Below are 576,716 nucleotides of genomic sequence, written 5' to 3' on the forward strand. Positions count from 1 at the left end.
TTCATGAGAAACGCACTCATTTTGACCCCCCACTTTTTCTCAGGCCCCACTTGTCGGATCACCCTGAAACGATAAACAGTAGAGTACTTGTTTTCAAAACTTTCGTGAAGATCCATCAAACTGCGCCAAAGTTATAAGCAAGTAAACAAGCATTTGCAATGCAATAGGGCTCGCATTTTCCAGAGTTTGAGCTATTGGCATTGTAAATGACAATGCCTTTTATTTATGTGTTGTTTTGAAATGAATAAAAGGCACTGTCATTTACAATGGCAATAGCTTAAACTCTCTCAAATGCGAGATATTTTGCATTTCAAATGCGTTCGGTGCTCGTGCTAGCCCTCTGAGTGAATAAGACAAGCCACTGTTAACAGTTAGGAAGATTTATCAGCAGCATGGATGGCGCTCATGAAGGTTGTTTGGGTTACTGCATTTCTCACCAGCTGTCTTAGTGAAAAGAGTGTGTAATGCGCTTAACAGGCCACTGCCTCAGTGCACGGAATGTCAAAAATATTGCCGAACCTTCAGAAGGCTAGAATATCATAAGCACCGACTGCGTTTTACTATGATTGTGCAGAGAAACGGAGAAAGGCTTTGCAGAGGGGGATTGAATGAGGCTTTGCACAGGTTACTGAGAGGATGTCGGTAGAAAATTTGAAGATCACTGCTATACACTGATGAGGAAGATCTACCCGAAATAAGAGTATTCCTGTTACAAAGAGATGCTGGTGTGTGATCGTATTTAAGACTGGCAGAATTTCCAGACTATTACAAATAGCTTTAATTTTGGAGAATGAAGATTATCACTTTACAAATTTTAACATTTGAAAGGACAATCACTCAACTTTTGCGCTTCTTTGCATTTTAATTGTAGGAAGAACTAGAAGCTGGGAATCAGAAACACTTGAACATTAAAAGGTTTCGCATTCCCGTATATTCAAAAAACGATCAAGTTCTAGTTTGAGCTAGATACCATGATAGTACAGCGACTGCCGCACCGTAATGCTGCGGCTGTTCTTTCACGGGAGGTAAGGAAGAGCACTCGAGATAATCGAGGGGTATAGAAAACCTTCAGCATTAAAAACGAAACTATGTTTAGTCAAATAATTCTTGAGAGGCAGCAAGCTAAGTGATCACGATTGCGATCAAACATCAAAGCGGCCGTGTGGGTGCGAAAGTGAAAGTAATCACGGTAAAACGCGGCGCGCGCGCCCGCGCACATGCACTGTAGCTCTAGGCTGGACTGGTAGCACTTTTTGGAGCCCTCTCAATAAGTCTCGCCAGACCAGCGCATGCGCTGGGTCAGGCGAGACCTAAAAACTGCTTTTGCTATGGAAACTAGAGGCCTGATTTAGATCTTGGAGGACAGGTTACTCCATCACAATGGTGACGCATATCCCATCCACAGACATATAAATCCTGTAGGATTTATATTTAAGCAGATGGGATATCCACTAAACATTTAAAATTAAGTGATTTTTCACGTACTGCAAACATATGAAAAAAGTAATTGATTTAAAAAATGCACAAGGAAAGTTTCATTTTGATTCTATTGGAAACCTAACCGCCCCTCAAAATCAACAATTATTATATGTTATGTAAACCATAACTCACACACCCTTCATGCTCGTGACCTCACAAATGTCATCACTGATGACGCTCAAATGAGTAGATCTCAACTTTTTTCAAACCTCTTAAATTAGCAGTTCAAAGATTTTTGACATCTCTTTTCATATGCCTAAACTGCAAGTCTGCACAAAACATGTGATCCCTGAGCAGGGCTGAACTTGACATACAAAACAAACAGAAAACTAAACGCACCTTTCAGCTAAATTTGGTGTACATTTTTCAAAAGTCACCGAAGTTATTATCAACTATTTAACTATGACTGCTTGGCAGATCTGCAGGAAACCAAACATATCATGAATAAGTTATGTACCTAAAGTTTCTCCAAAATGTTGTGAAAGTTTGTTAAATGGCATACCTGTTATTATCAAATAAATGATATTTTGACTAACCACCCCTTCAACTTTGCCCCCCTTTTGTTAGAAACCTGAACTTACTGTATGGGGTATAATCGGTAGTAGTCTACATAATGCCATGCAGATTCATTAAACAGCGTGAAGGTTTTAGAAAATTAATATTTTTTTGACCTCCACCTTTAAACCCGGCCCCCTTGACAAATGTGTATAAAACTTAATACATCAAGAGAACGCTAAACAGTATCTGCTATATTTCATGCACATCTATGAAACTGTGCTTACGTTATCACCAAATGAAATATGTTTTCACTTCACTTTACTGTTAACTTTACCCCCTCCTTCTTGGTTCTTCATGAAACCGGAAATTGTTGCATTTGATATGACTTGCTAACAACCTGCAACATTCCATAAAGATTTATTACACAATGCCAAAGTAACTCGCATATGGCCCCCTTCCCTCTTAGAGGATATGCAAAAAAGGCATACCAGCAGAGTACTAAGCATGCTAACCAGCAGCCAGATTTCATGTGGATTTAACATATTGTGCCACAGTTATTTATTGGAAGAGTAAAACCTTTTTGACGCCTCTACCTTCAACTGTGCCCTCCCCCTGTATTGGATCTGTCTATCAACAAAAATCTGAATGGAACAAAGAAAACAAATTGCAGACCTTTCCCTATAAGTGTGAATAAGATTGAACGCTCTCCGGTCATAAATTGAGAAGAGGAGTCCAATTTTGCGCAAATGAGAAAAACACACTCTATTGGTCAAATTTTAGAGAAGTCTCACAAACAGAAATCTTACAGATCACGGCTAAAAGTAGACCATCATCACATATCACAATCTATTAACTCAGTTCTCCTAAAGTGAATCTACCATGCCATGATGCCATTTTGGCAGTGGAGCAGAAGGGGTGCCACTCGGCCCAATGCAAGCAAGCAATCATAATCCCAGCCACTGTTTAGCTAGTAAAAAATATTCACACACTGAGGTGAAGTTGCCCTTCACAACCCTGGACACCGGTGCCACTGCACCTATTGTACTATTGATAACTGCACTCTTATACTTTGGACTTATTATACAATCCCTCATTACCCCAAGTAAATGTTCTAGACAGTCTCAAAATTGACAAAGTTGCACCTCTTCTCAAGAAACTAGGAACAGACAAAAAGCTGTTAAACACGTTGCGTTCAACCTTGAGCCTTCAATTGCCAGCTAAAGTATTAGAAAACTGTGTGGGAAAGCAGGTTACACAATATATCTCAGGAAATGATCTCTTGAACGAATATTAATCAAGATTCATAGTACAAGGCCCTAAAGTATAGAAAAAATCACAGCCACTGGTAATTACTCGGACCGCATTCCAGTCCATCATTGTTTTGCACACCATGCCAGCTAAGTTTGGACCCTGCCATATGCAAATCAGTCCTGATCCTGCTCCAATGGAAACAGTCCAGACCAAACTGCCAGGCCAGGTCCAGTGGCTGAGATTAGTTCAAGCATTCAATTAATCTCTTTTTTGTATACATCAGGTAGAATGCAGCACCAAATCAACCATTCTAAGTATTGTTGATGGTCCTCTAAACATTTTAGACATATGTGTTTAACATTGTCTTTTCCGACTAGAACTTTCTACTGTATTTTAAGCTAGATTTGATACAGTAAACTGCCTCATCCTGCTCAATATCCTGAGTGAGAGGATGGGCATAAAAGACTTGGGGCCTGATTACCAATTTGGCGGTGTTGCGCCGGCTAATGCCGGCACGGCACCACCAAAGTTATGCATAGTCCGCCTGCCAGATAACGAGTTCAACTCGTGTCTGGCAGGCTTTTCTTTTGAAGTTCCCACGTCAGGGCCCTGAAAACGGCCACTGCAATGGGAACGCAAAGCAGTTCCAGCATGGCATGGACTATGAAGTCCATGCCATGCTGGATCTTGCAGTGCATGCAAACAGGAGGGCACATGCTGTGCTCCCCTGAAAGCATCACCATGGTGGCAGGGGCATAGGGGCCCTATAGGACCCCTGTTTGTACCCCACAGCCAGCCTTTTCATGGCAGGCTCACCGCCATGCAAAGGCTTGTGGTGGGGAAACTCATAATATGCTCGGTGGACTGCGGCGTTCCAGCCTTGCCTCCGCTGGGCCACGACAAGGGAACAGTGGTTCCTTGGCACAGCCCGTGCAGCAGTGGCAGTCCGAATGGCCACCTCGGAATACAGGGCCTACTGGACCGCCATCGCAAGTCTGGAAGTCAGAGACCACCAGACTCGTACTTTGCCCCTTAGTCTCTAACTCATCCATGCCATATTTGGAAAACTGAGTACAGAAAATGAAAATTGACAACTCTGTCAAATAACTCAATGTCAAGCCAAGGCGTTCCACAAGGTTCAATGCTATCACCAACACTCTTCTACAAGTACATGGGCCACCTATCACACAGCTTTACAAAAAAAAATTCTCATGCCATTTTTATGCATTTGATACTTCGCTCTACAAGACCATCACTTTACTGAGTGACATTGGTTGTATAGCTCAAACACTAAAGAAATACAAGCCTTGTTGGCATAGCACCTTCTTACACTCAACCCTCTCAAAAGCTAATTCTACTGATTTCTCTCTCACATTGCACCACTCCCACATGGCAATGGCCGGACAGTTGGTCCATTGAAAACCACAATCCGTAGCTAGTACACCAACAAAAAACAGTTGACTTTCCTCTAAACAGAAACCAAAACCTTCAAGCTCACAGAAATGCACTAAGAAAAGAGCACAAAACTAACTGAAACCTCTAAGAGGTATTAAAAGCATCATCCCACGGGAAGATTTCAAGTACGTTACACATGTTCATATTGTCACGACTAGACTATGCAGGAGCGGTTGCCTTGTGGATGGCTGTAGGCGGTGTTCTGTTGCCTCCTCCTGTTTTTAATAACATTGATCTAAAGACACTGTGGCCGGTACCCCACTTGGGGGTTGATCACATTTTCAAGGACTGCATGCCCCATAATGCTTTGCTTTTCACTTGAGACAGACTTCCTGTGCAATGAAATAAAAGAAGGCTTACCTGCAGCCCTATTGCCTGCCGCTTTGCCTTTTGAAAAGGGTTCATGAGGAAGGGAGGTGTTCCCGAAACGCGTCAGACCTGTCAGAGGAGGCGATCTCAACGAACACCGTCAGCCTGACAAGGGTCTTTATCCTTTCTGCCTGGAGTGCCGGCCACGAGGGTGCTTCTTGTTTTTCAATATATATATATATATATATATATATATATATATATATACACACACACATATATATATATATATATATATATATATATATACACACAGTGAAAAAAACAAAGGTTATAGTAACATTATAGTTGGATGTTAGAAAAGATCTTTTTTTTTTTTCCACTGAAAAAACCCCCAAAGGTTAAAGTGATTTTATAGCTAGGTGAATAGGTCAGTGACAAGATTAACCTTTCGACCTAAAAGAAACACAGAAATACACCAATTATTGTTAGCAGAACTAACTATAACCTGCGCCCCCATGCACCGCTTATGACCTCATATATTACATCACTTATAACATGTTCTATGACAATTTATGGCACCACTGATGACATCATCCAAGCTTGACATCACTGATGACCTCATCCAAGCTTCTTTTGCACACATTGCACTATAAATAGCTATGGCATTAGAGCAAAATTGCTCAGAATAATATGATGCATCATTAATGCAATCATACATACAACCCCCAGAGGTGAAGCAAGCTTGTGCTATGTGCAACCTTGACCCTGTACCATATTCTTCATGGGTAGCTGAGTTCATGTTGACTTTCAACCACAGATAAAAGGGTAACTTGTAGTGTACACGTTGTTCAATATGTATGCAAATGTTCAGAGAAAATGAGGTTTCTCCAGATACTCAAGTCCTGTTACATAACGAATACCTTACTACAGACAGTCTTTACTTATATCAAACCCCTCACATTCACTGAATCTAAATTGAGGAATTAAGTAGATAGGAGTAGACAAGTGGGTAATGTAAGCATTGCTTACTCTATAGAGAGAGTTTGCTCTGTACCACACTGTTTGCAGATAGTGAAACTCGCATGGAAAATACACCACAGAGTATTAAAAGGTATCTACTAAGAACAATGTACACTTCATGCAAAACTTGTCCAAAGAGAGACTATTTACTTAAAATAACCAATGTCTGAGGGTGCTAAAGAGCATCCTACCTGCAGCTTTCCTATTGTGAATCCTTTACAGATAACCAATCTTCTGAAGCAAAAAACAAGCACATGTACATAGTTTAGTACCTGGTGAACACAGTCTTCCATGTTCTGCAGAAATTATCATGCTGAGATGATTCTGTCCATTAACTCAAGGCTACTTACAATACTTAGGGCCTAATAACGTTGTTGGTTTGAAAGACTCCGAACGGTATTCTGATTTCCCTAATCCGTGTCGGAACCCATGTTTCCGAATGACTTGAAACATTTCCGACCAACCGATTAAGATAGAATGTAACCGTTTTGTCTTTCCAACTCGGTTCCAACTGCTATTCGGAGACTCCAAGTCAGTTGAAGTCGAATCGTACAGGTCTATGGCCCGTGTTTCCGACCAACGTATTACAATGTCTGATTCGGACAGCCTTTCCGAATTGGTCTGTCCGACATGAAACGGCTGTTGGAAACTGACTTTGGAGGCCCATAGAGGCCCCCCTTCACCCAGAGGCCTCCGTTTTGGGATCCTTGTGGGTGCCTATGGACCCATCTTTCCAACCATGCACAGTGTGGCAGGCACCATGAGGTGCCTGCCACAGGGTGCAAGGTTTCCGGAACCACCCCTTTTTTCAATGGGAGCCTGTGTTGTCGGTCGGAACACAGGCTCTCATTGAAGTTAATGGGAGTCCGACCAAACGGTGTTCGGAAACATTGTAATCGGTCGGTCGAACTCCCCGAACCTGAGTCGGCTGGAATGCTTTCCAACTGACATCGTAATGAGGCCCTTAGTGTGTAGTATGTAAAGGCTTTCTCCTGTTGGAAACATTTTTTTCAGAGACAAAAAACTTGTATGGTACATGGTGAACAGTCAAATGTCACCAGCATACTCTTCAATACAAAGATTTACAGCATGTTCAATACCTCTACACACCTATGATGCGTTAGGAGCACATGTGTTCTGTAAACAATTGCACCTATTAGCTGGACACAGGCTGTACATAATTTGGTAGTAAAGAAATATGGTAGCTACACAGCACTATGTGAACTATAAAGCAAACTAACACGCTCATTGGAGGAGGTAATCAGCGATGTCATGAGTGATGCCATAAATTATGTCATAGAAAATGTCATGAGTGATGTAATATGTGAGGTCATAAGCAGTGCATGGCAGGGGCGCAAGTTATAGTTAGCCCTGCCACTGCATATTCACCTAACTATGATGTCACTTTAACCTTTGCTTTTTTTCAGTGAATTTCCACAATTTTCTGAACGTAAAGTAATATTTTATCACCATACGCAAAGCCAACCCCGCACTGCTCACGGTCTTCAGGCGTGTGCAGTGGGGGGCTGGTGCAGGGCAGGGCCTGCTGCCAGGCCCTATGGCCAAACCCCCAGGAGGCTGCCACCCGATGCTACGCACAGCCTTTGGTTATCATTCGGGCCCGAGGAGGACACCATTGCCTACTTCAAAGCATATATATTGAGGCAGGGGGCATGCAGGCACCCTCCCTGAGCCTTAATTGGCCCTAGGGACCCCATCCCCAATAGCTGGTTCCAATAAAAGTTGGATGGGGCAGTGTGGCCCCCTCCCCAATCCTTAAAAGGCACCAGGAACCCCATTCCCAGGGCCAAATACAATTAAACGGGGAGAGCCATGCAGTGCCCCTTTATGAGCCTTCTTCGGCCCTGGGGACCCCATCCCCTGGAGCCAAAATCTATGGGGAGGGGATCATGCAGTTCCACTCCTTGAGCATAAAAGGCCCATGGAGACCTCATCCTTCGGGACCAAAAACAATTTAAAAAAGGGGGAGGGGAGCTGCGCAGCATGACCATCATCCATCAGCTCCAAACTACAAAAATAAAATGAAAACAAAATCCCTTATTGTTCACCTGTGAAAAATTACAAAATGAGTTTCCAAATCTGTCAGTTATTTCTTATCATAGAGTTCCCAATTTACGAGCTCTAAATACATTTCACAAGCATCTGCAGTAACAAATTATGTTACAGGAAGAACCTATGGCATATGGCAGCATCATACATGCCTATCAAAGTGCAGCATTAATGTGAAATGGTGTCAATAAGAGAGCTATAAAACAGTAAATATGTAGGACAAACAGTAAATGACATGCGAACATGGTTCAGATATTACAAATTACCAATATTTAATGAAAAAAAGTTGTCCAGCCTAAGCCAATTTAGTTAAATTTGTAGGACATTTATTATACGATTTTTTCTGTGGAACATGTCTTAAAGACAGATCTGTTGGACTGAAACGAAATAGTCTGGATATTAATCATTGTACTGAATTACACTGAACATCAGTGACAACAACATCTGATTACTGCATATCTCAAGAGATGTCAGGTCACAATTGATTCCAGTTTGCAAATGAATTCTTCACTCATGATGCTTTTTGAAAATCTTGCAGGAGCATATTTTTCCGTGACACCAAATGAGGGCTACAACAGTATTTGCTGTCTACATCCAACACTACTTCATCCTGGCGGGACTATGTTTGGGCATAGCCCATGTCCTGGTGGTTTTCTCCAAAATTAAGCAATGGTGGGAGGACACGGTAAAATGGCTGTGTGATGGTAGAACGTCTCAATCTACTTTGCTTTTTATTCAATTTTGTGGTTGTTATACTGACATTAGGACATTTTGCTTAAAACCTTTAAATTATAGCACATAACATCAGGAGGCATCAGCATGCCTTCTTGTTATTATGTTCCTTGGAGAACTCAAATCCATGTCTTTGAATTGCCTCCTTCATTTGGAGAGCAACCCACATCACGAAACAGATCAGCCCTATGTAATGACATTTCAAGTCGTGGTTGACCTATGGATTCTCACAGCCCTAGTGTTCACCTTTGGTTGTTGTAATTGCAGGCTAATCCCCATGTTTCACATCAACATAGCGGACCCTTTCTAGATGTTTTTGTTGTGTGAATTTGGCAGTTTTCCTGCTGTTTTTTCAGGAAATCTAGTTAGAATATCATCTGTCACATGGGTTTTAAGCACTTTGCACTTTATGGGTGGCCTTTCCTAACATAGGCTGGAACACAATAAGCCATTTTGCACACTGACAAGATGGCCTGTCCCACATTGTATCCTGCACTCTTGTCACTTCGGATACTATCATTGGGCATTAGGACAACATTTTATTATCACCTTCAAGGCAAGCAATTTTTAGTTGACATAGTTGGCTGTGCTGCCCATCTCATAAATTGTTGTCAATGTATGTTTATTAGTGGCTATCATTGCCGAGTATTATACATTGGACTTTTTGGCTTCTAAGAAATTCCTCAGTTTGTCTTTTCGTTTTCCTGAATATTATTGCTGTTCTGTTTTTATGGTGTATTAATTTGTTTTATTATTTCTTAAATTTTCTGCGTTCTTGTGAGTTTGTTGTATGTATTTATTGATTACTTACTTTCAATTTGTTATATGCATTTGCTTTTATGGCCTTTTGGCAGAATAAAATTGTTTGAATTGTAGTGAGTGAAAATGTTATTTCCCCATCCCAGTCCAAATTTTGCGTATAATCCTCAAACTGTGCCATGGTTTTAAGCAAAGCAACAACTGGCTTTTTCAATGGACAAAATATACAAAAGTATATGCAAGCCCAAAACTTTAAAAACTACAGAACAGAATTACACTATATTTACAAAAGCATGGTTTTTTAGCGAGGTTCTACTTTCCAGTAAATTTTGGTGTAAATCTGATCCGTAATTTTGGCTGTAAGCACAATCAAAATTGTCTGCTGGACCTAAAATGGGACAAACTTATTTTTTGACCCATCACAGAGCTGCAAATTTGATATGCCAGACCTTGGTTGACCTTGGTTGACTAATCTACGTGAGTGCCACTTTGATGCAGGTCCATCAATAGGGGCCAAATTTATAAACAAATAAAAAAATAGCACTTCAATTGAAAGAGCGGCTGCACCATAACTACACAGTGGTGATGTAATATATACACATTGAGCATGAGCATAATATGGATTGTGCAACCATTTTCATTGTTGGTACATCCTCACCCACTCTGCCCTTACTCCGCCATTATATCCAGAATTAAGGAACCAGCAGCAAACTCCAACTCAAAAATAGCATTCGACTTGTTAGTGCCCTATAAGAAGGTCTATTGGTCCTTTTCATGTTTGCATGAAATGTTAAAATGTGGGTCAATAGAAGTAAAGTGCCCATCAGAAATGTTTTCACAGACAATAAAATTATACAATCATCCTCATTTTGATACAATGCTCATATGAAACTCTGGAATGAAAGTCCATCCTCTACCCACACCATCCAAGCATAGCATGGTGAGACTCTTTTTCTTATATAATCATTTTTCTCTTTTTGTCTATCTCCGTCTCACTGCAAGATAAAGAGCCTTGGTTCTCTGATCAGAATATGTGATTGTGAGTTGGAAAGTGCAATTTTGCACTGGTATTCGCACTGATTGACGAGTGCAAGGACAGTGTAAAATGAAACGTTTGAGCTAATTTGCCAGTGCAAATATTTTTGTACTGGTCAGTACATCCTTTTGCACTGGTCTGTCAGTGCATATAGAGGTTCAAAAATGCACTGCACTCCTGACATTTTTGTAGTCTGGGCCGCATCCTTCCGATTCTTTACAACAGCCCTGTTTCTGTTGTTCCTTTGCAGCACTTATATAGCACTTACCACCCTTACGTGGGGCACCAAATCGCTTGTCTGCACGGGCAGCAAGTTACGCCATGTAGGGTGTGTGGTTACAAGGGTATTGTTTTTGTGTTTTTGGTCTGTGTAGGAAGTGTTTCCATGTCATGGCTGATGACCACTGGTGCAGTTATCATGTTATGGGACGCAGCGCTTAGCAATGTGTTGGAAGTGTGAGACACAGATGCGCAGTGTATGGTTTTCAGTAGGCTGGCAGCCTTGAGCAGCTCTGCAGGCGCTTAGAGGATTTGTGATGACATCAGTTTACTTAGCTGGTTACAGCACTGGGTTGTCCAACCTGATATCTTGTTTAAAGTTTTTGGTCCTGAGCAGGCATGGTTTGATGTGTTTTTTTAACAACACAATGCATGACATCATTTATTGAACACACGTTACACAATTCACATATGTAACATATACCTAAAAGTACAGGAAGACAGTATTATGTACCTAACATTTTATATAGAAAGCTGCAATGGCTTATAGTTTATGTTATAGAGGGGAGGCCGGGATAACGCAACTGAGAGCTGTTTGTACTGTGAAAAATTGATTTTCTGCTCTTTTTGTGTATTATTTTAAATTTCGATGAAAGTAGTACCGCATCAGACATGTTTCAATGCAGGTTCCGTGCACAGGAAATATTTGCCAGGAGGCACAAGTAAAGAGATGTCGAAAACTCAGTCCCTAACAAAATTTCAGTATTTATTTATTTGGGAGTTTTGTAAACTACCACGTTTAGCTATTAGATTACTGCAGAGCCCCATCCCGCAATGAAATCTACACATTTACGGTGCATTCACAGGTAAAATGTTTGCAGTAACACAAGTATGGAATGACCCGACTAACTCTAGATACTGACCTCATGGTATTACTATGTTACAAGATTAAAAGCAAAGCAGGACATTAGGATGTTACGGCAGGTAATGGGAGACAGAAATGCCCTGGCATCCATTATCTGACGACATAAATGTTTCTGCATCAATTCACCTGCTGGCGAACTACAACATTTAAACTTCAAAGATCGGTCATTCGCCTTTGAAACAAGACCACCTTAGTTTACTGTGCATCACTATTTAAGAAAAGAATGTTTGAGGGACAAAGTAAAATGAACTGCTGTAAAATGGAAAATACTTTTGTAAGAGCAAATGAAACGACGCTTTGATGGCAAGAGGTGATCTACTGTCAGGAGCATAATTCCTGTAAGAGCTAAAAGGGACATGTTTACGCAGCCATTACTTAAATGGGACTAGAATGTACCTATTAGACTCTCTTTAAAAGATGTCTACATACAAAAATAGATTTATGGTGATGATCAGCAATAACATGCGTGTTTTTTTGTTCTTTTTAGTAGAGTTTGCTTGGATTCGAGTAGGTAAACTTCCGGGACCGTGGGGAGGGAGCTGCTCTGGTTGTAGCTTACAGAGGAATTACTAAATCTATGCAACACCTCGTCAGGAGTAGTAAGCAGTGGCGGCTCGCCGAGGGAGTGCTGTGGGGCGGTGAGGAGGGGCAGGATGGGGGGTAGTGGTGGCCGACTTACGACGGACAGGAGTAAGGTAAGTAATTAAATAAATAAAGCAATTTACCTTGCGCGCGCTGCATCGCCAACTCGGCCATGCAGTCAACCAGTGCTTAATTTGAGCCGGAGCTTTCCGGTGCTCAGCACCGGCACCTAATCATCAGCACCGGAGCTTCTAGCACCAATTAAGGGCACACACATTTGGAAGTAAAACGATTTCCCCATGATCACAGAATGTTGAGGCATGCCGAGACTCGAACCCGGTCCCCCAGCTCCGAAATCTGCAGCTCTAGCCGTTAGGCCAAGTCCTCTCCTGTATAATAAGTGCCGGGGTTCTAGTCAGGAGGCATTTTGCACCAGCACATTTCTCCTGTTGGCGCTGCTTCCTGAGGAGAGCCCCGGCACTTTTAATATTACAAATTAACCACTGCAGTCAACCCCCCACCCAGCCCCTCCCCCACCTCACAGCACTCCCTTGGCGAGCCGCCACTGGTAGTAAGTGCTAGATCAATGAAATGCAATTTAAACTACAAATTCCTCTGTGCAATGGGAAACTAGAAAGAGAGGAAGGTTTAGTTAAGTGAGAAGCACACCTGAAAATTATGAATTTTGCTGTGACATATCGAACCCACAGAGTATATGTTGGAATTAAATGTAATCGATTCTGACAGAGTTGAGAGACCTCTAATAAATGAACACCCACAACAACACATTCTACTTACTTTAGGGCCACTCTATCAGTGCCACCCACTGGGGCTGAGGAGAAGCATTTACTGCTACCTTCAGCACTCTGTGATAAAGGACTTTATGATTATCAGATACAACCCATGGCAAGTCCATAACTCAATTTGTCCCCAAAAATCCACTGAATACACAATTGAAAGCTATATGACTTTCGAAATTTTAAACTAGAACTTTACTAAGCTGATCATTTCCTGCTTTGTGATTTCAGAAACCACAGTGCAAAATAGAAGTTGAATATTACGTAGGAATAGGAAAGAATAATGGTTTGATGGGATAAGAGGGAACAGGCTTGAGGACAGCAGAAAAAAGGAAAAATGAGGGCTTCAAATTTTGAGAAGATACTTTTTCCAAGTGAGGCACAGCACATAAAATAAGCAGATTCACCATGGAAACAGCTTTGATCAGCAAGTATGGTTTTTATGCATTGCATTTATCTTGTCAACACCTGCATGATTTTCAGTGATAAGAAGGTACTTTTGTATTTAAGATGTAAAAAGGCATTTAGAGAAACCTGCTATGCTAAGAAGTTTAATGGTGAATCGGCAAAACAGCATGACAAAAGTTAAAGGGAAGGGGTGTAGGGGGGTGGTGGCCCAAAAAGTGTACATGTGTTGTGACAATTTCTCACAATGATTTGTCGGAGAACTCCTCTATGTCCAAGGCAAAAACTTCTTAAAAGTAGGAGAAGCGGTGGAGATGGGCCTAAAAACTGAGGCACTCAAGCTTATGTCAAAGAAGACTGGTCCTGCAGCTGACAGATCACATTGTCATAAGGTTTTTCAGGGGGTTAAAGGAATGACTAAGACAAAACACCCTAGCGGTCCAGTGGATAGTCACACCTATACACACCTGGGCACATGGATGAGTGCACAGAGGCTCTCAAATGTACAGGGGTATCTACTGCAGTATCTCACTTCTGGTTTCTTTTTGGATGCTCACATCAACCTAACGCTACAGGGCTCAAACCTTTACTATCTCCAGTAGCTGGCAAACAGAACAAAGCAGCTGGCAAAGTCCCACACTGATCGAATGATGCACTAGAGAATTTGCATCTCAAACATGTTTGTCAAATTCAGTCTACTGTGGCCTATGACACAGGATAAAAAGAAGCCTTCTATTCGTTCTTCGGGAACTAGAAAATCCAACATTACTGTACCACGCCTCACATCATATAGGAAAAGTTGGAATGAAGCATGTTAGCACAATATTAAAGCCCAAGTACATATCAAAGGAAATGCACAGGAAGTTGCAGTGTCCGGTGGGTGTAATCAGTTTTCTTTACTGAATAATGCCTAACCCCTGGGAGATACAGGGGTTGTAGGAAAAGGCAACTTTGGCTGAATAATTTCGTAACTGTTGTGTAACTCAAAGGCCTTTTCTTAGGGTAGACAGAAAAGCCAATCGTGGGTTGGGGGTCTGATAAGGGGTGGGAGGAATTAATAGAGAGGAGCCAGATGGAGTAGATTGAAGAATCATTTATTGGCTATTATAGGGGTTGCTAACAGAGCTGAAATCCCCTGAATATATGAAAGCTGCTCTTGTTGTCTCACACTTAAAGTCTTTCGGAGAATAGCTAGGCAAACATTGGCAAAACATTGCCCTTTGCTAAATTCTGTCATGCTGGTAACCTGGTCCAACCAATGAAAGGATGAGGTCAGTCTCACCACAATGACACAACATTGTCTGTTGTGCTCTGTTAGAGTAGTACTTTAAAAAGGCAGGAGGACATTTCATTATTTAAACATGACACATCATGGGTCTCAGGGATCTAAATTAACCCCTTCAGTGCCACGCCCTTTCCCCCTCCTGTGCCGGGCGTTGCACTAGTGGGTGGGGTTCATGACGAGATAGTCTCGTCATGGGCACAGGGCAACCGTGCTCCATGACGAGACTATCTCGTCATGCGCACTGAAGAGGTTAAAGTGCAATGCTGATATGGGGTCAGTCAGATCAGCCTTGTTCTATCAGAGCAGTAATCTATCAATGAATTCATGCCTCTGCGTGTAGAGGTGGTCAGACTGGCTATGGTTTTGGCCATGATCTGGACCATCAGAGGGGATTGGGGATCCCCTCTGATGCTCTAAATCTGACTTTTTGACATCAACTAGAGTGGGTGGAACAAGTGCCATTAAAAAGGGGCATAGGTTCTGATCATGTCACCAACCTGGATTGCTTCCCCATTGTCTTTCACTCATTTGGTACAAACATAGAGTGTTAATAAGTATCCCTGCCTTTAGAAGGTTTCTTAGGTTCTGCTTTTGTCATTATGAAGATGAATGGGCCTACAGTGAGAATTCACTTTTGGTACAAAGAGGTATAATGTAATGGTGCCACTCTAGCTTTGATTTTGGTTTTAATATGTGGGCTGTGTAATGGCCCATAGGCAAAAGAAACTCAAAATCTTGTCATGAAACAATGATGTGAACGAATTCCACAACAAGTGGTGTACTTGGATCTTCGATTCATGTAAACCACCCTTTCACCTCAACCACAAGACCGAGGCCCAAAGAGAGTGCTGATATTGCACTCTTAACATGCTCATGGTAACTTATTGGTAGTCAGGTCATGAAAGCAATGTAATAGTTTGTACCATATGATTTCTTGCCTACGGATAATTCAATATCCAGCTGAATACACTACACAGAATGAATCTCTTAGAACCACCACAACCAAGATTAGCCTATAGCCACCTAGAGCTCACAGCATCACTGAGAAACAACAACCGCTCAGCAGAATACATTATACTGAGCACCTTTCATAGACACACAAAACGCTACAGATATAATATGTAGCTTGCTATCACACAACTCACCACGGTACTAGCCAGTAAGAAACAGCACATATCGGCTTCAAACTCAACAAACATCTTCCATACTACTAGCACAGCTCAAATATGACATACTGTCCATCACCATGCTCATAGCATCACTTTCCAACTTGATATGCCACACACAAACTTTCAAAAGATGTAGTGGAAAAAACTCCTAACATACATCCACCACAGGCCAGGCACGCCATATAGCTGTCTATTGCAATACCCAACAGCACTTGTCATCAGGAAACTTCAGACAGAAGGTATAGTGCTGGCGTATTTTAGATCGAATATAATCCTTCAAAAATAATACTGAGGTCAAAATAGCAAGTACCCAAAAAATCATTAACATAAGTACCTATAGGTGAGTATAGGTTAATGATTCTTAACTATATATATATATTCACAGAAAAAACCATAGGTTTCAGGCACGTTATAGTTAGGAATTAGCATTTAAAAAACCTCAGAAATTCACTGAAAAAACCATAGGTTTCAGGGGTGTTATAGTTAGCTGGACTTTTCACTTGTACAAAACCATTGAAATTCCCCCGTTATAGTTAGTTCAGCTAACTATAACTCGCGCGCCCGCAATGCACTGCTGATGACGTCACATATTACATCACTCATGACATGGTCAGTGACATCACTCATGACATGACTGATGACATCTCAAATGACATCACTGATGACATCACTGATGACATCATCCAGTGAATGTCTGTTTTTCAGAAAAATAAATATGTTTTATATATGTATATCTCAAGGTCGATGGAAGAATAAATGGGTATATAAGTGTCTAAATGGATGATTTGTTTTTGAAAAATTGATTGTGTAACTGACTGATTAAGTGTATCATAGTGAATACATGGCTTAGTGAGTAATGTTTAAATATGTAAATATCTGTATCAGTCTCTCACTTTGTGTATAAGTGGCTGCATGGGTTGGTGAGTAGCTACATGGGTGTCTATATGTTATTAGTTGGTTTTTTGAGTATCAGTCTGAGTGTCTGCATGGTTCGGTGGGGGGTATTACGTAGTGCATAGGTGCATGAATGAGTGACTCACTGTTTGTATGTGTTGAAGACAGCATGTGTGCAGGACTGTATGGGTGGATGAGTGTGTGTATGGGTGTGTTAGTGAGTGAATGACTGTCTCAATAGTGTCTTTATGAGTAACTACATATGTTTTAAACTAGTATATGTGACTATTGGTGTATATAAGTGAGTATATGTGAGAGTGAGAGATTGAAAGAGTTCCTGTATGAATAAGTATGTGTTTCTATATGTGATTGTTTGAAAGACTAAGTATGTCTAAGTTTCTGTAGAAGTAAGTGTGGTGGTGTGTGTATAACTGTATATGCAAGTAAATGTATGTTTGATTCTTTATTAGCATGAGTGACTATGTGTGTGAGTAACTCTATGGATGAGTGGCATTGTGTAACAGGATGTATAGGTGTATGAGTACATATGATGAGTGAGTACATGTATGAGTGACTGTATAGGACTGTTGGTGAATGAGTGGATGTGTATGTGGATCTTAGAATTACTGAAGAGGTTGTTGTAACTGGTATTGGTATGTCCATTGTTTTGAAAACTTTAGTCTCTATTTTTGAATGTGTGTATCAAAGGTTATATTAGGATGAGAGGAGGTCTGCCACTCTATCACAAGGATGATGTCATCAGTGATGTCATCAGTGATGTCATTTGAGATGTCATCAGTGATGTCATGAGTGATGTCACTGACCATGTCATGAGTGATGTAATATGTGACGTCATCAGCAGTGCATTGCGGGCGCGCGAGTTATAGTTAGCTGAACTAACTATAACGGTGGAATTTCAATGGTTTTGTACAAGTGAAAAGTCCAGCTAACTATAACACCCCTGAAACCTATGGTTTTTTCAGTGAATTTCTGAGGTTTTTTAAATGCTAATTCCTAACTATAACGTGCCTGAAACCTATGTTTTTTTCTGTGAATTTCAAAGGTTTTTTAAATGCTAATTTCTAACTATGCCTACAGAGATAGGACATGTAAAGAAAGAAGAAAACATGCACAGAAAGAAAAAAAAGAAGTGCAGAAAGAAGCAACAGAAGTCCTCAAAGACGAAGAAAAGTGCAGGAAGAAGGATAACATGCATAAAGAACAAAAAGAAGAGCAGAAAGAATCCTTGTTGCAAAATCATCCTGTACCCTCAACTTTTTCAGACGGATACTGGTGGTAACTGAGTCTGACTAACCAGTCCTAGAGCCAGTGCTATGTTAAAAGACACTTAGAATACAGTGAAAACACCTACATACACTAGGGAACATTATGCGTTGGGGTCCCCCTGTGATTAGCATGACCTCCTCTGTAAGCCCCTAGTATATAATAGGGCAGGGGGATTAAAACTACCTCTTAAAACAGGCCACAGGGCGTTTTTGCACACGTTAACTCAGGCCCCGTCCCCTCCCTTCACCACTGTGTAAACACGCCCTGTGTCCGTTTTTAGTTGGGAGATTAAGTTCATTTGAATCCTGAGGGTCCCTAGGGTCTAACTAGCCCACTAGGTACCTCCAGTAAGTGCCACAGAGCTGCGTTGCAGAGAGGTGTAAAAAGTGGCACAGCCTGGACCACCTCTCTGCAATGCAGCTCAGTGGCGCTAACTGGAAGCACTTGGTGGGCTAGTTAGCCCCCAGGGGCCCTCAGTATTGAAGGGAAATTATATCCCCAATTTAAAACGTGCCATAGTGCGTGTTTGCACACGTCACCTAAGGCCCCGTCCCCTCCCTTCACCACTGTGTAAACGCGCCCTGTGGCTGTTCTAAATTGAGAGATTAAGTCCCCTTGAATCCTAAGGGTCCCTAGGGTCAAACTAGACCACTAGGTACCTCCAGTAAGCGCCACAGAGCTGCGTTGCAGAGAGGTGTAAAAAGGAGCTTGGCCTCAGAACACCTGTCTGCAGCGCAGCTCCCTGGCGCATACTGGAGATGCCTGTTGGGCTAGTTGGCCCTCAGGGACCCTCAGTATTGAAGAGGAATTAATTCCCCAACTTACAACTCGCCAGGGGGCGCGTTTGCAGAGTGCTGCAAGGAGGGGGCGTGGCCTCCGGCACGATGCCAGTCTTTTATTTATTTTAATTTTTTAAGAAGGGGGGCTGTGTGGTTCCCCTTCTTATTCTAATTTATTGGCCCTGATTACCCCATCCCCCAGGGCCTGTCTCCTAATTATATTTTTTTGACCCCAATCCCTAGGGCCGGCCACTGTTTTTTATTATTTTTAAAAAATATATATTTATAGACACACCTAGGACATGCTGGACAAACCATACGTACCTATCACCATGACGATTTGAGTGATATTCATTAAAAGACGACTATGCATACAATGAATCCACGTGAAATGTATTTACACCACTAGTGAAGCTCTGACATGTCTGATGCCCTACCGTGCCTAATCCCGGTAGACACCCTTGTCGTTTATTTATACAAACATGGGTAGCTATTGACGGGCACATTTAATACACATGCACACCAAGCCATTCAAAGGGGATTCGACAAAAATTCGACCAAAACTATGTAAGAAACCCCCCTCACGGTTAATATAACACACATCCACTGCCGGATGTGTAATACTTTTTATTTTACTCTCTGGAAAGGGGACGAACATCACTTGAGAGTCACAGCGCGCTCCTGGCAGAGCCCAATGCTGTGTTACACCCACCATTGCCTGCCGAGTGCCACACACCTCTGTGTTGTATTCCACCAGCTAGTGCATATGCTATGACACTCTCTAGCCCATGTGCACTGTAACACCACCCCGTGAATATGTCATGCCACACTTGTCTTCGCACGGGTTATATTGCCCCATCTAACGTGCCTTCCTCGATGCCTATGTTATAACGCACAGTGCTATGCCATACATATTACAATCTGGGATCCATATCTTTGTCACAGTGCATATGCAACGTTACACTCCCCAGCACATATTTTATATTACAATTTTAGAGACTAGTTAGGTTACACAACACTGCCCTGTGCATATTACACTCCAAGGCGCACATCGCATAGCACGCGCTAGTGCCTGTGCTATCTCGCGCTCTCCAATGAATCTGTCATTGCGCACAATGTATTGCATATTATATTTCACGCCAGGTTCATCTTATATCACACTTTTTGGTGCATAGTTTATACCATACACTAGATTTAGTTTTCATTTTCAATCGTGCTCTCAGGACTATGTTCTATATAACACTGTGTTCAGCTACCCTTTTCACGGGCATTACATTTTGCGATAGGGGGTGGAGGGTCAGGGGGTGTTTCTGCCAAGTGAGCCCGGAGTCACAGTCACAAACGTCCTCTTCTTCCTGAATAAAAGTGAGATTATGCTGCATACTTGTTCATATTTTAAGTAGTTCGCACAGACACACGTTTTAAAAGCAATAAAGTTCCTAATACCCGCCTTCTCTGAACAGTTAGCTTGCTGCCCCATCCCCCTCCTCCCTATCCTCTGTTGTGTGAATCCATGGACTAGCCTCCTCCCTCCTGCCATGCATGGTCTGATGTGCTGCCACTGCCCTCAATTTAGTATGATGTACCAGTCCCCTCCTCCTGCCCTCCATTGCCCAATTCTATGCCCCATCATTGACCTCCTGCTTAAACTCTGTGCTTAGCTTGCTGCCCCTATTCTCCTCCCCCCTGCCCTCCGATGTCTTTGTGCATGCCCCTGCTCCATCCTTTTTGCCCACCATGTTCCATGGACCTGCCACTCTTATCTACTCTGAGTGTTCTGTTGAGCTGCCACTCCCCTCCCACCTGCCTAGCATTGTCAGATGACTGTAACCTGTCCCTGCCACCTCCACCCTGCCTGTCCACATGCCATGCCCCTATCCTCTTCCTCCTGTCCTACATGGTCCATTGTACTGCCACACCCTTCTGCCCTCCCTGGTCTGTTGTGCGGCAACTGCTCCTCCTGCCTGCCCCGTGCGGTCTGTTGTGAGGCCCCTTCCTCTGAACCTTCTTGTCTGTGCACAGGTCCTGACCCTCCCTTCTATCCTCCATCGTCCTTTGTGCATGCCCCTGCACCCTCCTTCTTGCCCATCATAGCCATTGTGCTGCCACTAACCCTCCCACTTGCCATGCATGGTCTTCTGTGCTGCCATGGCCCCTCCCACCTTTCCTGTGTGGTCAGTTAGCTGCCCCTGACCCCCTCCCACCTTCCCTCCATGGTCTGTGTGTATGCCATCACAGTCTCACTGTTGCTCTTCATGGTGTGTCTTGATTCTAGTGCCCATCCTGCCTGACCTCCATGGCTATCCTGCTGCTCCTGCCCTGCCCCCTTGCCCCCAGCCCTCTGTTTACATGTGCAGACCCCTACTCCCTCCCTCCTGGCTTGTCTGTTCCATTGTAATGCCCCTGATCCGTCCCTCCTGCCCTTTATGGTCTGTTATGCTGCAGCTTTCTCTCCTGTCTGTCCATTATGGTCAGCTAGCTACCATTGCCTCTTGCCCCTCTGTTCTCTGTTGTCCATGTGCATGGTCCTGTCCCCTCCCTCTTCTTTCTATGGATTGTTGTGCTGCACTCCTGTCCCGCATGCCCTGTGTGGTGTATTGTGCTGCTGCAAACCCTGATGCCTGCCCTGCAGGGTCAGCTTGGTGCACCTCTCCATGTCCCTCCCCCTGTTATCCAAGTCCATGTCCCTACCCCATTTCCTTCCATGATCCAATGTACCATACTTGAGAACATTTTGAACTTGGTAAGAGGGAGATTTTGAAAAAAAACTGGGGTATTGATTTTCCCCTTTGAGTTACATTGAAAAAGAGGAGATTGTAGACAGGAGACAGATTAAATAAAGCCCATTTGAGCTTAAAAACATTGGACGTTTCCTGGCTGAATCGGGTCTGTTGGCATGTATGGTTGTACTACCATTGCCTCTTCCTTCTGCCCACAATGGTCTATTACATTGCCACAGCCTCTCTTGCAAGTCCTGTATTGTTGGTTTGTTGCCCCTGCCCCCCTTTCCACTGCCCTCCATAGTCTGTTGTGCTGCCACGGCCCTTCCTGCCTGCTCAGTGTGGTTAAATTGTTGCCTTTGCACCCTCCTACCTGCCTTCAATTTTCAGAGTCCGTGCCCCTGGCCTCTGCCTCTCAACAGTATCCTAATGAACAACTAGATTGCTAACATTCTATATTTATTACAAAAGTGTGGAACGCCTGACGTCATCTTGATGTAATCAAAACTGTAATACCTAGAGCATTTCCTTTAGAAATTACATATATGAGAGGGTCTTATTGGCATCAAAATTATGGTTAGTGCTCTAAAAGACTAAAATAAGGACATATTTTCTGAGTTTTCAAATAGCGACAAAGCACTTTTAAATTATTTGTTACCTTTATGTTTTTTTATCCAGTTGACCAGTTGATTAAATGTTGCACTTAGGGGAGAGGATGTGGTGTTACTTCCAGAACTGCAGACTTTGCAACTGGGGAACCAGGTTGGAGTTTCTGCTTCAGCTCGACATTCTGTGATTCTGGTCAAATCACTTAATCTCCCCATGTCTACAAGCAAAATGAATTTGTTCTTGTGTGATGTAACCAATGCTCATGTAAAGCACTCCAATACCTGACAAGTCTGCACTATATAACACTGCAAAAACACAAAATGATAAGTGTTTTGCACACTTCTGTCATTGGGCTATATTTGGGCTTCATCTGGGTGATTTTGGGCTACATTTGGGCTCTTTTGTCTCCGGTGGCCATCTTGGGAGATTTATTTGTTATGAAGTTTCCTAATTTCCTCATGTACTGCAGTCTCCTCAGTATGAAATGCTTTCAGTTTTTTACTTTGATTCCATCATGAAGGTATTCAGATATGTCACACATTTGCCATAAATTCTGAAAGTTAGCACTCTAGTTGCTCATTAGATCACTGTAGTAAAACTACTGTTCACCATGGAAGTCTGCTCCGGGTATTAAAAGTGCATGTTTCAGTCTGCATGTCAGAATTTTTTAATGAAATAGAAGAGGATTTGAGAAGTCATTCAAAATGTGCCCTCATTTTCTTTCTTCAGCATTAATAATAATTTCTATGGCAAAATGAACCCCCTCATTGTGTTCCTTTTTAAATTAAATGTTTTAAGTGTTACCAGTTTATTCCAATCAAGATGGCTTCAGGTGTGCCATACGTTTGTCATAATGAAGACAGTAAGCGCTCTAGTTGTTTTTAAGACCACTCTGGGACATTCTGTCATTGGGCTATACTTGGGCTATATCTGGGTGATATTTGGGCTCTTTTGTCTCTGGTGGCCATCTTGGGAGACTTATTTGTTATGAAGTTTCCTAATTTCCTCATTTACTGCAGTCTCCTCAGTAGGAAATACTTTCAGTTTTTTACTTTGATTCCATCAAGAAGGCATTCAGATGTGTCACACATTTGCCATAAATTCAGAATGTTAGCACTCTTTTTGCTCATTAGATCACTGTAGTAAAGCTACTGCTCACAAGGGAAAACTGCTGCTGGTATTGAAAGTGCATGTTTCAGTCTGCATGTCAGAATTTTTTAATGAAATAAAAGAGGATTTCAGAAGTCAAAATGTGCCCTAGTTTTTCTTTCTGCAGCACTAATCATACTTGTTATGGAAAAATGAACCCCCTCATTTTGTTCCTTTTTAAATTAAATGTTTTAAGAGTTACCACTTTAATCCAAGCAAGATGGCTTCAGGTGTGCCATACGTTTATCATAAGTAGGACTGTTAGCGCTCTAGTTGTTCTTTGGAACACTCTGGGAAGCTGCAGTAGAACACAAAAGAATCAATTGACAGTCTCTGCCCTTGTTGGATGTACATGTTTTACTGAGAATGTCAAACTTCATTCTCACATGACTGAGAAAGATAATGTGAATTTACAGAAAATAAGCTCTCAGTTTAGCTTATAGATCACCTTCCAAACCTCTGTGGGAAAAGCATGAGAAAATATTTTTCTCTCAATCATGATATCCCAGCAGAAGGCTTTTTCACATGGTGAAATCACCTTAGAACATACCACAATTCCTAAAATGAGTATGGTACCATCAACAAATGATTTATAATGTAACTAAAGTCTTAAAACCTTCTATTAACTGCAATGCTTTTTAATGAGGTGCTATCATGTATATTGGTCCCAAGATGGCTGCCAACACTTCTTGGATGAAGTGCTGACAGCCAATCAGATCTCAGGATGAGATGTGTGGTTAGGCTCCGCCCACATATATATATGATTTTACTTTTGATTTTCTCAGGAACTACTGAACAGATTGACACCAGACCTGCAAAAGGCACTTCCCTGAGCTGAGGACTACCTCTCTGCCAAATTTCAAGTAATTCTGTTCAGCCGTTCAGGCTGTACCTTGGACTAAAGGTCCCTATGGAAAATTGCATGGGGAAAATGTGTTTTGGGACCCCCCTTTTTTCTCAGCCCCCGCTTGACGAATCCCTCCGAGACTATCAGGGTAGGAGCGGAGCGGAGCACCCCGCCTATTGTGAAAATTTCGCGAGGATTCGTCAACCGGCGCCAAAGTTATTCCAAATAGAATGTTGCGGATTTCCTATGGAAACATGGTCCTAACTATAACTATCTACTGGCGACCGCCAGTAGATAATATATATACACATTGCGAGAGAGGGAGAGTGAAAGGTACATAGATGTGGAGTTAACAATAGTACATCTGTACTAATGTATAGTGTATAACTACTATTGTAACATATTGCTTTCAAGTATTCAGGCCACAATATTTTAGTAGGACAATATTTCTATCCTCGATATTATAACATAAAACCATACAGACATCTAAATTCCACAAGAAAAGGGCATGTCTATCACCCAGAACATGAAGAAGTACTTTCAAAGCCACATGACCTGAACGCTTATCCAACTACTTCTCAATGAATACAACTTAGATAACAAACTGTGTATATGATCTGAACAACACCTGTATAATACATCATCACAAGCTGCATCAGACTTATTTCTATATTGAAAAGCTTGGAATCATGAGGACAATCACCGAACTGCCGAAAGTGCTATGAAACCATGCCAGTGGCACAATGTGCATTAGACCAAAGGCAACAATATAATATATATTTAAAGAATATTTTTTAAACCATTACCTCCTAATCGATTTAACATTGCAGTTCGGTCTTAGATCTATAGTGACAGATCGTTTCAATGTTGTTTTCAGGTCCATTCCTTAGTCCAGCTAGATATATGTCATAATTTTATGCAAGGTGAGAAAAGATGGACGTTAGATCGTACTCTTCTATTGGACCACCAAGTTATAGATAAGATCAAAACTGCGACTGTAAACTACTTTAACGAAAATGTAAATGAAGAAACTACCTGTAATGTAATTTGGGACCGTATAAGGCCGCACTGAGAGGGGTGTTAATCAGCTTAGCAATAAGTAATAGCAAGGTGAGAACACATAAAATCTCCCAGCTAGAGACTGATATAATAAAAAAACAGGAAAAGTTGGATGTAGTAATTTCAGAAGAAGAACAAAGTAAAGTTAAGGGAGAAATATTGGAAAAAAAGAACGACCTAGCACTCTACCTGGAAGACAGGATTAGAAATAAGTGGCAAGCTAGCTGTTTATCTAATTATGAGTATGGAGAAAACTGCGGAAAACTACTAGCATGGAAGCTTAAAACCGACTCCAATAGAAATAAAATTATGGCAATAAACAGGGGCAGCGATGGAAGAAGAGTAGAAGATAGGGCAGATAAAGAAGATGCCTTTGTGGATTTTTTCCAATCATTATACGATGAAGACCTTTCGCCCTCAGTCTCAGTAATAGGCATCTATCTTAGTGAATCATAACTTCCCAAGTTGGATGCAGTCTCCAGCGATCCACTAAATGCAGACATTACAACAGAGGAGGTGATAAGTAATCTGAAAAAAGGAAAGGCCGCTGGCCCTGATGGTTTTCCAAATGAGCTATACTTGGTACTAAAAGAATCTTTAGCTCCCATACTGACAGATCTTTTTAATAGTATTTACTTAGAAGGCTCCCCCGCGCCCAAAAACCTGGAATGAGGTGACCATTAGCCTAATTTTAAAACCTGGCAAAGACCCCCTAAACTGAGAGTCGTACAGGCCCATATCGCTTCTCAATAACGATTATAAAATATTCACGCAGATTTTAGCAAAAAGACTTGGGTCCCTATCAAATAAACTTATCCATGATGACCAGAAAGGTTTTATTAGAGGGAGACAGTTCCATGATCTCACTCGCCAACTTATTGGAGCAATAGACATCGCGGTTCAGGAAATATCTCCCTTGGCAGTTCTCACTTTTGATGCTACTAAAGCATTTGACCGTGTGAACTGGTCATTTTTACAAGAAGGTATTCTTCACTATGGCCTAGGGAGAAACTTCTTGAGAGCAATAGCAAATATCTATTCAGTTCCCATGGCAAAAATACTCATTAATGGCAGCTTATCCAAAAGTTTTTTGATCAAAAGAGGTACCAGGCAGGGATTGTCAGGATTCGTAGGCCGACGCGCCTACCTAGCGTTTAGACTACATTTCCCAGCAGCCTCGAGGACCCGGAAGTGGACGCCCATATAACGACGTCCCCCGCAGCCGAAGGTGTGCGTTATTCTACTTTCCAGAGGAAACTTCCGTGTTAGCCGCAGACGAGCGGAGCTGCGCATTATCCTCAGAGAGCACCTGGAGTTTAAGGCACCGAGCAGACGGAAGCCGCGCACGGCGGAAGGACAACATCCAGCGTCTGCCGTGATTCGTTCAGGAGCAGGTAGGAAGCGAGTCCCTGGCTCCTTTCCCCGTACTCACGCGCTCGTAACCCAGAGGGGAAGCGAGAGTGCAGAACCGTAGGTCCGTGAGGAGCGGATATCCCTTGGGAGGGCACCATAGGAGGTGCACCAGACTTGTACTATTTTCGAGGGTGCTACTCACCCCACACAGACCCCCTCCGGGTTCGGAGGAGGAGTATCCCGACCAAGCCTTGCTCGGCTGAGCAGGGGGACTATGGAGTAGGGGAAGCCTTGCAACCCACCTGCTGTATGGGTGGTGAGGATTAACCATCGAGCAGCAGTGGTACTTTTGGGGAAGCAAGACTAGTAGCGTGTTGATCCTCACGGGTGTGAAGGAGCGCTATCTATTTGGTATACTCAGGCGGCGGTATAGTAACCGTGGAAGCCAACAGTCAGTACATCGGAGCAGAATGAGCGCTTAGGGAGTGGATGACTTCACCTCGGGTCTGAAGAAAGACTGAGGCTCATGACTTTGCGGGTGTGACTGAAGCTGAGTGTGGTGGCTGTCAGACATTGAATACGCCTGGGTATTGGAGTGAGATTTTTGCGGTCCTGAGAGAGGTATCTCAGTGATCGCGGGGAAGGATTCCCACTACACATGGTAACTACCCTTCTAGTGAGAATTATATGAGAGTAGCTAGACGTTGTAACTACGATATAACCTTTGTGCCATTTGTCTTTCAGGTTCTATTCCCCGCTGTCCCTTCCCCCCTTCCTGTTTTCCCTCGCCTGATCGCCTTTGGGCTCTGTAACCTTTTGGTTGGAGCCCGGGGATATCGGGAGGTGGACCCCTATTACGTCGCTCGGACCCTGAGGAGCTCAGTTCCTAACAGAATAACGCACCCACGAATCGTGCTCCTCCTGGTCCGAGGTGTACGACATGGCCACCTTAGATGAAGTAGTACAAGCGCTAGCCTTGGTCCAGCAGGAACTAGTGGCATCGCGAGCCGAGACGGCAGCCCTGAGGGACAGGATAGATAGATCGACGCGTAACCCCTTCGATGCCTCCCTAGGGGGCAGCCCGCAGATTCAGGTGACGGTGCCACCGCCCATTCCTTTAGCCAGTCCGGAACGGTACTCCGGAGATCCCCAAAAGATACAAATCTTCTTGACTCAGATTATGCTATATTTCTCGTGCAAGCCCTCCTCTTTTCCCACCAATCACTCACGGGTAGCGTTCGCGATATCCTATCTAGTAGGAGACGCGGCCTCTTGGGCGGTCCCGTTGGTCAGAAACAATGATATGGTTCTGTCCGACTGGGACGCGTTCAGAGCGGCTTTTGAAGCGGTGTTCGACAGACGAACCACCACATTCAGTACCGACAGAGAATTGCTCTCCTTGAGGCAAGGGAAGAGCGACCTGGTTACCTACCTCACCTCCTTTAACCGGTTGGTGGCAGAGACGTCCTGGCCCGAAGACAAGCGGATGTCCTTGTTCTACCAGGGATTGAGCGAGGATCTCAAGGACCTAGTGGCCCAGATTGACCCCCAGCCTACCACGTGCACCGCCATGATGAATCTGGTATTGCGACTGGATGGGCGCATGGCGGAAAGGATGGGAGATAGACACAGAGGGATAGGGTCCACTTACAGATCCGCACGGAGAGACACGGCTCCGGTGGCCTCTGACAGCGAACCGATGGAGGTAGGGGCAGTGAGAGCCCCTTTGTCCAAAACCGAAAGGGAAAGCCGCCGCACCCTAGGCCTTTGTATGTATTGCGGGAAACGCGGGCATTTCATGCGCGAATGTCCGGCGAAACCCAAAACCACCCATCCGTTGTACAGAGGAAAGAGGGCAGCGGCGTCTACCTTAAGTAACGAAAGCAGCGGTTTGGAGAAGAGCCTGGGGGGACCCTCGGGGGATACGGAGTGGAGAATACCGTCGTTGACCACGACTCGGTCCACCCGCACTGAAGCCCACATAGTGTTACAGGCCGGGCTAGAAGTCGGGCAGCAGGTGCATCAGGTACTGGTAATGTTTGACTCGGGGGCCACTGGCAACTTCATAGATCAGGGGTTGGTACGGTCTTTATCGATAGGGGTAGTCCGCAGGGACTCCCCGGAGGAAGTACTGGCCGTAGATGGAGAGCCGTTGAAATCTGGTCGCATTACACTACATACCGAAAGCCTGAAGATGTCCCTAAGAGATGGGCCCGATCAGCATATAGAGGCCATAGAATTAAATATCATCGAGGCCCCTCAATATGAGGTTATTCTAGGAATGCCGTGGTTCTGTTGCCACAACCCGACGGTGGATTGGAAAGCCCGGACGGTCCGGTTTCTCTCACCAGGTTGTGTGGACAGATGTCTACAGAAACATCAAGCGCTGGCCCTGGCCTTGACATACCCCTTTTGTGTCGCTACGGCGGCAGAAAAAGAGGTGGAGTTGCCGGTGGTGTATGCAGGATACGAAGACGTGTTCAATAAGAGACAGGCGGAACGTCTTCCTCCACATAGGACATACGATTGTCGGATTGACCTGGTGGAGGGAGCCGTCATCCCCACGTGTAGGGTATATGCATTGTCCGAGCCTGAAACACGACATCTGAGGGAGTACTTAGACCACTACCTGGCACTGGGATTTATCCGGCCATCCCGCTCCCCTGCAGCCTCTCCCTTGTTTTTTATAGCTAAAGCCAATGGCGAGCTGAGAGCATGTTGCGATTACAGGAGTCTGAACAAGAACACCATCAGGAATAGGTACCTGTTGCCACTCATCAGCGTTCTGTTGGACCAAGTGCGTAAGGCAGTCATCTACACTCGACTAGACCTACGAGGGGCCTATCACTTGGTGAGGGTCAGACAAGGGGATGAGTGGAAGACAGCGTTCAAGACCCGTTTTGGGCTCTATGAATATCTGGTGATGCCGTTCGGGCTCTGTAATGCCCCGGCGGCATTCCAGTTCTTCTTGAACGAAGTCATGCGAGAGTACATGGACATCTTTGTAGTCGTCTACATAGATGACATTTTGATCTATTCCTCCACGATCGAAGAACACACCAGACACGTAGGGTTGATCTTGGAGAAACTAAGAGAGAATAAGCTGTACTGTAAGCTCAGTAAGTGCGAGTTTGGGGTGGACACGGTGGAGTTCCTAGGAGTGATTCTAAGTCCGAATGGGTTGAATATGTCGGAGAGAAAGGTGAAGGCGATACGCGAATGGCCCATTCCCGGGACAGTTCGGGATGTTCAGAGTTTTCTGGGGTTCGCGAACTATTATCGCAGATTCATACATGAATTCTCCCAGATCGCCGTGCCCATTACTCGCCTGCTTCGCAAGGGAGTGCCGTTTGTGTGGACCTCTGAAGCCACCCAGGCTTTCGAACGCCTCAAGAAAGCATTCACCTCGGCTCCCATCCTCCGACACCCGCAGATGGACCTTCCATTCATAGTGGAAGCGGATGCGTCGGATGAGGCCATCGGGGCCATATTATCGCAACGTGATAAGGTCACAGGGAGGTTGCACCCGGTAGCCTTTCTTTCAAAGAAGCTAGACAAGGCAGAAGTAAACTATACCATTGCAGAGAAGGAGCTGCTGTCAATAAAAAAGGCTTTCCAGGAGTGGCGACACTACTTGTGGGGAGCCCAACATACAGTGACGGTGTATTCCGACCACAGAAATCTTCAGTTCATGAAGACGGCCAGGCATTTGACACCCAGACAAATGCGGTGGACTCTCTTTTTTGAGGAATATGACTTCCTCATCACTTTTAGGCCAGGCTCAGAGAACAAGAAGGCAGACGCACTGTCCCGACAGGCCATGAAGGAGGACCATCTCACTCCATCGCCGGTGGCTATCATTAACCCATCCAAGGTCATCTGTGTGTTGAGGGCAGATCAATTTGTGGAGGAGGTACGCATCAGCCGTTCTGTGGGCGACTGGAAGAAGTGGGCTCAGAGAGACACAGAGCGAACCCTGACGAAGGGGCTCCCCTTTCATAGAAACAGGCTGTTCCTGCCCAAGCCCAAACTGCAATACCAGGCGTTCCAATGGTGTCACGTGTCGCCCGTGGCAGGTCATCCTGGAGTCAGGAAAACTGTGGAGGCCATGAGGCGGCATTTTTGGTGGGACGACATGACCCAAGACATACACAAGTGGGTCAGGCAATGCGAAACATGCGCCCGCGTCAAAGGAGAGAGAGGCCGAAAGAAAGGGAAATTGCTCCCACTGCCCACCCCCAAACAGCCCTGGAGGAATATCAGTTTGGATTTTGTCACCAGTCTCCCCCTGGATCAGGGGTGTGCGGCTATCCTAGTGGTGGTGGACAGTTTGACCAAAATGGGCCATTTCGTCCCATGCAAAAACCTCCCCACGGCGGGTCAGACCGCGCAACTGTTGTTGAATCATGTGGTGCGATTCCACGGACTACCATCGGTGATCGTGTCGGACCGAGGCCCTCAGTTTATAGCCAGTTTCTGGAAGACTTGGTGTAAGGCGCTGCAAGTGGAGTCGGCCACATCAACCAGCTTTCACCCACAGACCGACGGGCAGACAGAGCGCTTGAATCAAACTCTGAAACAGTTCCTAAGGTGCTATGTGTCGGAAGCACAGGGCTCTTGGGTATCCTGGCTTTGGTTGGCGGAGCTGTCATATAACAACGCCTTACACAGTTCGACGGGGATGTCCCCGTTTATGGCAAATTTCGGGTTCCACGCCAAGACGCTCCCGGTTGCCATACCAACAGAAGTGTCCGATCATCCTTCGGTGAAAGAGCATGTCCGCGCCCTCAGACGGCTGCATCGGAAGGTGCAACGCGCTTTACAGGCAGCCAAGCGGTCCTACAAGAGGTGGGCTGATAAGAACAGGATTGATGGTCCCCAGTATGCGGTGGGCGACAGGGTATGGCTGTCCACCAGGAACATCAGGTTCAAGCTGCGCAGCGTTTTCCACCCACGATACATCGGGCCTTATGAGGTGGTCAGGCAAGTCAATCCGGTGGCTTATCGACTCCGGCTTCCAGGATCTCTCAGGATCCACCCCGTTTTTCATTGTAGCCTGCTGAAACCGGCGGTGTCGGCCAGGAGGAGAGCCCCGCCGCCTGTTTGGAGTGAGCAGGGTTTGGAGTACGAAGTCAAGAGCATCCTTGACGCGAAGTATCGCAGGGGCAAGTTATGGTTCTTGATCGCGTGGAAGGGGTACACGGCGGAGGACGACTCCTGGGAACCCGCGGAGGCGGTGCATGCGCCGCTCGCGGTGCGGAGATTCTATAACCGGTATCCGGGGAAGCCGGGTGCTAGGAGGCGCTTGGGAGGAGGGCCTTCTGTCAGGATTCGTAGGCCGACGCGCCTACCTAGCGTTTAGACTACATTTCCCAGCAGCCTCGAGGACCCGGAAGTGGACGCCCATATAACGACGTCCCCCGCAGCCGAAGGTGTGCGTTATTCTACTTTCCAGAGGAAACTTCCGTGTTAGCCGCAGACGAGCGGAGCTGCGCATTATCCTCAGAGAGCACCTGGAGTTTAAGGCACCGAGCAGACGGAAGCCGCGCACGGCGGAAGGACAACATCCAGCGTCTGCCGTGATTCATTCAGGAGCAGGTAGGAAGCGAGTCCCTGGCTCCTTTCCCCGTACTCACGCGCTCGTAACCCAGAGGGGAAGCGAGAGTGCAGAACCTTAGGTCCGCGAGGAGCGGATATCCCTTGGGAGGGCACCATAGGAGGTGCACCAGACTTGTACTATTTTCGAGGGTGCTACTCACCCCACACAGACCCCCTCCGGGTTCGGAGGAGGAGTATCCCGACCAAGCCTTGCTCGGCTGAGCAGGGGGACTATGGAGTAGGGGAAGCCTTGCAACCCACCTGCTGTATGGGTGGTGAGGATTAACCATCGAGCAGCAGTGGTACTTTTGGGGAAGCAAGACTAGTAGCGTGTTGATCCTCACGGGTGTGAAGGAGCGCTATCTATTTGGTATACTCAGGCGGCGGTATAGTAACCGTGGAAGCCAACAGTCAGTACATCGGAGCAGAATGAGCGCTTAGGGAGTGGATGACTTCACCTCGGGTCTGAAGAAAGACTGAGGCTCATGACTTTGCGGGTGTGACTGAAGCTGAGTGTGGTGGCTGTCAGACATTGAATACGCCTGGGTATTGGAGTGAGATTTTTGCGGTCCTGAGAGAGGTATCTCAGTGATCGCGGGGAAGGATTCCCACTACACATGGTAACTACCCTTCTAGTGAGAATTATATGAGAGTAGCTAGACGTTGTAACTACGATATAACCTTTGTGCCATTTGTCTTTCAGGTTCTATTCCCCGCTGTCCCTTCCCCCCTTCCTGTTTTCCCTCGCCTGATCGCCTTTGGGCTCTGTAACCTTTTGGTTGGAGCCCGGGGATATCGGGAGGTGGACCCCTATTACGTCGCTCGGACCCTGAGGAGCTCAGTTCCTAACAGGGATGTCGCTCTCTCCCCATCTTTTTAATCTTTATATAGAAACCTTAGCTGACAAGATAAGGAGGTCTCATGAAATTAGTCCCTTTAGTTTCAATGGATGGAATCTGAAAGTGGCATTATATGCCGATGACCTAATGATTTATACAAGCAACCTTAACAAGTCTCTCAATAGTATAACGAGTATATTAACAGACCTTGGGAGCATCTCTGGACATCAAATGAATCATCAGAAGACCAAGGTCATGCACTGGAACACCACTACGCCAGTATTAGAATCAAAGAATAAAATTAAATATTTGGGAATTGAAGTCTTAAAAAACATCGATGAGATTGCCCAATTAAATTTGGACTTAAAACATAAGGAGATGAGGAAGCTATTAAAGTCATGGAGCTGCTTATCTCTCACTTTTATGGGGAAAGCAAATGTCATCAAGATGGCCATCCTGCCAAAGTTCATGTTTGTATTTAATGCTATTCCTCTGGAATTCAAATCACAGTGGATAAAAAAGATTCAGAGCGAAATAAACACCTTTATCTGGGCCTCTAGAGGTGTAAGGATAGCTTGGAAAAAGCTTTGCCAAAAGAAAAACCGAGGGGGGGATAGCTAGTCCAGAACTTATGATGTATTACAAAGCCTTTCACTTCAAAAACATCAGGATACTTTTTAAATGGCACAAATTTTATACCGCCTTTTGGAAAGCAGTAACTGACTATGATCAATGTCTTTAGAATTTTGGCCATCCTAAGTACTTAAAAAAAATCCAATTAAAGGTCTTGAAGTCAGCGTACAAGGTATGGTACGAGGTAAGGAAAATATGGAAGTTACCGTATTAAAGTCCGTTTGCACCAATATGGAATTCTCCAGGAACACAAGAATGTCTGAAGGACGTCCTAGGAGACCCTCTAAAAAAAGCAGGAATATTGAAATGGGGAGAGCTTTTAGAATATGGTAGTTTGAAAAGCTGGGATACACTACTGGAAAAAACCAACGCAGAAATCTCAAGGTTTAAATATTACCAGCTGGTAAGCTGGTCTAAAGAACAAGACACAATTTCAGCACATACGGGGAAATTAGATGAAGAAATACTAAAGGACCCAGCTCGAAAAGAAATCTCGAAATGGTATTGGTACCTGATTCAGAGGGACGAGATCGATTTCAACACACCAGATGACATCTGGAAGAACATCTTCCCGGCTCTAGACTTGCAACAACTTTGGCAAGTATCTTGCACGTTTTTATGGTTTATTATAGTTTCTGCACCTCTTAGGAAAAAATCATCTTTTTACTCTGCACAGGTCCTACTGGACGCCCGAAAGATTAACTAAAATGAACAACCAGCTGATGAAAAAGTGACCCAAATGCGGTGAGATGAAGGCAAACGACATCCACATGTTTTATTTATGTGCCCATCTAGACACCCATTGGAATGAAATTGGTAAGATTGTTGATACAGCTTTAAATATTGATATTAAGGTAAGCACTTTCACAGTTATCTTTGGCATCTTGGACACTAATGAACCTGGTATCGTTTTAAATAGAAATCCGAAATATCTCTTATTCACTTTAATGTTACTGGCCAGACGTGAGGTGTGCATAAATTGGATCCTTCCATCTCCTCCTAAGGTGGTAGATTGGCTTTGCTCAGTCAATAAGTTTAGGAAACTGGATAAACTCAGAGGGGATAGCAAACGTACGAAGTATTGGGAACTCGGGGACAGGAACTTGGTATAGGGTAGGAAGGGATGTCCAATGACTCCAACTAACGCGATCATGCAAGTTCAAGAGATTCACCATGGTGGCCACGTGGTTGTGTACCCAAAGAATTTGTTGGGTCTTAAGACTTGGTCTTGCCTCTTATCCTGGGCGGCTTACTCTCTCAACTAACACAAGGTGACCTGGTTTGCTAAAAACCACGAAGATCGCATAAATGAGGGCACAAAATAAATAAAAAATGTTGTTTTCAGGAGTGGTATCAGAGTCAAATATTGATTCCATAATGTGTTTATAAAAATGTTTCAGGCAAATATCCTCTTTAAGACGCCAACTGGACACTTCTAACATTAAAGATATGGTCTTCAAACTAATAACCACCACACTATTTCCTGTTGAGCTCATACCCTGTCCTCAAACATCTATAGAGATGTCCATTAACATGATAATATCCAGATAACTGAAAATTTGAATGCATTACCTTTAGTTTTAGCAACATTCAATGTCGCCCAAAAGAATTAAAATGTTAATAAATAAGGGGAGTGTCAGGGAATGAACTGACACATTCTGAAGCAGAAGCAGCATTTTCCTGCTTAAGGCAGGAAGTATGGTGAAAAGGGAACTCTTGTCCTTGAATTTTTCTGTCTAGACTTGCCTATATCTTTGGCAACACTTGACAAATCTTCACAAAATGTTTTTAAAAAAGTGCCCAATGTGGGTCTAGTTGTGCATGGGAAGAGTCAGCTCGATCTATGCAGCGGGGGCTGAGAAATAGGGTTTTTTCAAAAAGTGTTTCTCCCATGTTAATTTCCACAGAGGCTTTAGACACGCCTGCTGCCCGAACCGCTGGACAGCATTACACCAAATTTGGCAGAAATGTAGATTTTGGTTCGCAGATCACGCTTTTTTATTTGGTGAAAATCCGTTCAGTAGTTTTTGAGATATCGAAACAAATCCAAATTTGTATACCTAGGGACGCAGATCCTCCGAGGATCCGACAGTCCCTGTGCTCAAATCTGATTGGCTGCCAACACTTCAACCAGATAGTGTTGGCAGACATCTTGCGACTCGAAACAAAAAGATTAAAATAAAAGGGGCAGGGTATAAATACCCTGCCCCGTTGGCCTTGGTCCTGGGGTCCCACAGTGTCCCCGCTAGGGCAAAAAAAACTATGCTTTATGAATTTGTTGCCAAAAATCATGACAGATCCGCAAGGCCAGTGAAACCCCCCCCCCCCACAAATATCTGCCCCTGCGCTCCTTTCGGTGGGCCAGGTCCCAGGGGCATGGTTAAAAAAAAAAGAGGAAAAAAAGCGGGGTGGCGCACTGGCCCCCCTCCGAAGGCTCTTTGAGCCCCGGGGAACATCACCTAACCAGGGCTTAATTTTTATTAAAACAAACCACATGGTACCCCCTTCTGAGTTACTTAGAAGCCCCAGGGACCACCATCTGCCTGGGGCTTAATTTTTATGAAAGGAGGGGGCCACGCGGACCCCCTCCTGGGCTTCCTAGAAGCCCTAAGACCACCACCTCCCGGGGTGAAATCACTTAAAAAACTTAGAGGGGGGCTGAGCAGCCCCCCTCCCAGGCCATATATGGCCCTGGGGACAGCCAATCCCCGGGTCAGCTCCTGCTGTCTCCTGAGGTGCCCACCCTTGGGAGATAGTTGTTTACTTTTAGCTCCTGCCAAGTAACCCTAACTCTGCTTCCAGCAAGCGGAAGCTGTCAAAGTGCTCCCACTTGCTGGAAGTGCTGTTTTCATCTCTTTTCCTGCCCACGGACATGCAGGCAGGAGAAAGAGATGAAAGGATTGCTCTTGCATGCAGGGAGCTGCATTTCCAGCAGCTCCCTGTGTGCAACAGAAACGCCAGCTCCGCAGGAGGCGGGGAGCTTGCTAGGATCATGGGGGCCTTGAGGCACCCCGTGGTCCCATAGCACAGTGGGTGCCCTGGGTGGTTTCAGGCCACAAAGAGAGTCATGGCTGGGCCCCGGGGATAGGGTCCCATGGCCGAAATCAGCCCACGTAGGGGATGTGCAGCTCCCTCCCCATTTTCCTTAGTAGCAAGCAAAGGTCTTCCCGCCTTTTCCCACATTGATGGACAGCTTAACAAATGGCCACCGAGTGTGTTTCCAGCTGATTTTGGTGATGCATTTTTGATGCAGAGAAATACAAGGACATCCCCACCAAGCAAAGAAGCACTTACTTCATTTAGGTAAGAGGAAGTACCCTTATTTGGTGGAGATTCATGTCTTTGTAGGCTCATCATCTTCTCTTGAAAAGGATTCACATTATCACAGATTTGTGGAGGAAAACACTTGAGGAACAATCACATTGACAAAGTTACATACACACAAGGTCACTGGAAACATGATGGTCCTTTATGCAGCTGTAGCGCAGAATATGCGCAAGACATTTAACCAACAAGGTTGCACTTACTAATTAACCAGATGAGGACTCTTCTGGGTATAAATGAGGTTTCAGTCTAGCCCAGGTGTGCATTTCACAGAAATTAAATGGGAAGCACTTAAAATATAAACATAGCAGTTGTTCCAGTTGAAGCTCTACTTCGGTAAAGCACAAACAGTCATAACTTCTTGCGCTTGGTGAAGGAAAATCAAAGGTGCTTCCTCTCGTACTCCACGATGAAAACCTTTCTGAAATCCTTAATGGAGGTGAATGCATCATTGATCTAATGGAGCGCAATCTGGTCTGTAGTGACTAAGATGAGTACTTTTTTTCTAGTCGTATCCTGGTGAGAGCAGAGTCCATGGTTCACCCTTTTAAATACCTTAAGTATGGCAATGAAAACATCCATAATAACACTCACACACCCTCACAGACAAACACAGGCACTCAAACCCTCACTCATAGACCCACACAGCCACTCATACACCCACTCACAGACCCATAGCACCACTCACAAACCCTGTCACAGACCCACACAGGCACTTACACAGCCACCCACACACAGACCCATAGCACCACTCACAAACCCACACAGGCACTCACACACTCACTGACAAACCTACACAGACACTCACACACTGACTCATTGACCCACACAGGTGCTTACAAACCTACTCACAGACCCATAGCGCCACCCACAGGCCCAGTCACAAACCCACATAGGTACTCTCACACCCTCACACACAGATACTTGTACACCCACTCACAGTCCCACCCAGGCATTCACACACCCACTCAGACCCATAGTACCACTCACACACCCACTCACAGACATACACAGGCACTCACACACCCACACAGCTACTCACACACCCACTCACAGACCCACACAGGCACTCACAGACCCACACAGGCACTCACACATCCACTCACAGACCCATACAACCACTCACACACACACTCACGGACCCATACAGCCACACATATACCCATTCGCTGACCTATACAGCCATTCACAAACCCATTGTCAAAGTTTACAGAGTTAGGAAATAAAAAAAATAAAAAAGTGGTAATTTACTGAAAAGACAAAGATAACAGGGACATTATAGTTAAGAATTTTTTTTTTTTTTAAACCATAGAAATTTACTGAAAAAAAGGTTACAGGGACGTTACAGTTAGGCTCATATTTCACTCATACGAAACCATAGAAATTCAGCAGTTATAGCTACCTGAGCTAATTATAACTTATGCCCTCGCAATGCACTGCTTATGACCTCACCTATTGATCAACATCATGACATGGTCAGTAACATCACTGATGACATCCCAAATGACATCATCCAAAAAAATCTCACACCCTATAGAATGTTCTCTTACACCCACTCAACCACTTACATACTCTTTCACAGACCCATATAAGCCCTCACACACTCACTCACTGATCCATAAAGCCACTCACACATCCACTCACCCATACAGCCACTCACACAACCACTATCTTACCCATACAGCCCCTCATGCACCTACTCACTGACCAATACAGCCACTTACACATCCAGACATATGATGAAACACAAACTCATACAGCCACTCACACCCTGAGTCAGTCACCCATACAGTTACTCACAACCCTACTCACTCACCCATACAATAACTCACAAAGCCACTTACTCACCCTTACAGGTATTTACACACCAACTCACTTACTCACGCATAAACTAGCACATTTGCATAAGATTGGTTACCAGCATCTCTTTGAGAACCCTGAGGGCAATCATGCTACCAGTAAAAAGTAGTTACAGCTAGCTCTGTACAAAATGTTTCGTGATGGAGGATTGGTCACAGAGATCAGGAAAACGAGTGTGGTGGTATATTGGAACCTTAGAACAGACAGCTTAATTGCAGGGTACCAGACTAAATCTTTGGGCCACTGGGAGAGCAGTTTACTATTCTGCTTTAAGGCTGGCACCATCAAGTATTTGTTATGCTTCCCCTCAGGCTTTCAAGCAAACCTTGACTCCTTGTCCTGCCCATGTAATGGGAGCTCAGATCAATCCACATTGCACTTTCTATTCTTTTGTGGTTTTTATTCTATGTACACAAAGCTCTTTTTGCTCTCCCTGATAAAGAGGTGCAATATTACAGACTTTAGGGCAGCATTTAGTGTGCTGCTTCAACTCAATGATGATGAGTCAATCACTCATACAGGTGTTTTTTTGGAAACTGCAGTCCAAGCCCGTATTTCGATAAATGGTGACTAAATCTGAATAAATAATCATGCAGTATTATTTCTTGCATGGTTGATATGACATGGTAATTAATTATGTATTTTAATAACTGTCTTAATTATTTATACGTTTTATTGAATACTTTTTACGTGTTTTTATTGAGTATGTCTGAACTTTTGTGGATACTTTCTGTACCTGAATAAAGATGTATTGAACTGACTAACACAGGCACTCCCTCACCTATACAGTCACTGAGACAACCACATAGTCTCCCATAGAGCCTCTCTCACACTCACTTACCCACACAGCCACTCACACACCCACTCACTCACCCACCCATATACACACATGCATGCATCCATACAGCCACTCATGTACCCTCTCTCACTCACCAATACACTCATGCACATGCTCATTCACCATTTACAGCCACTCACACACCTTTCACTCACCCATTGACACACACACACACACTCACCCGTACACCTACTTACACACCCATTCATGCACCCATACAGCCACTTATGCACCTTCTCATTCACCATTTACAGCCACTCACCCACCTGCTTACTCATCAATACTGCCACTCATGCACCCTCTCATTCACCATTAACAGCCACTTATACACCCACTCACTCACCTATACAGCCACACACACACCCATTCACTCATCTATACAGTCTCTCAAATACCCACTCACTCATCCATACGCCACTAACACACCCGCTCACTAACCCATACAGACACTCAAACAGCCACTTACTAACTTATACAGCTACTCACACACCCACTTATTCACCCATACAGCCACATGCACACACCCACTCACACGCGGATATACACAGTTGCACAGCCACTTCCATAATCTATGTTTTAAAAATAGATTCACACATTAGTACACAAGCTAAACTAATTTAACTTTTGTGGTACCTTAGTATATATAGTATATATATTTAACACTCCTATAGAAAACACTCACAATTACTGTATGATGTCATGAGTGATGCCATGAGTGATGCCACTAACCATGTCATGAGTGATGTAATATGTGAGGTCATAAGCAGTGCATTGCAGGGGCATAAGTTATAGTTAGCTCAGGTAACTATAACAGCTGAATTTCTATGGTTTTGTACAAGTGAAATATGAGCCTAACTATAATGTCCCTGTAACCTTTGGTTTTATCAGTTAAAAAAAATATATACCACATGCACACACACAAATCCAATGATGCACACACTCAGGATAGATGCCAATGCAGTGTTGTTGATTTATTTCATCATAAATCTCGAAACGCATTTCAACTGTGCAAGCAGTTTTGATCAGATGAGAAAATTTTCAAAAGAGAGTCATTACATATCCTTGGAAAACATAGTTGATAACCTTCATGGAAAGATCCTTGTCATAGGGTACACACAGTGGCGGCCACCTTAGCATGGATAACAGTATTGAACAGTACTGTCTGGTCTAGACACAGGGAAGAGCAGGGAAGTGTAACGTGTACGTACTGCAGTGGTCGCTATCAAAGGATGCCACATCCAGAGACAGTAGTGCACTCAAGCTCCAGAAATGCCCCGGAAAGCGTTTGCGGGTAAATGTTAAATTAGAAATGTATGCAGCCAGTTGCTAGTGTTCACAAACTGAATGGCAATGCCCCGGGGGTGGAAGGTAAGCAATTGAAGGTAGCCCCACATTACATGGCTGAACTAGGACGAGTGTCCAAGGGCCATGCGTTGTAATACATTCTTGGGCAGTAGTTGTATTACACCACCTAAGAAAAACGTACAATGCTCATAACTGAAAGAGACAATGTTAACAAAAACCTGAGTCAAACACACTAGGAAGGGCTTTGCTTGGTGTAAACCTGTGACAAATACAGTATGGGGGATGACTTGTGAACTCTGACAAAAAGATAGAAAAGGCATTGCCCAGAGAACTCACTTACATATGCAGTCGGCAATTGCTTTACATGTGAACTCTCTAACAAATAAAATTTGAATTTCATGACAAACAATAAAAATGGGCCGTATGTTGTTTAACATTGAGGTACCTTCTTACACAGAGTTCTAACTCAGCAGGGTCTAAACATATCTGGTTTTATGTTTAGCGTTTAGTTTTGTGTGAATTAAAGAACTTTTTTCTTTTTAAAAGTAAAAGCACTGGCTGGGCATTGATTGATAATTGTAATTGTATGTTTTGCTTAGTTCTGAGTTTCAAAGAACGTCCCTTCCCTAGCTTGCTATGCCACTCTTTCCTGAGGGACAAAGCCTACAGGGTGTTCTTGGTGCTCAGTTAATGCCCAAAGTAAGGTGGCCTCGTGTCTTTGGCTCTGATGCGTTGTTTATCTAATATATGATTGATCTCATTGAAAACATTTGGGCTAAACTGTTCATCGAGAGATTTTGTGGCCCATGATGGTAAAAGGTTAACAAAGATCCTGTGTCCAAGACACAAGAATGGCGAATTGCCAGATGTAAACCCATCCCCAAACCCAGTAGGAATGGGTCATCAAAAATAGAGTAGGAAGGGGAGTTCCATCCATCACAAATACAATCTAAAGAGGTTTTACATTGTGACTTACATGAAAAGCACCACAGGAAGGGTCTTTACCATTTTTAATATGGAAACCTTTAAACAAAGATCTCTAGTGCAGGAGGGACTAGAGAAGTGTGGTTTTCATTGTGGTCATTTGTAATTTTATGTTCAGTATCTAACTATGTGTGAATTAAAGTAGATTTGTGCTGTTTAAATAGTTCGTGCAGTGTAAATTATTTTCCTACCTCTGCTTTCAAGACTCCTGAGCCCAGGGGTAGCAAGGAGAGTGCTATGGGTAACAAAGAAGAAGCAAGGAGTAGCACTAGCTCCCCTTGGTCACCAGTATCCAGCTCCATCGATTGCAGTCCTTTTTTCACCTTCCACCAATACATTAGGGATGCATTTTGGGACAGACAGCTTATCTTGAAAGCCAATCAGATAGAAAATTATAGGTTTAAATTGTTCACTCTGGTTGAGTAGATGCCAAAGATTGATTCTAATAATTAGGGTTTAGTCGGGCCATTATAAACAGCAGAGCCCCATGGCAGAAGGGCAACATCCGTGCAAGTGGCCGCAGGGCTGCGGCTGCCTCCCTGTTATCCCAGAAGAGGAAAGAAAACAAAAGGCATATCATTTAATACTCAGCATAATTGCAGGTACTGTATGTACACTTGCACAGCAGGCTGGCTAATGCAGTTCAATCATATCATGAAAAAAATCACTGGAAAGGTTTGTCAGAACAAATTGGTAAACGGCCATGAGGAATTTGTAGACCGGCATCAGGATTAATTTGTTTTAATTAAGTAATCGTGTTCATTCTGCCTTTGTGGCCCCTGGACTCCAGCCCAGGCCTCAGCTTGTTGTTGTTTCTGCTCTCAAAACTTGGGCTGGTGGCCACCAAGGGAGCAGAGGTGATGAGAGGCCTAGAGGGCGGCCAATGTGTTTTTGGTTATGAGGTCCGGGCTCCTTTGTCTCGCCCCAGAAGGCATCGCTCGTGGCTTGCTTTGTGGTTCCGGGTCATTATGGGAGCAGTATATGGAGCCGCGTGCGCAGAGTTTCTACATTTCAACATTCTTTTGTAGAACGTGCCGTATTCATTTGTTAGGGATGCCAACACCACATTTGCAATGAAAAGACCACAAAGGGAAGTGCACGTGTATACTGACATTTTCAGTTATAATGTCATATTTTTCAGCGTTTGTGGTGGTTATTGTTATTTGACCTTTGCATGGTGCCCAATTTTCAGATGCTATTCTGGTTTTCGTGGACAAGCCAAACATGTTTTACTAAATGGTAGAAGAATTTTCCTTACCTTGTACCTCTGATGTGTCATCTTCAGGGGAACGTTTTGCGTCTGAATGATCAATAGCGCAGCCATTGATGTAGCTACGTTGCACACGTGGCCAGTGTGCCTAGCGCCCTAGTCCAAGGAAGGAAATGCACCCCCCCCCCCAACCCATCAATAATCAGACCTTTGGGACCCAGTGGCACTGCACCTGCTGCACCAATAGAAGCTATGCCCCTGGGTGTTAGAGTGTGCCCTAGTATAAATTCCAGACCTGTGTTGTCATGAGCTTCAGAGGATTGGTGAAATTGTGACTACTCCAGCAAAAAAGCAAAAAATTGGGAAAATGCAAGATTTACAAAAACAGAATTTTCCGACTTTGCTTGTTCTGCTGTCACAAAGTTAATCTGAGCAGGAAACCGTCATAAGGATGATTGGGTCAGTGCTTAGTTTGAGCCAGTGGCTGATGGTGGAGGCCACTAGCACTTTTGGAGAGTGGCACTTATTTTTGCTCATCTGACATTTCTCAAGACTTAGAGAGGGAAAAACACATAAAATGAAAAGACAGAGGAAGAGAAAGTTGGGAAACCGTCACTAAAGTAGAAAGCAAAAGCCTGCAAATGTGAAGTAAAGGGGCAGCAGTGTCTGGTAGTGGATTAAAGAGGCCTGAGGTGGATTAAAGACTATGCAGCCTTGGCATTTGGTGCACTGACAGTGGGTTTCTGAGCAAAGTTTTTGGCACCAACTCTTTTCTTTCACAAATTAAGCACAGGATTTCCTGTTACTAGTTGTTGTGAGGGCACAATGTCCTGCTGTAGGAAATCATCTTTAGGACCATACTCTGTTCACATTTACGCTCCTGCCGGCATGCCTATTCAGCCAGATATGTGGCAGGGCAGGCTAGGGATAACATAAAAAGACACACCTGGGCTAGGTGATTAACAACTTGTGCAGGCAAGACAGTTCCAAGGCAAATACAATAATGATCACAATATCATTTATGATGAACTATCAAAAATATTTATTATTGAGATATTTTTTGTATTTTTATGTTTTATATCATAAAATATATACATTTCTTTTAGTAGGGATACATATGATTAAGAATGTATACAAATACAAATATCTTTTAAAATAAAGTCATTCTAACATTTCTTCAGTGATTGCATACATATATTGATACAAGATTAGGGCAGTACATATCATAATTTTACAATATCTTTATGTTTCGATCTTTTCTGTTTTTTTAAATTCTTGACAGGGTTATTTAACATTTAAGACCACAGTATCTTGATGTGCAGAAACTGGCGGTGTGTTGACAAGCTACACACGTTTCGGCATTGCCTTCATCGGGACTCCGTCCTGTAATTTCACAGGTTGTCAAGAGAAATGACCAATCTTAAACCAATGGGAAAAGGGAGGAGCAAGTAGGATGTCAAGAATTTCAAACAACAAACAAAAAAAATAAAAAAATTTAGCAGCTGATAAACATCAATTAGTCATAAAGTGACCAGTGCAAAATGAGTGCAGTTGCTATGGAGAAAGTGCAATTTCCCCGAAATAGGCACACATGGTAGGGTGACCAGACGTCCCGGTTTTCCCCGGACGGTCCCCGTTTTCAGAGCAGTGTCCCGACACTTTGCTCCAAATTACCAAAATGTCCTGGTTTTTGTGTAGTGCCTGGGTTAAACAGAGAAATGTCCCGGTTTTCAAATAGTGCCTCGCACAAAAAACCCAGAACATTTCTCTCCTTACTTTTTTGAACACCGAGACACTATTTAAAAAACGTGACATTTCTCTGTTTAACTGGCACTATATTGGGTAACAGATGCTCAATGGGGAATTTGTAAGCACTAAAAGGGTCAGGTGTTTAAGTGCATAATGATGAATGAAATCCACAAACTTTACAGAATTCAGGATGCAAGTCTCCATAAATCAATACTTTTCTTCTCCCTCTGACAGTGTTTTTAAAGAGGATCAAAGCGCCAGGAGATTGTGCTATTACGAAGGACTGCCGTTTCAGTGCCAGTGAAAAAAACAATGCCCCATTTTTCTAGTGATGTCACTGACCATGTCATGAGTGATGTAATATGTGACGTCATCAGCAGTGCATTGCGGGCACGTGAGTTATAGTTAGCTGAACTAACTATAACGGGGGAATTTCAATGGTTTTGTACAAGTGAAATGTCCAACTAACGCCCCTGAAACCTATGGTTTTTTCAGTGAATTTCTAAGGTTTTTTAAATGCAACGCAGCGCGGTGGCGCTTACTGGAAGCACCTGGTGGACTAGTTGGCCCCCAGGGTCCCTCAGGATTGAAGGGGAATTATTTCCCCAACTTAAAATGCGCCACAGGGCGTGTTTGCACACGTCACCTCAGGCCCCGTCCCCTCTCTTCACCACTGTGTAAACGCGCCCTGTGGCCGTTCTTAGTTGAGAGATTAAGTCACCTTGAATCCTAAGGGTCCCTAGGCTCAAACTAGCCCACTAGGTACCCCCAGTAAGCGCCAAAGAGCTGCGTTGCAGACAGGTGTAAAAAGGGGCGTGGCCTCAGAGCACCTGTCTGCAACGCAGCTCCCTGGCGCATACTGGAGATACCTGTTGGGCTAGTTGGCCCTCAGGGACCCTCAATATTGAAAGAGAATTAATTCCCCAACTTACAACTCGCCACGGGGCGCGTTTGCACAATGGTGAAGGAAGGGGGCGTGGCCTGAGGTGACATGTCTGCAAACACACCCTGTGGCGCGTTTTAAGTTGGAGAATTAATTCCTCCTCAATCCTGAGGGTCCCCAGGGGCCAACTAACCCACCAGGTACCTCCAGTATGCGCCAGAGAGCTGCGATGCAGAGAGGTGTTCAGAGGCCACGCCCCTTTATACAACACTTTGCAACGCAGCTTCCTGGCGCATACTGGAGGTTCCTGGTGGGCTAGTTGGCCCCCAGGGACCCCCAGTATTCAAGGGGAATTCGTTCCCCATTGATAAACGCACCAGGGGGCGTGTTTGCAGAGTGCTGCAAGGAGGGATGTTGCCTCCGGCTGCTGCCGGTCTTTTATTTTTTGCTTTAAGAAGGGGGGCTGTGTGGCCCCCTTCTTTTTCTAATTTATTGGCCCTGGGGACCCCATCCCCCAGGGCCTGCCCCCTTATTTTTTTTTTTTTTTTAATTAGGTATTTTTGAAGGGAGCCGCGTGGCTCCCCTCCTGAGGCCTTAATTAGCCCCGGGGACCCCATCCCCCGGGGCATGGCCTTTTTTAAAAATTTAATTTCTTTTGGAGGGGGGCTGCTTTGCCCCCCTCCTCAGGCCACTTATGGCACTGGGGACGCCATCCCCCAGGGCCGGCCTTTGTTTATTTATTTATATATTTTTAAAATAACATTTTGGGGAGGGGGGCCGCGTGGCCCCCCTCCCGGGCCACTTGTAACCCCAGGGACCCCATCCCCCGGGGCTGGCCCTCTCCGTTGGGGACCGTGGGGGGGTCCCCAATCCCCCCACGGTCCCGCCGGCTCCCCGCGTCCCTCGGGAGCCGGCATTGCTTTTCCACATGGGGTGCTGCTAGGATGCAGCTCCCCGTGTGGAAAAGCAATTTGGTTTGCATTTTGAAAGAGAGAGCAGGTTCCTTGCTCTCTCTTTCAAAATCTAAACCAAGTTTGCTATGGCAGGGCGGGAGCTGCAAGGCTCCTGCCCTGCCATAGCAAACTACAGTGCCCGGGAGAGGGCACCCCGGGACACTGCAGGAGCCGGCCCTGGGGGGTGGCGGTCCCCAGGGCCATCAAGGGCTCCAGGAGGGGGGCCACGCGGGGCTGGGGGGCTCATGATGAATTATAATATTTAGAGCCCCGGGGAGGGGGTGGTCCCCGGGACATGTGGGGGGGGGGCTCGAGCCCCCCACACAGGTTATTTTTTGTTTAAAATTTAAAAAAACACAATCCCCGGGGGTTGGCAGTCCCCGGGGATTTGGGGGGCCATGAGCCCCCCGCATATATGGTCTTAAAGCCCCGGGGGTGGTGGTCCCCAGGGCTTGGGGGGGCCTTTGAGCCCCCCACCCATTTATTTATGAAGCCCCGGGGGGTGGCGGTCACCGGGGCTGGGGGTGGCTGTGAGCTGGGCCCCCCATCCCAATACTAACATTGCCCCCGGGATTTGGCCCACCCGGGGGCTGAATATTAATGAAGCGCGGGCTTCGTTGTTTTTTTTTTGTCTCGGCAGGATCAGCGCACTCTGCACGGATGTTGCAGATTAAAAAAAAAATAATAAATTGGGGAGTCCTGGGGGTCCTTGTGCGACCCCTAAGCAGGCCTAGGGGGTCAGGGTGTTTCTACCTTGCCCCCTTTTTGCGTTTTGTGCACTTGATTTGCTGATTTCTTGTGCCTCAGTTCTACCGAGGCACAAGATGGGTGCCAACACTTCCTGGTTTGGAGTGTTAACAGCCAATTAGCATAAAGCTTGTGATCGGGAGGGTGCGCGGCCATAGATATATATGTGTTTTTACTTTTGATTTTCTCAGCAACTACTGAACGGATTTACACCATTTAACAAAAAGGGTTCTTTCTGAACCAAGAACTACCTCTTTGCCAAATTTTGTGTAATTCTGTTCAGCAGTTCGGGTTGTAGCCGTGTCTAAAGTTTCCTATGGGAAATTGCATGGGGGAAAAACACATTTTGGGACCCCCTTTTTTCTCAGCCCCCGCTTGACGAATCACCCCGAAACTTTCAAGATAGGAGTGGACCGGAGCACCCCACGAGTTTTGAAAACTTCTCGAAGATTCGTCAACAGGCGCCAAAGTTATTGGAACTAGAATGTTGCGACCGCCAGTAGATAATATATATACGGCTGTCATTGTAGTCCTTTTTGTATGACAGCTGTCAAATAGTCCGACTTTTATGTTGGCGGTTAATGAAAACTATAGTCCTACTTCTATGTCTATGAACTGTCCCGTGTTTTTGTTTTGAGAATCTGGTCACCCTAACAGATGGAAAGCAGACATTTTTTTAGGACAATAACTCAACAAGGTTTTAAAAACAAGTAGCAGCTAGTAGGCATTAAAAAAAAAAGTGGCCAATGCAAGGTTAATACGAATATGGGGGCAAAAAAAATGCGATTTCCTAATCAAAGCATAAGTAACTTTGTTTTTTTACACCAAGTTGATTTAAGGAATTTGGTCCCAAGTGAGCACCACCATGGGGTTTGGGTCTGTTTTACAAATCCTTGCTGCTTCCCAGTAATGTTTAAGTCTCAGAGATAGGCAGAGAAGTCTAATCCATTTAATCACCGCAGCACATATGCAGCGCATAAAAAGAAAACATGCTCAACACTTTCACTGCTGCGAGTACATGCTGGACATTTATAATGATCAGACGTTGGGTTAGACCAATATTTTATGAAAGATGCAAAAGAAAGAGTACCTAATTTGAGCTGTATTTTCTAAGGAGCAGGGTTTGCAGGTAATCTAAAAACTCCTTAAAGTTAAAGGAAAATTTTAAATTTTAAAAACATACAGTTAGGCTCTCCATGGAGGATGAGTTCACTTTTCGGAGCAGAGCTTGGGACCAAAAGCTCTTCTTCACAATGAGAGCCACATTATGAGGAGACAGGTTGTATTAAACCCAAAGTCTTCCAGCCCAAAGACTTTTTGATGTACTTCAACCATGGGATTTTTAACACATGCTGTCTAGTAATAATATCTTGGAGTCCTGCTTTTAAGTGTGCTAGTTCTTCAATGCGCCAAACTTTAACCCAGTACAAAATAGGTTTTAGGGCTGCACTCTCGTCTATTGATCGCAGGCCTGGATCTAGCAACAAGGGTAGCTAAGACATACTCCTTGGCAGCCCCAATAATGATATTATAAATGAAGTCTCGGGAGGTGCAAGGTCTTCGACATTGCTATGGACCCAAAGTTCAGCTCCAGAAACTTAAATAATTTACTTGGAGTATTTCTGTTTTTATTCATAATTGTGTCTATTCTCTGCTAATATTCTTCTGACTTTTCTAAATATTATTACTAATAGTACTAAATGTATGCCACATTCTATTTAAATTTCTTTTTTATTTTGGTTAGATTCTGCTGAACACTGGAGTTTTGGTGTTGACGTGTCATCTTCATCTGTGATCTGCCCACACCCAGTCTATTTCTGTGTTGTATAGGTATCTTTTTTGGTCAGCTGTTCCATATATGCTGTTTTACTGTGCTTGTGATTTATATTTGTTATTTCCTGTTGTTATTTATGTGGTTACACAACGTTATTCACATTGCTTCCCTGTAGTTCTCCATACAGGGCTTTTCTTTATTCAGAGCACAAATGTACCTCTTTATCTATTGTTATATATTTACAATTGAGGTTCATTAGATGGAATGTTAAAGGGTGTTAGGTAACCTGATTAAGAGGGATAAAGTTATTTCACATCTCTCCAAACTAAAGGCTAATAGTGGTATACTTGACTGATAATGAGTCGAACATTACAAAGAAACTAGGTAATCTCATCCCATGCCTATAATGGTACTGTAATTTTATGTAACAGGTACTCGGATATTGTGGTAGTATCTCAAGGACCTGATTATGAAGGATGATGGATTGCAATTTAATTATTCATAGAGTAACTACTAATTACTGTTTTTAACGATTACAGTCCCACACAACCCAACTTTTCATTCTGGCCTTCTATTTCTAAGAAATCGCTCAAATTTCAAAATAATAACTTACTATTGGGAGGTGATTGACGCTAAATTACGGATCCCTATTTGGACCCCTTTTGGACAGGAATTTGAGAGTTAAAATATATCCCTAATAAACCTTAAAAGTAGTTCAAGTCTTTTTTTTACCTCAAAACTCATTAGCAGATTGATGAAGACTTTCAAACCCTACTCTAAGATAATGCACTTTTTATTCACTCATGGCCCACCTACAACTTAGAACTAATTATATATCTCTTAATACTAACAAACAAACTCTCTCAGACATTGATTCAAGTCAAAATTGGGGCAATCTTTATTTCAGATCATGCACCTGTGATAATTGATTTGAGTCTTATACCCTAAAAAAAAAAAGGTACATGGAGATTAATTAATACATTACTAGCTGATCCTGCTTTCACTGGGCAATTTCATGATTCTATGGTATTTTTTTTAAATTGACAATGCATCTAACATAAACTTTGGGACCCATTTAAAAGCAACTTCTAAGGGATTTAGCAATATTGTTGATGCTATAAAAAAACCAATAAAATGATATTGGAAACAAAAGACGCCTTTCAGAAAATTAAAAATTTAGAACATAAATTTTATAGCTCAACTTCTGAAGACATAGTACATGATCTAATTGCTACTATGTTTGAATACAATGAAGTTGTCAGAAATGCTGCTTTTCCTATCCATTGAAAAAGAGCCTATGACACTATGGAGGTAAAAAAAAATGGAAAGTTACTGGCAAATTATCTGAAAATTAAAAAAAAGAATGTTGTAATGTGAAAACAATAATCAATAATGATAGAACTCATGTTCATAAAGATGCAGACATCTTAAAAGAATTTACATATACATTTATGAGTGCCTATATTCATTGAATCTTCTCTTACCTTTGATGACATTTCTCATTTCTTAGGTTCAATTCTAAACCAGGATATTCTAATGGAAATGTTTCCAGCCTAGAGGATGATACTCTATAGAGGAGATCACCATGGTTATTAAAAAAGTTTTTTAAAAATACAAATCTCCAGGCCGAAATGGTTTCATTAAGGAATTTTATCTACACTTTTCAGAAATTCTTTTCCCATGAGATAATTTATTAAATTATTATAGCTTCTCCGGTGCTTAATATGGAATTTCTAAAGGGTCCTTAATCTGTATTTTTCCCATGGAAAGCTGTGACAAAAAATAATGCAAGCTTTACTGACCTATATAATTGGTTTGATTTATTTAATGATTTAGAACTTGTAGACTGACTAAAGTCAGATTTCAGGAGTCCCCAGATGCAGCGGCTACCTCAGGGTGGTATTATAAATGATAACTGTTTTAGATCTTTTACGAGCAAAGAAAAATATGTGCCAACTGGGACGGCAGGTTTGCCTGATGATACTAACCATACAAATGACCTTGTTTCAGTTACAAGGGACTCTTCGAACAATTTTAATAGCGTGGGTATGTTAACAACACCACCAACCACTGTAGCCACACCTAATACAACTATGGAAGGACTAACTGACAAGGTAGGTGACGGATACCGGAAGCCATATTTGAATGAAATGTTATTCTGGAATGTAGCAGGATTAAAAAGTAAGGCTGGAAATCATCTATGGTACGAGTTTGTGAAAAGATTCGATATTATTAGTTTGCAGGAGACATGGGCGATTGAACCTATTCATATCAACGGTTTTAAAACATTTCATACCCCTGCTATAAATTCATCCTATGGTCGCTTAAAGGGGGGACCATGTACCTATATTGCAAATTGCTTGAATTTTAACAGAAGATAGTTGTTTAGTGTTAGTCAGTTTGTACAAATGTTGTTATTTGACACTGATAAATCATCATGCATCGCTTTGCCGAACTTTTATAATAATATCCCCCTGACCAGATAGAAGGGGTTTTAAGGCCCCTAAGGTATAATTTACAGAATATTCAGGCCTCTGCTACAAAGGATTTGATTATCGTCTGGGGTGGGGATTTTAACTGTATGATATGTAATTATGCGGACGGGGGTCCTTGTGTTATTGGATTCGATAAAAATACCTATTTTAGCCACTTTGTTCATACTCATTACAGTGAATTCTTAAACAATAATTTGTTTGAATTTAGATTTAGACTTTGCTAACGATCTATGCTCTTCCCCGGTTCCTTTCAAACCAACGTTCAATGGGCACGGTACTTTTTCGACAATTGATTTTATTTTAGTGACCAGTCGACATGCTTCTAGAGTAGTAGATTTCCCTACTCACAAGATCGCCCTAAGCGATGATTTTGCTCTGAGCCTGGCTTTACTGGTAAAAGACAAGGCAAGCTGTGCAAGGGATCATCCAACTCATATTGTTAAAAATATCACCCTGTACAGGAAAAATGGGTTTGTCCTACGTTGGGATAAATTGGCCCCTGAAAAATTTATAAATACGATCATTAAAAACTGTAATCAGGAGATTTTGGTATGCTTAGGTGAAACCGCAACTAACAAAGATGTCTTAGAGGGTTTCTTAACCATCGCAGGGCATATCAAAAAAGCATTAATCAATAAACTCCAATAGAAATCTGGGTCACAAGCATGGGTGGTTTGATACAAATTGCACTAAAGCCTATTCCAAATTAAAATACTGCCTTCACAAAACAATAAAAAACCGCGCAGAGATTGCAGGGGCCCGAAGAGAATACAGTCGCGCCCTGAAAGAAAGGAAAAAGGAGTTAAAAAACGAGGCGTGGCGTGCTTTACATGCAGCCTCAGAAATTAAAGATAGTTCTGCCTTCTGGAAGGCAGTTAATTCACCATTTCTGGCGAGTGGAGATAGGGCCTCTATAGAGATTGCCATCAGTGAGGCAGAGTGGGTAGACAATTTTTCAAAATTATATGATGAGCCACATTTTGCTTCCCCTAACAAAGGAAACCCCGTATTAAGCTCAGGCCAAGTGCCGTTCACTAACTCCTCTAATCTAAGATTCGATCTTGATGAAGTTATATCGGCCATTTCCCTAAGCAGCGGGGGGAAGGCACCAGGGCCTGATGAAATCCCCGTGGATCTTTTTAAATTTAATACAGAATTGTGGGGCCCCATCCTAACCCAAGTTATTAACGCTTGTAGCCAGATAGGTCCAATCCCATCCTGGCTTGAATCTATACTGGTCCCTATTTTTAAGAAAGGGGACAGATCCAACCCAACCAATTACAGGCCAATATCACTGCTCGACTCTACAGTTAAAGTAATCGGTAGAGTTCTCTTAACCAGGCTTCAAGACTGGGCGGAGGAGCACTCGATCATGAGTGATCTACTATATGGCTTCCGTAAGGGACTAGGGACGGTAGAGCAAGGTCTGAATCTAAACATTATGATTAGCAAATATATAAGGGCAAAAAGGGGTAGACTTTTCCTGACTTTCGTGGATTTAACCGCCGCATTCGATTGCATTATCCACAAAAAGCTTTGGAAAATTTTAGAAAACTTGGGTGTGGATCCTCCTATAATTCTTTTTATCAAGGGGCCAACACAACTGTCAGGTTTGGGGAAGGTGGGGAATGCACCAAACACTTCGATGTGAGGCAAGGAGTGCGGCAAGGCTGCGTCCTCGACCCCTTTTTATTTACCTTATACATAAACAATCTGGGAAGGTCGACGTGGAAGAGTGTCATGATCTACCCCTAATAGGCAACCGTCTAACTCCCACATTGATGTATGCAGATGATGTGGTGCTAATGGCCCACACTCTGATAGCCCTACAGAGGGTCATTTGAAGTTTTGCTAATTACATGTCTAACTTAGGCCTGAATGTTAACATCCCAAAGACCTACCTGATGAAGTGCGGGGTCGGTAGTAGTAAAACCCGGCCATTTGTTCTAAATTCCAAAGAAATTAAAAGTTCTGATACATTCTCTTATCTTGGAATTTTATTTGACAGAAGGGAGAGGTGGTCTCAGGCAGTTAAAGTGAGGAAGTTATTATTTTTAAAAGCAGTAGCCGCCTTAACAAATTTTAGTAGGAAAATAGGCAAAAGGGCCCCAACAGAATTACTACAAATATATAATGCTAAGTGCGTCGCAATTGCTACGTATGGAGCAGGCATATGGGGTTATGAGGACGTGGCAGCCCTATAGATTATAGAGAACAGGTTTCTGAGATACTTATTGACTCTCTCAGTTAGTACCGCCTCTTTTATTTGCCACACGGAACTAGGCATCTCTTATAAAAATTCAGCCAGCACTACTGTGATATAGGATCTGGACTACAGACCAGACAACGTTAAACCGACAGATTCTAACCGACTGTTTCAAGTTAGAGGGGGTTAAGAATATAAAATGGCTGGAATGTATTAGAACGTTTATGCTCAACATAGGTCATCTGGAGTATTATATTGACCCGACCACAATATGCTCCATATCAAGGAAGGATTTTAAAAATAAATGTTTGTCTTTTGTGGAAGATCTCAGAAGAGGGGTGGAACTAGAAAAAACCTACAGTTCAAGCCCAATACTCTATCTTAATGACCTTTAAAATTCAGCCCTATCTAGGGATGTTCATAGGATATTATAGTAGATTCCTGTTAACACGCTTTCGATTGGGAACTATTTATAGATCAATTTCATTTCCAGAAAAGAATGATTGGCCCAGGGATTTGTGTAAATGTCCATGTGACGACCAATCGAACCAGTGGACCATTCATGTATTATTTTTCTGTAAATTTTATCTGTTTGAAATAAAGAGATGGCCTCTGCCTCTTTTAAGGAAAATTGGTCTAAGGCAATGTCGTCCCGCTCTCCTGGTTTTACAATCATTGGAAGATGAATTTTTAATTACATCTGTTTTATCGTTTTTAAAGAATGTTTTTAAAAGTAGGAAATCAATTTTAATTTACGATCGAATCAACTGAAGCAATCTCCTCTTAATAGTGATTGACTACAAGCATGTTATGATTCTTTTTCGTGGGAATGTTTTTTTTACTTTGCTTTTATGATTATCATGTGAAATTATCAAATAAAGCGTGTTTTGATTTGATATATAATTCGTTAATGTTGGCTATTAGATTTATGCACAAATCTTGGCTATATGGTTAGAACCATTACTGCCGAATATGATTGGGAGAGAACAGGTATGTTTTTGTCAAAGGGAAGTTAACCTCTGACAATTACAGGTTTTTAAAAAATGTTTTGTGTAACTCTCCTAAATATCCTCATTCTTTAACAGATATTACTTTAGATGTATTTGATAGATTGGAATGAAATTTTATGTTCCAAACTTTGGCGTCGGATGGATTTAGATCTAAATGTATTAATTTAATTTACCAAGTGGTGAAGGGAGGGGAGGGGGCCTGAGGTGACATGTGTGCAAACATGCCCTGTGGGCGTTTTAAGTTGGGTGATAAAGTTCCCTTGAAGCCTGGGGGTCCCTGGGGTTCAACTAGCCCACTAGGTACCTCCAGTAAGCGCCACAGAGCTGCGTTGCAGAGAGGTGTAAAAAGGGGCACGGCCTAGACCACCTCTCTGCAACGCAGCGCAGTGGCGCTTACTGGAATCACCTGGTGGGCTAGTTGGCCCCCAGGAGCCCTCAGGATTGAAGGGGAATTATTTCCCCAATTTAAAACGCGGCACAGGGCGTGTTTGCACACATCACCTCAGGCCCCGTCCCCTCCCTTCACCACTGTGTAAACACGCCCTGTGGCCGCTTTAAGTTGGGAGATTAAGTCCCCTTGAATCCTGAAGGTCCCTAGGGTCCAACTAGCCTCTAGGTACCTTCAGTAAGCGCCACTGAGCTGCGTTGCAGAGAGATATAAAAAGGGGCACGACCTGGACCACCTCTCTGCAATGCAGCGCAGTGGCGCTTACTGGAAGCACCTGGTGGGCTAGTTGGCCCCCAGGGGCCCTCAGGATTGAAGGGGAATTATTTCCCCAATTTAAAACGCGGCACAGGGCGTGTTTGCACACATCACCTCAGGCCCCGTCCCCTCCCTTCACCACTGTGTAAACACGCCCTGTGGCCGCTTTAAGTTGGGAGAATAAGTCCCCTTGAATCCTGAAGGTCCCTAGGGTCCAACTAGCCCACTAGGTACCTTCAGTAAGCGCCACTGAGCTGCGTTGCAGAGAGATATAAAAAGGGGCACGACCTGGACCACCTCTCTGCAATGCAGCGCAGTGGCGCTTACTGGAAGCACCTGGTGGGCTAGTTGGCCCCCAGGGGCCCTCAGGATTGAAGGGGAATTATTTCCCCAACTGAAAACGCACCACAGGACGTGTTTGCACACGTCACCTCAGGCCCCATCCCCTCCCTTCACCCCTGTGTAAACACGCCCTGTGGCCATTTTAAGTTGGGAGATTAAGACCCCTTGAATCCTGAGGGTCCCTAGGGTCCAACTAGCCCACTAGGTACCTCCATTAAGCGCCACAGAGCTGCGTTGCAGAGAAGTGTAAAAAGAGGCGTGGCCTTTGAACACCTCTCTGCAGCGCAGCTCCCTGGCGCATACTGGAGGTACCTGGTGGGCTAGTTGGTCCCCAGGGACCCTCAGTATTGAAGGGGAATTAATTCCCCAACTTACAACTCGCCAGAGGGCGCGTTTGCACAGTGGTGAAGGAAGGGGGCGGGGCCTGAAGTGACATGTGTGCAAACACGCCCTGTCGCGCGTTATAAGTTGGGGAATTAATTCCTCTTCAATCCTGAGGGTCCCTGGGGGCCATGGAGCTGAGCTGCAGAGAGATGTTCATAGGCCACGCCCCTTTTTCCAACACTGCAACGCAGCTCTGTGGTGCTTATTTGAGGTACCTGGTGGGCTAGTTGGCCCCCAGGGGACCTCAGGATTGAGGAGGAATTAATTCCCCAACTTATAACGCGCCACAAGGCGTGTTTGCACACATGTCACCTCAGGCCCCGCCCCCTCTCTTCACCACTGTGCAAACGCGCCCCGTGATGCATTTAAAGTTGGAGGATTAAGTCCCCTTGAATCCTGAGGGTCCCTGGGGTGTAACTAGCACAGCAGGTACCTTCATTAAGCGCCACAGAGCTGCGTTGCAGAGAGGTGTAAAAAGGGGCGTGGCCTCTGAACACCTCTCTGCAACACAGCTCCCTAGTGCACACTGGATGTTCCTGGTGGGCTAGTTGGCCCCCAGGGACACCCAATATTCAAGGGGAATTTGTTCCCCATCTGCAACCATGCCAGGGGGCGCATTTGCAGAGTGCTTCAGGGATGGGGCGGGGCCTTTGGCATGATGCCGGTCTTTTTTTTTTTTTTTAAGAAGGGGGGCTGTGTGGCACCCCCTTCTTTTCCTATTTTATTGGCCCTGGGGACTACATCCCCCAGGGCCTGACCCCTATTTTATTTTTATTTTTAAATTGGAAGGGGGCTGCTCCTCAGGCCATTTATGGCCCGACCCTGGGGACCCCATCCCCCAGGGCTGGCCTTTGTCTTTTTTTTTTTATTATTGAGGAGGGGGGATGCGTGGCCCCCCTCCCAGGCCACTTATGGCCCCGGGGACCCCATCCCCCGGGACGGCCCTATCCATTGGAGACCGTGGGGGAGTCCCCAATCCCACCACGGTCCCGCCAGCTCCCCGCGTCCTGCGGGAGCCGACATTGCATTTTCACACGGGGAGTTGCTAAGATGCAGCTCCCCGTGTGGAAAAGCAATCGGCTTTGGTTTTTGGAAGAGAGAGCAGGTTTCCTGCTCTCTCTTCCAAAATCCAAAGCAGTTTGCTATGGCAGGGCGTGAGCCGCGAGGCTCCCGCCCTGCTATAGCAAACAGCAGTGTCCCGGGTGTAGGCACCCCGGGACACTGTAGGAGCCGGCCCTGGGTGGTGGCAGTCCCCAGGGCCATCACAGGGCTCCAGGAGGGTGGCCGCGCGCCCCCCCCCTCCCAACATGTGCAAAGCCCTGGGGAGGTGGTGGTCCCCGGGGCTCGGGGGTCCATAACGGACCCCCAAGTTCTAATAATTAGAGCCCCGGGGCGTGTGGGGAGGGGTTCGAGCCCCCCCACACAGGTAGTTAATTTTTTAAAAAAACAAGCCCCAGGGGTGGCGGTCCCCGGGGCTTGTGGGGCCTTTAAGCCCCCCCACTCATTTACTGTTGAAGCCCCGGGGGTGGCGGTCCCCGGGGCTGCAGGGGGGCCGTGAGCCCCCCTGCAAATACTTTTGAAAAGCCCCAGGGGGTAGCGGTCCCCGAGGCTTGGAAGCCCCCCACGTAAATTAATCAAAGCCCCGGGGCGTGGCAGTCCCCAGGGCAGTGTGGGGGGATTGGGGGCCCTCCACACTTTTTTTTTCTGCCCCAGGGACCAGGCCCACCTGGGGGCTTTATTTAAACGAAGCGCGGGAGCCCGCACTTCGTTTTTTGAATTTTCGCGGCCGGATCCGCATATCCAACGTGCATCCCGCGATTTAAAAAATAATTAAAAATTTGGGGCCCTGGGGGTCCTTGTGGGACCCCCTAAGCAGGCCTAGGGGGCCAAGGTGTTTCTACCCTGCCCCCTTTTCGTGTTTTGCGCAATTGTTTTTCTCTTGTCTTGTGCCTCGGTTCTACCGAGGCACAAGATGGCTGCCAACACTTCCTGGTTTGGAGTGTTGACAGCCAATATATATATTTTTTTAATTTTGATTTTCTTAGCAACTACTGAACGGATTTACTCCATTTCACAAAAAGGGCTCTTTCTGAACCAAGGGCTACTGTTTTGCCAAATTTGGTGTAATTCTGTTCAGCAGTTCGGGCTGTAGGCGTGACAAAAGTTTCCTATGGAAAATTGCATGGAGAAAACACGTTTTGGGACCCCCCTTTTTTCTCAGCCCCCGCTTGTCAAATCACCCCGAAACATTCAGGATAGGAGCGGACCGAAGCGGGCCATAAATTTTGAAAACTTTGCGAAGATTCATCAATTGGCGCCAAAGTTATTGTGAATAGAATGTTGCAATTTTCCTATGGTAACTAAGTCCTAACTATAACTACCTACTGGCGACCGCCAGTAGGATATATATATATGTATATATATATATACACACACATGCAAAAAAAAGAAAGAAACAGAGAACTCTGGGCAGATCTCAAGTTTAGATGGAAAGCAGCTCCAGTATAGAGCACTCTCAACACCAGCGACACTCTAAATTTGCTCACCTCAAATGTCTGCTTTTCTATCAAAGTCTTTAAGCGTAGGATTATCTATCCATCAATATTATATATATATATATATATATATATATATATATATATATATATATATACACACACACACATCTATATACATATATATTTACAATAATATGTTTTTTGTTAGTTTATCTAAGGATTGGCAATTATTGCTGAAGGTTATAAATGGATTGATATGTTACTTATTTTTGCATTTCAACAAATTACTATTTATTTTCCTAAAATTATAATAGTACTAAATGTTTTACTCCCTGTTGAACCGGTCATTCATGAGGTGGTCTTTTCCCCAACCTTTTGCCTCCCAGTTTTGCTCCATTGTTTTGTTGGCTTTAGGACTCTGAGCACGTTACCACTGCTAACCATTGCTAAAGTGTATGTGCTTCTCCACTAAAACTTGTTGACATTGGTATATACCTGATTGGCCTATTTAATTTACCTGTAAATCCTGTGTAAATTGGTACACCTTGTACCCAGGACCTGTAATCTAAATGCTACTACTGGGCCTGCAGCAATGGTTGTGCCACCCACACCAGTAACCTTTCAAACCTATCCCAGGCCTGCCATTGCAGGGCCAGTGTGTGCAGTTTACTGCCACTTCAATTTGGCATTTACAGCCACTTGCTAAGCCTTAAACTCCTCCCTGAAGTTGGACGAAGCGACCCTAAGGGCAGGGTGCTATGTAACTAAAAAGCAGAACATGTACTTCCAAGTTTTATATGTCCTGGCAGTGATAAACTGCTAAATTAGTTTTTCACTGCTGTGATGTCTACTCCTTTCATAGGCTAGCATTGGGGATTCCTTAAAATAACTTTCAAGCTGTAATTCCTGATTGGAAAGCAGTAGCTACTTCATGTTTAATATTTTTAAAATGGTGATGATAAAGCCTCTTTAATGGTAAAGTTGGATTTGACATTACCATTTTAGAAATGCCATTTTTAGAAAGTGGACATTTCTCTGATCTTAACTTTTCTCTGTGTGCCTGCAGCCTGTCTCCAATACATGTCTAGGCTGGGTGACACTTTATGCATTCCTTCAAGACAGTCACAACACAGGAAAGGCTAAGTGTGACAGGGGATACATCTGCATATATCTGCATACTGGGCAGGAAGAGGGGGAGGTGTTTCACACTTACATCTGAATAGATTGTGTCCTGCCCTCACACAAAGGGCTGATTTATCTGCTACTAGTAGCCTGGAGCCAGGGCTCGGCTGAAATGGATCATTGTGCACTTCAGAGAAATCCTTTGATGTCTCCCCCCTTTTGAGTATAAGTACCGGGGCTCTGGCACTACCAAATCTGTACACCATTGGACCTGGTAGGAACTCTGCTGGAGTAAAGACTACTGTGCTGAAAGAATTGCCACCTTGTTATGAGTGACTGTTCTGAGGAACTGCATCTCTGCTTTGCTGAGCTGCCCTGCTACCTGCTGATGTCTGCCCTGCTGAGGAAAAGGACTGGACCCAACTCACTTGAACTCAGATTGACTCCAAGGGCTTGCTGGCTTGCCTCCTCTTCTTTTCTGAAGCCTCAGGGACACAAACGACTTCCTCCAATCCGGATAGTGCTGCTGAACTTTGCCATCTGTGATTCTTTCCCTTGCCTGAGGTGCCCCCTCCAGTCCTGTGACTCAGGAGTGGGTGTCTGCAGCTTTTTCAAACCATGATGTCGACACAGCGCTGAATTTGCGCCAATTAGAACTGACCCATTACCTTCAATGCCAAAGCAGCGGCCACTCAATGACAGTAATTCTACAGCAGGTGCTGCTCCACACCAATGGACAGCGTAGCTTGACAAATATCAGAATTCTTTCCATGGGCTTGAATAGTTTAGTTGTGCTTTAATTCCATGTATGGACCTCACAAGGATGACACACTGAGTCTGCCTGGATGCATTAATAAAAATGCTTAAAAGGGCACTCTATGCTTGTTATTATGATATAGTGCTAATTTCTTCTTTGAAAAAAAATTACGAACAAATCTTATGCTTGCACACTCGTTTCTGCCTAAATAGATGCTTAGCACCCTGTGGTTTTTCACCCACATGATTCCTCCCAAGTGTAATCACACAAATCAAGTTGGAACGCTATTACCTCACGATGGAGGAACACACAGACAATTAGTGGTTTATCCCGCATTCTGGTATTTGAAACCTCAAATTATGTGTAAGCAATAAGTGTGGTAAATACCATACCCTGTGGTATTTGGCATTTATAGGATGAGCATTTAGCACTCAAAATTGCATGGCTATAACATTAAGGACCTTAGTGTAGCATTTTTATTTACAAAATAAAGGCATACGGTTACACCCATATACTAACTTCTACAAATGGGTGTAAATGTATGACTTTTGGAAATTCACAAACATTTTTTTTTGCAGTTTCATACAGGAGCGGCTCATGTCAGGGAAAAGAGGCGGATCGGCGGGTCTGGAGTGGATGAGGGGCGACAGAGAAAAATAAAAAAATAAAACATAAAAAAGAACTTACCTGCCGCCCTCCAGCATCTCGCTCTTCTGCTCCTCTCCACTGCAGGTACAGACTCCCAGACTGCCCGGCGGCCAATCCTGAAGCTGCTTTCATGCATGAGAGCAGCTTCAGGATTGGCCAGAGCACCGTTAATTTGCGCTCCCAGACAGGCTGGGAGCTTGTGCCTGCTCTCTCCAACCCGGCAATGCAGCTCGGGTTGGAGAGAGCTTCAGTGAGCATGACTGGTTGGCCGTCCTGAGACAGCCTGAGGAACCATCATGCGCACTGATAACAGAGCCCACTACTCCCCCTCCAGTATTGTCACCCCCTGGCCCCGCACTCTAGACTCGGCACACAGTCACTTAGAAGAAAAAGAAAACAATAATAAAACGGGAGTTAAACCTGCTTTATTATCATTGTATTTTTTATGTTTTCGAGGGTGCTAACAGGGAGAGAGATGCTTTTCAGCCATAGTGGTGGTTTTATATAGCAAAACCTTGACCTGAAGGTATTGGAGGGCTTTACATGAGCGCCAGTTACATTACATAAGGTCACATTCATATTTTAGGCATCGGGAGACTAATGGCCCAATTACGACTTTTGACAGTGCAGGGGCAGGCAGCATGCTGCCGCACTCCTGCACCACCAAGAGTCGCCGCAGCCCAACCGCCAGATTAGAACTTAAAAGTGCTCTGACAGTTGGGCGGTGTGGCGATTCCTGCTGTGGAGCCTCTTTCAAAGGTGGCAGTGCTTTTGAAAAAAGCACTGCAATGGGAACGGCACACAATGTTCCTGCATGGCATGGACTCGAAAGTCCATGCCATGCAGGAACGGGTGTGCATGCCTACCAGGGGCACATGTTGTACCCCACTGTCTGCTTCCACATACAGAGGAGGCACAGGGGGCACTACAGCGCCTCATTTCTTTCCTCTTCGCCGCGGTGTACATGGATTATGAACCTCCATGAAACCGCCGGCAGTGAGGAATTTCTTAATATGCATGGCGGGACAAAATGGTCCCGCCACGCATATTACGGCCTCAGGACCGCCGTGCCATCTCCAGGGAATGGCAGTTACCTGGTGACGTTAGCGATCCCATGGCGGTCTGACTGCCCAAGTCATAATGGAGCGGTCGGACCGCCACGCATCGACGAGTCAGACGGTCCGGCAGACTCGTATTCGGGCTCCAAGTTCATATTCCTATTTTAAGCATGGGGCGATTAAGGGATTTGGACAGAATCACAGGATGTTGAGACAAAGCAGAGACTCTAACCTGCCTACCCAGTTCTTAAGTTAGCAGCTCTGGCTATAACACCACCTCCTGTCCCTTTCTCAATAGTACACCTGGAAGCTTTACTGGTCCACAAGTCACAGTTTTCTAAGATGTAATATTCTGATTATCTTGCTACAGCTGCTACTTTCCCAATGCGTAGTTTTTCGGTGGATGTAAATCCACATTGGAGGAATACAATCTGTGGTTAAAATGCATGTTTTTTTGTCTTTTTTTTTCCACAGAGAAAACATTTACCCCGTGCAGAAATGCTTTTTTTTTTACAACCCCACAACGTTTAGGGGTGTTGTGTTCCCCTTACCAACCTAAAAGGGGAGTTAATCTAGTCCTTTACTGACATAATTCTCTGATCAACGGTAGGAAGTGGTAGGAGAGAAGTTTACGAATATTCGCAAAGTCGTACTCTTGCGGCCATTGACAAACCGCCCAGTTCCCTTCTGTTGAGAGTTTACTACTGCTACTTTAGAATCATGCAATTGTGGCATACAATTATGTAGTAGTTAAACCATTTAGATCTTCCAGGTGTCCTTTGTTGAGAGATCTAATGGCGCTACTTTTGCCACCAATTAAGATTTCAGGACTGAAATGGCTTTATGAAACTAGCCCCCTAGTATTCCTGGGATTTGTGCAAATACTATACTTAAAGGGAATACACACGGTTGGATATTTCCCACGAATCCGATCTGTATTTTGAAGAGCCTTCAATTTGTGTGATATATACAATTCATATAGTAGTTTTCTTATCAGCAAGTTAAACCATTTAAAAAAAATAAGTTATTAAAAGCTCTTAAATATGTAAATTAACCTTGTCGATGTTTTGTTCTATCAACGTCTCGAGAATGCTTACTTGTAAATTGCACTTTAAGAAAATGTGTTTTAGTTTGGAGTTTTGAAACCGCTGCATATGCAACAGCAGATGGTTCCTCTGCTTGTAAATTACTTTCTGATTGAAACACATAACATGACCATTAATCAGAAAACATGTGCGAATGAAGCTTGTAAAACATTACTTGCAATAGGTCCAATAAACAGCTCTTTATTTTTAGGAGACATCTCATATGTATTAAGTAGGAAAGAAACAAAATTCAAATGTATTCCACGTAGGAGTCTATGAAGAGCAGGGGAGATGGTAAAGGGAGATGTAGCCCACAGGACCCATCTAGTCTGCTGCTAAAATATGGTTAAGCATCCAAGTCTCCCATGGAAAGGTTTTGAGCTCTACTACCATGCATGTCAGACTCTATTCGGGGGGGCCACGGGTCAGGCAGGGGTACTGGGCGTCAACAGTAGGGGTTGAGTTTGCTTGCTGCTAGGGCACAGCCAAATGTAGCTTTGCAAACTGGGGCACATACAACCCCTTCCACATGACACTACCAGGGTAGCAAGAGCGCGCAGACACAAACTTTTCAAGGAGGTAGTGTCTGGGTGCTTGAGTTCTACAATCAACCAACAGACATAATAATCCTAATCTCCAGCCTAGTGCTTTTGTTTTCAAGAAATAAAATACTTTGATCACACAGCTGCCCTGCAAACTACACAATTCAATAAGTATACAAAGCAGTGTCCCTGAATGCAATCTACCTCATACAAAATCAGAAAGATTACGAGACAGAAATCGTCAAACAAATAAGTGAGAAGAAACACTACACGGTCCTCAATACCAATCCCCTTACAGAAATTCGAAATGCGATCTTACAGGTTACCAGTGAAGGCAGGGACGAGGGATATATCTCTAAAAAAGAATTTAAATTTCTAAACGCGGATAACCGCAGAACTCCAGTGCTCTATACACTACCAAAAATACATAAGAGCACCACAAGTCCTCCTGGTCGTCCTATACTGTCGGGAAGTGGGTCTATTTTAGAACCAATCGGCAAGTACATTGACCATTTTATCAAGGACTTTGTCCTGTTCCAAGACACATACGTCAGAGACACTATGTACATGGTCAATCTGGTAGACGGTATGCCCTTTAACTTTGCCACTGACTTGCTAGCTACCCTAGACATAAGCTCTTTATACACTAACATACCCCAGAATGAAAGTATTGAGGTCATAGAAAAACTCTTAGACAGCAGACCTAGACCTACCCAGGTACCCACCAGTTTAATTATCAGTCTATTGCGCATTGCTTTACAGAGCAACTACTTCATAACAGGTGGCACCTATTATCAACAGTGCTCTGGTACCAGTATGGGAGCAATGTTTGCTCCCAATCTGGCGAATATCTATATGGACCATGTGGAGCACAAATTTGCCCTAAATGACAACAATGTGTACCGCTCCAACATTAAATGTTGGAAGAGGTACATAGACGATATCTTTCTGATCTGGGCAGGCAGTGAAACTGATTTTAATAACTTCGTCACATACCTCAACACTATCCAAACTCATCTTTCATTCATGTCCACGGTACATGAATCCAGTATAGCATTTCTAGACTTAAATATCAACCATGACAGTGGCACACTTTACACCTCCCTCCACAGAAAGACTACTGAAAGAAACACCCTTCTATCTTATCGCAGCCAACAACCCCGTGCCTTAAGAGATGGCTTACCATTTGGCCAATTTTTGAGGGTGCGACGTAACTGCACATATAAAGCTGACTATATGCGAGAAGCTGAAATATTAAGAATGAAACTAGTCAAGCGAGGCTATCCAAATAGACTAGTGAAGAAGTCACTTAAACAGGCTTGGCATTGCCCTTGAGAGGAACTGCTAAAAACAAAAAACAAACCAAATCTTGAAAAGACCTTTGGCACTCACACCAAACAAGTGCGCAACCAGATCACAAAAAATTGGAACATAATCCAAAGTGTTGACCCCACAATAGAGACGCCACTATTTGCATACAAGAGAGGGAAAAATATCAAAGATCATCTTGTCAGATCTGCCACAGATATCAAGATTAACAATACCTATACACTTATCAGCGCTTGGGGCCTTCCCAAAATCAAAGGGCATCACAAATGTGGCAATTGTGTCTCCTGTGATCTCACGCTTAACACTGCCACATTTGAACATGGCAATGTGAAGCATGATCTATTAGCCTTTTCCAGCTGTAACACACAAAATGTAGTGTACTGTATTTGGTGGCCCTGCGGACTCCCATACATTGGACAAACGCAACAATCGGTCAAAGCACGTATTAGTCAACACCGTAGTCGCATACATAGATCGGTTCCCAATGCCCCTCTGGTGTCGCACTACAATGAGAAAAATCACACTGCAGACGAACTAAGATGGTAAGTAATTGATGTTGCTACTCTACCAGAGATAGGAGGTGACATTACACACATACTACAACGCAATGAGTGTCATTGGATTGAAAGGGTCAACTTAATAGATGATGGTCTTAACTCTGCTGAGGAATGGAGGGGGTATGTCACCACCCTCCAATAAGAACTTAATATTGATTATTCGTGTACTAAACCAAGACCAAAGGTGAAATGCCATTTTGGTATGAAATATGAAGTATTTTAATGTTCACTGTTTCATTTCATCTCTCACACTATTCCTAACAAATGGTTTACTTATACCAAATCATATGCAATGTAATATGAAGTTCTCTCAAAAATAAGATTTTTGTAAATGATGACTAATAATTATGATACTGTCCTTGATCATGATCAAAATTCCTGTATCTGTTCCCTTTGCATAAGAATTTAGTTAATGCCTCACAAAATTACATGCCTCACAATATCATTTGCATTTAACAGCAGCGCAGCATTTACACTTGTGCCACAAGAACACGGAGGTCTTTCTTTACTTTCTATCCTTCACGGATACCGAGCACCGGATTGAACGGTGTTTTCCACTATCCCTAGCAAGGCCTGCCGGTTCTCAATGCAGAAAGGTGGGAAACAGTGCATAAAGGAGCAGTCTTCCAAAGCGATCACTGTCATTGTACCGTCCTTGAAGCTGACTCACGCAGCTTTGGAATACAGATGATGTGATTCATCACGCACAGAATATCATCCAGGTAACAATAACTATAACTGAAGAGCGCAATACCTTACGCTCACCGCCTTCTCTAGAAACTAACCTCCCCTTTTATTAAATCCATAGACCAACACAGTGCATTGTCAATGTTTCCAGAACTTACCAGGGATTAACCATACCGCTATGGCTATAGTGAGTTGATGTAAAGAGCCGGTCGGCCAAACCGTACCCCTGACTGCCAGCCTTTCCTCACACTGAGGTAAGAGCACCTTTTGAATCAAAGCGCATCACATATCCTGCCCTGTCTCACCGCTTTCCCTTAACCATACTCTCCTTCTCTTCCATTTGCCCCCGGCAGTACCCAGACGGGTCCTCTTGTGAGTAATACCCTTTCACTTCTCACTTGTGGCACATCACTAGTTCACAATGCTGCGCATTAAGCAATCCAGGTAATTCACACTCCATGTCTCCCTTTTTTATTTCTCGCATTTGTGCCGGTACATGGGCCTTATGCTCTTATTATTTTATTATAGATGTCCCTGCATCACTAGTCCTGAGGAGACCCCATACTGATAGAGGGTCGAAACGCCATCGACAAGCTGAAAGAGCGAACCATTGCCCAGCGCGTATTATTATATACAGTTGCTGTTTACAAAGAAATTATATAAGAATGGTCGCCTTTTAAGATTTATGGAAACCTTGTATATAAATATACACCCTGTCACTTACGATTAGGTTCCATTTTTCACTTTGGAACACAGTGCACAAATATCTGTTCTATTGTAAATTTAAACAATGTATATAATAAGTCTGTTGTGTTTATAAAACAAGTCATAATTGTACAAATGTGTTGGTGGTTCCTTGCCCTCTGACATTATTCTACCCTCTTTTTATTGCGATTGTGCAAATTATATTGCTTGAATCATTTTTTATGCGTCCACAGGAACATAAGTTCCTTACACTGGGGGCAGCTTCCATCTTCTTGATTAATAACACATTTTGGAATACACCTTTTCCTTTCCACAACCTGGGGTTACAAGGTGCCCTTTGGTAGCCACTGTCTTATATGCTTGTAGATCAACGGGAATTTAACATTGCTTCTACGGTGTCAATCTCTTACAAGTGGCCACTCTCACATGCAGACTGTTTTCTGAAATCCTCTGCAAGTTCTCACGTTGAAGTTTGTTTGGGTGCACCTGATGAGAATGGATTAAGGTTCCAGGAGATGTTTCTCCTCGATGAAGGAACAGGAACAGTGTCTGGCATTTTGCAGTCCCATGTACATGGATATTGAAGAGCCATTTGTGGTAGAATGAGGGGTGTTCCTGTACTTTCATAGAAAGGTGGAAATGGCACTTTCTATACAATTCCCCTCAGTTTATGCCATTAGAAGTTCCCTATGGCACGCAAAGTGCTTCACATTCTTATTGGCTTTCTTTGCCATCGTGAGGGTAAATACTTGTGAATCATTGCTAAGAGGTTTCGGATAGTCTTCTCCCACTCTTGGAAGGGTGGCCTTTGCCTGTTCTGAGTTCTTGATCATTCAATGAGTTGTATAGACCTCAGGATTACTTCTTCAGCAGCCATTGGGTTAACATGTTTGACTTTAGGATAATATATAAAATTGCCTACAATACGGAGTATGTACCTTCGTTAAGGTAGGTTGCTGAAATCAGCACTTACTTTCGTCCATGGCATGTTTGGGACATTTTGGTGTTGACTGGTGCATAAGGTCTACTCGACCCAGCTGCTAGATATGCATCGGTTATTAAATAGTTCCCATACTAACTTGTAAGAATTGAAAACCACACATTCCAGATGACTCTGGTCTTGGTTGTGACTATTCTTTGGTGCCCAGCATGGGTTAGCTACAGAGTGTAGGTTAGATTGGGGCTGGCGTGGCGATTCATGGCCAGGACTAGGTAAAAATGCACATATTTTTCTATGTGTAATATGTGCAATTTTCATATTATGGGAAAGACATATGGGCCACCGTCTGCAGGAACATTGCCTGGGTTATGCCCTTGCATACAAAGCCACGAGACATAACTGTTCAATGTATTTTCAATACAGTTTCTAAAGACATCAGGCGAACTTTGCTAGCATGCCACGAAACCGCAGCAGAACTCCGATTCCACAGTTCCTTTCAGACACATTCTGCTTTAATCAGTCCCCTGCAGTTAAAAATTACACCAAAAAGCATAAAACATCAAATAATAACTCAGCTCGCCAAATAGGCAGAACTCAATGACTGGGATTTACCTGAGATTACATTCATGTGACAACATTTTTGCCTGGGCCTAGTTGTGTCCCCCTTAGCACTAGTCCTTCAATGGAGACAGCACTTACCACATATTGTGAAGGGCTGACAGAGTGGTGCATGCCTCCTGCATGTGTATGTTTATGCAGTGGCATAACGCAAAATGATGCCCCCCCCACCAACGGAATGCGAAGAGGTGTCCTCAGCCTCACAGTTATTTATTGATCTTGGGCTGAATAACATAGCCCACCACACCCCCTGAAGAGCTTGGATACCCCCCTGAGCTTTATAATAGGAGCTATAAAATAAAATTGAAGAATACACTTCTGCATACGTGGTGGCAATATGGTAAATATCTTTGGAAAACAGGGATAAATAGCTTGACAAAGACGAATTAGGGATAGAGCACCTATATTTTGCATTTAGTTATAGCTGTGTTTACTTGAGTGTGGCCTATGAGGAAACTGTAGTGAACTACTCATGCAGGAGTTAGAAGAAAGTAGTGTGAGAGGTAACTGCACATGTGGACGTCCTTGCCCGCCTTGAGGATAGGGCTGAAGATTATCTTTCTTGTGTTTGAATTAATAAAGAGCAACCAAAAGAAATGCATTTGATTACAGGCAGCCATGCTAAATGATCTTACGATTACACCCCACAAGCATGCACTGGATACAGACAGCCATGGTATATGCCAGGTTCAGTCCATCTAGGAGTGACAAGTGAGCTAACTCAATGCATGCACAGCTGCACTGGATGGTGACACTCAGTGTCCAACATTCACTCTTCAGATTTTGGGGGTTTCTATTCTGACTTGATTGATGTTGAGTGATCTGCAGAGTCCACCCCAGAAGGTAAAGTGGAGCAACACACAGCCATGGTTACAGGCTGCTATGGTAAAAGCTCTATGGTAAATCATTGGTGGAGATCGCCCTGGAGCATCAGTATTTCACAAGTAGGCACTGAAAATAGGCAGCCATCATAATTGTTTTCTAGAGTTAACCCAGAAGTACTAGAGGAGCTACCCCAGGCATGCACTGTTTATCGTCAGCCATTGTAAGTCCTGGGTAGAGTCCACATAGGAGTGACTTTGGAGCAACCCACAGGCATGCCCTGGCAAGGCACCCACGGTAAATGCCCTCTAGAGTTCACGCAGGAGCAACAAGGAAGCATTTGCAGGTATTAAGTGGATACAAGCAGCCATGGTCGATGTTCTGTAAAGTCCACACAGACGCTCCTATAGAACAACCCACAGTTTTGAAAAGGTTGCACACATTCAGAGTGGGTTCTCATTTAATCCCTTATTGAGCACATTGTTAACAACAACAGTAGACATTTGGAGCTCCTGGTAGCAATAGAGTTGGCAATAGGGTAATGCTGTGGAAGGAATATAATTAATAGGTTACTAGTTTGGGAGGTCAGAAGAGGTACTAGGATATATAGGTACGACTATAAGTCAAGGAGCAAGGGTTCTGGGCACAATGAGATGACATATGCAGATACCAGAATTTATATAACGTTTTGAAGTCCAGCTCAACCTAGGGACTTTGACCTAAAGGTCCTAAAGGCCAGCTGCAGTGAAATAAGTGATTGCCTCAATAAAAGACAATCCCTGAATGCCATGCAGCTGGAAACCCCTTCGCAGAAAAGATCTCCAACATCACTGAAGAATAAGAATCAAGTGATTGTTTGCAGCAGAGACACATATAGTTTAGGAGACCTACCCTTTGATGGTATGTCACAGTTACTTTGCAGGACATGAATTGAGATTCATTACGTTGAGGGAGTTACATTGGTTACATCATAGGTATGTTTTTAAACCTTTTCTTCACAGATTTTTACTTTACTGTAAGTCGTTTTCTAAAGATTTATAGCACCTAGCCGTAACATTATATTTATGTATGACTCCTGCAATGGATGCACATGTATCTTGATTGGGATTTAAGGGAACAAGTCAAAAAACACCTTCAAAAGTGCAAAGAAGACCACAAAAACATGCAGATGGTCAGCACTTACCTACATAGCAGGGAATGAGGTGTGGGTGTGATTACACAACAGAAGGAAACTACAACCCAGGTTTATACACCCATAATGCATTGCCCGTATGGTGGCACCCATCACTAAGTCTGGAACTATCTCTTTTGACATACCTAGCATCCAGCATCTCTTTAGTTAAAAGCTGTGACTCTGGGCACACAAATGATTGTTCTACAACACTGGGTACCAGTATATTCACAGCTGGAACATGAGGCTGTGAGGGATGCTGTAGTATCTGGTACACTGGAAGCAGTATGGCCCTGAAGACCAGCCATGAGAGCCTCGCACTTAATCCATGCTCATGCCTTATTGGTGATTCCCCACGAATGATATCCTACATAACATGATCATGAGACTTGGCCTTCAGAAAGGGTGGTACTATGAGGAGTTATTCCAGGGTGCTATCAGCGTACTTCAAAGGCAACCAGTGAACTTTAGGTTACGTTCCATGGTTACCAACTACAGCATGCACAACAGTGCATTTAGTAGAGACTTGCACTGACAGACACAGAAAGACTTCCTAGTGACACGATTACTAGTCCTCCTCAGGATCTGGGCGATGCTCAAAGGGGTCCACCTCCTGACAACCCCAAACTCTGACTAGAATATATCCAGAGTATTGAGGCGATCAAGCGAGGGAAAGGGTTAGGGTAGGTGCGGCGTGGGAAAAGGGAGACCTGTAACAAAAGGACATACAATTAGTATCAAATACAAATCTGACTACACTCATATATTCTCGCTAATACCACTCCCGTACCTGCCAAGGATCTTCCCTGTCTGCTGTACTTCCTCTGTCTAGTAAGATTCCTCTCTCACTGCTGGGAACAATGTACAAACATCTAGAAGACCAAACACAACCAGTCAGTGCTACATCACCCTTTTCAGCGAATAGTAATAGAAAAACATAGTCCGCATACATACCCTACACCACACACCCTCGTAAACAAAAGAAAAGAAAGGCCATATCTAGGAAGCTGATATGTAAAATAACCCTCTGACGGGGAGTCCATACAGTCAAAGTACTACGAGCACCCAGAACACCCTTCTCTTCAGGGCCTCCAGACTGGATAACGATAGAACCTGCTCAGGAAATGCAGACTAAAGTCGCGTTTCACAGTAGTCCCAAAATCACCCTGTAACAGAAAAGCGGTACCTCCAATATTGTTCCCGGCACTCTCCACCACGTTACTCCCAGGCAAGTCGTATCTTCGGCAATCAACAGCAAAAGCAGCCAGTAATTCCTCCGTGGCTTACCTGGAGAGAGCGTAAGCACACGGAGACCAGATCCTTAGCGGCCGGTCCTTTCCGCCGCAACCGCAGACGGAAGTCAGGGCTCGGAACCGCTGGGGCTGTCCATCAGAGAACACCGCAGGAGCCTCAAGCGATGCAGACAGCCTTTTCCCCGCCGCCGCCGCGGACAAGGGAAACACAATATCCTGACAGCTCCTGCCCGTCCGAGTCGGAACGAGGTGAAATCCAGATGACCCCACCTGAGGGTCTTAGTCACAGGACCAGGAAGAGTTGTTCGCTCCGTGGAACGAGAGCACCGGAATGTAGCCGTTCGATCAGCAATGTGCAGAGCAGCCGCATCCGGGATTTCCACCAACAACAAGAATCACGTACAACGCTCCCTGCGTTGTACGTGGTTTATTAGTTCCGATCCCTCCCAGAACGATAGCCTCCTGGGATATGTAGTTCTGCTGCCACCTTCAGTCTTTATGACGTAGGTGCACTACTCGGTCAGAGCCTGACAGTACGCCCTCCTCCCATGCGCCTCCTAGAACCAGGCTTCCTAGGATTGCAGGAATGAAAAAGGCGCACAGCGCGAGGGGCGTGTACACCAGTGCACGGCTCCCTTGAATCGTCTTCGGACGGGTGCCCCTTACAAGAGATAAGATACCACAACCGACCTTGGCGGTATCGGGAATCCAGGATGCATCGCACCTCATATTCCAGCTGCCCATCCCACATCACAGGAGGCGCGGCCCTGAGCCGCGCACCGTTCGCTGACTTCAAGAGCCCACAGTGGAACACCGGGTGTATCCGTAGAGATGCTGGCAATTTCAGTTTGTACACCACGGGGTTGATCCTGCGAACAATGGTGTAAGGACCAATGAACCAGGGATGAAAGATGCTGCGCCACCGGAAGCGGATGTTCTTCATGGATAGCCATACCCGATCGCCCACCTGATACGTAGGCCCTTCTTGTCTATGACGATCGGCCCATTTCTTGTAGAGTCTTTTGGCTTGAAGCAGGTTTGCTTGTATCCGTTTGTGTATTCTCAGGAGTGATCCAACTTGTGCCATCACCGTCGGATGGTTCTGCACTTCCCTTGGAATAACCAGGGGCAGCGTAGTGGCATGAAATCCATTGTTCGCTCTGAACGGTGTTCCCTTGATAGAGCTGTGCCAAGTATTGTTATAGGATAGTTTGGCCAACCACAACAAGGAGACCCAGGATTCAACGGCTTCCTCAGAATAACATCGCAAGAACTTTTTTAGGGTTTGATTCAACCGCTCTGTTTGTCCATCAGTTTGCGGATGGAAGCTGGTGGACAGAGCGGCTTCCACATGAAGGGCCTTACACCACATATGCCAGAAGCAGGCAACAAACTGGGGTTCTCTATCAGATACAATGACCTTAGGAAGTCCGTGTAATCGAACCACATGAGATAAAAGCATCTGGGCTGTCTGTCCCGCCGTGGGAAGGTTCTTGCATGGAAAAAAGTGACCCATCTTAGTAAGACTATCTATAACAACCAGTATAGCATTGTACCCCTGGTCCTTTGGTAAGCCTAGGACGAATCCAGACTGATCGTTTGCCCCGGTTGTGATGGCGTGGGCAACGGCATCAATCTTCCCTTGCCTTTACTTTGTTCCCCTTTTGCACGCGCACATGTCTCACATTGCGACACCCATTGTTCTAGGTCTTTAGCCATTCCTTCCCACCAGAAATGACGCGGGGTTAGATGGAACGTTTTCTTGTGTCCCGGATGACCTTCTAACACTGCGTCATGACACCAGTTGAAAGCCTTCAAACGGAGATCGTGGGTAGGCAGGTACAGCTTATTATCGTGCAAAGGAACACCATGTTTGAGGACTTGATGAGGGTTTTGCTCCGCCCATCGCTGCCACTGATCTGGGGACCGATTGTTCATGACCTTTTCAAGGAATTTCTCCACTGTAACCACACACAGGACCTTTTCGGGATCCACGATCGCCTCAAGAAGATCTTGTTGAGGCGCATCGCTCTCTCCTAGCCTTGACAAGGAGTCTGCTTTCTTGTTGTCCGATCCGGGACGAAAGGTGATCAAGAAATCATATTCTGCAAAAAACAGCATCCACCGCATCTGTCTCTGTGAGAGATGTCGAGCTGTCTTTATGACCTGCAGATTCCTGTGGTCCGAGTACACGGTGATGGGATGGAAAGTCTACGTAGGGTTTTGAGTGAACAGGAAGAATGGCGCTAGAGACTGGTAGCGGTAGGGTGAAAACAGAGACCAACAGAAAGTAATACGGTGCTACAAGGTCAGAGGAAACCCGATATAACCCCTGAAAAAAAGTGGCTAGGGCCCAATTAGCAATTAGAACAAACAAGTCCTGTGCACACGTTGTATGAGGATTAACAGAGTCTGTGACAAACGTAGTATTTGTTCAAGCATAAATGGAAATATGAACAAGATGCCGAAAAAGTGAACGTGACTGAGTCCGGATCCGGACTCAGTCATGTTCACTTTTTCGGCCTGATCATGAAGATCCCCGAGTGACGGCTGCACCCGCCCGTTCACTTCCGGGTGCTACCGAGGGTTTGACGGATTTGTCTTCCCTGTGTGCGTCTTGTTCTCCTTCTCTGCCACCACTGGCTTTTTCTCGTTTCAATTGTGACCCGATCTGACCGTTTTGATTTTTTAACCGGTCCCACGATTGTTTGCACCTTTATTTACCTCAGCCGTGAAGTGTCACGGGTGACTACCCGATTGACGAAACACGTGCCGGCTGGTCTTTTCTTTTGATGTTTTTTCTTCTGATGAAGGTCAAAAATATACCTCACCCAAAAGAAACGCCTTGTGTCCTTGGTTTTTGGCATCTTGTTCATATTTCCATTTATGCTTGAACAAATACTACACGGTGATGGGATGTTGGGCCCCCCACAAGTAGTGTCTCCACTCTTGGAAGGCCTTCTTGATGGCCAATAGTTCTTTTTCGGCTACGGTGTAGTTGGTCTCAGCAGAGTTCAACTTTTTGGACAGGAAGGCCACCAGATGTAGCTGTCCTGTGTGCTTATCTCTTTGTGACAACACCGCACCAAACGCAATATCGGAGGCGTCCGCTTCCACTATGAATGGAACGTCGGTTTGTGGGTGTCGCAGGATGGGAGCGGTACAGAATGCTTTTTTGAGTTGTGTGAATGCTTCCATAGCTTCGGTGGTCCACAGGAAAGGCGTTCCTTTCCTTAACAACCTAGTCACTGGAGAGGCCAGTTGAGAAAAGTGAGAGATGAATCTCCGATAGTAGTTGGAGAAACCCAAAAAGCACTGCACATCTCTCACACTTTTTGGAACAGGCCAATCCTGAACCGCCTCCACTTTTCTCTCAGCCATACTAAATCCCCGAGGGCTCAAATTCACACCCCAAAACTCGACCTCAGTAACGCTAAACTCGCACTTGCTTAGCTTGCAGTATAAGCTGTTTTCTTGCAACCTTTTGAGGATCATGAGTACGTGGCTCACATGTTGTTCCGGCGAGACTGAAAAGACCAAGATATCATCTATGTATACTATTACGAATCGGTCTATGTATTCCTTGAGCACGTCATTAAGGAAATACTGGAAAGCCGCCGGGGCATTACATAACCCGAACGGCATAACCCAGTATTCGAATAACCCGTACCGGGTTTTAAATTCTGTTTTCCACTCATCCCCCTTGCAAATCCACACCAGGTGATAGGCCCCTCTCAGATCAAGTCTGGTGTAGATGTTGGCCTCCCTCACCTGGTCCAGCAATACTGGGATGAGTGGAAGCGGGTATCGATTTCTCATGGTATTCTTGTTCAACATGCGATAATCGATACACGTCCTTAACTCGCCATTGGCCTTCGTTATAAAAAAAAGAGGAGCGGCGGCTGGAGAGCGAGAAGGACGAATGAATCCAATGGAACTGAATTTTTCCAGGTATTCACGCAGATGTTTGGTTTCGGGTTCTGACAATGCATAGACTCTACACGTTGGAATCACAGCTCCATCAGCCAGGTCTATGCGACAATCATATTCGCGATGTGGGGGTAGGATCTCGGCCTTAGTTTCACTGAATACCTCCTGATACAAGGCGTATTCTGGAGGTAGCTCGGTCTCTTTCACATGATAAATCTGTGCTAGGGCCGATGTGTGTGAGACATTACTTTTCATGCACTTAGCAAGGCATTCAGTTGAGCTAAAACAAATAGTTTTGTGTCTCCAATCCATGGTAGGGTTATGTTGCCATAACCATGGCATACCCAAGATAACTTCGTATTGTGGGGCTTCGATTATGTTTAGTGTAATGTCCTCACGTGATCCTGGGGATCTCCTTGGAGGACCAATTCCACTATCTCTGTGTATTCTGTAATGGGGCCGGACTTCAAAGGAGTGCCGTCTACTGCTAACACTTTCTCTGGCTTGTTGTTAGGCACCCTGGTTAACCCCAGTCGCTGTACCAAACTGCAATCTATAAAGTTTCCGGTGGCCCCTGAATCAATCATGGTACATACCCGGTGTTGTTGTTGTCCCGTCCTAAGGATCATGGACAGCACTATGTGAGATTCAGTGCTTTTTTCCTCGGTGACTGCCAAAGACGACAGTCTCCATTCCTTCTTGGCGGATTCCATTTTTGGTAGCTCCATCTTGAGTGAGTCTCCTTTACCGGAGGTCTCTACGGACGTGATAGCCACTTGCTTACCTGCATAAAACGTATTCCTTTTCTTGGGTTTCAGAGGGCTATCCCTCACAAAGTGTCCCTTCTTCCCACAGTACATACAGAGTCCTTGTGCCCGGCGATTCTCTCTCTCTGTCTTTGACAATGGGGGCCTAATAGCACCCACGTCCATTGGTTCAGGACCAGGTTCCCTTGAGGAGTAAGCGGAATGACTCTCTTGCTCCATACCGACCATAGTCCTCTCACCTTTTCTACGGTCCCCTCCCCTCTCCGCTAGTCTATGGTCCAACCGCAACGTGAGATTGATTAAGTCGGTGCATGTGGTAGGTTGCGGATCTATCTGTGCCAACACGTCCTTCAACTCATCCCTCAATCCCTGGTAGTATAGAGACATTCTTTTCTCCTCTGGCCAGGCGGTCTCGACCACTAAACGGTTAAAGGCCGTCATGTAGGTAACCAGATCCTTCTTACCCTGGTGTAGTTCCAACAATTCTCTATCTGCGCTAAGTGTGGTGGCCCTGCGGTCGAACACCCTCTCGAATTCTCTCCTGATTGCTACCCAATCGGTAAGCAATGGGTCATCGTTTCTAACCAAAGGAACTGCCCAATTGGCGGCATCCCCTGTCAGATACGAGATGGCAAAAGCCACCCTAGAAGGGTTAGTAGGGAACGACGATGGTTTGCAGGAAAAATGAAGAGTTATCTGAGTAAGAAAAGTTTGGATCTTTAGTGAATCGCCTGCATACCTCTCCGGACTGGCCAAAGGTATGGGCGGTGGAACAGTCACCTGTATCTGTGGGGTACCTGCTGAGGCGTCAAAAGGATTCCTAGCCTGTCTATCCACCCTCTCTCTTAGAGCCTCTGTTTCAGCCCGGGACGCAACCATTTCCTGCTGAACCGCAGCCAAAGCCTGTAACACATCGTCTAGTGTCGCCATCTTTGCGAATGGCCCAGACCGGGAGGAGATTCTTTCGTGGGTACGTGATTCTGACACGATTACTAGTCCTCCTCAGGATCTGGGCGATGCTCAAAGGGGTCCACCACCTGACATCCCCAAACTCTGACTAGAATATATCCAGAGCATTGAGGCGATCAAGCGAGGGAAAGGGTTAGGGTAGGTGCAGCGTGGGAAAAGAGAGACCTGTAACAAAAGGACATACAATTAGTATCAAATACAAGTCTGACTACACTCATATATTCTCGCTAATACCACTCCCGTACCTGCCAAGGATCTTCCCTGTCTGCTGTACTTCCTCTGTCTAGTAAGATTCCTCTCTCACCGCTGGGAACGATGTACAAACATCTAGAAGACCAAACACAACCAGTTAGTGCTACATCACCCTTTTCAGCGAATAGTAATAGAAAAACATATAGTCCACATACATACCCTACACCACACACCCTCGTAAACAAAAGAAAAGAAAGGCCATCTCCAGGAAGCTGATATGTAACATAACCCTCTGACGGGGAGTCCATACAGTAAAAGTACTACGAGCGCCCAGAACACGCTTCCCTTCAGGGCCTCCAGACTGGATAACGATAGAACCTGCTCAGGAAATTGCGGCTAAAGTCGCGTTTCACAGTAGTCCCAAAATCACCCTGTAACAGAAAAGCGGTACCTCCAATATTGTTCCCGGTACTCTCCACCATGTTACTCCCATTCAGGCTGTATCTTCAGCAATCAACAGCAAAAGCAAAAGCAGTCGGTAATTCCTCCGTGGCTTACCTGGAGAGAGCGTAAGCACACGGAGACCAGATCATTAGCGGCCGGTCCTTTCCGCCGCAACCGCAGATGGAAGTCAGGGCTCGGAGCCGCTGGGGCTATCCATCAGAGAACACCGCAGGAGCCTCAATCGATGCAGACAGCCTTTTCCCCGCCGCCGCCGCGGACCAGGGAAACATGATATCCTGACAGCTCCTGCCCGTCCGAGTCGGAACGAGACGAAATCCAGATGACCCCACCTGAGGGTCTCAGTCACAGGACCAGGAAGAGATGTTTGCTCCGTGGAACGAGAGCACCGGAATGTAGCGGTTCGATCAGCAATGTGCAGAGCGGCCGCTCTGCATCCAGGATTTCCACCAACAACAAGAATCACGTACAACGCTCCCTGCGTTGTACGTGGTTTATTAGTTCCGATCCCTCCCAGAACGATAGCCTCCTGGGATATGTAGTTCTGCTGCCACCTTCAGTCTTAATGACGTAAGCGCACTACTCGGTCAGAGCCTGACACCTAGTGGCAGTGGACCCCAGGAACCCACAAGAATGCATCCAGTGGACCACAAGCCGCAACCAGCAGAAAAGACCACATTCAGCACTCCATAGACTGCATCTAGTGATAACAGACCACATAATTCACAAGATTTCATCCAGCTCAGACTTTGACTGACTACACAGTGGGCACCGAAACACTGTCCTGAAGTTGCAACCGCAGAATTCACAAGAGAGCAGAGAATATGAATATCTATTCCTCAGCACTGACCTGCCCAACGCCGTGGAATAGCCATTCACATTCTTTTAAGAGGTTGTCAATTGATCTGACGTTAACACTCATGGCAAACTGCATTATTTGCAGCTGTTTTCAATAGCACATTAGATATTCCCAGCATTAGAATTTTTCTTGATGGGGATGCAAGGTAATCTGAGAATGAGTTGCCATAACTTTGCATACCTTTAGCTGTGCATTAGGAGAATGCATTACAGCCTCGTCTAGAAGATGACATGAAGCAGAATACAGGCAGCTGGTGAGGCGAAACAGGTATGGTTGCTGCCTCCAGTCAGCAGCATGACAAAGTCGCAAAAGAAATAAAGTTGACTCTATATGTAGAAACCTCAGAGAGTAAAGCCAGAAACAGTTAGAATGGCATTTGAAATTCATGAATAAATTCAAACTCATAAATAAGAGGCATTCAAAGAGAATTTGACCATGCTAAGCACAAGTTAAAATTAGGAAAACGAACGAGGAAAGGTAGCGTCAAGTAAACTTCCAAGTGTTGATGATGTGCAGATGCCAAGCAAAACCTTCAAGTTGTGGGGCAGTTTAATGCTGAAATTCTTATGTTTGTGCAACAGGGCAATGCGGATTAAGTCAATACCTGACATAAAATGCACAAAGTAAAGAATGCTACAAGAGCATATGATGCTGCATTACCAGTATTCTTAACTTTTATACCTGTATTCATTTACTTAACACTTATATAGTGCAACCAGGACCCGAGAGGTATGCAGGCACTTTACCATAAACCAGAACACAACAAATGGAACCAGTGTCCAAGTTTCTATATAAAGTCTATTAACTACCAAGCAAAGAACCATTATGGTTTAAATTTTCAAGTTTGTCTGTTGCCAAAGTCTCATTGAAAGTGGTTGTGCAAAGAGAGCACCACAAATTAAAGATTCATGATCATCGCCCTATGCTTCTATATTATTCTGCTCTGCATGAGTAACCTATTCTTTCAATCAATTAATTAGGACTTGTAGAGTGCGGTGTTAAGTTGTAAAAGACCACTAATGCCACATTACTTTCAAGCCTTTTATTGCAGTATCCAGTTATACATAGACCCCCATCCACAGGCTGGGTTGTTGCAGACATCCAACCGCTTCCTTCGCCTCTCACCAACAATTTACTCCTCCCGTGATTCACCACTTAATTACAGAACATTGCACACAAAAGGTTCTATAACCTGAGATACCACATCAATTCCCTCATTTGCACAACACAGACATTTTTTTCCTAAAAACAAATAGAATTGATCCACCTCCAACTATACAAAGTAAAACTGAAAAGAGAAAAATAAAATACAGGGATAAACATTAACTAAACAATGTAAATCATACAAATTTGGACAGTGGAACCCTACAAAGAACTAGCACCTGACCTGCTATCCCTACTTATTATAAATGTTGGGAAGTACCCAGAATTACGTGTGCACGCCGTTAGCGCACCCACTGTCACGGTGCAGTCCAATACTGGACTTAACAATGTTTAACAAGAGCAAATGGTGCACCAATTTGTAAACATAAACACAAGTTATCAGATCTATGTCCAAGGTTGTTTCTTCAAATCTTCATTTATTTATTCAAAATATTTAAACATATCAAGTTGAGATGAACAGCGGACGCATTTAGTCCAAACAAATGGACTTCTTCAGGGCTTGTAAGAGGCACTCCCAACATGTGATTCCAGGGTGTCCGTGATGGATAAAGTCAGCAAAAGGAAATGGGCAAATTTGTGTCCACTTTTATATAAATGCAAAAGTGCTATGCGTTACTGAGAAAACGGAGCCAAATGTGTCCCGGTGACAAAATTCATTCAGTCACTCAATTATGAGATAGACCAAAAAGCAGGAGTAATCACAAGTTCCAGACCATAAGCGTGGAGCCGCAACCCAGTCTTGCCTCCTTCCGTGGTGTTGTGGGGAAGCTCTACGCTTATCATGGTCTGGAACTTGTGATTGTTCCTGCTTTTTGGTCCATCTCATAACTGAGTGACTGAATTAATTTCGTCTCTATACTCCCTCATGACTTCCTCCCAGTTCATAGGTGGTACCAGGTACTGTTAGCCATTACCTCGATAATGGGCACCCAAAGTCAGCTTGCTAGGAAGTACCTTTTCTTAGAAGTGATAGCTAACACCCTGATTCGGAGTATTTGGCCTCTCTCTAGGGTCCTGCATCCTTAAGGTGCTCGCGCTGTGGTCCTCAGGGAAGCCGGAAGCGCATCAGCTACCAAGGGCCTGCAGCAGAGGGCACAGCTCCCTCGGGTTCTCTTGGTCCTCACACACCACTGAGGCCTTCAGCTCCACCAAAGACCATCTTCAGCTCGGAGGTCGAGAGACCGTCGAGCACATGCACTGTTGAACTGTGGCACTCACCTGCTTGGAGTCGAACGCTGAAACCTCGAGGATCTTGGTCTCGAATGCTTCGATGAACTGATCGTCTGCCTCTGCTTCCATCAACCTGCCTGACACCACCCCCATCTAGTGGAGAGAACTGGAATATTTTTTTTATTGAATTACACATTATTGCCGTGGATGTTATTTTTGGGTCTGTGAATAATCCGGTCACAGGATTGAATGGACAAAGAGCGTGAATTCCCCCCCTGGGATGCTTGTTTGTTTGTATCTGGAGGCACCTCTGAGGCCAAATATATCGTTGCTACACTTGAAATTGAGGCGAGGCGAGGTGAGGTGAGGTGAGCCTGAGGAGTGTTTTCACTGCAGCTGCTGGAACTTATTCCAGGACTTACTTTGAGCTGGAGCTGGAGGCGCCCGACTGGTCCCTGGTGCGTTCGTTCTACGAAGCGTGAGTTGAGACGCCGGGGAGACGACGGCTGTGACAGGGAGAGAGATACCTTACCCATAGAGTGAGTCGGTGCATGTTTTATTTTGGCAAAAGCTGAGCAGTGCTTTACCTGCTGTGACTCCTCTCTTCAGATACGAACTTGTTTAAGCCTGTGGTATCCTGCGAGACACGCTTTAGTGTCCCGCAGGAAGTTAGCCTTGCTAAAACTTCCTGCGCTGTAAAGTACAGCTGACCTGACCTGCTGGTGTGCGGTGTCCTTTGAAGCTTGCCTGGGTCCCCCTCGCCACCGCAGCATCCTCGAGTGCGGCCGCAGTGGAGGGGTAGAAACTACACTACCCAGGATCCTCGGCTTGAGGAAGTACGCGGGAGCACCGGGAGAAGCCTGGGACAAGGGTGGGTTCATCCGAGCCCATCAGTGACTGAAGAGGCTGGGCTGGATCACCCCCCTTGTGTCTACGATAAAGGTATTCGAGAAAAGAGACACAAACTGTTAACTGTATGGACATTCTTCCCCCAGGGAGTGGATTGCTCCTTCCAAACACCAATAATAGCCTGTTGGTAAGGACTACTGAATACACTGAGTTCGGGGGAAGCCACCCATTCACACACACGGTAGGGATAAAAAGTAGGCCATCTGACCAATTGCTGGAACAACTAGGGCAGTAGGGAGCTTATGGTGCTATAGTTCCTTTTAAACTGACTTTGTTGAAATTTTGGGTATGTCTAACAAAACTAAAACACGATCTGCCACAAGTAAAACCCAGTCATCTCGGTCTGATAATCCCCCAGGTGCGGCACTAAATGGGGTGTTACAACCCACTGCAATTGATTTGATGCTGCAAAAAGTAAACAGGGAGATAGAACGAACCGAGAGAAGCTTGTCCACCCCAAACGCACCGATACAACCCATTGCACCGGAAATTCTAGAAATTTCGGGAAATGAGTCATCGGAAAATTCTAGAGATATAATCCCTTGCGCCCAAGTGGTAAACGAAATAGTGATGGAAAATAACAGGAAACCCAAACCAGGGGCTAGCAGGAAGAGCAGAGTTAACAAAAAGAAGCAAAGCAGGGGAATAGGGGGGACAAAAAGCAGGGGGAGGCAGTGATTGAAGAGTTTAGAGGTACAATAGCAGGGCAGCAACTCCCACCAGGTTGGTTGGAAGAAGTGATGGGCGATTTCCAAAAACGTATGGAAACATTTATAGTGAACCAACTAAAACCAATTATAAGCAGGCTAGACAAAGCAATAAATGAAATAGCAAAGCAGGGGAAAAGTAAGGGAACATCTGACACCAATCAAATAGTAAATCACCCCGCAGTAGGAATCAGGACAGGGGAACATGCACGAGGTAGAAACAACTGTCTGAGTAACGAGGACTGTGGCATAGTGCTACTACATGACACACCCTCGGCAATGGCTCAAGGAGACAGGGGTAACCCTAACCTAGGGGGGGTAACCGTACGCAAAAATACCCCACAGAGCACAATTCCTACACTCCCACAAGAAGGGACTGTAAAAAGTCAGTGCTGTGTAGAGAAACCCCAAACTGGGTGCAGTCCCCCAGATATCCCCACTGACTATGTACCAACATGTATCAATTTACCACCTGAAGCTGCCGCTTATGTGGTGGTTTTTACGGGAGTACCTGGTCTTAGGGCAGGGGAGAGAGAGTCACATGCAGAGTTAAAAATGAAAATAATTAAGTGGCTAAATATACACAGGCCCCTGAGAGGAGGAGAATGTGGGGAGATCCTGTTAGTAAGAAGAACAAACTGGGTAGGCAGCAGGAGGAAAGATGCTGCAGGAGACTGCATCATGGCAAACTTTAGGGACACGGAGCTAGTAAAATATATACTAGGAGGCTACAATAGAAATCACACTAGCACAATATGCCCCCTACCACTAAGATACTTTTACCCCAGGAGATGTGCCCCAAATCCCCTACACCATGCCCAGGATAGACCAAGAAACATAGCAGCTAGAAATTGGCCAAGAGAGGAGGGACAGAGAGGGCAGGATTACACACAGTGGGCAAACAGATTTAGTCCTTTGCAATCCTTAGAAGAACTAGACTGACTATCCCAATCACCCCAGGAAAGGGCCTCTAAATGGGTGGTAAAGGAGTATGGGGAAGGGAGGGATCTAGATAGCATCCCAGAGACGGGGACAGTTATCACCCAAACACATACAGGCAAAGGGGGTCAGGGAGGGACCAAGAGTAGGGCAGCAGATCCCATAACATCAACACAGGGTGAAGAAGGGGAGAGCGAACTACCAAGGGAAGGCCTAAAAATACTGTCCTGGAATATTGCTGGTTTGGCGGGGAAATTTGACAATGTGGACTGGATAAGTAATCTCCAGGGGTACCATGTCATAGCCTTGCAGGAGACATGGGCACTAGACCCATCCGCCTACCAACTAGAAGGCTTTAAATGTTTTTCTGTCCCTGCAAGGGGCGGAAGATCGGGCAGAGCGAAGGGTGGGCTAGCCCTGTATGTTAATCTAGAGCTGGAAGGCACATGGTCAGAACCCTCATGGTCGTCACACCTAATCCAGGCAGTCGAATTTCAGGAGCTGGGACTAAGGTTACTGATATTTAACATCTACAACTCAGTCACAGGGGAAGGAAATGAATCAATAACTCAGGAACTAGAAAATAGGTTAAAGCATGAGACCAAACAACAGAGAAGGGGCGGGGAACCAGCAGTTTTGATCATGGGTGACTTTAACTGCTACCTTTGCCCCAAACTGATTCCCGCAAATGCAGACTGGTCATCCTGTCCGGTAGAAAGTGGGCCTCACTTCGAGCATAACAGGGAGGGAAACAGCCTCATGAAAACTCTGGACACCTTTGCCATGACCCACACTATAGATCTGATAACCCCAGGGAGGGATGGCTTCCTCACTCCAACATTTAAGGGCAGAGGTTGTTATTCAATTATAGATTTTATGTTGATATCCTCTGCCATAAAGGACAGGGTGAAGGAAGTGAGAATAGACTGGAACCCCTTTAGCGACCATAACCCGCTGATAATGGTCCTAGAATACAGCGACGGACGCAGTAGAACTCAACAGGCCGCCTCTATACTGATTCCAACAGACCAGGGAAGGCGATTAAGATGGGCTAAGATCAATGCAGAGGAGTTTTATAAATCCCTGGTGATAAAAGGCAAACACCAAATTGAAGACTGCCTTGATCCCCTAGTAGAAGGTGGGTGTTTGGTTTCTGCCTTTGAGGTACTAACCACCATGATAGGGGAACTCCTGAAAGCAAAAGGCCCAGTAAAAATTGAAACTATGTCTCAAAACCTACCCTAGGGACAAACAGGCAGTAGCCCTATGTAGAAAGGTATACAAGACACAGGTCATCAGAGGAAGATTACGCTCCAAGCAGAGGTGTGGGCGGACCTGAGGGAAGCGGGGGAACATAGAGACTTCAGCGAATTTTGGAGGATTATCAATAGGCCCTGCTTCCAAGAGAAAAACTCCCCGGGTATCAGTAACAATATTCTTCCTGACCAGTGGGTGGCACATTTTAAGAGTCTGTACAATCATGAAAGTGATACTGTGACTACAGCGGGATGGGAGGAATGCCGATCGGGCAAGGTCGAATTCTCACTCCAAGAAATTACCCAAGCAATCAGAGGGCTAACTCGCAACAAAGCACCCGGGCCTGATGGGACGCCACCTGACCTTTACCTGAGTAACCCTGATCTCTGGGCTCCCATTATGACGAGGGTCCTAAATGCAGCAATTGCCACGGGTCTGCCACGGTCTTGGTCTACGGCACTGATTATCCCTATTTTTAAGAAGGGGTGTAGGGACAATCCACAGTGCTACAGACCAATATCGTTGATAGACGTATCGGCCAGACTATTGGGCAGGGCAATTTTGAGTCGCTTGATGTCATGGACAGAAGAACATAAGATTATAGCAGACACTCAATACGGCTTTAGGCCAGGCAAGTCTACCAGTGACCAATGCTTGAATTTGTACCTATTAATAACTAAATACACAAAGGCTGGTAAAGGCACACTATTCATGGGTTTCATGGACCTGGCGGCAGCCTTCGATAATGTTAACAGGAGCAAACTTTGGGATCTGATGACCAACCTGGGAAATGAGCCTGGACTCATTGACATCTTAAAAGAATTGCACTGGAACACCACTGCCGGGGTCCGCTGCACAACGGGGGGGGGGGGGGTGCACGGATCCCTTCCCCTGTACGAGCGGAGTGAGGCAGGGGTGTATCCTTGCCCCATTTTTGTTCTCTCTCTACATTAACGATTTGGAGAGAAGGTTGGTTGCCTTAAATGTGGATTGTCCCAAAGCTGGAAATCGTCACATACCGGTTCTACTGTATGCCGACGATGCCGTCCTGCTTGCCAGGACGGCCGTGAGCCTACAACAATTGGTCAATGGATTTGTGGAGTTTATGGGCGAATTAGATTTGTCTGTAAATTTGAGCAAATCGTATGTCATGATAGCTGGCAAGAAACCAAGCAGGAAATTTGCTTTTAAAATAGGGTCGCACAAATTGGAAACAGTGAGCTCTTTTTCTTATCTGGGTCTACTGTTTGACGGGGATACAAAGTTTGATCTGTTAATGGAGGATAGATGCAGAAAGCTGGTATCGGCAAATGGGGCTATTCATAACTTTGCTCGTAGACTGGTGTGGTGGTCGCCGGAACAGGTGATGAATCTGTATGTGGCGGTTAGCACCGCAAAAGCCATTTACGGAGCGGAGGTTTGGGGATTTAGAGATGTAAGGCCCCTGCAACTGGAGGAAGATACATTTTTTAGGAGGATATTGAAGCTACCACAGGGTACCCCAGCAGGTATAACACACACAGAACTGGGGTTACCTTATATCACTGACTGGGTAAAGGTGAGACCCATTATGCTATGGCTTAGGTTATGGGTGAATCCCGCAGCGGAACTAAGCAGGCAAATAGCTCGGGACTGCTTGCAAATGGACAACCACCTACGTATCCCATGGCTGAGGTACATAAAAGAGACATTGGATTCAATCGACCACCTATCTCTTTTCAGTGATCCTACCTCCATTACCCCCACATGTAGAAACCAGATTAAGAGAGAGCTACTGGATAAATTTGAAGCACAAAGAGCAAGCACTGACTCCTTAAAGAAATCAGTTATAGCACACCACCGAGTGAGCAATGGAGCAGGAATGGAGCCCTATTTATATCTAATGCATAATCACCAGGACAGATTTTTAATGTGCCGTTTTAGGCTCAACCTGTTACACCACATTTTAGCTTATCCTCCAGGTTTCACAGTAATGGTTGAGCAGAAGGGTGCCTGCGGCTGCGACAATAGGTCTCCGCAGGACACCCTTCATTTTGTACTTCTGTGTTCTTTTTATCAAATCCCCCGTCGCAAATATCTTGTTCATATCCTAAAGGAGGCTAAAATACATGAAGCCAAGAGTGCCCTGAATTTCTTACAAATGGCCGTGGACACCCACACTTTGTGCTCGATTGTAAATTTCTTGAGAGTGTCGGTAAGAGTGAGGAATACCCGTGACTGAATAATGATAAATTAATAATGTAATGTGCCCTTTGCAAAGAGCCTTTTTAAAGTTTCGCTTTTAACCTGTTTTTAATGTCCGTCGGCTCAGATCTAATGTAAATATACTGTACACTGTATATTGTATTTGTATTTTGTACTTTTTATGTTGATTTTTAATCAGTGAAATAAAGATTTACTGAACTCCCAGTTCACACCACACACTAGCGAATGCTGCAAAAATTCTTTCAAAACCTTAATAAAGCATTCCACAACTCCGTTAGACTCAGGATGATAAGGGGCAGCGTTTTTATGTTTTACCCCTCCCTTACTCATAAATTCTTTAACCACTGCTGAGGTCAATTGAACTCCATTGTCCATGAGAATACTAGTGGGAAAGTCTTCTAAGAAACACACCACATCCTTTGATTCAATAGAATTTACAACTTTGATCTCTGGCCAGCGAGAAAACATGTACAGACACATCAGAAAAGACTTATCATGTGAACCTACTCTCACTGGCCCAAGTATGTCTAGTGCAATGTCAACCCACGGTCCACAAGCTTGCTCCCTAGTCACCATGGGTTCTGTCCTGCATTTTAATACCTTGTCACAACGCATACATTCTAGCAATCACGTACTTCCCTTTTGATCATTATGTTCATGGACGGCCACCAATAGCCCTCCCTGATCCTATCCTTGGTTTTAGATATGCCCATGTGACTGGCATGAGCACTCTTGACTAATCTGTCTCTCTATTTCAAAGGATGTACCTTGTTTACTCCCTCGTAAGAGTACTTCATCTACCACAGACAACTCATTTCACCCCCCCAGTATGGCAGGGCATGCTGATCACACCTATTCTTGCTTGACCAACCCTCCAAAACCCCTTTTACAACATACTGTAAACTCACATCATCTTGCAACATTCTTTTCCATTCTTCTTCCTGTACAATTCCCTCAATGACAACACACACCTTTACGTCTTCATCAAACTCTTCTTCACCAAAGTCCTCTCCTTGTGAAACGTCATCATCATCCTGAACCACCTGCAACCTAAAAACACAGTCAGCCTGCAAATTACTTGCTCCTGGAACATTTGTGAGTTCAAAATTGAATCCTGAAGTACAACCACCCACCTTCTAATTCGACTTGAAATCTGATCAGTCCCCTTTTTCCAAAAACATCCTTGAGAGGCTTATGATCTGTCTTTGCCTCAAACTTACGTCCCCAAAGACATTTTCTTAACTTTCTCATGGCCAAATATAGGCCTAGAGCCTCCTTATCTATGACAGAGTAGTTGAGTTCTGCACCTCTCAACCCACGAGAAAGAAATAAAATTGTTCTATACACACCCTCAGACTTCTGTAACAAAACAGTTCCCAAGTTCTTGGAGCTGGCATCCGTCATTACTATGATGTCATCCCTGGTATCAAAACTTCCTAAGTCTGAGGCCTTCTCCAAACCTACATTTACATCCTTGAACTCCATTTCACAACCGTCACTCCACAAAAATTCCTCTTCTTTCTTCAAAAGCGACCTGAGAAGAACTGTTCTTTCAGCGAATTTTGCCACAAACTTGCTATAGAATTCTGCCATTTCCAAGAATTTCACAAGTTCTTCCTTACACTTAGACGATGACAAATTTTAAATGGTGTCCACCAATCCTTTCTTTGGCCTAATCCCCGATCCAGAGATTAAAATGTCCTAAATACTCTATCTCAGATACATTAAACATATATATTCCCGCTTTAATGTGAGCCCCACTTTCTGTAGAAATCCAAGAACCTCATGCAACCTACCATTGTGCTCCCTTATGTTGGACTCTAATACCAAAATATCTTCTTGATAAAACTTGACACCTGCCATACCTTTCAATACCCTTTCCATCACTCTCTATAATACAGAAACTGCCAATATGAGTCCAAAGGGCATCCACAAAAACGTAAATGTTCCATAGAGAGTGTGCAAAAGAAGTCAAATTTTGTGAAGACTCAGTCAGCATAATGTGATGGTACGCCAAGCTGAGGTCCAAAGAGGAAAAGCGCTTGGCCCCATTCAAGAAACACATCATTTCACTGACGTTGGAGAGTCGAAAGTGATCAAAGATCAAAGCCTTATTAAGTTCTCTCAGATCAATACATAACCTAGCATCGCCATTGGCCTTGTGTGCTATAACCACTGGAGCAGCCCACTAATTATTCCACCAGCAATCAACCTGTCCAACACCTCTTTCATATTCTTCTTGACTGCCAAAGGCACACTTCTAACTTCAGCAACTTTTTGAAGTTCATTGGCTTAGAGGTTTATCTCATGTGCATAGTTCTTCAGGCACCCCAGCTCTTCTCTGAAAACATCAAAAAACTCATTCACCACATCATCACACCCATAAGACACACTATGAACAGCTGGAATGTCTTTTACGCAAACTGAGAGATTTGCATTAGGGTCCAGGTACACATAGAGATCGCGTTGATGAATCCAGCTTATTGAGGAGTCACCCTTCCCAGGTACATAGACTTTCCCTGGTATCATGCGATCTTTGAATTCTATAGTATGCCAATAATATCCAGCCAGGTTTATCGGCTCATCAGCATAGCCCCGGAGTTTAATGTTTGGCTTTAAGAGTTTCACTTTGTCTTTTAGCTTACTCTCATAAAAGGTTTTTGATATCAACGTTATTTTGGCCCCTGAATTGAACAACATTTTTACTGCTTCCCCATTGACATGCAATACTTCTACAAGAGCAACTTCACGATCCACCTCCCTCACTTTTTAACATTAGATTTACAGCATTTAGTCATATGACCTTTCCTTCCGCAATTCTTACAAGTAGCCTTCCATCCCTGGCATATCTTTTTGTTAGCCATGTGGCCTATTTCAACATACCAATAGCATTTGCCCAGAAATTTACGACTTATACTGCTTCCTGTGTCACTTTTACCTTGAACAGATTTATTCTCACTCTCTTTCTCTGTCACCAACTTGACCGAGGCACCTTCAAGCTTGCATGCTTGCTTGCACTAAACCCTTGCGAATAACTTCAGCATATGCCTTTGAATGTTCTTGTGTTTTAGCTACAGTCAAAACCTCATGCAGTGTAGGATGGACTTTCTTCCACATTGCTGCCTTGGTCTTTTCCAAAGAGCAATCTAGCATGAATTGGTTCCTCATTCATTCATCAATGTAATTTCCAAAACCACAAGTTGAAGCTAACCTGCGTAACTCTGTTATATATTGCTCAATGCTCTCACTTTGGTGTTGCATTCTCTTCCCAAAACGATAAAGTTAAAAAACCATACTCAATTTGGGAAGATAAAGCTGGTCAAGCTTCCTCATACAGATTTCATACTCATTCAAATCAGTAACCCCATCTTCCGGTAGTTCAGGTAGATGTTCAAACACTTCTTGCCCTTCAGACCCTAGGCAGTGCATTATCAGAGAGGTCTTCCTCTTGGCACTAAGAGAAGTCCCACGCACTTTAGCGTAACGTGCAAAGACTTTCTTCCATTTGGTCCACTGAATGAGTGGAAAATGGAGGTGCGTTACATTCTCCATTGTGAAATACAGCCACCCCTTTTTTTTTTACACAATTTGTTCACTAGGACACAAAAAAAATGAAAATAGAGAGAGAATAGATAAAACGTATTCAAACTTGGTTAATACGCCCCCTACAACACAGCAAACAAAACAACATGTTTATATCTTTTTGTTTTTGAGGTATTCACTTGTACTTCTCACCAAACCAAGGATGTTTTTAGAGGTAAGCGAGGTGTGCATGTCACTGAGATACCACTGGAGTAGAGGATGTGCACATCTTGCTGTTCATAAGTCGAGATGAATTGCTGATGTGCCACAGTTGAGGTGATTTCTGTCACTAGCGTATGCCACAGATTGCAGACACAGTTCACTGAAGACAGTGTTCAAACGTCATGACACTCGAAGAGAATTCTGGCAGCAAAGTTAGATGTGATGGGACCAGCACTCGAGTTTGTGCTCGACAGGACCCAGCCAATATGGCTGCTGCACATTTGTACACCACAGCGTGACCCGCGACGCTTGACATTTTGTTGCTGTCCTTACAGTGAAATAGGATCCGGCATGAGCAGCACTGAGGTATATTCTGATGGCGGTTCTGAGAACGCTCGAGCCCTCAACCTTCGCGGCTTTTCAGCTCCCACAACATTTTGTTTGCAAGGTAAACTTATGTGACATACCTTGAAGTATGGTCCCACACCAATCCAAGGTACCTTAGCATTGAGGTATCTGTAGATTGAAACATAAGGGGTTTCTCTTATGTTATTACAAGACGTGGCTTGACTGTCTCCAAAAGTCAATTGAGATTTGTGGTCACATAATGCGTGGGTTGTTCATCGACAAATGTTAAGTTGTAAAAGACCACTTATACCACGTTAATTTCAAGCCTTTTAGTGCAGTATCCAGTTATACAGAGAACCCATCTGCAGGTTGGGTTGTCACAGATATCCAACCGCTTCCTTCGCCTCTCATCAATAATCTACACCTCCTGTGCTTCATCACTTGGTTACAGAACCTTCCACATAAAAGTTTCTATAACCAGAGATAGTACACCTGGTTAATCACCCATCAGCTTATCTAGGCGCTGAGAACCCCTGATGATAAGGGGGATAATTTGAGCAGCCAGGTCCCTTTCTGAATTCCAACAGAGAGGATGAGGTCTGGAGGTTAAGCGGGAAGTCGTTCTAGGACTTTGCGGCGAGGTGGGAGACGGATCTTCCTCCAATGTTCCTATGGCAGATGCACTGTGTGTGAGAGGGAGGTAGAGAGCTGTTGACTGGAGGGCTGGTGGATGTTCAGGCAGTGGTTGATGAATGCTGGCTCCTGGTTTTGTAGGGCTTTGTAGGTGTGGATCAGCATCTTGAACTGCATTTCCACTGGATGGGGAGCCAGTGGAGCTTCTCGATGTGAAAGGTGATTTGGGCCCGTTTGGGGAGGTCGAGGATGAGTCTGGCTGCCGAGTTCTGTATGATCTGCAGTCTCTTTAGGAGGTGTGGAGACGTTGTTCTCAAAGATCATCAATTCAGTTTTGACTGTGTTGAGTTTTAGGCAGTTGTCTTTCATCCAGTTGGTGACTCTTGTCATGGATCTGCAAAAGTTGTCCACCGTGGTGGACGGACTTCTGATAGCAAGAGGATGAGCTGTGTGTCGTTGGCATAGAATAGGATGTTTAATCCATGGCTTCTGACGATGTTAGCTAGTGGGGTCATGTAGGTGTTGAATAGTATAGGGCTGAGGGACGAGGCTTGACGAATGCGGCATATGATGTTCTTAGGTTCAGAGTAGGGGTGGGCGGAATTTGCGAAATTCACTTTCGCAAATTATCGCGAAAATGTTAAAAATCTCCGCAAACACGCGGAAATATCGCGAAGATGCAGAAGTTTTTTTCCCATCCGTTCGCGGTATTTTCTGCGTGGTCGCGGCTCGCCAACTTACCCATGCTGTTGCTTGCGGGCGCGGCCATCTTGTTTTCACTTGTCTCGCGGTGCATGATCGCGAGAAGAAAGATGTGATCGCACGACGAATGACGTTACTGCGGGCGCAAACTGTCGTGAGACAGCGCAAATGGCTACCAACAATTCAACATCTCGTGGAGACCGCGACCGGATCGAGAAAACTTGTCGGCAAACGCGGGGATTCAGGTAAGGCGATCGTGCGCACGCGAGAATGTATTATTTTACAGCGCGAGCAAGCAAAAAAATCCGGTAAAATGCAGATTGCGGAAATTTTTACATTTTTGCGCTCTCCGCGGAACGCGAAAATGTCAAATTATCACAATTTCCCGAGCGGAACGGAATTTTAGCCCAGGCCTAGTTCAGAGGTGAAAGGTGGTAGGTGGATTCTCTGGGTTCTTCTGGTGAGGAAGGATGTGATCCATTTAAGGGTATCTCTTTGGATTCCTATGTGGAGAAGCCTCTTGCTAAGGGTGTGGTGGGATATGGTGTGGAACACTGCTGAGGGGTCAAGGAGGATCAGGACCGCTTTTTCACCTCCTTCAAGGAGGTTTCTGATGTCGTCAGTGGCAGTGATGAGGGCGGCTTCGGTGCTGTGGTTGGTGTGGAATCTGGATGAGTCCAGAAGGTTGTTGCTCTCTAGGTGTTCGGTGAGTTGTCACTTGATGGCTTTTTTGAGGAGCATTTCGGGAAAGGGGAGCGAGGAGATGGGACGGTAGTTCTTGAGATCGTTGGGGTTGGCGAAAGGTTTCTTGAGGAGAGGTTTGACTTCAGCAGGTTTCCTTTCTCCGGGGAAGGTGGCTGTTGTGATGGATACGTTGGGACTGTTGGTGAGCTCGTAGCTGATGGTCTTGCTTACAGGGTTGAAGAGGTGGTGGGGACAGAGGTCATTGGGTGCTCCGGAGTGGACTGAGTTCATGATGTCTGTGGTGTTTTGAGTTGGTTCCAGACGTTGAGCCGGTGGTCGTGGTTTGCCTCCATGGGAGTGATGAGGCTGAGGTAGTTAGCAGCGATGGGTTGGGATTCAAAGTTTTGTAGATGGTAGGGATCTTGTCGTGGAAGAAGTCTGCTAGTGATTCGCAGAGCTCCTGAGAAGGAGTGATGATGTTTTCAGCATCAGAGGGGTTGGAGAACTCTCTGATGATGTTGAAGAGTTCTTTGTTGCGGTTTGAACTGCCTTGAATGTCGTTGCAGAGGTCGCTCTTTTTCATCTTTTGGTAGTCTTGATGGTAGTGACTGAGGGATGTCTTATATGTGGCTCAGTCTAAGGGCTCCTTCCTGGTGCACCATTTCCTTTCCAGTCATTTGCAGTTGCACTTAGTGGCTCTGAGTTCCATGCTGTACCACCTGGCTTGTTTTAAAGATCTCTTACTTTTGGTGGGCTTAATGGGGGTGGCTCTGTTGGCACAGTCAGTGATCAAGGCGGAGAAGTTCTTGACTGCCTGTTCCAGGTTGTTTGTGGTGTCACACTCTGACACTTTGTTTCAAATGCGGTGTGAGGTACGGGACAGCTTGGTGGCGGTGTCGGGTGATGTGATGGTAAAGTGGGCAATGGTGTGGTCTGTGCAGGTGAGGTCTGTGACATGGCTGTATTTGACTCTGTCACTCGCTGTGAAGATGGGATTGAGTGTGTGTCCTGCGATCAGTTGCAGCTGGTACTAAACTAGGGTGGTGGTGCAGGGGGACAGGGAGGGTTTTGAAAAATGAATAACACTTATCTTACAAAGTCACTGACTCTCCTCCATTGCTGTCTGCTTGGTCCGGCCGGAATAGGAAGCACAAACAGGCGCCCCTAAGCCAATCACAACTCTGCAATGTAGCATTATGATTGGTCTGAGTGCCGCAGTTCGGCGCTCAGACAGGCAGTGGGAGCCTATGCATGTTCTCCACCAGGCAGTGCATTACAGCCTGGTGGAGAGCAGGCTAAGTGCACATCACGGTTTGGCTGGCCCAGTAGGACCACCCAAACCATCATGCGCACATAATGCACATCTTTTCTCCACCCCCAGCTGGCTGCATGGACAGCCAAGCACCATCCCACCCCAAAACCTGCTTTGGAGCGAAAAATAAAATTATAACAACACTGTGTTGTTATCATTTAATTTTTCCTTCTGTGCACTGCTAAAAGCAGTGGGGAGATGCTCCTTCACCGTAGTGGAGGAGCCATCCCTGCCTGCGATGTGTGTGGTGTTGGTGACCAGTTGGGTGAGGCTGATGTTGTTCATGCTTTCCAAGAGGTTGGCCATGTTGGTGTAGTTGAGGTTGCGGAGGTCAAAGTTGATGTTTCAGGGGAAGATGTAGTGTTTTTTCATCAATGGCGAGCGGGCCGATGAATTTGAGAATGGCTTTGCAGAATTTGGGGCGTGGGCTTAGAGTTCTGTAAGCGATGGGGTGCCTCTGATGGGGGTTCAGTTGTCGGTTTGGAGTTTGAAGTTGAGGTGTTCCGGGATAGGGGCTGTCTCGTCCGCTGTGGTGGAGCAGTGGATGGTTTCTTTGTGGATGATGGCAATTTTACCTCTGTATTTGTTGATGCAGTCTTGGCGTGTTACCTTCTAACCATCGGGTGTTGCTGAGATGATGTCAGGTGCAGATGCAGAGGCGAGTCAGGTCTCGGTGTGAAAGATGACGTTGGGGTGAGATAGTTGATCTCAGTGGTGTGCTTGCATAGTGATTGAGCATTGAGCAGGAGGCAGTGGAATTGTTCTGAAGTGATGGTGGTTGGTGTGGCGGTGGTCGTCATGCATGCTGGTGTTCTGGTGTTGCATGAGGAGAGGTAGTGCCGGCTGGAAAAAGGTCCTGCCATAGATCGTGGACAGGAGTTATTGGTCTATGTGATTAATATATCAGCTCAGATGTATAATTGCTGGTTCAACCTTATAATGTACTACTTTGTATGTGCAATACATTGCTTTAAATGTACAACTTAATGATTTGAAAGCTCAATATTCCAATTTAAATGAATGACATACTTGTTCCCATATATGTCATACTGATTTGCGTGATTGAAATACTAATTTGCATTAAATATTGGTTGCTTTGCATAACATTCTAGTTTGCATGTACACCGTACAGATTTGCTTGCATAATGTACTGGTAGATATGCATGATTTGCATGCTTATCAGGTAAAACTGATTGTCTTGCAAGCAAAACATCAATTACAAAATAATATTTTTAAGCATCTCCTACTGATTTATATGGACAACATACCGGCACATATTTGTTGTTTGTCCATTTGGTTTAATACCAATAACACTGTTTTGAATGGGTTTAAACCATACAAGTTTGATAAATGGACAAGACAATGACAAGGGTAACAATGTTTCTGAACACTCTTGTTTTCTCATGTTCTGCGAAAAGCAAGTTCTTTTAAATAGTTAGTGCCCGTGAAACAGTTGGTATTATCCTTAATTGGTAGCTTTATTTGAGAGATGTTGCCCATACTATCTGTTGACTACAAAAATGTTATGTTTTACACAGAAATGGTTCACATTTAAAATCATTTTGTTTGTTCAGCTCAATTGAAGAATAGTTGGCATTTAACAGGTGAGCTGAAAAATGCTTAAATCAGCTTTAGATACCTTACAAATTCAGAAGGTTTACACAGAAAAATCAAATATGATGGTTCATAGCTCAATGTTCCTTCTCATTTTACCATTCTCTTTTCTCTCCGAGGGTTTCATTGCAGAGTTCTGCTCTCTAGTAGTTAGGATATACTTAAAAGCACAAGTCTTACGATTTAGTGACAACAGGCCTCTTACATTTTGTTTAAATGGAGTACACTTCACTTCTATATTTCCAGCAATCCGCTGCCTGAAAAGATGGTTGTTGGTTTGAAAAGCTCAACTATTTAAAGTTTGAATTGTGTCCCTAATACTTTTGTTGGCAACACAAGGCCTTTGGAGGACACCATATGAAAACCCAAAAGCATAAAATAAAATGTTTATTAGGTTTTCCTATCTTCACCCTCTTCAAAATTTCCTGAGTGCATTTCAATGGGGAATGAAACCACCTGCACTTTCGCACCTTAAATGTCCCTTATTCAAATTTTAATGTTCAGATGATTTCGTATGACTACATTCAATATGTTCTTGTTTATTCGGATCAGATTAGATCACTTTAAAATAATCTTTCTCTTACTTTCTTCCTACAAATATCACAGTTTGCATTTCATTTTCGTGTCTGAATCTAACGTTATGCTTCATGAAAAAGGCTGGCTGAACAGGGCTGCCATACCTGTGAGCTGCACTGCAAGAGACTGATCAGGATACAGATTAATAATACAAATGCCTGAACATTAAAATTGAAATTTCATGCTCAAGAAGAGATACTGGTTTAAATCCCATGTATTCAGACTGTTTTAGCAGGTTGAACTAAGCAAAGCAAATTAGAATTTTCACTTTTAGGTTTTCAAATAGTGACTGTTCAACATGAACATTGTTGCCAACACGTTGTAAGAGAACCATTCAAACTCTAAATACTAGTTTTTAAAACAAAAATTTTAAATTATTTGTTTAAGTACAAATCATTTTTCTCGTACTAGCCTGTTTAGGCAAGAGATTACTGGAAGTGCAATAGTTATTTTTGTTTAGTTCAGTGAGGACTGCTTCCCTCTTAACCATGTCTCGAGATACTAAAAAGATTTTAACACTTGAGCACAACTATCATGGACCAGTCTGGAGAATCAAGAGACTTAGCAAACCTGAAAAAAGGAACGTTTTAAGCCATGCAGTTTGGTTTATATTAAAGCCTCTTGAACTGAGTTATCTGAAGCTGCTTATAACCACTTTCCTGTCTACCTGAGTTCAGTGCTGCTAAAATCAGTGGGAAGACATAGCAGGTGTGAACTATTTTGTAGTCTGCCACAACATACCTCTTTTTGCAATTGTCATCCCGAGTGGGACGGGTATGCCCAGACGTGGGTCCCGTGCTCTCCATGCCACTGGAATCAGGCTATCCTGGCTAAAGAGGTGTCAGGCTTCGACGCTAATCCAGCGCTTACCGCGACTCTGACGCTCCAAGCGTCGCTCGGGTGGTGGTGGGAATGACACTACAATACCCATCACCCCTAGCGAACGCGCGAACGCACTTCCTGAGGCGGGTACAAAAGCTGCGTTCACGGAAGGCCAGGGGCTTGTCAATCAAGTCCTATCTGGCGTTCGGCGAGGTAACGGAACTTGGGCTTGTCAATCAAGTCCTATCTGGCGTTCGGCGAGGTAACGGAACTTGCGCGATCTTCACCCGGCATTTTTCTCTGCCTCGAGAGCCGCGTCCTGGCTCTATCACACGTAATCCCTCAAAGACGGAATTCGCGCTCGTGGGCGCTCCGCAAGGACCTTTGAACCCGTGTGCGTTTTTCCCTTGACCCAGCCGCGACTGGAGACATTGCCAGCGCCCCTACCCTCCTTGTGGAACAAGACTTCTAATTTGCCGCATCACCTTTCTTCCCGCTTGGAGCTGACTGAATGGCTCGGAGAGCGCCCGGAGGAAGAAGAAGACTGCGAGTTCCTCCTGTGTCCTGTCCCGGCGCTTGGAGCCGCTTGAAAGGCTCGGAGAGCGGCCCCGCTTCCACGACGTGGTGACCTCTGCTGGTGAAGAACAATCAACATCTCCTCTCCTGTGACTGCTTCGTGAGTACTTGTCTGAGAGTACATCTGTAGTGATTGAGACTGCAATGCGCGATACAGAAGCAGCCTGAGTGAGTGTGCTGGAGATACCCCCATATGTGCTTGTGTTACCCCTAGATGTATGGGTAAAGGGTTCCTTTAGCTCAACCTGTTCCTTCTCTCTCAACAGGAGTAGGCGCCCTGAGTGAAGGTGTCGTGTAGTCGTCTCATTCCCTTCCCTGTTTCCTCTCTTCCCTTGTTTTCCCCAGGGGTGGTGTTGCTTGTGGAGGGGTTATATAATCCTCGTGAGTAATACCGTTCTTGGGGAGAAGGGAAACTAGCGTCTAGGATCGCTCCTGCTGTATCCGGCTTCTAAGGTTAGTGAGCCTCCTGTTTGCACTCTGACAGATTGACAAGCCCACGGATAAGTACAGCCTGAGCGATGGATACCGCTTCAGTCCTTGCCACTATGTTGGATACCTTGAATGCGCTTCGAGCGGAAGTGGATGCCTTCAGGGTGGAGAATCTGGAGCTTAAGAATGAGATGGGCACCATGAGAAGAGAGGTAGCCTGCCTGTCCCGTCACCCCCCAGCAGGGACCAAGGGGGGTTCCTATATTAAAGACTGGACCCTGCCTCCTCCCGTGAAATCCCAAACACATATAGCGGAAGGGGGAACCCAGGCTTCCGGCGGGGGTCCACCAAGTACCGGGGTCTTCCCGCATCACTCTTCCTCTATGCCTCACGACTCCGGTTCTCCCCCGGTTCAGATCATTCAGCCCATGCAAATCGGTGGCATCCGAGGGCCCCTTAGCCAAGCCGAGAGAGAAAAAAGGAGAACTCAGAAACTCTGCTTGTATTGCGGAAAACCAGGCCACTTCATCAAAGACTGCCAAAGCAGACCGAAGAACGCAAGTCCTGGAAGCCCTGGGCTCAAGACCTTGTCAGTAGTGGATCATACGACCGAGGACCAGGGAAACTAACGAGCCCAAATAAGAAGAGGACCGCTTGTTTGAGGCCTAGAAGTAATGAGGTCTTCCCGGCTGCAGCCAATACTATACAGCCCTCAGTAGTCCACATGAACGTGTGCGTCTTATTGAACTTGCCTCATGATATATCTGTGGTTGTCCACGCCCTAATGGATTCCGGTGCCACCGGTAATTTTATGGATCAGCAATATGCCAAGGAGCTTGGTATTCCTTGTGATCAAAAGGATACCCCCGAGAAAGTGAAAGCAGTGGATGGCTCGGCTCTGACCTCGGGTCCGGTATGTTACCACACTAAGCCCCTCTTGATGCAAGTGGGGATTAACCACTTCGAAGAGATACGGTTTGACCTAATTGATGCCCCCCATTTCAAGCTCATACTAGGAATGCCATGGCTAACTCTCCATGACCCCTTGGTGAGGTAAGCAGCACGCACCGTGTCTATGAATTCATCCTTTTGCCAAGAGCACTGCACCGCAGAAAGAGTCAGGACTTCGTTCCCTAGTGGAAGTTCGGCGGGTCTCCTTGCTAGCACTTGCAACCCGCAATTTGTGTGTTCTGTCACCGAGTTACCAATCGTGTATGAAAGATTCAGGGCTGTCTTCGACACACAAGAGGCAAAAAGATTACCCCGACACAGGGACTATGACTGCGTAAACGAGCTGGAAGCAGGAGCCAGCATACTCTGCAGCAGGATCTACGCCCTTACAGAAGCCGAAACCACGTACCTCCAGAGTTACCTCGACGACATGCTTTCCTCCGGGTTCATACGTCCTTCCTCTTCACCTGCCTCCTCTCCGATCTTCTTCATTCCAAAGAAAGAGGGCGGATTAAGAGCCTGCATTGACTACAGGGCGATCAACAAAGTCACTATAAAGAACAGATATCCCCTGCCATTGATCCCTGTTCTTTTAGACCAACTGAAAACCGCGAAAGTGTTCACCAAACTGGACCTCAGGGGAGCCTATCACTTGGTGCGGGTAAGACGCGGAGATGAGTGGAAGACCGCCTTCCGGACCAAATTCGGATTGTTCGAATATATGGTCATGCCCTTTGGCCTGTGCAACGCCCCCGCCGCATTCCAGTACTTCATGGATGAAGTACTGAGGGGTCTCTTAGACGTATCATGCATCGTGTACATCGATGATATCTTGGTGTACTCCGCATCGATGGAAGAACATGTGAAGCACGTGACGGCGGTGCTGGAGCGCCTACAAAAGTTTGCACTCTACGCCAAACTGGAGAAGTGTTTGTTCCACGTTTCAGAGGTGGAATTTTTGGGATACATCATTGGTCCTGACGGATTGTGTATGGAGGATAAGAAAACGCGGGCTATTACCCAGTGGGAATCGCCTACCAATGTGAAATCCCTACAAAGCTTCTTGGGCTTCGCAAATTTTTATCGCCGCTTTATAAAGAACTTTTCTGGCATTATACAACCATTAACGCTCCTCCTGCGGAAAGGAGCATCTTTTCAGTGGACCACCTCAGCGGAAAAAGCCTTTCAGACATTAAAGACCTGCTTCACGACAGCCCCCGTGCTTCGACATCCTGACGCCACACGTCCATTTGTGGTAGAAACCGACGCTTCTCAGTATGCAATAGGGGGCATTCTATCACAGAGACACCCGGAAACAGGACAGTTGCACCCCGTTGCATTCATTTCCAAGAAATTGTCTCCCTGTGAGGTGAACTACAGCATTATGGATAAGGAGCTTCTGGCCATAAAAAGAGGGTGTGAAGAGTGGCGACATCATTTACTAGGAGGAAGACACACCGTGGAGATCTACACAGATCATCGGAATCTCTTGTTCTTGAAGACTGCCAGAGTCTTGACCCCTAGACAACTACGCTGGTCATTGTTTTTCTCTGATTACGACTTCGTAATCAAGTATCGCCCTGGGCCACAAAACGGAAAGGCCGATGCTCTGTCCCGGCCCCAGCATCCCCTCCTTACGAGCCCTGCATCCGTCACAGACAACCCCCTTATCCTAGAGTCTGCATCGTTCCCTGATGAGCTGACGGCAGCCGCCACTACATCCAACTTCGTAGAAGAAGTGAGAAACCAGACCTCGGTAACCGAAGAATTAGCCTGGGTAGCCGAAGACCCGCTACACCGGTCATCCATGCAGCGTCTATTATATCAGGATAAACGCTTATATCTGCCGACCTCTTCCCTACAACAACAAGCCTTGAGGTGGATTCACGACTTCACATTGGGAGGTCATCTGGGAATACACAAAACCACGATGGCAATGAAGCACCATTTTTGGTGGACTACGTTATCTGCAGACACAGCGGCCTATGTAGCGGGGTGCGCCATATGCACGCAAGGAAAGTCTCAGCACAAACGACCGAGCGGACTGCTCCAACCTATTCCAATCCCTCCAGCTCCGTGGCACACCCTGTCTATGGATTTTATAGTAGATATGCCCCCCAGTTTGGGAATGACTACCATTCTGGTCGTCATAGACCACTTGACAAAGATGGGCCATTTCATTGCCATGGAGAAACTCCCTTCGGCTGCGGGCCTAGCCCAACAGTTCCTACAACATGTGGTACGTAGTCATGGAATCCCAGCGGTTCTCATTACTGACAGGGGAACGCAATTTACGTCACGTTTCTGGAAGGCCTTGTGTAAAGTTATGAAGGTGGAAGCCCGTCTCTCCACTAGCTACCATCCACAAACAGATGGCAAGACAGAGAGGTTGAACCAGACGTTAGAGCAATACCTCAGGTGTTTCACGTTGCTCCACGAAGAAGAATGGAGTACGCTTCTATGGATGGCTGAATTTGCCTACAATAATACCGAACACTCCTCTGAGTGGCCTGTACAAACCAAACACCCTTCTATCCAAGAACACTACTCGCACCTGAGGATGGTATTACAGACAGCAAAAAGACAACTGGAAACAGCTCAAGAAAGAGACAAACACTACGCGGACAAAAGAAGATCCCCTGAGCCGGCCTACAAAGTAGGAGACAAGGTGTGGTTAGATACAAGACACTTACGAATAAAGGGAAACACGCGCCTGAAACCAAAATGCGTGGGTCCATATCCCATTGTGAAAGTGGTAAACCCAGTAGCCATGAAACTGTCTCTCCCGTCCACATGGCACATCCACCCTGTGTTCCACGTCTCTCTGCTAAGACCGTGTCTCGCTCTTACGAGAATCCCCCCAAAACCTCAGCCCCTACTTTTAGATAGCGGGGAGGAGTATGAAGTTAAAGGGGTACTTGATTCAAGATACATTAGAGGTAGGCTACATTACTTGATCGATTGGAAAGGTTATGGACCCGTAGAGAGGTCTTGGGAGCCTCTGACCAATTTGCGTTGTCCTATATTGCTTCGCCGCTTCCACGCGGCTCATCCGACGAAACCTGGAGGCCCGTCGAGACGCCGGCCCTTACCGGGGGGTTCTGTCAGGCTTCGACGCTAATCCAGCGCTTACCGCGTCTCTGGCGCTCCAAGCGTCGCTCGGGTGGTGGTGGGTATGAAACTACAATACCCATAACCCCTAGCGAACGCGTGAACGCTCTTCCTGAGGCGGGTACAAAAGCCTCGTTCACGGAAGGCCAGGGGCTCGTCAATCAAGTCCTATCTAGCGTTCGGCGAGGTAACGGACCTCGCGCGATCTTCACCCGGCATTTTTCTCTGCCTCGAGAGCCGCGTCCTGGCTCTATCACACGTAATCCCTCAAAGACGGAATTCACACTCGTGGGCGCTCCGCAAGGACCTTTGAACCCGTGTGCGTTTTTCCCTTGACCGAGCCGCGACTGGAGACATTGCCAGCGCCCCTACCCTCCTTGTGGAACAAGACTTCTAATTTCCCGCATCACCTTTCTTCCCGCTTGGAGCCAACTGAATGGCTCAGAGAGCGCCCGGAGGAAGAAGAATACTGCGAGTTCCTCCTGTGTCCTGTCCCGGCGCTTGGAGGCGCTTGAAAGGCTCGGAGAGCGGCCCCGCTTCCACGACGTGGTGACCTCTGCTGGTGAACAACAATCTACATCTCCTCTCCTGTGACTGCTGGTCCGTGAGTACTTGTCTGAGAGTACATCTGTAGTGATTGAGACTGCAATGCGCGATACAGAAGCAGCCTGAGTGAGTGTGCCGGAGATACCCCCATATGTGCTTGTGTTATCCCTAGATGTATGGGTAAAGGGTTCCTTTAGCTCAACCTGTTCCTTCTCTCTCAACAGGAGTAGGCGCCCTGAGTGAAGGTGTCGTGTAGTCGTCTCATTCCCTTCCCGGTTTCCTTTCTTCCCTTGTTTTCCCCAGGGGTGGTGTTGCTTGTGGAGGGGTTCTATAATCCTCGTGAGTAATACCGTTCTTGGGGAGAAGGGAAACTAGCGTCTAGGATCGCTCCTGCTGTATCCGGCTTCTAAGGTTAGTGAGTATCCTGTTTGCACTCTGACAAGAGGGGTGAAACCCCAAAACCGGTCCTAGGATGCTTGTTTCCAGTCCAGGGAGGACCTGGCCTGGCAGTTCGGGCTGGACTGTCCCCATTGGGCACAGGGTCAAGACTGATTTGCATATTGCTGGGTTCAAACTGGAATGGCATGGTGAGCAAAAAAACGATTGATTTAGGCCCAGATCTTTGTACTGTGGTGAATGTATGACATTGTTCTGCATTCTGTCCATCAATAGTTCTTTTTACAACATACCTCATCTGTGAAAGACAAAACAATTTTAAATGAAAACAAAAACATTACAAAAGTAATATTTCTGTTGACAACATACGGCCTAAAAATGATCAAGTGCACCTTCTTTTAAAGTGAGGGCAACTGGAAATGTGGCAGAAAATAAGAGAAAATGCTTCGCTCTTTCCCCTCATATTTTAACCTTGCCTGCACTAACGGTGTTCACAGGGTGAAGTCAGTGTTACAGATGCGGCCACAGTGCAGGGATACAGCTGTTAAGGTGCAGTGAAACCACCATTCTGCAGATCACATTTTCTATGCCTATCATCTGCTTTCATCTCATTAAATTCTTCAGGAACCTGATGTCTTTCACCTAGACAGCGTGTTTATTTGACATCTACCTTGATGTGGTAGATTTAGACAAGATGAACAAATTTTGTCTGAGTTTATTTCACTTTATATAAATATGTAAAATGTATATATTATATATATATATATTTGTATATCTATACATATTTATATGTGTTGAGAACTTTTTCATATATGATTTACAATATATAATATGCACATATTAATTCTTTGTTGCTGATGTATATTTTATATACGTTTTGAAAGGAAATGGATCCGTGCTCAGTGACCCCTGCACCACTCTTCCCATAAGGGAAAATGGCACTTTGTTTTATTAAATAAGTTACAACTTATGAGATGCATGCATAATCAGTGGGGCACTGAGGCAGCCGCAAGAGTGCCGTAAAATACAAACATCAGCGCCATATAGGACAGTGGCCTGCAGAGACCTGAGCCTCTTCAGACTATTGGAGCCAGCTGCAGCAAGAATAACTCGAACTTTCATCCTTCTAAGATGTCTGCTACTCATGGGAGGTTTATTCTTGTGCCTCTTGTGGGATGTAGTTTGGTGAGGGCTGCAGCAGAACCTTCCTTAGTCTCAAGCTGGGTAGTGGCGGTCGGCCTTCTCTGCCCATCACCACCAGCTGGTCATATCATAACATCCCAACCTTTTCTACCATGATGCACTACCTCTCTCCAACCTACCAAACCCTTAAAGGTTCCAATTGCCTCCCTCAAAGCTACAAATCCCTCAATTTAATGTTCCTTGGAAGATTGGAGAAAAGCAAGTATGGGCTGAAAAACCACGAGTGCTAATAAGCCATAATTCAAGCAAGGAACACAGGCCTCCGTAACCCCTTTTCATTTTTTGAGATTCAACCTCATTTTGGAGTGCAGTGGCCCCCTCCCAGGCATTGCATATGCTGTGCCACCTGCATCATTGATACCTGAAGATGGTTTTTAGCGTGTTGTCCAATAAAACTTACATTGGCTTGCTTTTCATGCAAGTTTGAATGTCACAGCAGGTGTAATGTCTGCAAATGTTGGGTCTAGCATTGTGTGCTTAGGACATATCTGTCTCCAGTGCTGGTCTGTGAAGACTCTTCATACTATACGCCTCTATATGCCATCATGGGCACTGCCCAAAAAATGCTTGCTGAACTAGAGATTCAGTCTTTTTATACTACAATATCCCCTCATGCAGATTCTGAACACTGCATGAATGGATAATGGGATTTTAAGTGGCAGTAAAAAGGAGCAACTTTAAATGCAGGATTGAATGTTTAGTAGAAAGTAGCTTCTCACAACTAAACCTCTAACTTCTCGAGACCTTATCATTGTCCCCTTCGCCTGGATGAATCAAACCAGTATAGAGTTGATTGAAAACCATAGTTAACCCAACATTTTTGCTCGTTATGCTGTTTGATTGATATACAAAATTGTTTACAGTAATACAGAACCCAAGAGCCCAAGATGAATTGTGTGATTTTGCATCCCCCAATTATAGGATCTTAAAACAGAGAAACTGGGCTCGTAAACTGACCTTTAGAGTGGTTAATGGAAGATTGCACAGTAGCGTGCCAAGATAACATACAAACACTTGGAGGGATAATTCCTTCACTATTTAATGTATTTTGGTGGTCTACTTGATGTGTGAGCCTTTGGTTTCATGGCAAGTTCTCCCAGTAAAACAATGTAAACATGCCAAATTGTGGCTAAGCTTGAGTTGTACTGTGAAGATTTTCCTGGAACCCATACGTTCCTCTTGGGTGTACCATGGGCTGGACGCAACATTGCAGAACATTGGTCTCTTGCTAACGTGGAAGCTTAATAGTAGATTGAACGTGTTGTTTTCCTCAGCCTCACTCGAGTGACATACAGAGGGTTCCTTCTATGTGAAAGGAAGTTCACCAGACCTCTTTTCACAGTAGGAAAGGGATATACTGCATTTACAAGTGCAAGATGTATACAATACAATAAGACAATCTTGTACAATCCTATGATAATAAGCTGAAGGTCCAGAAATTGCCTTTGAAAGTTATCAATCGCCAAATAACATTATCTCACGAGTGTAGGGCTGAAGTCCATTTGAAAGAGTGAGCTTGGGACTCGTCTGTATTAGAACAAAACAGAATATGAGGAGTTTTTGTGGCCAACTGGCAGAGGCCACAGTAGAGAAGAGTCGCCGAAATTAGTACCTTGCGTAGTAAAAGAAGTGATAATTATAGCTGTCCTCCTTATCCGAGATACATGGCAGAAATCATGATTCTGAATCCTTCCAAGGGTCTCTTAAGACTTTTAATTATGAATTTTCCTCCAATATGCGATTAAAAAGAAATAACTTTAATAGTAGAAACTTAACCTAGCGGTCATTCGTCCAGATGGAGTAAAAAGTTGTCATCTTGGAAGCAATTGCATGACAGGGACCTTGGATGTTGAAAAACACCTTTATGTCTTGTACTTTCCTAAGGAAAATGTCATCCTCTTGGCATGGTACACTATTAGACTCGAACATTTACATGTGATGTCAAACGAGATATATAGTGAAAATTCTGTGCAAATTCAAATGGGGAACACCAGTAGTTAGTCAAAACCAAGAAAAGTGAACAACGCCTCAGGTGCGGTTATTCCTTATGGCCTTCTGGTTCCCTTATATATTTTGATTCTTCTTGAACATGTTGCTGCTCCTCAGTCATTTTTTTTTCCTACAATGTGTGTTCAGGAAATTCCCATGTTAATCTATGCTGATTACCTTATTCTACTTGATCCTGTAGTAGAATTGCTGGTCAGTAGATAACGTAAAATAAAGATATTCTTAAGAGCAACACTGTGGTCTTCTCTGAGAGAAATATGGTGTAAAAAATTAGCTGGTTTCTGGAGAAGCACCAATTATAGACAGTTTATCAGTACTAATATTTGCGAATATTTTTCCTAGAACTTCTTATGGAAAACATGTAATAAATAGTGACAGATCGATACATCGGAAAAAGCCTGCTGGACTTTTTCCTGTCCACCGGCAAGTGCACCAGGTATGCCCAGACGTAGGTCCTTGGCTCATTGTGCCACTGGATTCAAGCTATCCTGGCTGATGAGGGGTGAAACACAAAACCAGTACTAGGATGCTTCTTTCCGGTCCAGGGAGCACCTGGCTTGGCAGTTCAGGCTGGACTGCTCCCATGTGGCACAGGGTCAAGCCTGTTTGCATATGACCAGTTCTAAACTGGGGTGGCATGATGAGCAAAAGAATGATGGAATTAAACCAGTTCTCTTGACTGGGGGTGAATGTTTTGATTTGGTCTGCATTCTGTCCATCAACTGTGTGTCTTTTGATTTCTCTCCCTAAGTGCGCTGGGTATGCCAAAACGTGGGTCCCGGGCTTACTGTGCCACTGGATTCAAGCTATCCTGGCTGATGAGGGGTGAAACCCAAAACCGGTCCTAGGATGCTTCTTTCCAGTCCAGGGAGCATCTGGCTTGGCAGTTCGGGCTGAACTGTTCCCATGAGGCACAGGGTCAAGACTGATTTGCATATGGCCAGGTCTAAACTGGGCTGGCATGGTGAGCAAAAGAATGATGAATTTAACCCAGATCTCTTGACTGGGGGTGAAAGTTTTGATTTGTTCTGCATTCCGTTTTTCAACTGTGTGTCTTGGACTTTTTTAAACAACAGATATATGCCTAAATTAATGCCTCATATGATACTGCACAAGTTTAAAATTCCTGCTTTGCTGGTATTTGGACTGGAACATCTGCCTATAAAAGAGTTAGTATTTTAGAACTCCATCAAAGGAATGCAAACGAAATCCTTCCTTGCAATGGGATTGGGAATGTCTGTGAAAGGTGTCCATCTTGAGTTGGAGACGTTGGGCATATTGGAAAGCACCTATAACTGAAACTTATTTGTGCTTAGCATCATGCTTGGAAGATAGGGAAGGCTATTTGGATTTTAAAATAGGATGTTATCTGCTTTTGCAATTTTTTAAAACATTTATGACATTCATTTGCATTATTTAGGTTTCTTTTTATACAGTGATAAACTATCTTGTCTGACCTCTGTGGAGTTAAGTAACAAATAACAGTAAAAGACAAACGGCTATACAAAAATATGTACTGTATATTGTGCATATAAGTAACTAGGGGATACCTAAAAATAGTATACACACAAATATGTATATTGTGCTTTCATACCAATTGTATGCACTAGAACTATACATTGATGCTTGTTTATCTTATCTGTATAATATGCAAGCACATCGGCACGATAAGCATACAAACCAGCACATTATAGCAGGGAACTACAATATCATGCATTTGATGCAGCATACCATGCTTTTCAGCAGTGATGGCTCCACTGCTATGGCGGAGGAGAGTCGCCTCACTGCTTTTGAGCAGTGAAAAGCACGAAACATAAAACGATAATAACTTTGTGTTATTATAATTTTATTCTTTGTGCTGCTTTGCTGGCAGGCAAGTGGGCAGGGCTGCTCTGCTCTCCAAGCTGGGCAGGGGAGGAGTTGTTTGCCCACTCCTACGTGTGCAATGGCTGTGTGGTTGGCCATCTCGGGCCGCCAAAACCAGTCACGTGCACTATCCCTGTTCTCGATGCAGGCTGCATTACAACCTGCATGGAGAACATGCCCACTCGTCCAGCCCTTGGCTGAGTGCCATGTCACAGCGCTCAGAACAATCAAAATGCTGCATTACAGCATTGTGTTTGGTCAGTGGGGCCTGGCTGTGCTTCCTGCCTGAAGACAAGGAGAGCAGGAGCAGAGACGCAAGACCCGCAACCAGGTATGTTTTTAATATTTATTTTCATTTTATATTGCGCACTCAATGACGTGACTCCTCCCGTGTGACTCCACCCCTTTTCTGCTCCACCACACACGAGTCATGCGGGCCGCCACTGCTGTTCAGGCCAATAGGCCGCATGTTGAAATTAATTTATTACACATAGGAATCAAAACAATAGGAGGGTGAAACAACATATATTCATAAGCCAGTTCTGTAGAATGTTCACCCTGCCTTAAATTCCCCAAGCAAATATCCAGAGTCTCTCAGGATATTTTGATTTTTTGCCTTGCGCAGACAATTGTGTGCCAACGTGGAGAGTCCGCATAGAAATGAATTGAGATTCAGACATGTTCCCTGTGGTCTGGTGGGGTGCATTATGTGCATCGTTCCTTTTATTAGCATGACTAACATCACCTCATCAGGCTGGGGAGCAGGTCAGTGGTGGCAGTCACTGATTATACCTGTAGGACAGGCTTTTTGCCTATTGCAAGCAGAGGGAAAGGTAGCTATTGGTTTCCCTTGTCTAAAATAGTCTATCAGTTCCCTACAACAGGTCATTCCCTCCAAACAATGTGGGACAAGGATTTTTGAGAATTAGCCTGGAGCTTAAGTGATATCATGGCAGTAGCAGCCCAGGTATCAATTTTGGATCTCTTGTGTGTGAATGGTGCTTAAGATGGAGACTGGAAGCAGTCTGCTAGACAGCAATTTGAGCTGAAGGCTTCAAAGCTTTCTTGAGATCCTTAAAAATAAACCAGACTCTGAGGTGTGGAGAACAAGAGGGCAGGGCCTGTTAGAAATGGGGGTATCTAGTTGGCAAGCGTAGGTACCTTTGTCCAAGTAGGGACCCTTGCTTCTAGTCAGCGTGAGGGAGTTACCCCCTTAGACAACCCCTGCTCACCCTCCTAGGTAGCTTGGCACGCACAAACAGGCTTATCTCTAAGGCAATGTGGAAAGCATTTGTGCACACATTCAACAACACAGTGAAAACACTACAGCTGGACACCACACCAGTTTAGAACAATAGGAAATCTTTATCTAAAGAAAACAAGGCCAAAATGACATAAATCCACCATACATGTATCAAGATATCATCAAAAACAGGTTATTCACAAAAATAAAGCTTTTAGCAACAACTAGCTGCCCCTGGAGCTATTACAACATTGTGACAGATGAAAATCACAAAGTACTGAGCCGACCACGAGGTGTCGGGCCCAGAATCACACAACCCAAAAAAACAGTACCTTGGCAAATGATGAAAACAAATACGGTGTACGGCGTCCAGGAGGTGAAGCTGCGTTGGCGCTGGGTGGCGTTGGTTCCTTGCGACCACAGGGGAGGTGAGGCATTGATTCCTTACTGCGATGCAGGGGAGATGAGGCATTGGTTCCTTATTGTTGCCGGGGAGGTGAAGTCACGGTGGCATCGAGGCGTCGGTTGCTTACAACAATGCGGGGTCGATGGACTCAGGAGGTCACCCACGTCAGGTATCGGCTCCATGATAAAGCAGCACTGGTGTCGGTGAGGTCGGGGCTGCGGTGCGTTGTGAGCTTCATGAGCGGTGCCCTCGGCTCTGGTGTAGGCAGCTACCTCGGTGACAGTGTCAGAGTCGGTGCAGTGCGGCATCGGCAAGCATCGGGCTGCGGTGTAAGTCGGGGCGGTGCGTCGTGCAATTCATGAGCAGTACCCTCAACTTTATTGAAGGTCGCAGCAGCGCTCGCCTGCGTCAGTGTTGATATTTCCCACTTTGACAGCTGAAATAGCAGTTTCAGGTGCAGGAGGACAGAGGAAATGAAGTCTTTGTGTCCCTGAGACTTCAGAACAGGAGGCAAGCTCTACATCAAGCCCTTGGAGATCTTCAAGCAGGATACACAACACACAGCAAAGTCATGGCCCTCTCCTGGGCAGAAACAGCCACTGCAGGCCGTCACAACACAGCAAAGGGGCAAACCTTCTCCTTCAGCTTTCCCAGCTCTTCTCCTTGGCAGAGGTTCCTCTCGAGTCCAGAAGTAATCTAAAGTTCTGGGGTCTGGGCCCCAATATTTATGCTAAAGTTTCTCTTTGTTCTCTTGTGGCAGAGAGGCTCTTTGCTCAGCCCAAACCAGTTCTGTCCTCTCTGGCCCAGCTTCCTGGCAGGAGGTGGAGATGGCATTGTGTAAGGCAGACCATGCCTATTCAGGTGCAAGGAAATCGCCCCCTCAGTGGCTGTCTGAGAGAATGCACATCCCTAGCCCCTGTCACTCCAAAGCCAGATAGTCAATCCACAAACCAGCAGAGGCACACAGTATGGCTAAGCAAGAAAATACCCACTTTCTAAAAGTGATATTTTCAAACACACAATATAAAAATCATCTTTACAAAAAGATGCATTTTTATATTCTGAGTTCAGGCATACTAAACTCCATCTTTCTACCTTGTCCCAATGGGAAGTTATACTTATAAGATGTTATAAAGAAACGTCCATTCTAACCTATGGGACAGATAGCCTTTCCATAGTGATAAACTAAATGGACAGTATTTCACTATCAGGACATGTCACACACACAGTACATGTCTTACCTTTCACTTACACTTCACCCTGCCCACAGGTGTACCTTGGGCCTACCTTTGGGTGACTCACGTAATAAAGGGAAGGTTAGGACCTGGCAAGTGGGTGAAATTGCCAGGTTGACATGGCAGTAGAGACTGCACCCAGACATTGCAGTGAAAGGTCTGAGACCCCTTTGAAAGGATGTTTGTGTGGGTGGCAAAATCTGTGCTGCAGACCCACTAGCAGCATTTGAAATAGAGGCCCTGGGCACACACAGTGAACTGTACTAGGGACTTAGTAGTAAGTCAAACAAGCCAATCATGGAAATGCCAATCCATAAACACACTTTACAGGGAGAGCATATGCACTTTAGCACTGATCAGCAGTTGTAAAGTGCCCAGATTCATAGAACTAACACAAACAGGTCAGAAACAAGAGGCCAAAAAGTCTGGGGATAATCCCGCTGAAAAAGCCAGGTCTAACAGGACTCCTTGGAAATGTAAAGAAAGTCTTTGCCTCCTTTCTGCTCCATTCCTCCCAGATGTGTTACCCCCAACAGATTGCGAAGATACAGAGTGAGAACGCCACTCCCTCTTTTGGGCCATTGTTTTGATTTTCTCTGATGGTGAAACTTGCAGTACCGCTCCTTGTTCCTGCTGGAAGTAGAGGACAAAGGCAGTAGCTTGACAAGCCAGAGAGGAATTAGCAAAATGGCAGGAACAGCATGAAACCAGTCCCAGAGTTAGATGTGTAGAATCCTCAATGTCTGTCCACAACTGAGTCTAAAGTATTCAGCAGAAAACACCAGTTGATGTGCCAGGATTTCTCATTGAGCAGTGCCAGGGATCCTACTCTAGTGGAGACTGAGAAAGAGATCTGAGCTCTGGGTTTGAGTTACTGACTGCCAGCTCCTCTTTGCCAGGTTTGTGTGCATGATCCTGGGAGTTCTACACCCTCCTATGAAATGCTGCCAAGAAACACCTTGAAGGAAGGAGTCAATTGACAGATAGAGAGGAGTACTGGAGGTGTGTCTCCTTGAAGGAAAGGCTTCTTAGAAGAGTAGATCTCCAAGGAACTGTTGTACTTCAGGGAATGATTTGCACTGCCAGGCTGTGTGGGGAGACCTTGTGACTCAGGACCCCCTACAGCAAGCCATAAAATGAAATAACATACTCCTTGACTCTGTGCTTTCATGTTGACATTTTGACCGCAAACTGATTGGTCATTGGAGAACAGCCAGAGGCAACTGAAGATGGGAAAAGTGGCCAAGAAAGACATATTCCAAGAACAGCACTGTGACTTAGAGCTAAGGGAAATACTGTGACCACTACGAAAAAGTGCCAGCGAATGCTGGGGGCTGAGGAAAATTGTAATTGCCTTCAGCAGTTGTACTTTGCACCTCCCACAAGATCACTGCTACGAACCAGGGTAGGCTCCTCATTTGCTTGGGTGGCGGGTTTGCGCTTTGGAGCATGAAAGATCCCAGAAGGAAGATTTATTTTCCCCTGGCAAATCTGAGCAAGTGCATCCTCTGTCTAACTGTGGCTGAACAGCTTCTTCTGTTGAGGATTGATTGTGCACACTTGTGCATAGCTGCCTGGTTGCAGGACATCATTGAAGCAAGTGGGCCCAGGGACTATGTGTGAGCATGCAGACAGATAGGATTGGCACCCCTGAAAGTGATGTGAAGAGGGAAAAGCACATGCAACTAGACTCAAAATATTTACAGAGTGCACTAATAGTGCATGGACTCTCGTAATCTTTTGTGGCTTTGGGGCAACTATTCCCATAGTATTGAGGACTAGACTTTTGGCAGTTTTATTCTTGGTGTGGTACCATCTTTGGTCGCAAAATGAGATTGTAACTTGAGCCCTTGAAGGCCACATTAGTGTGAATTACACTGAGTGTGTCACACAATAAAAAAAACAGCTGATTAAATATAATAATGACAGAGTCCCTACATTTTTCCAGGGTGACATATGCATTTTGCTCTTCGAATTGCATGCTTAGTGATTTGCTGTACTTTTCCTTTTCAAGTCAAAGCAATGGCTGGACCATGATTTATTATTATTTGTTAACTGAGTTTTGACACTCTCCTACACACTACACCACACATGAGTAAAACCTTGGACCGGGCTGCTAGCGGCAATCACGGTCAAACTCTAAAGGGGTTCACTTATTAATCCGTTTTGGGTCCTAGAGCAGGGTAAGCCCAAGAACACAACTAGTTGAGCTCAGTAGCTCAAGATGGCTATTGGACTCCCAAAAAGGTTCCCACAAACATCTATGCTGTTCCTTTTTGTGCATCACACAAAATCTTGTAAGAACCTTTTTCACTTATTTTAAAGGTGTTGATTTGTACTTTGTAGCCTTCAATTGACATTTTTATCTTTTGGAGTTATTGTGTGATTCAGAAAAAAGTTGTCAATGCACAAAATCACAGTTTGCAAATAACATATCCTGAACATAAGTTAGGATAATCCTAAAATAAACCCAAAAGTAAAAGCAAGAGGGTTTGAGCATGATTTCTGCCTCGCATGGTCCAGCAGCATCATGCTAGACCTTTCCTAAAGATTTTAACACATTAAGCAATGTATATTTTCTTAGCAAAACTCACTGTCATAACCTAGTTTGCTAGAGTTCATCTTTACATTCCTTATTAGACCTTGCAGAACCAAATAGTTTATAATTTTCCTGACGGTATGATGAAGTTACCATATTCATCTACAATGAATGTACTGCACATTCACCTCTAAAACTGTGCTCATATGCTCTATAAAGATGTCCGCAAACCACAATCTCGCTCTACCCTCTTCCCTGTCAGCTCTTTCCAGCCTGAGAGTTCATCAGTTAACCCCTTACAGGTCTCCTACAAGATTACACTCCTTACACCATCTCCAGTAGAGAGATCAAATACATAACAAGGTAATAAACACTCTCTATGATTGTTAGCATTCAAGTTATTGACTTGACACTATGCACTGAAGTTCTCCAACCCAGCCAGAACCTGGTTGACCAACCTCTGAAAGGTGGCAAGGGGGTTCTTCAAACTGAAGGGCATTACCTGAAACTAGAAGTGCCCTACTGGGGTAGAGAACTCAGACCTCTCCATGGCCTCCTCGGTCAAGGCAATCTGCCAGTAACCAGACATTTTATCAAACGTGCTGAGGAACTTAGCAGCTCCTAACCGATCTATGAGCTCATCAGCTCAGGGAATGGCTGTGTATCAGTCTTCATGATAGTATTGAGCCCCTGGTAATCCATGCAGAACATAATTTCTGGGGTGGTACCTGGAGGGGCAGCCTTGGGGACCAACATCACTGGGATGGGCCAAGGACTGTTTGAGGGCTCCAGTATTTTGGAGACCTCCTCCTTTATGCTGACTCTCCTCTTATTGGAAATCCTGAAGATTTTACTCTTTACCGGCATACTGTACCCAGTATTGATATCATGGGTGCACCATATAGTGAGTCCTCTAGTAAGGGAGAAAAGGGAGGCAAACTGCCCCAGCAACTGGCCGCATTGCCTCTGCTGCTCTAGTCTCAGAGTAAGGGAGAGGCCAACACCCTCCACGTACCCATCTGGCTCCTGAGAAGAAAGGTCAGGAGAGGTTCAGTCTCCTCCTTCACTCCATCATCCATGACCAGGAGCTTGGTTCACTCAGACCTCTCAAAGTGGGTCTGGAGGTGATTGACATGCAAAATCCTTAAAGGTTTCCTGGAAGTCTTGAGGTCCACCAGGTAGGTGACCTCACTCTAGCTTTCTTTCACCTCATAGGACTCAGACCGATGCTCTTGAAGGGCCCTCAGCTTAAGATTCCATTATTCCCACTTTTTGGCAAGGCTGAAACTAAACTAAAGTGACCTTGTGGCCATACCACTGTTTCATCAGTCAAAACATTTATAGATCTGCCAATGCAATATGAAGCTATCCATCCGAGGGCATTTCCTTGGATACTTATGTGTTGAAGTCTGTTGATCAGGGTGTGATGGGAGACGGTGTCAAACGCAGCGGACAGGTCCAGGAGGATAAGGGCTGCTTTTTCTCCGTTGTCCAGAAGGGCTCTGATGTCATCGGTGGCTGTGATCAGGGCTGTCTCAGTGCATGGTTAGCTTGAAATCCAGATTGGGAGGGGTCCAGGAGGTTGTACTCTTCATGCTGTTGCTTGAGTTGGGGTTTATTGATTTCTTTAGGACTTTTACTGGGTAGGGGAGCAGAGATATGGCCAGTAATACTTTAGTTCTGCTAGGTTGGTTGATGGTTTCCTCAGGAGGGGCCAAACTTCAGCGTATTTCCAGTCCTTGGGGAAGGATGCCGTGTCGATGGAGGTCCTCAGGACCTTCCTGAGCTCGTCACAGAAAGTCTTGCGTCCGAGGTTGAAGTCGTGGTGAAGGCATGGGTCCATGGGAGCCACCAAGTACACTGAGCCTATGATGGAGATGGTGTTTTTTGTGGTGAGGGGGTTCCAATGGGTGAGAAGGTGTTGGGGTTTGTGTCCATGGGTGTGAGCCTGTTGATTATGTCAATGGTGGAGGTTTGGGGTGCGAGGTTTTTGTAGATGGCCGTGATCTGGTCATGAAAGAAATCAGTGAGGTTGTAGCACAGTTCCCGTGAGGGGGTGATGCTGTTCTCTGTGCATGCAGGATTAGTGAATTCCTTCATGATGGCAAAGAGTTCTTTGCTGTTATTTTCACTGGCTTTGATGCAGTATGCTAGGGTGTACTTCTTGATTTCTTTTAGGAGGCAGTGGTAATGGTTGAGGGCAGTGCGATCTTCTGTTTTTTTGCTATGGCGCCATTTCCTTTCAAGTTGTCAACATTTGGATTTGGTGGAGTGCAGTTCCTCAGTGAACCAGTGGGCTCTTTTGCTTGAGACTTTGGCCTTGGTCATCTTGGTAGAGGTGATGATGTCAGAGCATTTGGAGATCCACTGGGAGAGGTTCTTGGCTGCTTGTTCTGGGTCACGAGTCAAATCTGGGATGTGGGAGCAGAGGGTGTTGTTCCATTGCTCTTCTGAAACTTTTTTCCTGTTTGTGCGTGTGGATCTGGGTGGCGCGGTGATGGGGCATGCGGGTCTGGAAATGGTGAAGTGTATGCTGTGGTGGTCGGTCCAGGTGAGTAGCGATGTGTGGTTGTACCTGATCTGTCACTGGAAGTGAATTTGGGGTCAAGGGTGTGCCTTGCGATGTGGGTGGGGTCAGTGACCAGTTGATCGAGGCCGATGTTGTTAAAGCTCTTCAAGAGGTTGGTGTTGTTGGTGTTGCTGGGGTCATCAATGTGCACGTTAAGGTCTCCTACAAAGATGTAGTCCTCAGAGACAATTGCAGGCAGTGCGATGAGTTCTGGGATGACTTTGTAGAAACTGAGATGAGGTCTTGGTGGTCTGTAAGTGAGTGTGCACCTGATGGTGCTTTTTCCATCAGTGTGGATTTGAAAATTGAGGTGTTCCATTATCGGTGTTGGGTCACCAGGGGATGTTGTGCAGAGAATGGTGTAGATGATGGCGATTCCCCCTCCATGTTTGTTGGTTTGGTTCCGGCCAATTATCTTGTATCCTTCGGGGGTGGCGATGTCTGGAGCAGAGGCTGGGTTTAGCCAGGTTTCTGTTAGTAAGATGATGTCCGGGGTGATGGAAGAGATTGTGTCCCAGATCTCTGTGGCATGTTTGCAGAGGGAACAGGTGTTGAGAAGGATTCAGTGGCGTTGTGACGTGGAGTTCTTGATCGGTGCTGAAGATGTGGCCGTGTTAACAGTGCCTCTGGTGTTGTTTGATGTTTTGGTGCTGAAGGTGTGGCAACAGTGTCGGCAGGAGAATGGTCCTCTGGTGGTTCGAGGTGATGTGTGGCAACAGTGGTTGTTGGTGCGTCCAGGGCTCAGAGTTCGGTAGTGGACCAGGGGTCCTGGTGCTGGGCGCGGTCCAGGCACAGACAGTCCTGCCTTTGGCACACCGTTGGACTGCCAGGTGCACACCGCTGCCTGGACTCGCAGTGGCCTCCATAAGTAGTCCTGGGAGGTGGGAGGGGCTATCAGTGAGGTGGGAGGGTGGGGAAGCAGGAAAACGGCAGGAAAAATGGCAGGAGTGGGCGGGGGGCAATATTAGGGGTCAAACAAGGATCTATGATTAATTTACAATTAAACTGAAAAAAGGCACTAAATACCAGGAAAACTAAACAAAATAAACACAACTTAGTCAACCACCAGAGGGGCTAAAGAACTGGTACAGTGTGTTACTAGCATCACTTGGTCATCCGACAGCGGGGCCAACCAGGAGGGCTGGGAGCATTGCTCTGGTTCGTGGCACTAGGCATCAGCAGCAGGGAGCGGTGCAGAAGACCTGGCGTCAAGGGCTACTAACTGGAGCCACTCAGCAGCCTCCATAAGTAGTCGTGGGAGGTGGGAAAGGCTTAACAATTCGTGTAGAGGAGGGTCCTAGGAAAGTTTAGAGACCAAACCACAGACTTTATCCCCTATTCAACACTTTTAACAACAACAATTAAGTCTGTTGGTCTATATACGGGAGATAAGACTGAATTACCAAGTCACACACCTAGTGCTACCACCCAAGAACGCAAAAAGCAAAGACCTTTGCGAAAAAGATAGGATTTCCATCAACTACCAGTATGGTCAGTGTCATCATTTGGATATCCTTCCTTCCCACCACTACACCTCTAAATCACAAAGGAGAGTCATGTGGATCGGGTTTCGACCAGGTCACAAAGATCACGAGGGGAGTAAGTAAAGAAAAGACCATTTGTTCACCTAGTAGTAGACATCAAAACTGAATGATGGATTCTTTGAGTGATGGAATTATATGTGCAGTGCAAGTGAGTGAAGTTAAAAGGAATTAGAAGAGAAAAACCACTTTAATTCAAATATCTCTGCTAAACCCGATTAAAAATAGTGCAGAAGCAGCTTTGAACACATAGGTTGCCTCACAATAGGATCAACATGTTTCAGCCTTATTGACAATTAGCCATAGGCTTTCTTCAGGACCTAAACAACAAATTGTATTGCTACTGCATTAACAATTAAGTGAAAAAATACTTTTTATCTTTGTGTATATATAAGGTTGGAATAAATACAACCTTTTGAGTAGTCGTTCCTCTGCACAAGCGGAGTGCCTTTCACACCTGTAACAGAAAAACACATAATACCTAAGGTGAAACGATAAAACAATTACAAATTCTCCCAAGCAGTTTCTCATCTCAGCAGTGAAACCTATAGGTTGCCACTCAATCACATATATCCATTTGTTCTATATGTTGCACAGCTACTTGTTTTATTCAGCTGGTGTGCTCACTTTTCTTGTACGAGCATAAAACCTCACCTCACCCGGTCACAACTCAGGTGTAGGAGACCCCGCCCTGTGAAGGAGTGGGAAATCACTTTTAAGGGGGAGGAAAGCAGAAAAAACCTTTTCAATTCTGTCCCTCATGTTCTTTCTCGGTGTTGTGCTTCAAAGCTTAGACTGGACATGACAATTTAAAAACGACAATTAAATAGACTAGAAAACAGGATATCTCCTATTCACTGCGATATATCTATAGTCCCATCGTAGTATCTCCAAGACTGAAAAGTAACTGCAACTTCATCAGTTACAGATGAAGATTATCTTGCAAATAGAAGTATCTGGTAGATAGAACACCTTGCCTCCTCTATGTATTATTAACTGCACTCATGACGCCCACGCCTGAAGCACTCTACTCAGCCTTTAACTCTAAAAAGGGGCGATGTTACTGGCCCAAGCTGCTTGGAGATACTTCGCATGGTATAGCTTAGATTGCCTCTAGTTATTTCTACGGCGAATTAAACTATGCCCAGTAATTACTCTTACTGCTATGCGCTTCCCTTTTAAACCCGCATGTCGTTTCGCAGTGGAAAACATAAGAACTCTCAGAGCTCGCGTTCTTGGTTACAATGCGCGCTCGACTGAGTCATGACATGGAGCGTTTATTCCTACTGTATGCCCCTTACCTCTCCATGCGCATGTTGGTTTACGGTAGCATTAGTAGCAAAGCTGATGTTTATTAAACTCTCACCTACGTCGTAAAATCATATGCGATATGATAAAACAAGAACGTAATGGAGTCTACGGAGGCTTACCTCTCCGTCGGGTGCCTCAGGCTCTGACTGAGTTGTCTGGGAGGTACCCAGGCTCATCTATTGCCTTCTTTTATTCAGTACTCCTCCCGAAAATGGAGGTGAACTCCGGCGTCTACAGATGGAGTCACTCTGGACTACAGAATGACGTCTCTGTACCCGGAAATAATAGGTTCTTTGTTACCGCGGAAGTGGCGATTATGATCTATCTCTGGTCTTCTTTTCATAAAAGTGTGAGGACCAATTTTTGGTAATAACTAAAACATACCTTATTGACAACAGAAATATCCCACCTATTTCTTATCAACAGCGGAACTATTCATATTTTTTTAATCTTTTTTGAACTACGAGATGACATCACTGAGACAGGAAGCTGTAGTTTTAATTCACACTATGTCTGTCAGGGGGCAAAGGTATGCCTGAAAAGTTGTATTAATCTATGCCCTCTCCACAGCGCGGCTATAGAGTAGTTAGATAACTACAAAGGGGAGTCTGTGTTATTAGCAGAAATATGCATATTAACTAGTTTCCTTACTGATATGAGTTTCAATTTACTGATTACAATTATAATCTTCGCTTAAACTCCTGGAAGAAGGTTTTGTACGATCTTATTAAACTACTTTCTGCAGGGTTCTACTTGCATAGTTGGTGCTAATAAATGTATTTGCAAGCTAAGATTATCTGTGAAAAGGGGGGGTTTATAAGGCTGTCCATGGTATGACATCGTTGAGGCCTGAGGGGTCACTATGCAGTTTAAACACCCACTTCTGTTCTTTTATAAAGAGAAATCTGGCTACATCACTCACATGAGGTGGTATATATGGTCTCTCCAAAACAGTCCATGTGAACTCATCAGCCTGATGGTCAAACTCGACAAATTGTCTGGTTAGTTTGGTGTTAGTTTTTCTGCATCTGAAGGTGCTTTTGTGTTCTAACATTCTCAGCTTAACTTTGCGGGTCGTCATTCCCACATACTGACATTTGCAAGGGCATTGTATCAAATAAATCAGGTTGTCGCTATTGCAGTTGGAAAAAGATCTTTGTGCCCAAGGTCTGTTGATCCCAATGTCAATTGTTTTTGATTGTCTTGTCTGTGGGCAAATTGCACAGGCTCCACAGGGAAAATGGCCCTGAACTGCAGGTAGGTCCCAGAGTGTACCAACTTTCCTTGGTCCTTGCACCAATTTATCAAGTAGGTTGGTCCCTCTTTTAAATGAGAACAACGGAAGTAGAATTTTGTCCTTGCAACTATTCAGAAGTCGCCAATGCTTGCGAATACACTTCTGGATACCATTTGTTAACGTGCTGAAAGTGTTGACAAAAGTCAAACGACCCAACGGTGGTTTGTCAACCGGTGATTCTAATGGCGCCTCCCTGTGGTTGTTGGTAGCACGTTTGTACGCTCGTTTGATTAATCTCTGAGGGTACTTCTTCTCTGTCAGTTGATGAGACAGATTCCGGGTGTGTTGTTTATAGTGCTCAGGAGTAGAACAATTCCTTCTCACCCGTAAAAACTGGCCATACGGCAAATTATCAGGAGTGCAGTTAATAATACATAGAGGAGGCAAGGTGTTCTATCTCCCAGATACTGTTAATTGCAAGATAATCTCCATCTGTAACTGATGAAGTTGCAGTTACTTTTCAGTCTTGGAGATACTGCGATGGGGCCATAGATATTGCAGTGAATAGGAGATATCCTGTTTTCTAGTCTTTTTAATTGTCGTTTTTAAATTGTCATGTCCAGTCTAAGCTTTGAAGCACAACACCGAGAAATAACATGAGGGACAGAGTTGAAAAGGTTTTTTCAGCTTTCCTCACCCGTAAAAGTGATTTCCCTCTCCTTCACAGGGCGGGGTCTCCTACACCTGAGTTGTGACCGGGTGAGGTGAGGTTTTATTCTCGTACAAGGCAGGTGAGCACACCAGCTGAATAAAACAAGTAGATGTGCAACATATAGAACAAATGGATATATGTGATTGAGTGGCAAACTATAGGTTTCACTGGAGAGATGAGAAACTGCTTTGGAGAATTTGTAATTGTTTTATAGTTTCACCTTAGGTATCATGTGTTTTTCTGTTATAGGTGTGAAAGGCACTCCGCTTGTACAGAGGAACGACTACTCAAAAAGTTGTATTTATTCCAACCTTATATATACGCAAAGATAAAAAGTATTTTTTCACTTAATTGTTAATGCAGTAGCAATACAGTTTGTTGTTTAGGTCCTGAAGAAAGCCTATGGCTAATTGTCAATAAGGCTGAAACATGTCGACCGTATTGTGAGGCAGCTTATGTGTTCAAAGCTGCTTCTGCACTATTTTTAATCAGGTTTAGCAGAGATATTTGAATTAAAGTGTTTTTTCTCTTCTAATTCCTTTTTAACTTCACTCACTTGCACTGCCCATATAATTCCATCACTCAAAGAATCCATCATTCATTTTTGATGTCTACTACTAGGTGAGCAAATGGTCTTTTCTTTACTTCCTACCCTCGTGATCTTTGCGAACTGGTCGAAACCCGGTCCACATGACTCTGCTCTGTGATTTAGAGGTGTATGACACTGACCACACTGGTAGTTGATGGAAATCCTATCTTTTTCGCAAAGGTCTTTGCTTTTTGCGTTCTTGGGTGGTAGCACTAGGTGTGTGACTTGGTAATTCAGTCTTATCTCCCGTATATAAACCACCAGACTTAATTGTTGTTGTTAAAAGTGTTGAATAGGGGATAACGTCTGTGGCTTGGTCTCTAAACTTTCCTAGGACCCTCCTCCACACAAATTGTTAAGCCTTTCCCACCTCCCACAACTACTTATGGAGGCTGCTGAGTGGCTCCAGTTAGTAGCCCTTGACCCCAGGTCTTATGCACCGCTCCCTGCTGCTGCTGCCTAGTGCCACGAACCAGAGCAATGCTCCCAGCCCTCCTGGTTGGCCCCGCTGTCGGATGACCAAGTGATGCTAGTAACACACTGTACCTGTCCTTTAGCCCCTTGTTGTTAAAGGTGGGAAAGGCTCTCAGGGAGTTGGGAGGGTGGGGAAGCAAGAAACGGCAGGAGAAACGGCAGGAGTGGACGGGGGCAATACTAGGGGCCAAACAATGACCTATGATTAATTTACAATTAAACTGAAAACGGCACTAAATACCAGGAAAAATAAAATAAATAAACAAAAGTTAGTCAACCAGCAGTGGGGCACCAGTGTCTGTGGTCATCTGATGGTGGGGCCAAATACGAGGCCTGAATGGCTGAGAGCGATGCCCTGGCTCCTGGCACTAGGTAGCAGCAGCGGGGAGTGGCGCACAAGACCTGGGGTCAAGGGCTACTCATGACCTCCTTGCTAGCATCTAGATTCTTCTTGGCCTTCTTCTAAAAGTGTTTCATCTTGGTACAGAGTGCCAGCATGTAGCCGACCACATCCTTGCTCACGACTGTCCTTCACCAGACTGAGAGGTCCTCACACAGGGGGCCTGTACAGAAGCTCAAAGGAGCTGATTCTAACTCCTTTCTGTGATACCTCTCTGTATGCAAACAGACACAGCAAGAGGACATCCCACTTCAGCCTCAAGGGTTCCGATAGGCCCATGATCATGCCCTTCACAGTCTTGTTGAACCTCCCAGCAAGACTATCATTTTGGGAATGGTATTGAGTGGAGACCTTATAGGTTTCCCAACACTCATTCCACATGGACTTCATGTATGCAGACATGAAGTTGATATCACGGTCAGATACTACCTCTTTGGGGAACGCCACATGGGTAAAGATCCACATCAGTGCCCTAGCAACTGCAGGTGCAGTCACTGTCCTCAGGAGTATAGCCTCAGAGTATCGGGTGGCATGGTCTACCAAGACCAGGATGAACCTATTGTCAAGGACTGTCTTGGGGTCCAGTGGCCCAACATTGTCGATGCCCACCCATTCAAAGGAGTGCAAATGGCCAGGAACAGCTGCCAGGAAGCCTTGCACTTCCCTCCTGACTTGCCACTAGCCAGGCAGGTAGGTCATGATCTGCAGAATGCATCTGAGGCCATCATCATGTGGGACTAATAGAAGTGGGTAACAAGCCTTTCAATGGTCTTGTCCTGCCCTAGATGACCTACCTGGGGAACATCATGAGCCAGCTCCAGTAGGAATGCCATGTAACACTGGGGAACCACGAACACATGGAATGCACCAGGGTCAAGAACCTTAGGCTCGGTATACAGGAGTCCATTCTTCCAATTGATCAGGTGATCCCAGAGGTGTCGCCAGTTGCCTGGGCCTGCAGCCATAGGCACTTCAGAGTAGGACACTCAATCTGTGCCTTGCATAACTCCTCCTTGATGGGATCCCCTTCCTTCTGGGAGTTGATCAGTTAAGGTAGGATTGACCGGGCGGCAATGTCCTCCCCTGTAGGTTCAGGTGTGTCACACTTAGGCTTGGTCTCCTCCAGAAATGTGAGTTTCTAGAGCAGGTTTCCCATGCCCCTGCCCCATCCTCTTTTTGGCAGGCACCTGGGCCATTCATCCAGGCTACAGGTCCTCCAGACTACCCTCTCAGCTCAACATGGACCGTGTGGTCAGGCACACCCACACAGTCAACCATAACATCTCCAGGTGCGATCTGAGCTCCGCCTCCTTCCATATGGTGTGCTCTATGCCATTGCCAAGCAGACAATCCATGGGCATGGATGAGCTCACAGCTACCCTCAAGGAGCCCAAGACTCCCCCACAAACACAGAAAGAGAATCAGAGCCACTTGATCGTGACTCTAATGGTTGTTAGCAACAATAACCTGGTGGAATGCATTAGGGACTACCTGTTCGGAGGTCACCAAACGACATCTGACAGTTGTCATGCTGGCTCGTGTCTCTCAGGACCTCAATCCGCTGACCATTGATGCAGGCCTACTGCCTGTATTTCTTAGTATTACAAGGTATGTGAGTCTTTGGCACCAGCTCAAGGTCACCCAGGGAGACTGGAGTACCCTCTAGACTATCCCCCATACTATCGAGGGCAATAACCTCCCCTAGTGCTATACTAGTGAGCACCGGTATCTGCCCACCAGTGGGGGGCTGTGCCTGCTTGTGACAATTGGCATCCCCCTCGTAATGCCCAACCTGTTGCCAATCATAGCACGTAGGGGTTACCTTCCCTGAGGACTTATTATCAGGGAACCACTTATTTTTCTGCTCAGTCGGGGACAGGGCGTCCTGACCTTTAGAACTAGTTTGGAGACCTTTGAAGAACTCTTTGTTTTTATGTTTGTCTATCCCCTTCTTCTTCTGGTGAGAACCCTGCCCACCCTTGTGGTGACCTGCCATATTCCTTCTTGTTGACCATGGTGCAGAGCCAGCGGTCTGCCTCCATAGCAAGCACCTTGGGGTCAGTGAGCTTACCATCAATAAGGTGTTGGTGCAGATCTGCAAAACAAAGACTGAACATGTGCTCTTAGAAATCAAGCTATATAGCCCTGGTAATCCTTCACTTCACTGCCCTTTACCCAGCCATCTAGTGCCTTGCAAAAGGAATCCACACAATCCACCCAGGACTGACGATCCAGCTTCTGGCTGTCCCTATATTCTGCCTGTACTTTTCAGGGGTGAAGCCGTATTTCATTACAAGGGTTACTTCTTTAGGGCATACATAATTGTTTCCCCCTTCTTTAGAGCCAGTAGGGCATCCTTCCCTTCACTAGGGATATGCTTCAGGAGGCTAAACTCTCAATCCTCCTCAGGGATCCTAAGTATCTGCAAAGCCACTTCATAAGCTTCAAATCACTTGTCAATGTCGTGCCCCACAGCAAAATCAGGAACCAGACCTTTAGGGATATGGACACTCTTGTCTCCAGAGGACCCTGTAGGTATGCTGCCACCAATATTGATGGACTCAGCTTGCCTGGCTTTTATGTCCAGCTCTCTGAGTCTCCTCTTGTGAGCCATTTGTACATCCTCCCCTCCACCTCCATGGCCAATATCCTTTCCTCTATGGCCAGTTTATTTTCCTCCATGGCCATAAGGCCCTCTCAGAGCCTCCATGGACAGTTTGTTTTGCTCTGCTTCAATTTTCAACTGGGCCACCTGCAGCCTAAACTCCCTCTCCACCTTCCTGTCTGCCAGGTCTTCTGGGGACACACTGCCCGGTGCTCTGGCAGAGAGTTCTCAGTGTTTAAGTCACCTCCTTCCACTGAATGCTGCATCCCAGAGATGTTATCCAGGCCCTGCTATGGCTCCTCCCCAACACCCTCTCCATCCTGGTTCTCTGTTGTGACTGCAAACTGGTGGGCCTTCACCCATGCCTTCAGAGCCTATTGGAGCTCTGCCTTCCCATTGCTCCTTTTGGTGGCAGCTCCCTCTCCTTACACAATTCCTTGAGTTCAGCCACTGTGTAGCTCTCCAGATTGAGGAGCTAAAAGCGCATTTTTGTAGATGAAACCACAGGCACACACAGTCAGGTAGAGGGAGGCTGAATTGGGGAAAAAACTAAAAAGGCGAATCAAGGAGAATTTAAAAAGCAAATTGGTCTCAGTTTCTCTGGGATTTTGAGTGTAACACAAAATCACTGTATGACACTTCACAAGCAAAAGTCCTACTCGTCACAACTGATCACCAATGAGCACGCTCATGGAAACATGGAGTTGCAATAAGATCAGGTCCGTTGTCAGGTGTGTTGAATGTAGTCCACTTCCGCTAACAATTGCATTTGAACTGAATGAACAGTACCGATATTGACTGACTGACTGAGACGAGACGCCGTATTGGGGTTAGATGGAGATGTGACTGGTAAGCGTTAAATAAATACTTTGTATTCTTTTGAACACTTAGTTGTGGGGCGAGTAATACATTTCATTTACACCTAAGTTTGCTCCGCAACTGGATGGTGAAGTTTGACCATGTTGTGGAATTGTGTCGCCAAAGAAGCCCACATCCAACACGAAAGGACCCGGGCGCTTAAGTACTCAACTGCACCACGAGGTATGTGTGCTAAAAGTTACTGAGTCAGCATGAACTAGAAAAAATGTTAAAAAAATTAATTATTATTGAAGCCATTTGTCTTTTTCCCAATAATTCTTGCAGATTAGGACACTGGCCATGCTAGTTCAATTCAATTCAAATTACTTTATTCGGATAAGACCGTATCCATGAAAGCACAATCACATTACAACAAATAAAAATGCGCAACTTCAGTAAAACAATTTCAATAGAAAGCCCACGAATTCCAGAATGACCCTTTAAAAACCAGTGCAAAAAACGCATTCTTCATAAGGTGCAGATCTTATTACGAGCCCGTACAGCAGTTCTAAAAAAAAGTGCCAACTCGAAAAGCTAATTCTTCATCTTCCTGTTTAAGTATCTTCCTATATGGATCTTCTAAATGAAAAGGTAGGGTTTTTTTTTTTAAACGGTATTAAAAGCAATTTAGCATATTTTATATGAAACGTACATAGAATAAAAACTGTAAAATCAACTGACCACTCCGGCCGTCCCACGGGCATGGCAAGGAGTTAGGTTAGCGTTGTACCCAAGGGGGAATCAGAGCAGGAATTTTACTGTGCCAGCCCTTAAACGGACGAGGATTCCCTCTCCCAGCCTTATATAGGTTTTGTGAGATAGCTAGGCGGCGAGCTCAATGGTCGTAACATTTGCAACAGTGGGTTTCCTAGACTCCCTATCCAGTCTTGTCTTACTATAAAGTGTATATAATGCCGTCCTGGGGGCTTGTGTACAGTGTCAGTTTAATTTGGGCTTAACAAGAGCTGGCCATAATTAACACTCCTTAGACTCTAGCTCACCGCGGCAAGCCATGGAATATCCATTCCCTTCTCACAATTGAGGCAGTCTCCTATTGTCTCTCTTGTCATGATGCTGCTGGGTTTTCCAAATGGCTAGCCAAAATAAAGCGGGGCGAGCCTTTATAAAATCTTCAATGTAGTGTAGTTTCAATTCACTGTGGCAAACATAATGAGAGGTGGAAATCGGTACACCCAATAGTTTCAGACAGAATATCTTTTCCTCCCATTGGATACTGTAGCTTTTTGCGATACCCCAAACCTCTGCACCATAGGTAGCTGTAGGTATGCACTGAGATAAAAAAAAAATGTAAATTGCTAAAATGGCCCCTGTCCGCTTTGGCTGGGGAAGGCTGAGGATCAAATTGGTGGCCTTTGAGAACTTGTTCTTACAAAACACCACATGATCAAGCCAGGTCCTATTCGCAGCAAAAACCAACCATAAATAAGGAAAAGTGCTGGTGCATTGTAACTTTTGGTGACCGACAGATCTATAGTTTAAGGGATGTTTCCTTGGCCCATAAGACATTATAAAAGATTTTTTTTAATTGTTGCACAGGTCTAGGCTGGCCAGAAATTCAACAAACTCTCGCACTAGGATACGTAAAGCATTGGATGTTCAGCCCAATTAAAACAGTGGCATCAGCGTATAATAACACGGGGAGTGTACTGCCATTAACTATGGGAACATCATTAGTGAGCGTGGTCAATGATTTATGCACTTTGTTAATATATATAATAAAAAGGAGAGGGGCCAGGATGCATCCCTGCCTGAACCCTCTATGAACTTTAATGTAGTTGGAAACCTCGCCACTATTGTTGATCCTAACCCGGGCCTCATCTAAACCATATTCTAAAAGAATTGACCATAATTGTGACCGGTTAACAAAATCAAAAGCTGAGGTTACATCTATGAAGGCCAGGTATATTGGTTATCGCTGTGCTATGATTAAATTGAGATTTAGGCATTGTTCGTTTGTGCCTACATTGCACCTAAACCCCAGTTGACATAATTCTAAAATGCAATTTTCCTCAGTCCATATTTTCATTTTATTATATATAACTCTGCCTAAAATTTTCAGGGTGTTGTCTATCAAGGAAATTGGTCTATAACAGCTAGGTTTGGAGTGATCACCCTTTTTAAAAATCAGGACGATAACACTTGTTGACCACGAGCTTGATAGCGGGGTATTGGTTAAATTATTAAAAACATTCAACAAAAGCGGCGCCCAGACGTCAGACTTATGTTTAATAAGATCAATGGGTAACCCATCGGGGTCTGGTGCTTTGTTACCCAGGCTCTGATGGATGGCTTCCTAGACTTCAGATAGTAATATTAAAATCCAAGTGGGGGCCCTATGCTCAATGACATCTTCGACTTGTACTGGGGCAGTATAGATCATGGAGAAATGGGCTTCCCATGCCACACTGGTTATATTACTGCTTATCAGAGTCAGTAACTGCCCCATTGACCTCAAATCCTTGACAGCAGCCCAGAATGTGTTCCCATTCTTTAGGCTGGCAGCACAAGCAAGATAATCCCAGCGTTCTTTTAACAATTCTTCCTTTCTTTTACAGATAGCCGACTTGTACTTCTGCCTAAGCGATTAAATGAGTAGGTAGGACCTCAGGTTGGTTTATCTGGGTCTGCGTTGTGCCACATTAGTAGGTTTTGATAGTATAGATTTTATGGCCTCACAAAGTTTAATAAAAGCACTGATTCCCTCAGAATTAGGGTCCTGTAGTGACAGACAAGAGTCAATAAGGCTCAGATTATCCTTTACCATCGTGCAGAACAAATTAGTACTATTAACACCCCACCAAACCAAACTTACGTTTTCTGTAGAGGATGTTAGGTTCTTGGCACCACAATTCAGTATTATATGTAGGCCTGGGGGACAGTCTCAACACTGTTTCAATCTGATTTTGATCACCATAAGTGGTAGCAACAACTTCGGCTTTCTTTTTTATTTAATAAAGTTTTTATTGGGTGAGAAAACAGAGGATACACAAACAAACAGATACTATTCCTTCAAAAATTCTCACACATTTTTTTTTCCCCAACCAGCCTCCCCGACCCCCTAAAGCCACCCGCCACAAAAATTAAATACCTAATGGGACTTCCAGCAATTCCACATTCAACAATCCATTAGACAAGACCTTTAACCGGAGTCTTTCCCTTATCTAATACAATAATTCACAGGCAAAATCCCTATCTGTTTACGATTCTATTGGTCTTATTGCATCTTATGGCAGTTTACCAGCGTTTTTACAGTATTGACCAAGGGGAAGCAGCACATATCCATTCCTCATCTACATTACATATACTATTCCTCTTTCTGTCATAAAGTGATAGTGCCTACAATTTTATTTTATACATTGCACCCATTTCCCCCCCCATATTTCAACGATCATTTTACCATCGTAGCAGCATAACATAGTAAAGTGCAAGTGTCAGGTTCTAAGAACGAGCGAGTAGAGTGATAATAACCCTTTAGCTTTTCTAATGGGCAAATATTAATCACAAACCTTCCCCCAGGCATCCGTACGCCTAATTCTACCGGCCGGCTTACTGCCGTATCAAAAGATACAAGTAAGATCTCAGCAGATTAGGTGCCATAATTGACCCTCATCCAAGGAGGCCTATTTATCTGCTTGATCCCTCCAGAGGGAAAGGTGTTTCCAAATCTTCTCCCCTTTCTTCCTAGACTTCATGCCCCTTCGGTCATAAATAGCTTTCTCAAGACTGTGAATTTCAAAAAGCGGGCTAGCCACTGATGAAAGGTTGGTGGGTTAGGGTCTAGCCATAGTGATGCTATGACAATTCGATAAACTGCCATAGCTATACATATCAAAGCCCCACCTTCTTCAGCCCCCAGGTTGTGTATTCCAAGCATTATTACCTGAAGGGTAATTCCCACATGTCTCTGTAGCTTTCCCTGCAGAAAAATCTCTATTTCCCGTATAAGCGGGATGAGTTCCCGACAGGTGGCAAACATATGTATCAGATCAGCTTTATGTAGTGCACACCTTTGGCAAAAAGTACCTTTCCCCTCTCCCCATTTGGAGATCCGATATGGCGTATAGTACAACTCAAAACATGTTTTATAGAATTGTGCCTGGAGGTTGGCGGGCATTAAAGTCCTTAAAGTATTGGAAAAGCCTTCTTGAAACTCTCCATCTGTTATTCCCAACTTCTCTTGCCACTTTACTGAGCATTGCCCCAAGTCATCTTTCATATAGATATTTAATAACACATACACTTGTCCAATCTTCAGCCCCTCAGGTTGGTTTAATCTCTCAACTAGCTCGCAACTTTCATACTTCCGTGTATCTCCTGCCTTTCTTGACAAGAAATCCCTTATCTGTAGGTATTTTAAAAAGTCCCTATTAGATTAGGTAAATTCTTCTTTTAATTCATCAAATGATATTAACCCTCCAGGTGTAAATAGACATCCAAACTGTGTTATACCAGAATTTACAACAAACAAATGATGGACGGAATGCTGACAATGCAGACATTCTCCCCCAGTCAAGAGATCTGGGTTAAATCCATCGTTCTTTTGTCCACTACGCCACCCCAGTTCAGACATGGCCATATGCAAATCAGTCTTGACCCTGTGCCTCATGGGAACAGTCCAGCCCGAACTGCCAAGCCATGTCTTCCCTGGACCGGAATCAAGCATCCTAGGACCGGTTTCTGGCTATCAGCCGTCATCAGCCAGGATAGCTTGACTCCAGTGGCGTAGTGAGCACGGGTCCCACGTCTGGGAATACCCATCCCACTTAGGGCGAAAAGCGTTACAACAAACAAATGATGGACGGAATGCTGACAATGCAGACATTCTCCCCCAGTCAAGAGATCTGGGTTAAATCCATCGTTCTTTTGCCCACTACGCCACCCCAGTTCAGACATGGCCATATGCAAATCAGTCTTGACCCTGTGCCTCATGGGAACAGTCCAGCCCGAACTGCCAAGCCATGTCTTCCCTGGACCGGAATCAAGCATCCTAGGACCGGTTTCTGGCTATCAGCCGTCATCAGCCAGGATAGCTTGACTCCAGTGGCGTAGTGAGCACGGGTCCCACGTCTGGGAATACCCATCCCACTTAGGGCGAAAAGCGTTACAACAAACAAATGATGGACGGAATGCTGACAATGCAGACATTCTCCCCCAGTCAAGAGATCTGGGTTAAATCCATCGTTCTTTTGCCCACTACGCCACCCCAGTTCAGACATGGCCATATGCAAATCAGTCTTGACCCTGTGCCTCATGGGAACAGTCCAGCCCGAACTGCCAAGCCATGTCTTCCCTGGACCGGAATCAAGCATCCTAGGACCGGTTTCTGGCTATCAGCCGTCATCAGCCAGGATAGCTTGACTCCAGTGGCGTAGTGAGCACGGGTCCCACGTCTGGGAATACCCATCCCACTTAGGGCGAAAAGTGTTACAACAAACAAATGATGGACGGAATGCTGACAATGCAGACATTCTCCCCCAGTCAAGAGATCTGGGTTAAATCCATCGTTCTTTTGCCCACTACGCCACCCCAGTTCAGACATGGCCATATGCAAATCAGTCTTGACCCTGTGCCTCATGGGAACAGTCCAGCCCGAACTGCCAAGCCATGTCTTCCCTGGACCGGAATCAAGCATCCTAGGACCGGTTTCTGGCTATCAGCCGTCATCAGCCAGGATAGCTTGACTCCAGTGGCGTAGTGAGCACGGGTCCCACGTCTGGGAATACCCATCCCACTTAGGGCGAAAAGCGTTACAACAAACTGATTTGCATATGGTCATGTCTGAACTGGGGTGGTGTGGTGAGCAAAATAACGATGGATTACACCCAGATCTGTGACTGGGGGTGAGTGTTTTGCCATTGTGCAACATTCCGTCCATCATCTTGTGTGTTTTGCTGTTCACCCTATGTGGGAAGGGTATGCCCAGACGTGGGTCCCGTGCTCACTACGCCACTGGAGTCAAGCTATCCTGGCTGATGACGGCTGATAGCCAGAAACCGGTCCTAGGATGCTTGATTCCGGTCTAGGGAAGACATGGCTTGGCAGTTCGGGCTGGACTGTTCCCATGAGGCACAGGGTCAAGACTGATTTGCATATGGTCATGTCTGAACTGGGGTGGTGTGGTGAGCAAAATAACGATGGATTACACCCAGATCTGTGACTGGGGGTGAGTGTTTTGCCATTGTGCAACATTCCGTCCATCATCTTGTGTGTTTTGCTGTTCACCCTATGTGGGAAGGGTATGCCCAGACGTGGGTCCCGTGCTCACTACGCCACTGGAGTCAAGCTATCCTGGCTGATGACGGCTGATAGCCAGAAACCGGTCCTAGGATGCTTGATTCCGGTCAAGGGAAGACATGGCTTGGCAGTTCGGGCTGGACTGTTCCCATGAGGCACAGGGTCAAGACTGATTTGCATATGGTCATGTCTGAACTGGGGTGGTGTGGTGAGCAAAATAACGATGGATTACACCCAGATCTGTGACTGGGGGTGAGTGTTTTGCCATTGTGCAACATTCCGTCCATCATCTTGTGTGTTTTGCTGTTCACCCTATGTGGGAAGGGTATGCCCAGACGTGGGTCCCGTGCTCACTACGCCACTGGAGTCAAGCTATCCTGGCTGATGACGGCTGATAGCCAGAAACCGGTCCTAGGATGCTTGATTCCGGTCCAGGGAAGACATGGCTTGGCAGTTCGGGCTGGACTGTTCCCATGAGGCACAGGGTCAAGACTGATTTGCATATGGTCATGTCTGAACTGGGGTGGTGTGGTGAGCAAAGTAACGATGGATTACACCCAGATCTGTGACTGGGGGTGAGTGTTTTGCCATTGTGCAACATTCCGTCCAACATCTTGTGTGTTTTGCTGTTCACCCTATGTGGGAAGGGTATGCCCAGACGTGGGTCCCGTGCTCACTACGCCACTGGAGTCAAGCTATCCTGGCTGATGACGGCTGATAGCCAGAAACCGGTCCTAGGATGCTTGATTCCGGTCCAGGGAAGACATGGCTTGGCAGTTCGGGCTGGACTGTTCCCATGAGGCACAGGGTCAAGACTGATTTGCATATGGTCATGTCTGAACTGGGGTGGTGTGGTGAGCAAAATAACGATGGATTACACCCAGATCTGTGACTGGGGGTGAGTGTTTTGCCATTGTGCAACATTCCGTCCATCATCTTGTGTGTTTTGCTGTTCACCCTATGTGGGAAGGGTATGCCCAGACGTGGGTCCCGTGCTCACTACGCCACTGGAGTCAAGCTATCCTGGCTGATGACGGCTGATAGCCAGAAACCGGTCCTAGGATGCTTGATTCCGGTCCAGGGAAGACATGGCTTGGCAGTTCGGGCTGGACTGTTCCCATGAGGCACAGGGTCAAGACTGATTTGCATATGGTCATGTCTGAACTGGGGTGGTGTGGTGAGCAAAATAACGATGGATTACACCCAGATCTGTGACTGGGGGTGAGTGTTTTGCCATTGTGCAACATTCCGTCCATCATCTTGTGTGTTTTGTTATACCAGAATTTATCCATCTCTGGAAATAATGATCTTTAAAGATATCGGGTAGCTCTGTGTTCTGGACGAGTGGTGTAAAATAACTTACTTTAGCTAACCCTACCAAACGTCGTACTGCCGACCATACCCTAAAAGCCGCCAGGAGTGTCTTAAAACGCACTCGTTTATAGTACCCATAATTAGTCTGGCGCCAAAGGCACCCTCTTATATCGTAAGAGTTTACATACACATATGGATAGCTCTCGCTTGTAATTTCGGACCCTGGGGTCTCATTCAACAAGGGTATATAATGCATGATAGAGGCGGGCCACCAGCATACTCTAAGGTTGGGTATCGCCAAGCCCCCACTTTCCTTAGATAAATATAAAAATGTAGTCACCCTTCTGGGTCTTGTATAAGCCCATATAAATTGTGCAAAGATACTCTCAAATCTTTTAAACCAATAGTTCGAAAAAATCAATGGAATGATTCTTAAGAAGTATAGGACTTTGGGGAAACAAATCATCTTTATTATATTAACTCGGCCAATCAGGGTTAAATGTAAATTATCAATTCGCTTAAGTGTTTTTTTGATCTCTACTGCGCATGGTTCGAGATTTACTTTGACTATCTCATCAATCTCTGAATCTATCACCACTCCTAGGTAAGTTCTGTTTTTCACTACCCTTTTATCAGTGCTTGGGGCAAATTTATTAACCACAATTTGCGTTTTATCCCTGTTCAGGGCATATCCAGACACTGCGCCAAACTTTTGGGCCTCAATTTCAATTACTTTCACAGCCGAGTCAGGTTGAGCCACTTGTGGGACACCCCCGCGCCGCACGGCCACCAGCTGCTGTGTGTGCCCCCTCGCCTTGCCCTCTGCCTCGCTGCCTGCCTCGCTGCCGGCTGACGCCGCTGGCGTCTGTTTTTGCTTGTTTTGTCTAGCATTTGTGCTTGTTTGAACTGCATTTTCCTCCCGTGTTAGCAGCTTTTGTCTGACTTTTGTGCCTGTATTTTTTTCTAGTCAGTTTCTGCATTTTCCTCCCGTGTTAGCAGCTTTTGTCTGACTTTTGTGCTTGTTTTGTCTAGCATTTGTGCTTGTTTGAACTGCATTTTCCTCCCGTGTTAGCAGCTTTTGTCTGACTTTTGTGCCTGTATTTTTTCTAGTCAGTTTCTGCATTTTCCTCCCGTGTTAGCAGCTTTTGTCTGACTTTTGTGCTTGTTTTGTCTAGCATTTGTGCTTGTTTGAACTGCATTTTCCTCCCGTGTTAGCAGCTTTTGTCTGACTTTTGTGCCTGTATTTTTTCTAGTCAGTTTCAGCCCTTTGCGTTCTCCTGCCTGTCTGCCCGCCTACCTCGCCGCCCTCCGCCTTCCCTCCCCGCTCCCCGCTTCCCGCCACCACCGCTGACCACGCCCCTTTTTCCTTTCTGTTCCCTCCCCGCTCCCGCCTCCCAGCTGCTCCGCCCACCCGCGCACTTCGCCTTATATGGCGACCGTGCGTACGCGCAGCGGTCACGCGCAGCGGGCGCGCCGATTGTGCGCCGAAGGCGCGCCAAAGGTAAGCCCGTCTGCGCCCGTCCGCGACCGGACCGCGCCCAGCGCCAGGACCCCTGGCCAACGAAGATCCCGACCGACCCGCCTGACGTACTCCGCCGCCACCCTCACCGCACTCAACACCGGCCGACTCCCAGAATGCCATCAAGCCACTCCACGACGTACCCACGGACCTTTCAGCTGCCACGCCTGCAAGTTCACCTGCATCCGGACCAGCCTCGCACCAGCACCCACCAAGTCGAACACCAGCAGCACCCACCTCAAGTGCATCCTGCTCAACACCCGCTCCGTCCACAGACACGCCATCGAACTCTGGAACCTTCTAGACGCCACAGCCCCTGACGTCGCCTTCCTCACGGAGACCTGGATGAACGCCTCTTCAGCTCCCGACATCGCCATCGCTATCCCAGAGGGCTACAAGGTCGTCCGGAGGGACCGAAACGCCAACCAGATGGGAGGAGGCATCGCCATCATCCACAGGAACACCATCCGTCTCACGACCAGCACCGGCAACACCCTGACCAGCGCCGAACACCTGCATTTCCAGATCCACACCAACCCGAACACCACCCTCAGAGGCACCCTGATCTACCGACCCCCTGGACCACGCACACAATTCAGCGAGGACATCGCCGACTTCGTCAGCCCGCATGCCCTCCCCTCCGCCGACTACATCCTCCTGGGAGACCTCAACTTCCATCTGGAGAACAACAACGACCGCAACACCAGCACCCTGCTCGACAACCTCGCCAACCTGGGACTCAAGCAACTGGTGTCCACCCCCACCCACCTCGCCGGACACACACTCGACGCAGTCTTCTCATCCAGCACAGACATAGACTTCAGCCACGCCACAGAGCTTCAATGGACGGACCACAGCTGCGTCCACTTCACCTTCAAGAGTACGACGACCCACCAACACCAGCAACAGGCAGCCCGCAGAAGCTGGAACAAGATCACAGCAGACCAGCTCGCCACCTCCCTGAACCAGCACCCTCCTGCCAGCTCAGCGAACCCCAGCCAAGCCGCCGACAACCTCACGAAGTGGATCAGCAACTGCGCGGACGAACTCGCCCCACTGAGGACCCCGCCTAGCAGACCCGGCAGCAAGAAGGCCCCATGGTTCACCGACGAACTCAAGAGCTCCAAGAAGAACTGCCGAGCCCTCGAGAAAGTCTGGAGAAGGGAACCGACACCAGACAACAGGACCTCCTTCAAACTTGCCACCCGGAAACACCACCAGCTGATCCGCGCCGCCAAGAAAACAGCATTCAAAGACCGGTTGGACAACAACGCACACAACTGCAAGGAACTCTTCAACATCGTGAAAGAGCTTTCCAACCCCAGCGCAGGAAACAACGACATCACCCCATCGCAAGACCTCTGCAACTCCCTCGCTTCATACTTCCACAACAAGATCGCGGACATACATAACAGCATCAACAACCAACAAACGCACACCACGACCGAACAACCACCCCCCACCACCACCCTCCACGCCTGGACCCCGATCAGCACCGAAGACACCATCCGCACGATGAACTCCATCCACTCCGGATCACCGACCGACCCCTGCCCTCACCACGTCTTCAACAAGGCCGACGCTGTCATCGCACCCCACCTGCGAGACATCATCAACACTTCCTTCGACACCACCATCTTCCCTGAGAGCTGGAAGCACGCCGAACTCAGCGCCCTACTAAAGAAACCTACAGCGGACCCCACCGACCTCAAGAATTACCGCCCCATCTCGCTCCTCCCGTTTCCAGCCAAAGTCATCGAGAAGACCGTCAACAAGCAGATGGCCGCCTTCCTCGAGACAAACGGATCCCTCGACCCCTCACAGTCCGGCTTCCGAGCCAATCACAGCACCGAGACCGCCCTCATCGCCGCCACCGATGACATCCGAGCCCTGATGGACAATGGAGAAACAGCGGCCCTCATCCTCCTAGACCTCTCTGCGGCATTCGACACGGTCTGCCACCGCACCCTAGTACGGCGCCTCAGCAACATCGGAATCCAGGACAAGGCGCTGGACTGGATCATCTCCTTCCTCGACGGAAGAACACAGAGAGTCCGCCTACCACCGTACAAGTCAGAGGCCTCCGAAGTCACCTGCGGCGTCCCTCAAGGATCATCTCTGAGCCCCACCCTCTTCAACGTCTACATGAGCCCCCTCGCGGCCATCGTACGCAAACACAACCTCAGCATAATCTCCTACGCCGACGACACCCAACTGATCCTCTCCCTGACCAACGACCCCGCCGCCGCCAGATCCAACCTGCACGAAGGGATGAAAGAGGTAGCCGAGTGGATGACGGCCAGCCGCCTGAAACTGAACTCGGACAAGACGGAGGTCCTCATCCTGGGCTCCTCACCCTCCGCCTGGGACGACTCCTGGTGGCCTCCCGCCCTGGGCACCGCACCCAAACCGACAGACCATGCACGCAACCTGGGCTTCCTCCTGGACTCCTCCCTCTCCATGACCAGGCAAGTCAACAACGTCTCCTCGGCGTGCTTCAACATCCTACGCATGCTACGGAAGATCTTCTGGTGGATCCCCACCGAGACCAGGAAGACCGTCACCCAGGCCCTCGTCACCAGCCGACTGGACTACGGCAACGCCCTCTACGCCGGTACCACCGCCAAGCTCCAGAAGAGACTCCAGCGGATCCAGAACGCCTCAGCAAGACTCATCCTCGACATCCCACGAACCAGCCACATCTCCGGACATCTGAGAGACCTTCACTGGCTCCCCGTCAACAAAAGAATCACCTTCCGCCTCCTCACCCACGCACACAAAGCCCTACACGACCAAGGCCCGAGCTACCTCAACAGCCGAGTCAACTTCCACGCTCCCAAACGCCACCTCCGATCAGCCAACCACGCCCTCGCCGCCGTCCCCCGCATCCGAAGAGCGACTACAGGAGGAAGGTCCTTCTCCTACCTGGCCGCCAAGACCTGGAACTCCCTCCCTACCGACCTGCGCCTGACCCAAGACCACCTCTCCTTCAGGAAGAAGCTGAAGACCTGGCTGTTCGAGCAGTAGCGGCACCCCCCCCTCCCCCCCCCCCAGCGCCTTGAGACCCTACGGGTATGTAGCGCGCTTTACAAGTGTCACTGATTGATTGATTGATTGTTGAGTAGTAACTAATGCAACATCATCAGTGTATGGAAGAACTTTTCCTACAGGCCCAGTGTTGAAGAGAGGAGGAATTTTCGGTGAATATGCCAGATCTTCCAGAAAGAGGTCAATGTAGATGGCAAACAATAATGGAGAGCAGAGGCACCCCTGTCTTGTACCTCTCGTTATTTCGAATGCCTCAGTCAATCCCCCATTCACCTGCACTCTAGCCTTCGGATCCTTATACAAGGCTTTCACTGCCCGTATAAACTGCTCACCGATCCCTTTCCAGGCCATAGTAGCCCACAGGAATTGCCAGGAGATCCTATCAAATGCCTTCTCGGCATCCAAAAATATTGCAGCCATAGGGTCTCCTGCTACCTGTTTCACATCGAAGAATGTAATAATTTTCCGAACGTGATCAACAGTACTTCTGCCGGGGACAAACCCGTGTTGACTATGGGATACAATCTTCTGGATCAGTGGTGCCAAGCGGGAAGCCAAGGTTTTAGAATAAATCTTCATGTCCCCATTAATAAGGGTGATTGGCCGGTAGGACCCTACCTCGTCCATGGTTTTTTTTTTTTAGGGAAGATTACAATCTTTGCCATCCCCCAGGAGGCGGGTGGATCGGCCCCCACTATAATTTGTGCAAACAGAGCCTGAATAACTTCTCTCAATTGCTCATAAAAGACCTTAAAACATTCAGTAGGGATCAGATCTGGCCCCGTTGCTTTCCCATTTGGTTAACTGGAGAGAGCATTTATTATTTCTTCCCCATCAAGCGGTCGGTCTAAATGATCCCCATCTTCTCCCATCAAGAGAGATTCAGCCGGTTGGGACAAATATTGCTCAATCTGTTCCAGCCTCTGTGACCCCCCAGCAAGATCTTCTGTGTAGAGAGTCCGATAAAAAACACAGAAGGCCTTTCGGATTCCTCCAACCTCAGTTGTCAGTCCCTCTATGGGGTCCTTAATTTCCCGAATTTCATTTCGGGTAGCTTCCTGCCTAGTTCTTACAGCAAGGAGATGACCCACCCTTTTGCGCCATTCATACATCTCTTTGTGACGCACTAATGCCTTATCAACTGCTTTCTTTAACAATTTTTCCCCTATTAAGGTTTTACTTATTGCTGCCCCAAGGCTGGCTGTTTCTAGTCCTTCCTTCTGCTGTATACACTTAATTAAATTGTATTCGGCTTGCGCCAATCCAATCTGGAGATTCTGAAGCTCAGCTTTCTCTATTTTATTTTTCCTCATTGTAAATTGCATGGTTCCCCTCATATCCCTGCTTTTAATGTGTCCCATACTATATTCAGGGGGGCAGACCCAAGATTATTTTCCAGGAACTCTGGGATCCACTTTCTCATGTGATCCAAATATACCTCATCTACCAATAGTGCTCTTTCGAACGTCCATGATGAACATAATTTCTCCTGAGCCCCTATTCCCTGTATCTCCAGAACTAGTGGATTATGGTCTGAGAGATATCTGGGAGCTATTTCAATGACACTTTTCTGTATAATTGTAGATGAGGCAAAAAAGTAGTCTAGTCTTACATGTTTCTGGTGGGGCGCAGAATAGTATGTATACCTGTGGTCTTGCGGTCTTAATCCCCCCCAAACATCACCCAGCCCATGCTCCAAACACAAATTACATAAGCACGGATACACCTTAGGTTTTTTCCCAACATATGGCTCCCCTACTTTCAATTTGCTTCGAAGATTAATATTAAAATCTCCACATACCACAATTGGCAGTTCCCAATGCACCAATTCATTTGATACCCACCCTAATAATGCCGGATCATCCACATTACTCCCATACAGGGAGCATAACGTAAATTTAAAAGAGCCAGGGAGGCTACAGTTGGCGATAACCCAGTACCCTGCTGTATCTACCTTTATGGAGGAAATCTGAAAATTGTTATTGCGAGCTAGGATTGCGACCACCCGGGTACGTGCTCCCTGTGACGTTGCCCCTATCACCCTGTAGCCCAGCTGTTTCAACAGATCTTTCAACAGACCATTTGCCTCTTCTTAATATCATTCAGTCCACAAATATTGATTGATCCAATTCTCAACGTATTCATCCCTACCATATATCTCAAAACCCACTGATAAGGACTTGATTATTTCATTTGTCATCCTTCCAAAATTAACCTGTGACATCCTTGTCCAATGTGCCCATTCTCCATCCCTCTTGTATCTTCCCCTACCAGCCCCTCCACCCTCCCAGCTACTCCCTTCCCCCCACCCAGGACCACCCCCCCCACCCACCCCCCAAACCTAGGCAATCAGGCAGAGCCTGAATGATGTGCATCTAATAAGCTGCCCCGCCAGCCCCCCCAAATGAAAAAGATAAGAAAACATAAGTGCGACATTTCATTTCGTTTCTCTGTTCAGTCATAGCCTCATGACCTGCTGATCTCACACCTTCGCGGTCTCTGTCCCTCTCCCTGATTTAATAATCTCATTTATGTACTCCTGCGCCAATATTTCTGAGGAAAACACCCGTGCAGTACCCCTAAACTTCACTTTCAGCCTAGCTGGGTTCTGTCAGAACACCTCAGCCCCTGCCTTCTGTAGAGGTGCTATCAATTGTCTCAATCTCCACCGTCGTTCCACAGTCGCGTGGGCAAAGTCCGGCTTAGCGAAAAAGGAGACACCTTCATACGACTTTGGGGGATTTGGTCGGGCTTGATCGAACACAAGTTGGCGCAGCAGGAAATTACCAAAGAACACTAAGAACCCCCTTGGTCGCTCTTGGGGTTGTCTCCCCATCGTTATGGGCCCTCTGTGGGCTCTTTGAATCTTGTCATTCCAGTCCAGTTTCACTTGCTCCGGGAAAGTATTTTTCAAAAGATTCACGATGTACAGCCTCGGGTTATTACCTTCCACCCCCTCTGGAACCCCTAGGAAGCACAGGTTATTCCTCAGCTGCCTATTTTCCTGCTCCTCGAGTTTAGGCATAACATCCGGAAGGGTTCCACTCTGTTCAATGTTCTGTTCTATTAGTGCCTCAACTTCTACTTCTAGGGCCTCGGTCCGAGTTTCCACCATCGTCAGCCTTTCTGCAAAATCCCCGCATCTCTTATTTATTTTCCTGATGCCGGCTTGTACCTTCTTGCTGCCATCCGCCCTTACTTCCTCCTGCATCTGCTGAATGGAACATAATATCATTGATAGTGACGGTTCTACCACTTCTTTCACACCTTCCCGTATTTCCTCCCCTGGAACTGGATGCGTATCCGAGTAGTCCCATTTCAGCTGTCTCCCCCCTTGCCTCCTCTAACTTTCTTTCCTTTTGCTCCCGCCTGTGCTCTTTTTCCTCTAGTTAGCTTGCAGCGAATCATCCGATGAGGAATCATCCGTTTCCAGGACCCCTTCACTGCTACTCAAGGAAATCTCATCTTTCCCAGAGGGGTCCGATTCATTGGTTAGAGTCTCTCCTTGCTAGCAATTTTTCACTCTCTGGAGTAACAGCCTTTTCTTCCTTTTCCTTCCTTGGGTTTAGCGCATCGTGGTGGTCGCTTATTCCCCCCACATTATCATCCAGACCCTTCTCTAGATCAGGAGACGCATTTCCGGGGGGTAAATCAAGTTTAACATTCCTCAGACTGGTTTCTAAAGAGTCCGGCTCTCCCCCATGCACATTCTCCTCCGACCCAGCAGTTATCTGTAATTGCATAAATGTTTGCCCCTTACTTACAGTTTCTGCTGCAGACCGGCTATTAAACATAGAAACGAGGGTGGGCTGCGCTGGGTCCTCTTCTGACTGCTGACCTGGTTTCCCCAGTGCTTTCTCAACTCCAGACTTCTTCTTTGCTCCTCTGGTGAAGGCGGCGCGTTGTTTACCGTCCCCGAAACTCCAGCTTGACACCTTCAGGTTCGCCGATGTCGAGGGTGTAGAGCCACCCCCCGTGGCGCCTACCGCGCCGGCAGCGCCAGCCGCGGTACGTGGTTTAAGCATGTTAGCGCCTCGTGAAGCCAATATTCCTGACACCTTTTTCCGCGCCCGCAGGATTGCTTCAGTGCCCTAGCGGCGTGAGCCCTTCTCCGTTAAACGCAGGACGATCAGGAGCAGCAGGAGAAGGGCATCCACCGTCTCCGACGCTGTGCTCGAGCTCAGGCCAGCAAGTCCAGCCAGCCGCTGACCGTCACATCGATCCATCCGGGGGAGCTAGCGGAGACTGAGCAGCTAACCACACGCCATCTTGCCTCTCCAAATGTAGCCTGATTCTGACCATCCAACTTCCGCTTTCAATAAACAGTCCTCAAGGGAAGGAGAAATGTATACATGATCGATGGTAGATGCACTACCCCTCCATCTGAATGTCGGCTCAGGCGGGTTGTTATCCCTTGTTACGCCGGCAATGTCCATAACGTTGATTAGATTGTGGTTATTCAAACATAGGATTAGTTCCTCGCCCCTACGGCAAGTTTGCCCTCTGCTACTGGTCCCATTAACAGCAATGTTTTACTGGCTAGCTTAGCATTGAATTCGCCTCCCAGACAAATACCAGCTATTTTGTCATGCCCATTACAATGCTGTAGGGTGGTAACACATTCAAATAGATTAATATAGTTTGCATTTGGTATGGACTGAAAATCATTATTGTAGAAATGTATTAAATAAATAGAAACACCCCTTTTGTATAGTAATGCCTGGAATGTATCCATTTTTGTACATAAGGCCTTGACACTACCTCCTGCAGCAATTTTTACCCAGATCGATAGACCGCCCGAGGGTTGTCTAAATTTAGGAATTGGGGCCACAGTGTTGTAACATTCAAAACCGTCAATATATAAGTCTTGGGTTGCCCAGGTCTCTTGAAACATTAGAATGTCCTGCTGTCTCACCAGTTTTAGCCAATCAGGTTGGCGTATTTTTGACTGTAGACCAGCCATGTTCCAGCTTAAAATGCTCAAATCTGAATCAGTGGGTACCTTGATTAGAACTGCTTGGTCATGTATCTCGATCGCAGGTGAAGAAATGCAGACATATGGTCAGCACCATTAGACTCCAGTAGTGACGGTAATCAATCCTGGGCGTCCAAGTCAGACAAAGCAAAAAACCTGTTATGTGCTATCTGGAAGGCAGGCTCATTTAACGAGGTCACAAGACTCGGTTTATAAAAAATAGCCCAACGGTAATGACCAAATATCAGTGCTGTTAGTGGTTGTTGTCTCCTGAATTCTCAACAAGGATCTTACCATGGATGGTCTGTGGAAGTTGATCACGATACAGTCTCCTTCTATATTCTTTGGTGAGGCACCAACCCATCCTACTCTTCGTACCATGATGATCTAATTTATACCTAACATGTTGAACCTCCTGTTCTTGGATAGCCAATCCACACATTTGTTATGCAGTTAGACCCAAGCTTGCCTCTGGTCCCTCTTGAGAGTTGGTTCCCCTGCCATAACCAGCACATAAGGGCAGGCGGACGGTGGTAGTCCCAAAACATCTGGGTTGGGCCTAAGCGGATTCCTGCTCGGGATCTCAGGTACATTACTACTAGGTTTACCTGACTTTCATTGCATGCCACCCGATCTGTTGGTAAGATCTGGCATAGGAATAAGGGGCGCATTCAGGGCTAACTCATCTGTAGATGTTGGGCCATTATTGGTGGAAGAAAAATTAGGTACTACATTCACCTTAGGTTGGACACACTCCCTTTACTTGTCTACATGTTCTGCACGAACTACTAGCCAAAGTAGGGCCAGTGGGGAAAGATGTGGCAGTGGGGGATGGATTGATAATGGGGGTGTCATGAACCCACGTACCTCAAGACCTTTTCTTTATAGAAAAAAACCACCCCTATCCCGTGCATCCTGCACTCCATAATGTATGTGCTGCTTGGTGTTACTAATGTGGTGTTTATGGTGCTAATATTTGGTCATGTCATGAGCTTTGCCTATGTGGTCATGTCATGATCTTTGCCAATGCTTGTTATTCTAACTGTGCTGCTCGCCGCTTGCGAACAGAAAATGGAACATGGAACGCTTTTAGGAATCAAGGAAGTACACAAGAGCTGCAGTACTCATGGTGCAGTGAGCGCTGGACATTCGTCATTTGGAATGCTTCGCTCGCAGCTTTGAAAGTACATTGCTCATCTTTTGTTTGCCTCGCGTCTTTATGGAAACGTAACGTAACGCGAGGGCACGTACTCACGCTCTTCCCACAAACGTCTCTGGGTGTGGCTGGAGTATTTAAGCCACACCCAGATTCTCGAAGATGCTTAGCCTTCCAGCCTTGCATCAGGAAACATCGCGCTGACCTCTATCCTCCATAGGTTTCCACTTACCTTCTTTTCAGCACTCCAGCTCCCTGAATTCTTCATGCCTTCGCTCCGGCTGCTTGAATCTTCGTTCTTCACGTTATTTGCACCATTCTTCAGCGAGGAGAGACCTGAAATCAAGGAAAGAAAAGCTAAGTGACATTTTCTTTAATACTTCTGGCGCCCATCGCAAGAAAGACAGATTTAAAGAATACTAATTTTTGGACACACCTTTGTGACACGGAAAACAAAGGAACCAGAACTTTGACACTGAAAACAATGTAACGAAAATATTAAGGTTGCAATATGTATTTTTCTATGCTGTTTTATTTCATCTCTTTTAGAAAACACTGATTAAGAAAACGAAATAACAGGAAGATAGTGCAGTAAGTGTACAAGAATATAGAGGAAAGCGTAAAAGAGTAAAAGCAATTAGGTTGTCTTCTATTGTGCAGAATTAATAATAGTGGCATATTGTTTACCCATAGATTCCCACAACTGCTTAACAAGACACATCTAGCAGAAAAACAGGGAAGAACATCAGAATCCTACATCTCGCAACAACTTCCTGGACGCGAAGCCTAATTCTGTAGCATCGCAGGTAGGAACTTAGTAGCAATAAATATTTAGTCAAAAAAAGGTGAACTGCAAGATCTAAGATCAGAATTTCAGCAGAGTAAAAAGCGTTAAGGATTTTTCTTGTTGCCTCGCAGGTCGACTACAGGAACTTCATTAGCGTCGAATCCGGCCCTCCTCCCTCAATCTTATAATCAACCTGAAGAGTATATTAGATATCTTGGTTTGTTGGATAAAGTTATAGGGAGTTTGGCCCATAGCATCTCTGCGAAACTACTCCAAGCACCTTAGAGGTAAGAGTTGGAGAACTCAGGTAAGGGTGCTTGGCATACCCTGACAGGGGGTAATGCTAGAGATAGAAATAGACCGCTCCCCGGGGCAGCCATGATTTGAGCTGTTTCTAGCGGTTGGCTAAGCTTATTGATAAGTGTGTCCAGATGATCTAGACGTTACCCAAAAAATGTGAAATTATCTAACAACTCAATAATTTGTGTGGAAACAGTATTAATAACAGTATTAATGAATGTATCCCCAAAGCCCTCATAGTCAGTCGTAACAGGAGCGGCTTCAATCTGTGTTCAGATGGAGCGACTCGACTTTCCACTTGGCACTGCATCTGAAATGCTGACACTCGACAATGACGTCATCCATGGAGAAAATCAAGTGCGAGAGGTGTCAGTGCAGGGGGTTGTTTCCTTTTTGAACAAACAGGCTTCCCAGTCTTACGGTTCATGGCAGGGATTGCCACAGTTGTTGAGGTACCCATGGTTGACTGAGTCTCAACTGTGTCATGCTCATTTGGACTCCCACTAATGAGCAATGTATTATTGGGGTCACAATGCGGTGGTAGGTTCAAATATAGGATCAGTTATAACCCCTCTAGTACAGGGACCATTCGGTAAACCCTTGCTTCCCATGGACAGTCAGCACTCAGTTAATTTTATCTCGCCTGATAACATACTGACCACCCTTTCTAGCATTCTGTCAATACTGCTGGTGATGGGGCGCGCTGATGGTATCCCAGTGCGCTTCGCCATAGTAGATATTCGAAACCAGTTCTTACGAATTCTAATTGTGTAAGTGTTGACAAACGCTCACCTCAATCCTCTTAGTAGAAGTCACTTGAAAGAGGGGTGGCCCAGTCCAGCATCTTCCGGCCTCTGACGGGTGCAAACGGGACCGTCCTTTGCCCTGTCTTTGCCTGGACGTGTCCCGCGCTGCGGAAGTCCTCTGTGATTTTTAAAGCGCCTCCTGGCACGGTAAACTGGCATTGGCAGCAAACAAGCCGCAGGAGGTGCTGGGACTCATGGTCCTGGTCCCAGTGCAGGTATCCCCCAGCAGACAGGCAGCAACCAACGGGCGTCCCATGCTGCAGGAGCCCTCGGTGATTTTTTAAGCTCCTCCCGGTGTGGTAAACTGGCGTCGACGGCAGACAAGCCTCAGGGGGTGCTGGGACTCGTGGTCCTGGTCCCCGTGCTTGTCCCCCAGCAGAAAGGCAGCAACAGCAACAAATGGGCGTCCGCACTGCAGGAGCCCTCGGTGATTTTTAAAGCACCTCCTGGCGCAGTAAACTGGTGTCGGCGGCAGACAAGTCGCAGGGGTTGCTCGGACTCGTGGTTCTGGACCCAGTAACGGTCCCCCAGCATAAAGGCAGCAGCATCAACAAACAGGCATCCCGCGCTGCGGGAGCCCTCAGTGATTTTTAGAGTGCCTCCCGGCGCGGTAAACTGGTGACGGCAGCAGACAAGCCGCAGGGGGTGCTGGGATTCATGGTCCTGGTCCCAGTGCCGGTCCCCCAGCAGAAAGGCAGCAACAGTATTCCTCTCGTAGTCACACCGTGTGATATTAGGAAATTATGCTCTTGTTGCATGTGATGTACGGTAGGGGTGGGCGGAATTTGGGAAATTCACTTTCGAAAACGATCGCGAAAATGTTAAAAATCTCCGCAAACACGCACAAATATCACGAAGACGCAGAAGTTTTTTTCTCGCCCGTTTGCGGTATTTTCTGCGTGTTCGCAGCTCGCCAACTTACCCATGCGGTTGCTCATGGGCGCGGCCATCTTGTTTTCACTTGTCCCACCCGCTCGCGTTCGATATGATGTACCCGCGTCCTCATGCTCTCGCTCGCGGTGGAGAATGAAATGTTCGAGATCTCAAGCATCTCATACTCTCACGGTGCATGATCGCGAGAAGAAAGACGTGATCGCACGACAAATGAAGTTAATGCGGGAGCGAACTGTCGCGAGACAGCGCAAACGGCTACCAACAATCCAACATCTCGTGGAGAACGCGACCGGATCGGGAAAACTTGTCGGCGAACGCGGGGATTCAGGTAAGGCGATAGCGCGCACGCGAGAATGTATTTTTTTACAGCGCGAGCAAGAAAAAAAATTTCGGTAAGCTGCGAATTGCGGAAATTTTGACATTTTCGCGCTCTCCGCGGAACGCGAAAATGTCAAATTATCGCAATTTCCGTGAGCGGAACACAATTTTCGCCCAGGCCTAATGTATGGTACTTTGGAAATCGCATTGGTCTAATTACTCTATGCTCTCGTTGCATATGATGCATGGTGGTTTGGAAATCTTGGTGGTTTAATTCCCCTTGGAATTGATATGAAACACATATAAACACTAGGTGTATAGAGAGATGTATTGTGGTTTGGAAATAATGGTGATTCAAATGCAACTTGGAATTTATATAAGACACATATAAGGCACTAGGGGCCATATGTAGGTAGGCTGTGTTTTGCGATTCTCTAATTGCAATTTTTAGGGAATCGCAATTAGAGAATAGCAAAACGCTATGTAGGTAGGATTAGCTATTTTGTTTGCGAATCCCACCTATTCCTTATTTGCGATTCTCTAATTGAGAATCGCAAATAAGGAATACCTTGCCATTCATTCCTATGGGCTAAAAGGCCCATAGGAATGAATAGGAAGACATTCTCAATTTGCGATTCTCAATTAGAGAATCGCAAATTGAGAATGCAATTTCAAGGGTGCAAGGGTGTCAACATGACACCCTTTTGCACCCCTGTAATGAGCATGGGTGCACATGTGGCGCACATACATGCCCTAAGGGCATGTATGTGTGCCACATGGCACTTTGAATAATGCAAAAAACTGCATTATTGAAAGAAATCGCAAATTACCATCAACCTGACGTTGGTGGTAATTTGCGATTCCTTAAGCCAAAATAGCACAACTTGGGTGCTTTCTACATTGCATTTAAGGAATCGCTATTTGGGATTCCTTAAATGCATTTGCAAAATAAGGAATCGCAAATTTTGCGATTCCTTATTTTGCATGCAGATTTTCCTTCCTACATCCCACTTAGCAAAATTGCGATCGCAAACGCCGAAATTCGGCGAATTTCGGCGTTTGCGATCGCAATTTTGCTTTCTACATATGGCCCTAGGTGTTAATCACCAAGGATATTCATGATTAGCACTGATAAACACAGGGCTTGGGCAATGAATAATCCTTCAGAACATATGAGGTTGCTATTTAATAAAACAGGGTTTGTAACAAAAATGAAAGAAAATGAAAACAGCATTTGTTGAGCGTGTAGCTAATCTGGGGCATCCCAGTGCTTTGGCAGTATCAGAGAAGGACCGAGGAGCACACTTAAGGGAAGAGCCAGGTCTTCAAAGATTTCCGGAATGCTAGATGGCTGGTTTCCCTCCGTAGACAGAGGGGAAGGGTGTTCCACAACTTAGCAGCATTGTAGGCGAATAGGCGGCCGCCACTTCTGGCCCTCTTAATCCTGGGAACAGCAGCCAGATGTAAATTATCAGCGCGCAGCAGACGATTCGACACATAAGGCTGGACCATGGAGTGGTTGATCGTGGAACCACTCCCTGTTAGCATCTTGAGGACAATGTACAAGACCTTAAAGCTAACTCTCTCTTGTATGGGGAGCCAGTGGAGGGACTTCAGTGGGGGTTTTGCGGATTGTCGGTTCGAGATCCCCACCAGCACCCTCGGCGCACAATTTTGCACTGTTTGGAGCTTTGTGAGGGTCGATACTGGAGCTCTTAGGTAAAGGGCGTTCCCGTAGTCCAGGCGGGAAAGAATAAGTGCCTGTACCATGAGCTTTCTCGCGTGGAAGGGAAGAAGTGGAAGAACTTTACAGAGCATCCTAAGGATGCCATAACAGGAGGCCGCAACCTTCCGTGCTTGGACCATAAAGCTGAGATCCTGATCCTAAGTCCCAGATGAAGAGTCTAGGCATCTGGCTGGAACAGGGACGGGGCCCATACAGGCTGGCTAGAGAGCATCTGCCTTGAAGAGAGATGGATTGCCAAGGAGCATAAGCTCGGTCTTATCACTATTTAGTTTTAAGTAGGATTTATTAATCCATTTGACTACCTCTTCTAGGCAGGGACAGAGGCCGATAGAGGCCTTGTCAGAGTGATTTAGTGCTATGACCTGTTGGGTGTTGTCAGCGTACGTCACTATATGAACCCCAAATGAGAGCACGATCTCTACAAGTGGGTCATACATACATTAAAAAGGGACGGACTAAGGGATGATCCCTGGGGGACTTCGCACTGGAGAGGTAGAAGTTTTGAGGAGACATCACTTTCAAAGACCTGAAGGATCTCTCTTCCAAGAATGATTGCAGCCATCTTAGGGCTGCTCCAGTCACCCCCAAACCTCTGAGTCGGTGAATCAGAATTTGGTGGTTGACCGTGTCAAATGCAGTGCTAAGGTCCAAGAAGATAATTGCTGTTGAGCCTCCGTCGTCGAAAATCTTCTTAGATTCTTCGACAACTGCCAGCAGTGCAGTCTCAGTTCCTTGACGCGGGCGGAAGCCAGTTTGGGAGGGGTGGAGGAGGTTGTGGGATTCCCGATATGTCAAAAGCTTTGAATAATCTAATATCTAATAATATGAATTTGCAAGCGTATTGTATATCGACCATGTCTGTACATTTGTGCTTTTCTTTTCTTTTTTTACAGATTTTCCCTGAAGAAGGGACTAGTTGTCCCGAAATTCATTGGGCACATGCCATTAAAGTGGACTAACTGTAGATGTTGAATCACTATGATTTCTGTGTATAGAAGTCTAAATTTAAACATTGTTTAGCAGAAATAATGCTGTATTAGTACTACATGTTGACCAACCAGTAATTTGAAAGAAATGAGGCTTGGTTCATTATATCATAACAATGTGATCACAAACTGTTGAACATATAAGGTATATTCCTTTACAGTGGTGTACGCCTTGTCCAAGTTCCCTTTGACATATTTTGCCAGGTCTCAATGGCAGTTTACAACTGCCCAAACAGGCTGCAATGGCAGGCCTGAGATGTGTTTTAAAGGTCTACTTAAGTGGTTACACAAAAGGTTCTGCAGGTCCACCAGTAGTATTTAATTTACAGGCCCTGGACACAGGTAGTGCCATTTTATTAGAGACTTACACGTATATTAAATATGCAGATTGAGTTTAAACCAATTCTACCATGTTATAAGGAGAGAGCACAAAACTGGCTAGCAGTGGTAAAGTGTGCAGAGGCCTAAGGCCAGTAAAAACGAAGTCAGCAAAACAGGGGTGTTAAAGGCAAAACATTAAGGGGAAACCACACCATGGATGCCAGGTCCAACACACACGCCTACTCCGAAATAAACACACTCTCACCCACAAACACGCACACCACATGCATTAAGAAATATTTTTACCTACATCAACAGTCAGGGAAGGTCCCATTCCAGCTAATTGCACTCCATTTTTTATTACAATGATAGAGAACAATAAAAGATTATTCCCATTTATTGTAATAAAAACATTTTCAGACAACAAAGATTGAATCCCCATCCGACACCCATCAAGACAAACTGCCCCAGTGTTCCTGACACAGATTTTGGCACCTCTGAGTCTGGGGTTCACAAAGGTAGTGCCAAGGGTCACAAGGAACAAACCAGGGGTCACAGTTGTGACCTTTGTTGACCCCTAAACAACATCCATGCTTTTTAAGCCCCCAGGGTCTCAGGAAAGACACTTAGAGACTCACTGGGTGTTAGGCAGAGGTCAGCACCATGTTTCTGTCCAGGTACAGTTGCCACTGGTCATCTTGGTGGTTGCAGGAAAGGCCACTTCTAGCTTTTATCCATGTATCTTGAAAAGGAGGTCAGTTTTATGACCCTTGTAGTTCACTTCTTTGTCCTGGGAAGAAGCAGCAAGTACGGTCCTTTGAAGTTACTCTCAGGTCACAGACAGCAGGTCCAGCCCTCTTCAGTTCTTCTTCAGGTGTAGCAGTGTTCTGCAAAGGGTGCCTAAAGGTGACACATTTATGCCTGGCACTAGTTAGTGGGTGAGAATGACTCTGGTCACAACCTTACCAATGAAGTAAAGGTTCCCCAGGGCAACTCTGTCCACTTTTGGCATTTTCAAGATAAAAAAGGTCTTTGGCAGCGCAAAACATGAGCTCTGAGGGCTGGAGGTGCGTTGAAGAGAATCCCATGGTAATCTTAGTGTCTTCCTACATGTAAAACTAAAGTCCAGTTTGAGGTAGCAACTGTACCCACAACAAACCCAGAGACAGAGATCTGGCAGGACAAAAGCATAGTCTTTCAGCAACCAGACAGTAGATACACAAGTATTGTCTTGGCATCCTAATCTCTCCCCTTTCAAGTGTGCCCCAAATTTAAATGTGAATCCAGGATAATTGTCAAACAGGATTTAATACTGTAGTGTCAAAATGAATGCCACAGCTCCAACCCTTCTGCTGAGCTTAAATGAGTAATCCCATTCAGTTTGACCTGTGAATCACAGAGACCTATTGCATAACTCTCCTAGGAGGAACTTCACACCTTAATGAGGCCAAGTATAAGCTGGAAAAATTTGGAGAATTCAAGCAAATTAGCCTCCAGGAACTTCAGGTAGGTAGAAGGCAACTTTCTAAAATGTACTTTTCCTAAATAGTTTATACAAATCCAACTTCACCATTGAATTGTATGTTTAATAACTATTAAAAATGGTTGTTTTACTTTGTCCCCTTCCCGAGATACAGGTGTTTTCATCTGTCCCTCTGACGGAGGTTGACACCCTGCCGGTGCTCTGGTCCGATCACAGGCTGATCAGATTTTCGGTGCTGGAGAGTGCGCGGCCGGATAACAGTGCCTCAGTCTTGTCTAGACCGACCTCGAGAGCGCTGCACAGAGTGACACCTGACATGCTGGAACAGGCGCTTCTGGATCACCCATGCCATCTTTCGGGCGATCTGGATAGCGACACTGAGGCTCTGCAGCGGTGGCTCATTGATAGGCTGGACGATCTGGCCCCCAAGGTAGCCCTCCGATCCACGGTGGCACGGCAATCTGCACCATGGTTTACGGAGGCTCTTCGTGTGGCTCGCAGCCAATGTAAGGTGGCCGAGAGGGTCTGGCGACGTTTGTATGATGGGGAGGCTAAACTCGCCTACAAGGCGGTGGTGAAGGCCTACCATCGGGACATTCTGGGAGCTAAGAGGGACTATTTGGCTAGGAGGATCGAGGCTTCCGCGAACTCCTGTAAGGAGATCTTCACCATTGTGAAGGAGTTCACGACCCCTAGTTCCCAATCGCCCCCTCTAGTTTCTTCAGATACGTGGGCAGGTGATCTGGCCGGCTTCTTCACTAATAAGATCAAGGCGATTCAGGCCTCCTTTGTGGAAGGACCGGAGGATGGAAGCGGCGTCACCGGGGCTGGGTGCGGATTTCCGCACACACCGACGGCGGTGCTGTCTGATTTTCCTGCTGTTTCCAGCGATGTGTCCAGGCAGCTGTTGGCCAATTTGAAATCTGGCTCGCCACTTGACCCCTGCCCCGCCAAATTTTTGGCTGGGATGGCGGAGGTGGTGAATCCGCTGGTGAATCCCATCCTCAACGCCTCGCTGAGGGAGGGGAGGGTCCCCAGCTCTTGGAAGAGAGCGATGGTGATCCCCCTCCTAAAGAAACCGGGTCTCGACGTCGAGGTTCTGGCCAATTATAGGCCAATTTCACTTCTTCCGGCCCTCACGAAGATCACGGAAAAACACGTCCACGGTGTCCTGTCGCGCTTTCTGGAAGCTAACAATCTGCTCCATCCATCTCAATCCGGTTTCCGTCCTAATTTTAGTACGGAAACGGCATTGTTAGAGGTCACTGAGATCATCAGGGAGACTCTTGATGTCGGCGGGAGGGCGATGCTGGTCATGTTAGATCTATCGGCGGCCTTCGACACCGTCCCCCACAGGGCGCTCTTAGCGAGGCTTTATGACATCGGCCTTAGGGGGACGGCGCTCAGGTGGTTTACATCCTTCCTTGAAGGCCGCCGCCAGACGGTCTGGGTTTCCCAGAGCTCTGCCGAGATGCCGCCATTGGGAGTTGGGGTTCCACAGGGATCTGTGTTGAGCCCCACGTTGTTTAACATCTTTATGTCCCCTTTGGCGGCCTTGGTGGAAGCATATGGGGCCCAGATCATCTCTTACGCCGACGACACGCAACTCCTCTTCACATGCGGGAAAGACCAGGAGTTTGATGGAGGGAGAATTCGGGACTGTCTTACATTGGTCTTTGACTGGTTCCAACGGAACAGTCTAAGGGCCAACTCGAGTAAGTCCGAGGTTCTGTTTTTTGGTTGCGGTGTCGATCCGGAGTGGCAGCATTGGTGGCCGTCCGACATGAGCCCTCCTGCACAGTCTTCCTTGGTGGCTAAAAACCTGGGTGTCAAGCTGGACAACCAGCTATCGCTGCGAACACACATTCTGGGTCTGGCTGGCACCTGTTATGGAATTTTGAAAATGCTCCGTAAATTCCTGCCCCTGCTGTCTGAGGAGCACAGGCGTATTACTGTGCAGGCTCTCGTCGGTTCGAGGCTTGATTATGCTAATGCCCTCTTCCTTGGCCTCCCTGATTACCTAGTTCAGCGCCTACAGGTGGTACAGAACTCTGCCGCCCGGGCTATCTTCGGCCTGCGTAGACGAGCCCGAGCTTCCGGGCTGCTTCAGGCGCTACATTGGCTGCCTGTCCGGAAGCGGATCCAGTTTAAATCCCTGACTCTGATGCACAAAGCCCTGTTTGGATCAGGGGCTGGATACCTGCGGCGGAGACTAGCCTTCTATCGACCAGTCCGCTCCTTGCGCTCGGAATCCCTTTACAAAGCGGTGGTCCCTCGGGTGAGGAAGGCCCGCACGGGAGGGCGCTCTTTCAGCTGCAAAGCCCCACAGCTGTGGAACTCGCTTCCTCTTTCGCTGCGCAGCACTGTCAATTTGTTCCAGTTCAGGAAGAGCCTGAAGACCTGGCTTTTTAATCTTTAGGCTGTTCTTATTGCTTCAGTTTCAGTTCTTTTTCTCATTTTTTTGCTGTGTTGTGTTATTTTTATTCTGAGATGCAGGTGGAAAGCGCCGGGACACTCTTTTCGAGTAGCCGTGCGCTATAAAAGAACGCTGTAACATAACATAACATAACAGTATTATTTTTTAATATTGCTTCCCAGCGTTTCTGTATAAGCCAGCCATCCTTCCTACAGTGAAATTAGCTTTCATTATAAGGACATGTTAACATTACATTCCTGCATGTGTGTAGGAAAGTGTCCCTTTTTGCATGGTTGCCCCCACTTTTTGCCAAACTGTTGATGTACTTTGACCGAGTCTGCCCTGGGTCCCTGCCAACCAGGTACCCAGGGTCTATGTTCTTTCCCTAAACTGTACTGTTGCAAAACCCAACTGGTAACTCTGGCCACATACAGTTCCCTCGTAAAAGGTACCATAGAAAGGCCTCTAAGGACTGCAGGACTTATTGTGCCAGCCTTAGAGGCCTTGTACCTTTGCACACACACACTGCCATTGCAGGCTGCGTGCTTTGGTGCAGAACACAGTGAAGTTTCAACATGACCGACCTCCCGGTGTGCCATGCCTACAATCCACTGCCCTAGCTTAGGTAAGCCACTCCTCTAGCTGGGTGCACTATACCACTGGTGAGGGTACAGGTGCATGAGCCCTGTACCCCTACAGTGTCTAAGTCAATTCTTCGACATTGTAAGTGCAGTAATGCCATAAAGAGTATATGGTGCTGGGAGTTGGTCATTACAAACTCCACAGCACCATATTGGCTTTACTGAAAACTGGGAAGTTTGGTATCAAACTTCTCAGCACATTAAACCCACACTGATGCCAGTGTGGGATTTAATTAAAAATGCATTCAGAGGACATCCATCTTAGAGATGCCTTCTGAAAAACAACTTTGTCTAGTGTCCTGGCTTGGTGGCCGCTCGCCAGCTGCCACCACCAGCCATGTTTCTGGACCCCTGAGTCGAGGGCCTGCCGCTCTCGGGGTCCTGAAACAATGCACATCCTGGGTATAGGTGCCAAGCCTCCTCCCCCAGGATGGGAAGGGTCCACGAAGGGGAAGCTTCAAAGGCTTGCCGCCTTTGTGAGCTACCCCAGCAATTTCCTGCTCCCAGCAACTGGCCCCCACCAGTTCTGACCCCCCACTTTGGGCGGGACAATCGGCAGGAAAACCAAGTTAGGAGAGGTGTGCCCACCTTTGCCAACCCCACCCCTCAGGTGGGGGAAGCGAGGTGAAGCACAACTCTCAGTTAATGCCATCTTGCAGATGGGGGACCCAGCCAACCAGAGTGAGGGTTATGCCTCCTCCCACTGGAGGGTGGCACAATAGGGGGTGTACCCACCCCAAGAAAGGGACCCATTGATCCCGACCTGTACCTACCCGTAACGCTCCTAAATTTAATATTTAGGGGCAACCCTGAACCTTGCCTCCTGAGACAAGAAGAAACCAGAAGAAGAAAGACCAAAGAAGTAGTGCTGAAAGAAGAAACGGATGACACCAACTAACTTGGCCCCAGCCCTACCGGCCTGTCCCAACCTCAAAACTGCTCCAGTGAAACCTCTGTGCGTCCTGCAGCCAGAAGCCCCCAAGGACCCAGAGGACCTGTCTTCCTAAACCAAGACTTGGTCTCCCGTGAGTACTGGGCATGCTCAAAAGTAACCGACTCTGACTCCTTGAGTCTCCCGCACCTCGCTCCAGCCACCCGAGCCCGAGTGAACCAACCCCCTAAGGAGGGCCATCTAGCGATTCTAGCCTGGATCCCCATGACCCCTGAACCTCAATAAGCTCCCGAACCAAACCTGCAGCCAAGGACTGAGAGGCCCCCTCAACCGCGACTGAAGGCGACACCCTAATCAACTCCATAACCAAAGCGGTCCAGAAACAGCTACGTGTCCGTCTGACGACTCTGTCAATGCACGCTTGTGGTCACAGGACAACGCCTCCCAAAGCCCCATTCGCCTCCACAGCAGCTGACTGACTTCAAGGGAACCACGACTGACTCTGCAACATTAGCCAAGACTGCATCCTACACACTGATACCGCTACGCCGCTGGCGGTGTAATTCTTGTGTTGGCCACTGGGTCCTACAGTGCTGCTTTTGACCCCCAATCTAGTGGCCTGCTCGCCGCAGTCCCCAATCCCACAACCTTGTTTAGACCGTTGGCTAACGTGTAGTCCATGCACTCTGAACCCGGCCGCCTCTGTGCCACTGGCGGTGCGACTCGAGTGCCCACTGACCGAATCCTACCCGCGGACCCGTAAACTCAGTTCTGCCTTTTCAGGTATAAATGTGGCTCGTGAGTAATACTGTGAACCTGTATTAAATTTGCAAAATGCATTGATTCCTGTTTTCTCTCCTACATGAAATGTACCTGCCTTGTATCTAGATATACCTGGCGGTGTAAAAACATGTAATTGCACATTAATTCTGACTATCTGCAAATACAAAGCAATTTCTACTGTAATTAAGTCATTGCATTCCAACTGTATTTCTGATGTTTATGCTTGCAAAGTATGTCTATATTGATTTGTACCAGGCCTAGCTTGGTTCTAGGAAATAAATATAACTAGATAATATTTTCATACACACTTATTTTTCAGAGTTCAGTCCTTCAGTGTGTGAAATCACCTCTTGCCTGAGTTGTACAATAAATGCTTAGCACTACCCTCTGATGAGGCCTTACTGCTTGCCCACATTACCACAAAATAGAGAGTAAGGTACTGTCTACGTTAACCTCTGCCTACCCTTGGGGATCCCCTGGACTCTCTGCACACTATAACTTACTTTGGTATAGCTTATTGGGAGCCAGCTTCCAACAATGTCCTACATATAGGTTAAGACTGACAGTATCTGTCTGTCTTACCATATTTATACATTGCGTGGTTAATTATAAACCATTACAATTTTAGCAAAAACATAGACAAGTTAAAAGCATCCAATTAAATATTTGACGGCATAACAATAAGACCAGTGTGCAGAAGGAGTATTACACATACCTAAAAACAAGGGCACTGATATAAATAACAATCATATTAGGTCAAAAATCAAAGTAAAATCAGAAGTGGCATCATTACTAGTTTGCAAGTAATTTAGAGCAGGCAGCAGGTTAAAAAGAGATAAAAACGGTTGTATTAGTTCAAGAAACAGTGCAGTTGCCAAATAATAGCATACATTTTTCACAATCAAGTCTGCAAGCAGTGGGGCGTCGGGGCATGTCCCGCTAATTCTCACTCTAGCCCAGTGTTCAACACGCAATAAAATAAAGTAAGAAAGAAGTGCATTGTAAAGAACAAAACTGGTCAGAGGGGAGCAGAGGCAACAACAGTAGTATACAAATTGTTGTCCAGAGACGTTTAACACAGCACAGATGCAGCATTAAAGTAACAAGTGCAAAGAACTAGGATGATGAAACTAGTAGTAAGTAATCGGATGAGAGGCAGGGCCTTGCAGCATTCAATGACTAAAGTTTCATAAATTCACACAATGAACATTGAGCAAGGCTCCCCTCAAGGGCGTGCCCAGCGCTTCCTTTAACCATCTGATGGCTCAGAGAGCAATGAGTATGTTTTTATGCTCGAGGTACCGACGAGGGGTCTGCTAAGATGGAAGAACCGGAGCCACTCCCAGAATCCTCGCACAGCAGAGCTTCTTAGCGGCTAAGGTGACAAACATGGACAACAGAATATTTAGGGCAATGTTGTCAGGATTGAGAGAGGCAATAATGGCATGAGCAAAAACCCAGTTTGTTCCATCCCCGCTTCAGGAAAGATTTACGTCCTCGAGCAAAACCGGGCAGCTGCAGGGGATGTGTTCAAAGGATTCCTCATACAGTCCGCAACTCCTGCATGTTATTGCTTCCGAATTCGGCGCCATCTGGCAAGATGTTTTAGGAAAGGACATCCCCGGAGCTTAAGGGCCATGAATCTTGCCTTCTGGTGTTTTGAATAAGTGCAAGACAAGTAGGGTAAGGGAGACATTGGACGGTAAGAGTTAATAACCGGCCTTGCATGCTTGCATTTTACTAGCACATCCATATCAGCCTGATGTGACCTATCACTCTGTCTCAGCACCAGGACGTCTTTCAGGAAATCGTGTGCTCTAGAAATAAAATGAATAATAATAATAAAATGTATTATTAACATTTAAAATGAAGGTTTACCTGCCAGCCAAAAAGGTTTATTTTGACAGGTCAGAATGCATGTTTTGCACTGTTACAGCCGGGCTACAACAATAGGTCTGAAGCCATGTTTTCAGTAAAACTATATAGGCCGTGGGTACATTTGTATCATATACTACAGACTTATCGGCAAGTTAAATATACAAATTAGGAGTATGTCTCTTTCGTCATGTTTAAAGGGGGCAAAGAACATGATGGATGGAGTGCTGAAAGTTTTCAACCACTAACCACCAGTCAAGGGATCTGGGTTTCATCTATCATTCTTTTGCTCACTATGCCACCCCAGTTTGGATTTAGTCATATGCAAATCAATCTTAACCCTGCTCCTCATGGGAACAGCCCAGCCCGAACTGCCAGGCCAGGTCCTTTCTGGACTGGAAAAAAAGCATCCTGGGACCAGTTTCCGTGTATCACCCCTCATCAGCCAGGCTTGTTTGAATCCAGTGGCACAGTGAGCAAGGGACCCAAGTCTGGGCATACCCTTGGCCACTTAGGGTTAACATAGCAAACACAAAAAGATGATGGACGGAGTGATGAAACCTTTCAACCAGTCACCCCCAGGCAAGGGATCTGGGTTTAATCCATCATTCTTTTGCTCACTATGCCACCTCAGTGGGGAGCACAGTCACTTGCCCACCGGTTAAAGTGCACAGAGTTCTAAAGCCAGCGGAAATATAGGGTCCAGCAAAAATGCTAAATATCAAGGGTGACCACACAGAAAAGGTGGATTTCCTACCCTCAAATTTCATATTCTCCTCTCCTATATTCATGTTAAAATGACCATTCATAATAACTTCAGATGGAAGCTTTAATGCTTCCTCTTGGTATTCATGTAAGTAGTTCAAAATAATAACCTCAAGTTGCAACCAATGACCCCCATCCACAGGCCTACCCTAATTCTTTTGCAATAAAGTACAGCACTGAACCATGCTTCAGATTCACTTTAGAACTCAGGATAATCTCATCATCATACAAAATCTAAGCTAAGATCTAAGGTAGAGATGTGTTAATTATAACCTCAAGATCCCACTCCCAAACCCTTCCCTCTTGCTTTTGTTCTAAATAATTAAATTCCCCCAAGAGATACAAGTTCAAGAGATCATGTTTCTTGCAGTAAACAAACAGCAAATGCACCAATAGAATCTTTATAATTTAAGATGACCCTTAAACTTGGAATAATCCATAGAACAAATGGCAATTCAGCAGTTTATCCCACTATGGTGCCTTATGCAGAAATCGCGAGTAGGGTTTTCCTTTGACACACAGATTCTCATTAGAATCAGGGTCTGCAAAGTTGAAGTCTTGCTTATGTTTTTCAGAAACTCATCTGCTTTCAGTTCATTAATACCTGTGGTCAAAATAAATCAAAACAGTTCCACAGTCTATCACACTGCACAGCTAGTAACTAAAAAACATTTTCCATTGAGGACAGTCATGTTCTTTCAGAGATGTGAGTCAGTCAGTTTATTTTTTAATTTTAGGCTTCTGTAGTTCTTGGCCTTTACTTTGTATCAGCTCTGCTTTCCAGATTGGAAACGTGTGGGGGCATTGTGTCAATCAAAGTGTTTTATTTATGTATTAATGTGCCATGAATTCTTCCATTATCATGGCCACCCAGCCTCATCAGGATCTGATGCCTCTCTCCCAGGATTTCAAGTAGACCGGAGCATGTGCGGTCACACATTCTTCCCACAAACCTCTTTATTTGAGGAAAGGGCAGATGAGATGATTTTGTGGTGCTGGTGTTTCATGGTACACTGAGCTACGGATGTATTACATCTCTGCATTGATTCTCATAAAAAAAGAAACCGGCATGTCTGGATCAGAAATGTTGTTGACGTAACAGTGTTCACATTAGAGGGTACTAGTAACATCTGGCGGATTTTAGGTGACCTTTAAAGCTCAAGGCAGCCTTTTCAAACAGAAGGAGGGTGGGAGCACACTGCCTCACGGCACAGCACTCAATTTGCCCCAATGCATCATGGTAATTTCACTGCATTTACCATAATGCCAAGGGGAGAACTGTGGTGTGATGTGAGGCAATGTGCTCCCATCCCCCTTCTGGTTAAAAAGGTTCCCTTGAGCCAGCGCGCGGACGAGCTTTCGGAGCTGCACCTGTACGCCAGCGAGAGGTACTGAGACCTGAGAGGACTGCGACGAATCTGAACACTGCCACGATCAATTTGTTTAAAAAATATTACCTTCTAGATGCTATTAAAGGTTTACAATCATTTTGACACCTAAACTGAAGACCAATGTATGAGAAAATGGAAGAAATCGTATTGCCATTTATGAAATGAATACAGGCCTTCTTCCTTGCTGCTATTGTGGTATATATAGGTTCCATGATTCGCCTTCAGTCCCAGGTTATCTGTGAAAATGCTAAAGCTATCAACGTAGCTGCAATGAAAACGCCAGAGAGTGACAAGTCGACGAACTAGAGTCATCATTCTAGAAACTAAAAGAATTTGTATTATTTTTTTAACAGATTTTATTTTATTTATCTTTCGCTGGTGCTTATACAGTTTCTGAAGGTATGGTTATCTTGTATGCTGTTCAATAGAGAGTACAGTGTTATATTGATAATACAGGCATATGGGACAGTTTTGTCTGTTGCATCTTTTCAGAAACGAATCCACCATTACAATTGGGGATTTTTTATATGATGTGAGAGTGAAGTCTACCTATCTTACAACCAGGATCTACGTGGATATTTCCCGCAGCTCATTTTGGATAAGATTCGTTTGAATTCAAACAGGTATATGACTGGTTTGAGGATGTCCTATCTGTAAGTGTGTCGGTGTGAGAGTGATGTTAGTCTAAATTTGAGTGAGGGTATATATTTGGATGCCTTTCTATTTACAAGGTGGGATATATGGGTATGTGTCAGGTATTAGCAGGATGTTTTTATATGTATTCTAAAGGTTGGATATATGTGTGTGATATCACCAGGATAGAAACACTGTTATTTAGATTTGCTCATCATAGGCCAACTGTTTTATCTTTGTTTTCAATATATGTGTGTAAAAATGTGTTTCTCTGTGTAATTTTATATAACTGTGCTTTGGGACATATCGTCCTTTGTCCTGAAGAAGGTAGTGTTTAAAGCGGTTACACCCACTGAAACGCGACGAAGCCTAGTGTCAACAGGCATACTATAGTTTGCGACAGGCATTCTTTCATGTTGTTAAAATTGATTGCACAAATAATGAATGCCATGTAAATGAATTGTTCTAATGTGTTTGCCGGTTTAGCCGATTAGAAATTATTTTTCTTGAAGGTTCTCCTAATTTTGTCTATTTCTGGTTCTTTGGTGATATCTATTTTATGTTTATTATTCTGTCGATGAATTGGTGAATCACGGTTTGTAACTTTTTTAATGTTTTATGATTAATACATTTTGGAGATATTTTTAAGCACTTGGCCTTTGAAGGGAATGTGTTATGTTCTGGTGATATAGTTGATCGTGTGAGTGTGTTTGCTGAAGTTAATTAGGTTGCCCAAAGGGGGTTTCCTTTTTTATCTAAGGTCTATTTAGTGCCCTACTCCTTTGGGTGTGACGGGGCCCCTCTCATTCTTTGTGAGATTTATTGTTTGATCTGCCCGTGCAAAAAGTATTATATAGGTAGCACGATTCACAGAGCCAGAAAAAGAGTCCTAGTGCACAAATGAGCAATTCATCACAACAACGAACAATATCCAGTAGCTCGTCATTTTAAAACCCTCCACGGCCAGAATGACAAATTACTGTCTTTTATAATTCTAGATGCAGTAAGATTGCACGAGCGGGGGGAGAGAGAACACAAATTTAGGATTCTAGAGTCAAAATATATGATTGACTTCGAAACTTCGAAACTTTAGTTCCTGTGGGCTTGAATTCGAGTGAGGAACTAGAAATTCATCTTGGCTAAAAAGGAGCTTGACAAAAATTGATATACTTAATGAGAATCAGTTTGACTGTAATTGGAATTGAACCTTGTATATAGACTCTGTGAGATTAGAATTTATCAGTATTGGAAATTATTTCATGGTAGATTTTTTCCTTTGATGAAAATATACATACAGGTTTTTAATTGTAGATACGAGTCCTATCAAAGCATGTAAATAAGCTGGATTTTCTCTTTTTTCTTTTACTTTTTTGTGTAAATAGGACCACACAGACCCTGGGGACAATACTAGAATAGAATTTCAAAAGCACACAATTATGTAATGTATAAAGGAACTAATTTATACAGCAGAAAATTTGAAGTAAATATGTGCAGGCCCACTGGGGCAGGATTTAGACGCACGATGGAATATGCTTGAAATACTCAACAGTTACACTGAGTTTCATGAGAATAAGCGATGCTTCAATGAAAATTGAATAATTGTGGGTGGTATGCTCAGTGATTGGGTGCCAGTCCATTAGCATTGGACAAATGGCGGTACCGTTATGTAGTTCTGCTCAATAATGAAAATGACCAATGTGGATATGTATTATATGTAAGAGTGATATCTTTTTTGTCAAAGCAGCAAATGTATTCTGTTTTGTCATACGGAAATATTAAGTCAGCATACTTATTGATTAGGTACTAGCCCACTGGGGCTGGACTCCTTTAGCACCGCCATGTATTTCGGTTTAGTATCTTAAATGATCAGTGCCGATATGCAACATGGGTAATATTAATTATGTTTTGTCGAATTAGAAAATACATTATTCTCTGATTTGCTAGAAAATCTAGTCATGTGTAACAAATGAGTCAAATGAAACGTGTACAGAATAATTAGCACGTGTACTTTAACATGACGTGAAAAGAGCAATGTAAAATGTGAACCTTTACCATTACAAGATGGCGGGTATGTATTTTCACCAGTGAACTGCGTGAACACTATTTCTAATGAATGTTTATATAGGGAAGTGTTACAAGACTTGCCTATCCGTGAACAGGCCATTATGGTGAAACACGTAGGCAGAATGCTGTCTGTTATACAATAAACAGAATCCAGCATCTTGGAGTGTCCAGAGTGAATATATATATATTTTCAGTGAAAAACAACAGGTTTCAGGGGTGTTATAGTTAGGCTGACATTTCACTGGTACAAAACCAGAGAAATTCAGCTGTTATAGTTAGCTGAGCTAACTATAACTTGCGACCCCGCAATGCATTGCTGATGACATCACATATTACATCACTCATGGCATGGTCCATGACATCACTGATGCCATCATCCAGTGACTGAGTGTTTTTTAAAAGTTTAAGAATGTTATATATATACGCCAAGGTGTATTGAAGAATGAGTGGGTGTACGAGTGTCTGAATGGATGATTTAGTGGGTGTGTGACTGACTGTATAAGTGAGTGATTAAACGTGACTTAGTGACTGCATGGGTGAATGACTAATCTGTGTGAATGTCTGTATCAGTCTGTCAGTTGGTGTGTAAGTGGCTGCATGGGTTGGTGAGTAGCTACATGAGTATCAATATGGGTTAATGATTGGTTGTCTGAGTACTTGTATGGGTTCCTGAATGTCTGTGTGGGAGGGTGGGTAAGGATGGGGGGGGTGTGACTCCCTGCTTGGATGTGTGAGTGGGTGGTTCAGTGGGTGTATGGGTTCACGAGTGTGGTGCGAGGGCCTGTATGGGTGGATGAGTGTGCATACGGCTGTGTTCATGAGTGAGTGGATATCTCAGTGGTAAATGTGTGAGTAACTACATATGTGAAAGGCAGTATATGTAAGTGTTAGAGTATATGAGTGACTATATGTGAGAGTGAGGATTGTGAGAGTGACTATGGATGAGTGTGTGCTTGTGTCAGTGATTGTGTAAGAGAGTAAGTATGTGTTAGTATCTGTATGAATAAGTGAGGTGGTGCGTGTATAACTGTATAGGTTAGGTAATGGCAAAGTGATTGATTCTATGCGTGACTGAATAGGTGTGTGAGTGGCAGTGTGTGAGTGTCTGTATGGGTACATAATTGCATATTTCAGTGAATCTATAGATGAGTGACTGTATGAGTGAGTGGGTGGATGTGTGTACACCTATAAATCAATGAATAGATATGTACTAACTGGTATTGATGTGTCTATGGTTTCGAGAATGGTAGTCTGTATTTTAGAGTGGGTGTATCAAAGGTTATAATAGGGTGTGAAGAGGTGCATCAGATATTAAGTGGATGATGTCATCAGTGATGTCATTTGAGATGCCATCAGTGAGGTCACTGACCATGTCATGAGTGATGTAATATGTAACGTCATCAGCAGTGCATTGCGGGGCACGAGTAATAGTTAGCTCAGCTAACTATGATGGCTGAATTTCTCTGGTTTTGTACGAGTGAAATGTCAGCCTAACTATAAGATCCCTGAAACCTGTGTTTTTTTCACAGAATTTCTAAGGTTTTGTAAATGCGGATTCCTAACTATAACGTCCCTGAAACCTATGTTTTTTTCCAGTGAATTTCTAAGGTTTTTCAAATGCTAATTCCTAACTATAACGTCCCTGAAACCTATGGTTTTTTCAGTGAATTATTTTTAATAGTATAAAAGTTGAGGAGGGGTGTTATTGGTGGGGGAATGCTGGAGAGCATTTTCACCCCTGCCCTCTAGCAACGATACTAAAATAAAAGGGCTGCATACCGTACGCAAACTTACACAGTGTATGTGCGAAACCATTATATAGAAATATCACTCCAAAACACATATTTAGAGTGAATTAATATATTTCTTTGACGTAGAGCTTTATTACGGAGTACCTAAAAATATTAATAAAGAAGTTATTCTTTTGTTTTAAAATGATTTAAACAGATTTTTGTGGACTTGACTGTATCGCCTACCGGTCGTAAATCTACGTTTGCAAAACCATTACACAAATGTAATTCTAATATACATACTTACACTGAAACAATAAATGTTTTTCACAAAAAGGTTTATGTCAACTGTCTGGGGGATTGCATAAATGCATGCATATTGCAGGAATGTAAGAATAAGTGGAACAGTACTGCCTGACAGTTTCTATGAGTGCTGGAGTATTGCCTGGATGATTTGAAACATACTTGCATATTACCTTAGTGAACGGATAAGTGCATAGATTGTGCTTCAGGGAATTCATGAGTGAATACATATTGCTTGAGTGAATGGTGGAGTACAAGAGTAGTGCCGGGCTGATTGCTTGGCTGCATAGGTAATGCATGATTGATTGAATGTGATACAAGTAGTCCCTCCTAGATTCTATGAATGTATGGGTGCAAGACTAATATATAGCTGCTTGGAACAGTGCATGGGTACTGCCTCAGTAAAAGGATTCCTTTAAGAGTGATTCCTGGGTCATTGTATTAGTGCATAGGTAGTACCTGAGGGAATCGATTAATGCATGGGTTCTGCCGGAGTGAATAATTGAGTGCAAGAGTAGTACCTGGGTGATTGTTCGATTGCGTTGGTAATGTCTGTCTGATTAGATGTGTGTATAGCTAGTGTGTGTGTATAGCTAGTGTGTCCTTGATTGCATGAAACATTACCCTGTTGGTACATTTAAGTCCCTTGGAAGTACTTTTATTCGTGAATTGTATGCGTTGCTTTTGCATTTCGCGCTCAGCATGAAGAAAAATAAGTTTTCCTAACAGGGAATCACTGTGATTCTTCCGTGGAACATTCTTTCGTTTGTAAACAAATTAAAGTACACAGTGATTTTAACGTTTCGGCCCTTAATTTGTACTGTTTTTTTAAAGAAACTCCAGTGCCTGTTGTTATTTCTACGCTCATTGAGCTTTCGAACAGCACTTATCTTATCCCAAATAACCACAAGTTCTGTGGCTTACGAGCAGGCATCTCATGTACAGCAACTCTTTCACAACGTGTTACATGTTGCACCAGTGTCTTTTGTCCTCCCCCACATGGGATTGTAGATAGTTCGCTATGGTCTTCCATTCCCACTTTGAAAACAGATTTCAATAACGTACGCGGACTCAGAGCGCTATTGTTTCAACAAGAAGTGGTGCTCACATCAGCTCGTGAGACCTTCAAATAGCAGGTGGCTCAAACACCAAGTGACATTGATCACTGCTCAGTACCGATCTCCCACTACATTCTGCAGACTCGCATTTCTCCTGAGGCACAGCCGGGAGCCACGAACTGTCTATGTTTTTAAAACTGCTTGAAACTTGAAACTTGTGCTTTTAAAACCTTATGCTCACCTGCTCTTTGCGCATTTGACTTGATTCCGGACACCCCTGCACAGCGGATTTAGCGCTGGTGCGGGCGAGGTGTTTGTATTTACATTTGCCGCCATTGCCGCACTTTCTGGGACACGCCCACCGGCGCTGGCCACGCCCCTTTTCGCCAAAAGCCTATTAAAGCGCAGATCACTAGCGCTGCTCTGTTCACGCATTTCTCCTGAGGCACAGCCGGGAGCCACGAACTGTCTATGTTTTTAAAACTGCTTGAAACTTGAAACTTGTGCTTTTAAAACCTTATGCTCACCTGCTCTTTGCGCATTTGACTTGATTCCGGACACCCCTGCACAGCAGATTTAGCGCTGGTGCGGGCGAGGTGTTTGTATTTACATTTGCCGCCATTGCCGCACTTTCCGGGACACGCCCACCGGCGCTGGCCACGCCCCTTTTCCAACCCTTCCCCTACCAGTACATAGGATGTGCCCCTACCGGAAGCGCAGCGGACGAGCGCAGCGGGCGCGACGATTGCGCGCCGAAGGCGCGCCTAAGGCAAGCCCGTCTGCGCCCGTCCGCAGCCGGCCGGGGCCTGGGGCCTGCCACTCTGCCCAATTCACATCCTATGGCCCCAGGGACCTAACTGCTCTACACTCACCCTGGCCGCTGGAATCCGCCAGCCATCATAACCTACAACAGCTTGGTGTCTACCAAGCCCGCACGTCTTTCCCCGAAATCAGGACCCTCCCATCCTCCCTCACCCCTGAATACACAATCACCCCCCCCCCTTCTAAACCCCTGCCCGCTCAAGCATCTGCTAATTTGGAACTAGCAATCATGTATCTTAACACCCGGTCGCTTGTCAGACATCAATCTGACATTCACCACCTCCTGGATTCAGACCGACCTGACATTCTTCTTCTAACGGAGACTTGGCTGAATGACGACTCCACCCCCGACATCTTGGCAGCCATTCCACCGGGTTATTACATTCTCCAAGCCAACCGGCCGGCTGGCAAACCAGGAGGCGGCGTAGCCGCTATTATCAAATCTCCTCTCAGGTTCAGCTCCCTTTCTCTACTCACCATCCCCCAGGTTGACTGCCTGGCAATCAGATTTGATTCCTCGGTGTCCCCTGTCACCTGTGTTTTGGCATACCGCCCCCCTCAACCCATGCCTAACTTTTCCTCCCTTTTTGGTGATCTACTCTCTCAGCTCACAATCAACAATTCTAAAATCCTGGTCCTAGGTGACTTTAACTACTGGCCATCAGATGCAAATGAAAGCCCTCATTCCTTGGCTTTTACTGACCTGCTAAGTGGGCTTAATGGCTCTCAACATATTCATACAGCCACCCACTCTAAAGGCCACATCCTAGACCAGGTGTGGACCTATAATCTGGAAATCAATTCGCTCACGATATTACCTTGTCACTGGTCTGACCACTTTCTAATTTCTTTTTGTCTTCTGATCCCTCCACCACCCCCTCACAGCCGAGGCCCTAGCCTTCTGGCTCGCAACTGGAATAAAGCAGACCACAATCGCTTCCTCACCTCTCTAATTTCCTCGGCTCCGTCCTGCCTAGGCTCCATAGAATCTCAAGAAGCTGCATTAACTGAATGGTTAGAAATTGCCAGCGACAAGGTCGCTCCCCTCAAACTAGTCAGAGCCAAGCGTCCCCATGACGCACATCGGTGGTTCTCAGATAGCCTCAAATCCCTTAAACTGGGACTTCGCCAAGCTGAACGTCATTGGCGTAGAAACTACGATCCTTTAGAGAAACTTCATTTTCTAAAACTATCTGGAGAATATAAACAGGCTATTTCAGCAGCTAAAACCACCTACTTCTCCTCAAAAATTCTCAACTCTGTGCAAAAATCCAAAGAAATTTTTGCCATTGTGGAGGAGCTTTCACATCCGGATAGGGTGACTATCAAACTCCTTCCGTCCCAGGCCCTCTGCGACTCCCTCAACTGTTTCTTTATAGAAAAAAATCAGTAAAATCAAAAACAGTATATCTTCCGGACCGCTGGCGACGGCCCTCTCTGAGGTCACCCCCTCCTTTAATCCCCACTCCCTCACTCAGCTCCCCCCCCATACCAGGAAGACTTTCTCTCCCTACTTAATAAAATTTCATCTGGTTCCCCCACAGATTGTTGCCCTCCTACGATTCTCCGGGCCGCCTTCTCGGCTTGCCCCGCCCCTCCGCTGGCCCTCCTGAACAACTCTCTACTGCTCGGTCAGGTTCCCAGCCAGTTTAAGAACGCTGAGGTGGTTCCTATATTAAAAAAATCCAACGCTGATCCCGGGGTTCTGGGCAATTTCCGCCCCATTTCCCTGCTCCCTTACTTGAGTAAGGTAGTTGAGTCTCACGTGACCAGCGTCCTCAGTTCCTTCATCGAAGATTCCAACTTCCTTGATTCCCAGCAAGCCGGGTTTAGACCTGCACACTCGACCGAGGCGGTTATCCTCTCTGTCATGGAGGAACTCCGTAGAGGCGCCGACTCCAACATCAGCCAAGCCTTGGTCCTTCTGGATCTGTCGGCTGCCTTTGACACGGTCGACCACACCATCTTGGTCGACCGTGTCAAAGAAGCGGGCATCGGTGGGACGGCACTTAACTGGGTCCGTTCCTTTCTGACGGACCGCCACCAATCTGTCCGACTCTCCCAGTTTTCGGCTGACAGGAGGATGCTTACCTGCGGTGTTCCACAGGGTTCGTCCTTGTCACCACTTCTTTTTAACTTGTATCTCACCCCCCTGATCCGTTCCCTCCGGGGTTGGAATGTCTCTGCATTTAATTATGCAGACGACATTCAGCTTGTCTTCAACCTTGACTCCTCTGACGATGCGGCCCAAAATTTCCAATCCACCCTCTGCCATATCAGCAATTGGATGGGCGCCCACCATCTCAAACTTAATCCCGACAAGACGGAGCTTGTTCTTGTCGGAGGCCCATCCAACCCTTGGAACTCCACCTTCTGGCCCCTCTCACTTGGCCCCCCCCCCACCCTGCTGACAAAGTGAAAAGCCTAGGGGTTTACATCTCCCACGATCTCTCTATGAAACATCAGGTCAATGCCACTGTGTCCTCTTGCTTTTTTCAGCTTAGGAAGATCCGAAAAATAGCCCACTTCCTGACCACCGAAGCCCTCACTCTGGCATTGCTGGCCCTAGTCATCTCTCGGATTGACTACGCTAACGCTTTGTATGTAGGAATCCCTCAATATCAGATCAAACGATTGCAGTTGATACAAAACCAGGCAGCTCGCCTAATTTATCATCAACCTAAACATCATCACGTCCACCCCCTGCTCAAAACACTTCATTGGCTTCCTGTATCAGAGCGCTACAAGTTCAAACTTGGCTGTCTGACTCATAAATCTTTGGCCGGCATCGGCCCTTCCTTCATCTCTTCCCTCCTACATCGCTATGTTCCCTCCAGGCACCTCCGATCCTCTGACCAAGCACTCCTCCAGGCACCCAGATACAGGCGCAAAAAACATGGAGGTCTCAGATTTTCTTTTCTGGCCCCCTCATTTTGGAACTCTCTCCCATTGGAACTTAGACTCTCTTGCTCCCATCTTCAATTTAGGTATCTCCTTAAAACCCACCTCTTCCGCAGTGCCTATTCATAGGCTTTTCTCACCCCCCTCTGCCTCCCACCGAATATAGTGAACAGCGCCAAGAAACCGTCCGGTGTATGCTGCGCTTTATAAGTAATTTTTACATTACATTACATTTTACAGACTTAATACACCAAATATTTAATGCGTCTGAAACCGAAGGCCTACTACATTTTTTTAAGCTAGTAGACTCCAGCCTTGCTACCTCTTTTCAGATTATTTTTGGAGTAATACAGGCTTTTATTCATTCTTATTTTCACAGCACCTTTGGTGGGTTTCCCCTGGTGCTCTTGCTGGTTTGCGCAGTGCTCGTTCTTCTGCTCCTGCTACAAAGTGGCTGCCCATGCTGTGGTTGAGCCCCATCCAGGCCAATTGTGTCTGTACCGTGAACGAATGCTGCAACTTTTTGGATGCTTGCCATTGGAGTCTCTTGGCATCAGCTATAGGCTGAACTTCCGCTATGTCTATTTCACCTGCATGCAACCTGTGTTCTACTGTCTCCAGTGCTCCTTTGAGTGCGACCTGGATATCTGCCTCTCCACTATTTCACGCGCTGACCTGGATTATGAACTGTTGGCGAGTTCACTGTTGGCTTATGACCATGACTGTTCCAGAGATACACGCTTGATTGATGCGTTTCATCATGCAATAAGGGGAGATGGAGTAGATGCGCTCATGCGCAGCACCTCTTGCAGCACAGTATCATCGAATATCACGCAGGTTGCCCTAACATGTTCCTGGTTGCACAGGGTTACAATTACCATGTCTGTTCTTTCGGCGTGCTCAAATGGATGGTGACCCTCTTTGCTTGGAGAGGTGCGGATGACCTTTTGGAGCTGATTGCATTCCGAGGTGCTTGTGAATTCTTGCATTTCGATGGATCTCCATAAGTGCGCATGGGAACCAGATTTCATTGCCTGTTAATTCTACACTTCAAAAACACATTTTTTTCCTTTTTCTCATTTCCTTTTGTGAATTTTCAGAAATTGACTTTTTCTACTATTTCGACTTAACCGATTCGATTTGGCTCTGCTTATCTTGGAGTTCTCTTTGCCTGGGTGCTACAGAGCTGGCCAAGGGGAGGGTGCAACCTGGCCGTTTGGGACAATATCGACTTCACAGATGACATCTCCATTTATGACATATGGACGAACTGGTATACTATTATATTTCTATCATCCATTTTTGTTCTTGTTGTTGCACATATATTGCACGTTACGCCAGGTTACTTGAAATAAATATTTTAAAATGTTTCATGTCTGTGTCAGATCTTACAAGTACAAGAGTGACAGTGAAAGGGCGTGTCTTGGTACTGCGATTCCTGAGAGATATGGGAGTGTTGTGTTCTGGGTTGTCTAATCACTTGTATCTCTGTAAGGGATTCCGACAGCAAATGAGACAATATAGCAAGTTGGTCTGGGGCTTATGGGCACGCAGATAATAGGATGACTCAGTCCCTACCTACTAACGTCCCCTAATCATAAGCATAGTTGTGATCTTAGGCAGAATCCCTGCAACAACCTGAGTGAATGGATTACTCCATGGGTAGTGCCTAGGTGAACGGTTGAGGGCATGACTAGTGCCTGGTTGATGGTATTACTGCATTGGTACTGCCTGAGTGAATTTATGAGTGCAAGAGTAATGTCTGGGTGCATAGATCACTGCATAGGTAGTGCCAAAGTTTAAAGATAACTGCAAGAGTAATCCATGGACGATTGTATGAGTACATGAGTAGTACCTCAGAGAATGGATGAGTGCATGGGTAGTGCCTGAGTGAATAGTTGAGTGCAACACTAGTGCCTTAGTGATTACATCAGTACATGCGTATTGTCTGGGTGAATCCATGAGTCCAGGAGTAGTGCCTGGGTGATTGTATGTCTGCATGGGAACTATTTGAGTGACAGTATGAGTACAAGGGTAATTTCGTAGTCATTGGATAAGTGCATGGTTAGTGCATGAGGGAATAGATGAGTGCATGGGCAGTGCCTGAGTGAATGGATGAGTGCATGAGTGCTGGGGTAGTATCTGGGTGAAACCATGAGTACATAGGTTGTGCCTGTGTGAAAGGAAAAATGCAAGGATAATGCCTGGGTTATCCTATTAATACTAAAGTTGTGCTACAGAGATTACATGAAAGCATAGATAGTGTTGGTGTAAAACAATGACTACCTGGCTGATGACATCAGCAACACGATCAAAGTTTTCAAATAGTGTAAAGGATCATGAATACTTTTTAATACAAATAAATAACATATAAATGAACTTCAAACATTGTTTCACGTTATCATACATATTATGGTATATATTCTTACCTTTTTAAGTAATTTAGAAATAGGACTCTATTGAACTATTTTAGAGTAGTACTGTCTTAAACAGGATTAAAACTCTTTTCAAAGTTCACCACTACCTACTATAAAGAAGAAGAAGAAAAACTTATGTAATGTATTACAGAAAGTATACTATTACATTTTTAAGAGGACAACATAATTTTAGAAGTAGATAACATTTTCAGTTTCCCTTTTTTGCTGTTCTCAGATTCCACTTAACTTCACCATACACAGTGATTTCAACGTAGTATCATCATGGAACAGCGAGGAAAAAAACAATTATCTAGATTGTAGAAAAAGAAAACAAATCAGCATAGAGCATTATTTTCAATATCTGTAGCTATGTGTTTTCCTAACTACAGTTTCTTTATTACATCCTTCTTGTACATTACATCTATTATTTATCTGAAGGACACTTGCTGAAATGTACACTCATTTACATCTGGTACAATATACACAACTAAATATATAAACTATTTGCTTTTCAATACAAGTTTCCAAATGCAATACCAATTAGCACAAATAATAATTCAAACACTAATTAGAATTAGTAACTCTTTGCAGTGTTGTCTACTTTCAGTTCCCATCTTCCTAAGTGGCCGAATGATGTATTCAAAACTCTGGCTTCCAAAATATCTAACATGAATGCGTTAATTCATAAGGAAATCTAGGTTTAATTTCCAAGTGAGCATCACTGCAATTTGGCCATCCTTTTTTACACTTTAAATACATAGTATAATGTCCAGATGTAGTAGTAGGTCCAGCATGGAAAATAATAGCCACTGTTGTAAAAATTCTTCCACAAATAGATATTTGACTTGCAATAAATGAATTTGTATTGCTTTCCAGTTTTCTTCCATTTGCTCTACATCGTTGTAGCATTAAAATGAGATATTGTCCATATCTTTCTATGTGTTACATAGACAACATCTCTGATTTACAATGCAAACATTTCATATCATGATTGTCTGTTTTTACAAAATTGTTAAAAGGTACTGATTTGCAGTCTGTTATCGTTAAGTATATGAATTGTTCTGTGTCTATTTCAGTGCTGGAATTAAATTAACACTGTTCACATTTCTGATCCCATCTGTAACTTAGGCCAAATAAGTTTTCAATCTGTATTCCTTCATGTTCTAATACTCCAAACATAACCATTAGAAATTCATGTGTATCCTGTTGTATATTGAGAGTAAATATCAATGAACCAGTACATATATCCAAAAGATGCCGAATGCCAGAAGCAGTATGGATTTTATTTCTGTCAGTTACCAACTGTTGAAATACATGACGTAGCAAAGAACAACATTTTTTATCATGATTTCCCATGATTTCCTGATGAAGATCTTGTAGATAAAAACAACATTCAGAATCACATTAGCATAACAGTTGATACCTGAAGTATTTTCCAACTTGTATCCTACAATGTCATCAACAGTTTCCATTTTCTGTTTCTTTACACCCTCAACATTCGATTCAATTTGTAAAAAAATTTCAACCTCACTTGAATCTTTGACATATTTCCATTTTGGACATACTACACGTTTCTCATATATGGGATATTTACCTAAAACCTGTGTATAAAGTCTTCTCAAACGACTACACTCTCTTATACAATTTACATCAGCACTAACCTTTTTCTCGTCAATATCAATCAAATACAAACCAGACAATATTCTTACTCGAGATAACGCAACATATGCTATTCCCTCTTTGAACACTATACTTCCAATATTTACCAAAGCACTGTCTATACTTAAACCTTGAGATGTATGAATAGGTACTGCATATGCTAAAGACAGAGGAATCTGTTTTCTGTGACCTTTTACAAGCAAAACATCTACAACACAATGCCCAATCTGTCTTACCTCTTTAATCTTATCAAATTTTATTTTCAGAAATTCTATTCCATTTCTGTTTTGAAACTTTACTAAATCAACAACTCTTCCCATTGTTTCATTTATGAAACCTTCTTCTGCATTCAAATTACGCCGTAAAATTACCCAACAGTTAATACATACATGTAACGTTTTTTCTAAGCCTGCCGTTTTAGATACAGACTTTTCAAAGAGTGAAATTTAGTCTGTAGTTTCTGTGTAAGAAGAATTGTCACTCCCTGGTGTTCGATTTTATCAATAGCTTTAGTTTAAAAAACTCTTGATTGAATGTATAACACTTGCAGTGCAGGCATTAGGCAAACTATAGACTTCCTTTCTCCAATCTTCTTGTACATTCAGCTGCTGTGTTTTCAATTGCAAACAAGTTCCTTAGTAGCCGACTTTGTAAAGCTTGTTTACCATGTTTCGTCAAGACACCAATTCTTATATCTTTAAGAATATTTCCATAAGCCTCATAATGTGCATGTTGCATATTCTTTATAAGTTCTTTATATTCAAAATGCAACCAAATGTTCACATTTCCAATACTTCCCAAAGTTCTTCTAGTGTCTTCATGCACAAGTGTTTCAAAACTGGTTGTCCTTTTACAGGAGTTAGTTGTAGTAGATCTCCAAATACAATTAAATGTTGCTCCAAACAGCACATTGTATTCTGTTTTTAAAATCTGTTGCATTTTCAGGTGTACAAAGGCAAGCATTACGTTTGAGACCATGCTCACCTCATCAATGATTAAGAGTTTCATTTTCTTCAGTACTCTTGACACTTCATAACAAGCTTCTCCAGACAGCTTCTGATATTTCAATGTTGTATCATGTTTAACTTGTAGCATAAGTAATCTATGTAAAGTACTCCCTTTTATATTGTGTGCTGCTAACCCATTTAGAGCTGTTACAACACAAGATAAATTTGAATTGGTAGTTTTCTGTAGATAACTGGTCAAAACGTTAATTTAAAACTTTTACCTGTTTGAGCTTGACCACTGATGTACATAAGAATATGGTTAAATGATGAACATTGGCATTCTTTTTTTATGCAACAAACCATGTTGTGTCTGTTGTGTCACTTGTACATATATTTCTTTTTGTTCAATACTTAGCTGTTCTTCTAAGATCTGCAACATAATAATATTCTGTTGTGCTGGTTGCATTGCAGTTTCTATCTCATTCATGGCTATTGCTGCTTTATTTTCGATAAATGGTTATCCCAGTGGATCTTGACTCAGTGGACCAGAACTTTGACTATCTTGAGAACTGTCTTTAGCTATTTCAGCTGCAATAGTATTTTGTTGTTCAATCTTATCATTTAACACTTGTCGAAATATAGGGAAAATTGTGCATTGAATGCTATCTGTTTCATTACTCAATGGCTTGAACAGTTGCAGAGGTGCGAAACAGAAAAATTCTCACTCATCTGGAGTTTCACAACTGAGTTTTCTGTGTTTAATAAGATTTCCTTAAGCATGTTTTACTAAACATCCGTCACATCCAATTACTGCATATTTTCCTTGTTTTATATTTTCTGCAACATTTATTTTAAAGCTGTAATGCTGATTTCATACAGCCATAGCTTTTCCAGATGTGGACTCTTTTTGGGGAAGTATTTATCCAACATATTAGTTTTAACAATTTCTGTACTTTCTGGTTCATTCAGTGCTTAGTATTGGATTTCTTCTAATGTTTTCAATACTCTATTTCATGTGCAGGCAAGACCTAAACTTACCCAAATGATTCCTCTTGACTTTAATATAAACTGGAAGACCACAAGCGATCAGAACATTCATAGTATCCAATCTCTCGGTGGGAAAGCATTTTCAAACTAAAGCTGAACAATTTTTTGCTAAGACTCTTCTCTTGTGAAATTTCTTCCCACATCTCTTTCGTCTCTGCCTTTCTGATTTTGTTATATATGATGTAACATAACGGCAATTAAATTATCTGCAACATATTAAATATCCATGTTTGCATTCCACATTTTCAAAATAACAGAATTGTAGTAATTAATATACTCTGACTGTTTTTTTCTTTTTAAGTTGTATGTATTCTTAGGAGATTTCTGAGTTATTATATGCCTTACTGCTGACAAAAAAGAATTTCCTCTTCATTTAGAAATTATTGGATGTGGGAATCCAAAACGACACTTTGTATAAAATTTACCTTTAGACTTGTATTTTCATCAACTATACTTTCCACAGCGGTGACTTTGAAAAAGTAAAACTTGTTTTCTCACGCTCTTTTCTCTTCCGTCTTTTGGAATGTCACAGGTAACAAACTATTAGATGAAAGACAATACAGTTTAATCAGTATCAGTTCCACATTTTGGAGCATTCTTTATCCATAATAGCATGTGTACATGAGGAGCACCTCTGGCTTGATACTTTTTTCGCCCAAAAAAATCAGTAACTTCTCCAAGAGGAAAATTATTTTTATTGTAGATAAATTACATCATACTTTGAAACCTATGGTTAAAGTACCTGCACACATTTACAGGATCCAAAGAACAGTGTTCTCCAGGTGTTAGTTTTTATATTTGAATTTGCTTCTCGTAGAAATTCAAGTAAATCTTCCCACACATATTCAGCACAGCTAAGTGTTGCAAACCATGTTGGTCTACCTAAGTTTCTTAACATAGATTTAAGTTCACCGTGACAAAGAAACCAATATTCATTGGTATCACGTTGACATGTCATCAATTTAATTAAATGTGATTCAGAATTTTCATCTCTTTGTTGAACTTTATCCATGAATACTTTTGCAGAAACATGTGAAAGATGAACTCCTGTTTTTAAAATGTGGTTCACTGCATATGAAAGAGCAGACAAATCACTTTCAAATAGAAGATGAAATATATATGGAATGCACTGTCGAAATCTTGGATCTTCAGAGTACAATCTTGTCGAGCAGTATTCTGAAGCTGGAATCCGTACAGCTCACTCATCAAATCATCCACCTTCTCCAGTGGGGAACAGCTGTGGAAAACAATGAGCTTCTAAGCTTTTATCCCATACACTCATTGCAGTCCCCTTTGATTTTTTTATTCGAAAAAATTCAATGCTGTTTCCCATCACTTTTTTTTAAATGTAGAGGATGTATCATGTAATGTTCATAAATCTCCTCACTCCTGAACTTGTCCACTTTTTCTAGTTGGCCATTTGAAATTTCTGATTCATCTTCTAAACATATTACCTGTTCATCAACACTTACAGTTTTATAATAAATATTGTTCTCTACAAGATAAAATTTAGCCTTTTGAAGTTTATTAACATCTACAAACTCTTTGTTGGGACATCATTTACTAGAATAACTACTGGCTCATATTCCTCTCTGTCTCCACCAACAGTTTCAATATGTTTTTTAAACTCTAAAGGTAAGTACACAACTCGTCCTTTCAGACCTCTTTGTAAATCTGTTTGTGGCAGCTTACCTGTTTTAGGCTCCATCCAATTATGGCTTGAAATGGGTGTACAGATTGAATAAGAATGGACTCCTATGCATTCAAATCTGCCAGTTTCTCTGGAATCGCTACTAACTTTAAGTTGTTATGTACTGCTCTAGCTGGCATTTTGTTCTCTTCTAATTTATTGTAACAATATTTACAAATACGTTGATCTAATCAGTACCCAACTCAAATTGACCTTCCATCAACAAATAAGCACCATATTACTGCCACTTTTCATTGTTTTCCTTTTCACTATTTAAAAATAAATTAACATTCCTAGTTTCACTTCTATGAGTACGTCGACAACAAATACAAAACAGAATTTGGTTTTTCAGAGGCCACTGTCTAAAATGTTGTAATTTCTTCTACAAATTCATCAATACTCCGGTGTTCTTCAACATCTACACTTATCAAGTTCTCACTTTCTACACACAGCTGTTGTGAACCAAAATAACAAAACTGTATATCATCACACATTTTTGGTTCATCTGAAAAAGAACCATGTAAAAGAGCTGTGTTAATTTCACTTAAACATAATACAGGAGTTTTTACATAGTACACTTTCCTTAATAATTTCCGCATTCCTGAGTGGTGTAATGCTAACATTCTTAAGTAATGAAAAGTACTTTTACACACTTTTATTAAAAGGCAAGCCAGAGAATGTCCGTGCAGCTCAGTTTATTTTCTTATTTTACATGGATCTAGTCCTTGTAACATCCTAATCTTCTGTTTAACACTTTTCTTTGCATACTCTCAAACAAGTTCGCAATATGTTAATAGATCTCTGTCGAACACTGCAAATACTGCTACAATCCCACTTATATACAGAAGCTTGTACGCTTTCCTTGCACTTCTTCAACTATTTCTTCTTCTGCACTACTAACAACCATTTCTTCTTTTGGAATGGGACAACCATTTTTCATCTGATGGCATTGACTACTAGTATCAACTGAATACACTAATGCGTTCTGTTGAGAGTAGCTTTCTTCATTAAAGAAAGGCTCAGTAGTAGAAGTGTGCCTCCATTCACCAGAAAAAGTTTTACAAAAGTTACTTCTATTAGCAAGTCTTTTTTTTGCCTTTAATAAATTTCATTATTTTATCCAATGTTCTGATTCTCTTCAATGTTAAAATAAATATTCTTCATTTCAAATCAAATGCAGTATCTACTACACTTTCAATGTGTTGCTTCTTATACGCTGCTGATCTTTTTTTACTCTTTATAATCTTTTAATAGATTTTAAATTACTCTACTTCGAAAGATTCATACACATCTGTTTAAATTGTTTTTCTCTTCTTGTAATGGGTTGTTTTTCCAAAAACGAATAGTTATTTTACCATTAGAAATGTTGTTCTTCTCCTTTGTTGTAAAACTCTTCTTTTTCCTTTCATTGCTATTGCCTTTCTTTAATTTCTCAGCAACTGTTTTAAGGAAGGGTTTAGTGCTCTTACCAGAGCAAACTTTATCCTTATTAACATTTTGATCTTTTTGTAGCACAGTCATTTTACTTTTTAAGTTGATCTGTTTTTTTTTGTTGTGTTCTCTTTTCATGTTGTCTTGCCATCTTGAATTTGTGATCCAAACAAAATAATTTTCTAAAAAACAAAGAACAGTTACAATTGTTTGTTACGTAAATTAACTATTTTAAATGATTTACATAGGAATACTGATATTAGCTAGTAAGCAATTAATTACAATTACATTGCTATTCTCTTTATTACGAATAAAAAATAAAAGTGTAGACACAAGCATGAGATCTGCAGAAAGAGGAAAAATTGTACTGAGAGAGAAAGAAACGAACAGAAAGAAAAAAAGAAGTTTAGAAACACCTAAAAGAAATGCACAAAGAACAACACAGCCACTAAAAAATGAGATAAATTTAGAAAGACGCAACAGAGCTACACAAAGAGAAAATAGCGGTGAACAAAGGAACAACAGAGGTTCACAAACATGCAAGAGAAGTGCACAAAGACGCAAGAGAGATGCAGAAAAAGGCAAGACAACTGCAAAACAGGGATCACAGGTACAGCAATAGGCAAGGGGGTGCAAAAAGAAGAAGACAGGTGCAGAAACAGGCTAACAAAGATGCTCAAAGACACAGCAAAGGTGCTGAAAGAGAGAAAATGGGTGCAGTAACATACAACATGGGTGTAAAAAGTGGCACGATCACAGCCAAAAGAACCAAACTTCAACTATACCTTACCAGAGACTCATACCAAGTACCATAATCACTAATCCCTCTGCCAGCATGTCTTTAACCTCACTTTTGTTTAGCAGCTTCACTACTCAGCAACTACTAAGAGTGCTGGCACCAACCAAATATAAAGCAGTAACCATTCACATGTTACAGTTGCAAGTCTCACCATATTTTTGAAACCATGCATGCATGTGTCTGTGTCTTTTGATACATAAAAGAAACATATAAATAGATATATACCTGTGTGTTATAGGTGTTGGATCTTCCCACACATAACATGTGTAACAATACATGTAGAAGTAGAGAGATACTTCAGCAAGGTCAGATTGGTAAGACGGACATTCTGGCAATGTACAATGGGCTGGTATGTAAGTTGCAATTGTGTGCTGCTTTTTTGTGTAGCATAGAAGCCGATTGGGACTTTATCTGTGTTGTTCAGATGCCGCCAGCAACCCACTGAGGGCCTAGGTGGTATTTTTCTATGCAGATGGGCCTCTGTTATCTTCCTTTTAAAAATGTGGGGGGAGAAAGCATTTGGGGGCATAAGGGGGTGTTTGAGGGACGAGTTATTCCCAGTCTCTCGATCTGCCGGCCCTGTAATGTACACAGATTGAGCAGGGGCAGAAAGCCTGAGAATTACCTTTACTTATATTCAGGTGTGGTTCACCAGTGTGAACAAATCCGTGCTCCAAGTGTGCTGGCAACATTTCCATTTCTTTTTTATCTCCCTGAAGTTAATAAAACATGTCTCTTTTAAAGTCTCCCCCTCCCCCCAGTATTTTTCGATTAGGCACAATCTACAAATGTGGGCCATTTCTTTTACCTTGACCGGGCCAATTTTGGATCCCAATTTAACCCTGTACCTCAGTCACAAGACCTTGTAGTCCTTTCAGCATGACAGACTGCACTCCTCATATCACGAATACACCTAAATATATGCAAAAAGAACAATTGATGAACAGAATGCAGAACAATGTCATACATTCACCCCAGTACAAAGATCTGGGCCTAAATCTATCATTTCTTTGCTCTCCATGCACTCCCAGTTTGAACCCAGACATATGCAAATCAGTCTAAACCCTTCACCCAATGGGAACAGCATGAACTGCCAGGCCAGGTTCTCTCTGGACTGGAAACAAGCATCCTAGGACTGGTTTCGGGTTTTCACCCCTCATCAGCGAGGATAGCTTGACTCCAGTGGCATTGAGAGCACGGGACCCACATCTGGGCACACCCGTCCCACTCGGGGTGGCACATGCAAAAAGAACAATTGATGGACAGAATACACAGCAATGTTAAGCATTCACGCCAGTACAGAGATCTGGGCCTAAATCCATTGTTTTTGTGCTCCCCATATATACAGCGTACTTCAAGCTTACCTTTCCACAGACCGATACCAAAGGGGATAATGGATGGAGAGCAAGTCAAACACTCACCCCCAGTCAACTGATCTGGGTTTAATCCATCATCATTCTTTAGCTCACTCCGCCACCCCAGTTCAGACATGGCCATATGCAAATCAGTCGGACCCTGTGCCTCATGGGAACAGTTCAGCCCGAACTGCCAAGCCATGTCTTCCCTGGACCAGAAACAAGCATACTGGAACCGGTTTTGGGTTCATAACCCTCATCAGCCGGGCTATCTTGAATCCAGTGGCAAAGTGAGCAAGGGACCCACGTCTGGGCATACCCTGCCAACTTAGGGCGAACAAAGCGATACCAAAGGAATGAACACATTTTTCGAACTTTTACTACCAATTATATGGCTTGGCAATACATGAACTTGGTTCAGTCTAGCTCGAACTTGAACTCTGCATTCCTACATTGCTTCCCTATTCTGTTCGTGGTCCGATCAAGGGAGGGTGTAGTGGAGACGGGGTTTTATGTGCACACATTGCTATGTTAGCATAAGCACTTTAAATGTGAAATGCCATCTTGCCACTTTGCTGCTTTTGCACACAACACTACAGGTAGCTGTTATTACAAGTAAAACTGCTTGCTTGCTTTTTCTTCACATGAGAACAGTCTGTTGTTCACACCCCTAGACGTGCATCACAACCTTAGTCTGAACACTGTGCGCAGAAGCCGTCAAGTTCAAATAACAATGTATGCTGTTGAATTCAGGTTGATCGGCCCACGCTCTAGACAACACGCACACAGCTCAAATATCTGAAACTCGGGTGCCTTTTATATTGCCTTTTCATGCATGATTCAGACACTTGGAGAAAACCTTTCCAGACACAGAGAGCAGTGCTGATCCTGTGATGTGATTCACCTAAGCTGATCTTTGAGGTATGGGGTTCCCCATTCAAACCTAGAGACCTTCTATTAGTTTACTAGCCAAGGGAGGGTGGTTCACAACGTATTATAGGACTTGTTTTCCACATCATTTTTATTATGATTTCTCCGTTCATTTTCTATGGTATTGTAACAATGCTGATGGTTTTGATTTTAATCATTTGCCTGCTTATATTAGCCAAAGTACTGCACCTTAGAGCATGTCGTTAAAAATAAACATTTTAAACTTTTCCGTGTCTCTGATTACTCTTGTTGTGGACTGATACGAGAATAATAATGAAAAGTTGTTTCGGATTCCCACCATTCCTGAGAGTACTCGATGTCGCTTGTTCTGGGTTGTCTAATCATTGGTAGCTTCGAGATGATACGGAGAACGAAAGACACTGATGCTAGTCAGATAGGGGTTCTGGGTACTGAGGTGAGTTTTTTGGTACACCACAATTCACTGAGGTCCTGGTTTCCTGTGCATGTGCAGAATCCCCGCAACAAAATATCTGAAATGCATGAAATGTTTTCTTTATCACATAGTAAATGTAATGCAGCACTCCCAACAAGGTAAAACCAGTAATGGCAAACTTTCCCTCTTTTTCTCCACGGAAACAAATGTAAACAAATTTGTTTCTTCATTGATTCAAATTGTAAAACACATGTCTATTGGTTACTCACATTAACCCTTTCTAACTCTCTTCTAAAAGTCCCCAAACTCTTTCTGTAATTTTGTGGAGTAGAGACTCCACGACGCTGCCGCATCGCCATGAAGCCCCGGACCCTTACAAGAGTTCAAAAACCTATTTCCAATAATACTACTGCTAATTTTGAACAACACACTTCTTCTGAACATACTACTGATTTAGAAAAACAAACTTTAATAGCTTATCACTTGTATTTAAATCTGAATTTTATATTTTAATACTACAGTTGTTTCAACCCTTCCCCCGCTCTCCTTAATGCTAGTTTCCATAGCAGCAGTTTCTGAAACATGCAGTGGCAGGTCACAAGTTCACCATATATTTCATTCCAGAACAGTAGCTTTCAAATGCAAATAGCAGGTGTGGTTGACTTCTACAACATGTTATCTTATCCTATTTATTGTAACTTTCAAACATGTTTTATTAAACAATCAGAAATACTCTTTTTCACGAAAGTAACATGCAACCTATTTTTCAGTGCACAATGTTGATCATCAGCCAATCAGTTATCGCTTTTCTCAAAAAAAGGTTGTTCACCACCTTTTTACATATCTCTCATTCTACCAACAGACTACATCAGCTACAGACATCTTTTGATTCCTTCTAGACATCCCTTCGTAGGGCACAGCTATGTTTTCTGGTGCAAAAGGTATGCTGAACACTGACATATTGACAAAGACCTAGGTTTGCAAATGTGGATATTAAAATGGTTTGCACTGAGAGGATTAAAGTGGCACCAATTGATGCCTTTGGTTGAAAACTTTTGGCATCTCCAACCCCCTGATCTCATGATAGTGCACTCTGGTGGCAATGACCTAGGCACATTGACCGGGGTTGGGTTGAAATGCTAATGAAGGATACATTTGAACAGCTGATGTTGCTTTCCCTCCAACTGTCTTTGTATACTCTAATATATGCCAAATACAGAAATGTAAGTGGTCAAATCAATTCTGTCCTCAGATTGAAAAAGCTAGGAAGAATGTCAATAAAGTTGTTTCTGCTTACCTCAGAGATCATAGAATGGGCTCCATCTATAACAACAATCTAGGTTTTGATATGGATGACGTCTACAGAAGTAATGGAGTTCATTTCACAGATAACGGAATAAGAGTTTTTTCTCAACAACCTCAAGCTGTGCATCAAAACTTACATGTAGCTCCAACAAAGTCATAATGAAAATATGGGCTCTTTTTAGAGCCACCCTATAACCCAGACCTCAATCTTATTTAATTTTTAACATATATAATCTGGTTAAATATTTCTGGGGATTCGCGAACACAAGGTCACGCTGTGAACCGCGATTGGCTCGCCACTCCTATCACGAAAGAAAAAAATATTAATTAATAGCCGCTAGTTACATTGGCCGATATCGGACACGGGGACCCCATCCCCTGGGTCCCGGCCATTTCAAATTTTTTTACAAACAAGGAAGGGAGACCGCGTGGCCCCCTCTCGGGCCATTGTAGGCCACGGGGACCCCATCCCCCGTGGCCTGGCCACAATGTTTGGGGACTGTGGGGGAGCCCCAATGCTTTGCTTTTGGACAAAGGGAGCTGCTGACTTGCAGCTCCCTTTGCTCATAAACAAATCTGCTTCGCTTCATGGAAGCGAGAGCAAATTTCCTCCTCTTGCTTCCATAAAGCAAGAGCAAAGCAGAAGTTTGCTATGGCAAGGTGGGAGCAGAGCTCCTGCCCTGCCATAGCAAACTGCAATGCCCCGGGGGTAGACACCACACCACCACTGGACGTTGTTGGGGCTGGCGACTCCAGGGCCATTGAAAGCTCACCAGGGGACACCGCGCAAATCGCCTCCATCAAATTTAAAGCCCCAGATAAATTGTGCTCCCCAGGGCCGGCAGTCTGCAACGGTCCCCTGCATTTTAATTGATGAATGCCCCGGGAAGGAAGTGGTCCCTGGTAAAGTGTCGGGGACGCTTGAGCCCCTCGACACACTAAAATTTTACCTAAAGCCTTGGGGAGATGGTGCTCTCTGGGGCAGAGAGGGAGCCGCATGCCCCCATATCATTATATGTGCCCCAGAGAGGTGGCGGTCCCCATGACAGAAGTAGCCCCCACATCATAACTAAACATTGCTCCTGCGACCTGGCCCACCCGGGGGCTTAATTAAACAAAGCGTGTGACACCGCGCTTTGATTTTTAAAATAAAAATTCAGTGTGATTTGCGGATCCTATGCAACTCCCACCGAAAATATTTTTTAAATGCTTTTTTGATCTTCCCGGTCCCTGTGGCACCCCCTGAGCAGCCCTAGGGAATCAAAGTGTTCCTACCCTGCACCCTTTTCTTCTTTTTTCACCTTTTGTCCTGCAACTTGGTTCAACCGAGTCACAACATGCCTGCCAACACTTTCTGGTTTGAACTGTTAACAGCAATCGGAGTCAAGCACATGATCGGGAGGGTTTGCATATCCACCTGCCAAAAATATTTTTTTTTAAAACTTTTTATGACCATCGGGGTCCCTGTGGCACACCCTGAGCAGCCCTAGGGGGTCAGAGTGTTCCTACCCAGCCCTTTTTCTTCTTCTTTCACCTTTTTTCTTGCGACTCGGTTCAACCGAATCACAAGATGGCTGCCAACACTTCCTGGTTTGAAGTGTTGGCAGCCAATCAGAAACAAGCTCAAGATCGGGAGGGTTCAGCCAATCAGATCTCACTAACCATTTAAAGAAAAGAGTGCTTTCTGGACCAAAGGCTACCTTTATGCCAAATTTGGTGTAATTCTGTTCAGCAGCTTGGGCTGTAGCCGTGTCTAAAGTTTACTATGGACATTAACATGAAGAAGACACATTTTGGGACCCCTTTTGTCTCGGCCCCACTTGACGAATCACCCCAAAACTTTCAAGAGAGGAGCTGACCGGAGCACCCCATTAGTTTTGAAAATGTAGCAAAAATTCATCAAACAGCGCCAAAGATACTGGCAAAAGAAAAAACCCTTTTTTTAATAGAAACAAGGTCCTAACTATATCTACCTACTGGCAACCGGTAACATAAATATATTATATATTTTTTTTTTCATTAAAAGGGCTCCTGAAAATTAAATTACCCGTATTGAAATAGTTCACTAAATAGAAGTTAAGTAAACAAACACAGGACTCAATTTATATGATAACTCAAAGAAAATGTCATCTGCTGAATTCCAATATATTTTCCGAATGTAGAAGTGCCTCAACACTTTACCCTTTTGCCCCAAAAACCCAAAACATTAGCATATCTAATTTTCATTACAAGTAAAATAAATATATTTTCAATTCAATAAAAATTATATTTTCTTGTTAATTATAGTTTAAATGAAGTTATATTGGGAAATTTTGGGATTTCTTTTCTTTTTGTAGTTTTCTTTTTTTTATTTTTAGACTTTTTCATATCTTTAAAAAATACCAAATAGCTACAATTAGTCGTACCATATTTCTATTAATTAATTTCAAACAAACATGAATCACTGAATTCACTTATGCAAGTATACCCGTGTAAGCACCAGTGCTCTCCCACTATGATATATTGATCCTAGTCGCGTGCATGGTGTTGCAGTAAATCTTGGATCCAAGGGATCCTCTGGGGCCCAACTTACAGTCAAAGATACACTAACACTGCTAATTGTTTTAGTTTCCTCTTTCAGTCTGTGTACGTTGTGAGGGGCATGTGGTCTTTGTCAAAGCAACCCCTCTGGCTCACCGTAGATTGCTTACAAGAGTGTATTTTAACTTTTAATGAGCGTGTTCATGCTGATGGAAGTGGACAGTAAGAAGTCCCACTTGAAGATTTGCAAAAGTAACCTGCTAAGTACGCATGTCAAATAACAGATGTGGGAATTGTTGCTTTAAAATGTTTATTGCACACACCGGACTAGACCATGAATAAACACAGGGAAACTAGACTCAACCATCATAAACAAAGCAGCTCTCTTGTCCGGTTCGATGGGTTTAGCTGTTACATGTAGTGGCGGCTCCTCCGCTAAGGCGGAGGAGCGTCGGTCCACTAATCAAAAGGGAAAATAAAATTATAATAAAGTATTGTTATTCTCATTTTATTTTTCCTATAGCAGTCAGTGGTGGGGGGAGGCGGGGCTGGCCAGAGCAGGGGAGGATTGGTGTGCACTCCCTAAGTGTGCATGAACGGTTTGGCTGGCCCTCTTTGGCCGTCCAAGCAGTTCATGCACACTTTGCATGTTCCTACCAGGCAGCATTACACAGCCTGTTGAGGAACGTGCACAGGCTCCCTGTTCCAGTCTGAGCGCCAATCCACGGCGCTCAGACCAATCACAACGCTACATTACAGCATTGTGATTGGCTCAGTGGAGTTTGTGTGCATCAGTGCTTCCTGCTGTCAGCCGGGACAGGAAGATGACAAGGACTAATGACGTAGGAGAGGCAGCGGCCGGACGTTAAAGGTAAGCTTTTTATTTTTTATAACATTCCTCTCCACACCCTCTCTACCATGACCCACTACCCCGTCCGGTAGCAGGCGCTACTGGTTACATGTCAGCAATGTAACCTCTCTAACTTTGATACAATTTCAGCGTCTTTTAAATTAGGGAGAGCCGTAAGGTTTTTGGGCCCAGCTCTTAGACATATTAGGAAATGGATGTGATTGCAGTGAAGAATAAACCGGTTTTGAAGAGCAGTGGCTAGTGCAACAATTCTCAAAGAGTATCAATCTGGGGGCATCGTGCAAGCAGGCCCCCAAAAATTCAGCCCCTCAAATCTTCAGGGGGCTCCGTCAAAACCCAATGCCCCTGAATATCTGGGAAATGGGAGACTCTGGAGCCCTTTGTCACATTCTGGGGGGTGGGGGGATCATTTTTTGTTACTTCACTATAGCAAGCAAAGTGCCCCTGAGCCATAGTCAAACCACATCCAGTGCTACACCGCAAAAACTACCATACAAACACACTCCACAGAATCAGCAGCAAAGAAGGAAGGGTTCCCCTGCAAAATTTGGTGCAGGGCCCCTAAGATTTCCACTCATGCATATCGACTCTCAGATATATAAATGCCTTGGGCTTAGTGACAGTGGCAGAACAATAGCCCCTGCAGTGACTGCAGTGTAGGGGGGCCCGAGCTCCAAGGCCCCCTCTGGCACTGTGCAAGGGTGGCAGTCCCCTGGCCTGAGAGCTCCTGACTAGGTCCAGACTGTGGGGGACCCCCACAAGTTTGGTTATGCCACTGCTTAGTTTGGCCCCTTGAGCAGTGGGTCCTATCCAATCTGAACCACAGAGGCTTCAGGGGCCCATGTTGCATCCTGTAAATAGTATCCAGTTGAGGGCCACAAAGGGTCGTATCCGGCAGGGAATAATTAGGGCAAGTGATTGCAGGCAGTGTACTAAGGAATCGCTTTTGGTGACTAGGACATTTTTTTACTTCACCAGATGTTGATGCCGAGCAAAAGGAGGAAGGCAGAAATAGGAAAGAAGGACAAAGAGAAAGGTAAAAAAAACTGTGATAAAAGTAGAACAAGGGCGAAAGCAGGGATAAAAAAAGAACCACCAAGAATGTGACAGGATGTGTAGGGTGCTGGAAGAAATAAGTCCAGAGGAGGAATAAAAGCTAAGCAGCCTTAGTGTTCAGCAACCCGGGCAATAAACAGTGCCAGGAAGAGCAACACTTGTTTTTTAAACAAAATATGTACCATGGTTTAGTATCAGTACATACCCATTGTTCAAAGACTGAAAGATCTTGAACAACCCAACCAAGAAAGGAAGGCTGACATACCATCAATTAGGAAATTGGTGTAGGAAAGGTTTGATAGTTCTAAATTACCCGTCATAGAACCTAAGTTTCAGTACACTGTAAGTCTGACATTTTTTAGGCTCCTCTGTTTCATTTGTTTGTGTTTACTTAGTTGAAGCAGCAGAGCGATCACAAAATAAATGCACAGCTCACAGTAGTTGACATCTGGTAGAATCTTTTACTATTTGACTTCATATTTTGTTAGGTAATTCTGTAATCATCTTCTTAGTATCGATGGTCATGTATACATCTTTATAATAAATGTGCTACAATAAATATTACTAATGCTTCTTTGATTGTGCAGATGTGGGCCTTTCATGGTTTAAGTGAGACTACTTAGGGACATTAACAACATCTGCCAATATATGACAATGGAGGTTTAAAGTGTACCATCTACAATGAGGAATGGTTCCCCTTCTTTGAATTCTACTGCAATCTGTCAGCCATAATAAATAGAATTATTAATGGGTCTTAGAACTTGGATTCCTGGTTGGCTGAGGTATTCATCCAGGCCAGGCAGGAATCACCACTCTAGCCATGGTGAGATAAGTACACACTGTAGGGAACTGGGTTTTTGTTGCAGTTACCCCCCCCCCCTCCTTCCCACACACACACTTTTTTGCCCCGTTTTTAGCTACTAGATGCTGATTTTTTACTCTGACGTGCACTAAGGCCTGCTAACCTGACCTCAGTGCCAGTGCTCCTTCCCTAAAACAAGGTAAAGTCTTATTGCGCTACAGCTGGCTAAGGACTATAGCACCCTTTAAGTCTCTATTAAATGGTTCTCCAGGTATCTAGGGCATGGATACTAAGGAGGGTCCCCAAGGGCAGCAGCATATCTTATGCCACCCTAAGGGACCCACATACCAATTCCACACAGACTGCCATTGCAGGCTGCGTGACACTGCAAACCATTAGTGAAATCACAACATGACATACTCCTGTGTGTCATGCCAAAGTCACTGCATTTAATATATGCAAGTCACCCCTATAGCATACCTTTGAGCTCTAAGGTGAGGTACAATATATTTTATGTGAGGACATAGCTGCATGAGCAGATATGCCTCTGTAATGTCTAGTTCTATTGCTAGATATTGCAAGTGAGCAGGAAAGCCATCTTAAGGTGTGTACTGGGCACTGGTCAAAACAAGTTCCCCAGCTACATAATGACTTCACTGAAACATATGGCGTTTGTTATGAAACACATCATATTAATAAACCCACACTGGTTCAAGTGGTTTATTAATGCATGCACCCAGAAGGTTTCTTAGAGGTATCCTGTGAAACCTACCACTCCTCTAGTGTGCTATCTGACTGATTTAGTCCAGCCTGCTGACACAGACAAGTTACTGACCCCCAAGGGTGAGAGCCTTTGCTTTCAGGAGGTCAGGAACAACGCCTGCTCTGGGGAGAGGTGTTATCACCTCTTCCTCCAGCAAAGGCTGGTAAATTAGCTTTCCAAGGTTGGGGGCTTCAAAGAGACCACCACCTTTGAAAGACAAGTCTGGCTTCTTTCACAGGATAGGAGGCCAACCCCCTTTGTCCAGAGCCCTTCAGCACCTGGGCAGGGAGGAAAATTAGCTATTCAAGAGGCGTTTTGCCCTGCTAAGCCCAGTCTGACATGAACATACCTTTAAAACTTATACCATACCACGCAAATGCAGTAGTCTCCGCATCCTTCTACACCATCAAAATGATAAAGAAACTTCTCCCATATCTTCCAACTACTGCCGCTAAGACCCTAATCAGCACACTAGTCATGTCCAAAGTAGACTATTGTAATGGCCTATTCATTAATGCTCAAGAAAGAGTTCTTAACAAACTCCAACTGGTACAAAACGCAGCGCCCAGGCTTCTGGCAGGCACTCCCAAATTTAAACCCATCTCTAATGTGGTTCATCAACTCCACTGGCTGCCTGTCAGAAGCAGATCTAAGTTCAAGGCTCTATGCATCGCCTACAAGGCTATTCATGCCATTGGAACCGACTACCTCAAACAGTCCCTTTGCCTATACAACCCCCCCAGACGACTAAGTTGCTCCACAGCTAATCTTCTCATCGTCCCCCGTACAAAAAAAAGCATCCTGGGGGACAGATCCTTTCTGTTCGCCACCACCAAACTCTGGAACAGGCTCCCCCTCCACATAAAGACCAGCCTCGCCCTGCTCACCTTCAGGAAGCAACTAAAGACCAGTCCTCAGCGCTGAGACACCCATTGGTATTTGTGCGCTTTATAAATTGCATAAATAAATAAAATAAATAAATATTGTATGTGGTGGAATTAGGAATATTCTGGGACATAGTGATGCCCAATCTCCATAGGAAGTGGTCATCTAGGGGGTGTAGTGACTCCAGCGGTAAGTAGCTCATTGTCTACTACCCAGCACTCTCCTTAATGCCCCTAAATTGAGTATTTAGGGGACCCCCTGATACAAAGACTTTAGGTTCCTACAGATCAAGAGAAGGGTTGGACAAAGAAGAGTCTTGCCACGAGAACTCGAAAAGTACTTACCCAATTCTTATGATCTTGGTATCTAAATTTATATAAAATGATGGGTTTTTTTTATAAACTGGTATCATATTTCATTATTGAGTGTGGTCTTGCATACTACCTTTGTGTGTGTAATAAATGCTTAGCACTAACCTTCGATATGCCGAACTGCTCACCCACACTCCCACAAAAGAGAACATTTGGGGTGTCATTTGTGCCTCTGTATTTCCTTTGGGGTTTTCCTGAACTCTTTGCACAGTGTACCTTCTTTTGGTCCAGTATATAAGGAGCCAGCTTCCTACACTTGTGGCAGTGGTGGGATGCAAAGTTTGCATTTACTGTACCACCCTGTCAGTATTGTGATTCCACTAAAGAATCCACAATTGGCTTTAGATTGCCAAAAATATTTTTGCCAAATATTTCAATTTTTCCAAATTTCAAATCTGGTCTATTAGGGCCTAGACATGTAAAAAGTATCCAGACAGTCAACCCCTTATAAAAAGAGAGTCTGGTAGATTTTATCAAACTTACTAAAAAGGTTCCAACTGTTCTATACAAAGGATAGTTCCCAGGCACTCAACCTGGGTCCTTACAAAAACCTTAATGAGTCCAAACTTAAGGAACGCTGCAAAGTATGGGACCTTGCCATGGGGCCTCATCCTACTAAAGCTCACCCGTAGAACCTTCCTGCTGAGAGTGATAGGACCACGGCTGGGGAAGAAAATGCAAATAATACAGAAAAGGGAAATGTCAGTGAAGATGATGAGGAAGTCCCAAATTCACCTACTGACAGCACCTTTACTGGAAGTACTTCTGGTAGGACCCCAGAAGAAGCCTAAACTGAAGATGCAGATCTTCAGCAACTAGACCAGAGGATAGAATTAGAAGCTAAACTCTTGGCTATAGGAAAAGAAAGAATAGGGATGGACCTAGGACCCACCTCTGGTGGCAGCAAAAACCTAAATAGGGAGAAAGAGGAAACCTTTGACTGTAAAATCCCCAGAAGGGGGCAGTCCCTAAATATGTAGCAGGTGCAATATAACCAAGGTGTTCTCTGCCTTTGAGAGGGCTTGTTGAATGAGGAGGTTACACCAGAAACACTGGGGCTCTCTACTCAGGTAAGTGCAGGAATAGACCCCAGAAACTAAGCGAGACAGAGGCTGACCCTATGACCTTATTAAAGAACCGTAATTGATGGCTTTAGACTCACCAAAGAGAAGTACAGGATAAGGTTCAGGGAGACTCAGAAAACCTCAAGTCAGACCTGGGTAGATTTTGTGAACTTCTCAGAAAAAACACTAGGTGACTGGCTAAAAGGTAACAAGGTTCCCGACTATGAAGGAGTATACAATTTGATTATGAAGGAGCACATTTTAGAAACTGTACATCAGAACAGTTACATCAGCATCTAGTAGACACATCACTTTCTAGTCCCAGTGAACTGGGTAAGAAAGTTGGTGAGTGGCTTACAACTAGGATTCTTGAAAAGCATCGGGGGGAGATTCCAAGAAAGGGGGTTGATGCCACAGAAGGGAAGGGAAGGTGGTGATGCCTACTCCAAAGAAGTTCCTTCAGGGATTCAGGACCCTAAAAAGATGAATGGTACATCCCATCCCACCTCCAGTGGTAAACAGTGGAGTGGGGACCCTAAACATAAAAATGTCATAGACTGTGGGCCCTACTTTGATTGTCAGCGGTTGGGCACTACAGAGGGGACTCTGCTTGTCCAAAGAAAAAAAATAGGCACTGGGATTGTCAGTGTAGCCTTAGAGGATTGCTCCTCAGATCAAAACATTTGATACATTCTCTCATTTGTGGCATAGCTTGTGTTTCTTTAAACACTTTGCATGCGCTGTTATGGTTCTGGAATATAAAATGTGGGGTGGCTGTTGGTGTAATGCTTGGCTGCTCATTATCCTTGGGGACCAGTACTGTGGATTAAATCTTACTCTTGAACATAACTCATGGGTTATGTGGTAATTTAACAAGTGGCGACGAGCTGGAGGAACACTTGTTAGATCGCAGCATAGGGGCACTGTTGTCTCCACAAGAACCTCTCTGCGTGTCAAATTGGATTGTGATGACTTTCTGACTGATCTACAGTTCATGCTGTGTTTTCAGTGGACATTGGGATTTCATCTACAAGAAAGCCTTTGTAAGGTTTGGCTTTTCAAAAATAATTTAGTTTTCAAAGAACGGGTTTGACAATTCGCTACTCACATTACGTTGGTACTGGCATTGATTGAATTCTCCTCATGCCTGTGCACATTCATGGCCGTGTTTCCGCAACATTTGATTCTTCTTGCTGCCTTTCTATGTACTGCCTCCACATGATACGCGCAGGAACACGCAACATCATCCCGTTATGAGAGATGCGGAGTGGCCATTTTGAGATTTGCCTGAAGTGTCCTCAAGTTCAGGAAATTTGTTTTAGTATAGATGTGTGTCTATTGTCAGGAAGGATTTTAATGCAGCGGTGCATAAACAGAAGCGACTCCATCTGTGAGAAGTTTCTAATTAAAGGAAAGAAGGTTCTATATATTTCATTTTGAGCATTCAGAGATTTGCACGCTTTGACAAATAATGTGTCTCCAGATTGTTCATCAGTGATTTGCACACTTTTTTGCATGTCGTTACTAGTCGCATTTCAGTGATTTTTATACTTTTCCTTTGCAGTTTTCTTCTTTAGTATGGTACCTATACTAATGGAACTTTATTATTCTTTTTGAGGTTACATTTATTCAGTTTATGGTTTTTTGTTTTAGTATATATATATATATATATATATATAGACATTTCTTATTATTATATAAATAATTGCAATCAATCTTGACTATAATGAAACCATTTATAATGATTGGTGGTGATCAGGATTCATTTGCACTCAGTATATCTTTTGTTCGGTATGATCAAATTCAATAATGCACTTGCACCTATATATTTATGATTATAATAGCATCTAAACGGTATTTCTCAGACTGAATTAGTAGTTATGATTTTAATAACTGGTTTTAAATGAGAAATTGATTTGTTATTTATGAATCATTGCACTAGCACTTTTTCTTCACTGTATTTGAGTATATTATTTTGCCCTTTCCAGCAATCAAATTTACTTCATTTCACAAATTTATTTGGATTACTGTAGTGTTTCTTCTAGCTTTATGCTGTTAGAAAAAATGGGCACGTTTCAGCAGTTTTTTTCAATTTTATGACTATTTATTACTGATTGTCCCCTATGGCGTTATGTGATCAAGACAGTGTTGTGCTGTCGAAACGGGTCATGCTGGGCACTTGCTGTACCAAATGAAGCTGAAATCTATGCAATAAAACTGCACTATAAATTCATTGAGCACGCGGTGGTCCGTACCCGTTTGTTGCTGGAACCAAGCATTTCAGGATTGTGAACTTATATATATATATATATATATATACACATATAAACACATGAATATGCAATTTGAACCACCAGCAAAGTTTCTACAACATGAAGGTGACACACTTATTCCATGGATGCGTTGTAAAGAAAAATTCCTGACTTATATGAAAGCAATACATGATGATGATATGTCCCAAGAACGTAAAAAGAACATATTACTGCATTGTTTGGGGTGAGAAGGGCAAGTAGTGTTCCGTACTTTACCTCAAGTATTAACTCAGGATGACCAAGAAGATGGTGTTGACGAGGCAATAATGAGGATGGAAAAAAAATGTCAAACCTACATAGAGTGCGGCTCTTATGATGCTCAAGTTTTACACAAGAGCACAGAAGAGTGATGAAACATTTGATGATTTCCTTACTCTGCTGTGAGGTCTCTCTTTGCATTGAAATTTTGGAGAGATGACTCATGAAATGATCAGGGATCAAATAATTGTTCTTGTGAAGAGTAGGAAGATTCAGGAGCAGTTATGGGTAATAGGGGATCTGAAGTTGCAGGATGACATCACTACTGCTAAAGCTCATGAACAATCTGAAAAATTGATGAAATCTGTACATGATGCTGATAAAGGGAACACGGATGAAAGTGAGAATGTATGTGCTGTAGCAAGTAGCAGTTCACATGGTAATTCTCAAGGCAGGAGAAGTGAGAAGCCCTCATGTTACCATTGTGATAGTACCAGTCATTTTGCTTCATCACCACATAGTCCTGCTATTGGAAGAGAGTGTAAAAAACAAGGCAGGGTTGGGCATTTTGCTCGAGTTTGCAGAGATATGAGGAGGACTGGTTCTAATGTGAAAGTTAAGGTGTCATATGTAAGCGACACAAGACATTCTGAGAAAAGGAATGGTGAACCTGATTGCAGTATGGGTAACAACAGTGGGAGAGGTGCAGTAAATGAGAAGACAAGTGTAAAGTTATGAGTTCTTCGAAGTGTAAAGCGGAGATAATGGGTGAATAATTGTAGCATACGGCTGACTCTGGGTCTCTGTGGACTATCATTACATGTGGATATTTTTGAGAAACGTTTGGGACGCTATGGAGTGTGAATGATTTGATGGTATCCGATATTGTGGCAGAGAGTTTTGATGGTACTGCGATAAACATTGTGGGGTTTGTTGAGGTAGACAAAGTTTAAAGGGCGGTCAGCAAAAAAAAGCTATGTTTTGGGCCCAAAGGGGTGTATGTGCTGGGCTGGAGAAAACTTGAAGGGTACTCTGATAAATTCAAGGTAAAAAGGAATGCCAGACCAGTTGTACAGAAACTGAGGAATGTATCCATTAATGTTAGAGAAGAACTTAAATGGATGTTGTTGGAGATGGTGAATGATGGGTTCATAGAGGAGATAGAGTCATCAGAGTGGGTATCTCCCATTGTTTTGACCCGCAAGCATGATAATTCATTGAGGTTGTGTGTGGACCTCAGGGCTGTAAATTTCAATATTGTGGTATATGGTCACCCTCTACCCAATATAAATGAGGTAGTTTGAATGCATGATGGTGCAGAGATTTTCTCCACCTTGGAATTATGGTCAGCGTATCATCAAATAGAGCTCACTGAAGATTTCCACCACCTTACTGGTTTTCTTACGCCGCAGGGGTTATTTCAATAAAAGAGAACTGCCTTTTGGGTTTGCCTCTGCGGCGTCTGTGTTTCAATGGACTAGGTTTCATCTATTCCAGGGTATGGAGAAATTTGTCAAATGTTTTCAAGATTATGTGCTGATTTTTTTCTAGATATAAAAAGGAACATATGGAACATTTGAAAGATGTGTGTAGTGTGCTGAAGAAAAGTGGTCTGACATTCAAAGAGAAGAAATGTCAAGTTTTTCCTGAATCAGTGTAGTATTTGGGACATACAATATCAGGGAAATGTGTGGTACCTACTGGGTTGTTAGTGGATGCAATTATCAAAGCTCCTGATAATCTTATACAGTTGCTATAATTTGCAGGGCTCTGTGAATATTAAATCACATTTATCAATAATTTTGCCACAAAGATTGAACCTCTTAGAGAGCTCACTCGGAAAAATGTTGAATTTGTGTGGATTAAGGCACAGCAGTCTGCGTTTGATCAAGTTAAGAATGAAATTGCAGCAGCGCCCACAATGAAATGCTTTCGCATGGGGGTAGAGTGCATAGTCACAGTGGATGCTAGCATGTATGGGAAATGGCGGAGTTTCGTCCCAGAGGTGTGGTAAAGTGATATGGAATGCCACATTTGCCTCACACACTCTCACTGAAACAGAGAGAAGATATGCTGTAGTAGAAAAAGAAATATTAGTATGCATATAGGGTATTTAGCACTTTCAGTGCGAGCGGCGTGGTTCCATTTCAAACTGGTCTATTTGTGGTCATCATGAGAAACCCAAATGTTTGAATTCAAGAGCTCAAGAGCCACAGAAGGGTCAAGGACCTAAGAGGCACCACTTGGGTGTCAGGAACTTGCTGAAAACGGGTCCATAAGCTGGTGTGGAGCCTGTTATGTCCTGAGACTCAGAACAGGCAGCCAGCAGACTACCCTTTGAGTCACTCTGGGGTCCTGGGTTCAAGAGATCAAGTTCTTCTTCTCCAGGCAAGAGGGCAGCAGGTAGCAGGTCAGCTCATCAAGGTAGCAGTTCCTTATTCAGCAGTAGCCCAGCACAGTGGCTGTCCTTGTAGCACACAGGAGTCCTTCTTCCTGGCAGAGTATCCACAGAAGTGTACTGAAGTGGTAGTGTCGGAGGTCCTTTTTTTATACACAGTTGTGTCTTTGAAGAGAGGATAAGCTTCTAGAGGCATCCCTTTAAAGTGCCCAGATGTACTGCCTTACCTGCATGGCTCCAGACTAACTACAGGAGATATATAGCTCTTTGTGTGGCAAAGACAAGACACAGCCTATTCAGGTGTAAGTGGGGCGGGCCCCAGCTCCTACCTCCCATCCTGCCAGTGATGGCCCATCCAGTCATATCTAAGCTCTCATTGTGTGTTGCTGTCTACAAGGAAAACAGAAAGCCCAACTGCCAACTTCACCCAATCATGTGACCAGAGACAGGCTGCAGACTCCAAATGGCTAAGGCCAGAAAATGCAAACTTTCTAAAAGTGGCATTTTCAAAAATGTAATTTAAAACACAACTTTGCCATAAGTTAGGATTTTTAAAAAAAGATTCGATTCCAGAGACACCAAACATCACCCATTTGGAAATTACACTTATAAAATATAATAAGGCAACTCTAATGTTATCCTATAGGAGAGATAGGACATGCAGTAGTGAAAACCGTATTTAAGAGTTTTCACTACCAGGACATATAAAGAATTCCAAGTACATGTCCAACTTTTTGCATACACTGCACCCTCCCATTGGGTGTCCATGTCCTACCTTAGGGGTGACATGTATTCAAAAGGAAGGTTTGGGCCTGGCCAAAGGCATATTTTAAGGACGGAGCTTCAAAACGCCGGAAGGTCCCGGTATCAGTGCCATAAATGTGGGTGGTCACCCTGCGGACACATGACCAATTGGTGCGTGGCCCATGACGAGTTGGTTGCAGGTACGGGGGACACTCGCAACATCTCGACTAAGTGGTAATTCCAAGTGAAGACTGGTCATCCCCATAGCCCTGATGAAGTTGCGCAAACTGGTGGCAACGAAACATGTCGGCTCTTTGGATTTACCAATGGCCTGAGTTGAACCATTTTTTAACTGAGGACGCTCACAGCACTGAATAAAGTTAAATCTAGCCAGTGAGTAGTACCTCATTTTTAATGTTGGGAATTGCATTTAATTTCCTTTCTCACGGGGACCAGTAGGGCACTTGAGTGACACTAGCACTTACAGTACATACATATTTTTTCTTTCACTGTATCTTTCCTTCCCTTTTGAGAAAATTTACGCTGGAACACACTTTTCTTTTACGGGGAGAAAGCAACCGATGATGATAAGTGGGTGTGCTAGTGAGTACCCACCAACAAGCCCCTCTTGGTGTTACTACCATGAGGTGCTTTCTCTCCATTCTCACATTTTTTTCCTAATCTTTTCTAATTCACTTCTTGTGGGAATTTTTTCTTTTTCTGTAGTGTGTTGACATTGGATTACAAACCAAACATATAGACACTTGGATTAGAGGCAGTGAACCGCGGCGGTGGGGGAGTCTTTGGAAAATATTACAGACCTCTAGTGTTTGGAAGTTGAGGGTTATTGTTCATCCTGAGTCAGGTCCTTGTTGTTGATAATTTGTTGAGTGGGAGGCGGCCTGAATTTCTTTACCCCGTGTGCTCCTTTTTGTGTTGATGAAAAGGCATATTTAGCCAGGTTGAAATGGCAGTTTAAACTGCGCTCACAGGCTCTACAAAGGCAGGCATGAGACATGTCTAAATGGCTACTTAAGTGGGTGACCCAACCAGTGCTGCAGGCCACTAGCAGCATTTAATTTACATGCCCAGGGCACATTTAGTGCAATTTACGAGGGAATTATAGGTAAAGTGAATATATCAAGAGTCACGCCTCTCTCCTCTCCTTCTGGGTTCCTGATCAGCTCCGCGTTTCCACACCGAAAACTCAGGTTCACTCGGTTCTGTCTCTCCACGCCTGATTCTCTTTGCATCTTATTCTGTGGATATAGAACGAGAGAAGAAACACGTTTGAAAAAGAGTCCACTCCTCATTCGCTCTTTAGTAAGAAAGGGGCCGCTGCAGGATCAGCAGGACGAGGTGATTGGTTTGCCAGGTCGGGGCGTTCGCTGCTGGGGACTGACTTGGTGAAGGTGCCCTGGATCGCAGACCCGATGATCGTTATGGGCCATGACACCAGGTGCGACGCTCCTGCACTTCGCTCGATTGCTCCTCTCCACCCTGTGGCACGGTGAGGCCTCGGCCGGCCTGCACGGCACTGCTGTCTTGCCCGGGTGACTCGGCGGGGGACTGCGGCTGGGCGTGGAGCGGCCCGTCTCATCCAGCTGAGGTGAGGGATGGAATGGACCGGATCGTGTGGTGTGCGGCCCGGACCGCGTTGCTTGCGCTGCAGGGAGTTTGGGCCCCACGTGTCTCTCCCTATGACTCCTGTCTCCTGCGCTCTCTCCCTCTACATGTGGCTTATCTGGGCGGGCACTAATCGGACTGTAGTGCCTCGAATACCTGTGTGGCACTAGAACAGTTGCTGTGCGGTAAGGGGGCAGGTGGGAACTGCACGCCATAATCCCATAATGTAGCATAAGGAGGGAGTCCTGCACACCATTAATTGCGCATCTGGGCATTGCTTTGGTGAAACTGGGCCGGTCTGGACTGGGAATCCGTGTAGCACTGCCAACCTTACCTGCGCTCTGCTCGAAGGACATTATTTAGGACTGGCACTACCCACATAGTTCCTCTGTTTACATTACATTTGTTCATAGCAAGTTGGGGACTGGTTGTCTGCTCTGGCTTGATTCACCAGTGACTCAGACGTGGGGTGTGTTCATATTGATTTTGTGGGCCTGACATCAAAGAAATCAGGATGAATAAGCGTGATGGGAGGAAGATAGGGGCACCTAATGGCAGCAGCATGGTGGGGACGCTAGACCAATTTATCCTAAGGGCATCGTCTGTTCTGGAAAAAGAGATAGCGATAACTGAGCGCTGCTTATCCTTGGATCCACAACAAACTAAAAGATCATCCCTGGGATTAATTGCTACCTCCTGCTCTCCAGTCCAACATGTTGCTGATTCTAACACACTCCTGTCTATTGGTAAGGTGAATAGCCCTGTAACTTCCTTAATTGAGGCATGGGAGGCACGAGAGGTCCTTGTAAAATCGCCAGTAGTCATATCTAAAACTGCCCCTAGGACGGCCCAAAGAACGTCGGCCAGATCTATATGTAAAAACAAAAATATTATCAGTCAGCCGACTCCTGAACCAGCAGTAAACAGGAAAAGGGGAGGCGGCGACAGAGGCCGGCCATGGCGAAAGCTCAAAGGACTAATAAAAACAGAGGATGTGTTCTAGCTGATGAGTGCAGTGCACAGGGAAATATCGCAGCTGCAAGCATGGATTTTAATTTTCCATGTATGGGTGGACACAGCCCGAACCCCGATGAGGAAATGTGGAGGAGACTTGAGAATTTATTAGCAACCTTACTAACTCCGATTACTTACAGACTGAGTCGGATTGATGAACGTTTAACAGAACTTGAACCACAGGCCAAGTTCGTTTTTTTTGCCTCTGAGGGCACTTCTGTCCAAACAAAAAACACTGCTGTAAATTTACCAAGTAATTTGGGGCGCAGGCTGCTAGCCTTGGTCACTGCTAAACCTAACCCTTCGTATTCAAAAGCAACAAATCAAACTGTCCCCGGGGCATCTTCAGATGCAGTCCCAGTTATTCCAAAGGAAACAACTTGGTTGTATAGGAACGATGCTGATTTAGGGAACTTATCAGGTGAATTTGCCCAATCAATTATGAGTACTCCGGGCGATGGCAGAGTGGAAACGGTAATAGCATCAGATAAGAACAGTAATTATAAAAACTGTTAACTGAATGGACGAGCTAGCACAACCACTAGACCACAAAGAACTAGGGGCCAGGAACATAATGACATGCAGCCAAACTCTATGGTCCTCAACCTTCCTCCAGCAGCCGCTCCCTTGGTGGTTGTACTGACGAATGTACCACCCCTGAGGGCAGCACAGATCGAAACTACCAACCAACTTTTACTGAAAGTATTGCACTGGCTTAATACTCGTCTCAAGGATGTTGGGATTTGGGAGGAGGGCGTAGAAAAATGTATGATCATGGCTAGACTAACATCATGGATAGGCCCCTCAAGGAAAGAAGGGAATGGTGATTGTGTAGTCGTTAATTTCAATAATGTTTACACAACAAGATTTTTAGTGGATAATTTGGGACAGGCGATAGGAAGTCATATTGATAGAGTGTCCTTGCTATAATTAGGGTATTTCTTCAGACCGGGGGCCTGTATTTCTAATAAGTCAAAATACCAAGGGATGGATAGGCAAATGTGGGCACCCTCTGGACTGGTACCAGGGTCAACAGCGGTCCCTTTGTCCAATAGATTCGCCCCATTATCCGAGTTAGATCTATGTGATTGACTACATCTACCCACCCCGATTCCGGAAAAACCCTCTGATAGCTGTGATATTTCTTTTCAAATGCCTATAAAGGGTTTACTACAATTGGAGCAAAAAAACAGGCTTCCCTGGAACAACGGCCACCTTCTGTAAAATCGAAGGGTACTCATTCTCCCCTAATTTCCTTGCTATCCTGGAATATCGCTGGTTTACATACTAAAACCTTATCCTCTGACTGGTCATGTTTTATTGAGGGGTATGATTTTAATGCCTTTCAGGAGACCTGGTGGGTAGATATGACCTACCATCCAGGCTATTTGGCTTTTGGCAAAGCGGCAATTGCGAACACCAAGGGCAGACCTAGCGGGGGATTGTTAATATGGGTTAAGCAACAGATATTGCCCCAAATAGAGGAACTGTCAAGAATTCCTGTCATGCGAGGGGAGGAAAACGGTAACCAGCGAAAACGGACTACATCTCCCAGGATGCTTAGCGGTTGAGAGGTTATGTAAACAGGAGAGCTGTTACATAACTCAAGGAAAACACGCCCTTATGTAAACAGGAGAGCTGTTACATAATTCAAGGAAAACACGCCCTATAAAGGGAGGAACCGGGAGGTACAACGCTGTCGGATATTGTGTTTACACCGACGTACCTGCTTAGTGAAGAGCAGTGTTCCGGAGTGGTGCTCCAGTAAGGCAAGAACGGAGGTAGGTCGAGTCGTTACTCCCTGGGCCGTGTCTTGCCCCATCGTCACCTGTGAAGGACCCGGAAGCTCTACCGGTCAACCATTGAGCTTCGCTTTTTTGACTCGGCTGAGTCAAAGCGCAGTGGCGCTTTTGCTGGTTGGAGTCGTAACTCCCAGCCCGACCAGAGATACAGGGACTGCCAGCTGTAACGCACACCAGGAGGTGTTTGCCGCGTTACAGACTCGGAAGTCCACAGGATCGATCGAGCGGCTGCTCTCGGTTCAGTCTTCTTGCTTTTGATTGGGGTATCGGTGACGCATCACCAGGAGGTGACTCCGCGTCCCGGTGCAGTCTGAGGAAGAGGTTGAGCGGCTGCTCCCTTCAGGTAGAGACCCCGGCTGGGTGTTTCCCTGACTCCTCAATTCTCCCCAACACTCTTCGTGCCCCTCACAGCCTACCGATTGGCATTTTCGGCCATTTCATTTCTGCCCTCTGTTGGCATACGCCGGGATCGGCGTATATGCAGAGGACGGTTAGGACCATCCGTGCTGTGGGCTGGTAACGTACTTAGCCTGGAGGATTCCAGTGACTATAACTTTTGTTTAGTCTTTATATTGTTTTTGCCTTCATTAAAATAACTAACCCTTCACAAGTGGTTGCGTCCTCATTATCGTGTCTGTTAAACGATCCTGAGACGTTCAGGGCGTTACAGGAACTACCTATAGATAGCCCTGACATTCTCGCAATCAAGGTCTGCTTACAGGGAGACCTAGACTTTGTATTATGTAATGTGTATGCAAGAGGGATTGCGGGAGGGAAAGCCTCACCAACTACTGCCCTCCTGGAGGCATTCATAAATGATTTAGATGGCTCAAATAACCTGGTTATCGTAGGTGATTTAAACTGCACATTCGAGCCCCTAGGCTTAGACGACTATAGCCTTAGTATGGAAGAAGATCAGAATTGGGGGATACCATCTCTATCTCTGCCACCGGTTAACAAATGGACTGAGGCGGCTTTACAGCAAAAAAAGTCTAACCCTGTGGAAGGGGCTTAGGGCCGCTAATGGGAGATCTCACTCTGATATGGAAGGCATTAATACCTTTTCTAATGGGATCAGAAGTAGCAGAATCGATTATATCCTAATTAGCTTGGAGCTTTGGCCCAGACTTGTAGACATGTTTATCTTTATTTGGGAAGGGATTGGAACATCCTAAGGCTGTTCTGGAATCCGCAATAGGTGATGTAACAATGGCCTTGGATTGCCGACAGCTGAAATGGGCAGTAGTCCTTGAAGACGAAGGTGCCCTAAAGCAGATTAAGTCTACTATTGAAGGCACCTTATCATCGATTGGCTCTATAGATAGTCAAGACAATTCTTTCCTAGACCTTATGAAGGCCCACGAGGATTTATTTGCTATATTAAAGTCCCTGTTCACAAAAAGTAGAAGACATCACGGGCATAATATAAAACGACCAATCAAGTGGTATGATGAGGCATGTGGAGATGCATTTAAGCACCTCTCCAATGCAATTAAGTCAGTAGTACCTCATGAGGTCAAAATAGCAAGGGTAAATTACAAAAAAGTACAAATGCAGGCTAAGAAGGCCTTTGACGAGGACAGGTGGGCAAGTTTAATCAATGCCAGTAAGGGGAAGAACTGGATCAAATTTTGGCAATTAGTCAAATGGGGCACTGGTATGATTGATCCTATTCCAGTTAATAATGTACCTCCTGAACTCTGCGTTAAGTACTATCAAGCTCAATTTGCCTCCCTGACTGGTAATGAAACAACTTACCCTGAGATTAACACTGAGGATGTTCTAACATTCGACAAAAAGGAGATGGAAAGGGTCTTGGAAGGGATACCAGCAGGGAGGGCCCCCGGCCTGGATTGTATCCCGGCCGATATCTATAAACATGATAAGAAGAATTGGACGGAATATATTTTTATTATCATATATGCAATCGCTAGAGTTGCACCAATTCCAGATACATAGCGTGGGGCTGAAATCATTACCATTTGCAAAAAGGGTGATCGTGGCAGTCCTAGTAACTATAGGCCGATAAGCTTAATCGATACCCTACAGAAAATAGCGGCAAGACTTGTGCTAGGTAGGGTTAACGAATGGGCAATAGACCAGAATGTCCTATCTACCTACCAAGCGTGCTTCAGACCCCACGTCAGAACCATTGAACACATTTTTAGGTTCAGGATGATTTATTGGAATACAGTAATCCTTTCTGGGGGGACCCTTTATGCAGCTTTTGTTGATCTAAAATCAGCGTTTGATTTAGTGCCACGTCATAAGCTTTGGGATTCTTTGGGGGCGTGGCCTGGCGCCGATGTAGGAGGTCGAGGATCCCGGAGCTCCTCGGTGGCCTCCCTCTGTTATCAGCGATCCTGAGGATTATCGGGCCCCTTACCTCCCAGAGTGATGGGGAATGCCTGATGAGCTGGTGGGTGCTCCTTCGGTGTCGGGGGCCTACCGGAGACTGAGAGCGGCTTCCTTCTTCTCTCCGCCGCGTACCTGGCGTCAGCGCTGCAAGATGGCGGCGGAACCTGGCCATTGAAAGTGCTGTGGCTCGGAGTCCTGTGAGGGCCGGACTTTGCTCTGGGCAGCGCTGGGGGCCTACGAGTGAGCCCTCTGTGGAAGCGGGTGGCGGACGGCGGCAGAGCTACCCAGCGGTGATTTCTGCAGACGAGGCGCCGCGACCGGGGGCTGCTGCCTGGTCTTAAGATGGCGGCCTGCACGGCGCGGCGACTGCGGCGGCAGCGGTGAGGGCGCTGTTGGTGAGCCGGCGGAGTGGGCCTGCTGCCTGCCTCCCGCTTTGCCCTACACTACTGTGCTGGTGGACGCTTCCAGGAGACTGGAGCGCGACAGACTGGAGGCGCCGTTAGCCGGTTGGCGGCGAGAGGATCCCTTCTTTGGCCGAGGACCTCGCTGTTGGTGGCGGAATTTGCCCGGGAGGCCCACAAGGCTGCTGGTGATGGAGCGTGTCTTCCTCCTTCTCCCTGCCGGGTAACTGACAGCAGCACCGCAAGAGGGCGGCGGAATCTGGCCGCTGGGAGTGCTGTGGCCCATTGCTCTTTGGGGGCCGGACTTTGCCCTTGGCAGCGGTGGGGGCTTAGGAGTGAGTCCTCTGCGGAGAAATGGGTGGGTGGTGGCTGACAACGAAGCGGACCCAGCAGCGAGTTCTACAGGTGAGGCGCCGCGTCCGGGGGCTGATGCCTGGCCTTGAGGTGGCGGCCCGGTGACGGCCGGGTGAGGAGACCTGTACGGCACAGTGATTGCGGTGAGGGCGCAACTGGTGAGCCGGAGGAGCGAGACTGCTGCCTGCCCCCTGCCTTCCCTTGCGTTGCTGTGCTGGGGGAAGCTTTCAGGAGTGGGGGGGCACAGCGAAATTGGAGAGGACGAGAGCTGGCTGGCAGTGTGAGGATCCCGTAACTGAAAGCAGGCCTAGCTGTTGGTGGCTGAATGTGCCCGTGGGCGTACTAGAACTACTGGTGCCTGGGATCTTGCTGTCCTCATTGGCTATCTCTCTACATTACCCTTGGGGCGCACCGGACTGCCTGGGGGTGCGAGTGGGACCACTGTGAGGGTGCGTGTGGAGGAGACGGGCGCTGGAAGACTGGCAAGGTACTTCGAGCCTATGACCTGTGGTTTAGAGGCACCTTCCCAGGGGCGGTTGTGACTAGGGGGGCTACGGAGGGCGCCGCTGCGCTGCAGTGGGTCGAGGAGGAGGGAAGATCCGGGGAGCACGGATAGACTACTGATTGCTCCCTGTGAAGTGCGAGCTTGTGCGTAGTGCCCCTGTTCACCCCTATGACTGGAGGGTGTGGGGTTCCGCCCCTGGACGCTTCAGGACTGCTGGTGCCACGGTAGCTGGACTCCACATTCGCGTTGCGCTGAAGTTACCCCTGGTTTTGGTAGCTGGGAGTTGCTGGAGTGGAAGACATCTGGAGGCCCGGGGCACTGGGTGTGCGGTTGCGATGGGTCGAACGTCATGGAGGTGGGGATTTGCTGTCCTACAGGTTGAAGATGGGGGACACCAGCCTGAAGGCGAGGACACTGTGACGAACACCCCCAGGGCAGAGACTTCGAGTGGTCCTACCTTGGTGGACATAATGCAGGCCATCACGGCCTCCCGAGAGGCACTCGAGACCAAGATAGACACTATAGGTGTGGACCTGGCTCTACTTAAAGATGACCACAGGAAGCTGAAGGAAAGGGTGACGACAAATAAGCGGACGATGGCGGACGTACCGGATAGGGTGACCACCTTGCAGCACTCCTTGAACAGATGGCAAATAGGGTGCGAGTGCTGGAGCTGAGAGCGGAAGACAGCGAGGGGCGCTCCCGCAGGAATAACCTCCGCATCGTAGGTGTTCCGGAACGGGTGGAGGGGAAGGATGCAGTCCGATACCTGGAAGAGTGGCTCCGATCTGAGGTTTCACCGGAGGGGTTATCCCCGTTTTTTGCCCTGGAGAGAGCCCACAGAGTCCCAGCTAGACCTCCTAGGCCGGGGGCACCCCCGCGGCCCATGGTGGCACGATTGCTGCATTATCGGGACAGGGACCACCTCCTGCAGCAAGCTCGAGAGAAACAACACCTGCAGTTTGCTAACTCCAGGGTGATGCTCTTCCCGGACTACACCCGGGAGGTCCAGAAGCAGCACGCCTCTTTCATCGCTCTCAAGCGGAAACTACGACAACTCCATATTGCCTACGCGATGCTCTTTCCGACGCAAATGTGGGTGGTGGACGGCTCCAACACCCTCTTTTTCACCGCACCGCAGGACGCATGGCACTGGCTCGAGACGTGGCAGGCGGGATCGCCGCAGAGTCCATCAGGGAGTGTCGAGGAGAGGAGGGCCCCTGTTGCCGTGAGTCTGCCGGGGTCCCTGGCACCACCGGATCGCCGCCTTGAGTGCGACAGAGCAGTACAGGCGGTAGTGGCGATCAATCAGAGTGGCTCCAGGTCGGCTTCTGCTGCTTCTAGCCGAGGGTTGGAGAGGTCTGGATCTTCCCCGGCTACCAGCACGAACGGGGAATCCGATACTGAGCTGCCCGAGGTCACTCCGCAAACAATGGACTTGTTTGGCTGATTGGGACCTGCCTGGGGGGGTGGAACGTGCTTATACTGTTGCCCAGATCGGTTTATTGGCAGGGGTGTGGCCTGGGAGACGAGGGGAGTTGCTTTTACTGGAATGACACCGGGGGGGTTCATGAGGGTTCCTGTTGGGTTGCTCACAATCGACGGGGGGAGAGCCGGGAGGGCTTTGGGTATCTTGTGTCGGCTCACGCTTCACTATCCATGATGGCAAGGTTGACTGTTCTGCTTGTTTGGATGGGGACTAGTTTTAGGGTGCCTGTCCTGGGGTGTGGGAGTTTGGGGAGTTGGGATGCTGGGGTAGGGGGAGGGGAGGGTGGGACCAAGCATGTCGCAGCAAGAGGTGGACTGAGCAGTGATTACAGTGCTGTGTTATAGCTGCCACTGTAGGCATTAAGTGTATATCGTGGAACATTAGGGGGATGCACACCATGACTTGACGGCATACGATTCATGCTTATCTTCGACGGCGGGGGGTGCAGATAGCCTTGTTGCAGGAAACACACCTGGACAAGCAGGAGGGGCTAGCACTGCAACAGCAATGGAGAGGGCAGATGTTTTGTACCACATACTCGGCATATGCACGGGGCGTGTTGATTTGGATCCGAGCAGGGGTGCCGTTTCAGAGAACTGGGCAGATGATAGACTCGGATGGTCACTATGTGGTGGTTGCGGGGCGGCTAGATGCTAGGGATATTGTTTTAGGTAGTATCTATGCTCCGAACTCAGACCAGTCCTCCTTTTTTGCACGCCTTTCTGTCAAACTGGCTCCCTGGCTGACGGGCTCAGTGCTACTGGGTGGTGACTTTAATTGTATTACTGATGTCTCGCTGGATCGTTCCCATCCTCCTTTACCGGATTCTCCGTTCCACCGGTTGGCTAAAGTGCGACAGGAGTGGCAGCAACAGTGGGGGTTGACGGATACCTGGAGAGCGCATCACCCAGCTGATAGGGATTATTCCTACTTCTCGTCATTACATGCCTTACATGTCCGGTTGGACTCGATCCTTAGCTCCCCAGATGTCCACGGGGCAATGGTCCATAGTGAATATTTAGCTAGGATGGCATCGGATCATAATCCTCTGTTGACAGTCTTGCATTGGCTGCGGGATCGTCCCGACCATACCCACCTGGCGACTTCGTCCCGACACCTTAGAGGACCCGGTGTTCCGGGATACTATTGGGTCGGCTATTGATGACTATTTTCGACTTAACGCCGGAACAGCAATGTCTAGGGGGGTGGAATGGGATGCGTTCAAGGCAGTAATTCGGGGGCGATGCATAGGCGAGGTGGTGGGAACCCGCAGAGTGTTGCTCGATGAGGTGCAGAAGGCCGAGCAGCGACTGCACGAGGAGGAGAGGGAGCGCCCGGAACGCCCGGACAGACATACAGGGCTGCTTGAGGCACGAGAGGCTTTTGCAGTCCAACTTGAGAGGCTGAGATGCTTTGACTTCAAGGCCTACACAGACAAGGCGCATGTGGAGCGGGATAAGGCGAGGGCGCTGCTAGCTTGGCTGACTAACCCGGCACGTAGGGGCACACAGATATTGGAGCTGAGGGGACCGGGAGGGGAGGTATTTCTCACCCAGAAGCGCATTAATACTTGTTTCCTGTATTATTACGCGGAGTTATATCGAAGCAGATTGGGACCTGGGGCGCTGGGTGATGAGGATTTCTTGTATAAAGCAGAGTTGCCACGCCTGGAGGCTGACGCCTCCGAGGTGCTGGGCCGTGATATTGAAGTAGGTGAGGTACGTAGTGCCATAAAGCGCATGGCCAGGAACAAAACGCCGGGGACAGACGGACTCCCCATTGAATTTTATGCAGCTTATACAGATGCTATTGCTCCCCATTTGGTGGCACGCTGTAACACGGCGCGTCGGGAGGGAGTCCTCCCTGCCTCCACGCGAGAGGCTCTCATAGTCCCCCTCCTCAAGCCGGGCAAGCCTACCTGGGATTGTTCATCCTATAGGCCCCTAGCGATGCTCAATCTCGATTACAAGATTTTAAGCAGCATCTTGGCCAGTCGTTTGATGCCTCATATGACGGTGTTGGTTAATGTGGACCAAGCTGGGTTTATTCAGAGTGAGAGACGCGTCGAGACTCTCAGACGGTCCTCCATGTGTGTGTATGTTTGATACTGCATTGCCATTTGATACCTGTTTTTAATGTTTTAAAACTGTGATACTGCCACCTGCCTGAATTACGAAGTTAGTCACTTCCTGTAGGCACTCTGCTCAAAACGTAAACTTGAACCGCACGTCCGCTTAAGGAACGCGGTCTAGTGCTGGGAGGGAGTTGTCAGCTGCTGCACAGCAGAGGTTATTGGTTGGTGGGCGGAAGGGGACTGCCTCATTAGGGCGCTGGAGCCGACGCGCAGCAGGCGCGCCGCGGGCGCGCCTAAGGCAAGCCCGTCTGCACCCGTCCGCGCCCGGCCGGGGCCAGGGGCCACAAGTCCTGGCCCAAATATTATATACTCAGCCACCAAACTGCTGTCATTTGCTACAGTACTCTGTTGTATACTTGTTCAATATAGGATAAATGTATCCCTATAGATAAAATCTCACATGGAGTTCAAGTATTGTAGGCTGTACACTATGCTTTTGTCATATATATGTGTATCACCTCAACGTGGTCAAATCAAATAATCAAATAATCAAATAATCATAAGAAGCAAAAAGGTGTGTAGAAAAAGTCAAATTTATATCAATAAATGTTACTTAGGGTACCTAAAATGTGGACAGCTATACATAAATTCGGAAGGAAAGGAGTACATTCAATAGTTCCTTCACTAAAGATAGATCAAACACTTTTTCTCAACAGTATTCAAAAATTATGTAGAAAACAGTGTGAAAAGTCGACGTTTCGGTCTTTTAAATTTCAATGCGTAAGACCATCTTCAGGACAAAGTGGATTTAAAAGTTGACCCCTGGAAGTATGCTCTTGTATAAATCAAGAGTAGAAGTTTACAATCTCCGCTTTCAACAGTCAATAGTAGAATGATACCTTCTTGTAGTCAATCTTATTGAAACACAGCAGACAAACGCGTGTCTTTATGATTAACAGGATGCTAGTCGTTTGTTAATCAGCCTTCAAAGCGCACAAATTTAGTTTGAAGGATTACTTGTTGTGCACGGACATTTCGACTACTTTTTTAGTCGGAAGGCTTAAGGTTCGAAGCGAGGTTCCGAACAGATCTCTTCGTAGAGTATAGATATCTTCCTTCGAATGTTACTGACAGTAGTTCAGCAGTCGTTCGAGCGGCATGAGGTCGGGTGACACAAAACTCCTTCGATGGCATCCTTCTACCAGTACATTTCCATTTACCCAAGCCCTCAAGGGTATATTGGGTTGTCCACTTTATATATCAGTCATTTGCTACAGGCAACTATACTCTAAACCCCCCTATCCGTTCAATATTGAAAGCTGAAAACCTCCTAAGGAACCCTGGGATAGCCTCTGATTTTTTAGCTGGGCCCTTAGTTCACCTTTCTCCCAGACTAGGGAACCCACCGGGTCTGACAGTGGCAGTCCTGAACACAAGATCTCTACAAAAACATAATCTAGAGATTTTTAGTCTCCTACAGGAAGGGGTTATCGATATTCTCTCCCTGACAGAAACCTGGATGGAGGACGCATCAGCCCCTGATATCATTTCGCCCCTGCCAGAGAACTTTGACGCCATGTGGCACAATAGGCAAGATAACAGAAGAGGGGGGGGTTGCGAACTTCTTTAAATCCAGTCTCGCGGCCACCATGATAATTTCAGAAAGTTATGTTAACTCTGAAATTTTAGGAGTTAAGTTTACCTTTGACTCCTCCTGTTTCGTACTACAGACAGTCTATCGCCCTCCGGATGCAACCCCTGGCTTCTGTGATCTCTTTGGCGAAACTCTATCGGACCTTAGTACACGCTATCAAAAACTTATGGTCGTAGGAGACTTCAACTTCCACTGGGAAAAATCCCCACGTGAGTCACAAGCCAAACAAATCGACATGACAATGTCGAACTTAGGTTTTCACCAATAGGTAAACTGCCCCACTCACATCAAAGGGTATACCCTTGATCTGGTTTGTTCATCTAACCAGCAAAATAGGCTCCTAAACATTCTCCCTTGCGCTTGGTCAGACCACTCTTTAATCTCTTGCTGGGTCCCTTTGGATAGCCCCCCCACCCAATCTCCTGCGGAATGGAGGAGGGTGCGAAGCTGGCGTAAGATCCAGTCGGGAAATCTCACTGACATCCTTCAGAGACTCCCGTTATGCTGGCCAGAGGGGGGCCACACTAACATCGACATAGCCAGCCAATCCCTTAATAACATCCTTCAATCAGCTATTGACCAATTAGCTCCAGAACGCAGGGAAAGAATAAAGCCCAAACGTAAAGGGGCTCCCTGGTTCAATGAAGCCTTGCGGGTAAACAGACAGAGCTTGCGTAAAGTGGAGAGACAGTGGAGGAAGGCCTATAGCCCCTCCGATCTGATCCTTTATAAAGCTGCTCTGGCCCTATATAAGAAATCTATTACCTCTAGGAAAGCTGAATATTATGAGGCTCGGATTACAGATGCCACTAATAAACAGAAGGAAACATTCAAGATCTTAAAGGAACTCAGCAGAAAAGGTCGATGCCAACTAAACTTTAATACCTTTTGACGTCAACACCTTGCAGACCTTCTTTCTTCAGAAAGTGAAAGGGATTCTCCATGAGATCGATAGTTCTCCTATCACCCTGAGTACCCAGGAACTGGCGCCGCCTTCCACCCCATCAGTTCAATTCCTTACGGACTTTCCCCCTCTGGACTCAGAAGTTCTGGCATCCTTGATAAATAAAACCAAATTAGGCTCACCGGCTGATCCATGCCCACCTAGGATCTTCCAGATGGCCCTCCCAGTTCTGGATTGTCAGTTCCTCACACTTCTTAATAACTCCCTGGCCACCGGCCAGGTACCATCCAATTTGAAGGAGGCTAGAGTCATCCCCCTACTGAAAAAGCCAGGAGCTTACAAGGCTGAGCTGAAAAACTATAGGCCTATTTCACAGCTCCCCTTCCTAGCCAAGGTCATAGAGCATCATGTCTTGAAAGTGATATCCGGCTTTCTTGAAAAATTTGAGCTACTCCACCCACGCCAGGCCGGCTTCAGAGCTCACCATAGTACGGAGCTAGTTATGTTATCTGTTCTGGACGACCTCAGACTAAAGGCTGACAACAGAGAACCGAGTGCCCTTGTACTCCTAGATCTCTCCGCAGCATTCGACATGGTCAGTCACTCTATCCTACTGACTCGAGTGGCGGGTTTGGGATTTAGAGGTCACGTTTACAACTGGCTAAAGTCCTTTCTATCTGGACGATCGCAAAGGGTTCAACTCGGTGACCATACTTCAAATAGAGGTGATATCCCCTGTGGTGTGCCGCAGGGTTCTGCATTATCCCCCCTGCTGTTTAATATATACTTGCAGCCCTTAGTGATTGCACTGGCCAAACTGGATTGCCGAGCTTTTAACTATGCTGACGATACTCAGCTTATCCTGAGGATCGACAACTCGGCCCATGCTCAAGAGACAGTTCAAAACATTCTAAGATTTATCACTAACTGGATGACGGTTAATTCCTTGAAAATTAACCCTGACAAAACAGAGGTTCTCGTCATCCCAGCAATTAACAACCCCTGGAGTGGCTTGTTTTGGCCCAAAGAACTTGGGCCCCCCCCACGTCCATCTCCAGTCGTGAAAAGTCTAGGAATCAAGATCGATTCAGAACTCTCTTTGAGTCACCAGGTCTACTCAGTGGTGGGTATCTGCACCGGTGTCCTGAGACAACTGAGGAAACTGGTCCCCATCCTTTCAGTTTCTTCCTTGAAATCCATTGTCTCGGCTACTATTCTATCGCGCCTTGACTATGGGAATGCGCTCTATCTAGGACTCCCTCTGAAACTGACGAATAGACTCCAGGTTGTACAGAACGACACTGCCAGGATGATTTTTAGCCTCCCTAGGAGGACCTATGCTTCTCCCCTGCTGCGTAAGCTACACTGGTTGCCTGTCAGACAGCGCGCTAAATTCAAAGTCCTGTGCATTGCCCACAAAACCTTCTATGGCCAAGCCCCTAGTTACATAAGGGAACGTTTGGTTAAATATGTGCCAGGGCGAGTTCTTCGCTCCACTGATGCTTTTCAGCTAGCTTGCCCTCGGAGCAACTTGGTCTCCATGGGTGGACTAGCTATCTCATTCACTCTGCCACGACTCTGGAACCAACTGCCGGATACCCTACGAAAGGAACCGGGTCTGCTCCCTTTTCGGAAGCTACTAAAAACTTTATTATTTAAAGATACATTTTAACCTCACTCACCTCTTAGGACTGTCCGCACCGGCTTGTATGCGACTTCTTCTCTGTCAAGCGCTAAGAGACCTGTCGGTATTTACGCGCTATATAAATAAACATATAAATACAAATACAAATATTCCCTCTCGCAATACTGCGATGAATGTCCGCAGACTCCTGCGCATTTTGGGGTCCAACTCCTATGACAAGCAAGAAGCTTGTATTTTTGCGGTTGATATCGAGAAATCTTTCGATAGCCTGGAGTGGCCCTACCTTTTTAATGTATTGCGAGAGTTCGGATTGGGAGAAAACTTTGTACAGTGGATGGCGCTGCTTTACAGTGCTTCCACTGCACGGGTACGGACGGGGGTCTGATTTCTGGCACCTGCACGGTCGCTCGGGGAACAAGACAGGGCTGCCCGCTATCCCCCTTATTGTTTGCCCTGTCTCACCCTATTCTGTTGAAATCTCTTCAGTCAGCAGGTGTGGAAGGTTCAGCCTTGTTATGGCTGACCTCTTTTCTTAGGGACCGCTCATTTCAGGTCTTTTCTTCAGGCTTCTCTTCCACTTCCCATGCATCTGCATATGGAGTTCCACAGGGCTCTACTTTGAGTCCATTACTTTTTAATATCTATGTGCGTCCCCTTGCTACCATTGTTGAGGATGCAGGGCTCACCCTCTACTCCTATGCAGATGACACTCAAATTATTTTTTCATTATCCTTTTCTAAAGACAACACGATATCTTCCTTAAGGAGTGGTTTGCTTCAAGTCTCGGAATAGATGAATACCAACTGCCTAAAATTAAACGGGGACAAAACGGAGCTCATCATCTTGGGCAAAGATAAACATCTCTGGAACCATTCTCACTGGCCTCAAGAAATGGGTTCATTTCCTCAGTGGTAGCCCAAGCCCGTAATTTAGGCTTTATTATTGACAACCAACTTTCCATGCGGCAACAAGCGGTGAGCACTGTTGCCACCTGTTTTTCCATACTAAGATGGTTGCGGAAAATAATCTGGATGCTCCCCTCTTCCACACAAAGAACCGCAGTCCAATCTCTTGTTATTTCTCGTTTGGACTACGGGAACATACTCTATTTAGGATGCAATAAGGAACTCTTGAAGAGGCTGCAAATGGTCCAAAACTCTGCAGCGCGCCTTCTCTGTCATATTACAAGGAAAACCTCTGTTACTCCCTTTCTTCAGAATCTTCATTGGCTCTGCATTGGTAGCCGCATCAAATTTAAGGCTCTCTGTCATATTTTTAAACTAAAGCAAGGCACAGCTCCAGTGTATCTACGTGAACTCATTTGCCCTTACACGCCGCATCGCGCTTTGCGTTCTTCCACTCTGGGTAGCTTGGCGCTTCCCAGATTTAAACTGACAAGAATGGGCGGATGCTCCTTCTCGTACCTTGGACCTAAGCTCTGGAATTCTCTTCCCAATCATGTGAAACAGGAACCATCCTATCTAAAATTCCGTTGCGACATTAAGACCTGGCTCTTCATCCAGCAATTGGCCTAGTTACTTAGTCTAAGTTTAGACTCATTTGCGCCGGGAAACCCTAATAGGGTAGCTGTGCGCCTAACAAATTTAATAATAATAATAATAAAACCCATGGCTGCACACGCCAGGTCAGGGCAGCATTTCCCAGGGCTCGTAGTGGAGGGAAGAGTACACCATATAGCGCTGTATGCAGATGATCTCCTAATGTTTCTGCCGGATACTGGGGATGCGTTACGGGGAGCGCGAGTCTTGCTGGAGACCTTGGGGAGGGTGGCGGGCCTCAGGGTGAATTGGAATAAGTCCTGTCTGTTCCCTATCAGACCGGGGGAGCAGGATCAGTCGAGGGTGGGGGATGTCTTGTGGGAATCCCGGTGTTTACCATATTTGGGGACACAAATTTATCATGACCCCGCTGACCTGCTGGAGGGTAATGTGGGGCGGCCAGTGCGGGGAGCAAAGTCCTGCTTTGATTTTTGGGGGACTCTTCCGCTGTCGGTGGCTGGTAGGGTTGCTTTGGTGAAAATGATCATCTTGCCTCGGTCTCTTTATTATTTTGGGACCCTCCCCATATGGATTCCGAGCAGGCTCTTTACACAGTTGAACACTTTGATTACGGGGTTTCTCTGGGGAACTGGCCGAAGGAGGGTGGCGTTAGCTACCCTGCAAAGGCCCAGGGCGGAGGGGGGCCTTGCGCTGCCGGACTTTGAGGCTTACTATCATGCTGCGCAACTTCAGTGGTTCACGAAATGGGTGGCGGGTCACATTAGGCGGCTGGAGGAACAGGACGGGTCGGACCCAAGTTGGCACCTTCTGTCCTGCGTGCTGCTGTGGGCACCACTGAGAGGTACAGTCCTGCCGCCAGAGTTGGGAACGATCCGACACTGTTGGGCACGATTGATCAGGAGGGCACATGGGGGGGGACCCCTTATGCTCCTGAGATCCCGTTGCGGATGTGCGAGGCGTTGCCACATGGGGGAGACTGGAGTCAGCTGCTGGCCTGGGAGGAAGCAGGAGTCACGGCCATAGGTGATCTCTATGAGGATGGCGGTCTTCTTCCCTTTCAAGACCTCTGTGAGCGCCATGATCTACCGCGGGGGGATTTTCTTTTGCATGCTGCGCTGTCTGCAGCCATTAGGAAGCATTGGCGCAGTGGGCTGGTGGAACCAGATACGTCTCTCGCTTGCCAATATGTAGTGATGGCGGCGGGCACTTTTAAAGCGGTGACCTGCCTTTATCGTCGGATCACAAGCGACATGCTCAAACCGCTGATGGCGCTGCGCCTCAAGTGGGAGGTGGATCTAGGGGAACCCATTGCAGAAAAGGCTTGGGAGGCGATTGTGGAGCGGCCGTGGAAATGTTCTCAGAATGCAAGGTTGCAACTCATCCAATTTTATATCTTCCATAGGGCCTATTTCACCCCCGGTAAACTTGCTGAGTACTTTGGGCGGTCGGGTGATTGCCCCCGTTGCGCTCAGAGTGGGACGAACCTTCTGCACATGCTCTGGGACTGCCCGCGGGTGGGAGACTTTTGGCGGGAGGTGATGACTGCCCTGTTGACTGTGACAGAGAGAGAGCTAGTGATGTCGCCTGGACTCTGCTTGTTGCATTGGTTCCTGCACACCACCAAGACTAAGGTTACTAGCCGGTTTATAGACCTGGTGTTGATCTTGGCTAAGTGAGAACTTACCTCCCATTGGAAGGCGAGGCAGACTCCTAGTTTGGTGCGGTGGAACAGGGAGATGGTGAAGTGGGCTGAGAGCGAAGGGAACTATAGGTTACAGATGGCTAGGCGTAGTGGCAGTGAGAAGTCTCAGGAAATGGCGCAAGCATGGGTGGCACTCCTGGAGTTGCTCAAACACCCTCCAAACGATGATGCGGAGAGTTCTGAGGAAAGGGGCGTGGCAGAGGGCACTTGAGCGACTCTTCACTGCAGGAGGGAGGGGAGACGCCTGGCTCATGGGATCAGGTGAGATATTTTTTACCGATATTCTTGTCAGACTCATTGCTGTGTCCCGTATGATAGGGAACGGGGGAGGTGGACTGCGAGGTACATCTGGTCTAGTGAATAACTTAGTGGCTGGCAACATGCTTGGGTGGGTGGTTGGGGGGGGGGTTTGCTGGGGACGTTTTTGAGTAGGAGGGGGAGAGGGTGGGGGGATTGATGTCCCACTCTGTTGCATTGGAGGGTACATGTATGGCGGGCAGCAGGGTAATGTGGATATATTATGGAATGTTAGATATGGGTCTAGGCTGCGATTGTTGGACTGTTGATGATACTTTCTTTTGATCCTTGCTATCGCCCAGGCATTGGGCGGCGGGGATGTGTTTGACTTTACGTGAAACTTAATAAAAGTCTGTTTTTAACAAAAATATGCTTTGGGATTCTTTAAAGGAGGCTGTGCTGCCCCTGGAAATTCTAGGCTTTATTATCAAATTGCATGAGGCGAACTATGCCCAGATAAGGTGGGGACAGCAGGGCGAATTGACTGATAGGTTCCCAGTCAATAAGGGAGTGCGCCAAGGTTGTGTGCTTGCCCCTACCCTATTCTCCCTGTTTATAAACAAGGTAATCACTTATTACACTGATTTTCCAACCGATGCTCCATCTCTTGCCGGTTCTAGGGTTCCCCTTTTAATGTTTGCAGACGATACTTTAATTTTATCCAAAACTCAATCGGGCCTGCAATGAGCCCTGGACAGATTCACAGGTTTTTGCAACGACCACGAACTTATGGTAAATACTACGTAATACGTAAATCAATAAAAGGCAGAGTAGAAATGAATAAAGCTCTCTTGGAACAAACTGATACTTTTACATACTTAGGAGTGACTATGGCCAGAAGGATGAACTGGACACCACAGTTAGATGTCCTAGTTCTTAGACATAATCAGCTAGCAGGAGCCCTACTAAAAAAACATCGACTTTCCATCACTAAACCGGTAGGGCTTGCTATAACGATTTATAATGGGAAAATAAGAGCTTCCATAATCTATGGTGCTGAGCTTTGGGGGTTTGAAAATCTACTACCCCTAGTTCAGGCACAAAATAAGTTTCTGAGAACATTGACCGCCCTCCCACAATCAACTCCAATTAAGCCCTTGTTACTAGACCTGGGTTGTACTTCTATTGACGAGGTGGCGGGATTTAGACCCGTAGCATACTGGAGGAGGCTATGGCCTACCCCAGAGCTGGCGTCCTATGCTAATGCTTTAATGTATATTAGAAATGCTGATTTGTCTTCAAAAATCAAATGGCTGCAGAAACTTAAGTGCAATTTGTTTGACATGGGCCTAAGACACCTGTGGGAAGACCCGATAGGGAACTCTTTCCCCAATAAAGAGGAGTATAAAGCACTCTATTGGGATATGAACACTAAGAAGACTGTCGGTGGCGGGCAGTAATTCGCTCACAGGCATCTTTCTGGAACACAAGTTTGTAGTGGAAGTTGAGGCCTACTGGAATCTGATTACGAAATCTGGCGATAGGAAATTATATCACCAATTCAGAGTGGGCACTCTCTCGTTAAGATCTTTCACTGCAAAATGGAATAAGGTGTCAGAAACTAACTGCCCCTCGTGTTCATCCCAGGAGGAGTCGATAACCCACGTATTGTTTGTGTGCCCGGCCTACTAGGGCCCACGTCGAAGATGGCTGAAGCCGTTGTGCTCAAATCTAGGCACCAGATCGGGTATGACAGCTCTGCGCATTTTATCAACAAACACACGAGCAGATATTGTTATTGCCGTGACGAAATTCCTTAGCTGGTCTTGGGCACTGCGAAGAAAAAATCTCCCTGCTTCAGGAATTAGTATTTGAGTATTCTACTGGCATGCGGGTATTCCCATTGTAGGTTTTTTGAATGGTTTTATATGGAATTATTTATTTTTCGTCAGAATTGTATGTTTTTAGGGTAATCTCTTTTTTAATGACACTTTTATGATTGTACTGTGTCTTTTATGATTGGAATTATCGAATAAAGACATATTGAATTGAATATATCAATTGGGTATAAGCCAATGTTTCCATGTTTTAAGGAGTGAGTATAAGCACTTTAGCACTGGTTAACTTTGGTAAAGTGTACAGAGTCCTAAGGCCAGCAAAAACTAAGTCAGCAAAAGTAAGAGGTCTGAAGGCAAAACGTTAGGGGGCAAACACATTAAGATTGCCAGGTCTAACAGTTTTGCTCAGATTTTATGGCCACTCCCTTGCCACACTCCACTCACATGGCATTATATAGTAGTCAGTCCTTGATAGTGCTCAACATCACAGTGCTCCTGGTCATGGCATATCATTTCTGGTAGGCAACCAGCTTTGTGGGTGTCCCCTCTGGTGAATTTAATCAGCTAATTTTCTGCTAAACTTCAGTAGAGCTCGGTCCTTATTAAAATTAATATTACAATACCCTAATGTACTATTTCATACTATTTCATACATTTGACACAAATGCAATGCTTACTTGGATTACTCAATTGGACGAAGTGTTTACACAGTTGTTGGGGTCTGTAACAGAAAATGAATTGCAATTTAATTTTCTAGGTTCATGTACTCTAACCTGGAAAATCTCTAACTTGGAATGTTAATCTCCACTTACTTTTGTGCATTTTAAATAATATCCAAATGGGACTAACTCACTAAGTCATGTGTTGAAGTCCTGTTTCCTCCAGGTTTCTGATAGGCAAATAATGTCATAGTTTTTTCCAAGAATCGGATCATAGATACAATGACGGTTGCTCACTGCCAACCAGGCATTCAGTAGGGCTCCTGTTATATTTTTAGGTCGAGCCTAGAGGTACTGCACATGCACTGCTCTGCAATACTTTATGTATCTACAAAGGGCTTTAACCAAGCCCATCAACCGCAATGGCTCTCTGCTGTGCTAATGAGAAATGCTGGCCCCCTATTGGTGGACTCTTTTCCAAAGTCCCTCCCCTGGGTACTTGGTTGACACCCAGTTGATTTCACTCAGAGAACATTTTTGTTGGCCATCCATGCATTCAAAGGCTTCTTTCTGTCTGAATGTGTGATGGCCCCTCCTCACAGCATGGATCATCTGCGCAAGGATACATCTTTAGTGTCTCCTACAAGCCCTCTAGTCGGCAGTATGTCCAATGTGCATGCTTCATTCCATGATATCTGCTCTATGCATGCATTAGTGAGCAACATGCCTTTGTAAATATCTGGTTTCAAGACAGACTTTGAGGAAGAAGGGTATTCTGTAATCTCTCTGCAAAGCTGTAGCTCTTCTGCAGTTCTTCTGTCTTTGTCATGCTTGCGATGTCCCGGTCTCTGAGCCTACTGTCACGCATAGTGTTGACAAGATCAGCATTACTTTATTGCATTTCAATGCCTCGGGTTGCAGTATTGCGGTGCCAACAGGCGAGAAAATTTTATTGGAGATGAGCACATAAAACAGGGCTCGGTGTGCGTTTCCCACTGGCTCGGGAAGCGCTTTCTCCTGGTTATGAGTTGCAGCCACTGATATTTGACCTGGAAAAGCTATACTTGATCAGGAGTACTGCAGAATTTTGACAAGGTGAGCACAGTAATACGTAGGAGCACTGGCGTAACGAAACTCGAGGGGGCCTACCTGCCAGGCACGTGCAGGGGCCCCTTCCGGGCTCAATCAGGAGCTCTGCAGCCAGAGTGCTGCGCTGAGGGGGCCCCCTGGAGCTTGCCCCCCCGCACAGCGAGAGCCTGTGTTATGCCCCTGCGTAGGAGCCAGGTGTGTAGAAACAGTTAAAGCTGACGCGACAGACATACTTCTCTTTAGGCGTATCATTGGACCTTGTTATCCAAGTGCATGCAGTGATACCAGGGTTGGTTTTCGTGAAGGTCCCTTCATTTGTATTTAGTTGCAGAATGTTGGAGGATGAAATCTGGGCACGGTTTTGGGATTTTGAAGGTGACAATTTGGGAGTCTGGGACCAGGTATTCCTGGCCAGGACGAAGCTCTTGCTAAATCTGTTCAACCTTCTCAAATACACTTCTGTGACTTCACCTGCTGCTTCTTATTTGTACATATGGTGGCACGTGTGGAACCTGCTGCAGGGGCCTCAATGGAGACCACAAGAGAAGAGCAATGTGTATGCTGGGCACTGGTGTAATGGGAATCGTATCATCCCACTAATGCAACCTTTGGCTTTGGAATCCATACGTAACAGGATCTTAAAGTCCATAGCCACCAGTGCGTTGTGTGTGACATTTTGAGTGACATTTTTTCGTGTAGAATAATGGTCCTATGTCTACGTAATATGATACATATCACGGAAACATCAATTTTGAGCAGTGCAAAGCTCTAGGAATGGCCTGAAACCCACTTTAGAGTTTTTGAAGTGCTTATGCAGAATCGCAAACCTACTTCCCTTTTCTAAGGAACCTCCTCAACGTTTTTGTGGTGCCATAATAAATCACATAGCGCTGCTTTCCAATAACCACCCTTTCATAAACGTCCTTTTATTTTAAGCACTCCTAAATTGAACCACCCCTTTACAATTCCTGACCGCTGAGACCTGAGCAACATGGCTGATGCCCGGTGGAGCTGCTAGACAGCTATAGAGGAGATCGGCCCTCGTTCACCCCCTCGGCCGTCACCTACCCAGCCGGACATTGGGCACAGTTCTCCCAGTCTCTCCGCTGTGTTCCCTTCCTTTCTCTCCCTCTGACGAATTCCGTAACACTTTTGTTTTTGCCTGTGTTTTACTAGGCTCTGGTAACGAACGTAATTTGTAACTTGTTACTCAATGATCTTCATGTAAAGCGTACTGATAACTTCGGGTCTAGCCAGTGCTTTATAAAACTCTTCAAATAAATAAATAAATACTAGGTAAAGAGAGATCGTGTCCCTAGAACTTCCTGCTGTTTTTTTTTTTTTTGGAGCACACCCTTTGGAAGCACTTTCATTTCATACAGCGCAAATCTGTTTGAATTGGGTATTTATTACTTTTAGAGTTTATCCAGCCTGTATTTACTCCATAGCGGTGCAGTGGCCCACACACATTGTAGCAAGTATTCGAACGAGGGATGCAATGGTTTCGTGAACATGACTATTTCTGATGGCAGTTAAAAGGATCTCTCTGTATCAGAGCAATGGTCATAGTTTGATCTTGTTAATCAGCTGGCGTTTTTTTTGTCTTACGCGAAGCATTATGAGGAAAGTGCTTGTATTGACACTCTATTGCCTTCTCACCGGACCCAAGTAAAAGCATTTTACCCCATTGAAGGATTTGCTGGAAGAGACGCACCTGGTTCCCATTTCACTGGTGCGGGTTCCTGCTTTCAGAGAGGGAGGCTTCAGGGGAATCGAACATCCCAGCTGGCAACTGATAAGTGACTCCCACTGTCACCGTATCTAGCGTAGGGTTGGACTTTATCAAAGGTCTCCTCCATTGCAAGTACAATGAATCAGGTAATATTTTGTTTTGAATGCAGGTGTTCTCTCATGCTCTTTCTATTGACTCCTGATGAGATGAAGAATTGACTAATTTGCTGTCTCAGGGGGAGCAGTATACTAAGTTAGTGGGGCTTCAAGGTTATTACCATGTTTGTTTGCAATCTGTCAGCTGTTCGTGGACCACAGCCCTCAAAACATGTAAATCATTCTTTTTAAGCGGCACCCTGAGAGGCGTTGGTGGTAACCAGTGAACTCTGACACTTCCACCACCAGTTGGCGATAGACTCATTGATATCAATGTTATTGAGTACAACAGTGATTTTGCCAGTCTGAACCTTTCAATGAAAGCAGGCATTTAGGCTGTTAATAGCAATTGCTGTCGCATTATTATTTGCAAGGCCAATAGCTCAAACTTTCAGTAATGCGAGACCTATTGCATTGTAAATGCTTGTTACTAATGTACTTAGTTGAGACACCTGGCAGTAAGCGGATCCCCTGTCTTTCCTTTTATTATTTTTACACAACTGTTGTTCTAGATGGAAGGCATCAGGATTTGTAAATTGTGATAAACCCCCCACGGCTTGAGATTTTTGTAACAGTGATCTAGTAACTCTCCTCTAGCCTCAGCATAACTGCATAATTCGTCAGAGGTGTATTCAATCCTCCCCTCATCTTTTGCGTTTAAGTCCAATGGGCAGCATTTCAGTCTGCTTGCCAAGGTCAGGTCGCGGACGGGCGCATATGAACTTGCCTTTGCCGTGCCTTTCTTGTGCACAGATGCATGAAGCCACTTTATTTATCCACACTTCATCAACGGGAGCAAGACTAGACAGCTACCCAAAATGGCCACTGTATTTGGCAAACAGGAAATCAAAGACAGATGCTAATCACAATCCAGAAGTTAACTTCAGTATAAGTTTCTTAACCACTTCTTGATGACTACCTGTATCATCATCATCATAAAATCTTTAGTCAGTTGACAGAAACATCCATAAAAGAATACCAAAGATATAGATTTAAAATCATCTCAGTAAAATATTTCCAGATAAAAATAACAATCAATAAAACAGAGATGCCCCGATCAGCCAGGACACTTCATTAACTATTCAGATCTGATCTCCTGGACACCACGGAAGCTCATAAAAAGGATAAAACAGTCAGCATTAGACAATCATTGGGGAGCTTCTGGAGGTAAACCAAGGCTGGTCTTACTTGAGAGAAATTCAGGGACTTCAGTAGGGGGACTAAAAACAACTTCCTAGGCCTAATAACATAACAACAAATAGCTGTATAATATAAGGAATTGCAGTATTACTTAAATATGCACCTTCCAAAACTTAGCACCTTAAAAGTCTCTTTTAAACAAAGCTGCTATTATAGAAATCTGCGTTCTTCTCCCACTCGCATTCAGCCCAACCTTGAGCGTCTGTTAATGGATCACAGGGTACCTGCTGTCTGCTGTAATATAATAATAATCTACATTTGTAAAGCGCGAACAATCACCTGTAAGGGTCTCTAGGCGCTGGGGCCGTTGGGAAGATTAAGCAAGCTATTGCCCAGAGTCGCATGGTGCTGGGCTAATCTGGCGCCGCGGATCGAACCGTGAGCCCCAGATTCCGGAGTCAGTCGCCCTGGCCACGGCACCACACCTCTTCCCTATACTGTGGAGTATTGGTACTCACTCAGTGATGAGAATTCATCCCTGCTGAGAAGTGCAGGTACTAAGAGACTGACAGTACCTGGCCATTGACAACTGAGTGTGAGGGAAGTTGCCATGGAACAGGTGTATTCTTTAGACAGTAATCAGCATAACTACTAATGCGGTATTGCCTCATCTGCAACTGACAAAACTGCAGGTGCTGTTATTTCCGCATACAGTATTACCACATAGTTAGGAGTTTGACAGAAAGGAATTGTTGTAGAAATGAGTGCGCACGTTTTCCCATCATTCTGGGAGATTCGCTGCCGAAATGTTGCGTCAGGTTTTACCTAGAAAAATAAGACTGTCGAAAAATCCTGAGAGTGCGGTATTTCTGGAAATTTTACTTTTGCAGTTCTGGGTGGGAACGCCCGTTTCCCCCTTAAAGCAGAATTTCCAACATTCTCAGAAGGAGAACCTATGATGCATTTGCCAAATGCCGCATATGGAGAAATGGCAACTGAAAGTAATGTTTTAAGTCAAAGACCAGAACGAATTCAAACTTCGAAACGCTAAAAGTTTCCAGATCTAAGTGTTATTCATTCTCTTTGAACAGAACTTAGTATTTCGAAAACATTATCTGGCTACAGCATCTGTTCTGGAGATGTGGGATTGCTTAATAGTTTATAACAGGAAGGAACAATGTAAAACATGCCAAGTGCACGTCTTTAGGGAGGTTTGTTCGTAGAGCTAATGCAGCAGAGCCTCCCTCCCTGCTGCACATGCAAAGTTTAAACCATGGGCCACCCGCACTGGAGGCTGCGACGGATTTTGTCAAATGGTCCCTTTTTTCAAGTTTACTGAAATGCCCGTATGTGCATTGAGATCCACATACTCATCCACTGTCAATGCACACTGAAATCACCAGCCACCTCAAATGTTTAGGTCTTGGATTGACAGCGCATCTATGTGCAGAGCCTAATGTTGGCAATTCTATGGTCCGCCATGGCATTATATAGTTATGTACTTCTGTTATGGCCCTCAATAACACTAAAACCATAATATGCAGTGGTCAGCAAAAAATGGTAACTTATACCTATTAAATTCACACAATATATATGTGCTATGAGGGTTGTCCATCACCAGCACTGTACAGCCAAAAATCAAACAGCATCAGATGCACCGGCATGGAATAACTGAAGAGATCTGTCACAATTTATTGGACAATTTTAGAGGACTTTAAAATAGTCCATGCAGGGCCCAAATATCTATACAATCTGACCATTTCTTTACATAATACATAGACACTCAGTAATGGGATGATAATAAAAATGCTCATCCCTACAGATCTCCCCTCTTTTCTCTCCCTCCAACCATACCAGCTCAGGACCACACTATATGCAAAATCTCAGTTTGGCTAGCCCAGTGCTGTGCCAGCTAACCAGACTGTATCATATGAAATACCATAAAGGAACCTGCAGAGCTGTTCAAATTTTACAGTGTACTGAAAACCATAAAACTGAGTGCAATCCCGCGCCGCTCCCGGGCGGGATTTCCAATATGGCGCTACAGCTAGGGTACCAGGAAAGGGAGAGCAGCGCCCTAGTGGACAGACGCGACGTGACGTAGACGTGTCAAGTAGAAGTAAGAAGCTAAAAAGGACAACACACGCCGGACGTGAAGAGGAGAAACAAAAGAATACGGCAAACAGAAGTGACAAACTACAGGGGTCCCGGATGAGGCCCCGATCCAAGTGGAGGCGCACCAAAGCTGCAGTGAGCAGAAAGTGGTCTGAGGTACCAGCAGGAGCCATTGAGGACCAGGGAGCCAGAGCACCAAGAGATGTGATGCCGAGACGCACTGCCATCCAGTCAAGCCATCCCGGAGGAGAGAAGGGCAGTGCGACTCCCTCTGCCATGACCCTGGAGGGCCGTGGCTCAAGGCAAGTACACTTCTTGAACTTCCTCGCACTGGGTAGGTGGAGGGCGGGGCATAAATAGACAGTGACATACTGGCATGGGGAGCATGCAATGGGGAAAAGCACGATGATGGTGAAGGGCTAGTGGGTACACAGGAACTATCCACAGACGCCTGACCTTTTCTTCATTATTTTTATGGGACGTATGCCAACCCCCTCTTCTGACGGGACAAGAAGAAGCAGGAAACCACTGACCAGAACTAGGAACCTTGGAGAAAAGGAGCCACATCAGTGTATAGTGAAGAAACTGTCACCACTAAGACGGTTTCCTCCCCATGTGAGCCGTGAAAAGCACCCCTCCCCGGACTGTGTCCCACCATATTGTTTTCTTTGGATCATTAAATCCATGGTTACACCTCTCTCTGCCTGAGCGTCCTACGCAACCGAGTGATCACACTGTGTGTCCATCTCTCACACTTCATCATTAGCACACTGCTACGAGCTGCGTCCCATTGCATAAATGCACCTCGTGGGTCATCATGCATGACATGGATGCACTTCCCACGAAGATCAAAACAAAAATCAACATTCTTCCAACCACACACCCTACATGGTGTAGCATGCTATACATGTAGGCAAGTGCTTCAATGCCCCACATGGGGATAGTAAGCGCTATATAAATGCTGCAATACATTACAATATAAAATAGATTGGGCTTTGGCCCCACATCTCAGGAGAATTACAAGCGCACCTCATGCCATTAGCTGCTTATTTTGCCTCATATGGAGTACTTGCATTACAGTGCAATGAACGAGGTCCTATTTTACATCTCACATCACCACACATTCAATTATTGTCACACACATGCCTTGTGTGAAGTTTTTTTTTCCACTGTAGCAAGCTTTAAAAATAAAAATATAATTAGGACTCAAAATGCAAGCCTTCCGGATTGGCTTTGATAATGCCTGTTTATTTATATGCACAAACCAGAGATATAGGGGAGTTCTATATAGCTTATTAATATCTATTCTTTCGCACTTAATTTGAGGCCCACAAACATTTCAAAGACTGAGCATAATACTTGAAATTTTTTCACATTTGCACTAGATGTGAAATTTGAATTTTTTTTAAATAAATTCTGCTTGTCTGCTACTTAGCGCATGGCAGAAATACCTTCTGAAAAAGTCCTTAGTTTTAACTCCTTTTATGCTTGGCTCTAATAATAAAGTGTGTGTTATTCACTAATGTTAAAACCCTTTGGAAACATCTGAATTCTTGTCTGGATCCGAGCAAGAGGTAGTTATGATTGACTTTGGAAGAGAGTTCTACAAGGGTGACTAGATGGGGGCTTATGTGCATGGGGGCATGTAGGACTAGCCATCTGCGTGCGCCTTGCTATCTGAACTGGTCCATATATGCGTTTCAACTTGCACATATATGTTCCGTGTTTCCTATGCATATACTATAGGAATTACCACATTTTTTGGCGTTGTCAATGCTTTCATTGTTTTTGATTCTCCTGTGACTGTCTGTTCCAGAACTTCCTTCTCCTGAAAGCTGGAGCCAACTTGTTGACAGGGTTTACGACATGTACGTGATTTTCATGACCCTCACCTACATGAGAGAACCCCACACAAACAACATCAACTAATAACTAGGAAGTGCATAAAAATCCATGCATAAAAAGCTATTACAAAGAAACCGGAAAAATAATACTTAATTAAAAGATTAAACAATAGCTTAGCAAGAAAAAATATCATACGAAATCAAACTTGACATGGCCTCATTTCTTAAGTTCAGATGCAGCTGCTTTTTGTTTATTAATTAGTTAAAAAGCAGTTTAAGCGGATTGGCCCGAATTGTTTGTTATGAACCCATCACCGGTCCTGCCAAATGATAGGATTGGCTAGTAAAACAATTTTTTTACCACAGTTTTTGTATTTTTTTTAAGAGGTAGTCCATTTTAATGGCTTCAACCTATTTGCAGTTTGTGGTGGAAACAGGTGTGAAACCCATGGGTGATGACTGAAAGCAATACATTTTTGAAAAGCATACAAAATTCTTAATTTAGCAAGGAGCCGTTTATGCGGACCGTTCAAGGTTCTCCCCTACCAAGCTAACTGTTGAAATAAAAAATAGTGAAGATGAGTAGGAAAAAACACACATTTGTGACTGTAACTTCTCCTCAGGATAGCCGATTTACAACAGCAATATACCTTAAGTCCAATACGTACTTCTGATTATGGCAATATATAGAGTTTGTAGGTTTCCCAAAAGCGTATGATACCCAGAGCTAATAACTGAATCCCACCTTACAAAGATGTTTCATTGAGTACCGGCTATACTGCAATTGATATGGTAAAATGAAAAGAATGGAAAAATATTTGAAGGAAACCTATGTATTTCTGGAATGTACACAAAATCCTGAGTTACCACCAGTGTTTTTTTCTGATCTCTAAATTTGGGGTTACATATACGATCATGCGATTCAGAGGGCCTGTAGCAAAACACCTTCTTCTTGCACACTGGCTTACATTTGGAAGCCACAAATACAGAGAAACCAAATTGGTAATAACAAATGTTCTGCTATTCTGAGTTTTGACATGTCCCCTGATATACACGGTACCCCCATTGTGTGGCTGGGCCTAACACCTACAACGCAAAACGTGACTGGGAGACATATTTCAGCCAGCAGAATCCATGCTTTTTTTAGGGTAGCTGCGAATTTTGGGCCTTTACTCAGCCGGCACCTGGGAAAACCTGCCAAACCCACACATTTCTGAAAAACAGAAACTAGGGGAGTCCAGTATGGCATGACTTGTGTGGCTCTCACCAGGGTATTTTGCACAGAAGCCCTTCAAACCTAAAAGATTGATATATTTTCCTCACATTTCTAGGAAAGAAAGTTCTAGAATCTGCTGGGAGCCACACATTTTCTACCACACAGTTTTCCCCCAGTGCTTAATGTAAGCCAGTGGTTTCCTGTGCTGAGCACCTGCACATAATTGACAGCACCAGCACTTAGACAAACAACGCCACCATGTGGCAGACTGTCCTAATTTAGAGATAAGAAAAACAACATTTGTTTATTAATTAAATATACATAACAATGACTAATTCCTGTGGCAGAAGCCATTCTTAAAGCTTTGGGGGCCTAAAATAGTCAGAATGTTCACACTGCTAGGTGTTTGGTTGTTAGTAGGTGTGTTGGCACTGTTATTGGCAGCGCTGGTAAGAGCAATGGGTGGTGAAAGCTGCAGTGGCCTTCTGATGAGAGCCCTGGCACCTATTTACAAATCTAGCACTGATCCCCCCCACATCTCTCAATAATGAGCATTTTCAGAATGGCCGATATGGAAATGGCCTACCCAACAGTGAGTTATCCAAAAGAGACTACTTTGCCTTGTTTGTATGCTTAACTACAATATTTAACATTACTGTCTCCAAAAATAGTAGAATGTACACATAGTTACTCATGGATGAATAGTTTTCCATACTGAGCAACTGAACAATACAACTGGCTGTTCTGTTGCGCTCACTGATAGGGAGGGTTATGTATTGTGCAAAAATCATCTAGATTTGATGCATGTATAACCTCACTTAGCACAGGTGCACTCACTGAAGCCTTGCACCAATCCAGACATCCTTGCAGCATGTATTAAGGATGACTGTGTTGCATGCAGAATTGCGTGTGTGCATTAAGGGGCACATGCCTACTCAAAATATTCCTTACATCTTTAGCCTCTTACTGAGAGTTCTGAACAATACATGTGAATGACCATGATCCACCTATGGTACAAATAACTATAGATGTCGTCTAATTAATTACACAAAAGGATAGTGGCTTGTGTGAATGTGAACAACAAAATATTTCATCCAGTGTAAAATTAGCTTTGATGGGTTGGTAAGTCATAATTAACTCTTCAACCCCTGTCAGCTGATTTAACTAGATGAAAACATATGTATACAACTTACATATTAAGAACTAACAGTTGTGGTGGGGTTACAATAAGTCACATATCCGGGTAACAATCAATCATAAATAATGTGTCTGTCAAGATATGTATCAGCCTAAATGTTGTTGAACATATACTTACTCACACATTGACAAACTGGTGTTGAAATGTGTTAATATGACTATGTTCATGAAGCAACAGCAATCCTACATGATGTTAGGTTTATAAAAATGATGTTCAACTTAAATTGTAACTGGGTCTCAAGTTGTACAACATATATGAACATGTTATTGCCGAATCAAAAATGTTATTCAAATTAATATGCTACATGTGCATGAATGTGTCATGGTTGACAAAATGTAGAACCAGTGAATAACATACATGTGCAAAACCTAGTACAGTAAGCATTGTGTTAGATTGTATGCATTTTGCTGTTTCAAATACATATGAAATGTATATGTGAGTCACCCAATAATAGTCATTGGAAACTCAAAATAAATGTCATATGTGATGGGAGTATGTTCAACTAGACAACTCCAGCAACTGGCACCGTAAAATAAGACATTTTGATTTCATGTGATCACTAAGAGTACTCAAATCAATTCTTTGTTATAATCTGTAATTTGGGATATATAAACATATATCATGATTAACATGATCACAAGGATTCCACAAAAACACCTATGTGTCAAGCTTGGAAATCTGTTGAATAAAAACCCTGCAATGCCAAGCAACTAAATAACACACTTATCATACTTAGTCTACATATAAAGTCTGCTTAGAGACGCAAGTACACTAATAAGTCTAAAAGTGATATCTCTATCTCCTTTCAGGAGATCAAGGCTATGGTCTTCGGACATGAATGATTGTACCCTATACAAATCCACAGCACAATGGACAGAAGCAATATAATGCTGCAAGAAGAAAGACCCGCAACATTGTAGAAAGAAAATTCTGAGTGGTGAAATCATGTTTCAGATGCCTGGACCACTGAGGTGGTAGACTCCTGCACTCACAGCCAATGGTGTGCAAAATAATATTGGTGTGTGCCATGCTGCATAATATCTGTTGAAGAGTAATCTACCATGGGAGCTTGGTTCAAATCACATCAGATGAGGAGGCGGATGAAGAATCACTATATGAAATAGAAAAAAACTTGTGGCTGGGTTGAGGACTGCGCACAACCATCAACGTGACAGGTTTGTCTGAGTATCACAATAGCTGCTCAAAGGAAAGAGAGGAAAACGGCCACCTACGTCTCCAAATATCTCTGTGGGCAAAAGTCCAGAGAAACAAGGTACAACAGTTGAGTCTCAATCCTGAGCAAAGTCATGTAGTCAAGTGTCAAATAAGCAAGTTCATAGGGCCATATTTGTTAAAATTCAGTCTTCGTTATTCTCAAGAAGTCATCAGTTCCAAAGGTCATAGGTGATTCACAGATGAAAAATGCACATGGACGTAGCCAACACGTGTTTTGTCTCGGGGTGACACCAGCCGACTTCCTCAGGGCTAATCGTCAAAAGTAGAATCCATCACTTCTCAGGTGATATACAATATTAAGAAGGGCCTGGATCCTTACGTATCCAGGATGAAGGGTAATGTGATAGATAAGTTTAACAGAGAGTACTCCACCACTGATATCCGGCATTAAACTGATCTATCACATTACCCTTTATCCTGGATACGTTAGGATACAGGCCCTTCTTAATATTGTAATGGTACTTTCACCTGAGAAGTGACAGATTCTACTTTTGACAATTAGCCCTGAGGAAGTCGGTGGGTGACACCCACGAGACGAAACACGTGTTGAGTAAGTCCATGTACGTTTTTCATCTGTGAATCACATATGACCTTTGGAACTGATTACTTCTTGAGAATAAAGAAGGCTGAATTTTGACAAATATGGCCCTATGAACTTTCTTATTTGACACTTGACTACATGACTTTGCTCAGGATTGAGACTCAACTTTTGTACTATATGAAATAGTACACTCAAGGACAGGTTGTGCCACGAAATACAAAATAGTTGCTAATTTCTTTACATAATAACATTAAAATGACAGAAATAATAACCAAAAAGTGTAAACCTATTATACAATAAAAATATTTCAAACTCATTCATTGTGTGGCGTTTGTGTGAATGACAAACTACATACATTGTCACTTATATCTTTTCAGCTAGATGTAGGGATCAACATATATAAATCTGGTTTTCCTAGTTGTTTCTAAACCTCGGGGCATAAAACAAATCAATGCAGCAAGCCACCTTGATGCACTGTGCTGCATGAAAAGGATAGATATATGGCATTCCTGTACTCCCGCTCTCATGCCACACAATGCAGGATAGCATGAAAGTGTGTTTAATCTGGCCCTCGGTGTATGAAGGCTCACAGTCCCTGAGGCAATCTAAAAAATGATGGGTGTTGCAGATTTGACCATGCATTAAGAGTGACAGTACTTTGCTGAAGCAAATGTAGCAGCGGATATAACCACAGATCTTGGGAGACATCTTTCACTGCCAAAGTCTTAGCCTCAGGTGTTGGTGTCAACGTGTCAGTTGGCAAATTTGCATATGTGGGCGCCCCAAAAACCACACGTTACACCTTCCCTGGCCTGATTAATGTAAGGTTTACATTTGTCTACACTTGCTACAATACACATTTTGAATGCTTTGCCGAGCAATGCAAGGAGGCTCATAGGCCCATCCAAAAACATACAAAAGTGCTACTGTCACATTGTGTAGCATTGAGCAGAAAGGGAGATGTGTACAAAGCATCACTTCACCTCAGGAATATAGAGATGTGTATGGTGTGACGCATGGATATCAACATACGAGCACAAATGTCTGTGAACATGCACAAATCTTGCCAAATAATGTGTAATTGTAGTGTTGGGATGGAAAAGTCCTCTCAATGGTAAGAAACGTGTAACCCTGCCCTGCCCTGAGTGCCCAAATGCACTGTTGTCTGGATACCTAAAACTGACTTTTTTTCATAGGCTAACATGGATCATGCATGTGCGTCATGACATAGGCCTGTCTTGCGGATTTCAATCTTTTTGGACCAGGAGGGGTGCCCAAAGAGCTACCCTCATAGGGGTGGAAGGCTACTGCCTTCACCAGGAGTAAAACAGCACAAACATGGTGAAGGCAGCATACTGTGTATTGATCAGTAGTAGTGAACAGGATCATTTTACCCAGAGACATTGGAGTGAGACCTACAGCTCACTAACCATTTCAAACGTTCTGCTGCGGTGTGTATAACTCGCTCTGGCCTACATCAGTTTGATGTTGAAGTATATTCTGTAGGAAGGCGGGTTGTTAGTAGGTGAGAGCATTACCTTCAGCTAGTAATAATACCACAATCACGAATAAGGTCCAGTAAAGTCTCAATAAATGAATCCTTCCTCAACCCTGGGTAGCTTGGCAGCGAGCAGTCAGGCTTAACTTCGGAGACAGGTATGTGCAAAGCATTCACTATCACAAAAACAGTAAATAAGTAAAAGATATAACACGATAAAAGTCAATCACCAATGTATGAAAATAGACAATGTTTATATTTTTAAAGGGACACCAAAATGACAAAACTCCAAAGTTTGGAACCAGAGATATGAATTTTTAAAGAATATACTGGGGTATAGCGCTTAAAATCATAAAGCACCAACCGGGCCACCTGGTCGACCAGGACTGGGTCAAATCTAAAAGTTCAAACTGACCACGTTGGAGCGTGGGTCAAATAAAGCCCCAGGTAAGTCCCGCTGAAGATTTACCTTCTCAGGATTATGCCAAGAGTCCCATTTGAGGGGCCTTAGTTCGTCAGGCACAGGGAGAATGCTTCTGGCAGTGGTCCGCGGGGTGCGAAGAGCCACAGGGCGTCTCTGACAGATGGGCTGGAGCCTTGTAGTCGTGAGCAGCGATACTCGTGGTGCGAAGAGACAAACTTGCACCTTCTCGCGTAGATCCTTTATGCGGGCTGTGTAAATATATGAACAAACAGGCCCATTCACGAACAGTTCAAAAACTTGAGTTTAAGGGCTCAGAAAGCACTTTAAGGGCCCACGACCTGAGAGTCGCCTCTTCCAGGTCAGGAACCCATTGCAGACGGGTCCAGGAGCTGCAATCCTGTTGGTTCTTTGTTCTTTTGGGGAGATAAGTGTCTCTAGCGCTGGCCAAGGGTTCAGAAGCTCTGGATTGCCACTTGGGGGCTAGTACCCAGTCTCAAACAATGCACCTGGGTTGTCCAGGAAAATCCAGTTGGTGCTTGTCAGATGGAGTAGTCCTCAGGGAGCCCTTTCCTTTTCCTGTAAGGCAGGCACAGCCTTGAGAGTGCAGTAGATGCAGTCCTTCCAAGTGCAAGCCTTCTGTGATGTAGTCTAAGGGTTCAGCAGGGCAGTCCTTCTCTTGTTGTTCCAGGCAATGTTCCATAGAGTTCCTGCAGCTCTGCCATAGTTATCCTCTATCCTGGGCTAGCAAGAGGGGGGACACCCCACCCAATAGGGGTAAAGTTGCTTCCCTTTGTTATGGCCACTTCTTGCAAAGTGTGGCCTATTTTTGACCCAGAATGCAGCATTCTAAAAAAAAGAAAATTTAAGTTCTCTCTGTGGAGTGTGTGTGTGGCTAACCCAAACCACAGGTGTGGCTAACAATTCACTACACTCCATCAGCCCCCTCCTAATCTAATCGTGGGGCTTTCATCTTCTTGGACATCAAGGAAGTGGGGGCTGGCCTGGGTCCTGTGGCATCTGGCCTCCTGCCTTTGATGTCCATATTACCTTCCCAGAACCCTTCCTGTCCCTGGCTTCTCCAGAAAGCAGATATCCTCCCACAAAAGTTCTGGATTGTTTCAGCTCCAGGCCTCTTCTCACCAACTCAGGGAGTATCTTGGCTCAGCCGTCAACCGCTAGCCAATCAGATGTGGCTGCAACAGGCCTGCTTTAGGTAACTTCAAGATAGTAAATTCTAAAACTACTTTCCTTTCCTCTGACTGCCAGGACCGCTGGTAAATGTGGCTCGAGAGAGAACCTGTGCATGTCCAGAGCTTCCATGTGTGACTGCGCACAGCCTAACTTAGCCGATCCGGACCAGGATCGTGCTACACCGCTGACAGGTTTTGCACTGCTAGAGCAGGTGAGCTGAGAACTGGGCCTCTGGGGCCCTGGAGGACATACTGCCTTTGGTTATGCAGCACCATTGACTCTAAGTTACCACACCTTACGAATGGAGTCTGAAAGGGGCTAACTCTTGAGTACGGCCTAATAATTTACATTCCATGCATGCAGTCATAAGTGGATGGTGAATCACAACAAACCCATTACACCAGAGTTGGGAAGACAGGGTGTGGCCTGGCAACTACTAGAGCCACTACATCAGTGGGGATTTGTATTATTGCCTTTGAATGTTGTTTACATTTTGCATATGTAGATTTAGATTTAAAATACTTCTATTTATTTGAATAAGTATTTCACTGTACATTGACTTATAGTATGCACTGCTTACACATTGAGTTATGATCAGGGCTGGACTGGGAACCGAAACAGGCCCTGGCAAACTGCTCTGCCAGCCCACCTAGGGGCGAGGGGGGGGTGGGGGGGGGGGTGGGTCCGAGCTCTTTGCTAGGGCCGGTGTCGGCTGATTTTGTTATAGGGGGGCGATATTGCCGGTCCCCGGTAATAAAAACGGCCCCCCAGAGGCCCAAAACCGGCCCCCACCCTGGCGACCCACGAGGGAAACGCCCGTTGCCCGCTACGGCCAGTCCGGCCCTGGTTATGATTCGTGTTCAATGATCTGTGGGTCCGCTTCACTCCAAGGGAGCTTCAACTGCTTGTGCTACACTACCAAGCTTAGAGTAAAGTGCAGAACGGTGTGCTTGACCCAGGTGAGCAGGATCCATAGAAGGGTGGGCACCCAGACAACATGAGTGAAAAGACTCAGCCACCTTGGTTAGGCAGAGTAACCCCTGCTTTTCTCGTGGCCCCCTGAATGGGGTTCTGACATTTGGGAGTGTAGCCACAAGGGACTCCTATGCCAATAATGTGCAAGGTTGAATATTCACTGATGGTGTCTGAAAATACTTTGCACGTGTGCTGCATTAGGCTACACAGATTGAGAGAGGTCATTCAGTAAATCAGTGTTGTGATGGTATTAGTTCCATCTGAACAATATTCATACACAGACACCCTAGACCTTGTGGCAACACTTCCTTTGCTTGTGCAATAATTAATGTATCCTAACATTACTATAAGGAAATTAAAATTTAAGATTTGTCTGACACATGTGGTTTTCAATTGGCATTGTGACAACACTGTGCTACCTAATGTACCTCCTGAATAAGAGATGTGTAAAGTATGTGTGCTGGCCTCTGATTTGAGCAGACTTCAATCACCACCATTCAGCAGCACACATAAAAAGATGAAAATGCCTCTGAGGATTGTTTTTGTGCAGGAAGGTGTGCCTTCCTGCACAAAAACACTCCTGCCTACAATGCAGGCACCCTTGTACCATCACGCAAGGGTGCTTGTGTCGGCGCTAGGCAGCCAAAGGTGCGCCAGCGCGAGGAAAGGACTGCAATGCAACATAATGTTAAATATGACACAATCCTGCCCTTTCCCTTTCATGCAGCAAGGAGCTTGTTGCATTGCACTGCATGAGAAAATGAGAAATATGGGACCTGGTGTGTACATATTTGTTCATCATCCCTATATTGGAAGGGTCTTCCCTGTATTGCATGTGTGCTAGGTCCAAGGGAATGAGGGAATCATGCTGACTATGCACCTGAGATGTAGAATGGAACTGTGTGCAGTGTCAAACATGCCTTTAGCATGCGTACTGTAAGTACAAATACTAATATTACCAGCACTATGTGTGTGTGTTCTACACACATACCTTTGGAGTGCTCAAAGGGATCATGTGGGCACCACAAACATCACCCTGCAGACAGGAGCACTCGGTTACATGACCTACCTGCAAGCAAGGGTCTCTCTCCTCACCTAAAATGACAGGCATTTTGCTGGCTCTAGTGATCAATGATGTCTAGCATCATGGACTTGCTTATGGCCTGCTCAACACCTTTATCCGCCATCAGAACGTGGAAGGTTGACAAGTCCATTATAGTCCTCACACTGCACAGAATAGGGATTGGAACATGATTAAAGCTCCCCGTTTTCCGTTTTTACTGATTTTTACAGATAAATACAGACAGAAACCCATTTATTTTCTTGTCTGTATTTATTTTTAAATGTGGATAAAAATGGAAATTGGGTGCTTTTTGAGTGATTCTAAATATAACTTGCCATGACTGCCAGGCCAATAACTGTGTATTTATAGGTAAGGAGGTTAAAAAAAGAAAATAATTTTAGTAAAGAGGCTTAAACAGCAGTAGCTATGCATAAGGCTGATACTGAAATGTGAATGTTTTTACATAAATGCATTGATTTATCTTCAGCAGGCGTTCATATCACTGAAACCTGGCAGGTATTCAAGCATGACTGCATATTTATTGGTAAAATAACTGTGGAAATACACCAGTTTCAGCTTTACTTTTTTCACAAAACCCATAATAAATATGGATAAATACAGATAAATTTGACCAAAAATAAATATGGATAAATACAGACGGAAATGACAAAAAATAAATACCATAAAACCGGGAGCCCTAAACATGATCCATGTTGCCACGGAGTATCCTGTGTAGCAAAACTGTAAAGTCTTGACTAGATTTTGAAGTGATTTTTAGGGAACTTAAAAATACAACACAAGGACCATCCCAACTGCCCACAAGAACCAGAGTAAGTATAATAAGTCAAACAAGTGTCCAGTGGGACTCATTCACCAACACTTCAACTTGCTTTTAAAGTGTGCAAACTCAATTAGTAACTTGTATTATAATTTAGGTTATTGAAAAGGATACAGGACACAATTTCTTGCATAATGCTGATTTTCACAAGTTTAGTATCAGGACAATATACATTTCAGTATGTACTAAAATAAGTGCAGAAGATGCAATTCCCAGACAGTGAACTAATATGTATACAACAACAGAGAACATGACAGTGAACAGATTCCAAAGTTGTATATGATTTTAAATCAAACAAACATAAGCGAAGGTCCTGTTTTTCACATATGGTATCTCCCAGCAAGCCGTAACATGTTTTGAAAGCAGCTTAGGGAGTGTATGTTAACGATTCGACCTGTAGTTAGTCTACAGTAGTCTGACTGAAGTTTATTAGAAACAATAGAATCTTGGGACCTTCAATAAGGCATCCTGTAAGTAATAGGTGCAAGAATACTTCAAGTCAGGTTCTATAATGTATATCAGGCCACTAGGTTAGTCAGACAGCGCCGGCGGGGTAAACAAATTAGTCAGGAGAAGTACCCCTTTGTACTGTATGGAGAAAGTGATCACATCTACACAAAGCAGCAATGCAAAATGGGCCTCTCGGTTCCTTAGACGGTCCTGTAGAGGTAAATGGGTTACTCAGGAAAAGCACACCTTTGCATTGTGCCACTCCACCAACATGATTGCAGACATGTAGCGGCTTCACCCGACGGTGGCTCCTGTCAATGTTTCTGAATTAACCACCAGCTTGGTGGTCATTTGTAGATTTTATGGGTGGAGTAGTCTCAGCATGTCAGATGTTAAGTCCTCTGCAAGGGTGACTGAGTCTTCTTTCTCACCCAAAATGTAAATATGGCCCTTAACAAGGACTGCTCTTTTTCATTTTTGCAATGTGAGTAGCTGTGGAGTTTGGACCCTTGTTCCTCTGGCACCTGGGTTAACCTGCACATTTTTTAAAACTGGACAACCAGAGGAGTCCAGGGGTTCATGACTAGCATGGCTCATCAGGTAATTTTAGCCAAAAACCATTGAAAACTTCTAACTTTGGTAGGAAACACACATTTTCCTCACATTTTATAGATAAAAATGGGACTAGCAGTGTGTGTCTGTGGGAGGTGTGGGGGAGGGAAACCCCAGCAGTTAAGGGGTTAATAAATGTTCTAAAGCAAAAGCCCTTTTGTGCCATGAGGGCACTATTTGTGGTTACTTCGTTTGATTAAGAAGGTCTTAATCATTATTGTTTTCTCCCCATAAATATTTGACTGCAGTCAACAGTAGGGTAGTTTGTGTAACTAGTCCTATGTCAAGAAAATGGCATCACATGGTGCCTCACACTTTGTTACAGGACTGGGTTTCGCTATAAGATTAGTCTACAGTAAAAAAGAATGTACTTATACATGAACCTCAATGTGTGTATACAATATCTTATTTGTTATTCATGCACCGGTTTAAGGTAAGGATGCACTTCAATTACCATGTTTTGTGCACACTGTAATATAGTAATTTTAAGAAGAAATCCTAAACAAGATGAACTTATTTTGATATACACATTTTCTTCCAGTATTTAGATGAGCGTTATTGTGGGTCTGCATGTGGACACTGGGGACCTGATTCACAAAGGGCCTCTGAACTCGTGGCAAAGATCCGCAGTCGCGGGTGGGCACTCAGAGTGGAATCTTTGCAATGAGAATTCTCAATGTGGAGATTCCGCCCTGAGAGCGAAGACTCCCCGCGATGACGTAAATAAAAATTCTAATTGATAATTTTCTGAGCTGACTGGTCACGTTCATCGTGTCCACTGAAAAGACAATGGTATGAAAATTGTTCTTTTAAATTTGTATGCAGTGAAAGGAATTTCATTTATCCACGGGTCAATTTAGTTCCTTGGATTCTTCTTGAATTCCTTTGAAATGGGCCTCAGCTGTGCATAACCTCAAGCGCTGATCATTTGCTTCATTGATAGGTTAAAGAAAGACTGGTGTAGCTCAGCAAATAATGTGCTTGCCTCAAAGGTCTTGGACAGTTCCTTGGCAGGCTTCAGTCAGATGGATAGCAGCTTCTTTTTCTGCATTGACCTAGTGTGGCCTTATGTTTCCAACTGAGGATTACCTTATATTGTCTTTGCTGGAAGTCATCACAAGACAATGACCAGGGCTCTGTGTGAGTGCGATTCAACACCGCAAGGGAATTGATTGGGATCTATGATCATTAACAACCGGTATGTCATGATACAGTTTTCTAAGCATCAAGAATATTATTTTATATAGGCTTTATGTACATGCTCTTTCCCAACCTACCTTCTTCCAGCTCTGTGTCGCTGTACCAAAAATGTGTACTCTTTAACTCGATAATTTTTATTGAGCCATCTCTGCAAAATGCACTGCCACTTGCTATCATGTGAGAAATATTTAAATTTAAAAAATCTGCTCCATAACCCCTTATGCAAAACCAAAGCCTAGAACACTACTGCCAGTGGTTAATTTGTAAACAAATAAGTGCCGGGGCTCTCGTCTGGAGGCAGATTCGACCAGGTCATTTCTCCTGTTAATGCTGCCTAACACAGAACCAACAAAACCTCAAGTGGTGAGAGGATGTGGTGCATCGGCCAGAGCTGTCGACCTCGGAGCTGAGGAACCAGATTTGAGTCTCGGCATCAGCTCAACATCCTGTGATTCTCGACTAATCACTTAATCTCCATGTGCCTACCAAAAATGAATGTGTCCTTAACTGGTTCTCAAGCGCCGGTGTTAAAAATTAAGTGGCGGCGCCTAGCACCGGAAACCACCGGCTCAAATTAAGTGCTGACTACTGCATGAACAAAATTAACTATTACAACAGGAACCATGTCGGATTACCTCCCAGACTTTCTTGCCTCTGAACAAGGTCACACATTTTGACAAATGGACCTTCTTTAACCTCTCTAGTCATATATACATACCGGGATTGTCATTTAAATGGCATTTGCCATCAATTTTAGTCTGACATTGTTTGTGTGGGTAGGTCCCCTGCAAGGCTGGGTGCAGCATACCCCCTGCCTTGCATGTCTTTCGGTGTAGAAGAAGTATATTGCTTTCTCACACTCTCAGTACCTTGCTTAGCAACGGTTCAAGTGTTGTAAGCCTCCTCACTTTACTACAGAAGGTCACCTGACCTTTGCATCCCTGCACTATTGTTATATTTTAACTTTTCTCTGGCCCCTCAGGTTGGGCCTCCTTTTCACTTGTGTCCCCTTATACTGCCTGTATTAACAAACTTTCTTGGAAACATTGCATTAATGTGTGCAGGTGGTAAGCCCAAGTTAGTAGTGTTAAGATATCCCCATTATGTAAAGATAATAAAAACACTTGTGTTTTCCTTTGTATACCAAATGACCACTGAGTGGTCCTGTGAGTTTAAAGACTGAAGTGTTCACCTGCTGGCAGCTGAGCGTGTGCCTCTCCCAAATCCCCTATTTCCCCATGTCCCATTGCTGGTATTGTTTCAGACCACACTAGCACTTACGTCCATGCAGAATCATACTGTCTCCTGGGGCAGTGACCACTTCGGGTGCGACTTCTTTATTCGCTCTTCCTAATGGGAAAGAACAATCCGTCTGAATCAATTTCTAGAGAGTTAGACAAATTCATGTATCCTACATCTTTTGATGTATAACAATTTTGATAGTACAACCCCACCTCTAGATGTGGGTAGCATTATTGATAATGCAAAGGTAATCAATACATTTAGAGAGTGGACACGTTAAATGCACAGCATGTGAATATTGTTCATTGGACCACAGAATGTATTAGTAACCAATATTATTAAGCTCAGAAAACACTAATATTTAACAACTTCATATCTGGAAGCTACTGATTTCATTTGGTGACATGGTTATAGATGGGCTTCTTTTGGAAGTTACATTCAAAGCTAAATTTCTGAACATAGTGTCAGGTATATGTTGTTAGAATTACATAAAGAAGTTTCACTATTATTGTTAAAAATCAAAAGATGTAGGAATCATGATCATGTGAAACTAGCGCATGATAAAAATCCAATTCTTAGTTAACAATTCAGATCCATTAAATGTGTCTGAGTATCCATTGTATACCTTATTTATTCACTATCTACCATAGTTGTGTATGCACAATACTTAACTCGTGTTCTATTACCTGGATGCTATCTGAGAACCTAATTGTACTTCTACTTAGATACATTTTACTTGTTTTTAGGAGGGGGAAGTGGCAACTCAGTGCCTTTGGCCTCTGGTGGAGGGTTGACTATCTGCCAACTGGAGGAAACTATCTGCACCACTTAGAACATGTGTTGGTGAAACCAGTCAGCATGGTGGCTGCAGCCTGCATGAATCCACAGTGGGGACATGGTCCATGTCCCTTGGATTATGGGCACGAGCAACTGGATTCTTAGGTTGTTTGTCATCTTTTGTCCCTTGGGGCACTCGTAACACGGGTCTGGACAGTGCCTGTATGGATTGCCTAAATGGACACTTCCTTCTGTGCAAAATCTCTCCACATCTCCAACTATAAATAAGGAACTGTCAAAGAGATCTTGAACTCAGTTTTTGTGTCTTTTTTCAGACCAACGCTTCAGTTACCCACTTTTGCTCCCGATTTCCATGCAGGGGTCTTGTCCTGAAATTGACATGTCCCAAGAGGCTCCCCTATGCCTTTCCTTCTTTCACATTATTTCCCATGTTACTGGTATGAACCCCGGGAGGAGAAATGCAGAATGATTGTAGTAGTTCCTTTTTGGGCCCAAAGGACTTAGATTCCTCTTCTTCCAGCTTTTGCAAACTTTCCATTTTGTGGTTGCCTCCAACTCCTCATCCTATCCACAGCACGGAGCGTCCACCTCTGGAGAAATTGCCACTTTTATTTGGAAGGTTGAATGGAGGGGTTTGCAGAGCAATGGCCTCCTCTATCATGTAACTGAGGCAGTTCAGAAATCCCGCAGACCTTACACTTTGAGGTCCACTTCTGTAAATTGGGGGGGGGGGGGGTGCAAGAGTATTGTACTCCTTCTTTTGATCATAGTTTTCTTTCTCTTCTTCAATTTCTTTGGGATACCTTTGAAGTTAATGTTTTATTTCTGACTTATGGCATCAAGGGGTAGTCATTAGGGGGTTTGTGAGCCCTTGGCGCTTCAGTTCATCTTGAAAGAAAGCTCTTAACCTGACCTGTGCCACTTCCTCTTGACCCTCGTTAGTATTTACCACTAGTTTTATGGGTGTTACACAAAAATCCTTTGAACCCTTGATTTCAGTGGATGTAAAACTGTAAACAAGTAAAGTAGCTCAACTCACAGAAATGGAGAACTGGGTCCATTGCTATATTGAGCTCTCCTTTTATCTGTGCTGGATGAGAGAAGAATTATTTCTCCGAACCCTCCTCCCCTTGAAAAGATAGCCTCAAGTTTACATTATAATCAGGAGGCGGTATTGTCTACATTTATTGTCCTTCCCTTTTCGCCTCAGAGAAGAAGTGTTGCACTCTATGGATGCAGGATGATCCATTTGTTTAATTTTGCTGGATCCCAAGCTTTTTGTCAGTCTGATCACCTGTTTGTCACATATATCTCAGGAGGGAAAGAATGCCTCTTTCATTACATGACCACTATTAGATGGATCCATTCCACCATATCGGTGACCTATTCTCACCCAGATGTTCCTCTCCAGGCTGGTATTCAGGGCAGGTCCACAAGAGGTCTTGCAGCTTCCGAGATCGCGGTTCTTCAAGTCCCCTTAACATTGATCTGCTGGACTGTAATTTGGTCTTCCTCAATACTGCAGACTTGCCCACTACAGCAATAGAAACTTTAGTGTGACTGTGCACAGTTCCACACTGACATAATTATGGTTAGTTTCCGATACAATCACTAGTTTTGATTCATTGAGACCTTGTGTGATTTATTTCTAGCGAACGTCCATTGTTATTTGGGTACACCACCTCACAAGTTACGACGGGGACCAGTAGGATTAAGAGTATTGAAGAATACAGGTAAGTAATCAAGGCAGCAAAAACAACGTAATGGAAGGAATTAAACTCAGCCACTGGTAATCGCTTGGGGCCGCATTCCATTCTATCGTTTTTCAACCAACATACCAACTTACTTTGGACTGAGCCATATGCAAATCAGTCTTCGCCCTGCTCCAATGGGAAAAGTCCAACTTGAACTGCCAGGTCAGGTCCTCCCTCATCAGCCTGGCATAGCCTAGTTCCAGTGGCACAGTGTGCATGGGACCCATGTCTGGGCATACCATCGCACTTAGGGCAAGAAAAACAAAGGATGGATGGAATGCTTGAATTAATCTCAGCCACTGGCAATCACTTGGACCAAATCCCAAGCCATCGTTTTTTGCTCACCGCCATCAAGACATCTTCTGTCACTCAGTATACCCAACAGGCATATAGTTCACGCTATAGTGAAGGCTATTGCATTAATGTGTTTTTCGCATCCTGCTCTCTTCACTGTTTACATGGAAGTAACATGATTTTTTTTTTCTGGTGAAATCGCTTCCAGCGCACCCCATCTAGTGCCCCTGGCTGTGTGCTTGGAGACTTTATAAAACCGCATGAAAACAAGATTTTAGGAGAGATTTGAATGCCGGCAGCAAACTAGTAAGGACTAATTGATCCCAGACACCATACATCATCGTATCCCGTCTTTAAACAGTCTCCTTTACACAAACCAATATGCCAGACTTCAAGATTAATTAATTTCTAAAAGTGCTAAAGGTTCTGTTTATATTTTCATGGTAAAACTTGTCCTGAAGGAACATTTAGCCACGTGTGCAAAAGAGTTCTCTTAGCAAATGGAAAGCCTTTAGGAACAGATTCACAGAGGATAAAAGAACAACTAGTGATTTCCACAATGGGTAAATTCACTTTACAAATGTTGGTAAACTGTGATTTCTTCGTGATTTGCGTACATATCTATGAACATCTGGTGTTAATTAGGCATTAAGTAATTTGCGGACTTAAAACGTATCCTATTCACGTATGTAGTTGTTCCCGACATTTTCGCTGACCTGCCCTATAAGGTAGGGGAAAGGTCGCCAGATTCAAATTTCTTTAGGGTTTCAAAACATTTCCTTGGAAAGCAAACAATTATTTTTTGAACGCAGGCAACCACTACCTAGAATCATTTTGTATTTTCCATTTGTGGCAGTTTCGCTGTATTTCTGAAAATGTGTTAAACCTACAAAAAAGGATTTCGCGGAAATGACTTCAGTTTGCGCTGCTTTTCCTTTGGCACTTCCTTGATACTCAGTACAGAGCTCTCATGTTTTCAAGGTTAAAGTGCACATTCATTTTTGGTAGGCACATGAAGATGACGTGATTCACCTAGAATCACAGGATGTTGAGCAGATGCCGAGACTCAAGCCCGGCTCCCCAGCTCCGAGGTTGGCAGCTCTGGCGATGCACCACATCATCTCCCCACTTGTAGGGTTTGTTGATTCTGTATTAGGCAACGCCAACAGGAGAAATGGGTTGGTCCAATCTGCCTCCTGATGAGAGCCCCAGCACTTATTTGTTTACAAATTAACCACTGGGCAAGGAACACTTGATCAAGCAATGCGGCTATTTAACATCGGCTTGAAATATACCAGAATTAAAAAGTCAAAGTTATACCAACTTTATATAGATTTAAAATGGCTTTTGATACTGTTAGCCGTGTGCTTCTATGGCAAACATTATTAGACCTTGGGTGCCCAAGGAGAACTAGCTTCTGCTATCAAGCAATTCTATAGCAACAACACTTCATCAGTCAGGTAGGGTCCAAAATGTGAAATTACTGAAAAGTTTTGCATGAATATTGCGGTCAGACAAGGTTGCGTCATGGCTCCAGCATGTTCAATATTTTTATTAATGATTTTACCGATAATCCGAGGTCCCCAAGTCTTGATGTACCGGTCTGTGGGGGCCAGAAAATGCCAATTTTGCTCTTCGCTGATAAGTTAATGCTTCTGTCACGTATAGGAGTTGAAATGCATAATCTCCTGAATACTCTTCAAAATTACTTTAATAAAAAGAAACTGCGGATTAATAGTGCAGAAAAAATATAGGATCGTAAAGGGTAGCCCCAAATTAAGAAATTCCTTTAAAATCTACTGAACTCCGTTGGACAGCGTTCATCTATATGATTACGTAGAAGTAACGTTTGATTCCAAGTTTGTCTTGGTCAGCTCGATTACTTAAAGGTGAGGCGACATTGAGCCAATATGCGGGCGGTGTGCTTAGCTTTGCCAAGAGCCAGGGGACCCAATTGATTGGCTCCGCCTTGAGGCCTATAGAGTGCAAACACTTGCGGCAGGCTTCTTTGGTTGAGAGCTGTAGGTCTATAAAACAAGCATTTGCAATGCAATAGGTCTCGCATTTATGCGAGTTTAAGCTATTGGCAATGCAATAGCTTAATCTCTCGCAAATGCGAGACCTATTGCATTGCAAATATTTGTTTTTACTAGCGCCCATGCGGCGCTTTCACATTCATGAAGGCCACGCCCCTTTCTTCAGACAAGCTGCGTCTAAAGAAAGGGGCATGTCCAACATTAAAGTGAAACGGTGGCATGGGAGCTTTGACAAGAAAAAGCATCTGTTTGTCAAGTTGCCACCCATGCCGTGCTTTCACTTTAATGTCGGCCGCACACATTTCTTTAGACGCGGTTTGTGTAAAGAAAGGGGTGCGGCCTCTTCGTTCCCTCTATTCTGGCCCCCCCTTTCCTGGCCCCCTTTTTATCGTGTGTGCAGAGGTCGCCAGATAAGAATGTGAGCATCAGTAGAGAGAGGCTTTGGCTCCACCCACATGTTGGGAGTCAGGAGTACGTTTTGATTGGCAGAAGTTGTGTGCGTCCACAAAAATTGTGCTTGCCTTCCACACAGTTGTGATAATTTTGTTTATTTATTCAGCTGCCTGAGCTTGTACTTTCAGAGGCACACAAATGACATTGTAATGCTATTAAAGTTTCTAAGAGAACTAGATAATTGATGGTGTTTTTCTCTGGCAGCAATACAGATGGCAGGATGGCTGCATTAACCTACATGGTTATTTAGGTCTGCTTGACAGTGCAATTGTCACCTGACCATAACCGAACACCAATAATATTCTACAGTTCTTCACTTCCACACAAATACATATCCATTCCCTTGCTATTTGCTTGTAATGCTTCACATTACTATACACAAGTCTTTTAAAGCCAGACCTATTGCCAGTGCTTGTCTATCTCATCAAACCCGCTTCCCAAGGACTTTGAGGCAACCGGAGACAATTTCATGTCAAGACTGAAGGCTCTTATAATGCATTATTTTCTTATAAACTCTCATAGAAGCTATGAGTAACAACACACTAGCCTTCATGTCTTAATATAATCAGGACTTTCTATGCTTAACACTTAAAAAATTCACAGTCACCAACATCACATACTGCTTTATCTCTATATTCCTCGTGTAGTAAATATATATATATATATATATATATATATATATAATGCAAATATGCGAAATATAGAATGCAGGCTGCATGTTTCTCCGATATCCGATCTTGGTTTCGGCAATCAGTTGCAACCAAAAAAATAATAATGCCTACCGACTCATGTTTGCAATGCGTCTGCTACAAGAACATGAACTGACAAAACATATAAGTTTGTATAGCGCATGTAAGCAGGCACACAAGCATACATTCAGGGATCCATTACGATAGTATTAAAAAAAACTACTGCTACCTACATACAAATACCAAACCCAGGCACCTGCACACACTGGAAAACATATATGTAAGCAGCAATTCCCTAGCCCAAAAGATATACAGACAACCAAGATTACAAGCCAAATGATGAAATAGGCACCCGTGTACTCAGATAGAGAAGTGTTCATTCACTCCAGCCACAAGCTACAGATGCCCATATACACAGACCCCCAGATATACAGTTGACACAGTTCCAACAGATAAACAGACAACACACACAGCAGAAAGTACACAGAGAGGCACACGGTCAAGAACACAGAGACAAACAGAAAGAGTGAGACTGACAATGAAAAATAGTAAGAAGGGACCGATTCAATATGAAGCAATACATAACTGGCACTGGGGAAGAGGTCGACCTAATATTTAGATTACCTGCAAAGGAAACAGGGTAAAGGGAGAAGTTGGGTGTCAATATTTAATATATCTTTGGCCTTTCCTTAATGAGGTCACTTCTTGGTGTCAAGAGACACATAGACACCCTTAAAGATAGAGTGCTCTTACAGGTACGCGGGCGCCTGCAGGCAACCATGAGCTTTCAGCCGACACTGGTACACACTCATAACCAGACAGAAACATACCTTAACCCAGCGGTCTTCAAGAACTAGAAGTACAATGTTTCATTCTCTATTCAAAAACCAACATTTAGGGCCTAACATGTTAACAATTTCACTTATTTTTGTTTTCCTGCTTTATAAAGAAGCACTTTGCATTCTCAAGTCAATACAATGAAAATACACATACCACACACATTTAAAAGAAGTTTCCATATCACAGGAACACAGCTTTTTACAGACCTGAGCTTTCTTTTAGAAACCAGTTTTAATAGATGTGTTATTATAATATGCCAACAGAAGTAAACCAAGACCACACCTCCCAGCATGCACAACTTTGTTAGGTGAAAGCCCCTGACCCTGGTGTTCTGGTGACTGCGATTAATCTGGTACATGTGTAAACTGACATGAAACAGCAAACGCCAGTATCACAAATGGACTCTGGGAAGATGAAATATCTTTGTTAACAGTGGCTCTAATGGATACTGTAGATGACACATTAGCAGGATGCAAACACTAAACACCGCTCATCATGGATATATGAATACCGCTCTTGCTGCTGCAATCAAAGCTTACAACTTCACAAACAAACCCAAGTCATGTAGGTATATCTTCTATTAGCTCTGAAAATATTTCTGAAAACTGCAAGCGGTATTGATTAAGACAAACCTAAAAATGTTTCCACAATCTCCATCTCAGAAGGAGAACTCTATCCCTACCACAGCACAATATCTTGGGCACATGATAATTACAGTTAGCAACCAAAACATATATATGCTTCGACCCCTATCATGGCACATTGCCAGATCAGCGACACAGAGGATTGTCCGATACACGGACCCTTTGTTGAAAACCAATCACTGTCACTGTACTACAGAACCACAGATACCGCAGGATGCTATCCTAGATGCAGTCAAGCGCTATTATATCTAGCACCAAGAATTCTTTCGGTGTGCAAGTGACATGATATAAATGCACATACCATAAACTTGGTACGCCATCCTTCTGTCCCAGCCGAGACCTATACATAGAGCATGGTTCTTGAGTCCTGGAAAAGGCCCACGTCATTTGCAAAGATTACCAAATCTGGATCACACCACTTCCAGTGACAGAGACCCATCATCAGGTGTCATGGGGCCCAATGGCGTCTATCTATGGCTGCACCACGAGTTCGCTCTCAGGTTAGACACCAAACCTAGGTCCTGTCACTAGCCTTCGTCCTTTCCATAGGGCGGTATATTGGGCACCTTTGAACCCTATCTTTGGTCCACACCCTTTCCCTGGCTCAGAACCCCCTGGGCAGGGAACTCCATCCCTGGAACACACCACCTTTGCCACAATGTCACATCCTAAGCATGGAACCCTATCCTTTGCACAGACACCTCACATCAGCAGCAAGAAGCGGTATCCTTGCAACAGGCATTGGTAGCTTCCGAGGCAGGGTCAAAGGTCACTTACTCAGAGTTGGGGTTCGAGGTCTTCGGGCTGCCCCCTCATCGGATCCCGATGGTGCTCCGGTGCCATGAAATAATGGCCACAGCACCCTCTGAGTGGTACATACACCAGACAGACACCACTCCCTGAGCCAGACATACACAGCCACCAGCATGGTGCCGCTCTGTGAGCTAAAATCTAAGCAGGGGAGCTGCCAGAGACTGCAGCGCCTGTTGCAGAGTAAGAGCGAGCGCCTGTGAAAATAAACCTGACCCAATCCCTGCTCAGAAACTATGCTGGATGGGTAAACAACTTAAAACAAACATTTGCAATGCAAAAGGTCTCCGATTTACATGAGACCTATTGCATTGCAAATGGATGGCAACTTGGCATCACAAACAATGGGAGGGAGGGGGGAGGGGAGGAGGTACGGACATTGGTAGGGAGGGAAAGAGGGCTGGGGGAGGAGAGGAGAAGGCACAGACAATGGGAAGGAGGGCGGGGAGAGGAAAAGATGGCATGGTCAACGGGAGGAAGGGTGGAGGGGGAGAAGGCACAAAAACCCACATTTACCTGGTCCGTCTCCTGCGGCGGGCTCCAGCTCCAAAAGAAAATAGTACACACCCCGTAAAGGGGCCAATGGCCATGGGAGGATACAAATGACGACGTGGCTGTACTAAGGAGGGACTAACAAGCCTCATAATGAATCAGAAGACAGCATTTACGAAGGACAAACACACAAGCCAATGAAAAATAAGGGCGGGGAGTGGGCAAAGCTTCTCTCTGTACTGAACTACTGCAGTTCTTCGCAGAGCAGCACTTGCGCGCTGGCTCATTCTTTTTTTTTTAATTTCTTTTTATTAAACATTCATCAAAATATATCAGATAGTAAAGAGGAATTCGGTACATCATATTCTGCAAAAACAATAATGAATGGGCATTGGAGTAGGAACGCAATGGGTGCGGTTCATGAGGTAGGAAGATCTACAGGGTCAACTGCAATCGGAGGGGTACATATATGGCCTCTGTAGGCATTCCAGGGGTCCCATACCCTAGATCACTTTCTGGGGCAGCCACGAGCTGCGAAGACTGTCTTTTCCCTGTACCTGCACCAGTCCAGGTCTTCTTTCCAGGCGCTAACTTTAGGCGTTTGTGTCGCCCCCCCATCTCTGAGCTATATTTCTTTTTGCCAACATAAAGCCTAGCATGGCCCATTGTGTGTGGTGGTTATTGAGATCAGTTGGCTTCCAAATATTTAAGAGGCATTGTCTTGCATCCGGGTGTATGACCACCGAGAGCACCTCACCCAGAACGTCATGGATCTTGCGCCAGTATGTTTGTATATATTCACATTCCCAGAGAATGTGTAAAAAAGACCCCTCCCGCCCACACCCCCTCCCACAATCTCCCATGTCGGATCTACCCATACGGACCAATGTAGGCCCTGTGATGTAGACTGTGTGGGACATTTTAAGTTGGGCTAGCCTAAGCCTCGCCGATATCGCTACTACTCTTGGTGAGGACACTGCTTCCTGCCAGTCTTCATTGTCTAACTCAAGGCCATCTCTTACCCATTTCTCGTGCAGTGGCCCGAGTGAGTCCGTCATGTTGTTTATTCATTTTTTATAGGTTAGTGATATGGCTTTTTCAGACAGGAGGCCATCCAACAGCCTATCTTGTAATGGAAACGGCACCGGAGGGGAGGAACCCGCTGGGAAGTGGGATTTTAGTGCATGACGAATTTGTGTGTATCTAAAATGTTCTGCGTTAGCTAATTCATACTGCCGTAGCAAAGCAGTGAAGGATTTCACTTCGTCTTTCTCCCACATATCTTTAACCAAAGAAATTCCGATAAGATCCCACTTATCAAATCCTTTTGATTTCCAAAGGCTGCCAAATTGCTCAGAATCCCATAGGGGGGTCGCCAAAGTAAGTTTTCGCTCGCAGCCCAGAGTTTTGTTAACTGCGAGCCAGATTTGGACAGACTGATTGGTTAGACCTGTAAGGGGGTATCGCTCGGGCTTGGAATATATTGCCCGATTATAGTTCCCACCCAGTAGAGTCCACCTATCCATGGCATAACCGGGGTTGTCAGGTCTACCATACGTGCCTTGGTTAATAGCTGCAAGGTGTGCTGCCCAGTAATACTTTTTAATATCTGGGAGGCTGATCCCACCGTCATTCCAATTAAGTGTGCGTTTGGTCAAAGCGATACAATGCTTCACGTCCAACAGTAGATCTCTCTGCAGGGTCTCGACCTCTCTAAAGTACCCAGCCTGGACTGGGTCCATGGTGTTCTGTAAGGTGTAAAGGAAGCGAGGCAGCGACATCACCTTGAAGAGGGCCACCTTGCCAAACAATGGCAGGTGGAGGGTTTTCCAGCTAGCTATGTCAGGCGTGAGCCTCTCTAATGGTGGGAGAAGGTTTTGGTCGGAGCGAAGTTTGGGATCTAGTGTGATATAGATACCCAGATATTTAAAACCCTCAGTGTTAATCAGAATCGGGCAGTTAATGGGCAGGACGGGAGGGTGTCCCGTGAGGACGTAAATAAGGGATTTCTTCCAGTTGATGAAGAATCTGGAGTATCTACCAAATATTGCCATGACGTCGCGGTGGCTCATTCTCGACCTAAAAATGAAAGGGCTGGCTAAGGCAGACAGCTACTTTCTTCATCCCTTATTTCTACTTGACCCAGGGGCCCCTGTGGACGCATTGAGACATGAGCTGGGTGTTAAACCAGTTGAGCAGTTTTCAGCATTATGTCTGATCTATTATTGGGTAAGAATCTAGACAAAGTCAGGGCTGAAACCTTATCTGGTCATCATATGAAAGGTATAGGTGCAAGCTAAACAAGTTAAATTACCCTGGTTTAGTCATGTGGCAAACATTTTGCAAATCAAAGGACTGCCTGCTTGAAGCAGAAAAAAATTATGAAGGATATTCTGAAAGACCATATAGGAAAGGTTTTGGCAATATATGTTAATCATTATCTAGGGATAGAAGATAGAACAGCTCCAGACACTAAAACCCAATTCTATTTTTTAACCATACCTGGAAAAACTGTATCCACTGTTCAAAAGGTCATTGTATATCAATTTATGTTTTGGTAATCTGCCTGCGAAGTAAGGCTCATGGAAAATGGTGGAAGCACTAACTCCGCCTGTGGGTGTCACTTTGGGGGACTAGAGCCTGTAATGCACTTTATGTTGCTATTTACTCTTATGTTAAAAGCTCCAAGAGAATATTTCCGTCCACTTTTTATTGAACATGCAACTAGAAATGTCAAGAAAGCTTTGACACTGTGTATGTGCACTGATTGTGACCAGATTATTAATCTCTTCCTACATATATGCTGCCTGGAGAATAACTAGACAATTGCACTAATGCTGTTGTTTGAGGAATTCTTTCCTATATATTTATTCATTTAATCTGCACATATTTTTGGTTGGTCTGCATTTGCCTATAAATGTGATATGCTGAGGGGATAGTCAACTGATGCGACTTTGCATGAATGATTTTTAAACATTTTTGTGATTAACTGGATGCCCTGTTGACTAGGTGGAATCAACCGACTTTTTAGTAGGTATTAACATTTTAGAGTAACCCAATGATTTTGCACGAGCACTTTTTTGTGCTGTTAGGGCCACTTTGAGAGGTACTTTATTAGTGGGCCAGATTGTTAGATGGTTCTAAAATCATCTACGTGACCCAGCAATATATGTTCTTTCCGGCTAGAGGTAACAATGTGCTCCAACAATAGCCAATGTCCCAGATCTTTTGGCCATTTACTAGGCGCTTTCACTTTTATAGGAACAGGACCTTTTTGAAAAGCTTTTTTATTAGCCATTCAAACTGAGCTTGCGATATGTAATTACTTGTGCAACTCTACAATTTCTGTCACTTTTGATCAGCCCCAATGAAGTACTAGCATTTTTTCAGAGTAAGCTGTTTACGAAATATCAGAATGTTTTGTTGTTTATATTGTGTTTTAATTATTGTAGTATGTTATAAAATCTTTGAAGTAAGTATATTTTGATATATTGTATGGCCTGTCTGCGACAGGCTGACACAATAAATACAATAAAATAAATAAATGTAGTTTTTTTCTCTTTCCATTCTGGGACTTGGAGTTCACTGTTATAAAGCGGACAAGTTCCACAATGCAAAGACAGAAACCTGGACCGCCAAATCTGCTTCAGTATGGATCTGGGAAGCTCGATCAATGACGTGTCCTAGTTTAGCATTTCACTAGATACACTGTAGGATAAAAGCATCCCTAGAAATGTTTCGTTTGTTTAGATTTCACAAGAGATCAAGCCAGGGAGTCCCTTCGGCCTCAGCAAGGTTTGTGGCTAAGGTAAGGTCCACTCCTTATTCTGTCTCCAAAATTTTGTTCTCCTACGTTGTGCTTTCATTTAAAATCCAAATGCATTCTGGGAGACGTGTACCTAGTTGACTGTATCGGCTCTAATACATCTGAAAACCAAGGATATACCAACTAACAGTGCAGCAGGTGCTGTGCCACTGTGCCCAGGTAGTATTAGGGGATCTTCTGCGTGCCAATGATGGCTGTATTTTACTACTCACTTGGTGGCAGGAGCTCATTTTGAGTACTTGACTTAGGACTCAAGGCTCTTCTGATACCTCTCTGCAAAATAAAAAAGTCCGAGAACTGCATCGGTTATGACATGGAGTCATCTGGTCACTTTATCCGTTTGGCATCCAGGTAATAAGTTATGCAGATGACACCCAGCTGGTGTTTTCTCTGCAACAAATAGATTCCCCACCGAACAACCTGGCTAATTGTTTGGAGACGGTAGTAAACTGGATGAATCTGTCTCAATTGAGACTCAACGAAGGAAAAACGGAACTGATGCTCTTAGGCAGACAAGATATTCCCGATCATCTTGCCTGGCCTACCAGTATGGGTGCCATACCATCGCCCAAGACGGAAATAAAGAGCCTAGGCTTTTGGCTTGATAACGTCTTATCTTTTGAGACTCAAGCCAGAAAGACGTCTGCAGTTTGCCATGGGATACTGAAATCCCTGCGTAAAATCCTGCTCCAACTTCCAGAAAAAGAAAGGAAGACCGTAGTTCAGTCGTTGGTTCTATCACAAATTGACTACGGGAATGCTATATATCTTGGGGCCCCAACTTCCACTTTTAAAACTTTGCAAGTGGCCCAGAACTATGCCGCCAGGATTTTAACGGGCACTAGTCGTTATACGTCGGCGAAGCCAGCCTTAAGATCGCTCCATTTGCTCCCGGTGAAGGAGCGGGTGCGATTTAAATCTCTCTGCATCACACACAAGATCTTACATGGAGAAGGTCCTTCCATATTGGAAAATATGATAAGTTCTTATAGGCCCCAACGCAATCTCCGCTCGAGCGAACATAATCTGGCAATTATCCCTAGGATAAAACGAGCCCGCTCAGGCGGCCGACTCTTCTCTTTGCAAGCAGCAAGAGAATGGAATTCCCTTCCGGGTTATTTGAGGCAGGAACATATCTTCCTTCAGTTTAGGAAGAAACTTAAAACCTTTTTATTCCCCAAAATTTAGTGTGGTAAAATCATGTAATGCGAACTAGCCCTGGGCTCACTTTTTACCAAAAGCGCTGGGATGCCTACGGGTAGCCATGCGCTATACAAGTGATTTTACAATTATTGGAGGGGACTTCCATCAAAAATAGGGGCAGCGGCAAATCAAGTCTATAAAACACTGTGGGGTAGATTTACCAGCCCATTGCGCCACTTTTGCGTCACTTTTAACATGGCAAAAGTGACGCAAAAGTGGCGCAAGGGGCTTGCAAATCTGCCCCTGTGTGTGCTTTTCCTTTTGTGCAGCTTTTGGCGCTGGATAGGCAGAGACTTCTAAGATCGTCCAAACATGAAAGTCCCCATCAACAGACCACTGTTTTTACTGGCGCTTTGCCTGTGCCCCATATGGCGAGTCCAGCCCTGATGCTGCCTGTTCCAATGCTTTGTGTTTCAAGCCCTTAGATCACATGTTGTTCCGACAAAGCTAACCGGAGAGCGAAAATAAATAACACAAGACATACAGAAAGGGTCGTAAATGCTTTCCCTCACCCGAAGAGCTGCTCTTAAACCCGTGCGTGATGGCGCCCAAGCGAGAGCGGACAGCGCAGTAGGCCTGTGGGGAAATCCTTTAGCAGAGAGAGAGCCCGGCTACCAGCTGCGATTCATTTGAGAAAGCAGCTGAGAGTGGTTACAGCTAATCCGGAGCTTTCCATGAGCACTGACTTCAGCCACTGGGAGAAATAGAGTGACCGGGACGGGTGGGGGCTGAAAAAACTCATGCATTCTGTACACCCCTGTCACGCGTTGTATGACCCCACTGAGGGCTACACATAATTTACCGACCCCCCAGTCTGAACTTTCGGCTTCTGTTGTCTTTGTGGAATAGATCCCTCCAGCACCCAGCAGGTCAGTGTTGAATGTTAACGGATAAACTGGAATTAGCTTTCTTGAGTTTTTAATTTTTTTTTTTATGTAACAACAAATTCTCGATGTCTGCCTCCTGTTCACGGTGCCTGTCATAGTAATAAGGTTACCTGATCACCCATCACATACACAGTTTTCCAGCACTTGGCCTTTCTTTAACAACCTAATGAATTCTGGGATGTGTAGTGTTTCTTCGCTGCCAATAACACAATTGTACCCGATGACACAAAGCCCTCTCATAACCTATGGTCTTCGCAGGAACTGGCAGTCTTATGATAGAGCTGCTCAGCTCAATCAAGTCGTTTTCTACACCTGAGGGCATTTTCTTTTTTAAAACCGCTACAGATGTTCCACCAATATCTTCATACAGACTTTGGTTACAGAGGTGCTTAATAGGGTTTTTGTGTTTGACTGGAGATGTCACCTTGACCTGTGACCAAACTGTGCAGCCGTTGCGACCCGTGCAGGTAAGAGTGTGGGGTGGAGATTTCGACATACGGCCACGAGGGAAAATTAATTAATTTATTTAATTTTCCCTCCTGGTCGTCTGTCGAATCCACCCCCAACCCGGCCCCATCGCTCTTACCTGCACGGACCGCGGCTGCTGTGCAGCCTATTCGTTCTGCATGGAGCTATCACTGTTTATTTATTTAGGTCACCCTTCTAGAGAGCCAAATGAAACGCTCTTACGGTTCCCAGTTGCGTGCTTTGGTAGCTTTTGAGTGAACATTTGTCATTTTTTGGGGTGGTGGGGTCCTAATCTCTAAGACCTGTGGCTCTATGCTTTTACAATGGTTTGTGGATCTAATGTTTATTAAACCAGAGGTTTCTGTCTAGTGTGAAATGATTCAGGTTTCTGCCAGTATAGGGTGACCATCATGTCACTAGGACATGACTTTTCCATTCCTGAATATTGTTTTCACATACCGGTGCATTCTTGGAGTTGTAGTCTGGTTAATTTTTTTTGTTTCCCAGGTCCATGAGGGATGTGCTACACCAATCCAGGTTTTTTCCTTTTAATTCTGGGACTTGTAGTCCTGTTTTATAATGGAATAAGAAAGACTATAAGCCCCTCAAGTCAATGAAAAAAACACCTTTGTCTAGAGCTGCACATCAATCAATCAGCATTTTTAAAGCGCAACTCTGTCACCCCTAGGGGCATCTGGGCACTGTGTCTCCGTTGAAGAGCTAGGTCTTGAGTCTCTTTCTGAAGTTTGCTAACGATAGGGAAGTACGGAGCTGAAGGGGGAGGTCATTCCAGGTCTTGGCTGCGATGTAGGAGAAGGAGCGGCCGCTGCTGCAGGTGCTGTGGATGTGGGGTGTGTGTGGGATGACGAGTTAAGAGGAGTGTAGGTGTCTAGTGGGTTGGTGGAAGTTCAGTTGCTGGTTAAGGTAGGCAGGTTCTAGGTCATGGAGAGCTTTGTAGGCCTGCATGAGGATCTTAAACTGGCATCTTTTCTGAATGGGGAGCCAGTGGTGGTCTCTCAAGTGGGGGCGATGTGGGTTCGTTTGGGGAGGTCCAGCATGAGTCTGGCTGCATCATTCTGTATGGTCTGGAGTCTTCTGAGGAGCTGGATGGAGATGCCGGTGTAGAGGGCATTGACGTAGTTGAGGCTGCCGGTGACCAGGGCCTGAGTGACGGTTTTTCTGGTTGGGATCTGAAGATTCTGTGGAGCATGCGAAGTGTGTGGAAGCAGGAGCACGTGACTGTGTTGACATGTTTTTTCATGATCAGTTGGCTGGCAAGGATGATGATGAGGTTGCGTGCGTGGTCGGTCGGGTTGGGTCTGAGTTCTGCAGGCCACCAACTGTGGTCCCATGCGGATTTGTTCCTGAAGATCAGTACTTCAGTGTTGTGGGAGTTTTGTTGGAAGCAATTAGGCCCTCATTCATTTGGCTACGTTGGTCATGGCAATGCAGAAGTTGGTTTTGGGGGTTGATGAGGTCCTCGGTGAGCTAGAGGATCAGATGAGTGTCATCTGCGTAGGAGATTATGTTGAGTCCGTGAGCTCTGACGACGTCTGCAAGGGGAGTCATGTAAATGTTGAACAGGGTGGGGCTGAAAGATGATCCTTATGGTATGCCACATATGATGTCTTTGGGTGCAGAGGTAAAAGCAGGCAGTCAGATGCTCTGTGTGCGTCCTGTAAGGAAGGAGGCGATCCATTTGAGGGCGTTGTTCCATACGCCTATGTTGTAGAGTCTGTTGATGAGGGTGTTGTGGGAGACTGTCGAGTGCCTCAGAGAGGTCAAGGAGGATCAAGGACACCATTTCTGCACTGTCCAGGAGTGTTCCTATGTCATCTATGGTGGCAATCGGCGCAGTCTCAGTGCTGTGGTTGGCATGAAATCCTGATTGAGAGGCGTCCAGTAGGTGGTTTTGTTCCAGGAATTCGGTGAGCTGCTGGTTGATGGCTTTCTAGAGACCTTTGGCTGAGTAGGGAAGGGGTAAATAGGATGATAATTTTTCAGATTGTTGAGGTCAGTGGAGGCTTTCTTTAGGAAGGTTCTGATGTCTGCGTGTTTCTATCTGTCCGGGAAGGTCGCTGTGGAGATGGAGGTTTTGAGGATGCTGGTGCGTTGCATGTTGACTGGGTTCATTGCGAGGTTGTAGAGGTGGTGGGGGCAGGCGTGTGTGGGCGCCCCAGAGTGGATGGAAGACATGATGGCTGAGGTGGTCAGGGTGGTGAGCGATGATCAGGTAGTGATAGTTTGGCTGGTGTTTGCTGGTTTGTTGAGGCCATCAGGTTGGATATTGAAATTGTTGTAGATGGTGGTGATCTTGCTGTGGAAGTATTCTGAGAGGGTGTCGGTCAGAGAATTCTTTGACTATTTTGAAGAGTTCCATTGTGTGGTTGGCAGCAGAGTCGATGAGGGTGGTGATGGCTGCTTTCATGGTTTCTTTGATGTGCCGGTGATAGTTGCTGAGGACTGTTTTGTGAGCTGTTCTGTCATCTGGATTCTTGGTGGCTTTGAGTTTTGGTGACCTTGCTCCAGCTGTGGTAGGAGGAGATCTGTTGCCTGATGAAGGGTACAATGGTGTGGTCAGTCTAGATGAGTTCTGTGGTGTGGCAGAACTTGATTCTGTCACTGGAAGTGAAAATGAGGTGAAGTGTGTGTCTGGCTTTGTGTGTGGATTCGGTGACCAGTTGGCTGAGGCAGATGTTATTCAGATTCTCCAGGAGGGTAATGGAGTTGGCGTTTTTATTTTTTATAGCATTTTATGTAGCGCAAACTTGACCCGAATTGGGTATCAGAGCGCTTTACATACCACCAGTTGCATTACATGAGGACACATTCATTTTTGTTAGGCACAGGGAGATCAAAATCACAGGATGTTCTGCGTCATTGCCGAGACTCGAACCCAGTTCCCCATGTTCGAGGTCGACCGCCCTGGCCATTAGGCCAACTCCTCTCCCCAAAAAGAGTTGTTGGGGTCATCGATGTTGAGGTCCCAGAGTAGGATGTAGTGGTGTGAGTTGATTGCTAGCAGAGCAATATGGTTGGGGATGGCATTGCAGAATGTTGCTCGGGGTCCTGGGGACCTGTAGGCGAGGGTGCCTCACATTAAGCATGGACCTGGGAAAAGTGGAAGAGCTGCTGTGACTTGGAGCAATCTGGGCACCCTATGCCAGTAATGAGTACTCTTGCTCCAGTATTCCTTGGGCTTAGTACAAGAGGCTTCCTATTTTCTTCAGGATTTCACTGAAAGTCAGTAGAGTACTCCCAAAAGGGGTTTTGCATGCTCAAGCTTTTATAGGTTGAGGCCCTGCCAGACCACTCTGTTTTTCAATCTTTGCTGCCTTTGCATGAGCTTTTAAGGTTCAGCGATGTTGATTACTTGCTAATAGTCCAAGAGCACCACTGCCAGGTCTATCTTAAAAATAACTCGATGCACTTGACTCCTGTTTTTATGTCTAAAGGTTTTTACAGTCTAAAGGTCAACATCATGTATTCTGATTTACTTTGAACTCTTTGGCCTTAATGAGCAACACTCCAAATTTGTAAATGAAGTGAACAACTTGGCACCTGTGCTCCTCAGTTCTTGGACCCATGTCGCTTACCAGGTGGATGTCGATGTAGTTATCTTTAGTGTTCGTTTGAAATTGCAGCTGGTACAGGGCTATTACATGGGCAAGCATGTGCATATGGATGAGTGGAAAGCCACAGTAGAACTCTCCAGGACATCCTTCTGCTCTGTTGTTTCCGATTGCACATTCCACTTTGTTGGGGCAGCAGAAGAAATGTGCCACCTCCTAGAGTTTTCACCTCTGTGGAAATGCTGCTTGTGAAGGCTCCATTGGTAGCTGAAGTAGCCTTATTTGTGCTTTCATTAGGGGGGAATCTGGGAAGTTGGAAACCACCAGCAGACTTGCCTGGCCATATGCCAGGCAACAATCAGCGCTCAAACCATGAAACAGACCTGGAAGACACCATTTAATACCATACGGGGGCAGCTGAAACTGAATCCATCAAGAACGTTGATCGCACCTGCTGATACCAACCACTGCATGGGATTGCCACGGGTGGGCAACACTGTGCTGCTAAAAACTGACTCAACACAGCAAGTTAGTGTTCTACAATTTAGGAGCCAAAAACATGTTACATGTCCACTGGTGTAATAACAAAATCAAACACTCAGGCAATTTAAAACCTCTTACCGAGTATAGCACCTTGCTGTAGAGTGCCATTACCACTATTGAGAGACCAAGCACCCAGTTCGTTTTTGTTGGTAGCCTGCACCATCTTTGTACATGGGGTTTTGCCACTCTGGTACCATTTACCTTGCAACATCTAGTCTAGCATATCTGTTATAAATGGGATTTCTGGTTAGCTAAGGCATGCGCCAAAGCCAGGCAGAAACCACCACTCTAGTCAGGGCAAGGGAGTTACACGCCAAAGATAACCCCTGCTCACCCCCTTGGTAGCTTGGCACGAGCAGTCATGCTTATCCCGGAGGCAATGTGTAAAGCGTTTGCGCACTACACACACACAGCAGCAACACCCTAGGCACACCACAAAAGAAACTCCACACAAGGTTATATAAAAACATAGCCTTTGTATTATCATAAACAAATTAGAATAGTAATCACACAAACTCTGTGCTAACTGGCACTAGGAAGTATTTACAGGGGATTATAAACACATAACAGGACAAATTGGGCCACTGTCAGAACCATCACAAAGTGAACATTATAAATGTAGAACATATAATAAACGTAGAACACAACCAGTAATTACTGGCAAACACTGTACTCCGCATTATCCTGCAACATAAACCTCACATTATTCATGAGATACATTCTGCACCAACCTCATAAGCATAAACACATTATGCCATAACCTCATAAGCCTAAACGCATTAGGCCATAACCTCACCAGCATAAATACATTATGCTGTAATCTCATAAGCATAAACACATTATGCCGTAACCTCATAAGCCTAAACGCATTAAACCATAACTTCATAAGTATAAATCTCATATTAGGGAATAACCTCCTAAACATAAATACAAGAGGCATAAATTACAGTGCATAATTCACATTTCCTTGCACCACAATCACATTAGGGCCTGGCGCCCTACAAACCTCACACAGTCCCCCTCGCTAACTGGCCTTTTCAGACGGCTCAAATACCCTATGTCCCAAATGTCAGGGTGGTTGCCAATGCAGCAGCGTCTCAAAGTGCGCAATTGCGCAGACCTAAACGATGCAGCTATCACTAAGTGATGTACAGCTGGGAATCAAATAAAGGCCCTAGCACCACTGTGCCCTCTCCTGTCCCACTCAGGGACTTCTAAAATACATGGGAAAAACATTGCAACGCAACTGAGTAATGACCAAGAGGCCCTGCTCTGGGGCTCTCTACCCAACCATGTGCCACATTGCAGCTGCCCGCTACGAAGGTGCAGCTGTGCCACTATCCATAAAGGGGGCCCGGCACCTCTGTGCCCACTGGACCCCCACGGGCTCTAAAATAAAGATGCCCCCTTATTGGAGTGGCCCGTTCTCTGCAGGACCGCTCAAGCACCTACTATGTGCCTCGAAATGCACCCAAGTCCCAACCCGGGGACTTGGTAAAACAAATGACCCCCATTGTAGGAAAGATGGCACTGGCACTACATGTGCCATTTGAGCCCCTCTCTTGGACTCTCAGAAGATGAAAGTGCTCCCGTGGTGCAGCTGCCCACAATTGAGGTGCAGCTGTAAGACTAAACCGAAGACTGGCACTCGCAGTGCCTCAGAGGCATCAACCCGGCCCCCACTCACCGGAGTTCCATCCGACTCCTCCGGTCCCGGGTGGCATTCTTGGGAGAGCCCCCACTCCTCGGGGACTCTCTCTCCTTCTCTCCGGTTCACCAGTGCGGCGTGGGCACCCGCCTGGCATCTACTGCACCGGGCTTCTCCTCACTTCACCTGGGCCCCCTCCAGGGACCCGGGACTTCGATGTGGTGCCCATGAGGCTCCAGACTTCTGGTTTCCAGCCACGGCTCTGCCCATAGTCAGGCAGCTCGCCTAGCTTCCGAGTCACACTGCTGCGGCCGGCGGCTCCTCGGTGGCGATACGGGTTAGGCTCCCGTTTTAATGAAGACCATGGTGGGGTGGGTACCCACCACAACCAACACAAAAGCGGGGTGGGCACCCACCTAAAATAAAAGCATAAGCGGGGTGGGCACCTGCAATTCTCAATATCCATAAAGCGGGGTAGGCTCCCGCTAGGCAGGCACAATGCAGGGTGGGCTCCCGCCGAAAAGACACAAACTGCGGGGGAATCTCCACGTCGGGATTCTCTCTAACTGCAGTGCCGTGCTGCGGTTCAGCCACAAAATCAATGCTCCTCTTCCTCATTAGAATATACCGCTCCCAGGGCACCAGGAAAATGAAAGGTGTAGCACTCACAGGGCGCAAGAGGCAAGAGTCCTGCTTGAAAAAGAGTAAGTCCTTAGGGATCAAGGGGGCAATGCTGGGCCCAGGGAGGCAAGCCCTCATGGCGGTTGCTCCTGGGCCCCAGCAGCAGCACGCCCCGCAGGTTTAGAAACAACACACCAGCACAGCAAATATGGGGTCACAGCCCCTTTACTTATACTCCACAATCTCTTTCTCTGCAGTGTAGGGCATAGGGGAACCATATGCAACTGGTTCAGGGGGTATTGGAACACTTTGTTTACCAAGCTCCTCTTCCCCTTTGTCAGGTGGGGGCTAGGTGATCAGACTCACCACAGGGGGTGGAGCCAGCATTGGCCAGGCTGGGCACAGTCCTATTCAGAGTCAGGGGATTACTCCTCCCACTACTCCCAACGCAGATGCCCCATTCAGCCTAGTGCTGACTCACCCTGCCCCTCCTGGAGCCACACACACACCTCTCAGCCCCTGTCACTCACAAGCCAGACATGCAATTCACATCAGGCAGGCAGACACACAGCGCACAGAAATGCCAACTTCGATAAAAGTGGCATTTCTCCCATAGTCATAATAAATCTGCGCACACCATTGCGCACCAATTATTCTCACAATTTCATACATACTAAACTCGACCACACTGCTCCTCTCATTCCAGGAATTACCACTGACACACTTTATCAGGGAAACCCCAATGCATTCCTATGGGACGGCAGGCCAACCTTACCAAATGTACAGAGAGAGTGTACGCACTTTACACTGGACCACAGTGCTAAAGTGCCCAGAGGCCTAAAACCAACAACACCCTGTCAGAAAAAAGGCAAAAAGTTTTGGGGTGAACCTGCCAAAAAGGGCCAAGTCCAACAATATCTGATTATACACTCTCCTATGAGCCATGCCTTCTTTGTGGATGATATAACACAGCCGTTTGTGAATAAGAGGTTTGAATGCCTAAATTGAGCCCGTGGTTGCAGATAGGTTCCCAACGGCACTTATTTTACTTAATCAGATTTTGACCTAGGGGAGGAGAGCGAGAAACACACAGGGGTGAAAGTAAGAAGAAAGAGGGAAAACAGTGACAAAGGGGGAAAGCAGGGATGAAAGTGCTTCTGCAAGAGTGAGCTTCAGGGACAGTGTATGTCTGATGGTGGAGTGGAAAGACTTGAAGTGAAATCACGGCTACGCAGCCTTGGTGTTCAGCATGCTGACCTTCAATAGCTCTGACTGCAGGCATCTAAGCAAAACTTGGAGCCCTGACACTTATTCTTTTACAAATTAAGCACTGACAAGTTGGTATCGGATACAGCCAGTAGTTGGAGCGTTTGGAAGTGGTTCCAGCCTTTCTACATGTCTTATGTGCCCATGAAGGTGAGAGGGCCACATGCATACTGTTGGTGGCTCCCATCATGTTAGGGATATGAACTGACTGATAGAAGTTTGTCTTTTTCGAAATTGATTGCATGTATACTATTGGGGAAGTATAAGTGACAATGGACTTGTAGCATGATGGCTTTCAGTTTTGCTGTAGAGTGGCAGAAAATTGTGAGATAGAAATGGCATTAGAAGGTTGTCCTGTGCTTTGGATGAAAGTGGTTGCACACTAGTGCTACAGTGACAATACTTTCTCCAGCAGTGGTATAGCAGTCACAAGTCAATTTGAGGCTGAATACCTGCTTCTGATCCCAATCGGCACAGCCTCCCATGGGAGAGGAAAACGTAACCATTGTTAAACAAGAACTCCTAGTTAAGAAAGGTATTTCGCCTCATCTGACCAAGAAGTGTAAAAACCTGCATACACAGTGTAATTAGGCTATCCTGTTTATAGTGTTTATTTTTTGTGGATTTCAGTGGTGTTTTCTCGGTGTTTAAAAAAAAAATCTTTTTAAAATCCATGCTTATGAATGTTTATTCAGCTGCCTAACTCCAAAGATAGGGTACGACTGTGTTTTCCAGTACTTTGAAACATGTTGCTTTTTGCTGTGATTGTTATAAATCACAGATTTAATTTAAAGGAGAAGTAATGCAGGGTATGTGGTGTCTGCCATTTGGCAGCGTGTCCAAAGGATTTATGTTAGTCTGTTTTAAGCATTGAAAGTCTGTATAGTGCAATCTTACTTTCATCTCACCCTCTGATTACCCTCTATTGGTTTTACTACTGAATATTGACCTACAAGAATATAATGGACAGTATATCAAGGGGCAAAATATAGCAAGGTAAGTGCACATAGGGAAGGATAGGTTTGTTATGACAAACTCCATACGTACCTCGAAGATATGTATTACCTAGATACATCTATTTGGAGTTACATTTAGAAAATCTATACTTATCTGTCTATATTTTAGGTTTGATATTCTGTGCCATAGATATTCTGGTTTTAATCTTTAGGGTGCACAGCCCATCTCTTAGATCTCATTACTTCTCACATTCACTCTGTCTGGTTTACAGGACTATAAATGGATTAAAAAAGTAAGCGTGCTTTATTCAAATGCTTTAATAAACACGTTTCTGGACATGTTTGGGGTTCTGTCAACAACTCTTTATTGGATATTATGATATTGTAGGAGTGGAAAACCCTGCCAGCAGCATAATACCTTGGAAACCTTTAACATTTTGAATTATAACAGACTAATTTGTAGCCCTGTGTAGGAGAGTAGGATCTGCTTCTTGTAGTTACCCCCACTTTTTTCTGATGTTTCACTGTTTTTCGACTTTAGTCTGGCTGGTGCCCTGCTAACCAGGACCCCAGCCTAGCTGCTTCCTCTCTAAAATGATTCCCAGTACTTTAGGTACTCTCCAGATTGGATGCTGGGGTACCCTTATAAGTCCCTAGTATATGGTATACTGTGTACCCAGGGCATAGGTACCCCAGAGGCCTACCTGGGGCTACAGCATGCATTATGCCACCCCTGGGAAGCCTTCCAAAATGACACCACAGGACTGCTACTGCAGCCTGGGTAAGGTGGTGCATGCACTCCTTACTGAGATATAGATTCGCTATATCTCTCCATATCACTACACTTATAATCCTATCAGTCACCCCTGTGGCAGGCCTTACTAATCCTGAAGGCAGGGTGCTGGGTTCAATGTGAGAGGGTGCCCATGCAAGAGCAGAGCCCCTCTGCAGCCTTCGGAACCTTTATTCCGGGGTTGCTTGTGATGCAGCCAAACCATATATTCTTAAGTGCATTATAACTGTTAGACCTGGCACCATTGGCGTGAGTCTCCCTTCCATTTTTCGCTGTGTCTCCTCTATTTTTGCTGGTTATAGATGCTCTGGGCGCTGTGCCACTGCCATTCAGTGCCACAGCGCGAATGCTCCCTTTGTAAAGCTGACATGTGAATTAGTACATCCATGATTGGCTTATTTGGTTTACCTGTTAGTCCCTAGTAGCGTGGCCTGTGTGTGCCCAGGGCTGGTAAACCGAATGCTGCTGGTGGGCCTGCAGCACTGGTTTGTGCCACCCACAGAAGCAGCTTGTAAAGTGTGTCTCAGACCTGCCACTGCACGTCTGTGTGCAGTCCAGAACTGCCATCTTGGCTGTGAAGTGCACCCACTTCCCAGCCCCTGAACCTTCCCTTGGCATCCTGTAAGCCACCCTTATGATAGGGTGCATTGTATGTGTAAGGCATGTCCTAGTAGTGAATTACATCCAATTTCGTTTTTCACTACTGTAAGGCTACCTGTTCTCCATGGCCAGAATGGGAGGTCTGGGCTAATACATCCTATAGTCCTAACTGACCCACAGAACATGGTAGAAAAACTAATTTAGTATGCCTAAGCTCAGAATATTAAAATGTATCTTTTAGTGAAGGTTATTTTTATATTCTGTGTTTGAAACTACCACTTTTGGAGTATAGGTACTTTCTTGCCTAAGCCTTCCAGTGTGCTATGCTATTATGTGTATTGGCTGTCTGGTTTTGGAGGGACAGGGCAGGCTGAGTCAGACCTGGGTTGAATAGAGAGATCTGCCTTGGAGTGAGGGGAGGAGTAGCTCCTGCGCTTGAATAGGGCTGTGCCTGGCAAGGTGAATGCTGGCTCCATCTCCCACTGTGCGTCTGAAGGCAGACCCCCTCTTTTTGAAAGGAAGGATGCAGCCTGGTAAACAAAGTGCTCCAGGGCTGCGCAGAACTGGTTCTGGCTGGGTTCAGAGACTTGTGACTCCTAAGAACAAAGACTTTGGGGGTATAAATGTTTGTGCCCCAACCCCTACAATTTGTATTGCTCCTGGACAACAAGAAGAGCCTCTGTCCGTGTGATTACAGGAATCTGCAGGAGAAGGACTGTCCTTGTGCTTGTGTGCTGTTTCTTGGACTGGCCTGCAGTGGTTACTACTGGACTTGGAAGAAGAGGAAAAGGACTTTGAAGGAACTTTTATTTTGTGGCTACAGCACTCACCCAAGGGCTAGAAGAGAGCTAGCCTCCTGTAGGAGTCTCAGGCACACCAGACTCCACCACCAGCCTCCTGTGTCCTCCCAGCGAGGATTTCTATCTGCAGGTGAGGCTACTGTGAGTTCCAGGGCCTCTAGTTCTACTGCTGAGAAGAGAGCGCTGAAAATCGTCGCTAACCTCCGTTAGCGAGCCGCTGCTGCTGGTGAGCGTGAGGAAAATCGCCGCTCCGCTGTCGCCGAGTGCTCGCTAACCCCGAAGATTATTGCATCACCCATCAGCGGGCCTGAAAACGCCCGCTATCCCGAAAAGGGTCGCAGAGACCACTGCATTGAACTGAACATCATTTTGTGCACCTTGAATTATTTTTGCAGCATTTATAAAGTAACCCTATTTTTCTAGTATTGTTGATTTTTACTGTTATTGGTCTTGTGATTAAGTCTATATAAATATACCTATTTTTTATAACTACTTGAGTGGTGTCCATTTGTAGTGTTCCTCATTGTGTTTCTGTGTATGGTCCTAAATGCTTCACACACTGCCTCTGAGATAAGCCTAGCTGCTCGTGCTACGTTACCACAGGGTTGAGCAGGGGTTATCAAAGGGTGTAGGCTGCTTACTCTGACTTAGGAAGAAGGGTCCTTACTTGGACAGAGGCCCGCCATTGCCAACTAGAGACCCCCATTTCTAACAATAACCAAACGGTAAATGCTAACTTTGGGATGGCTGCACGGAAACATGTTGTGTTTGGTGTCAAACACCTTGGAATCATACTCCCACACCAGTAACTGGTGTGGGAGTATGATCCCACCCTTCTAGAGGGAGAGACATGACAGCACCGGTATACCCGGTACCAGCTAAGAGAGCCCTGGCATCACAAAATGGATGCTGCCAGCCACAGACATGAGTCTGCCCTCCTGCTGCTGGACCAAACTCCGGCAGGGGAGGCCTGGACAATACGTTTCCTGTCACAGGGAGGTGTCCCCACCTCCCAGACAGGCTTTAGTGTATTGGGGCTGGGTGGGTGCTTTGAAGTCGGCACTGGGGGCACAATTGGTGTCCCTGTGCATAGTCCAGCTCAAACCGGTTGCAGGGGCTACCAGCCCCTGCTCTGGCATGAAACTGGACAAAGGAAATGGGTGTAGCCACCCCTCTTTCCTGACCCTCCCATAGGTGGGTCCCCAGAGTTTGTCCCACCCTTTCCTTGGGTATAAGATAGGAACCCGTGGCAAGAAGACTTTAGATTATACCTGGACGAAACTCTGATACTGAATCCTGGAACTTCGACGATCTACATTGAACTAGATGACTGAAGAATCTCCCTTGGAGTAAAGGAGTTACTCCCCTGCAAGGCAGGCACCAAAGACGCATCTAACCGGTTTGCATCTCCGAAGCTCCCGCCGGACTCTGAAGAATTTTGCTACATAGGAGGTCTGTTTCTGTGGTCTTAGAGGTCGATCAGTGCCCACAGTAAGCCTGAGGCCCGTATCCCTCGTGGCGACCGTGCAACCCGAACCCCTGGACATCGCGTCACTTTGCAGAAGCATCAGCTTTCCAATGACTCCTGCAGCTGAGCTTTGGGTTACTTGTAGCCCTGACCCAGAGCAGCATTTGCACTGAATATTGCCCACCTTCACTGGCCCTTTGTATTTTCTCTCGCGGTCCCTTCGCGAACCCTGGTCTGTCGACTGGATGGTTCCTGTGAAGGCAACTTTAACTTTAATTGGGCTTACCTAGTTGCTCTAGACGTGCCATGACTCTCCATCACTTGGGGAGTGCCCAGGGCCTTGCTGGTCCGCACCGAAGCACCTTTTCTCTTCCTGCATGGGTTGCTGTTGCCAAGGCTTGTTTGGTCCAATCTGGGCACTGACACCGCAGCACTCGACATCCTTCATGGGACAGCTCGAATCCAGCTCCTGGTCATTGTCGACACCTCCTGGTCCTCGTGGCTGCAGAGTCAAGCTTCACCTCTTCGCACCTAAAACACCCGCCATCAGTGGGCATTTGTCTATCGTGCCCCTAGTCACTGGAAAGTGACCCAGACTCTGTTTCCTCTGCTTTCAGGTTCTTCTGCTCTTCGATCCGGGCTTGGATAACACCGGACACTTTCCTTCTTCCCGACAGCAGCACTTTGCAGCAGATCGCCATTGAAATCAACGACGATTCCTGACACCATTTGACACCTATGCACCCGGCTTCCCTGGGTGAGGTAACTCGAGTACTATGTTGCTCCCGTGGGTGCTGGCCCTAGAACCCCCTAAGTCTCTAAAGGGGTTTGCTCAAAGTCCTCTCCTAAGTGTCCTTAACTTCTAAAATTCCAACCGCGACTTTCCCATAGAATAGTACTGGGCTCGCGGCTGTGTACTCGCACTGCACACGTCCCCCGTGGGTCTCCTGTGTAACTACCCTGGGTGGTTCCTTGGGGTCCCAGCCATTCTACGTACTCTAGGCACTGTGTCTAGTTAAATCGTGGTTCTCATACCACTTTCTTAATAAATGGTTTGGTCCGCCCCTAGAGCCCATTGTATATTGTGCTATTTACTGTCGTTTTAGAACTGTATTATTGTGTGTCTTGGACTCCAATCTCATAAATAGATTAGGAGTGAGTGTTTAGAAATAAATACATATATTTTATATATACCTTGTGTGGATCTCCTTTCATTTAGTAATTCAAGAGGTTATAATCTGGTAAACCAAGCTGCTTTACACTCCTTCAAGACTTAGCCTGAAGGCTGCTTTCCATAGCTACCACTAGGATAGCTTTCAATACCGGTTGTCTTTAAACCTGTCATCAAGAAGGGTTGTTTGGACTGGTGCAAGGTGCCCACTATAACTAGTGGACAGCATAAGCCAGGCCAACTTCTCACACCCTGCATTCCATGGCACCGGAAACCTGATCCTCAAAATACGTTCACCACTGCTTTTCTACATTATTTGCCTGATTACATTAAGGTGGTGCTGCCGTTGTGTGGATTTTCATAGCGTTACGTGTCCCCATGACGAATATTTTGCTTTAAGTCAGTTCTGACTCTTTAATTGACATCACATTGTATTTTGGGGCTTGAAACTTTACTGTTAACATCGTAATTATGGGTTTAGAAAGCCCAGCAGTTAAGTGCAGCTAAATTAAAATCCAAGAATAGCTTAATGTTTCACAAATGGGAAAACTAGCAGCTATCAATTTTGCTGGTATATGTAACGTCTTGTATCATGTTTTCACCACTATCCAATGTGCATGGTGACGGCACTCTTTTGACACGTATCTGTCATTACACCCTGCAGTTGACTTGCTATCAGTACTAACTTGTTAGAAAAGGTGGCTGATGTATCACATTTTTGTACCCATTCTGTGTCTGTGGGTAAATGTGATAGTAAATATTGGTCAAGATTCTTAGGAACCAGTCATTTCACGAATCAGTGCACAAATTAAACAGTGCCAAAAGATCAAATATGATTTTAAGATTTCCAGATTCTCTACATTATATCAAATAATCAGATCAGACCTAATGCATGCTTGCAAACCCTACATCTTTAATCCAAGCACACAACATTGGAGGGCACAGAAGAAAGAATAAACAATATTCTAGTGACATCCTTAAACAATAAAACTCAAGCAGAATAATCTTAGACCCATCTTTCATGCTGCTAGTTTATATAATTAAATTGCACTATGTTGGCCTCTTCAAGAAGAAATAAAAATGATAAATTCTCACTCTTTCTTTTCTATGAATGGCATTTTAGCTTGTGGTTGGGCAGGTGTTTATGATTATTTACATATATACACTGCTGAGTGCTGTTTTCCTTTCAGTGTAGTTTTATCAATTATTATAGGTTTAAACATAAAACAGGATAGCCTAAGTGTAAATGACTATATGCTATTCAATGTAAACTTGGTAAACCTCAGCTGTTTAAAAATAGCAGTCCTCCTCTCTGCCCACATCTTATATAGCTCTCATAACTGAATTCTGACTTTCTACACAATCCTCCCCTACCAAATAAAACTGTACTGTACTAATCATCACTATTTTCACCTGCCCTAGAACTAAAATACCGTATGATCCACTTCATATAGTTTAAAGGTCCACAGGTAACCGCAACATCCTCCAGGTCAAAGTACACATTACTTCATAACTGCCACACCGGTAACGCCCTACACATTGGCATTTCAGACATCCACCTCACACCACTACAACGTGTTCGTCATACAGCAGAACTCCATAAGGTGAAGGGGAGAGTATGACCAGATCACCTCACACTTCAAGAACTGCATTTGTATGCCTGCAAGCCTGTCCCCTTCAGGATCTGCTGCATGTCATTCAAGGTTATCACCTATAACACCACCATAACTAGCAAGCAAAAGTGAAAACTTTGGAGGTAAATTAAATACATACAGCATCACCAGTAACAGCCTAACATCTTTGCTATATCCCAAGATTATGGAACTTCACCCCTAGATATATCGAACAATAGCCCCCACTGCTCCAGTTTAAAAAGATTCTGAAGACTGTACTGTTAAATCAAACTCAGTAAATAGAAGATCTGCAAAGAGACACGTTTCATTTCTGCAATTGCACAGAGATTACTGTCTGCAGACAGAAAGCATGCAAGCAACTCTGTTAAAAAGTAAAGCTTTTACAGCAATTTTATAATGATGTTTATGATCAGTTACTTCGTAATTTGACAATGTATGTACAAATTGGATTTAAACAAGTACAAGGTTGAAGAGGTATCTTATCACAGAAGAACAGTTTTTTGTTTCTCAGGGACCCAACATTCGCTTATCAAGGAGCAAATGGTGCTTCCTTCATGAAACGTGTGAAAGGTAAGGACTGGATCTTCAGAATATTTGTTTCTCCCTCTCTCCTCCTTGCTCTGGTTTGAATTTAACATGTATATATGTTTTTTAGATAACAGGGTGCACAATGTCTTGTTACTGGCCTAGTGGAATAGGAAAAATTAATATCCTAGCAGATGGAGTACCTCGCACAAAATATTGTTGCCTTGTATTTACTTGGAAAAAGTGTTCTCTGAGAGACACCAGTACAAGACCCTCCTTGACTCCCACTCTGTGGTTAAAGGGTGATTGAAGGTAGACTATAGGCGGTTGTTAGTACACAAGGATGGTGGGTGCGATATGTTTGACTGAAAGCATCAATAATGTCCTCAGGTTGTTCCTTGTCATATTTTGGTAAGTCATTCAGGTGTTGGTACAAAGGGATGGGGCTTAGTGAGGAGCTGTGGTTGTTCCATTCTTTTAATTAGTCCTCTAATTTGTCATAGGAGTATTTCACACCCTTCATCTGAGAGTAATGAGGTTTTTGAGGAGCTTTATCATGCCAATCAAGAAAAGCATGCCATTGACGTTCTGGTGATCCTCCTTTCTTAGACTCTAAAACCACCCTTTGTGCAGTATTTCTTCCAAGGGAAGCCTCTGTTCTAGGGAATTGCTTTGAGGAGTCATCCTTGACATATGAATGAAATTTATCCAAGTATTTCAACGCTTCTTTGACATAATGCTTATAAATATGGAAGGAAAGTTCTCTTTTTGCATTATCACCCCCAAGGTTTTGACCTGATGCTACTGTTTTTTTGGACTTTAAAGGTGCACTGACTCCTTCCAAACAAGCCTCAGTGCCAGTGCTCTAGCCCTTAAAATGTTTGTTTAATTGGTTAAGCCATAATTGGCATAAGTTAACTTATTTATAAGTCCCTGGTATATGGTACCAGGGGTACAAATGGCCTGTAAATGAAAGTGTCCCTCATTGACTGCAGTACTTATTGTGCCACTATGAGTGTGACAAAACAAAGCAGAACTACCAGCCTGCCATTGCTGGCTTACGGAGCAGTTTTCAAACTGCTAACTCGAATTTGCTATTCAAAGTAATGGCAAAGCCTAAACCTTACTTTTTTCATATGTATGTCACCCCTAAGGCAGGCCTACTGAGTGCCAGAGAGAAAACCGCATACATTTCCTATCTCTTCTGAGCAGGCAGAAAGTGTCTGAGAGGCCTGGGGAGGGTGGGGAGGCATCTCTTCAAGGACAACAATGCCTGCTTCCCCCATTCTGCTGCAGGGGTTGAACAGGGTCACATTGTGCTGATGCTCACCACACTTCTGTTCGCAGTCCCAATATTTCTGGGCCCTGAGATGCTAGTTGTAGGTGGAATAGTATTACCCAGAGTTCCCACTCCACGTAAAATTGTACCACTTGTAATGAGGGTCTATGGTTCATTGCAGCTACAAGCCTCTGTCAACATACTCATTGATGGAGTCATTAAACCAAACCCCTACACATTCAGTAGGCAAAAACCTTGCATTGCAGAGACAATCTATAAAACTCTATGGGTGCTGGGAAATTGAAGTATACCCTCAGAATCTTCAACAGCTACCTTGTACCTCTAGTTTTGACAGATGTCGATATGACTCAATAACAGTAGAAAGCCATGAACATATCTATGCAACAAGGACCTTTTACAAGGCAAAATAAATGTATTTGAAACAGTAGTACCAGGTGTTGAAAGTAATTCCCAATCTGCCTTCAACTGGTAAAGATCACAGATGAGAAAAAGAATTGGAAACGTGGAAAATCCTGAAATTATCTGGATAGCGCAGCTTGTGTGATCTTTACTGAGCAATTGATGATTGCGGTGATGTGACCCAGGATCCTCTTAGTAGAATATGCTGGGAATCTGGCAGCCTCTCCGAATTTACCTTTGGTGATAAGCCTTCAAAGGACCATGATATCCTGTTCCCTAAGGGAGGGCATGTTGGGCAGAAAACATGGTCTATATATCCGTAGTCGTGGCAAAGAGCAAGCAAGATGAAGTATAAAGAATTCAATTTGACATCTGCATATCTCAGTGATTGGTAATGCTACATTTTAAATGACACATTTTAAATAAGGGAAAAAAACTCCTAAATTTGCCAATTTTAGGCAACTATAACTTGTGCACGCACAGTGATGTCATTAATTATGTCATATCTGATGTTATCAGTAATGCAATCAATGATATAATAGAACATGTCGAGAGTGATATTATATGTGAGGTCCTAACCAGTGCATGGCGAGTGTGTAAGTATTAGTTACTTTATTTAACTAAAACTCGTGAATTTCGGGGTTTTTTTCCTCTTTTTTCCCCCCCCCTCTTTTTTGTTTATAATGTCAAGTATCAAATTACATTTTCACCTAACCATAATGCCACTTCAACCTTTGCTTTTCTCAAGTGAATTTGAGGTTTTTTGTCAATGTAACATAAGATATTTTTACCATACTTTACCATGTTGTTAACATATTGTCACTTTAATCTATGTTTAGCCTATGTTTTTTTCAGTGAATTAGTTTCTAATGTAAAGTAATATGTTCTTGCCATTACGCGCCCCCCCCCCTTTCAGCCATCTACAGCATGGGGTTGTCCACAGAGACTGACCTCTGGCCAGGCCCTGCCCCAAGGGACATCTCACCCACTTACTTTTTTTTACTGTTTCTTGATCCCACATGACTTTTGTGGGAGTTAATGAGGCTGCACTGGTGCCCACAAACTCAAAACAATATATATATATTTTGTAAAAATTGGTTCTAGGGGGGTCAGATTACCCCTACCCTGCCCCTTATACTTTATATTTTGTTTTCAATGTCAGGGCACAGAAACAGAGTTCCTATATCCTGTAATGGCAGTCACAACATTTCTCTTCATGCTGTGGCCACCCAATCAAGTAACAAGCTCTCTCGGAACTCGAGGCAGCTTCTCACTCCCACAGGAGTGAAGCCATTGATGGACAAAAATCCCCATTGGCCAATTGGATTGTTCTATTATTTGAGGCTGTGTACATGCGAGACACCTGTGTATCCAACTGTCCAGATAGCTATTCATTTTTAAAATTTTAATTGCTCTAAAGCTACTGAACAGCTTTTCACCAAACGACAGACAGCATGCTATCTGTGTAAAGATCTAGTTTTCTGTCAAATTTATGTAATTCCATTCAGCCATTTTTTGCTGTTGTGCTGTTCAGAAATCACATGGGGAAATTGAGTTTTAGAACCCCCTTCTTTTTCTTGGCACCAGCTTGAGTTATCATCCTGAAAGTTTCCAGGAAGAAGTTGACGTGGATGATCCTTTTTTTTGTTTTTGTATGTTTCATGAAGATTTGTCAAACAGCACCAACGTTATTAGCAACACCAAAAAAACATTTCCTATGGTAACTAGGTCCTAACTATAATTGCCCAGTGGCGACCACCATTTCTCTCTTTATCTCTCTCTTTCTGTTTCTCTTTCTGTTTCTCTTTCTGTTTCTCTCTCTTTTTCTCTCTTTCTCTCTCTCTCTCTCTCTCTCTCTCTCTATCTCTTCATATCCAGCTAGGAGGTATCTATAGTCTATGATAGTCCCTCTTTCTGTTTCTTTTAACCATACTGTTAGAAATGGGATCTCTGGTTGGCTAAGGCTTGCGCAAAAGCCAGCCAGAGACCACCACTCTAGTCAGGGCGAGGGAGTTACATGCCAAAGATAACCCCTGCTCACCCCCTTGGTAGCTTGGCACGAGAAGTCAGGCTTATCCCGGAGGCCATGTGTAAAGCGTTTGCGCAACATGCACACAGCAACAACATACTAGGCACATCACAAAAGGAACTCCACACAAGGTTATATCAAAAATAGCCTTTGTATTATCATAAAACACATTAGAATAGTAATCACACAATATACACTGTGCCACCTGGCACTGGGAAATATTTACAGGGGATTATATACACATGACCGGGCCACTTTGACCACTGTCAGAACCATCACTTAGCAAACACAGTAAATGTAGAACATAGAATAAACATAGAACACAACCAGTAATTACTGGCAAACACTGTACTAAGCATCATCCTGTAACACAAACCATATTTTGCACAGTATCACATTAGGCGTGAAATATATTCTGCGCCAACCTCATAAGCATAAACACATTATGCAATCTTCTCATAAGTCTAAAAGCATTAGACATAACCTCCTAAGCATAACTCACATTAGGAAATAATCTCATTAGCATAAACCACAGTAGGCAAATAACCTAATACCTAAACCATAGTAGAGAATAACTCAAACATAACACAGTAGGCAAAACCTCATAATCATAAAACCACATTTAGAGGCATAAATCAGGGTGTGTACATTTTAGTAAATAAATCGCATTTCCTAGCACCACATAAATCACCTTAGGGCCTGGCGCCCTATAAACCTAACAGTCCCCCTGGCCAACTGGCCTTCTGAAAGGGGCTCACATGCCCTCCGTCCAGAATGTCAGGGCTGCTGCCAAGGCAGCCGAATCCAAGGTGCGCCATCGTGCTGGGGCAAGGGAGTGCACCTCGCTCCTATCTCTGAAAACCGCTCCCCAAAGAACTGTGGCCTAAACGTGGCAGCTGGCACTAAGTGCTGCGCAGCTGTGGATTCAATAAAGGCCTGGGCTCTCACTATGCCCCATAAGCCAAATGCCAATGTGGCAGCTGCCTGCGCTGGTGCGGCGCAGCGAGAACCAACCAAGTGAAGGGGCCCTGGCACCTCTGTGCCTCTTCAAATAAACTTGCTCCCCTCATTGAAGTTGCCCACTGTCACACGGGGCAACTGTGGAAAATGGCCAACACGGGGGAAAAGCACAGGCCCCTCTGGGCCCTCAAACAATAATGATGTCTCTCGTTGGAGCCACACGGGCTCTGGAAAACAACATGGCCCCCAAGTTGGGGCGGCCCGCTCTCTTGCGGGACCGCCCAGACACTAGGACTGGAAGGGAAACGGGCCCCTCTGGGAGGCTCCGTCTCCTACTCGGTGCAAACCGGGCAGCAGGCTCCTCACTGCGGGGCAGGCTCCCGCCTGCAGGTCAGCTTCTGCTGGGCGCTAGACAGCGGGTGGGCTCCCACCTGACGGTCGATGTGCCGGCGTCTTTCCTTCCCAAGCGGGGCTCTCTCCGCTCACGGGAGCCCCGCTCACTGCAACACTTCCTGATTCGGCCCCGCCCACCTCCAGGCAACTTGCTTGTCTTCCGGGTTACCGCGGGCAGTGCAGCGGCTCTCGGGGTTCTTCAGCGGGGGCGTCACTTGGGCCGCGGCGTTGATTTACAAAAGTCGAACGTGGGGTGGGCTCCCGCTAAGGCACACAACGCGGGGTGGGCACCCGCATCAATAATAAACTCAGAAGCGGGGTGGGCACCCGCCATCATTAATACTCACAAAGCGGGGTGGGCTCCCGCCTCGATCGGCAAAATGCGGGGCGGGCTCCCAGCAGCTTGGGGGAATCCCTCCACCGGGATTCCCTCTAGATCCTGACACAGCCCTGCGCTGCAGACACCGGTTCCTTTCCTCCGCTTGGCAAATATTACATAGTCACTGTTGCTTCCATGCAACGGTTAGCCTTTATTTTGGGGGTTGTGAAAGACGAAAATCAAGCACACAGGCATGATAAAATAATATGTCGAGGGGAAGTGTAAATATAAACTAACGCCTCTGTCTATTTTATGGAGAGGCTTTATGTGACTGCATGTCTAAAACTTAAAAACGTGAAACCGATGAAAAGCATTTATAAAGCACATGTTTTGAAAGTAAAGCATGCACTCTCCGAGTTAAAAGTAATGTTGCACCAGAAAATATTGCATTTATTTGTACCTTTTATTTGATGGTGAAACATTTTTAATTGTGAGAGCACTTAATTCACACCTCTAGTACTGCAATATAAAGAGCAAAGCAAGCTTCATATTTCCGCAAAAGTCAAGCGATGTATTGTTTAAGCATGTGTTTTGCAATTAAATCACACACACTCAGAATTAAAAGTAATGTTGCACAGGCAAACAAGAGTAAAAGTAAATGTAGTACCTTGAAAGTATTTAACTCTGATTTGCTGATGTAACATTACTTTTTAATTTTGAGTGTGATTGAATTCCTTTCAAAACATGACCTTAAGCAAAAGCTTTATATCCCTTGATTTTCTTTGTAAAGACGCACCCAAACAAAGTCTTTAAATTGCGGCAATAGAAACTTAAGTCAATCAAGTGCACTCGGAAATACAATTATGCACATATTCAACAGAAATGCTCCGTTTTTCAGTAATGCACTGCACTAATGAACTTTAATAACTGCCATGCCTATCCATCTTATTTGAGTCTCCGGGGTGCACATATTCCTTTTTCAGAGGGTGTTTGATGTCTTTGGGTTACATCCGCTCCCCAAGAGTAGCCCTACTCTGAATAAAACACACTAACAGATTCCACTGAGAAAAATGGAAATTAGCTGGCAGTCCTAATCGTAGATCTAAAGGGGAGCCAGTTTCTACCAGAGACAAAATAAGCTTCAACGGAGGATTAGAGGATGGAACAAACACTTTCAGAAAACAGCATCTGGCATTTGATCTCAGTCTTTGAATGCACAGCAAATGTGATGAAATAAGGACAAGATTTACAGTTCTGTTTACAGAAACGGCGCTCGGAGAAGCATGAGCGCCAGTGGGAAGTGCTCAACATCAATTAATAAAGTAGTTCCTAAAACAATTGCTAAAATGGGAGCTGTGGATGGATAGTAGTAATTGGGCCACGCTCTTGGGGAGCACTAAACACGAGAAGAGGTAAGACGCATGCATGCTATGGACAAATGGTGAGAAAGAAAAGGAGAGCAACAATGAAGCCAACAAATGTGACCGAATCCCACAAATTATATACAACATGTCTCTTTGAGACCGGACATGCACTGTCTAGCAAAGACCTAAAAAAGGAGAAAATTAAAAAGCAATTGGTGGCCACTGTTGAAGAGGATAGTCTTTAAAACATGCAGAACTATAGATGGCTGAACGTGAACTGAAGACTCCCTGACAGATTATACCAGAGGCGGGCTCCAAGACAGAAAGTAGGGAACAGCCAGTACTTTATTTGTTAAAATGTAAGTGCCAGGGCTGTAGGTATTTCTGAGGAGGCCACCATGGTTGGCACTACCCACTCTCTCAGCCAGCACTGCCGGATACTAACTACAACACAATACAAGTGTGACATTTTGATTATCAGAGGTCACCCAACGCTGTAAATATGGCCTGGACCTGCTGCTTTCCTAGTTTCCTCGCTGTCTCTTTTTTTTTTTTTTTTTTAACCCCTTCGGTGCTCATGACGGAATGGTTCCGTCATGACCCACGGTTGAGCTGTGCTCATGACGGAACCATTCCGTCATGACCACACCCGCGCAAGATTCCGTCAGCACAGCGGCGGAATCTGCGCAGCATCGAAGGGGTTAATGAACAAGCACAACTCTGTGGTAGGCTGTCATAAGTGAGTGCAGGTGTTTACACATAAGTGCTGCTGCTATTACCAGCAAACATCAGCACAAAATACATGTGGAGTTCTTTAAGTGGGGAGTTTTGATAACAGAATGCTAGACAGAACTTAAATTCCATTTGGATTGGCATAAAATGTACACACACATTTAAATTGCAAATGCTGTAATATAAAGCTTTTTATAAGCCCGTTTTACATCCATTTGTTAGGACTGGTTGCACAAACACCAACCAGAGCAAAGGTGTAGACAGGAGCATTTTAAATCTCACAATTTACATGATGAAGACAAGGCTTGCTATGACTGGTACTAAGCTCGCAAATTAAGTGACATTGAAGGATACATTGTTGTTGGAGGATTGAGCACTTAGTAGTAGTTTGTATTTCATGTCTTAGGGTAAGCGGACAGCCTCAAGGGGCTTTCAGATAATCCATTAGCATGGTAGGAACTCTCCTTCTGCGCTACCCTGTAACCAGAAACAATGTCAGGAGTAAGAGCTGTGCTTTGTATCGTCATACTCTGGAGCAGACCAGGAAAAGTCAATGGAATATGAAGTCTCAAAAGTCTCCATTGTCTGAAGTCCCTGCCCACATTTAGTATGTCTTGGACTTGGCCCTTTTTGGCAGGTTCACCCCTAAACTTCTTGCCTTTTCCCTGGCATGGTGTTGGTGGTTTTAGGCCTCTGGGCACTTTAGCACTGTGGTCCAATGTAAAGTGCGTGCACTCTCTCTGTACATTTGGTAAGGTTGGCCTGCCCTCTCATAGGAATGCATTGGGGATTCCCTGATAAAGTGTGTCAGTGGTATTTCCTGTTATGGGAGGAGCAGTGTGGTCAAGTCTGGTATGTATGAAATTGTGTGAATAAATGCTGCGCAATGGTGTGCGCAGTATGATTTATTGTGGTTATTTTAGAGATGCCACTTTTAGAAGTTGGTGTTTCTGTGTGCTATGTGTCTGCCTACCTGATGTGAATTGCATGTCTGGCTTGTGAGTGACAGGAGCTAAGAGGTCTGGGTGGCTCCAGGAGGGGCAGGGGGAGTCAGCACTAGGCTGAATGGGACACCTGGAGGAAGAGTAGTGGCAGGAGTAATCCCCCGACTCTGAACAGGATGGTGCCTGCCCTGTACAATGCTGGCTCTGCCCCCCTGTGGTGTGTCTGATGACGAGCCCTCACCTGACAAAGGGGAAGAGGAGCTTCCAAAACAAAATGCTCCAAATTCCCCCTGAACCAGTTGCATCTGGTTCCCCCATGCCCTGCACTACAGCCAAAGGGATTTTGTAATATAAATATAGGGGCTGTGACCCCATGAGGTGGGCAGTTCTGTGGTGCTATTCCTGAACGTTTGGGGGCTTGCTGCTGCTGGGGCCCTAGAGGAACTGCCATGGGGGCTTGCCTCCCTGCTGGAGGGCCCTGTGTGCTGGCCTCCCTGGGCCCAGCTATGCCCCTTTGGACTTTTGGCTGGCTCCTAGCGCCCCGTGAACGCTATATTTTGATTTTATCAACATTCATTTCCTTTATATGCCTTTTATTATTCACTTTCCCATGATCAGACATGAAATTCATAGTGGAAACGAACATACTAACTAGGAACATATACATTGTTCAATGCGTGCAGGGTGACCTCAATAAAAAAATAAACAACAATTACTTACACCATACCAACTACTGTAAACACCCTTGTTTTGCAGTTTGTTGACTGCTAATCAATTAGTGTTACTATTTGGATTTCTGTACCATACCACACCACACCATACGGTGACAGGTAACACTATACCATACAATTACAGGTTATACAATACCATACAATGCTGTACAATTGCATACTATGCCAGACTATGACCGGCCATACTAAACCATACCATACCATACAATCACAGGCTATACCATACCATAGAAGGCAGATCATACCATACCAGTCTCTAAAACCGGGTTCTCCAAAATAGGTCCTGGAGGACTGAATCCATGCCAGATTTTTAGTATATACTCATTTAGATAAGTGTGTTATCTTAAAAATCTAGCATGGATCTGGCCCTCCGGGGCCGACTTTGGAGAACCCTGCACTAGAATGACAACCATACCATGACTATACTATACCCAAACTATGACATAACATGCAATACCATAACATAAAATGCAATGACAGGCCATACCATATGACTGTAATGCAAATGTAAAGGGATTCCCCTGTAATTAGTTATGGTTCCTAAGACAGGGAAAAAACCCACAAAATATACAAAAATCTTAGACAACCTTCTATTTCTGAACTGTCAATTCCAGCTTGACATCAATTGGGGCATTTAATGCAATGATAATAAAAATGGAAGATTATATATTTTAAAATCTATTTATATGTAAGAAAAATCCATTATATATGAGACACATGACTCATACAAAATTAAAAAGCATCTTCATTTCATTATTCTTTCAACCATTCACTCAAGCTGATCCTATCATATGTCCACACCATACATACAATTGCAAACACGAGGCACGGTGCTTTCATTACAGGACATTGGTACTGTCTTTTTCTCCCTCATTTTTTACAAAAACAATAATGAATATGGTGTCACAAACAGCAATATAATGTCACAAACAGTGATTCCTATGTTGCACTTTTAGATTTCTATATATTGTATTTCTTAACATTGGTCATTTCATGCTATAAATTGCTCCTTCTATGCGCGTTTTGGCTGAAAGCCTTCATCAGGAAGCCACAATTTCAGAGAAGATTTGCTGTATCCAGCTGTACGGTTCTGTAAGTGTACGTTTTTAAAATGTTGTTCCTTCCGGTATTGAGTTGCTATTTACCCGGCAGCCCAAGCTGACGGTAATAAATCATTCAAAATACACAAATACAATATTCACGGGTCTACACAAGCAATTAGAACCACAAAGAGGCCTCAAAACCATAGCCATTAACCTATACAGCCCTTGCAGATTATAGAAGGAAATATCCTATATTAGGACGGATTCCCTTCACTCACCAATGGTGACATGCTTCATCATCTGGGTCTCCTCCTAGTGTCACACTAGTGGCACTAAGGGCTGCGACCCTTTCAAAAGGAAAGGGGAGCTCGCGGATGTTTTTAAAAAAAATATATATATGTATATGTAAAGCTATACTATTTATAGCGATACTACACGCTATTTATAGACCTACAGATGTGAGTAATAGATTCATGTGGGAATACTGAGTGCAGTGCAAAATGTGAGTTAAAATTGACCAATGAGGAAAAAAAACTTTCATTGATATCCCTCAGATTAAGCCTAAAAACAGTGCAAACGACAGTTTTCAACTAATGACTGTCTGTATGTGAAGGGTCAACATGTTTCAGCAAAATCGGACATTTTATCCTATCCCTTCTTCAGGACCACAAGATTGTTGCTACTGCAAGAAAGTGAACTATGTATAAAACAAAATATAGTGTATGAAAGGTTGGAAAAAATACAACCTCTTTATCTGTATTCAGGAGTGCAAAAACAATTCCTCTGTAAATGACGGATTGTTGTTAGTATCTGCAAGAGAATAAAATACAACAATCTAAAATGTACAGGTTGGTACGATCTCTTTAAAAGAACTCAAGGGTTCACAACAAGAATTTTATTAAATATCATGACCAATTAAATCAATTAATTGTGCCATTACTTCATTGAGTATAATGCATGCTTACCCGTCTATTAGGAGGATAAGACCTCACCTCACCTGGCCGCGGCTCAGGAAAAAGGAGGCACTGCTCTGTGAGAAAATGTAGGAAGAGAACAACAATTGTACATGATACCTACTTTCTTCTCAATCTCTATTAAGATCTAGTGTAGTGAGAACAACGTAAGAGATCGTACCAACCTCTACGTTTTAGATCGTTGCATTTTATTCTCTTGCAGATACTAACAGCGGAATTGTTTTTGCACTACTGAACTCAGGTGAAGAGGTTGTATTTGTTCCAACCTTTCATACACTATATTTTGTTTTATACATACTTCACTTTCTTGCAGTAGCAACAATCTTGTGGTCCTGAAAAAGGCATAGGCTAAAATGTCCGATCTTGCTGAAACATGTTGATCCTTCACACCCAGACAGTCATTAGTTGAAAACTGTCATTTGCACTGTTTTTAGGTTTGATCTCTGCGGGATATCAATAAAAGTTTTTTTTCTCTCATAGGTCAATCTTAACTCACATTTTGCACTACACTCAGTATTCCCACATGAATCTATTACTCACATCTGCAGGTCTATATTTAGCGTCTAGTATTGCTATAAATAGTATAGCTTTACATATACATATATATTAAAAACAACATCCGCGAGCTCCCCTTTCCTTTTGAAAGGGTCGCAGCCCTTAGTGCCACTAGTGTGACACTAGGAGGAAACCCAGATGATGAAGCATTTCACCATTGGTTAGTGATGGGTATCCGTCCTAATATAGGATATTTCCTTCTATAATCTACAAGGGCTGTATAGGTTAATGGTTCTGGTTTTGAGGCCTCTTTGTGGTTCTAATTGCTTGTGTAGACCCGTGGATATTGTATTTGTGTATTTAGCTTGTGATTGGGGAGTATATCCACGCCAGGTCTTTAAATATTCCCTTGGACCCTTCATACATATGAGTGTTTTCCGGTAATAAATCGTTCGTCAGAACATGTATGCAGTCCTCTGTGTTGTCACAGCTTAATGAAAAAGACATGTAGGCATGTTGGATAAGAGCTTTTATGTCCGGCGTTGATAATGCTTTGAGTTACATCAAGGAAGGGCAATACAATACCATACTAGATGACAGGCCACACCATACCATACCATACTATACAATGACAGGACGTATCATACCATAACATACTATTCAATGATGGGTCATACCATACTTTACGACAGGCCACACCATACAATACTATACAATGCCAGACCATACCGTACAGTACGATGACAAGCCATACTAGACCATACAACAACAGGCAATTACCATATAATGACAGACCATACCAATACCATACCATACTATACAAGAGGCCAGGCCAGACCATACAATACCATACCATGTAATATGACGGGCCATGCCATACTGTACTGTACAATGACAAGATATACCATATTATACGATACAATAACAGACCGTACCAGGCCATACAATGCAATACAATGACAGACCATACCATGATATACCATACTATATTATACAATGACAGGCCATACCATATCATACAATACAATTACAGGCCATATCATATTCTACATGGACAGGCCATACCATACTATACAATGACAGGATGTGCTGTACCGTACAATACCATTCTATACCATACACTGACAGTCCATCCCATACCAAACCTTATTATACAGTGACAGGCCATACAATACCATGCCATACTTTACAATGACAGGCAGTACTATACATAATATAGAGCGACATACTATATTATACAATGACAAGCCATAACATACAATAACCTGCTATACAATGGCAAGGCATATCATACCATAACACACCACACTGACAAAGGCAATTGATCTTACTTAGGCGAGACCTATTGGCTTTGCCAATGCTTGTTTCACTCGCTCTCGAATCTTCTCGAGTGACCCTGAAGAATGCTACCAGAGGCATGCTGGCTCAAAATCCTCAAATAAGTGCATTGTTTCTATGTTTCTTTTGGTTACAGATTACCTTTGTCACATACAATAACTTTGAATGTTAGTTTGAAACTTGAATTCTGGCACCTGATGGAGCTCCCCACGCGCCCCTGAGATATGGAAGTTGCAGCAGCCTTCCCTGTGTTTTTTCATTGTACAGCAGGGAGAGTGAACACTGTTGACATATCCGAATATTTTCCTAACGCACTTCTGCCTGCAGTCAGCACATTCCCCGGGCACCTTGGCGCTGCCGAGCTGCGCTCCGCCCGGCCTCTGTTCTCTACACTCCCGGTGAACCAAGGCTGGGGAATTCTTGCTCGTTGGACGCTGGGCTGATGGTGAACCAAGTCGGCGGAATGCTGAAACCCAAGGCATGATTTGAGCATGTAACACCTAAGTTTAAATTACATTCATAAAACTATCCTGTTATTTCTTTATTTTTTTATTTTCTTTACAAGGACAGGAGCTGTAGCGATCAAGCTATGTTTTCACAAAGGCTTGCAGAGGATTTGGGTTGATTTTGGGATGCTGTTTCTAATTTAGCCTGGGCTGGAGAGGGAGCAGAAACGAGTTTGTTCAGGGGCGGACCGCACTGGCTCCGCGAAGAGCTGAGCGCCTATTTTTATGTGTCCGAAGTGCATAATTTAAACTCATTTATCACGATATTTCTCCCATTGGGGAGAGGAGCTGGCCTAACGGCTAGGGTGGTCGACCTCGAATCTGGGGAACTGGGTTCGAGTCTCAGCAATGACGCTAAACATCCTGTGATTCTGAAAAATCACTTAATCTCCCCGTGCCTAGCAAAAAAATAATAATAATAATGTTTCCTCATGTAATGCAACAGGTGCTATGTACAGTGCTCTGATGATACCCGATTCGGGTCAAGTTTGCGCTATATAAAACTCTGTAAAATAAAAAAAATGGACGTCATTTAGGGGTTTACAGAGGTTGCAGGTGCGACCCCCAGACACTGCATTTGCGACGCCTGGACTCAGAGGTGGCAATATCAGTGCCAGAATCACAGGGGCACCTAATCCTTATGGCCATAGGTTGGGGCTCCAAACTCCTTGGTTCTTTTCATTTTTTTATTACACTAATGGTGAATAACAGTATTATTCACTATTAGTGTAATAAAAAAAATGGAGTACAATTAGCTAGAGTATAACCCTCCCTGGCAGCTGAGGTAAGTAAAACATGCTTTTAAATGTGGGTTGTGTGTACGTGAGAGTATGTAATTGTGTGTTCATGTGTAAGCATGCATGATTGCGAGTGAAGGTACAGTTCAAGTAAGGTGTGATGTCACTTCCACTACCCCCTGGCCTTTTGCTTAGTTGACGTTCATGAATTCTCCTGGTCAGTGCTTCATTTTCAGACAGTACAGCTATTGGGCACACAGAGCAAGGCTCAGCTCTTTCTGAGCTGTGTTGTCTAGAATAATGCATTAAACTCTAAGAAATATCTTGTTAAATTAATTGACTTTACACATTGCAGGCACATAAAAATATGAGCTCTACTTTGTGCTGATGCTGCGGAACCCACTATGATATGGCCCCTAAGGCTAGCCCATCACCTCAATTTTTATTTCTTGCATGCTCATTATGAAATAGGCCTGGGTGCTAAGTGCAAAATCTGACTCGCACGTTTGTAGGCCTGTTTTTGCAACTGCGCTACTTATGAGAGCAGAAAGAAATGGCCAAGTAATTCCTTCAGATATTAAGATATGTTTGAGAATCGCCTGGGCTCTGATAGAGGTGTGGCTCCGGAACTAGTGGTGCAGGAGGTGCTGCAGTACACCTTCATTTTCTGGAAGCAGATTCAGAAAAACAGGACATAAGACTGCAGATTACAACTTCTCTTTGCAATAAAAGGTAAATTGTTAGTAGTATTTAAACCTTCAATAATAACATTTTCTAACAAACTACTGCTATTGTGAGTTGGTGCTATGTTTGTGTGTCAGTGAGCAAAATGTGTTACAGCAAACAAATGATGGACGGAATGCTGACAATGCAAACATTCTCCCCCAGTCAAAAGATCTGGGTTAAATCTATAGTTCTTTTGCCCACTATGCCACCCCAGTTTGGACCCAGCCATATGCAAATCTGTCTTGACCCTGTGCCACATGGGAACAGTCCAGACCGAACTGCCAGGCCAGGTCCTCCCTGGCCCAGAAACAAGCATCCTGGGACCGGTTTCAGGGTATGTCACCCTTCTTCAGCCAGGCTAGCTTGAATCCAGCGGCACAGTGAGCAAGGGACCCACGTCTGGGCATACCCATCCCACTTAGGGCGAAAAGTGTTACAGCAAGCAAATTATGGACGGAATGCTGACAATCCAAAAATTCTCCCCCAGTCAAAAGATCTGGGTTAAATCCATTGTTCTTTTGCCCACTATGCCACCCCAGTTAGGACCCAGCCATATGCAAATCTGTCTTGACCCTGTGTCCCATGGGAGCAGTCCAGACCGAACTTCCAGGCCTGGTTCTCCTGTGACCATTTTATATCATTACACACACCAATACTGCACAGGAGAGGGAAAAACGAAGAAAGGCATTTCAAAGATTGCTTAATGCACACACATTTAAAAAGGATAAGGAGTATAACTCGGGAACCTGCGGTGCCAGGGGTCTCCAAATGCTTCCAAAGGTCCCCCATCCATCCCAAGGCCAATGAATATCTATTGCTGGAAAATGGCCCTCTCTGAAGGATAACTTCACCACTGCTGACCAGAGCTAAAGTGCATATCCTTTTCCCCCTCAACATTTTAACATTGGGATTGGGGTACACAAAATTGGCATAATTAATTTACTTGTAAATCCCTTGTAAAGTGGTATACCATATACCCAGGGCCTATAAATTAAATACTACTTCTGGGTCTACAGACTGGTTACTGTGCCACCTACACCAGTAGCCTTGCAAACATGTCTCAGGGCTGCCTCCGAAGAGTCTCTGTGTGCAGTTCTACTTCCACTTAGACTTTACATTTAAAACCCTTTGCTGCACCTTAAACTCCCCTTTTATTTCACATGTCACCCCTAGGTTAGGCCCTAGGTAGCCCATAGGGCAGGGTGCTATGCAAGTAAAAGGAAGGACATGTACCTTTACGCTTTGCATGTCCTGGTAGTGAAAAACACCTAGCTGCGATTTTCACTACTGTGAGGCCTAATCCTCTCATAGATTAACATTTGGAATTCTTTAATATACTTTGAAGCAGTAATTCCAAATTAGAATCGAGTAGTTGTACCATTTTTCATATCTTTGGATTGATAATGACAAACCTTCTTTACTGGTAAATTTGAATATAACATTACCATTTTCAAAATGCCACTTTCAGAACGTGGACATTTCTCTGCTCTTACAGCTCTGTGTGCCTGCAGCCTGTCTCCAATACACATCTGGGGTGAGTGACAACACTTTGTGAATTCCCTCTAGACAGCCACAAACACAGGAAGGCAAGGTGTGTCTGGGTACTCATTTGCATTTTGATGGGTCTTCCTGGGCAGGAAGGGATGGAGGGTCTGACACTTACACCCAAATAGGCAGTGGCCTGTCCGTAAACATGGAGCTGATTATTCTCTATTGATAGTCTGGAGCCAGGGTTAGGAAGAAAGGACTTCTGTGCACTTCAAAGACCCTTCTTTGATGTCACCCCCACTTCAAAAGCACAACTGGGTGTATGTACTGGGGCTTTGACCCCATCAAATCAGACATTTCTGGACCTACAACTAGACTCTGTCAGAAGAACTGATGTGCTGCATCAAGGACTGACACTGCTGGACTACTGACCTGGAAGGCTTGCTAGTCTGCTGCCCTGCTGCTCTCTGACCCTGCTGAGGGAGAGCTGGACTCTGCTTTGCACCCCAAAGTGTTTTCCAAGGTCTTGTTGGCTTGCCTCCTCTTGTTGAGACTAAGGGAAATCAAAGTCTTTGCCCCAGCTCTTGTGCCTGGTTCGCTTAAAGTGGACCCAGATACTTGCTGCAAAGACACTGATGCATCCGGTGACTGCGTGAGCAGAAACATAACCATCATTCCTGTGGCAGGAGTAGTACCCGGCGCATCTATTGGAACCGCTGCAGCACCTGCAGAAACCGTCACTGAACCTTGCATCGCTGCTGCAGCACCCTGCACAAATTGACGCATCCTTTGACTGCATGTTGAAACCTGGAGCATCACACTCAGAACCAATGCCTCTCATCTTCAGTGCTTCGTCTACGGAACTGATGCATCACCTCCCCTGAGGTTCTACATCGATGCATCGATCGACTGCATCCTTCATAACACTTTTGGGACCTGAATAAGGTACTTTGTTCACCGGGCCTGTGTGGGTCCTATAGCAGGTCTGTGCTCCATTGCATGCGGCCTTGTAACCCGCATAGGCTTTTATTGCTTCTAAGAGCTACAAACACTTTTTTATTCTTTAAAAATTCATAACTTGACTTCTACTTATTAGATTTTTGTCATTTTTGTCTTGATTTGTTTATAAAGCTGTCTAATTTTCTAAACTAGTGTTGAGTCTTTTTGTGGTGTTTTCATTTTGGTACTGTGTTTGTGTGTTTTATACACAATATATCGTGCATCATGAACTTTAAGCTATATCAATAGATGTTCAACTGAGCTGCTGCTATTTTCCCTCTGCGGTATTGGATCGGTGTAGTATGTGCATGAACCCACCCAACTATTATTTAATTTGGAATATTACTCAGCGTGTGAATTCTGTTTAGCAGAACAGTCCTGTGTTATTACAATTAAGACAACCCACTTACTCAGTGTATTGGGTGTGGGAGTACATAGTGTCTCTTAAACTCAGCACAATTTTATTTGCTACAAAAATGAAAATGTATAATAATGTCTAATCAGATGTTTAGTTAGGGAAAATATTTCAAAATTATCCTTTTTCGCATGAAGGTTAGGTGACTACGCATTTCCAATTGTATCACAAATGGTACTAAGTAATTGAGACTTGATAATGATTGGTAACTCTAGCAATTCAACATTTATTTTTAAATTACTGGATAATATAGCATATTTTGTCAAGACGTAATTGTATATATATATATATATTATCTACTGGCGGTCGTCAGTAGATAGTTTGTTAGGACCACGTTTCCATAGGAAAAGCATTTTTTCATGTGCCTATAATTTTGGCGTCGTTTGAATCTTTACAAAATTTTCCAAAAAGTTTCTCTTTTTTGATCAGCTCCTATCTTGAAAGTTTGGGGGTAATTGGTCAAGGGGGATCTGAGAAAAAAGGGGGGTCCCAAAACGTGTTTTCTCAAAGTATTTTCCATAGGAAACTTTAGACAAGGCCACAGGTCAAACTGCTGAACAGAATGACGGCAAATTTGTCAGGGAGAAAGGTCTTGGTCCAGACAGCACACTTTTGTTGAAATGGTGTAGATCCGTTCAGTAGTTTTTGAGATATTGAAGGAAATATATATATATATATATTACCTACTGGCGGTCGCCAGTAGGTAGTTATAGTTAGGACCACGTTTCCATAGGAAAACCTCAACATTCTATTTTGAATAACTTTGGCGCCGGTCGACGAATCCTCGCGAATTTCTCAAAATAGGTGGGGCGCTACGCTCCGCTCCTACCCTGAAAGTCTCGGGGGGATCCGTCAAGCGGGGGCTGAGATAAAAGGGGGGTCCCAAAACGCGTTTTTCCCATGCATTTTTCCATAGGACCTTTAGAACGAGCTACAGCCCGAACGGCTGAACAGAATTACTCAAAATTTGGCAGAGAGGTAGTCCCTAGGTCAAGGAAGTGCCTTTTGTAGGTTTGGTGTAAATCTGTTCAGTAGATTCTGAGAAAATAGCCTTTAAATCAATATATATCTGAGCCCGCTTACGGTACGCTTACCGTACGCTTACGGTAAGCGTACGGTGGCGTGCGCGAGCGCGATTCTGATTGGCTCTTAGATCTTAGTAAACATTCGAATCGGCCGAAACCAGGAAGCGGCGGCCGCCATTTTGTGTATTTCACTCTGAAAAAAAAGAGTGAAAACAAGGAAAGGGGGCAATGAGGATAGTTACAGACCCCCTAACAATTGTAAGGGGGTCAAAGAAGGACAGAAAAGTACAAAAAAAACATTTATTGATTTTAAAAAAAATCACGGGGTACGCGTACGGTAAGCTTACGGTAAGCGTACGGTAAAAAAAATAAAAATAAATAAATGAAAAGCAGATTTAAGAGTTTAGAAATTAGGGAGCTCTAAAAAGAGCTGTTGTGTTTATGAAGTCATTTTTTTAGTGGTACCTACAAGTAAGTACCGATGCAGAGTCTAAGGTTCAAGAGGAAGACTCTGTTCCCTTCATCATTGAAGTGCACACCATCTCCTCTATAAATGTCTTGCATGTCATAACGCAAGTTGTTGTGGTAAATGGCACCCATACCATAGTCACGGAGGAAAGCAGAAACAGATTTGTTGACGTGCTTTCTTGCTTTGTCAATCTGTGGACAGAAATGATTGGACCAGTTCCATTTTTGCCTTTGGCATATGTTGGAAAACACAAAGGCAGTTTTAGGGAAAAGTGTAAACAGTTGTGCAAAGGTGTCCTTCATAAGCATTTCCAGACCTACCCCAGTCAAAGTGCCTAGGTCATTGCCACCACAGTGCACTATTATGAGGTCAGGGTGTTGGATTTGAATGAAGGATTTCACCAATGGCATCAATTGGTGCCACTTTAACCCTCTCTGACCAATCCATTTAATGTCTACATTTGGCAAAGCAAGGTCTCTCACCATATCTGTTTTCTCTGCAAACTTTTCACTCCAGAAGACATAGCTGTGCCCTACAATCCACACTGTGAACATCTTCAAAGGAGAACTGGATGCACTCAGGAGGTGTCTTTCAGTAGAATGGCAATATGAAAAGAAAGACAGTTTGGAAATGGAGGCATACATATTTTTTTAAAACAAAAAGAACTGATTGGCTGTTTCATACCATTCCAGAATAAAAACTAGGCTGTATGTGAAAATTAATAGAAGCATGTTTTGTATTGGTACAAAAAAATGTGTAACCAAAGAACAGTACTATGGATTTGCTGTTAGGTTTGAAAAGTCAAGCACTCTTGCTCTGTGGAATTGAAACATTGTGTGTCGAACTTCTGACCTAACTGAACACAGCAGTGTTCCATGAGCTGTTGCTATGGTAGCAGGCAGAAGTCAAGTTGGGGGAAGGGTACTAGGCAGAAGTCAAGTTGGGGGAAGGGTACTTTTGGAAAAGGGTTCGTTTTCAACCAATAGAAATGTGTGAATACATGTGAAAAAAAGGGGGAAGCACTGAGATTTGAAACTTACATGTATATGTGTGGAAAAATAGAGGGAAAGTTTGCCATTATCTGGTTCTGCTGAGAGGAGAGAGGTGAACACAACAGAGATCCTGGCTCTGATAATCTGCTGTTTGAGTGTCACATTTCTTTCACAACTAACTAATTTTAAAGGTGAGTTTACAGTTTGAGAGGGGATGTATGTGGTAACTTAAGAAATGAATAATAGAAATGGGAATTGTTTTTGTTGTAGTTACACATGGTGGTTTCATAATGTGTCAGTGTGTAAAAGTGATTTACACTTGCCCCGAAAAAAAAAAGAGCAGTAAGTGTGCTTTCAAATTGGCAAAGAAATTTCGTTTTGGCACTAATGTGAAAACATGACTCTGTGTGCATAGAAGAATTATAGGCAGAGATTTATTGCGTCTTGCTCTGGTGATTTAACAGTTGCATTAGATGGAAAGGGGGAGCGAATTATTGGGGGAAGAAGCAGAGGCTTAGCACACACCCATGTCCTTGCCGTGTATAGTCATGCACAGTATTTACAAGCCAGTGGGGTTTTCAGGTTTAAGTCTGTAATGCAAATACATTCAGCATCACTAAGGCTGGTTGCCCTTGGTGGAGTGTAGGCAGTCACAGAGAATGCACATGGTGGTGGTCTGAAAAAAAAACAGCTTGGACACGTGCAATTAAATAAATCAAAAATAGTGGTTTCATAATGTGTCAGTGTGTAAAAGTGATTTCAAATTGTAAAAAGAGATTTTCACTTGGCCCGAAAAAAAAAAAGAGCAGTAAGTGTGCTTTCAAATTGGCAAAGAAATTTCGTTTTGGGACTAATGTGAAAACATGACTCTGTGTGCATAGAAGAATTATAGGCAGAGATTTATTGCGTCTTGCTCTGGTGATTTCACAGTTGCATTAGATGGAAAGGGGGAGCGAATTATTGGGGGAAGAAGCAGAGGCTTAGCACACACCCATGTCCTTGCCGTGTATAGTCATGCACAGTATTTACAAGCCAGTGGGGTTTTCAGGTTTAAGTCTGTAATGCAAATACATTCAGCATCACTATGGCTGGTTGCCCTTGGTGGAGTGTAGGCAGTCACAGAGAATGCACATGGTGGTGGTCTGAAAAAAAAACAGCTTGGACACGTGCAATTAAATAAATCAAAAATAGTGGTTTCATAATGTGTCAGTCTGTAAAAGTGATTTCAAATTGTAAAAAGAGATTTTCACTTGGCCCGAAAAAAAAAGAGCATTAAGTGTGCATTCAAATTGGCAAAGAAATTTCGTTTTGGCACTAATGTGAAAACATGACTCTGTGTGCATAGAAGAATTATAGGCAGAGATTTATTGCGTCTTGCTCTGGTGATTTCACAGTTGCATTAGATGGAAAGGGGGAGCGAATTTTTGGGGGAAGAAGCAGAGGCTTAGCACACACCCATGTCCTTGCCGTGTATAGTCATGCACAGTATTTACAAGCCAGTGGGGTTTTCAGGTTTAAGTCTGTAATGCAAATACATTCAGCATCACTAAGGCTGGTTGCCCTTGCTGGAGTGTAGGCAGTCACAGAGAATGCACATGGTGGTGGTCTGAAAAAAAAACAGCTTGGACACGTGCAATTAAATAAATCAAAAATAGTGGTTTCATAATGTGTCAGTCTGTAAAAGTGATTTCAAATTGTAAAAAGAGATTTTCACTTGGCCCGAAAAAAAAAGAGCAGTAAGTGTGCTTTGAAATTGGCAAAGAAATTTCGTTTTGGCACTAATGTGAAAACATGACTCTGTGTGCATAGAAGAATTATAGGCAGAGATTTATTGCGTCTTGCTCTGGTGATTTCACAGTTGCATTAGATGGAAAGGGGGAGCGAATTATTGGGGGAAGAAGCAGAGGCTTAGCACACACCCATGTCCTTGCCGTGTATAGTCATGCACAGTATTTACAAGCCAGTGGGGTTTTTAGGTTTAAGTCTGTAATGCAAATACATTCAGCATCACTAAGGCTGGTTGCCCTTGGTGGAGTGTAGGCAGTCACAGAGAATGCACATGGTGGTGGTCTGAAAAAAAAACAGCTTGGACACGTGCAATTAAATAAATCAAAAATAGTGGTTTCATAATGTGTCAGTCTGTAAAAGTGATTTCAAATTGTAAAAAGAGATTTTCACTTGGCCCGAAAAAAAAAGAGCAGTAAGTGTGCTTTCAAATTGGCAAAGAAATTTCGTTTTGGGACTAATGTGAAAACATGACTCTGTGTGCATAGAAGAATTATAGGCAGAGATTTATTGCGTCTTGCTCTGGTGATTTCACAGTTGCATTAGATGGAAAGGGGGAGCGAATTATTGGGGGAAGAAGCAGAGGCTTAGCACACACCCATGTCCTTGCCGTGTATAGTCATGCACAGTATTTACAAGCCAGTGGGGTTTTCAGGTTTAAGTCTGTAATGCAAATACATTCAGCATCACTAAGGCTGGTTGCCCTTGCTGGAGTGTAGGCAGTCACAGAGAATGCACATGGTGGTGGTCTGAAAAAAAAACAGCTTGGACACGTGCAATTAAATAAATCAAAAATAGTGGTTTCATAATGTGTCAGTCTGTAAAAGTGATTTCAAATTGTAAAAAGAGATTTTCACTTGGCCCGAAAAAAAAAGAGCAGTAAGTGTGCTTTCAAATTGGCAAAGAAATTTCGTTTTGGGACTAATGTGAAAACATGACTCTGTGTGCATAGAAGAATTATAGGCAGAGATTTATTGCGTCTTGCTCTGGTGATTTCACAGTTGCATTAGATGGAAAGGGGGAGCAAATTTTTGGGGGAAGAAGCAGAGGCTTAGCACACACCCATGTCCTTGCCGTGTATAGTCATGCACAGTATTTACAAGCCAGTGGGGTTTTCAGGTTTAAGTCTGTAATGCAAATACATTCAGCATCACTAAGGCTGGTTGCCCTTGGTGGAGTGTAGGCAGTCACAGAGAATGCACATGGTGGTGGTCTGAAAAAAAAACAGCTTGGACACGTGCAATTAAATAAATCAAAAATAGTGGTTTCATAATGTGTCAGTCTGTAAAAGTGATTTCAAATTGTAAAAAGAGATTTTCACTTGGCCCGAAAAAAAAAGAGCAGTAAGTGTGCTTTCCAATTGGCAAAGAAATTTCGTTTTGGGACTAATGTGAAAACATGACTCTGTGTGCATAGAAGAATTATAGGCAGAGATTTATTGCGTCTTGCTCTGGTGATTTCACAGTTGCATTAGATGGAAAGGGGGAGCGAATTATTGGGGGAAGAAGCAGAGGCTTAGCACACACCCATGTCCTTGCCGTGTATAGTCATGCACAGTATTTACAAGCCAGTGGGGTTTTCTGGTTTAAGTCTGTAATGCAAATACATTCAGCATCACTAAGGCTGGTTGCCCTTGGTGGAGTGTAGCACTGTGGACATGGGCTTTTTAAAAAATCTGAAAAGTGGTTTCATAATGTGACAGTTTGTAAAAGAGATTTTCACTTGCCCAAAAAAAAGAGCAGTTTGTGTGCATTCAAATTGGCAAAGAAATTTCGTTTTGTGACTATTGTGAAAAGAAATGTAGTAATATATTTAAATACAATAACAGATTTTTTTTTTAGTTTTTTTCAGGTATTGCTGAAGAACAGTGAACAAAATTTAAGATGCCTACAAAATCTCGAGTTCAAAAAACGCTAAAAAAAAAACTATATTTGAAGACAACTGGAGGACCAAAGTTAGTAGAAGATGCTGATGTTGGGAAAAAGAAAAAATCTTCTGGTAAGCAAAAAAAACAATTTCTAAACAAAATATTCAAAACAAAGAAAAATGTACAAAATGTCTGTTCTCGGAAAAATGTAACAAAACATAGAGAACAGCAAAAAATTGAGAATTTAGTTAATGCAAATATACCTTCTGCAATTGAAAAGTTTAACATAAACAGAAAAACAGCATTTAAAGAGATACGTAGAAAAATGTTTCAGAGAAGAGTTATGTCCAATTTGATAAAGGATATAAAGAAATATAAGCAAAAGGCTAAATATTACAAGAGAAAAAAAGAAATTGAAGCCATTGCAGCAAAAGCATTAGAATTAAAAAGGAAACTATTCATATTAATTTTGAATAGGATGCGTACATTAGATAAAATGGTTAATGTACTGAAATCACAAAGCAAAAGCAAAAGAGTAGTGAACAGAACAAACTTTTGTAAAGTGTTTTTAGGAAAGTGGATGCATAGTTCAAGTAGTGAACCTTTTTTTAATGAAGAGAGCTATTTTCAAAGTAATAGTTTGCTGCATGCAGTTGACACCAGAGGTCGTTCATACGAAGTAAAAAATGGTTGCATAATGGAGAAGGAGATAATGGTTCCAAGAGATGAGGTACAAGTGATGGCAGATGAGGCAATGGGGAGACGTCCTAAAGCCCCAGTGTACACTTGGAATTGTAGTAGTATTTGCACTGTGCGTCAGGAATCTATTGACAGATTTCGAGAGTTTCTAAGAGAATATAGTAAAAAAAGTGTAAAACAAAAGATTAAGGTGCTTCAAAGTCTGGATCCATGCAGAGTGAGAGAGAATACTGGTTTGCAGGGTCATTCTCTTGCTTGTCTATCTAGAAAAGTGTGCAATAGTGTTTTCCATCATTTTAGGATGCTGGCTGTTCATCATACTGAAATGAGAAAGTTTGTGAGACGGTTGTATTTTGCCAAAAGTCCAGCAATAAAGTTAAATGAATTGAATAGGGCTCTGTTCCGAGGAACGGTATCAGATGTAGAGAAGGTTGTTGATGAAATTCAGTTTTGTTACTTTGGTCCTGAACAAAACAGTGCAGAGAAGGACACAGTAAATGAGGCAGAAGTGGAAGACAATGTAGAACCCTCTGTAAGTAACACATTTAATGATCACATAACAAAATTTGCAATAGTCTCTAATGAAAGACCAAATTTTACTTGTATTTGTTGCCGCAGAACTCATTATAGAAAACAAACTAGGAATGTTGATCTCTACAGAAAGAGTGAAAATGAAGATAATTATAAGTGGAAGGATTTTGCCACATATATATTTCTAGAAAATTGTTTTGAATTGGGTGAAGATCAGCGTATTTGTAAATACTGTTATAACAAGTTAGAGGAAAATAGAATGCCGACCAGAGCTGTACATAATAATTTAGAATTGGATGCTATTCCTGCTGAACTTTCTGAATTAAATACATATGAGTCTATACTCATTCAATGTGTTCATCCGTTCCAGACCATAGTACGTATGGAGCCCAAAACTGGTAAATTACCTCCTTCAGATTTACTGAGAGGTTTAAAAGGTAGAGTGGTGTATTTGCCCTTGGATTTGAAAAAAAATATGGAAACTATTGATGCGGATACTTTGGAAACTGAACCATTAATTATTCTGGTTAATGGTGTACCTACAAAGAATAAGAAGATTTGGCAGGAGCTGGTAGATGTGCGGAAAGTACAAAGAGCAAATTTGTATTTGAAAAAAAATAACAAATGGTATGAATCAATTTATATAGAAGAAGAAGAAGAAGAAGAAGATTTACAAGGAGACACAGAAACACCAACTGGACAAATTGAAAAAGTGGACAAGTCAAAGGAAGAAGAAATTTATGAACATTTTAGCATACATCCTCTCCATTCGAAAGAAGTTATGGGAGACAATTTTGATCTCTTTCAGATGAAGAAAGCAAAAGGAAATCCCGTGAGTGTATGGGAGGAGAGCTTGGAAGCTCGATGTTTTCCCCAGCTGTTTCCTAAAGGAAAAGGAGGACGATACGATGAACGTCCAGAACAGATTCCAGCTTCAGAGTATCGAACTACAAGACTATATGCTGAAGATCCCAGATTTCGACAAAGTATTCCTTATTTGTTCCATCTTTTATTTGAAAGCGACTTGTCTGCACTGTCTTATGCAGTAAATCACATTTTAAAAAGTGGAGTACATTTACAAAATGTGTCTGCTAAGGATTTTATGGAGAAAGTGCAGCACCGAGATGATCATTTGGAAACACAACTGATCAATCTGATGGCTTGTCAGCGTGGGACAAATGAATATTGGTACCGACGCCATGGTGAACTAAAATGCATGTTACGCAATTTAGGAACACCAACATGGTTCCTTACCCTAAGCTGTGCCGAGTACGCTTGGGATGATTTACTGGATTTTCTACGAGAGGCCAATTCAAACATTAAAAACATCGAATACAAGACAGCAGGAGAACTGTGCTCATTGGATCCGGTTAATGTTTGCAGATATTTCAATCATAGATTTGAGGCTATGATATCCTTCATCTGCAATAAAAAAAATCCACCCCTTGGAGAAGTAGTGGATTTCTTTTGGAGAAAAGAGTACCAGGCAAGAGGTGCTCCTCATATTCATATGCTGCTGTGGATCAAGGATGCCCCAAAGTTTGGAACAGATACTGATGAAGCAGTGTTATCTTACATTGAAGAATATGCAACATGTGCTATACCTAAAAGCACAGAAGAGAACAAGTTAAAGGAGCAAGTTCTACGTTTCCAAAGTCATCGGTGTGGAAAATACTGTCGACGGAAATACAAGAGCAAAGAAAAATACTACACTAAATGTCGATTTGGATTTCCTAGACCTGTTCTTTCAAATGGAAGAGTCAACAGTTTTATGTCAGCTGTGAGACATACTATCACAAGAAAATCACCTAAGAATACCTACAACCTTAAAAGAAAAGAAGAATCAAAAAATATAAATGACTACAACCCAGTCATTTTATCCATGTGGAACGCTAACATGGATATACAGTATGTTGCTGACAATTCCATTGCTGTTGCTCGATATGTAACGTCTTACATTACGAAATCAGAAAAAACAGAATTGAAGGAAATGTGGGAAGAGATTTCTCATGAGAAGACTGTCAGTAAGAAGCTGTACAGTTTCAGTTTGAAGATGTTATCGCATCGAGAAATTGGATCCTACGAATGTTCAGATAGGTTATCTTCTGCAAGTCTCTACTCGAAGTCAAGAAGAATAATTTGGGCAAGTTTAGGCCTTGCAGCAATGAGAAATCGGGTACTGAAATCTGTTGGAGAAATTGAATATTTGGCTGAGAATGACCCAGAAAGTACAGATATATTGAAAACAAACATGTTGGACACATATTATCCCAAGAGAAGTCATCATCTGGAGAACATGTGTCTCTATGAAGTGTTACAGAACTACATTTATTCACGGAAAGCTGCAGAAGACATCAACAGTGGAAAATATAAAGTTGTTGGTGAAGAAGGATGTTTGGTGAAGCAAACCAAAGGAAGTTTGATAAATCACCGGAAGCTGAGTTGCGACACTACCGACAAGAAAGAATTTTACTACTTGGCTCTTTTACAGTTGTTTAAACCATGGCGTACAGAGGATGAACTACTGGGAGAATTCCAGAGCTATGAAGATTCTTTTAATGCTTGCAAAGACAGCATACAATGCAGTACATTCTCAACTTATCTGCAAATGTTAAATGAAGAAATTGAACAGGAAACTACAATTGCAGCAGAAATAGCTAGAGACAGTTCTCAGGACAGCCAAAGTTCAGGAACATACAGTCAAGATCCCCTAGGACAACCAATCGTTGAAAATGAAGCATCAATAGCCATGAATGAAGTGGAAACGGCTATGAATCAAGGTCAAGAAGAATTTATAGACTTAGAAAATTTGGAAAGACAACTGAATCAAGAGCAGCAACAAATTTATGAAGAGATCAAAAACAAAATTGATCACGGATTTCTACATATCAAAAAAGAGTGCTCATGCACATCATTTCATCCAATCAGGATGTATGTAAGCGGACAAGCTGGCACTGGAAAAAGTTTCCTAATTAAAGTCATCAGAAGCTACCTAAAGCAAAAAACGGATTCTACTTTGTCTTGTGTGGTTACTGCTCCAACTGGGTTAGCAGCATATAACATAAAAGGAATCACCTTACATCGTTTGCTAATGTTACCAGTGGAGCATGAGAACAAAATACAATTCAACAAGCTAACTGGAGAAGCATCCTTGGAAGTTTCAAGAGTATTGAAGAAGATGCAAGTTCTCATTATTGATGAGGTGAGCATGGTATCAAACTTAATGCTTGCCTTTGTGCATTTAAGAATGCAGCAAATTTTGAAGACAGACTATGACGTGTTATTTGGTGGAAAACACGTCATAGTTTTTGGGGATCTTTTGCAACTTACTCCAGTTAAAGGACAACCAGTGTTTAATACTGTGACACATGAAGACACGAAGAAGTCATTGGGAAGCATTGGAAATACAAATATTTGGTCCTTCTTTGAGTACAAGGAACTTACAACTAATATGAGGCAAGCAAACGATGAAGAATATGGAAGTATTCTGAAAGATATCAGGATTGGACTACTCACAGAAGTTGGGGAAAAAAGCATTACAGAGTCGGCTGCTACATAATTTATTTCCAAAGGAAGAAATAGTTGCAGAGAAAATATACAAGAATATTGCAGAAAACAAAAGTGTCATCTGCTTAATGCCAACTCTACGTGAATGCTCAATATTTAATGAGGAGCTTTTGAAATTGGAAAAGGAAGACATCAGGAAATTGGAAGCAGTGGACAAAATTGAGGATGGAAGAATTACTGTCACAGTAACAGGCAAACTGAAAAATAAATTGGACTCACTAGAGAAGAGCATCTCCAAAACAGCAGGATTAGAAAAAAATCTATATGTTTGCATGAACTGTAGAGTGTTTTTAAGGAGAAATTTGGATGTTGAGAAAGGCTTAGTGAATGGAGCGATGGGAAGAGTTGTGGGTTTTATTAATTATCAGAAAAAAGAAGGAATTGAATGTTTAAAAATAAAATTTGATCAGATAGAAGAAGTTAAAGATATTTGTCGTTGTACAGTTCGTTTTATGCTTGTGAAAGACTTATATGTACGTAGGAAGCAGTTTCCGTTTTCACTAGCATATGCTGTAACTATCCACAAGTCTCAAGGATTGACTGTAGATTGTGCATTTGTGAACATTGGTTCAACTGTGTTCAAAGAAGGTATGGCATATGTAGCTTTGTCACGAGTCAAAACATTATCAGGTTTATTCATGATAGACTTTGATGACTCAAAAGTTAGTGCTGATACAAACTGTGTAAAGGAGTATAATAGATTAAGAAGAAGCTATGCTCCTCATTTAGGTCAGTATCCTGTGTTGGAGAAACGTGTAGTTTCTCGTAAAAGGAGAAATGAGAATATCTGTAATGAAGATATAGAGAAGAGGAAAAAAAAGAGGAGTGATGTAATTGCAAGCAAAAAGAAAAAGGAAAATGAAGAACAGGTTGTAGGATGTCATTTTGAAAATAGCTCTGGTGTCAACTGCTACGCAAATGTAGTGCTGAATGTTGCATTTTATCTGGAAAGTTTGCAAGAGCAGATAATAGTAAATCAGGGAAAAAGATTCTGTTCAGAGCTGAGTCTCCTTTTTCAAAAGCTGAGTAAAGATAAAACTCAAATAGAAAGTGCTACTGACATTAGAAAACTTTTAGATGTATGTTCAGGACGAACACAGTTTTCTCAAAATGAACAGCAAGATGCACACGAATTTTTGATGTATTTTCTTCAGGTAGTGGAAGAAGAAGGAGTTCCCATTGACATTTTTTTTGGTCTCTCTTATAAATGGGAACATAGTTGTGATAATTGTTATAATATATGTGGCTCTATTGTTGATAATGAAAGGTTTATTTATTTGACATTGCCAGAGAGTAAAACAGTCACTTTTGCAAAATTAGTTAAAGATGCTAATCATAGCATGAAATGTGGTGAGTGTAATTCTGACATGTTATCAACATTAATTTTAAGGGAATACGGACAGTATGTAATTTTAATGATGCAACGATGTAGAGCTGATGGATCAAAATTGGATACTTTAATAAAGAAGTTTACAGGACAGCAATTATCAATTTCAGGAAAAACTTTTGTAACTGTTGCAATAATTTTCCATGATGGACCTACTGTTACTTCTGGACATTACACAGTTTATCTAAAATGTGAAAAAGGCTGGACACTGTGTAATGATTCCCAATTGATTTTCAAACAACGTTTGCCTTTTGATTTAGCAAATTCCTATCTAATCTTCCTGAAACCTAAATTTTAGAGAGACTTGGCAAGATCTGGACAAAATAATTTTACCATTTTACTGGATTACCATTGCAATTTTGTAGAAAAAATATTTTTAAAATTATCATTTGGCCTAAAGGAAAGATAACCAATTGTAATGTGGACTTTTTTAATTTTTAATGCAATTTTGAAAAACCAATAATTTAGAGATAATCGGTAACTTCTGCACATTTTAAATTTTGGAATGCTATTGGACTGCCATTGGAAATTTTTTCAAAAATGATTTAAAAAATTACTATTTGGCCATGTGGAAAAGTAAGCAATTCTATTGTGGACTAAATAAATTATTCAAAAAATTTTCGTGAACCAAAATGTTACAGAGAATCGGTGAGATCTGGACAGATTAAACTTTAGAATTTTAATGGATTTCCCTTGGAAATTTATTCCAGGAAAAAAAAAAAATACTATTTGGCCTAAAGGAAATAAAATCAGATGTATTTTGGAGTTATTTGAGATATAATATTGTGATTATACTTCTCAAACAAACATATCAGACGGTATTTTAAAGAAAAAAGTATTGTTTTTAGATGATATTTTTTTAGAATAATATGCATTTCTGTAATGATAAGTTTAAGTGAGAAGAGATTCTGGGCTTTTTTAATACAATCTTTGAGATTGTTAATTTTTTTTGCCCGCTGTAAAATGATGAATGCAATTGCTTTCACAATTTATAGTGAAATGCAATATATTCTGAAAACAGCAAAAATAAGGCAAAAATATTTTTTGGTAAAAAATGTAAATATGTGTACTGTATTATAAAATGGTTTAAAAATATTAATACTTTTTTCTTTATTTTCAGATCGATATAGAAAATTTTCGGAAACTACAACCATTTTAAAAACTATTTTTAAAAAAAACAAATGAATAAATATTTTTTTGAGTGAGTATGGTAAGTCAATAATAATAATTGTAGTCTCTCAAGGACCTTGTAATGTGATAAATGATTTTTAGTGTTTTTTTTTAAAAATAAAAAAAAAGGTACGCTTACCGTACGCGTACGGTAAAAAAAAAATAAAAAAAAGTTTTTAAAAACATGTAAAAAAAAGATGAAAGATAAGGTTGGCTCTTAAAAGAACCGTTGTGTTCATGCAGGGACAGAGGAAAGGAAGCATGGGAAAATCATTCAAAGCTACAAATGTGCTGATCTATTTTGTTGTTCACTAGGGAAACACTGGTCTCCCTATGACAAATTAGACCTTTACAAAATGTGCAATGAATATCAACCTTCCGAAATCGAAGGTTCATTTCCAGAGGGCCAGCAAAAGGAGATTCTCCCCCCACAGATGAAGGGCTCACCTGACCTGCAGAAGAAGGAGTAAGCTCTGCAGATGATGGTCCAGGCTGAGCTGCTGTGGATGTACTGGCTCGTCTTTCTGAAGAGTTACCTCCAAAAAGATGACCATGTGTCCTTCTGTGTACATCCTGGAGGTGTCTCTTCATGGTGTGATTCCCAAAGGAATACTTCCTGTTAGGATTACCTCTAGAAAGTACACGCTTACACAGCTTGCAAGTAACTAAGGGTGCATTCACCTTTTGCTGGCCTTCTGGAAAAGTAAAATAATCCCAAACATAAGAAGGCTTTTGTTTCCTCGATCTCTGCCTCAAGACAGTGCTGCTGGTGCTAGCCTCACTCTCAGAAGAGCTCTGCTGTTCTGCCATCGTATCCCAAAGACAAACCAGCTCCTTCTCCCAAGGGATCACAAGCAGAAATGAGGGGAATGGGTGTGGTGTAGGAGAGTTCTAGAACTGAAAGTAGTTTCAACCAATCAAAAGTTGTGTTTCAAGATCACATGACCTACCGTACGCTTACGGTGCGCTTACGGTACGCTTACGGCAAAAAGTACGCGTGCGCGTAAAAAAGACACGCGCTTGCGCGCATGCGCATAACAGTCACTCCCCGGCACTTCCGCGTAACGTGCGCGTGTGGCGTAAGCGCGCACGCGTCCCACGCGCAGTACGCGCGGCTACGCAAAGTGCGTAACTATACGCAAGCAGCGTAGATAGATTACGGACGTTGCGTAAACCGTACGCTTACCGTAAGCTTACGGTACGCGTACTATAAAAAAAATACAAAAAAAAAAAAAAAAAATCTGGTAATAAATTTTACATGTTTATTTTAAAAAATATATTAAAAAAAAAATATTTAAGGATTTTAAAAATTTAAGCATAGTCTTTATAAAATGAAAGAAAATTAAATTAAAAATATGTTTGAAAAAATTAGCATTTAAAAAACCTTGCAAATTCACTGAAAAAACCATGGGTTACACACACGTTATAGTTAGGAATTAGCATTTAAAAAACCTTGCAAATTCACTGAAAAAACCATGAGTTACACACACGTTATAGTTAGGAATTAGCATTTAAAAAACCTTAGAAATTCACTGAAAAAACCATGGGTTTCACACACGTTATAGTTAGGAATTAGCGTTTAAAAAACCTTAGAAATTCACTGAAAAAACCATAGGTTTCACACACGTTATAGTTAGGAATTAGCATTTAAAAAACCTTAGAAATTCAGTGAAAAAACCAGAGGTTTCACACATGTTATAGTTAGCTGGACATTTTACTCGTAAAAAACCAATGAAATTGCCCCGTTATAGTTAGTTCAGCTAACTATAACTCGCGCGCCCGCAATGCACTGCTGATGACGTCACATATTACATCACTCATGACATGGTCAGTGACATCACTCATGACATCACTGATGACATCTCAAATGACATCACTGATGACATCACTGATGACATCATCCTTGTGATAGAGTGGCAGACCTCCTCTCACCTTAATATAAGCTTTGATACACACATTCAAAAATAGAGACTAAAAATTTCAAAACAATGGACATACCAATACCAGTTACAACAACCTCTTCAGTAATTCTAAGATCCACGTACACATCCACTCATTCACCAACAGTCCTATACAGTCACTCATACATGTACTCACTCATCATATGTACTCATACACCTATACATCCTGTTACATAATGCCACTCATCCATAGAGTTACTCACACACATAGTCACTCATGCTAGTAAAGAATCAAACATACATTCACCTGCATATACAGTTATACACACACCACCACACTTACTTCTACGGAAACTTACACATACTTAGTCTTTTAAACAATCACTTATAGAAACACATACTTATTCATACAGGAACTCTTTCAATCTCTCCCTCTCACATATACTCACATATATACACCAATAGTCACATATACTAGTTTAAAACATATGTAGTTACTCCTGAAGACACTATTGAGACAGTCTTTCACTCACTAACACACCCATACACACACTCATCCACCCATACAGTCCTGCACACATGCTGTCTTCAACACATACAAACAGTGAGTCACTCATTCATGCACCTATGCACTACGTAATACCCCCCACCGAACCATACAGACACTCAGACTGATACTCAAAAAAACAACTAATAACCTATATAGACACCCATGTAGCTACTCACCAACCCATGCAGCCACTTATACACAAAGTGAGAGATACACTTAATCAGTCAGTTACACAATCAATTTTTCAAAAACAAATCATCCATTTAGACACTTATATACCCATTTATTCTTCCATCGACCTTGAGATATACATATATAAAACATATTTAATTTTCAGAAAAACACACATTCACTGGATGATGTCATCAGTGATGTCATCAGTGATGTCATTTGAGATGTCATCAGTGATGTCATGAGTGATGTCACTGACCATGTCATGAGTGATGTAATATGTGACGTCATCAGCAGTGCATTGCGGGCGCGCGAGTTATAGTTAGCTGAACTAACTATAACGGGGCAATTTCATTGGTTTTTTACGAGTAAAATGTCCAGCTAACTATAACATGTGTGAAACCTATGGTTTTTTCACTGAATTTCTAAGGTTTTTTAAATGCTAATTCCTAACTATAACGTGTGTGAAACCTATGGTTTTTTCAGTGAATTTCTAAGGTTTTTTAAACGCTAATTCCTAACTATAACGTGTGTGAAACCCATGGTTTTTTCAGTGAATATATATATATATATATATATATATATATAGGCGGAGCCTAACTCCCGTGCACGAACTTGCCTCTGATTGGCTGCTAACTCTTCAAACCAGGAAGTGTCCTCTCATTGGCTGCTAACACTTCAACCAGGAAGTGTTAGCAGCCATCTTGTGCCTCGCATCGAGTGAAAATATAAAACAAAGGTGCCGGGGGCAATTTAATATACCAGAGCTCTGTCTGTGCGAGATTCCCCTTTCACGCTCCCTCTGCCCACATCACCAGCTCCAGCTATGCCTTTAGAAGGCAGTCCGTCGGCTCGCAGCTCTCTACCTTTGCGAGCTAGTACGCTGCTGTGTGTCTACCTCTGCGAGCTAGTACGCTGCTGTTCCTTTGGGAGCGGACGGCCCATAGTTCTCCCTCTGCAAGTCAAGCCCACAGGCCGCAGCTGTCCCTTTGCAAGCCTGGGTGCGAACTGTTGAAAAGTCACACTATATGAGCATTGAAAAGCCATTTTGAGATTCAGTCCGTCAGCTCGCCTCTGTCCGAGGCAACTCTGAAAACATACCGGAGCTTGTCTGTGCGAGATACCCCTTTCACGCTGCCTCTTCCCACATCACCAGCATACCCCCAACAACCTTCTTGGGCCCGCAAGTCCCCTCTGCGAACCACCGGTCGGCTCGCAGCTCTTCGGGTGCGACTTCTCTGGCCTGCAGTTGTATTTGTGAAGCCAAGACTGGAAATATACTGCAGGTCTCTCTGCAAGATACCCCCTTCACGCTCCCTCTCCCCATATCACTGTTCCTCAGCTATCCGTTTTGAAAGCCGACGGCCTGCACCTTTCCCTATACCTGTCGGCCCGCAGTTGTTTCTCAGCGAGCTGGCCTGCCGCTCTCCCTCTGCAAACTGACGGGCCGAGGTTCTCCCTCTACGAGCCAGCCAGTCGGCTTGCAGTTCTTAATCTATGAGCCAGCCCACCGGCTCGCAAGTTTCTGAGAACAGATGCAATGGAGCCAACGATCATGCAGGTCAGACACTCAACACTGCTCCGACACCCCCCAGCAGCAGCTCCTTGTCTGCCATCCCCCCCTCACACCCACCCCCCACAAAACAATGTGACAATCACTTTAGGGAATCTGGAACGTAAAAAATTGGCTAATGTCGTACAATTTTAATAAGAAGTTGCTTGTGAGGTTGGACAAATAAGAATCTTAGTCATGTATGGATTTACATACAAAACATTTTATTTAAACAAAAGAACAAATTAAAAGTAGGTACAGGTATGGTGTGTCATCCCTCGACAATTTGTGAATCACAGCCTGCAAGACAAAAAGAAAGATAAGATGGTGCGTCATGCGTCCAGCAAAGGAGAGAGAGTGAGAGAGAGAGGAAGACAGAGAAAGAGAGGGAGAGAGAGATATAAGGAAGAGAGGAAGAGAGAGAAAGAGAGAGAAAGGAAGAGATAGCGAATAAGAGGGAGAAAGACTGTGAGTGACAGAAAGGAAGAGATGGAGAGGGAGAGGGAGTGTTTACACTGTGGAGAAAATCTCCACAGCTCACCTTTCTGCCACCAGTGTGTCTCCAACCATTTGCCGGGATATAATGCAGCCCTCAAGTTTAGTCATCTGAAACATAGTATAGAAACAGTAATGGCAGAGTACATACAACTGCACATGCATCATTCTCTGTTTTGCCCCTGCGCACTCAGGCTGCAGCACCCCATCCACTCCCGTTGCCCAGAGGTGTCTGTCCGGCCTGTGCACTCAGGCTGTTGCACACCATCGACTCCTGCCACCCAGAGGTGTCTGCCCGCATCTGTGCACCCAGGCTGATGTACCCCATCCACTCCCACTGCCCAGAGGTGTCTGCCCGCTGCTGTGCACCCAGGCTGCTGCACCCCATCCACTCTCAGTGCCCGGAGGTGACTGCCCGTTCCTGCGCATCCAGGCTGCTGCACCTCATCCACTCCCGGTGCCCGGAGGTGTCTGTCCGCTCTTGTGCAACCAGGCTGCTGCACACTATCCACTCCCACCGCCCAGAGGTGACTGCCCGCTGCTGCGGAAACAAGCCTCTCTGCTCACCTTCCACCACCGGCATGTGTGTAAGAGGGTGTACCACATGCCAAAACAATCTTCTCAGGCGGTGCGGACATGCGGTAAAGCAGAGCTCACAATTTAGACTGGGTGTTGATTGTTAGGATGGCCCCGCATCATCGCAGGCTGCACACACATTCAGCTCTGGTGGCACTGAGTGGCGGGTGTTCAAAAAGCAAGATAAGATTGTGTTTATCATGCGTCCATCAAAGGAGAGAGAGAGAGAGACAGGAAGAGAGAGAGAGAGAAAGAAACTGTGAGCGGAAGAGAGAGAGAAAAAGAAAGCGTGAGTAGAAGACAGAGAAAGAGAGAGAGAAAAAGAAAGAGAGTGAGAGGAAGACAGAGAAAGAGAGAGTGTGAGATAGACGAAGAGAGAGAGAAACAGCGAGAGAGAGGAAGAGAGAGAGAAAGAGAGAGTGAGAAAGAGGACGAGAGAAACAGAGGAAGAGAGAGAGAAAGAGAGAGAAAGGGGAGAGGAGTTGGCCTAATGGCTAGGGTGCTCGACCTCGGACCTGGGGAACTGGGTTTGAGTCTCGGTAATGACACTGAACATCCTGTGATTCTGGACAAATCACTTAATCTCGCCGTGCTTAACAAAAAAAAAAAATGAATGTGTGTCCTCATGTAACGTAACTGGTGCTATGTAAAACGCTCTGATACCTGATTGGATTCGGGTCAGGTTTGTGCTATATAAAACTCTGCCAAAAAAAAGAGGGAGAGAAAGAGAGAAACAGTGTGAGAGAGAGAAAGAGTGTGAGGGAGAGAAAGGAAGAGATGAGGAGGGACAGTGAGTGCCCACACTGTGGACAAAACCCTCACAGCTCACCTTCACGCCACCGCTGTGTCTCTAACCACATGCCGGGACCTAGTGGAGCCCTCAAGCTCCCACATCTGAAACATAGTACCGAATCAGAAATGGCAGAGTATATACGACTGCGCACGCTGAAATCGCTGTCCCGCCTTTGTGCATCCAGGCTGCTGCACATCATCCACTTCCACTGCCAGAGGTGTCTGCCTGCCGCTGGTCACCCAGGCTGCTGCACCCCATCCACTCTCACCATCCAGAGGTGTCTGCCCGCCCCTGTGCACCCAGGTCTCACTGCTCACCTTTTTGCGGACAGGGCAGCCTCCACATCATGCAGCCCCGCTCCGCAGGCCAACAGGTCTTACATTTGGTGCTGCATCTTGATTTTGCCATGGCAGAGGACATACCAGTGCACCCACCATCATCGCAGGTTGCACACTGGCTCAACCCTTGCGTGCCGCTAATTCAGTTACAAGTGAGGCCACCACGTGGCGGTAGGCCCCCGATGTTCGATTGCTCAGGCCTACACTGCAGTCCAGCAGGGCACACAAAACATGAGCTGTCTGGACCACTGGGACGGGGCATCATCGCAGGCTGTGCACCCACTCACCACTTACAATGCCCCTACCTCAGTGGACCAAAATTCACCGTCCCGTGGCGGTGTGCCTGTGCCGGCCGCAGTGCATCCGGTGCACCAAGTCTGAAATGGCGTGGAGCACGTGCGTCCGGTCGTTTTTATTGGCAGGGTCATGTGTCCTGTGATGCCTGTGCTTGATGGGTGTGGTGTGGGTGTAAACCAGCCATCAGGGAGTGGCTGTGGCATACTGACAACTAGACCTGTGAGCAGCAGATCACTACAATGAAAAGCTGGGCCATGTAGTGTTGTTGTCCCTCCCTGTATGTATAAACGGATTGGGCTGGCCTGGCATATGCCAGTCCTGCGTGAGGCTGTGAACAATGACTCCGGAGCTCTGGGCGTGGTTCCGTCCTGAGCTGTATGAGGAATCAATTGATGTGTTGTCCCTGTTGTAGTGCTGCCGCCACCCGGGCCGCAAGTGCCAATGTGTCACCCTGTAGTCTTGGTATTATGTGCATTATTATTGGTGGGTGACTTGCGTTCTTCACACATGTTTGGTTCCCACATCTCGCTACATTCAGCTATTGTGTGGCTGAGATGCCGTTTTTGGAAGGTCCGCTGTCTTGTTGTGCGCTGCCTCGATGGTAGTAGGGGGGTGCTCCGGGGGCAGGTCCTGAGGGTGGTGGCAGTGGGTTTTGTGGCCTTCTTGGGTGTTGGAGGTGCATGAACAGTAGCTCTATGACATGTGTTGGTCTTCAGATGTGATTCTGGGCTGGCCTCCCTTTCACACTGTAGGTAGTCGTCTTACTTTACACCAGTAAAAGGCAGATGTTACATTCCTACTGCTAACGCAGCTTATCAACTGTTTTTGGAACACACCGCAGATTTGGCTGCTAGTTGAAAATATCGGGAAGTGGTGTTTTTGTGTTATTTTTGTACAGGAAAGCCTACTCTGCATATTATTTGTGTTAGTTGTTGCTCTCATTTGTGGCAATTGTTTTGGGTGGGAGCTATTGCTGGAAAACTGGCTGTTTTAACCAGGTTGAGAATGGAATGATAATTTAAAATCACTGAAAAAACTATAGGTTTAATGAACATTATAATTAGAAATTAACATTAAAAAACCTTTTGAAATTCACTGGAAAAAACATAGGTTTCAGGGACGTTATAGTTAGTTGGTCATTTCACTCGTACAAAAACAGAGAAATTTGAACGTTCTAGTTCGTAGAGCTGATGTAATATGTAACGTCATCAGCAGTGCATTGCGGGGGTGTGAGTTATAGTTAGCTCTACTAACTATAACGTTCGAATTTCTCTGTTTTTGTACGAGTGAAATGACAAATTAACTATAACGTCCCTGAAACCTATCGTTTTTTCAGTGAAAATACAAATATATATATATTTACTAAAAAAAAAAATAGATTTCAGGGACATTATAGTTAGAAATTAGGATTTAAAAAACCTTTGAAATTCACTGAAAATAACCATAGGTTTCAGGTATGTATAGTTAGATGGACATTTCACTCATACAAAACCATAGAAATTTGGCAATTATAGTTAGTTGAGGTAACTATAACTCCCACCCCGCAATGCACTGCTGATGACGTTACATATTACATCACTCATGACATCTCAAATTACATCACTGATGACATCCCTGATGACATCATCCAGGGACTAAGTGTTTTTAAAAAGCTTAAATATGTTTTTATATATATATATATATATATATATATATATATATATATATATATATATATATATATATATATATATATATTCACTGAAAAAACCATAGGTTTCACACATGTTATAGTTAGCTGGACATTTTACTGATAAAAAAACCAATGAAATTCCCCCGTGATAGTTACTGTAGGCAACTATAACTCACGCGACCGTAATCCTCTGCTGATGCTAATACTGTATTTAAACACTTATTTGCCCATGTCTTCTTCCATTAAATTTTAGCTATACATATATTACAAATATTTTTTTTTCATAAAGACACATATGTCATCAGCAGAGGATTACGGTCACGTGAGTTATAGTTGCCTACAGTAACTATAACGGGGGAATTTCATTGGTTTTTTATCAGTAAAATGTCCAGCTAACTATAACATGTGTGAAACCTATGGTTTTTTCAGTGAATTTGCAAGGTTTTTTAAATGCTAATTCCTAACTATAACGTGTGTGAAACCTATGGTTTTTTCAGTGAATTTGTATGGTTTTTTAAATGCTAAGTTACTTTACGCCATTTGTGGCGTGCGCGCCCACTTAACGCAGTTCGTTGCGTGCGCGCACGGTGCGCTTCGCGCACCGTGCGCGCACAGTGAGCACGTGGTGCGCTTCGCGCACTGCGTGCCCACGTTACCCTAGATGGGCCATGAATGCACAATGCGCTTCACGCACCGTGCGCACATGGAGGTCATATGATGAGCATCGTTGTGACAGGTAAAATATATGTTTTGTTTATTTCTGATGAGCCATGCACAAAAGGTGCCCTTCGGGCACCTTTTGCACATGGGGTGGGGAGAATGTGGATATTTTTTATTTTTTTATTATTATTTCTTACCGTACGCGTACGGTAAGCGTAATCGGCGAAATTTTCGAAAAAATTATAATTGCCTTTTTTCACTTGGGGGATCGTTGGGGACTCCCTCGACATGGCTAGGTGCTTGGGAGCTGTGTAAACAGCCCCTTTACATGATTTGCACTTTGTTTTTCAACCCCCTGTCAGAGTGCGAGAGAGAAAATGGCAGTCGCCGCTTCCTGGTTTCGACTGATTCGAATGTTTACTAAGATCTAAGGGCCAATCAGAATCGCGCTCGCGCACGCCACCGTACGCGTACGGTAAGCGCACCGTAAGCGCACCGTAAGCTGGCTCAGATATTTATATTGATTTAAAGGCTATTTTCTCAGAATCTACTGAAAAGATTTACACCAAACCTACAAAAGGCACTTCCTTGACCTGAGGACTACCTCTCTGCCAAATTTCAAGTAATTCTGTTCAGCCGTTCGGGTTGTAGCTGTGTCTAAAGGTCCTATGGAAAAATGCATGGGAAAACGCGTTTTGGGACCCCCCTTTTATCTCAGCCCCCGCTTGACGAATCCCCCCGAGACTTTCAGGGTAGGAGCGGAGCGTAGCGCCCCACCTATTTTGAAAAATTCGCGAGGATTCGTCAACCGGCGCCAAAGTTATTCAAAATAGAGTGTTGCGGATTTCCTATGGAAACGTGGTCCTAACTATAACTACCTACTGGCGACCGCCAGTAGGTAATATATATATATATATATATATATATATATAATATATATATATAAGGTGTATTGAAGAACGAGTGGGTGTATGAGTGTCTATATGGATGATTTAGTAGGTGCGTGACTGACTGTATAAGTGAGTGTTTAAACGTGTCTTACTGAATGCATGAGTTAGTGACTAAACTGTGTGAATGTCTATCAGTCTGTCAGCTGGTGTGTAAGCGGCTGCATGGGTTGGTGAGTAGCTACACAAGTGTATATATGCGTTTTTGATTGGTCGTCTGAGTATCTGTATGGGTGCCTGAGTGTCTGTGTGGGTGGGGGGTGTGTGACTATGTGCATAGATGTGTGAATGGGTGATTCATTGGGTGTATGGGTTCAAGAGTGCCTCTGTGAAGGGCTGTATGGGTGGGTGAGTATGTGTATGGGTGTGTTGGTGAGTGTTTAGATGTCTCAGTGGTACATGTGTGAGTAACTACATATGTGAAAGGCAGTATATGTGAGTGTTGGACAATATAAATGACTATATGTGAGAATAAGTGATTGTGAGAGTGGCTGTATGGTTGTGTGCTTGTGTCAGTGATTATATAAGAGAGTAAGCATGTTTTAGTATCTGTATGAATAAGTGAGGTGGTGTGTGTATAACTGTGTAGGTGAGTAAATGGGAATGTGTTTTTGATTCTTTGCATGACTATGTGTGTGAGTAACTCCATGGGTGAGTGGCAGTGTGTGTGTGTGTGTGTGTGTGTCTGTCTGTATAGGTGTATGAATGCATATGATAGTGCTATATTGATGAGTGACTGCAGGTATCAGTTACTGTATGGGTGAATGAGTAGATGTGTGTGTGTAGACCTAGGAATCCGTGAGTGGGTATGTAGTAACTTGTATTGGTGTGTCTTTGATTTTGAAAATGGTAGTCTGTAATTTAGACTGGGTGTATCAAAGGTTATATTAGGGTGTGAGGATGTGCATCAGATTATCACATGGATGATGTCATCAGTGATGTCATTTGAGATGTCATCAGTGATGTCACTGACCCTGTCATGAATGATGTAATATGTGACGTCATCAGCAGTGCATTGCGGCGGCATGAGGTATAGTTCCCTCAACTAACTATAACAGTCGAATTTCTCTGGTTTTGTACGAATGAAATGTCCAACTAACTATAACATCCATGAAACCTGTGGTCTTTTTCAGTGAATTTCTAAAGTTTTTTAAATGCTAGTTTCTAACTATAACGTCCCTGAAACCTATGTTTTTTTCAGTGTTTCTAAGAAAGGTGCAGAAAGAGATAAGAGGGATACATACATTTGCAAGAAAGGTGCAGAAAGAAGCAAGAGCAGTGCAGAAAGAAGCAAGAGAGGTGGAGAAATGGGGAAGAGAGATGCAGAAACAGGCAAAAGGGGTGTAGAAAGAGGGAACAGGTGTGCAGACAGAGGCAGATAGGTGCAGATAGAGGGAAGAGGGTAACGGAAAGAGGCAAGAGGGATGCAGAAATTTGCAACAGAGGTCCAGAAAGAAGCAACAGCAGTGCAGAAAGAACCAACAGAGCTGCAAAAAGAGGCAAGAGGGGCAGAAAGAGGTAGGAGAGGTACAGAAAGAGGCAACAGGTCCTGAAGGAAGCAAGAGAACCGCACAAAGAGGCAAGAGAGTTACAGAAACAGACAAAAAAGGTGCCGAAAGAGGGAACAGGGGTACAGACAGAGGCAAGATCGGTGCAGAAAGAACCAATAGCAGTGCTGAAAGAAGCAACAGAGGTGCAGAAAGAGACAAGAGGGGTGCAGAAAGAGGAGAGAGAAGCACAGAAAGAACAAAGATGTGCAGAAAGAGGCAAAAGAGGTGCAGAAAGAGGCAAGAGCAGTGCAGAAAGAGGCAACTGAAGTGTTGAAGGAGGCATGAAAACTGCAGAAAGAGGCAAGAGAGCTGCAGAAACGGGCAAAAGGGGTGTAGAAAGAGGGAACAGGTGTGCAGACAGAGGCAAGAGGTGCAGAAAGAGGGAAGAGGGGTACAGAAAGAGGGATGCAGACATTTGCAACGGAGGTGCAGAAAGACGCAAGAGCCGAGTAGAATGAACCAACAGAGGTGCAAAAAGAGGCAAGATGGGTACATAAAGAGGCAAAAAAAGTGCAGAAAGAAGCAAAAGAGGTGCAGAAAGAGGCAAGAGAACTGCAGAAAAAAAGGCAAGAGAGGTGCAGATAGAGGGAAGAGGGTAACAGAAAGAGGCAAGAGGGATACAGAAATTTGTAACAGATGTCCAGAAAGAAGCAACAGCAGTGCAGAAAGAACCAACAGAGCTGCAAAAAGAGGCAAGAGGGGCAGAAAGAGGTAGGAGAGGTACAGAAAGAGGCAACAGGTCCAGAAGGAGGCAAGAGAACCGCACAAAGAGGCAAGAGAGTTGCAGAAGCAGACAAAAAAGGTGCAGAAAGAGGGAACAGGGGTGCAGACAGAGGCAAGAGAGGTGCAGAAAGAACCAATAGCAGTGCTGAAAGAAGCAACAGAGGTGCAGAAAGAGACAAGAGGGGTGCAGGAAGAGGAGAGAGAGAAGTGCAGAAAGAACAAAGATGTGCAGAAAGAGGCAAGAGAGGTGCAGAAAGAGGCAACTGAAGTGTTGAAGGAGGCAAGAGAACTGCAGAAAGAGGCAAGAGAGCTGCAGAAACAGGCAAAAGGGGTATAGAAAGAGGGAACAGGTGTGCAGACAGAGGCAAGAGAGGTGCAGGAAGAGGGAAGAGGGGTACAGAAAGAGGGATGCAGACATTTGCAACAGAGGTGCAGGAAGAAGCAAGAGCAGAGTAGAAAGAACCAACAGAGGTGCAGAAAGAGGCAAGATGGGTACATAAAGAGGCAAAAGAGTGCAGAAAGAAGCAAAAGAGGTCCTGAAAGAGGTAAGAGAACTGCAGAAAAACAGGCAAGAGGTGTGCAGAAAGAGGCAAGAGGGGTATAGAAAGAGGCACAAGGAGCACAGAAAGAAGCAAGAGAATTGCAGAAAGAGGCAAGAGGGGTGCAGAAAGAGGCAAGAGGGGTACAGAAAGAGGCAGGTGAAATGCAGAAAGAAGCAAAAGAGGTGCCGAAAGAGGCAAGAGGGGTGCAGAAATAGTCAAGAAAGGTGTAGAAAGAGGGAATAGGGGTACAGAAAGAGGTAAGAGGGATATGGAAATTTGCAAGAGAGGTGCAGAAAGAAGCAAGAGCGGTGCAGAAAGAAGCAAGAGAGGTGGAAAAATAGGGAGGAGGAGTGCCTAAAGAGGCAAGAGGGGTACAGAAAGAGGCAGAAGGGGTGCAGAAAGAAGGAAGAGAAGTGCAAAACGAGTCAAGAGAGGTGTAGAAACAGACAGGAAAGGTGCAAAAAGAGGGAACAGGGGTGCAGAAAGAGGGAAGAGCAGTGCAGAAAGAGGGAAGAGCGGTGCAGAAAGAGGCAAGAGGTGTGCAGGAAGAGGCAAGAGAATTGCTGAAAGAAGCAACAGAGGTGTAGGAAGAAGCAGCAGTAGTGCAGAAAGAAGCAGGAGAGGTACAGAAAATATCAAGAGAACTGCAGAAAGAGGCAGGAGGGATGTAAGCAAGGGGAAGAAGGGTACAGAAAGAAGCAAGAGAGGTGCAGAAAGAAATCAGAGACGTGCAGAAAGAAGCAAGAGAGGTGCAGAAAGTTGCAAAAGAATTACAGAAAGAAGCAACAGGGGTGCACAAAAAGGCAAGTGAGGTGCAGAAGGAGGCAAAAGAACTGCAGAAACAGGGAAAAGCGTGGCAGAAAAATGCAAAAGGGGTGCAGAAAGAGAACACGTGTGCAGACAGAGGCAAGAGAGTTGCAGAAAGAGGGAAGAAGGGTTCAGAAAGAGACAAGAGGGATACAGAAATTTGCAACAGAGGTGTAGAAAGAAATCAGAGCAGTGCAGAAAGAAGCAAAAGAGGTGCAGAAAGAGGCAAGAGAACTCCAGGAAAAGGGAAGAGGGATGCAGAAAGAGGCAAGAGAGGTGCAGAAAGAACCAAGAGCAGTGTAGAAAGAAGCAACAGAGGTGCAGAAAGAGGCAAGAGGGGTGCAGTAAGAGGTAAGAGCAATGCAGAAAGAACAAAGATGTGCAGGAAGAGGCAAGAGAAGTGCAGAAAGAGGCAATTGAGGTGTAGAAGGAGGCAAGAGAACTGCAGCAAGAGGCAAGAGAGTTGCAGAGGCAGGCAAAAGGGGTGAGGAAAGATGGAACAGGTGTGCAGACAGAGGCAAGAGAGGTGCAGAAAGGGGGGCGAGGGGTACAGAAAGAGGCCAGAGGGATACAGACATTTGCAACAGAGGTGCAGGAAGAAGCAAGAGCAGTGTAGAAAGAACCAACAGAGGTGCAGAAAGAGGCAAGAGGGGTACAGAAATTTGCAACAGAGGTGTAGAAAGAAATAAGAGCAGTTCAGAAAAAACCAACAGAGATGCAGAAAGAGGGGAGAGGGGTATAGAAAGGGGCAAGAAAAGTACAGAAAGAAGCAAAAGAGACACAGAAAGAGGCAAGAGAACTGCAGAAAAAAAGCCAGGAGAAGTGCAGAAAGAGGCAAGAGGGTATAGAAAGAGGTAAGTGAGGTACAGAAAGAAGCAAGAGGGGGTGCAGAAAGAGGCAAGTGAAGTGCAGAAAGAAGTAACAAAGGTGCCGAAAGAGGTAAGAGAGGTACAGAAACGGGCAAGAAAGGTGTAGAAAGAGGTAAAAGGGATGCAGAAAGAGGTAAGAGGGATACAGTAATTTGCAAGGGAGGTACAGAAAGAAGCAAGAGCAGTGCAGAAAGAAGCAAGAGAGAGGGAGAAATAGGGAGGAGGGGGTGCAGAAAGAGGCAAGAGGGATTCAGAAATTTGCAAAAGACATGCAGAAAGAACCAACAGAGGTTGAACAAGAGGGGATGCAGACAGAGGTAGGAAGGTGCAAAAAGAGGCAAGAGGGTTACAGAAAGAGGCAAGAGAATTGCTGAAAGAAGCAGCAGAGGTGTAGAAAAAAGCAAGATAAGTGAAGAAAGAGGCAAGAGATGTGCAAAAAAGGGGAAGAAGGGTGAAGAAGGAAGCAAGAGAAGTGCACAAAAAGACAAGTGAGGTGCAGATGGGGGCAAGAGAACTGCAGAAAGAGGCAAAAGAGTTGCAGAAAAATGCAAAAGGGGTGCAAAAGAGGCAAAAGTGTAGAAAGAAATAACATTATTCCCTATTATCTTGTAATTGAAGGTAATTGACCACCCACCCCACTGCAGATGCCCACGTAATTGGTCATTCCAGGGGGGATAACAGGCTGGTTACCAGCCAACAATCAAGAGGCCCTGTAGTTGGAAAAGCACTGCCACATCAACAGCACTTCTGTACCAATCCACAACAGACTCTGAAATCATTCAAATAAAATTAATATGATCACTCCATACCCCTATGCATGCAATAGGGCATTTATTTTCAATCAATCAATCAAAGGCATTTATAACGCGCACTACTCACCCGGAGGGTCTCAAGGCGCTTGGGGGGGGGGTCCGCTACTGCTCGAACAGCCAGGTCTTGAGCTTCTTCCTGAAGGAGAGGTGGTCTTGGGTCAGGCATAGGTCGGGAGAGAGGGAGTTCCAGGTCTTGGCGGCCAGGTGGGAGAAGGACCTTCCTTCTGTTGTCGCTCTTCGGATGCGGGGGACGGCGGCGAGGGCGTGACTGGTCGATCGGAGATGGCGTTTGGGAGCGTAGAAGTTGAGGCAGCTGTTGAGGTAACTCGGGCCTTGGTTGTGTAGGGCTTTGTGTGCGTGGGTGAGGAGCCGGAAGGTAATTCTCTTGTTGACCGGGAGCCAGTGCAGGTCTCTCAGGTGTCTGGAGATGTGGCTGTGTCTGGGGATGTCGAGGATGAGTCTCGCTGAGGCGTTCTGGATCCGCTGGAGTCTCTTCTGGAGCTTGGCGGTGGTTCCGGCGTAGAGGGCGTTGCCGTAGTCCAGACGGCTGGTGATGAGGGCCTGGGTGACCGTCTTCCTGGTCTCGGTGGGGATCCACCGGAAGATCTTACGTAGCATGCGCAGGATGTTGAAACAAGATGAGGAGACGGCGTTGACTTGTCTGGTCATGGAGAGGGAGGAGTCCAGGATGAAGCCCAGGTTGCGTGAGTGGTCTGTCGGTTTGGGTGCGGTGCCCAGGGCGGGGGGCCACCAGGAGTCGTCCCAGGCGGAGGGCGAGGAGCCCAGGATGAGGACTTCCGTCTTGTCTGAGTTCAGTTTCACTTTAATTTTAATACTATTTAGCTGGCAGCAGTAATGTCTAGAACAAAATCTAGATAAGTCAGGCTGTGTTCAACTGACCACCCAATTTAATGAAAAATAGAAAAGCCTTTCAACATACCCATTCATATACCATGCTTCAAACTAAAATACTCCCAGAATACAGTATGCTAGTGAGAAGTGCTGATACTCTCCCAGTATAAGCATTGCAACTGTGATGAAAAGTGCTGGTACACTCCATTTCTAGTTAAAGAAGTGCAGATAATCAGCACTGCTTCCCTAGCACGGTTTCACATACTCGTAAATGCCTTTGTGAATGGGCCCCTTAGTTTACTATTTTATATGAAGCATATGTGCGCCAAGACTGTGCTGCATTAGGGTAGCCCCGTGCTCACTACTCTGGTGAAAACTGAAAACCTGTGCTAACTCGGTTTCAATAAATGGTGGATACATGATCAGTCGGAAACCTCTGATGAGCACATCACTTGTTTGAGTGTACTGAATACTTACAGAATGTGTCTGAGCGCTGGTTATCAGAGAGAAGGTCTGACCTGTATGGAGCGCTCGGCAAAGCAGGTACTTATGAAAGACTGGTAGTGCCTTCACAGGACTGACATGTGACTAACTCTGCCCCAGCCCTTCTGCCATCGTGTGTTAAGCTTGTGTACTGCATGGCAAGCGAGGCATCTGTCTTTTAGGGTCGATATTGTTTTAGGACTGTCTCACATTGATATCTGTATAGAAGCTGTTCGCTATGTCTTCTTGACCATCAAACCTCAATTCATGTTCCCTTCAGTAAACACACATCTGAGATGGCACTAGCATGGTCACCAGTTTTAGTACTGTTAAGATGTACCTGTGGCATGGCCGACATGGCTTTCATGAACTGGAGGAGTAACAGGCAGCTAACGACGCTTGTTGTCCTTGCAAGAAGGCAGAAGACACATGATGAAGGTGTAAACTTTATACAACATAAGTCTGCATCGTCGAATCTGTACAAGATATTTAGCATATCAAATGGGTATGTGTAGACTGCTGGTCCTCTCAATGACTGCACTAGAGAAAATGTCATCAAATTCCAGTTGCATCATGAAACTGGTTTCAAATGTCATATATACATTCTTGTGTGTGTCTTATCTATTGCTTAATCAATACTGAACTAGTACAACTACCCCATGTTTATTTTACGAGTTATATGTAGCAAATATTTAAAAAAACTAGAATTTCCACCATGACATAACATTGCTCAGGTCCCCTGTAGCCACACTTCCTGCTCACCTATCACACTCTAACATCCTCATTAGGCAGTGCACTGTGTCTTGGGGATAAGTCAGAAACTCCCCCTCTCTCCTGTAGCCAAAAGGGCCCATGCACATAGTGTGAGGAGCATAGGCAATGGGCACAGAGCAGGTGGGGGCTACACAGAGTTTAGAGACACAGGCCATTAGGGGCCCTCCTTTAGACATTGGTACTAATTTAGAAGTAGCACCATTATGTGATAATAATATTCCTGCAGTCGGTGGGTGGTATTACCTCTGGTTTAGGCACTTCCAAGCATGAATAAATAAATACCTTGCGGTAATCATTAGAATGACAGTTTTAGGGATGGAAAAATCATCAGCAGTCTTTTGCTGATGGTGATGGCAATGGTTCTTCAAGTATGTAATGTGTTATCACCATATTTCATTAATACTGAAATGCCTCTTTTGTCTCACCCAGTAAAATGTGCTAAAAACATGGTCATTCATGTACGAATATCGTATTTCCAAAGCACTTCCAGCGAGGATAAGAGTTAAGTTTGGGAGTACATGGTGGGCGAGGATTAGAGTGCTGGAGGTGGCCAGGGAGTGGGTGAGGTAGTGCAGAGTGGGTGAGGGCACTGTGAGTGAGGGTGCAAAGACATAGTAGAGGAAGTGGTGCCTAATGTGTAAGAGGTGAAGTGTGGGTAGAATGGCATCCGAGATGTGAGTAAATCAACATGAAAAGAGCACAGAATGTGTGATGAGGGGGCAGGTGTGTGGGAAGAGCTCAGTTATGGCGTGGTCATAGAGTGGGTAATACACTGGTGAGTAAAGGAGCACAGGGAGGGAGGAAGGCACAAATAGGGCAACAGGGTGGCCAAGACTTAGGCTGGCGCTCCAGAACCGCCAATGACCCGAACAAGACCGCACCGATGACAGGAATGGCGTTAGGTAAAGAAGGGCGTGTTCGAGAGAGAGAGATAAACAGAGAGAGGACGAGTAAGAGAGAGAGAGACGACATAAGCAAACAAACATAGTAGAAACGTCAAACAGCCGTAAATTGTAAATGCAAACACATACCATTGCATCATTATATTGATATTTATACCAAACAATCACACTTATTTGAGCCTATGTTTGTGTGTTGTGCGTGGGGCCATACTATGCTTTAAATTTGCCCCCATTTTGCCCTCGTTTTTTTTTTAACACGGAGGGAGTAGCAGGATATTTCCCGGGGGATGATTTTGACTCGGGCACCAAAAGCGAGCTCTGCCACTGCAGTCTACGTCATCGTATCATTCAATACATTTATTTCCATGGCATGAGGTGCTCACAAAGCCAGATAATGAACCAGGAGCACCCTGACCACATGGGTGATCTTCAACACTTCGCGACATCATAAAAATATTCACATGAGCTTTTCTTACCTCTAAAAGCCTGGCCGAGCTCCCGCACTGACTGTCACACCAGGGGAAAGATGTATGTACATTTTATTATACTTTTACTGAGGAGAAGATGATAAACATGAACAAGAGAGAAAGGAGCCACATCAACTTCAGAAATAAAAAAATAGGCGTCACCACACATTAAGAACAAGCCTACTAAGAACCATGAAAGCTTCAAGCTCGAGGTGGCATCTGTTTCACCCAGAACAAAGACACTTTTAAATCATATTTTATTACATTTTAAATTTAGCTGGAGGTAAAACCTACACAGGTTAGTTACCTACCTGATTACACAAGCCCCGGGAAGGTGGCGGTCCCCGAGACTGTAGGGGCCCGCGCAGCCCCTGAATACATTATAAACATAGTCCTCGGGACCTGGCCAACACCAGACCTTATAGAAAACAAAGCGCGGAATCCCACACTTTATTTTTTGGTTTTTTTTTTTCAGCCGGTTTCACGCACCCAGTGAGAATTTGGCTGGTTTAAAAAAAAAAATCTTTTTTTGGCCCTGGGGTCCTTGTGGGACCCCCTGAGCACAGGCCTAGAAGGCAGGGTGTTTCTACCCTGCCCCCTTTTCCTGTTTTTTAATGTTTTTTCTTCTGTTTTCTTGTGACTTGGTTACCGAGTCACAAGATGGCTGCCAACACTTCTTGGTTTGGAGCGTTGACAGCCAATCAAGATGAAGCTCATGCTCGGGATGGTTCGTGAATCCTCCTTGGTGCTCAGATATATCCATTTGTATCCTTTCAGGAACTGCTGAACGTATTTACACCATTTAAAAAGAATTGCGCTTTCTGCACCAAGAGCTACCTTTTTGCCACATTTGGTGTAATCCTGTTCAGCAGTTCAGGCTGTAGCCTATTTCAAAATTCCTATGGAAAATAACATGGGGAAAAAGTGTTTTGGGACCCCCCTTTTTTCTCGGCCCCCGCTTGACGAATCACCCCGAAACCTTCAAGAAAGGAGCTTACCTGAGTGAACCATTAGTGTTGAAAATTCCGCAAAGATTTGTCAAATGGCGCTAAAGATATTGGCAAAAGAAACAACGCTTTTTGAATAGAAACAAGGTCTTAACTATAACCACCTACTGGTCATATTTTTTTTAATCTGTTATCACACACTACAAAGAAAAGATGTGATGAGGACATGCCTCTCCTTAGCAGACCTTCATACACTAGAGACTAATGCCCATCCAAGGCTAACCACCTTCATTGAATAACTTACACTTTATGTACTTTTAGATAACTAATACACATGCTTGTTGACCTATATTGTATGTAAATGACAACATACGATGACAATTGTGTGGCTTTCTTGTACAGCCCTCTTATACCCATGGGTCATGGTCACACCTAATAAAACATCTTCAATAAATAGGTAAATCAAAATAAAGCAGATCGGACCATGGAAACCGCAGACCCTGGATTATAATGCACCTTCTGCACTCCTGCCTTGTGACGGACCTAAAGTTGGGTACTTTTGGTAGCACAGTACGGACTGACTCTTGCTATTCAAAGCAGTATGGGTTTGAAGAGAATGTGAATCTCCTTTGTGCTCATCCAGGGTTTCGCTTGGACACACAAGGTTCTGATGAGTCACTTTTGATCTAGCCTTGAAAGATACTGGAAACTATAAGAATAAAGAGCTCCATTTTCTAATATCTGTCAGTGTTTGAGTTGGGTTCCACTGGTTGTTTGTGCTGATTTCACAACGTGAAAAGTCATTTATATAGAGAACACGCCCTAGTTTTAAAAGACCGTCAAGGGAAAGATTGCAAAGGGTTGCTTGTAATCCTGATGTGCACAGTACTCCTGTTACCATGCAAGATTACAAAAGTATTTGTAATGGAACAATTGGTGAAAAATATCTGTACTTTACATTACACAAAAACGCCCCAAGATTCCACAGAGTTTCATTAATGGGCGGATAAAATGCACGTTGTGCTGCTCGCGATGTTATTTAGCACTGGTAACGCGTTCCATGCGGAAAAACCAGCACGAATGGCAACATGCGGTGCATAAGTTCGTGCGCCCACTCGAGCGGATTTTGCTGCTGCTTGAGTAGAAAATCTACTGTTCACATTAGAAAATTGCGCTGAAAGGCTTCTTTATAACGGAAATCGTGCAAGGGGATGCCAAATCTCTCTCAAGCCTTGCGTTGTACCTGCTGTCATCGCCTTGTTCTAATGGGAATTAAATATGCCATGTGGCGATTTGGCATAATTTAGCCATAACTCCACATTAAAAGAGTAACATGGGTTCACCAAATTCTTCCAATTTTGGTAGCTGAATTAAAGATTTCTCCCGCGCCACATAAAAATGTGTATGTTGCCAAAAGTCTAACCCTCCAGCTGTGTAGGCATCCCACAGGCCATCCCGCTGTTCACTTTCTCCTATCAATTATGGACACCAAGACCTCTGTGGTGTTAGAATGGCTGCAGTTTATTGACATCAAAAGCTGCTACATACGTTAGCACAATTGCATTGGTCATTAATATGTTCAGCTCCTTGCTTAATTTGCACTTATGTAAAGCATACAGTTCTTAAATGGTCTACAGTGTAATTTTATTTTTATGACCTATATTAACATAAAATTATAACTTGCACAAATGGCAATGCATCATCCTGTAAGTCATAAAGTCTCTTTAATGGGTATCATAAATCACTGTTTGTGAGCTGCCGTGACAGCTCTCTTTCTGTCGATTACTTTGGTACAATGGGTCGCGGCTTCGTGGGCTCCCTTGCTACTGAATGTCTGGCGTTCGTGGCCTATGGCCAAGCTTAGGCTGCAATTGCCGTGTCCACTCAGCACTGATCTTTTCTAACCCCTTTTGTCTGCCCTCAAGTGTCCCTGCCGTGAGGCATCCCAAGCACCTTGTTTGGGCGTTTGTCCTTTTACCTGACCTCAAGTGTCCTTGCCACGAGGCATCTCAAGGATCTTGTTTGGGCAATCATCCTTTTATGTTCTTGTGTGAATCTATTTATTGTTAAATCTTGTAGCTATCTGCCCCAGACTCTTTGCGGCTCCGACGCCCACATTATCTGTTGTGGGTGGGTGCGATACTCTTCTCCACGACCAACAAAAAATCACACAATGTTGAGCTCTTCTCCAGGTCACCTTTTTGGCTACGTTGTTGGCCACACCCCCTCTCCTGTGATTGGAGCTTTCAAATAAATCATGTTTGAGCTGCTTCGATGCCCTTGTTTTTGGCGTGCTTTTCTTCAAATCCTTTTTGCTGCCGTGCCCCTTGGGTGCAGCCCAAGAGGGGGTTAGTCACCGTCTCTCTGGGATTGGCTGCACCTCCCAGTCCGGCTGTTCAAATCATGCTTACATGTAACTTACAATGGTTTTCCAATTCACATAGTGTTATCTAGTCTTATTTTATGCATGTCATACAATTTGTGTATATGAATGTATTGTACACATTAGACACAATCACACACAAAGGAACATGTATTGCTCTTCTATTTTCACTTGATAATTTCTTCATTTGTCAATATGTACATTCTGACTTTTTTCTTAAGCACCGTTTTCTGCCAGCAGGAAACCTGGTGAATCATCATCCCTTTGTAGCTATTTATATAGCTTTTTTTGTATAGTGCCAGAAATGCCACAGACTGGCACTTTCAGAGTACTTTTTCAGCTTGCAGACATCCACCTTTACAATATTGATGGATAAATGGCTGCTCATGAATGAGTAAAGGTTGTACGCAAAGCAGTTTCTGACCAAACACAAATTCACCATTGCATTAATGGCTTACAAATAGGCCGCCAGGCACATTCAATCTTAGCAACTTTGGCGATGCATACAGCATCTTTGAATGAATGAACAGTAGTTGTAATAGGTGGCTGTAGGAAAGTGGGTTTCTGTTGCAGTAACCCCCCCACTTTTTGACAGACTACTTTTTCTTGGTGTGCCCTGGGTCCCTGCCAATCAGGTTCCCAGGGCCTGTGTTCTTTCCCCAAAACTAACCCAATTGGCATCTCTGGCCACAGGTAAGCCCCTGGTAAATGGTACCACAGGTACCCAGGGCACTGTGACCAGGGAAGACCTCTAAGGGGTGAAGCACTTATTGTGCCAGCCTCAGAGGCCCTGTACCCTGACACTCACACATGGCACACTAACTGTGATGTAATTTTGCACTAGAAACCTTAGGGACTAAAGCTGTGCGCTGCGAGTCCAGGAACGGAGGATTCCGTTTCCTTTTTCCTACACATCCCTGTGTGCCATGCCCACAAACCACTGCCCTGACATACATCAGTCACCCCTCTAGCTGGGTGCCCTATGCCAGTGGTGAGAGTACAGGTGCATGAGCCCTGTACCCCTACAGTGCCCGGATCCATTCCTGGGCGCTGTAAGTGCAGCGCTGCCATTAAAGAGTATATGGTGCGGTGAGGTTATCATTACGAACTCCACAGCACCATAATGGCTACACTGAAGACTGGGAAGTTTGGTACCAAACTTCTCAGCACATTAAACCCACACTGATGGCAGTGTGGGATTTAATGTAAAATGCACAACAGAGGGCATCTTAAAGATGCCCCCTGAAATTCGACCAACTCCTAGTGACCTGAGTGGCTGCTTAGGCTGCCACCACCAGACCTGTTTCTGGACCCCTGGGTCGAGAGCTTGCTGCTCTCGGGGGCCTGAAACAATGCACATCCTGGGATGAGGTGCCAAGCATCCTCCCCCAGGATGGGCAGGATTCACGAAGGAGAAGCTTCAAAGGCATGCCGCCTTTGTGAGCCTCTCCAGACCATTTACTGCTTTCAGCAACTGGTCCCCACTGGTTCTACCCCCCACTTTGGGCGGGAGAACCGGCGGGAAAAACAAGTGAAGAAAAGAGGTGTGCCCACCTCTGCCAACTCCACCCCTAAGGTGGGGGAGGCAAGGAGAAGCACAACCTCGAGTCCCCACCATCCTGAGGATGGGGGGACCCAGTCATGGACAGGCTCCTGCCCCCCTCCCACTGGAGAGTGGCAGAATAGGGGGTGTACCCACCACAGGGAAGGGACCCATTGGTCCTTGCCCTTTACCTACCTGTAACGCCCCTAAATGTAGTGTTTAGGGGCACTCTGAACCTTCCTTCCTCAGATCCAGCAACCACAAGAAAAAGAAGAGAAGAAGAAGGACGAGAAGCCGTGCAGAGCTAACAAGAGGACGATGCCCACTGACTTGGGCCCCAGCCCTACAGGCCTGTCTCCCCTCGAACCTGCTCCTGCAAAACCCCGGCGTGTCCAGCTGACAGCAACCTCAAAAACCCCGGAGGACCTGCCTGCCTTCACTTTCCAAGCAGCTTCTCCCGTGAACACCGGACGTTTTTGAACTGCAGGTTATGGTGCCAGCCAGGAACCGCGAATCCCGCACACCCTGCACCTGCCGAATACGGCCTAAGCTCACACCTACCACGAGGAGGTACCCCCAGCGATTCTGACCCAAGATCCTGCGACCACTGACCTGCCTCAAGCCTCCTGATGACGCATGCAGCCTCAATCCAGAGGACCCCCCCTACCGTGGCCAGAGCGGGTAAGAAAATCCGACATCCCAATTCACCACTGCACCCGACGCCCCACCGACCTTGTATGCCCAGCCCAGTAGTGCCTAACCAACCCTCTACATCCCAACTTACCCCTCGAAGTGGTGGTCACTCCTAGAAGATCCTTGATCCCGAGCCTGCAGTGTTTCTTTGTCCCGGAGAATCTCCATTGAAATCAACAGGGCACCCGACCTCAAAACAGCACCCTGCACCCGGCCGCCCTAGTGCCGCTGAGGGTGCCCCTTTGGTGATAACTTGGTCCCCAACTTGCCCTGAGCTTAACCCTGGGAGCTTTGCTCCCACAACCCCGTGGCCTGCTTGCCAGCAGCCACCAACCGGAGCCCCCCTATCCTCCGTAGGATAACATTGGGCCTCAACACTCTGCACCCGGCTGCCCTAGTGCCACTGGGGATGCAACAACCGTACATCACTGACCCTGGGAGACCCCTGAGTCTTACCCCAGAACCCTAACTCTAAAGACCGATTTACCAACCTGGAAACCGATAACCTCTTTTTCCTCTTAGAATAACATTGACACTTTTCTCCCAAAAAGTTTCCAAGTGTTGACTTTTGAAAACTGAGAGTATTCCTTAAAAATCACCCGATTAACCAAAACGCATTTTCTCAACAGTTTTCAGGAAATGCCCCAGTGCTGAATCTAGGATCCAGCACTGTGTGAGTAAAAGTAATCCGAAAAGTAATTAACTACATTTTCAATGAAAAAGCCTATTGATTCCTATGTACTGAGTCTACTAAGTTTGTGCATTGTAACCCCTGTAAACTCGAATTGGTACAAAGTCCTACTGTATTTTGAAAGTATTCAACAACAGCCTCTTGTAGATGAAAAGTATTTATATGCTTACCTGTACCAGGCTTGCTTGGTTCTAAAAATAAAACAGTGTATTGTTTTATACAAAAAGAATTGGCCTAGAGATCAGTTCTTGAGTGTGTGAATTCATTTGCTGACTGAGTGTGTACATCAAATGCTTAACACTGTCCTCTGATACTGCCTTACTGCTCGACCAACTACCACTTTAGAGAGTGCTCGACCAACTACCACTTTAGAGAGTAAGGTTCTATCTAACTTTAACCTCTGCCTACCTCTGGAGACTCTTGGACTCAATACACACTGTACCTTACTTTGGTGCAGTATATATAGAGCCAGTTTCTTACAGCGGCTGGTTTCCTCAAGCTTGGGCCCCGTTGGACTAGGTCCTACAAAGTAAAGAGGCAGAAAGACTAACTCTGGTAATAGCTAAAGATACAGGAATTAGTAAGGGGAAATAGAAACCACAATTCTTTTAAGTAACATGTTTATGAAAGATGGGTGTTTTTTAACTGTTCTCAGCCAAACAGTAAGCTTTGGCTATTAAATGGGCCAGATAGACTATGATAGAGTACTTCTAGAGCACTCGTTCACCGAGGCATCTCGGTGCTTTAATAACCACTACTTGCCAAATATATTGATTTTAAAACCGGAGCTCACAGAAGATGCTTTTCAGACTTTTTATAAACTGAGCAAGACTGGAAACGTAAAGAGTTTTCAGGTCTTTGTGTCTGCCACTGAAAAACGATCTTCCAGTGCTGGACTAGCCCTAGTGGGCACCGGGTGTTTTCCCGGTGGGCTGGAAGGGTGGGGGCCAGATTTTAGTAGTGGGGGCCATTTTCTTTTTTTTACTAGGGGCCGGTTCTGCAGCAGTGCTGCAATATTGGCCCCCCTGTCACAAAAGCAGCAGCAGTGCTTCTCACTACCAGCCCCCTGGGGCTGGTCCAACTGAATTGCCAGGGCTGGTTTGTGTTCCCAGTCAGACCCTGCGATCTATAGAGAGATAATGAGCAGAAGAGAATTTACTGAACTCAAGATGTAAAAGGAACACTTCCTTGCTAAATAATCTGGAGAGTCTCTGTGCACTGCCCTAAGGACAATGACCATAGATTTAAAAATAGTTCTACTCTTCATGGTAAGCAGTAGTGCTGACACACAGACAGGGGTTATGTGAGCCCTTTTGGAAGCATGGGCAACCAGCTGAGCAGCAGTATTTCGAACCAGTTGGATTTGATGAAACAGCCCCTCAGGAGAGGCTAAATAGATCAAATTCTCGAATAAATCAGATAAAAAAAAACAATACTGTTTACCTAGGCTTTAGGGCTGATTCAGAGTTTGGCAGAGAGGAGTGTCCTCGCCGCCAAACTGAAGGTCCACCCACCTGATTTACTGTCAGGCAGACCTTAATTACATCAGCAACAGCGCCTACTCCGACTCAATCGCTGATTCAGTCCTCCAACCACCGTTGGATGTTTGGACATTAAGCTACCCGCCCAATTTAGAGTGTGCTGTTTTCCTAATCCTTTCCGATGTGAAAAGCATAGCAGTGAGGGATAGTAAAAACATTTAATTGACTCCCACATCATGGGATAAATAACTGCTTTCAAACTTGAAGTCAAAAGACTCCTAATGAACAAATTCTTACCTTAATTTGGGCGATGTGCATTTGCGCGCAACCTCTGATCCTACAACAGATGTTGATTGACTCTACATCCTTTTTACCATCCTGTGTTTCTGCTCTCTGCCTCTTCGGATGTAAGGCTTGCCCCCCGTAGCAGCCTGGTACTGCCCTGTTTATTTCACTACTCACTGTGTACCACCTGTTTGTGATTATTGTGACTTTAATTGTTTGGTATTCTTATCTGATCTCATTACTGGAGCTGTATTCTTCCTCCCTTCAGTTGTGTATCACTTGTACTCTCCCTTCCTTCCATTTGTAAAGCGCTCTGGTATCCCTCGGGATCTGGTTCGTGCTACATAAAACTTTATAAAAAAAAAAATGGGTAAAACTCCTATGGTGTGGCAGTCCTTAGTTTTTTAACCCACTTTAGGGATTTTGTTCTTGAAGAAAAAAAACTAGGCCTGAGTAAAATTTTAATCACACCAGTGTAATTGGAGTAATTTTGATAATATTGCATAACAAAGTTTACGCACAATTACCAAGATTATGTCATAATGCGACATTGTGTAATTTTGGTAAGAAATGTACTGTTAGAGTAATCTCTGAACACGAGAAGCATTTCAGGTAGTTTGTGTTTTACCCAAGCGGCCCATTAGGGTATTTTTTTTAGCACTAATCTAGAATTCCAATTGCGAGCGGCAGTGTTTTAAAGGAGAGCAGCCTTTCATTTAATGTGGACAGTCAACGAACATTTCAAATAGATTTATTTTTTTTACCTGAGTTGACAGTAGGGGTAATTTGTTTGAGCGCAAAACTACAAATTCAAGCTGCAGCAGTTTGAACGAAAACTACAGGAAATAAACTCGAAATTACATTTTTTTGTTGGATTTTTACCTGAACAGACTGAGCAGGTAGTTTTTTTTAGTGCAAGATGCTTTTCACATTATTACATGTAATTTTGGGAAATTTCACTTAATTACGCTATGGCTAATTGCACAGATTTTGCACACCGCAAAAAAAAAAAAGTTAAACGTTTGAAGAGCAGCTGTCCTGTTTGACAGCAGTTCCTGCCAGTGACTACAGATGTCCGCTGGGCAGGCAGACATCCCTAAATTCACAGCACGGGAATTCGGAACTCTACATCAGGACCTCTACTGCTAGCAATCACTGACTATAAGTGTTCTACAATATTGCCTTCTTAGAGGAGCTTTGCTTGGGTTTTAGAATGTATTGTGATACTATTTGTTGAATGGTCCCTTTAAGACTGAGAAGGCTCAACTGCCTACCCAGGCCTGACTTATGAGGGTCCCAAAAACTGAATGGGCAAGAAATAATGAAGGTCTTTCCTAGGCTGGTACTTGACTGGCACTGGCTGATAAGACCGGACCTCTGTTGTGACAAAAACAGGTACTTGAATTGAGAACACTTGCTGATAAGTCAATTAGACAAAGTCGGGTGAGAGTAGGTGTGGTTGTGTTTGCTTACTCAGAGTATGAGCTGGGCTGCTGCATTTGCACAACCTGAAATCTGGAGAGAAGCTATTTTGGAAAATCTCTATAAGGGAGTTAAGGTGGGAAGAAATGACTGCCTGTATAATCGCTTTATAAAATAATAGGAGAGGGAGGGGATGACTTTTCTCAGGGCTTTCAGGACATAAAAGCAAGTGGAAGCAATGTGATTTGTCAAGAACAGGTCGGAACCAAAGATGTTGCTCTAATTTAGAGCAGTCACAAACAGTTTAGGGGGAGGTCCCGGGTTACTAGGAAACCAGTCATCTGTCCAGAGATAAGGTGGCCACCAATGGCAAGGACCGCCCATCAGGCTCCAACTTGATGGACTTGTAATGCATACCTGTGGCAATCGCAGATAGACAATGGCTGAAACACTTCTCTATTCAGGCTGATAATAAGCTGAGCACCATACACACAGCACAATAAGGTTGTGTGCTCAAAGGCTCCTAGGAGGGTGTCAAACCCACAGATAAGTTGAAAGCAATAAGGATGAGGTCTGACCTTTGTGGAGCACAACAGGGAAGATCTTTGAAAGAAAATTTGAAGCAGACATATGGTCTGAGTGTAGCCAGAAAAAGAGCAAAGCCAGTTGAGTGCATGGTCTATCGCTCCACACTGACAGATACTGATTGTTAGACTTGGCATCTTTGGTGTGGTTTCTCCTTAATTTTTGCCCCTACCTACTGTATTTTGTATGCTGTGCTGGTGTTTGTTTTTGCCAGCTTAGATGCTTTGGGCACTTTGCTACTGCTGATCAGTGTCAAAGTGCAAGTGCTCCCTGTGAAAGTTGTTATTACAATTGGTTCTCCCTGATTGGTACGTTTAATTTACTGGTAAGTCCCTAGTAAAGTACACTGAGTGTGCCAGGGCCTGTAAATCAAATGCTACTAGTGGGCCTGCAGCACTGATTGTGCCACCCACATGAGTAGCCCTGAAAAGTTATCTCAGATCTGCCACTGTAGTGTCTGTGCACAGTTTTACACTGCTTGGTCAACCTGGAAAGTGCATCCACTTGCCACGCCCTAACCTTCCCTTTTCTTACATGTAAGGCACTGCAATGGTAGGCCCAAGGTACCCCCATGGGCAGTTTGCAGTGCATGTGAAAGGTAGGACATGTACTGGTGTTTGTGACATGTCCTGATAGTGAAATACTGCCAATTTCGTTTTTCACTATTGAAAGGCTAAATGTCGCATAGGATAGAATGGGAGGTACTTTGTAAAATCTTACAAGTATAACTTCCCATTGGGATTAAATGGAGAAATAAAGTTTAGGCTCTCTGAACTAAGAATTTAATCTTTTCGTAATTTTTTTTTTAATTGCGTGTTTGAAAATGCCACTTTTAGAAAGCAGACATTTTCTTGTTTAACCATTCTGTGCGCCTCTGCCTGTTTGTGGATTGACTGTCTGGTTTTGGAGTGACAGGGGCTGAGTATGTGCATTCACTGTAGACAGCCACTTGGGGTGGGTTGAGGTGTCTGGCCCTTCCTGGATGACTCAGAGCTGATCTGAATGGAGCTTGGCTGCATTTAGAGTAGTGGGAGGAAATTTCCTTGCACCTGAATAGTGCCTGTCTCCCTTGCACAATGCTGTCTCCACCCCCTGCGGTCATACTGCACCAGTGAGGACAGAACTGGTTTGGACTCAGCTCAGGGACCCTTGCACAAAGAGAACAAATACAAAATGGGGTATAAACAGTAGACCTTAAACCCCAGAACTTTAGATTACTTCTGGACTCAAGAGGCACCTTTGCCAAGGAAAAGAGCTGAAGTACAGCCCTTTTGCTTTGTGGGGTTGGCCTGCAGTTGCTATTTTTGCCAAGGAAAGGACAAAGCCTGGAATTTAGCTGTGAACCTGCTTGTAGAAGATCTCCAAGGGCCTGTGTGTGCTGGCCTCCTATTCTGAAGTCTCAGGGGCACAAAGACTTCACCCCCAGCTCCCCTGAAATCTGCTGCCTAGAGTTCTGACCTGCCAGGAGGTGCATGTTCCAGTTTTGGGCCTCTAGAGGTTGTTCCTGCTGTTGGAAGCTGGAAGAAACCTAAAGAACTGAAGAAACCGATGCATCGCTCTTCTTGCAGTTGTTTTTCCCGTCGCAGCACCGCCATGTGAGAAGAAGCTTCATGCATCGCCATGCCACTGCCGAACTGACGCAGCGCCTGCCGCAGCTGTAAGAACTGACGCATCGTGTAATTTTGGCTGAAGAAACCAACGCAGCGCCGCTTCGTTTGCCGACGCATCGTTTGCCGACGCATCGTTTGCCGACGCATCGATTGCCGACACATCGATTGCCGACGCATCGATTGCCGACGCATCCTGGATTTCCACGCATCACACCAGTGCAGCAGTTTTTCCCGACGCATCACCCGCGGACCAGAACCGTCTTGGAGTCGACTCATCACTTCCTCCTACAGTCTGGATTCAACGCATCACTTCTCCTGGGTGCAGCCGAACTGTTGCATCGCCTCCCTAAGGACTCAGGAACTGACGCATCTCTTTGTTTCTTGATGCTTCCCATCTCTGCGGCTGATTGACCTTGTGAATTTTGATCCATCTACAGGTACTTTGTGTAGAGTCACGTATCCAAGAGCAGGATCACAGGTATAGCCTGCATAAATAGACCTAATGCTGTTGCATTTGTCCACAGAGCAAGCCATAAATGCAATTAAATACTTAGGCAGTTCTTACATTGGTAGCATTGTCATTTGCAGCTATAACCAGAAAGGGATGTCGCAGTGTATTCGTAGTGAGGAAAATAATGGCTGGTTGGCTAGAGCAAAGAGGGTATAGCAAGCCATAAGGGAGAGTGTCATCACACTGCTTGTGAAATCTTTGGTGAGTGCCTTGCTGTGGTATGTAATGCAACCTTTAAATAAATCCTTTGTGCTTGCACAAAAAGGTTAGCCTTCTTAGGACACTGAAGGTGAGTGAATTAGTAGTAGAAAGGAGAACTGGTTTGACAGCAGGATATTACAACTGAAGGGCTGGGTGGAAGAAAATAAGATAATAGAAGGATGAATGGCTGGTGCAGAAAGCCATTAAAAAGAGGTGCTCAGTTCCAGGTAGAGTCCATAAAGCATATCAGGCTGAGAGAGCATGTGTCATTTTTTTCAGTTAATTAATTTGTGTTACTGTTGATTGATTTTAGGATCACATACTCCTACTTACATCCCTAGGACTGCAGGTCTTTAAAAAAGTGAACATTTGTCCTTCCTGGGCTGTCTAGTGTAAAAGTGTAATTTACTGCTGATAATGCAAGAATTTAGCAGGGTATTGACATTAACGGTGTAGGTGTGCTGTTTGGGGCAAAGACAAAATGCCCTAATTTTAGGTTTTGAGCTCTATCAGCAGTTTGCCAAGAAACAAGATTATGAAAATTAGGAGGTGCCATTTCAATCAATCAATCAGGGTTTTGTACAGCACACTACTCACCCGTGAGGGTCTCAAGGCGCTGATGGAGGGGGGTTGTAAGTGGATCCGTTGGGGTCATCAGAAGATCCTAGACTTGAGGTCCTTTCTGAATTGGTGCAGTGTCGGGCTTCGTCAGAGGTAAAGGGGGAGTTTGTTCCAGGTCCTGGCTGCAAGGTAGGAGAAGGATCTTCCACCTGCTCTGGTCCTGTGGAAACGCAGGACGGTGACTAAGGCAGGGTTGGCAGAGCGGAAGTTTCTCTTAGTGGTGTGGAAGGAAATTCGGTTGTTGAGGTATTGGGGTCCAGTGTTGTGGAGGGCTTTGTAGGCGTGTGTGAGCAGTTTGAAGGTTATTCTTCTTTTGATGGGAGACAGTGGAGGTTGCTGAGGTGTTAGGTGATGTGGTCATGTCGTGGGATGTTGACGAGAAGTCTGGCTGCGGCGTTCTGGACAGTCTGCAGTTTGCGGAGGAGTTTTTTGTTGACTCTGATGTAGAGCGTTTTCGTAATCCAGTCTGCTGGTGATGAGTGCATGGGTGACCGTTTTCCTGGAGTCGGGGGGGGATCCACTTGAACGTCTTGCAAAGTATGCAGAGAGTGTTGAAGCATGCGGAGGTTACAGAATTGATCTGACGATTCATGGTGAATTAAGAGTCGAGAATGATGCCGAAGTTGTGTGCGTGGTCCGTTGGGGTGGGTGTGTTTTTGAGGGAGGGGAGCACTAGGTGTTGTCCCATGCGGCAGGTGTGGAGCCAAGGATGAGGACTTCTGTTTTCTCTGTGTTGAGCTTCAGGCAGCTGTTGCTCATCCAGGTCATGACCGATTTCATGCCTTCTTGGAATTTGCACCTGGTGGTGTCAGGTTCCTTGGTGAGGGAGAGGGTGAGCTGGGTGTCATCGGTGTAGGAGACGATGTTAAGTCTGTGGTTTCAGACAATGGTTGCGAGGGGGGGGGGCCATGTACATGTTGAAGAGTGTGGGACTGAAGGAGGAGCCTTAGGGTACTCCGCATCTGATCTCCGGTTCTGAGAGGAAGGGCGGGAGTCTTATTCTCTGTGTTCTGCCTGAGAGGAAAAATTGTATCCAGTCTAGTGCTATTCCTCGGATGCCGGTGTGGGGAAGCCTGGTGGCTATTGTGTGGTCGGAGATGGTGTCGAAGGCTGCTGATAGGTCCAGGAGGATGAGGGCTGCCATGTGGCCTTGGTCAAGGATGGCGCAGATGTCGTTGGTGGCAGTAATGAGGGTGGTCTCTGTGCTGTGGTTGCTGCGGAATCCGGATTGAGAGGTTTCTAGGATGCTGTTGATTTCTATGAAGTGTGCTAGCTGGGTGTTGACGGCCTTTTTGATGACTTTGGCAGTGAAAGTGAGCAGAGAGATGGGCCTGAAGTTCTTAAGGTCCGTCTGGTCTGTGGTGGGCTTCTTTAGGAGGGGGGGTGACTTCGGCGTGTTTCCAGTCATCGGGAATGCGGCGGTCTCAAGGGAGCATTTGATAGTTCGGCGTAGCTTGGGTGTGATGGCCGTGGCGGCCCTATGGGAGATGTGTGGTGGGCAGGAGTCAGTAGGTGCTTCAGAGTGAATGCTCTTCATTGTCTTTAAGGTGTCTTCAGTGGTGAGAGGGCTCCAGTTGAGACGGGTCAGTTGGATGGTATCCTTAGGGATGGGGGTTGCAGTGGTATTGTGGTCTTGGTTGTCGAAGGTGTTGTAGAGCGTCTTGATCTTGAGTTGAAAGAAGGAGCCGAGTTTGTTGCAGAGGTCTTGGGAGGGAGGGGCGTTGGTTGTTTCGCTGTTGGATTTGGTGAATTCCTGTATGATGGTGAAGAGTTCCTTGGAGTTGTGGGCCTTGGAGAGGATTCTGTCTTAGATGAAGTTTTTCTTTGTCGATTTGATGAGTTGGTGTTGTGCTGTGATGGCTGCATTGTAGGTGGAGTGTGCTTTTGGGGTTTTGATGTTCTCCACTTCTTCTCCAGTCGTCGGCAGGAGCACTTGGATTCGTGGAGATCCGTGGTGAACCAGTTGGCTTTCTTGTTGTGTTGTCTTGTGGTGTTCTGGAGGGGGGCGAGGATGTTGGCACAGTTGGAGATCCATTAGTGGAGGTTGCTTGCCAGTGTGTTGGCATCTGTCGTAGTAGGGGGAGGAGTGCAGGTGAGGGCAGATGTGAGGTGTTCTTCGGAGACTTTGTTCCAGCTTTTGCATGGGGGCAGAGCGTGCACTCATGGGCGGTGGGTTTTGTAAAGGTAAAATTGATGCAGGGGTGGTCTGTCCACAGCAGTTCTGTGGTGTGGCTGAAGTGAATGTTGTTTCCTCCGGCGAAGATGGGATGGAGTGTGTGTCCTGTTGTGTGAGTGGGGTGGAGACAAGTTGCTTCAATCCTGTGTTGTGAGGTTCTCCAAGAGGGCGGTGGTGTTGGGATCACTGTGGTTGTTCAGGTGGAAGTTCAAGTCTCTGAGAACTATGTAGTCCGTTGAGGTGAGGGCGTGGGGTGCGATGTGGGTTGTGATGATGTTGGTGAAGGGGGTGCAGGGTCCAGGATGTCTGTAGGTGAGTGTTCCGCGGAGTGTCGTTCTGGGTTTGGGCTGATTGTGGGTCTGAGGGAGTTCTTGTGGACGATGGCGAGGCCTCCTCCTGGGCGGTTGGGGGGGTCTTTCCTCAGGATCTTTTATCCGTCAGGGTGGCGGTTGTGATGTTGGTGCAGCTCTGGCGTTGGTCCAGGTCTTTGTGAGGAAGATGACGTCAGGCTTGTGAGTGTTGAGGAGGTCCTAGATTTCTACGGCGTGTCTGTGCAGGGAGCCTACGTTGAGGAGGATGCAGCTCAGTGGCTCATGTGCAGTAACTTCCGGTGTGTTGGGAGTAGCTGCCTGGGTCCAGAGGTGAGTGATGGTGCGGCAGAAGTGTCAGCAGGAGATTGGGCCTTGGGTGTTGCTTGGCATCGAGAGCTGGCAGTTTTTGTTGCATCCAGGGTTGAGTGCATGAAGGGTGCTGGGGTCGTACCGGCAGGGGGTCGGGGGGCCAGGGTCCCTGGTGGTGGTTGCAGTCGGATCAGGGACTGGTGCAGATGGGTTTGCCTTTGGCACAACAGCAGCGTGGCTGTGCTGCAGCCGTCATTATGTAGGGGTCGGGGAGGGCAAACAGCTGTTAGGCGAGAGCAGCATGCTGGGGGGGAGGACTGGGGAGCAGTAGTGGTGGGAAGTGGAGGGGAGAGAAAGAAACGAGGCAATGAAGAGGAAAAGCAGATGAAAGAAGGGCAAGCAGAAAAAAGGGGCAAACCGAAATAAAGGCAAACCGAGAAGAAGCAAACAGGAAGAAAGCAAACAGAGAAAATATGACTCGCACAGAGCAGACTAGCAGAAGAGCAAGCTCTTGCCACTAGACAACCAGGGATGAGGTGCAGGCAGGAGCCTGCAGGTGGTGGAGGGCCTCGAACACCTATCTGGCAAGGTGCTCGAGCGGCGCAAAAATGGCAGTCCCACAACGGTGAAGCTGCACGGGGGAGAGTAGTGACTCTAACTAGGAGGTCAGAGGTCTTGCTCTTCTTGCTGCGCAGCACGTGCCATTAAGTAGGGGAGGGGGAGCAGATAGGAAGCAGGAGTGGCACGCTGAGGGGGAAGGGCCGCGTGTGCAGCAACGGCAGGGAGCGAAGGGGAGAGCAAGAAACAAGAGGCAATGAAGAGGAAAAGCAGAGGAAAGAAAGGCAAACAGAAAAAAAGAAGCAAACAGAAATAAAGGCAAACAGGAAAAAAGCAAACCGAGAAAAGATGACACACACAGAGCGGACTAGCAGAAGAGCAGGCTCTTCCACTAGACCACCAAGGATGAGGGTCAGGCAGGAGCCGGAGGGTGGAGGAGGGCCTCGAACACCTACCTGGCAAGGAGCTGGAGCGGCACTAAAGGGCAGTCCCATAATGGTGGAGCTGCACGGGGGAGAGCTGCGACTCTGACTAGGAGGGCAGAGGTCTTGCTCCAACTGCTGCATTTGCTATGTGCACCTGATCATCAGTCTGGCAGCAAACAGTGAGTCAAGGCTCAAAAACAATGACTTGGCCAATTTGGAGCAGATACCTGTGTTCCTGTGTAGAGGGGCCATGGCCAGTCAATGTGTGTTGGATTGTTTCTAGTGGAGATGGACTAAGTCTGGTTTGCTATATGCCGGTATCTATATGAAGTGGCACAGTCGATGCAAAAAGTAGGGGTGGGCAGAAATCATGGAGTTTCACTGCTCGAAATTCTGCAGAGTTACATAAAAACTTCCCAAGATTGAACGGAGTTCCGCCAACGGGCTGAAAATGTGCATGTCGCATTGCTCACACTGCAAGTTAGCTCTGGTAACACAAGCAGCAATGAAAAATCAGCAAGAACAGCACCGTGCAGTGCACTAAAGCGCACGACAATTCGAGTAGACAATCTACTAGAGCAGCAGCAAATCTACCGGCTTATTGGAAAATCGCACTAGAGGATGCCAAACCTTGCTCTCATTTCTGGAGCCTTTTTAGTATAACATCCACCACTCGGAGATTGAAGTAATTTGGCCGAAACTCCATGCTACAAGGGGCAAATCCCACCAATTCCAAGGGTGAAATGAAACACTCCACCCACCCCTGGAAAAGAGATGCACTTCAGTATGGCTCAAGTTTTTTCTTAGGGATGCAGAAGTTGTCAGCGACGGCATGAGAACTGGGTCGAATGGTGGAAGGTGAACCAGTTGCAGCTTTTTTTTTTTTATGAAGAATTGGCTCAATTTGAGATACTCAAGCCACTGGTGGCCTACTTTTATTGTGATATTACTTGGTTAAGGTATGCAAGAGTGTGACTGTGCATATGAAGAGGACTCTGACTGACTTAAGAACACTCGCAGTATTCATGATGGTATGCCAATCATGCTTTAAAATAAGAGACTATAAGCATCTCTCAGATGAGAACCATCTCCTGCAGGATTCCTCACCAATTTGGAGTAGTTTGTTTTCCCAGCTTGGGACTGGCTGGTCACCATTAGCGGTCCAGGGGACGTTTCCCTCCACTTTCCTTTGCTCTGAGGTTTTTTGGGGCTGATGGTGCTTAACTCATGGGCATTTTGCATGACCACTGCAGATTATGGAGCGCAGAACTCCTTGGAAGGGCACAGAGGGTTAGTAAAGTTGTATTAGATGCTGTAATATTTTTCACCAGCTGTGTTTTTCCACGCCGGTGATACGGTGGTGGGAGCACTATTAGATGGTTGGTACCGCTATAGGGTAGAGTGGGGACTTCAATAGAGCTTAGGATTGGAGTGTGGGGACATGTCGCCTTAGTAGTGAAAGTCAGTTTGCTGCTGACTGGGAATGCGTCACCAATTAGGAAAAGCAATTGGATTATGCAACAGTGGCTGTACCAAGCTCTATCAGGTTCCACCAATGGTATACTGATGCAGAGAGTGCAGAACACAATGAGTTAATCCGCAAATGCTTTACATTTGCTGATTAACTAGTTGTGCATATTTGCATTTCTTTCAGGCCAGCAGGACACTGGCAGAAGGTTGTGTTTAGCTGTCTGCCTAGCTTCGATTTCACAGCACACGAGAGTGCTGTTGCAGTTAATTGATCAAATCACTTGAATCTTTTTAATTCATAGTGCATAGAGTTAACTGAGCTGTGAATGCTTGCTTTTAATTGCAGGGGTGGCTGGCTTGGCTTGCGGGTGGTTTCTGGGTCCGCAGGAGGGGGGGGCACGGGCTGCAATGAAAAAAATAAAAAATAACACTTACCTTGCCGACGGGTCCAGAGTCTTCTCTCCTGCTCACCTGTGTCTGATTTCAGGTCAGAACAGGAAGCAGGCAGCCAGGCTCCCACCCCTAAGCCAACTACAACGCTGCAAGCCTCTAGCTAGGACTCTACGGTGCTGGATACTGCCCGAACATGGAGCTTCCCTTTCATTTTCCAAATACCTACACTTCAACAACGGATTAACTCAGCAGTGACAGATACCTGTGCCCTTTAATTATTGGACTACCTCTGCTTTATTCCTGAGAGGTCGATTCTGCATATACTGCTTGTCCCGAAACAGACTTAATCAGCAATCTGACGAGTACCTTACCTCCAGGCGTCCTGACCAATATTCGCTTTGCCCTGAAGAAGCCCATGTCTGGGCGAAACGCGTTGGCTGTCTTCTTATGAAAACCGAGTGCATCTTGAATAAAGACAACTTAAGATCACAAGCAACAACGTGGACTTCCTTACTCTTTGCTATATGTTCATACTTTATGTTTTTACATTGTGTAAATATTGCCTCTCATACCCCTTTGAATCAATTTTGAACTTTGTTACTATTGTGACTAGTCCTGGCAGTGCAATCCTCTGCATCCCACCTGCTTGTTCGAATATTAGAAACATTAACATTGTAAATGGTATGTTTTGATTATGACATAAGGTTTAAAAGTTACTAAAAAGCAGCAACAGGTGTTGCCCCTCAGTAGAATGCTCTTTGTAAAGCTGCACTGGTCAACTTTTTGTTGCTTATTGCTGTATTTTGGTATATGAGATGCAACCACAGATTGACCGTTTCTCTGGAGAACATTTATGGTTGTCAATGATAAGGAGTACCAGATTCAAGAAATTGTTGTCAGGAGGAGGTTCTTACCCCTAAAATAATTTAATGGGGGCTCTTGGCATCAAAAAAATCATAAGACCACTGCTCTAAGGGCTGTTTTTATGATTCAATTTTCATGGTTGTGAAGTTTATAAAGGACTCACACACACATGTTTTTCTAATTTTTAAATGCTTTATTGTTATAATAATGCTGACTATGACTATTGATGAAAGTATACTTCATTCACACTAATGAGTGCATTTACACATGATTATTATTGCTGACGATTATGTTTACATCCAAAATAATGTCTTTAACCTTTGAGCAAACTAGTAGATTTAACTTATATGTTTGTGTGTTCCTTTATGGGGTCAAAGACAATTATTCAATGTCCTTTATGGTATTTTCCATCTATCAATGCTCATATTTGTAAATCACTGTGTAGTATTTTGTAGTGTGTGTGCAATAAATATGCTCTTCCTATTTCTAAAGTAAAGGTGCTCCATGGACAATCATTTGAGTTATTGCATTCACTCCCCTGAGTAGGCCTTGGACTGCTCTGCTTCGCTACCCTGAAAGAGTCAAGCACTACAATGAGGTGCTTGGCCCCAGTAAGGAGAACTGTGGTCCTATTACTTATGCAGATACATACTTCAGCACATCTCAACCGTATTTGTGTGCCCGACAAAGAGGCTATATCCCGTCCGCTGACCTGAAAGCACATTACAGCGTTTTGCTACTTGGACCAACTATTTACTTATTCATGCGGGGCGGGCCCGCAGTCTACGTCAGCTCAAAATTTTATGAAACCGTAGAAGACCGTACTATAATCAGTTGGTGGACCCCAACCTATAGATTACTTTACTCTAATATCTGCAGAGATCCCTGACGCTTCATTCGTATATTCTGTGATTGAGAAGTTTATCGGCCCTTGACGCCACAGCTTTTTATGAATATCGAAGAGACGGAAATACTAAACCTATGGTTATGCCCTCTAGAAGAAATTATGTCCTTGCAGTTGAAATCTATTATCGAGTGTGAGACCTAGTTCTCACCGTGTTCATAAACAATATTTTTTAAGTTTAAAGTGAATGTTATTTAGAGCCCTCTACACCACGTGTGAGAAACGTCCTTGATTTTTGGATGACGATTGACCAGTTAAAGAGTTTCTTACTTGCTGCGTCTTGACGAAGGAATTGTCGGTTCAGATTCCACTCCAAAACGCGCGTCTGCGCTTTCTTTCCTCTTTTGTTTGTCTATGCATCAATGAAATGAATTATGATAGACACTGATGTTGTGTTGAGTATGAGTGTTAGTGGTGTATCTGGTGGTGTTTGACTGTGTCTTGAGATGTTTATTTAACATGCTATTGGGGCTCAAAATTTTGTTGAGACTATGTAAATAATTTAACACTGAAAGTAAATGAATATATTTATATATTTATATGAAAAAGATATTTTTAATAAATAAAAAGATGAATAATCAATATAGTAGTGGGACAATGTATTTTTGATAATGGATCTATTACCTGAATATTATTTAAATGTTAAGGAGAGTTATTTTGTTGTTGTTATTCAATTGTACCCTGCCATCCTCTCCTTACAAGTGTTGGTTCAGGGACCCTCTTATGTTTCTTGATCCTATTACCTATGCAGGTCACACAACTAATAATCCAGTTTCCTACAGACCTGGAAATGGTTGGCCCAATCCAGAAGTGAGTCCACCAAGAGGTTAGCGGTCTAGACGTTGTGTTTAACTTCCATTTGCCCAGTGTTCCACAACTTCCAGTGAACCATACAACCACTTCTCCTGTTATGTGCAAGTGTATCGAATATATGTGTTCTAACTTATCTCTCTCCTTGAGCTATCTGTGTCCACCCACCAAGGCTTGTGATCCTCTCCCATAATTTCTCAAAATCTTGACACACTTCACCGCCAATGTGACACCACCTTTCCGAAGAGAAACACGCCCTCAGAATCTAGGACTGTGGATATCAGACTTCTGGCACTCCAGACGAGAATACCAACCGTACGCCAGCGGGACCTGTGAACATCTGACGGTGACTAGGATCAACCAATCTAATGCGGATGATCATCGATAATTAGTGATGGCCATGTCCCAGCAAATGTGCTGCTGAATTCTGCACTGTATGGAGTTGTGTAGCCACAAAAGTAGTGGGTCATATGTTCAGGCCTAAGTCAGTCAAATGCAGGTGAAGGTCTCCGCGTCATCAGATAGAAAAGCACCAGCTTTGCCCAATATGTCGTCTTGAGCCTGCATGCTCAAACTGTGTTCTGATACGCTATCGAGAATAAATGGCATTAGTTATTGATACCTCTCCGTCTATCTTACCCAGCCTCTAGCACCACTCAGAACACCCCATCCTAACTCATCTAATATGATTGGAATTGCATAGCGGTGCGTGGGAAAGGATAACCTAAAAGTCCAAGTTACAATCACAAAGGCAAACACCTTTTAATTAAATCCAAATGCAACACCTGCTAAGCAGATATCACTCTTGGCCAGGAGTCCTTGGTTCTGCTAAATTCGGAATACAAACAGTGCTCTTTCACTGAAGCAAAGCATCAAAGATCTGGCAGGTTCAACCAAAGCGAGGTAGTGTATTTTCTGATCAAGCTTTGCCAGCTCTGTCAAGTTGAACTACAGCTGTAATGACACGAATTCGTATTTTTCTTTCCCTAAAAATCGTCACCGTACTGAAAGTAATTAGATTTAAAATTTGTGTGCTCGGATGTCGATGAGACGGAGAGCTTTTTCAAGCTTGAGCCAAGCAAAAGTGAAGTACATATGGTAGGTAGCAGTCAAATGCAAAGTGGCCCATGGGGGAATCGTGAGAATTCCAGACAAGTGAGTGCTGCTGAAAGAAGGTGGGAGGGGGCTTGAGGCAGAGAAATGATCAGTAGCATGTGAAGCAAGGTCTGACGTGGCTGTCGCAGCCTTAACCCCGCTGACCTTTCCAAAGCCCTCAACCCATGTGAATTCTCCAGAGTGTGCAAAGAAGCTCTTTCTTTGCAAATTTCTATTGAAATCTTTGCAACTTTTTTTTTTGTACACTTTGCCACATTTACCTGAAATTAATGAGTTTAACGACAATTAATGTCGCAAAAGGTCAACAACATTTTGCATACGCTTGCAATTGTGTATCTAATGATTGTTCAAAAGATAAATTTACAGAAGATGTCTGATCCTAAGCCCACAATGTAAATATACTAATCAAACCAATCCAATGTGAATTCTTCCTTGCTGCTTGAGATAGACAGGTATGATCTTATAAACTAGTCCATCACTTCCTATTTCTCAATCTAGTTCTTTATTGATCATTGACACTTATTTTTGTAAAGACTTACTTATTTAATTATTTTTCACTGTTTGCCTATCACCACTTTCAACATTCGATTTTTGGATTCACGTGTGCTTGACTCGAGGGCAGAGTCGGGTCCAGTGCTTAATTAGAGCCGTAAATCGTAGGTGGGGCCAACGGCACTCATTTGTGGGAAACAACACTTAACTCTCCTCATCAGACTTTGACCCAGGGCAAGAGAGAGAGAAAAACAGAAAAGGGAAAAGAGGGAGAAAAAGAGACCAAAAATCAGTGGCAAAGAGAGAACGCAGGGACGAAAAAGAACCTGAAGCGGTGAGGTAATGGGGCAGGGAACCTCTGGAGGTGAACGCCAGAGGCATGAGATGGAATCAAGACTAAGCAGCTTTGGTATCTGGCACCCCTGACAGTAGATAGTCGACTGGGTGATTCTGACAAGGGATAGAGCTGACTAGGGGATTCAGACAATAGATCGAGCCAACTGGGGGATTCAGACAATAGATAGAGCCGAGTGGGGGATTCAGACAATAGATCGAGCCAACTGGGGGATTCAGGCAATAGATCGAGCCAACTGGGGGATTCAGGCAATAGATAGAGCCGAGTGGGGGATTCAGACAATAGATCCAGCCGACTGGGGGATTCAGACAATAGATAGAGCCGACTGGGGGATTCAGACAATAGATAGAGCCGAGTGGGGGATTCAGACAATAGATAGAGCCGAGTGGGGGATTCAGACAATAGATAGAGCCGAGTGGGGGATTCAGACAATAGATTGAGCCGAGTGGGGGATTCAGACAATACATCTAGCCAAGTGGGGGATTCAGACAATAGATCGAGCCGACTGGGGGATTCCGACAATAGATCGAGCCGACTGTGAGCTTCTGAGCAAAACTTTGAGCCATAACACTTATTCTTTTTTAACTAAGCACTGCACAGGCCCCTGTTATCAGCTTTTGCCCACATACAGTGTGCTGGGATTTAGCTTGATCACATATGCAGATCCACTTTAAAGAAGTACACTTCACTACCAGGAATGGTGGCCAATACTTCACTTTTCTATCCTTTTGTTTGTTTCTTTAGTCCTCTTTTGTGCTTAAGCTGCAAATGCAACAGTACCTTTTCGTCTGTGTCAGTAAGGGGCATATTTCCTAGAGACTCAAATGAAAACTAAAAAGGGTTTCTAGATCTGTTTTAAGTGCACTTTCTGGTGGAAAGGACCCACTGTGTTCTATTAGAACTGTATGCTTTATGTTCTTTTTAGTTGAAAATTGTTATTGCAAGCATATGGTGCACACTTTATGCGGCACTCTTTTTGAGGGTGATGCGCGGCAACAGTTCTCCCTTTTACTTCACCCCTTCCTTTCACTTAAACCCCTCCCCCGTTCTTACCTGCACACATCGAGCGGCAAACTGCGAGACCGCCCCGGGCAGCAACAGTGCTAGTTACGCCACTGAGAACTCTGCAGACCACTGAATGACGTCCTGACCCCTCTCATTTCAGGACCCGCGTGGTCAATACTAAATCAATTTATAGATCAAAAACACAGGTTTTGCATGCTTTTGTGATATGTTCGCAACAAGGCAAGTAATTTTAGTCACCATTAACACCATTATAGGCTGATGGTTTACTGACAAAAGATGGATCATGACCCAGATGCCTGGTTCCCATTTTGCTAAGACTGTGGTAAATTTGAGAACTATCGGTAACTGCAGCACCACCACAGTTACCCATTATACACAAGCATCTGCAATGCAATCGGTCTCACCTTTGGGAACTTGTATGTTTTTAGCTATGCAGCACATTAGCCTGGGTGCTGAAACATCTACTGTTCTTTAACATGGAGGGAAAGTAAGCACCAAACTGCATGACACGCCAGGTATGGGAACACATGGAGAGAAATATTGCCTTTCAGCGGGAAATGGTATAGTCCAAAGCTCTAGTCTTAATATAAAATCAGGGCCTTCGATGGTCCTATCACTGAAAATACAAGATTTGAAAAAAACATTATTGTCTACGGGTGCTCGTGGAAGACAATTTCTATGGACTGGAATCTAGAGAATGCTAAAGTGATTCTGGTATTTTCCTGATCTCTGCTGGTCGTTTTCTATCAAGACCGTTAAATAGAGGCAGTTGTACAGAAAAAAAGTCCCTAAGCGGAAGCAGACAAGTCCTAGGGCTGATCTCCAGAACCCACAAAGTACATTCACATATAAGTTCATACCAAGTATATACTAAAGTATATACAAAAGGTCTCGAATGCTTGACCTAAAAAACAAATGAAAACCAGTGGCATTTAATACAGACAATGACTGGGGTGGTGCAAGTTTCCCTAGGAAAGGACTACAATAAACGTGAAATAATGAGGTACAGTTTTGAGTCCAGACTGCAAATTCCTTCAACCACACATTTACACGTCTTATTGGTTGCTTACCTTGGTAGATCATCATCCTTTCTTGATGTGGGACCTAGCCAATCATTACAAATACTTCTATCTCAGCTTTAGCCCTGCGTCTAAGAGGGAGATGGTTAACCGGCTTAATGGAGATGGAAGCAACAGAATGACTGCTTCCATGAGCATTGGGGACGGCCTCCATGCACTTTGACCAATGGCCTTTTTTATTTCATCTTCTTTATTAGGTTTGTTGTGTAGTTTACAGTGAGGAAGAAACCATGAATTTCAAATACAACTCAGTAACCTTGGAGCAAATGATAGAACACTGCGTGGCAGAAGGATTACAGCTCCTGGGAGCCAGGGTGGTGATCAACGCCTTTGGTATCCATTAAAAGTCCTCCAGCCTGTGTTAATGGTACAGCAGTGCAAATGGGACTGTATCCACGCGGCCGAGACAATTGTCTAATGAACCCACGGTTAGGTTTCCTCCCTAGGTGTAGGAAATCAGGGGAGCGTAAAAGGGGTGAAGAAGATATCATGACGAGTGTTCACAAGTCTTTAAGAAAGTCTCTCCACTTGTCCCTGAACTTTTCAACATGATCATTCAGTCTTTCTATTATCTGTTCATAGGCAGCCACCTTGTACATATCCTGAAGCCAGGTGTCGGGAATTGGACAGATACTCATGCATCATAGAAGTAAAATGCAAATTTTGGCTGTCACCAGGGCTATAGCGAGCCATCTGGATCATTGCTTAGTGATGGCTTTGCATTGGGCAAAGCCGTGGAGGATAAGGGCAGTTTGCACGAACAGAGTGCCCATTGGGGTGCTGTCTTTCTAATTGTAGTCCTGTTGGAGGCCTAGTAGGTGGCCAGGTTACGGCATTGCCTTAGGAGTTGGACAATGTCTCCCTCCAATGATCCACGTCTCCAACATGTTGCTGCAGGATGTATGGATTACTTGCAGAGTCTGTCCAGGGCCACATTTTAAAATAATTTTAAAAAAGTAACTAAACTTCAGTCTCACTCTCTGGCTCAATGGCCTGACCAGTCTTTGTCTGTATATTAGACCCGTAGACCGTCTAACTACCATACCTCCAGGGAGCGTGTCGCAGGGGTAGAGTATTGATGTTCAATCAGTATTCCGTATACACCAGACATCACCCCTTTGTGGGTGCCCGAATTGCTGAGGTAGTCCATTAAGTGCAAGGATGTGAAGTTCAACGAGGGGGCAGCCAGTACCAATATCAGGCAACATACTAACCATTGGTAGTCAAATAATTAATGGGTGTGCAGGGAATACCCCATATTGTGTTTGGGTGTTTCCAAAGTATTTGTATTTGCTGCCAGAGATTAGGTCCGAGAGCCGACGGGTGCCTTTAGACTCAAACACTCTCCAGTATAGATCCTTACTCTCAATCAGGAGCAAGGCATTGCACCATGAGGGGGGCTTGGGCATACACTGTGGGGTTCAGCTGTAGCAGTTTATGTGTTGTGTTCCAAACCTAGCCAGTGGTGGCTAGATCTGGATTGGATTTTATCAGGTTTTTAGGGTCCTCATTGTGGAGCATGTGGATGCCGCTGTAGCATCCTAGGATAGCCTTCCCAATGTGCACCCACCTGGGAGTATTTGAGGAGCGTAATTTGTAATGCGAGCGAGTAGCTTCAGATATTGAGCAATCTCATGCCTCCCATCTCTGTTGTTCATGGAATTTGCCTGGTTTCAAATGGGTCTTTCATCCTCCCCAAAGGAAAGTTTTCAGGGTTTTCTCAAGGGCCTCCGTCATGCATTTGGGTACACGGAGAGGGAGCATTGTAAAACCATGGCGGGCATCATGTTCTTTTTAATGATCTTTGTTTCCCCCCCAAAGAGATAAGTTAAGTTGTGTCCAGTGGTGTATATCTGTCTTCATGTGTGTTTGCAAGGGGTGAGGTTTCACTCCACCATTCCCCACAGACCATGGGAGACCTCAATCCCCAAGTACCTTAGGGCATTGAGGTGGACCATTTGATCGGTAAGCCATCAGTGACAGCTGGGGTTGTGTGTCTGTGAGCGATACGACTACGCACTTCTCCCAGTTAACCTTGTATCCTGAGAGGGTTGAGAAGTGTGAGATCTGGTCTGTAAGGGCTCGTAAGAGGGGGAGCGGATGGGAAATTGTTGTCCACGTGAATTTAAACCTTGTGTTCCCCTCCAGTCAATGGCCTTTCAACAGTATATTTTGAGATTTTTATTTTCTCTAGGGCCAAGCCCCATTGCCATCGAAATATGCTGTTGTGAAAAGGGCTTCTCACCTTTCTTCCTGGGATTCTCATGCATTTATTTAGTCTAAAGATGCATCAATTTATTCTGGCAGATTAATGAGCCAAATTTACAGGCAGGTCATCTGCAAGCTCAAAGGAAGAATGATAAGAAACCTTGGCGCATTCCTTCAAGTCACATGCCTGCACTGATGGGTAGACATGATCTGCGGCTGAAACATGTTGTTAATGAAAGCAACACGTCCTATTACATTCCAAAGAAACTAATTTCAGACTCCAAGCAGACATACAGGGTCTATTGTGCCCCCACAATACCTTCTGGTGCACCACCTAGCCAAACCCTTTTAGACTCCAAGCAGGCTTGCAGGGCCTATTGTGCCCCCACAATACCTCTAGAACACCACCTAGCCAAAGCCGCACACTTAAAAATGTGCTCATCTCGCTGGCACATTAGTGATGTAAGAAATTGCAGTGTAGTGAGGGACACCACAAGTGTATCAGTTGTGTGACTCCCCATGGGTGCTGGTGCACAGGATGGTGACATCTGTCGCTCAAAGATTGAAACTGATTTTGTAATGTGGATGCCAAGCATAGATTCACTGCGACTCTTCATCAAGAGATTCATTTCCTCCGAGCCATCTTATATCTGAAGTCTAAATTATGCTGGAAACTGGGAATGGTTTAATTATTGATTTTATTTATTTAGAAGTAATAATTAAAATAGAGAGATGTTGTACTAAGAGGAGATAGGGAGGGGGGCTTGAAGGCTGAAGGAGTGTGTAAAAACTAATCATTCCTGTGAGCTTTATAGACGATATTTAGGGGGGGAATCCTATTTCCTCGGGATGGAAGATCCAGGTCAGGAACAAATCCTGAAAAGGCTTGTTTCCTTCTCTGGGTGAAAGGATCTCGCTTTTAGGGTTAGGTGGGATTTGCTGCTGGGGATGAGACCCATCAGCAGTGATTAGTTTACCTCTGGGTAGTGCGACCTGCAGTGGGTGACATGAGCGGATTTTTTTCCACCAGTTTTTAGCTATGGCAGCGGAGTGGAAGGGACATTTTTTGGGGTGAGGGAGGCTCTAATGACACCCACTAGAGTGGCATTGCTTTAATCAATGTGAGGTAGAACCGTGGACTCAACACAGTTTCTAAAATCCGCATTAAGGTGAAGGTGTTTCGGTTTTTTGAAGAAAAAACGTTGCTAGAAGGTCTAATTTAGGGCTTTTTGAAATGTTAATTTTTCATTCAGGATGATGCCAAATGCCTTGCTTTAGGGACCAAGACAGGTATTGTCATTATAAATTATATTAACATAATAACCTATCGGGAACAACTTTCCCATATCCATCAGGACAGCTCAGTCCTGCTCCAATTTAAGGAAAGAGTTGACAAAGCATCTCTTTAAAGAACAGGGAATCATCTTTCATTAGGATTACACCTCTGTTCTCAGAACCTTGCCTTCCCCCCACTCATGCACTGACCATATTGTTGCCTTGGACCCTGCACAGTGCTCCACTGCCTCTTTGCAGGGCTTGCACTACACAAATGACACATATTCAATAGTGAAAATAGAGCAGTGAAGGGCAAAAGGGGAGTAAATCTGGCAAATACTGAGTTGCAAACACAGATATAAGTATATAGAACCAGTAGTTCTGTGGAACGTCTATAAACACTTTTCTCATTTCCCCTCTATACCACATTTCCTCAACCATTATACAAAGCAAACAATGCTCTCCATCGGTTTGTTGTAAGTCCTAAGAGGCCCACAGCCTACATCAGTTACAGGAAATACAAAACTGCTTAATAACTTGGAATGCCCATTTAGAGTAGGCGATGCATGCTTGACACAAAGCCAATATTTTTGTAAAAAAATAAAAAACAGCTGCCCATTATAGGGGAAAAAAAGTCTGCTGATCCAGAGGCATGCTTTATTGCTTTGGAAATCTTTTTTTGGTATGATTTTCCTTGAAAGGCAATGAAACTTCATTATATTTAAACACAATGCATCTCCTACCCAGTCTACTCGTTGTTAATCATTGTATAAAGTCCAGCGAAATAAATGAACAAAACTATCCGATGTAATAGAGCAGGGGAAAAACAATTTTTCAGATCATCTTTCTCTTTCTCTCTCTCGCTCACTCTTACTCTATCACTTTCACTCTCTCTCACTTTCACTCCCTCAGCCCCATTTGAGCCCAGGTGACATGTTTTTCTTTTTAGGTTTCACCTGCGCAGCACTTGCACTGTGCTTGTGAAATCTTTTGTTTTTAATATATATTAAAAGGGGCTTACATCCTGCCTTCACTTTTTATTGGTTCTTATGCTTGTCAGCTTACTTTCCTCTGTTTCTATTGATTGCAGTCTTTTCTCCCTTTTGTGTCTCTTATCATTTTCCTGTGGCCTAACTACTCATTCCCATCCGCGTTGTGGTTTGAACTTTTTAACTTTTGGTGAACACTGCATACAGTTTACTAATTACATCATGTTATCTTTAACTCTAAACATCAAATGTTGCTATATAAACCTACCAAACAGGCAATCACAATTGCAGTTGCCTTGCAGTTAAAGGGGGTTTGTTTTAAATGGTGCAGCACGTGCAGTTGCACTGTGGTTGAAAGTTCTAGGGCAGGATTCTCCAAAGTCGGTCCTGGAGGGCCGAATCCATGCCAAATTTGTAATATAACTACATTTATATAAATGGGGATATGCTAAAAATCTGGCAGGTGTCCAGCCCTCCAGGACCGACTTTGTAGAACCCTGCTCTAGACACCCCACTAAGCACAGATTATTGCTAAATTTTACTACTAAACAGGTAGCCATAAGTGCAGTTATCTAGCAGGCACAAGGGTCAGGATTTCAATGGTGTAGCAGGTGCAGTGACACCACACCCTAAAGTTGTCAGAACTCCTCTAAACACTTTTTATTGCTGTATTTTACTACTAAACAGGCAGTCACAATTGCAGTTACCTTGCAGTTAAAAGGGTTTTGATTTAAATGGTGCAGCAGGTGCAGGGGCACCAGGGCCAAAAACTCTAGGAAACCCACTAAACACAGACTATTGCCTACTAAACAGACGGTCACAGGTGCAGTTATCTAGTAGGCACTAGGGTCATGATTACAATGGTGTAGCAGGTGCAGTGGCACTATGACCAAAAGCTCGAGGCATACTAATAAGCACCTAATATTGCTATATTTCACAACTAAACAAGCAGTCACAAGTGCATTTACCTTGCAGGGAATAGGGTAATGATTTGAATGCTGCAGCAGGTGCAGTGGCACTGGAGCCAAAAGTTGTTAGAACTCTTCTAACCACCAAATAGTCAAGTGCAGTTACCTTGCAAACATTTGGGTCATGATTTCAATGTGCAGCAGGTGCAGTGACCTCAGGGCCCAAAGCTTTAGGAACCCCTCTAAACACCCAATATTGGTATATTTTACTACTAAACAGGCAGTCACAAGGGCAGTTATCTAGCAGGCACTGGCAATAGGATTTCAATAGTGCAACAAGTGCAGTGGCACCGGGACCAAAAGCTTTAGGTCCCCCACTAAACACTGATTATTGCTATATATTAGAACAAAACAGCCAGTCACAAGTGCAGTTATCTTGCAGGCACTAAGGTCATGTTTTGAATGCTACAGCAGATTCAGTGGCATCGGGCCCAAAAGTTGTGGAACCTATTTTCTTACGTCAAGACGGCACAGCATTTATTGATAATTATCTTCCCCTGGCTGCAAGCATTTAAAACATGTTTGTTTAACGCTACTTTAGTGGGTGGAACTTTTAACTAATTTTCACATTGTTCATGATATTGTTCCACTAATAAAATAGCATTTTTAGGTCTCGCCTGAGCCAGCGCGCATGGGCTGCACTGCGAAGCTTTTAGTAAGGACTTTCAACTCGGACCACACAATTGGCCTTTGCGTGCGTCCTTCTAAGAAAGACAGCACACAATTGGTCAAAGGCGGGTGCATGTCCCGCCTTCTCTCTCCCCTGGCCTAGGGAGCTCAGGAGCAAGCAGCAGTGTGGCCAGGTGCCAGCTGCATACCTCACATTCCTTGCAGTGTGCATGCACCGCGCTTGTTGTATTTAAAGTTTGGGTCTTTGATCAGGTGACGTAGATGCAGTACAAAGACAGCGGTGGAGTGGAAATGTCTTAAGTTTGGGTTGAAGCCCACCAGAAAGGGATCCATCCTACTCCTGAAATGGCTGATCACACCCTGGTGTATCTTGTAAGCTTGTGTGGCAAGCTTTACGCGGACTATGCATTTATACGCTTGTTGCACAGCCGAAACCCACCCACTGGTGCTCGCATCTTGAACAAGGGACCGTTTATTGCCCGCCACCCTTATCTGTTTTAACTTGCCCAAAATGTCACATACATGTAAACAATAACCTCGTTCGTGCACCACTGAAACCTTAAAATTGCTATTTTATCTTGTAGATTGTGTTTTTATGTAAAACACAGTAACGGGTTACGTCCGAGCTACAAAACAATCTAAAAATATAAGATCTGCTTTTATTTGCTCCACAAACTGTCACAGATACTGTGTGATGGAATGCCACGTGCAAGAAGACATCGGTGGGAGCAAACGCGGCACTGCTCTCTGTAGACCCATCCCATGCTGTACGGTTCAAGAAGGATGTTTTATTGCGACCATAAATCACAGTGTGTGCCAAGGGGCGCCCCCTAGCTCTGTGGTTGTAACCTCCCTTTGAACTTGAGGGGTGCTGTTCTGCTTGGGTTTTCGGATCAGGTGGAACCCGCTCAACAGAGCCTTTCTAACCCAAACCAGAACGTTACCCCCTCCCTAGGGCCTTTTTACACCTAAATAACCACATATATATGTACCACCTAAGGACAGGGAATTCCTATTATATATATATATATATATCAAGACCTCACAGCCTCGCGATCTCAGACAGACCCAGAACCTCCTACCCAGACGGCAGCCACAGTCTCGCGGTCTCAGACAGACCCAGAACTTCCTACCCAGACGGCAGCCACAGTCTCGCGGTCTCAGACAGACCCAGAACTTCCTACCCAGACGGCAGCCACAGTCTCGCGATCTCAGACAGACCCAGAACTTCCTACCCAGACGGCAGCCACAGTCTCGCGGTCTCAGACAGACCCAGAACTTCCTACCCAGACGGCAGCCACAGTCTTGCGGTCTCAGACAGACCCAGAACTTCCTACCCAGACGGCAGCCACAGTCTCGCAGTCTCAGACCTCACAGCCTCGCGGTCTCAGACAGACCCAGAACTTCCTACCCAGACGGCAGCCACAGTCTCGCGGTCTCAGACAGACCCAGAACTTCCTACCCAGACGGCAGCCACAGTCTCGCGGTCTCAGACAGACCCAGAACTTCCTACCCAGACGGCAGCCTTAGCCTCGCGGTCTCGAACGGACCCAGTACTTCCTACCCAGACGGCAGCCTTAGCACGAGCTCATCCTATTATCACCGTAGTACACGATAGGGGAATCGGGGTTACTATGTATCAGATCACACAAAGACTATTAGTTGAGCACAACCTGTTCTTTAGTTCGAGGGGCTCTTTTCTCCCTCATTCAGTTACCACTTACCTGATCAGGATTAACATCTGTTCATGTCAAGTTGAATCTGACTAGAAGAATAGGCTATCCTCCTATACAAGGATACACAACACATGCTGACTCACAACAAGCTAAATACTTTATTTAATTGCTACATGCACACTCACAGAATACATCATATATACAACCTGCAAGGAAAGTAAAAGGTTAAGTTATACACTTCAATAAAAAGGGGTCGACATCACCTTAGTCGTATGTAGCCTGTGCTCAATGGTCATCTAGGTTCCCTTCTCGTCTGTGCCTCGGCTTCGCCTGGAAGTCACACCTCCGCAGTCGCGGATCTACTCCCTTCTCCCTCTCCGAGTCACTGGAACCTCTTCCTCATCGGCTACTCTCTCCTCTTTAGATTCAAGTTCATCATCTGTCTTCCCTGAAATAAGTAGTAGCTTTTCTGCTAACGGCCAGGTGCCGCCTATGGACTAGAAGCAAGTGCCAATATCTAACTCAGACTTTCACTAATATAGAGGTGCATTCTCTCATGGAAAATTCCAGCTCGAAACCTGCCGCCCACCAAATTCCTGTACCTCCCCGTGCCAAGGACACGTTCCCAGCCGGCCGGCCTGATGTAGTGTCTTCGGCAGGGGAAAAATACACTCCTTCGATAAGGGCCGGCCTGAACCGGTTCTCTCCGAGCGAATAACACCTCATAACTAAAATATCACCCTTCACCTAGAAATGTCCCAAGCTGCCGGGGCAGAAAGAAAGATGGAGTCTCTCCTGTCTGAGGCCTACCAGGCCTGAATTCAGCACGACTCCATGAAATACCCTCACTATAGGGCAGGTTATCCTTAATACTAACGAATCTATCCCCTAGGCTATGTATGTAAGCCCTGATCTATGGGGAGGAACACAGGATCGTGTCAAAGTGTCTAATAAATAGGCTCTATTCACTACTCTAATCCTTAGACTTGGATGGAAAGAGACTGAAGTCATATTAATCGCTCTACAACACAAGAAGGCCGGGAAAATCGAGCAGTACATTTCACCCTTGACTTCAGTCTATTATACATCCATTAAACAGAACTAACATCGGTGGAAGAATAATATGAAACAAAACTAACTGATCTATGTCTAGTACCGAGTGTACAGAATTGAAGCAGTGAAGGGATACACTGAATAAAGCAACAGATAGAAATCAAAACAGCGATAGCAATCAAAATGCCACCTAATGTGTGGCGTAACATATGCACGTCCGGTAACCAATTAAAGAGCCAGTCAAACCAGCCCTGATCAATGTGTTTTCTAACTTCATCCGTTAAGTCATGCAACTTATCTAGGTGTGCACGAATGGATTGTGTATGATCAGATAAGTTAAAACAGCAGAGGCCTTCAAAGTCCGAGCAACCATGTCCATGTTTATGCAAAAGATAATCAATGGCTGCTCTATTTTGCAAAATGGCCCTACGTTCACCCTGGGCGTCCAATAGCAAGTCAGACAAGACTGTAGAAGTATGATTAATAGATTTCACCATCCAGCAAGCCATTTTCCCAATAGATTTGGCATTATAAACCGCCAAAGCAGGAACACCAATAATTGAAACAGCTAGGCTAAGATATTCAGACTTGGAATATAAATGCAAAGATGAGTCACAATCCTCCTGTAACATCATAGTATCTCGAAGCACACGAGAGTTGGCATTTGGATGTGATGAGAACATCAGCAAACTCAGTCTGGTAATGGCACACGGGCCTCCGGAAATGTTTGCAGGGACATATGGCCAGGAAGTATTACCACATGAGAAAAGCCATCCGGCAGGTAGCAACATCGCACGATAGTGACTGGGAGTAACTACCAAACTATTGCAAGTCATATTGTTCTGGACTGAGACACATGTGGTCGGTGTCCTCTGAAAACACAAAGTCCGTTCGTGAGTTGTGAATGAAGTGGCGCCTCTTAACTTGAGGCGTAGGCATTCAGAAATTGCATTAGGATTACATGTAAGAAAGAAGCATAGGTCACCTCGTGTGATATTATACGTAATTATTTGGGACTGGATGGGGAGTTGCTCATTCGGCAGTTCAGTGCACAAAGGACAATATACATGGGTAGCAAAATAACCCAGGATAATAGTCGGACGAGCCTTCGAAACGTTAAAGATACTAATTAAAGTCTCCAGTGAGGCGGGGACAGCAACTAGACAAGTCGCTAGAATGTCATGCACAGATCTCATCGGTGTCAAGCAGAAGTGAGGGGCATCAGTCACTCTCTTGGCCAGTAATGTCCAAAAGTTCGATGACGAATCCCACGCATTGAAGGAACGCAACACTCGGGTTCTCAGTTCATCCCGGGTTGACGGGATCCCTTCTCTCTCGCCGAACCAATCCAAAAGGAGTCCAGTTCCGACACATCCTGCAGCAACAATCCAAAGAATGATCTGAAAAAGAACCAAATACAGGCATTAATCATTCTCGTAAATAACATTTATCAGCTGGGACAGCTTCCCAGCTATCTTTCCCTGGCCTCATAACTAAAATGGTATTGTCCTGACCGGTGGCAATAACCTCTGCTTGTTCAGGGGGATTCTTAGGCGATTGCACCCAAACCCTGGCCCCAGGGTTATCCGTAGAGCCAAAGCCTTTCTGGCCACGTACAGTTAGCAAAGTTGGGGCAGTGCCTTTCAATATTTCGCCACTGAAAACAGGCATAATGAGTAATTGAGCCACTCGGTCAGTGCGGTGTATCAGTAAGTCAATCTCACTGCTATTTAGCAGAAGTACCTTAATCTCTCCCTGATAGTCACTGTCGATGACACCTCCAAGTACCTGGATGCCTTTTACAGCCAGCCCCGATCTAGGGGCGATCAATCCAAAATTCCCAGGTGGTATATGAATACCAACACCAGTAGCAATGATGACCCGATTCTTACTCTCCAGAACGGTGTCATCCATGGCGTGCAAGTCTAAACCTGCCGACCCTGGGGTAGCTCTGCATGGAGTCAGAGCTCCGGGAGTAATTTCCCAATACATCACAGTTTCACTGATTACATTAGGCATAGTCTCAACATTTGGGGGAAACAAACGCATAAGTGGAGATTCAGCATTTAAAAAAGGACGATTATTCAGAATCAATAGTGCTTGTGGTAAAAAGTCTCGCCAGTTTTTATACTTGTCATCTGTTAACTTTCGTAATTGGTCCTTTAACAGGCCATTCAATCTCTCCACCAGGCCCGAGGCCTGCGGGTAGTAGGGTATATGAAATATCCATTCAATATTATTTTCCACACAGAATTCTTGTACCAATCTTCCACGAAAATGGGATGCATTATCAGATTGAATTTGGAATGGCACACCATAATACATCATAATCAATTCTAATGTTTTTATGGTATTCAATTGGGTAGCTTGCTTACATGGAAGAGCTACCAGCAAGCCACTATATGTATCGACAATTGTGCAAACATATTGACAATTCCTACTCATGGGAAGGGGTCCGATGTAATCAATCTGCCAAATTTGAGCGGGCAGTTTCCCGCGATGTAAATGGCCTCTAACAATTTGGGGTACCTTACGCTGTCTGATATGTTGACAGACGGGACAATGTAAAATAACATTTTTGATTAGATCTAGGGGAATATAAATTCCTCTATCAGCAGCCCACCTGCTAGTGGCCTTCTCTCCAAAGTGTCCTGCCTTCTGGTGTGCCCATTTCGCCAATCCCGCAATATCAGGATCTTGTCTGTCCACCACTGCCTCAGCAATTTTAGATTTTTCATCTGCAATGTTATGAAAAAATTTGTCAAGGGAGTCTATTGGGGTGTGAGCATCCACATGGAAGATTGTAACAGTACTCTGTGGGAGCATCTCCCAAATCTCTTGCCATAACTCTTTTCCCCACAATTCTTTGGAATGTAACTTCCAATTATGGGAATGCCAAGTCGGCAACCAAACAGCCAGTCCATTGGCAGTTGACCAAGAATCGGTAAAAATATGACATGTACCAGGTAATTCTTGTTTCAAAACTTGGTAAACAGCGTAAAGCTCGGCAAATTGGCTACTCTTCCCTTCACCAGTTGTGCTCAACAGTTTCTGTGTGACCGGATTATAAGACACCGCCTTCCAGTGCCGTGTCGTCCCAATAAACTTCGCCGACCCATCTGTGAACCAAACATGGTTTCTGTCCTCAGCGGACAAATCATCAAAAGGTCTACCTCACTTAACAGGAGACTCCTGTTCTAAAGGTACGGAACACTCACTCTCAGTCTCAGTCGACGGTGCTTGCGCCACTTGCTCATGTAAAGACGCAACTCCTTTCGGGCCCACACGTGCCCTGTCTTGTATGTACCATTTCCATTTAATCACGCTCGCCTCTTGAGCATGGCCAATTCGATGAGTTTTCGGTGAACTCAGAACCCACTGCATAATAGGAATTTCAGGACGCAAGAATATATCATGTCCCAAAGTCAATTGCTCGGTATCCACCAAAGCCCAATAACAAGCAAGTAGCTGTTTCTCAAAGGGTGTATAACGCTCACCAGCATCAGGTAGCTTTTTGGTCCAAAAACCTAACGGTACCTTACTCCTGCCTTGTTTCTGCCACAAACTCCAATTTGCATAAGGGCCTTGCACAGACACATTCAAATCCACATCACCATCACGTACAGGCCATAGATCCATAGCATGTTGAATTGCCTCTTTCGCCAGACTAAATGCATCTTGCTGTTGCTTATCCCATTCAAATGCATTCTTTTTACGTGTAATTCGGTACAAAGGGGCCAATATTTGACTCAAATGAGGAATATGCTGGCACCAAAAACCAAATAAGCCAATGAAGCTCTGGGCTTCCTTCCTATTCCTCGGAACCGAAAAATCAAGAATCTTCTGTTTAACTTGAGGGATCACCTCGCGGAGTCCCTCATGCCAATTAATACCTAAAAATTTTACAGCTTGGGACGGACCTTGTAATTTATCCGGATTGATCTCCCAACCTTTCTCACGCAGACACTCAATGACTCTATCTAATTGTGTCTGAACATCCTCTTGTGTTTCGCCTTGGATCAAAACATCATCAATATAATGACATATCTGAATTTTGGGATGAACTGGTACCTCAGCCAAATGTTCTGCCACCAGCCGGTGACAAATCGTAGGACTATGCACATAGCCCTGAGGAAGACTTCTAAACGTCATCTGACGCCCGTTCCACGTAAAACTGAACTGTTCCTGACACTCAGGGGCAATTGGAATAGAAAAGAAAGCATTAGCAATATCGATGGACGCATACCATGTACCTGGATATGTTTGGATTCTTTCAATCAGGGTAATAACATCCGGTACTGCAACAGTCAAAGAGGGCGTGTGTTTGTTCAATTCTCGATAATCAACAGTCATGCGCCAAGAATTATCACTCTTACGCACCGGCCAAACAGGATTATTCCAAGCAGAAGTAACTGGAGTTATAACACCTGCATCAACCAACTCCTGAATGGTGGTACTAATCTCTTCATGACCACCCGGAATACGATACTGCTTCTGACAAACCACTTTGGTCGCCTGGGGAACTTGTATGGGGGGCATCCTTAAACGACCAACCCGTATAGGTCTGGACAAGATATAATGCGTCGTTCCAAATTGGTAACACCCATCATCAAGATGCAACGTCATTCCCTTCAAAATATCAATTCCAATTATGAATTCTAAGAGTGGCACCACTAATACAGAATATTCCTTTCTAGGGATTCTACCTATTCTCATTTCAAGCAAAGTTTGAACTGCAGGGGTTTCTTTTCCTCCTAATCCGGTAATAGTAAAAGACTGCCCTGTAAACTTCTTTGATTTTCCATGAATAAGAGTGGCCTCCGCTCCTGTATCAACTAATGCTCGGGCCCTTTGGATATTACGATGTCTCCAATAAATATCAATATCTACATAGGGTCTATTATCTCTATGAGCCCATCTGTGTACCGGAGCTTGACCTATTTCCTAGTCATTCTTACTGCATTCTGTGTACCAGGACAAATCAGGATAAAGACTCTCACGTTTCTTAGGTATCGGTACCTCCTGTTCATATCCATTCCCCGTACGGAACGGATTCAAGTCTTCAGTATTATACCGTGGGTTACGATCAACCAAGCTGTGACGATTCTCTCTCCTCCTCAACTCAGGAGATTGATCCCTATCATCTCTACGCCTGCTGTAAGCATGATCATTTCTCCCCCTTTCCTTTTCCCCCTCTCTCTCCCTGTCCCGCTCTCGACGGGGGGACAGATCACGTACAGGACGCCGATCATCACGACGATCAGAGCGCCCACGGCGATCGTCATCACCGCTACCATCAGAACAACCACGATCACACTCAGTCGTTCGAACACGCCGGGCACCCTCCTTCCGATCCAAGCCCCGTTTGCGAAACAACTCCCACAAACGAGCAGTAGTCTCACCATCAATGTCCTCCCGACGTACACCATCAGCCAAAAGACCAGTAAAGATATCACGTCTAGTAAATTTATATTCACCAGGAGTACGAGTGTCAGACCGGGGCTGACGTTCAGGTTTAAACCACTCACCCAACTCACCGAGTTGGCGCACCGATTCCAACACCGTAGATAGCACATTACCAGTCTGGTTAATCAACAAAGTCATCATGACCTGCTTGTAGGCGACAGGAGAAGAGCGAATGATACGATTCCGCACAGAAGAAGTCAACATCCCATCAAGCAACCTGTCAGCAGTGCCCAGAAAAATAGCTGTTTTCATCACTTCCTCCTTAAGACGTTGCGCAGCATCACGCAAGGTATACCACGGCTTGTCATTGACAGGCCAGTCAGATTCAGTAGGATACTTCAAATTACAACCCTCAGTCGCCAATTGGAGCAAAGAAATCTGACCACCACCATTATAGTTACGAAAATGATCTTGCACAGTAGAATCCAAACTCAAAGAACAAAATTTCAAACAGTCGCCAGTATCCAGCATAATACCAGCAGCGCCTAGTTCATAAAGGCGCACCATCCATGTGAGCAAGGCCTCACCAGTCCGCTGCCGAAAGCGCTGCAAAATATCACTAATTTCTTGTTGAGTAAAATCTTCTAAACAGTCCAAAGAAACACCCTGCGGAGCATTAGGAGATTGCTGCAACTTCCGACGAAAAACCGGATGCGCAGAGACCACGGGACGAGCATCACAAGGAGCCCGAGCAGTACTAGTAGAGGGACAATCAGTGTAAGAAGCATCGATCCCGCCCGAAGAACGAGCGTAATCACGGGGTGCACCATCAGAGGTGCAAGAAGAAGACTTACATTCATGACGGGAACGAGAAAACTCGTGCGTAACAGACTCCTCACCCGAGGAACAAGAGGTACTCGAGTCCCAGATATTACCATCCCATTCATCAGGATTCCAATCTAGTCCAGCTTTCGCCACGACCAGACGCACCTTACGCGTCGAAACTCGACCACGCCTGTTCTTGTACTTATAACGAGCAATCCGCACAGCCGCCCTTTCGGCAACCGTTTGGTAAGTGTCAAGTTTGTCAGAAAGCAACTTATTTTGACATCGCAGTAGAGTATTAGAATTCTGAATCTCAACAAAGTGTGCCTCCACATCCTTAAGAGAGATCTGTAATTTCAACAATCTCTCATGCAGAATCCGATACGCAGACAGAATAACCCAACCTCTGCGCCCCAAAGCGGGAACCTCCTCACCCTTCAATACAGGTGCCGTCTGCAAACAAGTAATCACGTCAGCCGGTTCCGCCGACTCCAAAGAAGAGTTCCAATTTTCACTCAGACCAGTAGAGTCAGCCCACTCACGGGCTAAGGCTCCATAAGGCGTTGAATCCCATCCGGGAATATCAACGGACAATTTAAGAGTAGATTTAGATTTCTTAGAAAACATCGCGAAAAAAGAAAGAAAAAGAAACGCAGAGAAAAGAAAGGAAGAGAGAAAGAGAGAGAGAAAAAAAACTATACACGCAAATATATAAAAAAGAATGCAAAGAAAACCACGCACACACCGAAAGCAAACATAAGACAAACAAAACGCACACAGGTTTCGTAAACAGTTCGTGACGCCAAATGTTCTGCTTGGGTTTTCGGATCAGGTGGAACCCGCTCAACAGAGCCTTTCTAACCCAAACCAGAACGTTACCCCCTCCCTAGGGCCTTTTTACACCTAAATAACCACATATATATGTACCACCTAAGGACAGGGAATTCCTATTATATATATATATATATCAAGACCTCACAGCCTGCGATCTCAGACAGACCCAGAACCTCCTACCCAGATGGCAGCCACAGTCTCGCGGTCTCAGACAGACCCAGAACTTCCTACCCAGACGGCAGCCACAGTCTCGCGGTCTCAGACAGACCCAGAACTTCCTACCCAGACGGCAGCCACAGTCTCGCGATCTCAGACAGACCCAGAACTTCCTACCCAGACGGCAGCCACAGTCTTGCGGTCTCAGACAGACCCAGAACTTCCTACCCAGACGGCAGCCACAGTCTCGCGGTCTCAGACAGACCCAGAACTTCCTACCCAGACGGCAGCCACAGTCTCGCAGTCTCAGACCTCACAGCCTCGCGGTCTCAGACAGACCCAGAACTTCCTACCCAGACGGCAGCCACAGTCTCGCGGTCTCAGACAGACCCAGAACTTCCTACCCAGACGGCAGCCACAGTCTCGCGGTCTCAGACAGACCCAGAACTTCCTACCCAGACGGCAGCCTTAGCCTCGCGGTCTCGAACGGACCCAGTACTTCCTACCCAGACGGCAGCCTTAGCACGAGCTCATCCTATTATCACCGTAGTACACGATAGGGGAATCGGGGTTACTATGTATCAGATCACACAAAGACTATTAGTTGAGCACAACCTGTTCTTTAGTTCGAGGGGCTCTTTTCTCCCTCATTCAGTTACCACTTACCTGATCAGGATTAACATCTGTTCATGTCAAGTTGAATCTGACTAGAAGAATAGGCTATCCTCCTATACAAGGATACACAACACATGCTGACTCACAACAAGCTAAATACTTTATTTAATTGCTACATGTACACTCACAGAATACATCATATATACAACCTGCAAGGAAAGTAAAAGGTTAAGTTATACACTTCAATAAAAAGGGGTCGACATCACCTTAGTCGTATGTAGCCTGTGCTCAATGGTCATCTAGGTTCCCTTCTCGTCTGTGCCTCGGCTTCGCCTGGAAGTCACACCTCCGCAGTCGCGGATCTACTCCCTTCTCCCTCTCCGAGTCACTGGAACCTCTTCCTCATCGGCTACTCTCTCCTCTTTAGATTCAAGTTCATCATCTGTCTTCCCTGAAATAAGTAGTAGCTTTTCTGCTAACGGCCAGGTGCCGCCTATGGACTAGAAGCAAGTGCCAATATCTAACTCAGACTTTCACTAATATAGAGGTGCATTCTCTCATGGAAAATTCCAGCTCGAAACCTGCCGCCCACCAAATTCCTGTACCTCCCCGTGCCAAGGACACGTTCCCAGCCGGCCGGCCTGATGTAGTGTCTTCGGCAGGGGAAAAATACACTCCTTCGATAAGGGCCGGCCTGAACCGGTTCTCTCCGAGCGAATAACACCTCATAACTAAAATATCACCCTTCACCTAGAAATGTCCCAAGCTGCCGGGGCAGAAAGAAAGATGGAGTCTCTCCTGTCTGAGGCCTACCAGGCCTGAATTCAGCACGACTCCATGAAATACCCTCACTATAGGGCAGGTTATCCTTAATACTAACGAATCTATCCCCTAGGCTATGTATGTAAGCCCTGATCTATGGGGAGGAACACAGGATCGTGTCAAAGTGTCTAATAAATAGGCTCTATTCACTACTCTAATCCTTAGACTTGGATGGAAAGAGACTGAAGTCATATTAATCGCTCTACAACACAAGAAGGCCGGGAAAATCGAGCAGTACAGGTGCTTCCAGGAACACTTTTGGAATTTTGTTTCAGGCCAAAGCTATAAAACGGTGCTTCTCTATTCAGCACCAACCCCACCCTCTGTAGTGCTTAATTGAGGACCACTACCTTTTCTTTGGCAGAAAGGAGGGGCGGGCTTCCCTCAGGCAGAGACTGCCACATGTGGACAAAGCCCGCTGCTGTGACCAGAGGGAGCTGCGTTAGTTTCACAACCAAAATCGTAACAAATCCCCCAGTGGAAGCCACAGAAAAAGTAAGCATTCCATGGGTGTGACTGGCACATACGCCTTGGGTGCATTTTACACAGTTATCAGCACGACTAACTTCTACATGAATGCAGGGCTTTAAGTGGGATGAAAAAACCTGGGGGGGTCTTTCAAAGGGGCATGGCCGATGTAATGAAGGGCGTGGCTTAAAAACATGTAAGCTACAAATCTGTGGTTAACATAGTGTGCCACCCGACTAGATTTTTGCTGTTTCTGTCACTGCATCCAGATATACGATACAACAAATAACATCATACCGAAAAGTCAGGACTATTGGCTTTGTCAATGGTTGTTAGTTGCATAAGATAAATAAGCAGCAACTATGGCTTGTCTATAATATTGAAAAAGCTTCCACTTAAAGCCCTGATGACACCTCGACAATGTTTCTGCTCCTGAGTTACACAAGCATTTGCAATGCAATAGGTCTCGCATTTACACAAGTTTGAGCTATTGACATTGCAAATGACAGTGCCTTTTATTTTTGTTTTCGTTTCTTAAATATAAATAAAAGGCATTGTCATTTACAATGCCAATAGCTTAAACTTGTGTAAATGTGAGACCTATTGCATTGCAAATGCTTGTTTCCTGTGTCGTGCTGGTCGCTAACAATTTTTTTTCCTGTGTTTGTTGGCGCATTATGTAACGCAAACCCGAACAAAGTGATTGCAATGCTTTACACGGGCATGCTCTGTGGTGCTCTGAAGGGACATTTTAACCTCCTTTATCCATTGGGACAGTCTCTGTGTAACATTACAGCACCAGACAACTGCCGCAGAGTCTTGGATTATAAACACGGTCATATGCCTTTTCTAAATGTATTGAGTTTTGTGATTGCAGCCTGTTCCTTCTACTGGCAGGGAGGAGAGGCTGTATAGTTTCAAGTTTCTAGTTCCAGTTTCAAATACTTTATTTAGACAATCAAGTCCATTAATGGATTTAAGTGTCTAAATACAGAATAGTTTTAAGAGCAGTGAATTCCAAAATTCCAGCTGCTTGGTATTGTTGTCCCATTGCGTCAAAGCTTGTCTTTGTGAGCAAGCATGTTTGATGACTGTATGGGATTTGTGCTGCTGTCCCTTTTTCAGAATATATGTATTATTTTGGAATATTTTTAAATATTTTTTTTTTTCTTCTTTGGTGTGAGTCCTCCAATTGTTTAACATCAAACGTTTAGCTTAGTAAGCAGGTAAGTGCAAGACTGCCTTTTCCTGTGCATATTGTATTTTTCTAGCACCAAAAACATGTTATATCGTTTGCTTTATTTTCAGTTGGTCATATGAATAAGCAACGTGGTAATGGAGCGATACTCTGTAAACTGAAGCAGGAGTTATTTCCTAATAGAGAGAATTTTGCTGTTCATCTTTCCATGGATGTAAAAGGCATTCATATTTATTTGCATACTTTTAATGTGTGGTATTTTAGCTTAATTAATATTTGCTAAAAAGGGTTGGAGTTCTTCAAAGTAATTTAAACAGCCTCCTGCATTTTCATTGTCATATAATACAAAGAACATCAACTTTACATTCTGAAAACAGGCAAATGCTTTGTCTATTTTAGCTCACTTTACCCATGGTATTTTAGTTTACGAATAGCTAAAGAGGGATTGAGTTGTCCAAAGTAATTTAAACAGCCTCCTGGTTTTTTGTTGTTTTTATAATATAAAGAACACTAACTGCACATTCTTGAAACGAGCAAAGTGCAAATATGGTCATGATTTCAATGGTACAGCAGTTGCAGTGACACCGGAACATATTATAACAAATCCCTTGGGAAAAAAATACAGTGTTTGTTACAACATACAACTTTAAAATATAGCACAATAATTGAAATTGTCACAGTGTACAGTTTAAATAAAGGCAAATTGTAAACCATAAGTAACACAATGCCAATAACCATGCAAGTGCAAATATTTCCTATATGCTCTTTACTATTTCAGAGTTTATGTTCATGTTTAAGTTTTTTTGCAAGAATAAAAAAACATGTGCAGTGCAAAATAAAAATTAACTTTGTTAAAGAAACCTGTAATAAAACATAAATGTGCCTGTCTCTATAAAACAATAATCTCACTTTCAGTGTGTTTCTTTCTCTTATTTTGCACAGCTGGGTGAATGCTCATTTGAAAAACTTAAAGTTGATTTTCATTTGTTTATCTTAACAATGGACAATAACCAAACAACACCTTTTCATCTAGTTTTTGTAATCTTGTTTTTTTTGGATTTGCAAAAAACAGCTCTTACGCTGTGCTTGGGTGGTTTTTAATCCACCCTTTACATATTTTCCCCATAGCTGCAGCACTTTTAAGCCTAGTTATCAGGTACTTGTATTTTTTTATCTTTGTCTTTCACCATTTAGCTAATATCCCCACTTTATAATACCACTGGTAACAGAACAATATATTGCCTCTTTGTACATAAGCAAGTCATAACACTTTAACAAACTTTCTGTAACTTATATTGTACAACTACTCTGCAAGCTACAACTTACAACAAAAGCAAGTTTTTTAATAATCACATAGGTGAAACCTAATGCATTTACTAATGCTTGTTATTTTTTAAGCATGTCCATGCAAAAATAAAACCGACTTTTCACCATGTTACCATGGACACATTGGCTTTGTCAATGCATGGTCTTCGTGTATTAACAATAATGAAGCGTGGTATCAAGATTTAAAAAAGATATGTATTTTTCATTTGGTTCATTTTATGATGTATCCTAAATACTGCTACACAGCTAAATGCATTTATTTTACCAAACAGAAATTATAAAATGTCCCAGCGTGAGATGCAGAATCTAAATGGTGCTCATCAGTGCACTGTTCACCTTTTTGTTCTTCACACTGCTTTTGTTATCTCTAATGGCAGAAGTAAAAAAGGCAGTGTTATTGGGTGCAGCGGGCAAGCCAGGGGTTGCAGCTGAGATCTCTGCTGACCCCTGAATGAAGTCCTGGCCCCTCTTTTCAGGGGCCTCCCAAAGCTAAATCTGCGTATCGATCACAATCGCAGGATTGGCCTTCCTCTAAGGTATATTCACGATAAGGCAGGTAACTTCAGCGACCACTAGGTGTTTGCATAACATCCGAGACGGACACTGCACTTGTTTGTCACTTGAGACCCACAGAAGCTTCTAAACATCCTGCCTTCAGGCCAGTTCCCGGTGCATGTGTGAATCCTTGGACACCGGTCTTACTGTGTGAAGTTTCATTATTAACAATCTCTTCACTTTATGAGGGAAATAATTAATTGATGCAAAGAAACCTCTCAAACACAATAGAGTACTAAACGTCTTTATTGCTACATTATCCAGAATATTCATTTTGCAATTTAGGACAAACCCATGGGTCATGAGCTCAGACTCATTTGCCTACAAAGAAAAGGTGCAACCAAACCTCAATCACAGTAAAACTACACATACTCCAGTGGACTCACATAACCACACCATAGCGCGATACGGAGAGTCATACAGCATTCCCTCCTATACAACTAAGGGGCTCACTAAAGATTAACCTTAGCGCGCATTGGTAAAGTCTGCAATTCTTGCTTCAGACAATCTGAAGAGGAGGGAATGAAGAGAGTGCGAAGTAAAGATAGACAGTAAAGGGAAGTGATAGTAAGGAAACATGTGCTCTGATGGTGCATCATCATGAGCAAGGGGCTGACCCAAATCTCACTCCACATATATTGTAAATAAGAGATCTGCTACCGTGTACAGCTGAGACTTAACAATGCAACTAATTTTTATTTTATGGGACATGGGCCACTTTAAGGCCTAATGACAGAGAAATTCGCCCAGAATCAGGACTAAAGGAGAGCTTAGAGAAATACCCCCTTACCTACCTCCTGTTGTTTGAGGTGAGCTGGTTTTCAGCTTCATAAGACCCAAATTTTGCGATCTATGGAAAAAGGGAGGCTGGCCGTCTAACACAGTAGACTTTACCTCTGGCAACAGCCTAACATAAGGGCCACTCGCAGCTCCATTATCAACTCAAGTTTGCTGGATGGTGATCTCATTCCCATTGAGGAATGAGACCACCATCCATCTCCGACTGTGATTGGTGAGGTTTCTCTGGAGGACCATACTATTGGTTTTGGGTAGCCTAGTGCAATACTTTCCAGCTGTTATGCGTGCCCAAGGCCTTGTCAGTAGGCCTGGGCAAAAATTTCGTTCCGTTCGCGGAAATTGCGATAATTTGACATTTTTGCGTTCCGCGGAGAGCGCGAAAATGTCAAAAATTCCGGTTTCCGCAGCTTGGCGATAATTTGTTTCTTGCTCGCGCTGTAAAATAATACATTCTCGCGCGCGCGCGCGATCGCCTTACCTGAATCCCTGCGTTCGCCGACAAGTTTTCTTGATCCGGTCGCGTTCTCCATGAGATGTTGTATTGTTTTTAGCCATTTGCGCTGTCTCGCGACAGTTTGCGCCCGCAGTGACGTCATGCGTCGCGCGATCACGTCTTTCTTCTCGCGATCATGCACCGCGAGAACAACTCAAAACAAGATGGCCGCGCCCGCAAGCAACCACATGGGTAAGTTGGCGACCCGCAACCATGCAGAAAATCTCGCGAACATGCCGGAAAAAAACTTCCGCATCTTCGCGATATTTCTGCTTGTTTGCGATAATTTTAAACATTCTCGCGATAATTTGCGAAGGTTAATTCCGCAAATTCCGCCCACCCCTACTTGTCAGGCCCTAGGCAGTGTTAAGGTTCACCTTGATGGCAGGCTCTACGGTCTGCACGCCCTTGGTTCTGAAGTAAGTTTCCTAATACCACTCATCAATCAATCAAGCAAATCTTCATACACACAGCACATCCATCTGGCCAATCAAAAACACTCACCACACTTACTGATGCAAACCCCAGCTCCCACCCCTGTTGCTATGGGAGATATGACTGCTTCAGCTACACCAGTGTCACCTATCTGGACTAGAGGGGCAGGAAGGTCTCATTTTCTCCTTCTCGATACAACTTTTAACTCGCACCGCACGCAGGATCCATTTAAACCTCTACTCTGATTTGGAGCTTTTAGAGTGCAACCTTACAAATTTATGACCCTTGCATTCCCTTATTTCAGGAAATGTGACTGCCCAAAAGATTGGCGGCATTTCCCACCTAAAATTAAATCGAGCCTAAGCTAGTTTTAAATAATACTGCTAACCCACAACCAACTGCCACTAACTGAGGGGAAAAGTTAGCACTGGGATAATGAATGCAAGAGGGTTTCTATCTTCGCCAACTACCGCCCCATTTCCCTTCTCCCCAAACCCGCAAAGGTCCTGGAAAAAGCCGTACAGCTGCAACTTACGGAGTATTTGGAAAGCAACTCTCTACTGCACGACTTGCAATCCGGATTTCGGGCGGGATTCAGCACAGAGACGGCATTGCTGGAAGTATCGGAAACGATCCGGGAATGCGTGGACAGGGGCGAGGAGGCTATGCTGGTCCTCCTCGACCTGTCCGCTGCATTTGATACTGTCTCCCACCTCATCCTCCTTGACCGACTCAAAAAGATAGGCATTGGCGGCACTGCCTTTAGCTGGATCAAGTCCTTCCTTTCAGGAAGAAGTCAGAGGGTGTTGTTGCGGCCTTTCAAATCGGAGGATAAACCCTTGTTATGCAGTGTGCCACAGGGCTCTGCCCTCAGCCCTCTATTTTTTAACATCTATCTTGCCCCACTGGCCGACGTTGTGGAGTCCTACGGAGTCAGGGTGGTCTCTTATGCTGACGATACTCAGCTGATGTTTTCCTTCAGAGACCACTCGGACTCCGCGTTCACCAACTTCCGCCAGTGCCTCAACAACATCAGTGTCTGGATGACTGATAACCACCTTAGACTCAATGCAGACAAGACAGAGGTGCTGTTTTTTAACCAGAAAAATCCCATCCCTTCCTCTTGGTGGTGGCCCACGGCACTTGATCCTGCTCCCTCTCCCGTTCACTCTGCTCGGAACCTGGGATTTCAGTTTGACGACTCCCTCTCATGCAAAACTCAGGTCAATAAAGTGACCTCTGCCTGCTTCCTGAAGTTGCGCATGATTAAAAAGATACTTCCCTATCTCCCTCTGGACTCCCGCCGTACAGTTACCCATGCTCTCATCACGTCTCACCTGGACTATGCCAACAGCCTTTATGCTGGTGCCCCCCAATATCTGATAGACCGGCTTCAGATTGTCCAGAATGCGGCGGCCAGATTGATTGGTAATATCCCCTACCGTCAATCAGTCTCCGCTTATCGCAAGGAACTTCACTGGCTACCGGTGGCTTGCCGTATCCAGTTCAAGATCCTTACCCTCGCCTACCGAGCCATCAACGGCCTCGGACCCAACTACTTGAAAAAACGTGTCTCAATATCCCGTTCCATCAGATCCCTGAGATCCAATGACCTCCGCCTTCTGATCTCTCCCCGTTTTAGACTCACTAGAATGGGTGGCAGAGGGTTCAGTGTTATCGCGGCAAAATTGTGGAACGCTCTGCCAATCGATCTTAGATTCTGTCCTTCTGAATCCATCTTCCGGGCCAGACTCAAAACCTGGCTCTTTTCTGGACTCTGATTCTTATCCTGCTGTTTCCCTGCCTGCCCTTTTTCTCCTCACCTGGAGGTTCAGATTCTAGCGCCGGGACACCCCCTCGGGGGTAGCTGTGCGCTCTACAAACTACATAAATAAATAAATAATAAAATATTTGTTTTCTGTTTTTTTGTGGCGACGAGGATCTTAGCACTGCTGCTTTTAATCCCTATTTTAATTTACGCCTGGCGGTACCTTTATCCACTGGCACTATTCATTTTCCCAGTGGTAATTTGTACTCCTTGAACAGCAGAAAATATGGCCTGGTACTTGCCTACGACCCCTTTTAAAGAAGAAACCCCCAAATCTGCCCTTGGATGGATGGGTACCCCCCTCCCCCAGGCAGACATTTCAAACCACACTGTTTTGGATTAGGGGGGGTGACCCCCGGCCGTATTTATTACATATTAAAAACATTGATTATTAATTTTTATGATGTACACTTTACGCAGAAAGTCCAGATACATTGGTAGATACATGTCACTTGACTAACCTTAACCTGCTCTAATACAAATTCGACTCCTAACATAATCTACAAATGTATATACTTTACTTTCTGTGTGTCCCCTCTAGAGCCTACTGCAAGGTCAATGACTGGCAGCCCCAGATCAGATCCTGGTAAACTACAAATGCTACTCTACCGGAGTAGGCTTGCGTAGGGGGTACAGCTTATCGGACGGGTACTTTCCCCCGGCCCCCCCTATGATCGAAGCCTTAAAATCCCATAACGGGGGCACTGGCATCCCCCAGATCCCGGTAGAACTATAAATACTACTCTACCAGAGTAAGCTTGCGTAGGGGGTACAGCTTATCGGATGGATACTTTCTCCCGGGCCCCCCTAACGCCCTAAGCCTTAAACTCCATAACAGGGGCTGCAATTCTGCATACTTGCGCCCTGCTGTGAATGCGCGTGCGAGGGTGGCCACTGGCCTACTAGAAAGAGTGACTCCCCTGGCCCCCGCACCCCGACAGTCTACTGACCGACTGTCACTGCCCCTGGAGTTACATGGTGCTGGCCGCTAAGGGCCGAAGACTATGCTTACCAATCATGACATTAACGTCACAGGACAGCATAGTTGCCCGACTATCTGTCCTCCCCCACAGCCCAGTAGGAAGGGCATGCCCTGTAACTCGCCTGCCCCTGGACTCAACTAAAACCCTTCGTCCCAGGCGAGCCGGGTCGTTACCCCCAGGAGCAGGATCCGGATTGCTGGTGGTCCCTTAATTTCTTTCTAAAGCGTGGCTCACCAGGTCCCTGCATTGCCCCACGCACAGTCTGCCCTGTCCATGAAACTCTATACTTATGCACCATGGCCTCAAAAAACTGCAGGCAAACATGAAAGGAGAACATCCATCAGTGTATTGCCCTACAGACAGGCTAAAACCTACACTACTGCACATGATACTATGTAACAGTGTACTGATGCAAACGTCTCCCTGAGTCACAGGATAAAGAAACTTGCAATTCATATGAAACAGAACCAATGGGCTACAGCAAGTCAGCCGACTCGTACCCGGCGTCTTGGATGGCGAAACCCATGACTCTTGAACCGAAAGATAGTGAGGCGGGACCCATCGCCACAGGGCAGAAGTGGCCCTGACAGCTCGCCGTCATTGCGGTGTGGGTCACCTTACAGGTGTCACCTTCATGGATCCACCATATATAAAGGACGATAAAACACAGATGATTAGTGCTCCTAGCCTTTGGGTAAAAGATGCGGTTTGCATGCCAGGCCCATCGACTACCTCATGAGACTGTACCCCAACTTTTTCCACCCACACCCTCAGCCCAGGTTGCAGAGGTACGGTGTGACAATGTGGACATCGCATGCCCAAGCAAAACGGATGCAAAGGTACTGTTCGTCACCCCATGCGTGTCTAGTGTGAAAAGTGTCAAAACACAGGGTGCGTAGGTATTGTATGATACGACCTAGGCATCTAATGCCGGAATGCGCCCAAGCATAGGTACCGTGACACAAACACAGACATCCACTGTATAAGTGTTCGGGCACCAGGGCACCGAGGTACTGTGTGGCACAATACATTAATAGTACAAGTGTATGAGCAAAAAGGGGGTGACAAACCCCAGGCATATAAAGCTTGATTGCACAAGCACAAAGGGTGCATAGGTACCATGTGACATGACACAGACATCCCAATGCCCAAGCGTTCAGGCACAAGGGTGCTGAGATATTGTGTGATACAATACATAACTCATCATAAGTGTATGAGCACCTGGTATAGCGCCATTTGGGTTAAGTTAGGAACATTGTAAATCATATTACCAAATAAGAGCGCCTAGCATAGCACCAGTTCCATTAAGTGAGGAACATTAAAATCAAAACCATTAAGTGTGCCTGGCATATCCAGTTGTATTACATGAAGAACATTGAAATCAGATTTTCAGTTATACTTTGAGAGCGCTAAGCATAGTAACATTACATGAAGAACATTGTCAAACTGCAGACAATGCACTATTTAATTGCATGCGTAGCCATTAAAAAAAAATATATATATATGTGTGTGTATATATGTGTGTGTATATATATATATATATATTTTTATATATATATTTATATACACACCATAAATGCTCCTAGGTTCTCAAGTCAACCTGTTCAAATATACCTGTGTGTATAACATAGGCCAGTGCAGATTACCATTAATCACGGAGCCAAAGGAGATTTAAGTCGATATTTCGACCCCTTGTATGTGAAATGTGCTCCACAAAAGGTGCTTGTGGTGTGCCTCGTGCCCCACCACTGGGTCTGCTCACCTTTTCAGTAAGTACAGCCTTGAAATACTTGGCCTGGGAAAGGGGGAGGGTGTTCCACTGTCCATCCCCCGACAGTGTCCTTCACCTGCAAGCGTGGCCCAGCAGGAGAAAATGGCACTTGGCTCATAAAAAGTATCTTCCTCATACGGCCTCCCCTTTCTGCACACACTGGGTGCATTGAATTACGCCAAAGTCATTCTAACACTGACAACACCCGCAAACAAGGTTTGTTCCCCATACTATTTTTTGACCCGGCATCCCCTGACAGCATTAGAACCTTCTACCCAGCCTGGTAAGTAAACTGATTAGTCGAAAAAATAAGGTTGCTCACATGGCTCGTTTCTGGGGCGTTAAACCTGAGTAACAGTTAAATAACACGGCATATTGTGAGGTAATCGAGATACTGAAAAGACACCATTCAGGAACATTAACCTGTTGTGCATCACAAACATTTGCGCCTCACACTGGAAGGAATGCCATCCACAAGTCATGTGTCGTGGCCGGTTGGCACTGCCCAGGAATGAAAAAAGTACGTAGTGTATTAAGTTGGGGGGGAAATCGCGCACAAAAACACACCAAAGCTCCCATCGTAGTTAAAGCCACCAGCAAACCAGGGCATGAAGAAGCGCATGCAAATGATATACAGCACCACATTTACGTCTATGCCAGAGCAACTCAGTCCCTATTCATTTGAACCGCATACAAGTTGCGCATCCCACTCAAGGTTTTATCCGGTAATACATGACCGGTCATCGTACATGATGAAAAGGCATAGAGAGGACGTACGTGTGACTCGCCAACAAATCTAGCCAAGCAGTGGTCGAGCCTCCCCCCCCCCCCCCCCCCCTCCGCTGAAATCCTCAAGCGATTTGCTAAATCGCTAGATGTAAATTACAAGGTGCCATCGCCTTTGGGGTTTGTAATAGGTTACAAAACTGTGCAGTACCTGTGCGCCTATCCCTTCCAAGCACGGGATACAAATACTACAGTGTTTACAGACAACAAGAGCAGTTTATACGGGTACCGCGCATGACGTACGCAAACATGCTTAGCCTATTGACAATCCCATGACGTGAGTCCCTTGCTCACTTTGCCACTGGATTCAAGCAAGCCTGGCTGACGACGGCTGAAATGCCAGAAACCGGTCCTAGGAAGCTTGTTTCCGGTCCAGGGAAGGCATGGCTTGGCAATTCGGGCTGGACTGTTCCCATGAGGCACAGGGTCAGACTGATTTGCATATGGCCATGTCTGAACTGGGGTGGCAGAGTGGGCCAAAGAACGGTGATGGATCAAACCCAGATCTGCTGACTGGGTGTGAGTGTTTGATTGGTTCTGATGCTCCGTCCATCACCACCCCCTTTTTTACCGCTTTGTTCGCCATAAGTTGGCAGGGTATGCTCAGACGTGAGTCCCTTGCTCACTTTGCCACTGGATTCAAGCAAGCCTGGCTGACAACGGCTGAAATGCCAGAAACCGGTCCTAGGAAGCTTGTTTCCGGTCCAGGGAAGGCATGGCTTGGCAGTTCGGGCTGGACTGTTCCCATGAGGCACAGGGTCAGACTGATTTGCATATGGCCATGTCTGAACTGGGGTGGCAGAGTGGGCCAAAGAACGGTGATGGATCAAACCCAGATCTGCTGACTGGGTGTGAGTGTTTGATTGGTTCTGATGCTCCGTCCATCACCACCCCCTTTTGTACCGCTTTGTTCGCCATAAGTTGGCAGGGTATGCTCAGACGTGAGTCCCTTGCTCACTTTGCCACTGGATTCAAGCAAGCCTGGCTGACCACGGCTGAAATGCCAGAAACCGGTCCTAGGAAGCTTTTTTCCGGTCCAGGGAAGGCATGGCTTGGCAGTTCGGGCTGGACTGTTCCCATGAGGCACAGGGTCAGACTGATTTGCATATGGCCATGTCTGAACTGGGGTGGCAGAGTGGGCCAAAGAACGGTGATGGATCAAACCCAGATCTGCTGACTGGGTGTGAGTGTTTGATTGGTTCTGATGCTCCGTCCATCACCACCCCCTTTTGTACCGCTATTGACAATCCCAGGCAGGGATATCATGCACCTTGGTCGCGTCAAAGGAAGCCGTACCAATACGTACACAAAATGTTCCAAATAAAGTAAACTTTGATAACATCTCACTGAAACGTGCGGATTTCCAGGCAAGGACCCTAATGCAATTGGATACATTACCGCCAAAACTGTGCAGTGTGTTTCCTCACTGTGGCCCCCTTAGACCTATTACGAATTTCTGGAGAGCAATCACACCGCAAATACCAGCCGTTGCATCAGGACATTGCTAACAAAGGGGCACTACTTCCGTTATCAAAAACGCGCGACGGGCCCCCGGTAGTCACCAGAATGATTACTAGGTCAAGTGGGTAAGGCGTACCTAAATAGGGGACTTCTTCAAGGAAGGCCCCATGCTGGAGCATGTTATGCCTGGCAAACTTATATTCATATTTAGTAAGCAGCTCGCATTTGCATCTCTATGTCGAAGTATCCTTAGAAAATGTTTTACCACGAGTCGCTAAGAAGTGCTCAGGTAAAGGGACTTCCGAAAATTCTGTTTCCAGTGACCTGCAGTTCAAGCGCGAGCAGTAGAGGCTCCAGAGCCAGCCCGAGCCCCGCTTCGCAGGTTGTGAAGTCAGGCCCTCCTATAGCACTATAAATAGACAGACTAAGTGCCAAACGCTGATCAGTAAACCTTCCTTGTCATGTTTTCCGTTTGTAAGAACGCCAGCCTGCACAAGGGCTCAAGGGAGGGTGCGGACGGCTGAAGGCGCACTGGTAAGAAGACTGCCTAATTGCTCCCGATTGAGGCCCTCTGCCCCGTGTACACCATTACTAAGCGGCGCGCATGCAGAGGATGCCTCTTCGCCAGCTCCCCTTCAGCGCTGACAACCGCTACTGCCCCGCAGAATCACGTCTTAGCCCCCATCTCCACTGCTCGTTACTGGCCCCAGAGGCCTGTTTTCACCGCAAATCGAGTTTGCACTTAGTTTACGATTGAGGGCAAACTATACATCCCTATGAAACATTCCATGAAGGACTGCACAATGCTACACCAGTCCCCCTCACACCTACCGAGCAAATCTGCAGCGTGCCGGAAGTCTTGCTACTCGGGCGGCACAGCTGATCGGGCGAAAACAGCTGAGCATCTTCTCCAATGCCGCTCTTGCCCGCCGCCACCGCGCACACACTGATCCCACACTGGTCTGTTGGACAGCCGATCGTCAGCAGAATCCCACGAAAGAACTCCCAACTCTTTCATCGCATCAAACCGGCAGATCTTCAGAAACAAAAAAGAAAACAAGTTACGGGCCGCCGCTGGCCCGGGTGCGTTCCTTGTTTTCGTCTGTCAGATGCCATCTGACAGTGATGAGTTTTTGGATACCGAGGCGATAGCCTCATTACTCCACATTCATTTTTAGTTTTTTAGTCGCTGTTTAGGTTGTCTTATTGATGTGTGACGCTTTGTCACAGTTGAGGTTGGATCACAGGGTCATACTGTTCCTGCGTCCACGCCCCCTTTTAAGTGGGGGAAGTGGGACCACCAGGCAGGAGGCTGGTCTAAACCAGTCTCCCCCAAACGTCCGGCGTTCGTGTGAACCGGAAGCACTTAAAGTGCTTCTGGTTCACTGCCGGGGTGTGGCGCGGCCGCCATAATGGCGGCACATGCTAGATAGCGCTTGCCTTGCCCAGGATGGTTCCATTAGTTAAACATTTACCGCCAAATTCGTTTTACGACACTCTGGAATGAAGGCAATTCGCTCGTTTGCAACAACTAACACCGAGTTAAGAAAAATAAAAAACCCAAACATCAGTTACAATTTGGAGCTACTGCCTTTGCCAGTCAATGGCCGGCCTCTATTGTGCAAAGTGGTTTGTTTGTAGTTTTGTAACGTGCCCTTCATAGTGGCTTCTGGCAACCACAGAGGATGTGGAGACTGTTAGCTTCACATCATGTTGTGCGTCTTCCCGCATGGGGGCTCTTGGGTACTTGGTTTAATCGAATATTGTTTCCTTCATTCATGACAGTCTGGGTCTTGAAATCCATAGAGTTGTGCTGTGAAGAGGAAAATAGTCCCTCAAGATTGATAAGGGGTGGCTTAGCGAAATGTTGGTCTGATGTGAACTAGCCATCTGCGCTACGCCTCCCCTAGTTAGGTCAATCACTTCTAGAGAGCAATATGGAGAGGCTCCTGCATCTGAGGTAACATATTTGGGTTTCTAATAGGTGACATTTAACCAGAAGTGCCATTGAAATTCCCATTGTCCAGCAACCTTCCATTGTGTTAATCTCATCTCACCTCTTGTCCAAGTGTTACGGTAAAAATGGCCTTATCTGTGGGCCCTGGCTGTGACTTAGTATGGGCATTCTCAGACATTTATTTGCATTGGACTATTCATCCCTTGTGATAAAGCAGGTAAACACTGACAGAGAAATGTAAGCTTCAAGTTTTGCAAATGCCATGCACTTAAATGTTATCACAATTGAGAAGAAGCATTTGGTTTATGATTCTTTAGCTTTTTTGGCTTACATAACCACTATGCATGCATGCATGTATGTATGCAGTGTCCATTTTGTAACAAGTTTTAAAACAGTCAACCAAAATGAATTACAAAATGGACTCTGGGCATGCGTACATAGCATCTTTGTTCTCATTTTGATTTTATCTTCATCAATCTTGATCCAAGATTACCACCGTGGATGTCTGCACACCCACTGCTTCAATCTGTGAAGGGGATTTGTAATAATAAAACAAAACATTTGTATTTGTCTTCTGCAAGTATGTGCGCATACAGACAGTCACAATCAAACGAAGGAAAATAAAAATGGGTGGGCTATATTTAACGAGGTCCAGTATACAGGCCCTGAAGTAGTTATGCGAGAAGGGTATACCGTTCCTCTAGGTGTACAGTAGTGTGAAGAGTACACTGGTCCCTGGGATTGAGACAAAGTGGGGATTAATGTCTAGTTAGCCTGGGAGCTAATAGCATGTGATGGATGGGGGAACCCACATTGGTGGAACTAAAACCCTCACACACCCAGCAAGCTAGGTGTCATGCTTCATCATCTGGGTTTTGCTCCTCGTCGGGTCGGCGCTGCAATTCCCGACGGGCACCCAAAGATGGGGCTCTTTAGCGGAGATCTTTTGTTCCTTGCCGAAGGTGAGTGTAAGTGAGGGCCAGGTAGGTGTAGACGTTGGTGAGTGTATTTTAAAACAGGGTTGGTTAGTCTGAATAATAAATTTTATTCGGTCAGTAAACCACCCTATTTGTAACGCCCTGAACGTCTCAGGATCGTTTAACAGACACGACAATGAGGACGCAACCACTAGTGAAGGGTTAGTTGTTTTAATGAAGGCAAATATAATACAAAGAATAAACAAAAGTTATAGTCACTGGAATCCTCCAGGCTAAGTACGTTACCAGCCCACAGCACGGATGGTCCTAACCGTCCTCTGCATATACGCCGGTCCCGGCGTATGCCAACAGAGGGCAGAAATGAAATGGCCGACAATGCCAATCGGTAGGCTGTGAGGGGCACGAAGAGTGTTGGGGAGAATCGAGGAGTCAGGGAAACACCCAGCCGGGGTCTCTACCTGAAGGGAGCAGCCGCTCAACCTCTTCCTCAGACTGCACCGGGACGCGGAGTCACCTCCTGGTGATGCGTCACCGATACCCCAATCACAAGCAAGAAGACTGAACCGAGAGCAGCCGCTCGATCGATCCTGTGGACTTCCGAGTCTGTAACGCGGCAAACACCTCCTGGTGTGCGTTACAGCTGGCAGTCCCTGTGTCTCTGGTCGGGCTGGGAGTTACGACTCCAACCAGCAAAAGCGCCACTGCGCTTGGACTCAGCCGAGTCAAAAAGCGAAGCTCAATGGTTGACCGGTAGAGCTTCCGGGTCCTTCACAGGTGACGATGGGGCAAGACACGGCCCAGGGAGTAACGACTCGACCTACCTCCGTTCTTGCCTTACTGGAGCACCACTCCGGAACACTGCTCTTCACGAAGCAGGTACGTCGGTGTGAACACAATATCCGACAGCGTTGTACCTCCCGGTTCCTCCCTTTATAGGGCGTGTTTTCCTTGAGTTATGTAACAGCTCTCCTGTTTACATAAGGGCGTGTTTCCTTGAGTTATGTAACAGCTCTCCTGTTTACATAAGGGCGTGTTTCCCTTGAGTTATGTAACAGCTCTCCTGTTTACATAAGGGCGTGTTTTCCTTGAGTTATGTAACAGCTCTCCTGTTTACATAAGGGCGTGTTTCCCTTGCATGACAGGAATTCTTGACAGTACATCCTCCCTCTCAGCGGCTCCCCACGGGTCCAGCGCTGGCAGGAAAACGCCGATGGAACAAGGAGACCAAGCGCGGAGCATGAACCCCTTCAGCCGGTTCCCATGAATGCTCCTCCGGGCCATAGCCTTTCCACGCAACCAGGTACCACAGCTTCCCCCTGCGCCATTTGGACGCCCGTATGCCCGACACTTCATACTCCACCTCCGACTCCACGCATACCGGCCGAGGTGTCCCAGACGGCTTGGAGGGTGCTGGTTTGAGCAATGATACATGAAAGACAGGGTGTATCCGCAATGACTGGGGCAAGCACACCTTCACGTTCACGGGACCCATACACTTGGTAATTCGATAGGGGCCCATGTACTTGGGATGGAACACACTGTTCTTTCGAAACCTCATGTTTCTTGTGGATATCCAGACGTAGTCTCCAGTGCGGTACAGTGGCCCGGGCCTTCTCTTCCTATCTGCCGCAGCCTTGTATCTTCTCTTGGCCTCTATTAGGACAGCCCTTGAGCGCATCAATGTGTCTTTTATGTGTGCCACCCTGTCCGCTGTGGCGGGAATCCTGTCCTCTCTGAACGGATGTAGAAATGGCAAGAACCTGGGATGTTGGCCATAGTTGCTATAGAACGGAGATGACTGTGTGGAGCTGTGAGTGGCGTTGTTATAGGCTATCTCTGCAACCCATAGCAAGTCGACCCATTCTTCCCTGCCCTGGTCCACAAAACATCGCAGATACTGTTTGAGCGTTTGGTTCAGGCGCTCGGTTTGGCCGTCCGTTTGAGGGTGGTAGCTGGTGGACAGGGCGGTCTTAACATGCAGCGCAGTGCACCAAGTCTTCCAGAATTGCGCAGTAAACTGCGACCCCCGGTCCGACACGATCACCCCAGGTAATCCATGCAGTCGTACCACATTCTTTAGGAGTAGTGACGCCAATTCCCCGGCCGTAGGGACTCTCTTGCAGGGGATGAAGTGCCCCATTTTCGTCAAGTAATCCACCACCACCAGTATTGCCGTCATCCCCTGGTCTACCGGTAGGCCCACCACGAAGTCCAGTGATATGCTATCCCATGGTCTATCCGGGGTTGGAAGTGGATGTAAGAGCCCTTGGGTTCGGCCATGGTCGGCCTTCATGGTAGCACACGTAGGACACTCCTGTCCCCACCTCCTGACATCCACTCTCATGGTTGGCCACCAGAAATGCCGTCCCATGCTAGCTACCGTTTTTTCAAAGCCCAAATGACCTGCGCATGGAGAGTCATGGCACCAGATGAATGCTTGTTTCCTTAGCCTAGGCGTGGGTATCAATAGGCACCTGCCCTTCAGGGGTATCCCGTCCTTCAGCTGCCATTCTCTGTGACTGAGGAGCCACCTCCGCCATGCGAATGACCTGATCCCTCTCTTTATTCCCCTCAGGAAAGTATCCGGTTGGATAACCCCCAATACCATCCTCGGGGAAATGATGGAACGCTCGGTCGCAGGCAATGGTTCCTTAACTGCAGATTGACGGGACAGGGCGTCCGCCTTTCGGTTTTCCGTCCCCGGCCGATATGTGATGCGGAAGTTGAACCCCGCAAAGAAGATCATCCACCGCAGCTGCCTGGGAGAAAGGTGTCTAGTGGCCGTCATGAACTGTAGGTTCCGATGGTCCGTGTACACCGATACCACATGTCTTGCCCCCATCAACCAATGCCTCCATTCGGTGAAGGCGTCCTTGATTGCGAGAAGCTCCTTCTCCGCAATATGGTAGTTGCGTTCGGCGTCGTTGAGTTTGCGGGACATGTACGCAACGGGATGAAGCACCCCTGTGTCGTGGTTGCGTTGGGACAAGATAGCCCCCAGCGCCACATCCGACGCGTCCGCTTCCACCACGTAGGGGAGATCCGGATCGGGGTGAGCCAACACCGGCGCCTTACCAAAGGCGCTTTTCAGGGCCTCAAAGGCTTTGTTCGCTTCAGGGGACCAGACAAACTCCTTGGACTTCCTCAGTAGCTGTGTGATTGGGGCCACCACTCCTGAAAATCCATCTATGAACCGCCTGTAAAAGTTGGCGAAGCCAATGAAACTTTGGACGTCCTTCACGCTTTGGGGCACCGGCCATTCTTTCACCGCCTTGATCTTTTGTTCTGCCATCTCCTGTCCCTCTGGACTCAGCATCACTCCGAGGAATTCCACGGATGTGACGTGGAAGTCACACTTGCTGAGTTTACAAAACAGCATGTTTTCCCTCAGCTTTTGGAGCACAGCTTTGACGTGGTGTACGTGCTCCTCCACACTGGACGAATAGATGAGGATGTCGTCGATATATACGACCACGTAGATATCCAACTCCTCTCTGAATACCTCATTCAAAAAGTACTGAAAGGCTGCCGGGGCGTTGCACAGACCGAACGGCATGACGAGGTACTCAAAAAGGCCGAACCTGGTCTTAAAGGCGGTCTTCCACTCGTCTCCGTCCCTCATGCGCACCAGATGGTATGCCCCTTTCAAATCCAACTTGGTGTAGATACGAGCTTTCTTGACCTGTTCCAGAAGTACACTGATGAGAGGCAAGGGGTACCGATTTTTTATGGTTATCGCATTCAATGCCCTAAAGTCCACACAGGCTCTCAGCTCCCCATTAGCCTTCGGGATGAAGAAGAGTGGCGAGGCGGCCGGAGACTTGGACGGGCGGATGAATCCTAGCTTGAGGAGTTTATCCAGGTACCCCCGGAGATGCACGTTTTCAGGCTCCGTCAGGGCATACAGCCTGCCGCTGGGAACGCTGGCCCCTGGCACCAGGTCGATCTGGCAGTCAAACTGTCTATGTGGTGGTAGCACTTCCGCCTTCACCTCATCAAATACATCCTCAAAACTGTGATAAGCCTGGGGGAGAGCCACATCTTTTTCTGCCGCTGTAGCCACCGTCTGACTCCCGCTCTCATCTGCGTCAAGGGATTCCGTTCTTATTCCACAATGCAGGATGCAATACGGTGACGTCATTTCGATGCGATGTGTTGGCCAATCCACAAAGGGGTTGTGTTTCTGTAGCCACGGCAATCCCAATATGACGCCATATTGGGGCGCTCGGATGATGTTAAAATCGATTTGTTCCAAATGGTTCCACCCATATCTCATCGGAAGGACCCCCGTGTGCTGCCCGATGGGCCCCGTCACCAATCGCCTTCCGTCTACAGCATAGACGTCTTCGGGTACAGCTTTGGGAAGAAGCACTAGCCCTAGCCTGCATGCCTCGTTGTGGTCCATAAACATGCCAGTGGCCCCTGAATCCACCATGGCCACAACGGGTATCCACTGGTCATGCACTTCCACGTGCACCGTGATAAACAGGTGTCGTTGTCCCTTAGTGACCGAGTTGGAAAGTGAAGGGATGGATGAGTGACTCCGGTATGTCCACCACGGCTGTTACCGACCGGTTGGCCCGATAACGTGACGTCTTCGGTTTGGCAGGGCATTCACGTACGTAGTGGCCTTTTTTGCCACAATATAGGCACAATCCTTGTTTACGGCGTGACTCTTTCTCCGTGGCTGTGAGGCTCGCTCGTATTGCGCCGATGTCCATGGGTTCTCCCTTGGATGCGGTGGAAGTTTCAGGACTTCCCACCGTCACATAGGATGGAAGGGATTTTCCTTTTCTCCCATGATCCCCCTTTCTTTCACTTAGCCTATGTTCCAGCCGTAATACCAGGTTGATAAGGCCCTCACATGTCTTGGGTTGAGGGTCAATATGAGCCATGGCGTCCTTGAGCTCATCGCACAGCCCTTGATGGAAGAGCGCCGTCTGTTTAGCAACAGGCCACTTGGTTTCCGCAACCAGCCTTCGGAACGCGTTGAGATACTGCACCAGGTCGTTGGATCCCTGTCTCAACTCAAGCATTTCACGGTCCGCCGTGTACGAGTCAGCCCTTCTGTCGAATACCTTCAGGAATTCCTCGCGAAAAGCACCCCAATCACATAAGAGGGGGTCGTCCCTGCTCACCAGAGGTACGGCCCATTGTGCCGCGTTTCCAGCCAAATAGGATATAAGGAAAGCCACACGAGCCTGACTCGTGGGGAATGCCTTTGGTTTGCACGATAAATGTAGCGCCACTTGTGTGAGGAATACCTGCACTGTGTTAGGATCCCCACTGTACCTCTCTGGTGTCGCCAAGGGGATGGCTACCGGCATTTCCACTACTACCGCAGGGGTCTGATTCGTGAGGGAGGTGCTGGGCGTGAGCGGGTCTAATTGGATAGCATCCAGTCTGGCTTTTACATCGGCTGTTTCTTGCCTAGAGGCAGCCACTTCAACTTGCATGGCCGCTAAAGCAGCCAGCACATCATCAAGCGATGCCATGTCTGTTATCGACCGGGAGACAGTTAGTGTTATTAAGGTCGGATATTTTGTAACGCCCTGAACGTCTCAGGATCGTTTAACAGACACGACAATGAGGACGCAACCACTAGTGAAGGGTTAGTTGTTTTAATGAAGGCAAATATAATACAAAGAATAAACAAAAGTTATAGTCACTGGAATCCTCCAGGCTAAGTACGTTACCAGCCCACAGCACGGATGGTCCTAACCGTCCTCTGCATATACGCCGGTCCCGGCGTATGCCAACAGAGGGCAGAAATGAAATGGCCGACAATGCCAATCGGTAGGCTGTGAGGGGCACGAAGAGTGTTGGGGAGAATCGAGGAGTCAGGGAAACACCCAGCCGGGGTCTCTACCTGAAGGGAGCAGCCGCTCAACCTCTTCCTCAGACTGCACCGGGACGCGGAGTCACCTCCTGGTGATGCGTCACCGATACCCCAATCACAAGCAAGAAGACTGAACCGAGAGCAGCCGCTCGATCGATCCTGTGGACTTCCGAGTCTGTAACGCGGCAAACACCTCCTGGTGTGCGTTACAGCTGGCAGTCCCTGTGTCTCTGGTCGGGCTGGGAGTTACGACTCCAACCAGCAAAAGCGCCACTGCGCTTGGACTCAGCCGAGTCAAAAAGCGAAGCTCAATGGTTGACCGGTAGAGCTTCCGGGTCCTTCACAGGTGACGATGGGGCAAGACACGGCCCAGGGAGTAACGACTCGACCTACCTCCGTTCTTGCCTTACTGGAGCACCACTCCGGAACACTGCTCTTCACGAAGCAGGTACGTCGGTGTGAACACAATATCCGACAGCGTTGTACCTCCCGGTTCCTCCCTTTATAGGGCGTGTTTTCCTTGAGTTATGTAACAGCTCTCCTGTTTACATAAGGGCGTGTTTCCTTGAGTTATGTAACAGCTCTCCTGTTTACATAAGGGCGTGTTTCCCTTGAGTTATGTAACAGCTCTCCTGTTTACATAAGGGCGTGTTTTCCTTGAGTTATGTAACAGCTCTCCTGTTTACATAAGGGCGTGTTTCCCTTGCATGACAGGAATTCTTGACACTATTAAAAACGAAATGAGAGGCGGTGGTCTGGACACAATGGGTCAAGGACTACTCTGCTCTACTCAGATGGTCAACATGTTTCTTGCCTCAAGGTCAGGGGGATCCAGCGGCAATTCATCAGGACCGGTGAAAGGTGAACTATCTACAAATTGTGAGGGTGTGCAAAAAGATTATTATGGTAGTGTCTGGATAAAAACTACCCTAGGGAAGTGTCAGGAAAACTAAACACTTCCGTATTGGAATGGCCTAGAGGAAAAGGAGAGAGGAAGCAAAAACAGGCCAACACAGCACATTAAAAATATACTTTGTCATATATATACAATTCGTAGTCTGGAGCCAAGGACTCCTCATATGCATGTCCAATATATGCAGCAATTGCGCTAAACAGGAGTGATCATGCATAAGTGGATGCAGTGTGAAGGTACGTGTCAAGTGATAAAAATCCAATCCACTCAGAATCTCACGTAATGAGGTCTGACAATGCTCACCTAACATTCTAGAAAGTGCCGCTCCAGTCGGTACATGGCGAGCCTCTTGGGATGGCGTGTTAGCCTACTGTGGATAGTAGTATAAACAAGAGGCTCAAACAGGTAGGTGTATACGAATAACACACCTGCTAGTGCTAGGTGTAATCTGGAACAGGTAAGCAAGGTCCCCCGGTACCACGGTAACCGGAAACCGCCGCCCGAGGAGCGATCCGACCCCCAGCCCCGAGCGCCACCCAGGAGAGAGCACAAGGCAGCCTGAGGATCGGTCCGCCACAACAGCCGAGGGCAGCCGTCCACCGGAACAGAGGGAGTCCCTGACCGTTCAGTCTAAAAGATGTTGATCGGGAGGTAATTACTTACAGTTCTGTCGCCCAAGGGTGGTCTGCAAACCTACCCCGCTCCGCCGAAACCGGGAAGTGTGGTTCGCTTTCCACTGCTCAGTTAAGAACCAATCCGGTAAGGTGTAAGCGAGTTCTGATTGGGCGTCTGTAATCTGACGAATTAGTTTCGGAAAAAACCCCGCCTACGTAGAGTGACTACGGGCGCCATCTTGGAATGGGGTGTTTAGGCAGCAACAGGTCATGTTAGTGCATCTCAGAGGCCAGGAGAGGGTCCCCGGGAATGGTAATGAACTCCATTAAGTCCTAGTCTTGTGTCTCAATGTCTATACGGGAAGATAAAGAGCTAGTTGTGTGCATAATGCACTGAATCAGGAAATATGATTGGGTAGTGAGGGTTGAATCAGGCCATTACGGGATCACTTGTTGTGTCAGTTGGAAGTCAGTGATATCCTGAAGGGGCTAAAGGGTATGTAGGATCGCTGTCATTACTGTAAGTCTAAGTCCATCCCTTGTATCCCCCGTTAGGTCAGGTTTGTTGATAATACTCGGGCGGGTATCAGGATATCAATATGTTAAGGTACCCCATGGTATAGCGTCATTCAGACCTCTTGTGTCAGATGCCAATCTGTGTACCCATCTTTGTTCTAATCTAAACAGGGCTTGTGATGTAATGCCTGGATGTGACTCAAGGACGACCCATCTTAAGGAGTCTGGTGTGTGATGGAGACTTTTAAAATGGCAGTACAGTTTCATGGTCTCCTTTAAGCATCTGATGTTGCTTTTGTGCTCCGTGATACGTGTTTTGATGGGCCGTGTCGTCATCCCTATGTAATTCAATGTACAAGGGCACTGCAACAGATAGATACAATTGGTGGAGTTACAATTTGTATGACGTAACAATGTCCAGGTTAGGGTGTCGGACAGGATCAATTCCTTGGTAGTCATCGTCTGTTTGCAGGATGTGCAATTACCACAGGGGAAATGTCCAGTGACAGGTGGAAGCCCCCATAGAGTGCCCTGAGGGTTCTGAGCTACTTTTTTAGGTCTGGTGTGAATTAAGATATCTTTCAGATTTTGAGTTCTTTTAAAGGCAAATCTGGGTTGAGGCAAAGAGAGGTTTCCAGCAGCTAGTATGCCCCAATGTTTTATAATTACTTTTTTCATGTTATTAGAGGAGGGGGTGAACGAGGTAACACAGGTCAAGATGTCGGTTTGTTCCCGGGTCTTGGTCTCGAGCAATACCTCTCTGGGGTTATTCCTAGCACGTTTCATGGCTTTTGTGATCGTGATGGTCGGATACCCTCTCTCTTTTAAATTGTTTGCTAGAATATCAGCCTCTTTTTTGTAGTCTGACACTGAGCTACAATTTCTCCTCACACGGAGAAACTGACCGAAAGGTAAGTTGTCCCTCAGTGCCTTGGGGTGGTGACTACTATACAGCAGAAGGCTGTTCCTGTCTGTTGGTTTTTTGTAGAGGCTAGTTGTTAATGCCCCGGACGCTAATCTGATGTCTAGGTCCAAGAAGGCAATGTGAGACGGAGAGATGTGGTTGGTAAATTTTAAATAGGGGTTCTGGATATTGATCCATTGACAGAACTCTTCACCTCTACTCAATGAACCCTTCCAAAGGATGAGGACATCGTCTATAAAGCGCCTCCACATAATCAGATTATCGCCAAAGGGCTTGGTGGGGCTCTGAATGACCTCTTCCTCGAAAGCTGCCATATAGAGGCAGGCCAGACTAGGGGCAAATGTACTGCCCATTGAAGTCCCTTGGCATTGGTGGAACAGTTCGTTCCTAAATTCAAAGAAATTCTCCGTTAATGCTAGGGATGCTAGGTCCATAATGAAAGACACAGGAGTGGGTGATGTCCAGTCTTCCTTACGAAGGGCCTCTTCGATCACTGTTAGGGTTGCTTGTTGTGGGATATTGGTGTATAACGCCTCCACATCTAAGGTGACCAGAAGGCTGATCTCCCCATTAGGTTCAAACCCTTCTACTGTTCTTAGGATGTCACTGGTGTCTTTGATGTAGGACGGTATTCTTTGGACCAAGGGTTGTAAAAAGTGATCTACAAACCTGGACAGTGGCTCCAAAACAGAGCCGATCCCGGACACAATGGGCCTGCCTGGGGTCGGTAAAGTTCCTTTATGGACTTTGGGCAAAGTGTAAAAGTGCCATCTTGAAATGGTCCAAAACATGTTTCAAGATGGCTGCCTCCTGATAGCGTGGCAGCCAGCAAAATGTGAAAATTCAAGTTTAAAAAAGCAAGGAGATTGTCAAGGGGGCAATAGCATACTAGGTGGCAGAGTGTGAAGGTGAAAGAGGTGAATGCGGAATGGGGACCGTGACAGAGAGAAAATGGTCCCTTACAAGCACCCAAAAGCAAGTTTTGATGTCCACAGTGAAGAGAAATCGTCTGAGACAGAAATGCTCCCTCAGGAGAAAAAACAAGACTAGAGAGGAAAGCCATTGACTCGGGAGCAATTGAAGTGTTGTAGACAGCAAAGCTATCCCAACATGAGCAAGGAGTTGACCCAAAGTCGACTGAGTGTAAGTAATGTATTGGAAACAACTGGTCTTGCCAACAGTAGGCTATGGCAGACCACAGCCAAGACCTAAAAATAGGGGGAAATCAGCCACTTTTTCTCATTTTGTTACTCGCCGTAAACAGGTATTCTTTTGGTAGCGGAATATGAGAAAAGAAGACCACCATGATCCCTTACTCATCTCTCCATACAAACTAAATACGTCATGATGACGCTTGATTCGCGCATCTCCCTTTAACCTTTCTGGTGCACCTTACCTCCAGACTCAAATAAACTGCTTCACTACAGTTTGCTGCATGATGGAATGTGCTTATGGGGCAAAATAAGAAATAAGTGCCCAATCGCAACATGTTTGAGAATATGCACCAACTTCCGCTTGTGGAGACTCTAAAGACCTATCGAAATTAGAAACATTCTTCTTCTGTGCTGCACCCTCTCGTCCAATCAGAGACACGGATGGAGTTCCTGCGCTCGCTGTACCTAACACTTCTAGAGTTTCGTTTTGGCAACTCACTGCAGACAGAAATCCAAAATACCTTCACATACTTGGAAATACGCTGATTGTTCAGAGCAAAACGTGAACCTTCCACATCTGGTTTTCGTTTAGGCTTGATAAATCAACAAAGCTCTATTTCTTAGAAAATGTCTGAAAGCCTCAAGTGCATGTTGGGGGTAGAAACGTTTACACAGCAGTTTCTGAAACAAAGAGACCAGGAGAGAAGTGAACTTGTCTTCAGAGGAGATTTAGTGCCACGACCCAGCAAGCCCTGGGATTAAAATACCTGTTGTGAAAAAGATGGATTTACATGGTCATAGTCGCACATCTATGTACGTATGTGAGTTCGGCCTACAAGTGCAAATATCTTTTTTGGGGTGTTTAAAACAACATCTACAATTTAACAGAAGGCGGGTTTACACATGTAAATAGATTTTCTAATATAAAGAATTTCATTGAAGTAAATCTACAACCCAGGGTGGGAGTATGAGGACAGTGGGTGTTACAGAGAGGTAATGCACTGTAAGTTTGTGGACACCCACACATTTACAAATGTGTATGTCCTACTAATCTCAGCTCAGACCCAATCCCACCTTGATTAAGGTTTGAGATCAGCTTCTGCCAGGGGGGTGGGATCTTTTCCAGTTGCACAAAGACCATGGAAATCCCAGAAGACTATTTGGACAGCATTTAGAATGACACATGAGGAAATGCCTCCGAATTTACAAAAATAGTAATTTACAAAGGTGTTCCAAAAGTACTCCTTGAAACCTGCGATAGGAGGCTTCAGGGCGAACTCCAGTGAATTCTGATGGGTATAAATTTGGTTTATAGGTTTCGTTGAGAATCTGACCCACAGTGTAATAAGATGCACCTCAAAAGTAAGTATGAAGGCTACCATGAAGGAAAATTCAAACAACACATTTTATTAATCTGCAGGTAGAAAGTACATCCTCTGATTGAAAAAATAGAACAATTTCCTCATTACTTAATTGCTAGCACAAATTGTGCTGCACAGCATACAGGGTAAGCATACAATGTGTATGAGACTGGACCACCATGGTTGTGGTGACTGTGCAGAAACAGGCATGTTCACAAAAGTAGGCATCTGCTTTGGTGCCCTACATGTCCTTTTGCGATTTGCACCAGACATACTGCCATAGTTGATGACTCTATGACCACAGGAAACAGATGTGTATCAACTTACAAAACAGAAGTTTATGTGACGTTATGGTTGGATATGGTAATAAGATCTTAACTTATGTTTAAAAGTAAAACCTAGAAATTGTCTCTAGAAACAAAGGTTAGGAAGAGGTTTAAGATAAGAACTGCCATTTAAAAAACAAAATCATGGGTTCCTCTGATACACAGATTTCATTATCATAGGGCTACCTAACCATTCTGCAAAGCTTTAATGTTGTCAGGGCTATTAGGATAATGTGCATGGAAAGCCAAAGTGTGCAGCAAGGGTATCTAAATTATACTGCAAAAGTGGTAATTATGGATCTCATTCTCTAGCAGAATTATTTTCATCCTTTTGAGATAGAGAAATGTTGGTTAAATCGGGAAATTATATTGCTAATATGGTAAATTCATAATTAAGCAGTAAACAGTGCTGTCACAGAATCACCTAATCCCACTGACCCCCATCATTTCCAATTCTTTTATTAAAAGAAAATTAAGAAAGGTAAATAAAACCTAAACATTATAACTCCAACTTGTTCCCGTAGTTAGCTTTGTTTTGAAGAAAATGGCTCTTTCAAGCTAAGTACCCCAAAATAAACATGTAATATAAAAAATACATAATGGGCAACTGTGTAATATCACCCAATATTGCCATCTCTGACGTCTGGTGATGTTTACCAATCACTGTGCCTTCAGTCTTGAGGTTTTTGATATTCCCAGAACACTTCAATGGCAATACTCTGTCATATTAGAAAGGTTCCTACCCATTGTGTATCCTCTCTCTCTCTCTCTCTCTCTCTCTATTTTGAGCATGCTGGGTGACCCTGCTCCAAATCTGCCGTGGCAAACCAGCCCACACTGTACCTTTTTGGCTGCGAGTTGTGGAGGTTGGCTGCAGTACCAGGCTGTATGCCCATATGGCTGTGGCTGCCTAGTCTCACTGCACGCGGCCAACCATGTACCATTTCTTCGCTGTACACAGACTTTGAGCAAACCATCTTCTCAACCACTTCCGGCTGAGTGCAGCTGGGTTGGTTGCAAGTCTTGCATGGAGCTTATTTTACTATAACAAACTCTTAACACTTTAAGTCATGCCCAGCACCTTTTTAAATGCAAATATCTCAAATGACTGAATTGATTTACACCATACCAAAATAAGCATGTTTTGTATGTAAATCTTGGAGTAAGTTACTTTTTTCCAGCGGTGGCCTATAAGCAAGGTGGGATGGGGCAGGGGGAAGTCAGCAGACAGGATAGCATTTATTTATTTCATTTTCCCTATTCCATTGTCTGTCGACCCCTCCCCCCTTCCGCTCCGCCTTGCCAAACTGCGCTTACTTGTACCGGCTACCGCTGCTTTTTCCAAGCTTGGTGTAAATCTGTTCAGCAGTTTTTGCTCTATTGGTAACATTTTCTATGGTACCTAAAATGTGAAATTATACTTTTTACCCCTTCCTTAACATTCAGTTCAGTTCAGTAAGCTGTATTCAGATTGTGTAGCAACCATAAAAGCAAATATACATACACAAACACTAAAATCCAATTACAGATTCATAAAAGCAGCAAATATACATATACAATCAATTAAGTACAATTATAAAAATACAATCTCAATTAATAGGTACATTAAAAGACCATACTTTTTCTCGCATGAATTGATTTTAAAATAAATGTAGCAGTATAAAAACAAATCTCGGGCTCTCTTAGTGTAAACAATAGGTTCATAGCAGCATTGGTGGTTATAACATTATATTTCTTGAATAGAGGTTTTAGATAGACAATTCTATAGTTCAGATACAGCTCGCATAAAAGTAGAAAGTGCATAGTGCTCTGCTTAGTATGATCATCACATGGGCATGGGCATGGGGTGACTGGTCGCTGTTTCATAATGAAAAAGGCCTAGTCTCATTCTTGTTAATACAAAGCGTTGAGAGGGTCTTGTAACTAGTGATAGGTAGCTTTTGGAAGCCATCGAAGTCTATATACAATTGGTAAAGCTGATATGTGGTTTGTTGCCCTACGATTCTCATCCTGCTCTCCTTCTTATGGAAAAAAAAAGTGTTCTTTATCTCCTGTTTGGACAGACCTATCACATCAATTGGATTTTCCAAGATCAGGAGCTTAAATAGATCTCTATTAACGTTTGCTATATATTTTAGCCAAGGGATCTTAAAACAATTGTCCAATCGCAGGCATTCCTTGATAATTGATTGAGTAAATATTGTCTCTTCTTTAGACCAAATTGATCTCCAGAGCAATAGAGGTCTCAGTGCGATCAAGTCTGACAGGTAGTTGAGCCCCACTTCACCATGGATTAGCTCAGAGGATGCTGATGCAGGCAGGCACAGAAGCTTTTTAAAAAAAGAGTTTTCCTCTAATTGCAGTTATTGACTGGAATGGTAACCCCATACCCCTGCGCCATATAGTGCAATGGAGGCGCATCTAGATTTATAGATGTATGTCATGTCTTTAATACGGCGGTCCCCTAGTTTGGAGGCAAACCTAAAGACCCCATGCACACTTTTTGACATCTTATCCCGGACATTAGACATTTCGTGTGACGATTTACCGTCACCAGAGAAGGTTTGCCCCAGGTAACAAAAATTGTCGACAGATTCCACCCTCTCCCCGTCTATAAAAAAATAATTATTTTCCTGGGTTTTATGCCGCAAACCATTGTATATGTTTTGGCCTTGTTTATTAACAACTTCCTCCCGTTGATAAAATCTGCGAACCCATCTATTAATCGCTGTAGGCCTACCGGTGTTCTAGATAAAAGCACAGCATCATCTGCATAAGCCAGGACCGATGTATCCTGGCCCTCAGCTTGGGGGGCATCTGCCTGTATCAACTTAAGGACTGTGTCAACTTCGTTAATAAATAAAGTAAAAAGCAATGGTGCTAAGACGCATCCTTGCGGATGCCACGTTTAACCTTAAAACTAGATGTGCATTTGCCCCGTTGGCCATACCGGACTCTAGTTGATAATTTCTCGTATAGCCTTGCAAGAAAGTAAATGATAAGCTCTGGGGCACCAAGGTTAAGTAGAACTGGCCAGAGTATAGCATGGTCCACTAAATCGAAGGCGCTGCTAAGATCAGCAAAGCATAAAAAGAGGCCCCCTTGTTTAGCACATGTATATTTCCCAATTAAAAGCTCTAAATTATTACACTGTTCTAAAGTACCCAGCCACTTTCTAAAACCATATTGAGCTTGTGATAAAATCCCATTATCTGCAACCCACTCTTCCAATTTTACTAGTAAAACTCTGCTCATCACCTTTACTGATGAGTCTGAGTTCTTGGCTTCCGATTTATTTGACCTTTTTATAAATGGGGATAAGGTCTGATTGGCCCCAGGTCATGTGAACTTTCTCTATAACTGCAGTGTTAAAGACTCTAGTGAGTATCAGGCCCCATTTATTTATTTTATTTATTTGCGGGTTTATATAGCGCTAGAATCGACTCCAATGGAGTATCTCTGCGCTCTGGAACGGGTTTCAGCTGATCATTAACAGACAGGGAGAGCCGTCTTAGATGTCACTTTTAAACAACAAAGTTTTAAGCTGTTTCCTGAATTGCAGGTGTTCGGGACAAATTCTTAAAATTTGAGGTAGACTGTTCCACAGTGTAGGTCCCACGACAGACAATGCTTTACCCCCATGTCTAGCTTTTTTGGCACGGGGCACTACCAGCAGAAAACCATTGCTGGATCTCAAGGATCTGGTAGGAATATAGGGAATGAATTTGTTTTCCAAGTACAGGGGACCTTTGCCATTTATACTTTTGTGGATCCGGCAACAGATTTTAAACTTAGTCCGTTGCCGGATTGACAGCCAATGCAATTTTTCTAAAAGAGGTTTAGAAGCTGTTCTCGGAGGGGCATTCAGAACCAGTCGAGCTGCTGTATTCTGGATCACCTGTAACTTGGCCAGCACTCCCTCATTTGCTGAGAGGAGCAGGCCATTACAGTAATCCAGCCGGCTTAGAACAAGAGCCTGCACCAGGGTCCTTCTGGAGGAATCCGGCAACAAAGGAAGAATCTTACGCAACAGGCCAATAGTGTGGAAGCATACACCTGTAATATAATTGGTATGCTGCCTTAACACTAAATCCTGGTCAAGGCGTATCCCCAGATTTTTAACAACCTGCTTCGGTTCAGGAACCATACCCAGATCGGGGGGCCACCAATCGGGGGACCACAGTATCTTGGCCCCTCCAAACAACATAATCTCTGTTTTGCTGACATTGCATTGTAGGTAATTAGATGACATCCATTGCCCTACAGCCTTCATGCCTGCCGAGAAAGAGTTCTCAATTTCCGTCGTGAGGGTTTTGAAAGGGAAGAGGAGCTGTGTGTCGTCAGCATAAGACACTGGAATAAAACCAAATTCGCGCATCACTCTTGCCAGGGGTGCCACATAGATGTTAAAAAGTGTAGGGCTCAGACAGGAGCCATGTGGCACCCCTTTCGTAATTTCTACTTCCCTGGAACGGTACGTACCCATGGTGACAGTCTGGGTACGGCCAGTAAGAAAGCTTCTCAGCCAGGCAAGGGCTTTGTTCTTCACTCCCATGTTCGACAACCGGTCAACAAGAATGTTATGTGACACGGTGTCGAATGCTGCTGACAAGTCGAGCAAAACTAAGATTACAGAGTAACCCCTATCTTGAAGCATGTGTAGGTCGTCTACCACAGACAGAAGGGTAGACTCTGTACTGTGTTTTGGCCTGAACCCAGATTGTGAGTAGTCCAGGCCACCCACATCTTCGATAAAGCCGGACAAGTGTCTGTTGACATGTTTTTCTGTCAGTTTCCCAAGAAAAGGAAGCAGTGAGATGGGTCTTAAATTGGTAAGCTCGGTCCAAGGAATAGATGTATTTTTCCTAATGGGCCTTACCAGGGCACGCTTCCAATCCTTGGGAACAGAGCCCGAGCTAAGAGACAGGTTGACCAGTCCTTGAATCATGGGGCCAAGTTGTCCAGAAAGGATGGGCATAAGTTTGGTAGGTATGATGTCATCCGGACTACCACTTTTTATCTGGGTCATCAGAGCCAATAAGTCTGGGGAAGAGATTGAGGGAAAGGTGTCTAAAACTTGTGTGTTAGGCACATGTTCAGTATCATTAAAGACCTGACAGGGGACCATGGCAGTGGAGGCAAGATTAGAATTGACAATATTCTCATAAATCCTGTCTATCTTATTAGAAAAGAAGGACGAAATTTGATCACAAAGAAGTTGGGATACTGATTCAGAGCTTTCGCAGGCAACTGGCTTCACAAAAGACTGTAGAACCTGATAGAGAACCGTTGAAGAATTCCCTGCCGCAGCAATTTGTGATGCTATATGGGTTTTACGTGCCCCACGAATGGCTTTGTGATAGATGGATAGAGAAGCCCAGTATTGCTTTCTATCCTTCTCCTGATGTGAGGTTCTCCATCTTTTTTCCAGCTTCCTAGAGTTCTGTTTTAAAATTCGAAGCTCCTCAGAAAACCAGATCTCTTGTTTTTTGGCAGGGCGTGGTTTAAATTGTCTCAAAGGTGCAATGATGTCTATCGTTCGTCTAGTGGCTAAGTCAAATTCCCTTAAGGCACCATCAATTCCCTCTGTGACAGAGTAGGAGGGGTTAGTAAAATTATCTTTAAAAGTCTGTTCATTAACCTTATACCAAGGGCGTCGTTTGCAGGGAAGAGAAACTGATTCATGACCAATATATTTATGTTGAAAAGTATGAAATTCGATAACAAAATGATCAGACCAGCTGGTTCGAATAGGCGGTAGACATGAGACTAAAGGATGGTTTGCTAATATGAGGTCTAATGTGTGTCCTGCCCGGTGCGTAGGTCCAGAGTTAACCTGTGATAGCCCCAGAAGCAAAAGGTCCTGTGAAACCGACTGGGCTTCTTTACAATTTATTTGTTCACTATGAATGTTAAAATCTCCAAGTAAAATAAAATCTTTATCATTGCTGATATAAGGAGCCAAAGACTCAAGTAAAACGTTAGAAAAGTTTGCACATGAGCCCGGAGGGCGATATACTAAGGCACCCATCTGCGTGGCTGAGTTTTTTCCAGAGGGAGTGATTTTAAATATTAATAGTTCAATTTCTGGTGTGGATAGCTCAGTTACCATAGAACAATCAATATCTTGTTTGTGAACAATAGCAATTCCTCCGCCTATTTTCGAGGGTCGATCTAATCTAATAATTTTAAAACCCGAGGGAATGGCTAATGCAATTGCTGGAGTTGAGCAGGGTTTTAACCATGTTTCCGTGAGAAAGCATAGATCTGGATTGCTAGTGGAAATTAGGTCCCATATCTCAGAGGCATGTTTCGGTAGAGATCTTACATTACACAGTAGATTTTTCCTTCTTATAGCAGCACTGGCACAATTGTTGCCAGTGTTACCGGAGGGGGAAAAATCCGTCCTAGAGCCATGAGGAAGGGTGTTCTGACTGGCAATGGTGAACTGGGTCTGACAATGGCGGCAGGAGAAGGGGCCTTCCACCTCCACTTTACCTCCTAGTCCACATGTCCGAATGGGGCTCACACCCAGCTGACGTAACGTCCCACTGGAATACGTGATCCTCGTTGTGGTGGTCAAAGGTGGGATTATCGACGGTGTCCCCATTGCCCCTTGTCCCGTCCTGTCGCGGACGGGTGCAGACGGGCAAGTCTTAGGCTAGTCTTTGGCGCCGTCAAGGGCGCCCCTCTGCGCGCAACCGCTGCGCGCTCGAGCCGACTTCTGGCTAAATAGTCTCTCGTCAGGGCTACTAGAGCGCTAACCGCTCAGCTGCGTCAATGTCAGTAGGCGTGTCTGGCTCTCACCTGCCCCGCCCTCCGCTCAACGGTAGCCAATACCGAGTCGGAACGGGGCGGGCAGGCAGTGACACCGAGCACAGACCAGGATTGAGCCCTGAAGGCCCCCGCAATCAGCGGACAGTTCAAGTAGGTTAAAATTTACTTAATTGAGCGCTACGTGAAACGAGCAGAATTTACAGTCTTACACACAGATCATTAAAATTGCTACATTAAAATGAAGTTAAAAGTGTGCAAAATACAAAGTGCAAAGTAGGACCGGCGTTTTAACCAGGTCAAGCAATTCTCTCGTGACAAATCACCACTCTCTCAGGGCAATGACAGCTGAAGCCGGGCGCCAAGCGGATTAGGAAGACACTGCCACCGTCTTCCCTTACCGCGAAGAGCCCAGGCCTCCTCCCGCCTAAATAGTCTCTCGTCAGGGCTACTAGAGCGCTAACCGCTCAGCTGCGTCAATGTCAGTAGGCGTGTCTGGCTCTCACCTGCCCCGCCCTCCGCTCAACGGTAGCCAATACCCATAGTTCTGGCACCGTTTCATAGACATCTATGGGAACACCATCCGGGCCTTGCGCTTTTCCCCCTTTGCTACCTCTAATTCCCAGTACAACCTCATCAAACGTAATATTTAGGGTGAAGAACCGGGCTCATTAAGCCTGGCGGCGCAGGGTACGCCTGAAATCTTCTGAGTTCGCCTTCCAAATTACAGAGACACGGAGCACTCTGTTTGGCATAGGAACTTCAATTTATTAGCTGCAGCTAGGTACAGTTGTCCTAGAAGTACATCAGTGGTAGGTTCTCAGGAGACTGCCACTTCAATCCGTGGCTCACAGTCTTTCGTAGCACTTGAATCCCCTAAAGCAACAACCCCCTCAATGTGCAATAAAAATGCAAATCATCCACAAGAAAACATTCTATGTACAAGATACAGGATAATGGGTAATAGAAATTCCTTCCCTAAGGTCGTGTTCTCTACCCGACCCTATAGGTCAGGCGGCATAGCCGTTCCTTTGTTAAATTAATTTACGACAGGACGTGTTTGCGTGTTGAAGATGGTGATTCGTAAAACAACTGGAGAGGCCGAGAACGGTCACCAAGGGTCAATAGATGATTATCTCGGGGATTAGTTGCTTCGAGCCGGGTCTCAGAATGGACTTAGCTCAGGGAAACAGGAAAGGTCGTGTAATATGTGCAACAGTATAGAATGAGAGAGAAACGCTATGAAGGTTGAAGGTGCCTGAGTGAGGGCAACAGCGTAATGGTGTTACTAGGAAAGATAGGGCCGTATTTTGAATTTCCTCAGACCCTCCTTTTGCCATTACTCAGGCAAAGAAACCAGAGGCTGGTGTTAATCTGAATCGACTTCAATAGCCATGAACTCTACAAGCTGTTGTTGCAGCATTATCTTTGTGTTCGCTGCTTTCTGTGATACCGGATTTGGAACACACAGGGTGGCGCAGAGCCCGCATATAGCTGGACCACATTGTAGGCAAAGACAACATGAGAAGAGAATGGCCAAAGTCGCTCCGACAAAGGTGAGAATCTTCCATCCCCATGTAGACAGTAGTCCCCCAAACCATACCATCGGAGACCAATTCCCTTCATCCTGGTGAACGGACTCAGCGATCTTATGTAGCTTAGAGATGGCTTGGTATACTGTAGGGGCGTTGTCTGGAATAAAAATGCAACAGCTAGATCCGATCAATCTGCATACGCCCCCACGGTCAGCAAGGATGATATCTAATACCATCCTGTTCTAAAGCGTGACAAGGCGGTCAGCAGCGAGTTCTGCAGTGATGTTACTCAAAGCTCCAGCTGTTTCATTGACAGTGGCTTCTACAACTCAAATTAGTTGTCTTATGTCTCTACTGTTGGCTATTGAGCCCCAGAATGGAAGGAGTCCTTTCAAGACATCCCCGACTTCTTGTCCTGACGTATCCTGGTCAGACGCCACCCCTCTTTTCTGTAAATGATGCTTGGCATCTGCTATATATGTAGGGGGCAACAACCAAGCGATATAACCAGTGCCTCTCCAATTACCAGTTAGAGAAGTGTAAGCCTTATTTCCACACACGATGTATGTATTACGTGAGGGAACCATGCGAGGCCAATCTGTCCCATTCAATGTCACAATATGTTGGCAATTGCTTGTACCTTTATATTCTAACCCTCCTTTCCTAATACAGAATGGTGCTTGTCCAGGTACCACTAGAAAAGTTTGTCCTTTTCGAGAGGTTCTATTAGAGGGCAGAAAATACAAATCCATAGATTTGGTTTGGCGATCAGCATATTCTGACTTCTCACTATCCGTCCCATATATCCTTTTACTGTCCCGCCAACATAAATGGTATAGATGTACTCCCAAGCTCCTTACTTCTCGAGTATCCCAATCTCCAGAAAATACACAACTGGCGCTCAATTCCCACCATGCACTACAAGAGCCATTAAATGAAAAAGGAAGGGTAATGTATGGTATTCCAGTATTCACCGAACTTGGCAGAAGACCACAAACCCAACAGTTCGTCGCATTAGTGGACAATTGATGTTGGTGTAGCATGGAAACAAATGTGTTGTTGCGGAATTCACTCCTTCTTGACTCAACATGAGGTGGTAGAGTGACATGTGTATGCATTTCAACTGTAAATTTGGGAGTAGGCTGTGTAATAATTACTTGTAGTCCCCATCCTATACAAGACAATATAATACATATCAAAATCAATATTATTAAAACCACTATAAAACGATTATGCAATAATTTACAATGCTTCGTGCTCATTGTTTGTATTTTGTCCATTCTCTTGTTAACAGTCATTTCCAGCTCTAAATATTGCCCGTGACGGGAGGTTGCTTCACTCAGCTGTGATTGTCTGTAGTTCTTTATACTTTCCTACAAGTCCCACAGGCCTAGAGCCACATCTTGGGTCACAATTCTGAGACTTACGATCACAGCCCTGCAATCATGTGGAAATCGGGATAAAGACAAAAGTCAATGAAGCACTATTGAGGTATTTTTGTTCAGTCTGGGCCTCAAATCGTACCTCTGGGAACCAGGTACAGTTTGCTCTTATCCAATTTCACTGCCGGCAGTATAGCTGTCTGGAGGACCTCGTCGTCGTCTTGTCCTGCTCCGGCAAAGTCTAGGCGCGCATCGCTGAATAGTCCAAATCTTGGTCCTCTTCCGGTTTCAGAGTCACTAATTCGTTTATGAACCCATTGATCATATGATGGTAGGGGCACTTTCTTGCAATGTACCCCATGTACCCAGTTCTTTTTGCCGACCACCTTTACTGCAGTACGCGTCGTCAGCAGCACCTGACGAGGTTCTCTCCAGCGAGGTTCCAAGTTCTTTGACCTCTGGAAGTTTTTGACGCAGACCCAGTCTCCCGGCCGTATGGTGTGACCAGGATCTGTTGAAGCCTGGGGCAAAGTATCTTGTACCTGTTGGTGAAGGACACGTAACTTAGTGGTTAGATCATGTAAATAGTCAATTAACAATGGATGCTCTATCTCTGAGTATTTCTTTGGCCTTGGGACTCCCCAAACATTTGCAGGGCGTCCAAAGACAACCTCATGAGGACTAAGCCCCATACAGGAATGGGTGGTTGTTCTGGTGGATAAGAGAGCCAAGGGCAAGGCATCAGGCCAGGCAAGACCCGTGCTGGCTTGTATTTTCGCCAGTTTAAGCTTAAGGGTGCCATTATAGCATTCCACCAAACCTGCTGACTGAGGATGGTTTGCTGCGTGGAATTTTTGCTGAATGCCAAGGCCTGTACATATTTTCTGCATGATCTGACCCACAAATTCACTTCCGTTGTCACTCCAAATAATTCTCGGTAACCCAAATCTTGGCAGAAGCTCCTTCAAAAGGACTTTTGCCGTGGATAGAGCAGTATTATCTTTCAGGGGATAGGCCTCTACCCATCGGGAGAAGGCGCATACCACAACAAGAACGTACTTCAGATTGTTACATCGTTCCATGTGGATGTAATCGATTTTGTAAAACCTCAAAAGGGTAAGTTGGGGGAGCAAAGTGTCCTGCTGGTGTTGGTGTTCCCTTCCCCGGGTTATGCATCAAGCATACAATACAATGCTTAACCAGGTTGTCTGCACATTTAGGGATCCCCACATTCTTCCATACCGGAGCCAGAAGCTTGCATATACCTTTAGCGCTAATATGGGCTGGACCATGTGCCATGGTAACTACTGGGAGTACATAAGCATCTGGTAACAACCAGCGTTGATGTTCTGACAAGTCTGTCCAGCCCCCTGTCATATCCAATCTTCCTATACTTTCTTTCCACGTACTCAATTCTTTCTCTGTGGCCTCTGCCTGGATCATTTTCCACTGTCCACAGTATTCTCACACATCCCTCCTTGTGCAACCCATCTAGCAGAGCCCGCAACATACATGCGGCTTGTAGTGTCTCTAGCTGTCTCTTTCGCTATGTGGTCTGCGAAAGCATTTCCTTGACCTACATCATCAGTGATCTTCTTATGTGCACTACACTTCACAATCGCTATCTGAGTGGGCAAGGGGAGTGATTCAAGGAGGTCATTTACCAATTGGCCATGCTGTATCTTAGTGCCATGGGATGTGAGAAACTCTCTTTCCTTCCACAGGCGGCCAAAACTATGGGCCACTCCAAACGCATACTGACCATCAGTATACACATTCACCCTTTTTCCTTCAGCCAACACACAAGCTCTAGTCAGTGCTATCAATTCAGCTGCCTGGGCTGAGTTATGTATAATACGTGCTGTTTCTACAACAGTGTATAAGGTAGTGACTGCATAGGCTGAGGTCGTTTCACCATTGGGAAGCTTAAAACAAGAACCGTCCACCCATAAGGTCCCATCCGGGTCCGGGAGTGGAGTATCCTTTAAATCAACTCTGCCTTTTGTCTCTTCCTCCGTGCGGAGGAAGCAGTCGTGTTGCTCCTGAGTGTCATTTTCTACTGGAATTGGCAGCAATGTTGCCGGGTTCAAGGTATTACATCGCTTGATGTGTATGTGGCTAGCGAAGAGCGTCAATTCGTACCCCGAAAGGCGTGCACTCGTGAGGTGTTGGGTCTTTGTTCTATTTAGGAGGGTGTCTACTGCATGCGGTACCATGACAATAAGGGTATTATCTAATACCAATCCAGCAGACTGGCGAATGGAAACTGCCGCTGCTGCTGTAGCCCTCAAACAGCTAGGTAATGCCTTGGCCACTGAATCTAACGTGGCCGAAAAATAGGCACAGGGGCGTTGCTTGTCCCCAAATCGTTGCGTTAAAACTGATAACGCGCAACCTTCTTTCTCATGAACATAGAGTGTGAAAGGCTTACTGTAATGAGGAGTACCTAACACAGGGGCAGAGCACAAGGCAGTGCGTTAATCAGTGAAACTTTTCTGACATTCCGCAGTCCATTGAAGCGGGTGTGGTGTATCTTTAAAAGTGAGTGCCAACAAGGGTTTTGCCAGAAGGGAAAAATTGGGGATCCATTGTCTACAATAAGAAGTAATACCTAAAAAGGCACGCACCTCTTTTTGCGTACATGGAATAGGCATTTGGGCAATTGCTTGGATACGTTCTGGGGTCAATCGCCGTCCCTCCTTTGACAAGAGATGACCTAGGTAGGTAACCTCTTGGCAGCAATGTTGCAATTTTGATGGTGAAACCTTGTGGTTGTGGTCAGATAAGTGGCGTAACAGTGAAATGGTAGCCTTTTTACAAGTGTCTTCAGAGTCTGCTGCAACCAACAGGTCATCCACATATTGAATGAGAGTGGCCCCTGGTGGTAAACACAAAGTATCGAGCTGTGATTTCAATGCTTGACTATAAATGGAGGGGCTCTCGCAATAGCCTTGAGGAGCTCGCTTGAACCGGACGCTTCGGCCTGCTAAGGAGAAGCCAAAAATATCCCTACTTTCCTCAGCAATGGGAATGCTGAAGAAAGCATTTTTGAGGTCAATGACAGAAAACCAGGAAGCTGAGGCTGGTATCCTTGTCAGCAGGGCATTAATATCCGGGACAACAGGGAATTGAGGTACCACAATCTTGTTGACCTCTCTGAGATCAATCACAAAACGATAGACAGGTGGCTGGGAAGGGTTGGTTCGTTTAAAAACAGGCAGAACAGGGCTATTGCATACATTTCCCCTAGTCTCTTCGACCACATCGTTTTGTACCAAATCATGAACTATAGTCAAAAGAGCTTTTTCGCCATCACTGGAAATTTTATATTGTGTAATGCGAGGAAATTTAGTATTAGGCTTGAGAGTTACAATGTAGGGAGGAATCCGCAGGAGGCCCACATCATTGGGGCCGGTGGCCGAGAGGGTGGCTGGAAGAGATTGTAATTCAGGGGGACGCTGATCTTTAGACAAGTACATCGGTGAGGTCAATTTCTTACCTAAGGTAAGACTTACACCAGAAGGGGAACAGTGTAATGTCGCATACAATCTCTTCAATAAATCCAAGCCCAACAAATTTTCACCACAACCAGTTGTTAAAAGGAGCCTCCAATTTTTAAGGACCTATTGAAATGGGCAAAAGGCAGGAAACTGGGTTTTGAACTGGGGAACTAGAAAAACCTACAGAAACATTTGTACAGCCAGACAAAGGTGCCCCAGGGAGTTTAGAGTGAATTATAGAGCTCTTGGTTGCACCAGTGTCTAATAGGAATGGCTCTGTAACACCTAGTGCTTCCACATCAACATAAGGCCCACTTTGGTCCACTGGAACTGATACTACTCCCTTACTTTGTCCATGGCTGTCCTAGCTAGGTTGGGAATTCTGACTCTCATCCTCAGTATAGTAATCACTGTTGTAATAGTTGGTAGACTGAACATTTTGCTGATCAAAATAATTTGTGGAGTTTCCAGGGGGCATGGAACGTTGGTTATTAGGCGGCGTACCTCGTCCTCTACCTCTTGGTGCTGACTGATAACCACCCTGGCCTCGTGACGCGGGAATACCGCTCTTGCGCTGTAGCAAAACCGAGCAATTATACTTTAAATGGCCTTTTTCTTTACAGTAAGCGCATTGATTTTGGCCCAGTGGGGGTCGGGGAACGAAAGGCCCAGACCTCTGCAACTGTCTCTGGAATTGTGGAGACGGCTGATTGTCACGTTGGGCAGGGCGAGGAGGATGAGCTCGTTGCAAAAGAACTTTTGTTTTCAACTTCTTGGTCTTTTTATCAAGTTTCTCTCTTTCCTCTTTATCCCTATTTTCATAGTACTGGGCAGTAGCCAATATCTGGGCCGAAGAGGAGACCGCCCATGCACTTTCAGAATTCTTCAATTTATTAGATATTTCCGGAACCAAATTTGACACAAATTTGTCTACAAACAACCGTTGGCCACCTTCCGTGCTCATATCCTGACCACTATGATCGATGAACGTCTCCTCGAAACGAGTGAAGAAATCAGAGACGTTTTCATCCGCTTTCTGCTTACAAGCTGCTAACTTATCCCAATTAACTCGCAGAGGTGGCATCATAGTTTTCAGTAAGGTAATGATCCTAGCTGGGAGTTCTGTAATTAGAGCCTCAGGTTTGGCACCACCCACTTGGAGTCTGTCTACGGCGAGTATGGCAGCCCAATCACCCCCCAGTTCCCCCACATGGTCTTCCTTCCGAATCCTAGCCCATAACGGTTGTGGGACCACATTACCCATTAGCATGTCTATATCGGCCAAATTCATAATACATGCATCAACAGTTTGGGACAACTCTTTGTAGTACCCAGCAGGATTTTTACGGGGGTCCGGTAACGACTGCTTAAGGGCCAATACCTCAGATCGTTTCCAAGGAACGTTACCCACACACGTTGAAAGTGAGCAGGCATAATAGGATTAGCACCCTGAGCTGCAACCTCCTCTCTCCACACTGGGGGAACCTCTCTCATGGGATAGTGTTTTAATTTTCGCCTGACGGACGAATCGCATTTTGGCAAGGACCGGCAGGCAAGTATCATTCTAAAAGTGACAAGCGTTCCTACCGCGTCCTCAACCTCTGTGCCCACAATCAGCCCTTTATCAAACTCGCCCTGTACATCGAGCAGGCCCTGAGGGGCTCGTCCCAATCCCATATCCTCCCACTCTTGACTTGAAATGTTACACATAGTATCAAAAACATATCTCTGCGTTGGCGCCTCCCACTGCTGAAAGGTGACCATAATATCTTGCACACTATACTGGGGGCCATTCGTGATCCACCTTCGGGCTTGAAGGTCTAGCACTTCCCGTTCCTCCGGACCTGGGAGCTGGCTACGAGTTTGTCTACGAGGAGGAACAGGGGTCATTTGAAATGTCCCAAAGAGAGGGGACAAAAGGCCAGAAACAGTATCGATCATTCGCCTCTGAGCGGAGGGAGAATTCGTCATTAGAACAGGAGACAGAATATTAGGCGGGGCAGAAGAGGGAGTAGCATTTACGAAGGGAGCCGAAGGTAAGGGAGAGCTCGGTAATACCGAAGAAAGCTGTGGTGGGGGTGCAGGAACCGATTGAGGAGCGACAGGTGGGACAACAGGCGGAACAGGCGGGGCAGGTGCTAATAGTAAAGGTGCATTCGCTCCGGGAGCAGGCGGTAATCCAAAAGCTACATTAGCTCCCTGTGCATAGGGCGGGGGTAATCTCAACAGATGGGACATTAAAGGATCCTTCTCAGGGTCCACATTTTTCTCCGTAGGGGAAGTTGGCAACACTGGATAACATTTATCTACCACCATACGATGTTGCCTATTTGAGACCTCAATCGCATGATCGGTTTCATTATTTTTAAACTGTTGCGCAGCTTGTAAAATAGACATATCCCTCCTATCTCTTTTAGCTTGTTTTATTTCTTTCGATTTGGCCTCCTTACGCCATAAGCGAAAAGAGTCAAACCTAGCCGGCCGTGCTTTTCGCTTAAACAAAGTGTTTTCCAAATTATCTAAAATATTGAGCTCAAAACTGCCGTTCTGTGGCCATCTTAAAACACCATCTTTCCTAGTATAGCGAACCCATGCCTCATTAAAAGCTATGGGGCCAATACCATGTTTAGAATATACTTCATAAGCGGGAGTTCCGGCCGGAGGAATTGGACAAGAGTCCTCCAGTCGGGAAGCCCTATCGCGATTACAACAAAACCATCTTCCAAACTTACTGAAACCAGGCATCGCTACCACAATAGTTTCTTTACAAACTTCAAGGGGTTAATGAGTCACTTTATAGTACAAAAACTGCACTCACCCCTCGGTTTCGGCTTTTGCAAAATCGAACAAAGACAAAACAAAGACAAAGGAGTGGCCACTATACTTAACTTAACCAGATGTTTTAGTACGCCAAAAGAGGTCCGTCTGATGTCTCGCGATACCAATTACAAAGGGAGCCAAAGCGGGGCCGCAGTCAGGGCAGCAGGTCTTTGCAGCCGTTGGAAGGGAGAAGCCACACGGTAAAAAACCTTCGGTACACTTACGACATGCAGGGGTCGATCACGTGGTGCACATCCTCCGAAATTTCCTTGCGGGGCTCCTCACGATCCTCGGGCTGGACCCACGACCTCTGAAGCGGCCTCACAGAGGGCACCAATTGAAGAACCGGGCTCATTAAGCCTGGCGGCGCAGGGTACGCCTGAAATCTTCTGAGTTCGCCTTCCAAATTACAGAGACACGGAACACTCTGTTTGGCATAGGAACTTCAATTTATTAGCTGCAGCTAGGTACAGTTGTCCTAGAAGTACATCAGTGGAAGGTTCTCAGGAGACTGCCACTTCAATCCGTGGCTCAGTCTTTTGTAGCGCTTGAATCCCCTAAAGCAACAACCCCCTCAATGTGCAATAAAAATACAAATCATCCACAAGAAAACATTCTTTGTACAAGATACAGGATAATGGGTAATAGAAATTCCTTCCCTAAGGTCGTGTTCTCTACCCGACCCTATAGGTCAGGCGGCATAGCCATTCCTTGGTTAAATTAATTTACAACAGGACGTGTTTGCGTGTTGATGATGGTGATTCGTAAAACAACTGGAGAGGCCGCGAACGGTCACCAAGGGTCAATAGATGGTTATCTCGGGGATTAGTTGCTTCGAGCCGGGTCTCAGAATGGATTTAGCTCAGGAAAACAGGAAAGGTCGTGTAATATGTGCAACAGTATAAAATGAGAGAGAAACGCTATGAAGGTTGAAGGTGCCTGAGTGAGGGCAACAGCGTCATGGTGTTACTAGTAAAGATGGGGTCGCATTTTGAATTTCCTCAAGGGGAATAATGGACTATTTACTGGGATCTATAAAGTCCTCAGTAACTTCATCACATGGATTAAAAATGCTAGAAAAATATAACACCCATTCCTCACAGCTAACATGGCACAAACATTCAGGATAAGATTCATTTTTAAGAAATGTCGAGCTAGCAGTTTCCCAGAACAACTTGTTATTAGATGTACCCGCAGCCAACAAAAGTTTATACCATGCCTCCTCTTGGAGCTCCTTCTTCCTCTGTTTTAGGGCTAGTTTGTAATCTAATCTTAGATTTTGAACTAAAACCTTATCCCTGGGTCTGCTGGAGAGTGCCTGTTTTAACTGGTTCAGCGAGTTGGTACAGGTACGGTTTAACCAACCCCTATTTTGTGTATGCATCCTACTCGGTGGTGCGGTTAATAGCTTATCAATGGTATCATTAATTTTACTAAAATGAGTTAATATCGTAGCCGATTCAACCTCTATTTCAAGACTGTCATATATATCCTTACCACATTCTAAAACAATATTTTTTTACATTTTAACTGAGTTAGTACCTTTCCACCTAATTCTGGTGCCTTTTGGTCTACACAGGATAATATTACCAGTAACCGTTTGTTGTATTACAAATTTATTGTCCCACACAACCATTGGCATGATAATACAGTTATGATCACTAAGTAACAATTCGGCAATCTATGGAGTAGAACAAAGATGTACAATGCTTGCGGATACTAAAACAGTTCTACATATCTCCTGATCTCTTCCACTATTGGGTACAGGCCTTAGGTGTCTATAGAAAAAGCCTAGAGGTAGAAGTGATACATTAGAATCATTATATGATGTTACAACCGCTCTTTCCAGGGAGGTCCTGGCCTAATTGGGATTCCGAAAGTTAATAATCACGCAGTCACCTTACAATGTCTTTCTTAAGGGTCCAATCCAGTTTACTCTTCTGGTTAAGAGTATCTGGTCAGCGTGATCCACCGGGTAACCACAATTCTTATTTAACCAATGCATCACTTTAATTTTTAGAGTATGATCCATTTCCTTTTGGCAGGCTCGAGTTGGAGTACATTTACCAGAACTGCCACTTATGGGCAGCATTCTGGGGATAGGTTTAACGACCTACCAGTTCTTCCCTCAGGTACCCCCTTCTCCCTTAGTTTGTTCGGGACCTGGGTCAACTCTGCCCTTTCAATCCTATCACCTTTGCAGGATTGATTACTCATAGTCGCTGTCTGTGTAGAGCCTGTTGAGATCATGTTGGCACCTGTTTTGGGCACTTCCTGGTTGCTTCCTTGGCCCCCACAATCCCTATTGTCCCTATTGTTAGAGCTTAGGGTACCAGTTAATGTGTTAACAGCAGTTGTTCCTTGTTGTAGTCTTTCATGTGGCCCATTCGCATTCTCCCTTGGGTGTTCACTAATATGTTTTAATACACTGCTAAGTTTAACAACTTCTCCATTAAGTTTGTCTAATTTGTCATGGAGTGGTTTTATTGGTACTTCTAGTTTTTGAGTTAAAAGGGCTACAATATTATTAATTTGCACGTCCATCAAAGGCCCTGTATCAGGTTTTTTTTTCCGGTGCCTTGATTGTAGTATTCGGTAGTGGGCCTTTTTTACTTTTACTAATGGTCCCTGTTTTCACTTGACTTTTTCTACAACCACTTTTCCTTTTCGCAGTAGGTGAACCACTAGGTAAATGCAGTCGTAGCGCATCAGGTAATGTAAGTAGATCTGTTTCAAGGTTCCCAGTACTCACTATTATCAGTGGGGTCATTTCTTGCTCATTACTTGGGACAGTCTCTGCTTCATACTGTTAAATTCCACATTCCAACCCAGCTATTTCTTCCATCACCGTGCCTGCACCTAGTGATAGGCGGCGTTCCACTCTATCTATTTCATCGTTAATAGCGCTAACTGCCCGTGCTAAGTAGGAATCGATGATGGCGCATGAGGGGTCAACTGCAGCTTTATGGGATTTTTGTAATTTATGTTTCGACATCCTGGTAATTTCTACAGAATCACCGTGTCCTTAGAATAAAAGGAACACAGGACAAGATGCAAAAAAACGCCCAGTGTGCAAAACTGCGAAGTGCAAAACTGCAAAGTGCAGGCGATGTAAAGTGCAAAAGTGAAAAGAGTGCCAAAAAAAGTGCAGGGTACAAAATACAAGTACAGGTACCGCAGAAACGGGAATAATAAAAGGGGCTAGGTACCAATATAATCAATAAAATCAAATTAAAAGACCCATTAATTCATGCTAATCGCCGAAAAATATATATCATTTGCAAACAGTTCAATACACAAGAAATGAAGTATAATATGCTACACAAACCGTAGCTAAATATTTAGCTGTTTTACTTACAGATTTATCCAAACTTAAAATCATTAAGTATCACAGTCTATAGAGGAAAGAGTGGAATTGCCAGATTAAGAAGGATATGTTCCTTCACTAATTATCTCACCACCTTTCTGCTCTTCAGAGTTATTGGGGGAGGTTATGACATCACCTCCCGCGCCGAGTTTATATCTGTGTATATATATATATATATTCACTGAAAAAACCATAGGTTTCACACATGTTATAGTTAGCTGGACATTTTACTGATAAAAAACCAATGAAATTCCCCCGTTATAGTTACTGTAGGCAACTATAACTCACGCGACCGTAATCCTCTGCTCCGTGCGCGCACCGTGAGCACGCGGTGCGCATCGCGCACCGCGTGCCCACGTTACGCTAGATGGGCCATGAACGCACGATGCGCTTCGCGCACCGTGCGCACATGGAGGACATATGATGAGCATCGTTGTGACAGGTAAAATATATGTTTTGTTTAGCTCTATTAAGCCATGCACAAAAGGTGCACATCGGGGTGGGGAGAATGTGGATATTTTTTTTTTATTATTATTTCTTACCGTACGCGTACGGTAAGCGTAATCGGCGAAATTTTCGAAAAAATTAAAATTGCCTTTTTTCACTTGGGGGATCGTTGGGGACTCCCTCGACATGGCTAGGTGCTTGGGAGCTGTGTAAACAGCCCCTTTACATGTTTTTGCACTTGGTTTTTCAACCCCCTGTCAGAGTGCGAGAGAGAAAATGGCGGCCGCCGCTTCCTGGTTTCGACCGATTCGAATGTTTACTAAGATCTAAGGGCCAATCAGAATCGCGCTCGCGCACGCCACCGTACGCGTACGGTAAGCGCACCGTAAGCGCACCGTAAGCTGGCTCAGATATATATATTGATTTAAAGGCTATTTTCTCAGAATCTACTGAACAGATTTACACCAAACCTACAAAAGGCACTTCCTTGACCTGAGGACTACCTCTCTGCCAAATTTCAAGTAATTCTGTTCAGCCGTTCGGGCTGTAGCTGTGTCTAAAGGTCCTATGGAAAAATGCATGGGAAAAACGCGTTTTGGGACCCCCCTTTTATCTCAGCCCCCGCTTGACGAATCCCCCCGAGACTTTCAGGGTAGGAGCGGAGCGTAGCGCCCCACCTATTTTGAAAAATTCGCGAGGATTCGTCAACCGGCGCCAAAGTTATTCAAAATAGAATGTTGCGGATTTCCTATGGAAACGTGGTCCTAACTATAACTACCTACTGGCGACCGCCAGTAGGTAATATATATATATATAGCTCCAAATACCACTCTAAAGCGCTTTTCGGCACCAAGACAGAGAGACGGACACCTTCTTCTTTGGTTGATACTGCAGCCGCAGTGAGGTTTTATTTAAATCATCGATTCAGTGCAAAAGTCGGGAAGACGCGTTTCGGCCAACTGGGTGGCCTTGCTCACATGAGCGCGTCACAAGAGTGACGTATTTATACATAGAAGGAAACTCTACGATCGCCATCATTGGCTAATAGCTGATGACATGATAATAGACATAGTAAAAACATCTTACAAATCTTTTGATTGTTTTAGCATAAAGAATTCATTCGTGAAATTTCTCGAGTGTATCGTAATGTGCAAATACATATGATACAATACTTAGTTTACCTGATATTCGGTCTTAGTGTCCGCATGGCCGAAACAACATAATACACACAAAAAAGGGGTAATCCCGCTAAAATTGCGCTATATGTTCCTCTACAAATGTACTTATTTACAATTGTAGTCAATACACAGTAAAGCATAAAGCATAATATATTAACATATGGCTTTCAATATTCACAATAAATTGACGACCATTTTGGATTCTCAGTACAAATACTTTGTTTGAACCAAATTTTTCCATAGAGCACTCGATAGAACACACCTGAAGAATTCATATGTAACATTTATAAAGTCTATTAGAGCCTATCACATCTGTTCTATGAACAATGGACAATGTTGAGAAACCCTAAAGTGCTAACCGTGTAAAGTGCAATCTATTTGTTTAATCAAAAAAACTTTTTTTTGGTGTATAAATAAAGTTTCCTAAACCAAATAAAGTGAAAACAATATTGAAAAAAATGAGATGAAAGCAGCGGACACAGCTTCAGCAAAAGCTACCATCGAAAATGAATCACATTACATCATAACTCCACCAGGAGCAGCCTCCTAGCTGCTCAGCCCATCTTCCCAACTGTCTCAGTCCCACACAGTATCTAAGCATTCCACCCACACTAACATTCTACGCGGAACACTGACACTGGCTGAGCAGCTAGATACAGAATGAAGGGAACATAATAACATGACCTGAGGATACTACACATCCTCTTCCTTTACACTGAAAATTAATAAAACCTAAAATAAACCCAAACTACTAATAAGCAAACAAATAAATACAGAAATGTACACAAGATATGAATAGTCCATAAACCCAGGAATGCATGTAGAAATACATCACGAGAGGGAAAACAGACACACTAAGGAAAAGGAAAGATGCAAGCATAGATCAACACACTAACACCATCCCCTTCCCTTAATACTGAACAAGGAAAATTTTTAGAAGTGAAATAAGAGCTCACATACGACAAATGAAAATGATACCCAGAGTAGAATCCTACGGGTATAAACGTCTATGGGTAGAACAACACCCAAGGAAGTACCCACGTGTTTGGGACTAACACCCAAATTTAAATAATACGTCACATGGGACTGAAACCCACTGACACGTGCATAATGTAAAACCGACATGCAGCACGGTGTGGCATCAAAAGATGACTACACACACACACAAGACAGTGAAAACGTAAATGAAAGGACTGATACCCAACATACACGTAAAGGTGGGACTAAGACCCCCTTTAAACTTAGTAAATAGGACTGGTACCCATTACTAATGACATAGGTGGGACACTAACCCCCTATAAATAGGTAGGACTCTTACCCCCTATAACAGAGTAAATGGGACTAACACCCAAACTCAAAGTGACAAAGGTGGGACTAAAACCCCCTGTAAAAATGGGGCTAAAACCCATTCCCATATAAATTACTGTGAACGTGGGGTGATGGGACTAAAAACCCACTCCCATCCCCAAGGCAGGGATAAATATCTAAAAGGAAACGAGACTAAAACCCACTCCTATCCCTTAGGCAGGCAGGGATAAAACATTTTATATAAGGGTCATGGGACTAAAAACCCATCCCTATCCCCTAAGCAGGGATACGTAAATAAGAGACATGGGACTAGTACCCACTCCCATGCCAACAAAACAAGACTTGTACATAGCGATAAAACAACGTTGGCATACAGCAAATACTTGACACTGAAGAAAGAAATCACACTAATCTGTGAACATAAAACATTTTTGTGATGAATTAATTTTCTTGTGAATTAAAACTTTTCTGCGTTAAATCCATTCACTTGTGAAATAAACGTTTGCGTGCTAATTCTTTAAACTTGCCCTACAACTCATATTTCTAAAGTCAATGGTGTGCCTGTCACCGCGACAGGCGTTCCAAAACAACAATTTGATGCATTCACAAACGCAGTTTTGAAACTTCCAATTACTGATGACCTTTCTTTTTTTTTTTACCCCGCTGCTACCACCAAACACAGTACCTTTAAATATGAAAAATACCTCTTCTCTGCTTCTTCATATTTCGTTGTTAATTTACATTTAATTTTCCATTAGCTGTTGGTTACGGCGATGCGTTACGCCATTGTGCAAATTCTCCTCAGGCTCACAGAACAAACGCTTGACTTGTGTCCACTCGTTACTGACTTTTTTTTAAATGTATTTTATATCGCGCACAAACGTGGTTGGCATATTAAACAATCGTGGTTGGCAGAAACAGCAAACACCATGAACCCCAAGATGGTGGCACGCACAAACGACGTATGCCGGGTGGCTCACGGCGCGCTCCCGCCTCTAAACGCACGCTCGCAGCTCTGAACACTAGAAAACTCCATGCAAGCTTGAAGCTCCGAACACCAGAAGACGTAATGATAGCTTGATGAATGGCTGCGCGCGGCGTTGAACACAGTAAGTAGCGCGAGCCATATTTGAATTTTGAAAGAAACTGTCATTGCAAACAGACCACGCAGCCAACCACAAAGTATTTATATATATTACTCTCAAAATAAAGACCACCACTTAATCTAATTGTAGTTCAGTGAACTGAATTTAAGCTTTCAAAGCGCTAGTCGATAATTTAAACGGGAAATAGCACAAGTAATTCCCACACAGGTTCAGCGCCATAACGAGGGAATAATTAAGAAATCCAACATCCTATGTAGAGCAAAGTCTACATCACACTTGTTCACAAGCAGTCACCAATTACCTTGGTACAGAGTCACGGTATCGCTTGTTGCACCATGTTGCTTTTTTTTTTACTGACTCGATGGTACTGTTTGACAAATCTTCGTGTTAACTCAGGCAGCTATGATGATGAATTGCCAAGAAATGTAGACGCCAAAGATGACAACACAGCACGCCTGTTACTTATTGCTCAAAAAATTCTTAGTTGTAGCACAATAGACGTTTTTTTTTCCTTGTGGCATATTTTCTTCTCCATAAGTAGACTGGCTTGTAACTATTTTTCCTGATGTGGATGATGTGATGATGACACAGCATGCCTGGGCTGGGCTGTCCGATGTGGTGGACACTGGTGGGGCAGACAGGCATGCTTGACAAATTTCTTTTTCTTCAACATGTTTCTTTTCTCTTCTTTAAATTTCTTGACACTTGTTTCTTGACGCTTGACACTTGTTTCTTTTTTATTTTTATTTTCCTTGACCTTGGTACTTTTCTACACGTTCTCTTTGTCCACTCCTCTTTCTTGGTTGAGTTCATGTTGCTTTTTGCGTGAGATTTTCTCCAGATCGTCGCCATAAATGTAGTGGGCTGGCCCCACGTGTGCAGGATGACAAGTAGACACTGTAGACGTGGCCAGGTAGGAGTAGATGTAGTTTATTAAGATCATAGGTGTAGAAGTAGTAAATCCAGAACAGGCTCCACAATAGGCCCCAACATAGGCCCCAGCATTAACCCCACCAGGAGCAGCCTCCTAGCTGCTCAGCCCATCTTCCCAACTGTCTCAGTCCCACACAGTATCTAAGCATTCCACCCACACTAACATTCTACGCGGAACACTGACACTGGCTGAGCAGCTAGGTACAGAATGAAGGGAACATAATAACATGACCTGAGGATACTACACATCAGTATCTAAACTCAAGAGACATTGAGAAGCAAAGGAACCAATGGACTATATTAAGATACAGATGGGTTCCTAGGTAAAAATAAACAGAAATGGAAAGTGATTCTTAACAGTAGATCCTATTGGAGTTGGGAGTATTTACAAAAAATGATATAAATCTTCACATAAATTAAGACCTCTTGGAGCCTTAGAATCCAATTCAATTATGTATTTTGTTTCCAGTTGTCTCAATTGCTTTTCGCCGTTACCCCCTCGTTTATTCATTGGGAAATTGTCTATAACAAAATATTGAAGAACATTGAGTTTGTTATCATGTTCTGATTTTATATGACGAGCCACGGGGTAAGAGGGATCAGAATTTACTATGGCCCGTAAGTGCTGTAAAATGCGCACATACACCTGCAGTTTGGTACTACCGACGTAGTGTAATCCACAAACACATTGTAAAATGTATACAGCATAGTCCGTACGGCATGTGTAATGTCCTTTGATGTTAATAGAAGAATCAGAGAATGGAGTACAGTAGGATTTGGTATTAATACCAAATTTACACGCCCTACATGTACTGCACTTATAGAAACCCTTTTTAGGGGATAACCAGATGCTTTTTGTGTCTAATTCTGGGCTCGTTTTAACTAAATCACTCCGCATAGAATGTGCCTTGCGGTAAGTGAAGTTGGGCTGTATCGGCAATGTTTGGGAAAGCACTGTGTCAGTTAAAACTATGGGCCATTGAGACTTGATAATGGAACGAATGACATTGGCCTGCCTGCTATATGTAGAAACAATATGAATATATCATCGATATATCTCCACATTGCTATAACATGTCTATCGTACAGATCCCTGTGGTGGCCCATGAGGACATGCTCCTCCCACCAGCCTACATGTAAACATGCGTAGCTGGGAGAGAAGCATGCCCTCATCGCCACGCCTTGTTGTCTTGTCTTGATTGATTTCACTATTACTGCTCGATTTTGGACTTAATGGACCCATCGTATTGGTATTGGGGCCTGGTATAGTGAGTAACAGAATTTGTCTTTCTTTGCTGTTTGCCTTGCTTAGAGCCTTATCTAGTTTATTGGCTTGATATCCTCTCTGTAGAAACCTGATTTTAGCTGCTTCCTGGGCTATCAGTAATTTTTCTTCGTTGCTACAGGCTCTACGAATTCTCAAAAATTCCCCGTAGGGGAGGCTGGATATAGTATGGTGAGGATGAATGCTAGTGGCGTGAAGCAAGGTATTGCCCGCAGTTGACTTCCTGTATAAGCATGTTTCAATAGAATTGTTTTGAATACAGACAGTAACATCCAAAAAATTAACTGTCACCGGGTCTATATGTGAGGTAAAGTTCAAATTTAAGTCATTACAGTTGATCACTCTTACAAAGTCTTCAGCCTGTTGCAATGTACCATCCCAAATTATGAATATATCATCGATATATCTCCACATTGCTATAACATGTCTATCGTACAGATCCCTGTGGTGGCCCATGAGGACATGCTCCTCCCACCAGCCTACATGCAAAACATGCGTAGCTGGGAGAGAAGCATGCTCTCATCGCCACGCCTTGTTTTTGTCTGTAAATCTGCCCATCAAACATAAACATGTTATTATATAAACACCAATGAATCATTTTATGTAGAATTTCATTATGTCTATACATTGAAATACAGCTTTTCTTTAAAAAGTAATCCACTGCAGACAACCCATCATGATGCCTAATGCTGGTATATAAAGACGAAATGTCTAAGGTCATCAACATATAATCCCCGGACCATCGGATGGAATTCAATTTAAACAAAAAATCCTTAGTGTCTCTAATATAAGTGGGCAAACCAACATGTTCCTGCAGATAATGATCCACATAACGTGAAGTATTCTCAAAAATACTATCTTTCGCTGAAATAATAGGCCGACCCGGCACTGGATCAACTTGTTTATGTATTTTTGGAATAAGATAGAATGTAGGCAGGACAGGAAATTCTTTATGTAAAAAATTCATCTCATCCTTAGTGATCAAGCCCTCCCTTTTCCAACAGTTAAGGTCTTCTTTGAAATCTTTATTGATTTTTCTGAAATTTGCAGCATTGGAAAGTTCATAGCACTCTGCATCATTAATATGTCTGTATGCCTCCTCCCTGTATTGTTTCTTGCCCCACAAGACGATATTGCCTCCTTTGTCCGCGTTGTTAACAACCAAAGAATTGGATTTTAATTTATCCATGAGTTGGAAGTAATCATGATTTTTTCTAGAATTATCATTCATCTTGGTTTTTCTAGTTTTGACATATAGTTTTTTAAGTTCTTCAGTGATGCGTTCGTGAAAAATGTCTAGCGCATCGCGGGGCATAATAGGGACAAATGTAGAAGGTGCCTTGAATGGACTATTACCAGGGGCCGCTAAATTAATGCCTTCAGTATCAGCGATCTCTTGTGTGTTCAGTGTAAAGTCCATTCTATCAGTCGATTCATGGAGTAAGGAATGTAACGTTGACAAAGTGGGAAGTTCTTGAACTGTTAATGCAGGTTGAGTTACTTTAGTAGACTTGTCTGTCACCAATTTACCATGATTTTTGATGGTATAAAATTTGGATAGTTTAAGTTTTCGGATTAATTTATAAACGTCGACCCTTGTTTCAACATAATTGAAATTGCTTTCAGGGCAATAACTCAATCCTAAAGCTAGTAGTTGTTTTTCAGCTAGATTAAGTTGGATGTCAGTGAGGTTGACAATGGTTTGATCGAGAATTTCGGGTGTTATTGCCAATTTTTCTTTCTCCTCTGCTGTCCTCTGCCTTTTGCGTTTGTTGCATATATATATATATATATATATATATATATATATATATATATATATATATATATATATTACCTATTAGTCGCCAGTAGGTAGATATAGTGAGGACCAAAATGCATAGGAAATCCGCATCATTCTATTTGGAATAACGTTGGCACCAATTGACTAATCTTCGCAAAATTTTCCAAACTTTTGGCCAGCTCCGGTCCTCTCCTATCATGAAAATTTCATGGTGATTTGTCAAGCGGGGGCCGAGAAAAAAGGGGGGTCCCAAAAAGTGTTTTCCCCATGCATTTTCCCATAGGACCTGTTGACGCAGCTGCAGCCCGAACTGCTGAACGGATTACACCAAATTTGGCAAAGAGGTAGTCCTCAGTTCAGACTCGTGCCTTTTGCTTAAATGGTGTAAATCCGTTCAGTAGTTCCTGAGAAAATGAGAGTTAAAAAGATAGATATATCTATTGCCTCGGAGGATCCGTGCACCCTCCCCGCACCCAGCGTGCACCCTGCCATGCACGAGCTGTATTCTAATTGGCTGTCAACACTGCAGATCAGGAAGTGTTGGCAGCCATCTTGTGCCTCTGTAGAACCGAGGCACAAGAAACCTAAAAAACAAACGCGAAAAACGCAAAAAGTGGGCAGGGTAGAAACACCTTGACCCCCTAGGCCTGCTCAGGGGGTCCCACAAGGACCCCCAGGGCCCAAAAAGGAATTTAATGAGATTTGCGCACCCAGTGCGAATTTCAGCTGAAAAAAAAGAGAAAAAATTCAGCGCGGGCTCCCGCGCTGAATATTATAATTTGCCCCCGGGGGCCAAATCCCGGGGGCATAATTAAAAAAATAAGTTTGGGGGGTTCCCGATCACCCCACACTGCCCCGGGGACCGCCACCCCCCCGGGGCTCGGAGATTGTATATGCGGGGGGGCTTAAGGCCCCCCCACAGCCCCGGGGACCGCCATCCCCCGGGGCTCGAAGATTGTATATGCGGGGGGCTCAAGGCCCCCCCAGCCCTGGGGACGGCCACCCCCGGGGCTTAAAACAATTTGATGTGGGGGGGCTCTCAGGTCCCACCCAGCCCCGGGGACGGCCACCCCCCGGGGCAACTTGTACATGTTGGAGGGGGGCCATGCGGCCCCCCTCCTGGAGCTTTGTATTGGCCCTGGGGACCGCCACCCCCCAGGGTCTGCTCTAGCAGTGTCCCGGGGTGCCCACCCCCGGGGCACTGCTGTTTGCAATGACAGGGCGGGAGCCTCGTGGCCCCCACCCTGCCGTTGCAAACTGCTTTGCTTCATTGAAGGGAGAGCAGGGAAACCTGCTCTTGCTTCAATGAAGCAAAGCAGATTGCTTTTCCACATGGGGAGCAGCATGTTAGCTGCTCCCCATGTGGAAAAGCAATGCCGGCTCCCGCAGGAGGTGGGGAGCCAGCTGGGACCGTGGGAGGATTGGGGACCCCCCCACGGCCTCTGAGAGCCCAGGCCCCGGGGGATGGGGTCCCTGGGGCCAGAAGTGGCCCGGGAGGGGGGCCACGCGGCCCCCCTCCCCCATTAAATAATAACAAAATTTAGAAAACAATGGCCGGCTCCGGGGGATGGGGTCCCCGGGGCCTTAAAGTGGCCAGAGGAGGGGGGCTGCGCAGCCTCCCTCCATGAATTTGTTTTTTAAAAGGCCCATGCCCTGGGGGATGGGGTCCCCGGGGCAAATTATGGACTCGGGAGGGGGGCCACGCGACCCCTTCCCGATGTTTTTTTTTATTTTTTTATTTTTTTTCATATATAAAAATTGGGGTCAGGCCCTGGGGGATGGGGTCCCCAGGGCCATAGAAAAAGAAGGGGGGCTACACAGCCCCCCTTCTAAAAAAAAAATGGGATCGGGCCGGAGGCCACGCCCCCTCCTTACACCACTCTGCAAATGCACCCCCTGGCACGTTTGCAGAGGGGGAACTAATTCCCCTTGAATACTGGGGGTCCCTGGGGGGCAACTAGCCCACCAGGAACCTCCAGTATGCGCCAGGGGGCTGCGTTGCAGAGAGCTGTAATGAGGCCATGCCCCTTTTTACACCTCTCTGCAATGCAGCTCCGTGGCGCTTACTGTAGCTACCTGGTGGCCTAGTTGGGCGCTAGGGGACGTCAGGATTCAAGGGGACTTAATCCCCCAACTTAAAACGTGCCACAGGGCGCGTTTGCACAGTGGTGAAGGTAGGGGGCGGGGCCTGAGGTGATACTGTGCAAACACGCCCTGTGGCGCATTTTAAGTTGGGGAATTCATTCCTCTTCAATCGAGAGGTCCCCTAGGGGCCAACTAGCCCACCAGGTACCTCCAGTAACTGCCACGGAGCTGCGTTGCAGAGTGTTGTAAAAAGGGGCATGGCCTCTGAACACCTCTCTGCAACGCAGCTTCCTGGCGCATACTGGAGGTACCTGGTGAGCAAGTTGGCTGCCAGGGGACCTCCAGGATTCAAGGGGACTTAATCCCCCAACATAAAACATGCCACGGGGCGCGTTTGCACAGTGGTTAAGGTAGGGGGCGGGGCCTGAGGTGATACTGTGCAAACACGCCCTGTGGCGCATTTTAAGTTGGGGAATTCATTCCTCTTCAATCGAGAGGTCCCCTAGGGGCCAACTAGCCCACCAGGTACCTCCAGTAAGTGCCACGGAGCTGCGTTGCAGAGTGTTGTAAAAAGGGGCGTGGCCTCTGAACACCTCTCTGCAACGCAGCTTCCTGGCGCATACTGGAGGTACCTGGTGAGCAAGTTGGCCCCCAGGGGACCGCCGGATTGAAGAGGAATTAATTCCCCAACCTAAAACGCGCCACAGGGCGTGTTTGCACCCGTCACCTCAGGACCTGCCCCCTTCCTTTACCATTGTACAAATATTCCTCTAAAATCAGCCGAACTACGAATTCCGATTTACTCACCTGTTATCAGGAGAGAAGCCAGGGCTGCATCTTTTAGACCAGCACTGACCCTGAAAAGTAATTTTAAGCGTACTTAACAGTAACTTGTATTTCCTTCCATAGGAATCCATTGTGTGCTTTTAACCCCTTCCCCGCTCATGACGGAACCGTTCCGTCATGAGCCACGGTTGCCGTGTGCTCATGACGGAATGGTTCCGTCATGACAATCCTGTTGGCGGCCGCTCCGCCTGCGCGGCGCTGTTTCCCCGCCTGTGCGGGGCGACAACGCAAATGGGCGGAGTCCTGACGGAACCGTTCCGTCATGAGCACAGCTCAACTGTGGCTCATGACGGAGCGGCTCCGTCATGAGCACAGGCCCACTGCGCTGCCCCCCTGCCCCCCCCAGCGCTGCAGCGGAATGTCCGCAGCAGCGAAGGGGTTAAGTAGAAAAGTTTCTGTCTATTTTCACAAACTAAAAATATTCCTTAAAAATCGTCTGTATGACTTAAACACATTCTTTCAACTGTTTACAGGAGATTCACCTGTGCTGGATCCAGGATCCACCACTGAGTAAGAAAAAGTAACGATAACACTACTTACCTGCTAAGTGAATTTTCTGCCATAGGATAACATTGGTGATTCTATGTGAAAAGTTTTCTGTCATCTTTTAAAATACAATAATAATCCTTAAAAATCACTACTGTAACCAAAACACTTTAACTCAACTGTTTACAGGAGATGTCCAAGGACTGAATCTAGCATCCAGTCCTGTGGTTAGAAAAGTAATCCATAAAGTAACGAATTGCATTTGACTAGAAATTCACATTGAACTCAATGTTGCTTTGTGTTTGAAAATGTTTTGCCCATTGCAACAACTGTAACTACTGTACTTGTCTATTGCCTATTTGCAAAGTAGTCAAACTAAAGTAATTCATTCTGAGAAAGTATATTTTGTATTGTAAAGTATAATGTAATTATAATGTGATTAAAAAAAAAAATATATATATATATATATATATAAAATTCACTTAAAAAACCATAGGTTTCACACATGTTATAGTTAGCTGTACATTTCACTCGTAAAAAACCAATGAAATTCCACGTTATAGTTAGATCAGGTAACTATAACTTGCGCGCCCACAATAAACTGCTGATGACGTCACATATTACATCACTCATGACATGGTCAGTGACATCACTCTTCACATCAATGATGACATCTGAAATGACACATTGTGGATTACGGTCCCGCAAGTTATAGTTACCTGATCTAACTATAACGTGGAATTTCATTGGTTTTTTACGAGTGAAATGTACAGCTAACTATAACATGTGTGAAACCTATGGTTTTTTAAGTGAATTTGCAAGGTTTTTTAAATGCTAATTCCTAACTATAACGTGTGTGAAACCTATGGTTTTTTCAGTGAATTTGTACGGTTTTTTAAATGCTAAGTTATGTATTTATTTTTAATTTTTTTTTCTGGTTTTTCACCCTGCGCCCACGTTGCGCAGTTCATACCGTGCGTGCCTCGCCTTTTTTTACACAGTAACAATTTTTTTTTTCTCCCTTGCGGGTCCTTCAATTTATTTAATAAATGTGATTATTTCGGTTTTTTTGGGGTTTTTTGCCGTGCGCGTACGGTAAGCTTACCGTACGCGCACTCCGCGATTTTTTTGTAAAATTATTAAATGTATTTTTCGTATTTTTTGGTCCTTCATGGACCCCCTGACAAACGCTAGGGGGTCTGCAACTCTCTTTGTTGCCCCCTTTTCACGTTATCCACCTTTGTTTTTCAGTGCGAGAGACAGAAAATGGCGGCCGACACTTTCTGATTTCGACCGATTCGAATGTTTACAGTCATGTAACCACCAATCAGAATTGAGCTCGCGCACGGCACCGTACGCGTACGGTCAGCTTACCGTAAGCGCACGGAGCGCGCTTACAGATATATATATTGATTTAAATGCTATTTTCTCAGGACCTACTGAACAGATTTACACCAGACCTGCAAAAGGCACATCTCTGACCTGAGGACTACCTCTCTGCCAAATTTCAAGTAATTCTGTTCAGCCGTTCGGGCTGTAGCTCGGACTAAAGGTCCTATGGGAAAATGCATGGGGAAAACGCGTTTTGGGACCACCCTTTTTTCTCAGCCTCCGCTTGACGAATTCCCCCGAGACTTTCAGGGTAGGAGTGGAGCGGAGCGCCCCACCTATTTTGAAAATTTCGCGAGGATTCGTCAACCGGCGCCAAAGTTATTCCAAATAGAATGTTGCGGATTTACCTATGGAAACACGGTCCTAACTATAACTATCTACTGGCGACCGCCAGTAGATAATATAAATATAAAAATAAATAGTTTAAAAAATGTAGTAAATCATTATAAAAAAAATCAGCATAACAATTAATACATTAAAAATTGTCATTTACAAAACCTTTGAAATTCACTGAAAAAACCATAGGATTCAGGTCTGATATAGTTAGGAATTAGCATTTAAAAAACCTTAGAAATGCACTGAAAAAACAATAGGTTTTAGGGGTGTTATAGTTAGCTGGACATTTCACTCGAACAAAACCATTGAAATTCCTCCGATATAGTTAGTTGTACTAACTACATCTCGCGCGCCCGCAATCCACTGCTGATGATGTCACATATTACATCATTCATGACATGGTCAGTGACATCACTGATGACATCTCAAATGACATCACTGATGGCATCATCCACGTGACAATCAGATACACCTCATCATACACTAGTATAACCTTTCATCACTCACTGTAAAATACAGAGTGCCAGATTTAAAACCATTAACACACCAATACAAGTTTCTAAACACCCACTCAGTGATTCCTAGATCTATACACACATCTAATCACTTACCTATAGATTCACTCATACATGCTGTCAATGATCAATAGACCACTATCAAATATACTTATACACCTATATCGACATTACACACAAGCCCACATCCTAATCACTTATGAAGTCATCCTACTCACTTATGCAAACAATGGATCATACTTACTTTTACTTAGCTATACACTTATAAAAACACCACTTCATCTATTCATATAGATAATAACTCATACTTAGTGTTATAAAAACACTATTACAAGTATACAGTTATCCATACTGTCACTCATACAATCACTGAGTCTTATGTATACTTATTTATATGCAGCAACTGACACATACACTGGCTTTTATTTTCCTAGTTTGTTGGACATGTACCATTGAGACATATATTGGCTCATCGCCACACCCATAAAGATATTCACTCACCCAAACAACTGTTATAACATGTAGTTTTAACTTCATATACCTACTGAATCAACTATTCACACATCTTTGGGCAGTCACACACCCCCCACCGAAAACCACACACACATTCACTCTCCCATACAAATACTCCGTTAACTAATCAATAAATAATATAGACTTTCACGTAGCTAGTAACCAACTGGTGCAGCAATTTACACATCAACTGACAAAGTGATACAGATATTCACACAGTTTAGTCACTGTCCAATATATTTAGTGAGACACTATAAATTAGTCAAGTAAACAGTCAATCACACTGCTACTAAATCCTCCATCCAGATATTTATATTTATATATCCACTCATTCTTCAATGGAAATTGCTATATATAATACATATTTAAATAACAAACCAAACCACATTCACTGGATGATGTCATCAGTGATGTCATTTGAGATGTCATCAGTGATGTCACTGACCATGTCATGAATGATGTAATATGTGACATCATCAGCAGTGGATTGCGGGTGCGCGAGATGTAGTTAGTACAACTAACTATATCGGAGGAATTTCAATGGTTCGAGTGAAATGTCCAGCTAACTATAACACCCCTAAAATCTATTGTTTTTTCAGTGAATTTCTAAGGTTTTTTAAATGCTAATTCCTAACTATATCTGACCTGAAACCTATGGTTTTTTCAGTGAAAAAAATAAAAAAATATATATATTCACTGAAAAAACCATAGGTTTTACAGATGTTATAGTTAGGAATTAGCATTTAAAAAACCTTAGAAATTCACTGGAAAAACCATAGGTTTCAGGGACGTTATAGTTAGTTGGACAATTGACTCATATAAAACCAGAGAAACTCGCCAGTTATAGTTAGTTGAGCTAACTATAACTCGCGCGCCCGCAATGCACTGCTGATGACATCACATATTACATCACTCATGACATGGTCAGTGACATCACTGAGGACATCACTGATGACATCTCAAATGACATCACTGATGACATCATCCAGTGAATGTGTGTTTCTCTAAACTTTAAATATTTTTCATATATATCTATGCCAAGGTGTATTGAAGAATGAGTGGATTTACAAGTGCCTGAAGGGATTATTTAGTAGGCACATGACTGACTGTATAAGTGAGTGATTGAACGTGTTTTACTGAATGCATGGGTTAGTGACTAAACTGTGCGAAAGTCTGCCTTAGTCTCTCAGTTGGTGTGTAATCGGCTGCATGCGTTGGAAAGTATCTACATAGGTGTCTATATAGGTTATTGATTTCTTGTCTGAGTATCTGTATGAGTGCCTGAGTGTCTGTGTGGGTCGGTGGAGGGGGGTGTGACTCTGTGAACAGATGTCTGAGTGGGTAATTCACTGGTTGTATGGATTCATAAGTGCATCTGGGAAGGGCTGTATGGGTGACTTAGTATGTGTATGGTTGTGTGGTGAGTGAGTGAATGAATATCTCAGTGGTATATGTATGAGTAACTACACATATTTTAAGGCAGTATATGTGAGTGTTGGAGTATATAAATGACTATGTGTCAGAGTAAGTTATTTGAAGAGTGGGTGTATAAATGAGTGTCTGCTTGTATCACTGATTGTATAAGACAGTAAGTATGTCTTAGTATCTGCATAAATAAGTGATGTGGTATGTGTTTAAATAACTCAGTTGGTGTTTATGACTGTATACATGAGTAAATGAGTATGTAATTTATTCTTTGCATGACTAACTAGGTGTGTGACTAACTCTATGGAAGAGTGGTAGAGTGTGACTATATATAGGTGTATCAGTACATATTTTAGTACTGTATTGATGAGTAACTGTATGTGTAAGACACTGGATGTGTGTATAGACCTAGGAAATAGTCGGTGCTATGTAGTATCTGGCATTCTTGTGTGTATGGTTTCAAAAATAGTAGTCTGTATTTTAGAGTGCGTGCATCATAGTTTATATTAGGGCATTAGTATGTGTATCAGATTATCACGTGGATGATGTCATCAGTGATGTCATCAGTGATGTCACTGACCATGTCATGAGTGATGTAATATGTGACGTCATCAGCAGTGCATTGCGGGCGCGCGAGTTATAGTTAGCTCAACTAACTATAACTGGCGAATTTCTCTGGTTTTATATGAGTCAAATGTCCAACTAACTATCACGTCCATGAAACCTATGGTTTTTTCAGTGAATTTCCAAGGTTTTTTAAATGCTAATTTCATATTTTAATATTAATAAAACCTATATTTTTTCTAATTATTTTTTCAAATTTTGCAACTCTATTATCCTTTTTTTAACTTTAAATGTAATGTTTTATATCTTCCCCCAAAAATATGCATATCAAACTTTTTTTTTTTTTTTTTTGAAAACTACAGTCCCATACCGGTACTCTACCAACCTCGATCAGCACGCAAATCCTATCCATCACATTTAAATGATGTGCATTTCGTATCCAACAGGTTTGTGACACCACGTCCCGCGTAACAACATGTACGTATGAGGTCGTGTCACCTGCTACTTTAGTATGCGACGGGTACGCACTACCAACCCTGCGTTACGTCATGTACGTATGGGGTCGTGCCTGCTGCGCGTTGCGAATGCGACAAGTGCACACCACCACACCCTGTGTTACATCATAAATGTACGGTGTTGCGCCGCGTACGCCATTCCCTCATTTTTTTTATCTCAAAGCTATATCTAAATAACTTTAAAGTGTATATGAGAGCAAGCGATAATCTAACATATTTTACACATTTATATATTTCTAACTGTAATAAACTTATATTTTAGCAATTATATATTCTCAAAATCACGTTGGGTGCGGTCTCCTTGCGCACTAGGTGCGCGATTGCCTTGTGACCCTAAAAAAAGCACTTCATTAGTTCATAACATTTCCCATTATAACAGTTGGAAAACGCCAGCCATTTTAGTCAATCTCTGTACTGCATTTGATGAGACACACCTCTTATGCTTAGAGTGCTTTTTTCTAAACTTTTTGCAATGTACACATATCTTACACTACACACAACATGCAACCATCATCTTCATCAATATTCATGGTCTGTAAAGTAGCCTTCCACCTGTGATAGCCATACACCTACAAGTTACATAACCGAAGTTTTCCCCACTACCAGAGGTAACATAGTTACATACACTGCCCACAGCACAATGTAATGTCATTCGGCCCAGGGGCACTATCATGCATGGATAATGAACACATGGACATGGATAGATAGTGGAAGTGGGTATGAGCACATGCGCTCGGCACCTTTTCATTACCAGGGTCACATATCCAGTAACGTCTGTGGTGGATGTGTGTGGAGTCAGTGTAAACCATTCCTCAAGGAATAGTTGCTGCTATCATCTACTACAACAGTAATCATTGGATCACACACAGACATTCAATAATAAAAGAATCAATATTTTGTACTGCAGTAAGGTAGGGACAGTAGATGTGAAGTAATACAGAAAAATATTCTATCATAAAAGAAACACAACTTATGGTATACTGAGACCCAATTAATAGATCAGAAATAATACACAAAAAGATTTCATCATAAAGGGTCCATCAGTTTTAGTGCACTCAGAAAGCCACATCAAATTCATTCAGCATGTCAACAACCAGCAATGATGTGTGCTGTAGACGGACAGGCCGTACTTGGAGTAATATCTGTTGCCATCAACAGAACATCATCAGCAATAGCAACTCAATCTAAATTGTGAACACTGCTGTCTACAGTGTAGGCCAGAGAGAGCGGTCAGCAAGGGCCCACAGCTACGTAAGGTGGAATTCAGGTACACAGTTTGTCGTACACGAAGCAACAAAATCGTGTCTGGAGCCTGTAATAATACGTATTCATGGTGTAAACAGAGCGCATTGGAGCAATGTCTTTTCCTACAGAACTGCGTCATCTACAAGACCAACTTGATCCGAATTGTGAACACTGCTATCTGCAGTGTTAATTGTAAGCAGTACTCACACAGACATTCATGAATACTTTCTCTCACTTCCTCTTAACCAAAGACAACAACATAAATTGCAGAAAAATCTGCAATAAATAAAACAAAACAATTCAAATACCATTTCTGCTGTCTACAGTGTAGACTATTCAGTGTTCCTTTGCACTTTCAAATTAAATTTGGTCATTGTACTAAACCTCTAAGTCATTTAAAAAAATGTCTTCAAAGAAGTATACTAAAAACATAACATGTATATTCCAATAGACTTTGTAGTTACTTGACTACTGGATTCTATAATTAAACAATCCGCACTCGATCTGAATTGTGATCACTTCTGTCTGCATTGTAGGCCAGACTCACTAATCATTAACACCAGACAGCCATGTACCGTTCAATTCGAAAGCATGGACTTGCTTGCAGCAGATCAGAAGGGGTACACAGAAATAATATCAAACTTCAACTTCTGACTTCCTCAATCATACAATCAAGACCCCATGTCACTGTTCGGACCTGCTGTACCACAGTGTACTCCACCGACTAGTGTCAACCAAGCGCAATAATAATGTGCAACAGTTACCTACGGAAACACCAAGTCTGATGCACCTCAACGGAGGGAGTTCTATGAAAACCAAGCAACAAGTAATATCGGACATCTTCCACTGTGGAATCAAGACACCGTTCCACTGTTGGGACCTACAGTTGCTTGCACCTGGTCGAAGGGAGTACCTTCATCTCCACTCTCAGATGAAGTTCTAACATCCTCCATTGTCAGATTAAGACACCGTTCCACTGTTGGGACCTAGAGTTTGATACACCTCATTGGAGGGGGAACCACAAATCATCACAAACTGTAACTTCTGACATCCTCAATCATAGAATCAAGACCCCGTTCCACTGTTCCGACCTGCTGTACCGTGGTGTACTCCACCAACTACAGCAAACCAAGGCCATTAATCATGTGCAGCAGTTCACTACGGAAGCACAAAGTCTGATGCACCTCAACAGAAGGACCTCTGAAAATTCACATGCACGTTATGTCGGACATCGTCCATTGTGGGATCAAGACACCGTTCCACTATTAGGAGCTAGAGCTGGTTGCAGGTGTTACACAGAAATAAACACAGACTTTAACTTCTGACATCCTCAATAATAGAATCAAGACCCCGTTTCAGTATTCGGACCTGCTGTACCACGGTGTACTCCAGTGACTACACTCAACCAACCCCAATAATCCTGTACAGCAGTTAGCTACGGAAGCACAGAGTCTGATGCACCTTAAAAGAGTGAGTTCTGCGAAAAACAAGCAGCAAGTAATATCGGACATCATTCAAGATGGAATCAAGACACCGTTCCACTGTTGGGACCTAGAGTTAGTTGCACCTGGTCGAAGGGAGTACCTTCATCTCCACTCTCAGATGCAGTTGTAACATCGTCCATTGTGGGATCAAGATGCCATTCCACTGTTGGGACCTAGAGTTGATTGCACCTGGTCAGAGGGGGTACACAGAAATTATCACATACTTTAACTTCTGACATCCTCAATCATAGAATCAAGACCCCGTTTCACTGTTCGGACCTGCTGTACCGCATTGCAATTTCAACTTCATGCATAGCAATGGCTACTTCATTTTCTGGTATTGCTCGTCCAAGAGGATCGTGACTACATGGACCACTAGTTTCACTGTCTTGAGAACTTTCATTACTAATTTCAGCTGTAATAGTTGTTTTCTGTTCAACTTCATCATTCAACAATTTTTAAATATGTAGCAAAAATTGTACATGCAACGCTACTTTTACATGTATTACAAGAATCTTCGTAACAGGCAAAGTCTCCAAATAATTCACTTTCACTACACCATGAATTAAACAGTTGCAGAAGTGCTAAATAGTAAAATTCTCCCTTATCTAAACTTTCACAACTAACTTTCTTGTGGTTTATGAGATTACTCTTTGCATGTTTTACTAAACAACCATGACATCCAACTACTGCATATTTTCCTTCTTTTACATTCTCTTTAACATTTCAAGCTGTAATGTTGAAGTACTTCATACAGACCTAGCTGTTCCAGATGTTGACTCCTTTTCGGTTAGTACGTGTCCAACATATTAGTTTTAAGATTGTTTGTACTGTCTGCTTCATTTACTGTTAATTCTTCAATTTCTTCAAATCATTTCAAGACTCCATTTCGTTTGCAGGCAAGACCTAAATTTACCAAAATGATTCCTCGTGACTTTGAATTTAAACTTGAAGAGCACAATCAGTCTGAACATCCATACAATCCAATTTCTCGGTGCGAAAGTATTTTCAAAGTAAAGCTGTACAATTCTTTACTAGGGCTTTTCTCTTATGTAATTTCTTCCCACAGTTCTTTCATCTCTTTTTTTTCTGATTTTGTTATGTACGATGTAAAGTAACATGCAACAGCAATTGAGTTATCTGCAACATACTGAATGTCCATGTTCGCATTCCACATTCTAAAAATGACTGGATTGTAATCATTGATATACTTTGACACTTCTCTTCTTTTTAACTTGTGGTTATTCTTTTGAGATTTCCGAGTTATTGTGTGCCCTACAGAAGAAAATAAATAATTTACTCTTCCTTTACAAATGACTGGACAGGAGAAACCAAACCGACATCTGGTGTAAAGTTTTCCTTTAAAGTTGTAGTTTCTTCTGCAATACTTTCAACAAATGTGACTTTGGAAACGTAAAACTTGCCATCTCAAGCTTCTATCTCCTTCTTCTCTTGGTAACTCACATGTCACATACTAGTCAATGAAAGACAGTACTGTTTCATCAGAATCATTTCCAAATTTAGGTTCATCCTTGATCCATAGTAGCATATGTATATGAGGTGCACCTCTTGCTTGATACTCCTTTCTCCAAAAGAAATTGATAACCTCTCCAAGAGCTGTATTCCTTTTTATTGCAGATAAAAGACATTATAGGTTGAAACCTATCATTACAATATCTGCACACATATACAGGATCCAATGAACACAGTTCACCACCAAATCTTTATTTCAACATTTTTTATATTGGAATTCGCTTCTCTTAGAAAGTCAAGCAAATCTAACCATGCATACTCTGCACAGCTAAGTGAGACAAACCATGTTCTTGTACCTACGTTCCGTAACTTACACTTGAGTTCTTCATGACAACAATACCAGTACTCATTTGTTCCATGTTGATATGCCATCAAATTAAGTGTCCTTTTAAATTTTCATCTCTTTCTTGAAGTTTCTCCACAAATTCTTTCGCATTAAGAACTTATTGATGAACTTTAGTTTTAAGTATGTGATTCACTGCATACGACAAAGAAGACAGATCCCTTTCAAACAAAAAGGTGAAATATGTATAAAATGCACTGTCGAAATCTAGGATCTTCAGAATATAATCTGAAATTTCAAGCGGTCAAATAGAGAAAGTGGACAGATATTTATGAACATTACACAATATGTCCTTTGCATTCAAAAGAAGTAATAGGAATCAGCATTGAGTTATTTGAAATGAAAAAAGCACAGGGAACTCCAATAAGTGTATGGGAGAAAACCTTGGAAGGTCATTATTTTCCACAGCCGTTTACTACAGGAGAAGGTGGACGGTATAATGATCCACCTGTACCGATTGCAGCTTCAGAATATCGATCAACAAGATTAATCTTCTAAACTTATTACCTGTTCACCCACATTTACAGATTAGTAATAAATATTGTTCTCTATAAGATACAAGGTAGCCTTTTCAACTTTATTAACTCCCACAAAATCTTTCCATATTTTCCGACTTTTTGTTACTACAGCACTTACTAGAATGACTACTTCCTAATTTTCCTCTTTCACTCCAGCAATAGTTTCAATATTTTCCTTAAATTCCAAAGGTAAGTACACCACTCTTCCTTCAAACCTCTTTGCAAGTCTGTTGGTGACAGTTTACATGTTTTAGGCTCCATCTGAATTATAGTTTGAAAATAATTAACACATTGAATTAGAACAGACTCATATGTATTCAATTCTGCCAGTTCCTCTGGAATAGCTACTAATTCTAAGTTATTATGTGCAGCTCTAAAAGGCATTTTGTTCTCTTCTAATTTGTTCTAACAATATTTACATATACGTTGATCACTACCTAACTCAAATTGACCTTCCACCAACAAGTAAATTGTAAATTCTACCCACTTACCATTGTTCTCCTTTTCCCTTTTCAAATACAAATCAACATTCCTACTTTGACTTTTATAATCAGTACGTCGACAACAAACACAAACATAGTCTCATATTTCACACCACACTACATTAAACTTTCCAATTTCTTCTTCAAACTGATCAGTGCTAATCAATTTACCATCTCCTCCAACATCTGTAATTGTCAAACTTTCACATTCTATGAACTGCTCCTCTGAACCAAAATATCGCACATCACATTTTTTTTGAACAACTAATAAAGAAGCATATAAAAGACTTGTACTCAGTTTACTTAAAAATAATGCAGAACTTTTTACATAGTACACTTTCCTTACAAACTTCCGCATTTCTGAATAACATACTGCTAACATCCTCAACTGATAAAAAACACTTTTACAAACTTTTCTTCAAAGACAAGCCAGAGAATGCCCACACTTCTTAGTATATTTTCTTACGTGACATAGATCTAGTCCTTGTAACAACTTAACGTTCTGTTTAATACTTTCTCTTCAAAATCACAATGAATAACTTCTGTTTTAAATTGAAAGCACTATCCACTATACTTTCAATACGCTGTTTCTCTTTCAATTCAAAAACATTCCTTTTATATTTGAAGCATTCTTTCATTGAATTCTGATTCAATCTAGATCGAAAAAGTCTCTGATGATTTTCATGAAACTCCTTTTGTCTCCGAGTAACAGATACTATTTCTTTATCATCTTTCCTTTTCCTGGTATTTGAAATTGAACTGCTTCACCTTACTTGAAAAATTCCTATTTTTCCTCTTATGTGATCCTTTTTTCATCTTGTACTTATATTAGAACAAAGTTTTTCTGTACTACTCCCGTTTTTTCCAAATACAAACTTTTGCCTTTTGCACAAATATATATTTTTCTTCTCTTTTTTTTTTTTTTTTACTTCTTCTTGGCATTTCCAAATTTTAATTCAAACGAAATAATTTTCTGAAAAACAAATAGATTCAATTATTTTTCACATTTGTTCACTATGTTAAAATTATAACATACAATTACAAAACTTCCATTAACGGCTTCCACACCCAGTGCTGCAACGTGATTGAACACGACAGAGCAGCACTAACATGACAAGTAGTGCAATAGAACATACAGCAAGTATTCATTTCATTATTTACAAACACCTTTACAATTTATATGTAACTTCACTACCTCGTACATTTCACCTCTCTGCCGATCCCCACCACCCCACACCACTCTCTCTGCATCGCACCACGGACAACTTTATAGATAGTATTTTTAATTTTTTTTAATCTATGTACTTAAGATATTATCAACCAAAAAGCACACACAAAAATTACCATTATTAGCCTACAATTTTATCTACAACTTTCCAAACATAACACTGCCCCCCCGGTTTTAAGTGTGGGGGGAGGGGTGTCTGAGCAACAGCATTTTATTTTAGGTGGCATCGAAACAGGTCTTTATGGGGGTTTACTTTCGGGCCTCGCAAACCTCATCCTTTTTTTTTTCTTTATTGCACTGCAGTGAGACTGAGAGCATGCACATTACTCACTAATTAGAAGTGCAGACATCATGCCAGGTGAGTCACATTGTAGGAGAAGGGAAATCCTTTAAAAAGACACTTTTTCTCTCAGAATTTCCCTTCTCTTTTTGCAACGCAGGAGCAACATCATCGAGGGGTAATTAGCAAACACACCACCAGGCGCGCATCGCCCATTGCCCCGGACTCTCTCAAACAGTTTCCCGAGCGCGCACACACAGCCGCACCCGAGTACTTCACAGGTTTTCAAAAGTTCATTATTTGGTAAAGAAGACTCTGTTCTTTTTCACCCCTTTTTACAGCCCCTATATCCCCACTCTGCCTATTGCTGAAAAAATTAGGCTCCCCCGAAATTTTGCTTGTTGCGCCTCTTGAAACGACCACAAGCAAGCAACTCCAGCACAAACCTTCTCTGACCTTACACATTCTCTTGTTTTAGGGCTACGAAAACACACGCTTTGCCTGCCTCACTTAGTTCTCACACCCGCTTTTTAACATGAACATAAAAGCTTTCCACTTACTTTTATATTCCTATACTGTACTTCACATGGAAATATAGAAATCAAGGTTCTCACCACCCCAAATTACCTCTCTGGTATACTCTCTCAAATGTAAGAAATACAGGTATTCAGTATCTGTCAGTCATGGCCACTTTTAAACAGTGTACCTATATACAACTCGACAAAACGTTATGTTTCTAAATTAACGTCTTACAATTAAAAGCTCCTTTACATTTCTTTCGCTACATGTACCTTTCTTTAAAACACCACCAGAGAAGGATGGTGAAGTATGCTCCACAAAGAGCAACTCAAAGCTTTTATATTCTTTATAAAATAATCTGCCTGTCATTGCTTTTCGCAAACCTTTACGACCCCTTAACAGGCTGGATGGATGAGTATAATATGTCCTATTTAGGATCGGGGGCGGACGATGCCCGAAAATAAGAACGTATAGTTGAATAAAAGGCGAGTGGATGCATGGCCAGATGCATCAATGCATATATACATAGATGGATGTATCAATGTATGAATGGAAGGATAAATGAATACAGGGACCAGTACTTATGATAGACTGGTGGACTGATAGATGCTTAGGATTGGTTATGAGTCAGATGTATCTATGGATATATAGGCGTATGGCTGCATGAATGACACAGTGCTTACAATAGGCGAGTGTGCTCATAGATGCTTAAGATAAGTGCAGGAACAGATGTATGTATTTATATAAGTAGGAATGTATGCATCAATTAAAAGATGGTTGGATGGCGCAGTGCTTAGGACAGATGAATGCTGGGCATTAATTGGGCCGGGCCTGAGGACCAGCACTTATTTTCAAGGAGCCTCCAAAAGGGTCTCTATCAGGCTCTATTTTCAGCGCTCGCAAACATAGTAAATTTTATTTTCGGCCCTCGCAAACAGTCAATTTTTAAAACTTTTTTACTGCACTGCAGTGAGAGCATGCACATCGATGTACGCATGCTTATTTTGCTCACTACTGCAAACTGGAGACATCCCGCTACGTTACCCACCTTGTAGAAGGAAGGGAAATCCTTTTAAGAATGTTTCAAACGTAGGATAATTGATAATTGGAGAGGATTTTCTAAAGCACACAATGATACTTATTTTGATTTAGACCATGCACAACTTGCATAGCCCACACCCCTTTAAGATCTTTGCCCCCCCCCCTTATAGAGCACCCCCACTTTCTGAAACGCTCATAAGCAAAGTGTATTAAAACATGCAAATATGCGAGTAAAACATATACTATGCCATAGGGCACTTTATAAGTGCTCCCAGTGGTACTACATCACCTTTATTAGTTCTACATCTGCACGTTACTATATTCTACGTTTTAATCAGAAACATACCCACCTCCCCCACACCCACAACCACCCACGCCCTTCCTTAACCATACAAAATAAAAAAGAACCCCCCACCATTCCTAGTAGCGCCACTATACCCATACACAGGCTTAATTTTAACAGGTGTGTCCTGGAACACTTATCAACAAAAAGTATTAAAACATGCAAATTCGCGGGAAAAAGATAAACAATACCATAGCACGGTTAATAAATGGGCCCAGTGACACTACATTACCTTTACTAACAACACATGCCCACGTTACAAATGTCCGTCTTCTAATCAGCAACATACGCACATTCCCCACCCCCACCCATACCATGCTTAACCTTACGAAATCAAACAACGAGCCCCTGCACTCCCGTTACCACCACTATAGCCATAGATAGACTTAATGTCAACAGGTGTCTGCCAGAACGCTCATCAGCAAAAGCTAATAAATCTTACAATTTTGCAACTCAAACATACACTATACCATAAGACGGTTTATAAATAGTCACAGTACCACTACAGCACCTCAACACCCGCCCTTGCTTAACTTTACGCAATAAGAAAAAGAGCCCCACAAACGTAGAAGCGCCACTATAGCCATACAGAGGCTTAATTTCAACAGATGTCTCCCGAAAAGCTCATCAGCAAAACGTATTAAAACATGCAAATTTGCAGGTAAAACATATACCATGCCATATGGCACTTTATAAGTGCTCCCAGTGGTACTACATCACCTTTAGTACCTCCACATCTCCAAGTTAGGATATTCTGTGTTTCAAACAGCAACATAACTACCTCCCCCACAACCACCCCCGCCCTTGCTTAAGAGTACGAAATCAAACAGAAACCCCCCCCATTCCTAGTAGCGCCACTATACCCATATACAACGTTAATTTTAACTAGTGTCTGCCGGAACACTTATCAGCAAAAAGTATTCAAACATGCAAATTGGCGGGTAAAACATAAACCATCCCATAGCACGGTTGATAAATGGGCCCAGTTGAACTACACCACCTTAACTAGCTAGACATCTATATGCTACGAAAGTCGTTTAAACCCTCTGTAGAGTGTATAGCAGGGCATGGGGAGAGTAAACAAAGTTCTAATTTCCAAACTTGTGATCTACAGTGCCTTTACTGTATCTATATTAAAGATATTAAATGGAATTAATAAATTGATGAGTGTCTCATAAGGGATAGTGAAGCTCACCATCAGTAAAACACGAACCACTTCAACACCTACATATATCCGACACAGCCTGACGAATAGTATCACTTATATTCACATGTAGTTCTCTAATGTCAACAAAGTCATACAGAAAATATACCGCACATTTACATTTTTTTATCTCACACGTTTATAAAACATCTCTTCTAAAGAAGCACTCCCCAACTACGTCTATTCCATAAGAACAGACAATAATTAATATGTTTACTACCATATATTTTAGTATATCTACCTTTTTATTATTCACTAGTCAGAAACTACAAAAACTATTCACTATGCCCAAATGCAAACCAGAAACCATATTCATATTTATCTCAACTTAGGATCACATGATTCAAACTATGCGTACATATAAAAGGAACGTATCACTTTTCCTATCTCCATCTCCTCTCCATGTAATCTCAAAACACTGTACACAGCCCCACTGTACAACAACCTACCCTGACTTGCATTCAAACCTATCTCTGTGTCAAAAATAAGACCACAACCTGCCCACATAACATTTCTGCATTTCGTTTAATCGTTTTTAACTTAATAACACATACGTCTCCTACCACCACCCCCACCCCACTATTTCCACAAAAAGTATCCGTTGCAAACGTGTGACATTTTCTTTATCTCCCCAAATACATTACAAACTCAAATTAACTCTGTACCTCATTTTCAAAACTATACACTCCTATAAAGATGACAAACTACACTTCTTCTCTGTGAAAAATTCCTAAACATATATAAAATACTTATATAACAGCTCACATTTTATGCATATTTCATAACCAATATCAAACACCACACTTTACTAACACTATATTACTTTGAAATAAAAAATACTTTCAAAATTAAAAACATCACCTCAAATACTTAATCAATACTATAAAACACATAACACAAATTGTTCATTTGTAACTCACCTTTGTAGTTGTTATCCAGATTTCAAATGACATACGCATACAATTCTCTCTTTTTCACCTAGTACATGTAAAGCTCCGACTTCATCAAGAATGAAACCAGGAATGGCACAATTTCTCTGTCGCTCCACACATAAATACTTGTAAAGAACAAATCAGAATACTTCATTCCTTCAACGACATTCCAAAACTTACCTCCATTGGTTAATTTAGAATTTTCCTTCCGAAAAGCTACTTATTATTCCGCGCTACATACAGGACACAAGTTCAACCTATTTTATCACCATTCTTTCTGGAACCTTCTATGACACCTGCAGGTCAAAAGTTCATCATTTTATTTTTTTAACCTAACAATATACTTTTGCAACATTTTATCGAACATTCAACGGCACGTGCACGTTAAAAGTTCACAATAGGGGTCAGTAGTTCATCAGCTTTATTCCCGACTCCAGCAGCACCTCACCTTACGCCCCCAGCGCCATCAGACCCATAGGAGTCGGTGCTTTCCACTTTCCAAATACCAAATTCATTTGATACACCCAAATTTACCTTTGCATTCCCTATATAACACCCCCTAAGCACCATACACAAGTTACAATGTTCGAAACAAAAGTTCCTCCAAGTAGCTAGAACTACATGCCGACACTACTTGCACAGATGTGGCACAGAGGCCAGAGCACACAACTTCACAGCATTTGACACACAGTTTGGGCTCACGCTTTCATCCCTAATTCCGGCAGCAGCTCAGCTTAGCAGCATGAGACTCTACACACTACCTTACATATTTTCCGTACCCCAGAACTTTCAGACCAGTACGGGTCAGTAGTTCGTCCTTGTAGTTATAAACACATGCTGACACTACTTCCACAGCTGTACTGCAGCGGCCACGGCACATGACTTCACAGCATAAGACACACAATTTAGACTCATGCTCTAAACCCTGAGTCCCAAATCACCTCACCCTAGCAGCATCACACTCTAGGCAATACCTCACTGAATAATCATAGCCTAGCATTTTCACACCGGTAGGTATGATTAGTTCACTTTGCACCCCCTCTATAGCACACCCTAAACACCCCACAGAGGTTACAGTGCTCCTACCCTCCTATTTCCCACTTCTTTCACCTTTTTTCCCCGTACTCGCTTCAACGGAATCACAAAATGGCGGCCAACACTTCCTCCTCCCATGAGACTCTAGACAATACCTCACATATTTTCCGTACCCAGGACTTTCACACCACTACGGGTCAGTAGTTCATCCATGTAGGTATAAACACTTGCTGACACTACTTCCACAACTGTACTGCAGTGGCCAGGGCACATGACTTCACAGCATAAGACACACAGTGTGGGCTCACGCTTTAATACTCGAGTCGCGCACAAGTTCACCTTAGAAACATCACACACTAGCCAATACCTCACTTAATTTTCATAGCCTAGAACTTTCACACCGGTAGGTATGATTAGTTCACTTCGCACCCCCTCTATAGCGCACCCTAAACACCCCCACAAAGGTTACAGTGCTCCTACCCTCCTCTTTCCCACATTATTCACCCTTTATCCCCCTTACTCGCTTCAACGGAATCGCAAAATGGCGGCCAACACTTCCTAGTTGCAAACGCTCGCAGTGCTCGCAGCCAATCAGCAGCAAGCTCGTGCTCGTAACGCCTCAGCCAATCAGATGGCAGAATTCCCAAATATCGATATCTGTAAATTTCAATATTTCTCAAAAACTACTGAACGGATTTACACCAAATAAACAAAAGTATGCTTTCTAGACCAAGATCCTTCTCCCTGCCAAATTTGGGGTAATTCCATTCACCCTTTTGGCCTGTACCCTTGTCTAAAGTTTCCAATGGAAATTAACATTGAAAAAACACGTTTTGGGCCCCCCCTTTTTTCTCGGCCCCCTTGACAAATCACCCCCAAACTTTCAACATAGGAGCTGATCTCAACAAAGAATTAGTTTTGAAAATGTCATGAAGATTCATCAATCGGCGCCAAAGTTATTGCAAATAGAATGTTGCCATTTCCTATAGTAACTAGGTCCTAACTATAACTACCTACTGGCGACCATATATATAATTTTATAGAAACACTCACTCACTGGATGATGTCATCAGTGATGTCATTTGAGATGTCATCAGTGATATCACTGACCATGTCATGGGTGATGTAATATGTGCCATCATCAGCAGTGCCTTGCGGGGGCGTGAGTTACAGTTAGGTCAGCTAACTATAACGGCTGAATTTCACAGGTTCTGTATGTGTGAATTGTCAGCCTAACTATAAATTCTCTGTAACCTTTGATTTTTTTCCATGTATTTCTGAGGTTTTTAAATGCTATTTCCCAACTATAACATCCCTGCAACCTGTGTGTTTTTTAAATTCCATTTCGTAACTATAATATCCCTGTAACTAATGGCAATTGCATCATTGTAGATGTGGTTAGGGTCAGAGTTTCCTAACCAAATGCATCTTTTGATTTCTTAAAAACTTTGGTGCCATTGATGAATCTACTTAACTTATCAGAAGAAAAGTTTATCTATTCTGAGTTGTTCTTGGCATGTTTTGTGCAGATCTGTTAAGTGGGGAACAAAACCACAGGGTCTAAAAATGCCATTTTAATTTTAAAAAACAGCTGAATGGAATTAAACCACATTTGGAATGAACATAGAACTATGAGCAGGGAAGCGCCTTTGCTTAGTTTGGTGTAAATCTTTTCAATAGTTTTTTGAGAAATTTGCATTTAAATGGGTGATCGAGTTTGGCGTTAACAAGTAAAATTTGAGAGATAGCTGGACTATTGAGAGGCATCTCCTATGTAAATTACTGAATCTATAAAAAAAACTATTGAAACACCCCCTAGGGAGCTTTTTCTCCTGTTGTCCATTGTGGATTCAAGAATCCGGCATCTGATTCATGATCTGATTGGCTGGCCATCGCAGAAACTTTTCCGTTTTGACTGCCATCTCCTAGCACCATGTTTTGAATAAGAAGAAAAGGCACAAAGAGGCTGGGTGAATATGCCCTAACCCCCAAGCCTCTGTGGGAGGGTCCAAAAGGGACCCCCACAGAAATAAAATATTAATCAAGATATTATTTTTAGGAGTGCATTTGCAGATCCAACATGGGATCCATGAGTCCTTGATAAAAATAATTGAGTGCACTACTGCTTTTCTCGACTTACATGTGTCGGTGGGCCACACACTATGAGATAGGATCAGGGCCTGGTCACAGTCCTGGCACTGGAGCCAAACCCCCTGTGTGCAGGCCAAAGGCTGTGCACAATGGGGATTTGGCGCAAGGCCTGGCCCCACGGCCAAATACAGGTGAGGATTGTGTGCACAGCCTGGCTGGTGGCCAGGCCCTCTGAGTAGTTCACTGCACATGATTGGATGCTGAAGGCTGTGCGCAGCAGGGGCTACCTGTCTGTGGTGGGGGGTTCAAGGTTTAGAGACCAGACACTGCAGCCAAACCCGCCTTGTTTGGAAAAAGGCTATGCACAGTGCAGGTTGACTGCCTGTAGAGTGTTTGGTACAGGATCTGGCTAGAGGCCAGGTCCCGGTCACCAACCCCTATTGTGTACTACAAAAGACGGTGTGCTGTGAGTTAGCAGTCCACAGAGGGTTTGGCACCGAGCCTGGCCTGAGGGTAGGCCCTGTGGCTAATGCCCAATCAATGTTGGGTGAATGCAAGCCATTACTTCTACACCAAATGCAATGGTTATGACTTCACAATAATTATACCAATAAATAAAAACACCTAAAAGTGAAATGTAATTTAAATAACACATAATCAAACAAATTAACGGTACTACATGCATAGTAATTTCTTTCAAAGTGGTAAGGGTAATGTGATATGTAAAAAGGGTCGAAACTAGACCTGAACTATGGGGGTGGGGGCGCTACCACTCCCAGCCAGGGCTGGCTCTAGCCTTAGTGGCTCCCGGTGCAACAGTCTTATTTGACACTCCCTCTCCAATGGCTTCCTTCTCCATGAATTTCCTCACTACCACTCTTCAACAGTGCACCTCATCTCTCCGTAGCCTCCCTGTCGTGTACATTTCATTTTTTTTATACCATTGCTCACAGTTCACACACTCCGTTCTATGATCTGCATGGTATGCAATCTTTGCAGCAGGCACATTTACCCTCCGTGCTACTTTACGATGAGCGTAAACTGACAACTGGTCCCAGGATGCTTGTTTCCGGTCCAGGGAAGACATGGTTTGGTAGTTCGGGCTGGACTGTTCCCATGAGGCACAGGGTCAGACTGATTTGCATATGGCCATGTCTGAACTGGGGTGGCGGAGTGAGCTAAAGAATGATGATCGATTAAACCAAGATCAGTTGACTGGGGGTGAGTGCTTGCAATGTTCAACACTCTGTCCATCATCCCCTTTGGTTTTGCTTTATACGCTGAAGTACACATATGCATCAGTTTAGAATCCATCCAATAACACATTTAATGCAGTCCACTAAACATGCACAGAGTGAGCAAACCAGAAGTGAGCCCCTATTAGTATAGGAAAAATATAATATTGCATGAATATGCTCTGCGAGAAAGGATACATATTCCAACATGACAACTGTGCACTACTTACTTTCTTAAGTTTTTCCTTGTTTGTTGTCACAGGCATTCAGTGTGTCTTAGTCAGCGTGTGGTTGAGTGTACAAGTGCTGGATCCTGGCTGTGTCTTCAGTGCGTGTCGACCCAAGCGTTAGATTCCTCCATCAGCATGATTTCCTCCTCATGTGTCTGCACGCTGACAAGTTTGGGGGAATAAGAGCCCTATTGACTGTTAAAAAACGCTCTTTCATTTCTAGCCACCTTTTTACATTGGGAGTATTGATTGTGAGACTGCTATTGAGAGCTATTTTTGGTGAAAGCTGAGGAGTACTGCTGTTACCAATAGTGTTTTGTGGATAAAATAAAAAAAATAGTAAAACAACAAAGAGGGAGATATACCATTGAAGATAGACGATTTTGTGAAGATTCATTAAAATTATTTGGAGCATTATTATTTTTGACAGCGATTTGCACGCTGAATACATCTTGTGCAGAAGTTTATTTATTACATCGTTATTATTTTCAACAGTGATTTGCACACTTAATACAGATTTCTGTCTGGTGTTATTTCAGGTATTTCAGTGGTCTGCACTATTTTCAACAGCGATTTGCATGCTCATCTGGTGCAGATCTGTTTTTTTGCTAATTTTTCAGTGACTTGTACATTATTTTCAACAGCAAATTGCACAATATCTATATTTTATTGTTGTTAAATTCAGTGACTTGCATACTATTGTATATATTTATATTTTAGCTTGTTATAATGCAGTTTGAATCACCAATGACATTTCTTTTGAACAAGGGAGATCCACCTATTCCTTGGATGCGATGGAAGGAAGAATTCATAACCTACATGAGAGCTATTGATGATGACAATATATTTTATGAGCAATTGAAAATTATTCCATTGCACTGCCTGGGCATAGAAGGGCAAATGGTATTTCAAACTCTGCCTCAGGTTACACTTGAGTTAGAGGAGGATGCACAGGAAGTTAATGTATTTCAGGAGGCATTGTTAAGGCTGGAGAATAGGATCAAACCTACTGCAAGTGTGGCTTTGAACAGATTTTAATTCTATACCAGGGCACAAAGAAGTGAAGAAACGTTTGATGAATTTCTGACTGCTCTGCGTGAGTTATCTCTACATTGTAATTTCGGGGTAATAGATGAAATGATCAGAGATCAAATAATTGTTCATGTGAAAAGTAACAATGTGCAAGAACAACTGTGGGTGATGGGGGATGCTAAGCTATAAAAAGAGATTACTGCGGCTGAACCGTTAGAACAATCAGAAAAATTGATGAAATCAGTGCATGAAAAAGGTCAACCGGGATGACAATGAGGTTGTATGTGTCATGAGTAGTAATAGTAGTAGTAGCGGTTTGAGGAGTACAACAAGAGGTAATGACAGGTACAACTTGTCTGATGGTGATAGCAAGCAAAAGGTGATAAGTTCTCGTGCTGTTGTTGGGGAAGCACGGGTGTATTGCATTGTCACCTCAGTGTCCCACAATTGGTGAAATGTATGTAAAGTGTAGCAGGATTGTACAATTTGCCTAGGTGTGCAAAGATTTGCAGAGGAGTAATTTTGGTAAAAAACAAAGTGTTTTAACTGACTAGTGGGAGGTTGCTTGATTGAGGAGGATATGAATGTGAGAGAGATTGCATGGGGGAGCGTGATGATGAAAGAGGGGTGGTTTTGTCTGTTACTGATGGTGTTATGGAAGGAGAAGGAGGTGAAGTTGAGCTCTCCTTAGTGCATTGTCAGTGTCAGAAATATAGAATTGAAATTGATGGCTGATTCTGTATATCACTGGATGATTGTTATGAAATAATATTTTGATCAGAAGTTTGAAAAGGTATGGAGTATGGATGAGGTAAATCCATCAAACATCATAATGGAAAGTTTTGATGCTACCGTTATTGAAATTGTGGAGAGTGATATTCAGTTTAAGGAAAGGGAAGTGTATATAAAGCTGTATGTGGCACCTAAATGAGTGAATGTTTTAGGGTAGAAGGGCCAGTGGAAGTTTGGAATATTATTAAATCCTAGAATCGCTGAACCAGCTTTAGTTGTGGAGAAAGAAAAGGGATTGTGTCTAGATTCCCAGACGTTTTTAAATAAAAACTTGGCATAAAATCAAGCTTAAGATGAGTGGCAAGCCAGTGGTACAAACACTTTGGATTGTACCCATCATTGTGAGAGAAGAGTTGAAGCGTATGCTGATGGATATAGTGGATGAGGGATTGATAGAGGAGATATAAGCTTCAAAGTTGGTGTCACTCATAGTTTTGGGCCACAATGCAGACAATTCTTTGAGACTTTGTGTGGATCTTCAGGCTGTGAATGCAAATATTGTGGTGAATTGCAACCCTTTCCCTACTATAAATGAAGTGATTTGCATGCTAGATAGGGCTAGAGTGTTACATCTTACAGCATTCATTATGCCTCAGGGATTGTACCAATTTAAAAGAATGCCCTTTGGGTTAGCCTCTGCGGCATCAGTGTTTCAAATGGCCATGTTTCATCTGTTTAAGGAACTTGAAAAAATATGTTAAATGTTTCCAAGATGATATATTGATTTTTTTTTTTTAAACTGGAGGGAACATGGTGAACATATTATGAGGGTGTGTGAGGTTTGAGGGTGAGTGGACTAACTCTGAAAGAGAATATATGGTATTTTTTTTAATCTGTAGAATATTTGGGACACACTGTATCAAGGGATGGAGTAATACCAAAAAATGTCCCTAATGGATGATACCATTGGAGCTGCTGCTCCAGATAATCATGAGAAGTTATCATTTGCAGTACTCTGTGAGTATTTTAGTCAATTTATAAAATATTTAGCAATTGACGCCTTTCAGGATGGGTTACACTGTACAATGTTATATTACTGTGGATGCAAGTATGTTTCGGAATGGGGATGTGGTGTCACAAATATGTGGTAAGGAAACATGCAATGTCACATTCACATCTTGAACTCTGTCTCACACTGAAAGGAGATATGCTGTTATTGAAAGGGAACTGTTGGCAGTAATGGACACCGACCATAAGCCTTTGGTGGGGATTCTTTCTCCTGGTTGGAGATGGAATGCTTCAGCATGTATAGCAAGGTTGGTTTCCAAACTGCAAGAATATTTTTTTACTGTGGAATATGTGCATGGAAGGAACAATGTGATGGTATATTGTCTTTCATGACTTCCTTTAAGTAATGAGGAGGTTTGACAGGCAAAAACTGATAAGGATATTGTGGTTACAGTGATGGAGTATGTGGCTTATGAGTTCAAAGGGATGCGGGAGGAGAAGTGCATGAAGGATGATGAAGTGTTTGTTTTAGGTGATGTCATAAGATATATGAGAGAATGATGGCCTAATAAGTGTAAGTTGCCAGTGTAAATTGTTCACTTTTTGAGAATTTTTGAAGAGTCAGTGATGGAAAAATAAATTGATTTTCAAAAATTGGAAATGTATTCCTCCTAAAGGAATGCTAGAAGAAATGTTACATTTGCCACATGAAGGACATCCAGGGGTGTCATCCATGAAGAGCCTTATATGCACCAATTTTTGGTGGCCAGGCCTAGAAGAAAGGATTGCTGACAGGATAGTGAGAGAATGTAGTGTTTTGTGTGAAGAGTGAAAAAATGCTGAGATCGGCACCTGCTCCTCTTCAGCTAGTGCCTTGGCTGGATTCAACCTGGTGAAAGTTGGGCTTTGCCTACAGACTCCCGTTATGCTTCGGTTCTCATAGATTACCATTCTAAATGGCTGGAAGTGAAATTAGTACCTCAAGCTACTTGCAGTGTCGTTATTGAGTTTTCTAATGAGATTTTTGCCAAGGAAGGATATCCAGAAGTGTTGATATGTACTCAGTTTATGGCGTGGGAGATGCACCGTTTCTTCACATTCAGTAATATAAAGCATGTTGCTGCTGCTGTCTATGAACTTCAAGGAAATGGACAGGTTGAGAGATTCAATCGGGTTCTCAAAGAGAGAGGACATGGATTTGGTGGGCAGTGGAAGGATAGATTGAGAGAGAAGTTATGATGGTATCATATTACTCCTCAGAATACCACTTAGTCCATTCAAATTGTTGCAAGGCGTGGTTCAAGTTGAAGAGAGTGTGAAGGAAATACTAGAAAGAGTGCAAAGGAAGCAAGAGAAGGTCAAGAAAGGTTATGATGAGAAATGGAAGGTCAAAATGTCTTCATAGGTGATGAGTGATTGGGTTAGAGTGTGGAAGCCTGGTTTGGTGAGAAAAGACATGGCTAAGTTTGGCAAAGCAATGAAAGTGATCAAGGTGTACAAAAAAAAAAAGTGCGGTGATTCAAGATGGCAAAATCTGGAATGTGAGAAGAGTGGCAAAATGTAACCGAGAGAGTGGACTTCTACATGAAGGAGAGTGTGAGGAGTATTTTGTGAGAATGGAATTAGGGAGTGGTGCATCCTTACCATTACATGGCAGGCTAGATGAAAGTGTCAGATGTCAGAGTGATTGTTCTAAGGGTCGAGATCTGGCAAATAGAATTGAAGTTGATGATGGTGGGAGACCAAGTGGTTGTGAAACTAGAGCCTCACGTGTGAAGCTGGAAGCATGTGTGAGATGACCACACACCAAATTCAAAAACTGTGTATAAGTACTTTGTTGTGTTTGAAGTAATTTTTTTTACTTTCTAATGTGTATTATCTGTATATAGTTTTATGCAGTGGCGGCTCCTTCATGGGGGCATCGCCCTACTGCTTTCTGGCAGTGCGAAAAGGCGGAAACATAAAATGGTAAAACTTTGTTTCTGCTTCTCACACTGCAAGAAAGCAGAAGTGCCTGGAGTGCTTGGTTGTGGGTGGGCGGTCCTGCTCGAGGTCACGGGGGGAGTGGCTTGCCCACTGTTGTGGGTACTGACTGTTTGGTTGGCCCAAGGCTGACCAACCCAGTCATGCGCACTCTCCCTTTTTCTCTATATAGGCTGCTGCATGCAACCTACATAGAGAAAATGGGTCGGCTGGGGAGCTCTCCACTGCGCCTCTCCGATCACAACGCTGCCATTACAGTGTTGTGATTGGCTTAGGGGAGCAGGAGGAGGGAGGCTGCCTAAAACACGCCAGGAGCAGCAAGAGGCCAGGAGCTGAGGCGGCAGCGCATGATACGGACGCAGAACTGGCGGAAGGTAAGTTTTTTTTAATTCTATATAAAGAAAGATTACCATCCCACTGGCCACTTCCCTCCCCCCCACGCGCGAACACACCCACATGTTTTGCCGGCTGTGGCTTAGATTTAGTAAGTGTCTCCTCCCAGGGCCCCAGTCTATACTGATATGCACTGACGTCGGTACTCCGTACAGTGTCAGAATCTGAAGTGTTGTCTCTGCTGATCTGAAGACACGAAGGTTGAGTGGCCCGAGCTTCGCCCAGTGTGCTCTGCACTCCTGGACTGTGGATCGCCAGCAGCGACCGTGCTTTCGCCTTAGGGGTGCTCCGATGTCTGGTGCTCAAGGCGCTGTATTCCCTGCACTGGGGCAGCAGGTGGACTGTCTACAGAGTGGAGCCCCTGCTCATCGTTCCCTCCAGGGGCAGAATGCAGCTCTCGTCCTCCGCCAAGGGCAGTATGGCCCACACGGACTGCCTCCTCTTCATCAACCCCTTGGTGCACCTGTCCCTGGCTTCCTCTTTCCTGACAGGTAAGTGCATAGTGAGGGCGTGCACTCCAGGGGATGCTGCTAGGAGGACTGGGTAGCTACAGCACTAACGTTAATACTTGCAACGATAATACATGGTCAGGCTTTATAGAGCATTTAAATGCACAGCACATTGAAGAATCATAATGCTATGACCGATCTTATTTTTTTATTGGTGCACAGTTAGTTTATCAACATCAGAAGGATGAAAGGCTTGGCTGAGTAAAACGGAGAATTTGCCACTCAGGTTACACAAATCTCCACATATTGTGTTTTTAGTCAATTTAGATATTCTGCAGGCTATGATACGTGAAAATGCAAGAGGGGGTGTAGAGGCCTGAAACACATCATTGTTCTGATTTATAAGCGCCTACAGACAACGGATGTGCTATTTTGTTTTATCCACATAATTTCCAAAAACGATTACATTATAATTTGAGATTATTATGATCCCCTTATTTATTTATTTATTTATTTATTTAACGGTTTTATGTAGCGCTGGCTCAACCCGTGGGTATCGGAGCGCTTTACAGGAGTGTGGATATTGTACAGGAGTTACATAACCTAGGATACAAAACAGGATAAAATACAGAGAACAAATAGCAAAATGACATATGACATGTGTGGGAGAGCTAAGATAGAACTATCTACATAAATAAAAGAGGTACAGGAAGTCAAAATTATTAAACAGTAACAAGAGAAGGAGGAAGGATGGGAGGTAGGAGGGAAATGGGATGATAGGAGTGAGAAGGAGGGGACGAAAGTATGAAATAAGGAGGGGGAGGAAGTAACTGCAAGGAAGGGAGTATGGGAGGAGGTGGGATAGAAAAAGGCGAGGGTGGGGAGGGAGTAAAATAGGAGCACAATGAAAGGCTTGGGGACCCCAATATTTGCTGAGCATGAGTAGTTTGAGGTCTTTTTTAAAGCTGATGTAAGAGGGGTCACAACGCAGGTCTTTAGAAAGGGCATTCCAGATGTTAGGGGCGTTTCCGGGGAGAGAGCGAGATTGTGTGGATTTCTTTTTTAACAGAGGTGGAACAAGGAGGAGGGCGATGGTGCTTCTCAACGGCCGGGAGCGGCCCGCTTTGACGAGTTTGTTAATGAGGTACAGCAGGGCATTTTGATGGAGGGCTTTGTGCATAATGCAAGCAATCTTGTAGGAGGATCTGCCTTCGATGGGTAACCATTTGAGGGTTTTGAGGGCTGGAGAGATGTGGTCAAAACGTTTGTAGCCTGTGATAAGTCTGGCCGCAAGGTTTAGCACCGATTTGAGAGGGGCAAGGTGAGCTTTGGGGGCACCTGATAGGATAGCATTACCATATTCTATTCGCGAGAGGACTAGAGATTGGACAACCGATTTAAAGTCGTCTGCTGGAGTGAAGGGTTTAATTTTCTTGAGATGACGGAGAGAGAAGAGTGCTCCTTTGGCCGAGTTTTTTATGTGGTCCTTAAGGGTTAGGCAGTTGTCAATGGTGATACCAAGAGATTTAACAGAGTTGGGAAGGGACAGCGGACAGTTGAGGGCATTAAGGTCAGAGATTCATGTTTGAATAGGAAGAGGGTTGTTTTTAGGAGAGAAGAGAATGATTTCTGTTTTTTTAGGGTTGAGTTTGAGATGATTGGAGTGGAACTACGATTGGATTTTTGCCAGGGTGTTATTGAGGTGAGGAACATCGGAGTGGGATCTAATCTTAAAATAAAGTTGGGTGTCATCAGTGTAGAGGTGGTAGTTGATTCCAGCTTGTTTCAGAATGAGGGTAAAGGGTTCCATGAAGAGGTTAAGGATAGAGGGAGAGAGAATAGAGCCCTGGGGGACACCAAGGGAGGCGGGTGTGGGGTATGAGAGGCAGTTGTAGATTTTGATTTGTTGTGTTCTATGTTGGAGGTAGGAGGAGAACCATTTGAGGACTGGACTGTTGAGGCCAAAATGAACTTTGAGCGTGTTAAGTAAGGCGGGGTGGTTCACAATATCAAATGCTGCAGAGAGGTCAAGGAGAATAAGTAAGCAGGAGAGAGGTTTAGAAGAGGAGTCTGCAAAGATTAGGGGATAAGGGGGGATCTGAGGTACAAAGGAGGATTGGCCCATTTTGGAGAAAAAAATTCAGAGAAGAAGTTTGCAATTTCTTTGCATCTATCAGTGGTGGCTGTCATTTTAGGGGGCGCAGATGAAGTTTGGTTTCGAACTATGTTGAACAGCTCTCTGGGCCTATTTTTGGCACTATCGAGTTGTGTGCGGAAGAAGGAAGGCTTTTCCGTGAAAGTGTGTTTCTTGTAGTTAGCTCTAGCAGATCTGAGGAGGGCAAGATGGCCAGGTGAAGGGTGTTGTCCCCAAGTTCTTTCGTTAAATCTAAGAGCACATTTTTCGTTGTTGAGAATGGAATTGAACCAAGATTTGGAAGGAATCTTTCTTGGAGTTTTTAGTTTGGACGGGGCAATTTGGTCTAAGACATCAGTGACAGTTTTGTTGAAATGCTCAGTAAGGTCGTTAGCATTTAGGGAGAGAGGGGTGAGAAGAAGTGGTGCTTGGAGTTTAGACTCCAGTTCGCCATGGGGGATACGATTGAGATTTCTGGTCCATTTCGTGGATCTGATGTTATTAGTGGGGGGGGAGCGGAGCAGTGGAGGCGATTGAGAATAGGATGAGATGATGGTCAGACCAGTCGATGGGGATGATGTTGGAAAGGGAAACCAAGCCATTGTTAGCAATGATGGCATCAAGGGTGGCCCCTTTGATGTGGGTTGGGGAAAGGCAGAGTTGTTTGAGGTCACTGATCTCAAGAAGATTAGTGAGGAGGTTGACTGAGGGATCATCAGTCTTATACCAGTGGAGGTTGAAGAGATTTTTTGAGTTAGAGAGTGAGGATTGAACAAGCAGTTCAGAAAATTCCTCAGAGAAGGTGAGAGGATCATGAGGAGGGGTGGTAGATGTTGTGTAATCGAATCGGGGGAGAACCTTGAAATTTAAGTTCGGCTTAAAGTTGTTCAAAGGTAGAGCGGTCAGAAATCTTGACAAGGGAAAGTTGAAGATCATTTTTACAGAATATCGCTAATCCACCCCCAATTCTCTCAATTCTGTCTTTTCTGATGATAAAGTAAGTAGGGGGAGAAAGTAAGTCAAGGCTGGACGTTGAGTGGTTTCTGTGAGGAAGGCGAGATCGATAGCTTTGCTAAGGATAGTTTCGGATATTTCGATTGCATGTCGGACGGCCAGACTGCAGTTCACAATCATGCAGGAGAGTGGTTTAGGGTCATCTAAAGAGGAAGGGCCCAATTGGATGGTGGTAAGTTGGGGTGAGGGTCTGGGGGAGATGGGAGAGGAGGGGATTCTGCTAGTCCCCAAAATCACGGGGATGTTGGAGTGAGTGGGGGGGAACGTTAATCGAGGAAATTGGAAGGTAGGAATTGCAAAGGGCAAGGAAGTCGGAAGAGGAGAGATGGCTCGAAGCACGGAGGGGCCTATGGGTACGGCAGCTGAGGGGAGTAGTGCTCCATGTTTTAGGATTGGAGATGCGTTGTGAGTCAGAGTCGAGGGAGTTAGAACAATAGGAGAGGCACCTAGAATAGAGGGAGTGGAAATCTTTTCTCAAGCGTGTGAGTTCAGTTATCAGGGTAGCAAGTTTGTGTTCTATGTTGAACAGTGTCTGGGTTAAAAGAATGGGGGAAAGCCCAGTTGAGTGGGAAGGGATGAGTTCATTGTTGATCAGAAGAGAGAGTCTGGTGTGCTGAAGTGGAGAGAGGCCAGGAGGGGGTATAAGAGGAGTGCTCAGGTTGTTGAATGAAGGGAGGGCTGATGAGAGGCATGGGACATTGATAAAGTCAGGCGATGTGGTTTGAGAGGATCGTAGGGCGTAAGGGGTGTGGAGATAGGAGACGGGGGTTTAAGGCGTGGAGTGCAGATCTGTGAGGGTGAAAATGGTGCCAAGGCCGGGAGCATTAGGGGGATCTAGGAGGGGGGGCGGGGCAGTAGGAGTGAAGTTAGGAATAGAGTTAGGGATTGGAGGGAGTAGATCGTTGGCAAGCGAGTGAGTTTGGGAGGCAGAGTCTGTAGTAGGGAAGCCGGGGGTAGGGAGGGTCATAAGGGAGGGTGAGGAAGTGGATGCCGAGATTTGGGAGACCGTATTAGCAGTAGAGACGTCTAGGGGAGGAAGGGTTAGAGTTGAGGGAGAGGGTGAGAGCAAAAGGGGTTGAGAGGTTGGGTAGATGGGGGTCAGGGGAAGGTTTTAATAGAAGGGAGGACAAAGTATTGAAATGGAGTTCAAAGATGGAGAGGTGGAGTTCAGAGGTTTGTATGAGAATATTACCAGTTTTAAATATGGAGATGTCGATGTCGCTGGGGAAAGCTGGGAAAGGGGTAGTAGATAGTTTAAATCCACACGGAATTTTGGTAGATTTAGATACGATGGCGAAGGAAGATGCTTTTCCATTTGGAAGGGCGTTTGGAGTAGAAGATGTAGTTGGTTTTTATAGGGGAGAACAGGCTAAGGTAGTTATCAACAATTAATGTTTCCGGATGCCGAATCAGTAATTTATGTTTAACATTTTTCTTGGCGTTTTTGGAGAGATTAGGAGTGTAAAGAATGATCCATGGATTGGGGCCATGTTTGGTGAGGGTCGAGTCTAAGCGGGTGAGGGTGTGGTTGAGGGGGGGCATGATGGGACGCGGCATTGGGAAGGGGGACAGAGGGGAATGAAAAGAGAGGTAAGGTGAGCAGAGGAGAGGGGGGGAGAGATAGTGGGAGCAGTAATTGAGGGAGGTGATAGAGAGAGCCAAATGCAAAGGGGGAAGCAGTAGGAGGGAGAAAAAGAGAGAGAGGGAGGTCAGAAAAACACAGACAGAAAAATTGCCAATTAGAGCATACACAGGGGAGATTACAGAACTAGGAAAGCCCAGGCACCGGTCGTTACGGGGTGATAAGCAGCTGAGGGATCTTGAGGATCAGGAAAAAGACGAGCGTAAGGAGGTGGAAGAAAAGGAGGAGAGTAAGAGAGACATCAGAAGTTCCAATACAGGTGAGGTTTGAGAGTAAACTAGAGTAATAAGGAAAAGGCTAAAAAGAACAGCAAAAGGGCATAGGACCAAAAGCAAAGGGGAGGGAAGCACTAGGAGGTAAAGAGGTGAGAGAGGGATGTAAAAAAAAACATCAAAGAAGGGTAACCAATTAGAGCAGATATAAGGCGATAGAATATCAAGAGAGACAATTAAACAAATAGTAGAATTGTAAGAACCCAGAAATAATTAGTGCGAGCATTGATCATTATACAAACCTAAGTTCGGCCACTGGAGGAAACACATTGAGGCAGAGGTTACAAACTGCCCACCAAAGCATAAGGTTTTTGCGAGGAGGTCACAATGGGGCAGTAATTAAAGGCAGGGAACAAAGAATAAAAAAGATGAAAGGATATCGTGAGAAACTATCAAGCAAGTTGTAGACTTGTAAGACCCAGAAACATTAGTGCGAGCATTGAACATTAAACAAACCTGAGATCAGGCACTGGCGGAAACACAGTCCAGTATGAGGCAGGGGTTACCAACTAAACAACAAAGCTTAAGATTTTAGAGAGGAGGATGTAATGGGGCAGTAATTAAAGGCAGGGAAGAAGAATAAAAAAGTACATTCAACTGCGGGCTCCCAGGGGAGTCGGGTTTGGAGGCTTAAGGGGCAGCATTGTGAGGATGGGGTCTGTGAGGCGGCAGGCAACTTCGGCAGTGGATTCAGTTCAGAAAGACTGTGGCTGCACCGGCGGGGATACAGCAGGGGCCAAGAGAGGCCTCAAAAGCGTTGGAGCAACAGCGTTCAGCAGGGGCCCAAAAAGCTGGACATGTAATAAGGTACTGAAAATACAGATTAAGTTACAGTCTTTATTTATTTCAACATGCATAATAGGGGGAAGATTGGTAGAATGTGAAACTTAGGAGGCTTGGCATTTGAGAGAAATCTTATGAAATGTAATCTCTCTTTTATTTCTGAAGGTCAGAGGTCAAATGTTACATGGTAAAACGGAAGCTACAGTCATCAAGAGTGGACATAGTCCCAGAAATGTTGATGTATGCGTGCCTTTAGAAAGATTCTCACCAAAAGGAATATGGCCTCAACCGTCTGTCTCAGCCATGGTTTTGAACATGTGGTGGTTCTGCTTTCTGGATAAAATCGTGACTCAGCTTCCAGGAGCACAAAAGAATGTTTCCGATTTAGAAGTTGTTCAGGATGAGCAATGGGCCTGTTCTGTGAATTGCAAGTGCTTTGTATCTGTTATGTGTTTGATGCCTTATGCATCAAATATTATTTGTGTGGATTTTTGGCATATGTTACAAGGTTGGTGCAGGAACAAATGACAGATGTGTTCTGATTAGTCTAATATAAAAAACAGCAAGCAAACATCCAGTCAGTCAGTCAAAAAAGTCTTTATTCGATTTTCATCATAAAAGACATACTATACATAATAAAATTCATATGAAGCAGTTATATCAACATAGCAATACATATGTAGATTATAAAACCAATAAAAATTATTAAATATGCATATTATTAAAACACGATGACTGTACATAGTAGGTAAATATAATAAACACATGATACCTAACCCTGTAGCCATAAAAATAACAGTTATTAAAATCGACAAAATGGCATATAGAACACAAGTTAGGTTGTAACCTTCCGAGTCCTAATAATCCAAGCCCAGCTGATAAATTTAGCAGCACCTATAACCACAGTTTTTGACGTGTCAGATTTCAAAATTCTACTAGCAACCTGTGCAGAACGAGTTCTCATTAATCGGCATACTGGACGGAGCCACACACGCCGAGGAAATAGATATGCCGGCCAACAAAATAGAAAATGATCCAGAGTTTCTATCTGGTCCACACAAAAGGGGCACTTATCACTACCAAGAGGGCTCAAGCTTTTTGTTAGCCCTCGCAGTGGTAGAGAGCCCACTCTAAACTGGTGATACAGTTTACGATCAAGTTGCTTCGTAATAGTGTCCCAATATCCTTCATAAGCGGACACATCCTTAAGAACAAGAAACGTTACTGTCATAGAACTACCCGTAAGGGAAGCAAATCTCCTGGCCTTAATCCTACATCAGTAAGCATCCCTCAGAACAGTTTTCGAAGGGAAAACAGCTGTGCCCGGATTAGCCCAAAGATTTCCCATCCCTATATCAATCAACAAAGTTTTGATTCCGGTCAACCAAGTAATCCTATGTGAACCCTCAAGCCCTTTGACTTCCAGTAGTGCTTTGGCATAAATAGACAGTTCCGGTGTGGTCCACAGACGCCGCCAAAACCCGAGAGGTCTGTACCTTACCATGTCCTCAAGGGGCTGGAGGCCTAAATCATATAGTAATGGGATACAAGGTGTTGATTGAGGAAGCCCTATTGCGGACCTAAGAAATTTATTCTGTGCAATCATTAGTTTAGACAAATTACTAAATCCCCACAATTCAGCACCGTACATAATGGCAGGGAGAATCTTAGAACCGTAAATCTTCATCATGGGAGCAATAGGTTTAGTTAGGGAATGACTATGCTCTTTCAACAAAGCTCCTCCTAATTGGTCATGTTTGAGAACAAGGAGATCCAGCTGATGCTTCCAGCTACAATTCTCTCTGAAGGTGACCCCCAAGTAGGTAAACACAGCCGTTTGCTCCAGAGTAGCACCTCCCATACAAACCTGCGCGCTAACACGCCTTGGGCCACGGAAAACCATAAACTTAGTCTTGCCTACATTTATTTCCAACTCATGTTCGCGGCAAAATAACTCAAAACGAGACAGGGCCGACTGCAGGCCCTGTCTTGTCTTAGAAATCAAAAGAGTATCGTCCGCGAACATGAGGAGGGGGATCTTCATGCCAGCCAGGGTGGGAGCGTCCGTCGGATGGTCAGAAAAATAACTTATAACCCTGTTAATGAACAGTGAAAACAGGGTAGGAGCAAGCACACACCCTTGGCGAACTCCTTACGAAACCTTAAATCTTTCTGTCACCTCCCCTGGTTTACCCCAGCGAACACGGGCATACGTGTTTTCGTGGATATTTACCAGGATCAACACCAACTCTTTAGGCATACCCATCTCCAAGAGTACTTCCCATAACTTAGCCCTTGGCACAAGATCAAACGCGGACTGTAAGTCCACAAAGGCCGCAAAGAGCTTACCACCCCCGAGAAAAATCTCCTTCCAATATAAAAGGACAACCCTAAATGCTTGATCCTGGGTCCCTCTATGGGACCGAAACCCCGCCTGAAGGGGAGATAACACATTAGTTTCGATCATCCAATTCTGTATGCGACCCAGTACTAGGCGAGCTATGATTTTTTGTACTGCGTCTATGAGACTAATCGGCCGATAGTTGGCCGGGGCAGAGCGATCGCCTTTCTTGTAGATCGGCAATATCTCCGCACCAAGCCACGAGTCAGGAACCGAAGCTCCACCCGCAAGGCCATTAGCTAACATCGTCAAGTACGGGACCCATACGTCTTGCTCTTGTTTAAATAAATCAGCGGGGATACAGTCTGGTCCCGGGGCTTTGCCACTCCGAATACTTGTTAATACAGACTTCACCTCGCAAGGAGTAAATTCCAAGGGGGTTTCAAATACAGGGGAAAATGTAAAAGAAGCGGGCTTATCGCTGACCTTGAACTGCTCCTCAAAATATGCAACCCACTGCTGGGGCTCGACATGAGTAGAGGGCCGCATATCAAAGGGGCGATTGCCCAATTTAAGAAGGTGCCAAAATTGAACCATATTACGACCGTCACAAGCCTGGTATAAATCCCTCCAACGGTCCTCATCCCAATTATGCTTTGCCTTTAATTGGGCGAGTTTGTAGTCAGCCCTGCATTTTTGAATGGGTACAGGTAACCTGGATTTAAAGGCCTGAATCATAGCACTTTGGGCCTTTCTACAATCATTATCAAACCAGGTACAAGATCTCAACTCTTTACCTTTATCTATAGGTGGTAAAACTTTTACAAAAAAAGATTTCAGTTCTAAAAATAGAGCATTATGGATGTCCCGAATTTGACCCTTAATCTTTTCCTGGGACTTCAAGCAGTTGAGTGTTACCATTGTATTACTAACCAGGTTCCTAATTGAAACCCGTGTATCCTCACTTGTGGCGATCTTAGGCCATCGCACCCTTCTTTGATCATTGGTTAGAATTACATCTGCAGATGCAGAAGCATCATCGGTCGTAAGGGAGCTAGTAAAACTATTATCATTAATGGATACGACGAGGGGATTATGGTCACTTTCTACTCTACTTGTTACCACCATATCAACAATAAGAGGCCTCATCTCCAAGTTAACTAAAATATAGTCGATACGACTCCCGGTTCTGCCATTGTCAAAAGTCATCCTCCCTAGCCTATCTGACTTGGTTCTCCCATTAACGGCTCTCAAGCCCATATTTAAACATAAACCCTTCATATACAGGGCAGCTTGTGTCCATTTCCTTATTGGAGTCAGCTCCAACTGGGGAACACCCCAAAGAGAATCCTCAACCTCGGTTAGATCCCCTCTGTCCACACCCAGAGGCTCAAAACATGTGTTGAAGTTCCCAGCCACTAACTTATTGTTGGACTTCATTTCTGACCCCAAGTGGCTCTCCCAAAGTAAGCAAGTTGGAGAACATCTCCCACCCGGGAGACCCCTCACATAGATGTTAATGATGAGGAGATTAAAGCTTTTCGTTGATTGAACCCTAATTACCAATATGTCTGGGCTATCAATCGGAACCTCTACCACTGTGACACCCTCACATTGGCGAACCCACGTGGTCAGACCACCCATCGGTCTACCCCTAAGGCCCTTGACCGCTGGTTTAAAAATTTTTTTAAAACCTGTACGAAATAGGGGGACCGTTGCCCAGGTCTCTTGAAACGACCATATGTCTATGTAATCAATAAAACTTGCCCAGTCTGGTATATCTAACCTATATACCAAGCCTGCAATATTCCATGAAGCAATTTTCACGAAAGAACTAGCAGGACTAGATACCACCACCTGGCATGACTCATTAGAGCGGTAAGCTAAACAGACCCTAGGAGGCTGTGAAGTAGTGGAGGGGATAGCCAGACAATGAATTTCTCTAGGGATTGATGACATGGCACTATCCGGACCCGCTCGACAAGAAGGAACCGAAACCCCAGGTATTTTCGGCAGGGAATGGTCAGAGCTGACCCTACGTCAATCGTTCTCCTCCAGAGACGATAAAATATCAAAACGATTAGGTGTTGGAATGGGCTGGATAGACCATGTGGGAATACTCGGCAAAACCCGGCAATCCCTCTTAGGCTGGGTTCTTCCTGGCTTGTAAAAAAAACCTAGTGGGAGAATTTTAATCACATTGGGCACAGTTGGCTGTTGAGAGACAACGTCAAGAATATATTCAACTAGTATTGGAGACCTGAAACTCAGCACCACACAATCACCTGGTAGGGACTTATGAGACTGGCCAATCCAATTAATACGCCTCACCATTTTAAATTCATCAAACAAGGCTTTACTGTTCCCTAATCCCCCAAACATCCAATATAATACAATATTGGGATAGATTGAGAATACAACGTCCTTTTTGCCTACTTTGTGCCTGTAACAGATCCAGGTGGAAAGTGTTTTGGCCAGTAAAGCAATGCATTTCTTCAAGGCATACAGATATGAAGTCCTTAAAACAAAACTGTCAAGGTCGGTGCCAAAAGAAGGACAGGATAACTACCACTGCCCTCTTTCATTTACATAGTGCCTGACATGGTAAACTGAAAAGAGTGTACAAGAGGTTGTTGTGGTAATCTCAGATCAACATCAAAAGAAAGTAAACCCTGCCACCTGTCACAGCTTAATTTCTGCAGATATGGTTTGAACTAGAATTGGCCACAGAATGATTACACTGCGTATCTACACACGAGTTGTAAAACCTGGTTCCTTGAGATTACTATTGTTATTTGTGTATTAGGGCACAGCCCAGCTTGTAAGTGCATGCAAGCTATTACTGTCACCGCTAGAACCTTTTCTCTCATGGCCTGAATAGTAAACAGTTTCCTATAGCTCATTACTGATTTGCATATGGCTGGGTCCAAACTGGGGTGGCATAGTGAGCAAAGAAATGATGGATTTAACCCAGATTTCTTGACTGGGGGAAGAATGTTTGATTTAGTCAGCATTCCATCCATCATTTGTTGCTGCAGCACTTTAACCCCTAAGTGGGATGGGCATGCCCAGATGTGGGTCCCTTGCTTGCTGTGCTATTGGTTTCAAGCTAGCCTGGCTGATGAGGGGTGATATACCCCAAAACCGGTCCCAGGATGCTTAGTTCCGGTCCAGAGAGGACCCAGGCTGGCAGTTTGGGCTGGACTATTTCCATGAGGAGCAGGGTCAAGACTGATTTGCATATGGCTGGGTCCAAACTGAGGTGGCGTAGTGAGCAAAAGAATGATGGATCGAACCCAGATCTCTTGACTGGGGAAGAATGTTTGATTTATTCAACATTCCATCCATCATTTGTTGCTGCATAGAAATCATTGCATCACTGCTATTAAATACACAGGTACCACCCTCGGTCGCTGGAATGGGCACTGCCCTACAGTTTAAACTCAGAGAAAAGCACACCGTTATGTATCCATGGTGATGATCAGGCGTGAATGAGAATAACTAGTGACATAGCCACTTAGTGCTTGACACTGACGAAGTTACCCAACCTCCGGTTGCTGCAAAGAAAAGCTACTTAATTTGCATTAAATACCCCTTAAAGAGGAACACGCATTTCACAATGATGAGTAGGGCCCATGACAATGAGGAAAGTCCGAATTGCTCCAATATTGTTGACTGCTTGTTCCTCTTTAGTATTGATGCAGGTGTATGTCGGGAAGGTAACAAACTGTTCTAATAATTTTTAGAAGTGCAAACACATACTACGCGCTAGTGTCCAGGTAAATTCATCACCCTGCAAATCATGGTATTGTACATGTTAGCTTATGGTTCTATCCAGTATGATTAAGAATAGTTGTGCTACTGCGGTACCAGTAAAATGTTGTTCATTTTAGTTCCATATTCCCAGAGCATTCTCATTATGTGTCAAACTTCTATAAGGTTTCTTAACTCGCACAACTCTAAACAGTAGTATTGACTGAGCTGTTCTTCACACCTTCTGGTTTTCTTGAAAATGCACCCTTTGCCCACTCTTTTTTCAAAATTTTCTTGGGGGGAGAACCCCTGTTCCCCCGATAGGTAGTTCAGGCTCACTCGCTCGCCGCAGTGAAGTACGACAATTGTTTTACACCTCACCACTTTCAAATGTCACCAGCCGCCACTGGTTTTGTTTGAATTCATTTATATGAAATATTTAGAGGGAAAGAATGAGTTGTATTGTATTATCTTTTTAGGTTAAGGTTGTATATGCAACCGTTCAGGTCAGGCAGTATGAGGTAGAGGAATTCTAGAGTGAAATGTGAGGGGGTTTGGAAAAGAAAACCATTATTTGATCATTCTTTGCTTGAAGAGTACGGAGCTGTTGTGAATAAACCTATCATCCTGATTTAATACTTTTTGTCATTGGATTGAATATAACACATCTGAAAGCGGCTGCTTGGATGCCTATGTTGCGCAGACAGTATCAAAGGCTGCCCAAAGATCTATGAGGATCAGAGATGCAGTCTCTCCTTGGACGAGTAGGGCTCCGATGTCGTCGGTAATAGAGAGGAGGGCTGTCTCGGTGCTGTGGTTGCTGTGGAATCTGGATTGGGAGGTCTAGTGGAGGAGGTTCTGTTCCAGATGTGAGTAGAGTTGGTGGTGATGGCTTTTTCTAATACTTTGACCGGGAACAGGCAGATGTTGAAAAGATCTTTGCTGTTATTGGAACTTGATACCGATGCGTGAGGCTAAGGCCTTTTATTTTTATTCTCTCAACTGTCTTAAGTAGAGGTTAAGGGCTGACTTCAAGGTGGTCTTGTCAGTCATGTCCTTGCTGGTGTGCCATCTCCTTTTCAGTTGTTTACAGTGTCGTTTAGTGGTTCTGAGATTTTCAGTATACCAGGTAGCCTGCTTGATGGGCCTTCTGTGGGTATTGTGGCAAATAGGAATAACACTGTCAGTGCACTTGGTGATCCAGTTGTTGAATTTTCTGATGCCTTGGTCTAGGTTGTTGGAGGCTGTGGCGTGGGTGATGTTTATGGCATCCATGTGTCCTTTGAGACTTTGCTCCAGCTGCATGGGGGCATTGGGCAGATTGAGGGCAGAGATCAGTGAGCTAGTGATGTTGCAGTAGATGATGGAGTGGTCGGTCCATGTGAGTTCCGTGGAGTGGCTATACCTGATGTGGTCGCTGGAGCCAAAGATGGGGTCTAGCGTGTAGCCTGCAGTGTGCGTGAGGGCATGGATGAGATGGATGAGATGGATGAGTCTGATGTTCATGCTGTTAAAGAGCTTTGTAGTGTTGATTGTCTAGATTAAAGATGAGGTCGCTGAAGAAAATGTAGTTGTTGGAGTTTATGGTGAGGGGGTATGAAGAAGTCCGCGATGAAGTTGCGGAAGGCTGGAAATGGTCCTGGAGGACAGTAGGCAAGGGTGTCCCTAATGGTGGTTTTGCTATCTGTTTGGAGTCGGAAGATGAGGGGATCCATGGGTGGGGTGATATGGTCATTTGTGGTGATGCACCGGGTGGATTTGTTGTGTATAATAGCAATCCCTCCGCCAGGCTTGATGATACTGACGCAATAGATGATCTTGTATCCTTCAGGTATTGCGGTGGTGATGTCAGACACAGTAGTGGGGTTGAGCCAGGTTTCAGTGAGGAAGAGGATGTCCCGTGTGAGGGAGGAGATGAGGTCCCAATTCTTGGTGGTGCGTTTGCATAGTGAGCGTGTATTGAGAAAGGTGCATGCAAAGTTGATGTTTTCGTTTAGGTGGTCTTCTATACAATAAGGAGCTCAAGAGGGAAAAATCAGATTAGGTTGCCCTCCACTCACAGTCCAGAACACCAACAATTAGGCCTAATCTGTTCAGGCACAAATCCTATTTACTTCATGAGTGGGATTGGTAGTATACTTTCTTCCTCAACAACAACCCTTCACTTTTTGGGAGTATTGTCCCTACTCATAATTGCCTTATATTTTATTGTTAAAAGAACCAACCTAAGAATCAACAGTCACTGAGTTCTAGAAAAATACCTCATACTTTAACAGGTGTACATAACACACATATGTGTACCAAAGTGAAAAATGTGAGAAAATGAGGTAGCACCTCACGTGCGCACCACCAAAGGGGCTTACTGGTTAAATATCACCAGTTATGCCCACGTTTCTCATCATAGGTTGCTACCTTGTGAAAAACAAAAAGAATTGGTGTCCAGAAAACCAGTGAAACCGGTGAACATATGTGTAAAGATCACAAAATTCAACCCTGTGTAATTAAAATTGAGATAAGCCACACAGCCACCAGAGAACATCTTTATTCTAAACTTGTGGGCTTATTCAAAATAAAAACATACTGCATGTTTGCAGACCAATTAATGATGGGCCGACATGTTTCATTGCCTGTCGATTGTAGTGGCAATTTCTTCAGGGCACGAGGACTTCGTCCACCTTTTCTGGACCCTTATTATAAACACCCAGTGACTGTTTAAACAACAGGAGGTTCATTAAAAGCACATCCAGCCAGTACAGAATTCTAATAGGCACATTCAAACTGTATATCTTTACACCCAGGCATGTATATTTACCCGGTAGTAGCCAAGGCCCCTCGTACCAGCTAGCCACCTCATCACACAGGAGCTATAAATTCTTAATAGCCCTGTTTCGTAAAAAAGACACTTATGTTGTCCTTGTTCTGCAAGGAAAAACATGTTTTAGCGATTTCATATGAGACCATTTTCTCAACAAGTATTATCTAGAGGTACATGCAAATGATCATAAACCGTTAAAATCAATTTATGAGCCCATGTCAGAATTTTCAACCAGACATCCATAATAGCCTCAGATGCCAGCCCGCTATTCTACTAAAAGCATAAAACCACTTTCACCTTATGTCCAGCATGTCCGACATATAGCTTTCAAGTAGGATACTGAAGCCAGTAATGCCGGCTTCAATTTCTTTCCACAATTTATATCTCCCACCGTTATAAAGACCTTGGGAACACATGCACTCTCGTTTCATTCCAAGTGAGTAACAGGCGTTCAAAGTTTCACCACAGCCCCTCATGTAAACTTCAACAATCTTACCGCGTCTTATCACTCAGCGAGCCTTGTCTCATTCCAGCGTACTGCCCAAACGCGGTCTCCTCATTTAAAACCGGCAAAGACGTTAGGTTTCCTCCCTTTATATATAAATCCAGGTTCTAATGACCAATCACATGGCAAATTCAGATTAAAATCTCCACACACAATCAGTGGAAGTGGCCAGTGAGCCAGTTCATTAGTAATATATTCAAATACAGCTGGGTCATCTGTGACATTACCATATATGGAGCATATAGTTAATTTTTTCCCATTGTTAAGTTGGAATTCCGTGATTGTCCATCTACCATATTTATCGGCTGCAGATCTTACAAATTGCATACCCATCCCTGTAGCAAGAATGGCTATCCCCCATGTTTTTGTCGCTTGCGTTGTGGCAATAACCAGCCTATATCCTAGAGTTTTAAGGAGATGTAGTTGTGACCCTTCCATATGTGTCTCTTGGAGACAGATAATATCAGCCCCTGTTGCTCTTATTCCGACCGCCACTCTTTGTCTTTTTTTCGGGTCATTAAGGCCACAAATATTAATAGACAGAATTTTTTATTTAGCCATTTAAGATTCTAAATCCCTTTTTCCTCGATCGATCTTATCTTCCCTTTGTGCCATTCATACTCAGCTTGACCTTAGAGCCTGGATTTATATATAAAGGAAGGTAACCAAAGGTATATCAGGCCCTTAAAGAACTATGTAATGCACACGGTCTGAGGGACTGTTGGCAAGCAAAACACCCTAAAGATCCAGGTTACACCTTTTTCTCCAATCCACATACTAAATTTGCCAGATTAGATTATGTGTTTGTAACTAACGCCATAATTTCAGACTGTATAATAGACAAATTACCACGAGTGTTATCAGATCATAATCCCCTAATCATGAGCTTCAACAGTGGGAAAAGGAATGACGAACAGAATATGTGGACATTCGAAAGGGCATTGCTCTTAAATAAAGAGTACTGTCAACATATAAATAAGTGGATATCTGAATTTTTAGAGGATAACTTTGTAAGTACCTCAATAGCGATAGTCTGGGACACTCTCAATGCAGGAATTAGAGGAGAAACTCTACGGTTTTCATTAAAACTTAACCATGAAGCTAAATTAAAAATGGGGATGCTACAAAAAAAGCTGGCTGAAGTAGAGGAGGGACTGATAAGGGTGGTACAAGAAGGCCAGAATGTCGAAGGGGCACTGAGTAGGGTAGCGTTAGCTAAAAAGAACATTGTCGACATATTTATGGAAAAAGCGATATGTAAGGCCGTAATGAATCGGGAGAATATGTATGAGTTGAGCGAACAAGTGGGGCATCAACTTGCAGTGCGCACAAGACAACAAAATACAGCCAATATGATTATGGAGATTAGAGACCCAAAATATGGCCTTAGAACTGACCCCAAAGAGATAAGATCCGCATTCCAGAGCTATTACCAAGAATTATATGAGGAAAGCTATATTCAACAGAAAGAGATTGAGGAATATCTCGATCAGACATCAAAACCAAAGTTGTCACAAGAGGATCGAGTCAGTCTGGATGTAACACCACTATGGGAGGAAATATTACTGTCAATAAACAGTTTAGCTATAGGGAAGGCAGCCGGGTTGGATGGTATACCAGCAGAGTTTTATGTTAAATTCCATAAATCACTAAAAGGGAATTTAAGCGACTTATTCAAACACATTTTTCTGGGAGGACATCCACCGGGATCCTGGGCTCGCGCCAAAGTTGTAGTTTTTTTGAAGAAAAATAAAGACGTGGCAGAACTTGGAATCTATCGCCCTATCACTCTAATAAATTGTGACAAAAATATGCAAAATTACTTGACAGCAGATTAGCACCAATCGTTCACAAAATCGTATCGAACCGACAACATGGATTTATCCCGGGAAGATCTACCACCGACCATGTACAGAGAGTGATCACACTGTTTGACAGTACCGAGATTGCAGGCGACCCTATGGCACTTATATTATTAGACGCAGAGAAAGCCTTCGATAGGGTCTCCTGGCGATATCTTTGGTTAGCAATGTCGAAGTGCGGTATAGGGGAATCATTTATCCAAGCTATTCAAATGTTATATATAAATCCAGAAGCAGTAGTAATGGTGAATGGGGCAGTATCAGGAAAAATAGATATAACCAGAGGAACAAGGCAAGGATGCCCATGCTCCCCCTATTGTTCGCAATCTTTATTGATTCCTTTATCCATAGACTTGAAAATAATCCAGCAATCCCACCAATAAAGTCCCCAAATGGCGACACAAAGACCTTAGCCTATGCAGATGATATTGCTCTGGTTACAAGTGACCCAGGCACAGCAATAAATGCGTTGGAAGAGGAGGCAAAAAACTTTGGGAAGGTATCCGGGTATAAGCTGAATTAGGATAAAACCCAGATAGTTCTTAATGATAAATCCGTGAGCAACGACGATCGGGTGGTAGAGAGTGCCATCTATCTGGGTGTAAATATAACGGCCAATCTGAAAAATCTGGTGAAGATTAATCTAGATCCGCTTATAAAACAAACCGAAAAAGACATAAATACATTAAATAACCTGCACTTAACGATTGGAGGTAGATGCAATGTGATAAAGAGGCTCTTTTTCCCAAAATTTCTATATTTTCTCAGGACGATATGCTTGGAGTTTAGACCACAAACATTTAAAATCATAGACAACATGTTTTCACGCTTTATATGGGGATATAGAAGACCTCGCAGGGCACTTAGATACATCTTTCTTCCAAAAGAAAGAGGCGGCCTCGCCCTGCCCAACCTCAGAGTATATTGGTGGGCTACAATCCTGAAATACTGTAAAGTACTATTAATCGCTAATAGGGACAACAGGCCAATCAGGGATATACCAACACCACAAGAGCTAATCTTGGATAATGAGGCTAGCGGATACCTATGGCGACATGTACACAACTGCTACTTTAAAAGAGTACGATTCAAAACCATAACCGGCATACATATCGCCTGGAATAATATACGTAAACTGCTTGGAATCGGAAGGTTTTCCTATTACACTCCTTTAATGGAAAATAGTAATCTCCCAGAGATCTTTAATGATACTTATATGAATAACTGGTTAAATGCTGGGATCACCCAAATTGGTTGCTTCTATTCATCATTGGGGATTAAATCATTTGAAGACTTAAGAAATGAATACATGCTAGAGCACAGAGACTTTTTAAAATTTCTTCAGGTTAGAGATTTTTTGATAAAGAAAGGGGGTGGACGCTCTAAATTTCAGAGAATTCAGACCGTTGAAATAATAAAGGGGAACAAAGCAATAAAGATCGGTGAAATTTATGATAGCTTGGTCACCGTACTCCCCGATGACATGAATAAATTTGCCGCAAAATGGCAGGAAAAACTGGGGATCACAACAGAGTCATGCATGAGATCTTATGAATTATCCCAATCCATACTAATGTCTGCAAGGTTGCAAGCCCAATATTATAAAACGTTTTTTCAATTATACTATACACCAAATAAGATAGCCAAATGGGGGTCGGGTAAAGGTACAGAATGCCCACGATGCTCATTGTATGAGGCCGACATTGTACATATATTTGCAACCTGTGACATATTACAAGGCCTGATCAGTGATATCTCCGGCTTTTTATTCGAAATCTCCAATGTAAGAATCGAAATTACAACAGGAGAAATAATGCTAGGTATAGACGGTAATATTCGACCTAATAACATGCAAGGGTTGATATTTATATCTATGGCAATCCTTAGAATATGTCTGGCTTCGGTCTGGTTGGACCCAAATCCACCGGTTTTTCAACAGTGGCGGGCCCAATTATTGGCGTCTTATAGCCTCGAGATAGCTATCTATAGAAGGAAGGGGCGGAATAAAAACAAACAAGGGCTGGGAATCTGGGATCCCTTGTTGCAGTGGATGCAAAACCTTGAGCCACGAGAGTAGGTGTTAAACAATTCAAACTATGAAATGTAATGGAAAGGCTCTGATAATACACGGCAAAAAAGTCTCCGGTTTGGCGAACCCTTGAAATACTATAATATAATTGTTTGACAGTTGAAGTATAATGTAATGCTTATGTAATGCTTATGTTATTATAAGTTTACCTGATTCATGCGTGTACAAAGAATAATAATGTTCAGGATAGGGTGGGGGGTGGATAAGGAGGGGATGTATGTATATGGAAAAATGTAAGAATAAAAATATTTTTAAAAAAAAACGGCAAAGACGGCCGGGGAGAGGCCATACTTTCCGGTCACGTGATCAGCATTGCACTACAAGCGCCATCTTGGAATTGTACTCTAAACCAGAAATGCTGATTTGGAAGAGATCTTAAATAAATGCCATGCATCATCCATCCTCTTATAACTCGGGTATTAAGAGTTTTTACATTCAACACATTAATTGTTTATAGCCATTCTTTTTTTATATACACACAGTCCGTGTTATCCAAAAAACCATATAGCCAGAATGACTCCAGCTATGTTTAAAGTCCTCGATATAAAGCAGAACAATTCCTTATCATAAACTTTCAATAGGTGCAAACTGCGCCACTTTTATTAGAAACAATATGTTTGAAAGACAGGAGATTGTCGGGCTATATATTTATCGAGAGTTGTTGGTGTGATTTCTCAAAGAGACACCCATTGCTGAACAAAGTGGGGGAGTAGTAATTCTCAATCAATATCGGAGCCCTGATATACAGTGTCAAATACTGACCCTATTCCACTCTATACAACCATTCAACCCCACTTGATCTGCTTTTTCCCCAAAAATCCAGCGGGCCTCTCTTTTGGATAATATTTTTTCTATATTCGAGGTGTCGCCCACCACTTTCTCCAACACTACCCAGGCCAACGACCCGGCATCATGATTTTCATTTTTGAAATGTTGTACAAGCCTTGTTGTAAATTTCCCTGCTCTGATCGTGCTAAGGTGCTCCTGAATGCGGATCTTGATTTTTCTGGATGTGAGCCCTATGTAATGTAGACCACATACACACGTCAACCGATAAATCACATTCACGGTGTTGGAATTTGTAAACTTTGTCAGGTGCCACAACTTCCCATCAGAAAGCTCCACTTTATTTGTCCTCACCATGAGATCACAAACCGGACATGACCCACATGGGTAATGTCCGGCAGGGAGTGTAGATTCTTTTGGGCGCAAATGTACCAATTTATCCTTCAGGTTACCAGCCCTTCTAAAAGCAAATCTAGGTGGAGGCATATAAAAATCCGAAGTCGACAGTATGGCCCAATGTTTATGAATAGCCTGGCGCATCTTACTCGCCAAAGGATCGAAGGTCATGACCACCGGAAGGCAATCAGTTTTAGATCTTACATTTTTCTCCAACAATACACTTCGGGGAGTATTCAAAGCCCTTTTTCTGGCATTCTTGACTATCATCCTGGGGTATTGTCTCTCAACCAATTTATCACATAACACCTCTGACTGCTGTACAAAGTCATTTGTGAATGAGCAGTTCCTATGGTACCGCAGAAACTGCCCTACAGGCAAGTTATCTCTAAGTGCCCGGGGATGGAATGAATTGTAATGCAACAGTGAATTCCTATTAGTTGCCTTCTGATGCACTGTGGTACAGAGTTTGTCATCAATCGCTATTATGTCCAAGTCCAGGTACACTGCTTTTTGCTTACTGAAAGACCAGGTAAACCTAAGACTGCTATCTAGGGTATTCAACCAATTCAGAAATTCAAGCAAAACTATCTTAGTGCTTGACCAAATACATAAAACATCGTCAATATACCGCTTCCAGAGGCGAATATTCCTCTGGAAGGGATTCGACGAATGAAAAATGCAGTGTTCCTCAAACTGCCCACATAAACGCAGGCCAGACTGGGCGCGAAGGTTGCGACAATAGAAGTCCCCGAGACTTGCAGAAAAAGGTCATTTTTGTAGCTGAAATAATTAGAGTTAGAGCAATTTCAATACTGTAAAACAAAGGATTGTGGAGTGTCATAAAACCACTCTTTCTCCCCAAGTGCCAGATGTGCTGCCACCAAAAATTCATGCTGTGAATCAAAATATGTGTCCTCCAAAATGTTGAGGATATCCCTGGTATCCTGAACAAACGCAGGTTGCTTTATAACCGACTCTCTTAAAAAGAAATCGGCAAATTGTGACAAAGGCTCAAGAACCGACTGTATAACCGAAACAATTCGACCCGGCAGGGCCGCTGGGCCTTATGTATTTTCGGCAAAATGTAAAAAGCCGGAGTTCTTGGTTTGGAATTAACCAAGATCTCGGCTTCTTTAACAGTGATCCATTTTTTCTCTTTTGCCTCACCTACAAGCTGCTTGATAATTTCCAACAATTCATTTACAGGGTCACGGGCCAACGGCCGTTAATTCTTCTGCATGCCTAGCTGTCTCATAACTTCATTCTCATAGTCAGTGGTATTCATAACAACCACCGCACCACCCTTGTCTGCTGATTTTGTAGTGATCAAAGGGTTGTCTTGTAGACTCCTAACTGCCCGCCAGTCATCTCTGCGCATGTTATTAAAGATTTGATGCTGTGCAGTACATTCTAGGGAAGTGATCTCATCTAATACTTTGTTTTCAAACACCAAAACCTCCGGACCTAAACTCGAAGGGGGGGGGGGGGCGAAACTGTGAAGGCGAAACTGTGAAGGCCGATGTAGGTTGGTACAAAATAGAGATGGGGGGGATCCTGTGTTTTTTTTTCCAAAAGTGTTTTGAGTTTAATTTTTCTCATAGTTTCTTGAAATTCAATACGACATTTAAAAGAGTTGTGTGTAGGGTTGGGAACAAATCCTAACCCTTTATTCAGTACCTGCAGTTCACTTGAGGTAAGTACCTTGTCAGACAGATTTACCACGATATCGTTCACAGCTGGTTCCTCCCCCGGCTGCGAGTAATTCGCGGCGAAAAGGTCTGCAATGTCCGATCCTGATTCTGTCGTATTTGTCCCCTGCCTCTTTGACCACCCCCTCTGTGACCTCTCTGATTTTGTCCTAAAAAAGAGCGCAGTAACGCTCCCAAATCTTCGTTAGATTGCTCTTGCTGGTTAAATGTAACCCTGTTAGTTTTGTCTGCCTGTGCTCCTACATCGTCCTTTTCGCTGGAAGTATTATCAAACATCCAGTTGTATGGTGTGTGCCTAACTGGTTTTCTCCCTCCCCTCGCCAGGCCACCCTGTTGTCGTTGTTCAGTTCCTTGTTGATAATTACTATCCTCAACATAGGGAAATGCCTATGCATGGGTAAACCGTTCTAGGTTGTGTTTTAAACCTTTTATTTTTCGATTAATCATATCATTTTTATAATCAGACAGGTCTTCCTGAATCCTTGCCAACTGCTCCTTTGTATCAGCAAGAGTGGTGTCTCTTTTAATACTCTCCTCCAAATCAACAATCTCTTTAAGGAGTTCTTCACTGAGCCTCTTGGCGGTATTAATAATCAGGATCAGCCAGTCCCGGGTACATTTATTGGCAATGTAACTCCAATCGACCCGGAACTGACTGTCTTCCAGAAAAATGTTGGGTTCAATCCGCACCAATAGGCTCGCTGGGGCTGCACCTGCTCTAAGATATTCTGTCATCAACGCACCATGCAGGACTATCCTTACTCGTTTTTTCATTTAGGTGGTACCTGTTGTTTGTCGGGGTGGGGCTGATCAGGTGGCTTGTGTGTGTGCTGTGGCAGGTGAAGTACAGGGGATGCAGTTGAAAGATCCTACAGTGGAGCGTAGGTCTGCATGGTCTGTGTGGTGATAGAGATTGTTGTGTCTGGGTAGAAGATGAAAAGCTCAGTTATAGTTTATCTTAGGGGGTGGTAGGGTCGGGAGTCGTTGCCCTGGGCATGTCTACGGTGAACCAGCACTGCGCCCCCTGAGTGGCCTCACTGCAGCCTCCATTAAGTAGGTCCAGGGTGGGCAGGGCTGCTGTTGGCGGGAAAAACAGTGAGTGGGAAAACCCAGGCAGGAAAACTCAGGCACTGGTAGGGTCACTGGATCAGGCTGGAACAAGCAGGAAGTGGATGCTACAGACAGGTGGCAGGCTAGGTGCCCAGGCGCCTACTAATGTAGTCATGCTGCAGCCTGCATTAAGTAGGTGCTGGGGTGGACAGGGCTTCTGTTGGTGGGATCAGCGAGGAGTGGGAAAACCCGGGCAGCGGCGGTTTCACTGGATCAGGCTGGAAAAGCAGGAACTGGAGGTCACAGGCAAGAGGCAGTCTAGGTGTCCAGGCGCCTCTGACCCTCCAATATAATTTCTTTCTTCCACATTTGGGTCTTTCAAATACTTAGCTACACACTGCTGACAAGTAGAAGCTTTTGTAATCTGGCACTTTGAAATCTTCACCCAATGTGTGTGGCTACAATGTTTGCAGTGCCTACCCCTACCCCACATCAGTTAGGTGAGGTCTGCAGTTATTTGTCCCCTCCATGGTGCCTGACTTCCTATGATATATCTGGTCTCCAAAGTAATTAGAGGCATTTAGCTCCCATTTTAAGTGTAGATCAGGCTGTATATTGACCTCTTGCAAGGTTTGCAGTTGCAGATGAATAGGCACCATTTATCTTTGTTCACCAGACATCTGGACATTCTGCCAAATCGTTCTATCCTCAACAGCAGAGGTATTAGTCCAACTTCCACAACAAGGAGTACTAGCAGCACACCATGTGTATAGAGAGAAATTATATGTGGCTGGCTGTTAAATCCCATTTCTTCTTGAACAGTAAACAAACGTCTATGGAAGCCACGGATGGCACTATGGCTGTTAGCAGGGATTAATCTAGAACATGAAACTTAAACCTCACCTTCAATGACGTGATTCTGACTCACATTACACCTGCTTGGTCAGAATTTATCAGATCATTCAGCACGTTGGCTATTCTATCACCTGGATCTTACCCAATATTTAGTCGTTTTAGTTCAACATTGAAAGTAGATGATAGTATGCCGTGTCATTTGGGTCTTTACCCATATTTTTGGAGTTCTACTGTTCATTCCTCACTTGTGGAAGTGGCAGGGTCCTCACTTCTCTCACTTCCATGCCTATGCATCAGTTACAGAAGTATATGGTATAAACTTCTATTGGAATGGCATTGTTTTCTGGGGTCCTGCCATATGCTAAGTTTCTATTGGCTATTTTTATTTCTCCTACTAAAGGAGAGTGTTGAGATGTTCCATTTGGGCTGTGTTGCAGGGTAGCAGGGACAGAGTCGACAACCAGGACAGGATGGTGTAAAGACGGTTTTATTTTGTACAAGGTTTTCTTTTGGCGTGCTGCCCGTCGCGATGCTGCAGAAGAGGGGGAACTCGGTTTGGTCTTTCTCGGTGACTCCAGAGTGAGAGGAAATGGTAGTAGTTCCTCCGCTGTAGACTCCGTGGAGGTCCCAGCCCTCAGGGGGGTTCCGGAGCGGTCGATATAGAGGAAGAAAACAAAAGAAAACAAGAAACCAAGGATTAGGACACTTGTCCTGTATTTGTTGTCTACAAGGGCCGGGAGTGAAGGAAACCGAGTGCTCAAGTGCTCTTAGCTCTCCAGTACGTGCAAGCGGGCTTGGTGCTCAGTGAAGGTAGGGTGAGTGTGGGACCGTGCGTCCTATACAACACTAGCTCGGTACGGGTGCTTAGAGCGTAGGCGGCGTCTTTCTTCCCACCCAGCCCGCTACTTTTTCCCGTACCTGTTCGAGCCACGCTCCTCCCGTGGGAACGTGGCGGGGCGGCTCGAAGAGACGTTGGCCTCCTGGCTTGATGTGGTTGTCTCTGCTCGGCTCTGCTCCCGGTTCGTCGCTCTCTCCTCTTCTCCAGTCCTGTTCCTGAATCTTAGCACTCCTCCACTCCACCTCTCCTTCCGCCTCCAGGGAAACACCGTCCGTCTTCTTCCGGGAGTCAGCTGTCTTTATCCCACCCACCGTGATGTCAGCAGGGGGCGGGGTTTCGTCGGATTGGAAGGCCGAATTAAAGAAACCCCGTTCCGATTCTTGTGTCCAGTCCTGTGAAGGATATGGGTACCACTCGTCCGTTGTGTACGGTACTGCTGGCCGCTGCAGGGGAAGAGAAGGTGATACAAGTTCGCCTTGTGAGCATGGGTTCCATGGACTTGTGTCAGCCTCGGTTGCTTTCTCTTCCCCGTCACACACCTCTCCCCCCTGATTCTCCCGATCGGGGAGAGGAAAGACCCGGGACAGATAGTCCGCGTTCCCGTTTTCTTTCCCCTTCCTGTGTTGCACCGAAAAGGCATATGGCTCGAGGGAGAGGAACCAACGGAGAGTCCTAGGATTCTGGCCCCTATTCTGATACATCCATCGAAGAGGAGCGTGATCTCTATATAGAATGAACGGTTTGCCCTCCTGTGGAAATATGGATTTTTATGATCAGTTATGTCCCCTATCTTGGACCCCAACGGTTTCATGTATAAATCACAAGTACATGTATGTTCCCTCCAGTTCCAGTTATGAAGACGCAAACACTTGTGCGTCCACCGTCAACATGTCCTCTTTCAGATCCGCCATGAATGGGCCGGATATTCCATTCCTAAGTATGAAAGGCCACCGGCTTTATATGGTTCATTTATGCCATTTTACAGTCCAGGCGAGTAGGCCCTGATTCTGCCATCAAGCCTTTTCCTGCCTTCTGCCTCTGAAAGCTCCAGTCTGAGCTCGCATCTGTATCCATGAACTTTGTCCTATTCCCTGCGCGGCTAACGGTGCCTGACTCCAGCCTGTTGCCTGCCAAAAACTGTATTTCACCTTGTGATTATCTGCTCCGCTCCCTATCCAATGCATTCCTGTCTAGTAGTTTAAGTAAACATTCTTCCAGCTACCGAGCAAAAGGCCCGGCTTCTCTGTCTTTATGCAAGTAATTCATAGCCCTGTTACTATGGAAGATTTCTGCCCTCGCATCTAGTGTAGACACTTAGACGCTTGTACACGCACTCACAGTCAGTATAGAATAGATTTTGTTCGAGAGACCTTTCTTTTTGGATAACATAGTTCTTTAAACATAGGATGTTAGATATGATTTGGGATTAGGTTGACATAACCCCAGACTTTTGTCTCCACATGTAGAGCTAAATGTCAAGTCCCTTTCTCCCTCTAGCCCCACGTCAGTTACACGTCATGCTCGAGTTGAGCACAAGTAAGGCAAAGTTCCAGTACAATTCCAGCAGATCACGCAACCCCCTCCAGGTATCCACCCACACATGACAAATTACCCATTATCATCAAGTGGACGCCCACATGGACGCCCACCTTCACGCCTACTTACACGCCCACATGCTCTTATCTCATTCTCTCTTGCTCTTTTGCTTACGTACAATTGAGAAATGTATATATACTGTACTCTGTGAATAATGTTTTGAGAATATTGAGAATACTTTTGAGTCCCTTTCCAGATCCTATTTTGGTGATGGAAATATTCTCCCTTTAACTCGAGTTATTGGAATAAAGCCCTTTTAGAACCTGATACCACAGACTCAGCCTCTTGCTTTATGCATGATCCTATTGATATTCTGAAATACATAGAGCGTAATATTTTATTTACCACATAATGGCGCCCGAACAGTTTAATCTCTTTCCCCACACGCCGGAGATGAAGGTCCAGTTTTGCCCCCTTCCATAGCCGTGACGGACTTCAAGCGCGCACGTCGCGGGTCTTCCCGCCAACTCCCTCAGGCCAACGAAGGGGACAGACTGCGACCAGGCATCCATACGAGGCGGTGAGGAACGCAGATTGTCCTACCCAGAGCCCACCTGCGAGAGAGCTGTGTCCGAGGTATACAGAGGCCCACCAGATTCCGAAGTTCCGAAGTATCCAAGTCACGAGTCGAGTCCAGTCCAGTCCAGTTTGGTCTAGTCCAGTTCAGTTCCGAGGCCTTCCGTTCCGAGCTACCCGGTGAGTACCATTGCCGGGGAGGCGTTCTGACGTGCACATAGGTTGTGCCGGTCAAGACGGGTTTGGGTACACAAATCCGGTCTGCACTGTTTCAGCAGTGTATCTGTACTGTTTAGCAGTATATCTAGTATGTCTAGTATATAATTCAGAATCACCTAGTTAGTGTCGAGTATTATGCTAAGTGATTAGTTCCCTAATGGCCATTGTTGTTCGTTAAATGTTAAATGTTAAATGTTTTAAATACGTTCTACATATTGTGGTGTGAATGACTGTTCATTATTGTGTTTATTGTATTAAGTGTGTTCAAGTAATAAGGTCTAAAAATGCCGCTCTTTTCAAAATTAAGACAGATCAAAACTAGAAAAGGGGTACTCGAAGAAGCTGTTCCCATTCCACCTAGGGACACTCCAGGGTACTTTATGTATCATAAGCATGGCCTAGATGCCGTATTATTTCTTGATTTATGGGTGGACTACACCAAGGATTTACCAGAAAGTCAGAGGTGGCCCGCAGTTGGGACATGGGATGCAGATTGCATCATGAGAGTAGAAGAAGAATTATGGAAAAAGATAGCCAGACAGTAACAGAAAGATGCCATTGAATTATGGCGTAAAGAATAGCATAGACGCACAGAGTAAGCGCTCAGAAAAGGAGAGAAAAGTAGGGAGGATTCAGACAAAGCCCGAGAAAACGTGTTAGTTGAGGAAGGTATCCGAGTAAAAGCAGAACAAGTAGATAGACAACGAAACACTCTTATGAAAGAGAAAATGTAGACCAGCTTGGAAGGATGCCATTGAGTTTTGGCGCAAGGAGTCACATAGGAGGTCAGAGTAAGTGTTTCACGAAGCAGAGAGAAGTAGACTGGAGTCTGGAAGAGCCAAGGAAAAGATGTTACAGGAGGAAGTGGAGCAGGTAAAATGAGCGCAGGCTGACAGAGAAAGAAATACTGACGTTGCTGGTATTTATCCCGTCCTTTCAGAGGACCTAGCAAGAGTGGCCCCAGTAGAAAGACCAGTTAGAGTGCCACCGCAAGTACCACGATACATATAATAATGATATAGTAGCCCAAAGGTTCTTGAGCCACCCACCAAATGAACAGCGCATAGCTGGTGTTTACATGGTCCAACATTTGACTACGTTGTCAATAGGAAATTGAGAGGGGTGTAGCTAGAGAAGGAGCAACACCTGTGATTTGATGACACCCCTAATGTACAAAGTGTTAACGAAAAAATAATTAGTGGAAAGTTTAGCTTGAAAAAAGAATTGTGGGTATTTCGAATTTGCAAATTGTTCAAGAATACAGGTTTGTGTTCTTGGTGGTCCAGTGAGCCAATGTGCTGGGTCAAGTCGGTAAGATTATGACCCCCTGAGTGCAAATTGTATGTAAAAATAATTTTTCAATTGGGCGAATTATTGCAGTTTTTATGGAATTGAGTAGTCTTTTTGTCTTTGACAGCTTCAGAGTGAGGAGAAGGTGGGGGCTGTGTAGAGCAGTATGTGATACAGAAATCGGAGACAGATTCTGACCTTGTAGCCAGTGTAGGTGGGGGCCGGTGAGAGGAGCAGAACAGAGGCACTGCTTAGAAAGCTTCTCTGACATCGCATCTGTGTAATGCCTGCAGCCGGAACAACAAAAAAGTTGGCTGGCAGCCCAGGCTCAGGCCGCGCTGAGGGGCTATTTTTAGCTTCTCTGATAAGACAGGGCAGCTGAGAAATGTAAGTCGAGAAAGATTCCCTTGGTCTATTCTGTGCTAAACCAGTGCCCCGAGGAAATGTCTATGGAGAAGATTTGTTTTATTTTTTAGCAATTGTTATATTGCTTCTGGCCGGAAAGTAAAATGTTGCTCTTGCTTGGAATTTTAAGGGCTATATGCCTATATAAAAACGATTTTCAAATTCAGACATTTTTGAATTGTGGCCACAAGCTGCCACCAGTTGCATTGGATAAATGATCCAGTGGTTAAAAGTCTGTGAGGAGAGATGAGAGGTGCGTCTTCGTCTGGGACATTAGGGTACATTGTGTTGACTAAGATGCATAGCTCATTTTTATAAAAGAAAACAAACAGGTTTGTGTGTTCTTCGTTTTTGATTATTATTGCTGATTCTGTTTTTATAAAAGAAAACAAACAGGTTCGTGTGTTCTTCGTTTTTGATTATTCTTGCTGATTCTGTGTGTCAGACTTGACACGGTGATTTCAGATGGGGGTGTATAGGGCAGGTAAATAAGTTATTGATTATAAGCCTGACAAATTAAGCAGGCCAGAGTGTTCGCCTCTGAGCTGTAGGTACTATAATTGCGCATCGCTGCTCATTTATATATGTTAGTGTAATTGTCTATGCTTTCTGTGCTTGGTATACTGATGGCTTGGCATATGTATTTTATATATGTTTTGTTTTTGTGTTGTATTGACCAGTCTGTTTAGCGTTTAATACAAAGTTCTCCTGTGCAGTACCGAGATAGTCGTAACGACGGCGATCTTTGCACAGCGCTTGGCTGGAACTTGTTCACAATTACTAAATTTCACAGACATGATATTACCTTTATCATGCTGTCAAAATAGCAGACAACACGTTATCAGTGTATGTCTAATTGGTGTTGGAGATGAATAAAAGAAGAAAATAGTTATGCAAGACTTAAATATGTATCACATGACTGCCTTTCTCTTATAGACAGGCAGCCCCGGTCATATGTTTCCAGATTGGACATTGAGGAACCATTATGATCTGTGCACTCGCATCTTACCTCTTGAAAGGCCTGTTTTAAATAAGGACTGCCACCCCAGAGTGACAAATGAGGCTCGGTATTTAGGGTAATGAGAAAATATCTGACAGGATTTCCTTTTTAAAGTTTGCTTTAGTAAGCTCATTCTTGTAAGTGGTGGCCCCAAAAGTTGACTTGTTTTTAAATTAGGCTGTTTATTGTATAGGTGGAAATTATTGCAGAATTACTGATTTTTTTTTAGCAGATGAATTATTAATTATCAACATTAACAACTGTTCTTAAACTTGGTTTTCCGAATATTTAGGTAATTTAGCATTCCTATTAGGGCCTCCTAGCATTAATATTGACTTCAGGTTGGTGTAGGTTCATGTAATAGGGACATTTGCATATGAGATGTCATTTGGCCAGCTTATGAGCTAACACAATGAGGTTTGTACATTAATTTGAAGGATTTCTCGCCGTTTCAAATACGCTGTGTATCTCCTATAATTTTGCTTACGCCCAGTAGCTACACACAGGGATTAATAGTGTTGACAAGACACAGGGTTTGATAGTGTTTGACAGCAGTGAAATCTGTTTCAGATTTCCTCCTGTCAAAAAGGGGGGGAAGGAGGAGAATATTGGCTTTCTGCTGGCCCCTGAGGAGGTTCGCTTCCCGCTAGCCCCTTAAGAAATTAAGCCCCTTAGAAATTAGCCCCCTTAGAAATTAAGTCGAGGAAATAGGTATGGTGCTTTCCCCTTTTTCTCATGTTTTATTGTGATCTTTCAGGGGAATTAGTTGTGGACACCGGAACGTATTCAATTGATTTCTGGTTTTTCACAGCCCAAGACACAAAAAGACTAAAGTCCTCAAGAACACACTGTGGCATTTGAAGAATTAAAGAGAGCTTTATGTCAAGCACCAGTTTTAGCAAACCCTGATTACAACAAATCGTTTATGCTTTTTGTGACAGAGCGGGATGGAACAGCACTATCTGTCCTAACACAAGATCATGCAGGAAAACACGAGCCCTGTGCTTATTTTTCTAGTACATTAGACCCAGTAGCACAGGCTTTGCCTGCGTGCCTAAAATCAGTTGCAGCAACGGCCTTAGCCATAAGACAAAGTGACTTGATAGTGCTGGGCCACCCTCTGACAGTACAAGTACCACACGCAGTAGAGGTTCTCTTGAACCGGACACAAACACAACACCTGACTGTAGCTAGACTGACAGGCTATGAGCCAACGTTATTTCAACCACACATAGAGATCAGACGATGCAACATACTGAATCCTGCTACCCTTTTGCCCTCCAGTACAGAAAGCGTTTCACCACACGACTGTGTTGAAGTAATACATACCGTGACTAAACCAAGACAAGACTTGACAGACGTTGCACTCCCAGACCCCGACCTAACACTATATGTTGACGGCTCATGCATGAGGACAGGGGCGGGAGAATTAGTGGCAGCATATGCAGTGACTACTGATACTGTAATAATAGAGACTAAAAGAATAGACAGATTGTCAGCACAAGCAGCAGAGCTCATCGCCCTGACACAAGCGTGCATAAGAGCTAAGCACCTGAGAGTAAACATTTACACCGATTCTCTGGCGAGAAAGAGGTTTCTTGACCTCTCATGGGGCCAAGATACAGCATGGCCCCCATATTCAAGCCCTACTGGAAGCAATACATTTACCAACAGCCATAGCTATCCTAAAATGTAAAGCACATACTAGAGCCACAGATACCATTTCCCAAGGCAATGATCTGGCAGACCGAACAGCTAAACAGACAGCTCAGACCCCACTAGACATGACAAAGTTACAGGTTCAATAAGTGTCCAAAGCCATGACAGTTAGGGATCCTTCCAAGGATGTACAAGACATACAGACACATGCTACTATGGACGAATTAAAGAAATGGTCGGAACAAGGAGGGGTACTGACTGATCAGGGTTGGATGAATAAGGGCAAATCCACATGGTTTCTTCCTGATTCAATGGTACAAATAATCATAAATACCGCACATAGTCCTGCACACTTAGGAGAGAAAGCAATGATAGATAGCTTACAGAATATATGGTTCAACAAGCACCTGCGTGCAGCAGCGAAACAAAAGGTCAGAACATGTATGATCTGTTGCCAATTCAATCCAGGTAAAGGCATTCCGATGGAACAAGGTGGATTCCATCCACCTGACCACCCTTTTGAAGTGCTCCAAATGGATTATATCCAAATAAACAGATGTAGAGGTTACAAATATGTCCTGGTACTAATGAAGCAGGTGTCCCTTCTGTTAGGGTATACCTGGAAATTCCATTGTGTGCGACATCCTGAAGCAGCAGGCCTTGTAGAAAGACATAATCAGACATTAAAAATTTGCGCAGACAAAGGTGTAGATTGGATGGTAGCCCTGCCGGTTGCCCTCTTTTACATGCGAATGGTAGCTCATTCTAGAACAGGCTTATCTCCCTATGAAGTGGTCTTTGGTAGACCACCAAATATGTGGGCACTCCAATGCCTAAAAGATTACTGATGCTGACAGATTACCTGGCTTCCTTGATGTCTGCACTACTCTCTTGTTGTTCGCAGGTTGCTGCCGCCTTCCCTGACAACACCCAGGTCAAAGAATACTCCATCGCTCCTGGATGGAAGGCGCCAAAGTCAGTGCTCTGGACCACGGGGACGGCCGTTAAAGTCAAAGTGCACCTTCACCACTCTTTTACAAAGGAAAAAGACTTTGAACTTGGATTTTGGATTTTGAACACCATTTTCTAGAGGAGACTCCCCAGAAGTTTCCACAAAGCTAAACTTTGATCTAAGAAGTCAGAACCCGTTTGATCAATTAAGTCCACTAGGTGGTGAAGCGGTTGAACATGTATTCTGGCTTGCATAAGATCTTGGACAATAATATTGATAAAAAAAGAGCAAGATGTGCATCACGATAATATGTATCAGCTTAATACTACATGCTATTTTTCCTCCTATTGCCTCACTCTTATACTCCTCCACTAATGATACCATAAAGCACACATTTAGTGATCTGCCATCCTATGAGCTATCATATCGACTTGCCTTACGCAACAATACCTTTATTCAGATGCTGCACCATTCACATCAGACTAGCAATGCTACAGACTGCTGGGTCTGTGGCCGACTCCCCCCCTATCAGAACTATAAGGGAGTTTTGCCCCTCTTTCCCTATCCGTTCACACACAATGGCTCCTGTGGAGCATGGTTTAGTTTGATTAATTCCCTAGATTCGAATTCCGCAGTTTATCAAGACAACTGGGTATGGGGAAACCTGAACTTAGTTTTGCTTAAAGTCTGCTACCCTAACAAGGAGGGACTTCCCAAAAGAACAGGAACTGATCTAGAAAATGAAGTATATGGATTAGGTAATTTTACACTTAACCTCATGATCCTGAACGTTGAATCTGAAGCTACACCAATCTTGCCCGCCATGTCCGTATTCCCAGTAAAAGGGGAATTATGTATAAGAAAGAATGGCTCCATACACATGGGCCATAGTAAATGCACCACTGTAATAAAATTCAGTGATCAAGGCAAGTCTACATTTAGAGCTTCTCGTCATTCCTACTTTATATGTGGCCAGACCGCATATATACGCCTACCTCTAGATTGGGATGGTACCTGCTACATCGGATTCCTTTTGCCACCTGTTTTCCTAGCTCCTCCTGATTATCATAGAAATACTCATTTAGTACACAATAGAGAACGGAGAGATCTCCCAATAGTCGATTACACTGAGACAGCATGGGAAAAATACACAGATTTCAATAAAGGTCTCTTTCCCTATATAGGTACAGTTACCAATAGTAAGCTGATACGTAGATTAGCCAGAACCCTTGAAGCAGTAGTGAACAAAACTATTTCCGCCTTAAGCAATTTAACAGAAGAGCAGTCTGCTATGCAGATTGTTGTGCTTCAAAATCGTCTTGTCCTTGACGTTATCCTGGCCGATAGGGGCGGAGCTTGTAGGGTCATCGGATCAAGCTGTTGCATTTTCATACCAGAAAATTCGCCATCTGTATATAAAGCCATAACTCGCCTTCATAAGATTGTAAGCCAGATACACCAGAATCCAGGCACCTGGACTTGGTCCGGTTGGTTTTGGAGTGTATTATCTACCTTTGGATGGAGGGTCCTATCCTTCCTAGGTATTGGCTTTCTCATACTATTCAGTTGCTGCTTATGCCTACAATGTGGACCAGCGATTTGTGGTCTGTGTGCCACATCGTGTATTCCACCATCAAAATTTCGTTCCTCCCAGAAGAAAAAAGAAGAGCAAATGATGCTATATGAACAGATCAACGGATTGATGAAGATTGATATCTCTTAACGGGCAAGTAGGGGACAAGGAGGGAATGTGGAAATATGGATTTTTATGATCAGTTATGTCCCCTATCTTGGACCCCAACGGTTTCATGTATAAATCACAAGTACATGTATGTTCCCTCCAGTTCCAGTTATGAAGACGCAAACACTTGTGCGTCCACCGTCAACATGTCCTCTTTCAGATCCGCCATGAATGGGCCGGATATTCCATTCCTAAGTATGAAAGGCCACCGGCTTTATATGGTTCATTTATGCCATTTTACAGTCCAGGCGAGTAGGCCCTGATTCTGCCATCAAGCCTTTTCCTGCCTTCTGCCTCTGAAAGCTCCAGTCTGAGCTCGCATCTGTATCCATGAACTTTGTCCTATTCCCTGCGCGGCTAACGGTGCCTGACTCCAGCCTGTTGCCTGCCAAAAACTGTATTTCACCTTGTGATTATCTGCTCCGCTCCCTATCCAATGCATTCCTGTCTAGTAGTTTAAGTAAACATTCTTCCAGCTACCGAGCAAAAGGCCCGGCTTCTCTGTCTTTATGCAAGTAATTCATAGCCCTGTTACTATGGAAGATTTCTGCCCTCGCATCTAGTGTAGACACTTAGACGCTTGTACACGCACTCACAGTCAGTATAGAATAGATTTTGTTCGAGAGACCTTTCTTTTTGGATAACATAGTTCTTTAAACATAGGATGTTAGATATGATTTGGGATTAGGTTGACATAACCCCAGACTTTTGTCTCCACATGTAGAGCTAAATGTCAAGTCCCTTTCTCCCTCTAGCCCCACGTCAGTTACACGTCATGCTCGAGTTGAGCACAAGTAAGGCAAAGTTCCAGTACAATTCCAGCAGATCACGCAACCCCCTCCAGGTATCCACCCACACATGACAAATTACCCATTATCATCAAGTGGACGCCCACATGGACGCCCACCTTCACGCCTACTTACACGCCCACATGCTCTTATCTCATTCTCTCTTGCTCTTTTGCTTACGTACAATTGAGAAATGTATATATACTGTACTCTGTGAATAATGTTTTGAGAATATTGAGAATACTTTTGAGTCCCTTTCCAGATCCTATTTTGGTGATGGAAATATTCTCCCTTTAACTCGAGTTATTGGAATAAAGCCCTTTTAGAACCTGATACCACAGACTCAGCCTCTTGCTTTATGCATGATCCTATTGATATTCTGAAATACATAGAGCGTAATATTTTATTTACCACACTCCGATAATACTGCAACTTGTCCACGGCCCATTTTATGGCTAGACACTCCCGTTCTATTGTAGGGTATTTGGTTTCCCTTGGGAACAGCTTACGGCTGATGAACAAGACCGGGTGTTCTAAACCGTCCTCCCCCTCCTGTGACAAAACAGCCCCAATACCCAGATCAGATGCATCAGTGGCTAGGACAAAGGGTTTGGAGAAATTGGGGGACACCAAAACCGGATGAGTAGTGATCACTGTTTTTAGGTCCACAAACGCTTTCAGGGCCTCTGGAGTGGGATGCTGGATCTCCCGGGTTTAACTCCGTTACGAAGGAGGTCAGTGAGGGGGGCCGCTATGTCGGCAAACCTGGGGATAAACCGACGGTAATATCCTATAAGCCCTAGGAATGCTCTCAGGTCTCTCTTGGAACTAGGAAAAGGGGTCTCCGCAATGGCTCGCACTTTGTTGTTTTGTGGGGTGATGGTACCGTCCCCTAATACAAAACCCAAGTAATTTACACTGTGAAACGCTGCTCGGGACTTTTTGGCTTTTATATGCAAACCTGCCCGCTGTAAGGCGGTGAGAATGGTCTGCAGGTGTTTTAAGTGCTCTTCCCATGTTTTGCTATAAATGACGATATCGTCCAGATACGCCGAACTGAACGTGTGATAGGGTTGCTATATGGTATTCATGAGGCACTGAAATGTGGCAAGTGCCCCGTGAAGGCCGAAGGGCAGAACGGTAAATTCGAACAGCCCTTCGTCCGTTATAAAGGCCGTTTTTTTTCTGTCTATTTCTCTGAGGGGCACCTGCCAGTACCCCTTTGTGAGGTCCAATGTGGTGATGAATGCTGCTTCTCCCAGTTTTTCGATTAGCTTGTCTACCCTTGGAATAGGGTAGGCGTCGAAAGAAGAGATGGCGTTCAGTGCTCTAAAGTCCATACAGAACCGCCTTGATCCGTCCGGTTTAGGGACCATCACTATGGGCGACGCCCAGTCACTTTTCGAGGGTCGGATGACTCCTAGTCGTAGCATGTCATTGACTTCCTTTTTAATGGCGTCTCTCCGTGCCGCTGGAATGCGGTAGGGCTTTTGCTTCACCCGTTTCCCTGGATGTGTATCAATGTTATGCTCCACCAGCGTTGTTTTTCCGGGGAGATCCGAGAAGATAGCCCCGAACGGGAGTAACGTCTTGTCTAGTTCCTTTTTCTGCTGCTGCGAGAGCTCGTCGTTGATGACCACCTCGTTCAAGGTTGAACACTCCTTGCGGGTGGTGGGAATGAGCAAGTTCAAGCCCTTTGGGGGGGGTCCGATCCATTTTTTCAATAAGTTGATGTGGTACGATTGTACCTTGTTTGCTGTCATCTTTAGACGGTACGTAGTGTCTCCGACTGTATCCACGACCTTGTATGGGCCCTTCCACTCATTTTTGCCTTTGCTGGCTCTGGGAGGAAGCAGGAGTAAGGCCCACTGCCCTATTTTCAATCTTCGCAGCTTTGTCCCATGGTCGTAGTACTTCTTTTGTTTCCCCCTTTTCTGTTCCAGGTTGGAAGAAGCCAAGGCTCGTAACTTTCCCAATTTGGACCGGAGCTGCTGTGTGTAGTCGAGTAAGGACCTCTGTTCCTGTTCCTCTTCGTTCTCCCAAGCCTCTTTAGTGATTTCTAGCAACGACCTCGGTAGTCGCCCATACAACAGTTCAAACGCTGAACACCCTAAGCTACTCTGTTTCTGTGCCCTCAATACATATAGAGCCAGTGGCAACAGTCGATCCCATTCGGTGCCTTCAGCAGAGATCATCTTTTTCAGGGTGTTTTTTAACGTCTGGTTGTACCTCTCGACTAGGCCATCGGTTTGTGGGTGGTATACTCATGTACGCAGGTGACGGACGTCTAGTGTTTTGCAAACTTCCTTCATCAGTTTCGACGTGAAGGGGGTACCTTGGTTCGTAAGGACCTCTTTAGGGAAGCCGACCCTGGAACATAGTTCGACGAACTTCTCGGCAATGTGAGCCGTCGTCGGGGTCCTCAACGGGAATGCCTCAATGAACCGTGTCGCGTAATCCACAATAACGAGTGCATATACGTGACCTCTTGATGATTTGGGCATCGGTCCTATCAAATCCATACCGATCCTTTCAAAGGGTCGTCCTATGGTGGGCAAGGGTTGAAGTGGCGCTGCCGGGGGTCGGTGTACGTTCTGTCTCTGGCATATCTCGCATTTCGTGCAGTATTCCTGAACGTCTTTGTAAATCCCTGGCCAGTAGAAGTGTCGTAGGATACTATCGGTGGTCTTCTCTTTCCCACTGTGTCCTGCGGTGAGGTGTGTATGGGCAAAGAAGAGCACTTGTTCACGGAAGGACACCGGTACTAACAACTGGAAGTCCCCCCCTTCTACTCCCTCCCGATATAGGAGGTCTTTGTTTATTGTAAATCTAGGGTATCTTTTTGGCTCCTGGTTCTGTGAGACATGGGCGCTCTCCCAGGCATTAAACAGGGTGGGGTCGCTAGTCTGCGCGAAACGGAAACTACGGTCTAGGACCCAAGGCTCCGGAGATAGAAGAGCAGCCACAGCCTCTGGGTTGGATGAAGGGGAAAGGGACAGTGATCGTTGAAACAGAGACATAAACCCCGGGTTATCCACCCCCAATATCACATCCTCAGGTAGGGAATCCACCACCCCCACCTTCACTGTACATGGCTCTTTATCGAAGGGAGTCAGGGTCACCTGGGCGAGGGGATAGGGCTTAACATCCCCGTGTACACACCGTATGTGGACCCTTGCTCCTGGGATGTATTGAGTGTGGAGGACTAACCGCCTTCGTACTACAGATTGCCTGCACCCAGAATCTAACAGGGCCTGTACCGTCAAACCGTTCATTCTTAGACTCACATAAAAGGATGTTCCCATTTCGGCTGAGTACAGGACAGTCCTGGGGAGGTATCCAACCTCCATTGGTTCTTCGGAGGGTCTCTTCCTGGGGCAGAGTCTCGCAATGTGTCCCCATTCACTACAGTCAAAACACTGGGGTCCCCGGGCCGGAGGCCCGTCTATCCTCATAGGCCTGGTTCGGGGAGGTTCAGGAGTTGGCTTTGATTTTCGATCGGTTTTTAGGGATGGTTGCCTTTTCGAATTTTTCTCAGCGTCCCACCCCAGCATTTTTGGTTGTGCCCGGGCGTAGTTTGCTGCCATTTCGATGGCCTGTTCTAGTGAGAGTCCTGGGTGCTGTTTCAGCCATCGCTGGGAGGCATATGGTAGGGCTTCCATGAACTGCTCCAAGTATATCTTTGTCATGACCTCCTCCTTCGTGCTGGAGGCCGGGCGTAGCCATTTATCTGCGGCCATCTTGAGGCGAAAGAACAGGGTCTTGGGGTTCTCACCTGGGGTGCCCCGTTCCCTCCTAAACCTTAGCCGATAGGCTTCCCTGTCCAGACCCAGGTGGTCCAAAATGACCTCTTTGATAGTCAGATAGGGTGCATTTCCGGTTGGGTTGGCCACCTGGTAGGCAAATTGTGCCTCCCCCGACAACAGCGGGGCCAAAAAGAAAGGCCATTTCTCCTCAGGCCAGCCCAAGGCCCTAGCGGCCTTCTCGAAGTTCATTAAGAAGACATCAGGATCCTCCCCTTGTACGTACTTCTGTAAGGCTATCCCTGATGGGTTATGAACTGTTGCTGGTCGTGTTTCCAAGGGCATAGGGACGGTAACGACCGGGCCGATTTTCTGCAGACTCTCTATGTGTGCCGTGATGGTGTTCTGGAACTGATCCCGATCGGCTTGGGCTGACATCATCTGCCTCTGCACTGCCCATTCCAGCTTCTCCTGACCCTTTATGAGATGTTGGATGAGTGCGTCCATCTCGGTACTACAGACGGACTGTGATGGTAATCACACTTCTGACACCAGTTGTTGCGGGGTAGCAGGGACAGAGTCGACAACCAGGCCAGGATGGTGTAAAGACGGTTTTATTTTGTACAAGGTTTTCTTTTGGCGTGCTGCCCGTCGTGATGCTGCAGAAGAGGGGGAACCCGGTTTGGTCTTTCTCGGTGACTCCAGAGTAAGAGGAAGTGGTAGTAGTTCCTCCGCTGTAGACTCCGTGGAGGTCCCAGCCCTCAGGGGGGGGGGTTCCGGAGCGGTCGATATAGAGGAAGAAAACAAAAGAAAAAAAGAAACCAAGGATTAGGACACTTGTCCTGTATTTGTTGTCTACAAGGGCCGGGAGTGAAGGAAACCGAGTGCTCAAGTGCTCTTAGCTCTCCAGTACGTGCAAGCGGGCTTGGTGCTCAGTGAAGGTAGGGTGAGTGTCGGACCGTGCGTCCTATACAACACTAGCTCGGTATGGGTGCTTAGAGCGTAGGCGGCGTCTTTCTTCCCACCCGGCCTGCTACTTTTCCCCATACCTGTTCGAGCCACGCTCCTCCCGTGGGAACATGGCGGGGCGGCTCGAAGAGACGTTGGCCTCCTGGCTTGATGTGGTCGTCTCTGCTCGGCTCTGCTCCCGGTTCGTCGCTCTCTCCTCTTCTCCAGTCCTCTTCCCGAATCTTAGCACTCCTCCACTCCACCTCTCCTTCCGCCTCCAGGGAAACGCCATCCGTCTTCTTCCGGGAGTCAGCTGTCTTTATCCCACCCACTGTGACGTCAGCAACTGGTGAATTTCCATATCGCACTACAAAGTGACCTACACAACCTGCTTTCACTCTCTAATTGCTGAGACTTGAAAGCAGTGGCATAACCAGTGTGTTTTGAGCCCTATTGCAAAGAATGGATTTCCTGTCTTCTGTTGGAACTGTGAAATAAAGCAATAATCGGGGTTCAGTGTGCCCCTCAGGCTCTGGACCCTGGTGCCACTGCACCTGCTGTACGAATGTTACAAATTGGGTTACTGATTGACTGAGGTGTGAGCCCTGGTCAGGCATCAACTACAATGCTATTCACGATCAGGCACAAGCAAACCCCAAATCAACCTGTGCTCAACCCCCTGGCAGCTTGGCACAGAGCAGTCAGGCTTAACTAAGGGGCAATATGTAAAGTGGAGAAGTGTGGCTCAATGGTTAGAGCAGCAGACCTTGATGCAGAGCTCTGGTCCGGGACCAGGGTTCGATTCCCGCCTCGGCGGGGGCTCGGGCTAAATAATTCCTCGGACCTGATATTCTCGCCTCAGTGCCTATTCTAATCATGGGTCCCACGCTGCAACTCTGGGCAATAGCTTGCTTAATCTCCACAATGGCCCCAACAGTGCTGGGATGCCTGGCTTCACCATGGGGGTGGCCAGGAGTGGACACTTCACAGGGAAAGCCGGGAAGGGTTCCTACAGCGGTATGAGTACCAGCGCCGAGATGCCTCAGTGGTGATTCGTGCGCTATACAAGTACCAAGTTTACAAGTTTACAAAGTATTTGTGCAACACTTCATACAGTGAACACGCCACATAGAAGATCCCATGCCATGTTATAAAACTAGAGCAAGATTTAATAAATAAAACAAGACCATGATGACAAAAATCCAATCAGTGGAACCAGAGTTATGAATTCTTAAAACATAATCTGCAACATATCACCTAAAAGCATAAAGTGCCAAACACCGCTATCTGGTCAGGCTGTTCTGGGTTAAAAGTCAAACTTTCAGGCTGACTGCTACGGAGCGTAGTTCAGATACAGCCCCAGATTAGTCAAATTGTGTTCCAAGAGTCCCATTATCATTGGAGAGGGTTGCTGGGAGCATTATGGGCGGCAGTCGGTGTGTGGCGCGAAGAGCAGGCCAGGCATCAGAGGCGCGGTCCTCTGCAGGCTGCTGCTTTGCAAAGAGCTGGGCTGACGGCAGCTTGTGCTGATTTTCGGTGTGAGTGACATGGTTCCAGTATGAACAATCCCATTCGCAGTCACAAAGAGCCCTAGAAGCTTGATGTAAGAGCCCGCTGTGCCACACCAAGAGTCCAGAGGGGCACCATTTGGGTTTCAGAAATTTGCTGAATATGGGTCTAGGAGCATTTGGGGAGCCTTTAATGTCACTGAGGCTCAGATCAAGAGGCCAGCAGTCTAGCCCTTTGAGCCACTCAAGTCCTGGGTTCAAGATGAATTACATGTTCAGTTCTTCCTCCTCAGGCAAGAGGGAAGCAGGCCAGCACACCAGGGCAATACTCCTTCCGAGAAGCAGTCCAGCAGAGTAGCAGTCCTTGCAGCAGCACAGCAGTCCTTCTTTCTAGTAAAGTATCCACAGGTCAACAAGTGTACTGAAGAGTTGGTGTCTGAGGTCCCTATTTTATAACCTGGTGCCCTGGTTCTGGAAGGTGGGAGGAGCGCCTCTAGACAGTGGCTTTGAAGTGCATGGAATTCCCTTCCTCCTCTGACAACAAGCTGGCAGAAGGGACAATGCAGGGTTGTTAGACCCTTTGTGTGGAGACAGGACCCAGCCTAGTCAGGTGTGAGACTGGGCCTATCTCCTCCCTCCCATCCTGATAGTGATGACCCTATCCAGCCATACCTATTCTCCCATTGTGTGTGGCTGTCTAGGGGAAATAAATAGTCCACCTGCCAACTACACCCAGTGATGTGACCAGAGACAGACTACGGACACCAAATGGCTGAGGCAATGAAAATGACAAATTTATAAAAGTGGCATTTTCAGGGCATAAATTAGGATTTTAAATTAGGATTCGAGAGACAGCAAAAATCATCTGGTGATCCCTTCCCATTTGTAAATTACACTTATAAAATGTAGTAAGGCAATTCCAATGTTATCCTGTGAGAGAGCTATGCCTTGCAGTAGGGAAAATAAATGTAAGAGTTTTTCACTGCAATGATATGTAAAACTTAAAAGCACATGCCCTGTGTTTTAAATACATTGCAGCCTGCCCTCTAGGCTGCAAAGGGTCTACCCTAGGAGTGACCTATATGTATTTAAAAAGGAAGGTTTGGGGCTGGCAAAAGATTTATTTTTACAGGTCAAAATGGCAGTGTAAAATTGCTCACACAGGCTCTGCAATGGCAGGCCTGAGACATGTTTAAAGGGCTACTTAAGTAGGTGGCACAATCAGACCTGCAGGGCCACTACTATCTCAGTTTGGGATGCACAAGTTATACACCGGCAGGAAGTGTGCTGACTCGGTCTTTGTAAACATCTGACCTAACGACCCTTCTGCTAAAGGGCAGCCAGGTCACAGTAACAATTCTCACTCCTTTTTAGGTTTTTCCCCGCACAGAGCTTGTGCTGTGCTTATGTTTTGTAAAGAAAAGCCACCTTAAAAGGGGCTTAGTGTCACTCATTACTTACCCTTGCTTGGTTGAGGGTGGCAGCCTCTACCTGGTGTTTGTGGACCTGCGTGCTGCTTTTGATCTGGTCCCTCGTGTTAAACTATGGCAAGTTCTGGCAGACCTGGGCCTTCCATCTTACCTATTGGCTGTCTTAGTTAGGCTTCATGCCAATAACTATGCCCAAGTAAGATGTGGTAAATATGGTGAACTCACTGATCGCTTTCCTGTTTCAAAAGGAGTTCGCCAAGGGTGTGTCTTGGCCCCTACACTGTTCAGCCTCTATATCAATGGCCTCATTGATCATTTAAATTCTATAAAAAATATTGACGCCCCCAGATTAGCTTCTGGACGTGTGCCCGCATTGATGTTCGCGGACGATACTTTGTTATTATCTAGAACGTCAACGGGCATACAAAACACGCTGAATGGTTTTGCCAAATTCTGTGAAATAAGAGGACTCGAAATAAATTTGGAAAAAACCAAATATATGATCTTTAACCCCCCTGTGCGGGTGCGCCCCAACCCAGTCTTATTTGGTATTCCCCTTGAGAGAGTTAAAACCTTTGTATATTTGGGTGTGACTTTAACCGAGAAATTTTCTTGGAATTCACAGATTGTTAAGTCAACACTCAAGCTCGCTCAACTGACAGGGGGCTTGAATAAAGTTTTTAAAAGATCGAGTTTTAAGCCAGTCTCTCCCGCCCTTGAAATTTACTGTAGACAGGCTAGAGTGGCCGCAATATACGGGGCCGAACTTTGGGGACACAAGCAGTCAGTGTCTCTTTCAAGGGCTGAGCAATCTTTTTTAAGATCTCTCTTGGGGCTTCCTTCCAGTACACCGTTGATCCCTCTTAGGCTTGATCTTGGGTTGGTCCCCATAGAGGAGATCATCAGTGCAAAACCTATCCTTTATTGGAAAAGGCTTTGGTCTGTGCCTGAATTGACCTCATTTAAATTAGAGTTTGTTGAGATCTGGCCTGCACTTAAATCAAAAAAGATCCCTTGGCTTTTGTATATTAATAAAGTTTGTACTTCATTAGGACTTCTGGAAATGTGGGAGAATCCGGAGGAAAGTTGCCCTGTGATTTCAAAGAAAGAAATTCTTTCTTTGGTGTCCATGGAAAACTCTTCTTCACATCAGAGCTCTACAACTACGGGCAAGCTGACCTTGGAATTCCTCTTGGTTAAACAAGACTCTAAACTCGAGGAATTCATGGACCAAATAGAACCCCCACTTGCACGCAAATTGTACATCCAGCTAAGGTATGGTACCTTACCGGTTAGGTCTTTTACCTCTAAGTGGCAGGCACAAAACTTGGAAAGCTGTCCTGCTTGTAACCATAAATCTGAGTCTGTTTTACACGTTCTGTTATTTTGTTCCGCATATCATTTAATCAGGAAAAGTTGGCTGATCCCTATTTGCAGGAACCTGGGTTTTCGCCATTTTAAGCAGGCCTACAGGATTTTAGTCTATGACACCGACCCAAAAATTGTTTTCGCTGTATCCCGCTACCTCTACAGCATGTGGCGAAGGAGACTAACGTTCTTAACTTAACTTCTTCATATTGATGACTTCAAGTTTAATCTCTTTTTAAAAAAAGGAAAATTAGGATTTTTAACTTCGAAATGTTATTTATTGTTTTATTGTGTATATGTACTTGAGGATGTATGTTTGTATGCTTTTATGGTCTTCTGACCGAAATAAAGTTATCAAATGAATGAAATAAATAGTCCACCTGCCAACTACACCCAGTGATGTGACCAGAGACAGACTACGGACACCAAATGGCTGAGGCAATGAAAATGACAAATTTATAAAAGTGGCATTTTCAGGGCATAAATTAGGATTTTAAATTAGGATTCGAGAGACAGCAAAAATCATCTGGTGATCCCTTCCCATTTGTAAATTACACTTATAAAATGTAGTAAGGCAATTCCAATGTTATCCTGTGAGAGAGCTATGCCTTGCAGTAGGGAAAATAAATGTAAGAGTTTTTCACTGCAATGATATGTAAAACTTAAAAGCACATGCCCTGTGTTTTAAATACATTGCAGCCTGCCCTCTAGGCTGCAAAGGGTCTACCCTAGGAGTGACCTATATGTATTTAAAAAGGAAGGTTTGGGGCTGGCAAAAGATTTATTTTTACAGGTCAAAATGGCAGTGTAAAATTGCTCACACAGGCTCTGCAATGGCAGGCCTGAGACATGTTTAAAGGGCTACTTAAGTAGGTGGCACAATCAGACCTGCAGGGCCACTACTATCTCAGTTTGGGATGCACAAGTTATACACCGGCAGGAAGTGTGCTGACTCGGTCTTTGTAAACATCTGACCTAACGACCCTTCTGCTAAAGGGCAGCCAGGTCACAGTAACAATTCTCACTCCTTTTTAGGTTTTTCCCCGCACAGAGCTTGTGCTGTGCTTATGTTTTGTAAAGAAAAGCCACCTTAAAAGGGGCTTAGTGTCACTCATTACTTACCCTTGCTTACCATTGGTTGGGCCCAACATCAATGTTATCGTACTGCCTAATGGTCAGTGCCTCCAGCTTCCTCATGGGCTCCAAGTCTTTGTCCCTGCCATGGAACATGGACCATGTACAGCTTCCCGTAGCCAGTGTCCTTCCACTGCCGCAGGGTCCTGGAAGTAAGTTTTTTGTTTTGTTTTGCAGTCACTCTCCGTCACCCATTCCCTCCTCTGCCTGTTACCGCTCCCTTTCATTTGTGTTCACTGTCTGTTGTTCCCCCCACTGTCTGCTGTTTCTCAGCTCCTACTCTCCTCCCTCAACTTGCTTGCTGGCTTCGAAATTACCGTATTTACAGGAAAGGCGATGGTGCAAATGTCAGAAACACATCTGTGCTGACAGATTTTTTTTTTCTCTTGACACTCAGTGCAGAAAAGGAACCGCAAAAAATAACTTAAAACTGTGAGAGATGTGGCTTTGATATACACTCTGCGCTCATCTTCTTGACAAACAATTTTCCCGAGAGGAATGGTGTTCTGCATTAATCCTTCTCTGTTTTTCATTTGCATAGCCACTTCAATTCAAGCAGTAACTGCAAGGCACTCATGTGTAAGAAACACATGTGGCTTTTATGAACCTTAAAAAAATTATGTTTTGAAGTTTACTTGATTTTTTTGTGAACATTAATGGGCATTCTTTTCAGAAAAATCATGTTGTCGCCCATGTTATCACCGTTTATCCGATAAGGGGGTATTCCAGAGGAATCCAGAACAAAGGAAAATAGTAAGAGGTAGTGAGAATATATTACTGAAAACTAGTCTATAATGTGGTTTGAGGGGTTTGACAAGCAAGGCAATTTAAACTTGCTGACCACAAGTCTGTGGATTATGCTAGTTAACGGCCTTCACCTAACTAATGGATCCGCACCTCCTCAGAGGGTGCTTAAGAAGGTATGGGGTAATACTCAACAATTTGTTGTCAATGTATTTACAGGGGGAACAACCTTTACAACGCAACTTTTACAACGCACTACACTTACAACGCATTTTTTACAACGCAAAATCCATTACAACGCATTCCATTACAATGCATGACACTACAACGCATTTTTAAAAACTACCTTTACAACGCATTCCATTACAACGCATACTATCTTTACAACGCATACCATTACAACGCATAATATTACACTACACTATCCAACACTTACCCTACTGTTGCACCCCCTGGAGTTAGAATAGTAATTTTTACCCCTATACTATCCAACACTTACCCTACTGTTGCACCCCCTGGAGTTAGAATAGTAATTTTTACCCCTATACTATCTAATACTTACCTTAAATGCAATTTAATATTATGCGCTGTAATGGTATGCGTTGCAAAGGTAGTATGCGTTGTAATGGAATGCGTTGTAAAGGTAGTTTTTAAAATGCGTTGTAGTGTCATGCGTTGTAATGGAATGCGTTGTAATGGATTTTGCGTTGTAAAAAATGCGTTGTAAGTGCATGCGTTGTAAAAGTGCACTTTTTTTATTGTATTGACAGGGCCTAGAATGTGGACTGGAAGCCACTGACTGCAGTGTGAGGAACATGACTGACCGCGCCCGCTCTCAATATACCAATGAGTGTGCTAATTGCATTTATTTATTGCTCCTATAATACCAGCATGCAGCAGTAGGCTGTTTCCTACTGCTTTGTATTCAGAGGCGGCTTTGGGGCTGAGAAGCAATGAGGAAAAAACACAAGGAGTTCTCCAACCCCAGCACCGGCAACAACGACATCACCCCTTCACAAGATCTCTGCGACTCCCTCGCCTCATTCTTCCACCGCAAGATTGCTGACATCCACAACAGTTTCGGCACACCATCCACGCACCCAACCAACGAACCCCACTGCCACCCTCCGCACCTGGACCACGGTGACCACTGAAGACACAGCCCGCACGATGAACACCATCCACTCCGGCTCTCCAACCGACCCCTGCCCCACCACGTCTTCAACAAGGCCGACTCCACCATCGCACCCCAACTCCGGGACATCATCAACACCTCCTTCAACACCGCCACCTTCCCGGAGAGCTGGAAGCATGCCGAGCTCAGCGCCCTACTGAAGAAACCAACAGCGGACCCCACCGACCTCAAAAACTTCCGACCCATCTCGCTCCTCCCTTTTCCAGCCAAAGTCATCGAGAAGATCATCAACAAACAGCTTGCCGCCTTCCTCGAGACGAACGGATCCCTCGACCCGTCGCAGTCCGGTTTCAGAGCCAACCACAGCACCGAGACCGCCATCATCGCAGCCACCGACGACATTCGAGCCCTGCTCGACAACGGGGAAACAGCGGTACTCATCCTCCTGGACCTCTCCGCAGCATTCGACACTGTCTGCCACCGCACCCTAGTCCAACGCCTCGACAACACCGGCATCCAAGAGAAGGCACTGAAGTGGATCATCTCAGTCCTCGCCGGAAGAACACAGAGAGTCCGCCTCCCCCCGTTTCGATCCAAGGCCACCGAAGTCATCTGTGGAGTCCCGCAAGGATCATCACTCAGCCCCACCCTTTTCAACGTCTACATGAGACCTCTAGCCACCATTGCACGCCAACACAACCTCAACATCATCGCCTATGCCGACGACACCCAGCTGATCCTCTCCCTCACCAGAGACCCCGACACTGCCAGAACCAGCCTACACGAAGGGATGAAAGACGTCGCCGAGTGGATGAAGAACAGCCTCCTGAAACTGAACTCAGACAAGACGGAAGTCCTCATCCTGGGACCATCACCCTCCGCCTGGAACGACTCCTGGTGGCCCTCAACCCTGGGCACCGCACCCAAGCCAACAGACCACGCACGCAACCTGGGCTTCATCCTGGACTCCTCCCTCTCGATGACCAGACAAGTCAACGCCGTATCCTCATCATGCTTTCACACCCTTCGCATGCTTCGCAAGATCTTCCGATGGATCCCGACCGAAACCAGGAAGACGGTCACCCAGGCCCTCGTCACCAGCCAACTGGACTGCGGAAACACCCTCTACGCCAGAACCACAGCCAAGCTACAGAAAATACTCCAACGCATCCAGAACTCTTCCGCCCGACTCATTCTGGACATCCCCCGACGCAGCCACATCTCCGGCCACCTGAGGGACCTGCACTGGCTCCCCGTTGACAAGAGGATCACGTTCAGGCTCCTCACCCACGCACACAAGTCTCTCCACGACCTGGGCCCCAAGTACCTCAACGACCGCCTGACCTTCTACACGCCCACCCGCCAGCTACGGTCTACCAGCCTCGCCCTCGCAACCGTACCACGCATCCGAAGAGCCACCGCCGGAGGCAGATCCTTCTCCTACCTGGCGGCCAATACATGGAGCTCCCTCCCCATCCACCTCCGGCTGACCCAGGACCACCTCGCCTTCAGGAGACAACTCAAGACCTGGCTGTTCGAGCAGTAGCGGACCCCTTCCCCCAAGCGCCTTGAGACCCTTCCGGGTGAGTAGCGCGCTATACAAATGCTATGATTGATTGATTGATCCCATAACAGTGATGTCCTTAGTAGTCTGTTATGTGGGCGTATTCCTTTTTTTCCTTTTCTTCAGTCCTTTCCTTCCTTCTAGTTTCCTTTTTTGTTCCCTCTTTTGTTTAATGTATTATTATTTTTTATCTCTGATTATATCTGCTATATTTTTTGTGCTTCTGCTGTCAGCTACCAGTCACTACAGAATTGCCTTACATAAAAGTTGTTGTAGAGTTAGTGAATATTCTTGATTGTGGGTTAAATTCACATTTAAAGTGAATAGAAAGTGTCAGGTGGGTCCAGATGAAAGTTAGACGCTCTTAAGTTAGTCACTCTTAGAACTTCTCCTGTGGGATGGTTGTTAGTCACCAGAGAACAGGAGCGCGCTTATATTTACAAGTGCGGCCATAAGTACATTTTCTGTGAATTGCCTGCAGTCAGAAAGAGTTCGCCCTTAAGGCTCCTCACAAATTCAGCGCACTTCTGCGTCCCAGCTCATGCACGGCTTCCATGGAGAGTTCAGTTTCCAGATGTAGTCTGAAGAAGTGATGCGTTCATTGTGGGCTTTGTTGACAAATGAACTTGCGGTCAGTGAAGAGAAAGGTTCTGGTGGGTGCCCAGTTAGAGGCCTCTGTCCCGGGACAGTCTGCCATATGATGTCAAAGCACTTCATGGATCATGCAGACGACATTGGTTTTGACCTTCTATTCCACAGGGAACTAGTTAAGTAATATAAATTAGACATATACATTGCATAACTTCTAAACTCGGCAGGCTGATTTGGGGAATTCTATATATCTTCCCAAAAAATAAACATGCGATTAAAAAAGGTTTGCGGGGAAAAGTCTCTTGAGGGAAAGATGAAAGCTGCACTTAACTGTAGGGACTGCAGGATCGGTCACTCTTTTAGTAGGAATAACAGGTAGCAATATATACCCTAAGGCCACAAAGCGTCGTTCACCCTGCAGATCCCAAAAGATTTGTATCAGTAGAGAGTCCTAGATCTTCTGCTAAAGAAACCCTAGGGCACACAAAGATGAGCAATGCAAAGAAAAAGGGACAACCATTGGCAAGCCAATATATTGCACCCATGCGAGACTTAATTGCGGCGTCAATGTTTTTTAGGACCTTGCACAGCAGCGCACTTAAAGTAAACAAAAAAAGTGCTGTTACATGGTCTGCGCTTTATTTCTATTTAAGCCATGTTGCACAGCAGGCTGCGCTGCTGGAAACATGTCTAAAAAACATTAATAAAAACAAAAGTTCTCACATAGGTGAAAACTGATTGGCTTTGCCAGTGCTTGCTTCTGGATGTATTTGCTAGAGATACCCGGCTTGTGCAGGGGCAATGAGGTATAGATCCCATGGTGCAGGGACACAGCTCCCTGTCCACCGGGCCATTTACTTTTTCTCAACAGAAAACAGTTTGCTGGGAGGGCTCTTTACACATGGTGCACACTTAGTGAACCCTCAGTGGTGAATCCTCCTTTTGCAAAACAGGTTTCCATCAGGCATGGGGTGATCTCTCATTAAGGCATTAATCCTTCACCACGGTGATGGAGGCCATAGCCTCTTACCCTAGTAAGCCAGGTGCTAGGGTCTATATGACCTCCCTGCGCTTTCGAGTATTGGCAGTGGGTCTGTGTATAACCCAAACATACCCTGCCTGCCCTACACTTTTCCCTACTGAATTCCTCAGAGCCAGAGGGAGACTAGACAGGCAGATACAAGTTGGAACAAATTGACTCTCGATTTTTTTGATGCTATGAATGGGTTTGAGACCACATTGCTCACATTTAAAAGGTATCTGATGACGTCTACATCTACCACATCAGTCCAAATCAGGTATCATGGGTTTATTGCCTGGGGTATGTACTAGTAGGTAGGGGACAACATCAGTTCTTGGTAGGTGAAGCTACGAAGCATGATAGGAGGTAGATAATTATATTTACACTTTAAAGGTACCTTTTTGACTTCCTTCATTACAATGATTCCATGTTCTTGCCTAATGAAAATCGAACAGGGATTGGCTATCCTGCTGGATGAGTGTCTCCTCTGGAACCATACAGGAGGGAAGAGGAATTTCAAATTTTCTAATGATTGGGAATCCTCTACTCACATACTCTTAATCAAACAAAACTCAACCAAGAGGAGAGAGGAGTTGGCCTAACGGCAAGGGCGGTCGACCTCGAATCTGGGGAACTGGGTTCCAGTCTCGGCAATGACGCTGAACATCCTGTGATTTTGATCTCCGCGTGCCTAACAAAAATGAATGTGTGCCCTCATGTAACGTAACTGGTGCTATGTAAAGCGCTCTGATACCCGATTCTGGTCAAGTTCGTGCTATATCAAACTCTGTAAAAAAAAAACAAAAAAAACGGGGAGCTGCAGACATTTTTGTTCATGTATTTACAGCTTAATGTGAGTGATATAACAGTGCTCCTGCGTGGACAGTATTCAAAACTTATTAGATGTGGAGAAATATTTGTGCATCTCTAATAGACACAAACCTCAACATTATAAAATTTATGGAGAAAGTTCAAACTTTAGAGGAGACACCTCAGGGGAGCTGCCAGCTGGGAACACAGGTATGCCATTGACTGAGTCCTGGGCTTCAAGCTCCATTGTGTGTGCAGGGTTGAACAAAGGTGTTGTGGCACCCACAAGCCCTTAAAATTAGGGTGCAGATATCTTACCGTGAACCGATTCTGGCAATGGGTGAGGTGGCGGATTGGTGAGTAAGGGTGGCAGCCGTCCTCAAATCCAGGAGTATGTTTAAATCGCAGTCTAAAAATGTATCAGATGAGTGGGGAATCTTTAATAGACTCCATCATTGTGCATACTAAAATGCACAAGGACATGTTGGGAACTATTAGTTGGGGCAGATTAACATGTTTCATTGCCATATAAATGAGGCAATTTCTACAGGACACAAGATCCAATATAAGGGGCACATGCAAAACAAAAGCAAAAACCCATCTACATTTTTTTATTTGTCAAATTTTAAATCTACAGTAGAAACTCATTTTTGGGTTGACAAGCGAAATCCATTGATGCAAAGGATGAAAAATGTACCAGGTCAGCAATGTGTTCTGATTGAGTCTCTTCTCTCTCTTTAACAAATCGGTGGTTGAATGCTCTTCCTGAAATAAATTTCCTGTCTAGCATGGCGAGCAAAATGGATTTAACCCTGATATATGACTGGGGTAAATGGTTTTAATTTGTGCAGCATTCCGTCCATCATCTGTTCCTTTTTTCCACTTGCCCCCCTAAGTGGGAAGGGTATGCTGAGATGTTGGTCCCATGCTCGCTATGCCACCAGATTCAAGTTAGCCCTGCTGATGAGGGGTGATACGCTGAAACCGGTCCCAGTATACTTGTTTATGGTCTAGGGAGTACGTGGCTGGGAAGTTCGGACTGGACTCTTCCCATGGAGAGCAGGGTCAAGACTGACTTACATAAGCTGGGTCCAAACTGGAATGGCGTGTCAAGCAAAAAAACAATGGATTTAACTCGGATCTGTAGCTAGGGGTGAATGTTTGATTTGTTCAGCATTCTGTCCATCATCTTTTCTTTTTAAAACATAACTTTGGGGCATTGATTCTTTGCATTTAGCTGCACCATTGTCAAGTCCCCTAAAATAGATACGAGTGAATTCTGAGGAGACATTTCTTTGAAGCACAGCTACTTGTAAGGACTTTGGGCGGATGTACAACCATTTCATTATGCGACTCACAAATTGTAATTTGTAGGGACTTGCAATTAGCGAGTCGCAAAATGAAATGTACTAATGTGTCTCAGACATCTTTAGCGATTCCCAATGGGGTGGTAAATGACCTACCTCATTAATATTCATAAGGTAGGTCGCAATTTTCAATCTATTAGGAATGGCTTGTAATCACAGGTATGGTGACCTGCTGGGGTCAACAAGACAACCATGTCAGTGGTTGATGGCTTTTTAAATAAAAGCATTTATTTTCTGAAATGCAGCTTGTTCGCCTTAAAGGAAAATATGGTGCATTTAAAAAAGAAAAATGAAAAGTTTCCTTTTCATTTTTTGTTGGTGCACATTTACAATGGGGAAGGGGTCCCTTCGGAACCCCTTTCCATTTGCAAATCGGTTAGCACCTCCTTCATGGAGTCGGCAAAATATGAAAGTGTTGCCACTGCATTCTGGTCGCAAAACATTCATACATACCACTGTGACTCACTATTACAAAGGGACGCCCTTGAAGAGCTCCTTTTTAATAGTGACTAGCAAACCCTATTTTAGGAGTCAGCAATAGGTCACCAATTCGCAAAATAGTGTTCGTGCATTGCAAAAGCCATTTTGGCAGTCACCAATGGCCTGATTCTCAGTTTGCCACCGCTAAAAATGGCCACACACCTGGCCCTTCCTCCCTTAAGGCGAAGATCTATTTTCTGACGTGAATTGGTGTTAATGTTGGGAGGACATGCCCTGACCCCAGAAGAAAATAATACATTCAGCTTTCTCTCTACTTCAGTAGGAGACCCTGTCACAGAAAATTCAAAAGTTTTCCCCCAGTTGTTCCATTAAGGATTATGGGCCAGATGTACAACCAGTGTAAATAGCGACTAGCAATTTGCATTAAATTGCGAGTAGCAATTTACAGTGTACAACAGTGTCAGAGACACAGATTGTGATTCCCAATGGGGTCGCAAAATGCAAGCTCGTGAATATTAATGAGGCACTCGCAATTTCCGACCCCGTTGGGAAACAGGATGCATTAAAAAAAAAAAAAAATTAATACTTCTAGTTTTATTTTTTAAGGGCAGATAGTGGTCTCTGGGACCACTGCCTGCCCCTAAAAAAATATTTCCCCCTGCATTTACACAGGGGTTCCCTGGTGACCCCTTCGCGACTGCATTACCACCCACTTGAAGAGGGCGGTAAATTGCAAGTGTTTTGCGACCACAATTGCGGTTGTAAAACATTTGTACATAGCTTGTGAGTTGCTATTAGGAAGGGAACGCCCATTTCTAATAGCGAGTCGCAAAACACTATTTTGCGAGTCGCAAAATATTTGAGACTCACAAAATAGTGTTTGTACATGGCTCAGTGGAAAATTGCATACGCAAGCGGGTCGCAAACCCATTTGCACATGAAATTTGCCATCGTACATCTGGCCCCTATCTCTGTTAGTTTGAGACAAGAACACAGGAGCTAGTGTGCAACCCTAACAAATGTCCTTCTGTCTTTGAGCTGAGATGAATCTTACTCCATTTCTGCAACAGCTTTTCAGTTCTAGGCTTATTTTTTTCACCATCTTGTTAGAGATCTAATTAAAGACTCCGCTAATTGCATCCATGCCAAGATGAACAAACCATATCTTATCTCAATTCATCTACACATAATTAGAACACAAAAGTATTCGGTCTCCCAAAAGCCCATAATTCTGAAAATATCCGTTCTATTTTGATAGTCACCCGAGCTGGAATTACTGAGTGCTGACATTTCAAATAGCGGAAGGAATTCTCGAAAGTACCAATTATGACATGACTATGTAAAACAACAATGCCATCTCGACTGCTTGAAGGAATTACAAGGCGTTCGCAAGTGTTTTATGGCATGTATTTTATAGAACGGAGATGTAATGTATGTACCACAAAATTAAAACAAACTCTCTTAGCTGTATTTATAGCTCGGAATTGTGTTTAAGTAATTTTGAATCGTGGCGTGCGTCCAAAGAATGCAAGAGTGTAGCCCATGTTATTTTTCCAGACAGGAAACACTTTAAAAAGTACATTCAACTGCATGAAGTCGGCCTCAGCTGAAGTTTTGCAGAGTAAAAACAAATAAGAAATAATATTTGCCATTTTGCCAAAATCTGCAATTTTCATTTTAAATGATTAAAGTTGTAGCAGATAAAAAGGATGTTTGTGCAGTGTACAGAGACTATATAACTTAAGAAGATCGACAAAAAACGCATAAGGTTTGTACTTAGTGATGGAAATATGTGCTTTTCTCGCACTACTTAACGGAAGGCGAATTGGAGAAGCATTTATGCTCTTTAACGCGTCACTATCACCAATCCGATTCTTTGATCTGAATTTCTTCAAACAAATCTGGTGATTTGACTAATTGGAATCGCTTTAATATTATGACACTAAGGGTTAGATGTTCGAATTATACAAATAGCGATAACCAAATAGCGAGTTTGTTTTTTATCGTCATTTGTTAATCACTATCACTAATGTACAAAGGGGTCATTTAGACCTTACTCTTTTGACACCAATTCATAGTGGGTTGCAAATAGACCCACCTCATGAATATTATTGAGGTAGGGAGGTAACCGAGTCACAAGAAAAGAGAAAAACAAATGTGAAAAAAAAGAAAAGGGGGCAGTGTAGAAACACCCTGACCCCCTAGGCCTGCTCAGGGGATCCCACAAGGACCCTCAGGGCCCAAAAAAGCCTTTTTTATTTTTTTATTTTGGTGAAATTTGCGCTGGAGTCGCGAATCCCGCCAGCATTTTTTTTTAAATGAAGCGCGGGCTCCTGCGCTCCATTTAATGGAGGCCAGGTCCCGGGGGCATTTGCAATAAATATATGCGGGGCTCACAGCCCCGAGGATTGCCACCCCCGGGCCTTGCTTAATATCAAGTGCGAGAGGGCACTCGGCCCTCCCGCAGCCCTGGGGACCGCCACCCCTGGGGCTTCTTTTTTAATGTGTGGGTGGCCTCCAAGGCCCCCCCAAGCACTGGGGACCGCCACCCCCGGGGCTTTTATTGATCATTTGCGGGGGGCTTACTTAAAAAAAAAATCTAAACCTGTGTTGGGGGGCTCGAGCCCCCCCACACGCCCTGGGACCGCCACCTCCCCGGGGCACTAATATGCAAATGTGGGGGTGGGTCCGTTACAGACCCCCGAGCCCCAGGGACCACCACCTCCCCTGGGCTGTGCATTAGGTGGGACGGGGGCCGCGTGGCCCCCCTCCTGGAGCCATTCATGGCCCTGGGGACCGTCACCCCCCAGGGCCGGCTCCTGCAGTGTCCCGGGGGTGCCCACCCCCAGGACACTGCTGTTTGCTACGACAGGGAAGGAGCTGTGCAGCTCCAGCCCTGTCATAGCAAACTTGCTTTGGCTTTTGGAAGCAAGAGCAGGGAAGCCTGCTCTCGCTTCCAAAATCCAAAACTGATTGCTTTTCCACACGGGGAGCTGTGTGTTAGCAGCTCCCCATGTGGAAAAGCAATACCGGATGCGGGGAGCCGGCGGGACCATGGGGGCATTGGGGCTCCCCCCACGGTACCCAATAAAGTGGCCAGGCCCCGGGGGATGGGGTCCCCGGGGCCAGAAGTGGCCCGGGAGGGGGGCTACGCGCCCCCCCCCCCTCCCCTGTGAATAATATTTTTTTTTATAAACGGAGAGGCCAGGCCTCGGGGGATGGGGTCCCCGGGGCCATATTTGGCCTAAGGAGGGGTCCACGTGGCCCCTTCCCCCCCAAAAAATAAAAAAGGATGGCCAGGCCCCGGGGCCACTAGAGGCCTCAGGAGGGGGGCCACGCAGCCCCCTTCCTATAAAAAAAATATGTGGCCATGCCCCGGGGGATGGGGACCCCGGGCTGGAATTGCCCATGGGAGGGGGGCCCACGCGGCCCCCCTCCCGTTTACATTAAAAAAGGGGTCAAGCCCTGGGGCATGGGGTCCCCAGGGTCCAAAAAAAGACAAGAGAAGGGGGGCCACACAGCCCCCCTTCCTAAATTCTTTTTTTTTTCTTTTAAACCCGGCATTGCGGCTAGGTCCCGCCTCCTCCCTGCAGCACTCAGCAAACACACCCCCTGGTGGGTTGTAAGTTGGGGAATTAATTCCCCTTGAATACTGGGGGTCCCTGGGGGCCAACTAGCCACCAGGAACCTCCAGTATGTGCCAGGGAGCTGCGTTACAAAAAGGCGTTCAGAGGCCATGCCCCTTTTTACACCTCTGCAACGCAGCTCTGTGGCACTTACTTGAGGTACCTCGTGGGCTCGTTGGCCCGCAGGGACCCTCAGGAATCAATGGGAATTAATCTACCAATTTACAACACACCAGGGGGTGGTGCAAGACATAGCAAGTGTGCAAACGCACCCCCTGGTACATTGTAAATTGGGGGATTAAGTCCCCTTCAATCCTGAGGGTCCCTGGGGGCAAACTAGCCCACCAGGTACCTCCAGTAAGCACCACAGAGCTGCATTGCAGAGAGGTGTTCAAAGGGGCGTGGCCTCTGAACGCCTCTCTGCAACGCAGCTCTGTGGCACTTACTGGAGGTAGCTGGTGGGCTAGTTGGCCCTCAGGGACCCTCAGGACTCAAGGGGATTTAATCCCCCAATTTACAACACTCCAGGGGGCGCGTTTGCACAGTGGTGCAGGGAGGGGGCTTGGCCTGATGTGACAAGTGTGCAAACGCACCCTGTGGTGCGTTTTAAGATGGAGGTAGAAGTCCCTTTGAATCCGGAGGGTCCCTGGGGGCCAACTAGCCCACCAGGTACGTCCAGTAATCGCCACCGAGTTGCGTTGCAGAGAGGTGTAAAAAGGGGCGAGGCCTCTGACCACCTCTCTGCAACGCAGCTCTGTGGTGCTTACTGGAGGTACCTGGTGGGCTAGTTGGCCCCCAGGGACCCTCAGGATTCAAGGGGAATTAATCCCCCAACGTAAAACCTGCCAGGGGGCACGTTTGTACAGTGGTGAAGGAAGGGGGTGGGGCCTGATGTGACATGTGTGTACTTATGCAATCACTCTGCTAAAACCCAAGCACTTATAAATTCACCATGCACTCTCCTTGCAGGACGCTCATCATCCAGTCACTACTCATGCACTCATGCAATGACTCATGCACTAACTCATGCACTGCTACAATACCCTGAGCAGTACCCATGCAGTCCAGCCGTCGCTCTGTCACAACCCATGGACTCCTCCAAACACCCAGCGCACAACATGTACTTATCCAATCACTCCGCCAAAACCCAGTCACTTATAAACTCACCATGCACTGTCCTTGCAGTACTCGAATCATCCAGTCATTACTCATGTACTCATGCAATGACCCAGGCACTAACTCATGGCAAATACAGAGGAGGTCATGCTAATTTCAGGGGTACCCCAACGCATAGTGTTCCCTAGTGTATGTAGGTGTTTTCACTGTATTCGAAGTGTCTTTTAGCATAGCACTGGCTCCGGTCCTGGTTATTCAGAGTCAGTTACCACCAGTACCTGTCAGTAAAAGGTTGGGGGCACAGGAGGACTTTCTGCTCCTCTGTTGGTTCTTTCTGCACATCTCTTGCTTCTTCCTGCACTTTTCTTTGTCTGTCTGGACTTCTGTTGCCTCTTTCTGCATTTGTCTTGTTTCTTTCTGCGCTTTTCTTCCTCTTTCTTCACATGTCCTACCTTTGGAGGCGTAGTTAGAAATTATCATTTAAAAAACCATAGGTTTCAGGCACGTTATAGTTAGAAATCAGCATTTAAAAAACCATTGAAATTCACTGAAAAGACCATAGGTTTCAGGCACGTTATAGTTAGAAATTAGCATTTAACAGAAACCTTCGAAATTCACTGAAAATAACATAGGTTTCAGGGAAGTTAAAGTTAGTTGGACATTTCACTCGTACAAAACCATAGAAATTTCCCTGTTATAGTTAGTTCAGCTAACTATAACTCGCGCCCCCGCAATGTACTGCTGATGACATCACATATTACATCATTCATGACATGGTCAGTGACATCACTGATGACATCTCAAATGACATCACTGATGACATCATCCACGTCAAAATCTGATGCACCTCCTCACACTCTAATATAACCTTTGATACACCCACTGTAAAATACAGACTATCATTCTCAAAACCATCGACACACCAATACCAGTTACTACATACGCACTCACTGATTCCTAGGTCTACACACATATCCACTCATTCACCCATACAATCACTCATACATACAGTCACTCATCAATACAACACTATCATATGCACTCATACACCTATACAGATACTCACACACCACCACTCATCCATGGAGTTACTCCCACACCTAGTCAGTCATGCAAAGAATCAATCACACTCCCATTTCCTCACCTATACGGTTATACACACACCACCTCACTTATTCAAACATATACTAACACATACTTACTCTTTTATACAATCACTGATACAAGTAGACACTCATCCATACAGCCACTCTCACAATCACTGGTTCTCACGTATAGTCATTTATATTCTCCAACTCTGACATACATTGCCTTTTACATATGTAGTTACTTGGACATGTACACTGAGACATCCAATCTCTCACCAACACACCCTTACACACACTCACCCGTCCATACAGCTGTTTACACGTGCACTCTTGAACCCATACACCCAGTGAATCAACCACTCACACATCTATGCAAAGTCACACACCTCCCACCCACCCACCCAGACACACACCCACACTCAGTCTCCCTTACAAATACTCAGGCAACCAATCAATAACCCATATAGACACTCATGTAGCTACTGACCAACACATGCAGCAGCTTACACAACAACAGACGTACTGATGCACACATTCAGACAGTTTAGTCACTAACCCATGCATTCAGTGAGACACATTTAATCAATACAGTCAGTCATGCACCTACTAACGCCTTCATCCAGACACTTATACACCCACTCATTCTTCAATACACCGTGGCATATATATAAAACATATATTTAAACTTTACAGAAACACAGTCACTGATGATGTCATCAGTGATGTCATTTTGAGATGTCATCACTGATGTCACTGACCATGTCATGAATGATGTAATATGTGATGTCAGCAGCAGTGCATTGCGGGGGCGCGAGTTATAGTTAGCTGAACTAACTATAACGGGGGAATTTCTATGGTTTGGTACGAGTGAAATGTCCAACTAACTATAACGTCCCTGAAACCTATGTTTTTGTCAGTGAATATATATATATACACACACACACACTAAGGTGTATTGAACGATGAGTTGGTGTATAATGTATGAGTGTCTGTATGGATGATTCAGTCAGTGTGTGACTGTATACATGAGTGATTCTACGTGTCTTAGTGAATGTATGGGTGAGTGACTGTGTAGGTGGATGAGGGTTGTGTCACTCCCTGCATGGATGTGTAAGTGGGTGAATCACTGGGTGTATGGGTTCATGAGTGCATCTGCGAGGGGCTGTATGCGTGAGTGAGTGTGTGAATGGCTGTGTCGTTGAGTGAATGGCTGTCTCAGTGGTATATGGTTGAGTAACAGTATATGTGAGTATTGGAGTATATAAGTGACTGTTTGTATTAGTGGGTGATTGTGAGAGTACCTTTATGGATGAGTGTGTGCTTGTGTCAGTGATTGTATAAGAGAGTAAGTATGTGTTACTATCTGTATAAATAAGTGAGGTGGAATGTGTATAACTGTATAGGTGAGTAAGTGGCAGTGTGAGTGATTAGGTGTGTGAGTAGCTCTATGGGTGAGTGGTGGTGTGTTTGTCTGGTTCGGTGTGTATTGAGGAAATGGGATTAACTGCAGACATTGCTAAGTTAGCATAAGTAGTATATGCTTGGCTGCCATTCTGCCCCTTTTGCACACAACAGTACATGGCTCTGTTCTCGTGAAATACTTTGCTGGCGCAGCTTCACATGAGAACTGTCTACCTTTCACATATCCAGCTGGGCGCCGTGCTCTGTCTGCACAGCGTGTTCATGGTCGAATAACAATGTATGCTGTTGATTCACTTTGGTCAGTCCCATGCACATAGACATAACATGAAGCACAGCGGCACAACTGAAACTCAGGTGCTTTTTAAGATGGCATTACATGAATGAGGAGGCACTTGGAGAAAACCTTTCCAACGTAGAAGAGCTGTGCTGATCCTGGGATGTAATTCATTGCATCTGATCTCGTAGGTATAGGGTATCTCTGACAAAGCCCAGAGGTCTTCTATAATTATTCTAAACTAGCCCATGAGCACGGGGGGAGGGTGTTAAAAGGCGCTATAGTCCTGTTTCCACTGAAATTATAATATGATTTCCCCTTTTGTGCTTTATGGAATTGTAACAATGCTGATTATGTTATTTTTATGCATTATGCTGCTCGTATTGGCTAGAGTACTGCACCTTAGAGCACGTTAGTTAAAAATAAACATTTTAAACTATACAGTGTCTCTGATTACTCACGTTGTGGACAAGTATGAGTGTGAATGAAAGAGTGTTCTTGTTTCCCACTATTCCTGAGAGTTTACTAAGTCGCATGTTCTAGGTTGTCTAATCATTGGTAGCTTCGCTGTAGTACGGAGAACGAATGAGACACTATTGCTAGTCGGTTTGTGGTTCTGGGCACTGAGGTGGCTTTTTTGGTACACAACAATACACCGAGGTCCTGGTTTCCTGCGCATAGTTCTGTGCATGAGCAGAATCCCTGCAACATGGCAGGCCTTAACGTTTGGTCTGGTACTTATTTACGAGACGCTTTAGTAGTGCTTCCACTTGTCTGCAATACCCTCACTCCTCTTTTCCGTTAAACCGTGGTGACGGCATAACCTACCTGTATTGATACTTTGTAGGTCTTTTCAAGCTTGATATTCTAAAATGGTTTTCTCATTCATATGAATTACTAACCTGTTGCGCTGCCACGCTTTTGAGTTGTTTTGCTTTTCTTAGTCCTTATGGCTGAAGTCGATATTGCAGCGCATAGCCGCACGCCAGTCCGTCATCATTTGGCGCATATGGAGTGCCAGATGCAGGCATCGCACCAATCTTTGTGGTTGAAGCCAATCAGGCTTTCCACTTTGAGGTATTTTACTCTTGGGTAGCATTTCCGTCGGTGAACAGAGATGATAATTTGTTCCGTACATACACTCCCACTGCAGTACCTGTAGCGTATAATCCATATATGACTCTCAAAGTTCTGGTTTCAGCATGGCAACACCGTATTTGGTTCAATGGCGCCCTCCACCACACAGTGACTCCGTTCCGATTAGGCCCTTTGTCGATTCCAGGGGCCACTAGGCCAGTTTTGGCCGGGTACACACCACATACACGTTATCTAGCAGCCACTGTAGACAAATTGCGTGTCTTGCACACCTCCTTAATTGAGGTGCAAAGGGCTCTAGAAAAATACGTTTCCCGCAATCTCCAGATGGGAGCACCTGGGGTTGCGGCGAAACCAGCTGGCCCGGCCGGTATGTCTATTAGTCCCGTCATGGTTAATTCGGTTATGGGCAAGCGACCACAGAATAAGGATGATTTACCTTACTGGCTTGCTGGGACATTTGACCAGCTGGAAGCGATATTTCCTAATACCTCTCCTGTGGAGAAGCACAGGATCTTAACAATAAGTTTGCAGAAGGACTTAATAACAGAGGTAACCGATTGTGAGAATTGGGGTAAAGTGTGTGCAGCAGTGTTTTGGCACACCTTCTATGACTGTGCTGCCCTCCGTGATTAAGCATGTTCAGGATGAGCATGGCCCGGAGGTGGCGCTGGAGTCGAGGATGAGGCTTGTCGTAGTGTTTGACGTAGTTGCTGATCTCATACTTGCAAACGTCAAGGGGGATGCGGTTAACTTTCAGGTGTCTAATGCTTTGCATCTTGTCCCAGAGGAAGAGAAACCCTGAGAGTTACCGAAAATTATTGCACAAGCCTATAAGACCATTGGACACAATAGTTGGGTTTTAAACCTTTTGCTAAAATACCGGCACAACAGCAAACTCAGACGGCGCAGTCTAATAAAGACGACCGTCCTATTTTTCCTAAAAAGAATTGGAAAAATAAAAAACAGGGGACGCAACCACAGAAACTAGGGTCACGTGCAGCGTCGCCGGTACCCGAGTCCTCTGAGCGCACTTATGATTTGTGCGACAGCGCGAGAATTAGGTCTCCTGACAGGTTTCAGGTCCCTGATCAGCTTTCTCCTCGTTCTTCACAGGCAACATCAGGCTCACAAGCTGGTGGAGGTGATCGCCAGGATCGCGGCAGAAATCGAGGTGCCCCGCAACAACACGACCAACCTCGTCAGCGCCCTCCGTTTCAGAAAAAAAGTTCCTGCTTTAACAGCGAGATATCTCACAGACGGTGAGAACCCACCTTCGGAATCCAACTTGGGCAGTAACACTGCTAGACAGCGCAGCGGAGGTTACAAAAGTGGGGCAAGCACTGCGTCCATTTCTGAAGGCGACAGCAACTGACCCTTTAATCACAGTAGAAACTGCTGACACCCGAGTGGCTCCCCCTGACAGATTATATGAAATTGTATTTCTAATTGAAGGTGATACACAATGTGTTATTAAAGGGATTTTTTGGGAAAATCTGACTTCTTCGTATGACTTCTTGTTAGCTGAGGCAGATTGGCCCCCGCCTTTTGTTTTAGCCGCTCCACGGGGGGAGGAGGTAATCCTCCTTATTTGTTCACATAACGTAGCCAAGGAGCAAGCAATGGCTTTTGCGAAAGAGTGGACTTTGGTGTTTTCACCGTCTATGTACCGTACTCAGGTGGTCTGGGATAAAACCTCTCAGCCTCATGAGATACCATTGTGGTCTATGCCACAGCCACAACCCCAATATCCCCTCCGGCGGGAAGCAAAAGCTCCCGTATCTGAAATTCTTGAACAATTAGAGTTTCAAGGAGTGATTGAGACATGTGTGTTACCAATTAATAACCCTCTTTTTACAGTAACCAAACCAGATAGGTGGTACCGCTTAGTTTTGGATTACCAACATTTGAACTCTCATTGTCGTAACTGTGCGGTTTAGAATACCCATAGCTCATGTTTTGTAGACAGTCTTGTGCGTAAAAAATATAAAACTACACTTGACATTTCCAATGGCTTTTTTTAGCCACAATCTGTCCTCTATAACTAGTCAATGGACAGCATTCACCTTGGGCGGTAAACAAAAACAATTTACAAGATTGGCCATGGGCTACAAAAACAGCCCGGGCGTTTTTGCCGCACGTGTTGTCTCTCTGTTAGACGACATAGAACCTAGTACGTTGATGATATTTACCTCACGGACGACGAATTATGGCCGCCTCTTTGTCAAGTGGACCGCATCGTAGTTTTGTTTGCAGACTACGGTTACAAATTTTACTTTGCATAATCACACATTGCAGAGTACACAGTGTTGTTCCTGGGCTATGAGCTCAATAATGAAGGTAGAGGCCTGGCGCCTCACTTCTTGGAGAAATGCGCATGTTTGCGCTTTCCTACAACCCTGAAAAAATTGCAATCTTTGCTGGGATTTTTAAACTTTGGATGAACTTACATTCCCGATTATGCCCAGCATATAAAGCCGCTGTATGCCTTCATACAACCTACCTTTACAAAAGCCTGCTGGCTTCCGGAACATTCAGCTATTCTGCAATCCTTGCAGTCTGACCTTCTTGAATCGAAATACTTGTTAACGCGTGATCACCACACAAACCTGGTGATAAGAATTGTGCCAGGGGCAGTGGGTTTCACCTACTTAACATTTAATGAAGGTGACACAGTACCTATAGCTTACAAGTTACATTTGTACACTTCGGCTGAACTGCGTTTTTCAACTGTTGAAAAAGTATTGACTGCACTCCCGATGGCTATCCTGAAGGAACGTAAACTGGCGCAAGGGAAATGCATGATGGTTGTAACACCATATCCTGCTCTTGAGGCTGTGACGAAAGCCAGTGTACCAAACTCAAAAGCTTTACATCCGCGTTGGATACAATGGGCTACTTCGTTGACATCATCTGATGTCACCTATATCTTTGACTCTTCATTGCAAACTCAGGAGTTCTTACAGTATGAATTTGTTCATCCTGCTCCTCTGTCAATGATCCCGCTTGAGGACTACCATTGTATCATTTATACCGACGGTTCTCCGCAACCGGCGACCGGATCAAGACGTTCTTAATCAATCAATCAATCAAGGAATTTGTAAAGCGCAGTACTTACCGTTGAGGGTCTCAAGGCGCTGAAGGGAGGGGGGAACCGCTACTGCTCGAAGAGCCAGGTCTTGAGATGTCTTCTGAAGGTGAGCAGGTCCTGGGTCTGCCGTAGGTGGGTGGGGAGGGTGTTCCAGGTCTTGGCGGCGAGGTAGGAGAATGATCTGCCACCGGTGGTCTTTCGTTGGAATGCTGGGGACCGCCGCGAGGGCGAGGTTTGCTGAGCGTAGCTGGCGGGTGGGACTGTAGAAGTTGAGTCTGTCGTTCAGGTAGGCTGGTCCGGTGTTGTGGAGTGCTTTGTGTGCGTGGGTGAGGAGTTTGAAGGTGATCCTCTTGTCGACGGGGAGCCAGTACAGGTCTTTCAGGTGGGGGGTGATGTGGCTGCATCGGGGTGCATCGAGGATCAGACGTGCGGAGGCGTTTTGGATGCGTTGGCTGGGATTCCTGCGTAGAGTGCGTTGCCGTAGTCCAGCCTGCTGCTGACGAGGGCCTGTGTAACAGTTCTCCTTGTTTCGGACGGGATCCACTTGTAGATCCTGTGGAGCATGCGGAGGGTGTTGTAGCAGGAGGAGGAGACGGCGTTGATCTGCTTCGACATGGAGAGGGAGGAGTCGAGGACGAATCCGAGGTTGCGTGCGTGGTCGGTATGTGTGGGTGCCGTTCCCAGCGTTGTAGGCCACCGTGAGTCGTCTCAGGCCGAGGGGGTGGATCGGCTGCTCTGCATCCATTCGGCGACGGCCTTCATTCTCTCGTGGAGGTTCGTTTTGGCGGTGTGCGGGTCTTTGGTGAGGGAAAGGATGAGCTGGGTGTCGTCGGCGTAGGAGATGATGTTGAGGTTGTGCGGACGGGCTACGTGTGCGACGGGGGCCATGTAGATGTTGAACAGCGTCGGGCTGAGTGATGATCCCTGGGGTACACCGCAGATGATGTCGGTGGCTTCGAATATGAAGGGTGGGAGTCGGACTCTCGGGGTTCTGCCTGAGAGGAAGGATGTGGTCCAGCAGAGGGCTTTCTCATGGATCCCAGCTTCTTGAAGGTGTGTTTTTAGGGTACGATGGCAGACCGTGTCGAAGGCGGCCGAAAGGTCTAGGAGGATGAGGGCTGAAGTTTCGCCGTTGTCGAGTTGTCGCCTGATGTCATCTGTGGCGGCGATGAGAGCTGTTTCAGTGCTGTGGTTTCGTCTGAACCCGGACTGGGACGGGTCCAGGATGTTGTTGTCTTCGAGGTGGCGGGTTAGTTGCGCGTTGACTGGGGCACTAGGGGACTGTACCGCTCAGTTAGCAGAGCTGCGTGCTCTGGTGCTAGCACTGGAGTTTGCTGATCCTAATGTGACTACCTTGATTGTGAGTGACTCTGACTACTGTGTACAGTCTTTTAATGACAATTTATTCTTTTGGTCTCAGAATGACTATTGTGATTCATTCTAAAGGCAGCACAATTAAGCATAAAATGCTTTGGGCTCGAGTTGCAGAGCTTAAAGAACGCCTGCCTGTCACACAAGTAATTCATACTCTTGGCCACCAGCGCGTAGGAATACATGCGGTCAATAACAGTTTGGCTGATGAAGCAGCTAAAACAGCAGTAGCCACATAATCAGTTGCAGCAGTTACAAGATCCATGACTAAGATTGATGATGACATCTTGGCAGCTATGGCTGCTACAGAGAAGGGAAGTAAGTACCCACAGGGTTTCCCTTCGAAATACTCTTATCATTTAAGTCCCGATAAAGTTCCCTATGTGAAAATTAATGACGCTGGTGACAGGTTGATTTCCAACGAGGACCGCAGACTAGCATTGATAACAGCCGCGCACGAGGCATGGCCTCTGCTCATGCAGGCGTTTCGGTGACTCTCTCTATCTTGCAACAACGGTACTGGTGGAGTGGGTTATATAAACAAACCCGCAATTATGTGCTTTCATGTGACATTTGTCAGCAGATTAAACCTTTAACGGCAGCACCGCCGCCACAGACACGGCTGTATATTTCTAATAAACCATTCAATTGTGTTTATTTAGATCACTGCGGTCCGTTTTCTTCAAATACTGTGTATAAGTTTATCTTGGTTGCAGTTGATTCGTGCACACGTTTTCTTTGGGTTTGGCCACTATGCAGTGCTGATGCATGAACTGTCATCAGGGATTTGTGTGTCATTGTGGGAATGTTTGCCTGTGGCACCTTTCATTCTGATCAGGGTCCTGCATTCGCCTCTAAGGCTTACAAGGATGCCATGAGGTTTTTGGGGGTGCAAGTCAAATTTTCGTCTCAATACAAGCCTGAGGGCAACTCAGTTGTGCAGCGAATGAACCGTGACTTAAAGCAATCCTTGACAGCTAGAGTTATAGGTACTTGCAGAAACTGGTTCGCCCATTTGCATAGCGTACAATGTGCACTAAATATTCTCCATAGAAGGTCTCTGGGTGGGCGGACCCCATACGAATTGTTCTTTGGCATGAAAATGTTTGTTCCAGACCTTGATGGTCTAGACATGGCGGCGACAGCCGCATTCTTTGACATAGATAATCATTCTGATGTGTTAAAGAAACTACAAGAGAATCGAGACGGTCTTGCAAAGGAACATTTACCCTCCGCCACTGAAGCGGCACTGCAGATTCCGGTAGTCAGCTGGCTACCCAAGATCGGAGACCTGGTCCGTGAGGAGGTGGAGAACAAGAAAGAGTTTGGCCCCTCTTATCGTGCACCTGTCCTAGTGCTTGGCGTGAAGGGTACTCGTACAGTCATTTTACCACCACTGCCTGGTCGCAAAGACAACAGATACATCTGAGTGGACAATGTCAAACTACAACGTCTGGCCGATTCTACATAGTATGACACCTGCTGCTTCCTGTTCAACAATATCCAGGTTTGGCCAATTCCAACAACATCAGGCCTGACACTGCCATAGAGATGACCACTGTTACTGATCCTTTGCTAAACCCTCCGGCTTGCAGTCTTCATGAACAAACTGAATATGTGTATCCCACTACAGAGTCTGTGCCTGGTTTACAAGACAACACCTTTAACCAGTCATGTTTTTCTTTTGACACTAACTCCACATCGAGTCCCCCGTCCAAATTTTCTATTTTTGTCACCTGGTTTAAAAGAAATTATTTGGCTAGTTGCGGATGGAATAGTTTGGGATGCAGTAAACATCCAAATTCATGGCCCCACCGAGGTGGTTAATGTTCCAAATGTACTTCGTGTTTCTATGGGGGATGTAGTTAAACATAACATACGCTCTGATGATTGGGACGTACAAGCCGTTCAATCTTTAATTTCTGATTTAAAGTATTATGCAATAATAATACAACGGGTAACCTAATGGTTGAATGACTGGATTGTGAATCGCAATGTGCACAAAACAACTCAAAAAATAGGAGAGTGAGCATTGGCTTTTTAAAGACGAGAACCCTCACTCACCACTTGGGTGACATGCTTCATCATTGGGTTCCCTCTTACACACAGTGCCCGCAAGGTGCGCTGTGTGGGCTACAACTCTCCCTCAGGGAAAAGTGTATTAAAACCATCTCGTATAGGGCAAATTGCTTTAATAGGTATCCCCAATGGATGGAGTTAAAACCAGTGTAACGATAGGGGTAAGGATGTTCCCTATCTGACTAGGTCAACATGTTTCTGCCAGATGACAGAAAGTTTGTGGCATTCTTCAGGACCATTGTCTTGTCACTCTGCTAAATTAGTGATAAACAAAAAACATACTTATATGAGTTTTGTCGAGACCAACTTCAGTCTGGTCTTCTTGCAATAGCAGATCAATAATCTGCCTCTACCTTACACAGGTCCTTTATCTGTATGCGGGTACCGAATATCCCGGCATATCTCATCCGTAGATAAAGACCGAAGGGAGAGAACATTAACATTAGCTATTAAAGTATTATGCTGCATTTGATGCTGAGGATTTGTATTTAAATACTGCAAACTATGCTGATTTATTTGGTTACCGGCATTATGGCCATCATTACCTGCATAAAGCTAATATATTTAGAAATGTTTTTAATTACACACAATGGGAACATTGCCCGGCTCGCATTGAAGGCAGTTTGAAAACTCTTTTGAAAAAATGTGTATATTTAACTGATTTCAATAAATCCAATCCGGATTCATTTTATTTTAAAATGAATACTACGTCCAATTCTAAAGTCATGCTCACCCACACTAAATTAGTGTATTCCAAATTCTTTATTGATCAACTGGCAGTGGGTGGCTATGAGCTGTGGAAGGATACAGTAGTTCGTAAGTCAGTTTGGGGTTCTAAATTCTGGCAGGTACAAGGCTCTGAAGCTTTGCATTGTGCGTGCCTTATCCCAATACAAATCCTTTTCTTGAATAGAGCGATGTATCAAACAACCTGTTTAGGTTTAGCCACTGCAAAACAAATGAATGCACCTAAAATACCTGCACTGGCTCATTATGAGAACTGGAATAATCATACTGATTTGGCCATTGATGATTTGCAATTGTTGCTTACCAATAATTCTTTTAATATCTCTAGCCTGGACACCCAGGGTTGGTTGGTTTGGGAAGCAAGTTCAGATTCTTGCCAACGCCGTTTTCTAGGCAAGGCCCCAGGATACATTCAGGATAGATCTGAACCACGTTTTTCTGACTCCCATTCGGTTACTACCTATTCAGTAGGAAAATGATGTAAAAAAACACTCGACCCTTATGTCAGTTAAACGCCATTTGTCATTGTTGTAAGGTGACATTGACATGACAGATTTTATAAACGGGTCTGCTGGTCCTAGATAAAAAAGATTTATTTATGCAACTTACAATGAAATCTGGAAGCTGTCGCAAATTGAAGCTGCTTCGCGTCTAAGGGCAATAGACCAAGCTAATTTAGAAAATGTGCTGGCTGTTGATGATAATAGTATTAACACTCTTTCTTCCCGTATTTACACATTAGACAATATTGTTTAATCTGTTGTGGATATTGTTCATGATAAAGTATCTGTTTTGTATCATGGACAAAATCAATTTTGTTCAATTATGCAGTTTGCATGGATATTGCAAACTTTGAAGATGGGGAAAGTTCCATGGGATTACATGAACACGTCATCGTTATTTACGCCATTTGACTTGACAGATGGACAACAGTTGATGTCCATGAAGGATTCCACATACACTCTGTTACATACTGAAAATTTTGAACCTTTGCCATGTTCTGTTGATGAAACTAATTCAGCAGTGTGGCTCATCCATGGGGTAATAACTTTGCCATTTTCCTTGTTTAAATTTAGCTCATATATGACACATTATCCCTTGGGCCGCTATGAACCTTTAGGTAGTGCATTTCTTCATGAGGTGTGGTCTTTACCATTCACATACAGATGCTTACGGGATGACAAAGAGGTTTACCTCACTTGGGTATCATGTGGTTCCTCGCCTGATCATTCTCTTGTGTGTAAGAATATACAGTTGCATGGCGCATGTAATTTAACAGCACCGAATTTGGCGTGTGTTTTGAAAGGACATCCTGTACCAGCTATCACACCTACATTTACCCTGCTAGCAAATGGTAGCTATTTGCTTATGAATAATGAAGATTGCTGTGGCATGCTTGCTGGCATTCTTTAAATTGTAACAGTCTCACACCGTGCGGTTTGCTGTTAAAATGTGCTTTTTCCACCCCCATATGGGAGGCTCGACATCTCGATTTGGCCTTCCATTCCGACCTTGAAGGCAGAGTTCAATAAACTGAGCAGAATAAGAGCATTATTATCCCAAAAAGAAGTTGCTCTCACATCTGCCCGTGAGACATTCGTCCTTCACGTGGCTAATACCCGTACAGAAGTACATGCGCTTCTTAATACTGATCTCCCACTACATTTCGGTGCGTTGATTCACACTATCTTCAATGCTTCTAACACTACAGGCATTGCCCATTTTTTTTTTTAAGGCTGTGGGCTCTGGCCTTGTGACCTCTTTTCAAACTATATTTGGTGTGATACCAGCATTTATCCCTTCTATTTTTTCCAGCGTCTTTAGTGGCTTGCCACTATTACTTGCCCTTGCCGCTGGGATTCTGCTGTTAATTTGCTTGCTCTGAAATGGATGCACTTCCGGTGGCCCCAAACAGCCAAGACCGGCTGCTGCTGCTTCGTATTCGTATGCTTGAATGCTACGGTACTTTGCCACTGGCCACTCTGAGCGTGGTTTATGGATTATCCTTTCATTTTGGTTATTTCACTTGCGTGCAACCAGTCTTCCACTGCCTGGAATGTTCGTTTGAATGGGCATTGGATCTTTGCCTCTCCAATACGGTGTCTCCTGCCCTGGATTATGACCTGCTAATGAGTCCTCTAGTGGCGCATGAGCTGGAATGTTCTGGTGTTGGGATTATGGCCTGCGCGGCTGCGCTTGGAGTTTTAGCAGAATGGGATGTCTGTCCAGCTGCACATGATTTCCTACAACAAAGTTTTCTTGAAGAACACGCAGGTTGTCCACTGATGGTGCAAGAAGCTTCCATTGTTGATGAACATGTATGTTCATTCTCTTTCCTGGAATGGATGGGTACTCTCTTTTCTGACGATATCAATGACTTCCTCTTGGAAGCTGTTGCAATTTACTGCTCATACACCTTAATGGATTAACTTGGATTTTTAAAAAAGAAAATTTATAAATCAATTTTTTACGCACGCATGTGTGCAGCATTTGACTCTTTGCCCAAATATGAATGCTGCTCTTAATTCTTGCTCACTCTGACTTGAACTCTGTGTTCTATTGAGTCCGCTGTCCATTGGCCTGGCCAAGGGGAGGGTGTAATGAGGAAATGGGGTTAACTGCAGACATTGCTAAGTTAGCATAAGTAGTATATGCTTGGCTGCCATTCTGCTGCTTTTGCACACAACACTACATGGCTCTGTTCTCGTGAAATACTTTGCTGGCGCTGCTTCACATAAGAACAGTCTACCTTTCATGTATCCAGCTGTGCACCGTGCTCCCTGTCTGCACAGCGTGTTCAAGGTTGAATAACAATGTATGCTGTTTCACTTTGGTCAGTCCCACGCACCTAGACATAACATGAAGCACAGCTGCCCAACTGAAACTCGGGTGCTTTTTAATATGGCATTACATTCATGAGGAGGCACTTGGAGAAAACCTTTCCAACATAGAAGAGCTGTGCTGATCCTGGGATGTAATTCATTGTATCTGATCTCGTAGGTATGGGGTCTCGCTGACTAAGCCCAGAGGTCTTCTATAATTATTCAAAACTAGCTCATGTGCACGGGAGGGTGGTAAAAGGCGCTATAGTCCTGTTTCCACTGTCATTATAATATGATTTCCCCTTTTGTGCTTTATGGAATTGTAACAATGCTGTTTATATTGTTCTTATGCACTATGCTGCTCGCATTGGCTAGAGTACTGCACTTTAGAGCACGTTAGTTAAAAATAAACATTTTAAGCTATACAGTGTCTCTGCTTACTCAATTTGTGGACAAGTATGAGTGTGAACGAAAGAGTGTTCTTGTTTCCCACTATTCCTGAGAGTTTATTAAGTCGCATGTTCTAGGTTGTCTAATCATTGGTAGCTTCGCTGTAGTACAGAGAACGAATGAGACACTATTGCTAGTCAGATTGGGGTTCTGGGCACTGAGGTGGCTGTTTTGGTACACAACAATACACCAGGGTCCTGGTTTCCTGCGCATAGTTCTGTGCATGAGCAGAATCCCTGCAACAGGTGTATGAGTGCATAGATCAGAGACTGTATTGGTGAGTGACTGGGTGTATGAGTGGCTATATGGGTGAGTGAGTGGATGTGTGTGTAGATCCATGAATCAGTGAGTGGGTATGTACTTACTGGTATTGGTGTGTCTATGGTTTCGAGAATGGTAGTCTGAAATTTGGAGTGGGTGTATGAAAGGTTATATTGGGGTGTGAGTAGGTGCATCAGAGATTATGTGGATGATGTCATCATTGATATCATTTGAGATGTCATCGGTGATGTCATGAGTGATATCACTGACCATGTCATGAGTGATGTAATATGTGACGTAATCAGCAGTGCATTGTGGGGTCGCAAGTTATAGTCTGCTCAGCTAACTATAACAGCTGAATTTCACAGGTTTTATACAACTGAAATGTCAGCCTAACTATAATGTTCCTGTAACCTGTATTTTTTCCATGAATTTCTAAGGTTTTTTAAATGCTAATTTCTAACTATAACGTCCCTGAAACCTGTGCTTTATTCATTGAATTTCTAAGTTTTTTTTTTAAATAGCAGTCATGTTTGAAGAGTGGCGAAGAAAAGGGGCTGGGCCTCAAACCAGCTCTAAGGAATTCCACTGCGTAGGACTTACAGGAGCTACCAGGAGGAGGAGCTAGCGGAGTGCGGTCCATTGCGGTTGTTTATAAAAATGGCTCCCTCAAGCTTTGATCTGACGAGCTCCTGGACGACGCACCTGCATGCCTGTGCGGGCACTGAGGCCCTTGACGGTTGCTTGGCGGCCCTCTCTTCCACCCCTAACTATTTTCTCTACTGAGGAGGGAAGTTATCCCGAAACCCGAGCTATGTCTCGGGCGATATTTTAAAACCCGGGACATGTATCGGGTCTAGAGATCATCAGTTCAAGAAGTACTTACTTGCACCCACTGGGGTGAATCACTCAAGAACTCCATCAGAGATCATCAGTTCAACAAGTACTTACTTGCACCCACTGGGGTGAACCACTCAAGAACTTCATGTACCAGCTTCCCTTGGGGCGACCTGGAGGAGGAGCTAGCGGAGTGCGGTCCATTGCGGTTGTTTAGAAAAATGGCTCCCTCGAGCTTTGAGCTGACGAGCTCCTGGACGACGCACCTGCGTGCCTGTGCGGGCACTGAGGCCCTTGACGGTTGCTTGGCGGCCCTCTCTTCCACCCCTAACTATTTTCTCTACTGAGGAGGGAAGTTATCCCGAAACCCGAGCTATGTCTCGGGCGATATTTTAAAACCCGGGACATGTATCGGGTCTAGAGATCATCAGTTCAACAAGTACTTACTTGCACCCACTGGGGTGAACCACTCAAGAACTCCATCAGAGATCATCAGTTCAACAAGTACTTACTTGCACCCACTGGGGTGAACCACTCAAGAACTTCATGTACCAGCTTCCATTGGGGCGACCCGGAGGAGGAGCTAGCGGAGTGTGGTCCATTGCGGTTGTTTATAAAAATGGCTCCCTCGAGCTTTGAGCTGACGAGCTCCTGGACGACGCACCTGCATGCCTGTGAGGGCACTGAGGCCCTTGACGGTTGCTTGGCGGCCCTCTCTTCCACCCCTAACTATTTTCTCTACTAAGGAGGGAAGTTATCCCGAAACCCGAGCCATGTCTCGGGCGATATTTTAAAACCCGGGACATGTATCGGGTGTAGAGATCATCAGTTCAAGAAGTACTTACTTGCACCCACTGGGGTGAACCACTCAAGAACTCCATCAGAGATCATCAGTTCAACAAGTACTTACTTGCACCCACTGGGGTGAACCACTCAAGAACTTCATGTACCAGCTTCCATTGGGGCGACCCGGAGGAGGAGCTAGCGGAGTGCGGTCCATTGCGGTTGTTTATAAAAATGGCTCCCTCGAGCTTTGAGCTGACAAGCTCCTGGACGACGCACCTGCGTGCCTGTGAGGGCACTGAGGCCCTTGACGGTTGCTTGGCGGCCCTCTCTTCCACCCCTAACTATTTTCTCTACTGAGGAGGGAAGTTATCCCGCTAACCCGAGCCATGTCTCGGGCGATATTTTAAAACCCGGGACATGTATCGGGTCTAGAGATCATCAGTTCAAGAAGTACTTACTTGCACCCACTGGGGTGAACCACTCAAGAACTCCATCAGAGATCATCAGTTCAACAAGTACTTACTTGCACCCACTGGGGTGAACCACTCAAGAACTTCATGTACCAGCTTCCATTGGGGCGACCCGGAGGAGGAGCTAGCGGAGTGCGGTCCATTGCGGTTGTTTATAAAAATGGCTCCCTCGAGCTTTGAGCTGACGAGCTCCTGGACGATGCACCTGCATGCCTGTGCGGGCACTGAGGCCCTTGACGGTTGCTTGGCGGCCCTCTCTTCCACCCCTAACTATTTTCTCTACTGAGGAGAGAAGTTATCCCGCTAACCCGAGCCATGTCTCGGGCGATTTTTTAAAACCCGGGACATGTATCGGGTCTAGAGATCATCAGTTCAAGAAGTACTTACTTGCACCCACTGGGGTGAACCACTCAAGAACTCCATCAGAGATCATCAGTTCAACAAGTACTTACTTGCACCCACTGGGGTGAACCACTCAAGAACTTCATGTACCAGGAGGAGCTAGCGGAGTGCGGTCCATTGCGGTTGTTTATATAGTGATGTAATATGTGACGTAATCAGCAGTGCATTGTGGGGTCGCAAGTTATAGTCTGCTCAGCTAACTATAACAGCTGAATTTCACAGGTTTTATACAACTGAAATGTCAGCCTAACTATAATGTTCCTGTAACCTGTGTTTTTTCCATGAATTTCTAAGGTTTTTTACATGCTAATTTCTAACTATAACGTCCCTGAAACCTGTGTTTTATTCATTGAATTTCTAAGTTTTTTTTTAACTAGCAGTCATGTTTGAAGAGTGGCGAAGAAAAGGGGCTGGGCCTCCAACCAGCTCTAAGGAATTCCACTGCGTAGGACTTACAGGAGCTACCAGGAGGGCATCTTGGCCACCAAGGTCTCTCTGGAGTAAAGTGCACTTCATCCCCCAACCAGTAGTGCACAAGGAGGCGCTTTTGCAGAGTGGTGGAGAAAGGGGGGCATGGCCTCCGAAGACCTCTTAACAATCCTTCTGTATGGGACTTACTGGAGGTAACGAGGGGTAGTTGGCCCCAAGGACGTCCTTGTGGGCCAACTGCCCCTCCTGTTACATCCAGTTAGTCCCACACAGCAGGATTGCTGAGAAGTTGTCAGAGGTCACTCCCCCTATCTCCACCACTCTGCAAATGTGCCTCCCGCCGCACTGCTAGTTGGGGATAAAATCCCTTTTGGCTGCAGAGCGACCTTGGGGGCCAAAAAGCCCTCCTGATACATTCTGTAAGCCCTATGCAGTGGAATTCCTGAGAGATGGTCAGAGGCCCAGCCCCCGTTCTCCACCACTCTGCAAACGTGACTGTTAGTTAAAAAAACCCATAGAAATTCACTAAAAAAACAAAGGTTACAGGGATGTTCTAGTTAGGAATTAGCATTTAAAAAACCTTGGAAATTCACTGAAAAAAACAAATGTTTCAGGAACGTTCTAGTTAGGCTGACATTTCACTCGTAGAAAACCAGAGAAATTCAGCCGTTATAGTTAACTAAGTCAACTATAACTCAGGCCCCCGCAATGCACTGCTTATGACCTAACATCACTCATGACATGGTCAGTGACATCACTCATGACAAACATGCATGTGACATCAGGCCTGTGAAGTTAGAATAAAGAATTAGACTGAAGTATCTGTGCTTGATCGAATGACAACTAAATAACATAGTCCCTCTATTTGGTGCACAATTTCCAAGTCAAGTAAGTCATCAGAACTCTCAGATCATTTGCCTGAAGTGTCCATTTTGGGCATAAGCAAAGCTGATTGGTATGATAGGTCAATGTATATAATGGTGAAGTCGGGAAAAAAACAACAGAATGGAATGATCTCTCTCCAAATCCCCTCTGCTTCTTAGTGTACAGTGAATGCACTAAGACATCCTTTCCAAACCTATGTCTCTCTCACTCTATTTCAAGGGATGGGAGGCATGCGCACAAATAGTTTAACCATTGACAATCGTTCCGGGTAGCATTCCAACCAAAAATTTCCTTGCCTACCATGCCACCACAGAGTAGTCCCAGCAATATAACATAACATAACACGTGTATTTGTAAAGCGCACGTTCACCCGTAGGTATCTTGGTGCTGAATAACCGATGTCTGTTACCCAACTCAATTGTACTAATTTTATCGACTTCAGATGGATGAAAGGCTGAGTGGACCCGCTGGGATTTGAACCTGCGACCATGAGGTCGAACACAGGCTCCTGCAGTGGACACATTAGTCCACTGAGCCACCGGACCGGCTGCAGCCTTGGTCCTGCTCCATTAAGAACCATACAGACTGACCTACCAAGTCAGATCCTCTCCGAATCAGGTATCCAATCCAGCATACGCCTCAGATCCTATTATATTCAGACATTTTGCCATATCCATGTTCCACACACGTTTGCCTAAAATCCAATGTGACTCTCAACCTGTCTCTTCTTCGTTGCATACATCAGACCCATTGCCTACTGTAACATGTCCCTACACTGCCCCAGGCTATGCCCACATTTTGCTTCTGCATCACATACTATGCCTTTCAGGCGCTGATCCTCCAATTCTATGCCCCTCACCTTAGCCTCCTCCAACCTAAACATGAGACCCTATATCTATTTCAGACTAGCAATATATTATCCAAGGCAAGTCTCATTCTGCACCTGATTCCAGTGGTAGTTCTCTACAACTGGCAATATGCAGCATCAGGGTGGGCAGCAGTGCTTAATTTGTATATTTTTTTTTTAACGAAGTGCCAGGGCCCTTCTCGTAAGGCCACTGCAGCATGCACCACCCATACCCTGCCAGCACTGCCAATGGCAGTACCAACATAACCCCTAACCATCGCACTCCTCCAAGTGTGATGAACAGGTTAATGGTGTAGTGAAGTGTGTCTATAGTTAGACAGATATCCTGGGGAGGGCTGGGACAATTTCATGTGCACAGGGAGCCAGCAGAACTAACACAAATGGGAACAAACTCCCTGTTTATAAATATCAACACATTCTGGTGTTGGCCTCCTTCTGCTGTTTTGACACTGTTTGCAGAATGCAGATGCCAGGTTAAAAGCACATATCCCTTGCAACATGGTAGTTTATTTATGCGTTTGTATATTTATTTACTTACTTGTCTAGGTCATAGCATTTCAAACTGGAACGCTTTAAATAGCAGCCATGCAAGATACATATTTGTGTTGCCACTCATACTATGGCATTGAAATAATTGTGTGAAGTACTGTAGGTTCGTAAAGCAAAAGTGCAACAAGTAATAAAGTTGACAAAACAATACTCAACCCATCCCAAGGGGGTTAACAAGGATTTTCAAAGTTCATATCTTTTGCCCACAGGGTTAGTAAGAGAGGGAACTCAAAAGGGTCAAATCAACATCAAAACCCTGGCGTTCAACAGATATCTGTAGGAATCTATTGTGTACCTGAATACGAGCCTATATGCTTTAACACAGCGTATTACAATCCACACTTAAATTCCTATTGGCTTGAACATATTTTCACAATAAATAAGTTACGGCCTACTGCATTAGTTGTAAATTTTCATAATAAAAGGTTTACACCTATGGCCTTTGACAACTTTTTCTTAATGAACCAATCGTGCCTCTAGCTTTTCTCATTGGCTTGTCACCATACCCAACTCAGGCCAACTGTATTCTGCGTAAGCTTTTAAACAAGGCAACTATCGGTCTATATAGTCATAAAATTATGAATACAAACATTACAGTTGGGGAACCAACACACAATCCTTCCTAAAAAGGCAGAACAAGGATTCTCAGAATGCAAATTTTCTACTGCTACAATTTGTCACAGGGGAAAAGCAACACCAAACCCCTAGCACACTAAATATCTGTCTACAAGCTTCAATACAGTGTAATGACAAGCCACCTTTAAATGCCTAGTGGTTTTCATATATGGTTTTTACAATAAGTAAGTCATGCCTACTGGCTTTGTCATAACGTTTATATTTATACCGCAGCAGCAACTTTTAGACCCGCGGGTATAAATTTTCAAAGCAATATAGTCGACATGGGCATCAATGTTAAGATACTGTCCTAAATAGGGCGCAAAAAACCTTGAGATATTCTCATTTACAATAAATGTGGAATACCGGATTAGAACTTTGACACTGAACAGATCAGGCATAAAACCCTTATTAGTGGCTTGTCATCATAACCAACTAATCCTACAGTTCTGAGCATGAGCTTTTTGACATGGCAAAAAGTGAAATACTGTACTCTTTTTTTATCAGTGGAATCACACGATTACAGTGCAATCAAAATCTGTACATAAGGGAATCCACATTTGAGCAGAGTCAAAGACCCCTTCTCAGTCGTCATGAAACTATATACCACCTTTCCAAAGATGGCAAATGAAGGTTTCTCAAAGTGCAGGGTAACCACCAACAAAACCATTGAATACGGTGAGGATCTGTTAGAGTCCCTGTTAAAAACAAAAAAATACCTGTCTGCAAGCTTTAACACAGTGTAATTACAATCTGTACTTAAAGGCCTACCAGATTTTGCATGTTTCTTACAATAAATAAGTCAGGCCTACAACTTTTTTCATAACTTGTCATAGCAAACCGAGCACAGTTACAGCCTTGGCTTGCCTCAATAACCAACTCAGTCCCATTATATAAAGGTATAAACTTTACCAGAAGCCAAAACTTGTGATACAAGCAATCTTTTTAGTGGAAGCACACAAATTCAACCAAATCAAAGTGTGTACTCAGGAGAACTGATATGTGGGTGAAGCCTTTCTCAGTAGGACTCTGAAAGCTCTTTTTTTGTTGCTCACAGAAGGTCAGGCAACCGTTGCACTGTAAAGTCAGACCTAAAAATATTTGTATATTAGTGTAGCTCTGGATTCTCAATCACAAAACTGCATTCTGAAGTTTAAAGTTAATGACTGCTCTCCTCCTATCACATAATGTCAAGCCAGACCTAAAAGGGAATTGTATTAACAAAGTTATCATCTTCTGAAGAGCAGTCAGTAATCCTATTAGGATTCAATGGCTTGAATTGTGTCGTGCAATACAAATGCATTTAATGGTTGTGGAAAAAAGATGTATTTTCAAGTATTGAAATGATCTAAAAAGACATTTTTACTGTAAAAAAATCATATAAATCCTGGATGATAGAAGAAGGTCTATCTATTGCTTCTTCACAGGCTTAACTTTGGGGTCTGCCATTTCAAAAAGCATGATAATTATGAAATATTTTGAAGCGCTAAGAAAATTCCTTGTAGAACACAAGCTCACTTCCACTATGGTAAGCATCGTCAGTCACAGGGGGATATGAATATGCAGCGGTTTCAATTGTTTTGCAAATTTGTGTGTTTACACTTGATTGACACTGCAATATTCCCTTCTGTAAATCCAAAGCTTTTGTAAAGGCTGACCTTCACCTAATTGTATTAGATCCCCATTGCCCATTACTGACCTTCTTGGCCTGTGGAGAGAAATGCAACGCTCTACCCCAGATACACCTTACGGGCCTAATTCACAAACTGCATTTTGCCTATTTGCTGTAACATATGTTTTACACAATAAATATGCCAGGCTGAATGCCTTTATTTTAACATTACATAATAAACAGATTTGGCATAGAACCATGCTCATTGACTTGCCACCATAACAACTCATTCCTGTTGCATCACAAGCCAAAAAGTGCGATACAAGCAGCCTTTTTCAGTGGAAGTACATAACTTCTGTCCAATCAATACCTCTACTCAGGGATACCAACATCTGGAGAAGACCTCTGTCCCTCTCTATGATCTGCGGAGCATAGTCAAGGGAGTTTAAGGCGGTAGGAGAGAAATTATGTTAAACTACACAGTGCGCACATTCGATATTTTCACTGCACGTGCTCAACATCTCAGCACCTCACTGCACAGGATCTTACAGGTCTTAAGACTTACTTTCAGTTCATTTGCAAGAGGGAGATACATTCTATCGTTGTTGGAAATGCTGATCTATGTCATAGGTCTAGGTAGGGAGAATAAAATGCAGAGTGAGGAAAGAGAGCTCTATGGAAGTCAAAGGGAGAAACACAATCTCTCCTTATAAGTGCCTATGGGCAACTGTCCTAGGTTACTTAATAACATACACACCCCTCACCCACAGATATGCTCATCAGAAAATTATGAAGACTTGTGAGGAGAGAAAAAACAAATAAAGAAGTGTTTTATTTGCTCATGACAACTGCACCAAAAGAGCAGTGCAATGAGTCTGCAAGACTAACTTCAGGGGTACAGTGGGGAGCCTTGTATGTACTGAGATTGCCTGTGCCCCTTGTAGTGCAGCTAATATTGAACCCTGCATACCAACATCAGGATAATATGCTCACATATGAAAAGAAGTGTCTACAAAGCCATAGATCTGATCTTGATAAGCCGTTCAATGCATTTATTTTTATAATTTATAGAAAAAAACCTAAACAAGGCTTCTTTAGGCGTATCATGTGGATTTATTCCTTAAGGAGGTCAGCCCAGGTTACACATTAATAGCTTGAGGTCAGAAATATCAATCACTTAATCAAGGATTGATAGAGCGCACTACTCACCTGTAAGGGTTTCAAGGCTCTGGGGGGTTAGAGGGTGGGGGTTTAGGCAGCTCTAAGCCAGGTCTTGAGGTCCTTTCTGAAGGCTTGTAGTGTAGGGCTTCGTCTGATGCTGAGGGGGAGCTTGTTCCAGGTCTTGGCCGTGATGTAGGAGAAGGATCTGTCCCCTGTTCTGGCTCTGTGGATTTGGGGGAAATTTCGGCAAGGGCTAGGTCAGTGGAGCGGAGGTTTCTCTTGGGGGCGTGGAAGGAGCTTCTTTCATTGAGGTATTGGGGTCCGGTGTTGTGGAGGGCTTTGTATGTGTGAGTGAGCAGTTTGAAGGTAACTCTCTTTTCTACGGGGAGCGAGTGGAGGTCGCGGAGGTGCTGTGTGATGATGAGTCTGGCTGCAGTGTTCTGGACGGTCTTGAGTTTGAAAAGGAGTGATTTGTTGGTTCCCGCATATAGAGCGTTTCCACAGTCCAGCCTGCTGGTGATGAGTGGTGGGTGACTGTCTTCTTGGAGCCAGGGGGTCCATTTGAAGGTCTTGCGGAGGGTGCTGAAGCATGTGGTGGACACGGCGTTGATCTGTCAATTCATGGTGAGTGAGGAGTCAAGTATGATGTCAAGGTTACGGGCATAGTCTGTGGGGGTTGGGGTGGGTGAGTTTCTGAGGACAGGGGTCCACCAGTTGTCATCCCACATGGTGGGGGTGGATCCAAGGATGAGGACTTCTGTTTTCTCTGAGTTGGGCTTCAGGCAGCTGCTACACATCCAGCCAGCAACGTCCTTCATTCCTTCCTGGAAACTGTGCCTGGTAGTGTTGGGTTCCTTGGTGAGGGAGAAGATGAGCTGGGTGTCGTCAGCGTAGGATACTATGCTGAGTCTGTGTTTTCTGATGATGGTTGCAAGGGGGCAATGGAGATGTTCAAGAACATAGGCCTGAAGGAGGATCCTTGTGGTACTCCTCATCTGATCTCTATGGGTTCGGAGAGGAAGGGCAGTAGTCTTATTCTGCGTATTCTGTCAGAGAGGAAAGAGCGAATCCAGTCTAAGGCAGTTCCATGTATGCCGGTGTTGTGGAGTCTGGTGGCTAGTGTGCGTTGGGAGACGGTGTTGAAGGCAGCTGAGAGGTCTAGTAGAATGAGGGAAGCAGTGTGTCCTTGGTCGAGGTGGGTGTGGATGTCATCAGTGGTGGCTAGGAGGGCAGTCTCGGTGCTGTGGTTGCTGTGGTATAAGGATTGTGAAGAGTTGAGGATGTTGTTTGTTTCTATGAAGTGCGTTAGCTGGGTGTTGACGATTTTCTTGATGACTTTGGTGGCAAAGGGGAGGAGAGAGATGGGCCTGTTGTTCTTGAGGTCTGTTGGGTCAGCAGAGGGCTTCTTGAGGAGGGGTTTGACTTTGGCGCATTTCGAGCCGTTGGGGAACGTGTCTGTTTGGAGGGCGCAGTTGATCGTCCATCATAGTTCTGGTGCGATGGTGGAGGTGACCCTGTGGAAGATGTGCGGTGGGCAGGGGTCAGTGGGTGCTCCAGAGTGGAAGCTCTTCATAGTCTTTGTGGTGTCTTCTGTGGTGACAGGGGTCCAGGTGAGGAGGGTCGGCTTGGTGGCATAGCTGGTGGATGGTGTTGGATTAGTGCCTTGGTCTTGTCTGTCGAAGTTTTCATAGAGTGTCCTGATCTTGTGGTGGAAGAAGGAGCTGAATTAGTTGCAGAGGTCCTAGGAGGGAGGGATGTCAGTGGTTTTGCTGTGGGGTCTGGTGTGATTGTGATTAGGTTGCATAAAAGAATTGCCGATCAACAGACTGGCTGTTTCTGATATTTCTGTCATGTCCTTCTTATGATTTAAAATAAAAGGCTTTATTTGGGCTGAAGTATTAAGGAGAAGCCAAAATGTTAAGAAATGACTTCTGAAATAGTGTACTATGAAGCCACCTTGAGATGTCCTTAAGATGGCCACTGTGTTTCTAAAAAAAATATAATGCATCCCTTGGATTCAATATGACAAGGTTGACTGGGGAGGCATTGGGTTTCGGAATAATGTAGAAATGGGGAAGCAGGTTTTGTCCGTATGAACGGGGGAGACCACTCCACCTCTACGAGTGCCTTGTCAGACAGGGCTTGGCATTATGGAGAGGGGTTAATGCGGATTCTCTTGTAGCACATTTTGCCGCTGTTACTGGAAGACATGCTTGGTTGCCCTGTGTGAGCTGGAGAATTCAGAGGCTTGTCAGACAAGAGAGTTTGCAGAATCCGTGAGCCAGGAAGCAGATACATGTACCTCACATCTTGTCAAATTGCAGCAACCTGGTTTCCAGTGAGACAGTTTTTTTTCACAGGGCAACAACATCCCATAGTTTGTGCAGCCAGTCCAGGTGTATAGAAGTCTAGTCACTGTCCCTTTTTGGGGATGATTACCTGTTTAGCTGTGCAGAGAGCCATCATTATTGCCTTTCCTTTACTGGAGCTCAGGGGGTAGGTTAGTGCGTTCGGTAATCCTACTAGTATGTAACTGGGCAGGACTGATAGGTCTGTGTCAAACATTTCATGAATGTCTTTGAGCACCTCTTATCAGTACCATTTTCATTTTGGAGCAGTGCCACAGCAGATGTGTCAAAGTGCCTGTTTGGCTACATTTGCGCCAGCAGGTGTCCGTACTGCCAGTTTTCCATTTTGCTACTCATTCTGGGGTACAATACCAATAGTGCATGAACTTAAGTCCTGTGACACTGTGGAAGGAGATTCAGGCACTTTGTAGGATGTCAGTCCATTCCTTAGGCATGAATGACATTTCTTGCTTTTTTTTGACTGGAGACTTTGTGGGGTTTGCTGTTTTGTTTAGGAAAGTATAAGTGTCTGAGAAGAGACTTTTATCATCCTGCTTGGTGATCAACCATTTCTCAAATGTTGTCAGGTGTCTGCCTGTCTGGGGTCTACTCTTGGGTTGGGTGATCCAACGTTTGACGGTGCTGAAGCACCGGGCCTCTGCAGTTTCCCCCAGTGTAGTGCAGATTTTAAGCCCTAAGCAGAAGACCCAGAAGAAGGGAGAATTGGCATTCCAGGTGCAGCCTATCAGGCTGTGGGATCGAAAGACTCCCGGGTCTGTGACTTATGAATGTTTATTTTAAATCCGGCCACTGACCAAAGCTCTCCAGCTCCCTCAGCAGGGTGGTCAAGGATGAGAGTGTGGGTGTGTAAGTGTCACTATGAGGTCATCAGTGTACAGTGCTATCTTGTGTTCCTGGTGCCCAAATGTGATGCCTTTAGTCTATGGTGCTGTCCTTATCCTAATCTGCAGGTGGCTCCATGTAGAGTGCAAAAAGTTGTGGGGAGAGCGTGCATCCCTCCCTTATACCTCTAGCGATGAGGGAAGTATCTAAGGTCAAACCGCTAACTCTCACCCGGGCAATAGGGTTGGTACAGCTACATTTCACCCATGTCAAACACAGGCCCAGGCCAACTCCATCGAGTAGCCACAATAAGAATGACCAGTGCCCTCTGTCGAATGCTTATTTGGTATCGAGTGATACGAGAAGTGCCGGGGTCCGAGAGCTGTAGGCGTTGTCTATGTTATTTAGCAGCTGCTTGGAGTTGTCACTGCAGCCTCTCTCTGGTATGAATTCCCCCTGTTCAGGGTCAGTCAGACTCTACATAATCAGGTTTAGGCACGAAGTTGGGACACTAATGAATAATTTAGTGTCTGCGTTCAAGTGGGAGATGGGGCGGTAGGAGTAGCACAGCATAGGATTTTTCCTGGGTTTGGCAATCAGTGTTTACCATCTCTCTCATGGTGTCCGTAAGGGACACTGTTTCGACAAAGGAGAAGTGGTTAAAAATGGGGTTGTGGTTGTCTAGGGTATGCACCTGATCCAGCAAAAGTGTTTTTCATATTTTACTCACTCCTCTAACTGTAGTGGGCCCTCTATGATTAGTCAACCTCTCATCACTACACTTAACCACAAAGGCAATGGTACTCTGATAGATATTTCTCTGCCGATAGTGAGGGGTGGGAAATAGGGTATCCAAATCCACTTTGGTTACTCAATGAGGACCATTATTCCAATGGGCAGACGCAACCTCCTTCAAACGTTTAGTCTAACTAGAATTATACACTCTAGGAGTTCTGCAGATGCAACACAGAATAAAAGTAGCAGTATTTGATGTTCTGAAAACAGTCTATAATTCTCTCTGTTACTCATCTAGAATCAATATAAAATAGCACAGTTTACAGAAAGAACACCAGAACACAATAATAGGCTCAGACAATTTTAGATACATTGGTTATTGTATTAGTGAATCCAAAATCAATGCATATAAGTATCATTTTAAGCATTTCAGTCAAAAATATTACAGCATGTATCATCAAACCACACCTTTAGTCAAAGGTTCAAATCCTGAAAAGGTTGGTTCATCAAGTTACAGATTCCTGTCACCATTGAAATGAGAAGGATGGTTTCCAAGACTTACATCAATCAGATGTTACAGATTCCTACCACCATAGAAGGTAGAAGTAGGTTTGTTCTCTTAACAGCATTCAAAGATTCTAAAGCAAAGGGCAAAAGGATCAAGTTTAAAGTCCTCAAGGAGTGAGTCCATAAGCATGAGCTAAAAGGGAAAGGGCAAAATCTGGTTACTTACCAGAAAGTCCAAGAAAGTTCAGCAAGCAAAGTCATTGGCAAGAGGCAAAAAGCATGGAACACAGAAAAATTCAGGATTGTCGACAAAGAATAATTTTAAATCCATCTGCCAAAAGTAACAGCATCAGCAAAAGATAGTCCAAAAACCAAGAGGATGGTTCTTAAAGCATAGATCTCCTCGTAAAAGAGTAAAAAAGAGCATGTGTCGCCACCCTTCTTTTGAGGTCTGCTCTTTTGTAACCATTATGACGCTTCGTATTGTCAGTCATCACACCATAATGGTCAGATCATTATGTGATTGCTGTTTTAGTCGTAAGGTACAATATTTTGATACTCCTGCATGGTTTCCCATACATGTAATGAGAAACCACTCCTCTTTTCAGTCTGCACAGGTCAGTTGAAAAAGGAAATTAACAATGTTGCAGACCATGGGATCTGTGGAAACTTTAGGTACTCATCAATTCACTAGTCAGTGAAAACTAGAAGAATGTCCTTAGTTAATGAAATGTTGCATATGTAGAACAGATAAAGCAACATTTGAAGAAACGTGAAAAGTCCATTATAATAAGCTATGACCTAATGTAGCTTGGGTAAGAACACGAATAAATGCATTTACACAAAAAATTCATTTTCAGTAAAGTAAACTCTAAATTAAAATCTAACATAATGAAATAAATCAAGCATTTCATGTAAAGAAATAATGATACAATTGTCAGTGATTATTATTCAGTAATGACTGAGGCTAAATGTGGCCTACTACCACAAATTTTCTCAAGTTTCACACATGTAAATGAATATTAAAATTCATTTTACTAAAATCATTTTGACATTTCTATAATCCTAATAAAGTTGAGTATTGCCACTGAAAACATCAGCCATGTAACTATTTCTCATAAGTGTTTGCACCACATTCTTTTCATCACGCATTAAAATGAAAGGCAATAGAAATGTTAAGTCACGTCATTAGAATTGTATTAATAGGAATTATAAATAATTTATTTCATAGGTAACCTATTGTTACACCCTACTAGTAAGCATTAAAATCTTTTCGCATTTGTTTTTCTCTTTCTCTACTTGTTTCAAATACACTTTTATGGTGCTGTTTCTCATTTCTGTGTCTTTTTCTCAAAGTGTACAAATAGCACACTTAGGTTTCTGTGTCTAAATCGGTAAATATGTCATGTATAAAAGAATCCGTTTTTGAGCTCTAACACACCTAAGCCAGGCTGTACCCACGACTCTAGTCAAGGTAATACAGATGTACACCAAGATAACCTGTGGTACCCTCTGGTATCTTGATGTAGAGCAGGCAGGCTTATAGGTACTATAATGTATATAACATAAAAAGACCAAAATGACATGGATCGATAAATACTTTGCAAGTAATGCAGGGTCTTAGAGTAAATCACATAAATTGCAGGGAAAAACATGGAGCACAGGAGCACCTGTACACCTACTAAATTTTATATGGTAATCCCTGTACACTGTTGAAGTGATGAGTCCCTTTGGGCCGAATGCAGGCAAAGCGCATACTCCCTTACTAGGGGCTTCACTGTACGTTGAGATAATGTTCCCCATCGGGGATTAACCACTGAAAGCAGAGCGCCAGAAAGTCCTGATGAAGTTTCTTATTGTCAAAGAAAAAGTGTATTGCCCAGTGCATGAGACCTCCCTCGGTCCCTCCTGGCTGCGCAATTGTCAGACAAATCACCCACAGGTGGCGCAGTGAAGCTACACCCCTCCACTGTACCCTGTGCCTACAACTGTGGGGGGGCGTCAGCCGCACTGCTCCGTCCTCAGCGGCCATGGTGACACAGCACTCCGCGTGCAGCACTAGATTGGAGGGCATGCCGGTCCATATGACAATCCCAGCATTTAGCAGCACCGGGCTGTAGTCCACGCTATGAGGGCTTCTCTCCTTGCTGCGACACCTCCTTGGGTGCTGAATCACTCACTCCTCTCAAATGCACAGGGGGATCTTGGCAGAGTCAATCTTTGGGGCTGCTGTGCCAGCTGTACAACACAGAGTGCTTGGCCCGGAGGGAAGCATCAGTGCTTCTGTAGCCCTCAGCAGATTGGCAGATCAGCCATGGACTGATCTTTGCAAAAGCCCCGTGGCTGAACTCACCAGTTGCAGAGTGACAGGGTTGGGGCAGGTAGGAGGGTCTTTGATGGCCCTATGATCCCAAAAAACACAGAGGGCAAACAAACACGCCCTTGGAGAACACTTTGGGCACAAGCAGGAAGTAGGCAGCAAACCGCCTCATTCAATTATTTGTAAAGTGGCAGACCCAACAACATAGGCCAACATAGCAAACCAGTAATCTGGGATGGCAGTTTCTCTTTGCAGCACAGCTTTCTTTCTGGCAATGTGCAGGTGTAGAGCCAGCAGTGTCTGGTTCCAAGTCCCATGCAGTGTCTAAAAATATGGGGTCAGAGTTCCAGTACCCGTACACAAAAATGTATTTTATGTAGCCGGTGACTTCAAAGAGCCCTCAGAGGTGCACTCAGATCCCTTTCAGCCCAGCCCTGGCTCTAGATGATCATAGGGTGTAAATAAGTCCTTTGTGTGAGGGCAGTGCACAACCTATTTAGATGTAAGTGTGAACCACCTCTCCCTGTCCAGGAAGACTATCAGTACGCAGATGAATGCAGATGTCACACCCAGCCTTTAATGTGTTGTTACTGTCTTGAGAGAAGGCACAAAGTGTAGCTGTCACACAGCCCAGATGTGTGTTGGAGACAGGCTGTAAAGCACAAAAAGTTAGAAGCACAGAGAAATGCCTACTTTCTAAAAATAGCAGCAATTTAACAATAAGAAAGAAATAGCGACATTCACAACACCAATTTTGCATAATCTGCAGTGAATGCAAATTATTTTCAAAGCATTAATCACTTTTGTTAGGCAACACATTTAGAATCATAAATATATGTAACAAAGGTGCTCTAGTGTTGGGAAAGGAAGGGTTGGGGTGTTCTGGATCAAAGTGAATGAGTGAGGGTAATTGACAAGGGAGAGGTAATGTGACATATATACATCAAATTCACATAGTGAGACCTTTCCGGCCTATCACAAGCCAACTGTTCCAGTAGATACACATAGCATTAGAAGACACTGATAATGAATTTCAGTCGTCAGGGATGATGGATTAAACCCAGATCAGTTGACTGCGGGTGAGTGCTTGCAATGTTCAACACTCCATCCATCATCCCCTTTGGTTTTGCTTTGTTCGCCCTAAGTTGGCAGGGTATGCCCAGACGTGGGTCCCTTGCTCACTTTGTCACTGGATTCAAGATAGCCTGGCTGATGAGGGTTATGAACCCGAAACCGGTCCCAGGATGCTTGTTTCCGGTCCAGGGAAGACATGGCTTGGCAGTTCGGGCTGGACTGTTCGCATGAGGCACAGGGTCAGACTGATTTGCATATGGCCATGTGATAACACATGTGATAAACCCAACTGTTGTTTACCTTTTTTATACTAAATATTTCTGTGATATCTTGGTGAAGAGTAAGAAAGAAGACTATTTTTTAATGTTTAAGTGTTTAACTGCTGGTTCTGTGAATTTCATGTTTTCTACTTTAATAATTAGTGTTTAAAAGTACTAACATGCCTGAGCTACACCTACTGGTCAGTTTAAATTTTTAAGTTGAAACTGTCAATGATGCACTTAAAACTTCCATTCTATTAAAGGTAATAACGTCCTAAGAAATGAAAGGGCCCTCATTATTTCCTTTTTCTTCCAGAGTAATTTAAACTCCTGATTTTTGGCTCTGGAAAAGGAGAAAGAAAACCGAACGGCGGAATAGGTACTTGCTTAGTAGGTACAAATACCAAACAGATTATCTAGGAGTCTATTTGTTGTTATTCATAGCAGTAGTCCAATGAGGGACCCGATATATAGTTCACGCACAACGTGACATTGACTCCTCCCCCATTCCTGTCACCTTTCCTCCCCGCTGTGCTCAAGAACTCTCAGAATCAGAGTATGTTTTCCAAGGCATAGCCTTTTTATTCACATCAAACCAGGTAATTTACCACAAACCACTAGGAGAGTAACAGTATCCTAATTGGATATATAAAATAATTCACAGCATCACACTTAAGTGGCATCAACATGTTAAAAGCAGTAAGGAAATTAGGCACGACTTTTGGTGACAGGTTTGCGACCTAAGGGCCATATACAAACCCTAATTAGCGAGTCGCAATTTATTTGCGACTCGCTAATTAGGATTTGCGACTCGCTAATTAGGATGGGGCGTTTCAAAGGAGTCCTTTCCTAATAGCGAGTCTGAGCCCTATGTATGTTTTGCGACCGCAATTGTGGTCGCAAAACAGTAGCAATTTACCACCTACTTCAAGTAGGTGGTAAAGCATTCACAAACGGGAAAGGGTCCCCTGGGGACCTCTTCCCCTTTGGGAGTGCATGGGAAAATATTTTTTAAGGGCAGGCAGCGGTGCCAGGGACCACTGTCTGCCCTAAAAAAATGAAACAAAAACATTTCATTTATTCTTCTGAAACGCATCCCATTTTCCTTGAAGGAAAACGGGCTGCATTTTTTAAAAAAAACACCTGCTTTATTTAAAAGCAGTCCAAGCCATGGAGGTCTACTGAGCCCAGCAGTCCACCATCCCGGGGAAGGCCAGCCATTCCCAATTGGGTCGTAAATTGCAAGTGGCTCATTAATATTCATGAGCCTCATATCTTGCGACCCCATTGGGAATCGCTAACAGTGTCTTTTGCGACTCGCCAATTGTGACTCGCAATTTTTCACAATTTGGAAGTCACAAAAACAAATGGTCGTACATCTGGCACCTATATTTGTTTTTTGGTGTGATGGGAACAAAGAGTCTTATTGCTCCCCCCAAAGTCTATGATATATTTTGAAATATATGAAACATTTCGAAAAGGTACTTGCAAAGGGTTTTACAACTGCGACTTTGAGGGCACATTTATCATATGTGTCCTGTTTTTCACCCCTTTTCAGCAAGTGTCATTCATTACATTTCAGGCCATAAAATGCTACCTCTTTGCTGCCAGGCCCATATAATATTAAAGGTGTGTGAACAATAATAAACATTGGTCTGCGAATAGCAGCCTCTTCCTAACTTGAATACATTCCGCTTTCACTTTCTGAACCACACCAAAGGTTCCAAGCAAAGACACTCAAAAGAGCCTCATTATAGCTCATTCTCCTGCTGAAATCTCTCAGGGCATCTGTGGGTGCTGCAGCACCTGCTGTACCCCTTCTTTCAGCGCCTCTGAGGATAGTTACAGCCCTAAATAAGTCTGTGAGCCTGGAGTGGTCTGTATTTACTATATTTGTACAATAAATGCTTCCAGTTCCTGGGCTTATGTCATTAGTTACTCTATGGCTAGGCAGGGCCGGACTGAGAAGCAAAACCGGCCCTGGTAAAGTGCTCTGCCGGCTCCCCGGGGTTTGGGGGTGCAGCCAAGCTGTTTGCCCGGGCCGATTTCAGCCGATTTTGTTACAGGGGCCGATATTGCAGCTGTGCTGCAAAAACGGCCCTGTAACAAATACGGACCCCCCAGTGCCTCAAAACCGGCCCCACACTGGCGGCACACCGGGGAAATCCCCGGTGCCCACTACAGCCAGTCCAGCCCTGTGGCTAGGGTTCTCAATTCCCATCTGTTTTCCAAAGATGGGTTATCGAACCACCACCAGCTGACCCCAGTGTTTCACTCTCTTTCTCCATCACTCCCCAACATATATGCCCGAGGTCTGATTTTCAGTTTAAGGGTACAGTTTAGGGCACGGGTACTCATAGTACGGACCGCGGGCCGCCAGCGGCCCGGCAAGCCTTCCTTGGCAGCCCGCGGATCTTGCAGACAGTGTACCTGTGTTTTTTTTTTTGTTGAAAAAGAGTGTCAGCAAACTCCGCCGGTTGCAGCAGTGCGGAGCTATGGGGGCCGGGCGATTCTTTTAAAGACCATTCGCTTGTTAATGAGGCTTTGTTGTATTTCACCTCTTCTTTAGCGCCCCTGCATCTCCACTCTGAATGAGTGGCGATGCAGGGGCGCTAAGAAGAGGTGAAATACAACAATGCCTCATTAACAAGTCAATGGTCTTTTAAAGACCTGTGAAGTACTCGGGTGCGGTTGTGTGTGTTCCTGGGAAGCTGTCTCAGCCACAGGGTGACACACATGCAGGGTGAGGTGACAGAGGGTGACGAGGACAGCAGGGTGTGAGAGCAGCGGGTGAGGTGACAGAGGGAGACAGAGAGATGGAGACAGATGGAGAGAGAGACGGAGAGAGAGACGGAGAGAGAGAGACGGAGAGAGAGACGGAGGGAGAGACAGATGGAGGGAGGGAGACAGAGGGAGGGAGTCAGAGGGAGGGAGTCAGAGGGAGGGAGTCAGAGGGAGGGAGACAGAGGGAGGGAGACAGAGGGAGGGAGACAGAGAGAGAGATGGATAAAGAGAGAGATGTGTGTATGCCGGGTCTGGTGGCTCAGTGGACGAAGGCGTCCGCTGCAGGGGCCTGTGTTCAACCTCATGGTCAGTTTTTTTTAATTTTTGCTCTAGCCCCGCCCCCCTCCCCCAGCGCCCCCGCCCCCACCAGTGTGGCCCTTGGCCATAAACCACACTGTAAATTTGGCCCCCGAGAGAAAGATTGTGAGGGCCCATGGTTTAGGGGAAGTTTGGGATTGACATTGGAATCCTATGTTAACACTCTGGATTGATACTGGGTTCATGGCGAGCGTTTTCATAAGGTGAGGCGAGCTGCCTTATGTCGCCATCTAGTGCTAGCGCTGAATTACTACAAAAGATGAGAGAAACTGTTTTTTAAGTGTGTGAGGAGAAATCTAGCAGGCCCAATATTTTGCATGGTGAATCTGGAAAGCATTATTCTCAGTGCTCTGCTTTTGGGAGGCAGAATGTGTGGCAAATGGAAGAGTGAGCTGCTGAGTTCTGCAGCGGAATTTGTGGTTGGGGGGGGCAGTGCTTAATTTGTAAAAACTAAAATGTAAAAGTGCCAGAGTCCTGTGCAGGAAGCCATTGCCCCTGCAAGCCCTGTTAATGACAGCACCAACACAACTACTAGCCATCACACTCCTACAAGACTGACAATTCAGACTATTCCAGGCCATCAAAGCATGAGAATAAATTGGGCAGCAGCTATTAGTGCTTTTAAATGTTTATTTGATTAATAAACAACTGTTGTCTGCTCTTCTTTAATTTAGACAAACAGCACCACCTTGCTGCAGTCTGTCATAAGTACTGGTGTTGGCAATTAATTGCTTTTGCCGAGCACCGGAAACCACCGGTCAGACCACTGGTTAAGGCATATGTGAATGCATTAATATGTAGTGTTGATCAAAAATGTGCATCACTCTCAATGTCGGTAGGATGTAGCGAAAACCGAGAAGGGCATATGCTAATGCTCCACTCCTGAGAATGGCTCAGATGGAGATATCCCCCTGTTACTGGTACCATTGTTGGTGGGGGCAGCCACCACTTGTAATGCCACAACTATGGTTTGGAGACAGAGGCTAGCTAGAGTTAGGCGTCTTTACCTTTTGTGGTCTAATGTGAGCCTATGTAACCAAAGTGGATGAGGATGCTGATATTTGTGGCAAGTGCACAGATGGAGAAGTCGATGAAACCGGGGACTCCACCCTTCACTGTTGTAGGAGGCTCCCTTAAAATCACTAAGGGCCCTATTACGATGTAAGTCGGAAAGCCTCCAACCATAGGCCTCCTGTTGGAGAACTGGGGGGCTTAATCCCTGTTCCGAGGTGCCTGCACGTTGTGCAGGGATTAACAAAAACATCCATCTCTCTATGGGAGCTTGTGCTACTGCCGGTTTATGGCCCCAGCACAAGCTCCCGTAGAGAAATAGGAGTGTGTGACTGCACCATGTGCGGTCGCATCCCAATAATGCGGTCTCGATTCCGCAACGGTGTTGGACGGACGCAAGTCCACCCGACATTGTAATGAGGGCCTAATTGTCTATTCAAGTACACTTGTTTCATCTTCAGCTTGTAGACCACTACAGAAAGTGTGTTTTCTAGTTTCGTGACTTTGTCAGTGTTTATATCGTTTACATTTGGCTGGATCCTTCAAATCGTCCCTCGGGCATACCCAGTGTTTATGATGCGCTTATGATCTGTGATAGATTTTCTTTACAATAGGCCAATTTGAACCTCGTAAACAAGACTTGAATAGGAAAGGACTCCTAATGGCCTGACCTAAAAACAGTCAAATCCCACTGTGTTTTATTGGCATACATTTCTACTCATAGGCCCCACTTATAGACAAGTATTCTGCTTAAGGGAAGGATTTTAAATTGTTTGATTTTCAGCTTTAGTGTAGCAATTGTAAATCCTGCTCTTGTCTGCATGAAAACACTGCAGCCCTAACTGGTTACAGTAACCGTGCTGGTGCACTAAGCTATAAGCCTGCCCTGGGGAGCAAGTCCAAACCACCATGCTCCATGGAACAAAGCAAATCAAGCACAAATATGCTTATGCCTCAGGTTTTGGGCCAGGAAAAAGCCTATTATTCACTCAAGCCGACAGTACTTTTCTTTATGAAAATGTACCACATAATTCTGTTCAGGGAATAATCCTATGCATTTCAATGTAAACAACGAAAGCGCCAAGGCGGATACAAGCCGGCCAAGACGTTTATACAGGGCAGATTTTTCTGTTTAAAATGCTCTAAGAGCACCTCTTTAAATATTATTTTCGATCAGAATAAGGACTGTTTAGTCACACGGGATTTATGAATCGTGTAAGTTGCCAACTTTGTCTTCCTATTGGGTAAATTAATCCAAAGGTACTGTTTGCGTTTTTATATTGGTGAATTTGACATGTTTTCACTGTTGCGTGACTTTAAATCATGCTAAAAATATTGGTCCACTAAAATATTGCATCCACAATAATGACTATCAATATGGCCAGGATTCCACATTACCGGAAGTACTATGCAATCCTGAATTAGACCGCTCAGGGTGGGGAATAACAGTGTGAATTAGGCCATCTTGAGAGGTTTCATGCACACATTTACCTCCTGTTTTGAGTTATGGCAACAAAGTGGAAGAAGTATTATAGCAAGGGTAACATTCCATTTTCCTCCTTTGCAGCAGAAGGAGGCCAAGCAGAGCCATGGGACAAGGCTTGGCTGCTGTTGCAAAGCCAAACACAAATTTATCAGCCATTTCTTTCGTCCAGGAAAATCAGGTCCAGCGTTCTCGCACCACATAAAACCGACTGCTCATGATTAGGTGGAGTAGAAGTCCATATAGAAATTCCCTTCTACCTGACTTCTAACTGGGGCCTAGATTATCATAGGAAGTACATCTGGCAAGTATAAATGTACTATTCTTAACCCTACATCTCTTTGCCTTGATATAGTAGCGGCCATTACTGTCTATGCAATAATTTTGGGGAGTGATATTTCAACTCTGTTATGTTGATCCCCACCACCAATACTTTTCTGATTATTAGTGAGTCATCAAAAAAAATCTATTTATCTATATATCTATCTATCTATATATACATATATATAAAATAGTAGTTCCTTTGGCGGTTGCCGCTGTACACCTAAGCATCCACCAGTGCGTGTAAATGTCAAAAACCTTGTTGAGATAACCACAAGACTGTCACCCCAGTTGCTGCATTATGTGCTTTATTTTCAATTGCAATGGATGAAGATTTACATCCTCTATGCATTTCGGCTGCACCCGGCAACCTTGGTCACAATGTTGGGTCCTATTAGTTTCTGTGTACATATACTTATTTCCTACCCCGGCTACATCAAAGTCATCAAAGGACTACTAGAAAAGTGCACAGTGGTTGCACATAATTCATCAAATGATATACATGCTCTTCTAATATGTAAACAAAAGTGATTCTAAATCAAACTGTCATGCATTCATAACAAATTAGAATCAAACAGCTAACTCATTTTTACACCAAGTGAAAAAACAATAATTGAGGACAAATTACAGTGATGACATATTGTGGGCTCACAATTAAACCACGCTTACAGATGTTTCCCACCTGCAATGCTTCACTCTACGGAAGCCTATGTATCAATATGACTTAAATCTTGCAGTTCTGTTTAACATCACACAATAATGCATAAGTAGGCATGTGATATATGATGTGTATAGTTTATAGAATCTAAAGAATCTGCAGTACTGATAAAGAATATTTGGAAATAGAGTAACGAATGAACAATAGATTTAAGGCAAGAGGCTATATAGACAGAATTTTGCAGGCAGTATCCCTTCATCATATGGTGTGTGTTAGTCTAAAGTTTCATGGCTCTACTGAGAACAGTATGATAATTTAGAAATGTACAATGACCAGGCGCATTATGTATGCAATGACCATTGTTCCTTATATTTAGTTGTTATATTTCATATAAAAATAAATACACACATTATATGTCGGTATACATTATGAGGCTCATTACGATGTAGAACAGAATCACTTCTGCCCGACACTGACTCAGTCATGGGACCAACCGACACCCGGTCTTCGGTCCCAACCGCCCCATTAGGATGCGACTGAACACTGTTCAGTCGCATTTCTATATTTTAGTATGGGAGCATGCATTACGGCCATAATGCATGCTCCCATAGTGAAATGGGAGGTGCAGTTCACCCCTGTACCCCATGGCAGGCACATCAAGGTGCCTGCCACAAGATGCAGGGATCAATAGGGGGGCACCATAGGTGCCCCCTCGGCCTCCAAACGGAGGTCTTGCACCAGAGGGGGCCTTGCTTTCTGACATGGTTTCCATGTCGGACAGACTGGCATGGAAACGATGTCAGAAACCATGCATTGTAATCTCAACGGCAGAAAGATCCTTGTGATTACAGGCTGCACTCCGACTGGCGGACGGGCTCCCCAAGCCCGTCAGAAGCCAGTCGGAATGATGGGTCAGATTCCTTTCCGACCGCCTCCATCAAAATGAGACGGTTGGAAAGGAATCCAACCGGCCCATTACGATGTGGCGCTAAAGGCTCCGAACAAAGGTTGGAGTCTCTATGGGCTGTATCGTCATCGGCCCCTAAATGTGTACAAATGAGTTAGATGCATGATTCTGATTTATGGTCATGAATGTGGTACAGTTTGATTTAGTATTGCTTTTGTTTACATTTAGAAGAGCATGTATAGCATTTGATGACTTATGTTCAAAATGCAAGGTGGTGATTGCTGTGCACTTTTTCCAGTAATCCTTTGTTGATTTTGATGTAGCTGGGTAAGCAAATCGATATATGTACACACAGCACCCAACATTCTGACCAAGGTTGCTGGGTATTACGTTGTGTCATGCTATGATGATTACATTTAATATATCGCACAAATCGCCCCAGGAGGGGTATCTCAGTGCAGTACACAAGACACCAGGTAAGGATGCTAAATTAAAATGAAACGGTCTTAAACAGTTTCCTGAATTTTACATGATCAGTGCAGGTGGAGATGTAATAAGGTAAGTTATTCCAAAAGGAAGGGGCCAGGTAAGAGAAGGACATACCTCCGCATCTTGCCAGTCGGATACAGGGGATGGAGAGAAGGGCTTTATCCTTACATCTCAAATGTCTGACTGGACAATAATATCTAAGCTTCTGATGCAAGTAGATGGGACCTTTTCCTATTAAGGATTTGTGAGTAAAGCAACATATTTTGAAGACTGTTCTTGTCCTGACTGGCAGCCAGTGCAAGGTTCACGTTCAGACAGGGGATCTAATGGGAGAAACCCAACTAAATACGTACTACTCCCTGTCTAACTCACAAACAATATGTATGGTTAATGAAAACGGGAGGCACAGTATACACCTATATAGTCCTATATATGTGTATACTATTTTATAGTTGTCAAAAGAGGTCTTCTTTGAGAAGCTCCCTTTTGATAACTATAACATACTTTACACATATATAGGACAATATAGGTTTGTGCTGTGCCTCCCCTTTTCATTGACAATGCATACATTTTGTGAGTATGAGCCAGTGTAAGGCTCTCAGAAGAGGTGCAGATGCAGAGCCAGAAGGAAGATTACAAATGAGCCATGCTGCCACGATTTGGACTACTTGCATTTTGGACATTAAAGTCTTGTTCGCTGATGCACGTAGTGTATTTCCATAATCTAGTCTGCTAATAATCTGCCTGAACTAGAGTTTTCCTGGCAGAGAGAGGAAGGAAAGGAAATGTTTTCCTCAGCAGGCGCATCTTATTGAAGCAGGAACCACTAATGGATACAACATGTTCTTTCATGGATAAGGATTGATCCATTTTATCACAAAGATTCTTAAATACTTGCCTGGGGGTGGGAGAAGTACCTAACTCTGTAGTTAGGTATCCTCCCTGTTTATAAATAAATAAATAAAAAATATTGTTACAGGATCCATAACACAAGCGTCTGCTGCCGTGGTACTCTGCAAGACACTGGTGTGGTTCTATGTACAACTACCAGACTCAGCAGGACACCTAAGCTTCTCTACAATGGTGTTGCAGTCCCATGCAATCTTCATTTGCTGATACTGGGCCCGGTACCAACACCAGCAAATGATGCTTGCACAGGAACACAACACTATGGCCAAGGGATGGGCACTGGTAGGGGTTGGGTGCAAGTCACCTGCTGGGGGTTGAGCTCACTGTGCATGGCCTTCAATTGTGCTGAAGCCTGGCACCCAAAATCAACGTGTGAAGTCGACCCCTCCACTTCACACACCATTTGTTAATAGTAATCCTCTGTTATAGCCCATTAATACATTTCTCATTAATAAGATGTGTGTGTGTGTGTGTATATATATATATATATATATTCACTTAAAAAACCATAGGTTTCACACATGTTATAGTTAGCTGGGCATTTCACTCGTGAAAAACCAATGAAATTCCCCCGTTATAGTTCGGTCAGATAACTATAACTCGCGCGACCGCCACTCTATCACAAGTATGATGTCATCGGTGATGTCATGAGTAATGCCACTGACCATGTCATGAGTGATGTAATATGTGACGTCATGAGTACTGGATTGCGGGCGCGCGAGTTATAGTTATCTGACCTAACTATAACGGGGGAATTTCATTGGTTTTTCACGAGTGAAATGCCCAGCTAACTATAACATGTGTGAAACCTATGGTTTTTTAAGTGAATTTGTACGTTTTTTTAAATGCTAATTTATTTATTTATTTATTTTAAGTTTTTTCACCGTGCGCGTACCGTACGCGCACCGTGCGCGCGCTGTGGGCGCGCGGTGCGCTTCGCTCATCGCGAACCCACGTTACGTAGTTCGCGGAATTTTTCCGTTTCTACCGTGCGCGTACGCTACGCGCATTCGGCGATTTTTCATAAAAAAATTAAAATACATTTTTGCCCTTGGGGGTCCTTCTGGGACCCCCTGACCAAGGCTAGGGGGTCAGGAACTGTCCGGCCTGCCCCCTTTTCACGTTATCCACCTTTGTTTTTCACCCCCTCAGACTGCGAGAGACAAAATGGCGGCTGACACTTCCTGTTTCGACCGATTCGAATGTTTACTAAGATCTAACAACCAATCAGAATCGCGCTCGCGCACGGCAGCGTGCGCGTACGGTAAGCTTACGGTACGCGCTCGGAGCGCGCCCATAGATATATATATTGATTTAAATGCTATTTTCTCAGAATATACTGAACAGATTTACACCAGACCTGCAGAAGGCACATCCCTGACCTGAGGACTACCTCTCTGCCAAATTTCAAGTAATTCTGTTCAGCCGTTCGGGCTGCAGCTTGGACTAAATGTCCTATGGAAAAATGCATGGGGAAAATGCGTTTTGGGACCCCCCCTTTTTCTCAGCCCCCGCTTGACGAATCCCCCCGAGACTTTCAGGGAAGGAGCGGAGCGGAGCGCCCCACCTATTTTGAAAATTTCGCGAGGATTCGTCAATCGGCGCCAAAGTTATTCAAAATAGAATGTTGCGGATTTCCTATGGAAACACGGTCCTAACTATAACTATCTACTGGCGACCGCCAGTAGATTATATATATATATATATATATATATATATATATATATATATATATATATATATATATATATATCTCTTTGCCTAACTAGAACGTTATTTTAACTTGTGGTTTTTCAATGAATATAGATAGATAGATAGATAGATAGATAGATAGATAGATAGATAGATAGACAGACAGACATCTCCTCATCCCCTGCCCAGATAAGACTTGGGTTCGGCCTCCCAGACCACCAAGTGGTTAGGGCCGGAGCATTTATCAAGCTGTGCAATAAGTGACACATGTCCAGAGAAGCAAGCATTTGAAGCTTTGCTGTGGCAGGAAATTTCAACTGGTCAGTTGGGACGTAAACATCACCACCGCCTAGAAAATTCCTTGCAACTTTTGGAAACCAAAGTAATCTGGGGCACCAATCCATCACAGCAGGTCTTTAAAACATAAATCAAAAAGAGTGTTTGCTCTTGGTCTTTTCAGTCGGATAGAGCACAACTGTTGCAGCGTAAACATGCCTGGGTGATTATATCAGGGTTTAAGCCAGGGTTGGTGTCGTAATACCTGTCGTGTACCTACGCAATTTTTTGGAGAAAAAGATTTCTGACCCTCAGAATGGGAGAATGGCCCTTTTTGTATCATTTACTGAACTGGTGCTGCACAAAGGACAATACAATGTGTAAGGGGTGCAGGTGCAGTAAGGAATTGATTGAGCATGTGTTATGTCTCTGCCCTGCACTACTTAATGACCAAAGGGCTTTGTTATGGGGTGAATGGAATAAACTTGGTGTTTGCTCCTGTTGTCGAGTATCCTCGCATCCATGAACCCGGGGAATCTGATGCTCAACATTCGGTTCACTAAGTTTGTCACAAGAGTAGCAAAAAGGTTTACCCAGTTGAAGAACCAGCAAATCAACAACCTCAATCTTGTATAGGGCTGCTTGAATTCAAAAAGACTCAATTGGCACGTTTTATTGCGCTAACTGATGGCGAACCTGCCTGGTTCACTGGTTTCCCTTTCCAAGGCATTGTGTTTTTTAGAGTTCTTGCCGTCTCTAGTAGGGATTCCTTTTTCTAGATGAGAGATGCAAAGTTAGTGGAACTGCCAGTAGTTTTATATGATCAGAGTTTTGTCCTTTTCTTTTAGTATTTAGGGAATTTCATTGGTTTTTTTCGAGTGAAATGTCCAGCTAACTATAACATTTGTGAAACCTATGGTTTTTTAAGTAAATATATATATATATATATATATATATATGAATACACAGGGTGGATCCCTTTGCGGCGCCGGTGCTCTATTTTTAGCGTGGTGCTAAGTCCATACGACAGGATCCAGTCGTTAATTATGCAAAAAGTGGGTCTCAAGTCCTCTGGTTTTCGGACTAGAGAAGGATTGCACTCACTCGTAGTAGTTAGATGGGAAGGTTTTTATTCTTGCCAACAAACCCAACGCGTTTCACCTCTTCACGGAGGCTTGATCACGGGATGTGGTTACATTGTATGTCTGTCTTTTATGTTTGACATACTAGCATTTCCTGTTAAATACACAGTTGCATTGTGGTAAGTGTAGTTTTATATACAGTGAGAAATTATTTGAAACAGTGCTCAAAAAATGAATTAATAATTTGGTACAATTTGTACTTAAGCGGACTCATGATAAAACAGTGTTTGTTCATGATGCTCAAAGTTTTTAAAGTTTTTTTAAATGGTTTCCTGCTCCCTGGTGAGCATGGATTTTCTCATCCCTTCGGCTTTCATTATTTCTTTATAATGATGAGAGTGATGATTTGTTGCAGTTCTATACTCTCCAGTGAGTATTGTTTGCAGTTCAACGAGATTTGTAGAATGCGGGGTGAAGGTCATGCAGTTGCACTTAATTGTGGTTCTCAACACAACTGACTGTTGCTGTTCTGGTTATCAGACGAGGATTTGTTTGAGATGAGATGTCTTGTTTATAAATGAGTGTATAATTCTTCATTTTGATTAAGGCCTCTCGGGTCTAAAGTTCTGAACATGAGGATGTGTTTTGATTCTTTTTGGCGTAGTTTTTTGACACGGTCGCCTCCTCTTTCAGAAATGGGTATTTGTTCCAAGACCCAAAATCTTATTGTCTCCCAGTCGCTGTTATGATTTTTTTCCATGTGTTTGGCGACTGTGTTGGTGCGGTCTTTGTGAATTATTGCACGCATGTGTTCCAAAATGCGTTTTTTGGCTTCAAATATGGTACTACCAATATATCGTTTTTGGCATGGGCATTCGATCATATAAATCACATAGGAGCTTTTACACGTTACATGTTGCCTTATCTTCCACGTTTTGCCATTTTGAATTTGCACTTCTTTCAGCGGTGTTGCTATTTTGCAAATTTTACATTGTTTACACGGCCAAAATCCCTCTCTCTGTAGCCATGTTAGTTTCTTGGTGTTCTGGAAGTGGCTGTGGACTAGTTGGTCCCCGATGTTTTTTGATCTCCTGTAGGTGATTTCTGGGTGGTCTCCTATGATCTCTGCCAGTGTGGTATCCATGCGTAAGATGCCCCAGTGTTTCCTGATGATCTTATTCAGTGTTTTATTTTCTGCACTGTGTGTTGTTATTAGTCTGATTTTTTCGTCAGTTTCCTTTGCTTTTGTTTGATGAAGTATCATTTTCCTGTCTAGAGTCAAAACTCTGTCTAGACATTTTGTTACCACTTTTTTGGGGTATTGGCGTGCCACAAAGCGACTGCTGGTGATGTTGCTGTTTTTAGTGAAGTCTTGTGTTTTGGAGCAATTCCGTCTCAGTCTCAAAAATTCCCCATATGGGATACTCCATTTGAGATTGGTGTCATGAAAGCTTTGCCCGTGTAGTATGGCGTTTGTCGCTGTGCTTTTTCTGTGCAGGGTGGTTTCAATCTTGTTGTTTTCGATATAGATCTCAATGTCCAGAAATGTTATTCTTTTCTCACTTATCTCATAGGTGAATTTGAGATTCATTGAAGAGTTATTCAGTATCTCAAAGTAATTTGCAAAGTCTTCCTTTGTGCCATTCCAGATAATTATGAGGTCGTCAATGAATCTCAGCCAGGAAACAATTTTAGTTCTCCATTCGTAATTTCGTGTGTTCCATGCTATGTGTTTTTCAAACCAGCCCATTGTTAAATTCGCATAGTTTGGTGAGAACGAAAATCCCATGGCGCATCCCTGGATTTGTTTGTATAGCTGTTTGTTAAACAGAAAGAAGTTATTATTGATGCATAGTGAGATCATTTCATTGAGCATTTCGTTGTGTTCTCTATATTTGATGTTCCTTTTGCCTAGATAGTACTTGCAGGCAGACGTGCCTATGGAGTGTTCGATGTTAGTGTATAGCGACGTTACATCCATTGTAATTAATTTGTAATCTGATTGCCATTTTATGTTCTCCAATTTTTTGAGTAGATCCGTTGTATCTTTTAGGTAGGATGGTAATTCTTTTACTAGCGGTGACAGGAAGTAATCAATATAATTGGAAATGGGTTCCAATAAGGAATTATTTGCAGAAACGATTGGTCTTCCCGGCGGTTTTTCCTTATTCTTATGGATCTTTGGTAAGCAATAGAATGTCGGTAACGTCGGATGTTTTTTGTCCAGATATTTTTGTTCATCATTGTCGATGAGACCCATCTCATGCCAGGTTTGAAGTGATTTGTTCAAGTTGTTCTGTAACTCCGTAGTTGGGTCTTCCTTCAGACGTATGTAGCATTTCGTGTCTGACAGTTGCCTCTGGACTTCCTCCACATATTCAGTTTTGTTCATGATGACGATGTTGCCGCCTTTGTCTGCCGGTTTGATTTCGATCAGTTGATCATTTTGTAGGTCTTTTAGTATTTCCTTTTGTTGTGTATTAAGATTATTTTTGAGTGGGTTGGGTGTCAGTTTATAGAGTTCTTCCACTACAGTCTCATGGAAGAGATCTATTCTGTTTGAACATTGCGGAAACCAGAATAGATCTGTTCAAATATACCAGGAAGCTAAAACTGGCTAAAATTTATGCAGAAAAACGCAAAGGGACTGACTTCACAAATAATGACCAAACAGACAATCCCTTGTTGGTAGAAGATATCGACGGAATGGAGACACTAATAACAATGTCGACCACCACACTGTCGCAAGAAAGAGAAGCCCTAATCAATCTACATCAAGCCTTACCCAAGGCAGGAGCAGGTGAAAGCGGACTAAAACTAAAATCCAAATTCAATCCGATTCTACCACCTGGAAACAGAATAGATCTCTTCCATGAGACTGTAGTGGAAGAACTCTATAAACTGACACCCAACCCACTCAAAAATAATCTTAATACACAACAAAAGGAAATACTAAAAGACCTACAAAATGATCAACTGATCGAAATCAAACCGGCAGACAAAGGCGGCAACATCGTCATCATGAACAAAACTGAATATGTGGAGGAAGTCCAGAGGCAACTGTCAGACACGAAATGCTACATACGTCTGAAGGAAGACCCAACTACGGAGTTACAGAACAACTTGAACAAATCACTTCAAACCTGGCATGAGATGGGTCTCATCGACAATGATGAACAAAAATATCTGGACAAAAAACATCCGACGTTACCGACATTCTATTGCTTACCAAAGATCCATAAGAATAAGGAAAAACCGCCGGGAAGACCAATCGTTTCTGCAAATAATTCCTTATTGGAACCCATTTCCAATTATATTGATTACTTCCTGTCACCGCTAGTAAAAGAATTACCATCCTACCTAAAAGATACAACGGATCTACTCAAAAAATTGGAGAACATAAAATGGCAATCAGATTACAAATTAATTACAATGGATGTAACGTCGCTATACACTAACATCGAACACTCCATAGGCACGTCTGCCTGCAAGTACTATCTAGGCAAAAGGAACATCAAATATAGAGAACACAACGAAATGCTCAATGAAATGATCTCACTATGCATCAATAATAACTTCTTTCTGTTTAACAAACAGCTATACAAACAAATCCAGGGATGCGCCATGGGATTTTCGTTCTCACCAAACTATGCGAATTTAACAATGGGCTGGTTTGAAAAACACATAGCATGGAACACACGAAATTACGAATGGAGAACTAAAATTGTTTCCTGGCTGAGATTCATTGACGACCTCATAATTATCTGGAATGGCACAAAGGAAGACTTTGCAAATTACTTTGAGATACTGAATAACTCTTCAATGAATCTCAAATTCACCTATGAGATAAGTGAGAAAAGAATAACATTTCTGGACATTGAGATCTATATCGAAAACAACAAGATTGAAACCACCCTGCACAGAAAAAGCACAGCGACAAACGCCATACTACACGGGCAAAGCTTTCATGACACCAATCTCAAATGGAGTATCCCATATGGGGAATTTTTGAGACTGAGACGGAATTGCTCCAAAACACAAGACTTCACTAAAAACAGCAACATCACCAGCAGTCGCTTTGTGGCACGCCAATACCCCAAAAAAGTGGTAACAAAATGTCTAGACAGAGTTTTGACTCTAGACAGGAAAATGATACTTCATCAAACAAAAGCAAAGGAAACTGACGAAAAAATCAGACTAATAACAACACACAGTGCAGAAAATAAAACACTGAATAAGATCATCAGGAAACACTGGGGCATCTTACGCATGGATACCACACTGGCAGAGATCATAGGAGACCACCCAGAAATCACCTACAGGAGATCAAAAAACATCGGGGACCAACTAGTCCACAGCCACTTCCAGAACACCAAGAAACTAACATGGCTACAGAGAGAGGGATTTTGGCCGTGTAAACAATGTAAAATTTGCAAAATAGCAACACCGCTGAAAGAAGTGCAAATTCAAAATGGCAAAACGTGGAAGATAAGGCAACATGTAACGTGTAAAAGCTCCTATGTGATTTATATGATCGAATGCCCATGCCAAAAACGATATATTGGTAGTACCATATTTGAAGCCAAAAAACGCATTTTGGAACACATGCGTGCAATAATTCACAAAGACCGCACCAACACAGTCGCCAAACACATGGAAAAAAATCATAACAGCGACTGGGAGACAATAAGATTTTGGGTCTTGGAACAAATACCCATTTCTGAAAGAGGAGGCGACCGTGTCAAAAAACTACGCCAAAAAGAATCAAAACACATCCTCATGTTCAGAACTTTAGACCCGAGAGGCCTTAATCAAAATGAAGAATTATACACTCATTTATAAACAAGACATCTCATCTCAAACAAATCCTCGTCTGATAACCAGAACAGCAACAGTCAGTTGTGTTGAGAACCACAATTAAGTGCAACTGCATGACCTTCACCCCGCATTCTACAAATCTCGTTGAACTGCAAACAATACTCACTGGAGAGTATAGAACTGCAACAAATCATCACTCTCATCATTATAAAGAAATAATGAAAGCCGAAGGGATGAGAAAATCCATGCTCACCAGGGAGCAGGAAACCATTTAAAAAAACTTTAAAAACTTTGAGCATCATGAACAAACACTGTTTTATCATGAGTCCGCTTAAGTACAAATTGTACCAAATTATTAATTCATTTTTTGAGCACTGTTTCAAATAATTTCTCACTGTATATAAAACTACACTTACCACAATGCAACTGTGTATTTAACAGGAAATGCTAGTATGTCAAACATAAAAGACAGACATACAATGTAACCACATCCCGTGATCAAGCCTCCGTGAAGAGGTGAAACGCGTTGGGTTTGTTGGCAAGAATAAAAACCTTCCCATCTAACTACTACGAGTGAGTGCAATCCTTCTCTAGTCCGAAAACCAGAGGACTTGAGACCCACTTTTTGCATATATATATATATATATATATATATATATATATATATATATATATATATATATATATATATATATATATATATATAAAAAATATATATATATATATAGACAGATAGATAGATAGATATAGATATATATCGTGAACAAGGTGGCGAGAGGCCATCGAAACGCGTTGATGTGAACTCATCAATAAAAAAGCCGAATGAAACAACCCCCCTGGGAGTGCAGTGTGGTTTTTGCTGAAATCGACTGGAACCGTATGCTGAAGATATAGATATATATATATATATATTATACATATATATATATTCACTGAAAAAACCATAGGTTGCACACAAGTTATAGTTAGCGGACATTTTACTGATAAAAAACCATTGAAATTCCCCCGTTATAGTTAGTGCAGGCAACTATAACTCACGCGACAGCAATCCTCTGCTGATGCTAATACTGTATTTAGACACTTATTTACCCATGTCTTCTTCCATAAATTTTTAGCTATACATATATTACAAATATTTTTTTTTCATAAAGACACATATGTCATCAGCAGAGGATTGCGGTCGCGTGAGTTATAGTTGCCTGCACTAACTATAACGGGGGAATTTCAATGGTTTTTTATCAGTAAAATGTCCGCTAACTATAACTTGTGTGAAACCTATGGTTTTTTCAGTGAATTTGCAAGGTTTTTTAAATGCTAATTCCTAACTATAACGTGTGTGAAACCTATGTTTTTTTCAGTGAATTTGTACGGTTTTTTAAATGCTAAGTTACTTTACGCCGTTCGTGGCGTGCGCGCCCACTTTACGCAGTTTGTTCCGAGCGCGCACGGTGCGCTTCGCGCACCGTGCACGCACAGTGAGCACGCGGTGCGCTTCGCGCACCGCGCGCCCACTTTAGGCAGTTAGTGCCGTGCACGAACGGTAGGCACGCGGTGCGCTACGCGCTCCGCGTGCCCACGTTACGCTAGATGGGCCATGTACCGTCCGCACAAGGAGGCCGTATTAGGCGCATCGTTGTTAAAGGTTATCTATTGATTGTTCTGTTATTAGATTTGCCATGCGCAAAAGGTGCCCTTCGGGCACATTTTGCACACTGGGTGGGGAAAACGTGGATATTATTTTTTTTTTTATTTTTTTTTTACCGTACGCGTACGGTAAGCGTAATCGGCGATTTTTCGAAAATAAAGAAAATTAAATTTTTGGCTTTGTGGGTTCTTTTGGGACACCATAACCATTACTAGGTGGTTAACAGATGTCTAGCAAGCCTCTTTTAATGTTTTCCGACTTTGATTTTCCTCCCCCCCCCCTCAGAGTGCGAGAGAGAAAATGGCGGCCGACACTTCCTGGTTTCGACCGATTCGAATGTTTACTAAGATCGAACAGCCAATCATAATCGCGCTCGCGCACGGCACCGTACGCGTACGGTAAGCTTACCGTAAGCGCACGGTAAGCGTCCCGTAAGCTGCCACAGATATATATATTGATTTAAAGGCTATTTTCTCAGGAACTACTGAACAGATTTACTCCAGACCTACAAAAGGCACTTCCTTGACCTGTAGACTACCTCTCTGCCAAATTTCAAATAACTCTGTTCAGCCGTTCGGGCTGTAGCTGTGTCTAAAGGTCCTATGGAAAAATGCATGGGGAAAACGCGTTTTGGGACCCCCCTTTTTTCTCAGCCCCCGCTTGACGAATCCCCCCGAGACTTTCAGGGTAGGAGCGGAGCATAGCGCCCCATTAGTTTTGAAAATTTCGCGAGGATTCATCAACCGGCGCCAAAGTTATTCAAAATAGAATGTTGCGGTTTTCCTATGGAAACAGGGTCCTAACTATAACTACCTACTGGCAACCGCCAGTAGGTAATATATATATATTTATATATATATCCATATTCAGAGGTTAAAGAAATGTTATAGTTAGGCAAGTATGTCAGTGACAACATTGACGATTTAATCTAAAGAGACACAGAAATTCACCACTAATAATTAGCAGAGCTAGCTATAACTTGCACCCCAGCCATGTACTGCTTGTGACTTCAAATATTCCATCACTCATGAAATGTTCTATGATATAATTTATGACATTGATGATATCACTGATGACCTCATCCAACCAGTGTGCTAGTTTTTTTTTATAGTTTACACAGTTGCAGGTAACTACCATATTACTTTTCTACCTGATTTTGTACAGCCTGTGACCAGCTAATGGGTGTAAGTGTTTCCAAAACGCATGTGATCCTAATACATCTTCGATGTGTAGAAGTATTGAACACATTATAAATATTTGTATTGAAGACTAACTCATGTGCAGGTGACAGTTGAGTACTTGTGTTCAGTATGTTCCACACACGTTTTTTGGCTCTGCAGAAAAAGTTCCCAAAAGGGCAAAGATTGTACTCAAAACATATTAAGAATTTTATGCAGCTTACAGTTATTAGACAGAATCACCTCAGCATGACAGTTTCTACATTACATAAAAGACTGTATGCACCAGGTACTAACGTATGTACATGTGCTAATTTTGCTTCCAAGGGAGTCTATGGAGTTGTGCAAGTGGCGGAATTTTGGCACGTCAGGCTGCTCGCGCTGATTTTTAGCGCTAGGAGCTTGTTTGGAGGTGTAAAATCAGTGCAAACTGCACCACGCAGGATATCAGAGGGTGCTGCTCTAGAGTATATTTTCTACTTGAGCGGAATCTTTCACACCTCGAGCGGCAGCTTTCTCAACATAAACTGGAGTGATCTGCCATCATCGACCGCTTTGAGAAATCTCTCTGAGAGGTGTTCTAGTGCTCGAAATTCATCCTAGAGGATGCAAATTCTTGCTCACCAACTTAACATTGGTGAGCATTCAGGAGATTCTAGTGGCACTGCAAGCTAGCTAATGCAAACCATAGGCTAACATATGCGGCGGGGGTGCATGGAGTCAGTCTGCCATCAGACCCACAGTATATGTTATCCATAAACAGCGTAGGTCCTGACAGGGTACTATTAGGACTACTCTACATGGCGCCAAACGTGGTATATTGATGGCACACTTACTCAACAGTAGAATCTGAATAGCCCATTCGTCCTTATTCTCAGAGACCCTACTTACAAAACCCAGAGACGTCCGGAGTAAGTGGGCAAAAAAAAAACTTTGCCACAGCTGAGTAGGCGAGATACCCTATGTATTGGCTCTTGGTTAATCAAATTGAAAGGACAAAATTCACCAAATTGTGCATAAAACCTTTGCATAAAACCTTTGCATACAACCTTTTAATCTTTTACTTGGACAATAATTCCGTATCTTAAACACGATGGCGGATGAGGAAAGAGTTTTAAACCAGTTTCAATCAGTCTGGTGAGGTCGATGCAGATGCAATAGAAATTGCACCCAATGTAAGACAAACTTTAACAGTAAAACTACTCAAACATGGGTTACAACCCAGAGGAGGTGTAGTAATATTCGTGATAGAGGGGCACGAAGATTTCAAAACAGAGGTATTATACTCATGGGTTATATTCCCAGCAGCCGATGCTGTAACAAAAACTCTTCATTATTACATACATGATGACATTCCAGCAGTCTACACTCCTTTTGAGGAGACTGAGATTCCGCTTACTTTCCAGGAACATATTTTCTGGTTTAATGGCACCCTAACCCACATAAAAACAAGAGCATGGCTTGGTCCTTTAGGGATTCCAGGAGCAACATGGCCGATATTAGTGACCTATGCCCACATCCAGACATTGACACAATGCCTCAGGATGAACTACTTGTCAACACAAAGAGTTGATAAAACTCTACAGAAACATGACACTTTGTCTTGAGGACTCTAGCGGTCCAACCTACAGTAATTACACCTACTGCAGTTCCTTCACAGAGCTCAGGTACTAACATTACTCCACAAATATTACATGTGGTAATGGGCAAAGTGCCCACAAACCGTGAACAAATTCCTTTCTGGGTAGCTCAGAATATAACCCAGTTAGAAGCAGTGTTCCCAAATACCACACCATTTGAAAAACACAGAATGTTAACGATCTTTTTGCCCATGGGGATTACACCACAGTTAGAGGATTGCACCTCTTGGGGTACAGTCTTTGCTGCCATATATACAAGAACTCATGGTATTCCTTCATTAGCAGTAGTACCAGATGTATTAAGACAAATACAAAATGGCTATGGAGCAGAACCTGCCCTGAACTTAGGGATGAAGTTGTTAAACAACTATGATCAGGTATCAGCCGTAATACTAGCTAACATTAAAGGGGAAGCAGCATCAGTGGCAATCCGCCAACGCCTAAGGGAGTTCTCTCCATTAGAACAGGAGAATGAACTACCCAAAATAATTGACAATGCATATGCAGAATTAGGCAGGGATAGCTTGGGGGAGAAACGCTTTAAAACCTCAACTACAGGGCAGTCCTGAGAAGGACACTTTTAAACAGGCACCTACATCTTCTAAAAAGAAGTGGGACAATAAAAAAGGAAACTCTAAAGATAAGAGATCTGTCCCGAGGTAGGTCTCCTCAACAGGAGCACTCTGAAAAGAGATACAACCTCAAGAATAGGGATAATATTAGGAAACCTGACAGGTATCAGCATACTGATACACATTCCTCTCGTTCCTTTCAGGGCTCGAAGAAAGGCTCCGAAAGAGGACGGTCAAAACGCACGGAGGAGCGGCGCGCGCAAGACTTTACTTCTAAAAAAAACAGAAGATAAGCTAAATCCAAAACCTCAATTTAAGAAAAAGAAAGTTGTTGGTCTGAAAATCAGACCTGCCCAGAATTCTGAGGACACACCTTCTGAACGGGGAATGGGCTCTGATGATGCTAGAGCTAGACCGTGCGGCAGAAGTAACAATAGCTCACCTGAACCTGAAGGAATTTCTAGTGACAGCGGAGTTGAATGATTACATCACAGTGGAAACACCAGGGTGAGCGTCCCACATAAGTTATTTGAAATAACACTCCGGATGGAGGGGGACAAGCCCAGGAAAGTAAAAGGTCTTTTTTGGAAGAACTTATCATCTGGTTATGACATCCTGTTAGCAGAACAAGATTGGCCGCCTGCATTCGTAATAGAGTGCCCTATGGGAGAAAGTGTAATTTTTCCTGCATTTTCCAACCACGTTCCCGTTCACCTTAAACATACATATGCAAAGGAGTGGGCAGTAGCCAAAGCCCCGGCATTGTACAAAAATCAGGCAGGGTGGGTTGAGAACTCAACCTAACACGTGATCCCGTTAAAAGTTTCACCTAATGCTCCGAAGCAATACCCAATAAAGCAAGAAGCTAAAAAACAGGTCAGGGAGAGCTTAGATCAACTTGAATACCAAGGGGTCTCCAATGAACAATCCTTTGTTTCCTATAGCTAAACCTTACAATACATATTGTCTCATTTTAGATTACAGACATTTAAACTCGTCTACAAAGACATTTGCTGTCCAAAATGCACATTAATGAAAAACCTTGTGCGCAAAAAGTACAAAACCACACTTGATATCGCAAATGGATTTTTCTGCCAAAATATAGCGCCTGAAAGCAGGTATTTAACAGCCTTCAGTGCGTTAGGGTCCAAATGACAATTTTGTTGACTCGCCAAGGGTACAAAAATATCCCTGGGCTATTTTCTACAAGAGTAACAGAGTTACTTCAAAAATTTGATGAAGAAGCCTTGTCCTATGTGGATGATATTTATCTGACAGGCGACGACTTAGAGAGGCACTTGACCAGGGTAAGCACCATTATTATGGGATTTGCCACAGAGGGCTACAAATTCAACTTTAAAACCTTAAAAAATAGCCCACCTCAATGTCCTATTTCTGGGATATGAGCTGTCAAGTGAAGGCAAAAGTCTGGCAGCTAACTTTTTAGAAAAATGTGCGCTGCTCCAGCCTCCAAAATCATTAAAAAAATGTACAATCAATACAGGGATTCTTAAATTTCGGCAGGACATACATTTTAGATTATGCACAAAGGGTAAAACCTTTCTATGAATTAATCAAACCTGACTTTTCAGCCAGAGATTGAACACAATAACATACTAATATTCTTTGTTTACTCCAGGAAGACCTGTTTGCTTCCAAACACGCGTAAACGTACGCCACTTGGTGATCCGAATAATTGCCGGTCAAAGCGGGTACACTTATTTGACATTCAATGAAGGCGAAACTGTACCAATCACATACAAATCACACCAGTATCAAATGCAGAAATGCTTTTTACTTCAACAGAAAAAGTCCTGATGGCCATTCAGACTAATGTAGCAAAAGAAACAGCACTGGCTCAGGGGAAACGCATTATTGTCGTAACTCCGGTACCGGCATTTGAAGCTGTTACAAAAGCCAGCATCCCAAATGCGAAAGCGTTACATCCAAGATAGATACAATGGGCTAATTCTCTTACTGCAACAGATGTTGAATACAGATTTGATCCAAGTTTAAAAACTCAAGCATTCCTGCCATATGAACAAGAATATCCTCTACCAAATGAAATCTTACCTCTTGACCAGTATGAATATATTATTTACACTGACTGTTCTGCTCAATCGGCAATAGGAAGTAAGCAATCAATCAGTACATTTGTAGAGCGCACTACTTACCGCTGGCGCTGGGGGGGGTGCTGCTACTGCTCGAACAGCCAGGTCTTGAGGAGTCTCTGGAAGACCAGCAGGTTCTGGGTCTGTCGTAGGCGAATGGGGAGGGTGTTCCAGGTTTTTGCGGTGAGGTGGGAGAACGATCTGCCTCCGGTGGTTGCTCGACGGATGCAGGGTACAGTGGCGAGGGCGAGGTTAGCGGAGCGAAGCTGGCGGTTCAGGGTGTATAAGGTGAGTCGTTCGTTGAGGTACGCTGGTCCGGTGTTGTGGAGAGCTTTGTGAGGGTGGGTGAGGAGCTTGAAGGTGATCCTCTTGTTGACGGGGAGCCAGTGCAGGTCTTTCAGGTGGGCTGTGATGTGGCTGTGGTGGGAAATGTCGAGGATGAGGCGTGCGGAGGTGTTCTGTGTGCGTTGTAGTCGTTACTGGAGTTTGGCTGAGGTTCCTGCGTAGAGAGCGTTTCCGTAGTCCAGTCTGCTGCTGATGAGGGCCTGGGTGACTGTCCTTCTGGTACCGGTGGGGATCCATCTGTAGATCTTGTGGAGCATGCGGAGGGTTTTGAAGCAGGAGGAGGAGACGGCGTTCACTTGTTGGGTCATTGACAATGCGGAGTCCAGGATGACTCCCAGGTTACGTGCGTGGTTAGTGGGCTTCGGTGCAGCTCCCAGTGCGACTGGCGACCATGAGTCGTCCCAGGTGGCGGGGGTGGATCCAATGATGAGGACCTCTGTCTTGTCCGAGTTCAGTTTCAGGCGGCTGTTCGTCATCCATTCGGCGATGGCCTTCATTCCTTCATGGAGGTTGGATTTGGCGGTGGTGGGGACCTTGGTGAGGGAGAGGATCAGCTGGGTGTCGTCAGCGTATGAGACGATGTTGAGGTCGTGCGATCGGGCGATGTTGGCGAGCGATGCCATGTAGATGTTGAAGAGTGTCGGGCTGAGGGACGATCCTTGGGGTACGCTGCAGATGATCTTGCTTTTTTTAGAGCAGAATGGGGGGAGGCGGACACTCTGGGTTCTGCTGGTGAGGAAGGAGGTGGTCCAGTCCAGTGCCTTGTCGCAGATCCCTGCGTTGTGGAGGCGTGTGCGGAGGGTGTGGTGGCAGACAGTATCGAAGGCGGCCGAGAGTTCCAGGAGGATTAGGGCCAAGGTTTCTCCATTGTCCATTATGGCCATGATGTCGTCGGTGGCAGCGATGAGCGCTGTTTCGGTGCTGTGGTTGCTGCGGAATCCAGATTGGGACGGGTCCAGGATGTTGTTCTTCTCGAGGAAGGAGGTCATTTGCCTGTTGTCAATCTTCTCGATGACTTTCGCTGGGAACGGGAGGAGGGAGATGGGCCGGACGTTCTTGAGGTTCTTGGGATCTGCCTTGGGTTTCTTGAGCAGGGCGTTGATCTCGGCATGCTTCCAGCTCTCCGGGAAGGTGGCAGTCTCAAAGGAGCTGTTGATGATCTTGCTGCGATGGAGTGCAATGGTGGAGCTTGCTTTGTTGAAGATGTGGTGCGGGCAAGGGTCACATGGTGAACCGGAGTGGATGGCGTTCATGATTTTGTTGGTGTCTTCGTCGTTGACGTGGGTCCAGGAAAGCAGGGGGTCGATGTAGCTTGGGGGGTGGTGAGTCTGAGGTGTCTGTGTCTGTTGGGGGGGCCTGGTTGCTGAAGCTGTCGTAGATGTCTGCGATCTTGCGGTGGAAGAAGGTGGCTAGGGCGTCGAAGAGGTCTTGCGATGGAGGGATGTCGTTGGAGTTGGAACTGGGGTTTGAGAGTTCCTTCATGATGTTGAAGAGCTCTTTGCTGTTGTATGCGTTGTTGTCAATGCGCTCTTTGAAGGAGGTCCTTTTGGCGGTTTGGATTAGTTGGTGGTGTCTGCGGATGGTGCTCTTGTAGGCTGTGTTGCTGTCCGGTGTCTGTTCATGGTGCTATCTCTTCTTGAGCCTACAGCAGGCCTGCTTGGATGCCTGGAGGTCAGCGGTGAACCAGATGGCTTTTCTGTCGGTGCATCTGTTCGAGGGGTTCTTGATCGGGGCGAGAGTGTTGGCGCAGTCGTTGATCTATAGCCTGAGGTTGAGGGTGGCGGAGTCGGTGTCAGTATTGTCTGTTGGTGGGTTTCAGGTGAGGGTGGTGATTAGCTGGTCTTCGGTGACTTTGCTCCAGCTGCGGTGCGGGGCCCGTTGGGTGTGGTGGTGCGTGGTAGGCTTCTTGAAGGTAAAGTGGACGCAGCGGTGGTAGGTCCATTGGAGTTCGGTGGTGTGGCTGAAGCTGACGTGGTTGCTGGCGGAGAAGATGGGGTCGAGCGTGTGTCCCGCGGAGTGGGTGGGAGTCGTGACAAGCTGTTTGAGTCCAAGGTTGTCAAGCAGGGTGGTGGAGTTGCTGTCGTTGGTGTTCTCGAGGTGGAAGTTCAGGTCTCCGAGGAGGATGTAGTCCGTGGATGCAAGGGCATGCGTGCTGACTAAGTCGGCAATGGAGGCGCTGAACTGCGGCCGGGGGCCGGGTGGTCTGTAGATGAGGGTTCCTTTACTAGGGTGGTGTTGGGGTCGGTGTGGATCTGGAAGTGCAGATGTTTGGCAGTGATAGGCGTGTTGTCGGTGCTGGTCGTGATTCTGAGGGTGTTTCTGTGGACGATGGCGATTCCTCTTCCGTTGGTGTGGTCCCTGCGGGTGATCTTGTAGCCGTCGGCGATGGCTATGGCGATGTCGGGTGCTGAGGAGGGGTTCATCAAGGTCTCCGTCAGGAAGGCGACGTCTGGGGAGGTGGAGTCGAGTAGGTCCCAGAGTTCGATGGCGTGTTTGCGGGTGGAGTGGGTGTTGAGTAGAAGGCATCGGAGGCTGCTGCGTCCTACCCCGGTGGGCATGGTGGTGGTTTGGAGGCTGGTGTAGCTGCAGTTCCGGCAGGAGAAGGGTCCATGGGTCCGCTTCGGGGTGGCCCGGAAGCAGGTGTGTGATCAGCCGGCGTTGAGTGCATGGAGGGTGCTGGCGTCGTAGCGGTGTCAGGTGTCGTGGCATTCGTGGGGGCCATGGGGTCTGACGCTGGGTACAGTCCAGGTGCAGATGGGCTTGCCTTTGGCGTGCAAGCGGCACGCCTGCTGCATGGCCGTGCAGCGCCCGCCATAATAAGGGGAGTTGGGAGGGAAGAACAGCTGGAAGGCGGGAGCGAGACGAATGGGCGAGCAGGGGGGGCGGGGCTGCAGGGGACGCATCGGTGGAAAAAACTGGTGAAGAGCAGGGGCACAGAAGGCAAAGGGCACAAGATGCAAGGGGCACAAAAGGCAAGGCAGAAAAGGGGCACAAGGGAAAAAAGGGGCACAGAGGGCACAACAGTACAACAGTAAATTAGCAAAACAAATGGGACGGTACACAACAAATGCAGTGAGAACACAGTTGAAGCAGAGGGGCCTCAAACTTGCAGCGGTGGCAGCGAGAACAGGGACACTGGCACACATGTGGTGCTGTGCGGTGGGGAGGAGCGACCTGCCTGTGAACAGGGTCAAGGGTCGCTCTCCTCACCGTGCAGCGGCCGCCATAATAAGGGGAGTTGGGAGGGAGGAGCAGCTGTTAGGCGGGGGCGGGACGAATGGGCAAGCAGGGGGTTTGGGCCACAGGGGACACAGCGGTGGGAAAAACGGGCGAAGAGCAGGGGCACAGAAGGCAAAGGGCACGAGATGCAAGGGGCACAAAAGGCAAGGCAGAAAAGGGGCACAGGGGTAAAAAGGGGCACAGAGGGCAAAACAGTAAAACAGTAAATTAGCGAAACAAATATGACGGTACACAACAAAAGCAGTGAGAACACAGTTGAAGCAGAGGGGCCTCGAACTTACGGCAGCGGCGGTGGCAGCGAGCATAGGGACACGGGCACACAGGTGGTGCTGTGCGGTGGGGAGGAGCGACCTGCCTGTGAACAGGGTCAAGGGTCGCTCTCCTCACCGCGCAGCGGGTGCCATAATAAGGAGAGTTGGGAGGGAGGAGCAGTTGGGAGGCGGGAGTGGGACGAATGGGCGAGCAGGGGGGCGCTGCCGCCGGGAAGACGCAGCGGCAGGAAAAATGGGCGAAGAGCAGGGGCACAGAAGTCAAAGGGCACGAGATGCAAGGGGCACAAAAGGCAAGGCAGAAAAGGGGCACAGGGGAAAAAAGGGGCACAGAGGGCAAAACAGTACAACAGTAAATTAGCGAAACAAATATGACGGTACACAACAAAAGCACTGAGGGTACACAACAAAAGCAGCAATATTTTTCGGCATGTGCTATCATTAAAGGTCGCATGCGTGATGGCAAGTTCCATCCAAGCTGCACAAAGACGCAATCTCTAGAAGACTGCACGGCTCAGTTAGCAGAATTAAAAGCAGGGATACTGGCACTTGTAAATATGGATCACGAATTCCCCACACCAATTTTGTGTGATTCTTTTTACTGTGTACAGTCGCACAATGAGTACTTACAGCATTGGGAACAAAACAGGTTTAAAGATGCAATAGGTAGCACAATTAAGCACAAAATGCTATGGGAAAAGGTAGCAGAGCTGAATTGCGCGTGCGTGTGTATGTAAAGCCAGCCTCCTGCTGATCAGGCCCTGCAGGCAACCCTCCACAGGGCTTCACAGGACTTCATGTGTTTTAGATGGCAAGCAGGCCATGTGGCCTCCTCTTCAAACCTCATTAAGCTCATCCAAGCTTTTTAAAGGGAAGGATGGCCAAGTGACCCACTTCCCCAAGTCTTTTTAGGGCATACGTATCCCATCCCCCAGGTCCTTTTCTTTCTTTTAAAGTGGAGGGGACCATGTGGCTCCCCTCCCGAGCCTCATTAAGCCCTTGGGACACTATCCACCAGTGCCTTATCCTTATGTTTTTAAAGGGGAGTGCAACCGAGTGACCCCCCTCCCCCAGCCTCAATAGACTATGGGGTCCCCATCACCCAGGGCCTTTTTTTGTTCTTCAAAGAGGAAGGAGGCTGCAGGCCACCCACAGGTCTGAAACTTACAAAACAGGGGAGGGGAGATTAAAAAATACACCTGCAAAGTAGAAGCAGAGAGTGGTGTGCCTACCCGCACCAGCATGGGCAGGGAAATATATATGTCCGATGGGTAGGGAAATAACTCTGGGAACAGAACTTCGAGCCAAATGAGACAAAAATGTAGAAATACAAGTAATATGAGAGGAAAAATAACTAGATGAACCAACAGGACAACCACCAAGAAAGGACAGTATCGACAGCCTCTATCTACGTACTAAAGAGAATGTGTTATTTTAAGCTCATTCAAGCAAATGGCCAGTGTACAAATGTCAATTAAAGAAAACCTGAAATACCCTATTATATCTATTGCTACTTTTAATAAATTGTATTTTCCTACAGGTTTTCCTTTTTTTTTTTTTTTTTTTAGGTGCCTCATTTTTATCCAATACAAAAGTGTCCCTGCTGCCGGTTCATTCTGATACTATTAAAGGCAAGGTCATGCTCACCCAGAAACAGATGGTGATCAGGCACAGATAACAGACTCTGCTGCCAGATGTGGACACTGCATCCTCTAGGTGGCCCTCATGCAATGATACAAACACACCATTACAGTTGGACATATAGACTCTGTGGTTGATGCAAGAAATTTCTCAAAGTGTACTTCCTAGCTCCATGAAAGCAACGTCATAAAGGGAAATATATGTTCATCCAAAACTAAGGAGTACCATCCTACTTGAAAATTAATATGATGAGTGATTATTCTAGAGCCATTCGAACATTGAAAGGTGGGTTGTACAAGTTCCTGTTTAAAGATGTTAGGGAATACAGCTAAAAAAATGAATAGTACAGATACATAACAAATGGTATAGTTTTTCGAAAAAGAAATTAAATGTGAATACAAAAATGACGTGTTAAACATTTTATTCCTCGATCATCTGTTTTATGAGGTTTAGTTTAACTAAATAAACAATTTATTACATTGAAATTGAATTGAACATAGCTATCAGAACCTAAGAGACTAAAATACAATAAACAATCACGTGTAATGACAGGCAGAACAATAACTGTGCAGCTTTTGTATGTAACGTGGAAACTATAGTGTCTTGAACATGATTTTGTTAACTTGCAGGAGCAATTCAAAATTTCACGGCATGTGCCCATTTTAAAGGTACCACGAAAGATGTTTGACAGAACCAATGTTACACACAATTCTTCTGAGGGTAGGAACCTCAGGAGATGAGGGAAGTATCCACCATCAGAATGCACCAGCTCAAAAAATCTGTCTTTCTTTGATGAAAACTTTAGTCTTCACTCGCACGTGCCCTTCAAACCAATGACCTCTCATTAGTCATGTACTATCTCCCTGCTGAGGCTTAAATTGTTTTTGAAAAATCATCCATCATATTCTAGGAGGAAAGTTTCAAATAAAACTAGACTTGATTCTCATCATTTATAGATCATAGACTACTATATTTGCTGGTTCCCAAGTTAGCTTTATTGGGAATGTGGATACCATATCACAGAGGGTCCCTTTTTGTTTTTCTGTCTTTCTGTATTTACTGTTGGATACTTGCAAATCAAGTAGATAATACACATTTGTTTCCAGATGCAATTACGTTGAACCCAGCTCCATTCCAAACTACTCCATAGCATTAATGTTATCTTTAAAAAATATATTTTATATTAGCTATATCAAATACTTTTATCAATGCTCGCCTTACTTCAGTTAAAAAAAATTCACTAGAACCTATTTGTCTGGAAATACGAATTTAATACTAAGAGACTCCACACAATAAGTTTGCTCTTCTTATTTTATTGGGTACTTTGTTAATACAGAAAGATACCTGCAACTACAGATAATAAAATCAAATACGAAATTGAAACAAAGGTAAGGCTAATACCATGTAGAGAAAGGCAAAAGCATTTTGTAAAGTTTTATAAATGAGAGGGAAAGGAAAAGAGAGGAAGAAACAGAAACAGAAAAAGGGATAAATAAAAGTGAAAGAGGGAATGTTAATATTGCAATATATATATGAATAAAATAAGGCATACTAGCAAGCAACTGCAAGAAATCAAAACATATTATTCAATAAGAAGTTGACATAATATAAGGAGCATGAAAAGAGAGAGGAACGGAGGACAGAGCAAATATCATTCAAGGAGGTTTAAAATTTTCGGAAGTGATATGAGAATTTTTCTTCAAGGCCATTCGATCCAGGTACGTGGTAAGGGGTAACCAGAAGAGATCTCTGTTAAGAGTGGGAGTGCAAGAAGAGGCAAATGCAACATCAAGTCTATGAAAATGACAAAGGGAGTTCCACCAACATTGTATGGAAAGCTTAGTGAGAGTTTTCCAGTTAAAAGATAGGTGTTGGAATGCAAGAGCAAGCATGAGGTCAAATAAACCAAGACAATGTGTGGGAAGGTCTAAAGAGTCAGAGAGGCTGCCCGTAAAGAGAAGCGGTATAGAGTAGGGAATAGAAATTGTAAAGAGACGAGAGATATATGACCAAACCTCATCCCAGAATTTAGCAACAGGAGGACATAGAAAGAGGAGATGAGGAAGATCAGAATCAGGAAAGCCACAGGTCCAACAATTAGAATCAGGAGAAATAGAGAAACTGAATAAAGAAACTGGAGAAACGTAGAGTCCTATGATATAGGAAGAACAAAGATTTGGTGAGAGAGGCGGAGCGGGACATTTTTAGACCAGATTTTATCCCAAAGAGCAACAGACCAAACATATACCAAATCTGACTCCCAAGAAAGTCCTAGTTTAGACTTCACGCGATCTGGATTGGGAGATCAGAAAAATGTATAGATAAGAGAAGCTTTAGGAAAGGTAAAAAGAATTTTAAGGAGAGGAGATTGAGAAATAGAGGAAGATGAGGAAGGAAGGGAATAGTAAACGTCGAGAATAATTGCCATAAGAATGGTGAATTTGTATGAAAAGGAGCGGGGACAATGAAATAAGAGTTGAAATTGCGGAAATGAGCAAGGTGAGAGTGCATCAAAGAGCTGATTAACCCACATGAGACCCTTTAACCTCCAAGAATTCCAGCAAATGGGTCTGTTTAGGAGAACAAGTGAATTATGCCAAATGGGGGTCTCTAAAAAGGATTCATGGGTAATAGGGTTAGAGTGGACCAAAGGTTTCAAGAGAGAAGAGTTATGTCTAAAGAAGGGGAGGGAAGTATAAGAATTCTTGGCGGAAAAACGTATAACTTCGTTAAGACAAAAGGGTAACAATAGTGTTTGCTTGATATAGAGCCAAAGGGGAGTAAAAGGAGAGGATTCTGATGCAAGCCATCTAGAGGCCTGACGTAACGAGAAAGATTTCTGATATAGACGAAAATCTGGGAAATTGACTCCACCATTCGATTTTGGTTTACGAAGAGAGGCTAAAGCAATTCTAGACTTTTTATTTTTCCAAAGAAATACAGGATTCTAGACGTTTAAAATGAATATTGGGGATATGAAGAGGAAGCATGGAAAAGATGTATATTAGAATAGGAGCTATCATCATCTTGATTGAGCCCAGCTGCCCCCACCAAGAAAGAAAGAGGATTCCAAGAGGAAAGTGACTTATCAATACGGGAAAGGACTGCGGACATATTTAGTTGAATGGAAGAGGCAATGGAATTAGAGAACCATATACCCAAATATTTAATTGTCGAACCATTCCAGGCAAACCCAGTAGAGGAGAAGAGATGAGGGAGGCAGAGTTTTGTAAGAGGGAGAATCACAGTCTTATCGGAATTAATTTTATACCCGGAAACCTGTGAAAAGGAATCAAATTCAAGTAATAAGGCAGGAATAGACGTTTCGGGGGCAGAAATAAATAGAAGAATATCATCTGCATACGCAGAAAGTTTCAACTGACTATCACCATAAGGAAAACCAGAGATGGAAACATTGTTACGAATAGAGGTCAAAAAGGGTTCAAGGGCCAGAACAAAGAGAAGTGGGGATAAAGGACAGCCTTGACGGACACCACACTGAAGAGAAAAATAAGAGGAAACGTGACCATTAACTAGGACCGAAGCTTTAGGAGCAGAATGTAGCAGGGAGATAAGAGATATGAATTTAGGGCCAAAGCCATGCCAGCGTAATGAAGCAAACAAAAAAGACCAATCCACTCTGTCAAATGCTTTCTCTGCATCAACAGAGATAGCAGCTAGGGGAATGGAAAGGGATGAGGCTTTATTTAAAACATTCAGGAAAAGACAAGAATTATCAGAGGTAAGTCTACCTTTAACAAAGCCACCTTGCTCCTTACCGATAAGATGGGGCATAAGGGGCTCCAGGCGTAGAGCAAGCAACTTAGCAAATAATTTATAATCCACATTGACTAAAGATATCGGCCGATAACGTTTACAAAATTGGGAATCACGGCGTTCCTTGGGAATGAGACATATGGTGGCTTCTTGGAAAGTTCTAGCTGTCTTACCGGATAGGTAGAATGATTGAAAGAGCACTAAAAGTCTAGGAAGTAAGAGATCAGAAAAGTGCATATAAAATTCAACAGAAAAACCATCGGGCCCAGGTAATTTCCCTTTAGTTAGGGTGTTCAAGACTTTAGAGAGTTCGGCAAGTGAAAGATCATGTTCAAGGTCAAGAAAATTAAGATGAGGTAGAGGGAATAGGAAGTTTCTCAAAATACGCTTGAATAAGAGAGTGGGTGGGAGGAGATTCTGGTGTGTAAAGAGTCTGATAAAAAAGTTTAAATTGATCAAGTATTTCTTGGTCTTTGTGTAAAAGAAAATTATCCAAAGAATAGATAGAATCTATAAAAGTACGCTCTTTACGCGATTTAAGATAATTAGCCAAGAGCTTGCCTGACTTATTACGACCGCCATAATAACGAGCACTACTACGAAGGAGTATTGAGGAAGCATTATCAGTAGTGGATTTGTTAAATTCAAGTTTAGCTTGTATGAGATCTGGCGAAATGGAGGTGTAAAATTCATGTTCTAAAGACTTTATCTGAGCTAATAAAAAAAAAATTGCGAAGAAAGTGCTGTAGCCTCAAAGAAATCCCAAAGAAGATAAGGGGACAAAGTAGGGTCATTGTTGTGTGGAAATATGGATTTTTCTGGTCAGTTATGTCCCCTATCTTGGACCCCAACGGTTCTATGTGCATGTTACAAGTACATGTATGTTCCCTCCAGTTCCAGTTATGAAGACGCAAATACATGTGCGTCCACCGTTAACATGTCCTCTTTTAGATCCGCCATGAATGGGCCGGATATTCCATTCCTAAGTACGAAAGGCCACCGCCTTTATATGGTTCACTTATGCCATTTTACAGTTCAGACGAGTAGGCCCTGATTCTGTCATCAAGCTTTTCTTGCTTTCTATCTCTGAAGCTCCAGTCCGAGCCTGCATCTGTGACCATGAACTTTGTCTCATCCTCTGCGCGGCTCGCGGTGCCTGACATCAGCTTGCTGCCTGCCAAGAACTGTATTTCGCCTTCGAAATTATCTGCTCCGCTCCCTGCCCAATGCATTCCTGTCTAGTAGTTTAAGTAAACATTCTGCCAGCTACCGAGCAAAGGCCCGGCTTCTCTGTCTTTATACAAGTAATTCATAGCCCTGTTACTATGGAAGATTCCTGCCCTCGCATCTAGTGTAGACACTTAGACGCTTGTACACGCACTAACAGTCAGTATAGTCAGTATAGAATAAGATTCTACTCCAAGAAGGTCTCTCTTTTGGATAACATGGTTCTTTAAACATAGGATGTTAGATATGATTTGGGATTAGGTTGACTTGACCCTCTAGACATCTGTCGCCACATGTAGAGCTAAATGTCAAGTCCCCTTCACCCCCTAGCTGCACGTCAATCACACGTCATGCTGCTGTGCGCGCATCTCTGCCAAGTATTTCTGCTGACATTGCGAAATTCTTTCATGGAACCACCCCATTATGACATCATGCCTGATGACGTTCCTTTGTTACGCCCAATCACGCCCATTTTTCATTACGCATGTATAATGTTATCTTCCTTATCAATTGTTACGCCTCTCGCATTTGCTTCACTGTAATGCCTATTGTATAAAAGTGATTAATTATCAATAATGTATGTACTTCACTTCCTGAACCTCCGTGGTGATGGAACCTGGAGGCCACGATTCCGAATCGTCCATTGGAATAAAGCCCATTCCGAACCTCTAATACCACGGATTCTGCCTCTTATTTATTGAGCTATTTTTATTATGTTCTGTATCAAATTAAGTCCCGGTAATTAAATTATTTACCACATAAATTGCGCCCGAACAGGGACACTTTCTCATCTCACGCGCCGGCGGTGCGTTGCAGGCCCGGTCTCCTGCCACAACTGGACGGACAACAACGCGTACCAGCAGGATTTCCTGTATCTCCCTCCGGTCAAGCGGGGGCGACTGAGGCTGCGATCAACACCCAGACGAGGCGGTGAGAAGTGCGAAGTATCCCGACCAGAGCCTAGCTGAGAGAGCAAGATCCGAGGTATACAGAGGCCCACCAGGTTTCCGATGTCCTGAAGTGTCCGAAGTTGTCGAGTCGAGTCCAGTCCGGTCCAGTTCAGTTCAGTTCCGTTCCGAGGCCTTCCGTTCCGAGCTACCCGGTGAGTACCATTACTGGGGAGGCGTTCTGGCGTGCACATAAGTTGTGCCGGTCCAGACGGGTTTGGGTACACAAATCCGGTCTGCACTGTTTTAGCAGTGTATCTGTACTGTTTAGCAGTATATCTAGTATATCAAGTATATAAATTCAGAATAATTTCCGTTAATGTCGAGAATTATGTTTTATGATTAAGTTTTCTTAGATCGTCATCATCATCGCTGCTCATTTAAATGTTAAATGTTAAATGTATTAATATGTCCTGCATATTGTGGTATGAATGACTGTTCATTATCGTGGTTTTATTGTATTAAGTTTGTTCAAGACCAAGTATCAGACCAGTTCTCAATATGCCGCTCTTTTCGAAACTAAGACAGATCACAACTAGAAAAGGGGTACTCGAAGAAGCTGTTCCCATTCCTCCTAGGGACACTCCAGGGTACTTCATGTATCATAAACACGGCCTAGACGCTATATTATTTCTTGATCTATGGGTAGACTACACTAAGGAATTACCAGAAAGTCAGAGGTGGCCCGCAGCTGGGACCTGGGATGCAGATTGCATCGTGAAAGTAGAGGAAGAGTTATGGAAAAGGAAAGCCAGACAGTCACAGAAAGACGCCATTGAATTATGGCGTAAAGAATCGTATAGACGCACAGAAAAAGCACGTAGACAGGAAGAGAAGAGTAAAGAGAATTCAAATAAAGTCCGAGAAAATCTATTAATTGAAGAAGGTACACGAGTGAAATCAGAACAAGTAGACAGACAAAGAAATGCCCTTATGAAGGGTATGTATCCCCTTCTAGCCGAGGGATTACCTAAGGCTACTCCGGGGATACCAAAAGACTTGCCACCCCCATTATTTCCAATAAAAGTACATCCTAAGGGGCATCCTAGAACCGCAGAAGATGTTTTTCTTTCCTCATATTTAGATGACGCAGCTCCCGAGTATGCTAACCCTGCCCCACATAGACCGTCGACCGGGGAGGTTCAACGCCAAGATCCTGTATCTGTATCCTTACAGCATCAAATCCTGACACAAGTTCCGGCAAGCACGTCCGTTTCCACATCTGTTCCTACAGCTACTTCTATAGCTGTGTCCACACCTATAGTTGCTGTATCGCGTTCTACGAATCCTTTCACGCCCGATACTCCAGACGGGGCTACTGGAGGTGCTACCAACATTTTTTCTACGCCACCCAGAGTAAATAAACTTACTTTTCAAGAAACAGCACATCCGCGTACCCCCAAACTCATAAATTCCCGCACGCTTAAGGAACTTCTTATAGATTGTAGATATGACCCTGTGCCCGGCAAAGAGGACGAAATGATCATGGCATCATTACGTATCAGACGAGCCGCGGTGTATTTAGGGAAGTTACCAGGAATGACTATGCATTTAGACAATATATATCATTTTGTCCAAACAGGGCGAGATTCTGAAAGTATTAACAGAGCTATGGAATACCAGAAAGTGGAGATACAGGGGGAACTGTTACGTTTCCTCATAAATTGTGTGATCAGAAATCAAGACCGACCGGGGGTAGACCCGGAAACAATGGAAACTCTTACCAGATGGAGCCAGAATATATCAGAAGGGAGACATGACAGGCAAAAATGTATAATAGCCATGTGCAGAAAGATCCGTAAAGAAATAGAACGCCTACACGAAGAGAGATTAGCGGTAGACCAGTTTGAACAAAACGAGGAGGAGGAAGGATCAGGACTGTCCACAGGACAGTCAGAAACCATAGCCTATGTAGGTAGAGGAAGATCTTGTAATAGTA

This window comes from Triturus cristatus, chromosome 12, assembly GCF_964204655.1.
Source record: "Triturus cristatus chromosome 12, aTriCri1.1, whole genome shotgun sequence".
Lineage (NCBI taxonomy): Eukaryota > Metazoa > Chordata > Amphibia > Caudata > Salamandridae > Triturus > Triturus cristatus.